Below are 576,716 nucleotides of genomic sequence, written 5' to 3' on the forward strand. Positions count from 1 at the left end.
AGTCCTTAATTTAGGGTATTTCTTTAGCAAATCTCACTTACAATAGTCCCCAAACAAGAGGCATGTTTGAAAAAAGGTATAAATACTGTATTGTGTGTTAGTTTCTCAGTCGTGTCCTACTCATTGCGATCCCATGGATTGTAGCCCACCAGGCTCCTCTGTCCATGGGATTCTCCAGACAAGAATACTGGAGAGGGTTGCCATTCCCTTCTCCAGGGGATCTTCCCCACTCAGGGATAGAACCTGGGTCTCCTGTATTGCAGACAAAGTCTTTACTGCCTGAGTCACCAGGGAAGCAAATACAATATTAAAAGAAAATAAAGAAAAGAGTAGTTACATATAATTTTTGGGTCATCTGGAAAGGCATTTACAGAGAAGCAGATATTATTAGAATTAGGCCTTAGGATAACAAACATTTGGAGAGAAATGTTAAAATGACTTTCACTTAAAATGGAAAATAAAACAGTACCAAATGCTTGCAGAGTGTATGCATGTCTAAATTTTTTATTTATTATATTATAAAGTAATTATTTCAATTTTCTTTAAATTGTCACATTTATCTTTAAAACCATTAACAACACTGGGCCTTGCTGTGTGTGTGTGTTATTGCTCAGTTGTGGCCTGTAGCCCACCAAGCTGCTCTGTCCATTGGATTCTCCAGGCAAGAATACTGGAGTGGGGAGCCATTCCCTTCTCCATGGGATCTTTCTGCCTCAGGGATCAAACCCAGGTATCCTGCATTGTAAAGAATCAAGTGGATTCTTCACGGCCTGAGCTGCCAGGGAGGCCCTGGGTCTTGCTGTAGGTAACAAAAGCATTTGTTGTGTTTAATACTTTTTTCCTAATCACCATTTGGCAAAAAAGATGCTAACACAATCAGTTGATCCATTTCTTTAAATATTTCTAATTCACTTATTCTATTTGCTTATTTATCTGTACATTCTGTGGTTTCTATCCAATTTAGTTTTTAACAGTAATTATCATTATTATTATTTTCCCATCTAAAAAAGAAGCAAATAGTCATCCTGGCATGGGCTATATGGTGATTTAGTCACTAAGTTATGTCTGATTCTTGCAACCCCATGGATTGTAAGTAGCCTGCCAGGTTCCTCTGTCTATGGGATTTCTCAGGCAAGAATACTGGAGTGGGTTTCCAGCTCTTTCTCCAGGGGATCTTTTGATCCAGGGATCAAACTCGTGTTTCCTGCACTACGGGGAAACCCATGGGCTATACAGACATGAGGTAAAACAATTTTTCTTACATGTAAATTTTTGAGCATCCATCTAGTGATAGAAGACTCTGCTCTCACAAGCTTCAGTATCATCAGACTGGCTTCCTTGATGCAGAGCCCAAAGAAAACAGGCCTGGGGCCCATCACTCAGGGAATTCTATTTCCAAGTTCAGTATGTCTGTTGCTCAAGATGACTTTGCATGTGGAGTTGTTTTTGCCCTAAACTTTAAAGTCAAATGTCTGTGTTTTTGATAGTTCACACTTTCTTCTCAAAACCCAAAATATTATTTTAACTCATTAAAAATCTTGCAGCTCAGCAAGGCCCCAAATAAAATAGCTACTGTGTTTCTCTGATTCATTTATCTACATAAGAACTTGGCAATTGTAATTGACACTCCATTTTGACCCACGAATACCTAATATAAGGAGAGGAAACTATCCTATATTTTATTCCACAATAGGATTATTTTTCATAGTGAAATTCAACTTTCCAACATAAAGATAGAGGAAACCTATTATGACACATGTTTTACAAACTCTTTCAAACTATTTTTCTAACATTTGAATTTTGGCAATGGTTTTGCTCCATTCTGCCCAACATACTTTCCTCCAACTTAAAATGAGATATATAATTTCACAAAAACATTAATTTTTAAGTTTAAAATTTGTTTCTCTTCTTATACAAAATGGAAACTGGTCACTGCAGTTAATGAAAGAAACTGTTGTGTGTTGCTTTATCCAATAAAATAAATTAAGATCAGACTGTAGAAGTGATACTATACAAATGGGAATTTGTCCTATTGGATACTGAATAGATTATCAACATTTTGCAAGAGTTTGAGAAACAACCTTTCATTTCTAATTGTGTTCTTTATTACTAATGGCTTATATATCATCTCTATCAAGGCTGATAATCCATTGAAACTAATGGTTCTTTGATTATATACCTCCAGTTTATATATAATAGATGCTTTTTCATTCCTGCTTGACAGAATATTGGTGAAAGTTTTTCAGTTCTCTGGATTTTGATCAGGTATTTTATCTATAAAAACATTACCAAAAAAAAAAAAAAACCAAACCCCACATTCTTTTCAAATGGGCTATATGCTTAGCCATAAAACAGCTCAATAAAAATTCAAATAACCCATAGTTATTCTCCAATCATAATGAAATAAATTAGAAATCAACAACAAAGATAACAAGAAAATCACACACCATTAACCCTTTTGAATATAGCTGCAAAAATTCTTAACAATATTTTAGTAAGTTATTCAATAATATGTGAGAAAATATACGTCATGACAAAGTTCTTGGGCTCCAAAATCACTGCCAACAGTTACTGAGGCCATGAAATTAAAGATGCCTTCTCCTTGGAAGAAAAACTATGACAAACCTAGACAGTGTATTAAAAAGCAGAGACATTACTTTGCCAACAAAGGTCCATATAGTCAAAGCTATGGTTTTTTCAGTAGTCATGTATGAATGTGAAAGCTGGACCATAAAGAAGGCTGAGCACCAAAGAATTGGTGTATTTGAATTGTGGTGCTGGAGAAGACTCTTGAGAGTCCCTTGGGCTGCAAGGAGTTCCAACCAATCAATCCTAAAGGAAATCAACCCTAAATATTCACTGGAAGGACTGATATTGAAGCTGAAGCTCCAAAAGTTTGGCCACCTAATTTGAAGAGTCAACTCACTGGGACAGACCCTGATGCTGGAAAAGATTGAAGGCAGGAGGACAAGGGGACGAGAGAGGATGAGACAGTTGGATCGCATCACCGACTCGATGGACGTGAGTTTGAACAAGCTCCGGGAGATGGTGAAGGAGATGGAAACTTGTCATGCTGCAGTCTATGAGGTCACAAAGAGTTGGACATGACAGCGAGTGAACAACAGCAGCAATGATTTATGGCAGGAATGTAAGATTTGTTTAAAGTTTGAAAATCAATTGATGACATGCAGCATTATTAACAGACTTAGAAAAACTTTACACAGATTAAAAAATAAAAATGTGATTAAGAAAAATCTTTTTTCGATTGAAGTATCATTTCCTGATTAAAAAGAACTCTCAACAGACTAGAAATAGGGAAGGGTTTCTCAACCTCAACATGGTCGACATTTTGGTCAGATAATTATTTGCTGTGGGAACCTGACATTTTGGATCAGATAATCATTTGTTGTGGCAAACTGTAATTGTACACAACAGTATATTTTGGAGCCAGAAGCACCACTTCAGTTGTGATGAACAGATATCTCCAACATCTGTAAACATCCTTATTAAATAAAATCCTAGTCCTAGTTGAGAACCACTGAAATGGAGGGAAATTCCTTCATCTGATAAAGAACATCTACAAAAAAAAAAAAAAAATCCTTTCAGCTAATATCATAATTAATGGTAAGAGTCCAAATGCTTTTTCCTTTAGACCGAAGACAAGGCAAAACTGTCCACTTTCACCTATGTTATTCAACATTGTAGTGCAGATTCCAGTCTGTGGAAAAGAACAACAACAAATAAAAAAGTAACAGGACTTCCCTGGTGGTACAGTGGAAAAGAATCTGCCTGCCAATGCAGGCAATTCCGGGTTTGGGAAGATTCCACATTTTGTGGAGCAACTAAGCCCCTGAACCACAACTACTGAAGCCTGTGTGCCTAGAGTCCATGCTCAGCAACAAGAGAACCACAGCAATGAGAAGTCCACATACTGCAACCAGGAATAGTCCCTGCTCATTGCAACTAGAGAAAGCCTGTGCAAAGCAACGAAGACCCAGATCAACCAAAATCAATTAATTAAAAAATTAAAATGTTCATGTTGGAAAAGAAGAAGCAAAACTATCTAATCACATACAACATAATCTATGTTGGAAATCTTAGGGACCATCAAAAAGCTACTGAAATTAGTGAGTTTTGCAAGTTTGCAGGATACAAATTCAAATACAAAAATAAAGTATGTTCTATGTAACAGCAATAAACTATTGGAAATGGAATTTTTGGAATATACCATTTACAGTAGTCTCAAAAATATGAAAGACTTAGAAACCTGACAAAAATGTGTAAAACGATTACAGTGAAAAGAAGGAAACACTTGTCAGAGAAACTAAAAACCTAAATAAAAGAAGAGACAGATTATGTTCATGAAACAGAAGACAATGTTATTAAGATGTTACCTCTAACCTAAATTGATCAAAATTCCAGAAAGCATTTTCCTCCTTCCATCCCAGCCTCACTGATTTCCTTGCTACTTTGGGAAACTGCCAGGCACACTCTTTTTTAGGATCTTGTTTACACTGCCTGGACTCTTGTGACCCTCAGATATCTATATGGCCATCTCTCTCTTCTTTTAAAACTTTTACTAAAAAGTCCCTCAGAGAGATCTCCCCTGATATCTCTTAGTTAATTCTGTGACATGATTGTCCCTCACTCCTCATATTCTTTACCATGCTCTGCATTTTCTGCTTCCCTTAGTAATTATTCATATACTAGATAATTTATATATTTATGCTTATTGTGCATTACCAATCCTCTACCTTCCATTTTAAGGTCCATGAGGGCAAAGTCCTTTTTTCCTTTTGGTTGGGTGGTGCTTAATGACATATCCTAAGTGCACAGAACCGTACCATGAATGTAGCAAATACAAAGTAAATATTGCTTGAGTGTGGGGACAGATATTATGTATGTCACTCAATAAGTATGCTGAGGCTTTCCAGTGGTTCTGTTTTAAAGAGACAAGTATGAGAAGTATACTTGGATTTTAACAGAAATTGAACAGATATTCCTTCAAGGCTACAAGCCTTGGTAACAAGTTCATGACTCCCATCCCCGCCGCTCCCCCTCCAGCGGTACCTTGAGGACGCTGCCTTGGATGCTGGAGTATAGGATAAGGAGTCAGGTGGGATGACTTTCAAAGGGTAGAGATTTAACTGGAGCAGAAGTTTTATGAGATGAAGAAATCGGGACACAGATAGTTTCACCTTTTCCAGGTGAACAGAGGGTGCAGGAGACAATGTATAACAACAGTAAGAGCATTTGAAAGGACAAGAGAAGCTAGAGAGAGCATGAGCTTTCAGCCTCAAGAGAAGAGGAAACATTTTTTGAATATACTGAAGATACAGGGAAATGAGAATTTCAGAGAACATTATATTAACCTCAACAAGGATGCTAAAGAGTACCGAATGGCCATGTTAGCCTAAGTTTTCATACAGAACAAATCTTTGTGGGACATAGAACTAACCTTCACCTCCACTAGCTGGGCACACCTAGACCTCTCTAAAGTATATTTCATGGCTTTCGATCTTCATGCTTCTAAGAATATCCTGGCCATCTTGAACAGGCAGGGAGATTCAACGTTTTTGGAGACCATATATATTGTGCCAGTGTAGTTTTTCTTTCTTTCTTTCTTTCTTTTTTTTTTTTTTTTACTGTTTTCTAAGTTTATGTTTTAATTTCTATTTGGAATTTATCAGTACACTTTTTTTCATAGCAATTCCTGAGTTGTAATCCTTTTCAATGAAGGGAAGCAATGTACATAATAATCCAAAAAGCAGATATAATGGGTTTTGGAGAATTTATATGGTTTTGCTACTTTTGTCAGTTTAATGTCAAACTTGTGTTCCTTTAATAAATTCTTCTAGATGAATACTAAATGTTTGGCAAAATGCGGTGTCAAAAGTGTGACAACATTGATCCAAAAACTAACCAATCAAAATTACATTGATCAAAACTCAATGATAAAGAATAAAAAATCAACATATATCAAGAGCTAACCAAAATGTGTATCATTGACAACATTGATCCAAAACTAATATGCATATGCAGATTATTAAAACTACAAAATTGTATTTTTTTCCTACATGGCTATCTGTCTATCCAAATGAGCCTATTGGAAGAAAGTACATGTAAATATTGCTGAAAAAATAACTAGAAATCTATCAAATACTACAACTTTATTGCTCTGACACACATCCAATAAATTGCAAGCAAAGTTTTTACATAGATTTTTGAAAGATCAGTTTTCATAGACAATTTCTTCATGACTTCCTAGGTGGCGCTAGAGGTAAAGAATCTGCCTGCCAGGGCAGGAGATGCAACAGGCAGGCGTTCGATCCCTTGGTCAGGAAGATCCCCTGGAGGAGGGTGTGAAAGCTATTCTTGCCTGGAGAATCCCCATGAACAGAGGAGCCTGGAGGGCTACAGTCTGTGGGGTCGCAAAGAGTTGAAGACAACCAAGTGATTAAGCATAGCACGTACTTGTGTGGACAATTCTAAAGTGCTTTAAAGACATTCAGTCTCTCTCTATATTAATTTTAAGTTCATTACTATTAGGACACTATTCTTTCACTAAAACAGAAAAATAAAAGCCTGCTTATACCCACAATATCACAAATGTTAAATGTGAGTGTTGAATTAATGATGTTTGCTACTCAATTCATAAAGGGTTCAACACTATTTTCAAAGGATAGGTCCCACTTTGCACGGTCAAAAGCTTGTTGGACTTTAGAGTCATTAAACAATTCTGTAAAAGTGCATATTTAAACTTCCCAATGATAGTTGAGGATTAGCTATCCAATCATAGCCATTGTTTATTATTTAGATCCTAGTACATGGGAAGAAGGACAGGGAAGCCTGGTATGCTGAATTTCCTGCGGTTACAAAGAGTCAGATACAACTTTGTGACTGAGCAACAATAACAGCATGGAAAAAAAAGCTAATCTTCATAATAGCTTATAATCCTCATTCTGAAATTCCTTTTTCTTTAAAAAAAAAAAAGTACCTAATTGTTCCACCAATAAAATTGTTCCAAATGTATACATTTAAGTGAGCTCAATAGATAAAAGTCTTCAGGAAAACAATCAGAATAGAGATGCAAACATGAAAAGGGCAATTATTTCAATGGTAAAAATAACTCTAGATAACAATGACTGCCACACCAGCCATGAAGTCTGATGACTTGACATGGACCATCATCTCTAATTTTGAAAAACCCTTAGATCCAGAGACTAAAACCAAGGTTTATGCAGGCTAAGTAATTCGAATAGGGTCATCACGATTGTTAGTTTAGGAGCCAGAGTCCTTTCCTGATACTTTGCTTTCAACTTTTTCACTGCCCCTCTACCATATTTTATTAGCTGAATAATATGCAAACATTTAAAGGAGTTTTGTATTGAGATTTACAAGTGGGTAGGAGAAGAGGACAAATATCTTGGGCCCCTTCTATGTGCCTGACACTATGTTAAATATTTAGGAAACGATCTCATTAGTTATCTTTATCCTTGTATTTGGTAGAGCATTTATGAGAATATAAGTTCTGGGATTTGTTTGGAGTCAGGCAACTGAAGGATGAAAAATAAACAAGAGTGATTAAAGATTTGGGAAGTAATCCTTCTAAATAATAGAGTAAATCATGAAGTCTTATTTGTTTAGGGAAGAGAACGTTAAGGAGAAAATTACTAATAAGACTATGTGGATATCTAAAAAACCATTTATAAATCTATGTGAACAGGGTTTTGTTGTTTCCTCAGGCCAATGTAAACAGAAACAAGGCTAAATTATACAAGAGGGGGATTATAGTACTCAGGAGGAGAATCTAGTCAAGAAGAATTAGCCGAGTAAGAATGTTTATTGAGTGCCCTCTGTTACCAGAGGCAGAGCTACAAGCAGATAGGTATAGAGATATACAAGTTATTTTAGGAAAGAACTTACATCAATTCTCATTCCATTCTGCCCCAGTGTTTTCTGAAGGGAAAGAGATAAATTTATAAAAATATCTGTATATAAAGTTAATCCTATTTTCCAATCTGGGAGTTATGTGGAATTGTCCCTATTTATAAGGAGGAATCTGAAACTCAGAGAGTTTAAGAAGTCTTCCTAGTTTCACACAGCAATTAAGAGAGAGTCAAGAGAGACAGTTGAACTCAGGATGTTACAGTTAGAAAATTTGGGTTCCAATGTAGACTTGGCTACTCTCCATCATTTGATTGTGAAAAAATTACTCTCATAAATTTCTAATATTTCATCTGTAAGATAAAAATAAGAATACACACAGTGATAGTTGGGAAGATTAAATAGTTTCAGTGAAAGTATTTTGAATATGAACATAAATGACCCTTTAAAGGATTTATGAAGTTGTGGACTTCCTTCTTGTGGCTGAAGGTTAACTTCAAGGAATCTAAATGCTCATTTTTTAATCAGTAATGTTTTGAGATAAACTCCTAAAAATTGCTCTCCCTCCAGGTTATTTGAATGCACCTCATCTCAAAATTATGTATAAAATGTTATCCCTGCCACTTACTGTTTTAACCAAATTTAACATACAAACCAAGTGTTTAGCATTGGGTTTGATATTTCTGATAGTCCATGCTTTGCACTAATTTTGAGAGATTTTAGCTACCCAGTAAGAAAAGAAATAATGGCTACAACATAATACTCTGACTTCTCATCAACTCAGTAGTATCAGGAAGTACTCAAAACATGATCATTATGCTATCTAGGTGTCTGTCAGTCTTTATAAAAAATTAGAGAATAAATGTGAATAATGAAAACTGCTTACAATTTCAGAGATGTACCACATAGGTCTAGGACTAATAGGTTTAATATTTCTTGTATCTCTTTTTATGTTCCTCTTTTATCATATAGAAATTGGGATTGTTCCTCTCGTTTTGGAAATCTCTGGGTAGTTGCAAGCCCCATGTAGACCCAATGATCAGGTTAATCTGATCATTAATCCCTGAAAGAAATACCTATGTCATAAACAACAAGAGAATCCATTGATTGTAAATAAAGTAGAAGGGAGGCATTACTGAAGTTTCAACCAAGCAAGATAATTAAACTCAGAGATGCTGTTTCCTGTTTCTCTGGTATAAACAACCAGCATGCTGCACCAGCCTCTGCGCAACCTGGATGTCCCAAGGCCACATCACTCTTCTTTCCTTCCACTTTCCCCAAAGAGAATTCTGGGTCATAAAGGAAGAATTGGTGCAACTTCTTTCCTAAAACGACTTGTGCTTCCTCTGCCTTGATATTTGTGTCATCTTATTATAAGAGGAGCGAACATCTATTATTAATTGATGCACTAATTAAAGCCATACTTGCAGTTTCCATTAGCTTATTCCCTACATTCTCCAGAGTTGGCTGTCTGGTTTTAATCAAAACCAAATGGTAGTCCAAGTTCCCAGCCTAGAGCAGCTAGGAGGAAGTCATCCAGTGGAGGCATAAGAAAGCAGAAAAGATAAACAGACGATAGTTCACAACATTTGTGTCGGAGGAAGGATACAGATACTGTGAGCTGCTTGAGAGATGTGAGTCCCAGACTGTGTTCTGCGGGATGGAAGCAGTTGCAAGTGGTTAATGTCAGCAAGACTGTAATAGGATCAAGATGGAGTCTGTCTTCTGCTTTTCCAGCACTAGATGTGTGTGACTGGAGGATTCTGGCCAGAAGCAAGGCTGCCTGGGTCCTGACACAAACTACTTTATTTCCGGGAAGGATTCTTGGGATCAGAGATCTTGAAGAAAACGTTCTGTTTGCTGGATTCCTAGGATCTCACTTAACAGATCTCAGGTACGGTGTGTGATCTGGCTGCAGCATTTTAAATGAAGGAGCGGTCAAAAGGTTTTCAAATTTAGAAGAATTACGGTATTAAAACTCTAACTGCATCTTGCTCCCTTAAAAGATCTTTTGAAAGGAGTCCTGCAAAGGTATTTTGATTACATTGTGTGTATACACTGAATACAGTGGAAAAGTTGTAGAGAAAGGAAAGAACTAGGTTTTCTATCTTTTTTTTCCCCATAAGCAGTGTGGGATAGAAAAAGGCTTTACGGCTTTATGACTCTCCAACTAATCACCTCAAGGGTTTTGACAAACTCACTTCAGTTCTGTGTAAAATCAGAACTCCTAAATCGCCGGCCTCAGGGCTCCCCCCTCCCCTCCTCCCGGCTCAGTCTTTCTCACACGCACACCACTCAGAGGCAGGAAATGCTTCGCAGGCAATCTGGGCCTGGTTGTGGAGGCCCCTTTTGCAAAACATCAGTCTGAATTTACTAGACAGAAGTCACTAGGAACGCCTTGACAGACTCCGGCTTCGGCTAAGGCTCCCTCCAGCTGCGGAGGCTGTTTTTGTTAGAATCACACACTGCGCAGAACCGCTTAGAATAGAGCCATGATCTCAACTACGAAATGTGAACTTATATTTTGGAGAAAGTAACGGAGACGGACTCCTCTCCTAGGCTGAGTGTTGAAGCATGTCATGCCTCGGCGTTTCAGCTCCTCCTCGTCGAGGTAAGACGCTGTGGACTATCTATCTCTCCGCTTTGAGGCAATCTACAGAGAGGCAGAAAGATTGAGAGACATGTTAGCATCTTGCACGGAGTGGTGATTTCCTGGGTCTTAGAGCTGAGCCACGAAATCAGAAGTGGAAAATGTTTAGTAAGTAGAAAACTGTGGGTCAAACTGTTTTAGCAGAATGTCAGTTCGGAAATAGGCTCCAGGGAGACTTCACTCTTTTTCTCCGTAAAGTAAGATCTTATTTTCAAGTCCTTTTCATCCTTAACTTATTTATGACTAGAGCCTGAAGACCAGTTTCCCTATTATATGACTTATGTGAAACAAATACATTATTGTCACACATTAAGTGTGAGGTGTAAATGATTTTTTTTCTTTCCCCGTCTTTTGCCAACAGAAGAGTAGATGACTTTATTTCTTAATGCATTTTTCAAAGAAAAGTTTGTGTCTCGTTTAAAATATGAAGATTGGATTCTTCAGTATGTCCCCACCCAGTTTCAACTACAGGTCAAACTGCTAATGTACAGCTTGCTAATAAATGGTTTATTTATTTTTCAAAAAAGTAAACACATGAAAGTTTACAACTTATTTCTATCCTAAATAGAATTTACTCTGATTTTTAAAAATTTTAATATCAGAATTAGATTTAAGATATATATATTAACTTTCCTGAATTAACTATTCACTGCTCAAATTCTGTGTGAATATTTTTGAATAATTAAAGTAAATCTCAATGACAATGACATTCATTATTACCATTTTAAGGTTGTTGGAAATCATTAGAATCATATGAAAAGTTGATCTGTGTAGACAATTCATGTAATCATAAAATTACATTTCCACTGGACTGTAGTGTTTTTAAGTTATGTTTACATGTGCAGTGTAAGGAAGGAAATTTAGTAATGACTGAAATAGCAGAGAGTTTTAATAGATAACATAGTGTTATATTTATGCTTCTGAATATTTAGAATGAAAACCATTATTTTATAGAAATAATATGGAAAGATATGTGAAAGAAACAAATAGCCATGCATATTTCCAAATTTCTTAGATGAACACAAAATATCCTAAATGAAACATGAAAGCTATTTGACAGTTGGATCATATGAAGTCAAAGTTTTCATCATAAACTTTGACATGGTATAAGGTGACCATTTGCTGTATTAGCTAATCATGCTTAAATTTTACGCTAGAATAACTTGTGTTGACAAATTCTAACTATTCACTAACAATTTAAGTCGTGTTAAGACTCACAAGTGATAAAAAGAATCTTTTTAATATGTTAAAAATAAAATATTGACTTTTCTAAATTATAATTTAATAAAATTCTTCAATAGAATTTTAAGGAAGGAAAAAAATATGAGAGGTTACCTCTTCTAACACTGTCTTAAAGGTGCCAAAAAAGAAGCTGAAGTATGACATTCAAAAATGACCTGTCCAAGGTCACACTGCTAGTTAGTAGAAGAGATGACATTGGAACCACCATACCCTGTGTCATAATTCAGATAATTTTATATCACATCACCTTGCTCCCGAATAATAGTTATGCATAATAGGGTATGAACATATATAGAAGGCTACCTTTAAACAGAAAATTGAAATGCTTCTTTAAAAAAAAAAAAAGGCTTACAGCTGCCACTAGTATTATAGCGTGGGGGAAAAGAAAATTCATGGTTTTAAAAAATAATCAAATTTACTAAGTAATAAAATTTCCTCAAATGCAAAAGTTTTATTCTACCTTCAACAAACACTTTAGAGGAGTAACTTGTTTGTGACCGTTTTGTTACATTTCATGTTTATGCCCAGGAAATCAATCCATATGCTAATAATTATATTAATTTTAAACTGATGTTTCTTAAAAACATAGAGTTAGAAAGGAGGTTGTCTGATTCATATCCTTGTATCTAAATGGTATCATTATAACCCAACCCAATCAGCGACGTTCAGGAAAGATTTTACTGCCCCCCGTTGGAATCAGTTTAAGAATCTTACATACCCAGACATGTTTTTATTTAAATAACCTAAATCTCCACTGCTGTAGCCTGTTGCCAGTTCTATGCATTTTTACCTCAGTGGAAATGTGAAAAGGCTAAATGGACATGTGAAAATATGTGTACATTTTGAGGTCAAATAAACCCACTTATTTTCATCATGCCTTCAACAGCTTATTTTTAGTCCTTTAATTGGTTCATATATCTGTTCTGAGCCTTCTACAAAGTCCTTTAGTTGTAGAATGCAGAATTTGTTACGGTATATAAATAAATGGCTGACCAGTGCAGTGTTAAATGGAGGAGTTGGCTGTTTCATCTGTACCATTCCTCATATATGACAGTATATGTTGCTATTCATGCTGAAACACTGCACTTTCCATGGCAAGAGCCTTTCTAATAAAACGAATATGTTTCATTTCTAGTACATCCCATGTTGTTAGAGAAAATGTGAGTCATGACCCTTTTTCCCCCACTTTTATGAACCAGATTGGATTTCCTGATGTTATTACCACTTAAAAGATAAGCTATTCAACACTTCCAATGTCTCCACACTCTACATGATTGGAATGAGGAATAAACACTGTAAAGCAATAGCCCATATAACTGATTGCATGATTACTAAAGGGCTTAGTAAAAGAGAGTAGTACATCATTTTATTTATTTTTTCTTGAGTACATAATAATAAAAAAGAGAATTTTTCTGGCCCTATCCAAGTCTGCCCATACCATACGTGCATGCTAAGTCCCTTCAGTCCTGTCCGACTCTTTGCAACCCTATGGACTGCAGCCCGCCAGGCTCCTCTGTCCATGGGATTCTCCAGGCAAGAATACTGGAGTGGGGGGCTGTGCCCTCCTCTGGTGGATCTTCCCGACCCAGGGATTGAGCCTGCATCTCTCATGTCTCCTGCATTGGGAGGCGGGTTCTTTACCGCTAGTGCCACCTGGGAAGCCCCTACCCATACCTATGCCTGCAACAAGCACTTTGTTTTTGTTCAGTCAATAAGTCGGGTCTGACTCTTGGAGACCATAGGGTAGACTTACTGAGTCTACCTGAAGCCTGCCAGGCTCCTTTGTCCGTGGGATTCTCCAGGCAAGAATACTGGAGTGTGTTGCCATTCTCTTCTCTAGGGGATCTTCCTGACCCAGAGATTGAACCTGCGTCTCCTGCATTGGCAGGTGAGTTCTTTAGCGCTGAGGCCCACAAATGCTTTAGGCATGGTTTAATCTTACTTACAGAGAAAGAGTCTTATAGGATTAAAACAACTCTAAACTGGGACATTTAAAATGTCTTTTTGGTTTTCTTTTGTTTTTACTGTGCTGAGTCTTCGTTGTGCATGCAGTATCCTTAGTTGCAGCATGCGAGCTCTTGGTAGAGGCATGTGGGATCTAGTGCTATGACCGGGTATTGAACCCAGGCCCCCATGCATTGGGAGTGCAGAGTCTTAGCCACTGGACCACTCTTTCATTGATTTTCTTTTTAGAGAATGAATGAATTGCCATCAATATCATCTTACAATGAGAATTCCCTCCGTAGATATCATTACAGTACAGCAAAGTTCCAAATGAGTGATGATTTAGATTCGGATCAGTTATTATTGGAATAAATGTTAAGGATTTTACATCAGAATTTAAAGAGAATGAGGGAAAATTCCTCCAGATTTTAAGAAAATAGCATAAATATTGTGCCTTCTTCTTCCAAGTGAACGATAAGGCCCTTATTTGCACAATGTAAGTCAAACAGGTTTATAGAGAAGCCCAAATTCAGATTGTCTTTGGTGTGGATACGAAAATACAGCATGTACTTCTGCCATCCTCATTTGGCACTAAACTACTAGTCAGCTCATAGAGTTTTGAGAAATAGATGGGCTTAGTTTTTGAGGAAGTTAATCAGAATAAAGGTGAAGTGTGGACCTTGAGACCTAGTTTAAAGAGATTATTTATTTTGATTTAGTGTATTAAAAGTATAATAAGTGAACTTGAAAATATTAAATAGGAATTCCTGTGTTTAAAAAAAAACACAAAAGGCAGTGTAAACACCATGCATGTGAACTTGTTCATGAAAGAAGATAAAGGATTGAAAAAAGCAGTTGTAACTGCTTGTATGTATGAAAGTGAAGTGAAAGTCACTCAGTTGTGTCCGACTCTTTGCAGCCCCATGGACTATATAGTCCATGGAATTCTCCAGGCCAGAATACTGGACTGGGTAGCCTTTTTCTTCTCCAGGGGATCTTCCCAACCCAGGGATGGAACCCAGGTCTTGCAGGTGGATTCTTTACCAGCTGAGCCACAAGGGAAGACCTCTATGTATGAAAAAGTTGTCTTATTGGACTGAAATAACAGAATGGCTTAGCAATACAGTTCAGATAATCCAGAGGGAATCAGTTCATTAGTAGAAATGAGATAGAAAGAAAGTAGGAAGAGCAGAAAGCAAGATCAGAAATTCAGTAAGTGTTGCCTTTTATTCCCAGCAGTTGGCAAAATATCTAGCGTGTCAAGTACTGTCAATACCTGTTTTGTTTTTTTTTTTTAAGTAAATGTTTGTGAAGTAAATAGGAGGGAAAGAAGAAATAAAGGAAAGGAAAACCAATGTTGAAGAGTGGGTGTTGTGAGACTTTTTTTTTAAGTTTTCCAGACATCCTGTAATGACTGAATAATAATTTTTAAAGAGGAAGGGAAATAAGAGGTTGGCAAGAGTCATCAGAGCCTGAGGCCAGAGGTTAACAACACTCTCATAAGATGACATTACAAGTTCATTAAGAACCAGAGGGAAGCGTGAGCATCCAAAAATTGTTCAAAGTTAAAAGTTACATGAGGCCAGTGAGAGCAGAGCACTGGTGAATTTTCCACAATTTAAATGGGGTGGTGTACTGGAAAGCTCTGGGAAGGGACAGAAAATGGGCTCAGTCTTGCATCTTTGCCATTTGAAATCTGCTCTATGGTTTCAAGCATGCCCCATATCTACTTTGAGCATCTGCTTTTTGTTGGTAAAACCTGGAAGATACTGTAAATATTTATATCACCAGGTCATTTTGAGCATCAGATGAGACATCGTATGTGCCAATTGGGTCGCATACAGTATAACAAACAAATTTCTGTGTTTGTTTGTTTTTTTTTTTTAAAAGCAGAGGTCAAATGAATCAAGAAAGAAAGAATCATGGCATTTCACTCTGTGGTCATATCACTCATCTGTATTGAAATAACACAGGCATACAAGGGATAGTTCCAGTTCCTCTTCAGTTATGGATTCTGCAGCTAAGATCTGTCAAAATAAAGGAATTATTGTTGTCACCATCTTCATCATCATCACCGTCTTCTAGTATCTAGTGAATTATTGCACTATGCCATGGATTAAGTGCTTTACATGTATTATCAGCTCATCATTATTATTATAGCACAATGTTATTATTTCTGTCAATGATTTTCATTATTCCTATTCTTGAAGTGAGAAAACTGGGGAAGACAGAACCTAAGTAATAAATGCAAATCACCAGAAAAATAAAAAGATTCTTTAACAGACATCTTGCCCTCACAAAAAATAGAGATAATAAACACTAGCCACCAATAGATGTTGGACATTGACCTATTACTTAGTCCTGCCAAAATGTCTCTGTATAAAATAGGATAACAACAGTGCCCACTACAATGAGTACTTGTTACTTATGAATATTATTACTAAAGGAGACAGTGTAAGGATAACACCAAATACAGGGCCTGATCCACAGTAAATGCTTAATACATGGAAGCTTTTTTTTACTATTACTATTACCATGATCATTGAAACTTTCTAATGCACCAACTATTTATTGGGTATTTGGGACAGTTGGTAGTAAAAACAATCTCAAATATACATAAGCAGATGAAAAAATAAGCTGAGAATTATAGATATTAAATACAGGAGGATACCCCTGGTGGCTCAGCAGTAAAAGAATCCGTCTGCAATGCAGGATGCATGGGTTCAATCCCTCAGCTGGAAAGATCATCTGGAGAAGGAAATGGCAACCCACATGCATATTCTTGCCTGGAAAATCCCATAGACAGAGGAGCCTGGCAGGCTACAGTCCATGGGGTCGCAAAGAGGTGGACATGACTAAACCACCACTACCGGAGGGGACAAAAGTTGATATCAGAGGTATCAATCCCTGATAGGATACCAACCTAACAGAAGTAACTAAGTTCTCAAATGATTTCATGTTCCTGATTTCAGTGAAAGTTGTACTTATCAAATGGCTGAAATCTCAGTATCATGTTGTCACCGAGCTGTTTGAACACCTGTGTTGCTATAGCCCTATCTCTTATTTATATTTAGTGATTACTATGTCTACTGTTGGAGTGTTCTTAGAAATGATAGCAAAGCTAAAAATAGAAAGTGACCACTTAAAGCAAAGCCACATCTCACTATGCTGATGATAAAGCATTATAATTCATGTCTGTTGTGGAATAGAAGTATCTTTTTAGAAAAAGGGAGAAACCACATTTTAGTCATATTGCTTTGCCATAAAAAAATACAATGAAACATTTGATATAAAATTTAATTTTAAGCTGTTTCCTGTTGCCTCAGAAATTTCAAGTGAAACAATTTCAGAGCAAAAGCAATACTTTTCGTTGGTTTTAAGGGAGTTTGCAGAAAAGATATGAAGTCAAAATGCCAAATAATTTATCATTCATTAATGAATTTATTTGCAGAAATACCCAAGCTACAATGTAGTTCTAGATGCTCAAAGGGATATGCACGAAATGGAACACTTATTGAGAAGACTATGTACATAAAAAAATAAAACATGGAATCCCAAAGGAAATATAGATATCTAGAAATTACTGCATCTGTGATATAATATTATACCCCAAGACTGTGTTAATTCTGGGATCTCTTGGAAACCAATTTTCTCCATAAAACTTTTAGTGATATCAGGCAAACATCATGACATTTTAAAAGATGTAGTCACATTACATGTGGTTACTTAAGAAAATGTTCTGGGCATATGCAAACCTGGTGGACTTGAGCTATAAAGTGGTAATAAGTCAGACACTGCCAGTATCTGAGCTCATCCCTTCAAGGGAATTGGAAACTACCAGGAACAGAGGAGCCTGGCGGGCTACAGTCCATGGGGTCACAGAGAATCGGACTGAGTGACCACACACACACACACACACACACACACACACGGCTACATCATACAGGAGGAAGCTGGAGGTAAAAATAGGACAACTCAGAAATAATAATTTGCAATTTTGTAACAGCTTTCTCTTTTCTGATGAGCTGACTTCTAGTGGATTGACCCTGTTAATTTTCAAATGTACTTGCTTCCTGGAACATATTTGACTCTGAGAGCTAAGAAGGAGAAAAAACTTACCAAGCTCAGTAAAACTAATATATACATGAAAATAGGTAAACATTAAAGAAAATTTTTAATTGGGTACCTATTTCTTCATTCTTTTTCTTAAGATCAAAAATGATGGAAGCTTAGATGTGTCTGCTGGAAAAAGTGATGTAGTACTTACTCCATTGACTTAGTTCATTGTAGGTGGTTTATCCTATAATTTAAAAGGTTACTTATAATTTCCAGGCAGCCTAAAGACATAGAAGCTTTTTCAGATATAATATTTTAAGCTCCATTAAGTAATTTATCAATAAAGAATTTTAATAGGAGTTTGTTTTTTCCACAGACAGCTAATGAGGGATAATGAGTAAATTCCAACATTTGACACAGTATGTAAAAGTAGATGAATAATGACTTTGTGAAGGAATGAGACACACATTGCTACTTAAAAAAGGAAATCTGCGTGCAATCATATAGCAAGAGATTTTTGCATCATGTTATGCAAAAACATTAGGCTTAAGGAGAGGAGGAGGTTTCTCTCTCCTTAAGCCTAATTCTAACACTGTCTAATTTGGATTAGAAAGCCTGAATATTTTAAAGAATAAGTGCTAATTGTGTTTTATTAAAAGTTGGCTACCCTGACTAGACTCATAGAAATGCTTTTTTAAAATATGTGATTTTTTTTTTTTTGGCTATTTGTTCATCGTGCATTTACATACAGGGATTAAGAATAACCATATCTGTCCCAGGCTTTCTTGCTGATCCTAAGACTCCTGAATATGTGACACCAGTTTTGCATGTTAAAGCACTCTTCTCATGTTATCATTGAGTCGGGGGCAGTGGAAGGTGCCCAGATGTGCTACAATTTAGTTTGCTAGATGTTTTGTTCTTTGACAGCTCCATCAAGAAAATGAATTCCATTTCGACCTCCACCCATGCTCACTGTCAGGAAGATTTACTTTGCCGTTCGTGAGCACACATTTGAAGACCTGTGTCTGTTTGACTGTTGTTGATCCTGCTCTGATTGTCTAATTCAATTCAATAAGTGTTTGGGTGGCATGATGATATGCAAAGGTGACTCCCCGAGCGCAGGCAAAGATCCATTAAGAAGTCAGATCATTATAGGATGCTCAGATTCCCCATCTCTCCATATCACCAACTTGACCCTTATATTAGTAACAGCATGGGCCATTGTATTAATAGAAATGTTCTTCTCTTGGTTCAGGAGCATTCTCTATTCTTGCAAGAGTTCATGTTAGGGAATTTAATCTGTGTATGTGTGCATAGTTGCTCAGTTGTGTCCAACACTTTGTCACCCCAATGGACTGTAGTCCATCAGGCTTCTCTGACCATGGGATTTCCCAGGCAAGAATACTGGAGTGGGTTGCCATTTCCTACTCTGGGGAGTCTTCCCGACCAAGGGATCAAACCCAGGTCTCCTGTGTGTTCTGCATTGCAGGTGGATTCTTTACCCACTGAGCCATCAGGGAAGGAGTTTAACTTACTTTTGATTAAAAGGAGATTATTTCCCTTATAATATTCCTTCCTTCTTCCAGTGACTGAATACATACTATGTGGTAGCTATTACGCACACACACATGCACACAAACATATGCACATATACGTATAACAGTAGTAGGAGAAAAACATGACCTAGAAATTTAATACAGGATTAGTAATTAAGAAGAAAGACGTAAAGAAAAACCAGAAGTAATTCCAGCCAAGCCATCTAGAAGAAAGTAGGAAAATACAGAGAAACCAGCAGTACTATTATGCCTTTATTTTCCCTTCTGTTAATATGCAGCATCTGTGTGAAGGTGTCTAAAAACAACCCAGGAGTCAATCATGTGCGTGTGCGTGTGTGTGTATTTATTTATATATGTGTATGTATATCTATATATGTCATCTGTGCTCTGAAAGGACAAAACAAGTTAATATATATTTAGGTTTATGTTCCCAATGTTTAGCAGACTGTCTGCAGCCCAGGCATGCATGCTCAGTCACTCAGTTGTGTCTGACTCTTTGTGACCCCATGGACTATAGCCCACCAGGCTCCTCTGTCCATGGGATTTCCCAGGCAAAAACACTGGAGTGGGTTGCCATTTCCTACTCCAGGAGATCATCTCAATCCAAGGATCAAACCTGTGTCTCTTACGTCTCCTGCATTTGTAGGTGGATTCTTTACCACTGAGCCACCTGGGAAGCCTTCTGTAGCCTGTTCAGTCCTAAATGAACACTTGTTGAATCAATGACTATGATCAGGCAGTGTTGCTGTCGATTCTAAGGCACTGCCCACTTGATTTCAGCCACAGGTGCTTCATTTGCACTGAGTTCTCCCAGGCTATAGTGTCAGCAGTAGTGATTCCCATTGGGTTCTTCTTCCCTGAGGACCACTGCCAGGTCAAAATACAAAATGTGTGTTCATTTCAGGAGCAGTTGCAAAAGAGAGCATGATAGCTTGATGTCAGAAATAAGCCAGGGATTCTCAAACTAGAATATTTTCCATTGTTTTTTAGTACTATGTTCAACTTTGATCATTTTAAAATACAGACTGTATACTACAAAATGCTTATGTCAAAGGGTGGTGTTACAAAATGAGCCCACATAATACATTTTAAATCACTCTGTGTCCAAACATCCTATGCCCTAACATCACAAAAAGCAAATGTGGACATTTCACAAATATTTTCCAGAATCATTACATAATTAGAGGTACATAGGGCTTCTTGTTACATTAATACAGTGGTGTTTGAACATATACATTTAAGAAGTGAAAAATCCCCATGGAAATTCACTTCATAAAATCAACACCCTAGAATGACTTTTACTTTTCCAGATCCCTCATCCAAGCCCTGAGCAGCTGAGCTCATTCTGAATGAAAGCACATAATAACGATTATTTTAAAAACTGGTAATAGAAGTTTGCAAAGTAAGTCATCAGTAGTTAGAAATGTAATTTTGAATAAGGCAGCCTGGTGAGAAGGCTCGAAGGGAAACTTAGGTCTTTTACGAAGACTTCTGAATCTTACAGGACAAATTTGAGTCAATTCAGAAGACTTAGAAAATGAGTCCAGGATGCTCATATGTGATGAACAATAATGTTCTCAGTCACTCAGTCGTGTCTGACTCTGTGACCCCATGGACTGTAGCCTGCCAGGCTCCTCTGTACATGGAATTGGAATTTTTCAGGCAAGAATATTGGAGTGGGTTGCCATTTTCCTATTCCAGTGGATCTTCCCAACCCAGCAATAGAACCCGCGTCCCTTGCATCTCCTGCATTGGCAGTCAGATTCTTTACCCTTAGCACCCTCTGGGCAGCCCAGACAATAATAATCATATTTTAATTAATGCTGTTTTTGGCCTTTAGATCCTGAAGACAGATTTTTAACTATAAATCTTACAAATCAGAATTTAATTAAGAAGTGTGAATAAGAAAGTTTGTTGAGATAATTTTAAAAAAGAAATCTTATCAGACCACAAGATTTGGAATGAATATCCACACTATAGTGGTGATGGTCATATTGAAAGTTAGAAAATTTTATGTCTTTGAGACGAAGACACTACAAATTCACAGGAATGATATTGGAAATGTCCAAAGGACCTAGATGTGAAATTATGACAGAAGGAGTTAATGCTGTATGAATCTGTCTAATTTACAGTCTCTCTTTGCATCTAGATTGCCTCAGAACTGTTTAACGGTCTTCCTTTGATGTTATAAAAATACTTGCCAAAGTTGAATGCAATAAGTTAACTAATATGGTAAGGACTTAAAGGCAAAACTTCTATGTAATCTGTTCCCCAAGGGGTTAATAAAACTCTTCCACCTTCTTCACCAAAGAAATAAAACCAGAAGTCAGCCTCAACTTAAATGTAAATGTGGCTTAGGAATGACACAGTAATACCACTTGGCATTTCTTAAGTTAGCCTGCTCTTTCTACGCTGGATAAAAATAAAGAAAAGAAAGCATCTAAAACAGAACCGCCCTATTACAACCCAAATTTGCCCATGAAAGCAGAAATTTTCTGGCCTGCATCTATGCGTTTTTTCCACTTTCCGTAGCCTCCCACACGATAATGACTTATGCATGGAATTCAGGGACTTTATATTTTTCTTTTGAATGCAAAATGAATGCCAACATGGAAAATGTGAACACTGGCCATTTTCAAAAAGATACACACAGACCTCTAAGGAAACCAAATAGCATCCAGAATGATATTTGGTCAGTCTGGGGTACCAGAATTCTAGTACATTCCTGGTCTTTACAGGATGAGAATATTTACCTTTCTGGCATGTGCTTAGTCAGAATAGCTTGAAATTTTTGGTGGGCAGTCAGACTCCTTTTCAATAGACTGCAGTGACCTGAAACCAGCACTGCGGTTAATCTTGTTTATGACTGAAATCAATAAGCCAGTCCGTGTTATGTGCTGACTATTCTTATGTGGCGTAGAAACTGGAAGTGTCTGCTCTTGAATGAGATTTTTCTTTTGCAGTTCAGTCATTAGGTCTCATTATGGGACACATTTGGATTAGTCATTTTTATAAGGTTGCGTTTCAGTTCAGTTCAGTTCAGTTCAGTCGCTCAGCTCAGTCGTTTGCGTTTACATTGGTGTAATTTGTTGCCTTTAACTAAGGCTTTGAATAATTCAAGGCAGAGAGGATGGATGGATATCTGGAATGTGTTTACATCCTGACCTTATCTTATGCCTGGTTTTCTTGTTTACTTAAAATTTTTATGGCCAAATTCTAACAGAAATATACAAACTAAACTCCTTGGAAGCCAAACAGAATCGGACTGAAATTCCTAAAGAACTGTTTCAATTGTCTTACTGTGCTCACATCTTCTTTTGATTCACCTGAACCCTTACCTGAAGAGTTTAGATTTTATACCTATCAAAGATGTCTAGGGGGAAACGGAGGCTGTAGAATCTCATTACATGGAGACAATGAAGTTTGTTGCCTCTTTGGGTCTTAGAACTGGTGTCTATTTTGAATCCAGGCTTATCCCAAGATATGTAGCCTTAGCAAGTCATTTAACCTCTCTAAGCTTTAACAATACTAGCTTGCAAACTGGTCATAGTAGCAAAGGGATGTATGTAAATATATTTAACCTGAAAGTGAAGTCGCTCAGTTGTGTCCGACTCTTTGCGACCCCGTGGACTAGAGCCTACCAGGCTCCTCCGTCCATGGAATTTTCCAGGAAAGAGTACTGGAGTGGGTTTCCATTTCCTTCTCCAGGGGATCTTCCCGACCCAGGGATCGAACCTGGGTCTCCCTCACTGAGGCAGACACTTTACCATCTGAACCACCTGGGAAGCCCATTTAACCTAAGGCATTGCAAATGGCGTGTGGTATGCCTTCTTATGCAGGAATTACGTGTTAATATGAACTAAACTGGATTACCCCGGAGTTTCAGAGTTTCGTAGTCATTCCCTGGAGTAAATGTGTCCTGGTGATTTGGGGTCTGTATTAGCTCTTTCACATGCTAATATGTTACACCTGCTGTCCCTGTAGCTCAGGTTTTGCATGCGCAATTCCCTGGTGACCTTCGGTGCAATTCAAACCAAACAGCCAATAGATTTCTGTAGCAATTTATTTCCACAAAAGTTAACCAGGGAAGCGTGTAAGCTAGAGCAACTAGTTTCTTCTGGTGAATTATTAAGTATAGTAGTCCAGATATTTTCCTAGTGGAATTTTAAATTATACACACACACATGCTCGTGCTCCTCCTCAGTTGCTCAGTCATGTCTGATTCTTTGTGATCCCATGGACTGTAGCCCACAAGGCTCCCCTGTCCTTGGGATTCTCCAGGCAAGAATACTGGAGTGTGTTGCCATCTCTTCCTCCAGGGATCTTCCCAACCCAGGGATCAAACCCACATCTCTTCTGTCTCCTGCATTGACAGGCAGGTTCTTTACCACTAGTGCTACTGGGTTATTCATTAATAGGTCAATCAGTCCAGCTACATTTAAAAGTATTGTCAATGATTTTTGACCAGAGATACTAAATGTAAAATTTTCTTCTAATATTAGCCTGCTTCTTGAAGAAGTAACCCTATTAAGGTTGTTGATTGGAAGTTTTATAGAAACCTCTTATTTAATCTATTATAGCATTGCTTAAGCACTCTCTTTTCCAAGATAAATTTTGACTTTAGAATTATATCCTGAACTATGTGTATGTATTTTATTTTTTTAATAGGTGGTGAAATGACAAAACTTCCTCTATTCGTCAATCAGTGAATTTGAAGTAATCTTTCATCAAGTTTCATCTCCTTTAGTCTCATACGGAATGTATCTCTCTGTCTGTTGTTAAACTACGATGACATGTCTGTAGCTATCAGAAAGAGAAGCTGGGAAGAACATGTGACCCAATGGATGGGACAGCCTTTTAGTTCTGATGATTGTAACACAGCATGTCATCATGGACTAGTAGCTGACAGCTTGCAGGCAAGTATGGAAAAAGATGCAATTCTAAATGTGGACCGCAAAGAGAGGTGTGTTTCACTCCCAGACTGCTGTCATGGCTCAGAGCTGAGAGAGATTCCTGGGAGGCCAATGGGTCACATTTCAAAGGAGGTAGATGAAGATGACAGCCACGAAGGTGAAGATCAGTTTCTTTCTCTGGAGGCCAGCACAGAAACACTCGTGCATGTTTCTGATGAGGACACCGATTCTGATCTGTACCTCACAGATGATAAACAGATTCTAACTACTCAAGGACCTGAAACATCAGACCAACATAGCGTCAAAGGAGCAGGCTCCTTAGTAAAGACGCTACCCATTGTGGAAAGTAACCAAGATTCTTGTGACTCCTGGGGAATGGCTGGTGGAGTTGATTTAGGGCTGGTTGAGGAAAAAGGGGACAGGAAAGCTGTTGACATGGTGAGTAAAAGCCTGGAGCTTTGTAAGGAGATAAGCTTAAGTGAAATAAAAGATCCGTCCAAAATGAATGCTTGCAGTTCTTTGAATGTGAAAGATACTGTGCCAGAAAAGCAATTGCTTAATTCTGCTGTAATTGCTCAGCATCGAAGGAAACCCGACTTCCCTAAAGATGAACATGAAAGCAACACCTGCAGTGCAGTACAAGATATGTTATTGGCTATTCCTCGTATGGACAGAAGACTGCCATTATTAAAAACAGATCCTGGAAGCTGCCTTCTGCAGCCTCCTTCCTGCCCTAGTGGAATGTCAACTGAAAATGGCCTGGAGACGAGTGGTTTCTCAGAACATCAAAACAAAAGTCTTCCAAAGTTCAACTCAGGAGATGGCATGCAGTGTTTACACTTCAAGGAGACTCTGGCCACCCAGGAACCCACAGATAACCAAGTCAGACTTCGTAAAAGAAAGGTAAGACTCATGCACCAATTATCTGGCTTTTGGAATTTTGTAAATATCCTTGTTTCCATCATTTATTATTTTTGCTAGGGTTAAAAAGATATGTCGATGTTTCTCTTGCCCTGTAGTGTAGTTGTATGACTTAAAGAGAATCTTAGAAAAATCATCAAAATATGTAAAAATTAAAACAGGATAACCTATTTCACTAATAATATTTATAATGGTTCCTGAACATTTTATTTTGGAATTGTGTTGAAGACAGAACTGATTTCACTTTCTTTGGAATTAAATAGCCACCAGATAGCTCATAGATCTGAAGGACAATCTCTAATTTTCTGAAAGAATATCATATCTTTAAATTAAAATTATATATTTCAGTTTGTTTCACTTTCCCCTTTAGAAAATATATTTTATTATAATAAAAGTGATATAAGTCACATATTTTAAATGAGCCCTTTGCATATTCTAAGGCAACAGTACCCCCTCCTCCAAAATATGCTAATGCTATTTTAAATGATACCCTGGCATATTTGCTATCCATAGCTGTATGAACTTTCTGTTAACTTCTGACCAAAAGGATCAATAACTGAAATAAAATTTTATGCTGAGGCACCTCTGACTGATCCTATAGATACCATGATCCCTTAAGAAGTGTGCAAGTGAGAGACACAAGGATTGGAGACAAACTACATGAATCATGCTTTAGTTAGAGAATTCTTAACTAAAGTTTGTCACACCTTTAGGATTTCCCCAGCATCCCTCCCACAATGTAGTACTCTATAATCTTGATGCAAATACGAGTACCATTTCTTCTGTAAATCTAACATGCCATTGACATTAAAAAAAAAAAAAAAAACCTGCAGATTGGACATTTCAGGGCAGCAACCCTGCCCTTCTTGAAACAATATGAGTCCATAATTCCAACTCTCCTAAGACAAAACTAAACTTCTCAGTTCTGCACAACTGGAGCTATCAACAATGAGAAGCAAAAACTCCAGCTCCCTTTTGGTGAGGAAATCTGGTTTCCATAAACCGTAAACGTGGTTTTGCTAACAAACTAGATCAGTAATGTGTCGTAAGTTTAAGTGAAGTCAAAACTTTACAGCAAAGATCAATGTGCTCAAACTGTTAATACATGCCCACAGAGCATTCTGTGCTTCTGGCGAACTCTTCCTTCCTTACATAAACTGTATTAGAATGTTAATACTGCATAAAGTTGTTATGATTGGAATGCTCAGGTTGCTTTTTCAGAAATGTCCACGTAGTCAATCAAATCTGTTGGAGGGAATGCAATCATGACATAAGAAAGTATTAACTGACCTATGACATAGTTCCCCTAAAATATGACAGACCCTGCCCAACTGCCGACAGGAACATTAAACATTCCAGAAACATGTGCTCACCACTTGGACACTTATATCAATTCTAAGAATGCAGGAAGGAATTTGCTCTTGGATGTGTCACTATAGCATGGTTGCCTTATGAGAGCCATAATTATATCTCATTTACAAGTTCTAACTTAAATGTTCTATTTTAAGCATTTCATCATTCTAAAGTATTATGGCATTGTCTGCAGGAGTATTTGTTTTGACTCTACAACTCATTTGGGGTGCTTTGTAATAAACAGATTAAATTCAAAATTTGAGGTTTGGAAATTACTCTGGAAAAGTATGGTTACAAAAGAAGAAACCTCTAGAATCAGTGTGTAGGAATTTTTGTTCTATTTGATTTTGAATGCATGTTATAATAGCTCCAAGTTGCCCACTAGCCATTTTAGAACTTTACAAAAAGAAATAATAAAACAAATGTATAAATACATATGTACAGATATGCCCATCATTGTATTGTATGACAAAAAGGACACAACACAAATTCCCATCAGTTAAGGATATATAGTCATTGTTTAGTGTATAATGATTGTTTAATCTGTAGTTTGGAATGGTATGCAGCCATGAAAAAGATGGAGTGAGATCATGTTCTCTAACTGAATGGTACTGATGATATAGTGTGTGTAGAAAAAGACAGTGGCAGGCCAATGTTTGTAGTATGTCTCAGTCTGATAAGATGAAATATTTGAAATAGATATATATTTCTATCTAGATATAGATAGAAATATAGATGGATTATGACCCTCTTTAGATGCCTAACTAAGAATATGCAAAATTCTAGATAAATAGGCACAAAATTGTTGACAACATTTACTTTGAGATAACAGAAGTAAAAGGTTAGAGGCAGGGCATTTTTCCATTTTTGGCCTATATATTTTTTATAAAAGGTGTTCGTGAAAGTGACTCAGTTGTGTCTGACTCTTTGAGACTCCATGGACTATACAGGCCATGGAATTCTCCTGACCAGAATACTGGAGTGGGTAGCTGTTCCCTTCTTCAGGAGATCTTCCCAATCCAGGGATCAAACCCAGGTCTCTTTTGTTGCAGGTGGATTCTTTACCAGCTGAGCCTCCAGGGAAACCCAAAGGTAATAGTATTCTGGGCAAAATGCATACAATGAACAGATACAAAAACAAAATAATATTAGATCCTAGTATTAGACCGTCTTCCTAGGTGGCTCAGTAGTAAACAATCCACCTGCCAATACAAGAAACTCAGAAGATGTGGGTTCAGTTACTATTTGAAGCATTTTCTACATGGCATAAGATGACCCTTTATTTATACAGTTATTATGATCATTATTGCTTTTATGACAAAAATACAGAGTTTTTCAGAATATCAACAAAAGTTTCAATCAGTTGCTCAGTTCTAGTATTAGCTAGTTTAAAACTTATCTCCAGATAAGCCTCTGGAGAGACACATGGACCACATTTTCATGTCTAAGGTCTTAGGGGCCTGATTGTGAAAGCAGTTTGCTAAGTTGTCTGTATCTTTTAAACTATTTGTCAAGCATGGTGACAGCTTTGAGATTAGAGCTTAGAAAGGTAAAGCAGAATAAGCTAATAAAATTTTAGAGAACTTTAATCAGCTCATTATCTGATGGGCATATGAGTGAACCAAATCTGTCATTGAATTTATGAACATGAATTTTTTGCAGGAGGGAGTATAATCAGGTTCTAAGACTTGGAAAGAAAACAAAAACAGAGTTTCTAAGAGTAGTTCTCAGAATGCACTGAAATACTACTCCAGAGTTATCATTGTAATTTAGACATAAATTCCTTCAAACCTATAAATATTGGCAGGCATTTGTTGTTCAGCGTGATGTATTTTTTCTTGTTTTCCAGTGATATTTCTGGCCATCAAAGATAGCCAGACATACTTATTAGAAGTCTCAGTTGGAGTGACTGCGTTTGTAATAAATATAGATAAATATTGACCTTTTAAGCTAATAATTCCCTTCAATATGGTGAAATATATCATTAAATCAAAGCCACTGAAATCGAAGGAAAACCAAATAGATCATGAGCAGACATCAGTACATGAGCCAAGAAGGTCATGTGGCATGTGACCAGCGCTTATAGTCTGTGGGTGGGTCTTTGGGGTCAGTTCCAAAGAAATGTGGGGGAGGAAGAGAGTCTAAGAAGTGGTCTCTTCAAACCAGATGGGATGTGAAGATGGAAAACAAGTAGGGAAAGACTTGAGGTTAGACTTTTTTTTTAAGAGTCAGTATATTTGTTCTTGATGGTGGTTTACTAATTAAAGAGAGTCCAAAATTCAGTCTTCTCTAGAGACTATTTACATAGTTCCCCAATTTTTTAATAGCCATAATAGTTGTATAAATATATAAAATATGTTATTGGCTTTCATAAGACATATTCCATGTTACCTAGCAGAATAAACTACAAAAGGTAATGTAAAAATGATTTGAACTTTGACATCCAGTTTTCCCATTTGAACAAAAACCTCACATTCCAACAGGCAACAAAAGTATCTTTTATGCTATCGATCTGACTGCTTTCACAGAAAATCAGCGTAAAAGTGGCTTGACCAACATCTTTCTCTCACACATATATAATAATTGGGTATAGGTAATTTTGGAATGGTATGTTTTCTGAACCTTAGACCCTCTTATCCAACTGGACTACCACCTTGAGCATTTATCCATATCCAGATTAGTAAGAAGGGGGAAGTGTACCGGGATGACCACACTCCTCGGTAAAGGCAGGACCCAGAAAGAGCACATTTCTTTGTTTCTAATATTTCATATTCTAGAACTTAGCTGTATGGCCACATCTAGCAATAAGCACTGAGAAATAGAGTTTGCATCTTGGGCAACTGGTGTCTGCTGAAAATTCTATTATCAAAGACGAAGAAAAAATGTATATTGAAGGATAACTGATAACATGAATATGTTGAGTAACAAGACCTAACATAAATATATCCCAGTATATCGTGGCAGTATATTATGGCAAAAAGAGAAGAAGGACTAAAGAGCCTCTTGATGAAAGTGAAAGAGAAGAGTGAAAAAGTTGGCTTAAAATTCAGCATTCAGAAAACTAAGATCATGACATCTGGTCACATCACTTCATGGCAAATAAATGGGGAAACAGTGGAAACAGTGACAGACTTTACTTTTTTGGGCTCCAAAATCACTGCAGATGGTGACTGCAGCCATGAAATTAAAAGACGCTTGCTCCTTGGAAGAAAAGTTATGACCAACCTAGACAGCATATTAAAAAGCAGAGACATTACTTTGCCAACAAAGGTCCATCTAGTCAAAGCTATGGTTTTTGCAGTAATCAAGTATGGATGTGAGAGTTGAACTATAAAGAAAGCCGAGGGTCAAAGAATTGATGCTTTTGAAATGTGGTGTTGGAGAAGACTCTTGAGAGTCCCTTGGACAGCAAGGAGATCCAACCAGTCCTTCCTAAAGGAGGTCAGTCCTGCATATTCATTGGAAGGACTGATGCTGAAGCTGAAACTCCAATCTTTTGGCCACCTGATGCGAAGAACTGACTCATTGGAAAAGACCCCCATGCTGGCAAAGATTGAAGGCAGGAGGAGAAGGGGACGACAGAGGATGAGATGGTAGGATGGCATCACTGACTCAATGGACGTGAGTTTGAGTAAACTCTGGGAGTTGGTGATGGATAGGGAGGCCTGGCATGCTGCAGTCCATGGGGTTGCAAAGAGTCGGACATAACTGAGCGACTGAACTACACTGAAATGAGTATAGAGTGGCATACTGTGAATTAGATCAGTTCAGTTCAGTTCAGTCGCTCAGCCGTGTCCGACTCTTTGTGACCCCATGGACTGCAGCACGCAAGGCCTCTCTGTCCATCACCAACTCCCAAACTTTACTCAAACTCATGTCCATTGAGTCGGTGATGCCGTCCAGACATCTCATCCTCTGTCGTCCCCTTCTCCTCCTGCCCACAATCCGTCCCAGCATCAGGGTCTTTTCTAATGAATCAACTCTTCACATGAGGTGGTCAAAGCATTGGAGTTTCAGCTTCAGCATCAGTCCTTCCAATGAACACCCAGGACTGATTTCCTTTAGGATGGACTGGTTGGATCTCCTTGCAGTCCAAGGGACTCTCAAGAGTCTTCTCCCACACCACAGTTCAAAAGCGTCAATTCTTCAGCGCTCAGCTTTCTTCACAGTCCAACTCTCACATCCATACATGACCACTGGAAAAACCATAACCTTGACTAGATGGACCTTTGTTGGCAAAGGAATGTCTCTGCTTTTAAACATGCTATCTAGGTTGGTCATAACTTTCCTTCCAAGGAGTAAGCGTCTTTTAATTTCATGGCTGCAGTCACCATCTGCAGTGATTTTGGAGCCCAAAAAAATAAAGTCAGCCACTGTTTGCAGTGTTTCCCCATCTATTTCCCATGAAGTGATGTGACCAGATGTCATGATCTTAGTTTTCTAAATGTTGAGCTTTAAGCCAACTTTTTCACTCTCCTCTTTCACTTTCATCAAGAGGCTTTTTAGTTCCTCTTCACTTTCTGCCATAAGGGTGGTGTCATCTGCATATCTGAGGTTATTGATATTTCTCTGGCAATCTTGATTCCAGCTTGTGCTTCTTCCAGCCCAGAGTTTCTCATGATGTACTCTGCATATAAGTTAAATAAGCAGGGTGACAATATACAGCCTTGACACACTCCTTTTCCTATTTGAAACCAGTCTGTTGGTCCATGTCCAGTTCTAACTGTTGCTTTCTGACGTGCATACAGGTTTCTCAAGAGGCAAGTCAGATGGTCTCGTATTACCATCTCTTTCAGAATTTTCCAGTTTATTGTGATCCACACAGTCAAAGGCTTTGGCATAGTCAGTAAAGCAGAAATAGATGTTCTTCTGGAACTCTCTTGCTTCTTCGATGATCCAGCGGATGTTGGCAATTCTGGTTCCTCTGCCTTTTCTAAAACCAACTTGAACCTCTGGAAGTTCTCAGTTCACATATTGCTGAAGCCTGGCTTGGAGAATTTTGAGCATTACTTTACTAGCGTGTGAGATGAGTGCAATTGTGTGGTAGTTTGAGCATTCTTTGGCATTGCCTTTCTTTGGGATTGGAATGAATACTGACCTTTTCCAGTCCTGTGGCCACTGCTGAGTTTTCCAAAGTTGCTGGCATATTGAGTGCAGCACTTTCACAGCATCATCTTTCAGGATTTGAAATAGTTCAACTGGAATTCCATCACCTCCACTAGCTTTGTTCGTAGTGATGCTTTGTAAGGCCCACTTGACTTCACATTCCAGGGTGTCTGGCTCTAGGTGAGTGATCACACCATCGTGATTATCTGGGTTGTGAAGATCTTTTTTGTGTCGTTCTTCTGTGTATTCTTGCCACCTCTTCTTAATATCTTCTGCTTCTATTAAGTCCATACCATTCTGTCCTTTATTGTATCCATCTTTGCATGAAATGTTCCCTTGGTATCTCTAATTTTCTTGAAGAGATCTGTAATCTTTCCCATTTTGTTGTTTTCCTCTATTTCTTTGCACTGATCGCTGAGGAAGGCTTTCTTATCTCTCCTTGCTATTCTTTGGAACTCTGCATTCAAATGGGTATATTTTTCCTTTTCTCCTTTGCTTTTTGCTTCTCTTCTTTTCACAGCTATTTGTAAGGCCTCCTCAGACAGCCATTTTACATTTTTACATTTCTTTTCCATGGGGATGGTCTTAATCCCTGTCTCCTATACAATGTCACGAAGCTCTGTCCATAGTTCATCAGGCACTCTGTCTATCAGATCTAGTCCCTTAAATCTATTTCTCACTTCCACTGTATGGTCATGAGGGATTTGATTTAGGTCATACCTGAATGGTCTAGTGGTTTTCCCTACTTTCTTCAATTTAAGTCTGAATTTGACAATAAGGAGTTTATGATCTGAGCCACAGTCAGCTCCCAGTCTTGTTTTTGCTGATTGTATAGAGCTTCTCCATCTTTGGCTGCAAAGAAATAATCAATCTGATTTCGGTGTTGACTATCTGGTGATGTCCATGGGTAGAGTCTTCTCTTGTGTTGTTGAAGAGGGTATTTGCTATGACTAGTGAATTCTCTTGGCAAAACTCTATTAGCCTTTGCCCTGCTTCATTCCGTACTCCAAGGCCAAATTTGCCTGTTACTCCAGGTGTTTTTTGACTTCCTACTTTTGCACTCTAGTCCCCTATAATGAAAAGGACATCCTTTTTGGGTATTAGTTCTAAAAGGTCTTGTAGGTCTTCACAGAACTGTTCAACTTCACCTTGTTCAGTGTTATTGGTTGGGGCATAGGCTTGGATTCCCGTGATATTGAATGGTTTGCCTTGGAAACGAACAGAGATCATTCTGTTGTTTTTGAGATTGCATCCAAGTACTGCATTTCAGACTGTTTTGTTCCCCATGATGGCTACTTCTAAGGGATTCCTGCCCACAGTAGTAGACATAATGGTCATTTGAGTTAAATTCACCCATTCCAGTCCATTTTAGTTTCCTGATTCCTAGATTGTTGACATTCACTCTTGCCATCTCTTGTTTGACCACTTCCAATTTACCTTGATTCATGGACCTAACATTCCAGGTTCCTATGCAATATTGCTCTTTACAGCATCGGACCTTGCTTCTATCACCAGTCACATCCAAAACTGGGTATTGTTTGTGCTTTGGCTCCATACCTTCATTCTTTCTGGAGTTATTTCTCCACTGATCTCCAGTAGTATATTGGGTACCTACCGACCTGGGGAGTTCCTCTTTCAGTATCCTATCATTTTGAGTTTTCATACTGTTCATGGGGTTTTCAAGGCAAGAATACTGAAATGGTTTGCCATTCCCTTCTCCAGTGGACCACATTCTGTCAGACCTCTCCACCATGACCCGACTGTCTTGGGTGGCCTCACATGGCATGGCTTAGTTTCATTGAGCTAGACAAGGCTGTGGTCCGTGTGATCCGATGGTTAGTTTTCTGTGATTATGGCTTCAGTGTGCCTGCCTTCTAATGCCCTCTAGCAACACCTACTGTCTGACTTGGCTTTCTCTTGCCTTGAACGTGGGGTATCTCTTCACGGCTGCTCCAGCAAAGCGCAGCTGCTGCTCCTTAACAGGCTGTGTGTATATTCTGTGGTATTCTGTGGCAAATCCTTGATGCTTTAACTTCACATTGCAGAATATCTTTTCATGTTAGGAAACTATTTTATGTGTCAAAGTGATGTTGATCAAATGCTATTAATATACTCTTTCTTATGGAAAAATTGCCCAAAGCCCAAAGAGTACACTACATAGTAGTGTAGTATTAGTTACTCAGTCATGTCTCACTCTTTGTGACCCATGGACTGTAGCCCACCAGGCTCCTCTGTCCATGGGATTCTCCTGGCAGGAATACTGGAGTGGATTGCCATACCCTCCTCCAAGATATCTTCCTGACCCAGGGATTGAACCTGGGTTTCCTACATTGCAGGCAGACTCTTTACCGTCTGAGCCACCAGGGAAGCAGTGGTAGCTCATACGGTAAATACTACACTATACTTCAGTATAGTACATACTATCCTTTATCTTTGGACAAATATAATACATTCTTTGTTGCTGTTTAGTCACTGAGTCTTGTCTGACTCTTTTGCAACCCCATGGATCATAGCCTGCCAGGCTCCTCTGTTTATGGGATTGCCCAGGCAAGAATACTGGAGTGGATTGTCAATTTCTTCTTCAGGGGATCTTTCTGACTCAAGGATTGAACTCGTATCTCCTACTTGGCAGGAGTGTTCTTTCCAACTGAGCCCCCAGGGAAACCCAATACATTCTGAAATGACTGAAAAAAATTAGCAATGACTGAAAAAGTCAAATATTTTCTCCTTATCCTATCTTTAAAATATATACATATTTGGTAAAAGCACACCTATACCTGAAATGACTTTCTCATTTCTTTCTATGACCTTCCTGATCTTTTCTATCTCCTGAATGCCTATATGAGGGCTTAGTAGCATGAGAAGGCTGACATTGACCAATGGGTGACATAGAGAACATAATAAATTACACTGAATATAGAATGGACTGAGACAAGAGGCCAGTTGGAAGAATATAAAAAGGAAGGAAAAATTGTCTAAGAAATGAAGACCTAAAGATGGCTAAGCTGGCCCCAACATTGAATGAAAGCAAGGACTAGTGGAGGAATTAGAGTTTGTTTTTCAGTTCACAGTGAGGGAAGGACTGGGAAACAGGGTTAGGTCTACATAGCTGCAGATAGATTCTTAATGACAATATGATTTTACATGAAGGTCACACTTCTTTTAAACACACAGGCTTATTGAGCAGACTGTACTGTTTTTAACCTTTTTCCATAGCTCTAACACTAGGGCTGGCAGAGAAAAGTTGTTACCAGGTAGAAAATCTATGTGTAGATGGATAACACAGGTCTTCTCAGCCATATTTTTAGCAGGATTTGTGTCCCAGGTAAAGCTGGTAGCTTTGTAAGTAGCTCATTTTGTGTGTTAGGCCAGCAAAAACCATCAAATTATTACATGCCATTTAAACTGGGTTTTTGCCTCAAAAACAACTGGAAAGCCAAAAACATATTTACAGATAGTTGGGGCTCAAATATTTTGCCTCACGGCAAACATAATTCCCCAAAATCAACCAGAATGCAGACAATATTTAATTATATGATAAACAATAACACTAGATATATTGTCTAGTATAATTAATAAGTAATTAATATTGAGCATCTTCAGTATCCCAAGTCCCGTTCTGTGAACCATGTTACACTACCGTAAGCCAAATGGCAGAGTTCATTACACTGTGAAGCTATAGTCCCTGAAATGCTGCTGGTATCCCCAGATAGAGCTTTTGTTCAACTAACACATAATGCCAGCACTGAGGGAGGGAACAGTAGTGAGAAAGGAAGAGAGGATGGCATGGAAGAAGTAGGATCAGAGAGAAGAAGGAAAACAGGAAGAGAGAGGCAGAGAGAAGGATGGGCTAAACTGGATAGCAAGGGAAGACCAGTTAATTGGAAAAGAAAGCAACGATACAATTCCTTGACATTTGTAGCAGGCAGAAATCAGATTCTCTTTCAACATGATGGAGTTATGGTCACCACAAGTTTAATAAGGAGACAAGGAACACAACTTTAACTCCAGTGATTACAGAGCAGGTGGAGACAATACTTCCTGCCACTTCACAGGAGGAACTCTGCCAACTGGAGCCAGTGTTCATGCTCTCTGTCTCCAACAGGCTGAAAGACCTGATAAGCTCATATTTTAAAGTCCTCAAATGTCTTCACCTTTAAGGGACTTTCCCCAGTTTCCTCAGCCGGATCTGTTGCTTGATTGTCTTCACCCATAGAGGACTTACTCCGATTAGAATGTTTACTGCAAATACACCTGGTCCCACCAATACTAACGAAAACATCGGCTTATGTGGGGGCAGTTTTATGTCTGTAGCGATTCAGTTTTGTGTCTGTAGCATTCATCTCAGTGTTTAGAATCCTGTTCATAAGTGCTTAAATGAATGAATAGCCTTGCCAGGGTAAAGGATTTATTTTCAGAAGACAATATCAGATGTCAAGAACCCAAGTCATAAGGATACAGAAGAAATGAGGCTTATATAACCAAAAATCACTGACCAATTATCTCATACTTTATACCATAATCTCCTCTATATTTTCCCTGCTATTAATAGTTTCTTGCTAAAGAGGGATGAGGGGACGAGAGGGAAGAGATAATTATGTAAATTCTGGTCTCTGATGCATCCTTCAAATTTAAGATGGTTATTACCTTTTGCCACCAGTTAACTGTCACTAAATAGTTATATAACAATCGGAGTGGTGAATGTTATTTAGAAACTATTCAGTTGTCTTCAGAAAAGAGTGGGCAAGAGTGATTGTAAAGAGGAAAATATTAGAATATCCGTCCACATTTGTTTGTTTGTTTTTTGGCCACTCCTCTCCACATGTGGGAACTTAGTTTCCCAGACCAGGGATCAAACCCACACACAGTGGAAGCACAGATTCTTAACCACTGGACTGCCAGGGAAGTCCCCATTCACATTTATTTGTAATTTATCCATTAATTTTATATATATTTTATAAGATATATGATATGTTGCTATGAAAGTATATGTTATAAGTGAATAGTGTATGCATGCTCATTGAAAAGTACATAATCAAAACTGTTGGGAGGCCACTGGTTTATAATATCTTGAGCTTTTCTGGTTAATGTCATTTTGGGGACGTTGGAAGTAGAAATGAGATGATAGGAATAATAGAGTAAGAAATTAAAGGACAAATGAATAAGGGAGATGGAGAGACTTTTGTTTAGAGAGTGTCAGACAATAGTAAATTTATTTTCAATTTCTGTGTGGAAACCACATAAAGTAGAGAGATTTGGTGCCAGGTGCCATTATGGCAGAAAAATATACTCTGAATGAGAGTGATTAGATCTTAAATGTTTCTTGTTCCAGATATTTTTGAAAAAAGTAGTTATGATGTGTGATAGATCTCTGATCCAAGCAGTGACTTGGACCAAAGCAGCAAATTTACATTATTAGTAACAAGATCATTATTAAGTTCACATTAACCCAACATCAGCTTTTATTGGAGCAAGAAATAATACACTTTTATGATGTTATTTTAAATAATTAATGGGTGTTTCAAGCCAGTTGCACATTAGAGGCTATCTTAATAGTGAAACTGATTTAGTTTCTTCCTGGTGGGTTTCTGTTACTATGAACCAGGACCAACTTATTAATCTTTTAATACCAACAAAACTACCAAAGGCTTTGGCTGCCTCCCTCGAAGAAATGCCAGTATCCACAAAAGTTGGGATAACTAGCAAAACCTTCAAAACAGGGCCCTGCCTCTGTTATCTGGGCACTTAGCACAGTGGTGCCAATGGCATCTGTTCATTTTCTGGCTCATGTTCTTAGAAATAAAGTACTTACCCCTGCTGCCAACAAGATCTCCATTCTACAAATAATTTTATGTTGAGAAAATTATAGTGCTACTTTAGAGATAACCTCAAAATGTTCAAAGGAAATACAAGCAAATAGGAAAGTCCACTTTTATTCTTTTTTCAGTTCTATTTCTACATTGGCATAGGAATAAAACTAGTAATTAATGAACCTCTTCCACTTTGGGTTCTATTTTTTGAGCCAGTAAAACTTCAAAAGGATATACTGCTTTTTATATACGTTGAAAGTTAACCCAGAGTTTTTGTTTTGTTTTGTTTTTTAGTTGAAATAGCATCATTATTTGGTCTAGAAAATGAATAGCTTTGTCTGAGCTTGATTTTCTAACCAAGAAATTAAGCTGTAATGAGGAGGAGCATCGTCTAAATTGACGGGTGTTTTTAATCTGTGTGAGCTTTATGTATTCTTGAAAAATGCAGACAACAGTCCCTATATCACAGGTTGTTAGGTTATTAAATGAGATAGAAAATGTGGTACAACGCTACATATCACAACCGCTAGAAAAATTCATTATTTAGCTAAAACTTGAGGTGAAGATTTGACAGATAAATAACTGAAGAATTGCAGAATTAGATCTGGGAATTGGTCAAATTCTAGTGGAACCTATAGTCACAGTATATACAGCCAATAAGGGTATAGTAGCTACTTTAGTTGGAGATCTCTAGAACACTTCATGCTGCTACTGCTAAGTCACTTCAGTCATGTCCGACTCTGTGTGACCCCATAGACGGCAGCCCACCAGGCTCCCCTGTCCCTGGGATTCTCCAGGCAAGAACACTGGAGTGGGTTGCCATTTCCTTCTCCAATGCAGGAAAGTGAAAAACGAAAGTGAAGTCGCTCAGTCGTGTCTGACTCTTAGCGACCTCATGGACTGCAGCCTATCAGGCTCCTCTGTCCATGGGATTTTCCAGGCAAGAGTACTGCAGTGGGGTGCCATTGCCTTCTCTAGAACACTTCATAGGTCATGGTAAATCTCCACAGCTCCTACACTGTGGTTCTGTAAAAAGTAATTAAGCCAATGAACTCTAAAAGCAAACAGCTTCCCTCACACACAGCTTTGTAATCATGTAGGTTATTTACTGTCTCTGTACCTCAGTTTTTTCACTATATAACGGGATGCTTCATTTTTTTCTTGAGAAGATAAAGTTCATATGTATGCAGTAATTAGAACAGTGCCTGACACCTAGCAAACACTGTGTGACTTCATCTATTAGCAGTAGGAGTCGTTATTTTATGTTTTGTTAAAATGCCCTAGTCACAGATCCAAGAATAAGCTGAACTGTCTGGGAATAATTATGGAAAAAGACTGACAACATTTGAGAGAGGATTTAGAAAGTAAGTCAACCCACACATACATCCTTGCTATCTAATTATTGTTATAGAGTACAGTGTGGAATATGCATTCCCCCATGCACTTTGCCATGTGTGGTGTAGAATCTGAATAAGCATCATATATGCATCCTTACCTCAAGGAGCTTACACAGTGGTAGGGGCAATATAATACAAATAACAAAATATTCAGTTAAACTAACTTTTAACCTTAATACCTATTACTATTAGAACCTAATGTAATACTAGGTTTTGAACCACAAGTACAGTAATACCCTGGCTCAACCTAATGCACTGGTACACAGAATTAAGATCAATGGAGCGGGATATTCCTGGTGGCAATGGTTGGGGATTCCCCTTCAAATGCAGGGGTTGCAGGTTCAATCCCTGATCAGGGAGCTAAGACCCCACATGCTTCTGGCCAGGATGGGGAACCCCTGTAGATGAGCGGGTCAGGGAAGGCTTCACCCAGGGTGTGCCTGAGCCGAGCTTGGAAGGTGCTAGAGACTTTCTGTTTGTGAGAATAAGGGAGAGGGATCTCTCTGTGCTTCCTTTAAACTGTTCTTGGAAAATACCATTTTATTTTTAAATACACAGACTTAAGGAAGTAAGTGAAATAAGCAAATACTTCAAAAAGGCCATTTTGTAAACAAACACTTTTAAATATTAAGTTTTTTTTTTCTTTTTTGAAGAATATTTCATAGTGATATGAAAATCAAAAGAGGATGGATGGTACTTCATGTACCAGGCTTTAGCTTCGGCAAAACAATTTTCTGTTCTTAAAGTTAGATTTTTAGCTAAGTAGTTTCTGGGCTCACTTTATCTTAAATAAATACATAAACAAATAATCTCGGTTTCAACATACTAATGGGTTCTGAAAAAAACGCTAGCCATGTTAATTTGCTCCCCAGCTAGTATTTGATTAGTTAGCAGAAAAGTGAAATGAATCATGGAAATTTGCTTGATGACTAAAGCATCAACAGAATGGTTTAATTATATAATAATGATGAAATGAGATGAGACAGTGATTCCTACTTTTATATCTTCATAGATGTGTTAAAATCATTTATGGCTGTGTGTGAATGTGCTCAGTTGTGTCTGACTCTTTGCAACCTCATGGACTGTAGCCCACCAGCCTCCTCTGTCCATGGAATTTTCCAGGCAAGAATACTGGAGTGGGTTGCTGTTTCCTTCTCCAGGGATCTTCCCAACCCAGAGATCAAACCCGCATCTATTGAGTCTCCTGCATTGGCAGGCAGATTCTTTACCACTGCATACAAAGTTCACTTATGAATTTCTCAATAAATTAAACTTTTGCTTAAGAGAATTATGGAATGTATAAAGCCCAAATCTATAGCAAGAAATCTAAGAGTAAAATAAGTTCATTTGATAATATACTATATATGTATAATTAATAATGACTACATTATATACACATGTACCTAATTTTCAATATATGCAATAATCAAGCACAATTTGAGATGTGATATTTGCCTGCCTGCAGTAAGTACAGCCTTTACTGAGACATGGAGTAGAGGACAGATAACTTAGGAACTAAGTGGTTACTCTTCCCAGGAGGTTAGTAAGTCAGCTGACGGTGCTCTGCTTCCTCAGTGTGAAAGAATCTAGAAGCAGGCTCTGCCTCTGTGGTGAATATCATCTTTGAGACCTGTGGACCTTTTCCTCACACTCCTACTCCTCAAAGGCATGGGGAAGTGGCGTTTGAGTTAACAGCTGACCGGAGCCTGCATTAAGGAATAGCTGAATTCTTGGAGCAGGATATCTTTCTCACAGAATGAATTTGCCATTGTGTAGCTGAGATTTTTGATTTTCAATCCATCCCTAAAATTCCTTGCATTTTGTCTTCATTTTGTTGTAAGATGGTCACGTGATGTTGAATGTCCTGTCACATGTTGATTTACCCTACAAGCAACATGTCGCTCAATTGCCTGACTGTTGTAGGTAGCATCCTATAAACAGATAAAATATGAGAGATGGAGAATTTGCTTTTCATAGGTTCATGGACTGTTCCAACAGGAAGAGACTTTAAACATCCATGCATTTCACTTTAACTGGAATAATGTGTGTATCTTGACAAGGCCAAAGAGCTGTAATTTAGCGTGTTAACAGAGGTATGTCCTGTTACCAAGGCAAAGTTGCTGCTCCACAGGAAAGATGCTGACTTGCATATTATCATGCAAAAGCTGTAATTTAAAAGTAATCAGAAAGAATTGGCCAACACTGAAATGTAACACAAACCTAATATTAAGGTTTTTTTGAACGATGAAAGGAAATGTTTTATCCTCCTATTTCAGACATTTGTCCACTCTGTGTGCAGGAAAAAAAAATGTCTTTGCAAACTGAACTACCATTTCAGGTATATGTTAACAAAAATATAAATTTTTAGAAGCTGAAAATGGAGTCAAAAATGAAGATTTTTCTCAGCTTCTCTTGCTTTCTAGTTTAATAGGAAAAAGTAACTCTTTCCTGAGACATGAATTTTCATTTAATTCAGTTATTCTGTACCCTTTCCCTATGATCAACCTAGACCTCTATCATAAATATTATCTCTGTCCACTTAGAAGCTACAAAGTGCTTTCTCTCAGATGTCCACAGTGTTTGGGTTGAGGTATGATAAATTTTAAACAAGCTGAAAAGTATTTCAAACAACTTCCATACTGTGAGCAATTCTTAAGGAGGCCAGAAGAGAAAAGAAGCTAGCCAGTCATTTCAGTATCATCTTCAAGAAATTTTTTCTTTTAAACATATCGATAATCATGTAAAGCACTAAATTTTTATACCTAAAATTCTATCTAGATTAGAAACAAAGAGCATGCATCATTGCACATCAGCCTGTCCTGGACAACTTACAATGAAAATAAATCTATTTTTCCCATGTAGTACCTTATAATTATTGTAATCCTAAATTTCCAACCCTGACCACTGAGAAAAATGTATGTTTTTGATAGAGAATGAATGGGCATAAAAAAAAAAAATGAATAAAAGGAAAAAAAAAAGAGAATGAATGGGCAATAGTTGTATTGCTTGCATGAAGCCAGACGATTAAGAAATTTAATTTCTAACTTTAATATAAATCTTTTCATTTTTAACAGAACTGCATTTACTCAGGAGATGTGAGGTAAGTCACAACATTAATAAAGTGAGTGATGCATTTGAGTTGCAACTCAGTTTGTATATGTGCCATGCTGATCTGGAGTTCTGGTTATTGTGCAGATTATTACAGCAAAAATTGGCACACACAGAGTTGTTTAAGGTGGGGAAGAATGGGCTTCCCAGGTGGCGCAGTGGTAAAAAAAATTGCCTGCGAACACAGGAGATGCAGGTTCGATCCCTGGGTCAGGAAGATCCCCTGAAGGAGGAAATGGCAACCCACTCCAGTATTCTTGCCTGAGAAATCCCATGGACAGGGGATCCTGGCAGGCTGCAGTCCATAGGGTTGCAAAGAGTCGGATACAACTGAGCATCCACACAGGGAAGAATAGGTGGGGATGGTATTTGAGAACAAGGAGTGTGCAGGCTTAGTGAGGGAAGAAACATTTTTAAGCTACTATTTATCAATCTACATTCAAGTTGTTTTAAATCCGGGTTTATGCTGAAAGACCAAAGCAGAATGTTGAGAATAATCAAAATGATCACTCTATGGTTTCCCACACAATATGGGGGAAAGAGTAGCAGAAAGAGTATGTCAGTCTTTCCTAGGGAGGAAATAGTAGATGTGTGTTAATTGGAAGGGAGTATCAAGCAGCCACAAAGTCATGCTTAAAATACCAAAGGGATGTAGCCAACACTCTTAAGGTGGATCAGAACCTTGTCTAGGGATGTTTAATGATGTTGTTCTATATTTAAAATCCATGGGAGTTACATGTGACACAGTATCTTGAAGTCATTGTTACCACTTCATCAATAAAACAATACTGGAAGAATTATTAGCAAATTAGCAAATATTTCTGCCTGACGTTGTTGGCCAGGCCATTTTCAGATGCCTGGGAATCTCTCTTCTGCAGGCCAGTTATTATGCAACCCTCTGTTGGGGTCAGTGGACACCCAGGTGAGAAGGAGTGAACTGGATTGCCTATGTTCTCAGTGACATATTATCTCCCAGTGGCACAGAATTCCTTTGCCACTCTGAGAACACCCTTCTGCATTCCTTTTCTCGTGTAACTTTTTGAAACCAAAACAACTGAACAGATATATACAGTTAAGGGGCTTCCCTGGTGGCTCAGATAGTAAAGAATCTGGCTGCAATACAGGAGACCCAGGCTCCTTCCCTGGGTTGGGAAGATCTCCTGGAGAAGGGAATGGCTACCCACTCCAGTATTCTTGCCTGGTGAATCCCACAGACAGACGAGCCTGGTGGACTCCTCCTTTGCAAGTCCATGGGGTTGCAAAGAGTTGGACACGACTGACCGACTAACATTTTCATTTTCATACAGTTAAGAGTGAGTCATAAGCAATATCTACTACCCAAATGTACACTCCCATCCCTTCAATTTGGAACAAATTTATATTTACAAGCAAAGAGAGAGCAGAAAGCATACTTCATACTCTTCACCTTCCCTCTTGCTACAGGTATGAACTCTCAGCTTCAATCTAAGCCTAATCCCACCACTGGGCCTTGGACCCCCTCCTCTCTCATCAGTTCAAGGACATCACTCCTAGAACAGCCTTCTCTCTTGGATCAGTGATGTTTCCTTTACTGGGTCATTTCTATCAGGTTCCAAATATGATGTCCAAATATATCCCATTAAAATTTTAAAAGAAATCTCTCTTGACACCACATCCTCCTCTTTCTTCATGTTCCTTTATACCAATTATTAAATCATTATTTAATAGTTGGCTTTGCTCACTTTCTTCAATTCCTGTCCTCCCTTTTGTTCTCAACCTCACTGAAAAGCATCTGCCCCTATCCAAACTGCTATGAACAAGCTGGCCAATGAACTTGATGTTGCTCAGTGCCAAATTTCTCGTTGATCAACCCATGGCATTTGTAAAATTTAATTTCCCTCTTCTTTTAGAATCTGCTTCTTAACACGACCACTAGGATCCTACTCTTGATTCTTTTCCTGCATTTGTTTCGCCCACTCCTTAGTTGGTCTGTTTTATGCTTCCCTAAACGAGACTGAAGTGACTTAGCAGTAGCAGCAGCAAACTAGAAAGTAAGTTCTTTTGAGAGAAGATGTTGTTTTGTATCCCTCACATCCAGAAGAATGCTTGGTACCTTGTAAGTGCTCAATAACTCTGTATTGACTAGGTGATTGAATGAAAATAGGAAAAGAGTTGTGTAAGTTAAACATATGACCTAAACAAGAGTTTCAGTTGATGGTGAATAATAAAATGGATATATCCAAAGACCAAACTGTTGATCTGGTACAGGGAGTCAAGGAACTCTCATAGTTAATAAAGCAAAAATAAGAGAAATATCAAATAATAGATGGAAATTAAGAGACTTAGATGCAGGTTATTCAAAAACATCTAATAGGAATTCCAGGCAGAAACAACAGAAACAATGGGCGGTAGCAATACTCATAAAATATTGAAAGGAGTATTTCCTAAGCTGGTAAAGGGCATGGCTCTTCAGATTTAAAGATCTTAGTAAACATTAGATTACACTCAAAAGAAGCAAAGCTGCTCTTAGTTACATCCTGATAAGTTTTATACATCCAAGGATTAAGAAAATGCCCATAAAATATTCAGAGACTTGAAAACAAAGCAACAACAACAAAAAACAAGTTATCACTGTGACATCGGTATTCATGGTTTAAATACAGGGTCACAGGAAAGTTAAGGAATACCATCAAATAAACCTAGAATCCTAAACCTGTTTAATCACTGAAGTGTGGGCAAGATAATGATTCTTATGGATGTTAAAGAACTTAAAAATATGTGCCCTCGTGTCTTGAGGCCCTTAACTTAATCACATCTGCAAAGATCATTTTTCCAAATAAGATCACATTCATAGATTCTAGGCTGTAAGACACACACATTCCTTCTGGGGGCCACAATTCAACTCCTGCAGTACGAAGAAGTTAATTGATGATTCCAACACTGAGAGATAAGTGCAATGCAAGTCTATACAGGGGGAGAGAACACCTGGAGCGAGGTCCAAGTTCAGTCTAAGGGGTTCCAGGAGGCCTTTTGAGTGAACTTTTAAGATAAAACCTGAAGAATGGCAAGGGCAGGAAGGTGGACTGGGAAGAGCTTTCTGAGTGAGAGAGAGAAGAATACAGTGAGCCTCAGCAACTAGGAGAAGTTGCATGTGGCTATAAAATATGAAATGAACAGAAGCACAGAATGAGACTGTGTAGCCACACAGGCCCAGAGTGTGACTGTCCTTGAAAACCTTGACTAGCACCTTGGAATTTTAAAGCTATGAATGGGAGCATGACAGAACCACATCATATAGGTATATTTGGATGCAGCACAGATAATGGACTGACAGCAATTCGAACTGGAATCAAAGAAACCAGTTAGGATGATGTAGTAGTAAATTGAGCAAGAGATGATGGGAAGATTAAGGGGCTTGGCATGAAAAATATTGAGGATGTAGAATTATTAGTTCCATAATAACAGCTCATTACAGCAAAACTCACAGGTACTTTTCTACATGTTTCTAAAGTAAAGATGGATTCCAAATCTCTAAATTTCTGCCTGAACTTTCTAGAGCTATGACTAGCCCAACAGATGTATACAGACATGGAGCATGATGTGTCTAACAACAGTTTGTAATAGACATTTTGAATTTCTGAAACACATCTTTGATACATGGATTAATTTCCTGTAGTTTTAGGAGCTTTATTCACATTGCTTCAAAGTAAATTTAAATTTCACATGAGGTTTTGAGGTTTTCAGTGTGTTTTTGGTATTACCTGAATTATTTCTTTTTGTACCATGGTCTGTCTCCTGCTATTGCTTTTTCTTAAAGATACAGTGATTTTGGTTAGCCTTTCCTAGTATGGCTAAGGAAAATTGGTTACAATAGGTGACTGCTGTTCAATCTCTCTGTGATTCTTGTAGGAATGTATCATTTATGTGTCTCCATTTCTCATATGTCCACCTTATCCAGATGCTTATGTCAGGATAAAAAAGTACTATAATAAATCCCTTGCTATCTCCCTGAAACCAGTCTTTTCTCTTATTCTAGCACCTTCTACATACTATAATCAGCTTAACCTTCCTAAGAAGACATCATCAGCAGGCGATTTCCCTTCATTAAACTGATCTAATCTCTTCATTTTTATCAGATAAAGTTCACATCCCCCAGACTGCATTTTAAAGTCCTCTGTATTTAGTCCTTCTTGAATTTTAAGGCTGTTCTCACTACTCTGATGAGTTTCCTATAGAAACACTACAGATCCATGCTCTTTGGCCATCATGGACTCATAGTGGTTACTCTTTACACCCACTTGCCTCACTTCAGCCTCATTTTGGAACTTAACTGTTCCAAACTCATCCCACTTTCTTTAAGTTTGCAAAGCTATTTCTTCTTCTTCTCTCCCTGAAAATGTCTTCATTAAGGAAAGACATAAAATGAATGAAGGGTAATATTTTTTTCATCTTGCTTGAGGATGAACCTAATAAATGCCCTCATTTGGTGGTACTCATATGCTCATTGAGGGCAAAGAATATGTGTTTCCCCTGTGTAGCTTCAGTGACCAATATGGATAGTGAAAAATAGGAAGTCATCTAGTGGGTGGATGGATGGATGGATGAAAGTATGGATGAATGAATGGATGAAAGAATAGATGAATGAATGGATTAATTGAATGGATGGGCTCGTGGACAAACTAATGAGTGAGTCTGTACTCTAACCACAACTGACTACAGAACTGTCTCCAATTTCATTAAGGTTGATATAAGAAAAAAATACAGCTTCCTTTACTAGGGAAGAAGGGAAAAAGAAATACTAACTATGCTAGCTTCTCATGTTCTTTATTCTGAATGTTTTAATCTTTGATTTCACAGACATGAAGAAGTGTACCCCACAATAAAATTACAGTTGTTTGTAATTTTGTTAATTCACTCAATCATTATTCATTTAGCATTTCTTACCATCTAAATTTTGAGTAGTATATTAGTTGCCAGATAATCAAAGATGAATAAGTTACTGTCATTTTTCCCAAGAAACTCAAAAACCTTGAAGGAAAAACATCCATAACTCCAACTCTCATGGTACATGCTCCATTAGCATGGTGACTGTTCATCCTGGTTGGTCCAGCCACTTTGGTTATGCCATTTCCCCCACATCCTGCCTCCTTAGCTCCCACTTTCACTCTGAAGTGTCCCATTTGGGTGACAAATTACATAGTTGACTTATGAACTAGCCCTACTAAAAATAACTGTGGCATTGATGTGTATGTAAAAATGAAAATGTTCTTTGTCTCCTCTCTCTAAATTTAAACTTCTTGGAGGCATTAGAAAATTCTGTTGAAATTATTAGACTATATTTGCTTATGTTTTTAATTTTCCTAATATTTGGAAACCTCAATGCAACTTTTTGGACAGATATTCAGCTTTGGATAACTGGTATAATGTTTTAAAAGCATCGTAAAAATAAAGCTCTTACAGCTGGATGTTCACAGAAAGTCATGGAAGAGTCAATATTCACAAAGCAGTAAATGATTTGCAAAGCAATTAGGCTGTTGAAGTAGTACTAAAATAATTTCTCATTTATTCTAAAGTTCAAAAAGTATAAATGCTTATTGCTTTTATTTCTTTATTTTTATTTTTTTAGGGACCACCCTAAAGACAATTTTAATTACCCCTTTTTTTCCCATTTTTTATTAGTTGGAGGCTAATTACTTTACAATATTGTCGTGGTTTTTGCCATACATTGACATGAATCAGCCATGGATTTACATGTGTTCCCCCTCCCGATCCCCCCTCCCACCTCTCTCTCCATCCCATCCCTCTGGGTCTTCCCAGTGCACCAGCCCTGAGCCCTTGTCTTGCTTATTGCTTTTAAATGGATACTTTTCCATCATCACAGTTCACTCCTACAACTTTTTTTTTTTTTTTGGGTTCCAAGAGGCAACATACTCACTTCTCCAATTCCCTGGGAGATAGTAAATGTACTGAGAACTGATTCCTGTAGAAGTTTCTCCATCACCCATTTGTAATTCAGTGTAGACCTCATTATGAAATAATGACCCAAGCATGCAGGAACTACAGAAAATACTGGGTTGAAGGAAATGATGAGAGTATAAGTGAGTCTGTAACATTTCACTCTTGCTAATTAGTCTTACAAAATTACATCCTGGTCTCTTTCACATCACAAACTCAATTAATACCACATATGCATCACGTGTCAATCACTGACCTCACTCCTTAGTATGTCCTTCTAAGGACCTGAGTAGCAGCCTCAGGGTTTGTATTTCTTCCAGTTTACCTCAGGGCTGAAATACACCCAGGAGTCTCCCCATCTCTGGAAGAGATTTTGTGGTTACAGTTATGTCTTTCTTTTCATCATGAAACTACTACTGTTTATAAGCTTTATTTTCTATGGTTGCTATTCATAATAGAGTCTTTTATTCACTTTCTTTCTTTAATTCACTAAGTATGTCCAAAAATCTCCATGGCTTCTGGGCACATGCTAAGAATAACAGGAAATTCATTATTTGAACCACTATTTTTTAACCAAAGACCTGATAGGAAAGATGGCCTTTTGCTGGGCACTTCAGAATCAGAAGATTTGAGTCTTTTTGAACGAAAATGGAAAATCAAGTTTTTTTTTCCCTCGAAGATTTTCGGAAACAACTTTTAATTATTAAGATATCTCTGCTGTACTCGCAAACCACTTTTGGAAGACTGTTAAACAAGTCAACCCTGATACAACATATTTTCTAAGTCAAAAAAGAAAAAAAAATTACAAATATTAAGTAATTTACTTCTTTTTAAAAACTGAGATTTCAGTGTGGTCTTCTTTGTCTATGAAAAATGCCATTATATCACTCGCAAAATATGTTCTCATTCAATTGCCCTTTGATTTAGTGTAAAATCACAGGAAACTTAGTGACCAAATGAAAGAAAACAGAGGAAAAAATGAAGGAGTGAATCTCAGATGTATTTTATTCTCAGGAAGCCAGCCAGATTCACGTGTTTTCACATAAATACTAAAGAACAGAAACACTGAATCTGTTATTGCTTCTTACATTATGATCTAGGGGACACAGTTAGGTCATGGAAAAGTGTTGACAACATCTCTGAGCAAATCTGTCCCCTCCTCAGGCTTGTGTCCTCATTATTCAAGCGAAGGTGTTGAATTAGAAACCTTCACATTCCTCCCAGCTCCTCACTTCTCTAATCCCCACATACTTGTTAGTAAATTGTATTCGTGCCTCAATGTAGTGATTTGTCAGTGTTTCCTCTCAAGCATCAGAATTTCTCTCTCACACCCACACTAAGTTGTCACTGCAAGTAAGTTGTAAGAGCGTCGCAAAAATAAAAGAACTTAAAAATTCTCTTTCAGAAAAATGTCTTCTTGTTTCATGTGGGTTGGATGCTTTACTCAGAGATTCCACCTGAGTCGCTTCAGTTGTGTCTGACTCTGCAACCCCAGCCCGCCAGGCTCCTCTGGTTCATGGGATTCTCCAGGCAAGAATACGGGAGCGGGATGCCATTTCCTTCTCCGCGGGGCCTTCCCGAGCCAGGGACCAAACCCGCGTCGCTCACGTCTCCTGCATTGGCAGGCGCCTACCACTAGCCACTGGGAATATCCTGTTTACAATATAGTGTAGTCTATTAAGGGTGCAGTAGCCACTGTCTTAAAAAAAAAAAAAAAAGTATATACCTTCATTAAAAAATACTTATCGCTGAAAAAAACCACCAAAGCAATTACGACAGCAACATAAAGGATCACAGATCACCATATGAAGGTATAAAGATAACGAAAAAGTGAACTCTCGCGAGAATTACCGCAAAAAACGTACATGACGTGAGTAAGTGCGGTGGGAAAACTGCCGCAATTCGCTCGCTCCACGCAGCCTCACCACAGACCTTCAATTTCTTAAAAAACAAAAACCGTAGTAACCGCGAGGCACGGTAAGGCGAACAGTGAAATGAGGTACAGTGGTGTTTCTCTCTTCAATTATGACTTTTTTAAAGTAAAGATAGGTTTTCTTTTTTTCCTTACTCCTACAGTGACTTCGTATTCAGGCCCTTAGTAAACATTTATCAATAGATTGATAGACCCTTGTAGTGCTGAGTGACAGGTTTTAACAACAACAACAACAAAAATGACAAAGATAATAAGTTTGAATTTGTAAAGACTACAAATTTAGCATTCTGCTGTAATGGCTCAGGGGGTAATGAATCTGCCTGCAATGAAGGAGACCCGGGTTTGATTCCTGGATCAGGAAGATCCCCTGCAGAAGGGAATGGCAACCCACTCCAGTATTCTTGCCTGGAGAATTCCATGGACAGAGGAAGCTGGCAGGTTACAGTCCACGAGATCGCAGAGAGTCAGACACGACTGAGTGACTAACACATTCTTTCACCCTCTGTTGTTACACTTATTCTGCTGTAATCAGTGTGTTACAACACAATTTAAATTTTAATCGTCTCTATGTTTCCTCTGAACAGAGAATGGCCGCTACTACAAGAAATGTTTGAATCACCCTTTAGCAAGTGGCACGGTTTTGTTTAAGACGCATGCATTCCCTTCCAATTGCAGCCCTTTCCAGGATGTCTCTCCCCTGGGATGCCTGACCCAGCAAACCGTTAGCGGGGTGCAAGCGCGTCCTAGGAGACGGATGCTTAAGTTTTCCGGAGACAGGCCAGGTCTCACAGTGGGAAAAGAATCCCTAAGGATTAATGGCCATTTGTTCAAGATAGTTAAGGAATTCCTACACAAGAATATTGAGTTAATTACATGCCGTTTGGAGGAAGTTATAGAAAACTAAACATTGAACGAAGACATAAATATTTGTGCAAAATTCCCATCTTCTCATCCCCTCTCTCATTCCCCTCCCCTCTCTCATTCCCCTCCCCTCTCTCATTCCCCTCCCCTAAGACTGTGAACAACCACTCCCTTCCCTCAGGGTATGTCTGTCTGTCTGCATACAAATAAGTCTGTAGGGAGAAAAGCCTTAGCTTCTTCTGGAAGGAGCCTCGGATTCCTAAGGTGAAGGACACTGCTCTCAGCCTCTTAACCATTCCCTGGGAAAGTTAAAAATAAGTCCTGCTGAGAAAAAAAAAAAAAAATAAGTTGGCACTTGTTATTTGAGAAAATTGCTTTATTCCAGGAACTGCCTCATGTAGCAGAAATTTATTTACCATCTGTGTGGACTTTAAAAATTTTCCATCTTAACTGATACACAACTGAAATAGAAACAGACTTTCCGTGCGTAGGTTTTCCACAGGCCTCAATTTTTTAAAGGGTGTTAGCTAAGAAACCTTTGGGATTTTTGTGGTCCCAGAGTGGGAGAGCTTCATGACTGCCCCCCAGCCCTGAAATGTCCTTCTGGTGTAAGGCCCCAAGCTGATGTCACCCAATGGAGTGGGTGGGAGCGGAAGAGCTGAGGGAATCTGCCAGGAGCATTCCAGGGACTTTACTGAAAGGCATTCTTTATACTAAATGGCCGTTAGAACAGTCACCTAACACATTATGCTCAAATAATAAAATAAAAATAAAAGTCCCTTGGGCAGTATATTACTTTTTTTCTGAATCACTTTTAACTGATATAGTCAGATAAGACAAATGTGCTTTCCTCTTTTCCAGCTGTATCAAAGGATTATTTTATTCAAATGTCATATTAAATTCTTCCACAAGAGGAAGTAACTTTGTTCACCAAGGGGAAAAAAAAAAAAAGTGAGGTTGGAAGGGTGACTGAACACAAGTGGATTTATTGTTAGGCCGGGCTTTATATAGGGGACAGAAAAATCAACGGAAATCCAATCGCCACTTTTTATACAAAAATAAGCTGCCCTATGTGGGTGTTCTCCTACAATGTTGAGCTATTATGCCACTTTTCTGGTGGATGGAAACTAGAATTGCTTTTATATATGTATAATTTTGTTCACAATTTATGCTCTCCCTACAGGAAAACTCAAGAGCTTTAGACTGTTTAGATAGTTGAAGTGGATTTAGTCTGTATAGATTTTAGCAAAGCGATATCACACTTCTCTAGACATGCAAACTTTAACAACTAAAGTTGTTTAGAAGGTCAAAATCATGTCAAATTAGGTAGGTTACATATTTCAGGAAATCTATCAATCAGTTCTTATTGAAGTTATTTCATGTTAATGGTAACCTTCAAATACAAATTTTAATAAAATTCTCAGGATTTGGAAAATTGTGCTACTTGTATATACTTTAACTTTGCAAATACCTGTAATTCGTTTTATTTGAGCATTAACTATGCATCGGCATCAGATCCAGACTCTTTATGTGCATGATCTCATTTATTTACTTATTTTTAATTTATCAGGATATAGTTTCTTTACCATGTTGTGTTTATGCTGTACAACGAAGTGAATCAGCTATGTGTATACCTATATCCCCTCTGTCTGGAACCTCTCTCACATTCCCCCCATCCCACCCATCTAGGCCATCACACAGCAGCAAGCGGAGCTTCCTGTGCTGGTTTCTGCTGTCCCTCTGTCTTACACATGGTAGTACATATATGTCAATCCCATCCTCCCAATTCACCCCACTTCCGTTTCCCACCCCTACCCCCGCCCCATGTCCACATGTCTGTTCTTGGTGTCTGAGTCTCTATTCCTGCCCTGCAAATAGGTTCATCTGTACCATTTTTCTAGATTCCACATATAAGCATTAATATACATTTCTTTTTCTCTTTCTGATTTATTAATTGTGACAACTTACACATTAGGTAGAAAATGGTAGATGAGAAAACTGAGGCCTTGACAAATAAGGAACATACTTGTGGATCACAGAGCAGTTAAATGTCAGAGCTTTTTTTCAGACCTCAGTGAATTTGGGCTCCAAAGCCCGTTATTCTGGCCATGGTATGGACTCTAGCCCCGTGCACTATGGACTAGCCTAGTTCTAATGGAACACAAAGGATTTTTTAGAAAAGCAATATTAATCTCAGTTTTCTAAGGCTTTATTTAAACTGTAGATGAATTTCAGAACTTCCAAAGCTATAAAAAAGAAAGGGACTTTTATTCTTTGACCTGTGCTTTGGAACATGGGCCTATGGAAACCTAAATGGCAATGCTGCTATTCAGACTGTAATTGCTGTCCCATTCATTCTCAATCCTCGAAAGCAGTGCTGCTACTCAAAATTCATAAAAGCTGGAAAGTGTAAGAGAATACATTCTGGAAAGAGAATTCAATTTGATTCTGGAACCTCACCATATATGAGATTGTGACAATGAGGAAGTTATTTAATCTGTTAGTTGTATCTATGTGGTTGGAGTAACAGTGAGATGCAAGTATGCAAAATTATCCAAAATCTGTCACAAAGGAGACAAAGAAATGAATCCTGCACAAGAATTTGTGTTATTTTTATACTGTTTAGAGTAAGTTGATGGCAATGATCTGATTCATGGGAACTGATAGTGGTAGGGGTTGGTGGTACTAGGAAAATGTGAGGAGATGGATTGGGCTTCCTTGGTGGCTCAGCGGGAAAAAAAATCCACCTGCGGTGCAGGAGACACACGTTCGATCCCTGGGTCAGGAGGATTCCCTGGAGAAGGAGATGGCAACCCACTCTAGTATTCTTGCCTGGAGGATTCCATGGACGGAGGAGCCTGGTGGGCTGTATAGTCCATGGAGTTGCAAAAGAGTCAGACACGACTTAGCAACTGAACCACCACCACCAGTAGTACACTTATTAACTGAATTCCACATATTCTCTAAAAACAACAGTTGCTTCTACAACAACAAAAACTCAGATCACATTCTTATTCTACCTTCTCTTAATATTAATGTGTTAAAATTGTTTTTCATCTTTTAATAGTTTTACAATAAAAAAGAATATGGGAGTCTAATCTCTTAAATTGCTGCTGTGTCTTGTGCAGGTTAGCCTCTGTGTCAAAATTTCTTCAAGATAAATATTTGACAATAACTTTTACTTTATTGCATTATTAAAAAGATTGAAAGAGACTTCCCTTTAAACAGTGTGGCGCAAAGGAACTTCCTTTTTCACTTCGTCTAAATGCTTCCCTGGTGGCTCAGCTCTAAAGAATCTGCCTGCAATGCGGGAGACCTGGGTTTGATCCCTGGGTTGGGAAGATCTCCTGGAGAAGGGAACTGCTACCCACTCCAGTATTCTCGCCTGCAGAATTCCATGGACAGAGGAGCCTGGCAGGCTACAGTCCATGGGGTTGCAAGGAGTCAGACACCACTGAGTGACTTTCAGGTCACGTCAGACCTTCGAAGGTGGTGCATTGGTAAAGAATCCGCCTGCCAATGCAGGAGACACCAGAGACGCGAGTTCGATCTTTTCAAGATCCCCTGGAGCAGGGAACAGCTACCCACCCACTCCCATATTCTTGCCTGGAAAATTCCATGGACAGAAGAGCCTGGCGGGTTACAGTCCATCGTGTCGCAAAGAGTCGGATACAGCTGAGCATAACAACAAAGGAGGAAAAAACACAACAAAACCTTGGAAAGGACTCTCTCAGCTGCCATTGGTTTCACAAGGGGGTGAGAAAGGTCACCAATGAGCATCTCTTCATGTGCTAAGAACAAAAGGAAGACCTGGAACCTTGATAGGAGCCTGAGCAGTGGACAGACAGGAAGGGCAGGGTTGCCTGAGGACACATGCTAAGAACAGCATAACAACTGGGAAAGTGAATCTTGAGCCAGCTTCAGTCTGGGAAGGAGAGGCCATGCTGAACTGAGTCCCTCAAGTTTGGTAGCATCTCCTAGCTACAGGCAGAAGCAAAACCTCTGTGGCAAAAAATAAAATAAAATAAAATGCCCATTTATGCCCACAGAGATCTCTCCTATTAAGATCAAGAAGGAGATTTAATCACAGATTATAAAACACAGAAGTCAGCTGCTATAAGGATACCTCAGAAGAGGGATGATCAAAGTTAAAAAGCTCAAAGTTTCTTCTACCTTTCAAGAAAGTAAAGGTTAAGTTTTTTTTTTTTTTTACTTTAGATTTTATAAGCTTGCCATGCTAAAAGGTAAATTTTTAAGAATAATTGCTAAAGGAATGGAATTGGATAAATAAATTCCAGAAAACAGGACTGGATGCAAGCAAATAAAGAAGCCCAATCAGTACCCAAATAAAAAGAAAATACAATAAAAATGGAATAAATAAAATAGAAAAGTATTAATATGGTATGACAAAATCTAACTGTATCACGAATGACAATAAATGTCAGTGTCAGTAGTCAAGTAAAAGTTTATTATATGGAAAAAAATTCCAGCCTAATGCTGTGAAGTATAAGGACTTGGAAAAGAAAAAGAAAAAATGTAAATGCAAAAGAAATAAAAGATATTTCAGACAAAGAAATTATTAAAATGACCACACAAAATTATGTCAGTAACACTGATAAAAGTTTCAATTCACCATAAAAATACCATTAATTTAAACAGCATACAGCAAATAAAATAGATCAAAATATAAAAGAGTTAACAATAACTAGGTAGAAATTTTGAAAAATCTACAGTTTTGGTATGAGACTGTCAGATCTCTTGATTATTAAGAGTGCAAGTAAAAAATTAATAAAGGACCAGCTGATTTAAGCTGCACAGTAAGCAAGCTTGACCTGATGCACATAGAAAATTCTGAACATAATAATTAGAATATACATATTATTCTCAGTCACACATGGAGCATTTTGAAAACTGACATTGTAGACCATGAAGTATGTCTCAATGAAGTTAAGAAAAAAAAAATGCTATCAGAGACCACATACTCAGGAGCCATGAGTGTTAAATTAGACAATTAGGTTTGAATTTAATAATTGAAATTCCCATGCATTTGAAAATTAAAATGTATTCACCTTTATCATTCAAGAAATACTCATAATTTAAATTTTAAAAATAATAATTCTCTGGTAATAAAATCAATAATGTACATCTAAACCTGTGGAATGCAATAAAAGAGGTGCTTGTAGGGAAATGTAAAGCCTTAAGCACTTGTATTCTAAAAGAAGAAAAGCTGAAAAATAATGAGGCAAGTGTATTAAGCAGTAAAAAAGTAGAATAATATAAACCCAATTAAAGTAAAGGAAATAAGATAAAAATAAAAATCAAGGGAAAAAGCAAGCATAAAATCGAAAGAATCAGTGATAACAAAAAAGTTGATTATTTGGAAAACCTAAGAATAAACATAATAACTTCTATCAAATCAAGAAAGAAAAAGAGAATGCACAAATAGAAAGTAGAATATAATGACTAATAAAGATGAATTAGAGAATACAATGCAAAACTTTAGGTCAATAAACCTGAAAAATTAGATAAAATAGACAAATTACTAGAAAAATATAACAACTAAACCAAGAAAAAATATAATTTTATAAAAATAAAATGTCTTTAAAATTCTCCTACAAAGGAAACACCAGACCCAGATGGTTTTACAAGCAAATTCTACTCAGCTCTGAAAAAACAAATCATTTCAACCCCTTGTAAACTCTTCCAAATAATAGGAAAGGATGAATCTCACTCATGAACACAGATGTAAAACCGGAACAGAATATTAGCAAATGGAATTCAAGAGTATAAAGCAAGATAAACATCTGAACCAAGTTTGGTTCATCCCATAATTAAAGGGTTGTTTAACCCTAGAAAATCTGTATGTGTTATTTTAAACATTTCTTTATTGGTTAAAGGAGAAAAAAAATGTATGATCATCTTAAGAGGTGCAGAGAAAGTATTTAGCAAAATCCAAACCCATTTATGGCTTGTTTGCTTTTTCAATTAAAAACATAGGAACACACTAGAACTATCTTAAACCGACAAAGTGATATCTATTTTGTTTTTTTAAAGCCTACAGCAAACAGTATTTCTAATAGGGACACACTTTCATGGTCTCTCTGGAGAGGCTTACCAGGGGGAAGAGCAGCGGCAATAAGTCTAAGAATCAGATACTTTGCAGATGATGTCATTGCCTGTCAGAAATCCCCACAAAAATAATCAGACAAATTCCTGAAAATAATAAAAGAGCTTAGTACACCCACAAAAATTTAGAAAATGTATGTTTTAAAATTTGCCATTTATGAAAGCAACAAGAAGTATAAGTTACAGAGAAGTAAATCTTTAAGTGTTGTACCTTTTTATGTTATACGTTATACAGGAAATTATAAAACTTGAGTGAAGGATTTTAAAGATGATCTAAATAAGTAGAGGGATACATCATACTCACAAATAGAAAGACTCAATTTGTAAAGATATCAATGTTTCCAAAACTGATCATCAGTTCTGTGCAATTAAAATCAAAGTCTCAACAGAGTTTTTCAAGAACCTTGACAAACGGATTCTAAAATGTATATGAAAAGCAACAGACAGAGTACAGAGTAGAGATTATGGAAGAAGGAGCCTGAGGTGAGTGGGCTGACCCACCAAATGTCAAAATATTAAGTATTGAATTAGCATAATGTAATATATATGAAGGACAGACAAATTAACTAATGGAACAGAAGAGAAGGACCCCATGTAGATAGAGACTTTAATATAGAGTGTGTGCGTGTGTGCTCAGTCATGTCCAACTCTTTGCAGCCAGGCTTCTCTTTCCATGGAATTTTCCAGGCAAGAATACTGAGTGGGTTGCGATTCCCCATTCCAGGGGATCTTCCCAACCCAGGGATCAAACCCATGTCTCCTGCAATGGCAGGTGGATTCTTTACCACTGAGCCACCTTGGAAGCCCCAGATAGAGTGGGATGAAAGAAAGGGGGATGATACCTGGAAAATTGATTATATAGAAAAGGGTAAAATTAAATCCATCAGCTCTTTCTGTCTCTCTCTCTCTCACACACACACACACATAATTGAGATGGATTAATGATTTAAAGGGCTTCCCTGGTGGCTCAGATGGTAAAGAATTTGCCTGCAGTACAGGAGACCTGGGTTCAATCCCTGGGTTGGGAAGATTCCCTGGAGGAGGGTGTGGCAACCCACTCCAGTATTCTTGCCTGGAGAATCCCTGTGGACAGAGGAGCCTGGAGGGCTACAGTCCATGGGGTCACAGAGTCGGACACGACTGAGGGACTAAGCACAGTGATTTAAATATGAAAAGAAAACTTGAAATATTTAAAAAAACATAAACAGATAAAATTTATGACCTTGAGTTTCTTTAGTAAGGAGTTAATAAATAATAGAGTGAACACTGAGTACATAAGAAAAGATGGCTATATTTAATATGTTAAAATTCAGAAACCCTATTTACCAAAACACAATATAAAGAAAGCATTTTAAAGTGCTTTCAAATCAGATAAATGATAATTAAAATCACAATGATTTACAATTTTACCCTCTTAAGATTTTCATTAATTATAGAGTCCAACATATGAAGTGTCAAGAGTTGATTAGGCTCAATGAAAAAGTCTATGCTTTCTGGGTATCAAAATAATTGATACAACAAACTTAGCAATTTGGCATTATTTCTTCATGTTGCATGCTAAGTCACTTCAGTTATATCTGACTCTTTGCAATCCTGTGGACTGTAGCCCGCCAGGCTGTTCTGTCCATGAGATTCTCCAGGCAAGAATACTGGAGTAGATTGCTATGCTCTCCTCTAGGGGATCTTCCCGACCCAGGGATCAAACCTGCATCTCTTATGTCTCTTTCATTGGCAGGCAGGTGGTTCTTTACCACTAGCGCCAAGTGGGAAGCCCATATCTTAATGTTAAATATTCATGTACTCTAGAAATAGCCAGTGTTACTCCTAGATACATCCTTAGAAACAATCGTGAATTTGTCCTCCAAGAAATTTATACAAGAATGTGTGTTACATTATTGTTCATAATAGCAAAAAAAACTAGAAAAATTCAAATATTCATTGATAAGAAAAATATATTGTAGTATATCAACATAGTGGCGTATTATACAGATGTAAACTAAATTAAGGGCTTTTCTGATGGCTCAATGATAATGAATCTGCCTGCAATGCAGGAGACCTGTGTTCGGTCCCTGAGTCGGAAAGATTCCCCAGGAGGAGGGAATGGCAACCCACTCCAGTATTCTTGCCTGGAGAATCCCATGGACAGAGGAGCCAGGAGGGGTATAGTCCATGGGGTCACAAAGAGTCAGACAATATTGACTAACACTTTCACTTTTTTCAAAGTAAATTAAACACCTCAACCCAACACCGGGTGTTTGTAAAATAATGTAGAGAGTGAAGAAGGCAAGTTTCAGGAAACTACATAAAAGTTCAATACATTTATAGAGTTCAAAATAAAGCTAAGTAATATCTTATTTTGGCATACATATATGCAATTTAAAAATTATATTTTTAATAAAGCAAAGGAGCGAAACACAAATGCAAAAAGCATAAAGGGAGGTGAGGATAAGAAAGAAAAGGAACATATAAGTGGATTTAAATCATTGGCCATGTTCCAGTGCTGCAGTGAGATGGTGGATTCAGAGGGAATCACTGTAATCAGGCTTTCAAATTTGCATATATGGAATACATTTCATATATCAGTTGATGTATTAAAATAAAGAGAAATGCTTGAACGTGGTAACAAATGTTAATATGCTTTGCTGTAAAGATTTTAAAAGATTTTTATTGCCACACTTTAAAATTCTTGTGTTTGAAATCTGCTTTACCTAGTTCAGTGATAAGCTGCCCAAAGGCAAAGATTCTGACTGTAATTCTCACATTGTTGAAGGATAGTGTCTGCTGCTGCCTTTGGTTTGTCTGTGTTGCGGTTTTGCGTGGGTAAGTCCAGATGAGTGTGGACCCTTGTGCTTGCTTACAACACATTAGATCTCCAGACCAACAGGATGATGGTCTCTCTTCCTGAGGCGCTCAGGGCTTTGGGAAGCTTTGTTCTGTGGCCTCCAACACCAGCACTATACATTGCCCCAGGACCTCTGCCCACATCAATGAAGCTTCAGCTTTTACTCACTCCAGCCTTAAGCTTGGGTCTTTCTTGACTCGGGGCGGAGACAGGGTGAGGGGGAAACTTTTCACTGTATTTAAATTTTGTCTTTTTCTCCTTTATTGTAGTTTATCTCTTTGATTTATTTCATCCCTTGGACTGCAGAGGAGGAAGTATTTTAGCTGTCATTTTCTCCTTCGAGCTCTTCTGAGCTCTTTCATGTCCCCACAAATAGAACTGCCACTCTGGTCCCAGATGGCCCTCTTTCCCTAACAGACATCTCTCTAGGGAAGGGTGATAATCCCAGTCTTTAAAGACATAGGTCCTGGGAATCCAGCAAAATGTCAGGTTTCTGTTTCCTCCTCAGAGACTAATAAGCCAAAAATAATAGCCCCAAACAGCTATTAGAACAGTGTTTCTTCCCCATGGCCGGAAATGACCAGTCTCAGTTTGGAGACAATTAGGCACAAGGTCAAGATTAAAAAAAAAAAAATTATCTAATCTACATGAAATCTTTACCAGCCTCACTGGCTTTAATCGACCTATTCCAAAAGTAAACACAGTTAAGGTTTTTTTGTAAACAAATATCTGTAAGTAACCAATAGAAAAAACGAGATAGTGAATATCCAGGTATTCTGAAAATGTATCAAATTAGTCTTTTATTCCTTGAATAGATACGAAGAAACTAAGAAACTAATCTATGTGGTATCAAGTCTTATTTTTAAACATTTCCTTTCCATGATTCCTCCATCTTATCTCCAAGAGGTCAAATTCACCCCTAAGCAGTTATTCTTCTTTGCAACTAATAGAATCTGAAACTTGTGGTCCTAGTCAAGGTTCAAATTCCAGTGATCATTTTCCCACAGAGTTGCAAACCTAATATATATTCAGTCACACCAAGTTATCATGCTATATAATAGTCTTTTGTGAAGTTCCCTGAATGCTGGCAACCAGATAAAAAGCATCTCCCAAACCCCTCTGCTAGCTTTTCTAAGAATGTAGAAGAGGCTATCTTGCATAGTTGAGATATTTCAACTCAAAACTGCCAGATGTATGTTGTCTGTAATGACAAAGAAAAAAGCTAGTAAGTTCTGATTTATTTATATGAATGATACCTGTGTATCATAATGATCAACAGTTAAACCATAGGGCTACGAGAGCTCCAGAAGCAGTTCCAGCAACTAATAAAACATGTTCAGTGCTCGTTCTAAAGGCCCTGGGTAGAGCATGAACTTCAACACCTTGTAAAGTTCTTTGATTATGACCCTGTCCATTTCTTCCACTTTCAAAGGGGTATTATAATGAGATGTAAAAACAGACACATGTGCAATAAGAACAAAGATGGCAAAGGTATTTCATTCCTCTTATTCAGGATGGATTACCAACCGAATTATAGAAGAAAAGTTCCCAGGCGGACTCAGGATTTCTGTTATTCTTGGCACATATAGTTTATGTTACTGTAGGCTACAGGATGAAATGACAGCTGAAAGATTAGAAGATTTTGAATAAAAATTATCTTGAATATATTTGGATAGAATTTGTATGGACTAAGTTGAAAATGTTTGCTGAATGATAAGATCTGTGTAGCCCATGACTTTGCAGCCATAGATGTGTGTCTTCCTAGGAAGGGGCTGGGGTGGAAGGACACTCAGAGGCTCATCAGACCCCATCCATCCCTGTTATGTGACTGTCCCCCTTGCAGTGCAAGTATAGAGCAGGCTGATAAAAGAAGATGCTAGAACTGGGCTTTCTCTCTAGTATTGCTAATGTAGAAAGCACTAAATATTAGCAGAGATAAATGCCCCACTATAGTTGTTGCTGCCAGACATGCAGAAACATCTTGTATTAACAGTATATCATAGGCAGCATTCTTGCACACCTTGAATGTTGACTTGTCCACAAGTCAGAAAGATACCGTGTGTTGACAGAAGAGTACTTGTGTCAGAGAGAAGAGGTGAGGCTCAGCCCAGCTCTACTGCTAACTATCTCTGTGATCTGGAGTAAGTCAATGAACCTGTTCCTAAACCTGCAGGGAAAGGGGGACTGAATGTAATACTTTGCAAGGGAGGTAAGCCGGCACTTGGGAAAATGCCCCTTTTAAAATACCATGTGTAGTTTGAAATCATCCCAAGACACGTTGGTATAAGAAGCTAATTCACTGGCATGGCGGTTTCTACACATTTAGAATTTATTTATTTACTTTTGGCTTCATTAGGTCTTCGTCGCTGTGCAGGCTTTTCTCTAGTTGCGGCGAGGGCGAGTGGGTGCTTCTCTCTAGTTGCGGTGCGCTGATTTCTCCTTGCAGCGGCTTCTCTTGTTGCAGAGCACAGGCTCTAGGTGAGGGGGCTTCTTCAGTGGTTGTGGCATAAGGGCTTAGTTGCCCATGGCATGTGGAATCTTCCAGACCAGAGATCAAACCTGTGTCCCTTGCATTGGCAGGTGGATTCTTAACCACTGGACCAATATTTTTATATCTTTGGGAACCTGTTTTTCCTTCACACTGTGAAGTATGAACATAGGTCCATACAAGACAGGAATCTGTCTTCAGTGTTAGCCATCACAGCAGTAGTGTTTGTGGTGTCATTGGGATTCCTAGGTATGCCTGGCCTTTAACATTGCGTGGCCTTTAATATTATACATCTGCTCCTCACTAGTGGTGATCATTTTTACCCTTTAAATAGCAGGAGTGTGGCAGCAGGAAACACAGGAGGTGTCTCCTTGTGCCCCTAAATTTGATCCACATCATCACCTTCCCAAATGTGCCCTCACTTTCTTGTGTCCCATCTCAAAACCATATACATGCTCCCGCAGGTGTACTCTCTTACTATCAGACTGACACTCATGACCTTGAACTGTTAATGTCTATTAACTTTGTCCCCTTTGCAACTCCAGCCCATAACGAGGTCTATATAACTGTCATGATGAATAAATGAATAGATGCATAGAACATTTACAATAAGCACAGGGAAAATCATTATGGAAATTTTTTAATTAGACAACCTACATATTTGCTGGGCTTTTATCATGAACTGGAAAGGCACTTCACAAGGAGCTGGGAGAGATAAACATTTGCTAAGAAGAAAAGAAACAGCTCTTTAAATGCTAAATTCATTAGATAAACCTATTCACGTGTAAATGTATAAGGCTACTTTAAAAACTTGCAAGGGATACAGACAATACATATCTCAGAGTGAGGTATCCTCACTGACGGCTGGGGTTCATTTGTTCATGTGCTCAGCTATCTTTATTAAGTGCTCAATAGTTTCCAAGCACTGCCGTAGATGCTAATCCTTCAGCAGTGAGCAGAATCATCTGGAGAAGTTTCAGAAGAAGGAAGTCATTTCAGTTTCATGGAAGGAGGGGACTGGTTTGGGGAACAGGCCGAGTGGAATCAGGATGGCATTCCAGGCACATGTTGGGTGAGCTGGAGGGGGTGTTCCCCAGGCAATCCTCTTACTCATAAACTTATAAAAAGAGTTGTGCGTAAAAATATTTTTATAGAGTATGTTATGTGACATTTGTATCTTTCTACTTTTATTATGCTTATTCACAGGAAGTAGTTTTTACATAACATTTCCCTTTTCTCAGTATCAAAGAGGCCACTCTTTAGACCAGATGGGAAAGGGAAATCGTAACAGCAGACTTTCAGAAATGTCTCTCTGTCGCAGAAATAGGTTCAGCAGTATTAGAATAGAACACTCTGATGCCAAGGAGCCCAGGGCCTGTGGACCAGAGGGCTTGTCACTGTGCACCCCCAGCTCCCACCCCCACCCTTCCCCAACCCCCATCAGGAAAACAGTGCAGTTTCAGTGAGTGAAGAGATAATACTTGTTTCTCTAAAAGCCTAGTAATTAGCCTCAAAGGAGTCACTTGATGATTTTACAGCTATGGGGAAGGAGGAGGAGAGAAAACATTTAGAACTCATTTATTGACACAGTTATCTGAAATACAAAATTAGGAAGAAGTCTAAGATCAGAATCCTTTAAGACCACTTTCTGAGATTGGAAAAGATCCAGATAAGATCAACACCCTCAACTTCCTATCCCAGGAAGACAGTTAAAAAAGAAAGAAAGAAAGAAACAGAATGAATGAGGATGAGAGAAAGAAAGAACTCTGAAAAACATAGAGCTTCACAGAACTTAGAAATCCTCCAGAGATAAAGCCCGGAAAAAGAAAAGAACTTTCAAAGGAGGAAAAAAAGAACTGTTCTTTTTTCTTTGAACTTTTAGCACATTTTCTTTGAGAACTTTTAGAAGATGTGCTAAGTTTAGAAAATCAAACTATAATTTGATTGGTTGCCTAAAAATTGCATTTTATTAGGAAAGAATTCTTATTCACTAGCTGGACACAAGAAATATATTAATCTGTAATAATAGAACTGTATTGAAGGCATTAACTTTTTAGGTTGTTAGTGAATTAGTTGGATTTTATTCAACAAAAGGATGGTCTATATTATTATGTCATGAGACTTTATCCTGGGTTACACAATTGGTTACAAAGTTAGCAATATGTAAATTTGGGGGGGGATTTTTAACCAAAAGAGATAAGCAAACTTTTTTCCTAACTGAAAAAAACTCTAGGCTTGTTTTTTAGTGTTCATTATAAATGACAGTGGTAGGAGAGTGGTAGAAATGCTTTGAGAGGGAAAATAATTGCAATTATAGATTGAACCCATATTTCAAAAGGTCATTTGAAGTACTTTCAACTTCTGGCTTATGATGTGTCAGCAACATCTGTGATTTCAAGATTGTAATAGTGACTTAATATCACATCACTGTTTTCGTATGCTGTACAGTGTGAGCTGTGTGGTAAAAGAGAACAAAGTATTATTTTAAGTTTTCTCAAATGTCAACTTAGCATTTCAAATAACAAGGGAATTATTTATCGGGTTCACCTCATGTTGGAACATTTTATTGACTATATCTTATCAAGGCTCCAAGGAAATAAAAACTTCAGTTAGTAGAAGTAGGGGTGGACTGAGAGTTAGAAGTTCTGTGTTTTACTTCTGACCCAAGTTGACCCCGGGAAAGTGACCTTATCTTTCTGGACCTCATGCCCCTTGTCAGAAATGCAAAGGAGTGAGACTAGATGTTGGCTAAGGTTTTCTCCAACTGTGAAATCATGCATCTTGCCAAAATGGCTCCATTGAAGTTGTGTATCTAATAATTATAAACTTATAACACTCAAATTTTGAATAGCATTTATTTTTTAAACTCTGATAGTATATGATTATAGAATATTCACATGGGAGCTTCCCAGGTGGCACTGGTAGTAAAGAATCTCCCTACCAAAGGAAGAGATATAAGAGACACAGGTTCGAACCCTGGGTCAAGAAGATCCCCTGGAGGAGGGAAGGGCAACCCACTCCAGTATTGTTGCCTGGAGAATCCCATGGACAGAGGAGCCTGTGGGCTCCAATCCATAGTGTCACAAAGAGTCGGACATGACTGAAGCAACTTAGCATGAACACATATTCATATATGACTTAAACATTGTGCTCTGTAGTTCCTGGAATTATTCTGTTTTCTTTTTGAAAGAAATGTGACTTTGCACAAACCCTTTCCCAACATTTAGAGAATTTTTCTGGTATCTACTGATACCTTGAGATTTGCACTGTCTCAAAGTTCTTGTACTTATTACTTTACTGTCCAACATTGTGGTCTGTATTGGTTCTTCTTGAACATATTCTATGTGTTAATACAGTATTTTTGAGGTGATGATAATTTGGAGAAATAACAAATAATCCCTCTTTTCAAGTATTCTCATATTCTGTAGTCCCATAATACAGAAGTAACCAGTAAAGGTTTAATTACTTCTTGGATGGGTAAAAGTGTGAGTGTGACTAAATCACATGATTAAACTAAACCAACAGATTTCCAAGGAGAATTTGTGTGAACCTTGTTTTCACTTTCATATTCTCACTTAGCATTATTTTTTTATACATTGGCTTTCTCTAGACAACTGCTCATATTTTATTCTTCTTAATATCCTTAGAATTTCCTATAACATCAAGTTATTTAATTAAATTAACTGATCTTGCCTTGCTGTCTTAAAAATGAATAACTATTATGTAAGTTTTCTGTTTTTCCCTCAGTAATGATATATCTGTAAAATAATTTTCAAGTTCATTTTATATATTCTGTAAGACACATCTTTCTTCTAGTCTCATCTCTCCTGATTTCATGTTTAAGAAACTTCTAAGATGTCTAAGAAGTCTAATAAATGTCTTAGTCATTATTATAATAATTTATTAGGACAGGAGTATATTTTATAATATACAGTAATTTTTGTTTGATAGAATATTTTAAATGATTCAACAAAATAGATATAGAAATGATGTCTATTTTGTCTTATACTTTTTAAAGTATTTTGTCTTAATTCTTTTATTTAGTAAACATTTGTCAAACAGTTAACATGAGTAGGGCATAGTGCCAGATTCAGGAAAGGAGTTGACAATATTCTGAGAAAGAGAGATGCATTTTTATTTCTTCTCCCAGTTTTATTGAGATATAATTGACATACAACTGTATAAGTTTAAGCTATACAGCATAGTGATTTGATATACATATATTAAATGATTTTCACAAGCTTAGTGATTGCCCATCATCTCATATAGTTACAAAATTAAAGAAATAGGAAAAGTTTTTTTTCCTTGTAATGAGAGCTCTTAGGATTTAAGCTTTTAATGACTTTCATATATAACATACAGCAGTGTTAGCTATATGTATCGGGTTTAACCTTACATCCCTTATAAGATATTTAAGTACTTATTTATCTTATAATTGGTAGTTTGTATGTTTGACCACATTCATCTAACTCTCCTTCTTCTAACCTCCTACTTTTGGTAACCGCAGATCTGATTTCTTTTTCCATAGGTTTATTTGTTTGTCTGCTTGTTTTTGAAGTATAACTGACCTACAACACATTAGTTCCTGTTACACAACATAGTGATTTTATATTTCTATACATTTCAAACTAATCACCACAATGACTAGTTATGATATGTCTTTATACAAAGATATGACATAGTTATTGGTTGTATTCTCCACACTGTACATTCTACTTGTAACTTACTTTTTCTGTAGAGAACCTAATTTTAAAATTCTGAGTACAGAGTCATGCATAAGAATAGAAAGTGTATTAGGAACCAAAGACTTTAAATCTGATTTTTGAAATAATTACAGATAATCTAATTCACAAAGTTGTATTCTAAAATTGGGACAATGTTTTCAATTATGACAACTAAAAAATAAAATAAGCATGCTACCATTCAAGCCCACTGATAGCATAGCAGATTTAATTATATTGTTGTGAGTTGATTTTCTGAAGCTTGATACACAGCCAGAATAGTCTGTGCAGACGACTCAGAAGAGTGCCATAGTACGAACTCAGTCAACATTAGTAGAATCTGGACTTCCCTGGTGGTGCAGTGGTTAAGAATCTGCCTGCCAGTGCAGGGGATACAGGTTTGATCCCTGGTCTGGGACGGTCCACATGCCATGAAGCAGCTAGGCCCGTCCGCCACAACTATTGAGCCCAAGTTCCTCAAACACTGAAGCCTACAAGCCCTAGAGCCTGTGCTTCATAACAAGAGAAGCCACCGCAACAAGAAGCCCATTCACCACAATGAAGACCCAGCACAGCTGAAAAAAAAAAAAAAAAATTAGTAGAATCTGTATTTTGAGCTGATTGCAGCTTTCAAACCTGAGGGCCACAAAGGCCATCTTATTTTGGGGACCAACTAACTGTCAAGTCCCATATAAAAGAAAAGGAAGCACATAATTCCTGCTTTCAAAGGCTACGTAGGAAGACAGCTTTCACATGTGAAACTACAATTACTACACTGGATGATGCTAGACTTGAAAGTAAAAATAATTGAGAAGAGAGAGGACAATGTGAACAGAAACAATAGAGAATTGCAACCTAAAGGAACCACCTATAGATGGAACAGCCGAAAAGGTTATAAACTATATAGAAAGATGTCATGCAATGCTTCTAAAATTTCATTTTTCCTGAGCTGTTTACATTGCTCTGCATGTTTACTTGATAGCATTGAAAAATTCAGTAAATGTCTTGAGTGTTACAGGAAATGTTGTGGCTACTATATTACAAAGATCCCTGTGAATTCTTTATGGAAGAAGCTCATCAAAAAGTATACACATAGAGTAAAAGAACCTTGGACTTAACTTTGAGAACTAGGTTAAGTCACTTCTCCCCAGCATCAGTTTCCTTGCCAGGGAACAGAGAAACTACCTACCTTTATAGGCCTCTCTGTCCTACTGAGATGGTCAGATGTAAGTGATACTGTATAACCTTGAAAACAGTCAGGTGAAATGGTTATCATATTTGAGAGGTCACAACCTACTGGCAGCAGTGAATCTTGAAATGAAATTTTGATTAAAAGTCAATTGGAAAAATTGCTGCAAAATATTTTATCCCATGCCCATCCCCCAGAGATTCTGGCTTCACTGTGTCTAGAGGGGGCCCAGAAATGTACAATTTTTATAAGCACCCCCCCAACCTTGGTTATATCAAAAAATGGTAAGGAGACCATACTTTTGTAAATACTGTCTGAATATGTGACAAAGGCTGTGACCTATTTTACCAGAAAAATAAGTACTATGCATAATACAGATTAGCCTGAAAATACACAGGTTCTGAGACTCCTTCTGAAATTTTTAGGCATCTGTGAACCCCACATTAAGAACCTTTAATCTAGGACTTTACTTTTAGAAAACTCTGTTGCGTGAAATCTGCAGAAGAATTGATGTTTTTCCTTTTTTGGACACAAAGCTGTTTTTCTCTTTATAGTAGTTGCCATTTCACTTAATAATTGTCATTTAAATTTGCATCTTTGAAAATTTTGGAAATGAAGGAAAACAGATGATGTTCAATTGGAAAGCCTCAAAATTGTTGTTAATTTGGTTAATTTATTCATTTGTTTATCATTAATTCAACAAATGCTGTCTTTCAGACAATGTTCTAAAGAGTTAGGATACAAAATAGGCACAACAACTACAAAACAGACAAAAATCCCTACTGTCGTGAGGTTTACATTACTGTGAGGAAGGATAATATAAAAGGTATATAAGTAAAATATATAGGAAGGTATATGTGCTAAGTGAAAATGAAGCAGGAAAAAAACCAGGAGATGCAATTTTAGACAAGATGGCCAGTGCGTGCCCTGCTGAGAGGTGATACTGGAGTAAAGACCTAAAGTAGATGAGGGGATGAGCCAGCTTTTCAGGGTAGGTGTCAGGGAACTGCAGTGCCCATGGGTACAGCCAGCAGGAAGTGCTTGGAATAGGAGCTGGGGAGGCAGGTGTGGTTGGAGCAGAGTGAGATGGATGAAACCTGTAGGAGAAAAGGTCCAAGAAATGATGGTGTTTGAGGACTTTTGGCCCTAACTCTGAATGTCTTGTAAGCCTTTGGAGGGTTTCCTAGGAGGAGAGTAACATGATCTGATACATTTTAACAAGCTAGACAAGTTGATTTCTTTCTGGGCAACATGTACAATGTATACATCTGAACACATCTGATTCTCTTAGTACAACATTCCGTCTCCTCCCTTTTCTCTCTGTGTGTGTGTGTGTGTGTGTGTGTGTGTGTGCAACGTGTACAATGTATACATCTGAACACATCTGATTCTCTTAGTACAACATTCCGTCTCCTCCCTTTTCTGTGTGTGTGTGTGTGTGTGTGTGTGTGCTTCTGCTCCGTCACTTAGCCATGTCCAACTCTTTGTGACCCCATGGAGTCCACTAGGAGTCCACTAGGAGTCCACTAGGCTCCTCTGTCCATGGGATTTCCCGGCAAGAATACTGGAATGGATTGCCATTCCCTCCTCCAGGGGATTGTCCCCACCCAGGGATCGAACCCACGTCTCTTGCATCTGTTTCATTGACAGGCGGGTTCTTTACCACCGCACCCGGGAAGCCCTTTTCTTTACCAAAAGCAATTATTTTTGTGCTTGTTTATACTTTTTTGTAATGTTTGCTTTTGGAAACAAAGGAGTCATTTCGCCTATTTTGTGATGAACTGTCCACAGGTTCTAGTATCAAATCAATTCTGACAGCTTTGTCTAATAAGCTTGTTTGCTGTTTGCTCATCTATTTGCTGTTTGTTCAATTGTTCAACAGTTATTTGTTGAGTCTCCCATGTGCTGAGTGTTTAGTGGTGAATGAAACCAATAGGATCCCAACGTTGATAGAGGTCACATCCATCCTTGTCTGTGCTGCATAATCTTTCCCACCTCCACCACTCTGTCCCAATACTGCCCATTCTACAACTGTTATGAAGCTCTTTTCATACCCACTTCTCATTACATCAGACAGTTTTGTTCCTAGCTTAACTCCTCCCTTCTCTGTAAAAATGCTAAAATTTGATCATTTCTCTTCTCTTTCTCAGCAACTTGTTGGAAATGATCTTTTAAGGAAATAATGTACTCTGTAAACACGTTTTGCATATGAACTATTATTTTAAGAAGACAGTAACTTTTTTTTTTCCTTAATAGATGTTTCAACTAACAGAATCACATTTTCCCCCAACCTCTTCTTTACTTTCTCATATTACATGCTAGTGTGCTTTTACAAGATTTTTTTATGCTCATGAAGCTATGACCTTGTATAAGTTTCCCAGGAGACCCGACTCTCATCATTTTGTTGGACAAACATTTGTTTTTTTGTAACTACATGAACAAGCCAAACTGCACGTAGTCCAAAAAATAATTCTGCCTTTTTCACTGCACACTTTTTAAAATGCTATTACAAGGAATTTTAATATAGTGGCAATGAAAACATTTTAATTTTACCATTTAACCATGAAGATTTTAAAACTTAGCACATTTAATAAGATAATTTAATATTATATTAGAAAGGTTTTACAATGGGTTCTCAATTTTTGATTGTCAGCTGAATGGACATGAATTAAAAAGAAGGCAGTCATGTTTTGCAAATTCAGAATGTATTGATTTGCATAAATAATTAGCAGAAACCAGTATCTTTTACATTCAAAAACATATGTTAGCATACAGAGATGGAGTATTTGTAATTAAATTTAACTGTGAAATAATAACATTTCTACAATGCTAACTGAGTACTATTGACTTTCAAAACACAGGAAGTTGAATAAAAAGAAAATCTAGTCAGGCTAGTGGCATTTCTATAAATTCTTTTGAGGATAGTCATGAAATTTCCAGTGAAATATGCTTTCTTAAACCAGAGAAATGAATTGACTGCTCAATTTAGACTCAGTAAACATATCTATCTGAAAAAACCAAAAACTAAAATATCCTAGGCTGTATATTCTGTTAATAAATATGTAGCAAATTTTTCTCTATTTTCATAATTATAACAAAAAGGAATAGCTATAAATGACTTACTGATTTATCAATCTTTTTTGATAAAATGAATCTGTTTTAGTTACTATGTATCTAATTATATACCATTTCTCTTTATTTTTACAAATAATTATATGTAACTTTGATTTTGATGAAAATACTGAAGACACTCATTGTGATGTGGGTACTTAAATCACTTACCTGTTTCTCAGTTTTTGTGTAAAATAAGAATTAAATTGCCTGATAGGGTGGTTGTGAAGAGCAAGTGAGGAAAGACTGAACTCTTGCTGAAAGGGACAAAGACAAAAATTATAAGCCACTTTTGTTGTTGCTAGTTGCTAGTTGTTTCGTTGTTTAGTTGCTAAGTTGTTTCCAACTCTTTTTGTGACCCCATGGACTGTAGCCTGCCATGCCCCTCTGTCCATGGGATTTCCTAGCAAGAATACTAGAGTGGGTTGCCATTTCCTTCTCCAGGACATCTTCCCGACCCAAGGATTGAACCCACGTCTCCTGTATCACAGGCAGATTCTTTACCACTGAGCTACCAGGGAAGCCCAAGCCACTTTGTTACATTATTATTATTATTCATACTCTAGCCATTCTCCTCTGGAAGCTGTAGCCAGCTCAGCTCTGAAAACAGCCAAGCAGACACAGCCATGATAGACCATCTTGACATTAGAATGTCCCAGGAAGGAAACCCAGCAGTCCCAGAACCACTGAGCATGTATGACTGTGGGCTTACCCTAACCTTGAGACTCTAGATTTAGCCGGATGAGATCAGCATGGTTTGGATGGTTTGTATCAGATGTATAGCCAAGGCAGCCATTCTCAGATCTAGGTTACCCCTGTTGCTCTACATAGGGTACCAGTGTTTTCACATCATAAGATCACTTGTGATCAGTGTCCTCCCCTGAAGCAGTTCAAGGAGAACAGAGCAATAATTTCAATTAACTACTTAATTTCCTACCAGTGATTATATGATAGTTATTATGTATTATGTATGTAATGCTTCAGCTAATGGTTGAAAAGTAAAAATCCTTGTGAAATATAGAAATTGCATCACCAACTTAGCATGAGGGTATCTGGATAATTTGATATTAAGTAGAAAATATTTCAGTATTTCCACCAGCCATCCATAGGATAACATGAGTTGAGTAACTCTTTTACTCTTACTTCATGATGTTTAATTTCTAGAACAGATATTAACTACTAAGGTGAGTCAGATTATAGGTAGATGTAGATAAAATTATGATCTGCTACAATTTTTCTTGAATCAGCTAATGTTTAATATATTTATAAACATATGTATTTATGTAGAAAATTAATTAAATATTGTTTGCATGCATGTGTGTGTGCTAAATCGCCTTAGTTGTGTCCGACTCTTTGTGACCCTATGGACTGTAGCCTGCCAGGCCTTTTCTCATTAGATAACTCCTCAAATGTTGCTGTAGTCTTATTTTTTTTTTTTATGTAAAATTTGTAAACACTGTCTCTCAAACAAAATTTGATGCTAGATGCTGCTGAAAAAACAAGTCAGGCTTAAAGGCAATAAGTCTGTTTAAAAAGTTACCAGTTGTGACTTCCTAGTGGTCCAGTGGCTAAGACTCCATGATCCCAACTCAGGGGGCTCAGGTTTAATCCTTGGTCAGAGAGCTAGATCCCAGATGCTACAACTAAGAAGTCACATTCTGCAACTAAAAGATACTGCATACCACAGCAAAGGGCTTCCCTGATAGCTCAGTTGGCAAAGAATCCGCCTGCAATGCAGGAGACCTGGGTTTGCTCCCTGGGTTGGGAAGATCCGCTGGAGAAGGGAAAGGCTACCCACTCCAGTATTCTGGCCTGGGGAATTCCATGGACTACACAGTCCATGGGGTCGCAAAGAGTTGGACACGACTGAGTGACTTGCACTTGATGATGCTTGATCACAGCAAAGACCAAAGATCTCACGAGCCACAGCTAAGGCCCAGTCCAGCCAAATAAAGAAATAAATCAAAAAAGCAGAAATCACTAGTAAATGAAATGTGACCTAAATCACACAAAAAATTATTTTACACCTCTTTTCCAAATATGTTTACTCTCTATTTTTGTTTATCTTACGGTTATCTTAAGGAAATTTGACATATGTATGTGTAGGCTTTTATTTTTGTTCTGATGATAGTACTATTTGGAAAAATTTTTCATGGCCGTTAATTTTGTAAGATTATTCATGAAAACTTTTCAGTCTTAAACTATAAAATTGTAAAATATGATTAAGTTATATTGGAGAAGGAAAAGGCAACCCATTCCAGTATTTGTGCCTGGAGAATCCCATGGACAGAGGAACCTGGCAGGCCCTGATCCATAGGGTTGCAGAGAGTCAGACATGACTAAAGCGACTAAGCATTAAGTTATATACTAGAAAAATGTTCAGAAAATAAAAAGATATAATTTCAGTTTAAAATATTAATAAATCTGCTTATCAAAATCTAGTTCTAGTTTTATTCTTATACTAAACTAACTTCCATTACCTCTACCTTTAATATGTTTTATTGTAAAAATTTCTCCTTGATTTCTTAAAAACATGTTTTCCTAAATTTATAAGAAAATGATATCAAAAGACTCATGAATTATGGTTAGGTTCAGAGACTAAACCCTGAGAATCCCAATGGCACACATAATTACTGAGACTTTCACAATAATTCTGGAGAAGGAAATGGCAACCCACTCCAGTACTCTTGCCTGGAGAATTCCATGGATGGAGGAGCCTGATGGGCTGCAGTCCACGGGGTCACAAAGAGTCGGACATGACTGAGCAACCAACACTTCACAATAATTCATGTTTGGGGAAATTTGTAATCTGATATTACCAAGTTTTATCTGCCACCAAATGAAAACTTTTCCTCAGTTAGATAATACCCCATTTTGTTCTTGATCAAGATTTTTATTTTCCTACACATCACATCACAACCTGCCACTGGCACAGAAAGGGACAACATGGATTTCATGTCTCCCAAGTCTGATTCCTAAATCCTGTCTTATGTTTGACAGTGATGCATACAACACCCAGTAAGTAATAAGTAAAGCTTGAAAATTGCACTTCTTGAGTTAATTAAAACAAATACCAATATATTCTCCTCTTTGAAAGAGGCAGTTATCCTTCATTTGACACTGGAAATATTGCCTAATGAATTCCAAAATGACTTTTCCTTGTTTTTTTCTCTTGCAAAGGCAGAGGTTACTTCTGTTTCTGTTCTATCAACTGCATTGGAGCTGAGCTATCTGCCAATCTCCACATCTCCAAAGACTATTATTTACTCAAGTCTAACTGTATACTTAGCTTTCTACATAAAAAGCGCCTTTGTCAAGCCCAGTGATCTCTGATTCTAGGTCATTTCACAATACTGGGATGATTTTTCTTAATTGCTTCATAAGGTTAACCTCTGGAATGATTGTGGCTTGTAAGGTACAAGATGTTCATTAAATTGGTTTTTTCAGTAATCCATGAAGTACCAGCAAACTGACCAGAGTTGCCTGAGTTCATCTTGGTCTCAAAACAAAATGGTTAAAGGGCTCTTAGTAGGAAAGCGCAAATGCCCCCAAGTCCCTGTAGGTCCCATAAAATGTTCAAAAACAATGGCGTTTCCTTTGTTGCCACATCTGCTAGTGTGCATTTGTAGAAGTATATTAGAACTACATCACCTGCACCCAAAATGTTCTAAACCAAGATAGTATGTTTCTGAAATTAAAATGAAAAATTAAACACTGTGGAGATGGGATTCATTTTATGAATAATGTAGATTCTACTCCTAAAAGAAATTTTATAGATACAGAAGAGAAATTATTCTTTCAACCCTGGGAAATCCCATGAATATTGCTTGAAAATATACTTATATTCCAGGACTTCATGATTCATTACCAGGCTTTTTTCCGTGTGTCAGTGGATACCCACAGTGACGTACCATAGACTGAGCATTTGTGAATGTGAGTGAGTCACCTGGTAAGAGGCCTGTCCAGCTATAATCACTTGATGCTGACCAAGTTGACTTGGGATAGATTCCAAGATGAGTTTTATTTCAAAAATTGGGCTCTTCAGCATAAAATATGTGTTAATACTTAGTTATCCATACTGTCGGTATCCTGAACCTTGAATCTTTCACATATGTCACTATACTAAGGACACAGTTTAGGAAGATTTATACATACAGCATTCAGAAATACTTCAGAGCTTGATAGAATGAACTCCTGAAAATATATCTAAAGTAGTTTAAAATTCTTAGAGATGGGAATACCAGACCACCTTACCTGCCTCCTGAGACACCTATATGCAGGTCAAGAGCAACAGTTAGAGCCAGACATGGAACTGGTTCAAAATTGGAAAATGAGTACATCAAGGCCGTATATGTATATTGTCACCTACTTATTTAATTTCTATGCAGAGTACATGCAAAATTTCAGGCTGGATGAATCAAAAGCTGAAATCAAGATTGCTGGGAGAAATATCAATAACCTCAGATATGCAGATGACACCACCCTTATGGCAGAAAGTGAAGAAGAACTAAAGAGCCTCTTGATGAAGGTGAAAGAACAGAGTGAAAAAGCTGGCTTACAACTCAACATTCAAAAAACTAAGATCATGGCACCCAGTCTCATCACTTCATGGCAAATGGATGGGGAAACAATGGAAATAGTGCCAGATTTTCTTTTCTTGGGCTCCAAAATGCAGATGGTGACTGCAGCCATGAAATTAAAAGACGTTTGCTCCTTGGAAGAAAAGCAATGACCAACCTAGACAAGGGTATTAAAAAGCAGAGACATCACTTTGCCAACAATGGTTCATCTAGTCAGAGCTATGGTTTTTTCCAATAGTCATGTACGGATATGAGAGTTGGACCATAAAGAAGGCTCAGCACTGAAGTACTGATGCTTTCAAATTTCGATGTTGGAAAAAACTCTTTAAGAGTCTCTTGGACAGCAAGAAGATCAAACCAGCCAATCCTAAGGAAATCAGTCCTGAATATTCATGGGGAGGACAGATGCTGAAGCCCCAATACTTTGGCCACCTGATGCAAAGAAGTGACTCATTGGAAAAGACCCTGATGCTGGGAAAGACTGAGGGCATGAGGACAAGGGGGCAATAGAGAATGAAATGGTTGGATGGCATCACTGACTCAATGGACATGAATCTGAGCAAACTCTGGGAGGTTGTGAAGGACAGGGAAGCCTGACATGCTGCAGTCTGTGGAGTTGCAAAATGTGAGACGTGAATTAGCTACTGAACAAAAACAACAACCTTTCTTTAAAAATGTGAAAGAAACAGGATATTTTAATGTTTGAAATTAGTTTGCAAAGTATTCTCAAAGGATCAGGAAAATCAGTTTGGCTGTCTAATTGACAAAAAAAGAAAAACCTACAATTTAAAAACTAAAAATAAAAAGACAAACTGCAACCACAACTTCCACTCTAGAATGGTAGCAAATACTAGAAAAAAAGTTTTCTTTTGTGACTTGTACCTGAAATCTTAGCCTATCATCTGTATAAACCTAAATAGACAAGCTCTAGGAAGATTTTATTGTAAGGTTTTTCATGTAAAAGAAATAGAGACATAGTATCTAATAAGCTAGTTTTTATTTTCTAATATAGTATTGAGAGACAATAAAAAGCCAAGGCCCTGGAGTCAGATTATCTGGACAGAAATCCCATCTCCACCACTTTCTAGTTGAGAGAATCTGGTCAATAAAGATAAAATATTTGAAAATGTATGGCAGACCAATTCTTCACAACCACACATTCACTAAACCAAATCTAATGTATGCCAAATAGATATTACTTGATGTCATAAAGAGTTAGTAGCATAAATTGTGTACTTGGTAAGAAAACATGAATGCACAAAAAATGTTTAGTAAAAAACAGAATATATTTTAATCTCAGTGTTGAAGATAGGTCAACTTCCAGAGACATCTTTTATTTCTTGGGAAAATGAATCATATTCTGATACCAAAAATCAACGTAGGGAAAATAAGCTGTTAATAATTTGAGACTCATAGAATACATTTTACTCAATGCAGTGAAGGCTGGAGCCCTGAACACAGTGAAAGTTTGGGAAACTGTTTTAAAGTCACAAGAGACATGGGAACTAAGACCTACTTGTTGTTGTTTTTTTTTTTCTTTCTGGTTTTTGTTTTGTTTTAATTTACACAGAGCCAAAAATTTCTCTTCAAGTGTATGATTTAAAACTTAGTCATGACTAAATGAACAAGCCCAGGCCATGGTTTCCAACAACAATTTTTTCCATTGGGAAGGGTTTATGGAACTCAAGAAACCAAAACAAAGATGAATGTTATTTTTTTTTCATTCCTCACAATTTGAAAATAATGAAATAAGGAAACAAATAAGCTTACTTAAAATCCATGAGATAAAATTCTGTCATAGCATTGCTGAAATACATTATAATGTCATACATTTTATATTCCTAAGGCTTGTTGTTTGAGTAGCACCATGACAGTAAGATAATAATGATTAGAAATCTCATTGATACTGCTATTTTCTATCCTCATTTTTCATGTTTCTTTGTTCTCAATTGTGGAACTTAATGTCTGCGTCAATTTTTATTCTTTTCAGAGGGAATTTTACCTTTCTTTCACCAAATATCAAAATTAGACATTGGAGAGTTTTTTGTTTGTTTAATTTTTAGAAAACATATTGAAAGTTTTTTGTCTTAATGTGATATTCTGTTTTGTAATCAACATACTACTAAATTTTTCAGGTAGTTAACATGGATAAAAGCAATTTTACCAATGGGCTGGTCACTATTTCAGTCAACACCCTATGATTCAGTAATGGCTTATACTATCTCCTAAGTCTTTTCTTGGAATTCTCTAAATCTTCCTTAATGAAATGAAATATATTCAGATGAATACGGGTACACTGAAATCTGTGTCTCTTTGTATCTCTCAGTTGCATGTAGATACGCTGAAATAAGCCTAGACAGCATATTAAAAAGCAGAGACATCACTTTGTCAACAAAGGTCCACTTAGTCAAGGCTATGGTCTTTCCAGGAGCATGTGTGGATGTGAGAGTTGGACTATAAAGACGGCTGAGGGTCGAAGAATTGATGCTTTCAAACTGTGGTGTTGGAGAAGTCTCTTGAGAGTCCTGTGGACTGCAAGGAGATCAAACCAGTCAATCCTGAAAGAAATCAGTCCTGAATACTCATTGGAAGGACTGATGCTGAAGCTGAAACTCCAATACTTTGGCCACCTGATGCAAAGAGCTGACTCATTAGAAAAGACCCTGATGCTGGGAAAGATTGAAGACAGGAGGAGAAAGGGATGACAGAGAATGAGATGGTTGGATGGCATCATTGACTCAACGGACATGAGTTTGAGCAAGCTCCGAGAGTTGGTGATGGACAGGGAAGCCTGATGTGCTGCAGTCCATGGGGTTGCAAAGAGCCAGACACAACTGAGCGGCTGAACAACATGCTGAATTAGGTTTGGCTCCTTGAAAAACTCTTAGGTGCTGAGTATGCAGATTCCTCGGGGTTTTAACCTAGAAAAAGAGAGATGTCTGGGTTATTTTTGCTTTGTTTTCCTTTCTTTTACAGCTGTTGTACCTCAGGGTAGGATGATATCACTCAAAAAAGAGGCCTCCCTACAGTAATGTCTAGTTAAGTCTGTAGTCACCAGCATGTCATAGATGCCAATTCTGTCCCTACCCATTACTGTGGCTTTTGTGGAATTAGCCAGATGTTCTGTTTTGGGGGGTTGTTCTAGGTGACAGCTTTAATAATTGGTGGTTCCTTACTCTGTGCCTGTGTTTATATCTTTGGGTTTAGGATGGAAAGTCAGATGCTGCAAGCCCTGCAGCTGTTGTTCCATCCCCTGGTTTATAAGCTCAGTGGAGATCTAGGCTGTGTGTTTGAGCTTTTGTCTCTGAAGTACAGGCTTATGTTTGTTAGTGCCTAGAGCTTCCTCCTTCTTTCTTCAGATTCCTCCTTTACCCTCCTGCCTCTCTCTCCTCCAAAATAATTTTGCTTTCTGTTCCTGCTTAAACATGTATTAAGCAGAACAAACTATGGCCAACTGCCTACTGACTTTTGGACTAAACTGGAAAGACACCAAGAACATGCTCTGAGATCAAACCATGAAGCTGTTAACTAATTCTCTCTCTCCATCTCACTGTCTCTCTTCCTCCCTCTTTCTTCCTTCAGTCTTTCTCACTTTTCTTCCTCCCTTTTGCTTTATTCGTCTTTTTCTCCTTTCCTCCTTCCTTCCTTCCCACCTTCCTTCCTTCCTTTCTCCCTCCCATCTTCCCTCACTTTCTTCCTTGCTTCTTTCCTGCCTTCCTGCCTTTCTTCTTCTATGTTTTAAATATGAAGTTTGGAGAATACATGACCTTGTACATGAATGTCCTGGCCCTTTCCCTGTTTTGTGTAATCAGTGGCCTTTGACCGTGTGGATCACAATAAACTGGAAAATTCTGAAAGAGATGGGAATACCAGACCACCTGACCTGCCTCTTGAGAAACCTGTATGCAGATCAGAAGCAACAGTTAGAACTGGACATGGAACAACACAATGGTACCAAACTGGGAAAGGAGTACGTCAAGGCTATATATTGTCACCCTGCTTATTTAACTTATATGCAGAGTACATCATGAGAAATGCTGGGCTGGATGAAGCACAAGCTGGAATCAAGATTGCCAGGAGAAATATCAATAACCTCAGATATGCAGATGATACCACCCTTATGGCAGAAAGTGAAGAGGAACTACAAAGCCTCTTGATGAAAGTGAAAGAGGAGAGTGAAAAAGTTGGCTTAAAGCTCAACATTCAGAAAACTAAGATCATGGCTCTGGTCCCATCACTCCATGGCAGATAGATGGGGAAACAGTGGAAACAGTGTCAGACTTTATTTTTTTTGGCTCTAAAATCACTGCAGATGGTGACTGCAGCCATGAAATTAAAAGACACTTACTCCTTGGAAGGAAAGTTATGACAAACCTAGATAGCATATTAAAAAGCAGAGAGATTACTTTGTCAAAAAAGGTCCATTTAGTCAAGGCTATGGTTTTTCCAGTGGTCATGTATGGATGTGAGAGTTGGACTGTGAAGAAAGCTGAGCAGCAAAAAATTGATGCTTTTGAACTGTGGTGTTGAAGAAGACTCTTGAGAGTCCCTTGAACAGCAAGGAGATCCAACCAGTCCATCCTAAAGGAGATCAGTCCTGGGTGTTCATTGGAAGGACTGATGCTGAAGCTGAAACTCCAATACTTTGACCACCTTATGCAAAGAGTTGACTCGTTGGAAAAGACCCTGATGCTGGGAGGGATTGAGGGCAGGAGGAGAAGGGGACGACAGAGGATGAGATGGCTGGATGGCATCACCGACTCGATGGACATGAGTTTGAGTAAACTCTGGGAGTTCGTGATGGACAGAGAGGCCTGGTGTGCTGTGACTCATGGGGTCACAAAGAGTCGGACACGACTGAGCAACTGAACTGAACTTACTAGTGTGTGAGATGAGTGCAACTGTGTGGTAGTTTGAGCATTCTTTGGGATTGCCTTTCTTTGGGATTGGAATGAATACTGACCTTTTCCAGTCCTGTGGCCACTGCTGAGTTTTCCAAAGTTGCTGGCATATTGAGTGCAGCACTTTCACAGCATCATCTTTCAGGATTTGAAATAGTTCAACTGGAATTCCATCACCTCCACTAGCTTTGTTCGTAGTGATGCTTTCTAAGGCCCACTTGACTTCACATTCCAGGATGTCTGGCTCTAGGTGAGTGATCACACCACCATGATTATCTGGGTTGTGAAGATCTTTTTTGTACAGTTCTTCTGTGTATTCTTGCCACCTCTTCTCAATATCTTCTCCTTCTGTTAGGTCCCTACCATTTCTGTCCTTTATTGAGCCCAACTTTGGATGAAATGATCCCTTGGTATCTCTAATTTTCTTGAAGAGATCTCTAGTCTTTCCCATTCTGTTGTTTTCCTCTATTTCTTTGCACTGATCACTGAGGAAGGCTTTCTTATCTCTCCTTGCTGTTCTTTGGAACTCTGCATTCAAATGGGTATACCTTTCCTTTTCTTCTTTGCTTTTCACTTCTCTTCTTTTCACAGCTATTTATAAGTTCTCCTCAGACACCCATTTTGCTTTTTAGCATTTCTTTTTCTTGGGGATGGTCTTAATCCCTGTCTCCTGTACAATATCACGAACCACCGACCATAGTTCGTCAGGCACTCAGTCTATCAGATCTAGTCCCTTAAATCTATTTCTCACTTCCACTGTATAATTGTTAGGGATTGATTTAGGTCATACCTGAATGGTCTAGTGATTTTCCCTACTTTCTTCAATTTAAGTCTGAATTTGGCAATAAGGAGTTCATGATCTGAGCCACAGTCAACTCCGGTCTTGTTTTTGCTGACTGTATAGAGCTTCTCCATCTTTGCCTGCAAAGAATGTAATTGTCTGGACAATTGGGGCTTTGTAGATTCAGAAGCTCCTTTAGGAGCAACCAAAAACCTTTTTTAAAATTTTTAAGCAGCTTTTTAACACATAGGGGGCTTCCCTGGTGGCTCAGTTGGGAAAGAATCTGCCTGCAATTCAGGAGACCCGAGTTCAATACCTGGGTTCAGAGAAGGGAATGGCTACCCACTCTGGTATTCTTGCCTGGAGAATCCCATGGACAGAAGATACAGTCTGTAGGGTCACAAAGAGTTGGGCATGATTGAGCGACTAACACTTTTAACACATGCCAACTGAAAAATGCAGATAACAGGTAAGCTAAAGAGGAAATTGTATTTTCCCAGAGCTCTGCTTCATTGCTCTGTCTTGTAAGGTCTTGTGCCATGTGAAGATGTCTGATGCTACAATGTCCTATTTAACTTGTCAAAATGCAGAGAATATTTAAAAAATTCATGTAATATCAGAAATGTGAGAATGTATTTGGTCACTGGACAGATTTGAGGTATATAAAAGGAAATTTCCTTATATCTTTGTAATTTTGGAGGGACAGGGGCAGGGAAGGAGTGGACCAGGGTTACATGACTCAGTCCTGAGTTAAAAAAGAGATTGATGGTTTCTTATGTAAAATATTCTATAAAATCTGCATTTCTAAAAAAATATATGTTAAAAGGCAAACTTTGAGAGAATATATTTGAATTTCTAGTCACATAGTTTTTGAGTTATGAACAACTCAAAAAACTTCAGTCGTGATAATGTTATCTTGAGGCATCTTAATGTCATCTAGGACATTAAAATGGTTTTCCATCATCTCTCAGAGATTTCCCAAAAGCTCTGATGGCCCACGGAACTTTGACTTTGTCCTCAAAATTTATACAGCTCCCACCTCTTTTTGCCCTCCTCCTTTTTTCCTCTGCCATTCCTACTGTTTCTCAAGTTGATGAGTTAAGAAACAAAGACATTAGGAAACAGACTCAGTTTTCCCTTCAATGAAAACATTAATCAAGGTGAAGAAAAAATGGTCAGAAGATGAAGGCAAGGGAATGTATTTGAAGGCCCTCTACCTAATTGTCATTAGATATGCTGCTGGCTTTCTTTTAGGTCCACATTGATTTCTTTTATTTCTGTGACATGCTAGTGGATATTTTAGTCCTCTGAGCATCTTTTGAAAGTTGAAATATGTCTTTTATTTTCTTACAGTCAAAACACAGAATTCTATCTTACACATGATCTATGCCAAGTGAATCATTTTCACATTAAGTAATAAGGTTTCCTTTCTGGTGATTAACTCTATGTTTATTTCTTTCAACAAATCACATCAGCACATATGACCTCATGTAATGGCTATGCCTGAGGCTTAGAAGGTCCACATGCTTACATATAACAAATAATATTGTCGTATTACTCGGGTAACTAGCTCCTAGGGACCACTGGGTATGCAGACCTGTAGGGGCCTCCTTGCTATCTTTTAGGGGATGAGCTGGGTACAGATGACGATGTTTAAAACTCCCAAACTATGCCATTCCCCACCAGCAAGCACCATCAGGTCATAAATGCAGTACAAATTGATTCAAGTAACAGAATCAGGAGGCTGTCTGGGACCGCTAAAGGCCATCTGATACTAATACAGCTCCTAAGCTGAATAACGTCTGCTTCAGACAAATGGGTTTCCAGTCTGATTTTAAAACTGTCCAGGACACTGAATAATTTTGAAATTCTTATACAATCTCCAGGAAAAGTGAACTCCTAGATAATTTATGCTGCATACTGAACTTCTCTTAGCTATCCTATAAAAGTTGGTTTTGGGTTTTTTTTGGTCTTCTTTATTTTTCTGTAAAAGCAGTGGTTCTCAATTCTGGTTGCACATTAAAGAGATCTGGAGAGCTTAAAACAAACAGAACACTGATTCTTAAACTCCGCTTGGAACAAATTAAATCAGAATCACCTGTGGATTCTAGCACTGATATTTTTAAGTGTTGGCCAGAAAGTTCGTTCAGGTTTTTCCATGATATATTACAGAAAAATCTGAACCAACTTTTTCTGCAAACCCAGTTAAAGCTGCTGAGATTAATGTGCCATCAGAGCTAAAACCACTGATCTAATATATCGCCTTTACTGATGACAAGTGTTTAACAATAGTATCTTTGTAGCCTGATGGTAGACTAAATGCTATTGTTTTAATTTGGAATTGCCCTGTTTCTTTCTTAGTTGTCTCTCTGGGGTCAGTTTTCAACAAAATAGCCAGAATTACTGTTTTAAAACAAATCAGTTCACGTTACTTCCTTAACTCGAAAAAATTCAAAGCCTTATCACTTAACATCCAAATTTACTGTGGCTAAAAAGATGCTGTGATCTGGTCCATCCCTAAGGCCACATCTCCTAAGACCCATGTATCTCTCACATCACTCACCTCTCCTCTAGATTTCCAGCTGTTTCTCAAGCATGCCAAATGGAGTGCTGTTGCCAAGAAAACTCTTCCTCAGATTTTTACAGGCTGGCCTGCTCACTTTTTCAGGTCTCTCTACGCTCAAATGTCATTTTCATACCGAGATGTTTTCTGTCCCAAAGAGCCACTTCCCTTCTGGGATTACTCTTCGTCTACTGACTGTGACTCATTGCACTTATCAATACACATAAGACCCTTTAACACCAGGGAACAGCAGATCTTTCTATAAAGGGCTAAACAGTAATCATGTTAGAATTCGCACATCATATGATCTCTTTCATAACTACTCAGCTTTACTCTTATCAGTGCCTGCTTGGTGAAATCTGTGAACGTAATCAAGGGCAACCACATGTTAACTGCTAAATATTTAAAACATGTTTCTAAACAGAAAGGGCCAACTCAGTCACAGTAACTGCTGATCTCCATAGTTGAGCAACCTACGAAGATACAACACTGATTTGTCTCCCATCATCAGGGGTGAAAAATATACAAATTATTTCTGAACCAAAACCACAATTTCCACAGTTAAAAATGCTTCTCTGCTAATATGGCCCTGGCAGAAATTATATATTTTATTTCCTTAAAATTTTTTTTAAATTCCTAAGACACTAAAAACAAAAATGAAAAAACAACTCCCCTCAAGCATTCGTCTCTACTTTTCTCATTTTTAATTTGTGACATGTACACTTATGGTCACTATGTATTTGTAAATAATAAAATAGTACTTATTTTTTAAAAAAAGAATTCCCTGCATGTCCAGTGGTTAGGACTCCACACTTTCCCTGCTGGGGGGCAGGGGTTCAATCCTTGGTTAGGGAACTAAGATCCTACAAGCTCAGCTATGCAGACAAAAAAGAAAAAAGAATAGATGGACACAAAGTTATGGAAATGCCAAACTTGTTTATTTAATTGTTTTCTTATGTCTTGGGTGTAATGGTCCTTTTGGTTTTGCTTTGGTTTTTAGGGCAGGTTCATCATTTTTGAATACTGTAAAACTGTGATAAACTCTATATTGAAGTTGTATTTTAATATAACCATTTTGAATCCTTACATGAAAATGTTTTGAGAGTTGTTCTAAACACATACCAAAGAAGCAGTATTTAATAAAACTAGGTTTCACGAAATGGAACTGCAGGCAATATGTAAACAAGTGAATGTGTTCCAAGACCCCCAGTGATGCCTGAAACCATGAAAGTACTGAATCCTTGAGATACTGTGTTTTTTCCTATACATACATATCTGTGATAAAGTTTATTTTATAAATTAGGCACAGTAAGATATTAACAAAAAATAGCAAATAGAACAACTATAACAATATACTGCATTAAAAGTTATGTGAATATGTCTCTTCCTCAAAATATCTTTTATAAAAATTTAATGCTTTTCCCATCTTAACTGTGGGCTTCCCTGGTGGCTCAGTGGTTAAGTGTCTGCCTGCAATGCAGCAGATTCCAGTTCTATCCCTAGACCTCGAAGATCCCCTGGAGGCAGTAATGGCAACCCACTCCAGTATTCTTTTCTTGCCTGGGAAATCCCATGGACAGAGGAGCCGAGTGAGCTAGTCCATGCAGTCGCAAGCATAGGACACAACTGAGTGACTGAGCATGCACACATCACCACCATGAGCAACCACCACCACCGTGGAAGAATAAGGGTTGGTAGGGGCCAACAACCACCCTTTTAACTAAAGTGCTTAATCACGTGGTGTGGCCATAATTTTTGCAGTTGGAGATGCAATAGTAAAACTGCATGGATTTCTTTTTCCTTCAATGCTTTCTAAGGGATAGGAGATTCTTGCCATAGATCTTAGCAACCTCAGCACACAATGTTTTTTCTTATAGGTCAAGACCTTTCTTTTCCTTAAAGAAGCACTTTGGTATATCGAAATTGCTAGTGTCACAAGTGTTGCACTTTGGCATCATTATTAAGTAAAACAAGAATCACCTGAATACAAGTGCTGCGATACCATGATAGCCCCCTCATAACTCAGGTGGCTGCAAAGTGAACAACCATCAGGCAGACAAGGGATGGTTCACAGCCTGGACGGACGGAGCTGGATCTAGCAAGATTTCATCATGCTACTCTACATGATCCACTATTCAAAACTTAAGGATTGTTAACTTCTGGAATATTCCATTTAATACTTTCAGACTGCACTTGACCATAGGTAACAGGTTTCCCCCGTAGCTAAGTCAGTAAAGAGTCTGCCTGCAATGCAGGAGACCCAGGTTCATTTCCTGAGTTGGGAAGATCCCCTGGAGAAGGAAATGGCAACCCACTCCAGTATTCTTGCCTGGGAAACCCCATGGACAGAGGAGCCTGGTGGGCTACAGTCTATGGGGCCTCAAGAGTTGGACACGACTGAGCACACAGTACAGTACAGTAACAGGTTTAGGCGCTGCATTTTCTGTTACTGATAAAATCATCTCCACTGTGTATCTGTACCACAGCTTATCCATTCATCTGCTGATGGGCATCTAGGTTGCTTCCATGTCCTGGCTATTATAAACAGTGCTGCGATGAACATTGGCCATTAAAAAGAATACATTTGATTCAGTTCTAATGAGATGGATAAAACTGGAGCCCATTATACAGAGTGAAGTAAGCCAGAAATATAAACACCAATACAGTATACTAGTGCCTATATATGGAATTTTAAAAGATGGTAACAATAACCCTACATGCAGGACAGAAAAAGAGACACGGATGTATAGAACAGACTTTTGGGCTCTATGGGAGAAGGCGAGGGTGGGATGATCTGAGAGAACAGCATTGAAACATGTATATTATCAAGTGTGAAACAGATCGCCAGCCCAGGTTGGATGCATGAGACAAGTGCTCAGGGCTGGTGCACTGGGAAGACCCAGAGGGAAGGGATGGGGAGGGCGGTGGGAGAGGGGATCAGGATTGGGAATACATGTAAATCCATGGCTGATTCATGTCAATGTATGGCAAAAACCACTACAATATTGTAATTAGCCTCCAACTAATAAAAATAAATGGAAAAAAAAATCATCTCCACTAAAGATATTCCAAATTAATGCATCCAAGTGTAAATTAGCAAACTTCAAATGTAATTACTGTTTGAACCAGTCCTGGTATTCTTTCCAGTTGTAATGGAAACATATATATTGTGTGTTCTTTTTGAGTCAAAAAATCCTATGAGGGATAAAACCCAAGCTAGCTATTTGTTCTCCAGTACTTTGTGGATTTGTAGCAGACCTAACACCAAAATACTACTGCTAGTTGTTTGTGATTCATAGAAAGAAGATTTACATTGTCTTCTGAGTACTACTATCCAGCTGCTGAACATCCCTTGGTGTCTCTGTCTTTTGTAAACCTGCTTAGTTTAAGAAAGAACGTCCTTCTCTTGACAATTCATCTTTGATGAAGAAGATTATGATAAACATAATCACCTGGTAGACATCTTTTTCTCACCCATCAGCCTTTTGAATTTACTCTAAGGATATCCTTCCTAGTGGGAAGATGAAATGCCCATAAAAATAGTCTTGTGTTCCTCAAAGTGTATTCCTGGTGGCTCAGACGATAAAGAATCCGCCTGCAATGTGGGAGATCTGGGTTCAGTCCCAGGGTTTGGAAGATCCCCTGGAGGAGGGCATGGCAACCTACTCCAGTATTCTTGCCTGAAGAATTGCATGGACAGAGGAGCCCGGTGGACTGCAGTCCACAGGGTCGAAGAGTCAGAAATGACTGAGCGACCAAGCATAGCACAGCACAAAGTGCATTCCATTGAACACTGCATTTGTGAAATGATATTAGGTTTTTAGGTGGAAAAAGTTTTTGGTCACATAAATTTGGGAACTACTAGTTTCTTTACTGCAGGATCATCCTGGAGAAAAAGGTCAGGGGATACTTTGATCTGTTATGAATTTTCAAGAAGGAGCTAGAGCATATACAGATTTCTCAAACTTTTCTGATTATAGAAATTTGTAGTGTATCTCACAGAAGTAGGGTTTCATAAAATCCACCTTGAGAAAAACAATTAAATTTGGCACCCATTAAAATTATTTAATAACCTCTGGAAATGTTACTGATACAAACTGCTTTGATTATTTGAAAATGTGTTAAGAAATATAAATAGATATGTGAAGTAGTTTGTCCATATAAATCTCAGATACCTATCTTAGTTCTTGTTGATTAGCTATGTTTCTCAATGTAATGCTCAGACACAGTGATACTGCTTTTACATATTTAAATTTTCAATAAAAATATTAAAGGACATTAAAGCAACCATGATCATTTTTTTTTTCTGAGATGAAGCATCTAGTTCTATTTCTGTGTAATACAGAAATATTTCAAAGTAGGTCATCATAATTCCTCTAAAATTAAACCTCAGTAAGCTGAGTGCCGAAAAATTGATGCTTTTGAACTGTGGTGTTGGAGAGGACTCTTGACAGTCCCTTGAACAGCAAGGAGATCCAACCAGTCTATCCTAAAGGAGATCAGTCCTGGGTGTTCATTGGAAGGACTGATACTAAAGCTGAAACTCCAATACTTTGGCCACCTCATGTGAAGAGTTGACTCATTGGAAAAGACCCTGATGCTGGGGGGATTGAGGGCAGGAGGAGAAGGGGATGACAGAGGATGAGATGGCTGGATGGCATCACCGACTCGATGGGCATGAGTTTGCATAAACTCCGGGAGTTGGTGATGGACAGGGAGGCCTGGCGTGCTGCGGTTCATGGGGTCGCAAAGTGTCGGACACGACTGAGCGGCTGAACTGAACTGAACTGAAGAGAGTAATGTTCATGAAAAAGTAAACCCAAGAAACACTGCCAGCTAATAGATGGAAGTCAGTTTAAAAAGGCAGAGAGAGCAATAACTGCTTCTTTTCAGCAGTAATTTCCTTTTCACTTTCCTACCTAGAATTTTGTGTTGAACTGCTTTTACTTCCCACTATCTGCATGTATGCTTAGAAAAATTTTGTAAGAACATTGCTTTATTCAGCTTCCTCAGAAAGTGACTTCTAATTATGGTAGGTGATATTGACAGTCAAACAGTTCAGATTTGTAATATATCCTGGGATCTTTCTACCAAACTACCATTACAAAGAATTTCATTCACTGTCAATATGTTCAAAACCCCCATATGGACAAATGTGTCTGATTAGAAGTCAGAAGAAGCGTGGTACTCTGTATATATTTCTTTCACAATTAAAACCAAAGGGAATATGAAGGAAATTTTAGGAATACAGCTTTGCTTTCCTGTTAATTCATTACCCACAGTCCTTTTAGTATTAAAAAGAACAAGCTAGATATATAATATATATAAAGAGTTACAATGTCAGTGTCTTAACTTGTCTTTTAGATACATTGATCTTCCATGATATGTTAAATTATGTTGACCTAATGTGAAATCATCCCTCATGGCCAATGGAAGTTTCAAGGACAGCTGAAGTTGTTTTTTTTTGTTTTTTTTTAAGAATCTCTGTCTTTTCCTTTAATCATTAAACTTGAGTCTGAAATTCTTGACTATTTAATACTTTATTAAAGTGTTCTATCGACTGTTAATTTCAAAAATACTAAAAAGGTCTTTAGTGAAAAAAATAATTCTAGGGGGCTATTTAATTAGGGAAACACTATATTAAATACAAGCAAGCATCTCAAAGAAGCTGTAATACTTCTCCCAGCCTTTGTGTGATCAGGAGCTTTATATAGTTCCAAAAGGCAACTGTTATATCGCATTTCTATAACATGTCTCTGCTAACAAGTGCCTGTGTTTCTTAAACTAGTCAAATGTTCGGCATTTTTATCTATCCCTTTTACCCAGGATTTGCTGTTCTTATTTAAGGGGCAAGTTTAGCCAGCAATATCTAGAATCCACAAAATATTGATAGTTTAGTTTTGGTCATTAAGCTCAGTCATGTCTGACTTTGCAACTGCATGGACTGTAGCCTGCCAGGCTCCTCGGTCAACAGAATTTTCCAGGCAAGAACAATGGAATGGGTTGCCATTCCCTTCTTTGGGGATCTTCCTGACCCAGGGATCGAACCTAGGTCTCTTGCATTGCCAACAGATTCTTTACTGTCTGAGCCACCAGGAAAGCCCCACCAAATATCATTATCAGTCATATCCATGATGTAAATACAGCAATATATTTTTTTAAGCTCTAGAGTAAATACACAATGCAAAGCAAAAATATTTGTAAAACAAAGCAAAAATATTTCAGAATCATAAGTTCAGAGGATAGGTTTAAAATTCCCAGCCTGCAAATGAGTGACAGAAGATTTCAGTGATTGATGCAGTAAGTTTCTTCATTTTAATGAATGAAGAAAATTACTATGTTGAACACTTTAATGGATTATTGTGAAGACCAAATAATATTGAGTATTTATTATTATAAGCTACAATAGTTTATCATCTCATACATTTGTTATGATCCAGTTTTTAGTATAAAATATTTTCTACTGTATTTTTTTTGTAAAATCACAATAATACAAGCAACTACCATTCATTGTTAGAGGAGATTCAGGGTGATTATCTATAATATTTAGTGACAGTTATGGTTCACGGAAGTTTTCAATGCAATTTGAAAAAAAGTCATTTCATTACAGTAATAATTAAGGTTTTGCTTTCTCTCTCTAATTACATTTCTTATTAGTTTGCACAGCTCCATTTTCTTCTTCCTTAACTGGAGACTGTATATGATCTAGTCCCTTTTTTCATTAATATGTCATTAAAAAAACAATAGTCGTAACACTTACACACAATCTAGCCTTGTTTCTTATTTCTCCTCAAATGTATGCTCCATGATATCTGATTCCAGGAATATGCATATTAATTCTTTGCTGAGACTTTTGTTCCTTTAGGTCTTATTGCCTATTAAATGTATAGCTATTTTTCTGTACTTAATGTTAAGCAGTAATGACTGAATTTCTATTTATTTTTTTACATGTGTATATAAATATATATATATTCTTTTATAACATTCTTTCCCATTATAGGTTATTACAAGATATTGGGCATAGTTCCCTGTGCTATATAACGGGTCCTTGTTGGTTATCTATTTAATATATAGTAGTGTGTATATTTTGGGCTTCCCTGGTGGTTCAGGTGGTAAAGAATCCGCCTGCAATGCAGGAGACCCTGGTTCAATTCCTGGGTCGGAAAGATCCCCTGGAGAAGTGCGTGGCAACCCACTCTAGTAATCTTGCCTGGAGAGGAGCCTGGTGGGCTAGAGTCCCTGGGGTTGCAGAGTCAGACACAACTGAGTGACTAAGCACAGCACAGCAGTGTGTATATTTTAATCCAAAACTCCCAATTTATCCCCACCCCTCTACATTTCCTCTTTGGTAACCATAAGTGTGTGTTCTGTATCTGTGAGTCTGTTTCAGTTTCACTTGTTCACAGTTCACAAGTTCACTTGTATCATTTTTTATATGATATTATGTGATATTTGTCTATTTCTGTCTGGTTTACTTCAGGCTTCTCAATACTTTTTAAGATGATCATTTTGACTGCTTTTTTAAATGATGACTTCCCTCAAACTGGATATCACTGCATTTATTTTTACTTGTATTTGTAGCAGTTCTTGCAATTGTCAGAGGACAAAAAGCAAGATATGAAAAATATATGGAAATACAATTAGATACAAATTATTTGCTTTATATTTTCCAAGAAAACATTCATGTAATTGATCATTTTCAGTATCTTTATTTTGGACTGGCTTTTATGGGATTTAATTGGATCAGCATCAGCAAAGTAGAGGGGAAAAGGCAGAAGCAATGGTATTTAAACTAAGTGGAAGTCAAAGCCAGTCTCCAAAATGATTGAATGATGAGGGACTCAACTGACTTAAAAAAGCATTGGGATCTGAGAAATGAAAATGCAATACAAAACATCTTAGTTGTCTTGAATGTGACATGGAGCAACTGTGGAAGGAAATGCCATTTAAGGGTATCATTTGTGTAGGAAATTGTAAAATTTTCAAATGCAAAACACCCCCTGCATTAAAGAAGTCACTCAGGCCACTTAGTTCAGTTCAGTTCAGTCGCTCAGTCGTGTCCAACTCTTAGCAACCCCAAGAACCGCAGCACGCCAGGCCTCCCTGTCCATCACCAGCTCCAGGAGTTCACTCAAACCCATGTCCATCGAGTCAGTGATGCCATCCAACCATCTCATCCTCTGCTGTCCCCTTCTCCTCCTATCCTCATTCTTTCCCAGCATCAGTCAAAGGCTTTGGCATAGTCAATAAAGCAGAAATAGATATTTTTCTGGAACTCTCTTGCTTTTTTGATGATCCAGCAGATATTGGCAATTTGATCTCTGGTTCCTCTGCCTTTTCTAAAACCAGCTTGAATATCTGGAAGTTCACGGTTCACATATTGCTGAAGCCTGGCTTGGAGAATTTTGAGCATTACTTTACTAGCGTGTGAGATGAGTGCAATTGTGCGGTAGTTTGAGCATTCTTTGGGGATTGCCTTTCTTTGGGATTGGAATGAATACTGACCTTTTCCAGTCCTGTGGCCACTGCTAAGTTTTCCAAAGTTGCTGGCATATTGAGTGCAACACTTTCACATCATAATCTTTTAGGATTTGAAATGGCTCAACTGGAATTCCATCACCTCCACTAGCTTTGTTTGTAGTGATGCTTTCTAAGGCCCACTTGACTTCACATTCCAGGATGTCTGGCTCTAGGTGAGTGATCACACCATCGTGATTATCTGGGTTGTGAAGATCTGTTTTTGTACAGTTCTTCTGTGTATTCTCGCCACTTCTTCTTAATATCTTCTGCTTCTGTTAGGTCCATACCATTTCTGTCCTTTATCAAACCCATCTTTGCATGAAATGTTCCCTTGGTATCTCTAATTTTCTTGAAGAGATCTCTAGTCTTTCCCATTCTATTGTTTTCCTCTATTTCTTTGCACTGATCACTGAGGAATGCTTTCTTATCTCTCCTTGCTGTTCTTTGGAACTCTGCATTCAAATGGGAATATCTTTCCTTTTCTCCTTTGCTTTTTCACTTCTCTTCTTTTTACAGCTATTTGTAAAGTCTCCTCAGACAGCCATTTTGCTTTTTTGCATTTCTTTTCCATGGGGATGGTCCTGATCTTTGTCTCCTGTACAGTGTCACAAACCTTCGTCCATAATTCATCAGGCACTCTGTCTATCAGATCTAGTCCCTTAAATCTATTCCTCACTTCCACTGTATAATCATAAGGGATTTGATTTAGGTCATACCTGAATGGCCTAGTGGTTTTCCCTACTTTCTTCAATTTAAGTCTGAATTTGGCAATAAAGAGTTCATGATCTGAGCCACAGTCAGCTCCCGGTCTTGTTTTTGCTGATTGTACAGAGATGTGACTGGTGATAGAAGCAAGGTCTGAAGCTGTAAAGAGCAATATTGCATAGGAACCTGGAATGTTAGCTCCATGAATCAATGCAAATAGGAAGTGGTCAAACAGGAGATGGCAAGAGTGAATGTCGACATTCTAGGAATCAGCGAACTAAAATGGACTAGAATGGATGAGTTTAACTCAGATGACCATTATATCTACTACTGTGGGCAGGAATCCCTTAGAAGAAATGGAGTAGCCATCATGGTCAAGAAAAGAGTCCGAAATGCAGTACTTGGATGCAATCTCAAAACAACAGAATGATCTCTCTTCGTTTCCAAGGCAAACCATTCAATATCACGACAATCCAAGCCTATGCCCCAACCAGTAATGCTGAAGAAGCTGAAGTTGAATGGTTCTATGAAGACCTGCAAGACCTTTTAGAACTAACACCTGAAAAGGATGTCCTTTTAATTATGGGGGACTGGAATGTGAAAGGAAGTCAAGAAACACCTGGAGTAACAGGCAAATTTGGCCTTGGAGTACCTAATGAAGCAGGGCAAAGGCTAATAGAGTTTTGCCAAGAGAATGCATTGGTCATAGCAAATACCCTCTTCCAACAGCACAAGAAAAGACTCTGCACACGCTAGTAAAGTAATGCTCAAAATTCTCCAAGCCAAGCTTCAACAGTATGTGAACCGTGAACTTCCAGAGGTTCAAGCTGGATTTAGAAAAGGCAGAGGAATCAGAGATCAAATTGTCAACATCCACTGGATCATTGAAAAAGCAAGAGAGTTCCAAAAAAACATTTATTTCTGCTTTATTGACTATGCCAATGCCTTTGACTGTGTGGATCACAATAAATTGTGGAAAATTCTGAAAGAAATGGGAATACTAGACCACCTGACCTGCCTCTTGAGAAACCTATATGCAGGTCAGAAAGCAACAGTTAGAACTGGAAATGGAACAACAGACTGGTTCCAAATAGGAAAAGGAGTACATCAAGGCTGTATATTGTCACCCTGCTTATTTAACTTATATGCAGAGTACATCATGAGAAATACTGGGCTGGATGAAGCACAAGCTGGAATCAAGATTGCCGGGACAAATATCAATAACCTCAGATATGCAGATGACACCACCCTTATGGCAGAAAGCAAAGAGGAACTGCAAAGCCTTTTGATGAACGTGAAAGAGGAGAGTGAAAAAGTTGGCTTAAAGCTCAACATTCAGAAAACTAAGATCATAGCATCTGGTCCCATCACTTCATGTCAAATAGATGGGGAAAGATTGGAAACAGTGTGAGACTTTATTTTTTTGGGCTCCAAAATCACTGCAGATGGTGATTGCAGCCATGACATAAAAAGATGCTTACTCCTTGGAAGAAAAGTTATGAGCAACCTAGACAGCATATTAAAAATCAGAGACATCACTTTGCCAACAAAGGTCCGTCTAGTCAAGGCTATAGTTTTTCCAGTGGTCATGTATGGATGTGAGAGTTGGACTATAAAGAAATTTGAGTGCCGAAGAATTGATGCTTTTGAACTGTGGTGTTGGAGAAGACTCTTGAGAGTCCCTTGGACTGCAAGGAGATCCAACCAGTCCATCCTAAAGGAGATCAGTCCTGGGTGTTCATTGGAAGGACTGATGTTGAAGCTGAAACTCCAGTGCTTTGGCCAGCTGATGCGAAGAGCTGACTCATTGGAAAAGACCCTGATGCTGGGAAAGATTGAGAGTAGGAGGAGAAGGGGACGACAGAGGATGAGATGGTTGGATGGCATCACCAACTGAGTGGACATGAGTTTGAGTAAACTCTGGGAGTTCGTGATGGACAGGGAGGCCTGTCGTGCTGCAGTCCATGGGGTCGCAAAGAATTGAACACGACTGAGCGACTGAACTGAACTGAACTGAACTGAATTGTCCAGGCAATGATATATGCATATATTTAAATCTCAAAATCTGTTTTTATGGGAGAGTCTGGAGAAGTGAGGGTAATGAACATTGAAAAAGAGTCCTTTTGGTGTACCAACACAGTCACTTCAAGGATTAGTCTTGATAGGTATTTGATATTGAATGATATGTATAAAATTTGATGTGTTACTTTCAAGAAAGCCACAAAACCTGGTGAACAAATATAATGAGGCAAAATCAGAAATAGAAGTTCTGTCTTTTTCTAATGTGTCACTCCAGAGCACAGCATGTTTCCTATGTACATCTGGACAACATGAAAAAGAAAAGTTAGGATAGGAAGATACCTGGATTCTGGTTCCTTCTTCCCCTTAATCAATTTGGGGGAGGTAGTTATCTCAATAGTCCTAAATCTTCTCATTTACAATTGAGAAAGTTGTACTAAGCTCTGAAATTGCTTATCTCTATCTTATTCTTGATAAACTTCACATTTGAATCCTTTCAGTGGATTATCAGAAACCTTGTATATTAGTTTCCTAAGGCTGTGTAACAAAGTATTACAAACTGGGAGGCTTAAAACAACAGAAGTTAATTTTTTTATAGTTCTGGAAACTAGAAGTCCAAAGTTAAGGTGTCAGAAGGGCCACCGTTGCCTTTGAAGGCTCTAGGGAAGAATCCACCCCCCCTCCCGCGTATCTTCTTTCTAGCTTCTGTGGTCATCAGGAATTCTCAGCATTCCTTGTCTTAAAGGGGTACCATTCCAGTCTATCCCTTTGTCCTCACGTAGTCTTCTCCCGTGTGGGTCTATATCTGGGTCCAAATGTCCCTCTTCTGTTTTGTAAAAAGACCAGTGGCTTAGAAGTCATTAGTCTATCTCAAATCTATTGTTATGGGAATTCTATGTGGAATATCATCCTCATTTGTAAAACTACAGAATTAAATTAGAGTTTGTCATAAACCCATGCTTATATATGAACATCCACTTTTCTTTCTCCCTCCAATCAACACATTATTATTGGGGAAACTTTGTCATTTTTTTGTATTTGTTCCCAAAAGAGAAGGGTTGTGTGTGTGTGTGTGTGTGAGTCAACAGAGCATCTTGCAAAATTTATAGGACCAAAGTACCCTGACATCATACATAATTAAAAACAATAACCTGCATATAACTATATAATCTCATTTTAGTCTGTCAGCTTTAGAGATAAAACAAAAATCATTACTTTCTATTTTGAAGGAAGAAAGCTTAAGAATCATACAACTTGTATTTGGATTTATCATTTAGATATTTGACAGTTAATCAGAAAAATAGACTTGGTGTTAATGCTTCCCAGTTGAGACAGGCATTTGTGATTGATTTGTACTTAAGAGTAGCTTTCAATCCATGCCTTTTCCTAACCTGAAGCTACGATAATAGAAATTTTCTTTGTGAAAATATGACACCCCACCCCTGGAATGGCTATTCCAAAGATTTCTTTCACCACACTCCTCAAGCCTTACTGGGGCCTCTTGCCCCAGAACACCCTGACACACCTTCAGCAGTGAAACCCGCCTCTTTGTTCAAAGAGAAAATAGAGTGATGGGTGAGACAATTCCTTCATGTCCCTGTCCTCTCCCCACACCTGAATTCTTCCTTTCATGAAAGGCATTCCTTTTCCCTCCCACAACCAACATCTTCCCCCGTGTTCCACATCCCATCCCCTCTTCCTAAATCAATTTTCCTAAATTTCTGTGCTATCAGCAACTTTTTTTCTCTAGTTTTTGTCTTCAACCTGCAAATTAGATTTAGTCTCCCCAGTGTTTGAAAAGGGAAAAGAGAAAAAAACTGAAGAGGCAGGATGAGACAAGAAAAAGAAAGGAACCTGAAGCAATTGAACATAAACAGATAGCAGCTACTTTTGAGCATGTTTTTTCTTCTTAGTCTGGCTTTTTGTAAGGCCAGTCTAATATCACTGTCTTCATGTTTTCACCTCCTGTTTACACTTCATGCAACTGTCTTGCAGCTTTATGACTCTACTGGAGCTACCTTACAAATGTCCCTAACCATCTCCAGGTCACCAAAATTTCCAAGCATTTGAATCTTCTTGCATTTTCACTCAGGCAGTTTATACTTGGCATTGTCAAAATATCTTCCTTTGGGTAAAAGAGATTTTCCAGCCCTGAATGGTGTAAAGCAAATATCAACCTGAAAACTGACTTAGAGTATTGCCGTTTTGGGGCTTCCTTGGTGACTCAGAAGGTAAAGAATCTGCCTGCAATGCAGTAAACCCAGGTTTGATCCCTGGGTTGGGAAGCTCCCCTGGAGAAGTGAATGGCAACCCTTCCAGTATTCTTGCCTGGAGAATTCCATGGACAGAGGAGCATAGTGGGCTACAGTCCATGGAGCTCTAAAAATTGGACATGACTGAGCTTAATGACTAGACTATTGCCTTTTTTAGTGAAAAGAGTTGAACACTTCTACAATAATGTTTAATAGAATGTAAATAAACCTGTTATGTGTATAGGAGTTATAAAACTGTAGGATTAAAATGAGAATTCTAATCTTATTAGCACGAGTGCATACAGGGTGTATTATACCATTTAAAGACTGTGGATATATTGTTTTAAAATTACTCACAGTAATTTTTATTGGGTGTATGTTTTGCTCTCAAATTAGTTCATGATTCCCATGTATACCATTTTTTAAGCTATCATCCATTCGCATTTGCTTATATTGAATAGCCAAAGAAATGCAATAAATATGTTATTAAGCTTACTATACTTAGGTTTCATTTAAAATATAATGCATTGGTGAGTTGATTACAGTTTGTGTGAAAGTGGGCTTATTTTGGTCAAAGTTAGTAGCCTGTTGATATTAACTTTGCTCCATTATTTTAAAATGTCAACCTAAGAATGCTTTCCAATAAATAAATGTTTGTTATTGTTAACAAGAAAATTTGATAGTGAGGCAGAAAACCACTTACTGAGATAGACAAACATAAGCCCTGTGATAAAAGAATACATGTGAATTTCTAAGATCTGGTAAAAAAAATTTCCTTTCTTTGGACTTATTTTCTGTACTATTATGGGAAGCCATTAACTTTTATGTGCCCAGAATATTTTTATTTCTGTATCTGCTCTTCTTGGCCGAAGGATACTGTCAATCCCATGACCCCCTTCCCCAATTCTGCACCCTTTCCCACCCACAACTCTCTATCTCAAAACCTAGGCATCTGCAAGCATATCACCCATTCTGGCCACTCATAACTTATTTCCCTGGCCAGAGTTACCCAGTTTTGTTTTGCTTTGTTTTGTTTTCTGAGAGTACTTTGTCCAAGAAAGATTGTCTTGAAAGTATCTTGTACTCAGTCTTAAGCTCCAGGTGGCCAGGTTTGGTGTCTCACTGAGAAAACCTGCCTGGAAATGAAGTCATCACAGAGACAAGGGAGACAGAGTTGTAATAACTTCGGTATTCCTTTAAAAATGGTACAGATGAACTTACTTACAAAACAGAAACAGATTCACAGACTTTGAAAAAAATTTTGGTTACCAAAGGGGAAAAGTGGGAGGAGGGTTAAATTAGGAGTTGCAGATTAACGTATGCTGCTACTGCTGCGTCGCTTCAGTCGTGTCCGACTCTGTGCGACCCCGTAGACGGCAGCCCACCAGGCTCCCCCGGCCCTGGGATTCTCCAGGCAAGAACACTGGAGTGGGGTGCCATTTCCTTCTCCAATGATTAACATATACACACTACTATATATAAAATATATAATCCACAAGGACCTACTGTGTAGCATAGGCAACTGTATTCAACATTCTGAAATAACCTATATGGGAAGGGAATCTGAGGGAGAATGGATGTGTATATATGTATGACTGAATGACTTTTCTGCACACTCAGAACTAACACAACATTGTAAATCAACTATAATATAAGATAAAAACCAAGTTTCTAAAATATACAAAGATTAAAAAGAAACACAAACTTTGATAGATTCCTAAGTACATCTGTGCCTGCATCCCTGATTCCATGTCCTGGATTCTCAGTGACATCCCCAAAACATTTCCTTTTTACTTCAACTAGTTTGAATACTGTTTCTACGAGGGACTCAAACTGATGCTATAGCTTAATCAACCCTCACTTGTCTAACGTGGAAGAAACATTGTCAGTCTTAGAGTTTATCCTCATGTTGAGGATTTTATAACATCCTCATTTGTTGTCTGTTCATTCTCTCTTATTTTTTAAATGTATCACTGTCCTTCATGCAACCAAATGTGATGGCAATTAACTGCACAAGCCATATTTTAATGTTTTTAAACATAAAAATATATTCTGAATCTTTCTATCTCAGTAACTATTTATCCATAATATAATCCATTGTTGGTAATTTAATGGCCATAAAACGCATTTTGCAAAAAATCTAATGGTTTATAAAATTCTGTTTAATATTTAGTTTTAAGGTGGAAAATGTATTAAGCAATGTAATATTGAGTCTTCTCAGCCTTCTCATTATATAAAGTTTTTAAAAATCAGTTACCAAATTTCATTAGCCAAAATATTTCAGATAATTTTCCCAATTTTTTATTTAATGGATAAAGTATGTTTCCAAGTTGAACCTTTATTTTTTACCTTCCAAAGTTCAGTAGAGAAAAAAAGACAGTGAGCAGCACCTTTAAAAATAACTAAAAATCATTTTTCAAAATACTGACTTAAGGTGACTTAAGGTAACTTAAGATGTCTTGGTGGTCCTTTGTCCTCAAGTGTGTCTCCTGGCGCAGTTAGTGGGCCAGTCACAAGCTCCCAGGACTCAGATGTGTAACTGTCACCTAGCATCCATCACAGATCAGAGGTCTCCAATCATGTCCACTGGTAAAGGGTAATTAAACAGAATTGGAACAATAGATCACATTTTTACTTCTAATGCTAGCATTTACTTTTAGATTTCATTTTAGAGTTTGTTTGATTTTTTTTTTTCCCCTACCAGCTTTAGTTTCTCAAATACACCCCTGCAGCACAATCACATCTAAATTTTCAGATAAACCTATTGAATCAGAATCTCAGTTGTAGGAGAGAGGGAAATTTGCATTTCCAATAAACTCTCCAGATGACTTGTATGCATTCTCTAACTTGAGAACTATTGAGCAAAGCTAGAACCTTGGCTTCACCTTGGAATTCCTTAGAGAGCTTTATAAAATGCTGGAGGTAGGTCCCACCCCCAGAGATCCTGATATAACTATTCAGGAGCATGGTCTGGGTATCATCAGGCTTAAAAAAAATGTTTAGTCCAGAACAACTTACATGCTCATGAAAGAATCATTTAGCTTTTTTTTTTTTTAATTTAATTTTTTTTTTTTTTATTAGTTGGAGGCTAATTACTTCACAACATTTCAGTGGGTTTTGTCATACATTGATATGAATCAGCCATAGATTTACACGTATTCCCCATCCCGATCCCCCCTCCCACCTCCCTCTCCACCCGATTCCTCTGGGTCTTCCCAGTGCACCAGGCCTGAGCACTTGTCCCATGCATCCCACCTGGGCTGGTGATCTGTTTCACCGTAGATAATATACATGCTGTTCTTTGGAAACATCCCACCCTCACCTTCTCCCACAGAGTTCAAAAGTCTGTTCTGTATTTCTGTGTCTCTTTTATATATGAAATGTATAATTAAAAATAAAAGCCATCAAAAACACATGAGGATTTTATCTTTGGATTTTGTGTTCCTACCGTAACAATAAGAACATAACAATAAGAAACATCAAAAAAAAAAAGAAATGCAAGAGTGCATCCAGTAAATAAACATATACTTACTGAGCATTACTTTATGCTCTGCACTGCATGGCAAAAAGATATTTAAAATAAAACTTTCTCTTGTTTGCTTTAATTACTGGAAAACTCAAAGCTAAACTTGCTGCATAATGACAGCAACAGTACACATCTCAGCGTTTGGTATTTTACTTCTCTTTACACTGTATCAGTGCTTCTCAGCGGTACACAGAAAATTACTTCTGAAAGTTTTTTAAAAGTACAGATGCCTGGACCTCATCCAAAATGTATTAAATCAGAACTTATGGCAGTAGTAGCCAGGTACTTATGTTGCACAAAACTTAATGGTTGATCCTTATGTGCACCGTTGTTTAAAATCCTGCTCTACATCATTGATTTTCAAGCCTCTATGTTTATACGAATCAGCCTGGGGACTTGGTAAACTACAAATGTTCAGGTCTCACCCATTATGATTCACTTGGTCTCAAAAGAGACCAATGATCTTGCATCTCTAAAAAGCATCACAGTGTTTCTGATTCAGGCTTTCAGTGAAGCACATATTAAAAATCATTATGGGATATGGATTTTATTTTATGATTTTATTTGTCATGATATGTTTATTTATTGTAGTATAAACTGCTAAAATTCCTCTGGTGATTAAATGCAGTCTTTAACGTCTTAAAAAAAGAAACAAACTTAGATATCATTGAATCCATTAGTTTTCTAGATTTCTGTGTAACTTTATGATTAGATTGAAGCTCTACGAAGAGGAGAAGGATGTGCAAGAGAAAAGTCTCTGCTTCCCCACCTGCCATGTTGCCCTGCAGCCCTACTAGGGTCTACTTTGATCTCTTCATATGTTGGGTTGCTGTTGTTGTTTAGTTGCTAAGTTGTGTCTGATTCTTTTGTGACCCCATGGGCTGTAGCCCACCAGACTCCTCTGTCCATGGGATTTCTCAGGCAAGAATATTGAAATGGGTTGCCATTCCTTTCTCCAGTGGATCTTTCTGACCCAGGGATTGAACCCATGACTCCTGCTTTGCAGGCAGATTCTTTACCACTGAGTACCTAGGAAGCTCCAAAATTGGGTTTACTATGTAATATATTCTTGGAAGAAATGGTTCTACATCTCCAAGGCATTTGAAAACCACACTTAGGCCAATGTTTGTGTTTCACAGATGAGATAACAAAGTCCTTAGAGAAGTTTTCTTTGCTGGCCACAAGCATGAAACTAAAAAATGCAAGAGTCTAGAAAAGCAGAAAACAGAAAGTAAAATTAAAATTTTCAAAATAATAATAAGGTATGTCCCTTGTTCTCAAAGAACCTCAAGTGTAACTGTGAGACAAGAATGTTGGAATAAGAAACAAGGAGCACTAGTGTCAATTTTGTTCTATAGAATGTGCTTTGGGGTGATTGATAGAGGCTTTATGAAAAAAGCAGAACTTGAGCTAGGCTCTCACACTGAGTAAGAATTAGACAGAAAAGGAAAGCATGGAAGCACACAGGCTGTATCCTTTTGTGAAGGAGGAACTTAACATGGCATGTGAGCAAGCTAAGGAAGAGACTAGACTAAATGGGCCTTACAGCTCTGGGTTCAGGAAAAGGAGAGAGTAAGTTTGAATCAATGGTTTAGAATTATTATATGAAGGACCTTTTGAAAAACAATATGAATAATTCCTTCCTAACTTACTCCTTAACTTCTTAAACCTCCCAATTCCTCTTTGTCTCTACTCAGAAATTGTTCACTAAAAGACTATCAAATAAATGCAAGCAAATGATCAGGCAGAACACTCATAGACTTTCTAGAATGGCATATGTTGACGATACACAGACAGAATGTTCATCACACTCAAGTACGATACATTGAAACAAACAATAGACCCTGAGAAAGTCATAACTGAAATCAAATAGCCATGTGCCATTTCAAAACCTTGGCCCCTAGCTCTGTTCTGCCATTCCAGCTTTCCCTGCTTGGGGAGAACCAACCCTTTCGCTGGAATCCTAATAGTGGCTGGGTCCACAGTAGCCCAGTGGCTTCCAGACTTTATCCACCGTCTAAACACTCTACTACCTTGCTACTTAAAGGGCTTCCTAAAGACCAACATCATCAGTATCAGCTTGGACTTTATTAGAAATTCAGAATCTCAGGCCCCAACCCAGACCTACTAAATCTCCATTTTAACAAGATCTCCAGGTTATATGTAAGTTCATTAAAGTTTGAGAAATACCAATTAATTAAAATTGATTTACTTCAGCATTAGCTATAGCTCTTGTCTGGGGCAACCTAATTCTTACCTCTCAGAAACTCAACAGATGGAGTCCTACCATTTCCCAGGGAGAACCTTTTCTTCTGAACTTGAGTCACCCTGGAGTAACTGGGTCAGCATTCCTCAAACTAGTGTTCTGTGAAAAACAAACAAATGGGTAAAAGCATGCCATGCTCAGATATGTTTGAGAAATGCTTGGTTAAATAAACCTAAATAATTTTATTTACTTCAGGAATTCTCAAAGCTTTCAATATGCTAATGGACATTATAATGCTTCAGTAAACAATCATGGGAAATACACATCACAGAAAAGAGAATTTCGCTAATTTATTTGACTATTCAAACATTTTTCTCAAGTCAGAACTATTAACATCTCAAGTGAAAAATCCCTGTTAGGATCCTCAAATACCAATTTGGGGAACATTAAGCTAGACCCATGTGTGTGCTGGAAACAGCTGATGAAAGCAGCAGACAGCGTCTCTTGCCAGTGACGTGTTTTCTTATTCTAAGACTCCAGTGGACTCAATGCATGTATTTCTGACTTCAGTTCCTCTCTTCTCTTCTGCATTGTTATCTTTCTACATTGTCACATGACCACCCAAAGACCTAGAAATGGCGAGATTAAAAGACTAATTAGAAGAACTAAATTCCTTTCTTCTTGAGCCCTACATTTTAACCATAACCCTTCCCTTGTTTCCAAATCCATTTGTTCAGGGGCTTTTGTCTCTCTGAGACCAAACTGGGAACTCTGCTGCCAGATTTCTGGCCAGATGGTCAGGCAGTCAGAGTGTCCAGTGACCACCATGTGCTCAACATCTTATTCGGTATGGTGAGGGGTGCAAAGGAGTAAGAAGACATTATCTCTGCATCTGAGAGCTTCAGCCTAATAAAGGATTAAGAGTATGTTTCTAGAAAAGGCAGAAATTATAAAAGACTCAAGGGAAAACCATGGGATTTAAAGGAACAAGATTTATTCTTGCCCCTAAGGAGTTTACAATTTTTTTAAGAAAATAGACAAAAATGACTACAAGAGAACAAGGGGCCCACAAGTGCAGTGCAAAGGGGTTGATTAATTGTGGGGAAAAGGGAGTAGGAAAGGAGTCATAGAGAGGACAACTAATAAATTATGCCCTGGAGAATGAGTAGGATTTTCCACATGGAGTAGGAAGTGAGGTGAATTCTGAGCTGAAGAGTAGCATAGATTTCAAGCTGCCACGAGACAGACACAGATCAAGGAAGATTTGTCTCATCTTCACGCATGTTAAAAAAAATCCCACTCTGTACAAGTAGAGAGAACTGGTGTGAAATTATTTTGCACTCCCTAGACTGGTGATACAAATGCAAAGGAGGAAGAAATGAGTAAAGAGCAGAGTGGTTCTTGGGACCTGAGCCAGCTGTCCTTGTGTGGGAAGCCGGAGGAGAGAACAGAGCCGTCCAGTGTCAGGACAGTGCAAGAGGGCGGAATCAAAGCAAAGAGCAGGAAGTCCCAAAATACAGATTAAAGTTTGGGTCACATCTGCATCAGACAAAGGCACTTAGAGGTGGTCAGTTGTATGCTGACACTGGGCAACACTGAGAAAAGCCCACATAACAAGGAACGTTTCAGTAGGGTCTCATTGTGAGTTATCTTGAGATAAGCTCTAATGTTGGTAGGGAGAATTGGAGGAAATCCTAGAGTGAGAGATAAATGTCGGCAATGTTTAAAGAGAAGGAAAAATATATGTAAAATAAAGCAACGGCACTATGAAATTCGTAATCCCTCTGGGAAATGAAGTACATAGGAAAAGTCATGGAACACATTTGGGAGGGGGAAGGGCTGGTTTCTGGATCAGCCTTGCCCTGACTAAGCCTCTTCTTGGCCTCAGTTGTCACGTTGGCTTAAAAATAAAGATAATCTGAATGGTCTCAAGTTTTCCTTTGAGCTTTAAATTCTATGATCCTCAGAACAAAGGTGACACAGAGTGAGAAAATGAAGCAAAAAGACTGACAGCAAGGCTTACTTGAATGTAGACACTGAGTAGAATTATACCTGAGATATAAAAGATGGTTTTTATCACAGTATAGAAGTAAATATTCAGATAACTGAAAATATTAGTATGTACTTACTGCTGCATTTGTTACTACTAATAAAACCTCTTCTCTTCTCTATAACTATGTAATTTAGAAAATGCTATTGAGGCTAAGAAGAGAAAAGAAATTTGTTGAGTGCCTACTGCTTATCAGTTTGTATACATAATGCCTGCAATTTCTGTATGTGGAAAAAATGACTGTTACTTAACAATTACTTGGAATATTAAGCATAAGCATCTGTTCAATTTGTATACAATCAGATTGGTCCATTCAAAAAAGGGAAGAAATAATTTGTAGATGTTTTGGTTGGGGGTGGGTGGTATGGGGGTAGGTTGTTTTTGCTTTACATGTTAAACTACAATTAGTTTGACCATGCCAATGTGGCATGGTCACATTTGCTGCAACATACTATAATAGTGACATTGATCCAATACATAAAAAATCCCAGAAAAATCCAATCTCTCATTCACCAGGAGGGCTTTTTAATATCCCATGTCACCTTCTGCTGAAAAAGAACCCTCTGCCTCCCAGGATTAGATCAATCAGAGATTGATTGAGATTGTGACCCACCTTCTCTCTATATATCAATCTAAAGATGTCAGGCAGACTGTTAGTGCTGCTTGTACCGTTCCCACTGCTGTTTGTTTGTTTTCGGAGTGTTCTTCTTTGGATGAATAAAAATACTCTGTCCTGTGAGCTCTAAGAGCAAGATGTGCCATTCTCTTGACCCCCCTACCACGGCTCCATCAATATTGATTTGAAACAAACCCCTAGGGTTGTCTGTGTTCCTGGCAACATTTCAATACTAACATGTGGTTAATTTTTTAGAGGATTTTTCTTTCCCTTCCTGTGCTCAAGAGGAGCCGTGGAGTGTGTGGGAAACAGCAGCTTGATGCGCGCATCTGTGGCACTTGCATATTTTCCTTAGAGATAGTGACCCTTTCTTCCTAACCCTTCTTCTTTCACTGCACGTTGTGTCCTAGGAACTCAGAAAGAGACACATCTCCCAAATGCTTGGAGGCCTCTTAAGAACATTCCTAGTGACCTGGTATATGAGAAAGTTCATAGAATTCTTACTACTCTCTTCCTTGCAAAATTTATCGATGTTAATGCATATTATCACATTTACAACCATTTATATTCAATATGTGTTGGTGCGTTGTGTTACTAAATGCAGAGGCTCATATAAATACTTGTTCAGAGGATGTCAGTTCTATTAAATAACTAATTTCTGACCAAGAGCAGAAGAAACATCTTTAGGTAAATAATGGAGCTCTGACTTTTTTTTTTTAACACTGCTCTTATCTTTTCCAGGTAAGGCAATGAGTTGTATTGTTTTAATTTGCAAATTTTGTGAGAACTATCAGTCAGAAGAATATTTCTGTTTCTATTTTCAGTAACATAAGAAACCACCCACCTTAAAATCTATTATATTAAATAAACACATTTCTTAAGATTATTTAACTTACTTCCTATTCTTATAGACATACTAAAATTCACATTTGGGTTATATTTTGCTCAGCAAATAACAATTTTAAAGATTATAATTCTTATTTTCTCCTTGGTTTGACTTTATAAGTTTGTAATGAATCAATGCTTTCAATCCAGAAGACCTTTAGAATAGGAACATCCAATTCTTTCTTTAACTTGCTCACAGTAGAAAAATATGTACTTCAAATTATTTTATCAGTGATGGTGTCAGGTCCTATGAAAAGATCTGTGCTTTCTCATGTATTTGACCATTTAGTTATCCACAAACATCTGTGGTTAAATAAAATTTGAATAGAATTTTATCAAATTGAATAATGACACACACTAAAGCAGAAATCCTGTGGAAATGCCATTTCTGATTAAATAGCCACAGAATGTTTAAGAAATGCCTGAAAATTTGATAAATGTAAAAAAAATTATTCTTAAAACTTTATACTAGGACTCAACTGTTAACCAGAACAGAGCAGTGAAACTTTACCAATCTAGCAGGGGATCCTCCACAACAGCTTATAAAACAGGTCTGCTCCTGCAAATCACTTCACTGGTAAATTTAGGTTCACCTTGAAAAAAATAAGGGAAATATGGGCTTCCCAGGTTGCACTAGTGGTAAAGAATCCGCCTGCAGTGTCGGAGACCCGAGGTTTGATCCCTTGCTGGGGAAGATCCTTTGGAGAAGGAAATGGCAACCCACTCCAGTACTCTTGCCTGGAGAATCCCAGGGACAGAGGAGCCTGGAGGGCTACAATCCATGGGTTCACAAAGAGTCGGACATGACTGAAGTGACTTAGCACGCATAAACACGCAAATACCCCAGACAGGGTGACACCATGAGGCAGTGGGGATTTCAGAGAGAGGAGAAAGGGATTATTTGCTTTTTGTAGTATTAGTATATTTTTACAAAAATACAATTATTTATTTCATAGAAGTATCATAATGAAGACCTGGAAAAGGAAATTTGGTGAGTAAAGAGGAAAAATAGAAAGATACATGCGTGGCAAGCTTGAGGGACAGGGTGAACCTGTGTAGTTCAAATCAACTGCTCTCTGTGTATTTGGTTTATCTTTGCTGTGCTTCACACAAGCCTTTAGTCAGAGCTAATGTCGGATCGTGCCTCAACTTAATCAGTGTAAATCTATTTTTCAAACATGTTTCGTGTCCTGTATTTCCAGAACCCCTTGTACTTCCATGCCATCCGTCCCTCTGAGTCTTATTCAATTTTCAAGGCTCAGTTTTGATTGCCTTCTTTATGAAGCTGACCCTATATCTCCCAAATAGAATTTCTTATTTTTTTTTATTTTTTTGCTTTCATGGCACTTTGCTGTAGCTCTAAACTGATAGTCATCGCATTTTGTTCCAGCTGCTTGTTTGCATGACAATCTACTAGATGTAATATGAACTTCTTAAATGAAGAGATTTGTTTATGTCCCATACACAATACAGTGTTATTGACCTAATAGTTGCTCAGTAAATATGGGGAAAAAAATGTATACACTTACCTGAAACCCAGACCTAAAAAAAAAAAAAAAAAGAGAGGTGGGCCAAGTTTGCACTATGTGTAACTTAAACATTCAAAAAGAAGAGATTCATATAGGCTAACATACCCATTTGTCAAATAACGTGTACATTAATCATGTGTAGTTTTCCAGAATATATATTTTAACCTTCTCTCTGGAGAAGATTCTTGGGAGTCCTTTGGACTGCAAGGAGATCAAACCAGTCAATCCTAAAGGAAATCAACCCTGAATATTCAGGGTTGGAAGGATGCTGAAGCTAAAGCTCTAATACTTTGGCCACCTGATGTGAAGAGCTGACTCACTGGGAAAGACCCTGATCCTGGGAAAAACTGAAGGCAAAAGGAGAAGAGGACAGCAGAAGATGAGATGGTTAGATGGCATCAAGTACTCAATGGACATGAATTTGACCAATCTCTGGGAGACCGTGGAGGGCAGAGGAGCCTGGTATGCTACAGTCCATGGGGTCGAAAAGAGTCGAACACAACTTAGAGACTGGACACAACAACTAGTCACCCTCCCTTGCAGTCAGAACCTAGCAAGCCAATAGTTTCTTGATTTACTAATCTTAGACAACTTTTTCATTGATAAAAAAGCTATAAGCAACTAAAGTCCTTTCCAGCTCTGAATTGCTACTCCATGGTCTGTTTGTTTCATAATTTCACCGTGAAAATAACAGATTTTTATTACTAAGTACTATCCCATCTCCCTTGGGCTTCTGAGAAGAATGATACTGTACTGTCTTAAACCCACCTTCTGAAAACAGAGAAAGTTAACTTTTATTTGTTGTTTCAACCTTCATTACATATGCATGCTATATGTACATGGGGCTTCCCAGGAGACGCTAGTCTTAAAAAGAGTGCAGGAAGGTTAAGAGACATGGGTTCGATCCCTGGGTCAGGAAGATCCCCTGGAGGAAAGCATGGCAACCCACTCCAATATTCTTGCCTGGAGAATCCCATGGACAGAAGAGCCTGGCAGGATATAGTCCATAGGTTCACAAAGAATTGGACACGGACTGACGTGACTTAGCATGCACGCACACATGTTTATATATACCTCAAACCCAAATATTTTAAGCAAACTCAATCCCATTTTCAAGTGCTATTTAATATTATTTTTAAAGTAACTTGCAAGCTTTATCAGTCACATTTTATTAATACTCTGTGCTTATTTGTGTTTATACAATTAGTAGCTGAATAATTACTACTCATTGTGGTAAGCAGTTAACTCCACAGGAGACTTGTATTATTGAATATGGCCATTTGAATTAAAAACCATCGAAACTTATGGGTCCTTTTCATGGGCCCATGGTTTATACAGAGAAAAGCTAGGCATATAGACAGAGACCCTCTTCAGTGTGCTGGAGAGATTCCCTAGGCAGAAATTTGGGTTAAGAGTTATGGCCATATTGGGAAAGAAGAGGCATGTTTGGTTTCCTTATGCACAAGAGAAAAGCAAACAAACAGGTCTTAATGATCTCAGGGAATTGGAGGATGAGTAACCGCAATATTTTGGAAGTAAAAGGTTATTTTTCAAATGTCCCTTTCACTCCAAGAAATATTATACCACAAAGACGTTTTTGAGTTTTCACTGAGTCTTGTAAGGACACAAACAATGAACCACTCTCCTGCCAGCACATGTTCTAATCAGTGCATCGGAAAAGTTCTCTTCAATTAAAAAGGAAAGTTCCCATAGTAGCTGTTTATGCTTTCTCTCTTTAGAAACTTTTAGAGATTGACAGTATTATGTGGATGTTCACTAAAGATTGGAATTTTGTAGATAACTGATTATTAATCGAAAAATACTTTTGAATCCTCCTATTGGCAGTTTCTCTGCTAGGTCCTTCAGTGGTTACAGAGAAGCTTGAGTCCCCATCTCTTCTCATGTGGGTTTTAAAAATTAATTAAAGCATCTATATGTGCAGGAAATGCTTGATAATATAAGGGAGCTACTGTGTTGCACTGTGCTTAGTTGGTCAGTCATGTCTGACTCTGTGACCCTATAGACTGACTAGCTATTTCTTTTCTAATTATTTATCATCAAAAAGAGATCAGTGAAAGAAATATATGTGCTAAAAGTAAATGATCTACAACCTGGATTTTTTTCAACTTTCCTGAAGAACAATTGATAAATATGTTTGTATTTACTTGAGTATACACCATGATTTGATACTCATATACGTTGTGGAATGATCACTGAAATCAAGATAATTGACACAGCTGTCACTTCACATAGTTAACTCATGTGTGTGTGTGTCTGTGTGTGTCTGTGTGTGTGTGTGTGTGTGTGTGTGTGTGTGTGGCGAGAATACTTAAGATGTCCTCTCAGCAACTTTCAAGTATTAAGTACCACATTATTATCTATAGTCATCACGCTGTACATTGGAGTCTCAGAACTTACTCTTCTTCTAAGTGAAAATTTATGTATTTTCACCTATATTTCCCCATTTTCCCCTTCCCCACAGCCCCTGGCAACCACCGTTCTCCTTTCTATTTCTATGAAATAAGCTATATTGAAAAGATTGTCTTTTCCTCATTGTGTGTTCTTGATCACCTTGTCAAATATTAGTTGCCCATATATTCATTGTTTTATTTCTGGGTTCTATTGCATTTCAGTGGAATCTTCTGGTTTTTATGTCAGTCCCATATTGTTCTGGTCTATAGTAATAGATTTGGTATATACTTTGAAATTAGGAAATATGCCTCCAGTTTTGTTCTTTCTCAAGATTTCTTTAGCTATTCAGTCTTCTGTGATTCTGTATGAGTTTAGGATTGTTTGTTCTATTTTGTAAGAAACACCATTTGAATTTTCACAGGAATTGCACTGAATACGTGGATCACTTTAGGTCACATGAATATTTTTATAATATTGATTCTTTCAATTCAAGAGCATGTGATACCTTCGCAACTATTTTTATCTTCTTCAGTTACTTTCATCTGTATCTTGTAGTTTTTAGTGAACAGGTTTTTCTTTTTTTTTTTTGGTTAAATTTATTTTTAAGTTTTTCATTGTTTTTGATGCTATTGTAAATGAGATAGCTAATTTCTCTCTCATATAGTTAATTGTTAATGCGGAGAAGGCAATGGCACCCCACTCCAGTACTCTTGCCTGGAAAATCCCATCGACGGAGGAGCCTGGTAGGCTACAGTTCATGGGGTCTCGAAGAGTCGGACACAACTGAGCGACTTCACTTTCACTTTTCACTTTCATGCACTGGAGAAGGCAATGGCAGCCACTCCAGTATTCTTGCCTGGAGAATCCCAGGGACGGGAGCCTGGTGGGCTGCTGTCTATGGGGTCACACAGAGTTGGACACGACTGACATGACTTAGCAGCAGCAGCAAATGCAACTGGTTTCATATGTTGACTTTGTAACCTGCAACTTTACTGAATTCGTTTGCTAGTCCTAACAGGTTTTTTAGTGGAGTCTTTAGGGTTTTCTATAAATAAAATTATATCACTTGGAAATAGAGATAATTTTACTTCTTCCTGATTTGAATGTATTTTATTTCTTTTTGTGGCCTAATTTTTATTGCTAGGACTTCCAGTACTACATTAAATAGAAGTAGTGAGAGTGGGCATCCTTGTCTTACTTCTGATCTTAGAGGATAGCTGCATATGATATTTCCAGTTCTTTGGCCACTAGTAAAAAAAATTACTTAACAAATAGTATTAGGCATACAAATTTTTGACATAAATGCAAGTAATTCTCTAGGTTATTCATCTAAAATTAGAGTGCCAGGTTGAAGAATATGTCTTACTTTAATTTTAACACATTCTGCTAAATTGCCTTCCAAATAAGGCATAAACTTGTATTTCTGAAGACGTGGTCAAGATATTTTTTTTCTTGACAATCTGATACATAAAAAATAATATTTCTTATTCTTTACTTAATTTGCATTGTTTTGATTACCAGGGAAGCTTAGGATTTTATGTCATTATTAATTCTTCTGTGAATAGTCCTTTGTATGTTTTGACCATTTTTACTAGGTTGCCTTTTTATAATTTCTTAATTCTTCATTACATATGATCCAAATTTTTTCTCAGCTTGACAGTTGTCTTTTAACTTGTGCTAGTCTTTTCATTTGTTGATTATTATACTGTGTCATGTTTCATAGAATATTTGAATTGTTTTGTTTTTCGGATATTTATGATTAATATGCCTTTCCTCTTGCAAGAGAATTTTAATATCAGTTTATCAAATGTAAGTGAAATATGTTTTTTAAAGAATAAAGATAAAGTAAAATTGGCAAAAAATGACAACTTGTAAGCCGAGAGGCACACAGTGTTTATTATAGTATCTTTGTCTCTTTTTTTTTTTTTTGCTGGGGCTTCCCTGGTTACTCAGTTAGTAAAGAATCTACCTGCAATGCAGGAGACCCCAGTTCAATTCCTGGGTTGGGAAGATCCCCTGGAGAAGGGATAGGCTACCCACTCTAGTTTTCTTGGGCTTCCCTTGTAGCTCAGTTGATAAAGAATCTGCCTGCAATGCTGGAGACCTGGGTTTGATCCCTGGGTTGGGAAGATCCCCTGAAGAAGAAAATAGCTACCCACTCCAGTATTCTGGCCTGGGGTTGCAAAGAATTGCTACTGAGTGACTTTCACTTTCTTTTTGGGTATGTTTAAAGATATTCATCAAAAGATGTTTTTTATCTATTTCTTTTGGGATTTTTTTCCTTCTCTTTATTTTTACTTTTTAATAATCAGCTCTCCACGTTCCATTAAAAATCACATGGGATTTTAGACTACTTTGGATTTATAAATGAATTGGAGGGCAGCATTTCATTCATTCATTCACTCAGTCAGTCAACCTTTATTATGTGACAATAATATGTCTACCACTGCTCTAGATTCCTGGGTTGTATCAGTGAGCCAAGCAGGCAACAGTTGCTACATTCTAGTGGTGAAAGACGATATACACAATATGTATATGTAATATATACACAAGATGTGAAGCATGTCAGAATTTTCCTATTCAGAACCATATATCTCCTCATTTGTTCAGTGTTCTTTTAGGTTTTTTTGGTGACATTTTTGGTTTTCTCTGTAAAAGTTCTTGATTTTTCTCATTCAGTTACTTCTTGATATTGTATGATTCTTTGTTGGTATAGTGATTTTTTCTATTCCATTTTTTAAATGTTTAAAGACAGTGCACACGAATGCATCTGTGTTTTACTTTGTTGAACCAAATCCTTTTGTTGTTGTTGTTGTTCTAATAAGTTATCAGATGATTCTCTGAGATTTTTAAGGCACAAATTTTCTTCCTTTGTAATATAATCCTCAGTGATTTGTTGTTGCTGCTATTGTTTTTGTTGTATCAGTCTGAACTTCAAGTACAGTGTTGAATAGAATTTGTGATAATGAGCATTTTTACTTTTTATTAATATTGTAGGAGTGTTTCTAATGTTTCACCATTATCTTCAATATTTACTCTAATTATCTGATACCCAGTTTTAATCAAGTTAAGAATGTTGCCTTTCAAAAACTTGCTACCTGAGAGACTTTTTGTGTTGTTGTTATTCTTTTTATCAAATCACTAACAATTGGTCTTAAATAGGTTTTTCAATTTTATGAATGCCTTTATGACATTTTTGGTGTATAGTTGCCATTAATCTATTATCATAGGGAATTAATGGATTTCTTGTGGAATTACTCTGGGTCAGAGTCTAATTTTTATTCTAATTTTTGTCTGAAGCCATACAAATGGCTCTCTCTATAATATATTTCAATGTTCCTCAACCCTCACTATTCTTTGAATACATCTGTGGAACTTTCAAAACACACTAGCATGGTCCTGTGCTATACCGACTGAATCAGAATTTGGTCAGTGGAGCCTTGGCATGTCAAAGTTTTCAAAGCTCTACAAGAATACTTATAATCAGCCACTGCTCACTATTGCTCTACTGTGTGTATGTTCATGTGTGTGCTGAGTAGTTTCAGTCATGTCTGACTCCATGCGACTCTATGGACTATAGCCTGCCAGGTTCGGAGGTTCTCAAAGTGTGGCTCCTAGCAGCAGTAGCACTACCTGGGAAGTTACTAAAAATGCGGTGTTCCATCTCCGTCAGAGACCTACAAGTCAGCAGTTCTCTGTGTTTAGGAAGTTCTTCAGATGATGTTGATGTGCACTAATATTTAAGAACTCCTGGCAGAGTTTGCTGTAGACAGGACAGAAAGAAGGGAAAGGGGGAGAGAAGGGAGAGGAGGGGGGAAAGGGAGAGAAAAGAAAAAAGGCGGGACAAAGGGAGAAGGAATGGGAAGAAAGGAACAAATCATTAATGGAGTGGTTTATCTTCTAAATTTCTAGATTAATAGCAGTGAGATGGTGCCAGTCAATGCGTGACTAAGTCTACTTTTTAATCTACATATATTCAACTCAGATCTCTCACTGCATGTGAATTTGCATGGGCAATATAGCCTTTTGGGTCACTGTTAAAACTGAAGAAAATGCCTTAAAGGACTAAAAGTGTTAGTGGTTACTAATTGGGTAATAGGAAGCAAAGCCGAGTTGAATCAGGAGACTCAGTTTCCAATTCTGCCATTAAATAAGTCTGTGTCCTTGGGAAAGTCTTAACTTGCCAAGGTTATCATCACATGGGAAAAAAAAAAATGAGAGGATTGGACTAGATAAATAGTTCCCATACTTCTTCAATGTGAGGGCTCTTTATTAATGTCAGAAAAAACACAAACACACATAACATGTTGATAGTTATAAAATATATGATGGCAAAAAATTTACTCTGAATTTCCTCTCTCATGGAAGATTTAGTACAAAACAGTAACAATTTAAGTAAATTTGTAATCCTAAAAGTACCGTGAGAGTAGCCTTATGCATTTTTCACATTTAATTTTGCTACTAAAGAGAAAAGAAAGTGCCAATTCTTAGATTTACTTGGGATCATTATCTGAATAATATTCAGATACTTACTACTCTGAATAAGATACTGTGAAAAAATTTCCATTCTTTGAAGTCGTATCACTAAACTTGAAAGGCAGTTAATGTTCATTTGAATTTGAAACCAAGGGGTTTCCTCTGATATACTCAGGCAAGGGAGAGGTGTTTTAAGCCAAAGGAGCATTATTACATGAGTCAAAAATAGAGTTGCCAACAGATCCTCTGCAGAGGATGAATGAATTAACAAACTGTGGTACATTCAATAGTGGAATCCTATTCAGCGCTGAAAAGAAATGAGCTATCTTAAATGCATATTACTAAGTGAAAGAAGCCAATGTGAAAAGGCTACATGCTGTATAATTCCAACAAAATAACATTCTAGAAACGGAAAAACTAATGAGACAGTAAAAGGATCAGTGATTGCAGGGGTGAGGGGAGCGCGGGAGGGATGAACAGACAGAGCACAGAGGATTTTTTAGGACAGTGAAAACACTCTGTAAGGTACCATATTGATGGATGCATGTCATTATATGTTTGTTCAGACCCACAGAGTGTACAATACCAAGAGTGAATCTTAAAGTAAACTATGGACTTTGAGTATGATGTGTCAATATAAGTCCATCAGTTGTAGCAAATGTTCCATCTGTGGGGAATGTTAACAATTAGGGAGGCTTTGTGTGCGCATGCCTGTGTGTGTGTTTGTGTGTGTGCGTTGGAGGGGCAGGGAGGGTAAAGGGTATATGGGAAATATTCGTACCTTCCTTCCAATTTTGCTGTGAATCTAAAACTGCTCTTAAAAAATAAATGAATAAAGGCTTAAAATAAAAAAAAAAATAGAGTTGTCAGGTAAAATACAGAATTCCCAGTTACATTTGAATTTCAAATAAACAACAAAACATGTTTAGAATAAGTATATCCCATACAGTACTATCTCACTGAATATTTGGGACTTTACTAAAAATATATATTTTGTGCTTATCTGAAATTCAAATATAATTTTTGTTGGCTAAATCTGGTAATCTTAGTTGCAAATGAGAAAGAACATGGCATATTTGAGAACCCGAAAGTTCTGTGCTTCTAGTACAGTATTTCCTAAAATATAGTATGGTTTATGTGAGGTTACATCAGATAGTGTAAGGATTTTTTATTTTAATAATTTTGTCATTTTATAGGAAAAAATATTAGAAATAAAAGATTTTCATTTTTATTTTATGCAGCATTATATATTAAAAATTGTTTCAGTTGAGATATATATGATTGACATATAGCATATTAATATTAGGTGTAAATAGTAATGATGTGACTTTTCTATATATTGCAAAATGATCACTACATTGAAGCCTAGTTAACTTTTAGCATTACACATAGTTACAATTTTTTTGTAATGAGAACTTTTGTGATCTACTCTGTTGGTAATTTTCAAATACACAATGCAGTGTTACTAATGTATAGTGTTATATATTACACTTTTATTTTATAACTGAAAGTTTGTACTTTTTGGCCCTCTTCACCCACTTTTCCCACCACATCCCCAACCAGCCTACCTCTAGTAAGCACCAATCTGTTCTCTGTATCTATGAGTTCAGTTTTTGTTTTTGTTTGTCTGTTTGTTTTAGATTCCACACTTGAATGAGATAATATAGTAGTTTTCTTTCTCTGATTTATTTCACTTAGTGTAATACCATCAAGGTCCATTCATGTTGTCACAAATGGCATGATTTCATTCTTATTTATGGCTGAATAATATTCCATTGTTCATTTTCTTTATTTTCTTTACTTATTCATCCATCATTGGACTCTTCACTTGCCTCCATATCTTAACTATTTAAATAACACTGCCATGAATATAATGATACATTTATCTTTTCCAGTTAGTATTTTTGTTTTCTTCAGATAAGTACTTAGAAGTGGAATGACTGGATCAATTTCTTTATTTTTTGAGGAACCTCTGTACAGTTTTCCATAGTGGCTGTACCAGTTGACATTCCCATCAATAGTGAACAAAGGTTTCCTTTTCTCTACATCTTCACCAGCACTTATTATTTCTTATCTTTTTCATAATAGCCATTCTGACAACTATCTGTGAAGAGATATCTGATGCTTTTTTGACTTGCATTTCTCTGATAACTTGTGATGTTGAGCATCTTTTCATGCATCTGTTAGCTCTACATCTTATTTGAAAAAATGTCTATTCAGATCCGAAAAGTGCATTTAAAAATTTTTTTATCGAAGTCCAATTGCTATATGGTATTGTGTTAGCTTCTGCTGTGCAGCAAAATGAAGCAGTTATACATATACATAAATCCCTTCTTTTGTAGATTTCCTTCCCGTCTAGGTTAGAAATGCATTTATAACTGTGAAACATTAAGTCTACTTAAAGAAAAACATCAAAAAATATGCAGTTGTCCTCAGAATGATTGAATTTGAGGGACACTGGGCAGGATCAGGAAGTGCTGAGATGTAAAATTAGAAAAGTAGACAGAAGTGAGGTCAATACAGGACTTTGCTTCTAAATTAAGTCATATATTTTTCTGGAAAAGAAATAAATTTTTATTTATGCCTTGCTTGGTTATCTACACCTAAGGAAAGACCATCATAATACTCTTGGAAATAATTTATGGAATTTTAATGTTAAGTAGATGTTTTCCTTATGTTTTCAAACCAGAATAAGTCCTGTGTCCTTTAATATCTGAGCTAGCAAAGAGCTTATGAGAATTGTAAACAAAACAACAACAACAGAAAAACTACAGGGATATCGTGTAGGCATGATGACACAGAACACAGAATAGTCCATAAAGGCTGATTTTGTGTCTAAATAAATACATACATTAATTGACCTTGAATGTCAATCTAAAGTTTTAGCATTTAAAGTGAAAACTGGTTACAGAATGCTTACCAAATTATTTAGCTAGAAATTTTATCCCAACCCAAAAATGAGCCTTTAAAGCTAGTGGAGGAAGGCATCCTCAGATTCCCCTGGGATAGAGAGGAATTGCTGCCCACACACCTCTCTCCTGGTTCACACCTGCCACTTCTAAGCACTCCTTAGGACCTGCTGCATAAATGTCCTTTGAAACCATTTAGGAGACTGTGTAGGAAATTTACAAAGTCCAGGCTAAGAAATGCTCCATTTGAAGCCTCACTGAAGTTTAAAAATTGAGCAAATGTGTGACCAATTTTTTTCACATCCCTTTTAAATGGGAGGGGAGATTAATAGAGAGTGAACTACCACACAATTGCACTCATCTCACATGCTAGTAAAGTAATGCTCAAATTCTCCAAGCCAGGCTTCAGCAAATACATGAACCGTGAATTTCCAGATGTTCAAGCTGGTTTTAGAAAAGGCAGAGGAACCAGAGATCAAATTGCCAACATCCGCTGGATCATCGAAAAAGCAAGAGAGTTCCAGAAAAACATTTATTTCTGCTTTATTGACTATGCCAAAGCTTTTGACTGTGTGGATCACAATAAACTGTGGAAAATTCTGAAGGAGATGAGAATACCAGCCCACCTGACCTGCCTCTTGAGAAACCTGTATGCAGGTCAGGAAGCAACAGTTAGAACTGGACATAGAACAGACTGGTTCCAAGTAGGAAAAGGAGTATGTCAAGGCTGTATATTGTCACCGTGCTTATTTAACTTATTAACTTATTTAACTTTCTCAAGATGCAGAGTACATCTTGAGAAACGCTGGGCTGGAGGAAGCCCAAGCTGGAATCAAGATTGCTGGGAGAAATAGCAATAACCTCAGATATGCAGATGATAGCACCCTTATGGCAGAAAGTGAAGAAGAACTAAAGAGCCTCTTGACGAAAGTGAAAGAGGAGAGTGAAAAAGTTGGCTTAAAGCTCAGCAATCAGAAAACTAAGATCATGGCATCCGGTCCCATCACTTCATGGCAAATAGATGGAGAACAGTGGACACAGGGGCTGACTTTATTTTTGGGGGCTCCAAAATCACTCCAGATGGTGATTGCAGTCGTGAAATTAAAAGACACTTACTCCTTGGGAGGAAAGTTATGACCAACCTAGACAGCATATTAAAAAGCAGAGACATTACTTTATTCACAAAGGTCCATCTAGTCAAGGCTATGGTTTTACCAGTGGTCATGTATGGATGTGAGAGTTGGGCTGTGAAGAAAGCTGAGTGCCTAAGAATTGATGCTTTTGAACTGTGATGTTGGAGAAGACTCTTGAGAGTCCCCTGGACTCCAAGAAGATCCAACCAGTCCATCCTAAAGGAGATCAGTCCTGGGTGTTCATTGGAAGGACTGATATTGAAGCTGAAACTCCAATACTTTGGCCACCTAATGCGAAGAGCTGACTCATTAGAAAAGACCCTGATGCTGGGAAAGATTGAGGGCAGGAGGAGAAGGGGAAAACAGAGGATGAGATGGTTGGATGGCATCACCAACTCAATGGACATGAGTTTGTGTAGACTCCGGCAGTTGGTGATGGACAGGGAGGCCTGGTGTGCTGCAGTTCATGGGGTCGCAAAGAGTCAGACACAAGACTGAACTGAACTGAACTGAACACAGACCCTTAATATAGTGCTACAATGTACATATCAGTTAAAAGATTCCTTGTAGCAACTTTAAATGAGGGTAATATTTATCTCTCTCTACCATCTAATATTAAAATGATATTGGCATATGTTATTATTCCTTAAAGATAACACACAAAGATTTTGTGGTTGAACAGACTATATCTGGCAAGTGGGAGATAGTAGTTATGTGTGTTTTTTTATTACCTCTGTTTAGCTTTATTACCAGTCTGTATAAATTTTATCTCAAAATGCACCTGAATAAAAATTAAGGCTGACTTATTGAACTTGCCTAGAAATTCTGGCATAAAATAATTACATTATTTTTAGCTTCTGCCAGTCAACTCAGATGAAAATCTTCACTGCTTCTGAAGAAATAAAGATTTAATCACTTTCTGATTCTTCAAGCAGGATATTATGTTAAGAAAGGAAAGTCTAGAATGAGGAATTTATTGTCAAATGAAATTTATAACACTAATATGAGATTTCATACTAGTCCAGCTGGCTTTAGATCAAATAATTCAGAGTGAAGTTGAGCCAAGCTTTTTGCTAAAAGGTCTCTTTCTTTTACGGGTGAGCAAGGAGTATTAACAGCCCAGAATAGCCAGTAAGACGTGTATGGAATCAAAGACAGTGTAGAGGCCAGAACCTTGGCTTGTGAATCAGGAAGTCTTAGTTCTATTCCTGGCCTAGCCTTTAATTTATTATGCCTGTCTATGGGATGCCACAACTCATTGACAAGCAGAACATTCAGGCAGTGCTGAATTTGCTGAGCCAAATATCTACTATTTGGAAGCATCCGGGTATTTCACTGAATTTTTTGGTTCCCTTCCAAATGCTTGGCATAAGGAAAACGGAGCCTGTCAGCTCTAAGGGAGGCACCCTTTGCTCTGGACCTCATGTTTGCCCAGTCTGTGAAATGTCCAATAATGTTCACATCATCCCCACTCCCTGTGTATGTGCTGTGTTCTATGCTGTTCAATAAAGAGTCTTTGGAGAAAGAGAGAGGGTCAGAGTTATCTTCCTCAGTGGCAAGGAAAGAGGAGTCATAGAAGCTCCCGTTCAAAGGATTCCAGTTTATGACCCTGGAGAGAATGATCTCCTAAAATCTCTTGTTTATTTCCCCCAATACCATTGTGATCAAAGTGACTTCACTGCCCAGGGACTAAGTAGCTCAAGGGAGTAAAGAAGGAGCTCTTTCCAGTTGCCCAATTAACTCCACGTGGCTTGGCCATCTTAGGTTTTGACAACAAATCAAATTGAAAGGAAGTTTTTCTCATAATTTGCCTAAGTATACACTGACTTGTGTTTGAAAAATATACAACTGGAAATTTGTTCCACAGTGGCTACGTACATTATCTATACCTTGACAACAGCTGGTTATAGTCTCAAGACAACAGGATGTTTCTGTTCTTAGCAGGATACAGGCACATACTGGGAGAAAGAGACATATATCACATGGTTGACTCAAGGTCAGCTCACAGCCGAAAAAATCCTTCTCATTAAAAAAGCAGATTGAGACTATCCCATTAAGAAAAGCCTGTTCATGTTCTCAGCAGGCCCTTAATTCTTAGGCTGTGTTAAAGAGGGTATATGGAACATGGAGAAATACTTGCCTTCTCTATCTTCATGGTCAGAAAACATGTAAAGTAATATATTTAATCCTTGGTACCAACCATTAGTTGGGTCATTGATAGAACTATGTCATATCCAGAGAAGAGTAAACAGAACTAATAAGGATTTGAAAACATTATAATTATGTTTTCATATATATGTAAACAATGTAACAAATAATTAAAGGAACTGAGGATGATTTACCATGAAAAAGAAAATGGGTGCAATGTAGTTTTTCAAATATTTGAAAGGCAGTTTCATGGAACAGGCTTTACTTAGGCTGTCTAGTTCTGGAAGGAGAAACTGGGAAGGTAGAGGAAGGCAAAATCTGTTTCCATAACATTTCTAAATGGCAGAGGGTGAGATGGTTGGATGGCATCACCAACTCAACGAACATGAACTTGGGCAAACGCAAGGAGATAGTTAGGGACAGGGAGGTCTGGCATGCTGCAGTCCATGGGCTTGCAAAGAGTCGGATACGACTTAGCAACTGAACAACAACAGCATTTCTAAAAATTATGCTGTAAAATATGAAAGCAGTTGCTACCTAAGAAATGATACAGTGCATGCAGTAGATGGTCAATAAACACATCTTGAATGATTGCTAAATAAAAGTATAAAGAATTGAACCAGATGCTTCAAAGATATCTTGTAATAAATTGTGATCATTGGCATTCTTCCAAAACATAGTTTCTATATGTTAGAAAGAATATAAACTGGGCTGTGGGAGCTCAAGAGAGTACACATGATGTGGAAGTGATTACTAAACTAATCGTGGAAGGAAAGCAAAGTGGAAGGAGACTAGGACAGGCACAGGGAGAGCCAGCTCTAGGCCTGTCACTTTACCAACAGAAATGCGACCTGGACCTAAAACTTGCTGGAATCACTTTGCTCATCTGCAAAGTCAGAACATTGGTACCACTGTCCTGGACCTGTAGGTTTCTAAAGTCTCAGGTGTTGAATGAAGTATCCAGGTGACATAATGAGTAACCTAAAGAAATGAATTTTAACTTACTTAAGTAAAAATACAAATATATATGCTCATGATAATACATTTTAGGGAATTTTGCAAACATAGATAAGGGATGATACCAAGAAGGTAGATAAAGGAGCCACTACCAGAAAAAAAGAGATCCTTCCAGAAGGTCATTAAATTTAAACCTACAATATATACTGAACTCTACCTGAGCAATGGAAGGAAATATTAGGGAGCGTAAATGCATCAAATAAATAAAATGCATTATTTCAATATATGATTATGTTGACTACACCTTCATTACAGCTGTTGGTTTAATTGTCAATATTTCCATTCAAGTCAGATTCTAAGAATGATTCTGTATCCAATTGGTCCTCGCTCCTAGTGTGTGTGTTGGAGCCCCTGTGCATTAACTCACCACAGACCATAAGCGCCAACTGTGTGCGTCTCTCCCAAAACTGCATTCAGTAATGTCTAGCTGGGAGCTTGAAATTGGCCATGGATGTATTTACACTACAGAAAAGTTGGCACACGCTACAAATTAGGGCTTTCTTTTTATTTGGAGATCCAGTTGCTAAAGATTCTCTGACATATCACTGCCCACTCACTCCCTACTTCCAAGAAATAGGATCCCTAAACAGTTACTTCTTTTTCACTTCGATCTCAAAATGTATAGGACTTGATTATAAAAATTTCTATTATTTCTTTTTAATCACTGTAAAGTGGGACCTCAGCAGAAAAAAGGACTATGGCTAGAACTAGAAGAATCATCTTAGGATAAACTAAACTGTTTCACCTGTATTAGTCATGTGGCATTGCTGGACATAAAATGTGATGAGGGTCCAGAAATGTTTGGTTGTCAAAATGTGGCAAGAAGTCTGCAAGTTTAAAAAACACACTGAATCACTCATTTGCTTATATCTTTCCCGTGGCCCCACTACACAAAGAATAAAATTGACCTCCTTACAGTGACCTTCATAACAGAATATAGTTTGGCTCCTGTTTATAGTCAGCCTCATTTTTTCCTAGCACCCACTCACTCTCCCACTCACTTTCCCTCTCCTGGCTTTCCTAACTTTTTTTCACTTCCTCTTATTCACCAAACTTGTTCTCACCTCAGCATCCTCATATCACTCTTCCCCCTGCATGGAACATTGATTTCCCAGTTCTACTACCCTCTCTTCTCCTCCTTCCTTCCCTCCCCGCCTCACACCCTCCCTCCCTTCCTTATTTCTCTCTTTCTCTCTCTCCATTTCTATCTTTGTCTCTGTCTTTCTCTCTTCTACCTCATTTTCTTTTCATCCCCATCATGGTTTACTCTCACTTTGGCAGAAAGCTCTTCTCTGACCACACTCCACCAGATGGGACACTTCCCCTGCAGTTACTGTATACCTCATTACCCTGTCTATTTTCGTCTTAACCCTAGTTCCTATCAGAAACTATGTATATGAATTTTTTTTTTACTTTCCTTATGTCTTCTCATGTTGACTATAATATTGAAGACAGCAGAGATCCTCTATCTCTTATTCACTGATAAACGTTTTGTTCCCTTTCACAGAACAGTTGTGACTGCAGGAAAGATGGGAGGGGAGAAAATTTCACATCTTGGCTTTGATTTAAGGGGATTAAGTTACTGAAATACATAGAACTAAGGCAGCCTCGCTCATTAAGAAGTTCCTCTTCCCCTGGCCTGTAGTGACAGCATGAAATGAAAGCTCTGCTGTAGAGTTCAACCTTGCCAGAATCTGCAAACACACAGCTTTGTTTTCAGCCATGAGCTATTTGCTGGAGTTTAGCCATGGACATATGAAAAGTTAGAACTTTGCAAAATATTCATACTTGAGCTTTAACAACAAGGACAAAAGATTTATCCAAAGCATCTGATTTGTAGCCAACTCTATTTTGTGATGTTTAATGTGTAATGTTTGATGCTAGTCTGTGTACTTTACATTTCAGGCTGAACGTTGTAATAGATGATGAACAAGGAAGTATCCACAAATGAAAGGGAAGTACAATAAGCTTATTTCTCTAAAGAAATATCTTAGACCAAGGCTGCTTGATTTTATTCTTTTGGCAGGTCATTTAAAATAATTCAATGCTCAGCCCATAGACTTGAAAAAGTTTTTAAAGCACAATCTCAGCGTCCAGTTACTACAAATTGTCTCTAAGTCTACTGTTGATAGGTAGGATAGCTTCAGGGTATACTGTTTTATCCAATGTTAACTTAGTAGCTGGAAAAATATTAAGACATGTTTTCTAACACCCCAGGAAATATTATTTCACTGGCTTCTATTGATTTCATTAATATTTTTATTCCTGTAAAAGTGTTGCATATGCAGTGTAAAACTTGACTCTGTGTCTGCTTAGTGGAAAAACCTCATCTTTCTGCTTGAGGATGTTATGACTGGTGAATGAAAGACAATCAAACAAAAGCATACATGAACATAGAGATATGCAAAGAACATTACCTTGCCAAACACAAGTTTGGTTTAAATGAGAAGGAAATTATATAAGCAAATACATTGAGGGAGTAATTAAGGTGATTTTGAGTCTTCTATTCAGGCAGATTCTTCCATTTTCTGTATTATTTAGAATAGAATTTAACATTTTTAATATTTCTGGGACTCTATTAAAGTATAAACAGGGTTTTACTATAAATAACATTTTAAAAAAATATAACAAAGTTCTGTAGCATTGAGGAATATGACGTAGAGTAATGTTCAGATCTGTTGCAAATATCCTGGCCCTTCTTAAGCACAATGAAACTTTATGACCACAAAAGTTCTGTAATTCTCTGTCAGAGCCTCATTAAATGTTTTAGACAACACAGATGATGGAAGGAAACTGAAGAAATAATTACAGTATAGTACTCTGAGGGAATTAACGTAACTCAGAAAAATTCTTAATGTATTCTGAAAATTAATGTCTTTATGGAAGTGGGACTGAGTCTTTCAGTTTGACATTAAACTTTAAACCAAGCACAGGTTCAGCTTACCCAAATAATTTCTTAATGGTAGCTGAATTAATGATTTTTGACCAACTTAATCTAATAAACTAATTATTTGACTTGTGAGAAATAGTTATTGTTAATATTAACAGTCTACTTTACCTGTGAGAAGTACAGAGACCCCTATGGCATTAGATGACTCCATGCAATTACCCTAGTTCTTGTTCTTTGGGGTCTGCCCTAATGGTGATTAGGGAATTTAGGGTGATTAAGAGAAAAAGTCCAAAAACAAAATAAAAGATCTGATTCAAACAGTCACCTCATTCATGCCACTACTCATCCATCCCCTGAGCAAAACCTCCTAACTGCTCCCTTGTACCCACACCCTTCAGGCTTTCATCACAGTAGCATTTCCCTTTGAGGTCATTGCTGATGGTCCTTTCAAAGCTGATTTCACCCAGGTAAATACCTTAGACAGATGAGAAAATGGCAACATGAGTCACAAATGATGATTTACCTCAAAAAGGCTGGTCCTGAGTCCATGACACCTCTCAGTGGATCTTGCTTCTAAGGAAACTCACAGTGCTTTCATGTTTTGTTTTGTTTTTATTTCATTTACCCTCACTCTGCCCAACCTGATACTTTGCACATTACAGAACATTTTAAAGTTTCCTAATACTAATGACTTGAACACTCAAGAATAGTAAACAGTCATGTGCAAATAACTCTGTATGGTCAGTGAGAAGCTTAACTATTTTTATAAGAAAAAATATTTTCATAAATATATGTCTATGTTATAGAGAATTCAAAGTAAGTAACCACAATTCATGTGATTATAGAGGCTTTTTTTTCCCCCCAAAGTGTGTGAAAGAAGGTTGAAAATGAATATTGGCAATAACATAGCTTGAAAAAGCAGTAAGTGGCCTCACGCAAAAAACAAAACAAATAAAAATTTCTGCCTTGTTTGATTCTTTTCCTTTATTTTTACTATACTCAGAAATAGTCATCCAAAACTATTATCTTATATGCATCCTTATATGTCTAACCTGAAAACAATTGTTAGTATGTTATAAATGATTTGTGTGTATAATTGATTTGACAAAAGAAGGGTAAATATACAACTTTTTCCAAAAATAATCTGAAAATAGTAAATGTTTCAGTAGCATTGGTGTTATGCCTCTTTTTCATTGTGCCTTGCTCTAGAAAATATATATTTAATATTCCTGTAAAAATGCCTTCTTGGCAGGAGGTCAGTATTTTCCCAGTGAAGTGTCCATTGATGGTACAGAATAGAACGTTCCTGCCCCTTAAATAGAAGACTGCCTTTTATTGTGTCCTTTGTGTCCCATTGAAGAACAGGGAACTTTTTATTCTTTCCAAGAAATGGCCTTTCAGATTCAACAACAGCATGTTCTGTTCCTCAGGAAATAAGAGAAGATCGAGATAGGGCGCGACTAGACTCCATGGTGCTGCTGATCATGAAACTGGACCAGCTCGATCAGGACATTGAGAACGCCCTCAGCGCCAGCTCCTCTCCGTCCAGCACACCAACCAACCTGCGGCGGCAAGTCCCTGTGAGCTTCCCACCTCCCGCTCTGCGTGTGAATGTGTCCCCGCATCTGTAGAGTCCCTCTTGAGAATGAAACATCTTGGATGGCCCAGTCTACCCACATGTGACCCTGATAGTGTTCCATAAAGATCACTCAAATCATTCTAGGCTTCACGCAGAGTCCGTAAGAGACGTGTGTGATTCAAAGGAAAAATGGTTATTATTAGACAGGAAAGAGGGTCACTTTGGGAAGTTACTTTGCTTTCTAGTGATCAGATTCTCTTCATTGCTGTTGTTTCCTTCATTGTCAGACTTTTCTGATATGCTGTAAACACCATTAGTGATGCTCTGTTTATCTTGTTTAGTATTTTATGTCCAGTATCCCACAAATTTACACTGGATATAGAAGATGGTTTATAAATATCTGTGGGTGAATGGATGAATAATTGGATGGATGGATGAGTCGGTGGATGAGTGGGCAAGTAAATGGGTGGATGGGTAGGCATGTGGATGGATGGAGGAATGAATGCTGATTGAACTAACTCAGCATATTATAAGAAAGAATTTAGCTGAAATCAACTTGAGAACACTCTAAAATTCACTCAGTGAAACATAATGAATAGGAAAGAGGTGAAAACTTTATTTTACTGTGCATAAATTTCATATAAGATAGACTCTCTTTTGAGAGTCTAACACCCAAGATAAAATTTAGAAGACATAGATGCCAAAATGTCTATACACTTCACATATTTAATATTATGTTCATATTAAATGGCTTAGTTTTTGCATATCTAACAAATATGATGGTAGAATTTACTTATAATTAAGCCATGGAGCCCTTTTGAGAACCTACCAAAATAGAACTATTCTGTATCAAATTATTTTGTGTAGTTCTACTATTTTTTTTTGTTTTGTTTTATTTATTTATTTGTTTATTTTTATTAGTTGGAGGCTAATTACTTCACAACATTTCAGTGGGTTTTGTCATACATTGATATGAATCAGCCATAGGTTTACACGTATTCCCCATCCCGATCCCCCCTCCCACCTCCCTCTCCACCCGATTCCTCTGGGTCTTCCCAGTGCACCAGGCCCGAGCACTTGTCTCATGCATCCCACCTGGGCTGGTGATCTGTTTCACCATAGATAGTATACATGCTATTCTTTTGAAATATCCCACCCTCACCTTCTCCCACAGAGTTCAAAAGTCTGTTCTGTATTTCTGTGTCTCTTTTTCTGTTTTGCATATAGGGTTATCGTTACCATCTTTCTAAATTCCATATATATGTGTTAGTATGCTGTAATGTTCTTTATCTTTCTGGCTTACTTCACTCTGTATAATGGGCTCCAGTTTCATCCATCTCATTAGGACTGGTTCAAATGAATTCTTTTTAACAGCTGAGTAATATTCCATGGTGTATATGTACCACAGCTTCCTTATCCATTCATCTGCTGATGGGCATCTAGGTAGCTTCCATGTCCTGGCTATTATAAACAGTGCTGCGATGAACATTGGGGTGCACGTGTCTCTTTCAGATCTGGTTTCCTCAGTGTGTATGCCCAGAAGTGGGATTGCTGGGTCATATGGCAGTTCTATTTCCAGTTTTTTAAGAAATCTCCACACTGTTTTCCATAGCGGCTGTACTAGTTTGCATTCCCACCAACAGTGTAAGAGGGTTCCCTTTTCTCCACACCCTCTCCAGCATTTATTGCTTGTAGACTTTTGGATAGCAGCCATCCTGACTGGCGTGTAATGGTACCTCATTGTGGTTTTGATTTGCATTTCTCTGATAATGAGTGATGTTGAGCATCTTTTCATGTGTTTGTTAGCCATCTGTATGTCTTCCTTGGAGAAATGTCTGTTTAGTTCTTTGGCCCATTTTTTGATTGGGTCATTTATTTTTCTGGAATTGAGCTGCAGGAGTTGCTTGTATATTTTTGAGATTAATCCTTTGTCTGTTTCTTCATTTGCTATTATTTTCTCCCAATCTGAGGGCTGTCTTTTCACCTTACTTATAGTTTCCTTTGTAATGCAAAAGCTTTTAAGTTTCATTAGGTCCCATTTGTTTAGTTTTGCTTTTATTTCCAATATTCTGGGAGGTGGGTCATAGAGGATCTTGCTGTGATTTATGTCGGAGAGTGTTTTGCCTATGTTCTCCTCTAGGAGTTTTATAGTTTCTGGTCTTACATTTAGATCTTTAATCCATTTTGAGTTTATTTTTGTGTATGGTGTTAGAAAGTGTTCTAGTTTCATTCTTTTACAAGCGGTTGACCAGTTTTCCCAGCACCACTTGTTAAAGAGGTTGTCTTTTTTCCATTGTATATCCTTGCCTCCTTTGTCAAAGATAAGGTGTCCATAGGTTCGGGGATTTATCTCTGGGCTTTCTATTCTGTTCCATTGATCTATATTTCTGTCTTTGTGCCAGTACCATACTGTCTTGATGACTGTGGCTTTGTAGTAAAGTCTGAAGTCAGGCAGGTTGATTCCTCCAGTTCCATTCTTCTTTCTCAAGATTACTTTGGCTATTCGAGGTTTTTTTGTATTTCCATACAAATTGTGAAATTATTTGTTCTAGTTCTGTGAAAAATACCGTTGGTAGCTTGATAGGGATTGCATTGAATCTATAGATTGCTTTGGGTAGAATAGCCATTTTGACAATATTGATTCTTCCAATCCATGAACACGGTATATTTCTCCATCTGTTTGTGTCCTCTTTGATTTCTTTCATCAGTGTTTTATAGTTTTTTATGTATAGGTCTTTTGTTTCTTTAGGTAGATATACTCCTAAGTATTTTATTCTTTTTGTTGCAATGGTGAATGGTATTGTTTCCTTAAGTTCTCTGTTTTTTCATTGTTAGTATATAGGAATGCAAGGGATTTCTGTGTGTTAATTATATCCTGCAACTTTACTATATTCATTGATTAGCTCTAGTAGTTCTACTATTGATTATGAAGTTATTCAAGACTTATTCTGACTGTGGTACAGAATATTTCACAGAAAATAAGCAAGTTAAATTAGTAGCTAACCTTAGTATATATGAATGCATTACATAGTGTGCATTACGTATGCTAACACATTCATTCCTTATAACATTGTTCAGAATAAAAAGAATAGAGAAGTTAGTAATTGTATGTACAAAAGCCATGTCATTCAACCACTATTCCATACTTCTTTTCATAGCTGACTATTATGGGAATCTGATACCTTGAGTAAAAAACAATTTTAATTTAAAAATGAAAAAAACATGACATTAAATACTTCAGTCTAGACCTAGAAAGTCAGTAGAAATGACATTTTTCTTCTTGTTTGTAACCTTCTGGATAATTTTTCCTTATCCTTCAGGATTCATCTCAGATGTTTTCTTTACAGTGAAGTCTTCCCTAAATCTCCATACGTCTTCCCAGACAGAATCACTTACTCCTCCCCTGGTGCCATAGTGTTTCACACATACTTCAGTAGGACAGGCAGCCAAGTGAAGGAAACACAACCAGAGTAGCCTCCTGAAGACCAACAAGAAGGGTGTTTTAACCCTGTTTACAGATTAAAGGTGTAGAGAAGCTTCATGCTCATTTTCACCATTTCACTTTGTGCTCCTTTTCATCATTTTCAATAAATGTATAGCCCTATTTTTCAATAGGAGATGCATCTCAGTACTTTTTTTTTTTTTTTACCATTAATGTACATGTGAGATATATTTTCTCTTTTAAAGTTTTGTATTATGAAATGCTAATCTCTCCCTATCTCTTTAATGGTTCTTCTTTTCCTTCTATATTGACCTTTCCTCAGTACTAGGTATTTAGTGATAAAAAGTACAGCACAGATATCTGCTAAATGAAACTCCATATTATTGTCTCCAGCTCAGAGAGCAAAACAGCCCTTACCTGCTACATGTGGTTCTTTGTTGAAAGGTAAAGACAATACAAAACAAGAGCTAAGGTGGGTGATGATTAGGATTTGCCTACATCTGTATCTTCTCCCTCCATTTCAAGTGTAAGCTGGATTTTATATCACATGCACTGTCTCATGGACCATCACTGTCCTTGCTGAGCAGTGGTAGATTCTATAAATAAAAATGTGTTTCTGAGTCTTTAGTTCAACAGATAATTGAAATAAGCCCAATAATACAGTAGAAAAATAAACTTTAGAGTCTGCAGGCCTGGGTTCACATGCCAGCTCTGCAACTGAATGTCTGAGAACATAAGAAAAGTGTTTGATTTCTCAACTTCAGGTTCATGTAAAAGCAGGAGAGATTGTTTCCTACTTAATGGCTTGTTGGGAGGAGTTAATGAAAGAAGATATGTAAATGCATTCAAAGATCTGATACAGACTACATGTTTGGTATTTGTTAATTCATTTTCCTTCTCCCATGTCTTCACTCACATCAGACACTGGGCTAGAGATGAATAAGACAGAGCCTGAATCCCTCAAAATTTCTTTTTGGTCTCTGTGTTTTTCTAAGTCATCCCTTTTTCTTTATTTCTGTTCCTTGGTCTTTAAAGCTAATTTTAACATTCTCTCATCATCAAAAAGTTTTCCACATGAGATTTCCATTCCATTTGATAATTGTGCCATGGAATAAGTGGGTTATAACAGATGATTATGACCGTAAGTGTCCACCAAGGAGCTCTGTCCCAGATTCAGAGGAGAAGCCTCCTCTGACACACCCTCATCCTCCACTGTGAATCTACAGTTTAGGAGGGAGGGGAAGACATACAATGGAACAGTGACCTCAGTTTGAAATTATTTATAAGGAAAGGTTAGAGTGAGTTCTACATATAATGCGCTGTGTGCTTAGTCACTCAGTCATGTCTGACTCTTTGCGACCCTGTGGACGGTAGCCTGCCAGGCTCCTCTGTCCATGGGGATTCTCCAGGCAAGAATCCTGGAGTGGGTTGCCATACCCTCCTCCAGGAGATCTTCCCAACCCAGAGATCAAACCCAGGTCTCCCACATGGCAGGCAGATTCTCTATAATAAAGGGAGTGGTAAAAACATAATATGAGCTGGAGTCGTAAAGAATGGCTTTAAAAATAAAATAAGGGTATTTTTATTGGAGTATACTTTCTGCTGTACAGCAAAGTGAATCAGCTGTATGTGCACTTGTATTGCCTCCCTCTTGGACCTCCCTCCCAAACCCCATCCCAGTCCTGCCCATTTAGGTGACCGCAAAGCACCAAGTTGAGCCCCTGTGCTATTCAGCAGCTTCCCACTAGCGATCTCTGTTATGTATGGTAGTGTATATATATCAATCTCAGTCCCCCAGTTCATCCCACCCACCTCCCCCACCATGTCCTCACCCCTATTCCGTGTCTGTATCTCTCTTCCTGCACTGCAAATAGGTTCATAACGGTAGAGCTAACATTTATGAAGCCTGCCCGGATAGAGCCAGACAAGTGAGGGTCAGACAGATCTGAGTTTTAATGTCAGTCCTGCCACAGACTGTGAACTTAGTCAAGTTACTTGCTTTAAGCTTTGGCTTGTCATCATCCATCAGGTGATGATAATAATATCTTCCAAAGAGTTTGTGAACATGGAACAGTACAGTATTGTCTATAAATGGTAAAAGCACAATTAGTGGTAGATTTTTAAAATATTTATTATTTTACCTCAGAATTATTATATTGTTAGAAAGGTGCAAGGTTACCCTCTTATTTACCTAATTAATTCATAAACAGGAAGGAAAATTAATGCAAATGGTTTCTGATAAACATAAATGTCGAATAGAAATGGCTTAAAAACTACCTGCTACTTAGGATTATGCATTTGATGTTTATAAATTACCTGCTATTTATGACTATCCATTTAATGTTGATTCAATATGAAATTTTAATACATTATTTTTCTCTTATGGTAAAATGTAAAATGTCTTTTCCATGCCAAAAAAAAGAAAAGAATACATAGCCCTTAATCTGAAATCACTCAGGGATGAGAAATTTGGTTAGGGTTATATGTTTATACACACACACATACTTAAAGATTGTTGTATTCTGTTTCATATTTATTGTTCTTTTGTATGTATTTTATACACTTTCTTTGTTTTCCACTTTTTAAATTTCTATTTGGAGTTTTATTGAGATATAGTTGACATATAACATATTGAGGTATACAATGTAATGATTTGATACAGTTTTTAATTGCAAAATAATAACCATATAAGGTTAGTTAACACATCCATCAACTAGTATAATTACAGTTGTGTGCCTGTGTGTATGTATGTGGTGAGAACACTTAATATCTAATTTCTTAGCAACTTTCAGGTATATAATAGAGTGATGTTAATACTGTCACGAAAGTGAAGATTAGATCCCCAGAACTTAAACATCTTATAACTGGAAACTTGTACCCTCTGACCAACTTGTCCCTAATATCCCCATTTCCCAGCCCCTGGCAACCACCACTCTACCTTGTTTCTGTTTTGGCCTTCTTTAGATTTCACATATAAGTGAGATTTATATAGTATTTGTGTTTTTCTTATTTCATTTCACATAATGCTTTTTAGGTCCTTCCATGTTGTCAGAAGAGGCAGACTTTCTTTCTTTTCTGTAGATAAACAATATTCCATTGTATGTGTGTGTGTGTGTGTGTGTATCACATTTTCTGTATTCATTTATCCATCAATAGAGACTTTGGTTGTTTCCATGTCTTGGCTTTTGTGAATAACATAACAGTTAACAAAGGGGTGCAGATGTGTCTTCAAGACAGTGATTTCATTTCGTTTGGATGTATACCCAAATGTGGAATTGCTGGATTATATGTAGTTCTATTTTTAACTTTCTGAGGAACCTCCATACTGTTTTTCATAGTGACTATATTCATTTATAGTCCCACCAACAGTACTAGAATTCCCTTTTTTTCCACGTTCTCATCAACACTCATTATCTCTTGTCTTTTTTTATGATAACCACTCTGATAGGTGTGAGGTGATACCTCACTGTGGTTTTAATTTGCGTTTCCCTGATAATTAGTGATGTTGAGCATCATTTCGTGTACCTGTTGCCTATTTGTATGTCTCCGGAAAAATGTCTGCTCAGGCACTCTGCTCATCTTTTAGTCAGATTTGTTTTTTGCTAGTAAGTTGTATAAGTTCCTTATATATTTTGTATATTAACCTCTTATCCGATATTAGGTTTGCAAATATTTTTTCCTAATTCTATAGGCTACATCTTCATTCTGTTGTTTCCTTTGCTGTACAGAAGCCATATAGTTAGATATAGTCCCATTTGTTTACTTTTGTTTCTATTGCTTGTGCTTTTGGTGTCATACCCCAAAAAAAATTGTTGCCAAAACCAATGTCAAGAAGCATTTTCTCTATGCTTTCTTATAGAAGTTTTACAGTTTCAGATCTTACATTTACATCTTTAATTCACTTGAAGTTAAATTTTGTGAGTGGTATAAGACAGGGGTCAGATTTAATTTATTTGCATGTGAATATCTGATTTTCCCAACACCATTTATTGAAAAGACTGTTTTCCCCCATTGAGTATTCTTGACCCCATTGTCGAATGTTAGTTGACTGTACATGCATGCTTTTATTTCTAGACTCTCTATCCTATTCCATTGATCCCCGTGTCTGTTTCTGTGCCAGTACCATACTGTTTTTATTACTATAGTACTGAAATTTGAAATAAGAGAATGTGATGCCTCCAGCTTTGTTATTATTTTTGAAGATTGCTTTGGCTATCCAACAGTCCTTTGTGGTTCCATCCAAATTTTAGGATTTTTTTTTCCTTTTTTATGAAAAATGTCATTGGCATTCTGACAGGGATTGCACTGAATCTATACATCACTTTGGGTAGCGTGACATTTTTCAAAATTTTATTTTTTCCAATTCAGGAGCATGAGATAGCTTTCCAATTATTTGTGTCTTCTTCAATTTCTTTCATCAATGTCTTATAAATTCTAATGTAGAGATGTTGTGCCTCGTTGAAAGTGCAAGTCACTCAGTTGTGTCTGACTCTTTGCAACCCCATGGACTATACAGTCCATGGAATTCTCTAGGCCAGAATACTGGAGAGGGTAACCTTTCCCTTCTCCAGGGGATCTTCCCAACCCAGGGATTGAACCCAGGTCTCCCGCATTGCAAGTGGATTCTTTACCAGCTGAGCCACAAGGGAAGCCCTTGGTTAAATATTAGTATCTGTCAGTCTAGTTATTCTTTGATAAAACAATGTTTATGAGCATATTCTAGGTGCCAGGTACTATTATAAGCCTGGTGAATGTATTAGTGAACAAGACAGGTAAAGCCCCTACTCTGGAGATACATAGATTCCCAATAAAGGGAGACATAAAAGGATTAGAATATAGAAATGAGTGAAAGATGGATAGATGATACATACATAGGTAGAGATGGTAGATGAATAAAATTGATACATGGTAGATAAACAAGGTGATAAGATTGTAAAACAGAGAATGATATGCTATGGAGGTTGAAGGGGAGAAACTATTTTAGCTTGGAATGTCAAAGGATGCTTCTCTGAAGAAGTTATATTCAAACTGAGAGCTGAGTGACAAGGGCCAGCAGGGGGAAGTGCTTGAGCAAGGGATTAGGAAGGGCATAGTTGCTACTGTAGGAGCCACCTTGGTGTGCTAGAAAGACTGACAAACAGCAAGCATAGCGGAAGCACACAGAAACAAGAGAGTGGGAGAACGTAGACCAGAGAGTGTATTTAAGCATGTGGGCCATGGTAAAGTTGAGATGTAGAAAGAGTAGACACAAAGATACTTAAATCATAATTTTCTCAGGATAAAATTATAAAGTGATGTATGCCTTCACTTCTCTCCCCCCCACCACCCTTTGCATTCTCCTCATCCTTGCCTTTCCTTTGTGTTCTCAGGCTACTGTATAACATGGAGATAGCATTTAGTATATTAAAGGCACAACCTTTGGAGCGGTTACTGAGTAATTGCATTCACTGAACAGGCATGTCTTATCCACATATTGTGCACTAGTTGCTCAGAAAACATAATGATATTAATAATAACATTATTTACAGTAATGCCTAGCATTTAATGAAATTGAATATGTGCTTGTTGCATATAATTTGCATTATCTTGCTTAATCTTCATAATCTTCATGAATGCCTGCAATTATTATACTCATTATCAAATGAGGGAATTGAATTACACATGACAAAGTGTAGTTCTGCCGTTAAATAGCTTTTAGTTCATTAGACAGACATACACTTGAGCTAAATGATTCCAGGCCATGATGGTAGGTGTCACCATGGAGATTTAATGGGAACATAGAAGCGAGTGAGGTGAGAAGAAATGAGAACTGTCTTTTCATTTGACACCCATAACTCCATTGCAAGAGGAATGTGAAGCGAGTTACTCAGGGTCACACAGAGAGCCAGGGTTGTCTATGGGCTTATATTAATATCTCCCGACTTATTGCATTATCCTAGCTAGCTACCACTACTGCCCTTTCTAATGCACAATTGGCTGTTAAGTTACTAAAGGAGTGTATTACCTCTTTTCAGTATTTGTATTCTAAAATGAGACCCTCTAAAGAGTACAATCATTAATACAAAATAGTGCATGGTTATGTGTGACAGGTCAGTTTTGGTTGTCATAACTATGTGGTGTGTCTGTGTGTGTTAGGAGGAGGAGGAGGTGAAAATGTGTGGGAGGCAGGGACAATGGCATGTAGAGTGTGGACATATCCTTCATATCAATGTATTTTTTAATAGGATCTGGAATCAGGACCTGAGAGTGGAACAGATACCACTTCGATAAATCAGACACAAATAAATTTGTCTTCTAACACTGAGTCCGCTGACCCACCGTCTTCCACCCCAGTGGCCAATTCTGGAACCAAACCCAAGTCTACGGTAAGTTATATATGATAACAGTTTCAACATGCAGTGTTGATGATCATCATGTAAGAGTTGACATCTCCTCTATTCAATTTGGAATAAATACTTTTGGATTCTTAGTTGCAGTGACTTGAAATGTTTAACTATAACCCAACAAATGTTATTTTTTTTTGTTTTATAGATGATTACACAAGTACTTTACTAAAATGGGTCATTGCTCTAAAATTATGCAAAATATGGTATTAAATTTTGTTGCTGGATACTTAGAACTTTAAAGAAGCAAGAATGAAAATCTTCAGATGATTTTCCATGTATTATTATTTTGACTACAAAGCTTACCAATGGGAAAATTAATGGATGGATGGATGGATGGAGAGATAGATACATAAACAGATAGATGGATAGATTAAAGGGTAGAGATAGATATATAGTTTCACACATATGATAAGTTTTGTGTGGGTATGTCAAGTGCTTGGTAAAATCTTGGCACAGAAAAAGTACTGAAAAAGTGTAAGCTACTGTCATTATTATTATGATGTTTCATGGACTTTGCAGTGCTACAAAAACAAATGAAAAGAAGAATTACCACATATAGTAGTATAGTACAGTGAATTGTGAATAAAAGACATTTTCCTTTAAATAAAAAAGTTGAACTGCAACAGGAAAGCAGTATTTGACTCTAAAGGTAACATTTATGGAGGAAGTAATTACTACTTCAAATATCTAAAGTCCCAGCGCTCCAAAATAACCTTTCCTAGTTTAGTGAAAATCATAGTGTCGTATTATTTTTTTTTTAATGTCCATGTTAGCTTAACATAGAGAAATGAGTTTGGATTGCTTTTTTTGCCTGCCTTTAAAATAAAAGGCAAATCTGAAATAAAACTCAAAAGAGAATACTCGAGTTTAAAACATACTAGATCTGTTCAGTTGCAAGAATGTCTAGATTACTTTTGATGGAATAAATATTTATTGAACACCTATGATGTGCCATGTGTTATGCTAGATGAAACAGACTTAGAGAGCAATAAAAATATATTCTCTATCTTTAATTATCTCACAGTCTAGCAAAAGAGGAAGGCATGTAAGCAGTGAAATGCAATGACATGCTGCACGTTAGTGCTGTATTTATTGGAAATGGGAAGAACCAATGACATACTACCCAGTGCTATTTCATGGTACATTGAAAAAATAGGGTCTAATATGTATGTCACTGGGCAGACTGCAGTGACATGGGTCTCTCCCTTTCCACAATGAACAGAGAAAGTTGAAATGCAGAATTCAAATAGAAGCCAAACAATCCGATTTTACCACATTCTTATTAAGGGAAAAGATCAAAACCTCTTGAGAGTTTTAGCTTGAAGATTTGGGAAACGTTGGAGCATTGGCTTTATGAACACTGGAAACAGGTGTGGGGCTGACATATGAGAAAGAAATAGAAAGGGAGGTGAATTCCTTTTTTATGGTATTTATGCTTAAATCAGTTTTTAAAGCACCTTTTAATGACCTTTAGAGTGCTATTTTTACTATAACATTTATTCTGTCTTCATCTTTTACTTAGAATAATTACTGTTGGTATCTGCTATTTCTCCCTTGAAATGTATACTTTTTAGTGTGTGGTCACCTTATAATTTGTAAAAATTGCTGCCACTCGGTATACAGTTCCTTAGTCTTTCTTCAGTACTCCCACGTTTATAGATGTGGTCATTTGTTTCTATTGAGGTCTGTACATGTTTTTATGGTAACCATCTTCAGTAAGCTTTCAGAATAAGAAACATAAAGCCATCGGTTTTCCTAGGACTTTAGTCAAATTCTCTAGCTGGCCATGAGAGGTACCCAGAGTGGGAGAGAAACACTCTACTGTCGAAGGCAACTGATTTTTAGGAAATTTCTTAAAGAAAAAGAACAATTAAAAAAGTATCTTGAAAAACAAGCTTTTGTGTTAGCAGAAGGGCCAATTTAATGTGCACGTGTGTTTATTTTTTGCTGGTTTTGGTGTTACTGTTATTTTGAGTATTCCTTTTTAGTAAAGTTAGAAAAGAAGTCTTTTGCCATGGATCAATTTTATGTTTTCAGTTATCCCTAGGTTAAAATATTAGAATGGAGAATTTTACCTATTTTATGAGGTATTAAATACATACTCCCCCTCAATTTTAAGCTTAGGGAATAATGACAGAGTGGCTACTTTGTGAAAAACAGAAAGAACTGCAGAATCCTACAGAGTGGTTGTTTTCACTGTGAACTAAAGTTTCAACTTTAATATTAGGTAGAAACATTAAATTCAAAGAACACCTACTTCAAATATCCACGTAAAATGAACTATATTTCTGCTCCGTGTACTTCTCTCATATTTTTACAGAATGCTTACTTTCATTTCAGAATGATTTAATGTTACGTTTGATTTGCTGCTATGAATCTATTTATAATGGTGACTAACTACCACAAATATTTGGCTTTCCTTTTGTATGTAAGGTCTCTGGATTTCTAAGTGCCAATGCTTCAATAAGATTTCTACTTTTATATTTATTATTAGAAGGGAACCAATGAGTAATCTTCAGATTTTTCATAAATACCATGTATATATATCATGCTGAAAACTGAGCATTCAAGTAGATTTCTGAGATGTATTTGACACACAAAAATTAAAAAGCTAGAAGGTAGGATATCTATTACCAAAAAACACATTATTAAAAACAAGGTCTGGTGCTTAATTTCAAAAATCTCATCCATCTTTCTTTTTTGTTTTTACTAGGTGTAAATGTTTATTTCAGTCCCTACTTCACACATGATGTGCAGCATGTAACTAAAAAGTACATGACTCACGAATAGGTATAAAATGTGATTTACAGTAAAAAGAGGGAACACTCAACTGAAACAGGCACTGAGATGGCTCCAGGTGCAACAATTATCAGAGAAAAAATTCTCATCCATTTCTTACTTCTTTGTTTTGTTCCTTTGAGGCAGTCTCGTAATGCCTCTCACACTAGACACTTATGCAAACAACCCATGTGTAGTCATATCATCTTTATGTAGGGCTTTCATCCACTGCAGAACAGTATTCTGACATCCTCTGACCAGGATAAATGGTTGCTTGACTTGTTCCTGCACTACATAGTATAGGATTGTTATATGAAAGATTTTAAAGTTGTGCACAAAAACCCCAGAAATATTGTTGTGGTTGTTGTTTCACTTAAAGCTGCTGATCAGTATAGGTGGTCATTAAATTTTTGTTAATCACTATTAACCTATCTTTCAATTCATTAATCCTTTAGTCAGCTTTGTCTAACCTACTATTTAATCCACACTGAGCTCTTTAGTTACTGTATTTTTCAGTACTAAAATTTCTGTTCAATTCTTCTTTTTTTTAACATTGAGGTAAAACTCATGTACCAAACAATTCACCACTGTGCTTCTTGGGTATGTGTATACCTTCTTTAGAGAAATGTTTATGCAAGCCTTTTGCCTTTTTAAAGACTAGGTTTTTCCTCTGTTATTGAGTTGTAAGAGTTCTTTATATATTCTGAATATATGAAGAAAGAGGCCAAGCCTGAGATAAGAAAAACCACAGATTTTATTTGTAAAGTAACTACTGCTGGAACAGGGAGGGTGTTCTGAGCTATGCAGTAACATCAGCTTCATAGAAAAACAATCTCCCTCGTTGCCATGTGATAGAATTCCCACAGCCACAGAATTGAGAACCTCAATCATCTGGGGCATTTTGGAACCCCAGCTTTAAGTGTATCTTCAACTATCAAAAGGAATGTTGGAAGATATTGGCATTCATATTAGAGTGTATTGAACACTGGAATCACAAAATAAACCCTTCTTTGAAGACATCAAAAACAGCAGAAATTATTAACCTTCATTACTGTAATTGCTGCAGTGTGAAAATAGACAGATATATCTTATTCCAGCTCAGTCTGGCAACAGTAGCTCTACTTCCACAGACCAAATACAACCCTAATCTTTTCATCATTACTACCAACGTAGCCCACAATGCGGGAGACCTGGATTCCATCCCTGGGTTGGGAAGATCCCTTGGAGAAGGGAAAGGCTACCCATTCCAGTGTTCTGGCCTGGAGAATTCCATGGGCTTTATAGTCCATGTGGCTGCAAAGACTGAGCAAATTTCACTTTCAGCAAAGTAGCAATGAGATAGATAAGGGTGGAGACACAGCTCATGGAGGGGGTGGGAGCTGAGGGTAGATAGAATGCCACACAGCCAGGGACTGCCGACTCGCCCAAGGATGGTTCAGAGTAAGTCCTACCTAAATACTACTGAAGGGTGACCGAAATAAAGCTTCAAGAGTATGTCCTGACTGCAAGTTCATGGTCATTTCTAGGTGACTTTAAAAAAGAAGGAACTCCAGTGCCACAGTCAACCTGATATTTTAGCTGCTTTCATCAACAGTTCCAAAGACTGCATGATCATTGTAACCTATCCTTGAAGAAAAAAAAAAAAAACAACTCTCACTGTATCTCTGAAACACAACTGTGAGGCACTTATATAAATCTGTTTTTTTCTTCTCCTCTATTTTGCATAATAGAAGCAAACAGTAATCTGGGAGTTTTACATTCACTTGTCAATAGTATTGTCCTCCCTAAAAAGCATGAGTGTTTTGAAATAGAGGTAAAAAAGGAGGGTGATGACTTTGTATATGAATTTTGACTTGATGTTATTTTTAATGAATGCTATTAACATTTAAGCCATTTAAAAACAGGATCTTATTTTTTCCTTTTTTCATCCAATGTGATATGGTCTAATCTGCTATGCAACTATAAAATGTTGTTGGCATTTGTCCTAATTATATAGCATATTAAGGAAATTAAAACTGATTCAAGAAAGAAAAGAAAAATTATCAGAGATTCCCCATAAAACTTCCAATGTAAACCGCATTTTATACAAATTGTAATCACACCTCTCATACATATGATTATTAATCTAAAGGCATTATGCATGTGACATATTATTAACATATGGTAGGCAGTAAAACTGAAAAACAGTCTGTAGATTCAGGAGTTCAAATCACATCCTTTTCAAGGATCATTTAAAACTCAATTCATATGCAAAATTTTAGGTCTCTATTTTGTTTTTACCAAGATATTATTCTGTATTTTTGCTCAAGTGATTATCAGGTTTTTAAACAAAGCTAGTAATTTTCTCTAATGCTGTCCACTATTTAAAACAAAGGGATGAAACATTAACTTTTTTTTGCAAATAGGAACTGCAAATACTCCTTTTTACTGATTTCTTAGAGGGAAAATACATAAAATTACTAGAATTTAAATGTTGTTTCATAATGTCACTTATGGTAAGTAAGGCAAATAGCACAGTAAAAGAAAAAATAACCACGCAGAATTTGTAAAGAGAGTTTAGTCAATTCTTCTGAAACATCAAAAAATTTGAATTAGTAAACTTTACCACTTTGTGAACAAAAATGTAATGGTCTTAGAAAAATGCCTTTGATTGTAATGCTTTTGAATGTGACAATTTAATTTTGACCTAGCTAAGCAATAACATTCAAGTATGTGGATTTTTAAAGTATTTTTCTTTGTTCACTAAGATCCTCATTGTTTATGAGAAAAAAAAATAAGGCAAATTTTATAGCGTTTTTAAGGAAAAATGAGCCACAAGAGAGCTGAGGAAAAAATGTTTCTAAAAAGGAAATCATTCTGTGATTATTACAATGAGATATTTCTTAACATAGAGGATTCTATTCACGTATTCTGGATTTTGAAATTATAAATAAATATTAATTCATTAAGCTTGGCTTTGAAAAATAGAAACATTTTTATAACCATTTACTTTTCTACTTAAAATTATTCAAAATTCTCTCATTTCTTGTGCTTGAAGTTACTGACATCTGTTTCCATTCCAGATGCATGTTAATTCCTGATAGTATTGTTTGGGATGGGTTATTTGATCTCCACAATAACTTCATGTAAGATTTTTCACTTTGAATCTAGGAGTTTCACTGTGCCAAGAATAAGTGTAACTTGCATCCAGATATACTAATCCTTCATACTAAAGTCTGAGCACATGGTATTTATGTCATTTTTTTTTAATTGGAAAATTTGTTTTTCTATCTTGTTCATATTTCATTTATAATAACCTGGTTAATTAGACATCTGGAGCAGAATTCCTACAACTAGAAGAAAGATGGGGGAAAATGTAACATATAAATGAGGACACAGTTAAAATTGAATAGACTCCAGTAGGGCAAGAAACAGTAAAAAAAAAAAAATTTCTACAACCTAAGATTTGGTCATATGAATAGTACTTTTGTATGTTATCATCATTACAATGAGAAAAATTTAGTTTTTCCATGTGCTGATGTTACTTCTCGAATCCAGCTCATATTTTCATCCAAGAGAAATAACAACTTCCAGTTATTTCTGGGCAATGTAAAATGGCAAGCCAACAGCATGCCACATCACAGCAACCAAGAATATAATTCATAGCACTGAGCAGTAATAATAACCTGTAAGCCTTTTTCACAGCACTTCCTTCATTTCAAACTGAGTTGTCCCCGAGTTCTAATTGCATATGCAGTGTTTCCATTCTTTTTGTAATTCCTTACTTTGATTTTTGATTGATAATTAATGCTGCCCCTGATGTTTGATGGCCTCCTTGATGCTCACTTCAACAGTCAGTTGAAATGTTTAACTGGATTTTCCATGTGAATATTCAGTAGCTTTTACACTAAATTTACACAGAGAATTTTCATAACTATGGTTTTGAGCTATCTACCACAAACCAGATTTCTAAATGAAAAAGTAAAAACAGCCACAGAGCATTTGTGTATTCTGAACATCACCCATCTAAACAGTTGGAGTCATGTAACAAAAATATGAAAATAAGGGAGTTGTTTACTCTTTATCTTCATGGAGTCCTAAGACACAATCACTTGAAAACTACCAGTGTTCTTGATATTCTGGTTAGTTAATGAGCATTTTGTATGTTACTTTCTTGTTTTTGAATGAAATGAATAGTTCATATTCCTTACATTATTGTTGCCACTCTCACTTTTCAGTGACTCTTTATTCTTTCCACTGTGACAACTTGGTGTAAGGGAGGCACCTTCTGGATTATTAAACACCTTCGAAAGAAAGTCAGTGGACTCTCGTGAAAACGGGGCTTCCCAAGTGGCACTAACGGTAAAGAACCCGCCTGCCAGTGCAGGAGATATAAGAGACAGGTTTCGATCCTTAAGTTGGGAAGATCCCCTGGAGGAGGGCATGGCAACCCACTCCAGTATTCTTGCCTGGAGAATCCCATGGATAGAGTAGCCTAGTGGGCAACAGTCCACGGGGTCACACAGAGTCGGACAGGTTTGAAGAGATTTAGTGGCAGCAGCAGCTCATGAAAACAATTCCAGTTACTTCCTTTTTACCATAGATTGCTTTGTCCATTTTATTTTGTTGTGGTTCTGTTGGCTCATTTTGAAAGCCCTACCTTTATATAAATACTATGATACTGAATGGGCATTACCAAACTAGTCATACTGTGAAATGCAGAGAATCACACAAACAAGGAAATACTAATAATAAATCAGTGCTGTTCAGACTGCGCTCTGGGCACCCTTGAAACTGCCTTCCTCCATCTGTCCCAGCCAGACTTACTTTCATCCCTCTTATATATCAGCCTTCAATCCGTAGCATTAAGGTTGTTTACATCCTGGGTGAGGAAAATGTTGGAGAATTTTTTTCTTGGGTCCAGATAGCCTCTGATATATGTCTACTTTATATCCAAGATCATCCTGGTAAAGCTGAACTTTAACCCAGAACTTCTCTGCTGCTCCGGCAACACTTTCACTCACTAAGTTTCATCATCACTGAGTCCTGAGCTTGGGTGCCAATCAGAGACACAAAGGTGGGAGAGAGCAGGCTGTGGATCAGAGCAACTCACCTTAGCCTGGGTCTGGAATTCTGCTGGTTCAGATCATTAAATTCTCTATTTCAGACACTGAACTGTAGATAGATAGTTTTACTTTTAAAAAAACTGTCTATTGGGGAGTTAAGTCAGAATTTTAAGTAACTGTTATGAGATTAAAACATTTAGAACTCAGAGCTAGTAGAATTTCTATGTAAATGTGTTTCCTAAGCAAATTTAAATTTTATGTTTTGAATTTTGTGAATATATCAAAATTGTGCAATCATTTCCCTACTGATAGCACGTTTGTAGTTTTTTCTGTATTAAATACAATATTATATAACACTATAAAGAATAGTTCTAAATATATTTTTGTCTGCATTTCTAATATTCTCTCATGTAGTTTCATACTAAAAAGGGCTCACATATTTGTTAAAGAGTAATTTTCTATTTCTCCTAATATTGAACTTTTAAAGTATTTATTAGATATTTGAACATCTTAGTCAGAATGTAAAAAAATTTACTAGCCATGTGTAATAAATCTAAAAGATGTATTCATGTCTTATGAAATTATTCTACATTTTATTAAACAAAAGCCTTTCTAATTTGTGATGTAGCTGAGCTTGAATACTATTAATGTTATAAACATTAATGTTACAAAACTTAATTCTTTTTTTTTTTCCCAAAAATACCCATAAGAACTCACTATGGACATGTGTAAACCATTGTGCTAGGTGGTAGGATAGAATAGGCCAGGTTAGGCTCCTGTGGACCTCATGTTGTAGTTGACACATCACCTTCTCCGTGTCTGAAGGATCCCATTGAGGTTCCTCTAACCAGCCTTGAAATGAGAACAGGCTCCCTACTGACCTTTCCTTGTAGAAAAGGACTCATAGAACCCCAAATCCCTCTCCAAAATCACTTTTCCCCAAATGTTCTGATTCTTCATCCTATTAGATCCTTTAGGGGTTAGGGGAGATTGAGAGTTCTCTAATGCATTCTCCTCCAAATCTTTTTACAAGATCTACATTTTTTTTTTTTTCCTGTATCACAACTCACTTTGATATTGAATCTGTCACCTTAGGGTTTAAGTCAGAACTTCAGCTTTAACATCCTGTCACACAGATCGGTGTCTGATGAGCTGTGATGATGGCTGCCAGGGCAGCACAATTCTTCGCTGCTGCTGAATGAAAAGTAAGAACACTGAGCAAGATAAAACCACAGATTCAAGGTTATGGTGGTACCTTCTTGTCGTTCTCTGAAACTGTATTCAGACAAGTCTAAAGACCGGTAGGCACACACCCAAATGGGGTGAATACCACTTTTCAGTTCCTTGATTGGCCCAGCTAAAGGCAGAACCTCATAGACCCTAAAGGAGGGGAAGCTATTTAAAAAATGGGTTTTCCTTAAAAACATCAAGTCAGAAAACATGCTGATCAGAGAGCACATTAAAATACTCCAACATGGTTTGTATGTTGACAGACAGTTGAGCTGTTGTTGTTTGTTGTTCAGCCACTAAGTTGTATCCGACTCTTTACGACCCCATGGACTGCAGCACACCAGGTCTCCGTGTCCTTCACTATCTCCCGGCGTTTGCTCAAACTCATGTCCGTTGAGTCAGTGATACCAATTGAGCTGTAAGATTAACAAATTTGAACACAATTTTAAAAATGAGTGATGCCAAAGGTTTAAAATAAATAATTGTATTCTTGCAGAGAGGTAAAATGTAAATGTTTAGCCGTTTGCCTAGACTTTTACTTTTTTCTACTTTGCGGGTCTACATGGCATAATTTTTTTTGTCTGTTGGAGGGCTTAATTTCTTTTTCAGCTCCAAGAAGTACTGAAGAAACACCCTTCCACATGAGTTCATTTCTTGGGAACTGTGGTGGGGAAGAGGTCTAATGCAGTGACAAGGGATGAACCCTGCCTGGCAGAGCTACTGGACATTTAGTTTGGGGCTGAACTCTAGAAATGCAAGTAGCTTCTTGGCATAAAGAAGGATGGGTTTCAGCAATAAGTACACTTATTGGGTCTCAAATGGTCAGATCAAGCATGGATGGAGGGAATTAGGTCAGTCTAACTTAGTGGAGGGACTTACCTGGTAGTTCAGCTGGTAAAGAATCTGCCTGCAGTGCAGGAGACCTCGGCTCGATTCCTGGGTGGGAAAGATTCCCTGGAGAAGGGATAGGCTACCCACTCCAGTATTCTTGGGCTTCCCTGGTGCCTCAGGTGGTTAAGAATCTGCCTGCAATGCAGGAGACCTGGGTTTGATCCATGGGTTGGGAAGATCCCATAGAGGAGGGCACAGCAACCCACTCCAGTATTCTTCCCTGGAGAATCCCATGGACAGAGGAGCTTGGCAGGCTACAATCCGTGGGGTCACAAAGAGTTGGACACAACTGAGTGACTAAGCACAACACAGCACAACTTAATGGAATAAATGGATATATTCTGACTTAGAAACTGCCTGGGTGGCAGGAATTGACCCCAAGGATACCTGCTTATATTCAGACTCAGATTGAAGGACTATTTTTCTTAAGTGTTTGAAGCAATAAGATACTAAATGTAATTTTTTTCTTACCAATTACCTGAAAGCTTTCATTAATATATTACTGTCAAGTCAGAAAATAATTATATGGCAAAAACTATATGAATCCATTTAAAAGCAAAAGACACAAAATTTAAATCACTTCAGTATTTTTTATTAGTTACCATCATATATTTATTATTTTCCACAATTATCCTAGCATATTTCTGAATTACACAGAATAAATATTACTCATTAACTGGTTTGAAGAATATTGTCATTGAGGATTATCCATAATTCTGTTTGCTGTACCAATTGGAAGGGACATTAAAAGGACATGAAGTATATGCTCCCCTGTGTCTTTTCAGTTCAGTTCAGTTCAGTTCAGTTCAGTTCAAACTGTTAGTAAGTTAAGCACATAGGAAAATTCTGTTACTCTTTCAGGCTAATGTAGGACTTTTTTAAAGATTTGTAAATAAAATTATATATAAATATATAAAGAGATATATAATTCTCTATGGAAGAATATTTTCATGTTTTTTAAATTATGTTTCTATATAATGCATTTTATAGTACACAAGAACTTTCCTCCACCCCAAACAGATATTTTAGAGAAAATTATAATGCAGTTAATATATTTCTGGGACATAAATTTGAGTACCATATATATTATTTTAGAATATTATTTTTACTCCAAGAGAAAATGAATACACTACTGACTTAAAATTCTATCTAGAGATAATTATTGGGTCTTTCAAAGGACTTTCTTCTTTAATGAGAAAATAATACAGGTAGGCTCTTATGAGTACTCAAGTTACTGTTCTTGGGATTAGGAAATCTTATACCTTGAAACAAATAAATTATACAAAAAATTAACACATTGAAATAGTCATCCTTAAACCTTTGAACAGCTTGGTGATTGCCGTGTCTTGCTTTTTGTTTTCCTGTTTGCGTTCTTGTTTTCTTTTTTCCTTTCAGAATGCTGCCATCTTCTGGTCAAATTTTGTATCACTTCATACACAAAATAGGAGACACACTATGAGGCAATTAGGTTGTATAAATTCACCTTTTATCATTAGGAGTCACTTATTTAAGATTTGTACTTCCAACGCTCCAAAGCCAGAGAACTTTAAGTGACTTTTCAGGAACTTTAAGAATTCACCGAGGATATTTGAGGACTTGCAGTGCTATCCAGAAGTGTATGTTGCACAATAGATTCGAAAAGTACAGATAAGACCAAGTATCTTGAGGGAATATTTGTTGTATTTCTGTAAGGATCTATGGCTTAGATTAACTGAGCAATTTTTATATATATTTGATGTTGCCTCTCTACAAAATTTTATTGGTTCCCTTGAAAAATATTTTATAGTGTTTTATAAACACCATTAATAAATGTCCTCCTCACAACAGAGAATTCTTGTGGCAGACGTGTCTTCTTGTCATAGAGTTGTTCATATTTTTAACTTCTTTTAGAGTGGTTCATTAAACGATATGTAATTTAAAGGGCTAGATTTGATACATGTACGATTACTTCCTACTTCTACTAGTTTCTACTCCTTCTCATTGCTTCCTTGAACAAAAAGTGGAGTTCTTACATGTACCAATATCTCTATCATAGGCACTGAAAATGCAAAGCATGCAATTTAGTGGGTTCTTTTGAGCGAAGCCCTAAAAATTCTTCATTGTACCACACTGGATAACCAACTTATCCACCAGAAGCATCTTCATCTACCAAAACCAAAAGCTGAAAAATCACAGTGCAAGAGTTTGGAACAACTAAAAGACTCATTAGCTACTTTTTTTGTCACTGATGGCTTCTACCAGATTTTCATTTTTTTCCTCCCATGTTACTTACAATCTTCTGACACACATAATCCACACTGAATAGCCGTGAAATCAGCCACAGTCATCCATATTTAACAGGTGGAGAATCTTTACACACTGAGTTGAGATCCGCTGACTTGAGTCACGTGACAAGAAGTAGGATTAAATATTGGCTGAAAAGACCAGTCTTGTCTTAACTTCCCGTCACATGGAAGACTTCAGTAGGTAAGAGCAGGCAGTTACTTTGTCAGAGCTTCAGAATGATATCATGAGACAGAATTCTCAAGGAAGATGAAGTTGTCCTAACAACTCTAGATTTCCACCCCAGTGCTAGTTATATGAATCCATAAAACAAAGCATGCCTCCTGTCTCCCACACACTGACCTGCCTTATTTCTTAACATTTCTAACTCTATTATCCCCAAATCACACTTTCTATTCTAATGATTTTGTCTTCCTCGTGTTCAAAAATTGCCTGATGAGTAGGGTGGTCATGGTCGGGGAGAAGGGGAAGCAAAGGGTGCTGGGCTTCAGATGAGGGTGTGACTGGGGGGGGGGTCCCCAAGCCTTCTCAGTGCCAGGTCCCGGGGAAGGCTGCCTGTGGAGGAGGACCTAGAGGCAGTAGGAACACAGGTTATTGTCTAGTCACCCAATCGTGTCTGACTCTTGCAACCCTATGGATTGGGATTTCCCAGGCAAGAATACTCTGTCCGTGCATGTTAAGTCACTTCAGTCCTGTCCGATTCTGTGCAACCCTAGGAACTGCAGCCTGCCAGGCTCCTCTGTCCATAGGATTCCCCAAGCAAGGATACTGGAGTGGGTTGTCGTTTCCTCTCTCCAGGGGAATCTTCCCAACCCAGTGATCAAACACACATCTTTTGCCCACGTCTCTGGCATTGCAGGCAAGTTCTTTACCTCTGAGCCACGGGGAAAGTCACACCCTTACTAACAGTCCCAGCTGGGGCAGCACCCCATTGTCTTCTGCCTTATTAAAGGAAAACAGGGAAGTGATTGCATGCATTGTTGAATGGAGTTTACAGGGTGGTGTAAAAATCCTCTTCATATTCTCTATAAGAGAAGGTAGGAGCCACTGCACAGACAGCATAAGAATGAATGGGATCAGTTAGTTCCTCACAGCGAAACCATGTCTTCACCCAGAAGACACCTGAAGACTACATGGGAACATCTTTCTTCTTTTTGATAATTTTTCTTAGAGCAGTGGCTAGAATACAATTTAAATCTTTCCAGTGTTCCTGCTGGCAAAAATAATTAGGAGAAAATTAGATGAGAATCCACAAGCCACTCTAATAAGAATCCTAGATATCAATATTTCCTGATATTTTTAAGTTAACAATATGTATATAATACACAGTATTGTTGCAGGAAGGAGGAACCCTTCCAGGGCCCGAAACTGGGCTCTTGTCTGACACTTGGAAATGAATTGTCCGAGGAGACACATGTGGTGACAAAGCAAGAGATTTTATTGGGAAAGGGTGCCCGGGTGGAGAGCAGGAGGGTCAGGGAACCCAGGAGAACAGCTCTGCCACGTGGCTCACAGTCTCAGGGTTTTATGGTGATGGGATTAGTTTCCGGGTTGTCTTCAGCCAATCATTCTGACTCAGAGTCCTTCCTGGTGGTGCACGCCTTGTTCAGCCAAGATGGATGCCAGAGAGAAGGATTCTGGGAGGTGGTTGGACATGTGGTGTCTCCTTTTGCCCTTTCCCAAACTCTTCCGGTTGGTGGAAGCTTATTAGTTCTGTGTTCCTTACTAGGACCTCCTGTCGTAAAACAACTCATGCAAATGGTTACTATGGTGCCTGGCCAGGGTGAGCGGTTTCAGTCCATGTTCTTCCTCTAACAGTATTATAATGATAATATATAATAACATATGAAAATGAAAGTGTCAATTATTCAGTCCTGTCTGACTCTTTGTGACGCCATGGACTGTAGCTAGCTAGGCTCCTCTGTCCATGGAATTCTCCAGGCCAGGTTAGTAGAGTGGGTAGCCATGCCCTCCTCCAGGGGATCTTCCCAACCCAGAGATCAAACCTAGGCCTCCTGCATTGCAGGCAGATTCTTTACTGTCTTATCCACTGGAGGAGTGGTATATAACAATATATAAGATATTATATATGTGTATATAGTCTCACAAGTTTAATACATGACTCATAGTTACATCTATTTTATGCTTTTTGAGTTAAAGTGGTAGCCAAGCTTTGAAATACATGAACAATTAAGAAAAATTTTTGTTGTTTTTTTTTTTTAATTTTTTAAATTTAAAAAATAATCACTGTTGAAATTTCCAATTTAGATAGTAAATTTAAAGAATTTAGGATTGAGTCAGCTTGCCCTTTGGCCTCTTGGGACAGAGGTTAAGTTGAAGCTTGGATGTGAAGTGCTCACTGTCGGGAATCTAAATCTATAACAATACATGGCCATTAACACAGTGTTTCTAGTCCATTGAGACCTATTCAAGAGGCAAAACTTTAAATATTAAAAAGTAGATATAGTTCTTTCATTTATAACAATTCCACACAACCTTTTAAGCAGATAATGACTTGTTATAGTTTGCTGTATAATTTGTCCTTTTTCGAGTTCTTAAAAATTCTTTTGGAAAATTATTAGATTTAGGTTAAACTTTGATAAAGCACTCCAAAGCAAGAAATTATGGTAAATATTTTCATGAAACAGAGCAATGTAGATTTATACAATATTCTGTAATGATAATTTATACTCATAATAATTATAGTAAATTATAAAAATACTTTATATGTGAATGTATGCATTTTATTTTTTATTATTTATAATAAGCTAGTTTTAAAGTATATTAATTTTAATTAAATAATTCAACTAGTCCTTTTTAAAGGCTATTCATGGAGATCCTGTGATTTATGGAAATAAGTCCCGTAGCAGAGAACTCAGTGCACGGTGTGCTGTCTCCAATCATTGCTGTTATACTTCAGTTTATGTAATAGATGTACTCTTTAAAAGGAGTACATAAAGTTACTTTGGTGAATCAATTAATATTTAAATAACATGTATGTTTGCATTTTGCTTTAATTCTATGGCAGATTGTTCTTTGAACTGAAGCAAATTCTGGTATTTTCCATGCTAGGGTGAATTAGGGAGACACATGTGTGTAATTTAGAAAAGGACCAAGACAATTGAGTTAACCAAGCAGATCAACAGCCCATAAAGGACATGCTTGTCCTACATGCTCTAGCATTAGATGAGGAGCGATTATTAGAGTCAAGTTCCCAGGAAGATTGGGATATTCCACCACAGGGAAAAGTGAAAGAGGAAGGAGCCCTTTCATCAGCAGGGGAAACCCAACAGCACACTTTTGTCTTCAGAATGACACTAATGAATGTGGTCATTATATGGGAAGCTGAGGATGACGAAAAAGATGAATAATTCAGTCACCCCTGTCTGCATCCATCTTCATAACTGTCGTCTGAGTTTCAGTTACAGCCACTTTGCTGGTTTCTCTAGCTGTGCGTCTTTGTTGCTGTTTTCTGAGCCAAGCCTTGATAGATGCTGGATCTTGGTGTTGGTGGCATCTCCACCATCTTTCCTCATTGGGAATACTCTGAGGTACATATATTATAAATTAGAAATACATATATCTCCAGAAAATGTGTTATCTGGCTTCTTAATGACATAATACATAGGCTTCTTTCTGTAAGAGTGAACATCTGTGCTAAACAGAATATTAAAAGGAATTCTGTGTCTTTTAAAATGAAGCATCTGTGTACTTTTGTCAATTTTTCCATTTCCATCAATGGCATGTTCCTTTTTACTCAAGGAGATGAGAAAATACTTTTGTGCTATGTGCCGTGCTTAGTCGCCCAGTCGTGTCCGACTCTGTGATCCTTCGGACTGTAGCCTTGCCAAACTCCTCTGTCCATGAGATTTTTCAGGCAAGAGTACTGGAGTGGGTTTCCATTTCCTCCTCCAGGAGGAAATACTTTTACCTTTGGTCAGAATATGATGGAGAGTACACAATACATATTTTGTCTCATAATTGTAATAATTCAGATGCCATCAAGCAAGCATCTTTTTTATCTTGAGGAACACAAACACTTAGTAAAGGGCTTTCTGCACCATGTTGGCGCCTCTGAAGAAATGATGTTCTGGTCACATTACCAGAGAAGAATTTGTTTGAATATTTTCTTGAAAGGCTAGTGAACTGGTTACCAACCTTAGAATAATACTGTTTGTATACAAAAGGGTTGTAAACAGGCTACCCATGGAAACAATGACATATCGGCTGCAGTTCTCTCTATAAATGTTTAATCTTTACTAGCAATTACCAAGGAAAACAAGATTTTGAACCTTCGTTTTGGGATTTTCTGGGACTTTTCAAATAATCCCTGATAAAGGTGAATTCCCTTCAGCCCCCTTTTCTTCAGACATTTAGTATACTATTTCCCATTATCAAAATCACACATGCACACATTTTAGAAAGAAGCAATAAGTGAAGTGTAAATAGAAAGGAGCTACAGCTGTTTCCCAATAAACACAATCTCAAATCTCAGGTCAGGTGAATCATCTCTCAATCTATTTTAATACATCTGTTACCTGCATCCATCACTCCCTGTTGAGTGTTTACAAGAGGATTTGGCTCTTCAGAATGAAGTGTTATAGAACCAAAGCTTTTAGTTGATCTTTTTACAGTGTATTTGCTTAGTAGTGAAGATGCTTTTATATGGCAAATTTACCTTTTGTTTATTTACAGTTTATTTCTTTACTCATTAATAATTTATTGAGTGCCTACTATGTGCCAAGCATGTGCTAGATACTCAAGATAAAACAGACTTCCTCAGGGAGCTCACAGCTAAACAGGGAGATACACTAATAAACAATCAATTCTAACTTACAGGCAGGACACCTACACTAGTTTTGAGGGAATCGAGGAACGATGATATGATGTGTGCGCTCAAAAGTATCTTTCTTAAGTATCTAAAGACAGATGGGCTACCTTAGTGGAGGTATCAAGAACCAAGAATTTTCCAGGCAAAATGGTCACATCTGGGGACTGGCAGGTGATTTGGCCTGGCCTAAGTGCAGGATCTGAGTTCAGTTCAGTTACTCAGCCATGTCTGACTCTTTGTGACCCCATGGACTGCAGCATGCCAGGCTTCCCTGTTCATCACCAACTCCTGGAGCTTGCTCAAACTCATGTCCATTGAATCAGGTGATGCCATCCAACCATTTCATCCTCTGTTGTCCTCTTCTCTGCCTTCAATCTTTCCTGGCATCAGGGTCTTTTCCAATGAGTCAGTTCACATCAGGTGGCCAAAGTATTAGAGTTTCAGCTTCAGCATCAGTCCTTCCAATGAACTCCCAAGACTGATCTCCTTTAGGATGGACTGATTGGGTCTCCTTGCAGTCCAAGGGACTCTCAAAAGTCTTCTCCAACACCACAGTTCAAAAACATCAATTCTTCTGCGCTCAGCTTTCTTTATAGTCCAACTCTCATATCCATACATGAATACTGGAAAAACCATATCCTTATCTAGATGGACCTTTGTCAGCAAAGTAACGTCTCTGCTTTTTAATGTGATGTCTAGGTTGGTCATAGCTTTTCTTCAAGATATATTAAAAAATTATAATCCATGCAGTTATGTATTGAATGTAGAGAGTAAAGAGGAAAGAGGAAGCAAGGTCACTTAATGACTGAATACAAAATAACGTCATTTTGAGAAGGAGGACACAGTTAACACTTTTAAATGTCTAAGAAAAACCAAGGAAATAAAATAAAGAGTAAAAATTGACTATTTGATTGAACAACAAAAGAAGAAGCAGGTCTTTGTTGACTTAGGTGAGAAAAATCATCTTTTTTCCCCCAAAGTCAATGATACCAAACTTACTAGACTATGAAAGGAGATATATCTACAGATTGAATGGAAAGAATGAACCTATTAGAAGCTCAACCAGATTCCACAAATCTATGTTCAGCAGGGTGAGACGGGGAGAAGCTGGAGACATGGTGTTTAGGGACCACAGGCCTAGCCGTCATACACACTGCTGCTCTGTACCCCTTCCTTACATGTCGCTGGAGAGGGATTGAGCAGAAAGAGCATTGCTAACATCAGTACCGCTTCTCTGCTCAGAAAAAAAAAAAAACAAAACTTATGTTTATTCTAGAAACTGTGAACCTTTCACACCCAACCCTCACCTGTCTTTCTGCAAGGTCTGTTTAGCCTGAAAGCTCAGAGTATATGTATTTGTACCAGACTACCTAGATTCACCTCCCAGCAATCAACTCAGTACATGCCTAAGAATGCCTAATGTGGAAGGTGCCCCCACTGATAAAACATTAATGTTTTGTAAGATTCTTTTTTCCATGTTGGGAAGAATTACCTTGCATTTTCAGTTGGGTAAGGTCCCTTTATATCAACCTCAGGTCCTTCGTGATTTTCCTGCAGCAAATAACTTGACCTTATTATTGTTCTGTTGCATGAAATGTAAAGGCAATGCTTCAATCAGCCAGAGATGCCCTGACCTTGAAGGAGTAGGGGCCAGGGCTCTGTGGAAAAAGAGTCAGGGAGACTGGAAAGGGAAGGAAGAAAAAAACCACGTGAACTTGGGTCTGGTGTCATGGAAAATGTATTTCCCGAGGAGACAGATGACGTGCCACTTAAGTACCTTTTATCGCTGTGGGACATTCATCTGTCGGCTCTGAAGTAGGGATCAAAACTTTATCTGTTTGAAAATTCACTATCACTTATTCCAACAAAACAGCTCTGATTTTCTTTTCCACACTGAGTTAGACATTACTGGGGAAAAAAGATTCAGCCATTTGGAACACAGTGGTCACTTGAGGTCAGGGTCAAAGATTCAGCCCTTGATTGAACTGATGAGGTTATGCACAGAAAACTGTCCTAGCACCACATTCAGACCCCACAAAACAATTGATAATCAGAACTAGAAGACAGAGTATACTTAGTTCTATAATATTTCTCGGTTGAAAATTTCCCCAAGGCTCCTGTCCTAATAATATCATATCATCCTCATTTGCCAATTTAACTCAAAGAGTCTCTCAAAACTCAATTCTATCCTGCCTGCTTTGCACTGGTGCTGGCAGGTAGGCGAAGTATTAAATTCATCCTCAATTAGTTCAGTTTGATGAAAGAAAATACACAGAAGAGAAGAATAAACCACAAAATGTTTCCCTTCTACAAACAATATTAACTAAAGATTATGGACAATTGATTTTAGGATTTCAAAGGGTACAGGAGTCAGTGTGTTGGCCTGTGTAGAAACAACCTCTTCTTCTCAAAAGCAAGCACTCTTTAGTTTTATTTTGTACTATAATAAAGAAACAGATCATGAGAAGTTCTTTAGTAAGTGGAGGCTGCTTTTCCCTCTCCTTCCATCATGTCCCCTAGCAAGGACTGAGTGATGTGGGCTCACATGTGAGCAGTTCCCAATAACAAGATGCTGCATGTATTATAGGATCACCGCCAGCAACTCTATATCCCAGCAGGGATATATATATGTGTGTCCCAGCAGGTAAAGGTCTGGACTGGATGGACTGAGTAAGGAACATTCCACATCCTGAGTCATACACACGGCAGGTTGCCGTTCTTCATGTAAAAGCTGATCAGATCTAACCTTACTGGAGACAGGACTGCAGGTGGTTACAGGTGTGAAGAGGACAGAGGCACAGCAGGCAGGAAGTTGAAGTTGAAAGTGAAGCCTGTGACAGTTGCTCAGGAGTGTCCAACTCTTGGTGAACCCATGGACTGCTTCTCCAAGCAAGAATACTAGAGTAGGTTGCCATGCCCTCCTCCAGGGGATCTTCCCAACCTAGGGATCAAACCCCGGTCTCCTACATTGCAGGCAGATTCTTTACCATCTGAGCCACCAGGGAAGCCCTCTAGTTGAAACCCAACACTTAAAAGAGAGTGAGGCCTGGGCTTCCTTGGTGGTCCAGTGGTGAAAATTTTGCCTGCTAATTCAGGAGACATAGGTTAGATCCCTGATCCAGGAGGATCCCACAAACCGAGGAGCACCTAAGCCCATGCGCCACAACTATTGAGCCTGTGCTCTTAGAGCCGCGGAGCTGCAACTACTGAAGCCCGCATGTACTCCGCAACAAGAGAAGCCACTGAAATGAGAAGCCCATGCACCACAACCAGAGTAGACCCTGCTCTCCGCAACTAGAGAAAAGCCTACACAGCAACAAAAGCCCAACACAACCAAAAATAAATAAATATATAATTAAAAAAAAAAAAAGAGTGAGGGCTTTTAAACAGTGAGAAAACAAGACAGAAACACACTCAAAGGGAAAACACAAGAAATTGTATCCCGCCCCATCCTGGTTTTCAGCATTGTAAAAGTACTGTAACAGAGCCCCGGTGGGGACAGAGAAAGGAAAGGGAAAGAGACAAAGGTCGCCTTTGGGAGACTGAGCAGCAGGAATGGGGGCTGGAGAGAAAGCATTCCCCCTGCATGGGGGAAGGGAAGGAAGGAAGTGATGCAGGGCAGAGAAGAATGCCAGAGCCTCAGTGATTACACAGAGACCTCTGCAGACCAAATGAACGACTGAGACTGAAGGGGAGGCTCCTGGAACAAAGAGCAGTCAGATGACCTCCTATCAGAGGTGAATCAGACACACTGGTCTGGAAGAAATGAGGCCCATGCATCTGATGTCCCCCAAGACCAAGAATGGGTATACAGCATGGATTGCAGCCTGAGAGAATGCTTGAATGAGCACACATAGAGATAAGACCTAGTCATGAACTGAAATTCACATCCTCTGAAGTTGAACATATTTCTGAATTTTTTTTTTTATTCCTTTCTCTACCTGTCTGAGCTCTGAGCTTAGGAGGAAGAACATAGAAATGTAAGTCACAGCATCTAGATTTTTCCAATAGTCATGTACAGATGTAAGAATTGGACCATCAAGAAGGCAGAGCACTGAAGAATTGATGCTTTCGAAGTGTGGTATTAGAGAAGACTCTTGCGAGTCCCTTGGACTGCAAGGAGATCCAACCAGTCAATCCTAAAGCAAATCAATCCTGAATATTCATTGGAAGGACTAATGCAGAAGCTGAAGCTCCAATACTTTGGTCACCTGATATGAAGAGTCGACTCATTGGAAAAGATCCTGACGCTGGGAAGGATTGAAGTAAGAGGAGAAGGGAGAGATGGTTGGATGGCATCATCGACTCAATGGACATGAGTTTGAGCAAACTCTGGGAGATAATAAAGGACAGGGAAGCCTGGCGTGCTGCTGTCCATGGGTTGCAAAGAGCTGAATATGACTGAGCGACTGAACAACAACTTCAGTTAATTATTTGGAGGGCTTCATCTCTCTGGGCCTTAGTTTGTTCATCCTCAGAGTGAGCATTTTAGCACTCACACACTCCCAACAGCCCACAAAGAACCTTGTCGAAGCTATAGGCTCCATGAGGCCAAGGCCACATCTATCTTGGTCTCTATCATGTAGACCATACTTGGAACAGTGCCAGTAGCATAGTAGATGTTCAGTGAATATGTGTTAAATGAATTAAATTCATCATCACCGGAATCCATGAAGCAGTGAAAAGCAGAGCTCTCCTGGCTGTGGCAACAGGGCATCTCCCACTCCAGCTGCCCTCTGCACCCTGGGGTCCTGGGGTAGGGGTGGAGGATCACCAGGACTTCAGGGAACCTCATGTGAACACCGTTGGGCTGGATGTAGAACTTCTCCACTGCAAATTGTAACTCTATGGTCCTCATGCAGCACACGCTGAAGTATAGAAATTAATCTGGTCTGCCCCACATTCACCTGACCGGAAGATCACTTTTCCCACTTTACCCTCTACTTCAAAGACTTGGTCTTTAAACCTTCTTGCTGGTACCATTCCCCCCCTCCCATCCCAGAAGATGAAAGCATTTTTCCAGACAGGCCTGCTGTGAGTGACTTCATGGAAATGAATATCTTGTGTCCCTAATGTGCCTCTCACACGAGGAACTCCTTGTATTTATTTATTTTTAAGAATAGGGCTGGGAGGTTGACGTTTCCATTAGCAGTTGAGTGATATTTTCTTAAATAAAAGCCCTCCTCCTCAGTGAGACATGCCTCACATTCCCGTCTCCCCACTTCAGGCAGTTATGCCCTACTAAATATGCAGTGGAAATGACACATGTCTGGAAACCCAGCAGCAACACCGCCTCGAGGCCGCTTGCTCCGAGGTATACAATGAAGGTGTTGTCGGAGGTTAATTGAGGAAGGCAGACGCCCAGATTCTCAGAATCGACATCTGTGGCACCTTCTGCATTTGAATCCCATGTACTCCAAGGTGCCTTGTGTTTGAGGGCTGATCACATCTATAGCAGGATGAAGGCACAGAATCATTCACCTTCCAGAGGATCCTGGAAATACCGTGGTATCTTCAGGTGAACTGAGACCAGTAAGTCCTCCTACAAGGGAGGATAGCACACCACAAAAGGGGATGGATCAGCTCCTTCCACATAACCTTGGGTATCAGCGAGCCACGTGGTCACTTGACTGATTAGATTCCATAAACCAGTGTGCGACTCATTGCAAAGGACAGGAGTAATCAGTTTAACTCAAAGTAATTTTTCTATTTATGTCAACAAATGTATTCCTACAGGGTATTCTCTTGACCTACGTGAAAGCTAGTAATAGGATAGAGATTGTGAAATGGAAATTAAAAATGGAATTAGATGGCTAAGGATTATACGAATGGAATGCAGATTGGATTAAATGTAAATTACTTATCAGAACAGGAGGACATTTGTCCCAGATGAAGAAAGTGTTGAAAGTCTCTGGGCACTGATTTATCATCCAATCTCAAACATACCAAACTTAATCCTTGGCAAAATATGAGGTTACTTAAATATGAAGGGAAAACTTTTCAATTACCTTTTAACAAACTCAAAAGAGATTTGTAGGCAACAATTAGTTCTTATTGTTCTCATGGTTTACAGGTAATTGAATTAGAAATATGAGACTATTTTTTAAAAAATATACATGTTCTTATTTAATTAGGGGAAAGATGTTTAGTTTTGATTGATCTTTGCAAGGTTGGAAAGAAGTCTTTAGCATGTGATAAATTTAAAAATCACCTAACTCTGTTCCAAGAAGGAAATCTCCCTGGGCTTAGAGATTGTTTTGTGCCAGTACTGAAGGTCACCAGCGCAAGGAGGACCAGGAGAGGCATTACCAGAGGCCTGGAAACTTGAAAACAATGCTTGTGAGGAGAGACACAAGCTGCAGGGAGCACATCTGAAAATAAAGCTGATAGGCTGACATTCTGTGCAAAGTTCAGAGTGTCATCTGAGAATCTCAGTCAGAAACCATTTACTAGTACTCTCTGGCTCCCCTTGAGCTCTTGGCTTTTCTCTAAAGCTGGAGGCTAGCCCTGTATTACCCGAGATCCGAAAGGAGAGATCTTGGAGGGAGAAACAGAGGATATAAAAGCAAATATGTGAGCGAAATGCACACCTGCACATGCATACACGCACACACATGTGCAAGTCTCTCCCTGCTCACACTCACGTAACATAATTAACAAAGAAACCACTGTAGGCATTTCTTCCAAATTTCTGAGAACTTCTTAGAGAACAGAAAGAGTTAAGGAGTATGTACCTTTGTACCTGGTTTCCTTTAGCCAAGTCAAGCAAATGCCACACAAGCATACAGCTTTGTTCTTGATTGTTCAAGTTGTCGTTTTGGTGCCAAATATAAAGAGATCCAAATGAAATCCAATTTTGCAATCACTAAACACTAGAAATATTTGAGCTTGCTTGGCAAGGTTAGAGTTTGTTGATCCTGCAGTGCTATTGGAAAATAAAGTTGTAAGATTCTTTAGCATGGCAGTAGGTTGGTTTGTTTGTTTTGATTTTTGCACATGAAAATAACTAAATCGCTTACATTCTACATCATAGTAAAGCAATTTACAGTAATTTTTTTCTTTGCCTCTCCCATACCTTTTGTGAAATAGAGCAATAACTTGGAATAAGAGCTAGTTCAACTTCTGGTTCTGTCACCAGTTTCACAACCTTGAACTAATGTCTTATCTGACCTTCAGTGCTGTTAATCCATAAAATTGGGATAATTGTATGTAGTTCTCATGGTCACCATGACGTATAACAGAAAGAGTAAATGTAACTGCTTAGCATTCATTTATTCAATAACATCTGTTAAATGTGCGTACTGGGAGGCTACAGTGCAGAACCAGAGAGAAAGCCAGGACTCTGCCCTTAGGAAACACATATTCAAGTGGAAGACAGATAACAAACCACAAAGAAATCCAAAGTCAGATACCTACAGGTTAGTTCCACAGGCTCTCATTCATAGATCTTAACAGGATTAGGAATTTGCAACGATTTATGAGAGTATATGAGTCCTGTTTCTACCCCCAGCTAAAGTGTAGGCTCCCAGAGACCAACTATTGTATGCCATTACCATGCACAGAGTAGGCCAATGTGCATCATTCTGGAATAAGTGAATGACTGCATTGTGATAAGGAAAGTAATAGAAAAAACAGAGATAAGAGGAAGTGAATCTTTTAGTAGGATAATCTAGAAAGGCCTCTCGAGGATGTTGTAATACTTGAATGATGAGAAGAAGCCATTCATGGGCATGAAAAGAGCCAGGAGAGGAGAATTCTAGATAGGAAATAAGGGCAAAGGCCCTGTAACAGGAAAGTATGTGAAATGCTTAGGGAATGGGAAGGGACCAGCAGAGAGGTTACACAGGGACCCAGACTAGGGTAAATTTGAGCATTATTCTAAACATAATGTAAGTTCCGTTCTCTCTTCCACACCTTCCCTTGTTTATAGTTTTGTTTTAGTAACAAGATCAACATTCATATAAAAATCAGGCAATAACACTAGAGGGCAAATTCCCTGGTGGGTCAGATGGTAAAGAATCTGCCTGCTAATGCAGGAGACCTGGATTCAATCCCTGGGTTGGAAAGATCCCCTGGAGAAGGGCGTGGCAACCCACTCCAGTATTCTTGCCTGGAGAATCCCATGGACAGAGGAGCCTGGTGGGCTACAGTCCCTGGGGTCACACAGAGTTGGACATGACTGAAGTGAGTTAGCACAGCCCAGCACAGAGTGGGAAACAGATGTCCCTGTTCAGAAATGGAAGCATTGTCAGCTGAGGCATCTTAGAAAGATGAAGCTACATCAGAGTTTACCTCTCACTTCAAGCTTAGCCTTGAAATGATTACACTATCAGGTGCTTGGCTCCCACTTTAGAGAATGCCCAGAAATCTGCCTGCACTGAGTGTTCTAATTTCACACTCCGGTACTTCCATTCTGGAGAAGGATGTCAAGGAAAATTTTCCAAGCCAGACTATTTACAGTGCCCCAGACATGGATTGTTTCTCCAGTTTTACTGGTTAACTTCCAGCAGGTGATTGAAGCTTCGTTGCTCAGCTTCTGCATCCTTTAGTATCATTGAGTTCACCTTTCCTGCAAATTTTATCTTCAGCTTCTAGACTGACTCCACAGACTAGATGAAGCTAGTTTGTGCTAATTCATCTTAGCTTCAGCTTAAGCCACCACTCAGTACTTTCCTCTTTGGGGACAGGAAACTGGCAAGTTCTGCCGATTTTCTCAGATACTTAGTGGTTGGCATGTATTGATTGTGTTCAGTGCCTCTAGCTCTGAGTTCAGATTTATTTCTTTGGCTTTAGGATATTCTCTGTTCATCCCTCTTCTTGCCTCAACCATTGGAGGTCTGTCTTAGCTTGGCCAAACATTCAAACCATGACCTGGCCCAGTGCTCAGCATCCAGGGCCATGCCTTTCTTGTAGAGGGTCACTGTTTAATGGAATTGATGAGGAGAACTTGGCAGCAATACCAATGTCAGCTTCTTGAGTTATGCCTGAACAAGAAGCTTGAGGTTTCTCCTTCCTCAGGGAAACTTGATTTTGGTAGAGGAAGTTTGCCAAGAATGTTCCTAGATAATTTGTCTGGAATTTTCTTTGAAATACACAAAATAATAATATGTAATGGAGACTTTTTAAAGGTAGGCTACTGCTTTAAAATGATATCTGAAATGTATACCAAATGACATTAAAAATATTGTCAAATGCCAGAGAAGGAGAAATATCATATGATATCTCTTATATGTGGAATTTAAAAAGAAATGATACAAATAAACTCACAAAACAGAGATCCACAGACTTGGAGAATGGACTTATGGTTGCCTGGAGGAGGGGTGGGGGAGGGGATAGTTGGGGAGTTTGGGATGGACACGTACTTACTGCTGTATTTAAAATGGTTAACAAGGACCTACTGTATAGCAAATGGAACTCTGCTCACTGCTGTGAAGTGGCCTGGATGGGAGGGGAGTTTGGGGGAGAAGGAATGCATGTGTCTGTGTGGCTGAGTCCCTTCACTGTTCGCCTGAAACTGTCAATCAGCTATATCCCAATACAAAATTAAAAGTTAAAAAAAATGATTATAGACATGTACATATATGTAAGTAAAACTGAATCACTTTGCTGAACACCTGAAACTAACACAATATTATAAATCAACTATACTTCGGTAAAAAATAAAAATAAAAAATAATTTTAAAAATAAAAATATAGTCAACTGTAAAATAAAAAAAAAGAAGGAATGTAATATTGTATGTGCAGCATAAGCCACCATGTAAAACAGTTAGCATACAAAGAAAGAAACTGACTGTTGAAGATGTTTATATCTGGACAGTGAGATTATGGAATTTTTAAATTATTATTTTCTTCAGTTTTCTGCATTTAATGATTTTTAAAGACATGTGTTGCTAGTATAATCACAACAATTACAGCATTTATAAAAGAAAAGAAAACACGTTTTGCCACCTGAGCACTCAAGATAAGTGTCATTCTACTAATACTGTGTGGTTCTCAACCTGGGGCATATTAGAAGTAACTGAGGGAAAATAAATAAAAATAACAAAGAGAGCTGGAAAAGTCTTTTGGAGGTGATGTCTGTGTGTGTGACCTTGATGGTGGAAATGGTTTCAGGGTTGTGTTCAGTTCAGTTCAGTTCAGTCGCTCAGTCATGTCCGACTCTTTGCGAACCCGTGAACTGCAGCATGCCAGGCCTCCCTGTCCATCACCAACTCCCAGAGTTTACCCAAACTCATCTCCATTGAATCTGTGATGCCATCCAGCCATCTCATCCTCTGTCGTCCCTTTCTCTTCTTGCCCCCAATCCCTCCCAGCATCAGGGTCTTTTCAAATGAGTCAGCTCTTCGCATCAGGTGGCCTAAGTATGAGTTTCAGCTTTAGCATCAGTCCTTCCAATGAACACCCAGGACTGATCTCCTTTAGGATGGACTGGTTGGATCTTCTTGGAGTCCAGGGGACTCTCAAGAGACTTCTCCAACACCACAGTTCAAAAGCATCAATCCTTCGGCGCTCAGCTTTCTTTATAGTCCAACTCTCACATCCATACATGAATACTGGAAAAACCATAGCCTTGACTAGACGGACCTTTGTTGGCAAAGTAATGTCTCTGCTTTTTAATATGTTGTCTAGGTTGGTCATAACTTTCCTTCCAAGGAGTAAGTGTCTTTTAATTTCATGGCTGCAATCACCATCTGCAGTGATTTTCAAGCCCCCCAAGATAAAGTCAGCCACTGTTTCCACTCTTTCCCCATCTATTTGCCATGAAGTGATGGGACCAGATGCCATGATCTTAGTTTTCTGAATGTTGGGCTTTAAGCCAACTTTTTTACTCTCCTCTTTCACTTTCATCACGAGGCTCTTTAGTTCTTCTTCACTCTCTGCCATAAGGGTGGTGTTCTTTGCATATCTGAGGTTATTGACATTTCTCCCAGCAATCTTGATTCCAGCTTGTGCTTCCTCCAGCCCAGCGTTTCTCAGGGTTGTGTACTTATTGCCAGTCATCAGTTGTTTACCTTTACTATGTACAGCTCTGTGTATGTCAATCATATTTCAGTAAAGTGAGATTTAAAAAAAAAAATTAACTGAAAAATGTCTAACACTTCCAATTCCCAAGATGAATGGTGTACAAGCTAAATCAGGAACAGAAATGCAGGCATCGGTATTTTTTAAGTTTCCAGGTGATTTCAAAGTGCAGCTAGGGTTTAAAACTACTGTTAGACTAATTAGATAGTTTAGATCAGTGGTTTGCAACCTTGACTGTAATTAGAATCTCCAGGGGAGCTTTCATAATTCCAGTGTATGTAAGGTCCCTAACCCCAGGTTCTGATTTAATTGGTTTGTAGTGGGGTCCTGGCACTACTGTGTTTTCATTTTTCCTGTGTGATTCTGATGCATAGAAAGAGCTTCACACTCTTACCACCCTAGGTAAACTAACGTTCATTGAGTGTTCATGCCGGGCAAGGCCCTGTGCTGAGCGTTTTATGTGCGTTTAATTCTCAAAATAATGCAGCGAGGTGGGTTTTATTATCCTCATTTTACAGAAGAGAAAACTAGAACTCAGAGACACGTGGTAAGTTTCTCAAGGCAGCCCATCTCATTTACTTCTGGGTGGACGCTTTCTAAGTACTCTAGTGAGGAACCTGGCTTGCTGCTGCTGCTGTCACTTCAGTTGTGTCCGACTCTGTGCAGCCCCATAGACGGCAGCCCACCAGGCTCCCCCGTCCCTGGGATTCTCCAGGCGAGAACACTGGAGTGGTTTGCCATTTCCTTCTCTACTAATGAGGAACCTGGCTTACCCACTTTTAAATGCTGATGCTGTAGCTCTTCATATGTTTTCCAACTAGTAACTGTCCCATTCCTATCAAATCCATCAAGTGTAAATGCATCTGCAGTTTGCTAGGCATTTCTGATAATTCTTTCTACAATGACCTAAATAGCATTAATGTCATGTATGTTTTGGTACCTTATCGTAATCCTTTAAAACTTAAACTTCTTACTTGTTGAAAGTTACAACAATGTCCCATTGCTTAAATTTTATGTCACTGTCTGTCTTCTCTCCTGAAATCCTGGTATGGTTGATATTTTTATTTTATTTTGTTTCATTTTTTGATAAAAAATAGTTAAGAATATTTTGAGAATTCCTCACAGAATTTTGCAAAATTCCTTAGACAATTGATAACACTCTTTGATGTCACAAAACCAGTTTTTGAATTACCATTGTGCACAGATTTCAACATCGTTGGATTTGCTGAGATATCCTCTCTGATGTTGTGTTTAGAATGAGTTGTGTTTTGCTGAGCCGGCTGAAAGTAAACTTCTCCTCTTCCAATAGTAGCATGTCCCCCTGGCCTCAAGCAGAGCTGCAGGTGCACATGGCCAGCAAAACTGGGCCCTTTTCGTTTACAATCTGAGTCTCAGGTCTTTGAAGTAAAACTCATTTACCCAGATTTGTATAGCATTACCTGAGCGTAACATTACCCAATAAAGTCAAATTGATGGGTTAAGGATACAAAGTAAGCCATTTCAATTGCCAGGAATTCCGGATCAGCTTATGGGGCAGGTTTTGTGAGACAGAAGACAATCAGAGGACAAACACTGTTTAAAGAGTTGATTTGTAACTGCTTTGCTTTTGCATAATCAAATAGACATCACCTATTACATAATTTTGCAAACAAATATCTTCCACAAGCTTGCAATGTAACATAGTCTTCTTTTGAGTAACTTTGTCAGGCAGTATATGCAAAAAGGGAAAAGAAAAGAAAATTTAAAAGAAATGGCCATCTTGGGTGCTTGGGTTCGGATCAAAGGTTCTGCTCACCACCTCATTTTTATTTATCTTCTCTGTTAGCATGTTTATCTGCCTCCTTCCTTAGCAGGAATTTTATGTTGTACTTCCAAGGATATTGTAACCCTATGTTTTGTGATTATTTGGGAAAGAAAAACTCTTATGGATAAGGTGGGAAAATATTTTAATGTTTATTTAAAAAAAAAAAAGTCTTACTACATTTCTTTTGCTTATCATAGGACAGAAGAAAATGTAGGAGGTAAATTAATAATGGTCTATGATGCTAGTTAAACACATAAGAAGGAATACTTAACAAAGAAATCAAGCACTTTGGGAATGAATACAAATCAAAGGCCATTCCCCTTTCTTCGACTTTCAGATAGGAAAAGAGGCTTGTACTGATAACATCAATTTCAGTTAATTAGTAAATCAGAATCTTCTGACTTACAGCTTTTAGTTCCAGAAAAACTTAAGGTGGATAGGAGAATGTTTGCTGTAAAGCAAAATATTATGACACAGTTACCTTTAAAGATTTAGCTGGGAATTTTTTAAAAAGTTCTTATCTCTTTTAAGATAATGCCTAGTTTATGAGAATATATAGGCAGGTATTTTTATAAAATGTGTACCCTAAAATTCCACAATTAAAAGTGGAATTTTAATTATCAAGTATCCCACTTCTAATTTCTTCTAGATGTTTTTACATCTTCAGGGAATGGCAATATTTTTAATATGTTATTAATTCTAGATATTCATACAACATTAAAAAATAACAATAATAAATTTTTTTATCCATCTCAATCTTTGTATGTATGCAACAAATCTGTTGCAAAATATCTCTACCATTATAATGCTCAGGACAAAACAATTTGAAGAGGAAAAGAATTGGAATTTGAATCATGAAAAGAGAAGCAACATGTCTTGTAACTTTATTCAGAATTTCACAATCCTTGCTAAACCGTACGGGAAGGGCCAAATGCAATAAGATAGTAGAAACCCAGTAAGAATGTGCCAGAGTTCAGAGAACAATTGCCCTAGGCTTAACTTCATGACCTTTAATCTCTTTGGGGCATCAGTGATTTTGCTATATGGCATCTCACAATGTGACCACGCGCAGTTCCTGCACAATTCTTCCAGTTCTTCTGCAAGCCAGGGATAACATGAACTTCCAAAGGTGACTTTCAGTGCTCAGTTCTTAGGGTGACTTTGGCCCCTGAGAAATAGAACAGTTTTCATTGCTGTGGTGTATTTTAACCATGTAGAACATCAGAGAGTGAATTCAGATATCATGTTTAACTCAGGGAAGGATTTTTCTGAGGCTTCTCTGACTTATGCTTTGCCCTAGAAGGGCTTTGCCATAGAAGACCTTCTAGAACTCTAAAAGGAGCATCTGAAGAGTGAAGTATGATCTCGGAATAATAGCAACACTGATCAGAAAATTAGGAGACCCAGATTTCTGTTATTGACATATCACTTGTGAGTCACATGACCTTCAGAAATGAAGAATCATTTATTAAGGTCCTATACTATAGCTTAGGACTTTGAATGTAAATGGAACCCAGCTGCTAGCTTTAGTAACCTCATAATTTAATGAAGAATGTAAATTAATACAAATTACTTTTACATAATTGAAGAAGTGATATACAAGCATTTGGAAATATTCTATAGAGACAGAGAGAAATGAATAATCATTTCTGTTTGGACAGAATTATCTTGGAGAGATTTCAGTCAGGACTTGAAAAAGTAATTGTCTAATAATCTAATATGGTAAAAATATACAGTGCAGGAAAAGGAAGAACAATTTTGATAAAATATAAATTGAAACAAATTATTAAAAACTTTGACTAATTTGCTAGGCATATGGGCAGCTCTAGCTCTTTGACCTAAATTTCCTCATCTTTAAATAAAGGAATTGGACTGAGTGATTTCTGAGTTCATGACCAGGTCTAAAAGTCTAAATAAGATGGCATTATAAACTTTGAGAGGAAATGCCTTGTGTGATATATGGTCAGATGATATAAATTACTGTAAAGATAATGCCAAGTCAGTAACTCTTACTCTGAACTCCATAAAAATAAACTCCCTTGCATCATCATAACAGTACTTAATTGAAAAACAAATTTTTAATGAATTAATACTACTTTGTGTAATATAGACCAAAATTTTTTTTTCCATTGCTTCAAGTTGTATTACTTAAAATGTTATTCTAGAATGATAAAGCTACAAACTGCATTGGATACCCCAAAATTCATATCTTGAAGCCCTAAGTCTCAATGTGGCTGTATTTAGATATTGAAGTAATTAATGTTAAATGAAGTCATAAGGATGGGGCCCTGATTCAATAAGATTAGTGTCTCTGCTGGAGGAGGCACAACAGAGCTTGCTCTCCTCCCTCATGTACTCAGAGGAAAGCCTTTGTGAGGTTTGAAGTAAGGCAGTCATCTGTAAGCCAGGAAGAGAGTCCACCATCAGAAATCAAATCTACTGGTCCTTGATCTTCAACTGCTAGCTTTCAGAATAGTGAGAAGTAAATTTCTGTTGTTTACTTAACACCCAGGCTATGGTATTTTGTTACACAGTCCACGCTGACTAATACAGGTAATCAATAAATGATAATATGCTGTGGGATAGATTTTTTAAAAACTTTCAGTTCAGATATCAAAATGTTTTAAAAATGTGATTGCAATATTTAGACTATTTGAATTATTAATTCTTTATAGTAATGGTCAAACTCTAGAAAGTAATATATTTTATGTGATGTGCAATAATGTTATAATCATTAATATAACCTTCCCAGTGATGTTTTATTTCATTTTAAATGAGAACAATCATTGATTTTTAAACTCATTTTCTGCACATCTGAACTTTTTCAGTGAGCTAGATATTGTGTGTGTGCTCAGTTGCTCAGTCATGTCCAACTCTTTGCAACTCCATGGACTGTAGCCCACCAGGCTCCTCTGTCCATGGGATTTCCCAGGCAAGAATACTGGAGTGGGCTGCTATTTCCTTCTCCAGGGAGTCTTCCCAACTCAGGGATCAAACCCATATCTCTTGCATCTCCTGCACTGGCAGGCAGATTCTTTACCACCGGGCCACCTGGGAAGCCCGAGCTATTAGTGGCATTCAAAACATGCAGTGGGGCTAATGAACTTGATGCATAAATGAATTTCAAACCAAACATGTTCAATTTTCAGTTTTCTTTTTTCTACTTTAAGGGAGTTCTGTTTACGTTCATACCTGTACTAAAAGCTCAGGTAATTATTTTTGGCATTCACTCAACATGAATCTTTTCACAACTGCTTGATGCCAGGTACTACATTGGGCTCTGGAAACAGGCAAAGGTGAAGATGATAGACCCATTCCCAGCTCTTGCTAAGCTCACAGTCAAGCCCATATGACAATGAAATTGGACGTGATGGACAACAAAATATGTTAGCGGCTATGACAGAAGTTCAGGCAGCTGTGGGAGCCTGTGGCGAGAGCATCTCACTAGTTAGAAGAACCAGGAAAGGCTGCCCAGAAAAAGTTTTATTTAAGCAAAACCTGGGAGGAGGCTGGTATATATAAGGTAGCAGTAACTAAGTCAAATGAGACGGGTGAATCAGTAGGAATTAGCTAAGCAAAGGAGCAGAATATGAGTTTTTAGACAGAATAAACATCATATTGAAGGTCTGAAAAGGAAGATCATTGCCAAGTACAGAAAAAAAGAGAAGTTCACTGTGGCTGAGGGTAGAATCCCAAGAGGTTTAAACATGGAGAAGCAGGGGTCCACAGACAAATCCATTAGCCTGTTTCATTCTTGACCTTCACTGAGTAAATCCAGAACTTTGCCTTGGACTACCTTACTGTAGACCATTAGTGCTGGAAGGCCTCTAGGAAAACAAGCTTTTGTTGTTTTAAGTAAACAAGCAGTAAAAGGTTGTGAAACATTTTACAGGTTTTATATATGAGTTCAAACATATTTTTTTCCATCTGTCTCAGAAGAAATGCTACATATGTAGTTGAGGAAAAAAATTCTTTAGATGGTCTGAAACCCCTGACCAAAATGCCAATGTCCGCTTCCTCTCCCTGGGAGTTCCTCTTCCAAGAACTGGGCAGGGCAAGCCTCCCCTTGGCATAATGCTTGTAGCCAGTCTAGACTGTCACCTTAAAGAGAAAAGACGCCTTGGCCGAGCCACCATTGAGGGCAAAGTGATCTGTGTTAACAAACTTAGAAGGCAGAATCGTATCACCTGTGCTGTGAGCTCAGTTGCTTCAGTTGTCTGACTCTTTGTGACCCCATAGACTGTAGCTGGCCAGGCTCCTCTGTCTATTGGACTCTCCAGGCAAGAATACTGGATGCGTTGCCATGCCCTTCTCCAGGAGATATTCCTCACCCAGGGATTGAATCTGCATCTCCTACATCTCATGCATTAGAGGCGGATTCTTTACCTCTGAGCCACTGGGGAAGCCCATCATATCATCTAAGACATGAAAATTATATAGTATCTTTGAAACAGAAAGAAGGTTTAATTTTCTAATAAAATGAATTTACCGTGGGGCTTTGTTGTTGTTTCGCTAAGATATATTTTTTCTTAAGTAGGTGCCTATGCGTTTCAGCTTTTGTTTATCCTCTCTACAGAAGAGTTGATTACTTGGGAGAATTAGAGTTACCAAGAATACTTGGTATTACTGATAGGTGTGGGGTCAGTGTTGTAAATGTTCTGATCATAAATTTATTTTTTCCATAATCATAGTTATCACAATTGGCTAATGATTCTTTTTCCCCAAAAGACAATGTACCATATATGTGAAAGTGAAAATAAAAGTCGCTCAGTCATGTCTGACTCTTTGCGACCCCATGGACTATACAGTCCATGGAATTTTCCAGCCCAGAATACTGGAATCGGTAGCCTTTCCCTTCTCCAGGGGATCTTCCCAACCTAGGGATCGAACCCAGGTCTCCCGCATCGCGGGCAGATTCTTTAACTGCTGAGCCACCAGGGAAGCCCAAGAATACTGGAGTGGGTAGCCTTTCACTTCTCCAGGGGATCTTCCCACCCCAGGAATAGAACCGGGGTCTCCTACATTGCAGGCGGATTCTTTACCAACTAAGCTATCAGGGAAGCCCTACCATATACATATTAATAACAAAATATTGACTGAAGTAACATTATTATTTTATTTATTTAAAGTAAGTTCTCATAGGAAGCTTCCTGGACAAAAGGATCCCCCTATATTTACTTTTGCATATGATGGCTTTCTAGGAATGCATATGTGAATATGAGCCTGTGTGCCAGCACATGTGTATTATGTGAGTGTACACACACGCACACACACACGCTTCACAGATAACAGTGACCTGCCTTTGAACTGAAAAGTGTTTTTAAACAGTTTTCATAACCCAACTACCCTAAGAAGCTAAAACATAAGAATAAATCATTGTTTAACAGAACATATACTTTATTTTAAATGAAAATTCATGAATATTTTCTCATGCAGTGTCTTGTTGATAGTCTCTTAAAAGACTGCTGATATTTCAAATGTATGTCTTTTTTAAAATAAGCGTTTTCATCTTACTGTCCTATTGATATAATAAAAGTTAAAAGTCTAGGTTTAAAATATGTCCCCAAGAAGAGTTATTACTTATCTCTATATATCTCTAAATGAATCATGTTTTGAACTGCAGAACAAAGGAGGACTTTTCCAGCTGTTTAGATTTGGTTAAGAAAAAATTACTCAGCTTTAACTATAGCTCTGGACAATTTGTTTAGGCATCAAATTCATCTCTACTATTATATATTTATCACTTCACTTTGAAAAGTGAAAAGGCCCATATGCTAATCCATGCATGAATGAGGATTCTACTTTTTAAATGAAAATAATTTGTCTAATATTACAAAGCATTGGTTAATGTTCAGCCAATGGTAAATATTTATTTGACCCCATTCTGATCTTGTTATCCCACATCACACCAAACAACATCTCTTAATGGAAATGTTAAAAATCAAAAGCCAGTATATCTGTTCACAAAATCCTTGAGACCCTACAGATCCTTTCATGTCAAGCACAGAAGTCTACAGATGAGGAAACTGAAGTCAGGGAGGGGGAAGATTTCCCACCCTGGGGTTTCCGTGTGTAACTTGAGTAGGAACTTAGTAACACAGCAGGATTGGAAGGCAGACAGTCTGGCTCCAGGATCTGCCTTCAGCTGCAGGGTTCCACTGCCTCTTTCTAGTTCCATTAATGTTTTACATTTTTTTCATCATAAAGCTGTCTGTGCATAACTTCCTTTTATCTCTTTATAAGCATATGGAGCCTTTCAGCACATAATGGGAAACACACTCTATGTGTAAAATGCAACAAAATTAATTACTAATAAAGATTTATTGATCTCTTAACAGTGTTCAAAGCACATTATAGATGTTTGTGGGAGCATGAGAACTGACAGTAAAATAATGATACTAAAGTTTTTATTTTAATCTTTATACTTAACTGTGTTTTCTACAAGCAGTGTCTGGCATATGTGGATTAAACATTTGATGAATGAATAGATATATGTTATTATATGCTATGACTATAAATTCAATTTAAAATAAGAAACATCAAATCAAATCACTAATATAAACTACTAAAACTATTATTTTTTGAAATTTCTTTTGAGAAATGTGTCTGAACATAGACATCAACACAAGTATTGTTTTTCTAAGCCTGGGGTCAGCAAACTTTCTATAAAGCATCAGATACCAAATAGGCTTTGCAAGCCATTCAGTCTCTTGTCACAACTATTGAATTCTGCTGTTACATTGCAAACAGCAGCATGGACAATACATACAGCAATGTACATGGGTGTATTCCAGTAACACTTTACTTCTGGATACTAAGGGGCTTCCCTGGTACCTCAGATGGTAAGGAATCTGCCTGCAATGCAGGAGACTCGGATCAGAAACCCGGGTTTGATCCCTGGGTTGCGAAGATCCCCTGAAGAAGGAAATGGCTACCCACTCTAGTATTCTCCCCTGGAGAATTCCATGGACAGAGGATCCTGGCCAGCTACAGTCCATGGGATCATAAAGAGTTGGACACAATTTAGCAACTAACACACTCTAGATACTAAAATTTCAATTTCCTATAATTTTCATGTACCATAATATATTCCCTTTCATTGTTTTTTAGACATCAAGAACTGTAGCTTACAGTCTGTACAAAAACTGGGGAGGATGGATTTGGCTCAAGGTCAGAGCATCTACCTCCTTCCTTAGTGAGCATGTTGGAAAAGAGAACATGACCATGATAGTGTTGGGCTTCCGAGGTGGCACTAGTGGTATAGAATCCGCCTGCCAATGCAGGAGACATAAGAGACTTGGGTTCGATCTCTGGATCAGGAAGCTGTCCAGGAGTAGGAAATGGCAACCCACTCCAGTATTCTTGCCTGGGGAATCCCATGGACAGAGGAGCCTGGCGGGCTACAGTCCGTAGGGTCGCAGAGTCAGACATTACCGAAGCGACTTAGCAAGCATGCACAGCATGATAGGGTAGCATGTCATCAGTGGTGAATTACCTTGATTTGGGACTGAATCCCAACTCTCCTAGTCAGGAACATTCATTTCTTAGATTCTTTGTGCTTTAGTTTCTTCATCTATGAAATGAAGATAATAATAGTACCTTTCTCATTAGTTTATTGCAGAGATAAATGAGTTAAAACATACAAAGGGACTAAAATGATCCTTGGCATATAGTAAATACTATCTTCGTATTTACTAAGGAAATAACCTCATTGTTTAAAAGCATTTGGGACTCCTTCAGAAAGATGGTTGAAGCCAATTTACAAAGCATGGAAGAAAACATCATTACATTATCATTACCTTCTTCGGAAAGACTGTCCCTGAATTTGTCCATTTCAAAAATATAAATCTAAATCAACATCTGTATCAGAAATTTACTTCAAGAATTCTGCTTCATGAAATCTGTCACTAGATTTGACTGTTTAAGAATATAATTGTCTTAAAAAAAAAAAAAAAGCTTCACACGAAAGGACTTCCCTGGCAGTCCAGTGGCTAAGACTGTGCTTCCACCGCAGAGGGGCACCGAAGTTTCCGTGCCTGATCAGGAAAGTTCCACGTGCTGCGTAATGCGGGCAAAAAAAAAGATTCACGAAAAATGTAATTATCTTGTAAAGGACATATATTTTAAAAGAAGAAGATACTAATAGACTAAGAACAACCTAGTGGTTACCAGTGGGGAATGGGGGAGGGGAGGCATAAACTATTGGGTGTAACACAGGCTCAAGGATGTATTGTACAAAAAGGGGAATACAGCCAATGTTTTGTAATAACTAATCTTTAAAATTGTAAAAATTATAAAAATTTTATTTAAAAACATTTTTTAAAAAAAAGAATGAGTAGTAAGCTTGAAAAAAATTACCCAAAGGGCCTTCTAAGGCAAGGTTTGAGTAGTGAAATTAAAATCTGCACACTTCCCAGTTTACTATTCAGTTCAGTTCAGTTCAGTTGCTCAGTCGTGTCCAAACTCTTTGCAGCCCCATGAATCGCAGCACGCCAGGCCTCCCTGTCCATCACCAACTCCCGGAGTTTACTCAAACTCACGTCCATCGAGTCAGTAATGCCATTCAGCCATCTCATCCTCTGTCGTCCCCTTCTCCTCCTGCCCCCAATCCCTCCCAGCATCAGGGTCTTTTTGAATGAGTCAACTCTTCGCATGAGGTGGCCAAAGTATTGGAGTTTCAGCAGCATCAGTCCTTCCAAGGAACACCCAGGACTGATCTCCTTTAGGATGGACTGGTTGGATCTTCTTGCAGTCCAAAGGACTCCCAAGAGTCTTCTCCAGCACCACAGTTCAAAAGCAACTATTGGACATTCTCATTGGGATAGAAACCTTATAATGTTTTTCCTTATAATTACATTTTACACTTTCACATAAGGAGCTTAAAATCTCAGAGAGGAGATATAATATACACAGATAAAAATGCAACTACTTGTAATAAATGATAAGGAACATACAGGTAATGCAGCAGTGGGTATTATGATGGAAGGCTAAATGAATTCCAGCTAAGGCAGTTACATCTATCATTAGGGTAACCTTTGTAGTTGGGCCTTGAAATAAGGGAAGACTACTTTTAAGAAAAGTTATGAATGTGGTATGCAGTACTTTTCTGTTAAGACACCTTTTCCTGGCTAACACATCCAGCCTCTGGCCACAGAGGGGAGCATGTCATCCAGCCTGGATTGCATAATATCTCCAGAAATTTTCAGACCTGTAGGCAAGACTGCATACTTTAGTTTCTGGTCACAAACTGAAAAATGTAACTCTCAACATGCTTACAGCCGCATTGACTGCTGCATGGAGAAGCTCTTCCCAGAGATTAAAGTAAACAAACAAAAGATAAGCAAAATGGAAAGATGGATTCCTGATATAGTTAGTTCAGATCATCCTGAGGCCACATCTACTTTCCAACTCAGGATATCTAAAATGCAGCTTATCTCCTTTTGTTCCTCATAGCTCTTGCCACCAGATACCTGGTCCTTTCCTGAATTCAGCTTCCCATTGCCTAATCTAATCATTCACCTGTAATACTCTACCTTTGTCACCTCACCTACCCAACCAACTTCAAATACAGATGATTTTCCCTTTGTTTCCTTTTGTGATGTTTACTTTTTATTTGTATCAACAAAAATCACACTCATGTTTTAATGGCCAAAATAGTATGAGTACATAGTGTGAAAGCTTTATTCGCTCAGTCGTGTCCGACTCTTTGCAATCCCATAGACTGTAGCCCACCAGGCTCCTCTGTCCATGGAATTCTCCAGGCGAGAATACTGGAGTTGGTTGCCAAGCCCTTCTCCAGGGTATCTTCTGGAACCAGGGATGGAAACCAGGCCTTCCACAGTTATGGGCATATTCTTTACTGCCTGAGCCACCAGGGAAGCCCAGTGTGACTGCGTGTATAATAAAAATTAGCAACACCCACCCCATTTCTCCCCTCTGGATTTCTGCTCCCCAAAGCAATCATTTTAAACAAGTCTTGCTGTTTCAGTTGATGTGAGCATACTCAGTCACTCAGTTGTGTCTGACTCTTTGTGACCCCATGAACTGTAGCCTGCCAGGCTCCTCTGTGTATGGGACTTTTCGGGCCAGAATACAGGAGTGGGTTGCCATTTCCTCCTTCAGGGGATCTTCCTGGCCCAGGGATAGAACCAGTGTCTCCTGCGTCTCCTGTATTGGCAGGAGGATTCTTTAGCTATTGAGCCATTAGGAAATATGTTTTTATTGATATGTGCTTTTATATTTGTAAATAGCATGCTTAACTAAATAATATGCTTAACTGTGATTGTTTGATTTTCCTTTTTAGTTATTTAGCTCTAAAAGATAAAGATTTATCTCTTCTATACCACACATACACACAACTCATAATATTTGATTATATTTTATTATATTCCTTTTTTGGAAACAACATTTCCCCCTTAGTTTGAGGGAAGCAGGACTCATGCTCTAAATTCTTCTCCCATATTCATCTCCAGACTCTGCCAGAGTGGTAAAACTTCTTTCAATGTGTTGACATTCTTCATCTGGTAATCTCCCTGGTTTGTTTTGTCTTGTTTTATTTTTTTATTGAAGAAATTTCTCATGTTGCAGTTTTTGCTCAGTCAATAAGTCATGTCCCACTCTTTGTGACTTCATGGACTGCAGCATGCCAGGCTCCCCTGTTCTTCACTGTCTCATGGAATTTGTTCAGATTCATGTCCATTGAGTCTGTGATGCTATCCAGCCATCTATCTCATCCTCTGCCACCCCCTTCTCTTTTTGCCTTCAAATATTTTCCAGCATCAGGTGCTCCAGTGAGTCAACTCTTCACATCAGATGGCCGAAGTATTGGCCATCAGATGGCTTCAGCATCTGTCCTTCCAATGAGTATTCAGGGTTGATTTCCTTTAAGATTGACTGGTTTGATCTCCTTGTTGTCCAAGGGACTCTCAAGAATCTTTTCCAGCACCACAGTTTGAAAGCATCAATCCTTCACTGCTCAGCCTTCTTTATGGTCCAACTCTCACATCTGTACATGACTAGTGGAAAAACCATAGCTTTGACTACATGGACCTTTGTTGATAAAGTGATGTCTCTGCTTTCTAACGTGCTGTCTAAGTTCATCATAGCTTTGCTTCCAATAAGCAAGCATCTTTTAATTTTATGACTGCAGTCACCATGCACAGTGATTTGGGAGCCCAAGAAAATAAAATATGTCACTGTTCCTCTTTTTCCCCTTCTGTTTGTCATGAGGTGATGGGACTGGGTGCCATGATCTTAGTTTTTTGAATGTTGAGTTTTAAACCAGCTTTTTCATTCTCCTCTTTCACCCTTCTGCTTCACTATGGATTATCTGTTATCTATGCCTCTTCCCAGCTGTCAGCCTGTTCCTTTCATCCAGGGGATTCTCTTTGCAATGGATCCTTTGTTTCCTGGAATTCATTCACATACCCCCTTTTTTGGTTTACTTCCTTGTTTCGGTGGAGCCAGTTATCTAACAACTTCCTAAGAATTAGTGCATGAAATGTCATTTTTGAAATTGATTTCCATCTCCCTGTTGTTGTTCAGTTGCTAAGTTGTATCTGACTCTTTGAGACCCCATGAACTGTAGCACACCAAATTTCCCTGTCCTTTACTACTTCCTGGAGTTTGCTCAAACTCATGTCTGTTGAGTCGGTGATGCCATCCAACCATCTCATCCTGTTCATCCCCTTCTCCTCCTGCCTTTAATCTCTCCCAGCATCAGGGTGTTTTCCAATGAGTCAACTCCTCACATCAGGTGGCCAAAGTATTGGAGTTTCAGCTTCAGCATCAGTCCTTCCAGTGAATATTCAGGATTGATTTCCTTTAGGATTGACTGGTTTGATTTCCTTGCTGTGCAAGGAAGTATCAAGAGTCTTCTCCAGAACCACAGTTTGAAAGCATCAGTCCTTCTGTGCTCAGCCTTCTTTATGGTCCAACTCTAATGTCTATACCTGACTATTGTCCCAACACTTGATTGAGAGCTTAGACAGATATAGAAGCCAAGGTTAGAAATCACTTTCCCTTAAAATGTCTAAGGGATTGCCTTCTAGCTTGCAGTTTTGCTACTGAAAAGTACCGTGACATCCATTCCCAATCCTACATGTGAACCGTTTCCATCTTACCTATCAAAAAATTTATATTCTCAGTTTATCACTAATGGAGTGAGAATTTACATTGATATGTCTTAGTATTAGTCTGTTCTTCTTTTCCCTCTTTTTTTCTAGGTACCTGGTTGTCCTTTAAATCTGAAAACTCATTCCTTCATTTCTGGTGATATCCTTACAGTTTTAAAATTATTTCTTCCTCTTGGTTTTCTGTGTTCTCTTTCTATATTCCCTGTAATTTAGATATTAGACCTTCGTGGCTTATACTCTACTTTTTAAAAACCTTTGTCTTCCATTTTCTATGCCTTTTTCATTTTTATCTTCTTTCTGAGAAATTTTTGTGCTAATTTATATTCCAAAACTTATATTGAATTCTAAAATTTTTCTTAAAATTTAACATTAAATTAAATTTTAAATTGTAATTATGGTTCTCTTTGCAGTTTTATTTTCCTCCTTGTATCATCTCTGTTTTCTCCAAATTTCATTTTTTGTATGTATTCTTTTTTATTCTGCCTTTCATGTTAATAGCCTTCCTTATATATCTGATGAGTATTAGCTATATGTTTATGTATAAAAATAAGTTACTAAAATTGATTGGATGCCCTGTGTTAAATTGGAGGTGGCAGATGGCCACTCTGGGATTTGATTACTGGTGACTAGTGATGTGGTTGAGACTCAGCTCTCTTTAGGAAGTTTCTCAACTGCTAACATCTATTGGCCTTTTCCCTTTGACTGACAAGTTTCTCCAGAAAGAAATTCTCTAGTAATTCCTAGGTGTCAAAATCCAAGGAGCTGTGAAGGAGAAGGGAATACCAGCCTTTCACTTACTCTTTCCACTGCTGCATCTCGTCCTACCCTCAGCTCTGCCCAGATGCCTTGGGTCCAGAACCTGCCTAATTTGTCTCCACAGAAAACCAACTTCCTGTCCCCTGCTGACATAGTAGACAGGCAGTTAACTGGCTGTGCAGCGTGGGCACATGGATCTGGGAATCTAACTGTTACCTGTAAAGTCATCCCTCCTCTTTTCATCCTTACATTCCCAACCCTAGTAACTGGTGTCTCCATTCCTTAAGCAAGTTCAGATTTCTTTGTTGTTATTGTTCAATCACTAAGTCATGTCTAATTCTTTGTGACACCTTGAAATGCAGCACACCAGGCTTCCCTGTCCTTCACTATCTACTAGAGTTTGCTCAAATTCATGTCCGTTAAATCAGTGATTCCATCCAACCATCTCATCCTCTGTTGCCCCCTTCTCTTCTTGCCTCCAATCTTTCCCAGCATCAGGGTCTTTTCCAGTGAGTCAACTCTTCACATTGGGTGGCCAAAGTACTGGAGTTTCAGATTTCTTTAAGCTTAAGGAATCTGATCCCTTTTTACTGACTTCCCCCAAGAAGGCTGAGAAGACAGTTCTCTGTACCCTCTAAGCAGCTACCAACAGTCCATCTACTTCCCAGAGTAAAAAGTGTTACTGGTATGACTTGTGTTATCTCTGTGTCCTCTTTTTCTTACATTCTCTCTCTCTCTCTCTTTACTATTGCAGTGTGTTTGGGGTGAATGTGTTTATTCAGTCATATTTAACCTAAGTATCCATTTGGAATCCACATTTTTGGAATCAGAAACTACACCCTCCATTGCTCCTATCAACAGTCCAACAATGGTCTTCATACAGTCTTCACCTTCTTTCTTATGACAACAGTCTCCTAAACGATATCATTTCCAGTCTGTCATCCTTGAATCCAACACACACAGTCATCCATCCAAATACAAATCTCTCAGTGTCACTTCTGTTAAGCTTTGGTAGCTCCCTGTGCTCTAGAGAACAATATCCAACTTGCCTAGTGTGGCACGCAGCCCTGAATGATTCTCTCTATAGCTTGTTTTGTACCCCTTGCCACATAGTGGACCTTATGCTCCGGCGAAACGAAACAGCTTGTGCCCACCTACCAGGCGCATACCCGCCACCCTCATGGAGGCCATGCTGTCTCCCACCTCCTCCCCTTCAGACACACTTTTTTTCCCCTCCCTCCCCATTTACACAACAACGCAGTGAAATTTCCAGGGAAGACTTTTAAAAATACTCTCTTCTCCCTAGAGGATTAGGAGCCCCTGCTCTATGTTCTTCGACTTCCCTGATAGCTCAGTTGGTAAAGAATCTGCCTGCAATTCAGGAGACCTAGGTTTGATCCCTGGGTTGGGAAGATCCCCTGGCAAAGAAAATGGCAACACACTCCAGTATTCTTGCCTGGAAAATTCCATGGACAGAGGAGCCTGACAGGCTACAGTCCATGGGGTTGCAAGAGTTATAGAAAGTACCTTTTCCATACATACTTCGTATACTGAAATGAGCTTCTCATGCTTCTGGGAGAGGAAGTGTGGCTTCTTTGTCTTTCCTCATTTGCTGGTGATCCAGCCCTCCTGGAAGTAGACATGGAAATACCAGCCACTTTCCTTTTCTCTCTTCCCTCCCCTCTCTGCTGTCTCTAATTATTAAACCAGTTTTACTGAGGGTTAAATCTGCACACCAAGGGTGGTCCAGAATGGGTGTATATTATAAAAAAGAGATTAAATTCCTAAGTCCTCACCTTCTTGTGCCTTCCCTCCCACACTGCAGGTTTTGGCCTCAGAGTGCGAGCCCATCCTCACGGTCGCATGAGGATACACTCGGGACTATCTGTATCTGATTTTCCTCAGAAATATACATAAAGCTTTCTTCATCACCACTATCACCAAAATGTAATGTTCTTTTTTCACAAATAGATTCATTTAGTAGTTTTTTCTCACTTTGTTTTCTAAAACATTCGTTCACGCTAAGTTGCTTCAGTCATGTCCGACTCTTTGCAACCCTATGGACCATAGCCCTCCAGGCTCCTTGGTCCATGGGATTCTCTAGACAAGAATACTGGAGTGGTTCACCATTTCCTTCTCCAGGGCATCTTCCTGACCCAGGGACCGAACCCGTGTCTCTTACATCTCCTGCATTGGCAGGCAGGTTTTTTACCACAAGCGCCACCTGGGAAAATTAGCAAAGCCATGTATTCTGATTTTAGATACGTTTTCTCTCGTTCTGAACCAAAGAAGAGATAAAACGTTGTCAGGAAATATCTACTGCACCTGGAAAGCGAAGCAATAGGACCAGTGCTAGGGGCCGTGAGATAAAAGGAGTGTGTGCTGGGGGGTTACCCTGGCAAGGCCACCCAGCTTCTCTGCCACCCCCCTCTTAGAAACACACCTGTCTGGACAAGGGGACGGTCAGTGAGGCCATACATTAGAGGAACCATGCACCTTGTCATTAGGGTCTTGTACCTGTGGCTTATGTTATAAAGAACAAGAACAACAGTTAAATTTTAGGTACATGATGGCCTAAAGAGATTTAATGAGCAGATTTCACAGTCTGGGCTACCATGTCAGGTTGGGTTGTTTGTTTATTTATTTTGGCCTACAAAAAGATGATTTCAGAATTCCAAAGAACAGACTTGAAAGTGAACATATAGACTACAACTTGCTTGCAAATTCAAATTAGTCTATGTTTCATTCCTGTTGCTAACTGAAAAATCTTACATTATGATTGGGAACAATTTTACTTCCCTCAAACCCAGTAGAATTGAAATATGGTTCAAAAATCTAGCTGAAGTGAAAGAGCCTCTTTTAATACTGTTATGAATCTCTACATTTTAAAAAGACATGTACTTAACTTTTACCCAAGCTTTAGAGACGGGTGACATATATTCTACAAGGATACCATTGTGTAATCCCAAAGTGCCACTCAGGACATATTTTCAGAATATTTTTTCGCATGTCAGACTCTTGTGAAATCATTTCATAATGTAATAGAAGGTACCTACCCTGCACTTCCCATGCAGGGGTAAGGGTTCAATCCCTGGTTGGTGAACAAAGATCCCACAGCTCGATTAAAGAAAAAGTGAATGGCTTTATAGTATTTATACACATCTTAAACAATATCATCAAAGGTTTATGAAGTCATTCTTTTCTAGGTTAAAATGAAAGCTTTATCTTTTTACCCAAATTCATTGCTGAGTTTGACACTGTGAATGAGAAATTACTTCAGTAAACCCTCCATAAACCACATAAGTCGATTATCTCATCCCAGAGGTTTCACCTTTGAGTCATCTGCTGACTCCTTCTCTTCCTCTCTCTCATTCCCAAGGTAGCCTTTAACCCCTGCTTCAAGCAGTTTCATTTCCTTTATTTTCTCTGCAGTCATTGCTTTCTATTTTCATTCTAGGGTAACTGAGATCAACTATCTTTTACATTCTTGATTTGTTTGTAATTATACCAGCTTCAGTTAGGGAGCTCTAAATTCCTGTCCCACTTCACTGTTCTGGAATTATAGATTCTATTTAATTTTCAGTCGACTGGAGTCACTTTTTCATCATTCATCATTTTCCATCTATTATCCAATTTGGCGAAATAATTAAATAGTTAGAAGTTGACTAAACTTACTTGAGTAAATGTGTACACAATTAGACTTTCTTTCTTTCACACCACACACAAATTATATCTAAATACAAAGTGAAATCCACTTTTATGGTTATTACTTCCTTCTCTGTTTCTAGCCACAAGGAAAAAAAAATCAACCCAAATGATTTTTATCTATACCTGTTGTCCTAATAGAGCAATTTGGCTTTTATTATCATGATCATGGTCTTTATCATGATGGCTATAGGCTAACCTCATGCATTGTTTCATCCATAATCAGTTCAACCTCCGTTTTGCAAGAACTGTTTTACTGATAATGCTGCAAATGTTGTCACTAACATCAATAAACCCATTTGTCACTCTGTGCTCTGTCCTCCTCTCACTTACTAGAACTTCTCAGATTGAAAGGGCTATAAAAGGAGAACCTATAGCTAATTCATCTTCATACTTTCCTAAGTTTAAAATAGAGTTTGGATATAATGAGGACTCAGTAAGTGTTAAATGAAAAAATAAATGAGTAAGTGAATGTGTCATTAGAGGATATATAGATTCAGAAAATATCAAAGCAAAACAAATTCCAAGATTCTGAGAAACCCTCACCACATTTCCAAAGAAAATGGTACTAACCAAACATCTTGATGACTTGGACCATTTTGTGCTGCCATTCTGGAAACATAAATACATAAGTATTTCAAATTTGGGTCCCTAAATAACTCAGAATGATATGCAATGTTGACTTAGATTCACCTGCTGTAGATTTATTTTCAAATCAATGTCTAGACAGAGTGCCTCTCTGAGAAAAATCAAGATGGTGTATCTATAAAGACATTGAAACTATGTAAAAGTCTAATTTTCCTAGAGTCCAGGCTTTGGAATCAGATATGACTTATATTCATGTCCTTTCATTTACTAAGAGTTTGACATTAAGATGTCAATTAATATCTCTGACCTTCTTTTTCTTACCCAGAAAATAAGACTCTGTCATCATCAACAGCATCATTTGTTTCATAGACATGTTAAAACATAAATAAGATTATATATCTAATTACTTAGTGCAAGGCCTTGCACAGAATAGGCACCATTCCCCATCTTATAACTTTTGTTTGAGCACATTTTAGCTCTAAACGTACAGAGACATGTAGTTTAAATACTTTTTTTCCATCCAGTGATTATAATTGATTTGGGACACCACGTTGCACAGTCCCAGGAGTTGTGCAAGACAGCAGCCTTGTACGTGATGTTCCTGTCTCAGGCAATGAGCCATCAGTTTCTGGCCAGAATAATGACTTGTTGTAGCTATACACATAAGGCTGAAAAGGACATGAACTAACTGGAGAAAGCACAAAAGCTGGACGAGCCAATCTCTCAATTTGATCAAATCACTGAGGATCATAAATCTATCTCTCTTGACATCTTTAAAGCAAATGGAATTATAGAAAGGACAGGTTAACCTGTTTCACAGAAGTATCAATAGTGAACAGTCAATATGTATCTCTGCTTTTTGATGGGTAAAGGGTGGAGGCAATGGAGATTAAGAGAAAAATTAAGTACACCTTCAAGTAGTCAAAGTAAAAAATTATTGTGGCATTCACCGTAGTCACATTAAAAACAGTCTGAGGTCCGACAACTCCAGTCTGATTAGTCTTGTCTTGTCTTTGATACACACTGCGTTAGTGTTCCCCAGAAAAATAGAATCACAGATTAAATAGATAGGTATGTAGGTACATAGATATAAAATGAGAGAGATAAATGCAGACACTGAGACAGACACAGGCAAAGACAGAGACAGAGAGATTTATTCTAAAGATTGACTCATGTGATTCTGAAGTCTGACAAGTCCAAAATCTATAAAATTGGCCAGGAGGGTGGAAATTCAGGAAAAATTTGATGTTATAGTCTTAAGTACAAATTCCACAGAGCAGCAGGTTGGAAAGTTAGGTGAGGTTTCTGTGTTACAGAGTTGAGGCAGAGTTTCTTCTTTGGGAAAGTTCAGTCTTTGCTCTAAAGACCTTCAACTAATTGAATGAACCCCACCCCACCCCCACCCCCACATGTTGAAGAGTAATCTGCTTTGGTCAGTCAACTGATTTAACGTTAATCACATCTGAAAAAGCCTTTGCAAAATATCAAGATTTGTGTTTGACTGAATAATTGGCATCACAGACCAGCCAATAAAAGTAACTACCACATATTTCTTGCTTGACCAAACTATTTACTTTTCTTGCTATTATTTATCTTATGTTTTTATTGAAGAGTTGTAGATGTAAATGTTGTATTAGTTTCAGGTGTACCACAAAGTGTTTCGGTTTTACATACATTTTGTTGTTGTTGTTTAGTTGTTCAATCATGTCTGACTCTTTTACAACCCCATGGTTTGGGATTTTTCCAGGCAAGAATACTGGAGTGGGTTGCCATTTCCTTCTCCAGAGGATCTTTCTGACCCGGAATGGAACCGGCATCTCCTGCATTGCAGGCAGATTCTTCCCTACTAGGGAACCCACATACATATATATCTATTTTTTCAGATTCTTTTCCCTGATAGGTTGTTACAAAAATATTGAATATACCAACAGTTCCCTTATTGACTTGCTATTTTAATCATACATAATTTTCTGGAGTTCCCTCCAAATTTCCTATGTATTTTTAAACATTTTTCCCTGAAGTATAAAGTTATAGTTTCTTAGCAGAATCATCAAATAGTTTGTAAATAGGGAAGTTCTTATTACCTGTGGCGGATTACTTACATTTTTTACACATAGGAAGAGGTAGGACTCTGCTTTAATTTTGTCATAGCTCATCAATCGTATTTAGATTCTTCAAGATCAGAAATGCTTTTTAGTTTGGAATTCATTTAGTTTGGAAGTGAAAGCAAATAAACTCTTTTAATTCAGACTGGCTGAATATATCACTGCCTGGCTTATAGAATGGTAAGCAGTACTATTTTACTTACTGAAAGATTGTTCAGCTGATTTTGTGTTCATGTGTGATTAGAGAATTTGATGGAAGACGTTTGGCCCCTCACACTTTGGGTACAGATGCAATCAGCTGGCTTTGATGGGGCCTATCCTTCCCTGGGGCACCAACCTAAGAGCTGCACAGTGTCTGGAAAGAGTCTTGCATCCCAGCGGCTGCATACCAGGAGAATGAGCCTGCCAGTTCCACTTACTGGAGTCACACCCTGGCTGCCCTGTTTTAAGGCCTGCTAGGATTCCTTATGACATTCCAACTGCTGGGACACCCTCAGCAGCCCAATGGCCTTTCTCTAATCAGGAACTATTTGGGAATTCTCAACGTGTGGTCTAGTAGCATCAGCACCACCTGGAACTCTTAGAAGTAAAGCTTTCAGTCCTCAGAAAACTATGCTTGGAGCCAGTAACCTGTGTTTCAAGAAGCCCTTTGGGGTATCCCTATGCACCCTGGAGTTTAAGAACCTGCAGAAGTTCCAACGTCTGCTCTGAGCTAAAGGCGCAGCACACGCCCACACCCAGCGTGTGAGTGACACTCGTGGCTCCATTCCAGGTCCACCCTCCAGCCTCATTCTAGTCTGCGAATTGCTCTCAGTTTTGTGGAAGACAGTAGACAAAGGACAATTCCCAGTGATTCTGTTCCATTCGGTGGCATACATCAGGCTGTCCACTTTCTTGAGGGCTTTCTTTTGCTTTCCTTTCTTTTCTGGTTTTTGTTTGTCACTGGTTCCTTTTTTTTCAATGTTGTGATTCCAGACTAGAGACATTGGTTCAACAGGAGAAAGAGTAATTTTGCTGAAATGTGAATCTCCATCCATTCTTTTCACTCCAACCCTACCAAACACCTGTTTCCCCCAACATGAGGCTCAAAGGAGCAGCACTGATTCTGGACATCCCTGAGCTTGACGGATGGCTGGTTTTGGTGCCACAATGTGAGGGACTTCAGACAGGCTTAGGTGCTGGTAAAACTACCCTGAGGAATAAAAATAATTCTCTGCAATTAGACACAGGCATAGAGAACAGTTAAATTTTCCAGGAAGTTTATTGCTGTCAGCTTTCAAGCTCTTTAGAGATGAGGACATACATTTTATTTCTTTGTGAATCTTTGGTGAATTAATTATGGAATGTATTATTATTGTTGTTTTAGTCGCTCAGTCATGTCATTATTCTCAAATGAGGCAGATAATGAGTAATTTGATTTGAAAATACTCCTGATTGAATCAGAAGTATCTTTCTTGCTTACTCAATCATGTCTGACTCTGCGATCCTGTGGACTGTAGCCCACCAGGCTTTTCTGTCTGTGAAATTCCCGGTAAGAATACTAGAGTGGGTTGCCATTTCCTTCTCCAGGGTATCTTCCTAACTCAGGGATCGAACCCTCATCTCCTACATTGGCAGGCAGATTCTTTACCACTGAGTCACCCAGAAAGTATGACTTAGGCCAAATTGTCACCGAATTTGGGAGAACTCTGAAATGTGAAGTTTATAAAAATAATAAAACAACAACAGGCAGCACAGTATGTTAACATGTTAAGAAACCAGCTGGTCAAACACTCTCATCTCATAAGAGAGGAAATAGAGAGCCAAAATCTACAGACATTGGGCCTGTGAAAGAAAACAGTCAAAAAAAGGAACAACAAAAAGTAAGCAGGACCATTGTTCAGCCACTCAGTCATGTCCAACTCTGCAACTCCATGAACTGCAGCACCCCAGGCTTCCCTGTCCTTCATTATCTTCCAGAGTTTGCTCAAACTCATGTCTACTGAGTCAATGATACCATCCAGTCATCTCATCCTCTGACGTCCCCTTCTCCTCTTGCCTTGAATCTTTCCCAGCATCAGGGTCTTTTTCAATGAGTCAACTCTTTGCATCAGGTGGCCAAAGTATTAGAGCTTCAGCCTCAGTCATTCCGATGAATATTCAGGGTTGATTTCCTTTAGGATTGACTGATTTGATCTCCTTGCTGTCCAAGGGACTGTCAAGAGTCTTCTCCAACACCACAGTTCGAAAGCATCAGTTCTTTGGTGCTCAGCTTTCTTTATGGTCCAACTCTCACTCCATACATGACTACTGGAAAAAACATAGCTTTGACTCTACAGACCTTTGTCGGCAAAGTGATTTCTCTGCTTTTTAACATGCTGTTTAGGTTTGTCATGGCTTTTCTTATGTAGGCACAAGAAAAGTCAGCATAAAAAAATGAAGATGATTTCTAGCTAAAAAGAGTTCCTGGAATGCTCTTCACCAGTTTTGTGAATGGCTTTCTCCTGCCTTTCATCTGAGGCCTGTGCTCTCAGGACACCTCACCAGAGAGGCTTCCCTGAACCCCTGGTTTCCCTTACCCTGTCATGTTTGATTTCTGGGCTCTGCTTTTGTTTCATAACCCTTGTTGCTACCTGATTTTATATTGTATTTTATTAATTGTTTTTCGTCTATGTCCCTCTAGAATATAAGTCCAGGGAGAGCAACAGATATTTTATATGCTTTATTCACAGCTGTATTCCTGCTCTGTTCTAAGCACATAGTAGACATTCAATCAATATTTGCTAAATGAGTAGAAAAGCAAAGAAGGAAGAAATAAATATGAACCCTTGAGCCACAAATGTAACACATCATAAACTATTTCATTGTTATGAACTTTCTATACCAATAATTCTTAATTTGGAAAGAATCACAATTCTTGTGTATATTTAATGAAAGCTGGGGGATTGTTTTCTGAAGTAATTATACACATGCAAAAATAAATCTGGTGCACAATTTTAGGGGTTCAAAAATGAGGGGCCCCCGGTTAAAAAACCTGCTTTACGTGCTTATAGATTTACTTTTGTAGAAATAGACTTTTAAACTTAAATCAGACATAATCTCTGATCCTTAAGAAAATTTTCTGGCAGTGAAAACCTTCTTCTCTTTTTATTTAAGAACAGTGAAGTAATGACAGCACATCTCTACCCTGTATCAAGTCAGAAGAGTGATTTTAAAGCACACACAAGTGTCAATTAGAGATGTAAAATACTATACTGTGGACTGTTGTCTGATGTGATCATTCCTAGAGAGGTACCCTACAAAGAGAAATTAATTGTAAACTGAGACTAGAGAATTGAAAAGATAATACTTTAATTCCTGAGCACTTATTATTTGCCTGCTAACTGCTTCACATGCAGCATCTCATTTTTATAAATATCCTAGAAAGATTGTCACCAGAGGCCTGAATAGTCATATACTATACCTTATCTTCTCTGACTTAGAGGTCAATTATTGTATCATTTGAGCTACGTTCATCCCCTTTGTATAGTCATTTTCACTTTGAAAATTGTTCTTATATGTATCATTTTGTCTTTTAACCTCACAGCAACTCTATAATAAAGGCAGTTTAGTCTGTAAAATTCCTGTCTGACAAGCAAAAGAATGGTTTAGTTAATTAATTCATTATCAGTCATTCTCTGAATAATTACTGACCTCCTGCTTTTATGAATCTTTCCCTGTCTTGTTACCAAACACTTGCATGATTATATATGAAATACTTCTGGTTAAAAAAAAAAAAAAAGAAAATCCTAATCTATAAATGTGTTTGGCTTAACAGCTTGATGAACTTATAGACATTTTGTGTGGGAAAATAAAAAGCAAACAAAACTATACAAAAGTAGAATTCTGGATGTCCATAATTATTGCTGATTCTATAGAATGCTTTGATTTCTGCAAACCAACAACAAAGACTACTTATTATTACTCTACTGTCTCAAGAATTGAGTAAGCTGAGGCTTACCAGCTGCTGGTCAGACTATAATAGAACCTCACCTGTGATGTGGGCACAGAGCCACAGCAAGATATAAAAGGGGGTGAGCAGAATGGGACGTACCTCTTCCACAAGAGACTCTTGCTTGATTCAGTAATTTAGTGAATATTATATTAAGTTTTTCTTTAGTGTCATGAATCTATCTCTGTTAAAGGTCAGTAGTAATGTTATGCTTCCTAGTCTTATTTTACCAAATTTATGGGAAAAGTGCATTGTAGGTTCAATTATGTATATATACACATGGTAATATATACATAAAATTGGAAATTCAGTTTTTTGAGTTTGTCTTATCCTCCTAAATTTTCTCATATAGTAAAGGTGAACAACATGGCAAGACACCAGAATCTACCTCCTAGTTTTCTGTTTATAATCGGTGATACTAATATGATTGTCAAATCAAATCAAGGCATTAATACTGATGACAAAATACAAATTTCCTAGAATATGTTATTACTCTTCATCATAACCTTTGAATATATTGGACCATTTATTTTACGTAACTATGAGTGAATTCATTCTTAATTACAAATCAGGTTAATTCTTTATTCTCAAATGAGGCAGATAATGAGTAATTTAATTTAAAAATAATGCTAATTCAATCAAAAGCATCTTTTGCTTGCTTGCTCTGACTCTGTGCAACTCCACAGACTGTAGCCCGCCAGGCTCCTCTGTCCATGGAACTTTCCAGGCAAGAATACTGGTGTGGGTTGCCACTTCCTACTACAGGGGATCTTCCGATCCAGGGAACAAACCCACTTCTCCTGTGTCTCCTGCATTGGCAGGTAGGTTCTTAACCACTGTGCCACCTGGGAAGCCGCCTAGAAGTATCTTTTACTTGAACTCAAAAAAACATATTGCATATATCCAATGCATATTATGGAAATGTTCAGTTCAGTTGCTCAGTCACATCCGACTCTTTGTGACCCCATGGACTGCAGCATGCCAGGCTTCCCTGTCCATCACCAACTCCTGGAGCTTACTCAAACTCATGTCCATCGTGTTGGTGATTCCAACCTACCATCTCATCCTCTGTCATCCCCTTCTCCTCCCACCTTCAATCTTTCCCAGCATCAGGGTCTTTTCAGATGAGTCAGTTCTTCACATCAGATGGCCAAAGTATTGGAGTTTTAGCTTCAGCATCTGTCCTTTCAATGAATATTCAGGGCTAATTTCCTTTAGGATGGGCTAGTTTGATCTCCTTGCAGTCCAAGGGATGCTCAAGAGTCTTCTCCAACACCACAGTTCAAAAACATCAATTCTTCAGTGCTCAGTTTCCTTCACCATCCAACTCTCACATCCATACATGACCACTGGAAAAACCATAGCTTTGACCAGACGGACCTTTGTCAGCAAAGTAATGCCTCTGCTTTTTAATATGCCCTCTAGGTTGGTCATAGCTTGTCTTCCAAGGAGCAAGCATCTTTTAATTTCATGGTGGCAGTCACCATCTGCAGTGATTTTGGAGCCCCTCAAAATAAAGTCACTGTTTCCATTGTTTCCCCATCTATTTCCCATGAAGTGATGGGACCAGATGCCATTATCTTAGTTTTCTGAATGTTGAGTTTTAAGCCAACTTTTTCACTCTCCTCTTTGACTTTCATCAAAAGGCTCCTTAGTTCTTCGTGGCTTTCTGCCATAAGGGTGGTATCATCTGTGTATCTGAGGTTATTGATATTTCTCCTGGCAAATAATATCCATTTACTATACTTTTTCATATAAATCTTACATGTGTTATTATATAATCAAGATTTTAGAATAGCAGAAATATAAAGAAATTAAATTCTCTTATAATATTCTGAAGTTCATTTCTACATTAAAGGTATTGTCAAGGAAGTGTTTAAACAACTCTCCATTATGTTTCTTTGTTTTCATCCAGGAAGGAAATTATACTTTCCCTTCCACCTTTAGCCAGAAACAATTGATTCTTTTTACACTTTGTTTATATTTTCTGTTTTTCCTCCTTTAGCTGATTGTTTAGGAAATCATTCGCTTCTATTCAATGACTTATCTATCTAAAATATATTAGAAAAAAAAAATCACAAATTTTACTCCTGTCTTAGGGCTCCCCAGGTGGTACTAGTAGTAAAGAACCTGCCTGCCAACGCAGGAGACATGTGTTCAGTCCGTGGTTTGGGACGATCCCCTGGAGGAGGGCATGGCAACCCACTCCAGTATTCTTGCCTGGAGAATCCCATGGATGGAGGAGCCTGGCAGGCTATGGTGCACAGGGCCGCGAAGAGTCAGGCACAACTGAAGCAACTTAACACACACACACTCCTGTCATGTTTTGGTTTTTGTCTTCTGAGGTACAATTAATGTCATGTAGTAGTAATGTCAGTTTATATTTGGGTGCATATTGCATAGTGTTTTCAAAAATTTTTATTAATCATCCCAACAACACTGCAAATACTGTAGTTATTCTTATTTCATAGATAAAAAGATGAGGTTAAAGCCAAGAACATGTGGCTAGTAAGTGATAGAGCTCATATTCAAGCTCAGCCTTCTGATAAGTCCAACTCTAACCACGCAGCAGCTCCCCACAGTATAACAGATGGCTTAGCTCTGTGCTAATCTAATTGCTTAATCTTGGCTGCTTTTTCTTTGTAAGGTCTCAGTAGCTGTATACTTAACTTCAAAGCAGAAGCTAGTCTCTTACAAGGAGAAAAATATGACTTCTCCTTCTGAAGGGTAAAAAATTTCTCCTAGAATTGTTATATTTCCTAGTCTGAAATATTAAAAATAACTTAGCAAATATCATAACACATATTGATACATTGTAATTTCTGCATTGTAATTCAACCTCCAGTCTCAATAATAAATCATATTATCTTATAATCAAGCAACTTCACCCTAGGACTGTATAATTGTTAGAAAAGTAAATTTTATTAGAGGTTTTGTTTTCCTAGATTTTAGCAGATAATGGCTTATGTTTTGTAGGTTTAGATGAATGATCTCTAGCTCCTATTGTAAGACTTGGAAGAAAAAAATTTCTCAATAATATTTTAGAAAGGAAGACGAGCCCTTGGAAATATGCATCCTTTCTAGTTTTTGGAAAGATTCTGAATATCATATCTTTTCCTTCCCCAGCTATAATTCAAGTACAATAAGCAGTAAAATGTACCTTCATAAACAAAAAGTAATTTTTTCATAATTTATAAAACAGTTATTTATGAAAACCTATTCTCTTGTCATAAAATCAGATTGTTTTGAAATTAATAAAGTCATAATTATACACGTTTCAGTATAGGTTCAGTGAACAATGATTGATTAATTTTGCTTCTTCACTTTGTCATGCACCATGGCAGTCTTTATGTACTGTGGATAAGTGAACTGGTGCTGTGGTTTTATGGAACAATAGATCTAGATTTGGCTTGAATGTTTGGTTTATTATTAGTGTTATCTCTAAGGCAGAATATGTAATATATATTATACTTCTTGAAGGCCTATTCTTATGAAAAATAAGGATTTTCATCAACTTGACCATGGAATGACTTTAACATGAGGGAAATTTAGGATATTACTTTCAGATATGCTCTGAGAAATTCAGTCAGAGTTCTGATAACTCTCCATTAATTGTCTTCTACCATATCTCAAAAAGTCTCATGACTTGATAGTGTAAGTGAAGTTATCTGAAAAAGAATTTCTTATGTGCTTACATGGTTTTCTCTAAAAATATTAAAGTTCCATAGATAAAAATGTTGGACTCATGTGTCCTCTCTAAATACGATATATTTTTTTAAAGTTTTATATTTGAACACCAATGAACTTTAGACAGATTCTATTTCCATTTGCCTGATTTTCTCCAATCACACTAGTTTCTATGTCTCACATTCCTTTGCTCTTCCTTCCCAACTGTTGAAAGCCCCAAGACACTATCTCCAGTCATCTTTTCATTTCCATCTACCCCTTTTCTTTGGGAGATCTCAGCCTGCCCCCTGGTTTTAAAGATGCCTTGTAGGCTGATGACTCTAAAATGTAAATGTGATATATAGCTCTCTCTAATAAGCCTTTTCTCTCTTCCTTCAGTTCAGCACAGTAATAACCAGCTCAAGTCTCAAGCCAGGTTTTTTGTGGACTATTCAGACTATGACACTTATTACAACCTTAGCAGTTGGGAAGACCCAGAGGAATTGGGTGGAGAGGGAGGTGGGAGGGGGGATCGGGATGGGGAATACATGTAACTCTATGGCTGATTCATGTCAATGTATGATAAAACCCACTTCAATATTGTAAAGTAATTAGCCTCCAACTAATAAAAATAAATGGAAAAAAAAAAACCTTAGCAGTTGTAATAGTAGCCTCTACTTGCATTTATCACTGAGAAAACTGAATTACCTATTGTGCCTGAAAGGGCTTAGAACAGTGTGTGGAGCATAGCCAGCAATGATAATGCATAGCTGTGATTATGACCTATCTCCACTTGGGTATCTAACAAACATCGCATGCTCAACATGCCAAAAGTAGGACAATTGGTTTCTTCTCCACACACCCAGGTTTCCTGTCAGTATCCAACCCAAATACCCAGAAGCAATCTATGATTCTTCTGTGTCCTTCAAATGACCCATCCAATCCGTGTCTCAGGAAGTTCCTGCCCACTTCCCCAACAAAAATATTCTGGTATCTTCCCCTTTTCTTATCCTTGGCCAGAGACAACTGATCTTTGTCTCCCAGGTCCTAATTCAAGTTTCCAATGTTTCCCAGAATCCCAGCTGGTCCCCCGCCTTCCCTCCTCCCCTCAGTGGATCCAGGGCACAAGGTATTCTTTCTAAACATGAATTAGATCAAGCTACTCTTCCTGCTTAAACCCGCCCAGCCCACTTTCCCCTACAGCCAGCATAGCATTCCTACAAGAGCTCACAAGTCTGGCCCGTGCCCTGCTCCCTGACCTCTTCTTCATCTGCCCCCCCTGTCTTTCAGTCTGCGGCACCAACTCTAGCCTAGGCTCTGAACTAAGAGCAAACCAGGCTCCTTTCCGTCTCAAGCACTTTGCACCAACAGCTCCTGCTGCTTCCCTGTGTCTCCTCATTGCTCAGCTTGCCATTCTAATTCCACCTCCAGAGAGTGGGCTTCCCTGACTTCAGCCACCTCCCATCCCCTCTTCTAGCCCAGGTCACTCAGAACCACATGGCCTCATCTCATTTTATCCTCTTCCTCATGTTTACCTGAATACGACATTAACTTTTTTGTTTTGATGTTTTTAGTCAATCTCCCTTCCTGCAAAGTTAGCTTCCTGAGAGGAAGGGCTTTTCTGGTTCGGTTTGTCACAGTTTCCAGTACTAGAGCAGTGCCTGGAACATAGGGAAGATGCTCGAAAAATGCTTTGTGTCTGACTAACTCTGGATTTGCTAAGATCTTATGGTGAGAGTCCTACTCTGATGTAGACCTTACGAAAAGGAACATGCTTATAGATATCTGACAAATGGATGTTAGGCAATGAAGGAGGAGGAGGCATTCTGAACCTTTTAGGAACTCATGTTGAGTTTGGGTTGCTGGACATTTTGTTTTATATATTCTAAATAAAGTCCTTTTTTTTTTTAAGTCCTATTTTCAATGAGAAGACATGGAGGACACTCTAGTAGCAAATTGGAGAGCCATTTTTAAATTCTCCCTTGAGCAGTTTGAGTCTTAGAAAATTTTTATTCTGCATCTTAAAGAAAAACTCATTTGATGTTGGTAGGGAAATGATATTTTGCAAGAATTTTACATGCATTTTAGTAATAAAACAACTAAAAATAATTTTTTAAATTATATGAAAAAGTAATAAGCCCTGTATGAAAATAGTATCATCTTTTTTAAAAAATTATAGTTATTTTACTTAAATTTTACTTAAATAACTGTTTTCACTTAAATTTTACTTAACTTTCTAGACTCACAGTGTTAGAGCAATTCCAGAGAGGTGATTTAATCCATTTCTCTATCTTCAGGGAGGATAAATAGAGATCCCATATTTGTAAACTTCTGGACAGGATATTCAAGAATCACAGAATCACCCTTATACATCCATTTTAGTAGATACTCAGTATGATTCAGAAAACATTACACTTAAATGTATTGTTGTACATAAACTGTCTTAATTTTCTGGGTTAATTGATGGGTTAATCAAGTTACCTTTAACTTACTTCTCAGACAAAAGGCAAATCCAAGAAGATCACCTACAGTGTATATTATATGTATATGTATATACATGAAAGCAAAAGTGTTAGTCACTCAGTCATGTCCAACTCTGCAATCCCATGGACTGTAGTCCACCAGACTTCTCTGTCCATGGAATTCTCCAGGCAAAAATACTAGAGTGGGTTGCTATTTCCCTTCTCCAGGGGATCTTCCCAACCCAAGAATTGAACCCGGGTCTTCTGCATTGCAGACAGATTCTTTACCACTGGGCCACTGGCAAAGCCATATATGTATACATATATATACATACATACATACATACACACACATATACTGTATTTACTATTTCAAGCAACTTCCAGGGTATGCTGTATATGCTCTGCTCACTCTCTGACCCTCAGGTACTTCTTGAAACTAGAGGATGGGTGTGCAGCTCAGATGATTAGGAGCTAAAGGCATTGCAAGAACCTAAGTCTTTAAAGAAAGATGCATTGTTTTCATTATGCTTTATTTGCCAAGGCAAGAAAATATGCTGATCCACTTTCCAAAGATTTTCAACAATGGTTGAAATAATCTTTTCCCTTTTTAAATTTAAAGCTACAGTAAGAAAAAAAGCAATTTATGTTCCATTTCCAAAATAGTCTGGCCAATCAAAATTTTATTATGTGTGATTTAAAGGTCATTAAAAATGCTGAAGCTAATTTTTAACTTTAGAAAATTTTTGTTGTATTTTATGGAAGCTGCACTCAACCAAACATGGTTTGAGTCTTCATACTCAGTGGTTATACACATTGTCTTGTGCTCGCATTCTCAATGCGTTATGTCAAGGAACAGACTAGCAGAAAGTAATAAGGCAAGGGAAGGATAATATTAAAGCTACTTAAAAACAAGGAGCAAGGCCTGACTTCATGCCAATATCAATATTTTACTCTTTTTGGTATGTAAAAATATTTAGGTTTTGAAAATCCTAGAAATTTCAAAAAATAGATTGTATTTTTAAACAAAAAGTGGTATATTCTTTGGTTTAGCATTTGGAGATTTATTTCTTTATAATGTTTCTATCTGCATCATTTCTGAGTTAGAACATAAACATTTTAAATTTGAAGACATTCTAGAGTGACTGTAGTTGAATGACAAAACCAGGCATATTAATTTCTTTCCCCTTCTTAATCCTCCACCACAATAGCTATTTTAGCAAAGCAATACCTTATCCTCAGAATTCCTCAAACTGGATAGTCTTTATTCTCAACTTTCTTTGGAATATTAGCTTTCACAGAGTCAGACTTATTAAAATACATTAGGCTTAGAATTTGTTCTTTGTGCACCTAGGCCGTGGTTTCATAACCTAGATCTGTGAGCAAAAAAGAACCTTTCTACTAACTGGAGTTGCCACCTGAGAGAAAACAACATTTTCTCCTATCCACCATTATTTTGTATGTACAGAAATAGTGTGCTTTAACAAGGTCACCAAAACTCACAAGACCTCAGTTTGATTGTTGAGAGGAACTTATTTTTGTATCACAGTAAAAATTATTTTCATTAAAAATTATGCTTCAGAATTAGAGTCAACAACAGAAGTAATTGTCACTTGGGGTATCTTCTGTTGTTTGTGAATAATTTATGCAAAGACTAAAGCTTGGGGCTTCCCAGGTGGCTCAGTGGTAAAGAATCTGCCTGCCAATGGAGTGGGTTCTGTCCCTGGGTCAGGAAGGAGGTTCTGTCCCTAGAGGAGGAAATGGCTACCCACTCCAGTATTCTTGTCTGGAGAATTCCATGGACAGAGGAGCCTGGTGGGCTATAGATCATGGGGTTGCAAAGAGTCGGACACAACTTTGTGACTAAACAAAACAAGGCTAAAGCATGCATTGCAGGTACTTGCCAGAACCTAGGTGTAGGGTACCTTATGGAGTTTTCGGTAAGCTCCCCTCACCCCTCACCTCCCTGTCACGTGGGACGAGGGAACACATTGACGAAAGGAAAACTATAATCAAATAACCAAGGTGGCCTGTCTGGTACGGGCAGACCTTGGAGATATTGTGAGCTCGATTCCAGACCACTGCAGTAAAGCACATATTGCAATAAAATGAGTCACACAGGTTTTTTGGTTTTCCTGTGTATATAAAAGTTACACTATGCTATAGTCTGTTAAATGCACATTAGCATTCCATCTAAAAAATCAATATGTACCTTAATTTAAAATAGTTTGTTACTTAAAAAAATGAAAAATAATTAGAAAGGTAACATCAAAGATCACTGATCACAGATGACCCTAACAAACATAATAATAATGAAAAAGTTGAAATACCTTGAGAGTGACCAAAATGTGACACAGAGACATGAAGTGATCAGTGCTGTTGGGAAAATGGTGCTGACAGACTTGCTCAATGCAGAGTCACCACAAACCTTCCATTTGTAAAGAACACAGTATCTGCAAAGTACAAACATAATAAAGTGAGGTCTGCCTGTACTTGCAAAATAATAAAAGTCAAAAATGAAAGTAAAAGTTCAGGCTTATTTACAAGCCATCAATCCATATAGCTTCCCAGCATGTTCCTTGTACACCCAGGCCATTGTTTCATAGGCTAGATCTGTGAGCAAAAACAACCCTACCAACTGAGATTGCCAGCTAATAGAAGACTGTCTTCTCCTATCCATCTTAGGAGATGGCTAATGGAGTTGGTTTTGGACAGTGAAGCCTGGCATGCTGCAGGCCCTGGGGTCGCAAAGAGTCGGACACAACTGAGCGACTGAACTGAACTGAACGGCTGTGAAGCCTTAGCCTAGGTATACAAAGAACAAATTCTCATAACATGAGAATTGGTTACTAGGGAGCTAGTGTAGCAGAAATCAGGAAGCCACCCAAACCCCTATAACCTGAGGAACTTGGCTTAGAAGAGTCTTGGATGAGTGAGTGAGCTTTTCTACTGGCTCTTATATCTTTGAGTCTTATTTTAAACTTTTGGGGGCATATTCTTTGCTTTATCTTTTTTTTTTTTCTTTTTCATATCTATTCTTTTTGTTCATTTTAACCTAATTTCAAGTGCACAAGCATTTTTCAGAGAGAGGAAACCCTACCTGTAAGGCTAAGCTGTTTGTAGGATCAGGACACTCTGTAAGGAAAGTATTTTAGAATAACTATTTTTAACCAGTTATTGCACAGAGAGTCTGGGGAAGAGTTAAGCAGACAAAAATAAAATTTAAAGGACAAGAGGTGGAGAAAGACAGATGTATATGATCATAGCCTCTGGATAGATGGTCACCCCATAACCTCTTTCCAGGTGTGTAGGGTCCTCAACACCCAGGATGTAGGATCCTGGGAATGTGATGAGAAGCATCATTGCCACACAATAGAAGCGTCCCTACTAGCCAAGAAGGCTTGGAGAAAGGTAACTGGTTACTGCTTTGAATATGTTGGCATCTACTGTTCTAGTAGAGTGCAACAGCTGGCATACAGGGGCTGGTATCAAGAGAACAGGCAAGAAGAGTTTTTTGACTGAAGGAGGGAGAGCGGGTGGGAGGTGGTAGAGCTGAAGAATCATCACAATAGGAGATGGAGGGCAAGCTGCAATTTCACTTGCACCTGACATGAAGAGCTGATGCTTTTGAACTGCAGTGTTGGATAAGACTCTTAAGAGTCCCTTGGACTGCAAGGAGATCCAACCAGTCGGTCCTAAAGGAAATAAGTCCTGAATATTCATTGAAAGGACTGATGCTGAAGCTGAAACTCCAATACTTTGGCCACCTGATGCGAAGAACTGACTCATTGGAAAAGACCCTGATGCTGGGAATGGTTGAAGGTGGGAGGAGAAGGGGACGCCAGAGGATGAGATGGTTGGATGGCATCACCAATTTGATGGACATGGGTTTGAGCAAGCTCCGGGAGTTGGTGATGGACAGGGAAATCTGGTGTGCTGCAGTCCATGGGGTTGCAAAGAGTCAGACATGACTGAACGACTGAACTGACTGACTGATGTTGACGGCACAGGTTCTAGTTTCTGGCTGGATTCAATTCTATCTACCCTCTTGAAAAACAATCCAGTGATGTTACGGCAGCCCTGGATTGCATTATGAATGGCTGCTCTAACCTTCCTGTGCTGTCGTATGTTCAGATCTCGTGTCTCAAGAACTACCAGCGCCTCCTCAAAGAAAGAAAATCCCCTTGTCATTGCCTGCATCATGAATATCTTCAGTTCTTCAGTTACTTTTCTCCCTCTTGTCTCTCTTTGTCCTTTCTCTGGGGCCTCCAGTTCCATTAGCTCTTCATCATTCACATCTTTGAAAGTTCACAACTTGAAGGTTTGTATGTATGGGACTTACTGTACCTATAACTAGTGTAGGTTGCAAAGAGTCAGACATGACTTAGCAACTGAACAACAACAACTAGTGTTTGCTTGGCGCTCACAGACTATGCAATATTCTACTCAGAAAAGGTGGTGCAGAGAAAGAGGTACAGATACCCTCCACCTGTATTTTAGTAAGGTAGATTTTGTGTCCAGTCAGAAGTTCATAGGTATAATAGTTAAATATCTAATAATCAGTTTTTTTAAAAATGTGTGCCCACAATCTGCTAGTGTTTCACCTTAGACAGATTTTTGCCAGGTTGTTTTAGTATCAGACAAGTCTGTCAACCAAAGACAAAAATCAGTGTTGATTTTAATAATTGGATAAGAAAGCAATGCATTCTCTTCTACTTCAAACAAAGCCTGAACACATGGATTTCACATACCTGTGTGTATCAGTCAATAAGCATTACCAACTCATTGGAAAAGACCTCGATGCTGGGAGGGACTGGGGGCAAGAGGAGAAGGGGACGACAGAGGATGAGATGGCTGGATGGCATCACCGATTCGATGGACATGAGTTTGAGTAAACTCCGGGAGTTGGTGATGGACAGGGAGGCCTGGTGTGCTGCGATTCATGGGGTCGCAAAGAGTCGGACACGACTGAGCAACTGAACTGACTGACCAACTGTGTGCAAGATACTATACTGGCGTAGGGAAGATGAAAAGAAAGAAAATGTATTCAAATCTCCTGTACTGGGGGATCATAGAGTTCCCTTGGAGAAATAAGACATGACATAAATTTAATAAAAATACATAAAAAAGATTTTTAAATAAAAATACATATCAGGTAAATGCTACATTAGTAATGATAACATTTCAAACTCTCATAGAACCGTGGAGGGTCAAAAAATATCCAAAAGCCAGGCCACCCCAAAACTCAGTAGAAAATTCTTTATTTCAGAGAGTATTTACTTTCCACCAGGGCTCCTGAACCATAGTTAGATGTGAATAGAACAGACCATACCTGGGTTGAGGTGAGTCAGTCTGGGGATGATTCTGTTTATCTCAAAGGTTGGAGGGGTGTGTTTGTTTAGGACATAACTCCAGGCTTCAGCAGCCTTTCTAGTTAACTCAGTGATCTGTACCAATATTATCATTTTTTTATGTACACCTTGGTGTGAAAGCATTGGGAAGGTCTGTGAGATCAGAAGATACTTATGCCTCCAGAAAGCAATACTTCTTTGAGAAAGTCCAGGAAGACGGGCACAAGAGAAGGTGTTTGCCGTTTTGTCTCCCCTTGTAGACTGTAATGAGCCACTCCAAAGTGGCTGATCCTTCCTCTTTCCCCCAGGGCTGAGCTCACATAATATTTGTTTAAAACTGAATTGGATGAATCCATGTCTGAATCAGTGATTCAGTGAGCAAATGTCTTTGTTTCTTCTTCTCCCTCTCACTCTTCAACTCACTCAATCCAGCTTCCCTACCAGGTGTCCACATCTGCCTCTGCTGGTTTTTCAGCCTTCCTTGACTTCCTTGTTGCTGGATCAAGTGACCGTATTTTCATTCTCGTCTTTCTTGACCCCAGCATCACCTCCATCTCCAGATTGCCCCTCTCATTTCAAAAATGTTGCTTCTTTAAGCCTCCACGACATCACACACTGCAGGTTTTTCTCTTTCTTCTCTTCCAGTCCTTGTCAGTTCGCTCTGCTGACTCCTTCTCAACTTGGTCCTTACATACCAGTATCCAGGCCCACTCTCTTCCCATGTGGCACCCCCAAACTCTGAAGCCCCATCTTCGTAAGTTTTAGGTCCCACAGAACTCATATCTTATCCCAGACCTCTCTTCTGATCTTCACACTCCTGTAACCAGTGATTTAAAAGAGTCTGACTGAGCTTGTCCACAACTGAAATTGACTCCTGCTACCACCCAGTCTACCCACGCCCCTTGCAGTTTTCCCTCCCTCCACTACTCCATCTTCTCAGTTCCCTGGGATGGAAGGCTGATCGTCTTCTTGGGAATCTGCCCCTCCCATGTTCCCACAAACAATCCACTGCCATGTGTCTGCTAATGATTCTCCCTCCAAAATGTAAGTGATAATTGATCACTTTCCCCATCTTCATCACCAGCTCTGAACTATCACCTCTTACCTGGCAGTACTCAGATCTAATCCTCTTCTTCCCAATACATTCTCCTCAAGGCAGCCATCATGGTCTTTGAAAACTGCATATCAGATCACATGACTCATCTACTTAAAACCCACAAAGAGATTATCAGGGCTTAACATGAATTCTATATAATCTAGTTATCAACTAATTCTGTAGCATCATCTCATGCCAGCCTTTCCATCAACAGACTCCAGCCACAGATTCTGTTTTCATAACTAGAATCAAACCAATGTGGTCTCCTAGCTCAGCAGTTCTCCAAGTACAACCGCTGGAGCAGCAACAGTGGTATCACTTAAAGAAAATATAAATTCTTGAGCCTCACCTTAGACCTACTGACTGAATGAGAAGACTCTAGGAGCAGGGTCCAGAAGATGATTCTGATGTACACTTGAGTCTGGGAAATACTAACCTTGCTAATCTGAGATGGGAATGCCTAGAAATCCTAGTTCTACCTATTTTATTACCCAGATATATCTGATTTGGCAGGTTCTTTTGATGGACTTAGTGGAGGAAAGATATTGGAGCTCCAACTTATTGGAGCCCATGACATTGCTTGTCCAACCTAGTAAGTTGACATGGGAAAGCAGCGGGTGGCTTTTGAGTTCTGAATGACAAGATATATACACACTTGTGTGTACTTTTATGTGAGCCTTCGGGCATTCTGCTATACCACATTCCAAAAAATAAGTAGAGGTCAACTGATACTCGGGCTTCCCAGGTGGCGCTAGTGGTAAAGAACTGGCCTGCCAATCCAAGAGTCATAAGAATTGCAGGTTTGATCCCTGGGTCAGGAAGATCCCCTGGAGGAGGGCTCCAGTATTCTTGCCTGGAGAATCTCATGGACAGAAAAGCCTGGTGAGCTACAGTCCATAGGTTCACAAAGAGCTGGACATGACTGAAGCGACTTAGCAGGCATTCACGCAACTGTTACTCACATAATACTCTAAGTGTAAGACTTCCTTAAATAAAGATCTAGATCTTCTTACTGTCAAACATCACCTCTTGTTTTCTTGAATTGTTATTGAAATTTGCATGTGGATGTCTTTTTCTCTCTCTTAAATCTCAAGTTTACTGACACGTGGAATTATACTTCATAATTTTTAGTATCCTCCTCATTGCCTTGTAATACTAAGTTTTATTACATATTGAGTGAATGGTCAATAGAGCCATTTTCTTAGTTGAATTTGGAATAAATATAAACCACCTCATGTTTTAAAATGTGATGCAAGAAGGCAGTCTTTTCCCAGAGATTATTCAGTGCTAACTTTCATCTGTTATAGTGCCAAAGTTGTTCTTCTAAGAATTCTTAAACCTCTATAGAATTTTCCAGAAAGTTCTAGCAGCTGTTTGTCTTCACATGAAAGGCCAATTATGTACTGAGAATGGTTCACTCAGCCTGCCTCATTTATGTCTCCACCTTATGACTGGTCCTTAGAAACCACCCACTTGTCAACCTGTCATGTAGCAGGACAACATTTATGGCCTTCTGAGATTATCTTTGTGTATGCATAAAATTATTGTCCCAGAACATGTCTAAATGTTTGAGGAGTGTTGTTGAAGGATTGTGCAATTTAGTAGGACTGTTGGAAGCAAGAAAAAACCTTTTTCTGTGAATCATATTATCCCTCCCTCCCCACACTCGAGCTAATCCAACAGTGTCCTCAAGGGACTGGCTCAGGTCTAAAAGCCAAAAGCTCATCAGCCTCACTTTTACCTCCTTTCCAAGCCTCAGGGCTCTAAACAGGCTATACAGGCAAAGACTGATCAACTTCTGAGATTTCTGTTTTCTCATTTATTTTTTCAGTTGTTTTGTAAAATAATTGCCATTAGTTACAAAATTCTTTTAAAAAAATTCTTCGTTGTGCTTCTCACTCCCAGGTGTGTCTGTTTGTGAAGTCATTTACATGCCCATGTAATTTCAAGAAAAGCAGAAATGTTTTTAGCACTTAGTGTTTAAACAAGTCAGTCACTTGCATTATCTTATGGTAAATAATCATTTCGTAGCATCACCAAAGTATAGTCAAAAGACTATTTGATACTCTAATAATGGCCTTAAAATGTGTACATGTATGTATATTTTACACACAAACATAACACTTTCGATGTTTATCAAGGAAAACACAACTATAATTGTATTTTGGTTGGTTTAAGTTCCAAATTCTTTTGTTTAGTAAAGACTCTACAAATGCTTGTTGTGCGGTAAGATTATGATTTGTAAAAGAAACAAAAAATTTCCATTTTCTACCTCATTAGTAAAAGTACATGGTTTGAATTTGGTTTGGAAGCTAAGATCTTATTCAGATTAACATAGAAAAGAAGACAAAGAATGATGTCATATCCTATTGATAAAGTTGGAGCTTACCTTAAAGTCATGTTTGAGGAACGGCCCTAGAGACATGTCTGTGTCATGTTTGTCAATAATATGAGCTACTAAAAATCTTCTCTGAGCTTTCAGTGGTATTTTAGAGAGTTTCCTTATGAACTCACTTGAGAGAGAACAGCAGCAAAAACAATGCAAATTTTTAAAAACATGGCCAGATCTCTCTCTGATGTAAAACTCAAAGATTTCAGTCTGATTTGTTAGACCCTGTAGGCAGTGTTTTCAAGTAGCAGACTGTCCCTACTGTGCTCAGCAGCAGATGCTGACAGGCTCTAATGAAGCCACAGAATCGGATGCTTTGAGATACAGTTCTATTTCACATGATTCATAAGCCAGCTTGCTGGGTTGATTTACACTTACATTGTACTAGAGTATCTTTCCATATTTTTTAAGTCTCTAAGATATAATCAGAAAAAATAATCAGAGAAAATCTATTTTCAAAAGAAATAATACCACCACCAAGTGAAATGCCTGTTGGATGCCACATAGGATTACTGTAAGGCTAAATTAAGATACTTAATATATTTCTATACACATATATATATGTTATATTTTATGTATTATTATAAAACAATATATAATTGTTATATAACAACAATAAGGCATTCACTTTACTGCATTACCTTATGTCTGTGTATGTGTCAATATGGTGTGAACACCATATACCCAACTGTGTATGCTCACATCATTCCCTGTTGAAAAATCTAAGTTCCCTAACAGTAGAACTAAGTTTTTATTATGTTGTGCATAGTTCTTATTTTTGCTTAAAATGTCCAGAGGAACTCAATAAATACGCTAATAACTGATGGTCATCAACCCAAGCAGAATGCTTAGCTGCAAAGAATGATAAGAGAAAAATTATAAAGAATAGAGGCCAATTGTTCTGCCTATTTACATCAGGTCTGCCACAAAAGAACATGCTACTTAATTGTAGCAGGGGAAATTTGTGATTTTGTATAGTAGGAGCAAATTAATGTCTTTGAACATGAAACAGCCTTTTTTAATGAGTTATTTAGAAATGTTTATTAATTACCAAATATATGGCTTTGGGGAGGGGGCATACTGCATGGCAGTGGAATCCTGGTCCCCTCACCAGGGTTAGAACCTATGTCCCCTGAAAAGGAAGTGCAGATTCTTAACTGCTGGACTGCCAGGGAAGTCCCTATGAAACAATCTTTTAAAGGAACATGAAAAAAAATCTAGTTCTCTAGGAAATAAGATGAATTTTAGTGCAGTTATAGTTTCACAGATGTGTACAAAAGATAGTCATAAATTCCTTATTTGAATATACAGGTAAATGGATTTGTTACTTATTGCTGCATATCAAGTTACCCTGAAATTTAACAACTTAAAATAACAATGAATGATCCTACAGTTTCTGTGGGTCAGAAATTTAGGAGCAGCTCAGTTGGTTGGTTCTGGCTTAGCATCTGATCTGCGCTTACTGTCAAGATTTCTAAAGGCATAACTAGGGCTGGAGGATGTTTCGAATATGGCTCACTCACACGGCTGTTGGCAGGAGACTTTGGTTCCTTGCCACGTGAACCACACAGCGGACTTAAGTGTCCTCATGGTACGGGAACTAGCTGATCCTAGTGCAGGCCACACAAAAGAGAGAGCAAGGAGGAAGCTGCGACGCTTTGTGTAACATCACGTCCGAAGTTGCCCTTCACCAGACTTTATTGGAGAAGGGAATGAGCCTTCAGCTTTTAAAGGAAGGAGGGTCAAAGATTTCTGGCCATATATTAAAACTATCACAGTAAATGCTATGGGTAATACCATTTCTATGCAGTAAAGAAATATTACTTCCTAGAACTCATATGGTTTCAGTTTGGCTAAGTTCTTTGCTGACAGACATTTCCAAGAGAAACTCGTGACGTTTCAGCACAAATTAAGAATTATTTAAAGTTTGTAACTTTAAAGATATGCTAAAACTTTATAACTAAGAAAACTGTGATCTAAAGTGTTTAATTTTCTTGAGGCTATAGAACTCGCTCTGAGTCCTCCAAATACCCAGTTTAATTCCTTTGGGGATTAATTATATGGTAGAATGTCAGCTCTGTATGAAGTCCAAGGTAATAATCTAAATTCACTGTAACAGTTTGTGCCTATCAAAGTAAGCAAGTTTTACAGGGGGTAAAAAGAGAGAAAAATACTACAGTCCTTGCCTAAGTAGAACAAAAATCTTCCAAACATTTAAATATAACAATTAAAACTATATTATTTGTTTATTTTATGGTTGTTTCTCAAAACCAAAATGATCAAGGGTATTGAATAGCAATAGGTATTAGTTAAGAGAGCCAGTAGATATTATCTTAAATGTTTTGACTAACAAATTAAAGCATTTAATAAAAGCAATTTTGATTTATTTTTATTCTTAATTTTGCATATCATAAAATAAAATGTACTATAGTTCTTAAAAAAATCGTTGTTCAAAACCCTAATGTAAATAAGGCATTTGAATAGAAATATTTTCAGACCTACCTCAATAAATCTTTAATTTTCTAGTACTCAAGGTTCTCAGCATGGAGAATATATGGAAAAGTACTGTTTATTAATTGAATTTTGACCCAAATAGTAAGAAAAACAGTTGTGGGAATTAAAAGTAGGCCTAGCAGAGAATGTGAGACATTTACTGAATTTCTACAAAAGACACTTAAAAATAAATCACTGTTTCATCTGGGCCATGTGGATTTTGTGTGAATCATTATCAGGAGAGCCTGCAAATAACAATCCTTTTAAAAGTATATTTGTTTCTTACCTAAAAAAATAAAGATAGAAATTTCTGAAAACCCTGAGAATTGAATGAAGTGTGCTCCTGACTCAGGGCTCATATAATGCCAATTTCCTATAAAAAAGACAGTGGTTCATCGGAAAGAGGAAAAAAGAGAACTTTCTGTTTGTTATCCAAATGCACTGAACTGATTAGTTAGCTCACTTTGGGATCACATCACTGTCTTCAGTTCCTTTACTATTTCTCTATGTCCTGTATAGGTTAATAAGCCTAACTATTCAAAAAATGTGTTATTCTTTCCTGGTACTAGATTCTACATTTTAAGTAATTGGGATGACATCAGTTTTGTGGTTTTGGGATCTTACTGTATTATAATCCTTAAAAATGAGAAATTTATTATTTTCATGTTTTAATTTTAAAACATGTTACCAAACATGTTCTTTGGTTAAGTACAGAAAATGGATCCTTGGATGAAGTTGGGCACTCAATACAAAAGTTTGGAGTTACCCCAATAGGATCCTAAGTTCTCAAAAAGAATTGATTGGACAAGTTTTTAACCCACTTCATGGAGAGCAGAAGTCACCATGAGGCCATATATTCCAAATGGAGATCAAAAAGAGTTTAAGATAATAGAGTGGCATTTTGTTAATGTTTAGAATAGATTTTTTTTTTAACTTAGTGCCAGTTTGATCATTTAAAACCCAAACTAGCTTTTTTCAGCTTAAACAATAAGTCACAGAATTGAACAATGCTTGGAGAAGGATCCAAGGAGTGGGTTGAAGGAAGCAGACAATAGTGGGGTGGTTTTGATAACATGATTTCTGCAAGGATTCTTTGCTATGGAGAAGAAATGGGATCTCAGTTATCATGCAGTTGCTCTCTGGGGTCAGGTATCTATTCTAGGCTTCCTATATGCTTTCATTTTTGTTGATGTGCTCATAATCACAAACATTTTTATAAACTAAATATCCACTAAACCAATTACTTTGACCATGGTGAAAGGTATACCCCTTCTAAGTATAAACTAGCCATTTGGCATCCCTGCTGATGGATGAAAAATCCCAGGTCTGTGATAGCGAGCTCCATCTGAAGTGCCCCTTGTCAGCACCTGGCTTTGGAGAGAGCTCACTCAGTTGTGGCTTCCCAGGGGGTGCTAGTGGTAAAGAACCCACCTGCCAACTCAGGAGACGTAAGAGACTAGAGTTCGATCCCTGGGTCAGGAAGATCCCCTGGAGGAGGCCACGGCAACCCACTCCAATATTCTTGCCTGGAGAATTCCATGGACAGAGGAGCCTGGCAGGTTACAGTCCGTAGGGTTGCAAAGAGTTGGACACGACTGAGGAACTTACATGCTTTATTAATATTATATGAATTAATATGTGCCAGGTGCTTAGAAGAGTGCCTGGCACAGAGTAGGTGCTGGATAAGAGTCACCTCTTAATACGTGTTGCCTATTCCCTATGGCAGTGAGGCAGTTTACCATTTTGTCCAGCTTTTCCCAAAACACTACCCTTTCTGATCCCTACAATCATGTGACTCTTCTTGACCCACTTCTCTCTCCACCTTTCCTTTCTCAACCTCTTGCTGTCCTCCTCAGCTTCCACCTGCCTCTGTAAACACAGGTCTCTTAATGGTCCCGCTTCAAACATCTCCCCTTCTATACTCTGCCTCCCCATTTGGCTCTGCCTAGTGCTTTTAATCCAGGCCATCCCCACCCTGCCTGTTTCCTCCCTGCCTGGGTATCCACCCTGGGAAGACACGAGCACTTGTTCCTTAGAGATAGTAGTCAAAAAAGTGGTGCACATGGTCATTTCAACCCTGTCTTTTCTCTAAAACTCTGAACCATTGCTTTCTCCCACCACCTTCTATCTCCTACTCAGCCTTTGATAAATATTTGTTGAAAACATATTTAGCAGAACATTTAGTTAATGATGAAGTCAAAATGTTATCTGACTTCTAAAGTTATGTGTCAGTTTCAGTTGGCCCTCGTATGTCTACAAAGTCTCACTTTTATGGTTAATGTGCAAAATACACTTAACAAGTTTCATATAGAAAATTAGCATTGAAGCACTTCTAGCTGGAAGTTGATGATTTCAAACTTGCTATGGCTAACTATCTTTCCAATCCTTCCATCTAAATTTAAAAACAAAAATGTGTCTAACTGTTCATATTCTTAATCTTATAGTTTACAGGCTTTCATGCCTTCTCTGAGTGCATTGCTCTCCCCAAGTCTTATATTCCTTATCCTCAGTGATTCTAACCTTGTCAATATTAGCATAAGTTGAAAATGTGTCAGTGTCACAAACTTCATTTCTCAGAAGGCTCACAATTCATTGACCTATTTTGAAATGCAGTTTTCTGGGACTGAAATAGACATTAAAAGATACATCAGTGGTTCTTAAGGCGCTTTATTTTATTATCATCTGTACCCTACATAATGCCCCACAGAGAGAGAGAGGGGAGCAAGTGGAGAAATGGAATTTTTGTGCACATTCGTAGAAGAAAGAAAGGAAGAGAAGTGTACCAATTCGGGCTCCAGTAGGAAATAGAAGAAGCACTTAAAATAGGATTATATGGAGGGAAGGATCAGTTACAAAGGGACTATTTACAAAGTCATAAGGGAGGAGAAATACAAGGGTTAGTGCAATAACCAGTAGGGCATACCCCTAGCTGAGCCATGACCACCTTAAGGCCCCAAAGAGAAGTTAGCAGGACCCAGAGAAGAAAAGTCTGCAGAGTTAGCTGCTTGAGAAGAGCAATGATGACCCTGGGTAAAAGGACAGTTCAAGGCAACTGTAGGATCCACAGGAATAAATAATCCTTCCCCTTTAGAGGGGTTTAGGAATCAATTTCCAATGTGGGAGAGGGTCTCCTCCACACCACCAAGCAGTTCTTTAGACATCGCTGAGTATCCTTCCATTTAACTCAGCTCTGACACTATCCACCTGGAGGTCACATCAGATCCCACGTGTTAAGGCTTCAGTCACACAGACTGCCCCCTCCTTCCACATCAGATGCCACTTGTAAGCCCAGGTGATCACCTGTGCTTCAGACCAACAAGCTGTAGACTGGAGGTTCCACTGACTCCCTCTTTGGGTTGCACTAAGCTGATATAGTGGCTTGCAGAGCTCAGAGAAACATTTTAGCTACTAGACTAGTGGTTTGTTGTGAAAGGATATAACTCAGGGACAGCCAGATGGAAGAACTGCAAAGGGGTAGGTATGGGAACACGCCCTCTCCAAGTACACCAGTCTCCTCCGATCTCCAGGTGTTCATCAACCCAGAAGCTGGCCATTTGGGTTTTCCTGGAGGCTCCTTACATAGGCGTGACTCCTGGCAATTCGCTGACCACTGGCAACTGAACTCGGTCCCCAGCTGCACTGGCAGCTAGCCCTGGTCTCTAAGAGGGGTCAAAAGTCACCTCATTAGCATAACAGAAGACACTTTTTATCACTCTCCTAACTTAGAAAATTCCAAGTGTTTTTAGGAGCCCTGTGCTAGGAAAGGGATGGAAGATCCAAAGATACATTTCTTATTATAAATAATATCACAGCCTTATATCTCATACTGGGGCTTTCCACAGGCCAAACCTACCCTAAAACCAGGGACATGGGATGCTGTTGATGGAATCCTTGTTCTCATATAAATTATTATCCAAACTGGGATGTTTTTGAGAGTTAAAGGAGCTGTTAAAATTAATTATATTAATAACTACTGGAAAAAAAAAAAAGAAACCTGCTACCCAACAATTCTATTATTATTGAAGATTTTCCTACAGTGAATAACGAGCACCACTGTAGCAGGACGGCCCCTGCTGCTCTGTACATTCTATGGCAGAGTTGCTCCACCTTTGCTTCCCCACACATTTCATGTATGCACACGTCACATGCACCTCGCCCACGTCTCCTCCTAGCTCACCAGACTCTGTATCCTGTAGGCTGCAGCAGGCACCAGAGCACAAAATGGCTTGTCCACCGAGGACGCGTACAGCAGCCACACCTGACGCTTCCATCAATCGGGAGTGAGCTGTCTCGAGCTACTTGGGTCTGATGCACATTGTTAAACCAGTGAGCAATCTCCATGCTGCTCTTGAAAGGGAGGTATGTGTTAGATTATATCTGGAAAGGGTCAGGAAAAGAGGATCATCACTAGTCATCTTTTTTTAATTTAGTTTTTTGAATTTCCGGCTGCCCTGAGTCTCCAGTATAGTGCACAGCCTTTCTCTAATTGCAGCACACAGGCTTCTCTTATTGTGGAACACAAGCTCTAGGGTGAGCAGGCTCAGCAGTTGGCAGTGTGCAGGCCTCTCTAGCTGTGGCATGTGAGAAGTTAGTTCCCTGATTAGGGGGTGAACCTATGTCCCCTGCATTGGAAGGCGGATTTTCAACCACTGGACCACCAGGGAAGTCTCACCAGTCATCTTTCAACTATTAACCATATATTAAAGTAAGAACTTTGTTCTCTGCTCATGAATCTCACACACTATTAGATGAGACTATAGAAGTCAGAAGGGTAAACCCACTGCAACTTATTTAATACAACTGTTCACATTTCTATTCATCAAAAAATGAACATTTCAAAACTAAACCCACGTTTACAGCAATTGCACTCTTTAGTATTTACTCAATGAAATTGAAAACTTGCACACAGACATTTATAGGAGCTTTATTCATAATTGCCAAAATCTGAAAGCAACCTAGAGGTCCTTCAGTAGCTGAATGGGTAAAAAACTAACACATTCACACAATGGAACATATCTAGTGCTAAGAAGAAATGAGCTGTCAAGCTATGAAAAGACACAGAGGAACCTTTAAGTGCACATTGCTAAGTGAAAAAAAAGCCAATCTGAAAAGGCTACATTGATTCCAACTATATGATATTCTGGCAAAGGCAAAACTATGGGAACAATAAAAACATCAGTGGTCACCAGGGGTTAGGAAGGAGAGAGGGATGAATAGAGTACAGAGGATTTACAGGGGATTTTTAGAGCAATGAAACTGTTCTCTACAATACTATAATGGTAGGTACATGTCCTTATACAGGGGCTTTCCTGATGGCTCAGACGATAAAGAATCTGCCTGCAATGCGAGAGACCCAGATTTGATCCCCGGGTCGGGAAAATCCCCTGGAGAAGGAAATGGCTACCCATTCCAATATTCTTGCCTCGAGAATTCCACCAACAGAGAAGCTTGGCCTTCACAAAGAGTCAGACACAACTGAGCAGCTAACACTCACTTTTTTCCTGTCCTTATTTATTTGTCCAAACTTGTAGAATAGACCACACCTAGAGTGAACATGAATATAAACTATGAACTTTGAGTGCTAATAATGTGATGATGTAGGTCAATCCGTTGTAACAAGTGTACCATTTTGGTGGGAGTTATTGATAATAGTAAGGCTATGCAAGTGTCCAGGCAAGGGACTTAGGGGGAAATCTCTGTAGCTTCTTCTCAGTTTTGTTGTAAACCTAAAACTGCTCTAAAAATAAAGTCCATGTTTTCAGTGAAAATGACTGTCAAAGCTGGAGAAAGACTTTGTAAACCACGACAGATGATATCAGATTGCCAATCAGACACAGCTTTCTCAATGAACTTCTTTGTTCAGATGAAAGCAAACAGAAATCATTGACTGGTTAACAATATCACAGACAGGAGTCATTTCAAAAGAGTCTGTAAATAGACATGGAAACAAACCCATTTTCCAGTGTACCTACTTTCCTTTAATGTTGTCTTTCATGTCTTCAAAAAAAAAAGTGACTTTCCAACCTCTTCCTGTTGTCCATTGTGCCCACAATGGACTCTTGTATGCTCTCCTCTGAGACTGAGGGAGTTCCATCACTGAGGAACATTTTCTTGCAATTTTTATGGACATAATTATGCACTTTGAAATTTACTGTATAATATTTTGTGGGAATAAAAGGGAATGTTTTTAAAGGAAAGGAATAATTTACTCTGTCACTGATTCTTCCCATTTTTAAGAAGGCAAATAGAGAAAAATTCCTATAGAAAAAGACAGTATTCCAGACACTTCTGCATCAACATCTCTAATATTTGAAAACATACAAAATAAGCACTACCTCTAAAGACAGAAAGGGCAAAATAAATGATAGCATTTTTCCCTACATGGAACCTACAAGTAGAATCTTTCAGCCTCTCATCGCTGTCCCTTGTTGTATGGGGGTGACTTTCAAAGGGCTTTTACTTTTTTAATGGTTTGTGGGACCAAGCAGAAAGAACTGTTTCCCCCTGCAGAAGTGTGGAGTCCTAACCACTGGACCGCCAGGGAATTCTTTCAAAAGGCCTTCTTGATGGTATCATCCCAATTGGTATCATCCCAATTCCAAAACACTAAGAAAAAAATAACTTACATAGATGATATATAAATACATTTCTGTATACTATATTATATTTATATAATTTATTTATATATATACATTTCTGTATTATATATGTATATATATTATATATTTTTATATTAGATTATATTCTTGGGCTCCAAAATCACTGCAGATGGTGACTACAGTCATGAAATTAAAAGACTCTTTCTCCTTGGAAGGTAAACTATGACAAACCTAGACAGGGTATTAAAAAGCAGAGACATCACTTTGCCAACAAAGGTCCATATATATAGGTCCTATGGTTTTTCCTGTAGTTAGGTACAAATGTGAGAGTTGGATCATAAAAAAAGACTGAGCACTGAAGAATTGATGGTTTCGAACTGTAGATGCTGGAGAAGACTCTTGAGAGTCCTTTGGATGGCAAGGAGATCAAATGGTCAGTCCTAAAGAAAATCAACCCTGAATATTCATTAGAAGGGATGGTGCTGACGCTGAAGCTCCAATACTTTGGAGCATCAGGCCACCTGATGCGAAGAGCCGACTCATTGGAAAAGACCCTGATGCTGGGAAAGATTGAGAGCAAGAGGAGAAGGGAGTGATAGAGGGTGAGACGGTTGGATGGCATCATGGACACAATAGACATGAGTTTGGACAAACTCCGGGAGATAGTGAAGGACAGGGAAGTCTAGCGTACTGCAGTGCACGGGGTCGCAAAGAGTCGAACATACCTTAGCAACTGAACAACAACAACAATGTATATGACTTGACATATTAATAAAAATGACGTATTAAAGGGGAAAAATCCTGCTCCATTTTCACCTGAAATCATTAAGATGAACTTAGAAATCACCAAGATCAATTAGAATGTTTTAATTGTCATTTTATAAAATGGATTCAGATACAACATCCATTACTTATGTTGCTATTTATGTTAGCAGCTTCTGTGTAGTTGGTATAAATTCCTAAAAGGTATCCAGCTGAGGTCCTTCTGTAAGCGCAGAAAGCCATTCTAGCAACAGACCAAATGAATCAACGTATGTCTACAGCATTTCCGCAAGGCACATCAAAATGAGCATTTCCCCAACACGTTTCATGTCCAGAAACATAAACAGACGCACACACAGTCTAGGTTCCCACACACAGCTTTAAAAGACTTCATTAAAAGAAAGCAAGTTGTTTCCTCCCCTTTTACTAAAAAGCTTTCTCTTTAATGGCTTTTAAAAAATTCAATTGTAAAACACCTCAACAAATCAACATAAATGAAAATCTTTGCGTGTGGAGAACTACTGGAAGGTAAGGATAGCCACAGAAAAGGTTGTTGCCTATCATTTGAATATCACAGAGAAAAATAACAAAAGACCATGAATATGTTTTTTTCTCTCATTTGGAAGTTATTAGTAGACTTCCCTTTGTTCCATTGAGAAATGAGAGAAGAAAATATGAAGTTACAGCGAACCCATATGGCCAGCAGGAAAATCCTACTTAATTGCTTTATTGCCAGAAATGTTAAATCACTTCCTGAGGATACAGTTCAAATGAAACATATGGCAGCTATTAACAAAGAACCCCTAATGAATTCAAAAATATGCTTTTTATGGGAGCTTTCTCATAAGCAACAGTCATGCATATTACTTAAGCTATATATACAAATATACACTTGGTTTTTTATTCCCACAAAAATTTGATGAACACCTACTTTGTACCAGACGATACAGACAGCTTGCATGAAGTGATTTTTTTTTCCAAGCCCAGAATTTTTTTTCCAAGCCCAGCTTCCCTGGTGGCTCAGTGGTAAAGAATCCGCCTGCCATGCTGGAGACCTGAGTTTGATCCCAAGTGGGAAAATCCTCTGGAGAAGGAAATGGCAGCCCACTCCAGTATTCTTACATCAAAGGCAAAAAAGAAATCTCCTGACCAGCACTTTCTCCCCAGGGGTTCAACACCCAGGAAAACCATACCATTTCTGCCTGGGTAGCACTCCAATAAGTGTGCTAATCATTGTCATTCAGCAGCCTCTGAGTGGAACTATTCTCCTGTATCTTTTTCAACTGGATCGTGAATTCCACAAAAAAAAAAAATAAATAATAAAGTTGCTGCTAATTAAGAAACAACAAATAGCTTTAATTAATTGAAAACCAGGTGTCAGCATTTTTTTTAATTTATTGCCTTTCATCCCTAGAAAATTTCATAGATCTAATCAGTGTATTCATAAACCATTTTCTAAAGAGATGGTTCTCCCTCAAATTCAAATATAAATCAGCTGAAGGATATCCAGCTGTTATTACTATGTGATTATACTTTAAAAGAAAAGTTATTAAATGTTGGGTACATTAAACTTTGACTTTCCTTTCTCCATGTGCTGATACGGCCATTGCAGTTATTTAATGGATGTGAGTTTTGGTAGCTTAAAGAATCATGCAGAGCATGGGGTGATATTCTAAAGTAACTGGCACTGTCTACATGACATATTGGATCTGGCTATTTGGAGGCTAAAATATTTTTGTTTGATAGGGCAACATGATTAATATCTTTATTAAATATTTACTTATACATGCTTGGTTACACACTTTGTAATCAAATAGAATAAAATATGGAGAAGGCCTGTCACTGGTCACCTTGGAACTGGGGTAAGACATTCAATTTGTCTAAAACACTTTAGCCATAAGAAGAGAGAGCTTATTTAGAGAATTTCTGAATGTTTCATACAGACATCCTGCACAAGTATTTTGTGGTCTAAGTCAATATCTGCCCATAAGGCCTCTGCAAACCTTTCTTCTCCTTTGTTTCAAAATACTTTGATTATTAGTGTTTTGAAATTAGTTATCTCGAAGATCAGCATGTGGGTAGTTGTGTCCTGGCTTCCATTCTATTAATGTGACCTCACAAAACTTACTATACTTTTTAAGACTTCATGGAGTTGGTCTAAGGATTGAGTGAGTTTATGCAGATAAAATCTTAAAACTGTACCTTGTGCATACTGAGAACTTAGTGTTAGCTCTTCATACACTGAGGAGCTTTCTCCATGAAAGTGAAAGTGTTAGTCCCTCAGTCATGTCTGACTCGATGTGACCTCATGGACTGTAGCCCACCAAGCCCCTCTGTCCATGGGATTCTTTAGGCAAAAATACTGGAGTGGGCAGCTATTTCCTTCTCCAGGGGATCTTCCCAAACCAGGGTTCAAACATGGGTCTCCTGGACTGCAGGCAGATTCTTTACCATCTGAGCCAATTACCTATTACCACCCTTTACAATCTTGTAATGAAAGGGTTTCTATTTTGTTTTGTTATTTATTTGCTTGAAACAAAAGACAAAATTTAATTTAAAAGCCCTTATCTCTAGTCAGGGGACAAATCTGGGGCTAGGTTTAAAATATATAGTATGGATTTAATTCCATTCTTAGACCTTTCCCAAAATAGAGACATAAGAAGTAAACAAACATTGCCAAAGCTGTAGGATGACTTTCTTGTCAAGGGAAGACAGAATTAGAGAAGTTTTTCTTGAAACAAAGAAGAAATCAGATGATCTTGCTGTAAATAAAAGGGTGCTGAGGACAGGGCTGGAAGCCTGTGCAGTCCATCTGATGCCCTGCTGTCTGGATGTGGTCCTCCACTCTGCCATTTAACAACTGGATGTTCTCCTCAGGGCTGCATCTTTGCCAGGATGCAGAGTCAGCATTCACAGCCAGAGAACAAGAAGTGAACAACTAAAGGTAGATCAAGATTAAGTCAAAATATGCTTTCATGGTAGATCAAGCTTGCCAAAACAAATCCTCCTCCATTTTTTTTATCCATAGATTTTTCCCTTATTTGAAAAACTGCATCAATCTCCAAATCCTGTAAATTCCAAAGGTGAGGTTCTCAACAATAATCAATATCTCACAAAGATATGAGTCTTGATCTTTGAGATTTCTAAAAATGGAGATTGATATTATTTCCTTAGGCTGATCTAAAATAGAGGTGCACGTGAAATTCCCTCTCTCCCTCTCTCGCTCTCTCTCATACACATGTGCAGCAAAATTAATTTCCCATTTGAGCCTATTTTCCTTCCTTCAACTCTGAAGACTTTATCCCCTAAAGAAGGGGAGAGAGACATGCTTGTAGACATCTTGTGTGGTCAGCGGTTGTGGCGTAGAAAGCGTGAAATCCCAGTGGGCCAAATAGATTTATAAAAGGCTTTCCAATAAAAGTTAATGCCCTCATGCTAACTGTATTTTATACATGAGTGGCTGAGGTGAATGGCAATCAGAAGCTCACTTCCTTAGTTTGTTTTAAGGTATCCACAAGGAGTAGAACTACACTATTCTGCCTTAAAGTCTGTTGAAGACATCTCATCCTGAACTCTAGTTTCTAAATAATAGTGATAGATAATCGTTACTAGGAATTGAACTTCTAAACCTCTCATTTCAGTAATTCGCTCATTGGACCAGTGCCCATAGTAGCAAATAGAGCGGCTGTCTTTTCCCAAGGACCTCATGTGCTTTACAGAAGCCACTACATCTGGTGCTTTCAGCAGCCCTGTGAAGTCGAGGTACTTATCCCCCTTTTATAAAGGAGGAATCTGAACCTTGAGAGGACTGGACAGAGACTTGAAAGGCTCAGATACTGACCAAACAATTAACTTTCTTTGCCTCCCAAAATAGGACAAAGAAATTGAACTATAAAAAATTCGATCCAAATTCAAAGTGTTTTTAGTTTCATTTATTGCAATACCTTTTAAGGGTGAGATGAGTCTGTCTTCAGAGAGGAAAACAATTACATGACTGATTTACAATGAGCTTAGCTGGATCTAGTGACTTTACGACAGTGCACAGCTCTCTCTTTTTTTCTTTTCAGCTGCATTGAAGTATAATTGTCAAATAAAATTTTAAGACATTTAAAGTGTGCATTGTAGTGATTTGATATATACATATCAAATCAATCATCACTTGATTGATGATTATATATATATCAAATCAGATACATCATTTGATTGATGTATACATTGTGAAGGGCTTCCCTGATGGCTCAGAGGGTAAAGAATCTGCCTGCAATGCAGGAGACATGGGAGATGCAGGCTTAATCCCTGGGTTGGGAGATCCCCTGGAGGAAGAAATGGCAACCCACTCCAGTATTCTTGCCTGGGAAATCCCATGGACGGAGGAGCCTGATGGGCTACAGTCCACGGACTCACAAAGAGTCAGACACAACTGAGTGACTAAGCACACAAAACATCCATTGTGAAAGGATTCCCTCTTTTGTTAATTAACATATCCATCACATATCTTGTCACATATTTGTCTTTTTTTGGTGAGAACATTTGAATTCTACTCTCTTAAAAAAAATCAATTGTATAATACAGTTATCAACTGTAATCCCCATGCTTTACATTAAATCCTTAGACCTTATTCATCTTACAGCTGAACATTTATACCTTTCACTAATTTTTCCCTATTTCTCCCACTCCACCAGCCCCTGGCAACCACTTTTCTACTCTCTCTGTTTCATGTTTTTTTTTTTTTTTTAAGATTCCACATATTAAAAATACCATGTTGTATTTGTCTTTATTTCACTTTGCATAATGCCTTCAAGGTACATGTTATAACAGATGGTATGATTTCCTTCTTATTCAGGCCTGAATAATATTACACACACACACACACACAACCACACACACACATGCATACCACATCTTCTTTATCCATTCATTCATCAGTGGGCACTTAGGCTTTTACCATATATTGGCCATTGTAGATAATATTGCAATGCAAATGGGAGTGCAGATACCTCTGATATCCTCTTTCCTTTTCTTTAGACATATATACTCAGATGTGGGATTGTTGGATCATATATATGGAAAGTATAAAATATTTTTAACTTTTTGAGAAACCTCCATTCTATTTTTCATAATAGTTGTACCAAATTACATTCCCGCTATCAGTGCACAAGGGTTCCCTTTTCTCCACATGCTCACCTATACTAATCATCTCTTGTCTTTTTGATGATGATATTCTGTATGTGTGAGTTGATGTCTCATTGTGGCTTTGATTTGCGTGTCCCTGATGATTAGTGATGGTGAACACCTTTCATGTGCTTGTTTGCCATTTATATGCCTTCTTTGGAAAAAAAAAATGTCTATTCAGTTCCTCTTCTCTGATATTGTTAGTGTCAGGCTATATTTAATTTTTGCTTCATTTATGGGGCATCATATTCTTCCTAATAATATGATTTGCTATTTCCTTCTAATGATACCACAATTTGTGACTTTTTTTCTTTTTCAGGCGATTCCAGGTATTTCAGAGAAGGAAAAGGCTGGTAAGTTGACACTGGTTTTGTTTTCACTCCTATCTATTTTAGAATAAAATTCCATCTTTCATATGGACATTTCATTAAATATCTAAAATGCATACATCTCCTCAGTTTCTGGGCAAAAGTTATGGTTGAATTCCTAGAAAAATTAAGTTTTGCTCAAAATGCGAGGAAAAAATATGGTTTTCTAACATAACATTATATCTTGTTAGAATAAGGTGTGTAATTCTTGTGGCCTTAATTGTAAATATGATCACAACTGTTTTCTTGAGGAAAATAATCAGATGTTGTTCAGTATACTGAGGAATGGTCTTTGGAGATCTGTTGCTCCTACAGCCAGCCCTTTGTATCCACGGGTTCTGCATCCATGGACTCAACCAATCTGGGTCAAAAATATTTGAAAAAGCAAAGATTTCCAGAAAGATCCAAAAGAGAAAAACTGGAATTTGCCACAGAGGCAACTATTTACATAGCATTTACTTTGTGTTAGTTATTATAGCTAATCTGGAATGAATTTAAAGGATGTAGGAGGATGTGTGTAGGTTGTATATAAGTACTGGGCCATTTTATGTAAGAGACTTGTGCGTACGTGGACTTCGGTGTCCACCAGGGAGTCCCGGAACCAGTCCCCTGAAGCTACTGAGGGACCAAGATTATGAAGGGTTTTTAAAAATTTTAGTAGCCTGTTTAGTAGTCCTAGAAAAAGATGTGCTTGTTTAAAGATTATGTCATGCCATCAAAAATATAATTGTGAAGCGATATGGATAGTTCATTAGAGAAAAATGATAATATATTTCTGTGTTCTGTGCTATAACTATTTAACAGTATCATGGGAAGTGGATGAGGATTAATGAGAAATGCAGAAATATGAAAAATTAGACTCAGGTTGGTGGAATGGTATGCTTTTTAACAATCTGTTGATCAACCTCAATATAGTCTTACGTTTTCTGTGTAAAAAAAAAAAAAATCTTTTTAAAAAACAGATTAAAGGTGCTTTACCAAGCTTGAAGCACATCACTTAGCTCTTTGATGTGTGTAATTTTTAAAAGCCAACTTAAAAGTTTATAGAATCATCTAAAAGATGTCATGACTTCAGGTGACTTTACACTAATGCATTAGAGTTGTTCTGATAGGATTGTTTTATGGGGGATGTTGTGTCAAGTTCAGTGACTCGATTTTTGCTGCCAGATAGTTTTCACACACAAGTTTTCATAGTTTATGTCCTTCCAAGAGCTAAAGTGTTCTCCTCTGTTTAGGCTGTGTCTAGCCTCTTCTGTCTAATATGTTGAAAGGTAAACCTTCTAAATAAAAGAAAAACATGGAACTGGTATCTTGTGTCAGTTCAAGAGAAAAACTGCTCAGTTTATCATGTGTTGGTATCATGCGCTGGACTAATAATATATACTAAACATATTCAAATTACCATTACCGAGCTCTAATACCTTCAATAATTAATATATTAGCTATCTCCTTAGAACAAAACATTAATGGTGAAGAGCGTATTTGCATCACAAAGAAAAAGGAAGTTAGCCAAAGCTGTGTTTTATCTTGTGTTGTGACATTCTATGTAATTTGCAGGATTGGCTACCATTTAAACAAAGGGTGTAACAGAGCAAAGTTGTCATCTTATTCCAGAAAATCAGCACATTCTTCCATACCCCAAGGAGAAAATTAGGATAGGAATTCTTGGCTGGAGGGGCAGGGGGAGAAAGGCTGGAAATGCCATTGCTTGAGAGACTGAAGAGGTGAAGACTTTTTCTGCCACTAAAATGATGTCAGTGTGCTAGGGAGAAGCACCTCAGTTATCAAGCTCCTCTTGAAGACATTTTTATTAAAACAAAGAGCTAATTAAACAGAAAACATACATATAATGCACACACCACTTTTTAAAAGCCATAATCCCAGATGTTTTCCTCCTCCTCAACAACAACAACAACAAAACCCTGAAATTAAGTGTCACTATTTAATTATCTCTTTGGGTCATTTTTACACTCCTGGGGCAGAAATTTTTAAAGTTGATAAATTTCATTCACAGATGATTTGTGAAAGGTCGGATGCACTAATTCGTATGTATGACCTAAGCGGACCCCCGGATGCCCCATCTCAGACGTTTAACCCAGGATGGGCTGATTTGAGCAGAACCTGGCTTTTGTGCATTAAAACATTAGAATGATTGAAATTCACTCCAGAATGGATTCTAATTTAGATTTCTTGAGAATGTACAGTATATTATAAGGAAATATAATTGGAAATACAAGAAGGAGGAAATACAATTTTGTTTGAGTACATAAATACAAGAAAGAAATGGTTTTTTAAATCAATGAATTTATATGTTAAGATAGAGGCTTATGTTTGAATATTTTATTCAGTTTGCAACAGATTTGCCAATTCAAAAGAGAGTATGATTCATTTCAAAAGGTTTTAAAGGACTATGAAAGTCTAATCAATTTCCTAAATTTCTAAAATTTATTATGCCATATTTAAAATATTTTGAGTGTTTTACATACAAATATGAATATCTTTATTCCTTTTTATGAATCTTTGTTTTTAAGCTCTGCTAGACAGAGGAGTGACAGGAAAGGCAGAGGACCTACTCAACCTTCTGGGGGTTAATTGAGCCTTTAAATAGGATTAAGCTTCATTCCCACCCCTAAGGCCTGTCATTTTTTTTTTTGTTTGGCTAAATGAATGTAGCCTATTGTTTCTTATTAAGAAAGTCTATTTTAATCTGTGTGACCTCTCATCCAAGCCAACTGGAACCAGCTCCACCAGGCTTTGTGAAGCTCTGAACAAAATCATTTAGGGAGCATGCTATTAATAATTCTTAAGTTGCAGTTGTGTGGTTGCCCCAGTGTGGGGTCTAAGTAGCTGTCTTCTCTTCTGATCTGTGTTGCTACATAAATTCAGCCTAGTGGAATCATTCTGCTGCTTCTCTGCCATCTTGGGATGACAAAACCCTCCAAAGGAAGACTGTTGTTGTTAAACAGCATCCCATTGGTTCATTTACTCCACAAATATGTACTGAACAGCAACATGCACTAAGCATCATGTTAGGTTTTATCAAGGGAGCTGTTATGAACAAGATATGGTTCTTGCCCAGAAGGAACTCAAACTCTAGAGGAGAATATTGCATTGGGCCAGCATCCTCCTTTTCCTCTTCTCAAAGAAAAATTCTTAAGCCAAGTTATTCAGAAAGCCTCACAAGAAAAGAATCAAATAAAAATATTGTTTTCAAGAAATTCTATGTTGGAATGTGCGTTCTTCAGATCTAAGAGTCCAATACATTTTGTTTTAAAAAATCAGAATTAATCACACAAGTATCAGTATGTGTAGTTGTATCCAACACAGAATAATTTCAGTTAGCTTCCTTTATGCCACCAGAATCTGTAAAGAGTGAGCCCAAAGCCACTGGTATATTTTCCAGCACATCTGCTTCTTGCCTGTGTATCCTTGAGCAAGTTCCTTAACCTCTTCATTTTCCCATTTCTAGAGAATAAATAAAGAAGCTGCCATGTTGTAAGGCTACAATGCTTGGCACAAGGTAGGCTCTAAAAAATGGTAGCTGTGTCTTGTGATAATGAGTTGTGCTTATAACTACCACGTGTGCAAGCCAGAGAGACTAGCTATGTTACTCCTGCCCGTGTCTGCTCAGAGTTCTTGAACACTTCCTCGGGGCACCAATTAACAGCTGAGCAGCTGTCCATGTGGAAGAAAGAGATCACTTTCTCCGGAAGCCTCTGAGTCAGTTCACTCAGACAGAGGTTATCACAGTGTAGGCAGACTTGTCCATATTTTAACATCTCTAGAAATTCTTAGCTCTATTAATGTGAAATTCTCTCAAGTGAATAGATAATCTTTGATTTTTCACAAAAAGATTACTCCCTGAGAAATGTATGTCCTAGATGCTGGGGTGATTGGATCCTGTCTACTCAGCGACCCCCCTCCCTCCCTCGCCTCCTGCATATAGTCCTGTCAATACTGCCGTCCTATCATCCCATGTCCATCCTCCCTGCTGTTGTTTTAAAGCAGCCCTCCACTTTGCACTGACTTTGGAGACAGCGTCCAGAACTGGTTTCCCTGCCTTAATTTATCATTATACCGGTTCACTCTCTACACTGTCACCAAAATTATCTTTGAAGAGCATCACCTGATCATGTCGATTCCTACTTCAGCTTTTTGTTAACCTCCTTACTGATTGCATGATAAGATCAAACTTTCCTGCTTGACATCATTGGCCATTTGTAATCTGGATGCTGTGTATTGCACTGGATATGCCCATGTCACCCCTCTAGTTCACCCTCCACCCTCCTTCTCCCCAGTTCTGTGATCTGGAGGTGGACCAGTGTGGGCAGAAGCTTGGGCTGCTCTCTTTTCTGTCTTCTTGTTGCACCAGCGAGGAGCCTCAACAGGAGAGTAATGGTTGGAAGGACAGTAGGGCTGTGAGGTTGGGTCATTTATTCCCCCATCTGCCTCCCGAGGAATCACAGCTGGCATTTTCCACCCAAATTCCTCTGTTCTTTAAATCATTCTCTCCTCTGGCCTTGTGGTTCCCCTACACCTTTATCAATAGTTCTGTTATTAAACTCCCCTCAATTTACCCAGGTTGCCATCTGTTTCCTGCTAGGGGTTTCACTGATAAACCCACCAATATTTTCTCTTCTTTCTATTCCTTTGTGTTTGTTGGTTGGTTGGTTTGTCCAACTTCAGCCATAATATACAACCACAGAACCCATTTTAACTTTGATCTTTCTACTTCTATGTAGATTATGCAACTGCCTTTTTAAAAATACAGATGATAGGTGGAGATAGAGGGAGAAAAAGAGAAATGACTTATTCAGGAAAAAGAGAAGCGATGGACGATGTTTATCTTTATCATAAATGAATAGAGTTTCATTTAATCACATGGGGGAGAAAAATATCTATCCTTACTATTTAGAACGTGTCCTCTATTGTCCAAAGACATGTAAATTAGAAAATTACCATTGCTTTTTAGTCACCAAAATGTCCTAAGCATATGACATGTCATAAGCAAATATGTCTCTAAGCATATTTGAAAAGTAGTCATAGGGAGTAATATGAAATCTCTCATTCTAAAGTTAAATCATATAACACAAATTTTGTTAGGCTGCAGAGCAACCCATAAAAAATATACCACAATCATGAGCCAAAAATAACAATTTTTTTTTTTGCATTTTTTGTCTTGAAAATTCTACTTGTCCAACAATAACACCTCCTTCATGAATTATTTCCAAGGCAGGAATAGTCCTTGATTTTTCTGTGCTCCTAGAAAACTCTGTGTTGTCAATTACAGTTTTGTCATCTTGCTTTTCTGTATGATCTCTTCTCTAGGCAATGAGTGTTTCTAGATCAGGAATATCATCTTTGTGTGCTCTGTAATTAGAACAGCTCTTGGCACATAGTAGGTGCTCTGTAAATACTTGTTAACCAATTAATTATAATTACAAAAATGCTTTGGCTTCAATCTTTAGAGTTAATATGGTTCTAAAACATTTTGACTCCCCGCCTCAACTCCCTTCTTTATGCCTGGTACCCACACAACTGCCAAGTATCTCAACTAGGTAATTAATTAATGATGTTATTTGGGGATCTATTCCATACAAATGTGCAAAGGGCACCATTGAGAAAGATGATTCAGAATTGAACTTTGGTTACATTCATTGGTCATTTTTCTTCGGATGTTTGTTTGCCTGTCTCTAGGTTATTTTCTGGTCAGAAAATGTTAAAAATCAAGAAAATTAATGATTATAGCCTGAAACACTTGTGAAAGATAGCTTTCAGAGGCATATAACAGATTCATAGTCTGTCTAAACTTTATATTGTGGCAACACAGAACATAGAAATCAAGCACTTGTTTGTGACATGTGTAAGGGGGGAAAACAAGGTTTTCACAATTTCATTACAAGCTCCTTGTAAACATAATAAATAACAAAGCCCAGACACGGTGCCTTTTGGTATTAATTTTCTTGGCTGCCTTTGACCACTGAAAAGGAAAATGAAGATAACAAAAAGAAAAAAACTGAAACGCGAAGATATTCCTCCTTTTCCAGTCTTATTATCATTTCTTTAATTCAGAGACCTACCCATGCAATGTAAGATTCCACTCTAAGTCGTGTTCCAATATTGATAGATCCAAAAAGATTTGACAGACAAAACTAGGACTGCTCGATTTCAGCATTCTTCTTTGAAAGACTGTGCCCTATTCTGTGTCTCCATTTGAGTACAAATCAGGTCGGTTTTAGGGCTGTCTCACTCACTAGACTCTAAGCATCTTGCAAGATGGAATTTTGTTTCATTCAGCTCTGTGTTTCCAATGCCTGGCATTATTGTAGTTGCCCTATATTTGGTAAATGAATGGATAAATTAGATATTTTTAAAATCTGCAAATATAATACTCCCAAAGCCGAATGTAGAATCTTATAATTTTTATTCTAGGTGAAACACTTTCTGTACTGCAAAGACCCCCAGCTGTTTCACAGGGTTAAACAGGATCTGAAAATTGTCTTTATCAGGCTGGACTGGTCTTTGGCCAACATTCCAAATTCTTTATTTCCTTTCACTCTCAGAAAATGAATTTCATTAATTTTTTTACGAATGGCTTATAAATACTCACTTATTTTACTTTTCTTAGTATTATGGTCTCTGTTTGCCTGATTTTTTATGAGAAAGGAATTTAGGGTATGCCCACAAATAACCTCTCAGTTTTTCTAAAACCTAATGTAAACTAATCCATGAAAAAGTTGGCTGTGGTTGACTGGGCTGTTGAGAGAAAACACATTAGCTTTCAGGTATTAAAGAATTTGTGAAAAATATAAGTAAGTTATTCTTAAATGCCAAAGATCTTGAATTCATAGGATATTTTCCAGTGTCTGTTTCTTAATGTTCTATTGGTATTCCATTTATTACCAAGTAGGTAAAACAAAGCTACTGTATCACCAGAACCAAGCAAATGTATTTCCTTTTCTTCTCAATTATATTACAAGCAATACAAGTGCATGATAATTTTTAACAAGTAGCAATTCAAATATTGCTTCCTGCACTTGGAGTGGTTATCAAAAATGGTATCTTTTTACAGTATTTAATGATTCCTATGATGTATTGCTATTCATGAATTCTCTTCCACATCAGGCTGTGAGCTCCATGAAGGCATAAACCCTTCATTTCATCTTTGTCAGCCCTCACCCAGTATATGATCTTGCACAGAGCAGATGCTCAAGAAACAGTTTTAAATCAATCCATTTATGTGATTTACCAAGCAACTCATACTGGCATTTAGTTCATCTCTGATCTATCAGTGACCATAGCTTTTCACAGTATTTGACAAGCTTGAAAATTCTTCCTCTAAAAAGTCTTGTGAGCATTTTGTTATCTGACTTTATCCCTTGAAAGAATGGCTGTCAGCATTGAAGAGGTGGCTATGAACTACCTGGACCAGCTCATGAGGCAGTTCTGCATTTCCATATTTTAACTGACATTGACCTTTGATTAGTAGAAAAGTTCATTTGTCATTTTTAATCTCCCCTGAAGAAAGACAATTTATGAAAAGGCCTCTTTGTATCAATTTTATTTACAAAGCAATACAGCTTGCATTTAGTTTGAAAATCATATCTGATCATCTGATCCCTTCAAATATTTACCTTTATAGAGTCTGCAGTTTGCAGTTCAGTTACTCTTATTAATAGTTTGAATATACACACAAATATGTGCCCACAAGATAATTGTATATTATTCTAATTTCTTTAGAAAGGTGCCATTTACCCTGGAAAGGTACATATAAGAGGTATTACTTTGACATGAGTATGAAATGACCAAAAATTCTGCTGGTGTGATTATATTTTTCTTCTCTTCTTGATCCTCCATTGGTTTTAAGGACTTTGATTTATGTTTCTATAGGCAAAAGATTGAGATCAATATCTCTTCCAGATTGATCTATAAGTATTTCTGTTTTATAATTAAAGTATGATTTTGAGATATGGCTTATCTAAGTGGGACATCTCAGACAGTAATTTACAATCATAATAAAGTAACTAATTCCCAAGAAAAGGCTGGTGCTCATATTGTTATATGAAGGCTGTCCAGAGTACCAGTTTGGCCATTTCAGGAGAATGGTTCATGAATAGAAGAAACTATTTTGCCCTGACTACTGTTATCATGTACAAATGATCTTCTAGAATTCTACAAGTGATGTTTAAGCAAAATGGTCATCAAAAGCCCTCACTTGCCCACCAAACTGGGGTTTTGCTTTTTGTCTTAATTTTTCTAACCATTGTGCTTCCCAGAAAACATATTCCAGTGACTCCCAACTGCTAATATTATAAACTGCTTTTTTTCCCTCCCAGTTTTCTTGAGATTTAGTTGACAGGCATCACTGTATAAGTTTAAGGTATACAGCATAATGATTTGACATAGATATATCATGAAATGATTACCACAAGAAGTTCAGTGAGTATCCATCCTCTCATAAAGATACAAAATAAATAGGAAAAACTTGTTTTCTTGTGATGAGAACTCTTAGGATTTACACTCTTAATAACTTTCCTGTATAACATACAGCAGTGGCGCTAGTGGTAAAGAACTTGCCTGACAATGCAGGAGACGTAAGAGATGTGGGTTTGAGCCCTGGGTCAGGAAGATCCCCTGGAGAAGGGAAGGGCAATCTACTCCAGTGTTCTTGCCTGGAGAATCCCATGGACAGAGGAGCCTGGCAGGCTGTGGCCCATAGGATCGCAGAGTCAGATATGACTGAAGCCACTGAGCACCACTGAGTGTTAATTATATTTCTCATGTTGTACATCACATCCCTAGTATTTACTTTATTTTGTAATTGGAAGTTTGAACCTTTTGACCTCCATCCAATTCCCTCTCTCTACCACTGGTAATACAAACCTGATCTCTTTTTCTATGAGTTTGTTTGTTTTTGCAGCATATTGACCTACAACATTATGTTAATCCTGGTGATAAACTTCTTCTTAAAATAAATGTTAAATCTGTTCTTTCTATGGATTTGAGGAAATAGATAAATGGAGAACAACATGATACACTTCATCACTTCTGTATCTACCCTTTTTAAGTCTCTGGTCTTCTGTGTATTTATCCAGTGTTTTCCCTGCTGTGTTGTGATTTCCTGAAAGGCAGACATTTTCCCTGCACCTGTATAGCACCAGCCTCTTAGGAGGTTTTTAACTTAATGTCTGTCAAATGACTGGTTGAATGGATAATAATATCAAACATTTATTCTGTGCCTGCACTTTTCTAAGCACTTTATTGATATGACTTAATTTAATCCTCTAGCAAGCATATAACGTAGACGTAATGTTTTCCACATTAGGGAGATGAGGAAGCTGAGACTCAGAGAGGTTTCCTAAAATAACCAAAGTCACACCACTGCTGAGGCAAGATTCAAAGCAAGCAACACAGGCTAGAGTGCATGTTCTTAACCACTATGCTGCAGGTAGTGGTTAAATGCCAAGGTTCCTCAGGCTGATGAACAAATTTTTCCTTAATCAGACCTTAGCCTTCCTATCCCGCCTTATCTCCCGTCCCCCCCTAACTTGCACCTTCCGCTGTAACCACAGTAGCAACCTTGCTTTTCTCCTGAATTTGCTTCTATATAAGTTGACCTTTGTTCCTCCTGTTTCCCTTCCAGAAATTTAACTCCCCCATCCCCCAAGGTCTCATTTGGGTCCGACCTTCACTGTAGTCTTCTGTGACAACTCCTGCTCATATTAATTTCCTGCTTTTGGAAATGATACAGCATATACAGTCTGTTACGGTCATTTTCATTCTTAATCATATGTGGATTGCCATTGTCCATTGAGTGTTCTGCCTCCCAACAGTTTTGTAAGAATCCTTTCAAAAACACTTTGCACTGTGCTGTGCACCTAAGAGGGGGTTACTGAATTGATAGACTTTATTTTTTTAGAGAAATTTTCAGTTCACAGGAAAACTGAGTGGAAAGTACAGTTCAAATTATATAAAGTTCTTTTAAAGTACACTACAGACATAGTAAGAAGATCAGGAATTGTCAGGGGTTGGGGAAAGGGAGGCATGAACTGATGGAGCACAGAGGATTTTTAAGACAGGGAAGCTATTCTATGTGATGCTTCAGTGGTAAAACATGTAGGCTTTTCACATTGGCTTCTTTCACTTACAACTATGCATGTAAGGTTCCTCCATGTCTTTTCATCATATAATAGCTTGTTTCTTGTACTAAGTACTAGAACTAAGTTAACACTGCATTGCTTGAATATACCACATTTAAAGGAGCTTATTTAACACACTTTTAGTGTAAAAATGTTTCAACTCATTGATCATAAAATATATTGCACCCAGCACATTTGTAAACTTTTATCCCTTCTTCTTTAGGCAAAAGTGACCCTCTTCTCTTAGCCATTGATCGTGATTACTTCATTTCTCTCCTTCAGAATGTCTTCATGTTTTCAAAAGAAAGATACTACTACTGAATGTGTTATCCACAGCTTTTATTTATTGTGTACCTACCTCATGGTCTCTGAGAAGAGACGCTTCCTCGACATCATCTTTAGCGCACCCTAAGCTCACAGAACTTGACTCTCTCCTGCTCCAAAGCTGATGCTCTCTCCACCTTGTCCCACCTAACAGCACCACATCTCCCGCCCCTGAGTCTTCTAATAAAAGTATGACTGAAATTAGTAAAACTCTAATAGTTCATGTAGTTTATGTGGTCCACTTATTTCTCTCCTTATGCCTTTGCTCCTGAAGTTTACTGTTCCCAAAACACTGTTCTATTGTTTTTCTCTCCAAATCACACACTTCCTTCAAGGATTTGCCTGAGTGCTATTTTTTGCCCAAAATCTCAGTTGCTCTATTGTTGGGCAAGCTCTTCCTTTGAATCAGACAGATGTCACTGCTCATCTTCTTCCCTGAGAAGTGGCAGCCTATGTACATTGTGACCTCCCTCCCCCCATCCTAACCCATGGCCAGAGTCCATTGGACTGGGGGCAGGCGGCTGGGGTGAGAGACACATGTGACTCAAGGCCAGAGAATACATTGAGTGAACAGTGGACAATCTGTTTCTCTCTCTCTTTCACTTCTTCTCCTCCTTCTCTTCCTTCTCTCTCCTTCTTCATATTATGAGCCAGAAAAACTCAGTCAACCTGTAACAGGTGTTTTGGATTCCACTGTTAGGTGGAGTCACAGAGGAAACATGATTCTGCAGAGAGGAGTGGGGTAAAGGGGTAACTGACCCCAAAAAAGAAGAGTAGAGATGATGCAAACTAGAGAATGAGATGGAAAAGGAAACTGCTTCTATCAGTCCCAACTCTCAGGAGGGCCCCACCCCTCGTCTGCAGGGTATCTCTGTGTCCTCACATCTCAGGCTTTTAGTTGGACAGCAAGGAGATCAAACCAGTCAATCCTAAAGGAAATCAACTCTGAATATTCATTGGAAGGACTGATGCTGAAGCTGAAGCTCCAGTACTTTGGCCACCTGATGTGAAGCACTGATTCATTAGAAAAGACCTTGATGCTGGGATAGATTGAAGGCAGGAAAAGGGGACGACAGAGGATGAGATGGCTGGATGACATCACTGGCTCAATGGACATGAGTTTGAGTAAGCTCCAGGAGACAGTGAAGGACAGGGAAGCCTGGCGTGCCGCAGTTCATGGGGTCACAAAGAGTAGGACACAACTTAGCGACTAAACAGCATCATCAACATGAATGAGTTCTTTGCATTCAGATGATTAGACATCCTTCTCCAAATCCCTACTGAATATAATTAGTATCAAAAATAGTCAATTATCTATTTTACTTGTCTTATAACACTGTTTTCTTCTTCATATATATGTATAATATGAACATATACATGTTCAAAATATGTAATATGCAGTAACCATGAAGAACCATGGAATATTTTGGTCTCCTGTTTATGATTTATTTTAGTCTAAAACATCTAGCAAGAACTGCATATATAGTGAAAGTTCAATAAAATTACGGTTTTTCAGTTATACTGCCATTTTAGGCTACAGAACTCTATCACTACTTCATAATCACCTTTTAGCCCATAGAACGTGTTTCTCCATTTTCAGTCACCTTCAACCATTATATCTGGTATTTATGAGATTCATGGGTTGATTGTCTTTTTCCCCTTGACCAAATAAATCATCTCCTTTTAAAATCACTTAACGTCATCCTGACCATGCCATTCAGTTTTTAATTTGCATCGTAATTCATTTGAGTCAAGTGCTGTTGCCCTCAACAATTTCATATTTTTATAGTCTATATTCACATTTCCTTATTCCACTGACTATGATTAACACATGTCAGATATTAAATAATAAGAGTTAGCAGTGTAAAACCAAAAGAGGGAAGCATACAAATAAATAATCGGGGAGTGAGACAGTTGATACATTTTTTAAAATAAAATGTCTTTAAAAGGAAAAAAATCTGAACTCTATTAAACTTACCTATATTTTATGACTCAGTATTTTTTTAATCTTAAAAAGTCACCTATGTTTATGGGATATGGAGGCATTTCTATGATTTTTTTCCCCCTCTGAGACCACCAATGATTGAATTCTAGCTGCAGTCATGAAAACAGTAACTTTCATCTCTGTAAGACCCAGCTCAGCCAGGTGGGGGATATAAGGGTTTTCTAAATTTGTGATTTTGGGTAAATCAGAACACCAGCTTATTTATTACAGCATGAAACTTTCATTGTTTGGTAATATTTTCGAGTACCAAATTTGGGGACCTTAAAAAAAACAAGTTATCTTGCTCTAACATGTGACCCTGACTCTGAGATGGCACTCATCACTCTGCAGCTAATCAGGAGCCGTGCTCCCAGATGGTCCCTGACAGCAGAACATAAACAGAGCAGTGAGCCCACCATCCTCACATGCAGGCAGCTCCCTGGCCCTCTGTGATGTGGACACAAGCACTGTGACAAAGAAATGTTAGAAATGACTTTCGCAATAGAGCTATTCTGACACACAGACAAATAATTTCGGGTGTTTCAAAAGCACTCCCATCTGGAATGGAAGCCAGTTTTTAAAAACTAACTGCAGATCACAGATAGCAAGACTTTTTCTTAGAGGAAACAAAATATAAAATTTCAGCAAAAGAGGTTTAGTTAGATTGCAGATAGAAGGAAGCCATGGTTGCATTTTCTTTCCTGGTAGAACTTAAGTGAGCCAGGCCGACAGCGCAGATCCATAGGAAGAATTCCACATCTGGAAAATCTTTGCTCCATCTGTGGTAGGTTTCCAGCCTCTTGCTCTTTCTCTACCATTTCCCATGACTTCAGCTTATCTCCTTTTTGTTTTCTTTAGTGAAGTTATTTAACCCTTAGGGGTTTCAGATTTTTGTTTTGTTTTGTTTTTAAGAGGAAGGAGAGCAAAGGAATACTTTATAACATTTTTGTGATTCTCTAGAATTGAGCCTGGTTTATATTTAAGTGTCTACATAAGTTATATAGATGGTAAAAAATATATGTCTATGTATATATATAAAGTACCTAGTCAATTATATGAAATTATATTTTAGAAATGCATTAGATAGACAGTGCTTTGATTTTTATTTTACTAGACTGAATATTGGTGTTAATCTTCCAATTTGTGAGTCTTAACTTTGTTTGCCTCAAATCATAGATGTTAATATCATAGAGCACATAGAAATAAAGTTACGTTATTCACATCATAGGACTCATTAATATCTTATTTAATGTAATTAACAAATAATATTTATGATTGAATCTTTGTCTCACTGAGCCCCCTCCTAAATGTTAAATGAGTTACTTGGCACTGATGTTTGGATTTTCTTTTCTTGTCTGTCCTTACACTTTCTCTTAGAAGTCTCATCCAAATAAAGATGTGTCTGCATAATGTCCAGCCCCAGTGAGTCAAACTGCCCACCTCATTTCCAACCGCCCCTGAGACTCCATCACAGGAATGCATATACTCTCCACATCCTGCTGTTTCTACTTCAGAGTCTTCACTACTCCTGTTACCTTTTCCTAAAATTTCCTTTCATGCTATCTCCAAATTACTTTATACACCTCCTCTTTGAAAGCTTCTAAGCTCTCCACTACTCTGAAAGCAGCCCTTTTTACCAGATCTGTCAATATTATATTTACAGTTCTCATACAGTGTTTATCTTTTTATGCCTTTTGTTATGATTTTTAAGGCTTATTTTTTCATGTTATATAATCAAACCAATGTCTAATTTATCTTTGAATGACTTGCACATAAAGAAGATTTAATAATCTTCTGCTTGAAAGAAAAGTGGCATTTTTAATTGAAAATAAAACCATACTCTCTTAATGCAAGATGTTGAAGTACGCTTCAACATTTTCAAGAATTGTTGTTGTTCAGTTGCTCAGTTGTGTCCAACTCTTTGTGACCACATGGACTTCAGCACTCCAGGCTTACCTGTCCATCACAAACTGCTGGAGCTTGCTCAAACTCATGTCTGTCAAGCTGGTGATGTCATACAACCATCTCATCCTCTGCCATCCCCTTTTCCTCCTGCCTTCAATCTTTCCCAGTATCAAGGTCTTTTCCAATGAGTCAGCTCTTCACATCAGGTGGCCAGACTACTGAAGCTTCAGCTTCAGCATCAGTCTGAATTCAGACTGATTTCATTCTTCCTTCCACTGAATATGCAGGGTTAATTTCCTTTAGGATTGACTGGTTTGATCTCCTTCCAAGGGACTCTCAAGAGTCTTCTCCAGCACCACAGTTCAAAAACATCAATTTTTCAGCACTCAGCCTTCTTTATGGTCCAACTCTCACATCCATACCTGACTACTGGAAAAACTATAGCTTTGATTAGATGGACCTTTGTCAGCAAAGTAATATTTCTGCTTCTCAGTACGCTGTCTAGGTTTGTTATAGCTTTTCTTCCAAGGAACAAGTGTCTTTTAATTTCATGTCACCATCCACAGTGATTTTGGAGCCCAAGAAAATAAAGTCTGTCACTGTTTCAATTGTTACCCTATTTGCCATGAAGTGGTGGGACTGGGTGCCATGACCTTCACTGTTTGAGTGTTGACTTTTACACCTGCCTTTTTCACGGTCCTCTTTCACCTTCATCAAAAGGCTGTTTAGTTCCTCTTTGCTTTCTGCCATAAGGGTGGTGTTATCTGCATATCTGAGGTTATTGATATTTCTCCCGGCAATCTTGATTCCAGTTTGTGCTTCATCCAGCCTGGCATTTCACATGATATACTCTGCCTATAAGTTAAATAAGCAGGGTGACAGTATACAGCCTTGATGTACTCCTTTCCCAATTTGGAACCAGTCTGTTGTTCCATGTCCAGTTCTAACTGTTGCTTCTTGTCCTGCATACAGATTTCTCAGGAGGCAGGTAAGGTGGTCTGGTGTTTCCATCTCTTTAAGAATTTTCCACAGTTTGTTGTGATTCACACAGTCAAAGTCTTTAGCATAGTCAGTGAAGCATAAATAGATGTTTTTTTCTGGAATTCTCTTGCCTTTACTATGATCCAGTGGATGTTGGCAATTTGATCTCTGGTTCCTCTGCCTTTTCTAAATCCAGCTTTTACATCTGGAATTTTCTAGAATATTTGTTTTAAAACCCAGGTTCCCATATTCCTTCATGCTTCCTTAATCAGAATATCTTAGACCGAAGAATCTTAAATGTTACATACTCTCCAGGGAATTCTTATCCGTACTAAAGTTTGAGGATCATTGCTTAATGTCAGTGAAAGTTTCACATTTATTCTTCCACATGCACATGAATTTCGTTACATAGTTCAAAGTTTGTACAGCATAACAAAAGCCTAAGGCTTAAGGAAAATTATCCTGACACTAAAAGACTCGAGAAAGGTCATATTTTATCATAAATAAAACCAGAAATATTTCTGAATATCTACTTTTACCAAATAGTATGCTGTGGTTATAAAACTATTTAAAACACTAGCCTTGGAGAGCTTATGGTCAAGGTGAGAGAAATGATACATATGAAAAGTTGGTTGAAACAAGCAAAGTTATCAGAGGTGTCTTATTGTGTCCTATAGTTTCACATATTATCCAGCATACTCACTGCTAATCAAATTCAAATAACAGCATTTTAAAGCAGTGGAAATAACTCCAGATGCAGACATGACAGGAGGAGGAAAAAAGAACAGAGAGTCTGCAATGAAGACTGGAGGCCCTGGTTGTCCCACCACTCACTTTCAGCATGCTCAGTCACTCAGTCGTGTCCCACTCTGCAGCCCCTGGACTGTAGCCCGCCAGGCTCCTCTGTCTGTAGGATTTTCCCAGCAAGAATGCAGGAGTGGGTTGCCATGCCTTCCCCTAGGGGATCTTCCTGACCTAGGGATTGAACCCGTGTCTCCTGTGTCTCCTTTATTGCAGGCAGTTTCTTTACCTGCTGAGCCACTTGGGAAGCCCCTCACATTCAATAAGATGTTTATCTGAACCAGGTTCTTGTTTTAGATATAAATTTCTCCACACCCGCCTCGTCCTCTCCTAGGGCTAATCTTCATCTTGGAATGGCCCAGCAAGGATTATCAAGCACCACATAACAGAAATTCCACCCTCTGTGAGATGGAGGGTGTTTGGAGGTGAAGAAGTAACCTGTGCAGTGGTAATTCTGGACAGTCAGATGGCAGACAGACTCGATGACTTGGGGAAAAGGAATTAATCTCAGGGGTCATGGTCAGAGAGGGAAATGAAGGAATGATATAAGTAGTTTATACATAATTTATGGAATCCTAGAAACAAGCCCAACTGACACTGAAAAATCACTGCCATATATTGCTGACAGCTGATGTAAGTAGTATAGTTCTTTAGTAAGTCCACAGTCTTTAGCTTTCCCTCAATGGAACCTATTATCCCTATTCCAGGTTAATCCAAGTCCAGCCAAATGTCAGTCCATCCTGACCCTCTTTCTCTCTCCTCCCCCCGCTATAAAACTCAGCACCAGGGATCGGGGCCGGAGGGGAGGTCTGTGAACGAGGGGTGTCCGTACGTGCTTCTTTTCCTGCCTCTTCTGTTGAGGCAGCACAGAGTTTCCTTGTTCCAGACCTTGAGGACACATCCCTTGAGAATGCCTCCAGCCTGCTGGGCAAGATATGTAGCAATGACTAAGTGGTGAGATAGTCAAGAGACTCTAGACTTTTATCTGAGAGAGGACACCTGGGCTGGAATGATCCAGAGAAAATCTGGGGAAACAGAAAGCTGTGAAAACTGGAATGGAAGATCTGACACATTTCTAGGCAAGGAAAGTGGTGTTGGCAAAGTTAGGCTTCATGGGAACACACAAGGCACGGTGATGCAATGGTGTGGCCCGGCCAGCTGGAGCACAGAGTTTGTGTTTGGAAGGAAAGAAGATAGGAAAAAATGGGATGAGTCCAGACTCTAGCAGGCCTCAGAGAGTGATTTTAATTTTCACTAAGAATAGTAAATCTTTTCAAATTAATCAGTGGTATTACCCCAGCTGCAAAAATCTAGACATCCTCATTCTTAACTCTTTATTAAGTAGGTTGCAAAAAGGAGGCAGAAACTTTTTTTTTTAATGATGCACTACAATACCAAAACCCCATTAGATTACAACGATAGTCAACACTGATCAAGGACTTTTAATACTTTTAATCACAAGGAATTTAGTCATGAGTTTGGAGAAAAGTCAGAAGATTTGGGGTTATGTTTTTGTTTTGGTGATACACTTTTAAAACTTGAGTTCTGCTTTATTATAATTCAACCATGCTCATGACAATAAGTAATAAGTGATACCATTAAGATAAAAAAGAGGTAACAGACGAATTTAGGGAACTAAAGAAAATCAGTTCAATTCAGTAGCTCAGTCATGTCCAACTCTTTGTGACCCCCACGGACTGCAGCATGCCAGGCTTCCCTGTCCATCACCAACTCCAAGAGCCTACTCAAACTCATGTCCATCGCATCGGTGATGCCATCCAATCATCTCATCCTCTGTCGTCCCCTTCTCCTCCCACCTTCAATCTTTCCCAACATCAGGGTCTTTTCCAATTAGTCGGTTCTTCTCATCAGGTGGCCAAAGTATTGGAGTTTCAGCTTTAGCATGAGTCCTTCCAGTGATTATTCACAACTGATTTCCTTTAGGATTGACTGATTGGATCTCTTTGCAGTCCAAGGGACTCTCAAGAGTCTTCTCCAACACCACAGTTCAAAAGCATCAATTCTTCAGTGCTCAGCTTTCTTTATAGTGTCTTTACACTAAAGAAAATAGCTGCTTCTAAAGATTTTAGGGGCTTCCCTGGGGGCTCATCTGTAAAGAATCTTCCTGCCAAAGCAAGAGATGCAGGTTCAATTCCTGGGTTGAGAAGATCCCCTGGAGAAGGAAATGGCACTCCACTCCAATATTCTTGCCTGGGAAATCCCATGGACAGAGGAGCCTGGTGGGTTACAGTCCATGGGGTTGCAAAGAGTCAGACATAACTGAATGACTAAACAACAACAACAAAAATTTTAGAGCAAATCATCCTTCTACAAAATGCTAACCATTTCTTAAAAACTAGCTAGATAAAAGGAGGCTTATTTTAAAACAATTATATTTTACACTTAAATGTCAAAATTACCTGGTTTTTTTTCTGCCACCATCCATCCTTTGTTTTTTTAAAAAAATTTCAGGTTTGGATGTGCTTGTATCACCAATGATCTATAGTCTTGGTGGCAGAAATGAACCTCTTATTGTGCATGAAATTCCAAAGGCAAAAAAATACTTTTATGTCCTTTCATTTTTTTTCAATTTCCAACTTCAGATATTATTGCTGCCTATGTTACTTTATTTGTAAATAACAAATAGCAAGAAATGTGCAAATAATGAAAGTTATTTAATTTAGAGGCTAATCAAACACTTATGAAACAGTGTTTTACCTTTTTTCTCCATGTAGATTGTTGTTGTTGTTGTCTAATGTTTAATTGCTAAGTTGTGTCCCACTCTTTTACCACCCCCTGACTGGTAGCCAACTAGAGGCTCTTCTGTCCTTGGGATTTCCCAGGCAAGAGTACTGGAGTGGGTTGCCATTTCTTTCTCCAGGAAATCTTCCTGACCCAGGAATCAAACCCAAGTGTCTTATGCCTCCTGCATTGGCACACAGATTCTTTACCATTGAGCCACCAGGGAACCCCTCTCCATGTAGATACAAGGAAGCTAAATTACCACCCCTAGAAATACTCAAGCAGTTATTTTCTCTAGGTATATTATACATACATTTAGAGCAGGGTTTCCCAAACTATTTATGGTGACCAGTTTTTTTAATCTCTTGTGGACATATACCATTTTAAAATGAAAAAGCACCGGAAAAATAAAATTGGGGGAAAACAAAAAAAAATAGAAGGCAAAGTATGTTATCATTAGATTCAACAGGTATAGAATTACTCTGTCAAACTATTATACTACGCTGTGCTGTTTAGTTGCTAACTTGTATCTGACTCGTTGACGACCCCATAGCCCACCAGGCTCCTCTGTCCATGGGATTTCTCAGGCAAGAATACTGGAGTGGGCTGCCATTTCCTTCTCCATGGGATCTTCCCGACCTAGAGATTAAACCCACATCTCCTGCTTGGCAGGCAGATTCTTTACCACTGAGACACCTGAGAGGCCCACCTAACACTATTTTTTTTGTTGTTATTCAGTTGCTCAGTCATGTCCAACTCTTTGCAACCCCAACCCCATGGACTTGTAACACACCAGGCTTCCTTGTCTTTCACCATCTCCCAGAGCTTGCTCAAATTCATGTCCATTGAGTTGGTGATGCCATCCAACCATCTTATCCTCTGTCGTCCCCTTCTCCTCCTGCCTTCGATCTTTCCTAGCATAGTGGTCTTCTCTAGTGAGTCAGCTCTTCGCATCAGGTGGTCATAGTATTGGAGCTTGAGCCTCAGCATCAGCCCTTCCAATGAATATTCAGGATTGATTTAGATGTTTCTAAATGCTTCCTCAATTTCTGTGCTCATCTCCGGACAGCTGTCTGTCCATTCTACACTCCCACCAGCAATGTGTAAGAATTCCAGTTGCCTCACATTCTCTCCAAAAGAGTGCTTGGTATGGTTCATCTTTTTAATTTTAGTAAGTAGTGGTATTTCAGTATGCTTTTAATTTTCATTTCCCTAGTGAGGCCAATCATCATTAACTGTACTTAATGGTCATTCATATATCTTCTTTAATGAAGATTTTTTGTTCCATTGTTAAAGTCTGGTTATTTGCCTTTGTGTTATTGAATCATAAGATTCTTCATACATTCCAAAAACAAGTTGTTTATGATATATGCTTTACACATATTTCTTCCCAGCCAGTAACTTGTCTTTTTCTCTTCTTCACGGTCCTTTTAAAAGAACAGAGGTTTTTGTTCTATTTTGTTCTCTCTCTCTTTCCTTTTTTTACGATTCATGTTTATGAAGGCCTAGGAAAGCTTTTGGAGAAGGCAATGGCAACCCACTCCCGTACTCTTGCCTGGGAAATCCCATGGACGGAGGAGCCTGGTAGGCTACCGTCCATGGGGTTGCGAAGAGTCGGACACGACTGAGTGACTTTGCTTTCACTTTTCACTTTCATGCACTGGAGAAGGACATGGCAACCCACTCCAGTGTTCTTGCCTGGAGAATCCCAGGGGCGGGAGCCTGGGGGGCTGCTGTCTATGGGGTCACACAGAGTCGGACACAACTGACGTGACTTAGCAGCAGCAGCAGCAGGAAAACTTTGCTTAACTTAAAGTCACAAAATTTCTCCTGAGTCTTAGAGTTTTGCATTTAGGTTTCTGGTTCATGGTCCATTTAGACTTAATGCTTAAAGTGTGAGGTAAGTGTGGAGATTCATTTTTCCCATATGGTTACCCAGTTATCCCAGCAACATTTGAAAATAATTATCCTACCCCACTGGCTTACCTTGGCATCTTTATAAAAAAATCAACTGAATGGGTAGTATGGACCTATTCTGGGGATTTTTATTTTGTTCCATTGGCCTATATGTCTATCCTTATATCAGTATCATCCTTTCTTGAATTGATTACTGAAGATTTATAGTAAATCTTGAAATCAGGTAGTGTAAATCATCTAAAATTGCTCTTCTTTTTAAAAGTCTTTTAGGTGCATTTAGTTGTTTGTATTTTCAAATACATTTTAGAATCAGCTTGTCAAGTTTTAAAAAAAACCTCATGGAATTTTCATTGTTTCCATGTTGAATCTATATATTATTAAGGGGAGATTATTATGGAGAAAACCCTAACAATTTTGAGTTTTCAAATCCATGAACATGGTATATGTCTCTATTTATTCAATATCAATAACCTCAGATATGCAGATGACACCACCCTTATGGCAGAAAGTGAAGAAGAACTAAAGAGCCTCTTGATGAAGTGAAAGAGGAGGGTAAAAAAGTTGGCTTAAAGCTCAAAATTTCAGAAAATTAAGATCATGGCATCAGGTCCCATCAGTTCACGGCAGATAGATGGGGAAACAGTGGAAACCGTGGCTGACTTTATTTTTCTGGGCTCCAAAATCACTGCAGATGGTGATTGCAGCCATGAAATTAAAAGACGCTTGCTCCTTGGAAGGAAAGTTATGACCAACCTAGACAGCATATTAAAAAGCAGAGACATTACTTTGTCAGCAAAGGTCCTTCTAGTCAAGGCTATGGTTTTTCCAGTTGTCATGTATGGATGTGAGAGTTGGACTATAAAGAAAGCTGAGCGCCGAAGGATTGATGCTTTTGAACTGTGGTGTTGGAGGAGACTCTTGAGAGTCCCTTGGACTGCCAGGAGATCCAACCAGTCCATCCTAAAGGAGATCAGTCCTGGGTGTTCATTGGAGGGACTGATGTTGAAGCTGAAACTCCAATACTAATGTGAAGAGCTGACTCATTTGAAAAGACCCTAATGCTGGGAAAGATTGAGGGCAGGAGGAGAAGGGGATGACAGAGGATGAGATGGTTGGATGGCATCACCGACTCAATGGACATGGGTTTGGGTGGACTCCAGGAGTTGGTGATGGACAGGGAGACCTGGCGTGCTGCAGTTCATGGGGTCACAAAGAGTTGGACATGACTGAGCAACTGAACTGAACTGAACTGAACTGATTTAGGTCATTAGTTTCTCTTAGCAGTTTCTTATAGCATTTAATGTATATGTTTTTGTCTACATATTTGTTAAATCTATCTCTAAGTAGTTTGTATTTTTTAATCATAAGTGGTATTTATTTTCATTATAATTGTTCATTGCTAGTATATGGAAATACAACTAATTACAACTGATTATTTTATACTGACCTTGAATCTTGTGACCTCATTAAACTTAATTTTTATTTCTAGTTAACCCAAATAGATGTTAATCAATTTTATTGATTTTTTTCAAAGAAATAGATTTGATCTTCTCTATCATTTGTCCATTTTCAATTTCCATGATTTCTGTCTCATCTTTATTATTTCCTTTCTTCTGCTGGCCGGTCAACAGCAGCCATTTTTCTGACACTAATTTACTACCCCTACTGACACATGACTCTTTGGGGGATTTCATCCAGTGCCCTAGATTACCTGAGGACTTCTCATGCCAGCTGGTGGAACAGAACTAATCCTAGGCTTCAGTAAAAGTGAAAGGGGCTTCCCTTGTGGCTCAGCTGGTAAAGAATTTGCCTGCAGTGTGAGAGACGTGGGTTTGATCCCTGGGTTGGGAAGATCGCCTGGAGAAACGCTACCCACTCCAGTATTCTGGCCTGGAGAATTCCAGGGGCTCTACAGTTGCAAAGAGTCGGACACAACTGAGCGACTTTTACTTTCACTTTGTGAGCTCTAAGAAGTTATCTGCCTACTGACTTCCAGTACCTCTTTCCCTGGCTTTGGAGAGTTCCTTCTTACAACTGTGCCAATTAGCATTCAGTCAAACGTTTGGGATCTCCTAAGTCACTCTCTGTGCTGTTCCTTCTGCCCTGCTTCAGTCTCCACAGACTCATCTCTTTCACCTCAAGACCATCAGCTTGTGTGTGGCTTTCCTATTTCTACTCTGTGACCCAGAAACTTCTCCCAGGCAGTAAATTGGGGCAATAGTATAGCTCATCTATTTGTTTTTTTTGACCTTTTAGAGATTACAGTCCTGCATTACCTGTTTTACATTTTCTGAAAAACATTGTTTTGTATTCGTGTGTGTGTGTGTGTGTGTGAGAGAGAGAGAGAGAGAGAGAAGGAGAGAGAGAGTGAGAAGAGAAAGAGCAAGATCCCTTCGTGGACAAAAGCTAAGTCAACCTGTAAAAGAGTTTTTTCACAAAAACATCCTAGCCTGTTAGTATTGGCACTGTTTTGGGTCTTGTCACAATATAAAACATTAGAAGGGTGTAATCAATAGGTTACATTAACATAGACAAATATTTGGATTCCTATTTGGTCTGACTTTGAAATTATTCCTGAGTGTATATGCTTGAGTATACCATTCAGCTATCATCCAGAATAACATTTGATTTATTATTAGTGTAGCATGTTATTTGAGGTTATTGTTAATTGTTATAATCCAAAGGATAATCATACCTGGCATTCCTTACTGAGACTTGTGGCAGTGGACATACATAAAGGTAAAATGAACAGTTTTAATATTTTATTTGTTTTTCAGAAGGAAGCCTTATAATTCAAAATCAGTGAGAAGTTATTTCTTTTTGATCCAAATCTCAATGAGATTATCCATAAAATAGATGGTATGAATTGAAACAAATATAATTTAAAAGCAATCCAGAGTAGTCATAATAAACTTTAAACCTGAATAAGCAGAGAAATTACATGACTGTAATTCTGTGTCATAATGTTTGACTCCTTTAATTAATAAAATGCTGGAATTTTACATTGTGAAGAATAAAGGATAGAAAACTAAAAGAATAAAAGAAAGAATTTAAAAGAAAAAGGAGATCACTTCCTTCTAAAGTTTTTACTGTACCTATAATTTATCTTACCATTAGATAACCTATTACTTTATAAGAAAGAAAGAAAATTTATATTTATAGGAAAATATAAATTATATATGCATTATTTTCTTTAGCATTAGTATTGGTGAGGTATCCATATATGTTTTTTCTATAGAAATTTAAAATATTTTAACTTTCTGAAATCATAAGAAATTTTGAAGTTTTTGAAGATTTCATAAGAAATTTTGAAATTTTGAAGTAAGAAAATTTGAAGTTATTTCATTAAAAATTCTGGGAGCGTCATTACTTTCTCTTTCCATTCTCTAGCATCTTTTATTATCTTTTTGCCAAAAATGTCAGTAGAAAATAAGTCAACTATAGAAAATGAGAAAGAAATAATTGAGACAGGAGTAAAACAAGATAAATGAACAATTCCAAAGAAATATATTCAAAGCCACTTGAAAATCGCATGAGGAAAGGATTAAAAATGTCCCACTAATTTATTAATAGTTAAGATTCTGTTGAGATATTTTTCAGAAAGGGAATGAGGCCATCAAGCCCAGTAGAATTATTTTACCTTTTTGTTTCACTTCAGTAGGAGAGGCCCCATCCTGTATGATTCTGATAGTCACCATTTCCATCTTCCCCTCTAGGCCAGAATTAGTGATCTAGTCAATCCCATCTTTAGCAGTTGTGAAAATGCTGTCTCAAAGTCACAAAGCTGTCAAGAAGCAGGACTGAAATGAAGCCTGTATCTGTCTTAGTCTGTTTTGGCTGCTTTAACAGAATACCATAGACTGAGTGGCTTATTAACAACTGAAATTTATTTCTCACAGTCTGGAGGCTAGCAAGTCTAAGATCACGGTGCTGGCTGATTCAGTGTCTGAGAGCTGAATTCCTGGTTCATAGGCAGTATCTTCTTGCTGAACCCTCACATGGCGGAAATGGCAGAGGAGCTCTTTGGGGTCTCTTTTTTAAGGGCACTAATCCCATTTATAAGGGCTTCACTCTCATGACCCCATCACCTTCTAAAAGCTCTACCTCCTAATACCATCAGAATTTGGGGTAACACAAACATTCAGTCTACAGCAGTTTCTTTTTTCACAGACATGACTTCTGTCAGCCCAGGTGAATTTTGTTTCAGAAGCATGAGATTCCATAGTTGAAAAGGAAATAAAAAATTGTTGCATCAATCAGGAAGAAAAGGAAGTCTTTTTCTCTCTTGTTATATTCATTTCCTGTTCTATTATACCCTTTCCTCTTTTATATTTATTCAACACTATGCCCCAAACAAGTTTTCACTCTGAAAGATAGTGTGATTTTGGTATATATCATTAGTTGCAGAGAAAGTCTCTGAACTTCTTTGATCATTAACTCCCATCAGTAAAACTTTCTTAGCATAAAACCCCAATATATACATTTATTTGTAAATTAGGTAATAAATCACTATACTTAAGTGCTTTGGACATTTGACAAAAGTAGAAATATTTAAAGAACTATATACATAGCTAGAGATTCTAAGATTTTCTTCCCCTTCTAAGGAGAGTCCTGTCTGTCTCCAGGTCAGAGATCACCAAGAATATGGTCATTATGGTCTACTGGTCCATCAAGCATACACAGATACCTAACAGTGTACATGACCTGACTTGAGCCCTTTGAGAACATTTGAGTTTATCACAAAAGAGATTCTCAACCAAATTCAGTGTAACCCTTAGCGTTCCAAAGTGTTAATAGCTCAATTTTGTCAAACTCTTTGCCACCCCATGGACTGTATAGCCTGCCAGGCTCCTCTGTCCATGGAATTATCCAAGCAAGAATACTGAAGTGGATTGCCATTCCCTTTTCCAGGGGATCTTCCCAACCCAGGGATCAAACTTGGGTCTCCCACATTACAGGCAGATTCTTTACCCTCTGAGCCACTAGGGAAGCCCCTTAGTGTTCCAAACGTAGAAGCAAATTAAGAAATAAAATTGCCACTTGCACCAAATGTAGTAGTAAATGTAGTAAATGTACAAACGTAGTAAATGTAGTAAAGATGATCATATTAAATAAACAGAATTCAAAACAAAGCAGTCTTTGGCACCATGTAATCTACATGCTAGATGTTATTCACTGGAGTAAACAGAAACCATTTACACATTGTTCAGAGTTAACAGAAGCTTCAGACTATGAATTCTCCTCGACATGGGCTTTTGGATACCTACCTAATGGAAGAGAGCTCCTTTGTGAAGTCACAGCCCTGGAGGCAGACTTATTTTGCCAGGGCAGACACTGTCCTTCATCAAACCTGCTGTCCTATTTCAGGGGCTCTCTCACTCACTGGGCGTAACCAAATGCAGTTTTAATAATTTCCTTCCTGTACCAAAAACCTAGGTCCATGAGTGGCAGTGACTCTTAATAAACATTCCATTTCCCATCATTGACATTATTTTGAAAGAATCTACCAGAACTTTGAAAGTGTTAGTCATTCAGTTGTGTCCAGCTCTTTTTGACCCCATGGACTATATCCCACCAGGCTCTTCTCTCCATGGAATTCTCCAGGGGAGAATACTGGAGAGGGTAGTCATTCCCTTCTCCAGGGGATCTTCCCAACCCAGGAATAGAATCCACGTCTCGTGCATTCCAGGAAGATTCTTTTCCTTCTGAGCCAACTTTGAGTAGTCCTAAAAGGCTTAAGTAAGTTGCATCAGCAAATGAGAGTAGCCGTAAGACCAAAGCAGATTTATGTTACACTGGCTCGGACAAGAAGGTGTCCCCGCTGTTAGATCAAAGCACACAGACCTAGAAATACTATGAAATTAAAAGATTTATTTGCAATAAGAAGATGACATTTATAAATTAGATAAAATATGTAATACATTGCCAGAGTGGGATGACTTGCTTAGATGGAAAATATTAGAGGCATACGTAAGCCAGAATCTCTAGCCTGGTATACTGACTAGAATCCCTGCTCTCCAGGGATCTAGATGAGCTTGCAAAGCTTCCTCAGGTCAGAGGGCAGCTCCACCAATGACTGAAACTAGTCCTTTATCATAAAAAGCAGGAGCTGAAAAGCAATCAGAGCATGATGTTACTATTTTCACTGCTCTTACAATTCCCAGCAGGATCTTGAAAAACACCAGATGACTTCTCTATTCCCACTCCTCCCATCTGCTAAGCTGAGACCAACACTAATTATCACATACTGTATTCACCTCTCACAATTACAGGAGACTTGGATTATCTCAAATTTGTAGAAATATAACTTGAGGAGTTATTCTATAAACAATAAATTCTGAAGGGCATTTTTTGTTGTTGTTGTGGAACATTTTTGATGGCCAGTAAGTGCAGACAGAAAACAGAAATAAAAATATAATTTTAAATTTGTTATGTATTAGAATGTTTTTTGCACCATACCCATGGTATGTGGCCAAGTTTCTCCATAAGGACTTGAAATGACCTCACAATGAAATTTGGATTTAATGAGTTTTTAGAAATGAGGGGCCAAGTTGCCAGCCCTACTTTGGACTATGGTAAAATCAGTAATTAAAGCCCACCTTGCTTGAAAACATTTAGCTGTGTCTCTCCTCTCCAACAGTCTATCAGTAAAAGTTACATTATGGGAATTCCCTGGTGGTCCAGTGGTTAGGACTCCACACTTCACTGTAGGGAGCACAGGTTCCATTCCTGGGGAGGAAACTAAGATATCGTATGTCATGCAGTGCGGCCAAAAAAGAAAAAAGCAACCTTTATATTGGTAATTTTCCTTTTAAAGAAAACATAAAAATCTTTCAGATAGTTTAGGTCATTCTACCTAATGGAAGCTGTACTTAGCATAAGAAGATTTTTCTAATCAGTGTATCAAAACCAGGAGTATTGTCCTGGAAAGAGAGTGCTACAAAGAAGGAGAGTTGTTTGGGAACACTTTGGAGATCTGAGCTGAGTACTCCATCATTAGACAATATGTGTTGACTAGCTCTTGGTTCTCTTGACTGATTGACCTTGATGTTCCATAGGTGGCATCACCTCAAACATCTAAAACTCTGGCTTCTTCCTCCACACAGTGGGTCCAGTGGTAGTTTTATTTGGATAAGATTATGGAGTTTTGATCCATAACTCAGCATCAACTGAGCCTAGATAGTTTTAATGAATCAGTATCATCACTATTATTTGTTTCTGACCATTAAAATTGATTAGGAGGCTAATGAGTTTTGGACGCAGACAGCACTGGGTGTGAATCCTGGATCTGCCAATTACTATCTGACCTTTCTCAAAACATTTCTCTCTATGCTTCAGCTTCCTCATCAATAAAGAGGACAAAGTAACGCTGATAGTGATCTATATAACTGTAGGGGTCTATATACATCGGTCTATAGCTAATGCTAGGAGAGCCTGTGATACATCATAGGTACTCAGTAAATACTATTTCCCCTCTTTCGCTCCCCCTTTCTTTCTGTGTTTGGGTAGAGAAGAGCTTTGTGCCTTTGTAGTCAGTCTCTTTGCATGACTCAGACTATCAGTTGTTGATATCTGTGCTAGAAATGACTGTATGTCCCTGACTCTGTCATAGTTGGAGAAATTTAGATGTAGTCTGTGCCTAACAGGAGTGAGAAATCCAGGCTACCTTTTCCTTCTTGGTGCTCCTTGGCACATGCTTCGATCATAGAATGAATCACACTATTTTGAAATCATTTGTGAGCCAGTGTGATTTTTTTCCCTCCCCCAAGACAGAGCCAGGGTCCCCTTTATCTTCAGCTTCCCCATGCCTAGCACAGGGTGTGGTTCCCTGCTTATGCTATGGTTGCTTCATGCTGCTCCTCTGCAAACAGTGTCCACGGAGAACTGTTCTGTTTCATCTGACCAGGAAATGAATAAACTTGGTTCAAAGTGCCCAGGCTTCTTTGAAGGACACACACACATACACTTTGGGTACTCCATTTTAAAAGGGAACAAGGTATTAGGCAGTCCAATTTTTTGAGATTTTTATGGAGAATATTCCCTTGGGATTGTCTCCCACAGGCACAGAGGTCTACATGCCTCAGCAGTTGGTACCTACTGACTCCTAATCTATGCCCAGCCCAGTGATAAAGCAAAGTGGTATCTACCAAGGAGCATGTTCTCAGTTTGGAGGGACTCAAGGGCATGAGCACTCTGGAAACAGTAAGTTTAGGACACATGAGTTACTGATAAGCAGTAGTACTAGTGTTAGTTGTAACTCGTGAGCACAACTACACTAATTTAATTCTCACCCTTTATATAATTCAGTTGTCAAATGTGATGGGAAAGAGGATGCACACTACAGAAATTTGGAGATTCAGGATCAGCCTGGGTTGAAAATGATTTCATGTACAAAAATAATTACAATAATAATTAGCATTTGCATCATGCCTTGTGATTTACTAAGTGCTTTTACAGCATCTTGTAATTTTGAAAAGTTATAAATTAGCTCTTAGATACTATCTGATGCCAATATTAAGCCTCCATGCCAAACACTGAAAGTTGTAAGATTGGATTTAGGGAACAGTGAAAAAAGAGAGGATTATTAACGCATTGAAAGGCAGAAAATCAGCCAAACTTATTGGCAGAGAAATAGATTTACTTGGCATTTTAGAAACTCAAAAACATATCTTGTAAAAGAAGCAGTTGGCCCATATTTTGATTTCATGGTGCTTGGCACTATTTATTTTTTAAATTCTTTTGGGCAGAGTTTTTGATGTGCAATTACAATGATGAAGTTTGCTTAGTGGGAGCCAAAAGATTCACAAAACCAGGGGACATCTGATCCTTACTTAAGGGTAAAACCTAGAATTATCTGATGAAACCACTGGCTGTAAGTGGAAGCATAGTTAGAGGGGAAATACGAGGAGCTGATTAATATTTCGCTTTAAAACGCAGGTGTCTGTTTCCTAGAGGGAATCTAGATTGATCTGAAGAATGTTCGCTCCAGCCCTAGCTCCCTCCCACAACCACAACTAAAGGCTGGACTTTCTGTCTCATAAACAGCCTAATGTAGAAACACACATGAGTTAATAAAACACAAATGTGAGTGAGAATTAGCCATGAAGATGGAAGACAGCCCCACCTGCCCACCCCTCCTCTCCCTCCGTCCCCTTTCTGCCTCCTGCCCGGCCTTTCCTTCAAAACACGCAAGGGTACCGGCCTGCCAGGGCAGGGGGACACGTTATTGCCTAGACCAACAGCCGAGCTCTGCCAAGTCGGGTTACTGGATCACACAGGAAGCCAGAATCATCTAGACAGGCACGAAGGCAGCCCGAGAGCTGCGAGCGGGTGTCGCAGGCTCACTTCTAAGCCTTTCCAGATGTGGCAGCCGCGCGGGCCTGGCGCGGGGCCAGGCGGCCGCCTGCAGTCGGCGCTCCCCGGGCCGCGGCGCGAGCCCAGCCGCAATGCCCGGCTCCTGAGGGCGCGGGGCTCGCGCGCGGCTCGCTCGCCCCCGGGCCCGGCGCGCACGCACCCCGGCCGCCTCGCACGGCGACCGCCCGCCGCCGGGGAGGGACCGCCGCAGGAGCGAGCCCCGCGGGTGGGTGGCCGCGCCGGGGTAGCGCCGAAGTCCGCTGCGGCCGCGGCGGATGGGGGACCCCGAGGCCCGCGTGATGGCGAGGCCCCTGAGAGCCCCTCTCCGGAGGTCCTTCAGTGATCACATCCGAGACTCCACGGCCAGAGCCCTGGATGTCATTTGGAAAAACACCCGAGACAGGCGGCTGGCAGGTGAGAGGCGAAGAGGGGCGGGCGAGGACGAGAGGTCTGAAAAGGAAAACAATTAAATACACAGGCACAGTTATTAACTCGGATCATGCATGAGCTCATCAACGCGGTGAAGTTCATCACTGTCATGGCAAGGATTTCAGTCTCCCTTGTTCTGAGGTTTAGCGTTTCTGGAGTGAGTTTTTTTTTTGAAACTCCAGTTCCTTTCTGGTTTCTGGTCTGATTATTTCTAGATAAGGTTTTATGAGAGGTTTTGTGGGTTTTTGTTTTTTTTTTTTTAGCCTTGAAAACAAAAGCAAGGACCTTTCAAATGTCAGGAAATCGGTGGTGATAACAACACCAGGCAAAAGCCCCGAGGTCGGATGGGCCTGGGAGGGTCAGCTGCGGAGCTGGTCTGGTGAGGTGGCCTGGCCTGTGCAGAGAGGGGCCTGGGAGGCTGAGGGGCAGGGGACTCATCTATGCAGCCCAGTGAAAGCCTGCTGGTATTTCCTCTGGCAGCCTGGGGCTGCTCTGAGTTCCAAGAGGGTGTCAGGTATGCTGGAGGCAGGCGTTTGAAATATAATAAAACGTAAATACAGTGTGCAGTTCAAACGTTCTAGGGTTCATGTGACAGAGACCGAATGGCAGACTGTTTGAAAGGAACAGTCGTTCCTTTAAACGTTCCTACGTTAAGGAAAAGGGAACCTCTGCCTGATTGTGGTGTTAAGAATATTCATAAATTGATTTAAAAAATAGCTTCTCACAAGGAAACAAAACCTCTGTGCATCCAGAGAAGGCACCCCAACAGTGTTTAATGGCTCCTTCTTGTTTGCTCTCCAAGTCGGTATACTTCTGCTATTTGCATGGATGGGTCAAAGATTATGTTTTCTTAACCTTCTTGGTTAATCCAGTTGTTTTTCCATAGAGTGAATGAAGTTCTTAATGGTTAAAAATATTGGATGTGGCCTCCAAGTGTCAATCCAGGTTTCTGTGCTATGTGTTCTTGATAAAAGGCCGTTCGACTTTGACCTCATTGTCCTGACATGACTTGAAGAGGTGAAAGTTAGGGTTTGTGATCGTGGTAAAGCAGATTAGGAAGATAACCTGCCAGTTACATATCATTGTAGGCTGTAAATTGGTCCTAAATGCTCATGAAAATCTTTCTCTCTGTTAAACTAAATAATACTGCTCAAGACTGGGAAAGAGTAAACAATGTCAAGTCTACCATAAGGTAGTGAAGAAAGTAAAATATTTTAAATTTAATAATTTTATTGTGGCTTTAGAGTAAAATATGATACCTTGAAGAAATCCAACTTTATAGTAAGTTTTTTTAAAGTAGATTTAAGTAATAACAATTTCCAGTTGGCCAAAAGTTAAAGACATAAGATATGGGAGTGTAAAATTCATGACTCTATTGATTGACTCTTTAAAAAATGGTTGTTTCACTGTTGGTTTTCTTGACACATCCTTTGTCCCAAGTGGAAAGATTTCACAAATCATGCTTTATTAAAAATAACATAAAATTATTTTATTGTAGCTTGGTGCTCTAATTTGAAACTAGAGGTTGATTCAAACAGTCTTGCTTCCCAGACCTCCTCTTGTATTTTCATAAATGAAGAGCTTTTGACAGCTGTTGGTCTCTTAGAATAAGGATATTATCCCTAGAAAGTTATTGTCTCTGCTTTGTCATTTGTCTGTTATATATTAATGGTCTGTATGGAGTCCAAAATATAGCACCTCATGAAGACCTCGTGGAGAAAAATAGTTACTTTTTACATGTGATAAAAATTAAACATTTCCCCAGCTCTAACAGCAAGTGGGACTTTAGCTTTAGGTCTACTGAAGGAAGAGATTCTTTATATTGTCAGGGTTCTCTAAGACAAATATGAACCTCTTTGGTAATTTACACAGTGGAATAGCCCGATATGATACTTGAATAAGAAAGGACTTTGGCTACCATAGCTGACTGCGGTTGCTGGGGACTTGGACTCTTTCTGTGTCCTCTCTCCTGCTTGGCTTATAGCTCAGTCAAGTGGAGACCTATTTGGTGCACAGCCAGACTTCAGGACACTTCTATGCTTTTCCTCAAACTTCTTTGCACCCCGCCCCCTACGCTGACCAAAGGCTAAATATTAGCTGTTAATTATCCACAAAAAGCTACTTCTCTAAACATCAAATCCAGTCTTTATTCTACATCACACCACTTTGCCCTCTCTTGCAGAATGGAGGGCAGTAGAAAATCCAAACCGCCCACTTCTCTTATGTTGTGAAGTTAATGAGGTGACAGGTGAAACGTGTTTGGAAGCCTCTGGAGGGAAATAACTTCTGTTAATAGTACCTGGAATGTTATTTCCATGATGGTCGTTACCTTGATGACTTTCACCAAGTTTCTCAAACACTAATCTGAGATTTCAGTTTCTTTCAGAGGTTTCACCTGACTAGAGTGTTTGGCCATGGGACAGAGTTTTAAGTTTCCTTGTTAGATATCTTCTCTCTCAATCAGTGTAGGTCCCCGTTTTTCTCTCTCTTACACATATACGCACATGTATGCACACACACACACACACACACACTACATAACTTAGAAGCTCCTAGTTCTTCTAGGAGACTCCAAATGGTGTTATATACGCAAACCATCATTTACCTCCCCTTGCCTTAAACTCTCTTATGTGTAAAACAGATTCCATCTGTTATTTTTAAGGATCCACAGCCTTACATAAATGGAAGACAGAATTGTTGCTTGCTGCTATTGAAAGACCGACCAGTCGCGAGGAGTGACAGAACAGACTGTCTTAATTGCATCCTCCTTTATCTGTAATTGCTGGTTCTGCACAACCGCAGCCCACGGGCCTTCTCTTACTCCCGTCCCCTCTGCAGCCATTGTTCTCAGTCTCTTTTCTCTCCTGAGAGCATAGGACGACATTGTGTTTTCAGGGAGTTAGAACTTTGAGGTTAACAGTGAGTGACAGATGGGCTGACAGCCCTTCTCTGGACGAATTGTGCTTCGGTCTTACGCGTGTACTGCGTCCTTGCCACTCTTCTCCTTGAGCTCGGGGACATCTTGGCTCTGGGGAGCATTTCATTCCTGAAAAACCTGTTGCCCCTTAATCCTATCATATAGGACTACACATTTTTGTGCCAATGGATCTCATTAGCATTCTGGTGAAACCTATGAACTCACTTCTCAGAATAATATTTTTAATATATAAACAAAATGTATAGAATTATAGCAGAAACCAATTAGAATGAAATATAGGGATCAAGGTGTTCAAACTAAAATTTGTGATATGGCACTATAACATGAATGAATTCTGTAACAGGATAATGTGTTCAAAACAGGTGCTATGTCACTTCAGTCGTGTCCGACTCTTTGAGACCCTATGGACTGTAGCCCACCAGACTCCTCTGTCCATGGGATTCAATATAGGGAATTAAATATAAATTTGATGTTTTTAAAAGATGTGGGTGTGCAGATTGTTACTGCAGCCATAATTAATAGCATTAAACTGAACAGCCATCCTTAATTCGTCTCCTTGTCACCAACCATCATAGAGAGGAAATCCTGGGCAACATCCATATCTAGGTGGCAACATGCAGATCTTCAGCTTTCCTGTTTAGCGGCTGAATGGGGCCAGCAGCGTCCCGTGAACATCTGTGGACAGAACTGCAATCGTGTGTGATCTGGAGTGAGTGTGACAACGGCCATAACTATGGAGGAAGGATGAGTATAAATGATATTTTGTGATAACTGTAATGTGGTTTGGAAGAGTCTCATTTCCACTGGTGATGAAGCCATGGGGACACTAGTACCACTGTGTGTGCAGTGGTGTCAATTTGTCAACATTCATAATTCAAAAAAATGCTACATCTCAATGACGTTTAGTGACAATAAAAATGTTATATTTCCTCCTCCAAGTTCATGGACACCTTGAATTCTCTCCATAGACCCTGAATTAAAAATGCCTGCTTAATGCTTTCCATGGCTTTCAAATGCTTTCAGTCAAAAATTCTTATTGCCTGAGATGCTAGGCTCTCATACATGAGATGGCTGGAATTCTTTGATGTATATTTCACAAAGATCCATTAACAAGTTTAAACTGATATACCAACAGGATGCCCTCTAAGGAAATTAAAAAAAAATTAAGATGAGAAAGACACAGAGAGACTGAAGACTGAAAGTAAGGCAAAATCCAGAGGACATATATGAAGTGTCTTTCATCAATTTGGAAAGTGGACTGAATAAATTATCCAAAAAGCAATAAAATATTAGCTCTTATTTAACCTGTAATAAGAACAGGGCTTCCCTAGTAGCTCAGTTGGTAAAGAATCCACATGCAATGCAAGAGACTCTAGTTTGATTCCTGGGTTGGGAAGATCCCCTGGAGGAGGGCATGGCAACCCACTCCAGTATTCCTTCCTGCAGAACCCCAAGGACAGAGGAGCCTGGCAGGCTGCAGTCCTTGGGATTTCAAAGAGTCGGACATGACTGAGCACCTAAGCACACGCACACAAGATAAGAACAATTTCTATAGTGTAAGACATACTGATTTTTTAAAGTATTCAATCTATTTTAGGGAAAGATGACATAAGGGGAAAAAACCTAAATACTTCAACCTGTTATGAACACACAGTTCCGTGGCTAAACATTAAAGAGAAGAGGAACCGAATTGCCTATGAAGAAATTAAGAAAATTTAGACCAGTCTCAGATTCAATAGGCATAAAATAAATGCTTCAGATATCTATGATAGGTTAGAGCCCCCCTCCCTGCCCCCCGGGATACTTTGTTGGATGTTCAGCATCTTCTATCTTTTGGGAAGTAGATTTTTACATTTCAGCTGACCAAGTCTCCACTTCACCAGCAAAAAAGAATGCTCAACACACTGTACAGTATATTGGCTCTGAATTCAGTAGGGCATCAAGAATTCTGGCCCATTTCCCGTGACAGGCAACCACAAACAGTGACTCCTGTGAACTGTTTTCTACTCATTGGTTCACCATGGAAAGCAAGTAAGGGCAAATAGAATGTCTTTTAACCAGGAGTGATGTATGCCTCAAACTATGCAGGCTCCTCCAGTAAACAAAGACTTCTCTAGAAGAATGCAACACTACAGAACATTTCGAAGGGCCTGAGAAACAACCATTAATAATGCTTCATGAGACACGGTCGCCTTCTAAAGGGTGGATATGAGCATGTATTAAATTAGATATTACTATTTCTAAAAAAAAAAAAAAAAAGAAGCATTCTGATGCTGAGGCCAGCTTGAATGAGAGGAAATATAATATAGTTACTGAGCAAGCTGGCTGTGCTATCAGACTGCCTCGGTAACTTTGGGCAAGTCTGTTCCTCACCAATTTAAAAAGGGATGAAAATAGTATCTATGCCATAAAATTGTTTTAAGGATCATGTGAGTTACTATACAAAGTCCTCAGAAAAGTCTCTGGTATAAGTAAACCCTCTGTCAGTTTTTGGTTGGTATAACTTCCCGTTTCCTTATGATCTACTTACAAGGAAGCTTCACCCCTATAGGGTGACACCCCAGCATTTGCCTAAGTCTTTTGGGCAAAAGTAGTTCACCAGTCCTAAGGAAATGAAAAGGTAACATTTGAATGGAACATGGGATTTACTTCTGTACCTGTGGTGCAAAAGAAAGAAGAATCTAACGAAGGTGACTTTTACGGACACTGGGTTGAAATCCAAAAAGAATTGACTCGAGAGTTAACTGTTTTCACACACTGATGAGGGAATCAGTCTTTGCATATGACTTTGTCAGGCTAGATATATTATACAATATCTGAGAGTCTTCCCAAACGAGTTGGAACCTGCTTTGAAAATTGCTAGATAGATGGAGCCAAACATGGGAAAGAGCAGCAGCACCAGCAGGCGAGATCTAAGCACGTGGGCCAGCTCTGAGGTAGGAAAAAGTACGCTCAACATCAAGGCTGCCACTTGAAAGGGACAGTCCTCACGCCTCCTTTTCTGGAGCAAAACTTCTATAACTTTGTTCATCTAAAATAGTATGTCTCTCCAGAAAAGGATGACATAAAACAGTATGGATGAACAGTCAGCATAGTTTACCAAAGGTCATTATAATTACAATAATGAGATGTGTTCAAAGTCAGGGGCTTAATAGAAGGGGTATATTCGTGACTTCCCTAGTGGCTTCCCTGATGGCTCAATCTGTGAAGAGTCTGCCTGCAGCTCAGGAAACCTCGGTTTGATCCCTGGGTTGGAAAGATTTCCTAGAGAAGGGACTGGCTACCCACTCCAGTATTCTTGCCTGGAGAATTCCACGGACGGAGGAGCCTGGTGGGCTGTAGTCCATGGGGTTGCAAAGAGTCGGACACACCTGAGTGACTGTTTCATATTAGTGACAGGTCTGCCTAAGCATCAGAATCTGTATCATGAAACCAAAACAGGATTTAAAAGAACATTCCACTGGAGGAGCTCTATTCTAGAGGAATGATTAAGGAGTAGATTGAAGTCAAGCTTGCCTTGTATGTGTTTTTCAGTTTCTTCTTCCTGTCACTTAATAATAATATGCCATTCTTGGAGAAAGAGGATATGCTCTTCACAAGGCATGTGTTAGGGCTATTTACTTGTAATGATGGTGTGTTCATGTTGATCCTTCTGTGCTCTTCCCACATTGCTTGTGAACAACCACTGATATTTTTGAATCATTTTCCTGGAATTATTGATGAAGACCCAACCATGGAAAAGACCAAAGTTACTCATCCCTTTAATAATCAAACTAGCAACTATAGGACTACTGTTATATTCCTCAGGCAATAGTCAAAGACAAAGCAGCTAGTATAATATAATAACAATAACTAAGTTGTCATTTGAATGTTTACCAAGTGCTTTAATCTTAAAAATGATCCTAAGAGGCATGTACTACTATTTTTATTCCCATTTAAGCTAGGGTATTTTTGGCAATACCTTAAAAATCCATTAATGAATGTCTGTGGACAAAAATCAGAAACATCCAAATATGCCATCATCATTAATTAATATCATAAATATTTATTGAGAATCTATCATATGCGAAATGTTGTGCTAAGTACCAGAGAACAAGACAGACCCAGTCCTTAACCATCAGCCATGAACATCACATCTGAATTCTACCTTTAAACTTAAGAGGGACCCAGCATGGGCAACACAAGCCCCATTTTCTTAAGGAAGAACTGTGCAGTGTCTCTTGACATTGAGAGAGGTCTGAAACTCATCACTGATTTGATCTTTAAACCAGTGACTTTCGAGGGGATGAGAAAAGACACACTTGGAAGGGGCAATATTGGAAAGAGCACATGTAGTTTTTAAAAATATACATGACCCATTTATTGTTTCCATAGCGCAAACTGCATCTTCCAAAATGCTGAAGATAGAGAAATCATGCGCAGGTGGGAGGGATGGAACATGAGCATAAAGGTTGAGAAACATCAGTTTAAACTGCTCTGTACATCCCAGCGAGCCCAACTCCTTTCATGAGCAGAGTAACCTATAAATGTAAATCAGACCATCAGTGGACAACCCCATGGAACAAGGGGAGACCCTTTCTGCAAAGAAGTATCAGACAAATTAGTGCATCTTTCCTGATGAACTAGCCATTCCCTTCATGGGACAAAGACTCGATACCTCCGAAGTGCTATGAGATCATAGCTTTAACCATTTCTTTAAGATGAGATACTGACTTGTTTATGATGTTGAAATGCACTAAAGTTTAAAATATGTCACTATCTAAAACAGGGTGCTTTTGACTGATTCGGAATTCTGAATGAACTAAACTTGAAGATTGTGTTTTAAATATTTTAGTTTATTGATGAGATTCATCTCAGATCTCAACTTACATGGGCTATGGACTTAAAATAGATTTTTATAAGTCTTTTGTTATTGCACAGAATTTCTCATGGAACCAAATTGGAAGTAAGGACATTTTTTCTTCCCATAATAACTTTAAAAGAGATATTCCTATTTTGGATTTTTAAAAGAAAAGAGAAATAATGATGGATGAGTTATATTAAAGTATGACATAATTATCACACCTCAAAAAATACAGCATAATTATTATATTCTTAAATGTTTACCAGTCACCAAGGTTATATCATACTCTGAACAGAAAAATACTTGAGGTAATAGAATTTGAAGGTCAAGTATGTAATCATGGGGCCTTCCCTAGTGGCTCAAACAATAAAGAATCCGCCTGCAGTACGGGAGACCCAGGTTCAATCCCTGAATCGGGAAGATCCCCTGGAGAAGGGAATGGGTACCCGCTCCAGTATTCTTTCTTGGAGAATTCCATGGACAGAAGAGCCTGGTGGGCTACAGTTCATAGGATCACAAAGAGTCAGTTGAGTGACTAACACACAGACACACACACACACACACACACACATATAATCATAGTGAAGCAATTCTGTATTCTCATATATATATATATATAATGATCTCAAAAAAATTCTAGTTCATTTCAGATCAGTAACACTCTAGATTGCTTTCAGTAATTTGAAAATTAGAGAAAAATAATTTGAATATTAATTATCTATCAAATGAAGAGTTTAATTAAATCAGTGAGAAAATTACCAAAGAAGGTATGACTTTGAATTAATACTGCTTTTATCAGCTTCCACATTTTAATTAGAGCATATTTTGAGCACTGAAAGTATGTTCACCTATCATGGCCTCATTTTCTCTTAGAAGTGACTTCCGTAATATATTCCAAAGAATCCAGTTAATTGTGGCATCTTAGTATTTCCAGGTAGAGAAGCCAAAGGATGAAAGAAAGCAAGAAAGTTTTCAAAGCTGAACATTTTGTTTTCAAACAAGGGGCCTTAGAGAGAAGGTGAGATGTGGCCCAGACCCTACAGCCAAAAAGGCAGACAGAGCACCCCCTGAAGCAGAGTGACGGAGGGCTTTTGCATTGCATGGGCATAACCTTGTACTAGCTACAAATTAGCTAAGATTGATTGTGCACTGACTGTAATGCTAGCTGGTAGAAAAGATACAGCGTAAATTAAAAACTGTCCCTAGACTTCCATAGTTTAGAGTCTAGTTGACAGGAAAAAAAGTAACCTATGGAGAAAACTAGCCTATAGGGCATGGTTTGACGGATCCCATAAGGCACTTGCTGAGCCAGTCAGTATCTGTCCCTCCCCCTCGCTTCCCTCCTTTTCTCTTCCCTCATTTCTTCTTTCCCTCCCTCTTTCCCTTTCTCCTTCCTCCCCTTCCTCCCTCTGTCTCTCTCCTGTCTGCAGTAGGACCTGACTACTGACCGAAGTGCATTATAACAAAAGGACGAACAGACTATTTCATTACTGGTTTTTCTGTACTTTGGTAGTGTCACGCTCATTTGTATCCCAATGAACATTATTTATAAGTGAAAATTTCTTTGAGATAACTAGCTTTTCAAATCATAAATTATCACTTTTCCATTATTGCACATGGAAATGAAAACATTTGAATCATTGCAGAGAAGAGCCTCTATGTCACTATGAGGATGTGATGGCAGCGACATGTGTGTGTGTGTGCGTGTGTGCACGTGCATGCGTGTGTGTGTGTACTAGGAGGATGATAAATGCAGGGATTTCATATTGAAAAATTTTTTCACAATAGCATTGATATGTTCAGCCAGATAAGTGATATGGATGTTCCTCAACACTGGGAAAAAAATTCTCACACTAGTAACTGAATGGATTCACCTGTTTGCTTCCTCCAAAGAATAAAAATAAAAAGATAAAGTATCCCACCACAATTTTGCTCCAGTATAGGCTGGAAGCAGTAAGGTTTGCCCTTTTTTGAGATAGTCATTGACCCACACCTTGCTTTCATTGTAACAGAAATATATTCCCAGTCGAAAGTTCAGTAAGGGCTTGAGAGTGGCACCTAGGAGGTGGAGAGAACAGAGGCTGTTTTTATGATTTGCCAAGATACCCAGTCTCCTCTTTATTTGATTAGTAAAAATATCTTTGTGTTGAATTCAGTGTCAGTTTTGATCCTGTACTGCAGGAATCTCCAATCAGTAAATTATGTCAGTTAAGAACTGAAACACTATTAATGAAAAACTAATTAACAACCTCTTGACAACAGAAATTACCGGGACATAGCAAAAAACACACCATATTTTGCCAGCTGAAATCTTGCTTGGTAATCTCTAAGTATCCTGACACCACAAATCACTTTTCTCTCTGTGTGTCTTTAAGGGATTTATTATTAATATGAACACATCTAGGCAGTTGTGTACACAAACACACACACTCAGCACACACACACGTACATCCCTCAGGAAGCCAAGACTTCAGGGAACCTCTCTTCAAAAACAGATTAAGGATCTCTGATTTACAGGATGCTGGTGTAAAAGTCACAATGTAGCATCTGGTTGTTGACAGCCTGGAGTGGGGGCAGAGGTTCAGCTCCTGTAATGATGTCTAGACTTTGTTTTATCTTGTAGAATTTTGGTGACATATTTAGTTTTTTGCAGACAACTTTCAAATCACTGACTCAGCATTCGGTGTGGTTCCGTTTATCATGAGCCATCATCTCTAATCTGGTTTTGAATAGCAGGATGTTGTAGGTCCAGATTGAAGTGTGACCTCTGAATGTTTTCCATTCATGCTTGATTACTATATCCTAGAGGTCTAGACAGTGTTATTGGTTTCTCACCAACATAAACATCTGGCAAAAAAAAGAGAGAGCTAAACTGGATGAGTAAGGACATTCCTCATATACCTTTACGATATGCTATATTTAAAATAAAACTTTTGAAAATGAAGCCCATCTCAGGTTGTAAAGGATGCCATCAAACGTATTGTTTTTCACCTCAGATGAGTCAGTCTTTGGACTATAATTTTTCACCAATGGAAACAAGTTTGAGCATGTACTTTCAGACTGCAATAGGAACATCTATCCTTTGTGCTATTACAAGAAGCTAGAATTTCATTTAGTGAATTCCAGCCAAATGAAATGAGCACACGCACATTGACTCATGTGTAGCTCCTGGGTGAACAAATGAGATGATAAACCAGTGGGGGCGGGAAGGGAGTGATAGGACCAAACCCACAGCAACGTGGGGATGAGCGTGGTACCAGGCCTTCTCAAGTCTTAGTTCACCTGGGTAGATTTCCTTATTCTAAGTGTTATTGATTGATAGAAACTCTGCAGAGGGCTTATTTAAGAGCCAGCACTCATTCCTAGGTGGCACAGTGGTCAAGAATCTGTTTGCCAATGCAGGAGACCCAAGAGACGTGGATTCGATCTCTGGGTTGGGAAGATCCTCTGGAGAAGGAAATGGCAACCCAATCCAGTATTCTTGCCTGGAGGATCCCATGGACAGGAGCCTGGCGGGCTACAGTCCACGGGGTCACAAAGAGTCAGACACGACTGAGCAACTGAGCACACACCAGAGTAGAATACTGTCCACTCAGTTACAGGGGAAAACTGAGGCCCTTTCTTTTATGCTCGGGCTACACACCACATGCAGCCAAATGCCAGCAGATCTTGTGTGAAGCTGGGAGCACCAGGATGGAAAATGTAGAGGCATGACAAGACAACCCAAGGAGTCTGCCTTATTTGTGTTCTTTGTATGTAGGCGGCCCTGATAGCAATAGGATGAGAACAGCCCTGGAAATGTTACACATAGGATATTGTGCATTTGTGAAATGTACATTCAGTAATGAATCCCAATTTGTATACAACATCTTGTGCATAATATTAAGCTTCTTTCTTCTTTCCTTCTTTTTTTGGCTAGGGTAAGAAAAGAAGAGAAAGATTTCTTTCAGTCTTTAAGTGATCCTTTGTATAAATTGATGACTTAGAACCTGGGCTGTGTTTCCAGCCAGAGCTCTTTGGCACAGCATAATCTTTGCACAACTGAAGATAAACATGGAGGCTAAACCTCAGAAAAGTGATTTCAAAGCGCAGGCTGAAAATCTATTGTAAATGCCCCTTTGCCACATTTAAGGCAATAACAACAGTCTGTGACCAGCCACACTGCACAAACCCCAAGGATTAGCCAAGTGTTAATAAGAGCCAAGTGTTAATAAGCTGGGAAATGGGAAAAAATAAACATTTAATTTTTTTTAAAGAAAGAAAGGAAAATAAGAAAATGGCATCTGGGAAGGGCCTTAACAGGGAGGTGAGGGTAAACCCCTGCTTGCTGATCACACCAGAATGAATGGGTCAAAACAGCACACCCATCTTCTCAGCCATTGCCACACACATTCCAGGTTCCCATTCTTATGAGGTCAGTTCACAGAAAATGTTTTTATTGCTGTGACCCTGAGCATGACTCCCACTTTGCCCATGAAGTATTCCTGGAGTGAACCTTCATGGCCTTTCATCCTCATTAATCCCCCTAACAACCCACACAGACCCTGACTCCAGCCGATTTTGTGACTGTCTGCTCTTTTTCTTTACCCAGTTTGCATTGAAAATGAGCTACAAGTTGAATTAGGTCAGAATTCATAATCTGTCCTGTGTGTGCTTACTTTCCTGTCCTTGTTCTATATTCTTGTCCCTACCTGGACTTAAAGTATTTTAACTGATTAATAAAACACCATGACATGAGCTATCCACTTTTCTCTACATAAAAGTGTATGCTTTTGAATCACAATAACTTATGTAACATCTCTGTTTTTAAACAGAGTCTAGGAAAATGGCATTTTGTAATGTTTATTACAATGGAAAAAAGCTGACCCATACTTTGGACCCAGTGTGCTCTAAGGGTCAAAAGCCAAGTGCTTTTAATAACTTTTTAAGAGTAGGTAATCCTTGGTCACTTTGAAGACTGAAGCATGTACTAATTGCTTTTGTAAAATGAAGGTGATGTTGCTTTAGCTAATGGTCCATGCAGTCTTACCCTGGGACACTTGATCACAGTGTCTCATGTGGCTTAAGTTGCTGTTTTCATAACATACTCGCTGTTTTTTTGATTCGATACAGTTCAGGCAACATTTGAAATCAGTACCTTTGCCTTCCAAAAATATTTTGTCCAAAAACATCTTTAGATATGTTATCAATTAACTAATGGCGAGATTATCATTATTAAGTGTTTGACATACAAAAAAATCCCCATGTATCAACCATTAACTTAAGTAATGAAACATTAAAATTACTGTCTCAAAATTTTTAATTTAAAATTACTGTGTGCCCCTCCTGAATCCCATTCCGTCCCATTTCCTCCCCAACTCCCCCTAACATTCTAGTCCTGAACTTGGGATTCAGTCCTTCCCATAATGGTTTTGCACTCTTATTATGTATGTAAGTAACCCAGAACAATGTTAATTATTGTTTTGCACATTTAAATTTTTTAAGTGGGACCATACTACAGATATCATTCTGTAAGTCATCTTGCTCAGAATTATATTTTTGAATATATTTTTATCAATTAAGCTTTTTATTGATGTTTAGTTTTGTTCAATATTATATGGGCTTCTCAGGTGACACATGGTAAGGAATCCTCCTGCCAGTGCAGGAGACTCAAGAGATGTGAGTTCAATTCCTGGGTGGGGAAGATCCCCTGGAGAAGGGAATGACCCTCCACTGTAGTATTCTTGCCTGGAAAATTCCATGGACAGAGGAGCCTGGGGGACCACAGTCCATGAGCTGCAAAGGGTCAGACTTGACTGAGCAACTGAGCACACAATATAATGAGTCACAATTTTTAAAGGTGATACTTAGTTTATAGTTATTATAAAATTGTGACTATATTCTCTGTGTTATACGATATATCCTTGTAGCTTATTTTATACTTAATAGTTTGTACATCTTGCTACCCTGTCCCTTTATTGAGACTCCCCACTGGCAACTACTAGTTTGTTCTTCTTTTTCTGTTGTTGTTATTTTCACTAGTTTGTTGTGCATTTTTTGTTGTTGTTGTTGTTATTTTCACTAGTTTGTTGTGCATTTTTTTATTCCATATATAAGTGATATCATATAGCATTTGTCTTTCTCTGTCTGACTTATTTCACTTAAATAATACCTTCCAAGATAATCCATGTTGTTTGCAAATGGCAACATTTCATTCTTTCTTATGGCTGAATAGCTTTTTTATCCACTCATCTGTTGATGGACACTTAGGTTGCTTCCTCATCTTGACAATTATAAATAATGCTGCTATAAACACTGGGGGTGCCTGCATCTCTTTGAATTACTGTTTTTGTTCTTTTTTGATATATACCCAGGACTGGAATTAAGTCATATGGTATTTCTGTTTTCAGTTTTTTGAGAAACCTCCATATTCTTTTCCACAGTGGCTGTACCAATTTACATTCCCACCAACTCTGTATGTAAGCTTCCTTTTCTCTACATCCTCACCAACATTTGTTATTTATGTTCTTTTTGATGATAGCTGTTCTGAGGGTGTGAAGTGATATCTCATTGTGATTTTGATTTGCGTTTCCCTTATGATTAGCAGTGTTGACCATCTTTTCATGTGCCTGTTGGCTATCTACATTTCCTCTTTGGCACGATGTCTATTCAGGTATTCTACCTATTTTTTAATCATATTGCTTGGTTTTTGTTTTTGTTTTGATGTTGAATTGTATGAACTGTTTATTTATGTTGACTATTAATCCTTTATCAGTCATATTATTTGCAAATATTTTCTCCCATTCAGTATGTTGCTTTTTGTTTTGTCAATGGTTTCCTTCGCTATGCAAAAGCTTTCAAGTTTAATTAGGTCCCATTTATTTATTTTTGCTTTTAGAGGCAGTTCCGAAAAAATACTGCTGAGATTTATGTCAAAAAATATTCTGTATAGATTTTCCTTGAGAATTATTTTATTCATGTTGAAACTTAAAGATCATTTGTTCTTACTATTTATTTTATGAATATGCTGTATTTTACTTAGTCATCCTTCTTCTGAAAGGCATTTAGTTTGTTTTCAGTTATGCACTATTACAAGCATTTGCTATTAGGAATGAATACTATTGTTTATACCTCTCTGTACATATGTGTAGAAGTTTCTCTGTGACAGAGTAATTCTTGTAAGAATGGAATTTCTTAGTAAGTTATGCACATCTTATGTGGCCAAACTGTTCAAACTGTGGTGGGTGTTCATGTATTGCACACCCACCAATGATATAGAAGAATACCCAATATCTCAATAGTAGAGAATTTTTCAAGTGCTGTAAAACTCATAGAATATTTACTTTAAAAAAAACCACAAAAATATAAATAGCATAAGATATTAACAAAGTCAAATGTATATATATCAATATGTATGTATGGGTACATATAAATGTATGTGTTCTTGTATATATAGTCATATACATATCTAAATTTTTGTATGTATATATCATATATAAGTATATCATGAAGGGTTTTTTAAGTTATTAATAGAATTAAGTAAAAATTAGATAAATAGGGTTGGGATGAAGCTTATAAATAATGAATAATATTTTTCATTTTAATATTTTTAATTAAAATGTAGTTAAATATCTGCTTAAAGGTGATAATAAATGTCAAGTTCATTTATGCCTATTCTGGGTCTATATTTGGGTACAAATGCAGCTTAAGGGTTTCCTAGGTGGCTCAGTGGTAAAGAATCTGCCTACCAGTGCAGGAGACATGGGTTCAATCCCTGGGTCAGGAAGATCCCTTGGAGTAGGAAATGGCAACCCCATCCAGTATTCTTGCCTGGAAAATTCCATGGAAAATGGAGCCTCGCAGGCTACAGTCCACGGGGTCACAAAGAGTTGGACACAACTGAGCGACTGAGCTGTTGTACTCATGCAACTTAGGTAGGTGATGAGGATAGAAAATGGAGGGGAAATCTATCTGAGAATTAGAGGAAGCAGAAAGTATGACTCAGAAATAATATTCTCACAATAACCTATATTAAGAAATACCTCCTCTTCACCAAAGTTAAAAAAAGATTCCCTTGAAGGCTTCCATGAGGACCAAGGGTTCCCTGGAATAAGTGTGAAAACCTGGCATAAGGGCCCAACTTTTTTTTTTTTTGCCATTCCATGCAGCATGTGGAATCTTACTTCCCTGATGAGGGATCAAACCTTAGCCTCTTATATTGGAAGCACAGAGTCCTAACCACTGGACTGCCAGTGAAGTCCCAGGGACAAATGTCACTGAGAAACAAGTCTTTCCTCAAATGGTAGATAATTATCCTCAAATGGCAGAAGCATTATTTTTCAAAACTAAGTGTGGATTTTATTTTTTTATTCTTCTGTGTTGAATGAGTAAAATAGCAATACTTTATTTTTAAGATGTCTTTTGTAAGCAAAGCATCATGCTTTAGAATGATATGCCTGTTAAAAATCAATGTCTTTACCTCAACTTTTTCTCAGAGATATATAACTAAAGATGGTTATTCAGTTTTAAAATTAAGACTGCTGAGTAAGGGCATGGTGATCTCTGCACATGCATTTTTCCATCCACCTAGCAGTCTTTCTTCTTTTTGTATTGATACGTTGGAAGCAGTGCACTGTGTGGTATTGTGAAGACCTCAGATATGATTGTAGAAATGGGCTCCTCAAAGTTGCCTGGCAATATTGGTGAATTTACAACTTCCTTAGTTAAATGATCTCTTTTCACTTTACCGTTGATCACAAGTCATTCTTTGAGAACATGAAGTTCGGATAGAAACAAGCCTTGCTCTGTAAAACGTAGGCTGATTTTCTTATAATCACATAATTATTGATTTTCCTCCTAATTTTAATGCCTTTTATAATTTCTCATGGAATATGTTCCCCTTAAGCAATTCTTTTAAGTTCTTTCTGTTCTTCTCTCCAAAATATAAACCTTGTCTCTTCTTTTAAGTCTCCTATTTCAATTAGAATGTCTTTAACAGCCATAATTTTTATACTAAATTTACTTATTCAATGGCCGTCACCATAAAAATGATTATTTTTAGCACTCATAACATAATTAACATTTAGAACTATCACTCTCTCCCACACCAACAGTAGTGCCCATACCCCAAAAAAGGACTCAATGAAAGAAATTGTAGCTAAAGTTTTTAAACTTTTTTTTTTTCAAACTCAAAAAGATGGTAAATTTCCTCAACTTCGTGACTTTTAATTTTACCTGGACCCCTGACATGCCATGTGGGGCTCTGCTCGGAGCCTCTCTTCTAGTGTTGTTTAGTGCTTACCTAACACTGTGAAGTGGGCTTCCCTGGTGACTTAGATGTAAAGAATCTGCCTGCCAGTGAAGACCCGGGTTCAATCCCTAGGTCAGGAAGATCCCAGAAGGGAATGGCTACCCTCTCCAGTATTCTTGCCTGGAGAATCCCATGGAGGGAGGATAGCTACAGTCCACAGGGTCGCAAAGAGTCAGACACGACTGAGCAACTATGCACACACACATGAAGTAGATTCTGAAGTAGATTTATTAGCCCTGTTATATTTTTGTTTTACAAATGAGGAAATATGTCCAGACAGGTAAGTAACTGGCCAAAAATCACGTAACGTGTCCAAAATTGACAAGTTCTTCACTTTCCCATAAAACTTATCTTTTCATCTCAGTTCATCATTAATTTCTCTCTTCCTTCATACCTCACACTCCTTCCATCCACCAGTCCCATCAGCTCTCTCAGCAAAATGCCTGGAGGTTCTGACTGCCATCCTCAGAACTGCTGCCCTGGGCCAAGCCACCATCACTCCAATCTGCGTTCATACTATTGCCTCTTAACTGGCCTCCCTATGGACAGAGGGGCCTGGTGGGCTACGGTCCATGGGGTCACAAAGTCAGACACAGCTAAGCAACTCAGCCCACACTCACTCACTTCTGCCTCTGCCTCTCTCCAGTAGTGTATTTCAAGCATGCAACCTGAGGGATATTTTTAAATGTAAATCATGTCTTGTAACTCCTCAACTCAAAACCCTTAGCTTTCCCTCACACTTAGAATAAAATCTGTTCTATGGCCAAGAAGACTTCACCTGACCTGGAGCCTGCCTACCTTTCCTAAGTCACCTTCTTATATTCTTCCCCCAATTCATTCCTTTCCATGCAGTCTGGCCTCTGCTCTTCCTTGGCAATTGCTGTTCCCTCATCTTGGAAAACTCTTCCCGATTGTCACATGGCTCTCTCCCTCACTTCATCCAGGTCTCCAATAAATGGTACCTCAACTGAGAGGCCATTCTGGCTCTTCTATTAAAATCACATTCTCCCATCAACCAATTACAGTCCTTTCATCCCAGTATGTTGTGGGTTTGTTTATGTCTCTCTTTCCTTCTAAAATCTACATTCTTCTTTGAAGCCCAAACCAAATGCACATATACATATTGCCAAAAGCAGAAATGCAGGTATGAACATTGTATATCAAAATATACAAGTACATTTAGTATAGAACCAACTAAAAGAAAAAAATAGGTATCAGGAAGTTGAGACAAAATATCTCATGTTCTTTCTGTATCAGCCAAATACTTAGGATCTATTTGAATCAGTACATCATGTATATTGTTTTTTCATAAGTTATTTTTGGATTATATCCTTACTTTTATGTGATAATTCCTAAAGCTCAAACTATCATATATATACATGATATGATAGTTACACCTGTACCCAACCAGCATTAGTTAAGCCTTTCTCCTTTATCTATTTTATCTATGTACATGTCTGTCTATTTACGCATTTATCTATCTATTCCTCTAGCTAGCTAGCCAGCTTTGTCCGTCCTATCCTCACCTTTAAACTCTAATCCTGTATCTCCAACTGTCTACTGGGCTTGTTCATCAAATGTTGGTGGTCTTGCAACATCAAGTTAAAGTCAACAATTGCAAGGTTAACCTCATAAACTTCTATAGGTTGCCTCCCTGACCCTTTATCCCTCATACCACCTCAGTGACCAAATACTGTCAAATTCACTTTCTGTGTATCTCATTGTCTGCTCCTTCCTTTCCCATTCCACATCCACCACCAGGGCACAGACTGCCATTATTTTTCAGTAGATAAAGTCTAACAAGCCTTCTCAGCTTGTCCTTGTAACTCCAACATCTGCCACTTCAATCCATCTTGCATGCCACTGCCATCTTAACTTTGTCACTCTTTTTGCCCAAAAACCTTGTGTTGTGCAATTCTTAGGCATGTATAACCAAGACCCCTCAATGCATTTGTGAAGGTCTTCTGTTACCTAGCTGAACTCTCTTTAGTCATCCCTGTCTCCCTATGTTCCACTAAAGCACTGTGCTCATTTCTCCTCCAACAGAGCAGGGCGCCCTAGTACAAGTCATCTCCACCTTTCAATTCTCTTGCTTTTATAACATTTAGAACAATGTCAGCCTTTATTGATGTCCATGTTATTTGAAGTCTTGTAACACAAAGAGCCTCTTGATGAGAGTGAAAGAGGAGAGTGAAAAAGTTGGCTTAAAGCTCAACATCATGGCATCCAGTCCCACCACTTCATGGCAAATAGGTGGGGAAACAGTGGAAACAGTGGCTGACTTTATTTTTTGGGGCTCCAGAATCACTGCAGATGGTGATTGCAGCCATGACATTAAAAGACACTTACTCCTTGGAAGGAAAGTTATGACCAACCTAGACAGCATATTAAAAAGCAGAGACATTACTTTGTCCACAAAGGTCAATCTAGTCAAGGCTATGGTTTTTCCAGTTGTCATATATGGATGTGAGAGTTGGATTATAAAGAAAGCTGAGCGCTGAAGAATTGATGCTTTTGAACTGTGGTGTTGGGGAAGACTCTTGAGAGTCCCTTGGACTGCAAGGAGATCCAACCAGTCCATCCTAAAGGAGATCAGTCCTGGATGTTCATTGGAAGGACTGATGTTGAAGCTGAAACTCCAATACTTTGGCCACCTCATGCAAAGAGTTGACTCATTTGAAAAGACCCTGATGCTGGGAACGATTGAGGGCAGAAGGAGAAGGGGATGACAGAGGATGAGATGGTTGAATGGCATCACTGACTCAATGGACATGGGTTTGGGTGGACTCCAGGAGTTGGTGATGGACAGGGAGGCCTGGCGTCGCAAAGAATTGGACACGACTGAGTGACTGAACTGAACTGAACAGTTAATGATTCTTTCAGTGTTCTAATTAAGTAATTATATGCTTCTTTTTATTTATTTCATCTCTTTGTTGCTATTTCATATGTTAGTCTTCTCCACCCAATTAGATAGGAATCTACTTGAACAGAAAAAACATCTCTGGTGCTTGTATATAGTGCTGGTATGCACCCGCATAGCATACCAGTACACTTTTTTTTCAGGCAGCGCACACACACACACACACACACACACACACACACACACACACACACACACACACACACACACACACACACACACACACACACACACACACACACACACACACACACACACACACACACACACACACACACACACACACACACACACACACACACACACACACCCCCCAGTTCAAATAAGTCAACATTCCCATGGCTTACTCAGAAGAAACAAGTTTACATGCCAATTCAAGCAGGGCAGGTGGGAGAAAAAAACAGAGGAAATATGATGGGTTTGGAGAAGTTGTGAAATTTTTGAAGATTGTAGTATCTATGTTTATAAAACAATTATAATGAAAAGCACTGATTCCCTGTACCGCCCCCCCCCCAGTCTGAGGCAGATATATAATCAGAGTAATGACCTTCAGAGTCCCTCATTTGCTCACATCCCTCTGAGGTCCTAAGGAAATCCTAGCTCTGTGTTCATATGTTTTCATAAAATTTGTTAAATTAACATATTTCTAACTTCTCTCAATTCAGGTCATTACAGTTCATTATTATTCATGGCACTGGATTGTCTGTGGGCATTTGATATTCATAATTTCTTGTATTGTTTAGGAATGGGGTGGCCAAGATCTTTGTTTATAGCTGTAATTTTTATGACAAATACTGCTGGGGTGACTGATGGGCATTTTGAATTATCATTTTTATTTTTTTTATTTTGTCATTGTTCCTATAGTTGCAAAATGAAACTGTTCTAAAGGCTAGCTCTAAACAGTCTCTTGTGCATATGAGAAATCACAGAAATGCAGTATCAGAAGAGATAGAAACCAATTTTCATTGAGAACCTGTGGAATAGCCCAGCAGTTTACATGAGTCACCCATTTCTGTGAGTGCTGCTACAGCCGTTTAAGGCAGATAGCTTTCTCCTCATTGACAAGTGAGGAAACCCAAGTTCAGACTGTTAAGCAACTTGTCGAAAGTCACATTATTAGTAGGAGTTTAAATACGGATGTAAGCTCAATTCTCTTGAATCCCATGTCCATGGTGTTTCTATTATCTTAAAGAAATGAAATAAAACTCAGGAAGCAGATATGATAAATAAATGGGGACATATGTGGGTGACCATTTTTAGAAACTAACAAAAATCAAAATCACTCACTCTTTACATATTTTTCCATAGTTTTGTAACCAAAAGTAAAAATGTTATTTCTTTCCTTCCTTCTGTGTATCCTCTTGACCTATTACTTCAAGAGATTCAGAGTAAATCTACAGTTTCCTCTGTAGTCAAGGATTTATAATTTGTCTGTCCCTAAAGAAAAATGTGAAGGAGGAGTAGTTGAAAGATCTGAGGAGTTTGGAGTGTGACACTTAGACTATTTATCTTCAGGTACTGGAATGCTGTGTTTCTCTCACCCTTGCACTTGTGATTTGCTGGGTGATTCAACTTGAGATAATAACCACTCTAAAAACAGGCTAAGTGAATTGAAACTTGCTATGTATCAGTAGTTACTTAATTGTGGCTCCTTGGCATTTAACAGCCTTAAAGAAGTCTGGTTTTGGTACTTACATACATTTTGTTTAAGTTGGCTTTTGAATATGTCCTTGTGTTGTCTTAGACACTTTGGTAGTTGGAAAACAGCTCTGTCATTGCTTTGATAAAATGCGTACAGAGCAGGCTACTCACCAAGCATGTTATGAGAAAGAGAAAGAAATTGCTGTTAAATTCCCATGCATTCAAGCAAGGACAGCTGGTTAGGATTAAGAGAACATTCTAGCTTCGGTATACCACTTTCCCACAGCTTCTATTCCTCTTTAAAAAAAATTTTTTTTATACAGCTGGCATAAACAAAGTCGGCATCATATCCTGTAGGCAGTTAACATGTTTGATACAATCAGGATATTCCCCTAAAATACTTTCAATGCTGAATTCAGCCAGCAATTCCTTATTCAAGAATCTGCCATTTTAACCAGAGCATCCCATTCACACGATGACTAAATTATAGAAAGTAGATTATCACGTGAGATCATCTACCCTTGCCAATAGCCAAAGTGCTATTCACTTGCTCAATGGGCATGTCAGACTTTTTGCGTTCTTTTTTTTTTTTTTAAGATAAATGTTTGCATTCTTTTGAACTGCCTATCAAGATTAGACAGAAAATCCTTGTCAGACAACTTGGTCTTGCAACACAAGATATGACCACTGTGGTCAACCATCCTGATTGCAGTGCTTCAGAAAGTTCAGGGAAGAAGTTGGTCTCTGATCCTTTATCTTCCAGTACATACTAGACAGTGCATAGAATGCAGGTAATAGGAGGTTCAAAGCCTGCAAAATGTGTTTAAAAAGTATCCTTCATCCTACACATTAATCAGTATGTTACTGGTGTTTATTCCAAGTCACCTATGGCCATCTCCAAGGAGCCTGCCCTTGTTTCTTGACTAGTTAAATTATTTTAGAAATCTGTGACAAGAAAAGCAATTATTCTTGGGATAAGTTAATCTAAGCGAGACCTTGTTTGAGTTCTTAGGAATTTTGAGAACTTGAGTTACGTAGTAATAAATACATGTGATTACTACAAACCTCCTTTAGGAATTTTTTTTTTTTAGTCTATTCAACCAAGCATGATTAGTTAAGAGTCTGATTTGTATTCCCCAGTCTGGGACTATACCTGCTCTGTGAGACTTGAGCAGGTCATTAATCTATGTAATCCTCATATTCTTCACCTTCAGAGATGGGGTTCAATTGCGTTATTGCTAAATGTCCTTCAATCCAGATATGCTGTTGTTCATCACAATGCTGTGTTGTGATGAAAAGATATAGGATATGAGCCCTACTCTCAAGACAGGTACAGTAAACATTAAACGATAAGAAAGGGCAGTATTCTTTTATTTAACAAGTATGAATAACTGCCTGTACGTGAGGCCCAGCTCTATGGCCGTTAACAAAGAAGATGTCCCTGAAGTCATGTGGAAAGTGATCATGACAGACAGTGGGGATGGAACTGGGTTGGTTAAGTCAGGCAAATGTAGGCAAGATACAGGAATAAGAGAGAACATAGTGAACCCTGGCAGAGGGTGCAGAGACAGTGAAAACAGTGGCCCAGTCATCTAGCAGGTAGAGGCCAGGGACTCTGCAAAATACCCGCAATGCACAGGACAGAGCATCCCCACAAAAAAATAAAAACAATGACCTGGTTAGCACAGGAAACCAAGGGTAAACTCACTTGGTTTCAGTAGAGGATGTGGTTTCAACCCCTGAATTTGTTTGTTTACTCTTTCCTCTTTCATTCATTCATATATTTAAAAGCTATTGTTGAACAGTTATCAAGTTATTGTATACTGGGATACAAAAATAGACAGGACTCACCTCTGCCTTTAGTATAATTAATAATGTAATCTGTTGAGCTTTTATATGCCAGGTCAGGAAGGTCCCCTGTTGAAAGGAATGGCATATTCCCTTGCCATAGAAGGGAATCCTACTCCTATAGGATTTTCAGACACTTACCACTAATTTTTACAAAAATACAATAAGATAGGTATTACTTTCCCAATTTTATAATAGATTAATTGTCACTCAGAGATATTCTAAACTCTTCCCAGCAGGTTGTTAAGTCTTCCAAGATCATATAGTAAGTGAGAGAGTCAGGATTTGAAACCAGATCATCTGTCTCTAGGGTCTTTGCCTTAACCAGCACTGTTCTGCCTTCTAGGTATTTGTTCAGTGAACTCTACATATTTCATTAAAGCAAAAAGACTTTTAGTCATGTCACAACCCCCATATGTGAAATCACAAAGGGGTGAAAGAAAGTGAAAGTGTTAGTTTGCTCAGTTGTGTCTGACTCTTTGTGACCCCATGGCCTGTAGACCCCCCCACCCCCCTCTGCAGACTCCTCTGTCCATGTGATTTCCCAGGCAATAATACTGGAGTGGGCAGCCATTCCCTTCCACAAGGGACCTTCCTGACCCAGGGATTGAACCAGGTCTCCCGCACTGTAGACAGATTCTTTAATGCCTGAGCCATCAGAGAAACCCAGGAATACTGGAGCAGGTTGTTATTCCCTTCTCAGGAGATCTTTCATTTATGAGTAACTCATGCTTTTAACCATAGTTTGGTCTTTATCCAATCACTTTTTCCAGTGGTATTTGGTAATTGGGAGTGTGGGTGGGTTAGGAGATAGGGAATGCAGTTTTATTCCATTTTATGTCAGTATCACCCCAAAGACAAGCCCATGTAGCATCGCTTCATTAATTATATGACTATGAAAAGTATATAGGGCATCAGTTATACATTACTTCAATATAGTAATCAAAAGTGGAAAGGAATTTAAGATATAGTTTATTGTTTTCTTTTCCATCTGCACTCTAATGTCCTCTCTTGTTCTTCAACTGCCTAGAAGATGTGGAGAGAATACATGAAACACGGAAATCCTGACACTCATCCCAGCAGGCTGCCGCAGCCTGCCCTTAAAGAAGGAGGAAGCGTGTCCTGACTTCTATCTGCATGTCTTTTAAGGCTCAAGACTGGTCATTTCTCACTTGTGAATTCACAGTTTCCCTTCTTGCCATTCTTTCCAAGTACTTGTTGTTTCTTTTCTTCATTCTTTCCCTGGGGGGTGGGGAGAGGAAGTGGGATTCCAGGTAGGTGACCACAGCATTCCGAGGAGACAAAACACGTAGAAAGCTGGTGTATTTGTGTAATCCCAAAGTTTGTCTCCTAAATATTTGGTAGACTACTTATATCCCTGAGTTGTAATGTTTTCATGGATTTTTGCAAGAAGGATTTTGCGAATTAAAGGAAAGACCACATTCACCCAAACTTTAGATGGTTACTCTAGTTAACATCTGGACTGTGCCCTGACATCAGGGTTGTGGCGATGAAGTCCAGATGTTATAACTCAGCCATGTTTTCGTTACTTATAAGCATTTGCTGCCTTTGGTTTTTTGTTGTTGTTGTTTTCAGACTCTTAACTTCTTAATCCATGATGGTGTCCGAGAAGACGGGAAAATGCAATTAGTATATGGCACGGGCCCCGAGTAACAACTCCTTGCCTTTTTAAGCACATTTTCAGGCCATCATAGTATGTGCAGCCTATGGAAGATGGGCCCCAGGGCCTGCTCAGAGAAGCCTATTTTCATTCCATTGTTATTTTCACTTAAAACGAGTTAGACGGTTTGTTACGTCTTTTTAGGTTCAATATTATGTAGTAAGGAAACAGGAAAAGGAACAAAATCAATAATAAATATTTGAAAATTTCTGTAGTTGTTTTCTTTTCATCTGATTTTAGCTGTATGTGTTGTTGTTTAGTCACTCAGTCCTGTCTGACTCTTTGCAACCCCATGGACTGTAGCCCACCAGGCTCTTCTGTCCATGGGATTTCCCAGGCAAGAACACCAGAGCAGGTTGCCATTCCCTTCTCCAGGGAGTCTTCCCAACCCAGGGATTGAACCCATGTCTCCTGCATTGGCAGGTGGATTCTTTACCACTGAACCACCTGGGGAGCCCAATTAAATGTGTACTCATACACATGCATCTGTAAGCATATAAACACAACATATGTGTACAACAAACACAGTGTTTACTGTTCTGGAGGAGAACTGGCAGGAGAGCAATTACACTGGAGCAGATTCACGTTACAATGAACGTCCCAGAACAGTTTGGAAAAAGCATTGCTGCTGTTACTCTCTGACATGCATGCCCAAAATTCAGAAAATCCTCAATAAGAATGTCTTCCTTCAGAACTCATTTTAGTTCTGTATCCAGTAATTTATTTATGATATTCACATGGCTTTTCACTTTTTAACTGATTTCACCTCTAATGGTAATGAGTTCCATACACATTTTGAATACTTTCTTACATAGTATTAATAGTATTAATCAACTTTGGTTTAACCTGACACTGTTTCCACGGTTTTCTGGGTGTTACCCCAAGTTCTGCTCTGCTATTGCCAGGTTTGGGAACAGGATTGTATGATAGCTTCCCATTTACCTCAGTCCTTTGGATAACTTTATGTGAGCATTTTATAACTTCACGATATGTACGTGAAGATGTACACGGTAGTTTAACAGTGAACCAATGTGATCTGTTCATGGTGAGATTACCTTTCTGGTTTCAGTTCTTGATCTTACTTACCATGTTCTGTGAATATAGCTTGCACCTCAGAAGTGTGCCCTTAGAATCAAGACATTCTTCTTATTCCCAGTCTTGTGCCTTTTCTGTTTGGTCAAACACCTTAACAGAACAATTATAATGGGACTATCCTTTGGTCCCATAAAATGTTTGCATGATGAACCTTTAGGTATTGAAAGCAAGTAAGAAAGTTAAGCTCTTATTTCCAGGATATATGCTTCTCGGCATGTGGGATCTTCCCAGACCAGGGATCACTGAACCCTTGTCCCCTGAATTTGCAGGCAAATTCTTATCCACTATGCCACCATCAAAGTCCCATGTCTCAATATTTTTAACCCAACTGCGTTAACTCTAATAATTATTATTTTGCCTTTATTTGTGTAGTGCTGACACCTTAAAAAAAAAGTCAACATAAATTCCCATGGAATCCCTTTAAAGAGATTAAGGAAACATATGTGATTATCTCTGTTTTAAAGATGGAGAAGCTTAATCTCTAAGAGCTTAAGAATCAGATCTTATTATTTTAAGCATAGATTTCTTTGCATGACACCACAACTGGCAATATTCAATTGCATTCTATTTTACATGTTAGGTCCTCAATGACTATGTTTGACTGGGTGGATAAAATTGTTCTAAAAGTCTTTGCACTCAAGGATTCTGCCTCAAGCACTTTGCCATTTAAAAGAAATAGAAAATTTTAGAAAGAACAAAAATTAAAGACTGTATACTACCAAGAAGTACAGCAACAAGTCCTAAACGTATACATAAATAAAATAAGTAATTTTTAAAAACAGTATATGTGATACGGTTTTTCCAGTAATCATGTACAGATGTGAGAGTTGGAACATGATGAAGGTCAAGCACCAAAAAATCAATGCTTTCGAACTGTGGTGCTGGAGAAGACACTTGAGAGTCCTTTGAACAGCAAAGAGATCAAACCAGTCATTCCTAAAGGAAATCAGTCCTGAATATTCATTGGAAGGACTGTTGCTGAAGCTGAAATTCCAATACTTTGGCCACCTGATGCAAAGAGCTGACTCATTGGAAAAGATCCTGATGCTGGGAAAGATTGAGGGCAGGAGGAGAAGAGGGCAGCAGAGGATGAGATGGTTAGATAGCATCACTGACTCAATGGATATGAATTTGAGCAAACTCCAGGAGATAGTGAGCAACAGGGAAGCCTGGCATGCTACAGTCCATGGAGTCACAAAGAGTCAGACACAACTTAGTGACTGAACAACACATATGTGATATTTGTAGTGTTTAGAATTGTGTTTTCCAAATCCTGGCCTGAAGATTGGTGCCAATCCAAGAGGAAATTTCCAGTGACCTGCAACAAAATGAGAAATGAACAATTATTATGGATTGAATTGTGACCCTTCCAAACTTATATGCATGTATGTGTGCTCAGTCACTTCAGTCATGTCCAACTCTTTGTGACCTTGTGGACTGTGGCCCACCAGACTCCTCTGTCCATAGAATTCTCCAGGCAAGAATAGCGGAGTGTGTCGCCATGCTTTCTTCCAGGGGATCTTCCTGACCCAGAGATCAAACTCGCGTCCTTATGTCTCTTGCATTGGCAAATGGGTTCTTTACCACTGGCACCGCCTGGGAAGCCCCCAAATGTATATGTTGAAGTCCAAACACCCAGGACCTCAGAATTCAGTGACTGTATTTGAAGATAGGGTTTATAAGAAAGTAACTGAGATTAAATGAGATCTAAAAGGCAGGGTCATAATCTAATAAGACTAGTGTTTTTAAGAACAAGAGGCACCAGAAACATGCACACAGAGAGAAAATAGGCCATGTGAGGACACAGCTGGAAGGTGACTGTCTACACGCCAGACAGCGTCCTCACCAGACCCCAGCCCTTCTGGCACCTTAACTGTAATAAATATAAATTTATTAGATTTCCAGCATCCAGAACTGTAAGAATATAAATTTCTGTTGTTTAAGGCACTCGGTCTCTGGTATTCTGTTATGGCAGCCTGAGCAGATTAATCCAGAAACATGCTGACTGTTTTTAAGTATCAAATGCATTAATATTTAATAAATTAATACTAAGTTTAATCTTAATTTCTAAGTATTCATTTTAAAATTGTATCCTTTATTCCATCTTTATTTGTTATTCCTTCTAACTTTTTTGTTGCATTAAAATATCCTGACTTTTATGAAATTACTGTCATCTAGAAATTGGTTTTGGATGATGTGGATTAATGCACTTACTTAAGATAATAAAAATTAGCAATCAAATCCTCTGCCCACATAGTTTGGAAATCTTATTAGTTTATGACATTCCTAAGTGTAGAAGTCATTGAAGAAGAACATGTGAGAGAAGAAATGATGTTCTGTTGGCCAGCTGACTTCAACCAGAACTCTGAACTGCAAAGAACCAGCTAAGATCTTTGCAGAAGCTTAATGAAGCAGATGGAAACAATGTTGTTCTGGCAGGGAGCAGTGATTATTTGGGTCAAAAATGATCAAGTCATATTAAAGCAATAAAAAGGTAAAATGAATGGAGCAGAGCCATTTGGTAGAACTTTATAGGGAAGCATTTATTCAACAGAAACTCACTGATGCTCTCCCATGTACCAGGCATTGTGCCAGACTATGGAGATATGGCAGTGAAGATGGCTCACTCCATGTGTGAGAAGGTCTCACTATCTTCTACTCAGGTAGACTGAAGGAAATGGTAGAAGTTCCAGAAATGGGCACAATGTCCCAAAGAAATTACAGGGAGAGGCCCCAGCCCAGCCTGGAGGGTCCTAGCAGGCAGAGATGTTTCAGAGAGAGTGGGTGACATGCAGAAAGACAAGAAGCAGCCAGGTGTGTCATGGGAGGGATGACATCACTGAAGGGTTATCACTAGGAGCCATTTGTCTAATATGGAAAAAGAGTGATAAATGGGGATTGTTTGGGATGGGAGAGAATTGGTTCCAGATATGTTTTGGTTTTCTGTTAATTGCTGTTTTTGTTATTTTGGTTTGGGTTGTTTGGTTTTTAATCAGGATGAAAGAGACTTAAGCTAAAGGGGAAGTTGCCAGTTGAAGAGGATGAAGAGGGGGAAGGGGAGAGGGAAAGGGAGGGAGGGAGAGAAGGAGGGAGGGAGAAAGAAGTAGAAGTCAAAACTCTGAGAAAGGGAGAAGAAAATAGTTAAAGTCTGAGACTAGTGAGAATGGGGTGGAGATAGTTGTGGTAAGAGATCACTCGACAACGAGTGTCTGGAGAGCTGATATAGATCATAACCGATAGTCTCAACTTTCTTAATGCAGTTCTGGCAATGCAGTCTGATAAAAGTGGTTCAGAGCTTGAGATGAGTCAGGAAGGTTTGGAGGAATCACTAAGGAATGGGGAGAGAGAGGTCCAGAAATGAGTCAAGAGCCCTACGAAGGTTAGGGAGCTTGGAGTGGCGATAGCTCCCGTCTGCAAAGCTGTGGGATCCTCTCCAGCAGTAACTCACTGTCACAGGAAGGAAAAAGGAGTGGATTGCAGCTCTAATTCTGTGTAGAGATTTGTCTAGCTGAAGGCAGGAAGAAGCTGGGATGCCAGGGAATTGAGGGTGCACGTCAGAAAGAAATGAGGGAGTGGTTCACCCAGAGCTGGGCTGTGGAAGGAGAGGAATGGGAGGTTGAAATCAGAATGAGGTATTGGAGCTGAAAACTTCCGAAGCAAGCCCAGACTGTGTCCAGTGATGGTCTTGGAATTGCCAGGTTGAAGCACAGATGGGAATTGTAAGGTTGCAGTCTCTACAGGAACTTGGCCTTGTGGTAAGTCTGTTGGAGTTGAAATGAAAGAGAAGTGTATGAACCAAGACCTAGAGTCTTCCATGAAGAAGGAGGAGCAGCAGGAGATTGGATTGATGTAGAGTTGATGGCCTCGACTTCAAAAGAAATGGTTTGGAGCGTTAGGATCAGGAAACAGTAGTTCAGAGAGAACGGCTCTTCCTGCAAGTTATTTACTGGATACGAAAGCAGGAGAAAGGTGCAAGAGAAGAGGTGTGCTTCCGGAGATCCAGGTCTCCAGGCAGAGCAGGAGGTGCAGAAGCTGCAGCACACGTTAGGACATTAGAAAGCATGTTAACAGTTAGGTGAGGATACCCGTGGTACAGGGACAAGGACTGGGAGGAGGATGAGACAGGGGTGAGGAAATGCTGTGCCAGGCACTGCGGTGCACGAGGTGCCTCAGTCAGTTACTGGACCCCCGTTCTCTGCAAATACAGAGCTGATGACCAGGACTAACAGGTCCCTGCCTTCCTGAGACTTCCATATCAATAGGCTTGCCTTTTGCTTCATAACTAAAGGTGACAGAGAGCAGAGGCATGGTTTCAAGTGACTGCAAGACTGCAGCTAAGCATTTACATGTTATTTACTAGGCTTGCCATAAACAATATCCCACTAAAATGAATTGCAGACCAGAAAGAACACTTAACTTTGAGCAATTTCAGGTAGGGCCATGGGGCTGGTTACTAATAAAATATTGCATAGTTCGGTTAGAAAATTATTCCTGCACTGTTGTTAGCTTTCAGCATTTGGTATTTAGCCTTGGAGGTAAAGCTGGTCTATTTTTGCCCCTGTTTGAGTGTACTTGTAATGTGTCTTCATCGTCAAATACTTGCACTGCATCAGGACAAGCAGACACCGTAGTTGTCAAAAGCAGTGTGGCTACTTGGAGCATGGATCTTGGAGGCAGACTTACGGGACTTGAACTTGCATTCTGCCACATACAATGTGGGTAACTATGGACAGGTTACTTCACCTCTCTGTGCCTTAATGTTCTCAACCGTGAAATGGGCATGATAGTAACACATCTACCACATGGGGTTGTTGTGAGGATGAAAGAAGCCACTTTAATCAAAGCACTTAGAAAGCTGCCAGGCATATTCTTGGTGTTCTGTAAGTGTTAACAGGTACTATAATTGCATATAGTGTGTCTCTCTTTTAAAAGGTGCTGCATCGTCTATAGTGGATCCTTCAGGGCAAAGTATTGGCTGCACTAGCTTTGCAGTTACATTTTGGACCTAGTGGCAACTGTGCCAAATTGCACAAGCAGATAGTAATGTCTGGCAGTGCCTGAAGTTTGGACTGCTAATGGAGCAACTGGAACTGACTTTCACTTGGCATCCAACCAAGTCATGAATCCTCACCATCACTTCAGCCACATTTTTTGTCTCTTATCTCTCTATTTTCAGTGGTTATGCATTAAATACTTACCTTTAAAAAGCGACTTGCTGGCTTCTTTCTGGGCAGGAGGTGAAACTCCCTGCAATGTGGTTAAGGACAGAGGCTGTCCGGATGGTATGCTCGTTAACAGAGGCGGCTGTTTCTGCCTGTGTGGAATAGAGACACTCAGTCTGGGTTTGTTCATTATAGTTTTGCAATCAAGGTCACTTCTGGGTGGGGCATGGTACTGACAACAAGACAGGAATGAACAGTATTTATGATCTAAATCATGGGAGGCATTGCTTTATGCACTGCTTTATTCATCCAGTAAATATTAGAAACATTTCTTGGGCACTGTGCTAGACCCTGGGACGCGGTGCTAGCCCCTCTCCATGGACTATCTCCAGATATTTGAATGGTAACTCAGATAAATATGGTAAAGGAATGAGTGAGGTGGTGGTATGCAGGTGAGTGTTGCATGATGGAATGTGGTCATGTAAAAACAGTCATGGTTTTGTAGGTACCTTTGTTATAAATACTAAATTGATATCAACCTCTGTCCCTGGACTCTTTACTCAATAAGATTTCTGAATGGTCTTATTTTCTAAAGTATTTGAAACATCAAATTCTTCTATTTTAGATGAGATATACACATACATACACAAACATAAATACACACAACCCAAAATGCCACCGTATGACTGAATCTACCCAGTAAAAGGAAGAACACTGCATATGTTGAATTATCAACAACTTCACTCAATACTAAGGATACCACTATTGCCATCTTAATTCCTAATTCTTTTTTGATCAAATCAATCTTACCTGAGATACCTGAGACTCCTACAGAAAATCTAAGATATTTTAAAGGCATGCTTTCAGACTTTTGGAAATAAAGTTATTTTTTCCTTTAAATGAAAACATATCTTTACCTCAGTTCTTCTTTTACTTTGCCATCATTGAAAATGGCCTCTAAAAATCTCAATTCTGGGCAAAAGCTGTTACTGGACTTTTAACCTTCAGTGTTTGGTATTTGGGCTTCCTCGGGTGGCTCAGATGGTAGAGAATCTGCCTGCAATGCAGGAGACCTGGGTTTGATCCCTGGGTTGGGAAGATGCTCTGGAAAAGGAAATGGCAACCCACTCTAGTATTCCTGCCTGAGCTTTGTGGGCTACAGTCCATGGAGTCGCAAAGAGCCTTGGAGGTAAAGCAGGCTACTCTGCCTTCTCTAGTAGTTGTGCTTTCTCAGGACCACTGTCTTGGTCTAAGTTCTGGCCCCTTCTGTAGCCAGTTAAAGTGTTTTTCTAAAGCATTTTTAATGTTTTACATCCACCTGAATAACTTCTGAAGGTGGGGGCTGGGCAGTGTCTTAACTTGGATTTCCCTTGTTTAAAAAGTCCCTGAGATGATGACTTGGGGGCATTAGCTTATTTAGGACACGATCACCAGGAGCATGATGAAATAATGAGGTGAGATCAATGAGTGATGAGCCAATAAAGAGTTAATGAGCAGATTACTGCTGTGGGTGTGCTTAAGTTACCATTGCTACAAGACCACCCCAAACGCTGTGGTGTAAAAACAACCACTTAGGAAGCTTCCCGAGCCTGTGGAGCAGGATTTAGGATGAACACAGGGGCCTCTGCATCACAAGATCTGGGGCCTCAGAGGGGAAAGTTTCAAAGACTGGGGTGACGCCACAGCTGGGGGCTTGACCCACCCAGAGGTTTCTTCATCTGGGTCGGGTGGTTGATGCTTGCCGTCAGCTGGCACCTCAGCTGGGGCTCAAGAGAACACCTACACGTGGCCTCTAGACATGTGACCTGGGCTTCCTCCCTGCACGGGAACCTGAGGGCCGCCACACTTCTTATCAGGTGGAACCGGACTCCAGAGCAAAGGCCAGGCAGCATCACGGCTTCTGACCTGACCTTAAGGTCACACAGCCACAGTCTGTGGGTCACAAGCATGTGGTAGTCCTGCCCCAGTTCAAGGCAGTGCAAGGACTACAGCTCGGCTCTCAAAGTATGTCAGAAACTTCCTGCATTTTTTCAAAAAACAAGCCATTGCATCACAGTATAGGCAACTATCTTCCTTCATGACTGGAAGCATCAGATGGAAGGGGAAAAATGTAAGAGGGAAAAATGCATTAACCGTTAATTACAATATAATGTAACATACGGGTGATAAGAGACAGGTATGTACCAGGTATCATAGGGTCACAGAGGAGGGGCACTTAGCTTGGTCATAAGGTTCAGAGAAGGTGGGTTAGAGTCAGTCAGATGAAGAAAGAAAGGTGGAGAGATTTCAAGTAAAAGGAATATAAGCAATTGGTTAGTATGTACAGTTTGGTGAAGTGGACCAAGGAAAGTGGCAGATCAAAGTGGAAACGGAAGGTCATGAAAAGTCTTGAATGTCCCACGAACAGGCAGGGACCTTATTTTTAGGCAGAGTGAAGAGTCGTTAAGGGTCCCTGTAAGCATCCAGGGTAGAGAGCCTGAAAGAAGGAAGTTTAGCTGAGCTCCACAGTGGAGGATGGACTTGGTAACTATTAGAAGGTAAAATAATACCTGGGATGTTAACATTGGGCTTCCCTAATGGCTCAGCAGTTAAAAGAATTGCTTGCAGTGCATGAGATGCAGGAGACGCAGGTTCATTCACTGGGTCGGGGAGATCCCCTGGAGGAAGGCATGGCAACCCACTCCAGTATTCTTGCCAGGAGAATCCCATGGACAGAGGAGTCTGGCAGGAAACAGTCCACTGGGTTGCACAGAGTCGGACACGACTGAAGCGACTTAGCACACATGTGGAGTGAAGGAAAGAGCAAAGATTTACTACCCAGTTCCTACCCTGGATGCTTGAAGGAATGGTGGTTCCATTAAGATGAGGAATTTTGGAGGAGAATCAGGTTAAGGAGGAAGAGGTGAGTATGAGGTGCCTATGGCCATCCCAGTGCACGTGGCCAGTGGTCAGGTGCATGTCTGAGTCTAAACTGGAAAGACAAGAGAGATAGGGCTGGAGATACCGACTTGGGAGTGATCAGCAGATAGGAAAAGAATGGGGGAGGGACTATAAGAATCCATGGAAAGATAAGAGCAGCTTTTTTTGGTTCCAAGAATGCAGATGTTGCTAATTACTTCAAACCTTATCACCTCTATTTTCTTGATGATGAAGACTAATTATCTGTTGAGAGAAGATGGAGTCCAGATACTGAGAACAATTTGTTCAAACAATGAGCAAAGAGAAACAACAAATGTGGACCACGCACAGGAAAAATAAAAGGTTTACTCTTTTTGACCATGCACATTTTAGCAACTCTTCCTGAAGCTGGTATGCCTTTCACGTGTGCTCTGAAATCTTCACCCTGAGGCCCATCGCTAACTAGGCAGCAACACTGTTAAAAAACACATTAGGATCATACTCTCCATAATCTCCAGCATTTTTAAGTTGATTTCAGTTTCTTTGGATTCACACATACATTGAATCATCACTAAACAAGAAAACTACTATCTTCAAATTTAAGCCTTCACAAATGGAAACACCTATCGTGAAATGGAAAGAGATTTTTCTTTCATTTTTCCTTGTTATTTCCTAGTCATTATTCCAAAACATCTCAACAATCTGTATTTGTGTCAGTAAGACTTTCCAACAGATGATAGATACCAGGCTTCTCCTGTAAACCTTCATTGCTTTACTTGAGTCTGAACCACAAGGAATTCATAGTATTATTGATGCCCTAGGAAAGATGTCTTTCCAAGAGGAGTTGGCAGGAGAAGAGAATGTGTTTGAAGAGCAAGAAGACAAGATGAACAAGACTTTCTTTTTTATGAGCACCTGCTCACCTTCCTCAGCAGACACTAACAGTATAATTACTGTCCCGTCAGGGTGCTCAAAAAAATTTTTTTTTAACCTGTAAAAGGACTCCTAGTTTAAAAGGTTGAAAACCACCAGTTTAGATAATCCTCCTCTATCGGTAATCCCCTCATAGCCCTTTCGATTGCCTTCCCCAAGAAAGCTGCCATCAGTGCTCCTAAGGGTGAGACAAATGGGCAGATCTGAACTTTATCCAGTTAATGAAGCATGGTAAATGACCAAAAGGCAAGCTGCCAAAGGAGGGTGAAAGGGCCCCACGGTCTGGATAGTCAATACCAGCTAATTAGCTCCTGAAAGATAGTGAGTGGTGCGCGAATAACGCCTCTTATTTCCTTGCAGCCCAGCAGGGTCCCCTAGGAAGGAGACCTTACCAACTGAGGCAGGGGCCGGGTGGGGGGCGGGCACCAAGAGAGACGTTCTCCATCAGCATCCTTTGTCCTTGTTGAAAAGCCAGAGAGCTGCTCCTCACAGCATTCCTCTGCCCTTCAGAGAAAGTGGGGGCAGAGCATGAAGAAGGACACGGAAAGAGCTTTTCTTCTGTTTTCTCTGTTACATCCGTAGAGCCTCTTAGCTCAATATTAATTGTCTAATTCTCTTCCTTTTATGATCTACAGTCAAAACTCAGCTAGAATATAAAAACATATCAAAGGGCAGAATGAGTGTGAAGACCAGGAACTGAAGAAAAAGAAACCAAAGGAAAAAAAATGTACCCCAAACAGGTACATTTCCTTAATCTAGGAAAACTTGTGTTCAAGTGCAAGTTCAAGTGTGTCCTGCTTGTTCATACTGAAGGTGTTTACTACATAAATTTGCATAACAGTACATTTCTAAGTGGCCTTAACTCTTAATTGAAAGACCATCTCACCTCTTGGGATAATGTCTGAGCATCTGCTTTTATTTCAGGTGATGAGAAGTTCAAAGTGTGCATACAGGGACAATGGTGGCTTCGTCCCTAATTCGTGTATACGACCCTTGTGACCCCATGGGCTCTTGAGACTCCCTGGACTGTAGCCTGCCAGGCTCTGACTCTTGCGACCTCATGGACTGGCAGGCTTCTCTGTCCATGGGATTCTCCTGGCAAGAATACTGGAGTGGGCTGCCATGCCTTCCTCCAGGGAATCTTCCCAACCGAGGAATCAAACCTGCATTGCAGGCAGATTCTTTACTGACTGAGCTATGAGGGAAGCCCCATACAGGGACAATAGGAATCCACAGTTCGGCATCCGAAGCCCTTTATGAAAGAACAATATTTCACAACTAGACTTTGAGTCTATGTAAGAATCACTTAGATGTAGAAAAGCCCCAGAGCTTTTCTCCTTTCTTTCCCAGCTGTCTCCTTCTCTTCCCTCATAGGTTTATTTCCCTTTCCTCTTCATCTCTGCTTTAGCTGTTCTTGCCATCTTTCTCAGCCTCCTGAGTACGATTAGTAGGGAGAGCTTTTGTTGTTTTCGTCTAGTCGCTCAGTTGTGTCCTTCTCTTTGCAACCCCATGGACTGCAGCATGTCAGGCTTCCCTGTCCTTCATCATCTCCTGGAGTTTGCTCAGACTCATATCCATTGAGTTGATGATGCCATCCAACCATCTCATCGTCTGTCATCCCCTTCTTCTGCTCTCAATCTTACCCAGCATCGGGGTGTTTTCCAGTGAATCAGCTCTTCACATCAGGTGGTCAAAGTATTTGAGCTTCAGCTTCAGCATCAGTCCTTCCAGTGAATATTCAGGGTTGATTTCCTTTAGGATTGACTAGTTTGATCTCCCTGCTGTCCAAGGGACTCTCAAGAGTCTTCTTCAACACCACAATTTGAAAGCATCAATTCTTTGGCACTCAGCCTTCTTTATGGTCCAAGACTATCCAAAACAACTCATAATTGAATAGTTTGCATGCCAAGCCACCCTTACCTGCTGCCAGTGTGACAGTGTGAAGCAAACAGGCTGATCTATGCTATTAATGTGCAATCTCCAGAAAAAGTTCAGATTTTCCACATTCTGGGGCTTTCCCTAACAATATTATGAAATTATATTAATATTATGAAATTAAAGAGAATGCATATATTTCCATCTGAATAGAAATTGTTCATGAATAACTTGGTTAATGATGTTGCTTAAAAAACAAACACTGCCAAGTGATCATTGTGCCCTTTTCCGGTACCAGCATTTAAAACATCTTAAGGAAGACTAGATGAACTATCACATGACTCACTCAAATGTCATTTTCGTGTTCCTTTGAACAACCAGCCCCTCTGTGTGAGTTTGAAACTGGCTAAGCCCTTGACTTCTTCTGCAGCTTCTGTGGCTTAAGGGTCACTATTATAGGAAAAGAGCAAGTCCAGTCTGGTAAACTGTACAGAGATACACCTGAGGCTCCAGAAACAGCTATTCCAAGTGAGATTTCCATAGTAGGCTGAAGTTTGTTCCTCTGGAAGTTTCCATAAAGGGCTAAGAAAAAAAGTCTCCCTGATCTTGTTCTCTTGTGTCTACTGTTCATTTGAAGATTAAGATTATTTATGTTCAGAGAGCACTGTAGCCGCTTAGCTCTCGGCAGGCGGAGGGCTGGTGGGATGCACTCGTGTTTATCACTGGCACCAGAACAAGCATCACAGAAATGCAAGCTCCTTGGCTTACCTCCCAAACTCTGCTTTCTCTCCAACTGACTTCAAGCCACTTTGTAAATTGTTTTGTTGTTTGAGGAGAACATTTCTCTCTGGGTTACGGTTCTGTAGGAGCCAATATTTTAACACTCTTCTTCTGGAAAGCTTCCCATTTCTAATACTTTCCCCTCATTGGAGTTGTCTTTGAAGCAGCGAACATGGCATAGGCCGGAGATTACCTATCAGGATTGTTTCCCTCTTGAGATCTGGGCCCATGTGTAAGTGTCTGTGAGTGTGTGTGTGTGTGTGTGTGTGTGTGTGTGTGTGTGTCTTGGGTAGTTGTTTCACTGCGTCCTTAGAAAATGGTGTAATATTGACCAAGATCCTGGTTCCAATCCTGGAACATTTCACACTGAGTAAAGCGCTCCATGGTGACAAATCCAATTTATGTCCCCAAATGATTTCAAGTCATTTGGCAGTTATGTGCCTGTGATCCACTAGAGGTGATGGCATGGTAGACCCCAGTCTGATCTTGTCCTACCTGTCTCCCCGCGTATAACCCAACCTTGATATCTGTTTCAGTTACCTTGGACTTTTCACTGGTCCACACACAACTTAAAGTGGTTCCTATTTTTGTGTCTTTGCCTCCATAGTATCCCAATACTGGAATATTCACCCCAGTCTTCAGTGATTTAACATGAAGCCCTTAATCTCCCCAGACATCTGCAGATCATAGCTACTCTTGTAGTTGTTTCTTCACCATGAGCACTAGATATGATGTGTTGCACATGTTGTTTGTAGATTAGAGATAAGAAACTTGTAGCTGTAGGTCAATACTCTCAAAGTCCTCCTACCCAGTGTCCTTTTTATATAAGGAAGAAAGAGAAAAATCAAGTGATGGTATATTCAGAACCTGACTTCTAACCGCACCATTTTGCCTGGTTTTGTTCTGGCTTTCCAGCCAGACTGTGAGCTCTGAAGACAGGGACCTGTCTTCTTTTCACTTACACACTCCCGCACCTCCCAGCAGAGTGCAAAGCACGCAGTTGTTTGTTGTTCAGTCACTCAGTCGTGACCCCCTGGACTGCAGCACCCCAGGCTTCCCTGTCCTTCACTATCTCCCACAGTTTGCTCAAACTCATGTCCATCGAGTTGATGATGCCATCCAACCATCTCAGCCTCTGTTGCCTTGTTCGCCTCCTGCCCTCAATCTTTTCCAGCATCACAGTCTTTTCCAGTGAGTTAGCTCTTTCCATCAGGTGGCCAAAGTATTGGAGCTTCAGCTTCAGCATCAATGCTTCCAGTAAATATTCAGGGTTGATTTGCTTTAGGAGATCACGCAGTAGGCTCAATAAATGCTTGCTCTTCTGATGGTTCTGGAGAGGAATGGTTTTTATGAACTTCCAGGAAATTGGACTGATTCCAATTGCTAACTATATAACTCAGAGCCTTGGTTGGGCAGCAGCAGCCCTGCTCCCAACCAAGAGCCACCTCGGAGCTGAAGTCCAGCCTGTCCTCAGATCTCCAAGCCCTGGAGGAGGACAGCTTCACCTGAAGAAGGGAAGCTTTTTTCTAATGTGTTAAAAGACGCAAATACCTCACTAAACCACATAGCTATGGGGCAGGGTATCCTGAGAGGGTACATATTCTGATTTCCTCGATAGTTTCGTGTGAGTTAGAGATTCAAGTCTAACACACAGAGAGAAAGGATGATCAAAATTAGTTTAATGATCTGATAGGTGTTAGTTTTATATTTTCACAGAGTCTGTAGAGAAGAGAGAGTTTTGTTTTTAGATTTCCTTTCCAATTAAACTGCTTCTGTATACCAATATAAATACATATTGGTTAACACATGCATATTTATACACATACACACACATGTACACACAAAGAACTTGGTTTTGGCTAAAAGTGAAAATATGTGCAAGCCTGGATGTTTAAGAGCATAGAGTTACCTGATACTTATTAACTTAATCCAAAGGATGTCAGAATGAATGAACTGTTCATTCATTCATTCATTCTTTCAGCATGTGTATAGGTCCACACTATTTAAAATTGATCAGTTATAACCCAGGAAGAGATGTGTGGCTTTGATTGCTCTACTCTGAAAATACTACAAATAATTTTCTATGTGGTCAGAAAGGTCAACAAAATGTGAGGAATGTGAGCAACAGAAAGCTTCGTCCTCTCCTTGTACAGTCATTGTGCCTGGTTCTAACCACTGCACTGCAGGGTTCTCAGAACAAGCAAAATACCTGAAAGGATGAACTGACTTCCCTATGAGGATAATTCGTATATAATCATGGAAGATCAGAGCTGGAAGGGACTTTGAAGCCATGTAAGCCTCCAGTCTCTACATTTTACAGAGGAAAAAAAGAAACTCCATAACTGAAAAGACTCAGTGCTTTGTATATTATTTCTTATTTTAGAAAGGTCAAATTATTTTCAGGACCCACCATGTCTCCTTTATCCCCTTGATGCCCAGGAGCAAGGAACATCTAGCTGTAGCTTTGTTTTTCTACTGCCTAACAGTTTACCTGAGTGAGTAGTAAGTCCTTGTAGATAGAGACCAAATTGTAACATCAACCTCAAGTTGTTTTTATTTCAATAGAAAGGTGATAATCATTGCCCTGTAAAACATTTATGCTAAATATTTCTAATTGATTCTTTTGAATCCATCTCCAAAGCACATACAAAAAGATTTACCTGGCTCAGAGTTATAAAAGGAATACTGTCAGAGTTTAATAAATTTTTAAAAGTAATACAAGAACCTATGGTTTAATACACTCAAACAAATTGCTATTTTTCTTTTTTTCCCCACTGAAGACATCATTATATAGGTAATTTCCTATGGATGTGGGCAGAGCAACTGTATGACAAGGTTGACAGCCTAACTAGGGGGTTAGGAATTCTAAGTTTTAATTCTGTTTTTAACATCAATTTATAAAGAGGATCAGACAGAATTTTATAATCACATTTCCCATTAGTTAAGGTAAAATAATACCAATAACTGATGTGGCAATCAGCTTGAACTAAGATTGTTAAAAAGAATTGAACTAATAAATAAAATCTTTGCAGTTTGCAGAAAATCAAGAATCTGTAACATAACTATGTATTAGAAAACTGAGTGAGACTTAAAGAGATCATAATCAAAGAGAGACTTATCCACCTTGATTTTGCAGCATTTTCTTTGCTGAAACACCATAGTAGAGCCTACCTTCTGCATTCTTTTAATCTTTAAGTAAATTCATGATTTCTTCTAGTTTATATGTTTTAAAGCATTCTGCATTAACAGAATATATTTTTGACTTACTAGAAATATATTATTCAGAATTTCAAAAACGGGTTCCATTTTAACATCAGAAAATGGGTAATACCTTAATTGTAGGTTTTTAAATTTCATTTTGCCTTTTACTGCTTCTTACTGTTAGCATTTTGTATAATAAGTACCAAACCTTCTAGTCTTCAAACAATCCTCCTAAAAACTGCCAGCTATTTATAGTCCTTTCTCCTCTATTTTGCTTTAATGGATGCTTTTAAAGCTGTTAGAAATTAAAGGCTGCCATGACTGAATGTGTATATGGCAATTTGTCCAAATTGACTTATTACTGCGGCCAATGGGTGATGATGAGCCATCTGGCCCCATTTCTTAGGAAATATCCTCCAAGACAATGATTTCTGGGAAAAGATTTAATTATCTTTCAGCTAAAAAAAGAAAAAACTCTAGTTAATTGGTGGGTTCAACCTATGGATTAATTATTGTGAATCCATAATCTATGAGGCTTTGTCCTTTAACACTGCATTTCTTTCTACTGCACAAGAAAATTAACACAAATTAGCCCCAGGTTGATATTTTATACACAGGTTCAGAATACCACTCCTTGAAGAAATTTATCATTCTGCAAAATGAAAGCAGTTAGAGTTAGTTGAATATACAGATTTCCTTTTGGCTTTAAGCTTTGAGGAGAATACAATGCTTTCTGTCCATATTTTCCTTATAGCTCCCAGAGGAAAGAGGGATCAGCTTTTTAGCCCCAACATCAAGCTATCATTACCTCATTTTATAAGTGCAAATAAGGCCATTGTCATCCTTGGCCCATCGAATGTCACTCCATAGTCAAAGAGACTTTAGATACTTCATCTGTAAAATTAAAGTAAAAGATAAAGTGTATTTCTTCTTTTTACTGCCTTGCTCCCAGTTTTTCATTTCTAAATGGATATGCTTATAAAAATGCAAGTAGCCTCAGTGCTCTTTATTATTAAATGTTGGATAAGACCCTATCACAATAAAAATGACCAGGAGAAAACAGCTATCACAAATAAATTGCCTATTACTCAAATGTATTATACACTCCTATACAGCTTCTTTATACTCTAGAAACAACTTGACCTCCCTTTGGGGAAAAATATGGCTGATATGATGCAGAAAATGTTAAAAGTACACAAATTACTCCATTTTTTAATGTTTTTTTTTAAATTTTTGTAAATCTGCTAAACTTACCTTATCTTTTTATTTTATTTTATTTTTTCATTTATTTTTATTAGTTGGAGGCTAATTACTTTACAATATTGTAGTGGTTTTTGTCATACATTGACATGAATCAGCCATGGATAAGGTTAATACATGTAAATACCTTATCTTTTTAAAGTAATGCATGCGTGCATGTGTGCCTGCTCAGTCATGTCCGACACTTTGCCACCCCATGGACCCTTTGTATCCCCTCAGGGTTCTCTGTCCATGGAATTTTCCAGGCAAGAATGCTGGAGGGGGTTGTCATTTTCTACTCTAGGGGATCTTCCCAACCTCGGGATTGAACCCGCATCTCTTTCATCTCCTGTATTGGCAGGTGGATTCTTCACCATTGGTGCCACCTGCAAAGCCCTTCTAAATTAATGTACTGTGGTAATTGGTGCTTCAAGTGCAACATGCACAGTAATGAAGATTATCCTACCTACCCGGTTCCCGGGACTCCTGTACACGGCACAGAGCGCTCCCAGGTCAGCAGCAGGGGTGCAGAGTTTGTGCTTCACCACAGGGATGCAGAGGAGCAGCATTTCTCACCCACTTCTCTGTTACAAGGGATAGCCCGTCCCAGGTAGCCTGGTCTCACTGTCTCATGGGCTCCTGACCTCCACGTAGAATTCAGCTTCTCCATTATTGATTCAGACCAACATTCCTTGATGCTGAGAAAGATAGATGGCCAGAGGAGAAGGGGATGAGATGGTTAGCATAACCAACTCAGTGGACATGAATTTGAGCAAACTCCAGGAGACAGTGGTGGAGAGAGGAGCCTGGCGTGCTGCAGTTCATGGGGTTGCAAAGAGTCAGACATGACTTAGAGACTGAAAAACTTTCAGAGGCTGCAAAATGTGTGAACAGCAAAGAACATGGGCTTTGACTGTAGCCTGACAGGCTCTTCTGTCCATGGGAGTTTTCAGGCAAGAGTACCAAAGTGGGTTGCCATTTTCTTATTAAGGAGATCTTCCCAGGGATCGAACCTGTATTGCAGGTGGGTTTCTTTACCAACTGAGCTACCAGGGAATCTAAATAAATATGAGTTAGGTTCAAATTTTGTGTCAGTGGTTTAATAGCTGAATGAGCTGGGCAAGATGCTGAACTTTTCTGAATCTTCCTTCTGTAGTTCACCTCAAAAGTAGGCATAATAATGTCTAATTTATAGAAAGGTGATGATGTTTAAATGAGAAAACTCAAGCCCTCCTAAAGTTCTCAAAATATTTTCTGGTTTGTCTTCTTTTAAACAACATTATTTATAAATCAGTAATTTGGGCTTTTTCTTTTTTATATAAAGCTCATTTCTTTGCCAAAACAACCCCCCAAAATTCAACTTCCCAGCATTTGTGTGCCTTTTATGGTTGAGTGAGGCTTCAAAATTTAATCCATGTGACTCTCCAATGTTCATTCGACAAATGTAACTTACATGCGCCATTGTTTTATTTTATGTTCAACCTAAGACAGATGTTTAAAAAGAGACCCAAGCAAAGGTATTTCTCCCACTTAGCAAATGTTTCGCTATCTAGCCTTCTTTGATCTGAAATGGTAGTGCTTAGAAACAGTTTTCTTCATTTGTAATATTGCCCTCAGATCTCCATGTATACAGATCTTTTCTTCGTAGGCTGTGTGTTCTCTTGAATGAACTATCCAAAATATATTTACTAATTAGGGCTGATTTCAGGATGCTAATTAGAATTAGACTTGGATGCTTATGTAAACAGGAAATAGGCTTGAAATAGACCTGTCCTGAATTACCCAACCACTTACTAAATGTTTTATTGGAACCTGTGTTTGTCTTCAACTAATGGATGAGGGACCAGTATCTAGCTTGGAGTGAATTGCATGCTGTTATCACTTGTTTTTTTTTTTAATGCAAATAAGCTGTGTGAAAAATAATTACAGTGTGATTCAGGGTTTAGCACTGCCTTGAATATACTCCATTATTTCAAAAATAAAAAAGAAAATAAAAGAAAGGCAAAGAAAAAATTTAATTGTTACAGCTTATGAGTGGTTGAGACTCCGTGGCATTCATTTATTATGATGTTAGCCTCAGAAAGAGACAATAAACCAGTAGAATTCATTTCCCTGCAACCAGATCCTCAATCCCAGACTCTCTTGCTCTAAGGACTTACGGCATATGAAGGTTTTATTTATTTAATTATCAAACAGCTGGATGAAATGAACAACTCAGAAATATCCAAGTATCAAAACATTGTGTTGATGAAATATTCAGATGACAGGCCAAATTATTTGACATTCATTTATGGGTTTAAATATTTTGTTGAAACTGAAGCAATGTGCTGGAAGATGAGGTACACATTGAATGTGGGATTATTACTTTAAGGGCCTTTACTTAAAATTCCTTTGAAGTACATTCTTATCCTATGCAAATTTCCTTCCATGGAATATACTCCATGAACTGAATAAAATAAAAAATAAGAGTGAGTCTTTAAAATACATTATCTTTTGAGAAGGAAATATTAGCTATTAGGAAGAAAGAGAACATACTAAAAAATGTATTGAAACTCCTTTCAGGTGAAAATTGGAACATCTGTCTGAAATGAGGATCACAATGGCCAAGGGCTATACACAAACATAAACCAGAGTTGTAAAATATTTAGCAGTAGTCAAAAATGTGAATAAATACTATACTTTTAATAAATTTTTTGCTACACATGCCATTATTTCTTCCCCAAATATTATTGCTCCTTCAGAGAAAACAAGCAAACAGAACCAATCATGGAAGAGCTTTATTTCTTTCATGTTAAAACAATTTTTTCACCTATTACAGAAGACAATGTAATGAAATAAATGGCTATTTTTAAGAACTCTAATACAATATGATATTTTATGAATGTACAGAAATAGCTTATATTTGAATTTAAAATTCCAGAAGTGATGAGGTAAACATGCTGCATCTCTTGCAATTGCCAAGGCAGCCTTAATATCACTTGATATGAAGATGGATTATGGGGAGCAGCCTTTCAATCATGGTTCTCTTCACACCCTAAAGTCTGCGATTTTAGCTGAATGATTAGGTTTGAATGGCAAAGAAATAAGAATGGCTACCTAGTTACTGTGTGTGCAGTTGACTGGAGGAAGAGGATCTTAACCTGTCCCCACACATTATCCCCCAACCCAGCTTCAGCATTCCTTGGCCCAGAACTGTCGGTCTGCCCACCCTGTAAGTTTGGCTCTCTGGTCTCCTAATATTGCTTCACCTCTGACCCCATACTGTGTCTGCTGCTGACACCAGTGGCCAAGTGAAACAGGGTCACCTCTCTATTTAGAACAGCTGGAACCATGCTGATGAGGGAACTAAGAACTCCAGAGGGGCCATTGTGACAGACTTGGAGTAAATCAGAGTAAACAGTGGACTAAACTGGATGTGCCAGATACGTAGGGATTCTCAGGTTATTTGTGTCTTGCAGAGACGCCAGCAGCTGAACACAGCAACATGTTTTTTAAAAAGCCACAAGGATTCCCTTTGTGAAGAAAATACAATCAAGTATGTCTACATATAAGAAGTGATGGTTTGGTACTTTCCCGATGGTCCAGTGGTTGGGCCTCTGCGCCTCCACTGGGGGAGGGGGTGCTGGTTTGATCCATGGTCAGGGAAGTTTTGCATAGCATGAGGTGTGGCCAAAGAAAAAAAGAAAGAATGGTTCCAAGTTCCCACTTTTTTAGCGAGCACTGAAGGAGAAGATCAAAAAATGCCATTTGCAAACAATTGGGGGTAAGACATTTTAAACTAATGAGCACAGTCGTGTGCTCAGTCGGGTATTCTGTGTGATCCTGGAGAAGTCGTATCTCAGGCTCCTCATCTGTTAAATTTCAAGAAGTTTGGACAAGATAACTGTTGCTGTGTCTCCCTGCTCTAACAGCCTTTGACCTGGTGGTGCCCAAGATTATAAAGTGAGTGAAATTTCCAACTCTTTGATCCTCTGTGTTTTCTAAATTTTATGCAAAGAGCATATATTCCTTTTGTAAATTAGGAATTAAGGACTTAATTGTGTCTTTTTTGACTTAAAATATTTAGAAGCACAGAAACGCTAGAGATCACCTCCTTTAGTCCTGGAAGAATAAAAAAGTTAAGTAATTTGCCCAAATGTGTACAGTCGTCAATGGTGAGTCTTGGATCCTAACCAAATTCCTTTGACCCCAAGGCTGGCCCTCTTCAGTGATACATTAAACAGAAAATGGCAATCATCTCCATCAGTTAGCAAGAATAAAACCCCTCCCTTGATTCTCTCTCGTCTTCCTATCAGGATTTAAAAGAAATTGAGGCTTAGCAATAAAACCAAGAATTTGAAGAACTTGAAGGTCAGGCACCTGTTTGTACAGTACACAAGTCCTATGACAGACAAGCTTACTTTCTCCTGTGCTGAGTATCCCGGTCCCCATGTGTCTCTCCTGTTAGCCAAGCGGCATGTGACACAGTGACCCACCAGTCCCTTCTCCAACCGTAAGCAAAGTGGCAAATGCTTACAACCCTTTGCATGGTGTTTCTTTTCTATGTAATCCTGAAAACGTTGTCTATCTGGATAGAACCCTCCTGTACACATACTCCATACACTGTGCACAGACAGCCTGACTCCCCTCAACTCCCCAAGTGTCAAAACCTCAAAGAGGAGTGATGACGTGAACTATCCTAGGTGCATTGCAACTTAACCTTGCTTTACAATTTACTGTTTTAACAGTTTTATGAGACAAACAGTGACTTGTAAGCTTAAGAAATAAACAGCAATAAACTAGAAAAAGCAAGCTGCTACATGAGTCTGATGAGGACTTCCAAGGCATTCTGGACTTTCAGCTGTAACCTTTTCTGGCGCACCTTCTGTTCACACCAGCAGAAGCTAAATATAGTAGTTTTTAAGGTATCCTATAATCGCTATTTACTGGCTGAGGGTGCAAGAAATGGTTTATTGGCGAGTATCAATAAAACATCAAAGCCCCCTCTTAGAAGGCAGTGCCGTTTCCCGCCTGTTTGATGCACATGAAATCAGTGACCCTAATAAGGCAGGGAAGGCTCATTAGGAAAAAGCAACAGTTTTCAGTGTCCTTTATGAGCGAGCAGCCACCGCAGAGGAGATCAAAGGCTCCCTCAGTGGTGTCTGTATGTCTGTTTTCTTTTCATCTAACGTGTTATTTGCTTAGTTGTTTGACAGCATCAAAGCTTTTGACCATTAGCTTCTTTGGTCTGCACAGGACCAAATCATTTTACTAATCCATCTGGTTTAAGATAGAAATGCTCCTGATAACCGCAGGTCACCAGTTTGAAGGAAATGAACACTTTCAGAGTTAACCGTTACTTTCTAGGGACCAGGTTCTCTTCATCAGCCTGGAGGTAGATAGCTTCTTTGTTCCTGCATCTTATCAAGTCATCCATTATTTTTAAGGGAAAACAAAATTTAGAATCCAGGAAAAAGAAGCATATTCTCCTTCCATCCCCCATCTTTCAAGAGCTTTATTGAGATATAATTAACATACTATACAATTCACCTTTTTAAAGTGTATAATTCAAATTGTTTTTAGTATATTCACAGAGTTGTGCAATCTTAGAACATTTTGTCACCCTGTAAAGAAACCCTCAACTGAATCACGTTGTTTACCTTAAATTTACACAATGTTATAAGTCAGTAAAGCTGGGGAACAAAGGTGAGGGGAAAAAAGGAAAGAAACCATGTGCCTATTAGCAGTCACTCCACCTTTTCCCCCCAAACCTCTCTACCTCCATCCCCCCATGACCAGGCAACTATTCCTCTACTTTCAGCTTCTATGAATTTGCCTACCAAATATTTCATCTAGTAGAATTATATAAAATATGATCCTTTACGACTGGCTTCATTCACCTAAAGTCTTGTGGCATGTGTTAATACTTTCTTATTACCAAACAATATTCCATTGTATGTATATACCACATTTTATTTATCCATTTATCAGTAGACAGACATTTGGGTTGTTTCTGCTTTGGGCTATCATAAATAATACTACTGTGAACATTCTTATACAAGTTGTGGTGTGTACATGTATTTTCATTTCTCTTGTGTATATACCTAGGAGTGGAATGCTGGATCATATTGTAACTCTATGTTTAACGTTTTGAGGATGTGCCAGGCTGTTTTCCAAAGCTGCAGCAGCATTTACATTCTCATCAGCAGTGGTGAGAGTTCCAAACCCTCCACATCCTCACCAACACATATTAATGTCTGTCTTTTTGATTAGAGCCAACCTAGTGGGTATGACATGGTATCTTTTTGTGGTTTTGGTGTACATTTCCCATTCCATACTCATGGATAGTACTACTTATCCTGTTTTTATGCTTATTGACCATTGGTATACCCTCCCTGAAGAAATGTCCATCCAGATCCTCTGCCTATTTTTTAACCAAGTTGTCTTTTTATTACTGAGGACATGCAGAGAGGCAGGTTCAATGCCTGGATCAGGAAGATTCCCTGGAGGAGGTCATGGCCACCCACTCCAGTATTCTTGCCTGGAGAATCCCATGGACAGAGGAGCCTGGTGAGCTAGAGTTCATGGGGTTTCTAAGAGTCGGACATAACTGAAGTGACTTAGCATGCACACACGCATGAGTACTTCATGTATTCTAGACATGGATCCTCTAATATTTAATTTGCAAGTGTTTTCTCTTTTTAATTTTATTTAGATGTTCTATGGTAATTGTGTGTTTCCTGTTTATATGAACAGGAAATTCCTTCAAAAGGAATCATGAGTCACAATAGAGGAAATAAAATATGTTTCAGGATGCTCTTTTGACAAATATACAGATTGAAAGAGAAAAAGCTCTAACTAATCATAATATTAGAACAAGAACTTAGTAAGTCATTACCATAACCCATTAGGTTTTGTTGCAACAAGTTATTCATGTCTGTGTATAGATTTTGAGTTTACAAATTACCCTGATATACATACTCTTTTATAACTTTCCTAACAACTCTTCAAAATATTACATTTATCCCATTTACTAATGGAAAAAATGAAGGGATGGGAACAGACTAGAGATATTCTGTAAAACCTTGTCACACTTAAGATTAAGTCTACTACATAAATGCCCCAATATGCAGGTCAAAGTATTTTGTATTTCTATTAAGTGAACTATAAAAGCCATCAAACTAGTTATGTGAAATGATTTTCTTTAATACTCTACCTCTTTGTATGTGATGCCTTAATATAAGATGGGAAGCAAAACAGTAACCAGTGTCACAATAAATTAGCCATGGAATGACTACAGATATCAAACATCTCAAAAACTTAATTTATCTTTAATCATGTCTTAAAATGCATACTTCTGTCCCTCTGAGAGTGTACATTGAATTAAAGGACTCATTATGACCATAGAGCATGTGTCTTGGATTTTTATCTAATAGTAATGCGTAAACTTGAGAAAATAGTACACATACACTGTATTCTGCCACTAACTTACAGTGTGAAACCAGACAAAGCATTTCTGGTAAAGTGCAGTATGTATGTGTGTTCACTATCACAGAAGCAGCACTAATTTCTCTATGAAAAAGTGCAAGTGTTAGTCACTCAGTTTTGTCTAACTCTTTGCGACCCTATGGACTGTAGCCCACCAGGCTCCTCTGTCAATGGGATTTTCCGGGCAAGAATACTGGGAGTGGGAATACTGGGAGTGGGAGGAAGAATACTGGGAGTGGAGAAGATTCCCTTCTCCAGGGGATCTTCCTGGCCCAGGGTCTCATGCATTGCAGGCAGATTCTTTACTATCTGAGCCACCTGTATCTTTACCAAAAGATGAAAGTATATGTGAGATAATTGTATTCTAATTTCCTAGGAAAAAACTCAAAATGTAAATCAAAAGTAGCATTCATCAAGAGTGTTATATTCAAGTCAATTAATCAATTTTTGGGAAAAAATTATTTTCAAACTGCAGAAAAAAGGACAATCTCTGTTGTTTTGTTCCCCCCAAAATGGACCCATGGACATGGGCATCTCCCCTTCTATGTGTTGCATATGCAGTTTAGTGTTCTTATTAGCTCTCTTCTAACCAGTGGTGAGTTCAGAAATACTTGTTCCATGGGAAGGAAGTGAATGATCTGTTTGCCCTCTTTGGTTGTAGGTGCCAGCCAGGCTGTTCACATTCCTTCCTGAACTCTGTTGGACCAATCTCTTGACTTCCCCTGTTTGGGAAATCTTCAGATGTAGATGTGATGATTACATTGGTTGGAGTGCCTGGAGAATGAAGCCTTTGAAAGCGTCCTGGGGCTGCCTCAACAGTCCGGGGGAAACATGCTCTCAGTCAAGAGCCACTTTGAAAAAGAAGTATGGTTTTCTTCCCGGCAGAACTCCCACCTTTACATAAGAATATCAGCTTTCTATTTAAAATCACACAGGGGTATAGAAGAAACAAACATTTCCGCCTGTGCAACAGACTTTAATTAGTTGAGATTAAGTGGCTGAGCTCTCCAAGAATTCTTCAGATTGGCGTTTCGTTTCCTGATACAGATAGGAAAACTCATTGAAACCCTCACAAAGAGATAAATGACTGAGCCCCTAATCCAGGAGCCCATCTTCTGTTATTACCTAGAAAATTCCTAGAGAAGCTTCCATTTTTTGGGTTTGTCTTTGATGGTTAACTCACCCAAAGCATTATACTATTTGCGGGGTGAGAAAGTTGGCCTTTGGCTCTCGGGTGAGCAGCTGCAGTCGACAGAGCTGGAAGAGAGAGAATCTGTAAGCATTCCACCCTGCGGATCACCACCCTGTCTCACCCTTACTGCACATGGCTCTGTGCTAATAGGGGGCAAGGAAATGTCCTTTAAGAGGAAGTAGCTCCCTAAGGAAGGAAGTGGGCAGTGCAGGAAAAACAAACCAGAACCTTCTCAGAATAGAATTCACCTCTGACCACCACTTGAAGCTCCCCACCCCAAGTCCGAGTCCTGCCGGACAGGGATACACATGTCAAAACCTGTCCAAACCTGCCCTGCCCTTAAACAATCGCCAGTGTTCTAAAATCAACTTCACTGGCGTTTGGAGCTCCCAGATACTACATAGGCTCTCACGTCCTTAATAAACAGATGAGTCGACACCATTTGTTCACACTTTGCAAAGAATTTTACATTCCTCCAGCAGCAGCCAAGAAGCAAAAAACATTAATGAGATTCAGTGGCCCCTTAGTTCATGAATAAGCTCTTCTGACCAGCAGGGTGGCCATCTGCTCATTGGCAATGAGATCCTCTAGAAAATAGGCTCTGGTTTCATGTACATGTCTCAGAAAACAAGTAGCTAATCTTTGTTTTTATAGAAGATTCACTGTTTTTGTAAAAGATTTTCAGTTGTTTTATGGAGAAAATATGTTTAATTTATTTTATTCTGAAGCCCGGAAAGTCCAAGATCAAGGTGCCAGCAGATTCAGTCTCTGCAGGGAGCTCACTTTTCTTTTCAAGTTCTCATCAGAATCAGCCTGAACAGTCCATTTATGACAATGGCCTTTTCCTTAGGCTTTTTCTAGCGTGCACCTGAAAACTTTTCCAGCTTCTCCTGTAGCTCAGCTCTGGTCACCTCATTCCCCAGTTCACAAACCTTCAGAAGTCCCTCCATTGCTTTTGAAATAGAGTTCAAACACTTCGCTTGGCACTGAATGTCTTCATAACCTTGACCACTGCTTCTCCAGGTTTCCTTTCATTTCTTATACTCTGCATTCCTTCACCCTGGCATGAACATATATCATGAACAGGCATCATTTTTTTCCTCTAATTTTTCCAGTGTTGGGGCCAGGGAGTGGGTGAATTGCCCACTAACTCTTAAAGACTTCTACTTACAAATGTTCATTTAGCCAAAGCAAGCTACATAGATACATATATCTTCAAGGAGGTAGTGAAAGACAAACGTGACATATACCCAATAAAAGGAGAATTGAAGTACTGGTGAGCATTTCTAGGGGCCACCGCACTCTAAAACCATCATGTGTTAAACAGAAACAGTTTATGTGAAATACTATGTAACTTATAATCAAAAGATCCCAAATGTTTGTAATCAAAAAGAAAAGGTTTTGTTGTCAGATATTTTATATGCCCTCAGAGCCTATAGTTATTCCAAAAATTCAATAATCTGGTCATAGCAATTCAGGGTAAAATAAATGCAAAAAGAAACAGCTTCTTAAACATACTCTCTGTACATTTTCCTTTCTTATTAGAGTTAGTTTCAGACATTCTTCACATTTTTAGGAAATCGTTTGATTTGTTTCTGTTTTACTATGTAATTTAAAACCCTCTACCTTTTACTGAAATATATTAACCACTGAAAAATTAAAAGCAATATAAAAGTAGAAACAGTTGAAGCCAGTTTTAAAGACTTAAAAGACTAAAATAAAATTTTCAAATATAATACTCTACTTTCATATATATATATATGTATGTATTCCTAGCAGTCCAATAAAATGGAGTGCTTGTTGTTCATTGGAATTTGACATTCCAGTGGTGTTAGCCAACCAAGTAATTCTTTTTTCAAGTTTCCTGCTCAAAAATGTATACAAAGAAATGTTTCTATACCAATTAATATTGATTTAACATCAAGTTAAAGTTAGTTTTATGTATTCTCTTTTTGCCTTATTTAGTGAATATCCTTGGTGGTCAGCTTTTTCTTTTAGACTTTTCAATCCTTGTTGCATTGAAGAAAAGTATCAAAGGAATGATCAAAAATAGACATAACACAAAAAGTTAGCTTCAGAGACATAAATATATTATAATGTTAGTTTAAATGAGCATTTATTGTTCTTTAAACAAAGCACAACTGTCTTAGGTGCAAAGATGCCCCACAAGATATTAGACACCAACTGAGAGACTTGTGGGGTGAAGGGAAGGTGCAGTTCTTGTCTGATGAGCTAAGGAAACAGTTTTTATTGAGTGCCTACTATGTGTACTACTCTGTACTAAGTGATTTAAATATAGTCTGTCACATTATCCTTTAACAAACCTATAATGTTACTCTTCCCTTCTCTGCAAATGAAGGCATCAAGGCACAAATATTTAGGAAGATTGCAAAAGGTCACACAACTAATAACTGGTGGAATTAAGATTTCAACCAGGTTTGTTCAATTCCAAATCCTAAACTCCTCTCATTATGGTGGAGAAGGGAGGCATAGTTCCTAGAAAGCAGAAAGGTGTGGAAGAACAGTATCTCGGAAAAACAAGCGGCAGGGGCAGGAGGAAAGCTGTGCTAGGAGATAGAATTCTGGAATCACCATGGGGTGCCTCGGGTTTAGGAGCTCTTTGGAAATTTTAGCAAGTAGAATTTGGGGAAATTCTGGTGAAGGAGCAATCAGAAGGTAAAGTCCAAGGGGAAATTGTTAATAATTAGTCTCATTTTACCATGTTTCTAGACATGTTTCTAGCCTATATAAAACATTATCAATATACTCAACAAAATGCTGATATGAAATGTAAATTTCCTTTCTCAAAACACTTTTAGTACAATGGCTTAAAGTCCAACGTGGGATAATCTACACTATCTACCTTTTTAAATTTTCTTACCATAATCTGAAGAGTTTGAAGATACAGGGCTTCCTCTATCCCCCTCTCATCTACAATAGCAAGGGTGGGTGAAGAAATCAAAAATATGTTTTTGAGGATGGTTCTAAGTTTCCTGATGTAATATGTCTGTGATATCTTCCATTGCACAGTACTGTGAGTGCCAGAGATTGCCAAAATATTAATTGATGAAAATAATCAAAAGGCCTTCTTAGACTTCAGAATTTCAACCTTCTTTGTTGTCTCTTAAAAGAAGAACTAACTTCTCCTTGGCAGTGCTTTCCTTGGCATTAAGAAATGGAAGCCTTTGGAAGCAGTTTTTCCCATTGTGTGGAATGGGTCCCTGGGGAAGGATTCTGGTTGCCAGCCAGCTTTGGAGGCCTCTCTCCAGCCTAGATGTCTCTATTTGGGTGTGCTGCCAGCAGCAATCATCGAGGTCAGTGGTGTCTAACATCTCCCCAGGAGAGAACGAGGTGGTGACACGACAGCGTTTGTTTAGTTTGTAGGGAAAACTCGTGAAAGGTGACGACCTTAGTTCAGGGCTGAGAAAACCCAAAGAGTTTAAAGTGGCTCAGAATTGAAGACTTGAAAGATAGTCCCTTCACCCCCTTGTGCACAGGAGTCAGCCATCTCCAGTCCTCCTTTGGCCCAAGTCTGCCCCATTAGGTTTGAGATCCAGTCACCTCACACCTTCTCACTGGGGCTACCTCTCATCACTCAGCCCACAGCCCTTCTTGCCGACATTCCAGGCTGTGACTGTGTGGTTGTCACCGTGCTTCCCCTGCAGGACACACAGTCACACCTCCTGAGTCTGTTGATCTCCACGTGAATGGTTAACAGTCCTTATTTGAAACTGTATATTTTTTTTTGAGGGGGGACACTTTAATGCAACAGTGAATCAAAAGCCATATTTAGTCCCTAAAGCAATGATGTATGGAACTCTCTGATGTAGAAAAAGGAAATATGCTCTGTGAGTATACACCTCCCTCCTTCACAGGAACACAGTATCTATAAAACAAATGTTATAAAAATTGATGAACTGTGAGTGAGCCAAAGGATATTTGCTCCTTTTCTTAAGGGTAAGAAGACAATAATATCTGATTACAAAATCCAAGGAACATAGCATCCTACTTGATGTGCTCACTTATTGATAGTTGTATTTAACAGTCTGGAAGCATTTGGTCTCTGAGGAAAATATATTTTGTGCTTTAAAGCAATTCTTGCCTGGACCAAAATTAGAGAGTATAATTCTATAGTTATATTCTGTAGTAGAATGTAACTCTATTATAGAATGTAATTATAGGAGAATATAAAAGGACTTACCCCACTTGTCCCACCAGCCGTTCTGCTCAGGCCTCCATCTTTATTTTGGTCACCCTTATCTTTCTTTGCTGAAAAGTTCAAATTTTGTATCTCCTGTATGCTCAGAAACATACCTTGTTCAAAACAACCCTCACTGACATCCCTGCTACTGAACCATTACCAGCCATTCAGTTTTCTTTATTGTTGCAAAATACAAACTTCACCATTTTAACAATTTAAAAATATGCAATTCAGGAGTACTTAGTGTATTCGCATTGCTTTGCATGCCACCATTATATAGGTCCAGAAAATTTTGATCACCCCAAAGGGAACCCCTCATACCCATTAAGCAGTCACTCCCCATCTCTGTTGCTCCCCAACACCTAGAAACCACTGATCTGCTTTCTGGGTTTGCCTGTTCTGGATATCTCATGTAAATGCAGTTATGCAATATGTGACCTTTTGTGTCTGGCTTGCTTCACTTAGCATAATATTTCAATTTTTACCCATGTAGTAGCATGTATCAGAATTTCATTCTTTTTATGGGTGAATAGTATTCCATGTATGACTCTACTACATTTTATTTATCTATCCATCCAATGACGGATGTTTGAAATGTTTACACTTTTTAACCACTGTGAAAATATATTTATTATAAAATATATTTAATTAGCTATTGTTCAGCTGTTGCGAACACTCTTGTACAAGTTTCTGTTTGAACATCCATTTCCAATTCTTTTGTATCTATACCTAGTAGAATTTTTTGAGTGATATAGTTATTTATTTTGAACTTATTCAAAGGATAAACCATTTTACATCTACCAGCAATGCATGAGGGTTCCAATTCCTCTGCATTCTCACCAACATTTGTTATTTTCCATTTTTTAAATTATAGCTATGTTAGTGGGTATGAAGTGGCAGGTTATTGTGGTTTTGATTTACTTCTTCCTGATGGCTAGTGACCTGGAGCTTCTTTTCATGTACTTGTTGCTGTTATCTTCTTAGGAGAAATGTCTATAGACTTGCAAATATTTTCTTTCATTCTGTGGGTTGTCTAATAAATGATAGAAGTGATTTTAATGCCCATTTCTTAAAATTCTGTAGCCTAGACTTTTAATTACTATGCCATAAAACTCAAAGTCAATCAGGAATGTGAGGATATGGTCAGCAGCTCCCATATGAAACTGGAAGGAGAGGCAAAGGTCCGTAATATTTATTGAGTGCCCAACATCTTCAGAGAATACAAAGAAAATGCATTCTGCCCACACTTGAAGTCTCATGGGGAGACATACCAGACCCACATCATTCAACTAGAGAATAACTGCGGGCTCAGCCAGCGACTCTCAGCCACCTCTTGGCGCCAGAAGATGTTTGGCAGTGTTTGGAAATACTGTTAGCTGCCACAGCTGGAGGCACCACTAGCATCTAATGGGTAGAGACCAGGGATGCTGGTCCACCCATTACAATGCACCAGGACAGCCCTTCCATAGCAGAAGTTATTTGTCTCAATATGTCAATAATTCTGAGGCTGAGAACCTTTAGGCTAAATTTCGGTAAGGAAGTTTTTCAGAAAAAGAAGAGAAAACTTTGTGGGAAGCCTGTGGCAAGGAAGGGACCCGGTCTAGCTGGGGACAGGGCTGGGGCAAATTGAGCAGAAGAATATTACCAGTCGGGGAGGAGTGTGGCCAGTGGTGGGAACTGAAAATGAGCTGGAGCCAACTGGAGTAAAGAGTGTGTCATGGAAAGGAAAAGCAATAGCCAGAAAAATGGTTTGGAGCTCAGAAGCACTGGGCTCTAACTTGGCAACTGGGTGGCTTTCAGCAAATCACTTGACCTTTCTGAAATTCAGAGTAACCCTCTGTCAATAGAGATCATTTTAATCAAATGAAATCCCATGTGTACAATCAATTTCTAAGAGGAAATATGAAATATTGCTGTTAACTTTATGATTGTGATTGTTACCAGATTGGGTTGATTGCAGAGCGTCAGGACCTTGAAAGCCTGGCAAGGAGATGAGGTTGGGTCTGACGGGACCATCTGGAGCAGAAACCCATTAGAGCAGAGGGATGCTGTGGGTGGTTTATTTTCTCATGGAGCAGGGAGGCAGTGTGGTAAGGACGACCATCTCGGACACCTTTCCAGGGAAGCAACATGAGTGCAGGAGGGGCCGGCTTGGAGGCAGCTGGGGGAAGGCCCCACCCCACCATCCCCCCAGGGGGCTGCTGCCCCTGTGGATGCACTTCCGTGACCTGGTAAACTGACTACCGCAGCTCTGCTGAGGATGTGTTGGGGAGTGAGTCGTGGCACTTTGCAGAGGTGGACAGAAATGCAGGCAGGTTACTCCATGAGCTTGTGCACTGGTTTTGTGTAATGAGGTAGAATTGAACAAGTTAAAGCTATATGTGGTTTCTAAGAGTGACTGTTTAATAGTTCATAATCAATATACAATGGAATTCTAAGGAAAACTGGATGCTGAATTTTCCTGAATTTGTCCTGCCTTGCAGAGCGCTTGCTGCTGCGTGCTTAGTTGTGTCCGACTCTGCTGCTGCTGCTGCTAAGTCACTTCAGCCGGTCCAATTCTGTGCGACCTCGTAGACAGCAGCCCACCAGGCTCCTCTGTCCCTGGGATTCTCCAGGCAAGAATACTGGAGTGGGTTGCCATGTCCTGCTCCAGGGGATCTTCCTGACCCAGGGTTCAAACCCACACCTCTTGCATCTCTGCATTGGCAGGCAGATTTTTTACCACTGTGCCACCTGGAAAGTCTAAGCATTATTATGGTAGTATTTTTGAAGCATATATAGATAATGGAACACATTATCTTTGAGGTTTTATTTTCCCATATTCAATCTTTAAATTCAGATTTTGCCAGCCTGGCACCAAGGCAGAAAATTTCACAAGTTAATTATTTTTAACTAAATAATTTATTTTTAAGACATTTGGAAAATGGCTGCCGGTTTTATCTTGTCTATAGAGAATGTTGACTGTAGGCTTCACTGGGATGTAAGCTCCTAAAGGCCAGGGGTTTGGGGTGGCTCTGTTCACTGTTGTAACCCTAGTTCACTACTATAACCCTAACGCTTAGAACCAGTGCCAGCTCACGATAACACTCGATCAATTGTCAAATGAATGAATGAATGTACGAATGAACCAGAAGTATGTGCTGTCTGTGCATTCTCCCCAGGTGGCTGTGTGATTGATCAAACACTGTGTACATCTGTGGGGCTGGGTATGACAGCACCTGACCCCCATCCTGAACCAAGGCTGTTATCAAGCTGTCCACCGAGACCCATCTCTTGTCACTCATTCGTGGCCATGAGCACTCACATCAAGCGTTTTCCGCTCTCCTTTTTACCTTCTCTGGGACCCAGCAGAGGTGAACCAGTACTGTTGGAAGTGGATGCAGATAAGAGCACAAAGGGATCAAATTTTCCCCCTCGGAAGTGGCAGCTGGTTTGTCTCCTTACACCATTCCCCAAAAGTGGCCTTTCCATGTTCCGAGGAAGAAAACATCGTCTGGGCGGGTGTGCGCCTGGCAAGACTGTTGTACTCCATTCTCCTCAGTGGCTACAGAAATAAGGGCTCTTCAGTAAGACTTGACAAGATGCCAGTTCCGCCAGCGATAAGAGAGGCCTGAAACCTCAGCAGTCACCGCAGGCCACAGGCCCTGCTTCCCCAGGTAGGGCTGTGAGACCGCCAAACCAAGCAAGGAGGAGAGCTATCTTGACAGCCTGTCAGCAGAGTTCCAAAAATATAAAATGTGGCTTTCCTAAAGAACTGCTGAAACAGCAGAAGAATGCTAACTCAGTCATTTAAGGATGTTCTTCATGGTTTGAAGGACTCGCTTTGCCTATTTTCCATTCTCTTTAGCCATTCTGAGTATATCTATGTTTCTTTCTTTCTTTCTTTTTTTAGTATTTTATGTATTTATTGACTTGGCTGCACCAGGTCTTAGTTGTGGCATGCAGGATCTTTAGTTGTGGCACTCAAACTCTTAGCTGAAGCATATAGGATCTAGCTCCCTGACCAGGGATCAAACCAGGGCCCCTTGCATTGAGAGCTCAGAGTCTTAGCCCCTGGACCACCAGTGAAGTTCTCATTCTGATTATTTCTCAGTCATTTATATTAATAATGTTTGCTCACTTTCTACATCAACATGCAAATTGTTCTTTATGATACCTGAGCTCTTCATGTGGTGTAGGGGGAAATTCCAGGATATATCTTCTTATAAAGAAAAACAGAAAAAAAAAAAAGTACTTACTCTGATGTGAATTAAAGTACCAAATTCTCATGAAACCTTAGTCTGAGGTGTTATTGCATTGTGGGAGCCTTAACTGCAGACTTGGCCAAGGCTGCTAAAAGATGAAATTTCATCATTGAAGAGGAGCCAAGGAAGGGAAAGGAATCTGCTGGGGGTTTCTTTTCACTGGAGATGGAATCCCTCTGTTTCAGATTTGATTCATGGGCAAAGCCAGCTTTATTAGTTTTCTTTCTTAATGTCTTATCTTTTAAAATGCATGTCCTTGTGGTAAAAACCAAAAATTTTCCAGCATCTTCCCAAATTATATGTTTTCTGAAAACATGAAGATTTTTGATAAACTCAGTGAGGCATTTTTTGGTTAGAATTTACATAGAAATATAGAATATGCGTTTCAAGAATATAGTGTCATAGATTGGAAGGTTGTGCTTGAGGATTTGTGATGTGGGCTTCACAGGTGGTGCTAGTGGTAAAAAAACCCACCTGCCAATGTAGGAAATGTAAGAGACTCGAGTTCAATCCCTGGTTTGTGAAGATCCTCTGAAGGATGGCATGGAAACCCACTCCAGTATTCTTGCCTGGAGAATCCCATGCACAGAAGAGCCTGGTGGGCTATATCCATAGGGTCGCAAAGAGTCGGACACAACTAAAATGACTTAGCACACATGAGGGTGTGTGATACATAACTGTGAGCCCATACACAGCCCATACCCACGCAGAATGTGGGTATGACTGCACATCATGAGGTTTGCGTGATCATTTTGCTTTCCTGAGCTACCTACAGCCAGTAATCACTCTTGAGGGAAAGTCTTGTTTTCTCAGTATTTTTAAGTTAATTATTGGGGCATTTTAATGTTGATATTATCCTGCAGAATTTTTATTAAAAGTCTTTCACCTTCATCTCTGAGACTATAAAGAAAGGCAATAAGTTAATAAAAATTAATATGAATAAATAAATGTTACTTTTAATTGTGAAATTACAAATAAATTATAGTTAAGCTCCCACCACATTAAACATCTCTTCTCAAAACTTAAAGAATCAAAAGTAAAGCACAAGCCATTTTAAAATTCTCTATTATAGCAAACAGAATATAGCTATGCAAATAAAAACCAGTCCAGTACCCTGGAGTAAAGCAAATTTTGATCAGGTCAAACTAAAATGAGTGAAGTCCAGAAGTAGAAACAAACATTTGGTCAAATGGGAAACATTTCTGGACTTCTGCGTTTCAGACCTGCCTGCCTCCCAAGCTGTTATATGGTGATATCGAAAATACTTCACGTATCACAGAGATAACATGAGGATGAAAGGCATGTTTGAAGTTCTTGAAACTATTCTGAGAAAGCTACTTGAGAAAACACAAGCACTGTCAATGATACCAGGCAGCCTGTCATTAAAACCAGGTAATTGAGACTTCCTGGCAGTCCAGTGGTTAAGATTTCACCTTCCAATGCAGAGGTTGAGTGTTCAATCCTTGTCGGGGAGCAAAAAAAAAAAAAGAAAAGCATAAAACAGAAGAAATATTGTAAAAAGTTCAATAAAGTCTTTAAAAATGGTCCATATCAAAAAAGTCTTTTAAAAATTCAAAAAGAAAAAGCTGGGCCATCATTTTTCATCCATTTCACCTTTCTCTCAAATTTATGACATTAAAGTATCACATCAAAATGAACATTTTCTAAATCAATCTTCGTTGGTAACATGAGTGCCAAAAGCAACACCAAAACCAAATCCTCAGATGAAGCAAGATAAAAAGAAAATACAGTCTTAGGAAATGAACAAACCCAAATGCATTCATTCATTCGTGTATGTCAAGCATTGTCCTAGGTGCTAGAGACATATCAATAAACAGTGCCATCACAGCCCCTGCCCTTATGGAACTTACAGTTCAACAGAAGAAACAGCAGTTACTGAGTGTTCCAGAGAAAAGCTGAGTACTCTTTAACTGTGTCTTAACAGAGTGACCCAACTTATCCTAGGAGAGGATTAGGGATACAGATAGGATCAAGGCAACTCTGCAAGCTTGGACGGCCAGCATGGCTGGTCATCTTATATGACCAAAATAAAAGAATGCCATTTATCTAGCTGTTAAACAGAGATGGAAGCCTTTGAAATATTAAGTTAAATTCTCCCTAGAGTGTTTACATATTTATACCACTGTTAGTTTAAATTGAAGGCACCAATTATTTCTTGTCCATCAGGCAAGGTGCCAAGCATTTGTAGGAACAACTTTTCTATGTTGAGTAAAGTCCTGGTTATGATTTATTTAATCTCACGCTTAATCAGCTGCAGTTTGCCAACATACAATGTGTGAGTTGTGTTCAATTTTCATTCTAGAACACTAATCTTTACAACACATAGGATTGTTTTACCTGCCAGGACCTCATGGAGATTTTTTAAAAGTCCCCCACTCCTTGCTTTGGGGTTTCTTTGGTTTTCTTTTCCTTGCTTTTCTTTTCAGTGCCAACTGACTTTTCATTTCTATTTTATAGCTATTAGGCTATAACAGTTTCAGTGATAAGGAAATAGAAAAAAGAAATTGACATTTCCCTTACCAAGCATGATATGGTATTATATTGGTGTTTATCTAGTAAACAGAGGAAGCATGACTAGTATTTGTTGGTAACTAATGCAGTGGATGCCAATGGGTTTTAGAAATAGATCGATGTTCATCATTAAAAGGTCCCTGCAGGAGATATCTATCATTCTTCTCTCTGCTTTTACTCTCCCACCCCATCATTTGTTCAGGAGTTTTCAGTCTGGAAGAATGAGAAAACTAAAACACTATTCATTTTAGATTTCTATTCTACTCCTACAGATCAAATGACCTAGATTACTAGATTATTTAAGATTTATATGAAGAACTTCAGAGAAAGAGATTTAAAAGCAGCAAGATTGATAAACGCCTTATGTAGCTTTCATTTTGAAGATAATGAAGGCATAAAACAGTTTCTCCAAAAGATGTCAAAATATGCATGTTTAACTAAATCACTTAACGGATGGAAAATTCAAAGTGGTTCTATTGAGCCACCAGTTACCAAATAACAAATAAGTAGGACCATCTGCCTTATATCAAAGTAGTGATTTCCTTCTTTCCAAATGTCTGAGAAGGAGCTTTTCCAAAACTGATTTAACATGATAAATGAATTTGCAGAAATGATTTTGAAATACAGATCTCTATTGGAGATCAAATCCATTGTTTCTGTTCACTTTATGTTCCAGTTTTACAACTTATTAGTTTAGGCTCAGTGTCTTTTATTTCTTCTTCTGAAGTTTTTTGCTCCCAGTAAATATTATAAGCATTGTTAATATATTTCAGTCCTGTAAACTTGGATATTCTCCTTTAATGAATATTTTTAATTACTAAAACACTATTTAAATGTAGTCAGAATTGAAAAAAATGCTTAATACAAAAGAACAGCAGAGAATGTACAGGCTTTAGGAAAATTCAGTAGAAAAATCAAAGTCATCAGTGACTCTTAACATTCTCTTTATTTCCTTATTCTTTAGCGTTCTTTACATTCTTTAGCATCAACTAAAACAAAATAGCATGAAAATCAGTCAATACAGACAATATAAATTACATAAACTTAAGTTGGTTTCCTTCTGCGTTCCTCCATCTTCTCACAGGAATATAAAACCATGCCCTTCAGAAATTCAAAGCTATGGAAGCTAAAGTCACTCACTGCCCCTCTCCAAATAATGACTACTACACAGTTAATTTTTGTTTTCTTTATAGAAAGCTTTTATGATATCCTTCCTCCATCATCAACTCCTCCAGCTTTTAAGGAAATACTTATAAAACTATCTTGCTTCATTTCATTGTGTGTGAGTGTGTCTGTCTGTTGGTCTGTCTTTATCTCTATCTGTCTGATCCTATATTCAAAACTCCATTGCCTTTTTAATTTTATAACTCAGTCGCTAAATCTCTGTTGTGAAGCCATGATTCATGATTGATCTGAAGGTCTGGGCATTGCAGAAAGGAAACGGAAGTTTGATAAACTATCAGATAAGAGGAATTTAAAGTTGGAGAGTGACTCAGACCTCTGGTCAATTTTTAATCTCCATCCCCGTACCAAAAACAGGAAAACTAATATACTAACCTTGAAAACTGAAATTGTAAATCTGCAACTTTTGGGTGAGATTTAATACCCTTTTACTGGAGGAAAAAAAAAAAGTGATAACTGCTAACAATTGTGTTTATCTCCACAATTTTCTTTTAAAGGCTGACCAAAGTAGAGACAGAGATCCTGATAAAATGTTTTTTAAATTCAGTTCTTTGCCTGGAAACTCCAAGGTAATCAGATGGATAATTTTTATGAAATTCATCATAGTGCCCCTACTTTGAGATTAAATTTCTTGAATTCTGTATTCAAATATAATAGAACCTCATGAAAATCTAACTTTGTTTTAAACATTTTGATACTTTAGAAAAACAACAGAAAAACAGCTCTGAGATATAGTACAGATGTGGCCTTGCTTCCTAAGAAGTCCTTCTTTTGTCAATCATGATTTATAATTCACAGAGGTAAAAATTAAGTGAACTTTGAGTCAAGATATTATGGTATATTGAAACAAATACCAGATATTTTGCACTTTGAACCAAACAGCATAACTGAACTTCTGAGAAATCATAACTTACAGTGGTCTACAAACTTTACGCTGAGTATACACCTAAGTGAAATATTTTGAGTGCATACTATGTGTTATATGTATACACATTTATATATCTCTAAAGCAGAATTCCTTAGACTGCACTATTGGCATTTTGGGCCAGGTAGTTCTTGTCATGGGGGATTGTCCTGTGCGTTGTAGAATGTTTAGCAGCATTCCTGTCTCTACAGTCTAGATGTCAGAGTACCTTCCTTAGTTACGACAGCCGAAAACATCTCTAAACACTTCCAAATGTTCTCTTATGGGTAAAATTGCCCCAATTGAGAACCACTACTTTAAATCATCCACATGTAATGTTATGTGTAATAATACTAATATATTATGTAAAGCAAACATGGAAAATGTCTGTTTTTAAGGTTGAGGTTTACATTTTAGTAGTGCTAAACATTTTTTTTGCTTTCTCTATAAGTGTTATCATTAATAATTTTTAGAAAAAGAAATGTGACAAACTGTGCTTCAATTTGTTTTTTAAATCTTGATGTAACTGATTGCATCCTGATTCAAACTGTCAATTTATTTAAGTACTTGAATTTAAAGGCCACCAGGCAAAGGATAGGTAACTCTAGTTGGACAAAATGAAACTGTGAAACTTTTGAACTGTATCATGGTACAAAATTGTCCATTCAGTCTAAAGAAAGGATTTTCCTGAAATTTCACTAATAAATATCTTTGTGTTGATCCCTTAAAAACAAGTAAGAAATTGCATTTTTATATTTTTAACACATATGCTTGAAATTACTGCAACTCTTCATTTAGAAAAAAAAAATAGCTAGTTAGAAAGCTGTATTCAGTTTCTTTTAACTTTGCTTATGGGAGTTTTAATAGGAGACACAGCACATAATTTTCAATAAAAAATTCACATAACAATGCACACATTTCCAAAATATTTTCAGAGTGCTTTGTAGATAATCCAAGTTGTTTGTTTATTTTAAAAAGCAGTTACTTCCCCCCTCATTGTTTAAATGTCACCTTTATCTTGGGGAAACAAATCATATAGGATTTTTTTAAATGTATGTTCAGGGCATGTAATAGTAACAGCAACTTATCATCATAGAAATTTTAACAAATTTTAAATATATGCTTTTTTTAAAAAAGAAAAATAAGTAACTTATCTTCAGGTTCAAGTTCTTTCCTGTAAAATAACCAGTGAACCTCTGTATAATAATGAGTGATTTTTGTGATCACTCCCTACCTCATTTCAAATATTGTAAAGAATTCACTATGCTTTATTAGTTTCTTAAATTAAAATCATTAGAATGTCAACATCATCCTATAGCATTTTATACACTTTTAGTTTTTACTTCCTTGCTAAAACAGTTCATCTATTAATTTTGCAATGTTGTCTCTGTAAACTTAGCCTAGAATACTTTCTGTGGTTAAATTAACAGCTTTTTTGAAAAATATTATTTTTATTGAAAGAGTTATTTATTATAAGAATATCACCTCATTGGTTTTTCTTTCCTTTAGTGACTCATAATACAAGTGAGAAGGTAATCGTTCATATTCCATCATTGAAATAAAATTTAGCAAATACTATATAAGCTGAGACCTATGAAAAACATCTGTGCTTTCATTTAACTATACCATGCCCTTTCCATTACATAATTTGTTATAAAAGTTGTTTCTTCAAATTTTAATAATATTTACTATGAATTTTTTGTGTTTACTATCAAAGGAATGTAATCTAACTTGACATTGTATTTTTTTCAAGGATTATTTTAAGCATTTTTACCAAGGCAAGAACAAGTGTTTCCTTAATATGTCTTTGGTGTATTGACTATCAAGTGAAAATTTTCAATTGTGGCTTCTAAACATTTAAAATTAAACATTAGACTGAGTATCACATAATTAATCATCATGGAAGCAATCAAAGGAGTATATTTTGGATGCATAGACTGGATGCATCATACTAATTATTATAAACTTATTGTATTCTTATCTGACATCTCAAGGTGTACTTTTACCCCAGGTCAAGATTCATTCTGAAAAATCATAAATATCAGTACGAATATCAATATGTGGATATTACTATAGTCTTTTTGAAAATTTCATGGCAGAGGCAGATGGAGGAAGACATTTTGCCAAATCTGATTTGTCAACATATCAAGAGTTTACATTAAGAGTAGAATAAATATCAGCTTTAGCTTGTTCTTCATTATGTATTGACTGATTAGCATTATTTTCAGTCAGGTTTCTTTTCAAATGCCATAGTGTGTCTTTTAAATCTCTAAGATTACCTCTGTTTACCCATAGGTGAGTATTTTGGGGGGGCGGTTGCTGTGCTGGGTCTCTGTTTGGCATGCGGGCCTCTCGTTGTGGCGTGCGGGTCTTCTCTAGTTGTAGCACTCACTCAGGCTTAGTTGCACACTCATTGGACTGTGAGATCCCACTTTCAGGGCCCTGCCTTACAATATGCATTAGGTATCCTTGGAGGTGCAAATAATGTGTATTAGACTGCATTGCAGGCTGAAATGAACCCTGTTTTCCTATAGAAAAGTAAAACTTGCAGTGCCGTCTCATTTTTCCTAGGGTGACCTCCCAGTAATGCCATCTGGGCTATAATAGTTTCATTTTAGCATGTGATCACAAAATGCTCCATTACAGGAATGGCCCAATTCAAGCAATATGATCGAGAAAGTGCTAAGAAACAAGCCAATTAGTGTCATAGTTACAGTTACCGTCCAAAATACAAGACAGGTGCTTGGACCACTAACCAATTGAAAAGCATTCTCTCCACTGAGTCATAGGTAAAAGCAGTGGAGGAATTTGACCACAAGCATTCTCATAAATTTTAAAAACAGTTCTCTGGCTGAGTTAATAAATGAATAGAATCGTTCAGAATTTCCAGCTGAAGTGTGACAAGTAATTGGCAAAATCGGCAAAATATCTAGTGACCATTTAAAAAGATGTTATGTTTTAAGATCATTAAAGCACAGCATTTTATTTGCTGATGATTTATTTCATTTGTAAAGTATCCTACTCATAATGAAATGAAATAGCCATGACTTTAGCTTAATAAAATATTTTATTGCTTCTAAAACCTGTGAGTATATAGGTGTGTGCATATATTACCCTGAAATTGTCTAGATCTACAGTAATTTATTTATTTATTTTTATGTAAAAGTGTTGTTTTTTTTTTTAAATCTGGAATTTGAGCTTTGTCCATATCAATAATCAAGAGAGTACTAAAGCTATCTTTAAAGTCTGAGGGTAATAGTGTATTTAAGCTTAGTCTGTGCCAGGGGATCTCATTACCTTGACCTTCAAATATCTGAAAGTAAGTGAACTTTGTGACAAAATTTACAGCTGTCAGAGTTCAGCAGAGCCCACAGGCCCTCTGTTTTCCAACTGCTCAGCCCACACAGACCCTGTATGTTAGCACACCCAGGGGAGTTAGTGTTAGTCCATGGGTCCATTTGTCCTTGGAGTTTGCTAGACTGAATGAAGACTTCAGAACTATTTCTGGTTTACAGCAATATGTTTCTTAACAGGAGTTTTTCCTCCTCAGTGTTTTTGCCCCTACAAGCCTCAAGAATCTTTTCAAAGTCACTCCCATGATAGGTGTGCTGCAATGACTCTGTTGACCCAAAGCACATCAAAGACCCAAGAAGTTACTAACGCTTATGAGTATGTGCGAGACTTGTAATGGTGTCTCCCCGCAGGGTTACAGCAGAGGGAGGGAAATGAGTCAGCACCAACTTTTAACAACTCCCCTAGTGAAGAGGTTGGATTTGAAATTAATGCAAAAGTACAGAACTCTTTTCTTATCATGTTATTTCCCATCCATTCTGTTTTGTTTCCCAAAAGGTTTATTTCGTGTAAAGGACAGAAGTTCTATCACAAAGCTATTTTAAAACGAATTTCCTCTTCTGTCCATAACCCTGAGGAACACTGGCCTTTAAAAGAGGGAGCCTGTGTTTACAACTCAGTACAGAAGGAGAGGAAATATATTCTTAGAGTAAAGCCAGCCAAAAAAACAGATGGGATACCACCAGTTCACTCTATCAGGCCATGCAAACAGCTGACTCGTTGTTTAGAGGGGATTATACACAGCCTCAGGTTTGTTCTCTTTCTTCCTTTTCATAGAAAATTCATTCTTCATGTCACTTTTGGCAATTGTCCAAGTTAGAAATGCTCATCCCAGCATAATTCCAAAACCAATAGAAGGAAACTAGGCACTTATCACCTCTTACTTATCTTCCTTGTTTCTAATTTCCGAGTGAAACTCCCTACTCATTATCTTGGCTGAGTAGAGCCCAGGTATTGTTTAAAAAAAAAAAAAATCACCCAATAAAAAGTTTAAAAGAAGTGAGCATGGTCATTATTGACACTTCATTCTGAGTACCCTCTAGTACCTTACAACCTGAAACAGAAAACAGAAACTTTTAATAGGACAGTGTGTATATGAGCATCACCTAAACACTATGAGGTCCAAATGATGTTAGGTTAGGGAAGGACAGGATAAAGTGAGTGAAGCAAGTTTCAGGAGAGACATAGGAATGGATCCTACTTTCCCACTGTTCATTTTGTAGGAGAGACTGACTCTGACTAAAATCTCAAGGTGTCCTTGACAAAGAGAGGACATGTAATATGTTAAAAGGGAGAAGTTTTAATTTTGATAAATACGAAGTCATGGTGTAGGAAGTGAAATAAATGTAGCATGAATGAATGTGAATTAATTAATAAAGAGGAAAAGGATGGAAAAGTGCAGGAAATAGGCAAATTAGGAAAATGTAGGGACAGAAAAAAGATGATAATCTAAGGAAGTCTGAAGGAGAAAGAACCAGGTCATTTGGCCCAAATATCCAGGAGTAAAATTGTATATATAGTATTCAAGATATATTTTAAGGAAATAATGAGAGATACATATTCAGTATTGCTAAGGTGTAGATGAGAATGTCCAGAATATAGATCAGGCATTTTAGTGACTGCTAAAATCACAGTGGCATGAATTGTTTTTTCTTCTTAATTAGTAAACTACAATAGCATTTAAATAACTATAATAGTGACTATGAATTTTATTTTAATGTGTTAGAAATGAGAAATTTTTCTTCTTGGATACATTCCCAGCTGTATTTTATGATTCTGATAGTTGTTCAATATTGCCTTCTTAAATTTACTTTCTTAATATAGTGAATTTTTGATTGATTATTATCAAAGGGCACAAAATATTTATGAAGATTTTTTTCTTACATATGCTTTTAGTTTGTTGTTATTTAGGTTTTATACTCAGGTAATGTTTACAATGTAAACTGTAATGAAAGTGTTTGTTCCATTCTTTATTGTTCTACATGTAAAAAGTCTTTCACATAGCAGCTTGTCACAACATATTTTACAATTTTATTTTTTCATCTCAAAGTTACGTCAAAAGAGAACAGTTGTTTTGAACACTCTGAAACTCACCTCTGCATGATACCTTCAACCTTGAATGGAGTCCCACACAAATCAGAAATTGTTTGTTTGTTTGTTTTCCTTTTCTCCCTCAATTCCCAGTTTCCTTTATTACTGTAGAGGAAGAGGGGGGAAATTCCAAAAATAAAAAGCCTGCTTGTTTCATAATAACTGTCCATATGAAATTCAATGTACTCAATCATCTGAATCAATTCTCTTTTGTGCTGTATAATTAGAGTTGAGGCTATAGATGTAAAACCAAAGACAAATCTTGGTTCCATAGTACGTAGAGTATCAACATTGAAACTCATCTTGTAGACATTGTTCATTGTCAAAGTTCCATTGAGAGAAAAGACCAGTAGTTAAGTCTAGTTCCATTAAGAATATAGATGACAGATCCAGACCACCTGGGTGTGGATTTCTATTCTGCCCTTCTTTAGCTGGGTGACTTCAAGCAAATTATCTCATCTTTCAGCATCTCAATTTCCTTACCCGTACAGTAAGAATAATAGTATACTTATAGGATCATTATGAGGATTAAATGAATTAATACATCTAAATCTCTTAGAACGTTGTGGGCATATTATAAACACACAGTAAATGTAGACTGTTAGGAGTCACTGTTACTTTTTAAAAATTATTTCTTTACTATCATTTTAAAGAACAGTGATGATACTTGTAGTATTTAGTGAAATTGAGCATCCTATCATGCTATAAAGAGTGGTGCTGCAGAGTAGAAAGAGCATGAGTTGGACACAGGAGACCCAGTTTCAAGCTCAGGGTCTTAAACTCACCTGGTCTGCAGTTTTACTCATTTCACTTATCTCTACGTCATCATTCATAAAGCCATAGAAATGACATTCTCTCCTTACTGTCCTGTGTGGAAGACTTATACAAAATATAATTTTAACATAAAATAAGAACTAATTTAATATAAAAAGAATACTTTAAAATCAAGTAGGAACTATCTAATGAAAGTGTATTAAAGAAAACAGTGAGAACACAAGGGAGCAGCAAGTGTGGACTAGCAGAGTCGAAAGAAAAGCTTCCCAGGGGAAGTTATGTTTCAGAGGTATCCTAAGGAGTGAAGAGAAGTGTACTAGTCAGTGAGTTCAGTGACATAGAAAGAAGTCATGTCTGGACATTGGTGGTTAGGGATGAGTTTACAGTGAAACTTCATGATAAACTGTAAATTGCTATTAGTGGTGTATGTTGATTGAACTTCATGATCTCAATGTCATACCAAGGAGTTGCAGCTTTATCTGAGTTGTTAAACATCTAAAACCAGGTCCACTGTCTCTGTGCTGCCTTTGTAAATAGTACCAGTTCAAAACAAACACATCACTATGCAATCAAGAATTACTGGCATTAATTTGAGGAGTGAACATTTTTTTCTTTGTCCCCTTGCCAATACTTTCTAAAATTTATTAATGTAACATAATTATTGTATTATTTTATATAATTGATATTACATGTTATATAATTTGTAATCATTATTATTTTTATGGGCTTCCCAGCTGGTGCTAGTGGTAAAGAACCCACCTGCCAATGCAGGAGACATAAGAGACACAGGTTCGATCCCTGGTTTGGGAAGATCCTCTGGAGGAGGGCATGGCAACCCACTCCAGTAGTCTTGCCTAGAGAATCTGTTGGACAGAGGAGTCTGGCGGGCTACAGTCCAGGGGTTGCAAGGAGTCAGACATGACTGAGCAACTAAACCACTAGCTTCCTGGAGATTCCTTCATTCTTTTTTTTGAAAACTTTTTTCTTCAGTCTCACTCCCTCTTTTTAAAGTAAATCAAGGGCTTAAATAGCTACCAATTAGGGAATCTAATCAGCATACGATAGCTTCTATTAACAATGTTGACATAATTGCAGTTTTTTCCTGGTTTCAGAGGAAATGTAAGATCAGAAAGGAACTGTACAAGGAGTATCTACTGAAAATGAAGTATCATAGAACCACAGAATCACAGGATAGAAGAAAGTGCAAACATAGTGCCTGTCCCACAGTGGGCTGTGAGATACAATTGATAAAAGAAGACTCCTGTCTCCCAAATAGTGGCCTGTGGATCAGTAGTAATAGACAGTTTAATTTATGTTAGTGCATGTTGAAATGAGAAAAATACAGACAATGTTATAAAGCTTGGTGTTTTGTTCTGTTTTGTTTGGTAGGAGAGGGTGACTATTTTAACATAGAAAAACACAAAAAGATAACAGACATTCTTGCTTCCTGCATCCAGAATTGAAAAGTGTGGACATTTTATCATATTGGTGTTGTCATTTTTTATATAAAGAGGTAAAATAGTGTAGATCAAATTGTCGTCGCTTTTAAACTAGATGTCCCATCTAGTCCCAGTGGAATCCCATGGACAGAGAAGCCTTGGCAGGCTACAGTCCATAGGGTTGCGCAGAGCTGGACACAACTGAAGCGACTTAGCATGCACGCATGCAAGCACACTAGTCCTCGTCTCTTTTCCCATCCACGCTAATGATTTGACATTTCTTCTTACATCCACATGTGTGTGTATGTGTATGTATATGTGTCTGTGTGTGTATGTGTGAATATAGAATGTACGGTATTAGTTGTTGTGTGTTTCAGGTTCACAGATGGTACATCTTTCATAGAGCTGAGTTTATTTAGTATTACTCAAGAACTATCCTTTATTCTTACAGTATTTCCTTCCTATTCTTCTTAGCTTTATCCTTTGTTCTGTTAAATGGTTGTAGTAAAAAAATAGCAATTAAAATATCCTTAAGTGGCAAAATAAAAAGCTGCAGCCTAAATTTCTATAATGATCCCCTTGCTTATTTTTAGATGTTCCTTGAAATCTAGGAAAAGAGGAGTACTTTGGTAGTTAAATCAGTGTTTCTGCCCGTGACCATCAAACGTCCACTTGGACACCTCCAGGGAAGGGCATGTTATTTGGTATTGTGGCATCTTTACGGAGACCCCTCAGTTGGTCTGGAATCTATTTCCACGTGGCCTCTGCTGTGGCCATATTCTATACTTTGATATCACACAAGCAAAAACATTTAACTCTCCTTCACAGAAGTCCTTCAGTCACATGGAGAAACTACTAAATTTTCTCTGAATCGTCTTTTCTACAAATTAGGTATCCTCCTTTCAATCAACTATTCTCTTGGGACATGGTTTCAGTAGTTATCATATGTTGACATGGTTTCAACAAGCCATGTTCACAGTCCCTTTAGCCTGATGGCTCACCATTGACGGGAGCTCTTTATTTATATGTGAAGGGTCAGAAATGCCATTGCAGCTGTCACTATTTGTAACAACATTTTGATGAGATGACTCATCTGCTTTTGATCTTGCAACAGAATGACTGCCATCACTGAATGCTGCAAACTCTATCAGTCGACTTCAACAGGTATCCTGGGGAGTCTATGCAACTTGAAAAGTGCACAGCAAACTGGCAATGTAAAGTGGCATTAGCTCCCAAAAGTTTCAAGGGTCCTGCCATTCCTTCCCACATGGTGGGACACTATGTCATCAGCTGTGGCCAAATAAATGAGAAATAGCGAGAAAACTACCCTCAATATTTTTCTCAGTGTATGCATAGCATTTTTTTTAAAAAAAGAGGTTTTCTTAGGTCTATTTTCTCATCTGTAACAAAACCAGAAAATTGAAGATCACAATGCTCCCTCAAATTGACTATAAAAGGGTTAAAATTAGTTGGGTTTTTTTTTTTTCCAATTCCCAAAATGAAGTCCTTGTGCTTTTGCCAAACCGTCAGGCTTTGACTGTGACAGACAGCCCTCCAGATCAGGTATTTGACTCAGAATCAGAGAAGGATTTGCACACATTTTTGGAATGTATTCACTTCCGGGTACACCGCACATCAGGGCCTGCTTTTACTCTGGGACTGTTTAATGTCATCAGGGAAAGCATTCTTTTTGTTTAAACTTTAATAATATATTTTATTTAGCATAACATATGTAAAATATTCTAGTTTCAACATAAAAGTTACTGAGATAATGTTCATCCTTTAGGAAAAGCATTCTTTACAAAAATGCAAAGTGTTATTTTCACGTAATATTCCAAGGTGATCGGTAATGACATGTGTAAAGGGTGAGAGATGATTCACGGCAGCCCACTCAGCTCCCAGGGAAGTTTCCGAAGCCGAGGCTGAATCATTCCACAAGGCGATTGGCACGAGAGCCTTGGAAAGCCGTTCTGATTGCAAAAGCAGGCCTCTCACTTTCCTGAGGATGGTGATGGATGTCTCCCCTAGAGGACCTGGTTTACTGGAAAAATATGACATTTGATAAATATTTTGAACCCAGATATATTTTCTTACTAGGAGAATAAGTGTACATTTCTCTTTAAGCGAATGCACATTTGGGGGTACGCTTATTCTGGGACTACATACTTGCCACTCTCTTTTATCAACCTTTTAATGAATTACTATATTTAGCACCCATTCAAGCCCGCACCCAAAAACGTGCTGATAAGCGTACTTACTATGAAACTCTGTGTCAAGCATGCTTGTGAACTTGGGAAAGGACCACAGATAGTCCCTATAAATAACCCAAAAAGATACTCATTTCCTTCGAAGACTTATTTAAAATGAATATCTGGTTGAAATCCAAAGACTTCTGGCAGATTTCCATCTCCCAGGGAGCACCATGGTAATTACAACTTGTTGGCATTCTTTTCAGCAATTTCAGAAGGAATACCAAACCAAGAATTAAGCACTGAAAGAGGTTGAATCATCCTTTCACCCTTGAATGTACTCATTTCCTTTGATTCTGGCCAAAGTTTTTTGGAAGATATTCTTGTGAACTTCCGTTACTGTTGTAAGCAGTGGAAAAACAGAAGGCAACCACCAGGATTGGGTTGCTGCAGCAGAAACAAAGATAAATGCCTTTGACCCACTGCATTAGTAGGAAGCAGTGGGAGCGATTAGGGGATTTCAGCCATAACTGCCGTGATGCAGATATAGCACTAAACTATCGGCAAGTATGGTGAATTCTGTTCTCTTGTAACTTTGAAAATAACATTTTTAAAGAGTCCCCACCTTGTTTTTGTTTTGTCATCCACAGCGTTGGATGGGCCTCCTCCCTCCTAATTTAAAAAAGATAGCTGAAGAAATGTTTGAGGGAGTTCACTGGTGGTCTAACGGTTAGGATTTGGTGCTTTCATTGCCATGGCCTGGGTTCAACCCCTGGACAAGGAACTGGGATCCCACAAACACATCCCCCCAAAAAGAAATATTCGTGATGTTCCTATTTGATTTGACATTGTCCCTGATAGTCTTGAAGTCTTGTCCCTCCTCATAAGGGAGGAAAGATGTGTTGAAAAGTCAACATGGGACTAATGTAGCAGTGGTCCCATGGAAGCTCGAATTCCTTAGTTAAATGATGAAAGTCAGTAAGTGTGAATGCACTCTGAGCCCAGGAGGTCTCTCCATTAGGAAGACTTGAAGAGAGAAAGCTCAGACTGGGCTGGATCAGAACAGACCGAGAGGAAGAGGTTGCTGGTGAGCAAGGGGATAAGGCAGGAAGTAGCCGAGTCCATCAGCAGAGGAAGTTGACCCAGAAGCTGATTGCATTAGTTTGCTCTGGCCTGTCCTCTCCCTGTCTCTTCCTCTTCTTCTAAGGACACCAATCATATTGGATTAGGGCCCACTCCTGATGGCCTCGTTTTAACTCAGTCACCTCTTTAAAGACCTTACCTCCAACATTTTTAGGTGCTAGGGATCAAGGCTTCACCTGTAACACTAATAAAACTTAAACACTTCAGAGCCCCTGATGTAGATGGGCCCCTGTGCGTGCCAGCAGTTGTCCTGTTCAGGTTGGGGAGGGGAAGCCAGGTTGGAGTCAGGAAACACTTCTATGGAAGTATTTCTGGTGAACTGCCAAAAGAGTTGTCAAAAGGGTGGGGGGTGGGGGGTGGCACTGAATCTCCAAATTCCCAGTAATTCCTGTGATGCCTTTTTCACTCTAAATTAACGTTCACTGGCACATATAATTTTGTATTATCAATGTCATCTACTTGTTAAAGATGGCTATGTCATCTACAGTTGCAAAGCAGTAGGTTCCACAAGTGGATCCACTCTTTGAAGTATAACATACACACCAGATTTAAGACTTATTGTGAGAAAAAGAATGTAAATGATCTCATTAATAATCTCTGTATTGATCACTTGTTGAAATGATGTTTTGGATATACTGGGTAAAATAAACTATATGTAGTATTAAGATTAATTTCACATGTTTCCTTTTTTAAAGTGGCTACTAGAAATTTTTAAATAACAAAAGTGGCTATATCATATTTCTCTTGCTCCAAACTCTCGTAACACACCTATCTCAGGCCAGATGCTTCTCTCCTGCCCTGCTAAAGCCTGGAGCTTATGCAGAAGCAAACTCTAGGAGTTCCTTCTTTTGTTTCCATGCTACTTGTGTTCCTAATTTGGATCTGAATGTCTTTTTATTTAGTGATAGTTACATTTAGTGGTTAGGGCCTGTGTGTCATCACTAGAGTTCTTTGAGTTATTAAATAGGCTTTTCCTCTTTGCTGGAATTCCAATTATATTGGCACTAAGAGAAGATTATTTAGAGTTTAAAACAAATGACTTATAAACAAACAAACAAAAGGAATCTGTATACAACCTTCACAGGAAGAGGCTATTTTAGATTCTATTGTTGAAAGACTCTTAACATAAAAGCTTTCCACAGGGAGGGCTGAAATGCTTACAGTTATTTTACCATGGAAAATTTCAATGCTATCAAAGTGACTTACTTTAATTCTAATATACATTAAGGGTCTTTAAATGGTTGTTTGAGAAAACTCTTGGTCCAGAAGAGCAATTAATTTTTTTAATATTTCATAAAAATATGTGTCTCGTAGAAATGTATTGAAAAGTAATAACATGTACTCACCATCTAGCTTAAGAAGCTGTCTCCAATGCCTTGGAAAGTTCCTCCTACCTCCCAGTAGTAACTACTAGTCTAAATTTCATGTTTATCATTACTTTCCCTTTAGTGAAAATTTTACTGCCAATGGAGCTGCTTTAAAAGCTGGTTTAGTCATTTAAAGCTGCCTCTATTGTATGGACCTGCTTAAAATAATTATCCTGGATTCTATATAGCAACTTAAACTCCCAAAGCAACTATTCTGTTTTTACGAATACTTTTCCATTAGGGAGGAGGAAAGGGAGCAAGAGAAAAATATAAACTTTTAGTATGATTTTACTTCTTCTATAAGAAAGTGTCACCACATAGAGAAATACAGTTATTCAGGCTGGAGCTCAAGGGGTAAGGGCCAAGAAGACACCAGTGGGCAGCCACTGGAAATCTCATCCAGAAGTCTGGCACATAATAAATATTCCATAAATGTGAGAGGCTCTCCCGAAGAGGTAGCAGTGCCGAACCCCTCAAATATTCCCAGGTAATTATGATTAATATCCTCACTCCCTACTCTCATGATAGTAAGAATCCAGAATCTCCCTAGCCTCTATTTATTTCTCAAATTCTATCTACATTTTCATGTAATATAAAATTTAATATCTATATATTTGTTGGTTAACTGAGGCCTTCTCTGTTTCTCCTCCGTATCATGTATCCAGCCCTTCTTGGAATGTCCATCTTGGAATGCAATATTCAGAGAATCATAGAGTGTGTTTTTCTTCAACAGTTCACTTCAATATTAATGGCCACTTACCCTTTGCCAGAGACCATATTAAACTCTGAAAGATGAATTTGACATGATCCCTGCCTGAAAGCAATTTGTGTTTATTTTAGTGAGAAAAACAGAGAGGTTAAAGAGACTCTCTCTCATTCAACAAATATTTATTGAGCACCTATTATGTGCCAAGTGCCCTTAGGCTCTGGGTACACATCAATGACTGAAACAGAATTTCTGCTGTCATGGAGCTTACATTCTACTGGTGAGAGGCAAATCACAGAGAATAAGTAAATTATATATTATGTGTATATTACTATGTTGGTACGCATTAATAATAGATACTGTGGGGGTGGGTATAAAACAGAGAAAAGAAAGAATACAGTACTGGTGGGAATAAGGAGAATGTGAGTGTCATTTGAAACAAGGTGGTCAGAGAAGGGCCCTCTGAGAAGGGGACATTTAAGTCAAGACATGAAGGGTGGAGTAGCAGCCTATGGTTCCTGGGAGAAAGGGCTTTCTAAGCAGAGAAAATAGTAAGCGCAAAGTCCTTTAAGTGAGAGCAAGCTTCGGGTCCCTTTTTCCCCCAGAGGTCTTTCTTTTATATATATGTATACACACACACACACACACACACATATTTAGCTGGGCTAGGTCTTACTTGTAGCATATGGAATCTATTTACCTGACTAGGGCTCGAACCTGGGCCCTCCCTCCATTGGGAGCACAGAGTCTTAGCCATTAGACCACCAGGCAGGTCCCCAAGGTTCTTTCTTAAGAAGCATCAAGGAGGCCAGTATATGAATGAGAGTGGCAAAGAGAAAGGATGTAGAAAAAAAGGTCAGAGAGGTAACAGAAGGAAGGACCTGATAGAATATTGAAAGGACTTTGGTTTTTACTCTAGGATAGAAAACCAATGGAGGATTTTCAGAGGAGTGATGTTGGTTGACTTTAATTCTAAAAGAGTCACTCTGACCACTAAACTAATAGACTCAAAGGGGACAAAAGCTGAAGGAAGGAAAGGAGGAAGCCACTGGTACTACCCAGGCAAGAGATGACAGTGGCCTCGGACAAGTTGATCCCAGTGCAAGTGCTGAGAGGGGGTTTGTTGTTGTTGTTGTTTAGTCACTAGTCCTGTCCAGTGCTTTTGCGACCCCATGAAAAAGCATAGGCCCGTCTGTCCGTGAGATTTCCCAGGCAAGAATCCTAGGGAGGGTTGCCATTTCCTTCTGCAGGGGTTTTCTCGACCCAGGGATCAAACCTGGGTCTCCTGAATTGGCAGGTGGATTCTTTGCCACTGAGCCACCTGGGAAGCCTGAGAAGGGACTTGGGTGTGGCTAAAGGTGGAGCCAACAAGGTTTACCGAAGCAACACGTGGCTTCAGAAGACTACAAATCTGGAGTCCTGAAGACAGTCTAGCATTTATTTCCTATCTGATCACTGTGCTCTGTGACTCAGAAAGGTACTTCTCAGGGAGGCTAACAATCCAGTGGACAAGCTTGGATACACAAACAACTAAGTACAACTTCATAAGTAACAGAGTAAGTTCTGTAACACAAGTACAAACGAAGAACAGTGGAAGCCCAGAGCAAAGAACAATGAGTTTGGGCTGCAAACAATTGGTCAGCTTCAGGAAAAAGATACCCATTAGTGGATACCTTGAAATGTGACCTTAGGAGGTAGAGGAATGTTTACAAACAATCTGCATTTGATAAGAACCTGGATTACTAACTATCTATATGAACCCACTGCAAAATCAAGGTTTACATCTGGGGCTGCCACTGATATCCAGCAATCCACAGTAAATCCAGCATCACAAAGCGAAGGACATGTTCATGAAAAGAGAATCAAACCAAATAGGCACACTAAGCCCGCATGCAAAGTAATAGCCTTTTAACTTTTTATTAAAGGATAATATATACACAGAAATATGTATGTGTAATTGTAGAGGTTGGTAACTTAACACACCTGTTTATCCAGAAGCCACATTGAGAAACAGAACATCACCAGCTTTGCAGGAGATACCTCACATGCCCTTCAGGTCACACCACCACACACCCCCAAGCTTTGTTTCCTTCCTCATAACATAGTCACAGGCTTCCCTGGTGACTCAGATGGTAAAGAATCTGTCTCTAATGCAGGAGACCTGGTTCCATCCCTGGGTCAGGAAGATCACCTGGAGAAGGGAATGGCAACCCCACTCCAGTATTCTTGCCTGGAGAATTCCATGGACAGAGGAGCCTGGCGGGCTGCAACCCATGGGGTTGCAAAGAGTTGGACACAACTGAGTGACTAACACACACACACAACATACTCACACAGTCTGCACTATTTTGTGTCCAGTTTGCCTCACTCAGAACCATGCTCCTGAGACGCGTCCATTATTGCTAAGCGTAGCAGTTATGTGTTCTCGTTGCTCTGTGTCATTCTGTTCTGTCGATGTACAGTTGACCCTTGAACTACTTGGGTTTGAACTGTGCAGGAGTTTTGTCAGCAGTAAATATTACAACACTTCACTATCCTAGGTTGGTTGAATCCTCCGATGAACTGGGGATATGCAGGGCTGACTCTAAGTTGCATGTGAATTTTTGACTGTATGAAGAGTTGGTACCACTAACCATGTTGTTCAAAGGCGAACTGAACTACAGTTTGTTATCTCTTCTACTATTGATGTGCATTTGGATGGTTTCCAGTTTGGAGCTATTACAGATAATGCTGCTATAAATGTTCTAGTGCTTGTGTTTTGGTGAACAAGTGTGCACATTTCCATTTGATGTATATTTGGTAGAATTGCTGTATCACAGCTGATTAATACTACCACATAGTTTTCCAAAATGTACCAACTTATCCTCCTGCAGTTTTTGAGAATCTCACTTGTTGCACATCTAACACTTGATATTTCCCATCTGTCTCATTTTGACCATTCTCGTGACAGACAGGATTGTGTTTTTCTTACTGATTTTTAGGAGTTCTTCATATATTTTGGATATAAAAACCATTACTAGATGTATGTATAGTGAAAATTTTTCCCTCATTCTTTTTTTTTTCTTTCATTCTCTTAAACTTTCTCCTGATGAACAGATCTTAATTTTAACATATCTATCATTTTTCTTTCATCATTAGTGCGTTTTTTGTTTTTTGGTTTTTTTTTTTTTGCATTATCGATGAAGCCTGCCTACCTCCAGGTCAGAAAGAAGCTCTGTTTTTTTGTCTTAAAGCCATATTGTTTACTTTTCACACTTAGACCTGCAGTTCATGGAAATTATTTTTTTTAATTGATCAGGAATGAGATAAAATTTTTTTCTGTATGGATATCTAAATGACTTAGAGCCATTTTACTGAAACAGACAATTATTTTAACTTACTTGAGATGTTTTATATCCACTGAAATAAGAAAGAATCAAATATATGTTATCATCTTAAATGTTTTCTATCATCTGAAATCTTAGTTTTAAGTGTGAGGGAAATGTGTGTGTGTGTGTGTGTGTGTTTGACAAACTCAAATTTCCAGCAAATACTAGGGAGGAAATTAGAGAAGGAATAAGTTAATTTCACTGCTGTAAATCTATCCTACAGATATTAAATTGGAGTAGTTCCACTGTGATTCTGCATTTTCCATTCTGTCCAGAAACAGCATGTGGTTTTTACGTGATTCTCAGTCCAAGAACCAGAATTTCTCCTGGTCACACTAATGATGGGAACAGCATCTGGAATATAAAATAGCAAAATGGACGGGAATGTTGGCACTTTTGCCCTAGACCACCACAATTTCATTTGCAGCCCCTGCTATCACTCTGTATTATTTCCTTCAAATTCCATTTGAAAGAGTGATTGCTTTGTAATTTATATTCCAATAAGCCTCGAAACCTCAAGTGCGTTACCACAACTCTCAGGCAGGAATTTGAGGGAAGGATGGTTGGAAGCTATTGCACTTATTAAATTCTATAAACAGTATACTAATTATACTGACAGCTGCTATATTTAAATAATTTAAATGTGCATTTTAGTTTTTTATGGCTTCCCAGGTGGCTCATTGGTTAAGAATCCACCTGCACTACAGGAGACACAGGTTCAATCCCTGGGTCAGGAAGATACCCTGGAGAAGGAAATGGCAACCCACTCCAGTATTCTTGCCTGGAGAATCCCATGGACAGAAGAGCCTGGCAGGCTACAGTCCATGGGGTCACAAAGAGTTGGACACGACTTAGCGACTAAGCAACAACAATGATAAAGACTATGAAGATTTTTATTCCTCAGAGTAAACAGATGACACATAGAAAATTTAATGACATATCATCTAATAGCTAGCTCTTCTTATTAAAAAACTTTCAGAGAATAACAGGAAAGGTGGGAAATATATTTTGAATTTTCACACAACCCAAGTATCCCACAAAATTTGTGTCTAAAACAAAATTTAAACTCAAAACCCTCAGAGTCAGTAGACTTAATTGCTAATATATCATTATCACATAAAAATGCTTTGTTCCACTCTGATACTCAACTAGAAGAAATAAAATTTTTGAAATTGTGGGAGAGTTAAGGATTTGAACATTTAATAGGTATTATGGTTAGAGACTATCATTAAATTCTTAGGTGTGCTTATTGTTAAGTCTTTTAAAACTTAAATTTAGCCTTTAGAGATGCATTCTGAAATATTTATGGATGATATATGATATGATGTCACAGGTTTGCTTCACAATTAGCCACTTAGGTTGGGATGGACTGAGTGAGATTTGGACAAAACAAGTTGACAATGAATTGATTGATTGTTGTTAAAGCTGAGTGCATAGAAATTGATTATATTGTTTTTCTCTATTTTTGTTTATTTTTGAAGTTTCAAAATATTTTATTTCTGATATTCATTAATATTGCTGAGGCAGTAATCTTCCCCATTTTTTGTATTTTGCTTGGAGTACTATTTAATGCTTTTCCTGATCCTATTAATGTCTCTAATATATATACTTGTGTTCCAAAAATTGGGGTAGAGGGTTGCTGTTTCACCTTGGAAAGTTGTTCTATCTAATTTAAAAACAAATAACACAAAAGTACACATATGCATATGTTATGTATAAAATCATTTATTCATTTTTTTATATATGTATATACGTGCTTCCCAGGTGGCTCACTCATAAAGAATCCATCTGCAATCCTGGAGACTCTTGTTCAATACCTGGGTTGGGACGGTCGATCCCCTGGAATAGGAAGTGGCAACCCACCCCAGTATTCTTGTTGGGATAATCCCATGGACGGAGGAGCCTGGCAGGCTACAGTCCATGGGTTCACGAAGAGTCAGACACAACTGAGTGACTGAGCACGCATGCACATATATGTACATATACAACAAACATGCACTAATACAATAGAAATGTTGATTCTGCTAATGGTTCAAGTAAGAATTCATTTTTGCAGGAAATAGAGTTTTTACTGAAGTATAGTTGATTTCCAGTGTTGTATTTTTTCAGGTGAATGGCATAGTGATTCAGTATTTTTCAGACTGTATTCCATTATAGATTATTATACAATAATGGGTAAAACTCTATATACTAATTCACCACCAGTCTAAATGGGCAAAACTTTATTCTGTTCTTAAAGATCGTGGAGAAATATTTGTATAAAATGCCTCCTTCAATTGTTTTAAGGTTGACTATTGTGTTAGTATGACTTCTTATTTCTGTGACTCAAAGCAAAATGAATTTATTATTTGTATTAAAAAATTACCACAAGCTTTCAAAAACTCAGATCTATCACCTTTCAGTTCTGGAAGGCACAAGTCCAAAAGGTCTCACTGGGCCCCATTCCAGGTGTTGGCAGGGCTGCCTTCCTTCTAGATGCTCAAGGGGAGAAACCTTGCCTTTTCTATCTTCTAGAGATTGTCCCACTTTCCCTAGCTCATGGTTCCTTCCTTCATCTTCAAAGTCTGCAACAGCCAGCAAATTCTTATACTTCTTCCTTCCAACTTCCTATCTCCCTTGTCCACATGTAAGGACCCTTTTGAGTACACTGGGCCCACCTGGATAATTCAGAGTGATGTTCCCATTTGAAGGTCAACAGATTAGTAAACTTAACTTCTATCTGTAGTTTAATTCCCCCTTGCCAAGTAACATGACATCTCCATAGATTCCTAGGATTAGGACATGGAATTGGAGGTAGGAGAGGAAGGAAGCATTAGTTATTCTTCCTCCCCTGCTGTCTTTTCTATAACAAAGAAAGTGCTTATGTGTAGGCAATTGTTATCCTTCTCTTGGCAATTTAAAACTTACTCCATTTTTTTCCCCTAGAGGAAATGGAGAAAAAATGAAAAACAATTAAACTCTTTCTTCAGAAGCAATAAAACCAAACCAGGTCCTAACCTGATTGTAATATATTTTACTTTTTATGAAATATAGTAAGGAATTCTGTATCCAGAAAAATAAAGCAGAAAAGTAGAAAATTATATATTTAACGACATAAGGTGCTGAGAAGTTTGAGTTTTACAGATTCATGTCTAAAAAGTGGGTAAGTTTATCCTCTACTCATAGTAAGCATAAAAGCAATACGTAAGCATAAAAGCATAATAAGCATAAAAAGCAATACAAACTGTAGGACTCTGTGTCTGTAACATTATGTTGAAGACAAAATTATAAAAACGGAGAACAGATAAGTGCTTGCAGGGGTAGGAAAGAGGAAGGAGGGTGTGGCTTTAAGGGAGCAGCAGGAGAGAATTCACTTGTGGTGACAGGACAGTAGTGTATCTTGATGGTGGTGATGGCTTTAGGCATCTACACCTGCATGTAGTGGAGGGTCAGAGAATACTTTTTTTTTTTAATGAGGGCATGCAGAAGAAATTTTACTAAAGTCTGTAGTCTAATTAATTGTATTATGCCAGTCCATTTCCCGGTTTTGATTATGCACATTGGGAAAGCTGAGTGATGTTTGTAACTATTTTTGCAACTTCTTGTGAGTCTATAATTACTTCGAACATATGTTGATTTTTTTAATGTGTGTTTATAAAACAAGAGAGAAGTGAGAGTGTGGGCAGATGGTTAAAAGTTGAAGATAAGCACTTAAACATCTGTCGGCCATGTTTAAATTAGGAAAAGTGGACTTTATTTATGGTTTAAAATTTGATGGAGACATGGACCAAATAAATTAATACAATATGCGTTCTCAAAATGCATTTTAATTCTTAAATCATTCCAGATCTCTAGTCTCATATGTACTTCAAATTCAGTACGCTAAATAGTTCTATCCTTAATCCAGTAGCTGAAAGAAGAAAGTGTAATGTTGTTTGGTTTCTTTAGAAGCACCAAAAGTTAAGTCATCAGACTGGTCTGAAAAGAGACCATGTGAAACGCTTCAATTCCCATCCTACATGAGCTCTGAGGGAGTGGAGTGTATTCAGAAAGAGGTTCCCCTACTGGTTTGCAAGAAGTCGAACCTCTGATGAGGACCTTTTTTTTTTAATGTTAAAATTTATTTTTAATTGAAGTACAGTTGACTTACAATATTACATTTGTTTCAGGTGTATGACATAGTGATTCAATATTTTTAAACATAAAATGCTCACCACTATAAGTCTAGTTACCATCTGTCACTGTACGAAGTTATTCCAATATTATTGATTATTTCCTATGCTGTATTACATCCCTGTGGCTTATTTATTTTATAACTGGAAGTTTGGACTCAATCTATGGGGACCTTTAAAAAAAGGATTCAAATCTTTATTCACTTTGAGATATTCAAGACAATTCCAGAAAGCACCTTTCAAAAATATGTGAATTTTTCAAATATGTGTGTTTACTCAGAGTTCAAAACATTTCAAAACAATCATCCTAACTGTGCTGGGAAGAAATGCAGTCTCAGTGACCTCTAAACAGAGGGGAAAAAGGAAATATTTTATACAGACTAATAATTTTGGGGTGACCTGATGATGTGGGTCTGAAATTAAAGAAGTAGCAACATCAATTTGACAATGCTGGAGAAGTAGCAGAAATTAACAAGAGACAGGGAACTCAGAAAGAGAGTTATCTGGGGGTTGCTAAATCTGGGATTTGTTTGAATCTTGCAGTCTCTGAAAGATTCTGGGAGCTTATTCCTGTGTTCCTTTTGATAGAGGATTAGGAAACTCCTATTAGATCAGTTAAGCCACCAAACAATAGAATTTCCATTTTCTGATTTTTGCGCGTGCGCGCGCACACACACACACACACACACACACACACATATGATCAGAAGTTTGTTCAAAGTAGTATCTATTCCTAACCAACTGAAGTAAGGCAGGTTCAAATCCCTATTTTGTCACTTGCTGACTGTGTGAGTTGGGGAAGTCTATAAAATAAACTGAGTCTAAATTGCATCATCTGTAGAAGAGAATTATAATAATGGTTGACATTTATTGAGGAATTGCTATTTTGCAAGCCCAGATGTAAATTCCTTACACAAATGGCCTCATTTAATCCTAGTATAACAGTAATACTAAAATACTACTTATCTCACAGGAAATTATTCTATGTGAGGAATAAATGCACTCCTAAGTGTTAAAACCCCAGCCCTTTGTGTGTGGAACATACTTGATACTAAGTAACTATTGATTTCCTTCCCTTGTTTCTCTAATTCACATATTTTCTAAAGCAGGGATTTAGGTTTGAAGAGCTGCTGGCCACACCCTGTTGGGGACTCTTAATAAAGCTGAAAGTGTATTACTGAAATATTTGCCTAAGTGTCTTACAAGTCTAGGAACTTAACTCTTAAAATAAATAATTACATCTTTAACTCCCCAGACTCTATAAATTAGATATAAAAATAGCACCCCCAAATGATGTCTATAAAAAATACATTTTTCTCAAAAGCATGGCGCCATATAGACGAAGCATAATTATTGTTCTTGTTGGGTTGATGTTAATTAGGATCAGCTTTTTTATGGGCTGATTGCGTATAGATGTACTGGTCTTAGACTAACTCCTGAGCCTGTAAACTAATCCTGAGCTCTGCTCTATGATGGACATAAACCTGCTCCCGAGGTCAGCCTTTCCTGTAGCTGTAGCACTAGGATTCATTCGGAATTTGCTTTAGACCCAAATTTCTTCCTTTCTCTCCTCCACAAAAGGTCCTCCTCTGGAGCATCACCTTCTCTAGAAACACTGACTTCCTCAAGGAATTTGAGCCTGAAAGTCATCATTAGCAGTGCCTTTTGGAAGGATTTAGTTAGATGTTTCATGCTAGACATTACGAAAAAAGCCTCTTTCTCCTGTTTATTAACAATGTTTGAAGAGGAAATGGAGTACCTAGGGAAGCTCAGTGAATGCTCAGTCCCCACAGACTTATATCTATTAGAAACTTTAAAAAATATGAATTGAGGATAAGAATAAGCTTAGGTCAGTTCAGCCTAAATGGCATAAATAACACCATTCTGGAAAACTTCACTTTGTTGTTGTTGGTCAGTGGCTAACTTGTGTCCGACTCTTTGCGACCCACTGACTATAGCATGCCACGCTTCTCTGTGCTTCACTTCTCCAGCAGTTTGCCCAAACTCATGTCCGTTGAGTCAGAGATCCCATCCAAGCATCTCATCCTCTGTCGTCCCCTTCTCCTCCCACCTTCAATCTTTCCCAGCATCAGGGTCTTTTCCAATGAGTCAGCTGTTCACATCAGGTGGCCAAAGTATTGGAGTTTCAGCTTCAGCATCAGTCCTTCCAATGAATATTCAGGGCTGATTTCCTTTAGGATGGACTGGTTGGATCTCCTTGCAGTCCAAGGGAATCTGAAGAGTCTACTCCACACCACAGTTTGAAAGCATCAGTTCTTAGGTGCTCAGCCTTCTTTATGGTCCAGCCCTTACATCCACCTCTGCTTTTTAATATGCTGTCTACATTTGTCACAGCTTTTCTTCCAAGAAGCAATCGTCTTTTAATTTCATGGCTGTGCTTACTGTCCGCAGTGATTTTGGAGCCCAAGAAAATAAAGTCTGTCACTGTTTCTATTTTTTCCCCACCTGTTTGCCATGAAGTGACAGGACCAGATGCCATGATTTTCATTTTTTGAATATTGAGTTTTAAGTTAGCTTTTTTAACTCTCCTCTTGCACCTTCATCAAAAGGCTCTTTAGATCCTCTTCACTTTCTGTCATTAGAGTGGTAAATTTCACTTAGTCCTTTATAGAAACACTTGACACTCTGTTGGGAGAGATGATAATTTCATAGCAACTCCTTATTTCTTCCTTTCTTGCCTTCACCCTCAGTTGTAACTAGTGAGGTTAGGGTAGTCACTTTTTTGTCCAGTACCACTGAAGGATTTCTAAATCTTTGATAAGAGTAGTAATTTTCTTTCACTGTTTCAGCAGCTTCTGAGATGGCTACCCATCAGTCCAGTTCACTCGCTCAGTCATGTCCAACTCTTTGCGACCCCTACAAAGGGGTCTACAACAAAATGTACTACAACACGCCAGGCCTCCCTGTCCATCACCAACTCCCAGAATTTACTCAAACTCGTGTCCATTGAGTCAGTGATGCCATCCAACCATCTCATCCTCTGTCATCCCCTACTCATCCTGCCGCCAATCTTTCCCAGCATCAGGGTCTTTTCAAATGAGTCACTTCTTCGCATCAAGTGGCCAAAGTATTAGAGTTTCAGCTTCAACATCAGTCCTTCCAATATTCAGGACTGATTTCCTTTAGGATGGACTGGTTGGCTCTCCTTGCAGTCCAAGGGACTCTCAAGAGTCTTCTCCAACACCACAGTTCAAAAGCATCAATTCTTTGGCACTCAGCTTTCTTTATAGTCCAACTCTCACACCTATACATGAATGTATGGAAAAACCATAGCTTTGACTAAGACGGACCTTGGCTGGCAAAGCAATGTCTTTGCTTTTTAATATAGTGTCTAGATTGGTCATAACTTTTCTTCCAAGGAGAAGGCATCTTTTAATTTCATGGCTACAGTCACCATCTGCAGTGATCTTGGAGCCCCCCCAAATAAGGGATTCTTACCCACAGTAGTAGATGTAATGGTCATCTGATGGCATGTTCTAATAACCAGTAAATAACAGTGAAATCAGTATACCCAGTAAGCGTTAAGTGAGTTGTATTTTGTAAGTCACAGAATTTCAGAGCTGTAGGAGCCCTCAGGCACAAAGTGGTCTCTGTGGGTCTCACTCCTCTTGAGTGGTTTATGAAAGATTGTCTGTAGCTAATACCAGTAGACTTCATTTTTTTTTCAGCTTCTTCAGCATTACTGGTCAGGACATAGACTTGGATTACTGTGATATTGAATGGTTTGCCTTGGAAATGAACAGATGATCATTCTGTTGTGAATGAACAGAGATCATTCAGGCACTCTAAATGATTGTTTCCTCTAGCATTAGATGTCTGCAAAATAGGTAGTCTGCAGTAAAGTATAGAAACATACTTTTAAAGTGGTCTTCTGGGATCACTAGCACATGCCCATTACGTCTTGCTAACTCTCAAGTCATAATGCTTCTCGCAATTTCTAACTGTGAAAGATTGCTTAATAACTTTTCTTCCCAGTGATAATGACTTTGTTTTAATTGAGACATTTTGCTGTGCTTGAATCCATCTGAGACCCACCTGCTCTTCAAATATTAAGGAACATGTAGAAATGCATCTATCATACCTTTTAATCTATAAAGAGTTTTTAATATATCAATAGCCCTGTCTAGCATGGCATGGCCTAATAACAATTGCAAAAATTAAAATTGTGTGCTAAATAAGCTTGAAATCATCTTTACTGCATAAATCACAGAATTTTAGTGCTTAAGTGGTCTAAATCATGAAATGTTCTTCCATGTTCTTAATGTCTTGGGGAATTTGATGAAAGGCAATAATAATAGACTTTTAACAAAATACTGATTTAGACTACCTCTTTAATTTTTCAGAGAAGGCTACTGAAGTTTCACAGGATAAGATTTGACCAAAGCTACAAGCAAGTTCTAGAACCCAATTGTGAACTGAAACCTAGGTGCTCTGACACCTGACCAGTTGTGGTTTTTTATTAGTAAAAAGAACTGTTTATTTTTGTGTCTCTACTAAAAGCCAGGCAATATTCCAAGATATTTTACACATATTAGCCCTTAAATTTAAAAGCAATAAACCCCTACAAGGTAGTGATTATTTCCCCATTTTACAAAAACACTTAAGTCTGAAGGATTAAGTAATTTTCCCAAGTTCTCTTTAAGTAATTCAACAACAGAGCCAAGGTTTAAACCCCTGTATATCCAAACTTAAAAGCAAAAAAAAAAAAAAAAAAGTGTTATATTCCACTGCTTTTCTTTCTAGTTGTTAGATACTAAAATATAAACATTCTGAAAACAGTGTCTCATCAGATGTAATTGATCTAGGAGAAACAAACACATCAAAACTTAAAAACGAATAGTGCTATTAGGTTCTAACCTTGAAGCATCTAGAAGTAAAGCCCCCAAATTTCCAAGTTCCACACGTCACATTTCCTCCTGACCCATAACATGATGAAGATAAAGATATATGGCTGTGCACTATTTCTGGACTAGTAATACACTTCACAGAAAATTCTAAATCTCATTTCCTATACCCGTGACCTTTGCTACAATGCGAAGAGGAGTATGAGTTCCCCCTAACGTTATGACAATAAATTAGATGCTTCCATCCAGCAGTCATAACTGCAGGGTCACCATCAGGAAAAACAGCCCTCTAATCCCCGAGTCCACTTCCTGACCGCCATGGGGGTTTGGGGGCGTCCTTAGGAAAGTAGATAGAACAACGAGGTCACTTCTGTGGTTGGCTCTCTGACTGAAATAATGCCCATCAACAATTAGTTTACTGTGGACTTCACTTTGAATTTGTAAAAGCAAATTTAAAACATCCAGTTGTTTACCTCTCCTTATTCCAAGAGGAAGATCAAAAGGAGGCTTATCATGACGGGAGAGGGTTTATTTCCATCTCAGAACAAAAGACAAAAGATTCTGTGTCCTTTCCTTTCCTTTGAGGTTCCTGTGTTCCTTTCCACTCCCTTTCCTGATTGGCAATAATATCCTGACCATTAGTCTATTTATTTTAAGCATAAAAATCAATTTCAGGGACTTGTCTCATTTATTTTCATGCTAGGTATAATAAAAATGGCACCGAGTTGCTGTTGGTAGTAAAAGACTTTTTTTTTAAACCCTCTTACATTTTCCTTTCTGGCACCTGATGATACAGTGAACTGAAGTGGATCTGGGACAATATCTAGATACAGGTTAGAGCTCTGAGAAGAAGAGTTTCATCTGGGAAATAATACTGGCTTGGCCACCCATTAGAATTTTGGAAAGCCATCTAATATTCATATTAGTAAATTTCTTTATAGAGAAGCAGCTCTAAAAACTGTGCTGCTTTACTTAAGAAAAGCCTTAATGACACAGTTTTTATCTTAGATGTGACCTCTAAGAAATAAAAAATGAAGATTTGAGTTCAGTGTGTCAGCGTTACTAGAAATGTTTTCACTGTGGCATAGAGAGGCTTTATTTGCAAGAATTAGTCTGATCCTCATTTTCAGATGCTGTATATCCCTTGGGGCAGAAAAAAATGAAGAGAAAATATGAATTCGTTGTATTTTTTTTAAAAACAAAGCAAGACTCTACATGGACTAAGTAAAAGGTACTCAGTAATATTGAGTCATAAAAGACCAGATTGTTTGATTGCGTGATCTAAAAATAAGTTTAGTTTTTGCTTTTGTTTTAAATCATAGTTTCATAAAATGCCCAGTTGGAGATTTGACAGCTAAAATAATCCACGCAGGTGATGCCATTTGCAAGACTGTATGGACTCAAGAAATACTGTTTTGTGGGGCTCCTTCTAGAGTTAAGTCACTGATCCAACAGCAGTTGTCACAGAAGATGGTTTTCATAACTGCTGTGGCGAATTCTCACATAGCCAGACTCACGTGAAAAGCTGTGCATTCCTTGGGGGCTGGACACTGATTTTAGGCATCATCAATCAGGCCACAAATAACAGCGTCAAGACCCAGAAGATAAAATGTTTCCCCACTGAGAAGCCATTCAGTTTTAATCCATAATCGTCAGGGAAATGAGTGTAAGAACCCAGGTAAATCCAGAGGGAGCTATGGTCCAGGTCACACACATAATATGTGTAATTCTGTGTCATCAGAGTCGCTTACTAAAGAGTCCCCAAATCCCTAACATGAAGATTAAATTCTACTGCAACCTTTCAGAAAAAGTCTGAACCAATTAGCCTTAAGAACCTATGAAATGTTAAGACAAAGGGCGGTTTGGCAAAGTCCGCTTCTGTTAGCTTTTCTATCTTTTACTCCCTTAACTCCCTTTTAAACCATTCTCCGAATTGTCGTCTTGCTGAGTGTTTACCCTAGAATGTACACAGATTTCTTCCACTAGAAAAGGTCTTTTGTTCATTTCCTCTAGTTGTATGGTTCAGCTCACTTGGAGTCTTCTGATTTGTTCGTTCCGAATTCAATCCATTTTCATGGTTTTGTTTCCTTTGAAAGGAATGAACTGGACACAATTTCTCTAACTTTCTTCATTCTCCTCATTTGGAAGTGGGTTGAGAGCTCAGGAAACCTGCCTCCTTTCTTGCCAGTTCTGACAAATAGGAATTCTCTCAAGAGCCACAGGGCAGCTAATTACCAGCACCCGCTGGACTCACCTGCCAGCCGCCACCTCCTTCCTCTCTCGTAGGCGGACCTGGTATGAGATAAGAAACCCTCGGCGGATTTTAAATGGTCAAACTCGCAATCAGAGGTGTGTCTGAGAAAAAATTAGTCAGCAGCCTCAAGTTGGCTTGTTTGATCAGTTTAAATAAGATGACTTAAACAGCAGAGAAATCAAATACAAGGAGACTAGTTAATGGTCAGTGGTCCTAATGAAAAGTAATGATGTCCTGAATGAGGGTGGTCGCAAGGGCAATGGGAGATGCGCTGCAGCGGTAAGATGTGTTGGGCTTAATAGCTCATCAGCTGTGTGGAAAGAGAATAACATGCAGGGGTGGGTGGTCAAAAAAAGATGCTGGGGCCTGAGCCTGTGTGACCTGTATGATATCATGCCATTAAGGAAAGACTTAGAGGAAAAATGGTCAGTTTAGTTAGTGCTCAGTTACTCCGCCGTGTTCAGCTCTTTGCGGCCCCGTAGACTTGAACCCGCCAGGCTCCTGTGTCCATGGAATTTTCCAGGCAAGAATACTGGAGTGGGTTGCCATTTTCCTTCCTCAGTTTAGTTGAGGGTATGTTATTGGACATGTGCTGTAAGATACAGAGATGCGACTTCTCCCCAACCCTCGTAACTCGCTTCCCACCTCTCAGAAGATTGCCCCAGCTCAGTGACGTAATTAGGGATACAGTACCTAGCTGTACCACGAGGAGGGCGTCATAGCAGGGAACCTAGATTAAACACTTTTTTTCTGCGTTAGCTTTCTGGACTTCTCTAATCATCTGAGTGACCCAGATGAGCCAATATAACAATATGTGCTTAAGGAAATGGAACAAAGGAGGCCACTCATCCTACTTCCTGTCAAGCCACAAGACTGAGTGGGTAGAGAATCACTGCCACTCATGTGTGGTCAGCCCATTTAGCCAGGGTAGGGGAAATCCACAGAGGTGTGGATGCTAATGGTTTCACTGGAACTTCCCAGTGCTTTGGCTATACTCTGGAGGAAAATGCAGTTGAAGTAGCAACTGTTTAAGTTTCAGGAAGCCAGGTCAAATCTTCCTTTCCAAAAGAGCCATGGAAAACAGAAATCCTGGCCCTGGGTCCACTGTCACAACTAACAGTTCTGTGCCAACAGAACACTCATTCAGGGAGAAACCACTAGCTGGGTGTTGAAACTAAGTGCTCAGAACTGGAAAATTAAGTGCTCAGAACTGGAAAATGTTGTGACAAGGTCAGAATCTCTCTGGAAATATAGAAATACTGCTTCTCAGTCTATACGCCATTTATCTAGCAGTCACCTTTTCAGTGTATCATGCTCAAACCACTTTAAGCTCTTTGCCTTCTGAATAAAGCCAATTACCCTTCTTTCATATACCTTTTTTTTTTAACTTAACATTGAAAATCCATTTAGACCACAGTATAAAATAAAGTTGCTAGATTTAGCAAGTAAAAATAACCAGCGCTCAGTGAAATTTGGATTTCTGATACACAGTGAGGGTTTTTCTTTAAGTATATCCCAAATATCACATGCAATATGATGTGATATATTTTTGTGTACTAAGATATTACTTAATATATATCTGAAATTCCAATGCCACTGAGCATCCTGCATTTTATCTGGCAATGTGACTGCTAAGAGAAAACAACTTGAGAACCACTTCCAGAGCCAGATCAGTCTGCATTCTGCTGCTTACCTGTTCTAACGGTGGTCTCCTTTACTCGACTCCAGGACTATCTCATGTCCACAAGCTTGTGCTCACAAGATACTGCAAAACCCACCAGGAAGTGGAAAGTCCAGGCTCACAGTCTCTTCTGATTTGGATTTAGTTTCACAGTCATCATAGCTCCTTTTTCACTAATATAGTTTTGCAGGTTATTCTACTGAATTATCCAAGCTGACAAACAACTTTAGTCCTGTTTCAACACAGTCAAGTTTCTGTGTAGAACATTTGCAAAAACTTTGATGGAGAAGTCTCCAGAATAAATACACATTATAAAAAAAGTTCTCTCCTGGTGTATAAGTATAATCATCTTCTCTGGGTGTGTACTGCTAGCTCCAGAGGGACGATGTTTCTAGCCCAAGATCCAGTTAATACTTTTATAAAGATAAGATTGGGTTAAAGTCAGTGCCACAGAAAGTCTTCAAAGGCAATATCAGGAGATAAGATGTCACAGAAAGATGAGAGGAAACCAAAGGAAGGGGTCAGGCTGCATTGGTCAAAGACCAGCCTCCTTGCATTGGTTGGATGAGTACTGTCTCACCATGTTGGGCCATGAGTACCATCTTGATTTTGCTGGCTCCTTCTTCCCTGACTGCCTGCTAAATGCATTTAGCTACTTTGTTCTAGAAGCAGTAGGTAGCTTTCCTCTGCCTCCCACTGTTTCACTCACCACCCATGACCTCCCCACCCCACTCCACACACACAAAGGGAGGAACTACCCAGCTGGTGCTGCCACAGGTACTTCGTTCATCTGGCTGAATGAACCCCTTACGTAAGATTGGAGGGGTCACTCCTCCTCCACCTTAATGTCTGCCAGCCCTAGACTAAGGAGCCTGCCATCCAGTTTCAAAAGCATTTCTTGGCCCTGGATACTTTCTGAGAGGTCTTGGAGGCAATGCTGAACACAAAGTGACTAATTATGTTCCTTTCTCCCAAAGTTGATCAGCAGTTCACCAATCAAACAATCCAACACTAATAGAATGCAGGTAAAATGTTCTGTAAATGTAGGAATTAGCATTTGTGTTATGTCACAGCTCTAACTTATAGTAAGGAAGTGTGGTCATATTATAAAAGGATGGACTTTAGTTGACTACTCGCAAGGTGACACACATAGAAAAGTGAAAGTCAAAGTCGCTCAGTCGTGTCCAACTCTTTGTGACTCTATGGACTGTACAGTCCCTGGAATTCTCCAGGCCAGAATACTGGAGTGGGTAGCCTTTCCCTTCTCCAGGGGATCTTCCCAACCCAGGGATCGAACCCAGGTCTCCCACATTGCAGGTGGATTCTTTGCCAGCTGAGCCACAAGGGAAGCCCAAGAATACTGGAATGGGTAGCCTATCCCTTCTCCAGGGGATCTTCCTGACCCAGGAATCGAACTGGGGTCTCCTGAATTGCAGGCGGATTCTTTACCAACTGAGCCATGAGGGAAGCCCACACACATACAAGGTTGGAGCTAAAAAAAATAGGCCACCTGACTATCCTTCAGCTGTTAGTGTATGCATGTCAGGAGTATGCCTGTACTACTAACAATATCTGGTTATGACTTAGGGAGGCTCAGTCTTACTTAGGCTATTTAGTGTCAACCTCACAGTGCAGACAATGACCCGTGAGAGATCTTCTGCCAGTTCGATAAGCGTTTAAGCATCTCCAAACCCAGTTATATAAAACGATAGCCTACTACCATTTAGTTGCCAAGATAATAATTGCTTTTACTTTGATACTCTTCAGTCTCCAGAATTGTTTCAGTTTCTCTCCCAGGGTCCTACACTTGTTTATCTTTTCCTGAACTCCTTCTTATGATGTTTGTCTTAAGCTGTAAAACTGTTCCAATAACAGTACTGACAGTGTTTCTTTCATCAGAAGTCTCCATTATCTGGGCAGGCACTCTTCAGTCTTGGTTCCTGGACTTTCAGTTTTACATTCTTTATTAAAGGAAAAAGCTTTTGTAAATGCCTACAGAATTTTATCTTTCCTTTTATTTCCTGTTGACTGAAGTGTACCCCTCCAAAATAAGCTGCTATACATTTAGTATACTTTGAAACAAATGTGTATTTTATTCATCACAAAAAAATTTACCTGTATTTTAATGACAGGGTTCATATCAGAATGAAATAGTTTGCCCCTTCAGTCTACAAATACTGATTTATAGACCTTTTACTTGAAGTTCGGGCTCCCCAGGTGACTCAGTGATAAAGAATCTGCCTGCCTGTGCAAGAGACGAGAGACCCAGGTTCGATCCTGGGTCAGGAAGATCCCCTGGAGAAGGAAATAGCAATCCATTCCAGTATTCTTGCCTGGGAAATCCCATGGAGAGAGAAGCCTGATGGGAAATGCAACCCACTCCGGTATTCTTGCCTGGGAAATCCCACGGACAGGGAAGCCTGGCAGGCTACTGTCCATGGGTTCGTAAAGAGTCAGACTTGACTTAGCAGTTAAACAACAACAACAACATGAAGTGCAAGGTTCCTAACATGGGCCCACATTCCACTCTTCTGTTTGATACATTCTATATGTTCAGTTTCTCAGAAGGGTTACTGACCACGGACTGTTCTCTCTGGGGATGCGGTTCCTTAAGTGACAGAGGCACATAAAACCTATCAGTCTCACTTCAGAAGGATCAGGGAGGGGGAGTATGGGCTAATTTAGGATCAGGACTTTTCTTTGAGAAAGGACTTTCTTTGAGAAAGCCCTCACAGATTATCCTAAAAGATTCCTACCACTCTTTACTCCATTGAAAGCTGCTCTTGGAATTTTTAGCTTTGTTGTTGTTATAGCTGTTTATGCTAGTATTGTGAATAAATGTATTCACCATCGAGGTTTCAGTTCTGTTTCATGTACACAGAGATGGTACCTTTAAGGTGAAGAGAGATGAGCATGCATACGTTGTAAGTAACTTCAGTCTTGTCCGAATCTTTGCTTAGATATAGAATAATGTCTTATAGGCCTATCTCCCCCAGTGCCAACACCCCATATCCATCCTAATAACACCCCCTCCTCCACATAATGTTTCCCCAAGACAGTGAAGGGCACCGACTGTCATTACCTCTCCTGTCCCCCTCCCTGATAAAAGTCCTCTCTTGTAAGCCAGAGTTAGCATGCAGTAAGCTTTCTGTGGTTTCAAAGCCAAATCATCCTGGAGGTTTAACCAATGCCAAGTAAGAGAGAGAGAAGAAAAAAGGTAGAAAGTAGGGAGATGTGTCCAGGGCCCTCGCCCTCTGAGTGAGGCGAAAGGGAGATCGGACCGCCTAGCTGCCAAGTCCAGGAGGGCAGCACCCCTGAAAGCCACATGCAGATGCTGAGAAATGTGTCAAACTTTTAAATCAAGCTGGGACAGGTACTGGAATACTCTGACTTAAACAACGCTCATCAGTTATTCTTTGTGACTCAAAGGTTTATGACTTGAAACTGGCGCTACTGATGCTTGTGTTCCTCCCCCCTTCTTTCTTTTGCTAGGTTTCCACTCCTTCCCTGGGTCCCCTCCCTTCTTCCTCTTTGTTATCTGCCCTTCAGCTGGAAGAATGGTCCAAGGACCATGCATCAGCTGACCCAACAAGGGCTCCAGACATTGCCCTGGCTGCCACCTGGGGAGCTGGAGGACATGTGCAGGATGTGTTCCGCAGGACAGGTGCCAGCTCACCCAGGGAAATTTATTAGGCGACAGGGATGCGGGTGTGGGGAGGGGAAAACCCCTGTCTGGGTTTATAATTGAGATGATACGCCTATAGGTTGCATAATAAACAAACAAAAGAGGGGATGTTGAATGACATGGTGCCTCAAGCGAGGGAGAGGGTTCTCAGGCTTCATGTCAGGGCACAGAGCAAGGAGAGTCAACCAAGTCCCTCCTCCACCCCTAGAAAGACCTCAAAGCAAGAATGTGCAGCTGTGTCCCAATCCCTGGATAAAGGACACTGCTCTGGAGTCATTGTGAGTGACCGGTCCTGGGCCTCTGGGATGGCTGACACCACTGCCTCACAAGGAGAATAGTGTGAGATCCCCAACTTTGCTTCCCTTGTTTGAATTTCACCTGAAACTGTGAATCCCAAACTTTGGGGAGTGGATGCATGAGAATTTTCTGCCTCGATCTCTTGCAGTTTCTTGGGCCCTCGCCACAGTACTGGTATTTGAGTTAGAGGCCTAAGAGGGAAATCAGTCCCACGTGGGTAGATAACAAAACACTTTCCACCTTGGAATCATGAAGTGGAATTTCGATCTGAAGCCAAAAATCCTATCTCTGCCTGCTTCGCTAATTACATAAATTTCCTTGCTAGATTCTGCAGCTGTTTCTAAGAATACAACTCTGGTTCCCAGAAGTGGCACTGCTCATGGAGGGGTAGATGGCACTCACGCCTGGTCTGGAGCTCAGACTCTTAAGTGCTCATCTTATTTTGTTGACGATGCTGGGTGACCCTAGATTCATTTCATGCTTCGAGACAATGAGACAGACAGACAGAGAGAAGTGTGTGTGTGTGTGTGTGTGTGTGTGTGTGTGTTGGTTCTGAATGTGGTGGTGGTTTAGTCGCTAAGTCACGTCCGACTCTGTGTGACCCCATGGACTGTAGCTGACCAGGCTCCTCTGTCCATGGGATTTCCCAGGCAAGAGTGCTGGAGTAGGCTGCCATTTCCTTCTCCCTTCCCCACCCAGGAAATCGAACCTGGGTCTCCTGCGTTTCAGGTGGATTCTTTACCAACTGAGCTAGCAGTGTAGGAACTAGCAGTAAAGGCTAAGTGCAGGATCCTTACAGAGAGCACTGGAAGAGAAGCAGGGCTATAGCTGAAAATAAGTATATATGCAGCTGCTTCCAGAATGTTCCAGATTTTACTATGGGAAGGATCATCTAGCTTTATAGATTACCCCCCCCCCCAACATATTGTTTGACCTGAGGAAGAACAACCTGATGTGATGGGATGCGTTTCCCCCTCTCTTACCTGTGCCAGAACCTCACCACCTTGTCTGACAATGTCCCATCATAGCTTTCATCAAGAATAGAGAAGTTAGGGGAAAGGTTTAGCTGAATAACAATGAGTTCTCCCCAGATATGCAGATTATTTCAGCTTGAGTGTGTGTGTGCGCACACCTGCGCTCAGTACAGTTGTTTCTAAGTTGAAATGTAACCCGGTTACCCAGAGAAGAGCAAGTGCTTGGTAAAATTTTACTTCTTTTGTTTCTTGAATTCCTTTTAATAGAAAGATGAACAAGTCTGAGTAAATGTGACTCCCACAAATAAGTACTGTATTTTAGCAAAAATTAGACTCACAATAAACCCGTCTTGATGATATAGGGTGATTGGGCAGAGAACCTAGAGACCTACTGTGGTTAAAAATATTAAGGACCTTTTATTTGACACACAGATGAACCAATAAAAATGTGACCTCTTGACATCTATAAAAAAAGATATCTTGGGTTTCTTTCAGTGAAATATTTGAAGGCTTTAAAATTTTAAACAAAGCCCAGCTGGTTTATATGCACAAGTTCCAAATCCTGAAATATTCCCATGGTTTCTAGTTTCAAAGAATCCTGCTGCTGTAAACTAGTGGATAAACTGAACTGGTAAGAGATTTTTCTTTTTTAAAAATGTTGCTTTATTTTTGGTATCAAGTAGTACGTACGTAGAATAAGTAAACATTAAGAGGAAAAATGTGAATTACTCTGGTGGGAAAAGGAAAAGATTATCATTGTGATTCAAATGTAGTAAAAATTATAAAAGCTAAGTTCCCAGTCAAGAGTGTGAAAGTATACCAGATTCTCTCCCAGATTTTACATTTAAATTTAATTTATAGTCACAGTGCTACACATTTAGATTCTAGAGCTGAGAACAACATTTTTGAAGTTCCCCCTTTAGGTCACAGTCCCTGTATTATATTTATTATCTTTGTGAAGGGACGGACACTCTGACCTTTCTTCCCTCAGCCTGCCTAGATTAAGCTCCCTTAGCCCATGATTTGGAAGCCAATAAATAGCTCCACGGTGATTACCAATGCTTTGTTATTTTTCAAATGCTAAATGACCTTTAATCATGGTCATTTTAAAGTATTCTTTTTTTAAATTTCATGATAGCTGTCCTTACTCCTGTTGTTCTCTCTGGATCTAACTAGCTACTAGCAGGCTTTCCTGCAGAAACACATGTTCTTCTTCTCAGTAGTGAATTTTCATTCTCCACACTCCTCCAGGCTCAAGCACTTTCCACTCTTGCACTTTCTCTAACCCTGCCTCCTCAAGTTACTAAGTTTTCATTTTGTCTTTTACTCTCAAGAAGTCTTCAGTCTGCGAGTTCTTAATGTGCCAGTGTTGCAAACCTGCTGAACAGTGTCCGCCAAAATGGGAGAAGGGTAGGTGCAGTGGGCAAGTGCACTCCCTTTGTAAGTCACAGCGTGGAGAAGCACTCTGCCTCTTCTGACTCAGGGAATGGAGTTTACATGAGAAGTCCCAGAGAGCTCCTGGTAAATCAGTCTGAAGGTTCTGCGTGGGCTCCATTCACACAATTGTTTACGCTTCCTGTCTGGGAATCAAATTTCTGTCATTGCAGTGAATCCTGGCATTTTCATTTAAACTTTGTACCTGGAGGGGGGAAAAAAGGCTATTCCCTCAGAAAGGCAACAGGAGGGAGCTATTCTTTCTCTCCTTCCTGTGTCCTCTGAAAGTACACATTGACTTCAGGCAGGTTTTCACTTCCAAAGGGGCAGAGGCATCAGGTTGCTCCCGAGCAGATGTGGTAATAGTTATCGCAAGCTGGCTGCATCGCAAGCCAGGCATGCTCTCTCAGCAAGCCTTTTGCCCAAAGTCCCTGACTTTTAAGTTGCAAACACTCTCTCTTTAGCCAGTTCAGACACAGGGACATTTGGACTTTTCATAACCTCTCATTCTAGAGTTTATACATGTGGAAATCCACCCTTTCCTCCTCTAAACCGACAACTATGATTAAACCCTGGAAGGAAGGGATGGGAAGTGTGTGAGTACATAGCCCACCAATGACTCAGGAGTCAGAATTTCCAAGAGAAAATATTTGATGAGTTTTTCTAGGCTTTGGTGGGAAGGAAGAGAAGAGTTTTCCTCCAGGCGTCTCACAAGGCAAAACAATGTAAGGCAAAGTTAGGGCTAATATATAAAAAGCATCTGGTGCATCCAGCACACTTTAACCTCATAACCCTGTAATCATTTGGCACAGCAGGAAGAAAGTCAGGACAAAACCAAAGTATGCACTCAATATTCTTTGTGTGACTGTAACTTAGATCCTTCGGGATGGCCTTTGGGGCATCATATTGATGGTAGGAGCTTGCTCTAAGGCACAGCTTGAGGCAAGGATTGGAGTGGTTGGTCACCAGTGAGTTTAACGATCTCTTAATTGAAACTAACTTTCCAGTAGAAAAGAATAGTACTGGAGTTTAGAGACTATTCATCTTGAATACTGTAGTCACGTCTTTGCTGAGTTGATTCTCCTTGCTGAATAAGCAAAGCAACAGGGGAATAAATGACGACATTTCCCCAAATTTAAAAGGTAAAAACATACTGAAAATAAATTTAGAGAGCTCATTTCTTTTTTAAAAAATCTTAAAAATTAGGATTCATAATAAAAAATTAAACAGGATTAGTCTCCATTTCATCTATTCAAAAATGTTTCATTTTTATCAAACAGAAACTAGTTAGAAGGTTTCAAGTTCCTTTATATAGGCTTTTGGCATATAGTTAATATAGTCAGATAAAGTTACTATTCACCTACAGTCCTGGGTTCTTTTATTCCCCATACAGACTATTTAAATGATATCTTTATTGAGTTTTCATCGATCAGCATTATTTAACAGGAAATCTCAAATAAGGGGTAACTCTAAAATGAGCAAGATTTTCAGCAATGTTATGATGAGAACCTTCAAATTACAAGTTAGTACAGTAAACAATATAATGTACAGGGGAATATATTAAATATCAGAATGATTAACTTTAATTAAAAGCATTTATCTCAATATTTTAGGGTACTTCTGAGGTATTGAAAATAATCTGATTTTGTTGAATGTGTTTTTTCTATAGCATATAAGTAGATTAAAAGTTTAAAGCTGAAATAATTAGAAAGTAGGACATCCATTACAATTATAGTATTTAAGATTCTAAGACTAAAAATGTTAATGTCCAACCAGATAGTCTCCTTTTTTTTTTCTTTTGATTTGTTTTTGAGAGGAGGTGGTTTTCCCGTGTGCCCACTGTGCAAAACCTGTGAGCACAGGGAGAGCCAGTGAGGCGGGTTGCAGCAGTAAAAACCAGATAGAGCACCTTATGAGTGTTCATCAACAGAGAGCTAGTTCCTTAAGTAGCTTAGGATTAGGGTATAGATACTCAATAGAATTCTATCCAAACCTTGAAAGAAACTGGGTACATCTGTCTACACTAACATGAAGACATGTACATTATTTTTATTATATTTATATATTTAAGCAAGTTGTAGAATAATTCACATAGAAATTTGTGGACAAAAAAATGTGTTCATATATGTGTATGCAGAATATATAAAATATACTGGCAATTGCTTAGAAAATGGTTTGAATAATCATACTAGCTACCTCAATAGATGGGGGAGTTCCACTTTCAAGTTCATTCAATTCTATGTTGATTTTCTACATGTTAGCCTGTATTATGTGAATTTTTTCAATTTGTGAAAAACAGAGATTGATATAATAGGTTTTCCTTATCTACATATTAAAATATTAAGAGTACTTGTTTCTATATTTTTTCTTCCTTAATCATTCGCATTGTCTATTTTTTCCATACTCTCTATATGTAACTGTGTATTGAGGGCAGAAGGAGAAGGGGGTGACAGAGGATGAGATGGTTGGATGGCAGCATCGACTCAATGGAGATAAGATTGAGAAAACTCCAGGAGATAGTGAAGGACAGGGAAGCCTGGCAGGCTGCAGTCCATGGGGTTTCAAAGAGTCAGACACAACTGAGCAACTGAACAACAAAATAAAGAATTAATTTTAAAAATATTAAAGCAGAGAACAGTCCCAACAGAGGGACAACATACAGAGGCAACAGAGTGGGAAGAAAAATGCCTGAGTGTGTAGTGTCCAAAATAGTTACCAAACCTTATTATTAAGTCATAAACTTAAACAAAATTCCTCTCACCCCAAGGCAAAAATGGCAGCACCTTTTCAGATAATTGATGAAGAGGCCCCAGGTGGTTGCATACAGACAATTTCTTAAGCATAATAAAAAGACAACATTAATTTAATATTAAAGCTTACAATCAGTCAGATTTCTAAAACCTAATGTTTGACTGGAAATGGTTCAACTTATTTCTCATCATTGCCTCCATATCCCATGCAGGGTAAAAACCATTGCTTCCTTTACTGAGAACAATCTGTAACTTGACTAAACAAAGATGCTTTAAAGCTTACTTGAGATAGCAGTGAAACCCATCAAATTTATTGAGTCATTTCTTTTGGATATATATTTATAAACTCAGAATTGTTGTGTTCTACTTATGAACTTGTAAATGAACCCCAAAGAAGGGTTGTGCTGTCAGGAAAAGCACACAGACTTGTCCACCGTGATCAGCATTGACTCTTGTTTCAGCACAATTTTTGCAGACCAGGATGTAAACTTCAGAAAATCTGGCATAACTGCCTTTTTACAGACACTGAACTTCCCGAAAGCATGCTCCAAATTCTAGCACCATCTGTCACTCTAAGAAACTCAGACAGTACATTCAGTAACCTGGAGGAAAAGTTCATACTGTTAATAAGAAAGTATGAAAAGTGAACCATCTAAAACATCACATAGACATAGACACAAGATAGCCACATTTTTCTGGGTAGAGTAAACCCCAGAAATCTATTCCTTCAGAAATAGATCTGAATAGCACTAGCATTAATTCACATCACTAACACACACACACACACACACGCACATGCGCACACATACATACACACATTCTCTCTCTCTCTCACACCCTGTACCACTTTATTTTCTTTCTCTTTTAAAACTAATTAATTTTAACAGACAATAAATGCCAGTAGTATAAAATTTAAGTATCTTCCCCCAATTCCTGTCATTCACTCACCCAGATTATCCTCAGATGGTTACATTTTAAAATTTTCAATACATTTGAAAAATACTTTGGGGTAAAGAGTGGGCTAGGGTTCAACTTTATTTGCCTCCAGATGGCCACATAAGTGCCTCAGCTTCATGTATCAGATGATTATTCCTCTTTTTCTCCCATGTTCCACAGTGCTATATTTGGTACCATCTAAATTCCTGTATTTAACTCAATGTCTAGACTCACTCTTCAGTTCCATTGACATGAAAGCACAGATAATTGTTAAGTTCTAGAGCCTGAACCCTTGGGTTAGAATCTCAGTTCCGCTACTTACTGGCTCTGTGACCTTGGGCAAATTGCTTAAACTCTGCCTAAATTCCTCACTTATAAAATGAGGAAGTGAATAACTATAAGATTATTGAGGGATTGAACTATTTAAGAGATGAGAACACTCAGAAAGTACTTGACATAGCATGCAATTCATATTAGTGATCATTACTCTTAAAACATACTGTTGTTGTTTTTGTTGGTACTTAAATTTAAAACTCAACATTCAGAAAACTAAGATCATGGCATCCGGTCCCATCACTTCATGGCAAATAGATAGGGAAACAGTGGAAACAGTGTCAGACTTTATTTTCTTGGGCTCCAAAATCACTGCAGATGGTGACTGCAACCAAGAAATTAAAAGATGCTTACTCCTTGAAAGAAAAGTTATGACCAACCTAGACAGCATATTAAAAAGCAGAGACATTACTTTACCAACAAAGGTCTGTCTACTCAAGGCTATGGTTTTTCCAGTAGTCATGTATGGATGTGAGAGTTGGACTATAAAGAAAGCTGAGCACTGAAGAATTGATGCTTTTGAGCTGTGGTGTTGGAGAAGACTCTTGAGAGTCCCTTAGACTACAAGGAGACCCAACCAGTCCATCCTAAAGGAGATCAGTCCTGGGTGTTCATTGGAAGGACTGATGTTGAAGCTGAAACTCCAATACTTTGGCCACCTGATGTGAAGAAATTACTCATTTGAAAAGACCCTGATGCTGGGAAAGATTGAAGGCAGAGGAGAAGGGGATGACAGGGGATGGGATGGTTGGATGGCATCACCAACTCAATGGACATGAGTTTGAGTAAGCTCTGGGAGTTGGTGATGGACAGGGAGGATGGTGTGCTGCAAAAAAGGCTGAGGTTGCAAAAAGTTGGACATGACTGAGCAACTGAACTGACCTGAATTAAATTGATGGATTATTTAAGGGAGAAATGACGTGTAAATATTGAGTCTTCCCAGGTAAACATCATGTCCTTGTTCTTATGTACTCAAGTCTTTTTTTGTATCAGACATACACCCACAGATCTTTATGCATGTTTTATAAGGATTCATATTCCCCTCACTACAGTTCTTCTTCCTGGGATATTTTATCATCATATGGTTCCATCCCCTGTAATTCTAGTTATTACCTCCCAACTGGCTTGCTCTATCTCTAAACATCCCTTGTCCAGAACTCTTAACAGAAAGCCTTGACTACAACTGGTCCCTAATGGTGCAACTTTCTGTATTTCTTTAAAATAATTGAGATTCAAAATCGTTTATCAAGGTTCAAGCATTTTTTCAGTCTGGTGTTTTCTCTGGTGGAAATGTTCGCATTTGTCATCTTTTTCTGGACATAAAGTCTTGAGTTTATAGAAAGCGTTCTTACTCTTCAATAAAATTTTATGCTTGAACCCTTTATCTGAGTTTTTGCTTCATGGGCATTAAGTATTGCTGAAAAGCACAGGTCCTTTAAAGTTCAGGGGGAAAGTGTTTATAAAGATCTGAGACTGAGCTAAGACAAAGCTATAGCCAGAGGCCTGGTTTCCTGAGAAGGAAGGAGCTGCCCACTAATCTGTCATGCTTCTGTCTCACGGGATATTAAAACCATCGCAGGCTCCTTTCCTTTACAGCCAGTCCTGTGTCTGACAATCTTGCGTCTGTCCCCATGAACCACATGACCAGGGCTCCACACCAGGGCTCCTCCAGGGCTCCTTGTAAAGTACCACAGAATGAGTCATTAGGGTATGGGCAACAAAGAAAACAGGAGAGACAATGAAACCTTATTAGTGACCATCCTTCCAATCACTGTCTAATGTAATTAGAAGAAAGAAATAACCTTTAAAGGACTCATTGGGCCTGCTGGGCAAACCATTCCAATTCTTATTCTCCATCACTTCTCTTTGGTTATGATTCTTTGATTAGGGTGAGATGAATTTTAAAAGAAAACACTCATTGGGACTTCTCTGGTTGTTCAGTGGTTAAGACCCTGCGCTTCCAATGCAGGGGACACAGGTTCAATTCCTGGCTGGAGAACTGAGATTCCACATACTGTGCGGCATGGCCAAAAATAAATAAAAATATAATATTTTAAGAAGGGGGAAAAAAAAAAGAAAGCACTCATTAAATGTTTTCTAGCCAAAATAATGGTTGTTGAAAACAGATGGTGCATATAATAAAAGAAGATCCTCTCCTGACCCAACCATAATCCTGTCTTTCCTGTATGTTTCTCTTAAGCTTCTAAAGGGTCGGGGGAATATATATTCACACACACACATGCATACATGTATACACCACAGGCTGCAAAAGACATTTTGGTGGTGTTGGTGTTATAGGCAGCATTACACCCTTCAGAGGCAAATGGCTGATTTAATCCTGGCCCAGAGCTGACAGATCTTGGGAAATGCCTATTACATCCTTCGGAAGAGTTCTGTAAACAGGTATTGTGGTTACCAACAGCATGGAGTCTCAGTTTCAGACTCTGTGAGTAATTCACTTAGGCAAGCTTTCCCAAACCAAGTGCAAACACGAGGCCTGATGACCCTGGTGACTGTTAATGGAGCCTTTGGTCTCATAGGCACCTGCTTTATCCCAGCCCCAGCCAGTCGGGATGCTAGTTTGTTTATATCTCGTTCCTTCCTATTTACAGATGTTCTTCCAGCTGGTGGGAAGGCTGGCCAAGTTTACAGGATCTCTTTGCCTTTCTGAAGATGCAGGATACAGTCATCCACCATAAAAACGCACTTGGGAAATGTTAGTGTTGTCTGTGTTTGGGGAGAGTTGAAGGTGTAGGTGGACCTGCATAGATCTGGGAAGAAGGACCCAGATCAGATTGTAGAATGAGGTGAGGAGTAGACAAATACGGAGGATAGAGAGGACAAATATGGAGATTTTTATGAACTGATGGCAAGCAGGGCTTTGCCTCAGTAAAGGGTAGGAGGCAAGAGAAGTTGAGTCGATAGTTTGTCCCTAGGAAAGAAAGAGACTGTTTCAGAGTGAGTTCTGGGAGTAGGAAATGAGGCAATTATTAAAGCCTAGACTATAATGGGGCAGCTTAGTCGCACTGTTTTGGAATTTCAGGGAAATTAAAGAAAAAGAATAGGGTTCACATATGAACAAGAAGTTAGGAAGAGAGCTTGATTCTTGGGTGGGATTCGGACAAGGAAGTGCAGACAGAGAGGTTTTGAAAGTTTGCATGAGTTAAGCTTTGTCAGGAGACTTAGGAATAAGATTGTGCCTTCTGTACTTTGTTTCTGCTGAGAGATTTCCAATCAGCTTCCTAAAAGAGTATATATTATTCACCTTATTACTGATCAAACTGAGTGTTTGCTCTTCTGGAAGAGTGGGAAGTAAGCATCAAGGCTAAAAGTTAACAGGTCTTTAGGAAAAACCCTCTTAAGCCCTCTATGAGGAAATGCCAGCATGTGTGTGCCCCATTTGTGTGTTACATGCACCTGCACACACACACACACCTCTCAGGATTTAGTTGAAGTTTCTCTCTTTAGTTTCTGAGTGGCTGTTACTGGCCTACAAACCAAAACTGGGTTCTACATCTCTGACAACCTCCTTTTCTCAGTCACAGGGTGTCCTCTCAAACACTGTTTAAACCTTAGCCTCGGTCACGGTAGACCTGCTTCTTCACACACAATGCACGTAATTTTCAGGTAGAGGCTCCTACCTCCTCCTAATTGTGGAATATCCGGATGAAGCTTTGTCAGTGGGAGCCACAAGATATGAAAATCAGCATGAAAGAACTTTCTTTTCTGAGCTCAGGATTTGAGGTTGGTGATAGAATGAAAGCTACTGGGATAGAACAATTTGGGTCACAAAGCTGTGCGAAGAAGCACTGCATTCATTTTGAAAAGGGGGGAAGGAAATCCATGCATACTAATTTAGCTTCCCTAAACTTGCCATTCTTCAGTTCAGCCCTCAAGATTTATTTAGGTCAGTGTTTTGGGTTAGATCTCTCACTCCCCTGGGAGACTGAGATTGTTATTTAAGAGCTCAGTTCTGAGGAAGAATCCCAGAGATAAGACTGATGTGTTCAGTTTCTATTATAACCTCATGAGCAAAATCGTTTTTTTGACTGAAGCGTGGCTCTTAGACATGCAAACCTACCCTATCAGACAAATAAAGAAAAAATATATAAATTGTGAACTGATAGATTCATATCTAACACTGTTTGGAAGATGCTAATAAAAGCCTTAACATGAGGTTGATTATCCCAGAGAGACTTAAAATTTATACCACATTCATCAGTGTTCCTTCATTCTTTCTAAATTCAATGCAGATTTCAAAGTGTCTTTCAGGAGTAGGGCTATATCAGAACCAAGTCAAAACTAACCAGCAGTGTCTTGTCACTTCCAGATTAAGTTATGGGGTTTGCTTTTCCCTCTGGATCTCTGTGCTAAGAAATGTTAGAAACATTTCCACAACCCTGTCTTGGATTTTATCTTTCCAACTTTAAACATTCTAATAGCATGAGTGATAGCAATATGACACAACTTTTTTAAAAACATAGAACTGAAATAAACATGAAAGTCTCATGTCTTAGATGCTATGCAATAAGAATAAACTTTAATGGTAGAAAGTAGATGTTCCTTTGCAGCCTCCCAGGTTGCTCAATGTTGAAAGAATCTGCGTGCCAATGCAGGGGACACAGGAGATGTTGGTTCAATCTCTGGATCAGGAAGATCCACTGGAGGAGGAAATGGCAACCTACTCTAGTATCCTTGCCTAGAGAATCCCGTGAACAGAGGAGCCTGGCAGGCTGTAGTCCATAGTGTTGCAAAGAGTTGGACACAAGTGGACAACAGAGCACACACACACGGTTGTTCCTTTACAGAGTCAAATTATTATTACTGCTATTATTATCATTATTAATATTATTTAGCTCTCATAATGCAAATGAAGGTAAAAGGAGAAAATAAGATAGCTGTAGGGGATTGCTTTGAATGAAAAATTTAGATATTAAAAAGTTAAGGATTTTTCTTTTTAGTTTCATTAAGTCACTAGTTCTGGAACTTTTCAATAATAATACTGCAGCACACAATAATAGTACAATAATTGAAAGAGAAAGAATCCTTTTGAGACACAAATAGAATAGCAGTGTAATATAATTGAGCTATAAATATAGTATCAGTCAGTCAGTTCAGTTGCTCAGTCGTGTCCGACTCTTTGCGCGCCCATGAATTGCAGCATGCCAGGCCTGCCTGTCCATCACCAACTCCTGGAGTCCACCCAAACGCATGTCCATTGAGTCAGTGATGCCCTCCAACCATCTAATCTTCTGTCATCCCCTTCTCCTCCTGCCCTCAGTCTTTCCCAGCATCAGGGTCTTTTCAAATGAGTCAGCTCTTCGCATCAGGTGGCCAAAGTATTGGAGTTTCAGCTTCAACATCTGTCCTTCCAGAAGTTAGAATCGATAAAATATGCACATGTACCCCCAAAACAGATTTTTGAGTTACAGTTTCAGTTCCTATTTTTTAATAAGTTTACATATAAGTAAATATCGAGCCCTTTATAAACATAATCTATTTTAATCCTCACAACTACCCAAGAAGGTATTATTGTTGCCTTGTATGCTGCTGTTGCTTGGTCACTTTAATCTTGTTTGACTCTTTGCACCCCATAGACCATAGCCCATCAGGCTGTCTGTCCATGGAATTTTCCAGGCAAGAATACTAGTGTGGGTTGCCATTTCCTCCTCCAGGGGATCTTCCCGACCTGTGGATTGAATCCAAGTCTCCTGCGTCTCCTGTATTGCAGGTGGATTCTCTACCGCTAAGCCGCTGGGGAAGCCCATTGCCATGTATGTATAAGGAAAATAAGATTTGAAAATAAAGTTACTTCTCCAAGGTCATGCAGCAAATAAATGGAAGTTTCAGGATTCTTATCAGTATAATAAACAAATTTTCTCCAAGATTATTTCACTTAAAATTTTAGTGATGTAATATTTAATACCAACAAGAAAATGTATGTGAATATAAATTATAAAGTATAATAATACAACAGCCATTAACCCCAAACCCAACTGAATATCTGGAATTACCTTTCCTGTTAAAGCTACCTATGACTCTACCCTAGCTAGTCTCCTTGACCCCAGAGGCTAACACAATCCTGATTGTTGAATTTATTATTCCCTCTACATTTTATGAAATGTTTTTACCATGTAAGGCTTCATTTTTAATGTTGATATTTTACCCAACATTGTTTTAAAGAGTTGTCCAATGTTGTTCCATGTAGCTGTGGCTCACTTACTTTCACTGCTCGTGTAGTATTCCACTGTGTAAATATTCCATTTTAAAAGATCTGTTCTCCATTAGATGGACATTTAGATTATAGATTATTTCATTTTTTCGAATATAATATTAGTGTACTGTTCCTTCAGTTTTCTAGATGCACAGTTGCAAGAGTTTCTCTAGGCAACAAGCCTCAGAGCAGAATTACTGGGTCATAGCAGAGTCAGTGTTCAGCTTTAAAATGAATATAAAATTGCTTTCCTAGAAGGTTGAACCAGCAATATAAATGGGCTCTCATCTTTCTAACACTTCCTGACATTACCAGACTTTTTCATTGTAAATATTATATATGTGAAATATAGTCTTGATTTTCATTTTTTATTACTAACCAATTTAAGTGTCTTGCCATGTGTTTGTTCACTTCTTGTTTTCCATGCCTTTCCTATCTTCTAATTTTATTAATTTTTGCTCTTTTATTAATTTCTTTATTTTGCCTTCTTTGAGTTAATTCCCTCATTCTTTTTCAAAACTGGGTGCTTTATTAATAGTTAGCCTTTCTTCTTTGCTAATATAAATAATTAAGTTTATATATTTTATCAAATACTTGTTTCCACTCTATTTCACCATTTAAAATATGCACTATTTTCACTGTCATTCAATATTTAACACTTTCCATTATAATTTCTTCTTCAATCATGAGATATTTAGTAGTTTCTTAAATTATGAGTCAACGTGAAAGTTGCTCAGTCATGTCCTACTGTTAGTGACCCCATGGACTATACAGTCCATGGCATTCTCCAGGCCAGAATACTGGAGTGGTAGCGGATATTGTTATTCCTGGTTTCTAACTTATTTGCATTTTGGTCAGAGAATGTGGTTGTTCTGATTATCTATTTCTGTAGAACAAACTACTAGGGGCATAGGGTGGTAGCAATCACATGCATTTTCCTCTGGAGGTTGACTGGATCACCTAGGCTTTCCTCAGAGTCTCTTGGACAGTTGCAGTCAGAAAGTGACTGGAATTAGGATCTCCATTCACATGACTGGTGCCTGGGTGGGGGAAATTCAAAACAGCTGGATTTCTTCTGGCACCTCTGTCCTGGCCCTTCCATTTGGAAGTTCCACATCAGGAACTCAGGGCAGCCACACTTGTTACCTGGAAGACACCAGAGCAAGCAGCTGTCCAAGAAAAACTTGCGGAAGCTACGTGACTTTCTCTAACCCACCTTGGAAGTGGGGCAGAAGCCCTTGGGCCACATTCTAGTCATTGAAAGTCACAAGGACCTCCTGGGTTCCAGGAGAGGGGACACTGATTCTATCACTTGATGAGAGGATTGCAAAAGGTTTTGTAACGTGTGTTTTAAAATTACCACAGTGGTTGACATGATACCACTTCTTTAAAATGTGTTGAGATTTGCATTATGGCTTAGTATATGGTCAGTGGTTTTATTTTGTCTCGTTTGCTTGGTCTTAATATTGCAATGTTGAGAATGTATATATTCTTTTTTTTAATTGATGGGTACAGATATCTATACAAGGTCATTAAAACTTGCCTATTTTACTTTTCTTTTTGCCTGCTCAACCTATCCAGAATTGAGAGAAGTATGTTGAAATCTCTCACCAATATGATATTTGTCCATTTCTCCCTCAAATTCTACCAATATTTGCTTTGTAAATTTTGAGGTTATTTTATTAGAGGCACACAGCTTCAGAATTACTTTATTTTCCTCATTAAATGAGCTTTTTTTGTGCCGTGTAATAAGTTTTCATCATTTATAGTCCTTTTTGAATTGAAGCCTTTTATTTGTATTTACATAGGTACCCTAATTTTTTTAGATTTGTATTTGGTTGGTAAATTCTTTTCTATTCTTTTACTTTCAGCCTTTCCATATTCCAATCTTTTTAATGTAGTTCAAATAATATATAGCTGTATTTTTATTTTTAAGCGACCAATATAATCTGTAAGTTTCAACTTTTACGTGACAACTTGAGACCATTTATATTATTACTGATAAATACTAACATATTTGAATATATGTGTCCCTTCATTTTGTGTTTTTCATTTGACCTGCTCTCTCCTTTGTCTTTATCCTCAGCCTTTTTTGCTTCAAAACATTTCAAAATCTTTGTTTTCTTATGTTTCAGAACATTTCAAAATCTTTCTTTTCTTATTCCAGTTTTTCCCTATACTAGTTTAGAAGTAATGCACTATTTCTATTCTTGTAGAGATTATTCTTGAAATTTTGCTATGCATACTTAATAAATAAACACAAGGACCTTAGAACACTCTACTGCAATTATTCTTTCCTGACTTGCTGTTGTCTCTGTAGTTGGCTTTTTTAAGCTCCACAAATAAACCTGTTATTATCATTGTTAATACTGTTTTTATTTTCCATAGACAAGGTTTTTTCCCAATTTACCTGCAATCTTTGCTCTCTATTCTTTCTTGAATCTCAGACTTTTAAGGTCATTTTCCCTTTTCTTTAAGTATGTCTTTCCAAATCTCCATTAGTAAAGTTCTGTTGGTTGTTAACTCCTTCTATTCTTACTTACCTGAAAATGTTTTTTTACCGTCATCCTTAAAAAAATTTGGGGGGCACATACTTCAAAGTTATCTTCCCACCCCAAGTCAAAGATATCCCACTGCTCTCTGACTTGCTTTTTTGTTGTTGTGAGGTACACCATCAATCTAATTACCATTTTCTGTAGATGATTTCTCTTTTCTCTCAAGTGCTTTTAATATTTGTTTCTTTTAGTAATATTCTGCAGGTTCACTAAATGGTGTCTGCTTGGTATACATTATTCCTCCTATACTTGTGAATTGAAGTCTTTCATCAGTCCTGAGAAATCCTCAGTTACCATGAACTCAGATGTTGCCCCTTTGCTCCATTTTCTATATTTACTGTTAATAGGACACCAAAACAGTTATGGTGTTTGGTGTCCTTATCATTTGAGATTCCATGTTCTTCTAAAGCCTCTCATATTTTTTAATAGGCTTTATATTCTCCAGCAGATGTATATTCACAGTGAAATTGAGAGGAAGGAATTTCTCATATAACTCCAATCCCTTTCCCACATGCATAACCTCCTCTTTTATCAACATCCCTCACCAGAGTGGTACATTTGTTAAAATTGATGAACCTACGCTGACAGATCATTATCACCCAATGTCCACAGTCAACATTTAAGATTCACTCTTGGTGTTAAACATTCCATGGGTTTGGACAAATGTATGATAATATGTATCTACTATTATAGTATCATACAAAGTAGTTTTACTGCCCTAAAAATCCTCTATACTTCACCTGATCATTTTCCCTCCCTTCTAACCCCTGGCAACTGCTTATCTTTTTTTCTGACTGTCTTCATAGTTTTACCTTTTCCAGAATGTGAAATAGTTGGGCTATAAAAGGGGAAAAAAACATCTGGGAGGTGGGAAATGGAAGATGAGAGAAGAAAAAGATCAGAAGAAAATACAACAAAATATCCTGCTTAATTATTGAATATTATTGAAAATGAAATTTCATTTATATTTAAGAGCACTATGCAAAAGAGTATTGTTACATGCCAAACATACTAGATAATGGCTCAGATGTAGCAGGTTTTAGTGCATAAAAGCAAGACAGCCAGCACATATATTGTCATCTTTTTATTAGTTTGGTAGTTGTTTTAAAACTGTTTGTATCACTGTGAGGAAATGCATGGATCCAAAATATTCTGTCAGTAATACTTTGCCATGGTGGTTTTATATTCTTTTATAACAATCACAATAGGGTTCTTACAAAGGAGAATAAATTTTGAAGAGAGACTAAATGAATGAAAAGTGGAAAATAACTCTTAGTGAAAAGTGTGAAAGAAATCACACAAATACAGGTATTCCACTTCAAAATCCAGATGGGAAGATTAAAATCAAAATATGATTGGCAAATTAGAGCAATGACACAGGAAAAAAGGAAGAGATCATTTTTAAGAAGGTCGTTTTGGCAAAGAGCCTTGAAATTCTACACAACCAAACTGCATGGTCCGAATTTCACGAGCCTGTATAGGGACCACACCACATACCTCATGGGGCCTCAGTGATAGTCAAGGAGGGTGTTCAGCTTTACTTGGGGATTTTCAAGAAATGTGGCTCTGTACGTGAGAAACTGTCACGGGAAAAGAGTTCTGCCATAGCAGGTGAAATCCTGGGATTTGCGCACTCAGGGGACACCATGATCTATTTTGAATTGGTGTGAGGCATGGTGGCCGAAAGAGTGGATGCTTCTTCCTTTCCACTATGTTTTTAAATTAGTAGATTTTTTGAAAGTTGGATATGTTAGAGCTCTAAACAAGGAAAGGAATGAGAGTGTAAATTCAGCTTTACACTGTAAATCAGGACAAACTAGAACCTATAGATGGCTGAAAGAAACTGTGAGAATCACTGGTCCTGTCCCCTCAATTTACATTCTAGGAAAGGTGAGACTCAAAAACCTGCTCCGAGCTCACAAGTATCATTGCAGAGAGACCCAGGATTTTGCTTCTTCAGTTCTTAACAATGTTAAATCAAGCAAGCTACTAAGTATAATCTCTCTGAGTTAAATATCTTATCTGTGATAATAATGTTCACCTCCAAATTATACTATGTCTTCAGCCTAAAATCCTTAGCTAAATGATCCAGTATTCTTGTCTTGTCATATAAGTTATATCTGTATTTATTTATCTATAATAAAATATAGAGGCTTCCCAGGTGGCTTAGTGGTAAAGAAAACACCTGCCAATGCAGGAGATGCGGGTTTGATCCCTTGATTGGGAAGATCCCCTAGAGAAGGAAATGGCAACCCACTCCAGTATTCTTGCCTGGAGAATCCCATAGACAGAGGAGCCTGGTGGGCTACAGTCCATAGAGTAACAAAGAGTTGGACACAGCTGAGCACTGAGCACAGCACAGTAAAACATAATACAAACATATCATGTATGTCTAATATATCTAATTTTTAAGATAAACTAAGGAACAAGCGATAATATTATGTAAGCAACTCAAGGTCACTGATAGTGTCTGTGACCAGGGCAGAAACGTGAGTTACATCAGTATTCTTTCTTCTACACATGCATGAACTGAAGGACCCTCACAGATTCATTTTTCTAATTCAGACCTGGAGAACTCAGTTGTGACATTGAGTGGGCTTTCTAATTTTTTTGCCCTTTATTGTATGTTTGTTTTGTCAACCCATGAAAAAGATGACAATAATCAATACAGAAATAGCTGTGAGTCCAGCAGCAGAATATTTGTATAGGAGAAGAGTCAATCTACTGTGGTATCTCCTGATAAATCTTCAAACGTCAGTCTTTCACAATTCATGACTCCTGTAACCAGGGCTATTTTTAAAATGTCTAATGTGTTGTCATGTAGTTCCCCCCAAGCAGCTTAATTCAACTGAATTCATAAGAGATAATTGACTGAGTTAGCTATGCATGAAAAGTAAAGCTTGACGACTGACTGCAACTTCATTCTCCTGCTGGCCATTAAAGTAAGTTAATGATCTGGAGCTGTGTAGGGGTTTCTAGAAATAATACTATAATTGCCAACATGCTGTAGTTAGCAGCTGAGAAAAAGAGCTATTTATTATTTTTCAGGCAGTCGCCCTAACCCATGCCATAGTATTTTTAAGATGCAATCTACTATGAAGAAAAGCAACACATTACAACTCAGGTGAACACAAAACATCTCTTTTGTAAAAACAAACTCATGAATGATTTCACGCAGATTTTCAAAACTATGGAAACTCAGTGCCCCTAGGTCTCCAACTTATACACTAAACCCGCCAGCCTTTTGCAGTAAGTATTTATGGAGGCCTTACTCTATATATAGCATCTATATGTGATGTTAGAGTAAACAGAAAAATCAAATAAGATACCTAGAATATTTCTTTGAGTGAATAATGAAACTCATAACTAAAGCAAAAGTCCCACCTGTTAAATGACCTTGCTTTGCAAATTGATTTTGTGTCTTAGCATTTCTGGCTTCAAACCACATTGGGAAAACTACTTAAGTAAATTCCTAGTTAATCATTAAGAAAAACAAATAAGATCTTTGAATTTTGTTTGTTAATTTTTTAAATATCATAATCAAGCTTAAAAGGTAGATAACAAACTCCTAAAAATATTTTTATAATAAATGACAAATGGTTAGTATCTTTAAGAAAAGACAAAATGCTTCATCAAAAAAAAAGAACAAAACTGTGGGATTAGATAGGCAAGTTTTAAAATTATCACTGGTTAATAAATATGAAAACACTCAACCAGTATAACAAAAGGTCTGGACACAAAAAGACAAATACTGTATGATTTCAGTTATATGAGCTACACAGAATAGTCAAATTCCCAGAGACAGCAAGTAGAACAGTGGTTCCTGGAGGCTAGGGAAAGAAGAATGGGGAATTAGCTGGGGAGGATGACAAAACTCTGGCAATGGATAGTAGTGACAGCTAGAAAAATGATGTGAATGCACTCTGTGCCTTTGAGCTGTACACTTAAAAGCAGTTAAAATAAATTTTATGTTACATATATTTTACTATAATAAATTAATCCAGTTTAATATTCAAACAAATGTAGACTTGATAATGAGATAATATATTTTTGCTTATTAAATTAGTAATGGAAATTATAATGTTACGATGCTTAACATTGTAGAGAAATGGGTACATTCAGACACTGGTAAAAATGTCAAATAAGTACAGACTTTCTGAATGACAATTTAAAAACATATATCAAATGTCCTAATGTCCTTCTGCCTCTCAATTCAAAGTAAGTGAATTTTCCTAAAGGAAATTATCATTCTTGGTGTTTAAAATTTTTTATACAAGAATGTCTGTTAAAGGAAAAATGGGGAAAAATTTGAAGTTCAATACTGATTAACAATTTGTTGTATATCCATAAGAAGAAATATGAAGCAACTTTAAAAAGCTATATTCTTCAGGTATATGAAGTGAAAGAAAATGTTACAAACAATATACACTGTGATCCCAATGTTGTACAATAAAGAATCTGTCCTTAGAAAAACAGACTGGGAAGAGAGACATAAAAATGTAAATCATCTCCAGTTGTCTCTGGTAGTGCAGTTATGAGGTTTTTATTTTCTTCTTTATACTTTTTCATATTTTCCAAACTTTTAAACAATGAATATTTTATAGTCACAAAAGTTAAATAAGAAAGCAAAAGATTAAATATTATTAGTTCTTAAAAAATAGCATTGTCCATCCTCAGCTTTCAATAAGTTATTTGCTACAAGCTCAAAAATAAAAAAATCATTACAGCATACTAACACATATATATGGAATTTAGAAAGATGGTAACGATAACCCTATATGCAAAACAGAAAAAGAGACACAGAAATACAGAACAGACTTTTGAACTCTGTGGGAGAAGGTGAGGGTGGGATGTTTCAAAAGAACAGCATGTATACTATCTATGGTGAAACAGATCACCAGCCCAGGTGGGATGCATGAGACAAGTGCTCGGGCCTGGTACACTGGGAAGACCCAGAGGAATCGGGTGGAGAGGGAGGTGGGAGGGGGGATCGGGATGGGGAATAAGTGTAAATCTATGGCTGATTCATATCAATGTATGACAAAACCCACTGAAATGTTGTGAAGTAATTAGCCTCCAACTAATAAAAAAATTTAAAAAAAAAAAAAAATCCTGTTCAGTTGAGGATAATGTCAGAATAGACAAAGAATCAAACGCATGCCATTAAAATTGGCTAATTCAATGGGAAATTAGGCCATTTTCTTCTGTGGATTCAAAAAGGATCGCAAATTTTGTCAAAGGCCACTTGAAAGAATCAGAGCCATCCTTGGTGAAGCACAGATGGAAGTTGGGGGTGGCCCAGGCACTGATTAGGGGTCCTGGGGTCACTTCTCTGCCATTTGGGCTGTGAGACCATGGGCTGATTAACTATCTCAGGTATTAAATGAAATAACCTTTCAAAGGAGATTCTACTGGGAATATTATAATTATCTCAGGAAAGCATGCCCACTGGTTTACCAAACCAAGATTGAGAATTCAGCATGTCCAGCACACCAGTGAACTGTGGCAGACTGTATTTGTTTTTATTTTCTACCGAAGAGCTTTCTCTTCCAAGCCTTCTTGTTATATTCTATTTTTTTGTTTGTTTTCGTCATTTACTGAGGTTTTTATAAATTGAGATATGAAAGTGAAAGTTGCTGAGTCGTGTCCAACTCTTTGCAATCCCATGGACTATACAGTCCATGGAATTCTCCAGGCCAGAATACTGGAGTGGGTAGCCTTTCCTTTCTCCGGGGGATCTTCCTAACCCAGGGATCCAACCCAGGTCTCCTGCATTGCAGGCGGATTCTTTACCAGCTGAGCCAAAGGGAAGCTCCAAACTGAGATATAATTGGCATATAACATTATATCAGTTTCAGGAGTATAACATAATGATTCAATATAAGTATATATTGCAAAATGATCACCGTGATAAATCTAGAATAAGTCTAATTAACATCCATCACCACAAATATTATAAGAAGAGGTGGCAAGAATACACAGAAGAACGACACAAAAAAGGTCTTCATGACCCAGATAACTACAATAGTGTGATCACTCACCTAGAGCCAGACATCCTGGAATTCGAAGTCAAGTGGGCCTTAGAAAGCATCACTATGAACAAAGCTAGTGAAGGTGATGGAATTGCAGTTGAGCTATTTCAAATCCTAAAATATGATGCTGTGAAAGTGCTACACTCAATATGCCAGCAAATCTGGAAAACTCAGCAGTGGCCACAGAACTGCAAAAGGTCAGTTTTCATTCCAGTCCCTAAGAGAGGCAATGCCAAAGAATGCTCAAACTACCGCACAATTGCACTCTTCTCACATTCTAGCAAAGTAATGCTCAAAATTCTCCAACAGTACATGAACTGTGAATGTCCACATGTTCAAGCTGGATTCAGAAAAGGCAGAGGAACCAGATATTAAATTGCCAACACCTGTTGGATCATCAAAAAAGCAAGAGAGTTCCAGAAAAACATCTACTTCTGCTTTGTTGACTATGCCAAAGCCTTTCACTGTGTGGATCACAGCAAACTGGAAAATTCTTCAAGAGGTAGGAATACTAGACCACCTTAACTGCCTCCGGTAGAACTGGATATGGAACAGCAGACTGGTTCCAAATTGGGAAAGGAGTATGCCAAGGCTGAATATTGTCACCCTACTTATTTAACTTATATGCAGAGTACATCATACAAAATGCCAGTCTGGATGAAGCACAAGCTGGAACCAAGATTGCCAGGAGAAATATCAATAACCTCAGATACACAGATGACACCACACTTATGGCAGAAAGTGAAGAAGAACTAAAGAGCCTCTTGATGAAAGTGAAAGAGGAGAGTGAAAAAGTTGGCTTAAAGCTCAGCATTCAGAAAATTAAGATCATGGCATCCGGTCCCATCACTTCATGGCAAGTAGATGGGGAAACAATGGAAACAGTGACAGATTTTATTTTGGGGGGCTCCAAAATCACTACAGATGGTGACTGCAGCCATGAAATTAAAAGATGCTTGCTCCTTGGAGGAAAAGCTATGACCTACCTAGACAAAATATTTAAAAAGCAGAGACATTACTTTACCAACAAAGGTCTGTCTAGTCAAAGCTATGGTTTTACCAGTAGTCATGTATGGATGTGAGAGTTGGACTATAAAGAAAGCTGAGCACCAAAGAATTGATGCTTTTGTTTTGTGGTGTTGGAGAAGACTCTTGAGAGTCCCTCGGACTGCAAGGAGAGCCAACCAGTCCATCCTAAAGGAAATCAGTCCTGAACATTCATTGGAAGGACTGATACTGAAGCTGAAATTCCAATACTTTGGCCACCTAATGCAAAGAACTGACTCATTTGAAAATACCCTGATTCTGGGAAAGATTGAAAGCGGGAGGAGAAGGGGATGACAGAGGATGAGATGGTTGGATGGCATCACTGACTCAGTGGACATGAGTTTGAGTAAGCTCCGGGAGTTGATGATGGACAGGGAAGCCTGGTGTGCTTCAGTCCATGAGGTCTCAAAGAGTCAGACACGACTGAGTGACTGAACTGAAGTGAACTGAACCACAAATTGTTGCAATTTTTTTTTTCTTACGGTGAGAGCTTTTAAAATCTACTCTTAACAACTTTCAAATATGCATGCATGCTAAGTCACTTCAGTCATGTCCGACTCTGTAGATCCTATGGACTGTGGGCCACCAGGCTCCTCTGTCCACAGGATTCTCAAGGCTCTATTCTAATGATTAATATTATATATCATTGTCATTGCCCAAGGGCATCCCTCTTTCATTTTTTCTATTAAAAAAGAAAATAGAACTCAGGTATCTCCAGGCACTCAGGCAGGTAATGCTGGTGAGGAAAGCAAGTCACAGTGGGATGGTGAGAAGTTGAGGAACCCAGGACCCCTCCAGGCGAGAATACTGGAGTGGGTTGCCATTTCCTCTTCCAGGGCATCTTTCTGACCCAGGGATCGGACCCAAGTCTCTTAACTCTCCTGCATTAGCAGGTGGGTTCTTTACCACTAGTGCCACCTGGGAAGCCCTTCAAATATGCAGTAAGATGTTCTTAACTATAATCACCATTCTGTACATAACATCCCAGAACCTATTTATTCCTGTTCAATTTTGTATCATCAGCACATCTCCTTTTTCTAGGGTTTAATATATATTTGTTGAATAATAAAAGTTCTGTGCTAGACTGGATCATATTTGAGGCTTAAGTTATTATCCAGAAAATAGATTTTTACCACCTTTATGCAGGAACAAGGGACTTCCTCCTCTGAACTAAAGCTGACTGATAGATTGTTAACCTTCCCCATATTTTAAACTTCATGTGTTCAAAAGATGTAGTCAAAAAAAGGCCTGACTGAATAAGAGAGCTATTGTGTGCATGCGTGCATGCTAAGTCACTTCAGTCATGTCCGACTCTACAACAATATGGACTAGCCCGCCAGGCTCCACTATTCTAGGTAGAATTAAAAGCAGGCTAATTTATTTCACCTCCTAAACCTTGCTTTTTCTCTTCTTTCACCATCCTATACCCGCTGGCATCTGGGTTTCAAATATTTTGGAAAAGGCTGAATACCAGGGTAGACAGTGGGAAAAGAATCCAGATTTGGGTCATGGAAGCTTAACCATAAATGAATGTTTTAAGGACAACCATTAAATTTCAAATTTAATTATTTCTCTGAATTGTATACTGTTTACAAACTTATTTTCACTGCTTTCTATTATTAAATTTCCTTTGAACAGTAAAAATAAAAAACTATTTCCCACACACATTTCACAATGGTCCATTGAGCACAAATTATATTACAACATTCTCCAAGTGCAGAAGTCTTTTAGTTCCTGTGGGAGAGAAATAAATTTTTAAAGAGATTGCTTGGCTTGTATCACTAGAGCAGAGGTTTAAGCTAGCTGCCCCAGGGCTAAATGAAGCCCAAAGTTGAACCTGGGATGGGTTTCAATGTTTTTTTTAAATTAGTTCCTGGCATCTAAAAATTGGGACATGTGGTATAAAAATTTAGAAATCTAGGGGCTCTTGAAAAAAAATCTTTAAACCCAGGTCAATGGGTTGCTGTGTTAACACAAGCCAACAACCAAGTGGGCCTGAGCGACACTGCCCTCTTGGAGGGGCCCCTGGTTCCTCAACTTCTCACCATCCCACTGTGACTTGCTTTCCTCACTGGCATTATCTGCCTGACTGCCTGTAGATACCAGAGTTCTATTCTTTTCTTTAATGAAAAAAAAAAAAGCAAGAAGGATGCCCTAGGGCAATATCAATGATACATAATATTAATCATCAGAAAAGAGCCTGAAGAATCCCATGGACAGAGGAACCTGGTGGGTCGCAAAAGGGACACAACTGAAGCGAGTTACCACACACGGGAATCAAAGAGTAGCCCAATTAGTCACCCAGCCTTCTGTTAGGCAGTTTAGAAGTTCACCGTGTGGTTTGTTTACCTTGGTAATACAACCCTTGAACATGAAAACATCCACGTAGATGACAGAGCCTGGCTATCCTTGTGAATAACTTGAAATTGATGCTCCGACTGAGAGGAGCGTGACAGGAAGTGAAGGGCAGCATCACAGGTCCTTATGTCAAATATTTTCTTTGTTGTTGGTTTTAACCTACCATTGGGAACAGCAGCAGCAACAGTAGCAACAAAACCTGGGGTTACTTGTGATTTTTTTAAAAATATTTATTTATTTGGCTGCATCTTTCTTAGTTGTGGCATGCAGGATCTTTAGTTGTGACATGTAGGATCTCTCTCCCTGACCAGGAGCCCCCGCATTGGGAGCACAGAGTGTTAGCCATTGGACCCCCAGTGAAGTCCCTGTGAGGGCTTTTTATTCTCATTTATCAAAGGAGTATCAGAGGACCATATATACTGTGGGCAGGGAAATGGGCTGCCTTATTCCATGCCTCTTGGAGTCCAGTGTTTCAATATCCAAATCTCATGCCACGCATTGGTTGACAAACCCAGGCTAGTGGAGTCTTCCAGTGATAGACAAATGAAACCGTGGGTGATGAGTTGATGGTTAAATGGAGAGGCAGGACACTGCTCTTTCCTGGGGACCCTCTTTTATCCGGAAAGGACCACTGTGTATTTAACTCTTAATGATGTCCCCACTTCTTCCTTGCCCCAGTTTGTACAGGTTTCTCAGATTCGCAAAGGTTGAAATCAAAATCTTGTTTTGTTTTCATCTTCTCCTAGATGGCTATTTAAATACTAACTGCATGGCTTAGTTTGATGTGCCCATTTAGTAATATATAATAATAATGTCTACCCTTATCAAGTACTTACTATGTGCTAAGCGTAATGTGCATGAGCTTATCAATCTTCATGATAAACCTCATGAGATATGCACTATTTCAAACCTCTTTTTTCAAAGATGAAGCTAAAGTTTAGGGGGCTAAATAATATATTCATCACACAGTTGGTAAGTGGCCTATTCCAAAAGTCCCTGTTTCAGCCACATTCTACAAGTGTAGCAGTTTTCTAAATGTAGCATATCCATTTCTAACGGGAGTAAGAATTTAAAAAATAAAGTTTGGGATTTGGCCCAGGTCACAGGCTAAGTTAGGAAACCAAAGAATGGAAGAAGATGATGAGATTCAGGGGAGGCTATATGAAAACCAATGCATCACCGAGGCAAATGTGTCTAGAGTTACTATTATTTTTAAATGGTGAGCAATCCACATCACACAAACCTCCAAAGAGATGGAATGAAACAAGAGAAGACAACATAAATAATCAAGGAGAAAGAGTCTTCCCTGGTGGCTCAGTGGTAAAGAATCTGCCTGCTAATGCAGGAGACAGGGGTTCGATCCCTGATCTGGGAAGATCCCACATGCTGCAGAGCAACCAAGCCCATGCGCCACAACTACTGAAGCCCACATGCTCTAAAGCCCACGCTCTGCAACAAGAGAAGCCACTGCAATGAGAAGCCCGCACACCACAGCCAAGAGTAGCCCTCGCTCATCCCAACTAGAGAAAAGCCTGCATAGCAACAAAGATGCTGCATAGCCAAAAATGAATAAATAAATGGGCCACATCAAAAGATATTAAAAAAAATAATCAAGGAGAAAGGAATGAGACTTAAGAGACAAAAATATTAACATTATCGGGTCTTATTCTGGAAAGATTAACAGTGGCAGATGGTACATCAGGCTTGCACAGACTCCTGGAAACCTAATTCAAGAAAAATACAACTTCAACCAGCTAATAATAAGCATTAAGAACATATTCTGAGAATTGATATGTTTTGGAGGAGAGGCTTAGAGTATCTATATTTTTAAGTTTTGGATTGTTTCTAAACAAGAGAATTTAGTGTATAAGGGAAGTTTAGGGAAATATTCCTCTTTTTCAAGTTTTGAAGAAGTACACACTGTGCACTGAGCAAAGATTTCAAAATGCAAATCTGATCACGGGATGCCTTCTTTCTTTATAGTGGTTTACATTGTTTTTTGCTGTTAAGGATTTTTAAAAATTGTCAGCACAGTAGTGTAGGGAATTGAAAGTTCTTGCCTTTATTTTTCCAGCTTCTCCTGAATCGAATTTCCCCTTGCTGGCAGCTGTTTTGAGCGTTCTTCCAGCTCCCGGACTTCAGCGGGACATTCCCTTTTCTTTCTTCTTGGGCCAGGTCGGGTCCCCACTTTTCAGGCCCTTACAAGAACTCTTTCTCGTAAGCCCTTTGCTTTGTTAGCAGACTAAACTCTGAGCGGGCAGAGGCGGGCCTGCCCTTGCTTATCTTGGGGTCCCCAGCAGCTCTAAGTAGGTAAAAGCCCTGGAAATAACCATTAAATAGAGGAGCCCCATGCACTCCCAGGATGCCACTCCTCAGGGCCCAATTCCGGTTTGGGTAAATTAGGAAGTCAGTGGTGAAATGAGTGTTTTTATTTTGTTTTTAAGAAAATGGAGTGAAAAAGTCGTGTATGTCAACTAAGACCCAGCTATGAAATCAATACATTTTAAACCAATCAAGAGACTAAATTCTCCCATTGTATTTAACCCTATTTGAAAACAGACTCTGCTCCAAGCTTCCTCATCCCCTCCCCTACTTTATATATCTCCATCTAAGACATTATATATATTTCACTGACTTATTTTGTTTATTGTGCATCTTCCCCACTAGGAAGTAAACTCCAGAAGGGAAGGGATGTGTATCTTTTTTGCTCATTGCTGAATCTCCAGGGCCTAGAACAGTGTTTGGCTCATGGTAAATAAATGCTCTGGATGTATTTCTTTAATGAATGGGTTTAGGTTGGTGTTTTCTTTACCCAGAGGAAATAGGCAGAAAGCATTGACTAGCCTCAAAGGAAATTTTCATGCAATCTTGATCAGAGTTTTTTTTTCTTTTTAATTTTACAGAGATTATAGTCAATTGTAATATTTTAAAATAAAGCTTCCTTTTATATCAGGGGTCCTCAAATTGCAGTGCACCAGAATCACCCAAGAGCTTGTTTAAAAAAAAAAAATGCAGATTCTCAAAATCAGAGATTCTAATTCTGCAGTCTAGAGTCAGCTCTACCAGTTCCAGGAGCTGTACTGGGTTGTGGCCCAAGGGCTTTGGTTAGGAAACCTTTGGGTCTGGCTGCACACAGGAGACTAGACACGTGGAGTAACAGCTGTCCCTCTCTACCACAGCGTCAGTTACATTCCTCTGTACCCCTGCGCACCTTAGCATTGAATGATGAATGTCCAAGGGACAGGTTGTCTTCTTCCCATTTTACATGTAATGCAACACTGATTCACCCCTCCCTCCCCACCTCGCCTTGGTTCCCAGGAATTTATGCAGTTCCCATCATGATGAAAGGCAGGATAACAAGTTAAAAAAAAAAAGTGTGCAAAGCTACCAAGAAAAAGATGAGGGAAAGTGCGCGGTGTTCTCAGCGTGGAGCCCAGACCTCCCCAGCAAGTAAATGCCTCCAGGGTCCAGCATTTGCCTTTGCCCCCAAGACCACTAATGGGAGACTTGTAGGCGCTTCCTCTAGCCGATTTGCCGGCCAGGGGAAAAGCATTCCAGCCCCGGGCGGAGGAGGGACGGGGCGGGGCTTGAAGGGGGGCGGCCCGGGAGGCCTCAGGCGGTGGCGGGCTAGCTGGGCGGTGCGGGGTGAGGGGGCGTGGCCTGGGCGTGGGGGCGGGGCCGGGAGAGCAGGGCGGGGCCTGAGGCCGGCGGGAGGCGCTGCTGGAGACCGGGGCGGCTGGGGGAGGAGCCGCGCAGGGTCTAGTTCCTCCCCTCAGGGGTGGGCGCTGCAGGAGGGCGCGGCCTGCCGGCTAGGCGGGAGGCAGAGCGCTCCTGTGGCTAGTACGAGGGTGCAGCGCTCCGGTCCCTGCCATGGCCGAACTTCCCTGCGGCAGGAGCCAGCAGCGCTCCCGGGCTTCTGGCTCAGCTCTCTGAGCGCTCCCGCTTTTCGATCTCGGGCAAACCCCGCGTTCTTTCTGGGGTTGCGAGCAAGGATGCTCTGAGGATCTCTCGGAGGGGCGCGCGCGTCTCGGGTGCCGCCGTGGGTCCCGGCGCCGGAGCCGAGCTGCCTGGGGCTGCCTCGATTTCCCCACCGCGCCCCCGCCGTCCCCTGCCGCACTTGATGTGCAGAGAGAAGCCGGACACCATGATCCTAACACGTAAGCTAGACTTGTGCCTTGCCATCCGGCCGGCCGCGAGAGCCAGCTGCGGAGGGAACCCGCCGCGGAGGAAATGTCACCCTGCCTTGTCAAGTCGGTGCCTGACGTTCTGTGCTTTGGCAGCGCTTTCCGAGGAGGCTCGGAACCGAGTCGCCCGTGTTTCTTGGAGTGCAGGAGGTGGAGTGTGGGGAAAACAAGGGTCGTCGTCCGGGGAGGGAGGTCTTAATCTCGGGTAATGTTCCCTGGGGCCGCGGGCTGACGCGCCCCGTGGGCTCTGGGAAGGGCTGCGGGCTGGTGGGGGGCGGGGGAGCGACCGTAACTGATGAAGTGAAACCCACAATAACTTCCCGCGCAGGCTGGGGGTGCAGGCCGGGCTGGGGGGCATAGGGCCGGGTCGGGGTCGCAAGACGCGTAGTCCCTCTGCCCAGCCTCGCTGGCGGTCTTTCTATTCTTATTCTAAATCCGAGGCGGTGGCCTCTGGCTCCGAGGGGGCGCGGAGCGACCTTCTTTCTGCTCTCTTCCGTTTGAGGACCTTTGCAGGGCTCGGCCTTTGCTGTCCTTCACTCTACGAGCCAAAATCAGCGTTGACTCCCTTGAGAATCTTATTATTTAGGGATATGTAGACTGCGGTGGCCCTTGGAAAAAAATGTTCAACTGCTTAAAAGTGAACTTATCAAAAAACTTTTAATTTCCAGCCGTTTTTGTTCACATATTTTAAACGCTGGAAAATAACCCAGGCTTAGCCAGGAAAGTCTTGCTTTGGTGGCTGCCTGCCCCTGGAGAGTACTGCAGCTGTTTTAGCCAGCCCCAAGGCTTGCATGTGGGGCGCTTGCTGGAAGGCTGTGCCTTCACGTGCTGGGGCGTTGGACTGGGTTTCCTAAAATGCCCCATGGAGATGCCCACGCCCTTGGCTCCGGAGGAGGCGCCCGCGCGCCGCGAATCCCGGGGCCGCCAAAAGGAAGGAAGCACAACAGGCGATCTGGCTTTTTCCGTATAGCGAGGCGACGGCCTTTTGGACCCCTGCCCCCCGTGTCCTTGTCCCCACCTCCAGCCTCGCGGGCCGAGTCATTGATCCTTCGGCAGGAGTTACACCTCTGGCCGCGGCAAACCGACGCCGCCACGTGTAACTTAACAGTTCCGCGTGCCTTCCAGAGCGCGGACCCTGGGTGAGGCCGGCAGGGTGGGAATAGTGGTCTGCAGCCTGCAAGCTGAGTGAATCTGGGAATTGACACCTCGCCGTACCTCCTTCACCTGCATCATGGGCGTCATAACTGTATTTACCGCGGTGGGAGGTGCTGAGGATCAAACAGCAAGGGCTGAGCACAGTCCCTGTGATGTTCGGTACCCAGTGTGTGCTAATTAGAGAAGGAGGGAACCCCTGCATATAGAGTGGAGAAGAAAATATTGCCCAACGCTTGCTTTGCCCCAGTCATTTTACACTCAACTTGGCTAGCAAATGGGTACATTCTTAGGATTCAGAAGCTGCCTTACTGATTGCCGGTGAGGCAGAGGAATGCAGTCCAGGCACAGCCATCCGTTACCGAAAGATTCATGAGGGGGGGGGTGTATATGACGCATTTGGATGGGGGAAAAAAAAATCATAGCTCTGAAGAAGGCAGAATACCGAGTCTCAGATTACTTTTTTGTTTTTTTTCAAAACTCTATTTGCTGAAGATTTGAGAGAAAATAATAGACCAGCAGAACTCTGGATGTAAATCTATCAGCAGCTCCAAGAGGTTGACTAATTCAGCATCCATCTGGCCTGCAGGCTGGTCCTCCGCAGAGATAATTTGCGGAGCATAAGTGAGAAATTAATGGAGGGACATAGTGCCATCTTGGCTTGCAGACTGCAGCAAATGGTCGGAGGGGTGCCCTGTAAGTCAACAGTCCCCCTAATAGAACTAAAGTCCTGGGAAATGAGTGTCAAATAGTTAGCAGATGTGCTTTCAGACGTTATTTCGAGTCGTTTTCTGAGAAAATGTTGGCAATTGCGTGTATTAACTTTTATTGTGGCATGCCAGATTTACAGCGTGGCCCAAACCTGAGTGCATATTTTTTTCATTAGCACTACTGTTCAGCGTTTAAAATGAAGCACAGCAGACTGACTTTCTCTCCTAGCTGGTTTTAAAACTTTGCTTTTGACAAAAACAGATTTTATTTTAATTCATGCTGAGTGACACCTTACACCAAACTGGCTGGAAGCCCAAAACAGAGAGCTGACTTGGTTTCCCTCCTCCACAGACTTGGACTTAAGTAGCTTCCAACTTCATCTTTCCCTCCAGTGAATGAGAAGTGTCATATCAATGACTTACCTGTGTCTTAACTTCCTAATTGTGGACCTTATGAGAAACACCACCTCTAACTCCTTAAAGACTGAAAAGCTTAAACAGTTAAACAATTAACTATGGCTAATTGAAGGCAGTGTTCCAAGTTTTAATACACTGGACTAATCAAAGGATTTTCCTATTGTTCTGGAGCAAAGGTGAGAGACTAGATGCCCCTTTAAAACTAAAGCCTTTTTATCTTTGTTTATTTTATTATTGTTCTCTCTTGTAGTTCAAAAACCAAAGATGGAGCAAAGTTTCAGGGCGTTTTTACATTAAAGGGGAATGCTTGGTTGGTTATGGAAAATATGCCAGATTAATAGAAAAGCATGTTATGATTAAACAGTTTGTCACTGTGAAGTGAAAAATATAGATAGTAGTTAAACTCTTCCTTGTAAAACTACTGTGGGGCTTTAAGAGGGTATGGGAGGCCCCGGTGAGATGCCTTCTAATCAGAGGCTTGGTGGGATTCCAAGAGGTGGTTTCAAATACAAAAATAAGTACCTGGGTTTCCCTTGGTGTCCCCATGGAGATTTTAAGCCATGATGCAATGTTCAAATGAAAGTGGTATTTTTATGGCTTAGGTGGGTAAATATGCAATTTGAAAATATTCAGGGGAGGGTGGTTTGGTTCAGAAGAATGGGGCATCCAAAGTACAGTGGGTGAAGTGAATTGTATTCTTTTGAAGAGAGCCTTGTGCTGGACAGGATGGTCCAGTATTGTAAACACGCTTTTCTCATGCTTAGCTCCCCTTCCTAGCAACAGGAAGACGGAAATGAGGCCATGCAAAAAAAAAAAAAAAAGACCCTGAAGGTTCTAGACAATACTTGACCCACCCTAGCATTCACTGTGTACAACCAGAGGACTTGCAAAAGTAAAAATAACTTCAGATGTTTCCCCTTCCTCCCTGGACATTGCCAAATTGCTAAAGACCAAATTCTCTGTGCTTTAGAACATTACAGAGCAAGCAGGCTCATGGTACAGCTGGGAGAAAGTCTCATCATTGTGAAGCCTATTCTTGAAATTATAAAGCAAACCTGGGGAGAAGAGTGGTTTTCATTTTTAAAGTTGACTTAATCTAATGCTTACAGTGATATGAGTTGGAATCCAGTGGAGGAGAGAGAATTTAACTTCTAAACGGAGTCATTTCTCTGAATGTTCATTTTAGCAAGATTTAACTCTAATATACTTTGGCATTGTGGGGCTACAGTACAAGGAGTAATCTACATAGCATGCAGGACATCAAAAATTGTCCTCACTGTGGTGGGAGTGGGGGGTGGAAACTGATGCTCAGCCATAAGGTATAAATGCCCAACACTGTGTCCTAAAAAGCACAGTGCAGGTGCCTCTTTTCCATGGCTATGAAATTAGGAGGAGAATGCTTTTCTGGAGTGGATTTTCACAGTTGTCTGTGTATCTGATTGTGTGGCCATTGTGTAGAGAGGAATTCCAGAACTTGAGGGTAATTCTTACTCTTTTTAAGGAGGACAGTGCTGTAGGGTTAAAATACATTTTTATAGGAATAGATGACTGGAGGGAGTATGATCAGTGGTGTTTTCTTTCCACCTCAAATTAGTCAGAAATCCAATTACTGTGAAAGGGGTAAGATTCCCAGCTGAGAAAGCCTCTTCCTGCCTGTTTCCGCTTTTCCTTGTGGGAGCCTGTGTTATTGTTAAGGATTATCATCATTAATGATAAGTAAGTATAGTTCTGCTGGAACTTCTTTAGTTGGGTCTCAACATTTTTTTTCACTAGCTATTTCCTTCTTGCCATCATAATTAACAGTGGGTAGGAATAAAGTCTTGTATTTTTAGCCTATACATACATATATGTATATGTCTATATATATGTTTATGTACATATATATGTATACGTATATATAAAAATTTTTATAGTTTCTAATAAGCAACAGTCAGCCTTCTCTAGTGTGGATACTCCTTTTTAATTTTTATAGAAAATACATAGACTTTTTTTAAATACATAGACTTTTAACAGAATAGTAGTGACATTATGTGTGCATGCTCAGTCACCTCAGGCATGTCCGACCCTTTGCGACCCTATGAACTGTAGCTCGCCAGGCTCCTCTGTCCATGGGGATTCTCCAGGCAAAAACACTGGAGTGGGTTACCATGCCCTCGTCCAGGGGATCTTCTTGACCCAGGGATAGAACCCACATCTCCTGTGTTGCAGGCGGACTCAACCCGTTGAGCCACATTATAGAAGTTAAAATGTATTCTTAAGTTTGCTTTCATTGTCACATGTAATCTTCATGCAACCTCACAAAGTAGATCTAATTATTTCCATTCCTTAAGATGAGGAATCTGAGCCCTGAAAGAGTTAAATACCTTGCCTGAGATCACTCACTGTACATGACCAAGCTAGGATTTCAACCAGGTGTCTGTGACTGTAGATTCCAGTTGCAGACATACATTTGGCAGGAGTTGATTCAGTTGAGGAAACAATATTCGGTGGCCAAACAGAGCCTTGCAGTTACTCCACAGTTTCTTTGTGCTGGTAGGCAGGGAGCTGTAATGTTAGGGTCCCAGGTTGACAAATGAGTGGTCTCTGCGTCCCCTCTCAGGGGCCTTGTGAATCGAGAACTCAAGCCTCTGTCTTTAATATGTGAAGACGGAGTTTTGGATACCATTTTCTAGTCTCCGTTGACTCTACTGAATGGTGCTTACTTCAGTGAAAGCACTCCAAAATAATGTTTCCAAGGGAAAGTTTTCTCCCAGAGGTCATTGGAAACATTTTGAATGGCATCTTGAAAAGGCCTACCTATTAGGAAATAATGTTCTTGGGCACCAAAAGGTAAAAACAGTATTCCTTTGCTGAAGTCAAGCCAACACACATGGTGGGAATCAAGTCTCTCTCTTAATCCTTCATTCTTGTTTTTTATGCTACTACTGGAGTGAGTTTCACAGTGGAAAGTGAGCTCCTTTTCCATCCACACATTCTGCCTCAACCGGGTGGCCTTCTCATGTCTTCTCCCTTCCGCCCCCAGGAGGAAAATCAAAAGCTAGCTGAAGGCTGAGGTCAGTGCCTAGAGTCCTCAGATGCCTTTGACGCCTCCCATCCACATTTTGTTCTCTCCCCTGCCCCACCTCTGAGTGTCCTGCGGAGAGGGCTAGAGGCTGCTTCCTGCAGCTCGACAGAAAGGCGCCTTCCTCCTCCTTGCAGGAGTCTCCAGAGGATGTCTGAGGGACAAAAGTTTTCCACACCCTGAGTTCATAGCATTTCCCAGGCTGCAGCACTTAGGAGGCCGGAGAGGAAGGGACCTGGGAGGTGAAATGGCCTGTGGCCCATGTACTCCCACCCTGCCATGCCTTTTGTCACACTCAGATAACCAAGGAGATAGAGGATGTCGAAATTCTGCAATCATTTTCACCTGCCCTCCCAGTTTGGAGAGACCATCAAGGACATCTCTTTACAACTCCATTTTTCAAACTGTGTGACACCAACAAGGGATCTTGTATGGCGCTTATGCATTTGTAAAAGTTATTCCAGGGGAAATTCCAGATCTGTGCAAAGGCAGCCTGGAAAAACATTGCCTCTTCCCTACTGAGGGACAGCTGAGTTGCCTGTAAGTTCAAGGACTAGTCCAAGGTCATATGTGAGTTGAATGGAACTGGAGACCTCTTCCTGTCCCTTGTGTAAATAAAACAGGGAAGCAACAAAATGAGGATTTTAATGTGTTTGTAGGAAAAGCGTATGTTATAAAACCAGTAATGTCCTAAACTAAACAAAAATACTTGGGTCAAATTTTGACCAGTGGATTGTGTGTGTTTGGGAGGCCTGAATGTCATAAGCAGTTTTGATGAAAATAATTCTTTCGCTCACCTAGAAGACAATAATACTTCTATTTCTTACACCTTTTGCTCAAGACTCAGAAAGTTGAATTGAACCCAGGCGTGTCTTGGAGGTTCTGCAGGTTTGGTTCCAGACCACAAGAATAAAGCAAGTCATACAGATTTTTTGCTTTCCTTGTGCATATAAAAGTTACATTTACATTATACTGTCATCTGTTGAGTGCGCAATAGCATTACATCTTAAAAAAAAAAAAATGCAGACCTTAATTTTTTAAAATGCTGTTGAAAAAGTGGCCCAATAATAGACTCGCTTGACAGAGTTGCCACAAACCTTCCATTTGTAAAAATTGTGGTATTTGTGAAGTACAGTAAAGCAAGGTCTGTCTGTAGTATTTCCTGTTTGAGGTTAGACATAGGAGTGGCTAAAATCTGCTTGTATTAACTAGTATCTGCCATGTTTTTGTTTTCATTGGTCTTTGATAAGGCAGCCTGATGTTTCGTTCAATTCTAGATTTTCTTTTTTTCTCTGTCAGGATGGACTGTAATATGAGTGAATAGTTTCTGTACCATCCCTCACTATTCCCTTTATTGCTAACTTCAGGTTTTTGTAGCACTGCAGTTTGCACAGTATTTTATGTTTCCTGGGCTATGATGCTGTAGAACTTAGGGCAAAAGCCACAGATTGGGGAGAGGTGCTTAGTGTTATAGAATAGGCTTTGCAGACATATGTGAAAGACTAGATGAGTGTATCAATCTTGAATGGTGGAGATAGGGAGGAAGGTGCTATTTTAGGTTTGTAACCAGGTATTTTTGCCTTGAAAAATAAGTTTAAAAGGAAGCAAATTATATAATCTTAAACCATCTTCTTCACTTAGTGGAAGAAAAAAAAATGAGACTCAGAAAAACAAGGACCCTTAAAGTTGGTTTAAGATGGCTTCCTCTCTTGAAATCATTTTCCTAATCTATCCAGTTATCTTTAAATAATTTACTATTTAAGAAACTACTTCATATCTTTTTTCTTAGCAATAGGTGGTTTGAAATGCATAAATATTTGGTGCAGAATACTGGAAGAGAGAGTGTGTGTGTGTATGTAGATGGAGGTGGGTTTTGCTCTGCCTCAGATTGCAATGAAGTAGAAAGATGTGATGATGCAATATCCATTTCCTTAACAGTTTATTTTCATTTAAGTTTGATTTTGTGTGTGTGTGTGCTGGGTAGTAAGTGCCAGTTTCTGATTCATTGGGAGATGATTTCTGTTCCTGGAAACAACTGGATCAGCTCGAGCCTGGAGTGCCTGATAGCGCCCAGTCCTGCCTGAGCTTAAATGCATGCAGAGCTGTTGGCCTCCGCACGGGAAGGGCATGTATTTTTTGGTGTGAGCTATGTGCTTTTTTTCCTGGTTTGTGTGTTAAAAATAGTGTTTTCCAAACACTTGACCTCAGTGATCCCCAAAGGAAATTTTAATTGATTTAATTTCTACGTTGTTGGAGTGTGGACTCCTGTGCACAATATCAGGTGTAGGCTTGCCTTATGTGTCCCTTCTTTAAAGCAGAGCCATTTATTAAGTTGTCATCACATCATTAGGGAAAATGGGCCCTGCCCCCCCCCCCCTTATATTATTTCTAGGAATGTTCTTTACTAGAAAGCAACATATCTGCCTCTGAATCTCAAGTAGGAGAGAAAAAAAAACTTAAAAAGAGAACTCCCTCAAAACTCCCAGTTCTTACTTGTATTGAAAAACAGCCTAATCTTTGTGGGCAAGACTGCCGTGTGCAGTAAGTTCTCTAACCAGGAGTGAGGGCTGGTGGGGGGAGGGGGGAGGGGGGTGCCTTCTGTGACCGTAAGCAAATTATTGATAGCTAAACTTTGGACCAGCTTCCTCATTTGTAAAGAGGAAAAAATGGAAAAGTTCCAAGAGGCTTTCCAGCCCCCAGTTCCCTGATTGAGTTGATGTCAAGATGGTGCTGTTAACTGAAACACAAATGTACAAGATCAATAAGCAAAGTAAAAGTTTGATTTTTTTTTTAACTCAAGAGTTTTCTATGGGTTGGAGTGTTTTCTTCCTGTAAAGACTAATTTTAGTTTGAGGGCTGGAGACATGCATATGCAAAAATGCCTAGGGTTTTGAGTTCTCTGTAATATGATCATAGGCTTCAGGGAACAAATCTAGAAATTGATCTATTAAGAAGCAAATTAGAGGGAATTGCCTGGCGATCCAGTGGTTAGGACGCCATTCTTTCAGTGCAGGGGCATATATGTTCGATCCCTGGCATGGTTCCCAACCCCCCCCACACACACAAAAAAGGAAACAAATTAGATATTTTAGCAATAAGCCAGTCAATTTTGTACAGTTGATCAGTTTTTTGAGGGAAGGAGAATGTCTCCATGTAATTGATGATAAATGTGGAAGATTGACAGATGGAACCTTGTCTAACTGTTGTCTTGACAAACAAAGGAAATGGGCATAAAGGAATTCTTAGAGTCAGAAGCTTAAGGAATCTGCACAGCCTATGGCAATCCCAGATTTTACAGATGAGGAAACCAGTCCAGAAGGATTGTGTTCTTAAAGCTACTTAACTAAGCAATGGATTCTTTCCTGGACCTGTTTCGCTGACCTGTTACAGGTCATACTTTGCCCCCTTTCTGTGGCGGATTATTAGTAGGAACTTGGGACACTCGTGCAAAGTTCTTGTATATCTGAGGAAATCATGTTGGTTGCTCATTGGGTAACCAGGCTAAGGAGATGCTTGTGTCTGCTCTTTGGCATGACCTACTTTTCACTGCATCCCTCCCCTTCCTCTGTTGTGTGTTACAGTAAATCGAGTCTGCTTACCGTACCTTCACACACACACCTGTGCTTTGCCAGCTCTCCACTTAGCTTATTCTCTTTTATTCCCAGTCTCCTGTCCTGCAATCCAGCCTTCTATAAAAGATCACAACCCCTCCAAATAAAGGCTGAGCATTAAAATGAATGCCCAGTAGCCCCCTCCCTCCCCCGCCTGCCTCTGAATTCATACGTGTGTTTCCTTTGCCACGTCATAGCCTCCTCTGTACTATACAAAGGTTTCTTAGTTTACTTTTCTTCCTTCCTTCCTTCCTTCCTTCCTTTTTCTTTTCTTTCTTTTCCTCTTTCCTTTTCTTTAAGAAAAAGCTGTGTGAGAACAGTGTATTTCAAACAGGATGGTTTTTTTTTTGGAGGTAACAAATAGCATTTTTTTTTTTCATTAAAAAAATGTAAGACTGCATTACTTATTGTAAGTGTTATTTGGGGAAACTTGTTTCAGTTTTATATATGCTTATATACACACGTGTGTGTACATGAATGCGTGCATAGGTACACATGCATGTGGGGGGGGCAATGTAAGATGTATTTCTCATGGTGGCTTCTGATCTGAAAAAAATAAGACCACTTCACTAGAAGAAAATCACATTGCAGTTTATTTATATGGTATTTATTGAGTAACTACTATGTATCCCACACTGTTGGTGGTGCTTGGAATATATCAGAGAGTAAAACAGGCAAAGAAACTGGCCTTTGGCGAGTTTACAAAGGGGAGAGACAAAGTAAACATAATAAATGTTTTGGGAGAAGAAAAGATAAAGCAGAAAAGGGAGCATGGGGTGGGTGAGAAGAGGCCTGTGAGGGTGGGTCAGTTAGCCTGGGGGCCATGGGGTCACAGGGTGCAGGAAAGCGCAGGGGCCCAGGGGCCAGTGTTAGAAGTCTGGCTCTCATCTATGAAATGGGGACTCTTGGGGGCTGCCTGGACAAGGTCCCTTGGGACTTAAATACATGGATCTCAGAAGAGCCCTTTGGAAGCCAGCTCATTCATAAGAAGAGAAGCAGCTGAGTGTCCGTCAATTGTGAATTACCTTTGCCTTTGGGTTCCTGCTTCAGGGCAGCGACCTGTGTCTTTGATTGTCCTGAACACAGCAGGCGGCACAGACCGTGGATGTGCAATAAATAAATATTAAGCTAAGCAGGGAAGTGAAGGCTGATGAGCTGCACGTAAATGTGTGGCTGGCTAGAATATATCTAAAGGTGGATTTGGGCCAGCTACTGGCAGGCCAGATGGCCCAGGAGCTGAATTATATTGATCGGTCTTGCAGAAGCTTCTCACTGGTCTCTTTGAGAAGAGACACAGCAGATGTTTAGAATTTTTTTTTAGGCACCTGAGGGTAGGAATGTTGCTAGTGGCTAGTCATAATCTTTGCTGTGATTAGATAACAGAAGAGTTTAATAAATATTAACATATACATTGTGCTATCTGACTTAGCCCACCTAGAAATTCACTTTACATAGTGAAGTCGCTCAGTCATGTCGGACTCTTCGTGACCCTATGGACTATAGCCTACCACACTCCTCTATCCATGGGATTTTCCAGGCAAGAGTACTGGAGTGGGCTGCCATTTCCTCCTCCAGAGGATCTTCTCGACCCAGGGATCGAACCTGGGTCTCCCGCGCTGTAGGCAGACGCCTTACCGTCTGAGCCACCAGGGAAGTCCCACTTTACATAAGTAACTCCCAGTAGCCAATCTTTTGGCAGTGTGTGTGTGTGTGTGTGTGTGTGTGTTGAACATTTATTTTTATTAACTGCAAAGAGATAGGGGTTTAAGTCGTAGTTCTCAATCAAATGTCATTGGGTTCTTGTCCTTCAGACAAATGTTAAGTGTGCTTCCAGTGTGGAAATAGTAGTCTCTCAGGATAAATGAATGAATGAAGAAGCTTCTAGTAGGTGTACTCACTATCCCAGGGATAGGGGCAGAGAGGTTGATGGGGGTGCAAAGGGAGAATTTATCTGCAGCAAGAGAGACAGGAGATGAAGAGCCTGTGCATCCTGGGAGCTGCAAGGAGTTCAGGAAGACTGGAGCAGAGCTTGCACGTGGAGGCCCTCCATGAGCAGAACGGCTGGGCAGAGGGCGAGTTAAGATGGCTGTGGGTCTGCGAGGAGTCGTGTCTGAAAGGCAGTGGGAGTCGTGGAGGAATTCTGAGCAGAGGAGTGACGTGACACGACATGACATGACTAAATCGTGTATTCCCTACAGACCAATCCAGGGCTCACCTGCCCTTTGGGCTAGGAGAGAGTTCCTGAGTGCAGGGAGGAGCAAGGGTTATCAGAGAGTTCCGTGGGAAGGATGCCAGGGTACCTTGGGAAGAAAGAGTCTGGGATAAAGGAATATGAAGAAATGCTACCTGGTTCAGTGGTCCCGGATCCTGACTACCTTTACATTTACTTAGGAGCTTCTTTAAAAAGATGTTGTCCCAGTCCTCTCTAGATGGAGAAAAGGAGAGCACTTGGGAGTGGGGGTGGGGGTGGTTTTAGAAGACGCCCCCAGGTGATGCCCGCCGGGACCCGGGCTCAGAGCCTCCGAGGTGAAGTGTCTGAGGCTGTAGTTTGCTCCTCTGCCCCCGAGAAACCCACCTGCCAGGGAAGGGGGGCCTGTTGGTGCCCAGCTGTGTGGCCGTCCGGTAAAGTGGTGCCCCGAATGGAGGCAGGAGAACTGATCCCTTGAAGCAATTCTTCCTTCCGTTTGAAGGAATTTTTGTGACCGGGGTTAGGAATCCTGGTTTAGATCAGAAAGCAGCGCCTGCCTTCACACAGCCGACATGCTTCTCCACGGCTGGTAAAGCATCCGCATTTCCACGGGTCTGTGCCCACAAGTCTGCCCGTTGGGGGAATCCGCGGGATCCAGAACATGCTTGACTTTTCTTACATTCCTCCCGATTCCTTAGAATTGTATTTAAGAGATGCTTTCCATGGAGCATTTGCCTTGAGGCCTGATTTTGGAAGCACATGGCAAATCGCAAAGAAGGCAGGAAGCTCGACGAGAGGGTTCCCACCGTGAAGACAGCAGATGGAAGGTGGAAGTACTCATATCCTGCTCAGACCCGACGGTCATTGCTCAGCCACTGAGACGGCGACTTCAGCGGAACGATGACGGGGTTGGGGAATTTCTGTCTCACTTACTGTTGAGGGGTGAGGGGAAGCTAGGGTCACCCCATCATGCCAGGAAGTGTGCAAATACGGCCTCATGGTTCCCAGTCAGACACCAAAGGTTCTCCCGAACCTCATTCATCTAACACAAGTCATTACTGAAGCTGGTTCCAATAAAAATTTCCTATTTCCTCCTTCACACGTTTGTCTGTTGTTGGCTTAGAGAAAACCCAGATCTAAACCTGTCGTATTTCCACTGCATTTTCAGTTTCTGATGGCACTATTGCCTGGTGGGGGATTTTTTTTAAAAAACATTGTCCCAAGAGCCGGTTAGAGGCCTCCAAAACCAGACACAGGGGGAGTCAAAGTCACAGTAGTAATGCAGCATTCACATGGTTTGGCTTAGTATTTTTAACGTTGTTTATTGATGCATATTTTTGTTTCAGGGAAATCGGGGTTGCTTGTTTCTGCAAGTCTTTGCTCTCTGTCACACTATAGCAATTGAATGGAAAGAAGTGGTTGTTTCTCCACTTGTTCCCTCATCTTCATATCTTAAGGATATTCCCAGCTCACCTGTTAGGATCAATATGAGGAGTCAGAGAATTCATACACCTTAAGTGCTTAGACTGAGCCTTGTACACAGTGAGTGCTCAATAAAAGTTAACCATTGATGGAATTGTTGGAAGGCATCTGGGAAGACTGCCTAGAGGAGGTGACACTTGGCTGAGGCCTTGAAGGATGAGTAAAATTTGATAATGAGAGGATGGGAGAGTATTTCCCGCCAGGGATGTGTTGGGGGTGAAGAAGGGCCAGGTTCACTTTGGCTGGGGTATGGAGCACGTGCAGGGAGCTGAACAGTTCCATGCCACGTGAAGAGCCTTAAAAACCCCGGGGAGATGTCTAGACTTGTTTTCTAAGCAGTGGAGCAGGAGCTCCAGGGAAGTTTGTGCAGGAGCGACAAGATCAAAATGGTAATGTAGGAAGTTTGATGAGGCAAGGTTGGTGTCAGGAATCTCAGGAAAGAGAACAGGAGACCTGGAGTTTTAGTTAGGGTAAGGGTGGAAGTTGTGGCCTGGATCAGGAGGGAACTAGCAAGGGTAAATCCCTACCTGACCTGGTTGTAGACATGGGTTCTTCATATTAAATAAAATGGATCTTAGGTCATTACCATTTTCTCTTGGTAATTGCAAAGGGGTGATAGTGAAGTCAGTAACTATCCCATTTATTAAAAAATCAATGACAGCTTTTTACAGTTTTTCTAATTCTGATTTCTATAGAAGCAACAGGTTCTCATTTATTATGCATCCTAATTTCATGAGTGGACATTGTTAAATGTCAACTAAATAGAGGCATGTCGCTTTCCCATGGTTTGATATCTAAAGGAAAGACATTCTCATCTATATTAGAGAAAGGAAAAGGCAGGTGAAATTCCTGATCTCTGTAGTTCTTGAAAGTGATGCTTTTTAGCCATTGTAAGCCTTCCATTAAATTATCTGCACAAGATGCAAACCTTGGCCTATTCACATAGTTTCTTTCTAACCAACTGTCCCTAAGAAGAATGGCTATGTGAACACAGCTTTTTAGATCAATTTTTGGTCATTTGGGGGCATTTCTTTTTTCTTAGTGGTGGGAAATGAATAAGAGTGACAAGACATCAGTAGGCATTTATGTATTCCTGAAGTGGCTTTAAATGAGTAGGGTCAGACAGTAAAGAATCTGTCTGCAATGCAGGAGACCTGGGTTCAATCCCTGGGTTGGGAAGATTCCCTGGAGGTGGGATGGCAACCCACTCCAGTATTCTTGCCTGGAGAATCTCATAGACAGAGGAGCCTGGTAGGCTACAGTCCATAGAGTCACGAAGAGTCGGACACAACTAAGCGACCAAGCACAGCACATATATGAAAACACTTTGTGATTTGTTAAGTATTAGATAAATAATTTAAACGTTCTTTAGAAAAAATAATGCCATACATCTTTCATGCCTCTTGGCATGAAGCCATTTTAATAAGAAATCAGGAGCATGTTCTAAATAAGTGGTGATGCTGGCTGGAGAATTGTGTCCAGTTAAGGCTTGTGTGTGTGCTGATCTGATAGCATGTCTGAATATAGTTCAGAAAAGGTAGATGTTGAGAATTTCTGGCTATTCACCAGTTATTAAGTAAAATATGTAGAAAGCAAATACTTTTACTTTTTAACAATCTATTGTTTGACGTCTAACAATCTATTCAATGGAAATAACCTCTATACAGTAGAAGAAGCAAGGTATTTAATATATTTTTAAAGAATAAACATTTAGCTTCTTTTCTTTCCATGTCTATCTTTGTGCCATGGCCATGGGGATAGAGAAGAAAGTAGTTTCCACATCTTTTAAAATAAAATGTTGAACTTTTATATTTTTTCCAACAATACAATTTTCTGGAAAATGTTTATTTTATGATTTTATTTAAAGATTCTTTAATTCCTTACTGAGAAGAGGTATGGATATAAATATAAGAAAAACTGTTAAGTGCAGATAATTCTCATTGGACAGTTTGATATATTGTTTGATTCAGTATAGAGATTGAGATTCTTCAGTGTCAACAGAGTGACACGTTCCAGTCACTCTATCCTTCAAAACCTCAAGTTCAGTCCTGAATCTTGTGTTTTATGATGCTACTTTCATCACCACACTGAAAAGATTCATCAGAGTAATAAACCTTGCCCTGTCTTTTATTGCTTCTCTGCCGCCATAAGTGGTTTTGTTTGGGTATTAACTAACTTATCAGAAGATCGTAGCAGGCTTTTTTCTGTAATGCCATCCTTACTTGTTTTAATGAATTTGAGTGTTCTCAATTGTCTTTCCTCTAAAGACTCAAAGAACTCATGAAACAATAAGTTAAAACCTATTTTCTAAAACAGTAAAGTTACTGCACAAAAGTGAGATTATATTACAGTGAGACATATATATATTTCTCTCTGATGGATTATCCACCTCCTGTCTGGCTCAGAGGAGAAAAGTGTAATGAACATTTGAATGTGGAGTAAATAAAGCAATACTGAGACATTTATAAATGAGTGAATAGCCTTACACGCTAAGTACTCTGAGTATCTGAGGAAGGTGGGAAGAAGGGTTGAAAGAATATTTTTTGTGCAAACTGAGAAACTAATGACTGTGCCCCTAACTCCTCTGTGGGTCAGTTTTAATGGGGTCGTAAACAGGGCTTGAATGAATTTGAACACCATGTCAGTTGCTCTTGGCCTTACTGTTTATCCGTACTGTCTATAAGATGTTAGCCACGGGGTAGTAGAAGTTGTTTTGTGCATTTCAGCCTGCCATGACTGTGGGGTTTATCAACTTAGTGCCCTCCAGTGCCTCTCTGCTGCCTGATAGACCCAAAGAGACACCTTCACAACACAGGCCGCTACATGCATCCCATTGGGTCAAGTCAGTTCTCTTCCAAGGTGTCAGATGTACTCGTTGGCCTTCTATTAATATGAAAAGTAAACCAAGTTAAGCCACGCAGACCTCAAATCAACTGTTTAATCCTCCTTCAACTTTCTCACGATGTTGTTTTCATAATTATTTGTAACCAGAACACAGAAGCAGCAGAGAGGGACTTAATGCTGAGACTCCATTTTTGTTTCTTAAAGGAAAGGTGGATAATTAAATGTATCTTTTAAAGTCTGAAGAGATGTAAGAATTTTAAGCCGTTTGAATAAGTGGATTTTGTTTTTTACTTATCCCTTCTCAACAGGGAATTATATAACAAAACCAGGGTTTATTAAGGAAGAAGGAGCAGAGTTACACATAGCTAACATGTTTGTCTGTCCTCTCTTCTCTTGTAGAAATCGAAGCCAAAGAAGCTTGTGATTGGCTCCGAGCCGCAGGATTCCCCCAGTATGCCCAGCTTTATGAAGGTAAGCTAGAAACATCATTCTTTTTTTTTTTAATTTACTTTGGGCTGCTCTGGGTCTTCGTTGCTACTCACAGGCTTTCTCTAGTTGCAGCCAGCCGGGGCTACTCTCTAGCTGTGGTGCGCAGGCTTCTCACTGCGGTGGCTTCTCATGTTGCAGAGCATAGGTTCTAGAGGACAGGCTCAACAGCTGTGGTGCATGGGCTCAGCTGCTCAGCCACGTGTGGGATCTTCCTGGACCAGGAATCAAACCCATGTCCCCTGCCTTGGCAGGTGAATGCCAAACTCCTGGACCATCAAGAAAGTCCCATACCATTCCTATATAATGGCCATAAGCCTATCTTTGGTACATGATTATTACTGATCTATGATTTATTTTCAGACATTTTATTATTTACTTGAATATTTCATTAAGGAAAAAATATAGCAAGCACCTAAAACCACCGCCACCGAAAAAAGCTAGGACCTTAATAATAGCACACCTACCAGTCTCCTGTCACTGTACCACCCCGTAACCAAAGTAACCAGCATGCAATAACACACACACACATACCTAGGAGTAGCATTACTGGGTAGTAGAGAAGATGTACATGCAACTTTATAATGCAAGGTTTTGAAAAGTTCCTGTACTGATTTCACTCCTCCCTGTAATATAAAAAGATCCTGTCTCTGCACATGCTGCCAACCCTTGACATTGCCAGACTTTCATTTTTGCCATTCAAGTGGATATAAAATGATATCTTACAGGTTTTGACTGGCATTTTTCTAGCTATTGATGATAAGACACATTTCTTTGTGGCATCTGGTCGTATGTGTTTGCTCTTCTGTGAAATATCTGTTGCCCATTTTTACCCTGAGTTGATTGTGCTTTTCTTGATGATTTATAAGAGCTCTTTATTCTAAACACTAAGGCTTTGTTGGTCATGTGTCGTAGATATATTTCCCTACTTTGTCATTAGGCTTTTCACTTTTCCTTAGGTTGTCATTCGATCAATATTATTTCTCCTAGGTTATTTCAGTAAGTGGACCCTTTTTTAAAAAGAAATCAAGATCTAGGTTGACTTTTAAGTAGCTTCCCTGGTAGCTCAGACAGTAAAGAATCTGCTTGCAATGCAGGAGACCCAGGTTCGATCCCTAGGTCAGGTAGATGCCCTGGAGAAGGGCATGGCAACCCACTCCAGTATTCTTGCCTGGAGAATCCCATGGACAGAGGAGCCTGGTGGGCTACAGTCCACGGGGTGGCAAAGAGTCAGACAGACTGAGAGACTAGCACATTCACTTTCAGGCTGGCTTTTTGCTGCTTCTTGATGTCTTCACAGTGGCCCGAGCATCACTTGGATGCTGAAACAGGATGCTGAGCACCTTGAGTCTCGCTCATGTCTTTGGTTGCCTGGGGTGGGTAGAGTGTGCTCTGTATAACACGAGGGGAAGGGGTTGTTCATTTAAACGGGAGGCTTATTGTTCTTATTGCCAAATGTCTCTCATTCATCTGTCCATCCATCTATCCATCCAGCCATCCATTCAGCTAATCAACAAGCCAGTATTAATTCTGCACCATCAGGGGTGCCCACCACTTTAGTAGATGCTGCAGATTTTGTAGAAATAAAACAGTTCAGACCTCAAAGAACACCTTTACGGGGTTGCCAAATATCTCAAAAAGCAAGCATAATTTTCTTTGATTTACGCAGAACGAATACATCTTTTTCACCACTTAAGAGGAAGGAGATGCTATGAGACAGGCATTATGTGACAGAACTGCTGAAAGAGCCAGGTTAAACGATGTCATTTCAGTCTTTTCACCAGGGATGTTCAACTCTTCTCACAATAAATAGTGATTTCAAGATGTTTCTTTTGCTCTCCCGTCCTTCTAGGATGATGACAAGCAGGCTGCTTCCTATCGCAATGGCAGTGGGCTCTCTCTGGTATCTACTGGTCACCAGCAATCTTCTTTAATAAATGAGCAGAATGCCATGATGCTGGGAAAGACTGAGGACGGGAGGAGAAGCGGGCAACAGGGTGAGATGGTTGGATGGCATCACTGACTCAGTGGACATGAATCTGAGCAAACTCCAGGAGATGGTGAAGGACAGGGAAGTCTGACGTGCTGCAGTCCATGGGGTCACAGAGTCAGACACAACTTAGCAACGGAGAAACAACAAGTGCTAAGACTGGATACAGTTTGTCAGCTTGGAGGTGCTCCCGTGATAATCAGGCTTCATTTTTAGGAAATATTTATTTATTTGGCTGCACTGGCTGTTAGTTTCAGCTTATGGGATGTAGTTTCCCCATCAGGGATTGAACTGGGCCCCCTACATTGGGAACATGGAGTCTCAGGCCGTGGACCGTCAGGGGAATCCCGCTGCAGCAGGTTGCACTGAAGAAGGAAATGGAGGGAGTAGGGATTTTCCCCAGAAGCAAACTGGGGAGAAACCACAGAGATCATTTTTATATCCCTAGCTCACTCAGCTAATCTAACTCATTACTTCATTAATAATGCCTGCTCTTCCTCTTAGTAGCCCAGACTGAATGTATGATGTTTCTCCATGAAGATGGGTTTAAAATTATTTTATAATTAGACTGTATAGAATATCTTACTGTTCCTCCATTTCAGAGAATATCTCCAATTCCTTTTCCTTCTTCCTTCCTTTCTTTCTCTCTTTTAAGGTGTTTGGTTAGCCCGCGTGTTTATTATGTGGAGTTGCTTATCTTTCCTGTAGGAGAATTTTGGACCTGTTACCATTTACAGCACCTCTGTCTCTCAGTAGGGTTTTGGAGGGGGTGGGGGTGGGGGCGGCCCAGCATTCTATTGGATTTTCAGTTCACAGCTCTACTGGAGACGGAAAGATAATTGCATTTGCAGTGGCAGTAACATGCTTGTCCTTTTGTTCTCCTGTTTAGAAATTAAATTTCCTTCAATTATGTCAATTTTTAGTGTTGATTTGCTGCCAAGCAGCCCTTTCTTCTGATGTGTATCTTTGCTGAGATCCCCTTCCGGTCTCTGCTTACATCTTTCCAAATCCTAAGAGACAGACTTTATTTTCGCAAGTTACATTTTGGGGGTCCTTTGACGTTTATAAGTCTTTTAAAGCCTAAATCTACTTTTGAGGTTGTACTGTACATTGTTCTAAGCGTTTATAATTTCTCTCCTTTGTCCTGCCCCCATGTTCAGGGCAGGTACACACACACACCACATACCACCACACTTGTCCCTTGATTCCTAGCTTTATTTTGGTCCTTGACAATATATACATCCTGCATTTAAACCCAAGCTGGAAGTTTAAATCCTAACTTGAAGAACTCTGAGAACTACTGAACAACAACAACAAAATGTAATTATTTCACTCTTCTCTTGCATTTAGTCCCTACTTTTCCTAGAATTTCTTTTTTAAACAGAATTTTAAAGTTAATTTGGGTCAGGAAAGTAATCTAAAATATAGCTCTGGGCACACTGAGTTAGGAATTGCTAAAATAGCAAAGTTTCTGTCTCAGATGCACGCAACAGGCATGTTAACTTTATGATTTACATGTATTAAGTATTACAAGCATATTCCTTAATATATGCTCTGTCCTTTAATACTTAGAGTGCATGATGTCTGTTCAAAGTGAAATAGTTGCCAGAAGCTTCAAACAGCTTTATAATTTGCTTTGCTTCTATTTACTAATAGTTTACATTCACTAGAAGTCTTCTCTCTTATTGCTACTATAGTGGTGCAGCTAATCATTTCCCTAATCATTTGGTCTATAAGGTAATGAAGAGAGGTAGATCCTCCAATATTGAATTTTATAAATTTCTTCATGAATCTTTAGGCTCTAGCTATTTCATTGGTCTATCTGTCTTACCATTCAGAGAACAGGATCACTAACTTTGGCCTTCAGGAAAACGAATAGACCACAACACTCATGTTAATCTTCAACATTGGTGGGGGGGTATTTATAAGTATAATTTCTGGAAAATTGATGACTGAAGATAAAGAGCTCGATACTGTCCTCTAAAACCAATGATCATAAGTTAGAAGCCATAAAAACATAACGAACCATCATGTGCTCCCACGTCAACCCCAGAACTAGAATACTATTAGTTATTTGTGTCTCCAAAACTACCAAGAGCCATGTCAGTTTCCCCTTGCAGCATTAGCCATTTGGGAGGTCAAAGGGGTCTTTAGGTTCTGTGCATTCTTGTGTATTCTTGTGTATTCTTGTGTATTCTTGTGCATTCTTGTGCATTCTTGTGTATTCTGTGTATTCTTGTGTATTCTGTGTATTCTTGTGTATTCTGTGTATTCTTGTGTATTCTTGTGTATTCTGTGTATTCTTGTGTATTCTTGTGTATTCTTGTTTATTCTTGTGTATTCTTGTGTCCTGCAGTGCTCCATTCCTGACCCACAGAGTTGCACAGAAGGACTCTTCCTCATGATATTTTACAAGCTTTTTACTAGGAAGGCCCGTTATTTACCTTAATAGCTTAGAACACCAAAGAGGGATAACTTGCTCTTATCTAGTGGCAGTTCCAGAGCTTTGTCGTGTTCCATGGAAGCACTGCTGGTCTTCTTCCTCCCTACTCTTCCTGGATGTGTTTATCAACGAGGGACAGAAAAGTGAATTCTTCCACTGAGTTGACTCTTCCCCTTTTCTGCTTTTTGATTTTGATATAACTTAATGTATTCTTAGAGTAGTGAACTCTTCTACAGATGAAAGGATTTGGGATTCTGTCTTTCTACACCAGCTTTAGAGCTGGCCTTTTGTTTCAGGGGGATTTATATAAACCACTGGAAAGCCATATGGAAGTGCTAGTATTTGTTTAAAAATAGCACATCCTGAATTCTCTTTAGCTTTTGATGTCATGCAAATGACTGGATTCCATTGACAACCACCATTGTTCTCTAGATCTTTCCTTGGCCTGGTTTTCTGTGACCTCTTCCCTGATCAAAAGTGAGTGAAGACACACATGGCGGGGGGAGGGAGGAACAGCCACATTAGAAGGAAGCATCCTCCTGGTATTCATCCTGGTTTAAATTATAATTTATATAGCAGGTCTCTTGACTGCTGATTTGTTTAAAGGTGAAACAGTGTTTTGAACCACTTATCTTTGACAACAGATACTTGAGTCTGCAGACCACTTGATATCCAAGCTCCTTTAGGACACAGAAGATATTGTCTTAAACTGCTTTACATTCCCATAGCACTTGGTAGGGAAGGAGGTAACCTGTACACAGTAAGTATTCAAGAAATTATCTTGTTTTTGAGGGTTTTTTTTTTTTTCCTCCCTCTGCTAAACTGGGCTAGATTGGCAAGCATCTGAATGCTCAATGAGTATATTTGTTTTTATTTTTCTTACAGATCTTCTGTTCCCCATTGATATTTCCTCAGTGAAGAGAGAGCATGATTTTTTGGACAGAGATGCTATTGAGGCTTTATGCAGGTAAACTGAAATGTTTTGAGTGCTTTCTTTCTCTTTTCTTCTTTTTTAAGAGCATAGTATTTATCACTGGGATGAGTTTGCTTTTGTTCTAATTATGTCAGGTGTCTTTTCTTTTTGGCCGCACAGTATGCACAATCTTAGTTCCCCAGCCAGAGAGCGAACCCATGCCCCTTGCAGAAGCACGAAGTCTTAACCACCTGATGGCCAGGGAAGTCCCTATTTATGTCAGGTTTTTGAATAGTATTTGGATATAGAGATTTACTTCCTTATGAATCATAGGCCTTTTAATTAAAATTAGGAACTTCCTATTATTTAGTATTGCCATTAAAATAGCACAGTCCTAGGGCCATTCCATATTTGATGCCATGTACTTTCTGAAGCAGGTAATGTTCAGGCGGTTTGAAAGCCTAGAACAGGGTTCTTTTAAGGCAGTGTACTTGACCGCTCAGCCCCACCCAGGTGTCCTCAAAGAGTCAAAGCTGTGGTCAGGTGAAAGTGACACATTTAGAGAAATCAGTGGGCGTGGGGGAGGGGGAGACTACGCCAAACTAGAGGCAGGAGGACCGTGGCTTGAATTCCAGGAAAGCATCTCTGAACCTCTTCAGCTTCCCCACGTACACATTCATAACGATAGGGTTAAATACGGCTGTAAAATAACTCAGCACAGCCTTTAACAGAAAGTAGACAGGCAGCAAGTGAGCACTGATGGGAAATGTGAGAAAAACTGTCAGAAACCCTTGTTCGTGGTGCTGGTGGATTTTCACGCTGAGCAGTTCGCAGGCTTTAATGAAGTGGAAGCGATAAAATACGCAGCAGACGATGACAGGACACTGATAATCCTCTCCAGCTCTTTAGGACATATTATTCATTTTTAAGCTAATCATCCTTGTAATTTTTCTCAAAACCTGTAAGCCAACAAAGGTGAATTCTGGAGAGAAAAAGATCATACACAGACTAATTCACTTATTGATTTGATTGTAAAATTAGTTTTCTTTTAATTTCGGTATTACTTTTAACTTGGAAGAGCATCATTGAGGTGGAATGGCACCCAGGATGTATTTCCCTTTTACAGACAAAGAAAGCAATTGTAGCTCTGTGAAAATACTGTTTTCTGCCTTTTTTTGTCATCCAGTGGTTTTTGAAGCACCTAACTTAAGCAGGCATTTTAGGGAAAGACAAGTATGGTATTTACAATGGAGTATGGAATAGGGCTTCCCTGGTGGCTCAGAAGTTAAAGCGTCTACCTGCAATACAGGAGGCCTGGGTTCGATCCCTGGGTCAGGAAGATCCCCTGGAGAGGAAATGGCAACCCACTCCAGTATTCTTGCCTTCCATGGAGGAAGGAGCCTGGTGGGCTACAGTCCACAGGGTGGCAAAGAGTCGGACACAGCTGAGCTACTTCACTTTCACTTTCATGGAATAGACTAGTTCTCCTGGCTTCAGAAAGAAAAAAAAAAATGCCATATTAACCACAGAAACACTGTCACTTTTCAAATCCAATTGAATGACTGCTTAGAAAAGCCCAGGGTATGTAGACACTTTCTGAAAGCAACCTGATTCCAAGGCCCTGCACCCCCACCCCGCAGAGTGTATAATATCATAGTTATGTCATCTGTAATGAAAAAATGTCCCCAACACAGTTTAGGAGGGAAGGGACCACATCTGGTATATAAATTACTCCAGACATTTTTTAAATGTTTGAATGCTTAGCTGTGGGACAGAATTAATTTCTTCTCAATTCATCACTGGTGATAACGCATAGAAATGAGGTCACTCCTAAGATGTGTCCTAGGAGACATACTCATTGTGTCAGATCATCCGTCTCACACATTTCAAGCTACTTAGTGAGCGTGCCCTGTAAACAGCAGCAACAGCTTAGGAATTTCTGGGTCATAAAAATATCATGGCAGCATCACAGCCCAAGGGGTCATGATTAGAGTCTTGTTTTTTTAATATCAGTTTGAAATGCAGTTACCCTGTTCTGGGTCTAAGGGCATCCTCTGTACCCTGTGCCTTTTACCGGCTCTCAGCACCATCAGAGAGTCTGCCTCTCTTTGAAGGGAGTAAATCTGTACTCTTAGATCTTTGATGAAAAGAAAAGCCTAAAAACAACTAGACCTTGCTCTCTCTTTGGATTCCACAAGTGTATTCTGATTGGTCTTTGGTTTCTCTTGCTGTTATATGTTTCTCTTATGTGTAGAATAATATCTCATAGGTTAAGTGTAAGAAGGAAATGCAGTGATGGATGTCAAGTGCTTTAAAATTTATCAGGCCTAAAACCGACACCCAGATTTGAGTATGTGGATAAAAGCTTGAGGTAGGATTCAGAATTCACAGGAATAGTCATCAAGTTGATTGTAATGAAAAGCCCAAGGTCTCTTGTCCACACTTTCACATAAACAGACTTCTTATAGCAAATGATTTTCCTTGGAGAGGGCTAAACGAATGTTCTGAAGAAGGAAGTGGCGAGCATCTTCCTTGGAAATGCCCTCCAGATCCTGGGATGGTCATCAGAGTTGTTGGGGACACTTGCTTTTACTGATGATATTCATCTCATTTGCTAGACTGGCCTCTTCTATGTACTCGCTCAGCCCACAGAATTCAAAGAGCCAGCAGATCCTGAATCTATAGTGTTGTTTGAAACTTTGCCTTGTGATCCGTCAAGTTTTTTCCTAGACAGACTGTTTCATAGACTTCCATCTTTTTGCCTTGTTGAAACAGTTTGAGCAGTTGTTTTAAATACATATGGTAATATAGTTAACAGAAACTCAGCTAAAAGTTTTACTTTAATAAAATATTATTAAATATTTAATAGTTTTTACTTTAAAACTTTTTTAGGTTTGTTTTAAATGAAATAATTCTCACATGGTTTTTCTTTCTTGCCACCCCTCCTCCCCCCACCCACACACACAGATCAAATGCTCCCATTTACATACTAGTATACACTCCCATGTTCTGCTTAGAGGTTATTATAAACATTCATGTACTTACAACTTGTGCAGATATTAAAGCTTCTTTTGGTCAATAATCTAGTAGGTGCTGACCTCTTAACATAATCTACTAAGAGCAGAAAACTTGTAGACAGTGTGTTCCTGAGAATGATAATGATACGGTCTTAAATAATATAAAGTTTTATAATGACCAAAAGTTGTAATTATGCAACTACTAGATTGCTTGGGTTTGGATTGCTTACCAGCATTCTTAGCATGCACACTTGTAAGGAGTGAACGTACTTGCTTCCTTGGAGAGATTGGCTTTTGTCCCAGTCATGCTAGCTTTGCTGTTATGATCCGACCCCAAGGATAAGGCCGAGATTCTGAGAGCATCACATTCAGTATTAATACTAGAGGACTGATTCACTTGTCTTGAAGCATATGCAGATGATAATGCAAACTGTGACCTCTTAGAATACCTTTTCTGAAATCTTCTCTCTATAACTTTATATATCCCATATTGCTATTTTCCTATGAGGTTACAACTGACTCCTATGAATACACCAAAGAATTACTTAAATAAAATGATAATCATATAATGACGAATCACATAATGACTGGAGCGTCTTCAGTCTGTACTTTATTGTATAATCGCCCTTGAAGAGCCTAAGCTCCGTGAAGCGCCCAGCCATTTAATACATTTCAGCTATGTTACTATTTTGGTCCCATTAAAAGAAAAGCAATTGCAGCAAGAAAATATCTTTAAGGCCTGGAAGAATTTTTATTTGTCAGGTCTATGTGGGAAATTGTTCCTTTTTTCTTTTTCTTTTCTTTTTTTTTTTTTTTTGGTATTTTTAAATAGTAAATTTCCTAGGAAACTCAATATTATGCTTTTAGTGCCAAATAATAACAGCATCTTGGAAATACATTTCTTTGAACCTTTCATTTCACCTTCAGCATCTCAAAGTAGAATAAAACTGGTAAGCTATTCATGGATGTTCTTGACACCTGGCTAGTATTTATTCTTTGGGGGGGTATATTCTTAGAGAGAGATGGCGGAACAATATTTTTGGTTTTTTTTTTTTTTTTTTTGGATGTTTTATTCTCTTTTTTAAAAAAATATTTATTTATTTTAATTGGAGGATAATTACTTTACAGTATTGCGATGGTTTCTGCCATATATCGGGCCATAGGTATACGTTCCTTTTTCCTTTCTCACTTCTCTTCTGCTTTCCCTGTTTTCACTTGGACTACGTGAGGCCCAGGACCACGCCTGCCATGGTTTTATCAGGGTGCTTGCAGCTCCTCCAGCAGAGCTCGTGAGCCTCTGATGGCTCACTCTGTGCCCCCTCCCCCTCTGAGCTGAGTGCAAGTTGCCGAGCAGATAAGACTGACACATTCCTGAGGAGCTGAGCCAGCAGGGACCCTGGGGGCCAGAAAGGACCCGGGCTTCCGGACAGGCAGTGTGAGATACCAGTGTTCTGCCACTCACTGGAGGAGTCATACTTAGGGTAGAAGCTGCTCCCATATATTATCATGGTTAACATTTATTTTAGAAAGGAACACGGAAGAGACTGCTTCTCAGGGCCAGAGTCACTGTGTTTTAGTCCTGTAGCCTTGGACCAGGTTTGTGTCCACTCCAAGCCTCATTTCCTCATCTATACATTGAAAATAAATAATAGTATCTCTATCAAGACGAAATAATACACGCGAGGCTCCAGGCACAATGCCTGACCCAAAGTGTGTCCCCAGCTGCTACTTCATGTCAGTACCCTCTCTAAACTGGTAACATCCCACTTTGGAGGTGCTTAGGGGGCACGTGAATTCCCTGAAAACTTCAGAAATAACTCCTGGGCTTCAGTTTTGAAGCACCGTTAGCTTGATGCTACCAAGAGAAGAAGATAACGCTGACCTTTACAAAAATGACCTTCGGGGTCTTTTCTGTTTGACTGAAATCTGCAGCTTGTGAAGTAAGTCCCTCCCCCACCCCCACAGGCATCCATGCCTAGTAAACTTGATTATAAACACCACTCGACCATTAAAGGCCAAATGAAGTCAAGTGGGTATTTGATTTCAGGTTTGATTAATGAAACCCAGACCTAAGACTATAACCATCCTGGATTCTTTACATCTTAAAAACATTTGAGAACTAAAACACTGTGGATACAAGTCATTGAAGTAATGGATGCCCCTTTGAAAGGGACTTTATATCCACTTGTTTTAATGTCTGTGGACTTTTTTTTTTAAGTTATTTGTTTTCTTTCCCTTCCCATTATCAGAGAGAGTTTTCCTGAGCATAGGTGCTCTGTTTAGGGTTATCTTTGTTTATCCTATAAGCAGGCTACCACATAATCTATGAAATCAAAGGCAGTCTTATCAGCAGGCAAAAATACTTTCTACCCTCCTTTATCCAAGTTATTAGACAAGCTGCAAGAACAGGATCAGAACGATAGAGCCTTGAAGAGGGCTCAGAATCAGTTTGAATTTGTGTGCATTAAATGCGCTTGTCCTGTGAAATAGGAAGAACTTCAATCTTAACTGATGGTGCAAGACAGCAGCTATGATAAGGATTCATTTGAAGACAATTAAATGATGGTCATCTGGAAGACGTTAGATTTGGGGCCTGAAAAGCTGTCATTCACAGTTTTACATGCCATTTATCTGTATAAATAATACAGATTATTTATCTGTAAAGGGTTTCTTTCTTTGAGCTATATCATTATTTCCCAGTGAGATGGAGTTTTGCTTTGTTTTAAGTACTTCATTTTTGATGAAGCTAAGTTACTTTCCTAATTTTAAATTATTACTCTTTGGCAGGAATTAAAAAAAAAAAAAAAAAGCATTCAGAGTGAAAAAATTGACTCCTGTTCCAAAGAAGAATCTGATCAAGCGCTTATTTTTTGAATTTTTAAAGATACCGACTTTTGAAGTATACAGTTTTTTAAATGAATCATTTGCACTGTTGCTACGACTATACCAATGCATTTTCCTGTCCTATACAGGAAGCTGTAAAAAAGAATTAGGTAGTAAAGAGCGTTCAAATCTCCTTTCTATACAGAGCTCACTAAATTTTTTAACAGACTACCTATCATTTGTTTATCATTTGTCAGAGATAACTAAAAATAGCTTTATTTTTATATTTGGATTTTGATTTGAGATAGAATACATTACAACAGCAAACACTTTATTCACCAACAGCTCAGCTTGGTGACTTGTTCATGTTCCTATTTCTGTGAAAGGAGACATCACTGGCGTTTACTTCTTGGCACGGGGTGGAAATGGCTCAACTTAGGGGCTATTGGAAGAATACATGTCTTCAAATGAGGGTTTTTTGTTCTGTGAAGAATAAGAGGCACTTTATAGAACAATTGCAGGGTGCCATTTCACTGTAAAATAGTAATATTAAATGTAAATAAAACAACTTGTGAAATATAAAAGTATTTTTAAACTTCACTTTTTAAAGAAATTTCGAATACTCTTCTCAATTGTAGATATTAATGGATTTAAAGAAACTCAAACATGTCAACTGTTTGGAAAAAATATTTATCCACCATCCATGGTTTCCTATCTTCGCTAATGTTATTTCTTTGCTCTGTAGGCGTCTAAATACTTTAAACAAATGTGCGGTGATGAAGCTGGAAATTAGTCCTCATCGGAAAAGAGTGAGTATATAAAAGGTATCATAGGGTAGGAGCAAAGGAGAAGATGAAAAACTGGATTATGTGTTTTGTGATAGATTTTGTTTCACAAATTCTTATTTCCTTGTTCTAAAATTACCTACATTTTAAATGTTATAATCCAGGCAGGTTTACCAAAAACTGTGTAGTCTTATGCAGTTGAAACCAACAGCTACAGCTAACCAATAATCTGTGTCTCGCCTGCTATTTTTGATCTGAACAGATTTTCTGTGATTTTGCCTCATTAACTCAATGCCTACAACATATTAAAGGGATGAGGCTTAAGAATTCTGGTGCATTTTGCATTGCCTCCCTGCAGAAACTGCAGCTGAAGTTCTTGGGAACTCTGTCTTCCCATGTGTAACAGAACCTGTGTTTTGAAGCTGTAGAGATGGCAGGGAAGGCTGGCTGGTGGAATATGGAAGACTAGAGCTTTGAAGGGAGAAAAGGAATTAGAGGAGAAAGAGGGAGGGCTGGAAATCCCACACATTCTAGTGAAATGCCGGCACAGAACTGATTCGGATGGTATTTTCTCCTGTGTTTGAAATGTGAGGACGTCTTATGAGATCTTAGGAGAAGAGGTGGGTGTAGTGGTGGGAGTGAATGCCACAAATTAGAGTAAACAGAAGTGAGTTTGGTCAAAGAACATATTTTTCACTGTCAAGAGTACCGATTTTAATTATCTAACTTGCGCCAAGTTGCCTTCTTGGGGGAGTTAAACCTTTTAAACAAATGAGCGGGAACCTCACCTCACACTGTGAGGAGCTGTGGAGAGGAGCCTGCAGGAGTCAGCGTTCAGTGCTCTCCACCCACTGTCCCAGGAGACCCTGCTCACAGGAGACGCTCCACATGCATCACACTGAACTATGCCTCTCGATATCCCATCAAGGGGCTCGGATGCAATAGTCTGTCACAGTGTAACCCTGGGTCCCGTCTTTAAGTCAGGCATCACCAGCAGAGATGTTCTGTCAGGTGTGTGCATGTTACATGCCGTCAGAACTAGGTATTTGTGAAACCTTATTAAATGGCCTGGAGCATGCCTGAGTTTGAAATGTCATAGGACTCTTGTGGCACTAATTCTGGTTCCCAAGTTGGTGGGGGAGGAATGAAAAGGAACAGGGAAGAGGCTGAGAGATGAGAGTGTTCGGGAACCACCATTTTAGTTGCAAAAGGGAATATAAACACATACTATCAACAGACAGCAAAACTGGAGGCAGACCAGAGGGAGTCCTACCCGTTGCTGATTCCAGTTCAAAATATTTTACATGCCTGGAATTTTCACAGATCTCAGAGGTTTCCTCTGTGAGTAATTTAAGAGCAGCCTATAGATCCCAGAGTTTCCATAAAATAACTCTTATTTAGCTTGAAACACTTGCTCAGGCTTTTTCCTGTGAAATGCTTACATTCATCTTGGTTATTTTAAAAAATAATAATAAAGCTGTAAGGCGGGGAGGGGTATTGACATGAATGGCATTATGGTCAGTCTCCTGGCCCCTGGGCCTCGGGTCATGCCCTGCCCCGTGCTGTCTGCCGGTTTCAGGGGACAAATGGTTCCCTTCTGTCTTTGCAGAGCGAAGATTCTGACGAGGACGAGCCTTGTGCAATAAGTGGCAAATGGACTTTCCAGAGGGACAGCAAGAGGTGGTCCCGGCTTGAAGAGTTTGACGTCTTTTCTCCAAAGCAGGACCCCATCCCTGGGTCCCCAGACGCTGTCCACCTGAAGAGCGCCCCAAGCCATGAAAGTATGCTGACGGACCTCAGCGATCGCCAGGAGGTGGCTTCTGTCCGCAGCACCTGCAGCCTCGCCACCCACGCGCCGCAGCGTGGGGAGGCGGCCCCAGCCCGGACTAACTCTGTCCTCAGCGTCTGCTCCTCTGGCACCTTTGTGGGCAATGATGACTCCTTCTGCAGCCTGCCCTCTCCCAAGGAACTGTCCAGCTTCAGCTTCAGCATGAAGGGCCACGAGAAGACCAAGTCCAAGACGCACAGCCTGCTGAAGCGCATGGAGAGCTTAAAGCTCAAGGGCTCCCACCACAGCAAGCACAAGGCGCCTTCCAAGCTGGGTCTGATCATCAGCGGGCCCATCCTGCAGGAGGGGGTGGACGAGGAGAAGCTGAAGCAGCTGAACTGCGTGGAGATCTCCGCCCTCAACGGCAACCACATCAACGTTCCTATGGTGCGGAAGAGGAGCATCTCCAGTTCCACGCAGACCAGCAGCAGCAGCAGCCAGTCTGAGACCAGCAGCAACGTGAGCACGCCCAGTCCCGTCACCAGGACCTGGAGCCTCAGCGCCTGCAACAAGCGGGGAGGCATGTACTTGGAGGGCTTCGACCCCTTCAATCAGTCCACGTTCAACAACGTCATGGAGCAGAACTGTAAAAACCGGGAGAGCTACCCGGAGGACACGGTGTTCTACATCCCAGAAGACCACAAGCCCGGCACCTTCCCGAAAGCCCTTTCCAATGGCAGTTTCTCTCCCTCAGGGAATAACAGCTCTGTGAACTGGAGGACCGGGAGCTTCCACGGCCCCGGCCACATCAGCCTGAGGAGAGAAAACAGCAGCCCCAAGGAACTTAAGAGACGTAACTCCTCGAGCTCTGTGAGCAGCCGCCTGAGTATCTATGACAATGTGCCGGGCTCCATCCTCTATTCCAGCTCGGGTGACCTGGCCGATCTGGAGAACGAGGACATCTTCCCCGAGCTGGACGACATCCTCTACCACGTGAAGGGGATGCAAAGGATAGTCAACCAGTGGTCGGAGAAGTTTTCCGATGAGGGAGACTCCGACTCGGCCCTGGACTCCGTCTCACCGTGCCCGTCCTCTCCCAAGCAGATACACCTGGACGTGGACAACGACCGAGCTACCCCCAGTGACCTGGACAGCACAGGCAACTCACTGAACGAGCCTGAAGAGCCCTCTGACATCCCGGAAAGGAGGGATTCTGGGGTCGGGGCCTCCCTGACCAGGTCCAACAGGTAAGTGTTTCTTACCTGTTGGGGGTGAGGGGCAGGTGATCAGAAAGGGGCTGCTTCTGCTTGCTGTGTAGGGGACATGGGATTGAGCCATTTATAGCCATGAAATTCCTAAGGAAAGTGCTAGATGGGAAAATCCTACCATCCTACAAGATTAATGAACATCGTTCACTGGGTACCAGAATTTCAGTTTGGGAAGAAGTAGTCAGTTCTGTGGATGGGTAGCGGGGTTGATTGATTGTACAACACTTTGTCACTGTTGTTGCTTAGTCGCTTCAGTCGTGTCCAATTCTTTGTGACCCCATGGACTGTAGCCCACCAGGCTCCTCTCTCCATGGGATTTCCCAGGCAAGGATACTGGAGTGGGTTGCCATTTCCTCCTCCAAGGGATCTTCCCAACCACAGGGATTGAAGCCATGTCTCCTGCCTGACAGGTGGATTCTTTACCACTGAGCCACCAGGGAACCCCAACACCGTTGATGTGTTTAATGCTTCATGTACTTGAGTGAGTGAAAGTCGCTCAGTCGTGTCCGACTCTTTGCGACCCCATGGACTATACAGCCCATGGAATTCTCCAGGCCAGAATACTGGAGTGGGTAGCCTTTCCCTTCTCCAGGGCATCTTCCCAACCCAGGGATTGAACTCAGGTCACCCGCCTTGCAGGCGGATTCTTTACCAGCTGAGCCACAAGGGAACGTAACTGTATACTAAAAGTGGTTAAACGAGTAAATTTTATTTATGTACATACTTTACCACAGGATAAAATAAAAACAGACTGGAATGGAAATTGAATCTTCTCAGTTCCTAAGATTAGAGGCCAGTGAGAGACCCACTGCTGACTGTGCGTCCACCCATTAAAAAGCTTTCATACTCACATTCCGCCCCCTTCTCTCTCAGGCACAGGCTGAGGTGGCACAGCTTCCAGAGCTCTCATCGGCCGAGCCTCAACTCCGTGTCACTGCAGATTAACTGCCAGTCTGTGGCCCAGATGAACCTGCTGCAGAAGTACTCCCTCTTGAAGTTAACCGCCCTGCTGGAGAAATACACGCCTTCTAATAAGCATGGCTTTAGCTGGTAAGGGTTTAAACTGCCCAGTGTACCATATTTGAAAACATTTTCAACCAGAGCTGTCCCAGCACTGAGGGTGTAACAGGTGGATCCTATATCTTGAGTTCATTGTCCCGATGCGCTAAGTGTCTACATTCTTGAATCCACGTGCAATACTGCTTAAGCTAGTATAGCTTTAGGGAGTTTCCATTGGGGCTGGTTGAGTTTTCAGCGCTAGGAGTGACAAGCTGCCAGTTGATAGGGTGAGACCGCTTTAGTCTTCTACTTCACTGTCCAGGGCTTCCTTCCCAGGGGTAGGAATAGCCCACCACAGGCAAATACATATACAGGATCAGATCATATTTTGGAAGGAAGGGAATAAAACTTTAGATCATGGGATGTTATGAGAGCAGCTTTGAAATGCTTGATGTACAGTGCTTGGCTTTGTAACCCTCTTCATGCACGTTTTTTAGAAATAGTTTTTGATTGATATAGGTATCTGCAATATCACAAAAAAAATCTACCTGTGCTAAAGAGTTTAGGTTATGTTTCTTCCAACAAAGATTCTTGAGCAGTGAATAATAAAGGAATTCACCACTCTAATATATTATAAACAAAAATAATGTACAAAAATAAAATTTATTGAACTGTCCACACTTTGGAAAGTACGGTCTTTGGTGTATTTACTGTGAGATGTAGAGTGCTTGGCTGAACAGGTCATGGACAGGAGCCATTATGTGCATATTTTTTTCTACTGAGTGCAAAGTAGATAAATGTCTCTACATTGACATCCCAGCACATTTTGCAGTGTCAGCTGGGTATCCTTCAGTCTTTTCACTAATCTAAGTGTTCATTATCCACTTGCACAATTTTAGTTCTTTATAAAAATGGAGACTCGGTCCATTTCATGAGTATCACTTGGTAGCAAAACCAGAATCAGTGCAGCAACGTAACTTCTCTCCCCAGCTCCTCCCCTCTTTGGGACTCGTAGTGAGGTTAACTTCGGCATCAAAGCATCTCCTGTTCAAAGGCTGTTATTATGTGAGCTCTGCTAAATACAGAAGTTGTTTGTTCTGAATGACAGAAATAAGTATTGACTGGTTTATCCCCCACATGCTTCAGATTCTCGGTGGAGATCGTAATGTGTTCCTTGTACATTCCGCCGCTAGGCTTTTCTCCCCGACAAAGCAAGTATTATGCGTACTCAGAGCCACGATCCATATACTTCACTGTATGGAAATACAGATTTGGCCCTGCGCTTCAGTTTTACCTTTCCTAGAGCTATAAACAGTAACACACCGTGGCTGTGGGTTTAGCACTCTAAAGTCAAGGCAGTCTGCCTTCCGCAGTGTTCCTGTGTGCTTCGAGCCAGAGTTTCCCTGCTGGCTATTTAAAACTGCATATTTCACATTCTCAGTTCTGAGTGGCCCACCACCCCCCCTCGCCACCAAACCCTCAAGAATCTGAAAGTCCAGAATACTTCTTGAGTTCTGGTCAGTTTTTCCAGTGAGGCAAAACCAAACGTTAAAGCCTCATACTGTGGGATCCATGGAGTAAGGAGAAATTCTACACAAAGTTCTTTTCCTGTTCAGCTTTGCCCTTTCTTGTCCCATTCAGAGAGGTCATTTGTAGAGCTGAAATTTCTGCTTGACAGCATTAAATACATGACATCGGTTTCCTGCTGTTGCACACACTGCTGAGGCTGGACCTGGTGTCAGGACTCCAGGGAGCCTGGGGTAGGCTCACAAAACCCTCATTGTTCTCCTCTGTCTTCCTTTAGAAAGCTAAAGATGTTATGTTCTCTCGGGTCATCAGCAGGAGAATTTATTTTGACTTCAAGTCATTAGCTTGCCTTCCCCCACCCCCGCCACATTGAGCTCTGGAGTTAGTTCTTATTATGTGAGACCAACATCACGCATTTGCTATTTTTTTTTCATCCTGATCTTTTTTTGACGCTAAATACTTTGGGATCTCATCAAGAGCTTAGAAATGATTCTCATCCATTTTCAGGACAAATGGGAACTTGTTTCTCAGCTCTATCCTGAAGTGCCTACTTAGGGTCTTGACTGTAGCTTTCTCCTCTTGTTCCTTCCTATGCCGCCATTTTGGAAGGAAGCCCATCTTCTCCCTTAAGAAAATAGACCCCATTCTCAGAGCTAACAGTGGAGGGAGAATCCCCAGCTGAGGAAATGTTATTGGGCCTCATGGCCCCAAATGTTAGAAAATCTAGAACAGCACTGTCCGGTGGGATTTTCTGTAGTGGTAGGAATGTTCCATATTTGCACAGTCCAGTAGTAGCTACCAGCCACAAATGGCTATCGAGCACTTAAAATGTGGCTGATATGACTGAGGAACTGAATTTGTAATTTTGTTTAATTTAAATTTAAATAGCCACCTTATTAGCACAGATCTAGAACCCACAGGGCTTACCTGCAGAGACGGACAAAATGTGCATAAGACGAGTAATCATATCCCTCCCAACTCCAATATTTTTTCAATAGGGCTGTGCCCAAGTTCATGAAAAGGATCAAGGTTCCAGACTATAAGGACCGGAATGTATTCGGGGTCCCTCTGACGGTCAACGTGCAGCGCACAGGACAGCCCCTCCCCCAGAGCATCCAGCAGGCCATGCGCTACCTCCGTAACCATTGTTTGGATCAGGTGAGAGCCGATGTCTGCAGGTCCCACTTAATCATGGGAGCTCAGGTGCATGCATCGTTTTCTAGCTCTGCCGGAAAATGTTGCTTTCCTCTTGACACTTTACATTTTGTTTTGTTTTTCCAACAAAGGTTGGGCTCTTCAGAAAATCGGGTGTCAAATCTCGGATTCAGGCTCTGCGCCAGATGAATGAAAGCACCACAGATTGTGTCAACTATGAGGGACAGTCTGCTTATGATGTGGCAGACATGTTGAAGCAGTATTTTCGAGACCTTCCCGAGCCACTGATGACGAACAAGCTCTCAGAAACCTTTCTGCAGATATACCAGTGTGAGTGTTCTTTGACCTTGACATGGTTGGTGGTGGGGGAAGTGGGGTCAGCCAAAACCTGTAGCTCCTTTGATGCCCTTCTTTTGGACCCACATCGTGACCTCTTAGAGACAGTTTTTGTTTTCTTTTTTGCCTTCTTGTTTGCAAAACAGATTTCTGTACATCTGTTGAGTAGTGAAGGAAAAACTCCTTTGTCATCGTTCTCCAGTTACTAAGCAATTGGACATCTTTACATTCAAATCCAGGAACTTATTTTTTTTCATTCATTTCAAGACCAGTGTTAATCTAACATACTTAAAAGAGCAGATTCCAAGATCTCTCTCTCTCTGCCTTGTCTATAGGTATTTCAGTTGCTTCACTTCTCTCTAGCAAAGCCTGTTGTGTTTAAAATTTCACAGGTGTCCATGTGTTTTATCTTGCTGTAAAATGAATAAATAATCTTTCTGTTATGCATCTCAGCTTCTGCCAGAAATAGTTGGGGAAACAATCCCCATGCCCATCTCACTTTTAAGTAAAGCTTAAAGCAAACAGTTGTCTAAGTTAATGATCAAGATCAGGATTGTAGCTTTCACAGCCTTGTGTTTTCCTTGGCTCAGTGTGGTATTACAGCAATGTAATTTAAAAGCACCTTCTCTCCAAGCTACAATTGTCTTTAGAATTGGCGCATGGGACTTGACTTTATGAGAAGTGGAGCTGGTCTGGATTATTTCATTATTTGTTTCATCCTTTCAGATTTTATGAAAACACAGGTCACATTTCCCCCACCAAGGTATTTGTTATGTATTGTAACCATGGAGCTGTTTAATCAGTTTGCCCTATGGAGCTGCGTTTGAGTGACTTGAATTTTCCACCACATGCCTTTTAAAAGAAAAATTTGCCTAGTATAAGAGACCTGAAAGTTGGGTTCAGCATTTTCTACCTGTATTATTAGTTTATACATATATATATTATATTATATTGTTATATTTTTTATATTTTTATGGGTTTATTTCTCAAGCATGTATTTTTACTACTAGCCTCTCAGTAGGCTTTCCAAAGCTTAAATTACTACATAAAAAACATATCTGTTGTTTAAATTGAATATTTTAGCAGCTTCCTTTCCTCATTTAAAGAATGAGCAGATCAGTTAAAATTAGGAAAGTCCTCAGATATGCTGAACACTTTGTAGTCAAAGTGAAGAAATCTCAGTTTTTGTACTCTTGTATGTGTCTTTAATAAATTTCTCATTGAAACTGAACAAGAGTATAAGCCTATAATGTTCAGTAATTGAGAATGGTAAACTAGGAGTTTTGAAAAAAGTACTTAGAAAAGAAAGAAACCAAACTTCCGTAAACTATAAGAAAACATGAGACATCATCTGGAGTTGAACTCTGAGGTGGGTGTTTAAAATTCTCAGTTCCTCCACAGGCAGGAAATACTTGAGGGTAGTGACGTTGGTGGCTGTCCCTAATTTCTTCCATATTAACCTCAAGTACACTTTCTGCAAGTGCTTGTTCAGTGCTGGGCTGAGGTCTTTGGTGTCGATATTTGCTTTGGGGATGTTTCCTTGCAAGCGTACATGGAAAATCACTGGGTTGACGGGGGAAGTGCTGGTGTCGCGCAGATGTGCCCAAGGACCAGCGTCTCCAGGCGATCAAGGCCGCCATCATGCTCCTGCCCGACGAGAACCGGGAGGTCCTGCAGACGCTCCTCTACTTCCTGAGCGATGTCACTGCAGCCGTCAAGGAGAACCAGATGACCCCCACCAACCTGGCCGTCTGCTTGGCGCCTTCCCTCTTCCACCTCAACACTCTGAAGAGAGAGAACTCCTCCCCGAGGTGCGGGTCCAATGCGCTGCGCACGCCCCGTGACAACGCGCTGCGCACGCGCAGTGACAATGCACGCCCTGCTGTTCAGACAGCGGCAGCTTCCCTGTCCTGATAGAGCTGTCCGCGTGTTTTTTGTTGTGTTAATACCTGAATCCAGCAAAACGGAGCTTGGCCTCCTTTCGCAGCCCACGTTCCTCACCTCTGCTTCTCCCATCCGTCCTACTCAGCCCTGGGGGTGTGGCCTCCTAGACAATCTAGTTTCAACCCGCTTTTGAGAAACTTTTGCATTCCTGCTTTGCCACGGCAAGGGATTCCCCTGACCTTCGGTCAGTACCCTCGGTAACTGGTCATCATACTTTCTGCCCGCAAAGAATCATGAGGGTTTACTGACCTCCAAAACAGTCCTGGCTTCTGCATAAATAAAACCAGTCTGGCTTGGCCTCTTCAGTAGAACCGACCTGCTGGCCTGTGCCGGAGGTTGAAAGGAGCTGGATGTGAAATAAGTAAGGATGGTGTTTGGCCTTAAAAGTTAAGAACCCGGCTGAGCCAATGTTGCAGAGTTTCTCCTTAGATGTAGAGAAGGTGAAGTGACTGTGGAAGTCGAGGAATCTGGAAAATAACTAAGGCTGATGTTTGCTCAGCACGTATTCTGTCCCCAGCAAGGGGCTACACCCTGGACTTTCATTATCAACTTTAATCCTCCTAACAATTGAAGGAGGCAAAGCTGCTGTTAATATCTATTTTATACATGAGGTGGGACTGCGGGGAAGGTTCATTAAGTAACTAACTTGCTTCTGTCTGATGGGGGAAAAATGGCAGAGGAACTTCTTACTTACATGAATATTTTATATAAAGTAGGAAAGGAGTCATTAACTCCTTTCTACCAAATTCATCCTGCTGATCCTTTTCCTCAACCCTAAAGGAACTTGACAGGTAGTTCTCAGCTGTTGGGATGGGGTCAGCCTAGTTGTGTTAGGTGAAGTTAGCTTTGCTTCTGAAAGACATACAATGCTTAATTAACTAGTTCTAACCATTGACTAGAGCATTCCTGCTTTAATGGGAGAGAGAACTAAAGGGGAGCAGTAGAAAGAGATCAGATAAGATTAAGACAAAACCTCTAGGAAACAATCGACTTTTCTCTCACCAACAGGAGGGGCTCCTGTTTAATTTTAAACTGTAAAGAATGATCCTATTTACCCCAATGACCAGTGCTTCCCACCCACCCACCAGTCAAAGCTGCCTTTCCTTCTCCCCACCCCACATGTTTAGACCTTATAAGCTTCCCTGTTTCAATAGGAACCTATTTAACATGGTGGTTTTATCTTTATGGGCTGCATAGTATGGGGGAATCTTAGTTACCTCAACCAGAACTCAAACCCATGCCCCCTGCTTTGGGAGCTTAGATATGTAATCACTGGACCACCAGGGAAGTCCCTAACATGATGGTTTTAAGTAGCCAGGATTTCATCAGAGATGGTCTCTTTCATGTTTTTTGTATGTTGTTGATACAACTGAGAAATTTTAGTGACCAAAATAAAACTCTCTTCAACTGCTTAATGTCAAATAAGCTCCAGTGAAATAGCCTTTTTCTCTCCTTTAGGTTTCCTAGAATAACACACTGATTAAAAATATATAAACATTTGAATCTTGCCTCTTCCTCATTTCTCTCTCTAGGGTAATGCAAAGAAAACAGAGTTTGGGCAAACCAGATCAGAAAGATCTGAATGAGAATCTCGCTGCCACTCAAGGGCTAGCCCATATGATTGCTGAGTGCAAGAAGCTTTTCCAGGTAGGGAGATGGAAAGTTTTGTTATTGGTTGAGGATAATGTAAATAGGGGCAACATCTTGGGCTCCATACTTGTTCACATCGTAACCAAAAGATCTTTTCCAAGCTAGAAATTATATATGTAGTCTGAGAATGTCTTATTTATGTATTTTATAATATATAAGCTCAGTAGAGTTAATATGTTTCATGAAATTGCCAACCTTCATACCCCTTTACTTAGAAAACAAAAGCTACAAATTATCTGAAGTAAATTCTGTATCTGAGGTGCAACCACCATGGGAAACAGTACGGCATTTCCTCAAAAAATTAAAAATAGAACTACGTTATAATCCAGCAATTCCACTCCTAGGTATATATCCATACGAAAAAAAAAAAGACACTAAACCTAAGTGTCCATCAACAGATGAAAGGATAAAGAACTAAAGAATATGTGGGGCGTGTCTGTGTGTGTATATATAAAATGAAATACTACTCCGCCATTAAAAAAAAAAAAGAATGAAATTTTGAGTTTTGCCGTTTGCAGCAACATGGATGGACCTGGAGGGTATTATTCTTAGTATAATAAGCCAGACAGGGAAAAACAAGTACTGCATGCACCTGTCTGTACTTATATGTAGAACCTAAAAAACAAGACAAAAGAATGAATACAATGAAACAGAAACAGACTCACAGGTATAGAGAACAAAATAGTTTTTTGAGGGGTTAAACCACAAGATATATTGTACAGCACAGGGAAGATAGCCAATATTTTATTGTAACTTTAAATGGAGTATATAAAAAATTTTTAGATCACTATGTTGGACTCTTGAAAGTATTATAATTTTGTAAATCAATTAGCTATATTTCAATTAAAAAAAAATTCTGTGTCTTCATCAGTGTACGCCTTGTTTTAGTCACTGTCTTCTACTTCTTCAACTTCTAACTTCTAACTTCTTCCTAAAGAGGAGGACCTCACACAAGAATAAGCTTTCTAGGTACCTTTATGAAGGTGCTCTGCTTGCATCCTCGTGATACCATGTGAAGTCAGCAGGGACACCCTTCACCTGGGAAGCAGGGGGATTAGACTGCCTTCACAGCCTTGAGGATCCTGCCACTTCCACCGATGGGCAACAGACATCCTTTTTGTTTCTTGTGTCACTCCCAGGTTCCTGAGGAAATGAGCCGATGTCGAAATTCCTACACCGAACAGGAGCTAAAGCCCCTTACCCTCGAAGCGTTAGGACGCCTTTGTAATGATGAGTCAGCGGACTACCAACACTTCCTCCAGGACTGTGTGGACAGCCTGTTTAAAGAGGTCAAAGAGAAGTTCAAAGGCTGGGTCAGCTACTCCACATCTGAGCAGGCTGAGCTCTCCTATAAGAAGGTGAGTTGTATCCTTGTTGTCGGCCATTTGAGTCTGGTGGTTGGGACTTGGATTCATTAGAGACCAGACCCTTTTGCCAACACAGTTCTCTGTGGTGGTCTATCACCCATTGCCTTCATTCTAGAGCTGGGCAGATAGGTGATTCATATCCCTGAGGTAAGAGTGGAAACCAGTTCGATGAGGGATGGTACACTCATTGAACTCACGTCAGAGGAAACTAGCTAGTGAAATCCTTTGGCTCCATAGAATCATGCAAGAGTTTCCAGGAATGTTTCACTAATGGTCTTGGGCCTTCGGGCATTTTATGAGGAGCTCGGCTGTTTCCATCCTTTGATTGGAACCCCCTCAGGCTCTCCTCTGTTCTCAGTCACTCTTCTCCTGGTCCTCTAATGAGCAGGGAGTGCTGGGGGCAGGGATGGTTGGTTTAACTTGAAAGCCCCTTGAGGGCAGAGGTATCCTATGTGACTTTGCATGCTCATGGAGGTATTTGTTGACTTTTCTCTACCACCTTGAAAAGAAAGAAACCTTGAGCACAGTCTGGATGGCCATTGCAGGCTTGGACATGCCAACAGATCTTACTTTCATTGCATTTGCATTGCATTGACCCTAAAATGGGTCCCAGGAAAACAGGTAAAACCAGAGGTGACGCCAGCAGTCCTATCTGCTTTCTGTTCTGATCTTGAATATACTTGAGGTCAGCAGCCTGTTAAAGTCAGAAATAAGCATTAGGTCCATGTATCCGACTAGCAGTTTGTCTTAAGAGTCTAGATGTGTGGGGACTGTCTCAGCACTGAAAAGTCCATCCCCTTCTCAGGTGAGTGAAGGACCGCCTCTGAGGCTTTGGAGGGCAACCATCGAAGTCCCTGCAACACCCGAGGAAATCTTAAAGCGCCTCCTGAAAGAGCAGCACCTCTGGGATGTAGACTTGTTGGATTCAAAAGTGATTGAAATCCTGGACAGCCAGACTGAAATTTACCAGTACGTCCAAAACAGTATGGCACCCCATCCTGCTCGGGACTATGTCGTTTTGAGGTGAGAGCTTCCGGATTGATTATTGTGGCAAGAATGAGCTTATATGTCACTGAATGTTATATTAAAATTACTTAAAATAGAACATATGCTTCCATAAAAGCACTGAACCCTTCCAGATAAGAAAGATGACATCTGCATTTATTCCAGCAGTGTGTCCATCCCTGAAAATGGTTTGAAGTCTTGGAACTGTGCTCAGAGAGAGAGGCACAGTCCATCAGATGTGCTCAGTGGTAGCTATTTTTTCCCCTTTAGGATAGATTTTCTCAGAAATAGCTAGTGAATGCATCAGCCAGGAAATAACATTTGGGTCCCAAGTGAGCTGTGGTTGAAGCTGATTTATAAGTAATTCCTACATTCTCTGAAGACATTATTGAGGGAAGAATTTCAAAAATCTTTGAGGAAATGTCACATCATTAGTCCAGAACTTCTCCAACAGAGTAACATTTATTTGGACGTCCACGTTCTAGTACATTTGTGAAACATAAAAAGGGTTTTCAAATTCACTTCAGTTTGGTTTTCTTTCAAAGAACTGACTGTGTGAGCTTGTATACCCACTGCAGAAGGGGCCCTGTACAGAGTGAGCCATTCGTAAGTTCTTGCACAAGGATGCTTTCTGCCCAGGCTGGGTCACCAGGGTGCCCCATCCTGCCTTTCAGCTCCCTCCTGTAAGAGTGAGGCCCCATTTTAAACTTGGCTTCCAGGAACTTCCCATTTACTCCCCTTCTCGTTTTGTCTCTGCAGAACATGGAGGACTAATTTACCCAAGGGAGCGTGTGCCCTTTTACTCACCTCGGTGGATCATGACCGGGCCCCTGTGGTGGGAGTGAGGGTCAATGTGCTCCTGGCCAGGTATCTGATTGAACCCTGTGGGTCAGGAAAATCCAAACTGACCTACATGTGCAGAGCAGACTTAAGGTACGTTCTGATGCTGATTTTTTTTTTTTTTGACATCGTGAGTGAGGGGCATAAAGTAGATTCAGACTTTTCGTCTGATGCAAAAAAAAAAAAAAAAATGGCTTAAATGAAAATACATCCTTGCATCTTGGATGCTCCATGAAGAGCAGTGTTGATAAAGTAACTCCTTCACATTTCTTGGTCTTCTGGGTACCACTTGATAATTTCCACCCCTTAGAGAATGTAGTATTAAAGCAATGCAGATATGGTGGTTCTGCCATGAGCTTAAAGCCACAGAAAATGAGAGTTTGAATCAGCAAGCCAAATAATATGACATGCCCTTTTAGTAGTTAATTAGGCCTATGCTCTGTGTCTTAGATCCGTGTGAGTTCTTATCAAAACATGAATAAAATGCAGCAATACCAACAAAGAAAAAAAATCAACCTCTGAAAACTTTCCAAAGTGGCTCTCCTGTTAAATCAATTCTTGTTTGAAGTCTTTACATTGTCGTACTTCAAGTATCTGTTATCTGTTTTTGTTCCATATGCCAGAGCTTTCCTGGACAGTTATACCCAGTCTGTGTGTGTGAGTTGCTCAGTCATGTCTGACTCCTGTGACCCCGTGGACTGTAGCCCCCCAGGCCTCTGTCCATGGGATTCTCCAGGCAAGAATACTGGAGCAGGTTGCCATTTCGTCCTGCTGGGATCTTCCCAACCCTGGGATAGAACCCAGGTCTCCTGCATTGCAGGCAGATTCTTTACCATCTGAGCCCCCAGGGAAGCCAAGTCTCACCCAGTATCTGCACTCAGTATGCTATTCCTTGGGGAACTTCTGGTTCCGTAAGTGTAATGAAGGTGCCAGGAGATTACTTTGGAATAGTAAGAGAGATCTTTACTTGCACATTTGCTGATCAAGAAAGAGAAGTGTATTCAGAACTCCCTTCAGCTGATTCAGGGTTTTCCAACTTGAATAATTTGTTTGCGTTTCCTTTCTTTCTGTCGTAGGGGCCACATGCCAGAGTGGTACACGAAAGCTTTTGGACATTTGTGTGCAGCTGAAGTGGTAAAGATCCGAGAGTCCTTCAGTCATCAGAACACTGAAACCAAAGACACCAAATCTAGGTGATTCCTGAAGCGTGTCCACTGTCTGGGCGTTTGTTTCTAGAACACTTGCCAGTTCTTGGAAGATTGGGTTCAGTGTCTGATCCTGAAACGAAACTACAAATTGGAGAGTGGGAATTGACTGTAGCGATTCGATACCTTTTTAAAGCTGCTTCCTGTTTGTGTAAGGTCTGTATTATGGACCTTGACTGGAATATATGACTGTGCAAAAAAAAAAAAGTATTCTTATTTGAATTGCTTCTGAGAAGCAAACTATAACTATATTAGGGAAGATAATGAAGAGACTTCATTTTCCTGCAATGTCAGTGTCTGTGTACGTGTACCTGTCATTTTCTTTGCAGTGCGTGGAGGGATGGGTGTATCCACTGGAATAGTTGGTCCTCTTTGACATGTTTTCTCACTGAGAAGAGCAAAGAAAGGTTTGCACAGAGGAGTGCGTGTATGTGTGTCTGTTGCTGGTTGAATGGCAGAGATGCGTAAGTTGGGCCGCAGTGTCTGGCACACTGGGACACCTCCAAGAAGGATTTTGATGCACCAGGTTCAGTTTAACCTGGAATATCCGACTACCCATGGAATCGTCCAGAAAGGGAACCCATTTACTTTGGGGTGTTGGACAACCCACCCATGTCTTTTTTTCTTTTCTTTTCTGAGTTAGTAGACATATTCCTTTTCCACCAACCTCTTCTTTGCCTTAAAAGTGATTGTAATAAGTTTACTCAGATAGCCCCTTTTGAACGCAGTTTGTCTCTAGATGTGATTGCAAGGAGCAAAGTTGGTTTTATCCAGTACAGGTGAATTCAGGGATGGAAATTCTTCCTTGCTAGCACCAAAGCAGTTTTGTTTTGTTTTGGTTTTCAAGTTGAGATGTGAAAACTGACCACTCTAATGTCTACTTCTGAATCAAGTATCAACACTTTCTATGTATCTGCAAGTTCTTTGCATGTCTGTGTTACGAGAAACTCTTTAAGGCACTGTGTATGGGAACACAGGAAACTATGTCCCAAGGAACTCCTTGCAAATGTAACCCAACCAAAAAGTTGCTTGTTGTCATTATGGCAGCATTTTTGAAAGCTGCGTATGTTTATTAATTGGATTTGTCTTTATCAGCAAAGAGAGTTTGTTTTGTTTTTCCTATATTTCTTTTTCTTCTCTTTTCTGAAGCCCTTGGGATAGATTTTAGTAATGGAAAGTTGTAATCACAGTAAAAACAAATAAAAATACACTAGTGCAGGGTGTTGGAAGGGTGGTCTTTATACAGGTTTTACTGTAATAGTAAAGGTTGGCTCAAAAGACAGTATTAGTGAATTTATTTTATATGGATCAAAAGTGAATAATGTATGAGTGAGAGTTGTAAGAAGGATTTTAATTTTGTTATAATTTAGTTACCATTGTCAGTGTTATTTCAAAGGTTCTTTGAAGAATTAAGGGGCGGGGGACAGATCAGAGTTTAATTTGAGTATTTTGGATATTAGTGTTCCTCATGAAGATATACTTGTATATTCAATTTTAATGGCCTTCAGATTTGTAAGATTGTATGTTGTATATACCATTCTATTAAGAAATATGTACACCTACCTGTCCACTGTGCTTTCCAACATAGATAAAGCATGATAAAATTATTATTTAAAATATACTTGTATTTATACCTCAGATATTCTTTTGGATTTTGTACCTCAAGGCTTTTTGGTTTGTTTTTTGTTTTTTGCTAATGTAAATACACTTTACATGAATACAGTCTAAGTGAAAAAAAGTAAATAAAAGAAGAGGTTTATAACTTGCTCTATATCTGTACAGAATATAATCAATAAGTGCACTATTAAATGTTTAAAGTAAGGGAAACGTCTGGCCTGCTTTCCATTGTATTGCATCTCTCTGCCACCCTTCAAACCACAGATGGCAAGGCTTACCATCCTAGCATCAACTGAAATGAAAATACAGATTTGCTGCAGGAAAAAATCAGACTGCAAATCATTCCAAGGCCAAACTGCAACTGAGCCACTCACTCACAAACAGGAACCCCTGGGGAAGGCTCAGGAAGCATGGAGATGCTCCAAACAAAGGTCACGAGGAAACGATGCTGAGAAAGTTACAAGAGTAAGCAACGGCAACCGAAAGATGCTCGTAAGCAAAGCCAAGGTCATGGATTCATTCCATAAAAGGTCTCTTTCCCACTCTTTGCTTTCCTGTTCAAAGGATTCCTTACATATTTGACCGGAGGAGAATGTGAAGGATATGAACATTTTCAAGAAGTCCGCTTTAAGCCACCTACAGTGATATTGCCCCAGCTTACTAATTGTGACTAATTGCCTAGGTTGTGAGCTCTCTGAGAGCAGGGCTCTTCTATCTGTCTTTATAATCCCCGACAGCAGCTTTCAGTGTTTTGTACTTGTAGGCACCTAATAAATTTATTATTTGCCAAATGGAATTGATTGAATTTGTGTCTGTTTGAAATCTAGGATGCTCTCTGTCACTGTGGCTCATCAGTGCCCATTTTGAGATGGCAGGGACTGGAACTTGTTACATCTAATGAAATCTCAAAGTTCAAACTGAAGAAGACATAGATGCTCTGCAGAGATGTTCTGGATTCTAAATTAGAGAGTTCTTTGTGCTCAAAATTCAGCCAGTCTCATTTCTCCAATAAAATGTGATACAGATCTTAAAATTTGCTCTTGACAAATTCTTGGGCATAGTAAAAGGGAAAAACCAACCTCAGTAGAATTTTTTTTAATTTTTAAAAGACCCAAATACAGCCCAAAGCCTTTTTTATTTGCCTCTGCCTTCAGTGCTGGTTTCCTCAGAGCCATATAAAATGAAAGATCAAAATGTCTCAGGCCTGAAATAGCAAAAGTTCAGTTGTTTGAATGCCCCTGGAGTCGTAACTTACTCACAGGCTAAGTGTGGTCACCACGGTGGGAGAGATGCTCTCACAGGCGCCAAGGTAGATTCAGATTGCTCTTGTCACCACCATCGTCCTTGTCACCTCATTTAGTCAGCTATTCCAACACCTATTTATTTCACCCACACAGAGCTCCGACCTGAAGATACTGCAGTCCTGAAAATCTGCTCTCATGTACACTAATAGAGAAACGATAACACCCCATAGCACCCTGCCTACCAGTTAACGGATAGAGTAACTTGGGAGATTCTAACAAAATTAAATGGATTCTTAATTTTAAGAATTAAAATTCTTGAAATTTGCCTGCAGGGCTAAGGGAAATAGCTGAGATTTTGGAAAAGTAAAAAAATGAGGAAAACCAGGAAAGATAATCCAAACTGGTGCTTTTCCAACACCACTGGTTAGGGGGGTATGTGTGAGTGTGTGTGCATGCAGAAGGAGATAAAGGCAAAAGAGGTGTGTGAGATTTTCTTTTTTTTTTTTTTGTAATTATGAAAGAATGATACATTTGCCGGGAGACTTGGAAAATGCAAAACAAGGTTATAAATAGTTCAACTATATATAATTTTGTGTATAATATATACAATATGTATACAAAATATACGACAATATAATATATGCAATTACTTTAAGTAGTAAATTAAGATTTTTAGTTGGAGTTTCAATATCAAACTCCCCAAAATTAACAGAATGAATATACAGAGAAATAGAAGGATATAGCAGACCTGAAAAGCACGGTGAACCAATTCAACATAAGATTTATACAATTTTCACACAAGAGTAGATACAAATTCTGTTCAAGTTCGCATAGATAAACCCATAGACAAACAATGATGGGTCTTTTTGCCACTTCTGTCTACTTTTCACATATTCAACCCTCACATGCACCCCCTGAAGCATAGGTATTATCCTTCTAAGGCACAGGTTCAAGTGTTCAGAGCCTGAAGGAAGAGTTGAAATTCCAGCTCACTTGATCTACCCCAGCCCATCTCCCATCTGCTGATCTTTCTTTAATCCAGAGACAAATTTCTCATAGCAAGATCCAATTCACTCAGGTCATCTCAGCACCGGAATCAGAAGGAACACAGAGAAAAGGGAAGTCCGTAGCAAAAGAAAATTAAGTCAAAGTTCCCAAGAAATTATTCTGTCACCCAATTACTGAGAGGCTTAAGGAAAAATTAAGTAGGCTAAAGTTAAATATAAGGCAGAAGTTTTGCTTCAGGTTAATGGTTTAGAGAATTTGTAGTTCTGTTTGCCAATTGAATACATGATTTGTGATGTACCAAGACTCCAGTGATGCCTCCCATCAGACAGAAGACCCGCTCCTCCCCATCTGTGCCTGCAGAAAAATCTGACGTGTCATCTGATTGCAACCCACCCAACCTGGGTGGGTCTTGCATTGCTTCATGGATACAAGGGAAATAGCTATTTACAGGCCCCTTAATCAGTGGCCCAGGGTCAGAAACCCGGTTCTGTGATTTTCTGCAGTTCGTCACGGTGCCCTTTCCACCAGCCAAGAATACCATGAAGTGCCACTGACATATTCGTGAAGGTGCTTTGAAAAGCAAGAGTATATTGAAAGGTAAAGGATCCTTCATGAAAGAAAAGTGGGGTTTAGCCCACATGTTTTCCCTCACCTGCCTGTTGAAGCATACATACATGATTCTAAAGCAGAAAGCCTAAACAATGAGATCATGGCATGCATGTCATCTTGGTATTCCATCAGGATGAAATTTGCCTAAGGAATTTAAATTCCAGTTGCCTAAGGAATGCAAATTACAAAAACCCTCAAAGAGCCTGTGGCAGGGAAAACTTGGGTAGGTCTGTGCAGTTGCAGTGAAATTGGACCCATTCTCCAGGGAATGATAAGTTCTTTGCAGGCTGGGAGTTTGCTAAATCATGTCGGCGGCTGTAGCCAAAGTAATTACCCTCACTGTGTGTACACAGTTGCCATTAAAGCAGCCGGTTTGCCTGTCTGGACCCAAGGCTGTGTTGACACCTATAGTATAAACACCTCTTTGGAGAGATTTTTCATCTCATTAGACTTTAAAAAAAAAAAAAGTGAGTTGAGGGCTAGAAATGTTATTCCTCATAGGGGATTTTCATTTCTTTCTTTCTCTTTTTCTATCAAGATACAAAGCACCGTGGAAAGCAAAAACCTTACTCTTTTTATGACTCGACATCAGCCATGATTGGGTGATGCTGTTCCCACAAAAAAAGTGACTTGTTCCCGTAAAAATTGTCTGATTCCTGAGGAAATTGTTTCAAAAAGCTTCATAGGTGACAGGTACTTGACAAATACAAGTGAGTATGGCCCAAGTCTGAGAGGACTTGCTGCCAAGCTACCCTTTAATAAGCATATTAATGTGCAAGGTACTGAAATATATGCTTCACTGAATTAATATTACATTTAAATCTCATAGCAGTCCTTTGAAGGAGACCTTACTAGCCTCATTTTATAAATGAAAAAGCTTAAAGACATTGGGACACTTAAAGAAATAAAGCAGTTCTATAATTCATGCAAATGGACTCAGGAAATTCGGTACAACGCAGCATTCTGCCATTGGTACTTGTGACTGTTGTTGAAATGTGGCTAATGTGACTGAGGATCTGATCTGAATGTTTCATTTTACTTAATTTTATTAACTTAAATAGTTCCAGGTAGATAGTCGCTACTGAACTGGACAGTGTAACTTTTATTCCAAAGATCTGAGAATAATTCCAAGCAATCCAATTCTTCTCTCTCTACCACCTACAATAATCCTCTAAGAAAGAACAAAAGAAGGAAGGAAGGAGAAGGAGAAAGAAAAAGAAAGAGGAGGAAGGCAGGGGAAAGAAATCTAATCAATACTTGTAGACATCCACATTTCAGGTCAGATAGTATCCACTAACTATTCTACCAGTCACGAGGCTAAAACTGTGTGTCCCTTGTGGCCAGCTCCTGCATTTCTCAAGCTTGAGTTGGATGACCTCTTTTCTTTGCTGGTGGATTATTTTTACATAACCAAACCAGAGATAAGCTCGAGCTGATCTGAAAGAATGCTTTGTCATTCAGAACATTCTCCCAGGCTTGTTGCAGGCCCAGGCGTCCTGGCAGATGCTGCTGTCCAGGAACCACAGTGGTCCCTTCGCGGTCAACGTCTGTCCCTTCATTCCCCTTGTCCCTGGTGTCTAGGCCTTCCTGCATGCTGGTGAGAGTAGCCACTTGGCAGCAGCTGTCAGAGCCCAGGGTGTCCTTCAGTAAGAGTTCTTTTCTTTTTTTAAATTTCACTGTAAAGTAAAGTGAATCAGTCATACATATACATAATCCCCTCTTTTTTGGATTTCTTTCTCATTGAGGTCACCACAGATCATTCAGTAGAGTTCCCTGTGCTATACAGTAGGTTTTCTATTTTTTTTTTTTTGATTAGTTAAATAGTAGTATCGATAGTGTATATATGTAACTCCCAATCTCTCAGTTCATCCCAACCCCCCCCACCCCCACCCTTAGCCTCTTGGCATCCATTCATTTGTTCTTTTACATCTGTGTCTCTATTTCTGCTTTGCAAACAGGTTCATCTGTACCATTTTTTTCTAGATAGTGATAGGAGTTCTTGATCCAGGTTTGATAGGTGTGAGGCATCAGAACTTCAAAGTTGGTGGTAACAACTCTAAGATAAAGATATATCTTCAACAGTGGGCCCTAGCTTTTTCCTTCCAAGGACTCTTCACTACATTGCTTACTGCCTTCTTTTTCAGAGTTGTCAAAGGTATCAAACAGTACAGTTTACACAGGGAAGCCTGATGTGCTGCAGTCCGTAGGGTCACAGAGTCAGACACGACTTAGCAACTGAACAACAATGTTTTCTTTGAATTTTCAACAAGATAAATACTATTTAAAACTGCTAATGAGGTCCAGAAGGGTCTTAGAACTGTGTGTGAAATATCTTTTATTGGCACACGGTTTGAGAGTTTTCTTAATGAAAAATAGCTTACGAAGGCTCTTAAGCTGAACACTGTCCAAGGCCACTGGCACCTCCCAGTCACTGGTCTGTAGTTGAGTGATGGTTCCTAGCCCTGCTCAGATAATTCATCAAGGAAACGGGGGATTTAATGACAAGTGCCAGAGAAACCTGTTTTCTTGACTTCCTGGGCTGATAGGATGTATTTTTTTCAATAGCAAAGATAAGTCAAGCTCTATTTTGTTGCAGTATTTTTAAATGTAAAAATATGAATAGACCATTAATATCATTCCAGGAAAGCAGGAAATGAAGAGGCCACACAGACTATAAAGATTATTAAAGCAAGAAGAGATGTGAAGTCCCTGGGGCCGTGCAAAATGTTGCAATATCTCAAAAGAGCTAGAGAATATTTCACCCCATGACCCAGAATGCTGAAAATGGGATATGTTTTCCTGCCGCCATCCGGAAAGGAAAGAAGATAAATTTCCAGAAGTCAAGCAACCTGACTGGTAAGGCAGGATAAGGATGTAGATGTTTGTTCTTAACCAACCTAATGCCGTAAACACTCTCGGTCAGATTAATCTTCACCACGTTGCCACCCATGGGCAGCTCCGGCTGGCTGACCCTAAGAGGTCCAACAGGATCCTCCGGGAGCTCCTCCTTTCCAGTGACCCCAGGAGATAGGTCAGCCTGGCATCAAACGGACCAGTGGCCATTTAAATTTCAGGATCGCATTTTTGCTGACTTTTGTTCCCCCATTTCCTAACAAAGCAGACCTAACAGTTAAGAAAGCAGTTTCTAAGACTGATAACTTCATTTCTTGGCTTTGACCTACTTTCCAGTTTTCTCTGGTCCTAAACCCATTCTATGCCAAGAAAAGTACAAATCGAGATAAAAATCAGGAAATATAGGGACCGTGCCTCTCAACAAAACCTTCAAGTAAGCATCAAAAGAAAGAAATGGGATAAAGAGGAAACAAGCAAGAGAGTCTAACCATTAAAATATACTCAACTAAAATTCTTAACTCTCCATCACCCCTTCTGCACCTACCTCTGTGTTTGGAGACACAGATGCTTTTTCTTATGTTGCCTAATGAAATGCCACTTCTTACTTCAATTTTCACACTAAACTCCTTGACCTCCTCTTCACATCCTCTTGATATTTGAATTCCCCTCACTCTGGTCTCTGTTCCTTCACACTAAAACTTCCTCTCTCCTGTGACTTTTCTCTCCTCATGCCTTCCAACCAGCTTGATTTCCAGGCCCTCCCCTGGCCTCCCAGGTGGCCTGGAAGACTCCCTCTGTCTCTTCCTTCATCTCTTTCCATCTCTCACATCTCCATATGCTTCCTCTTCCTGCCCCACATCCCTCCCTCCAAACAAACAAACAAACAACAAAAAAAAAACCACCATAAAAACAAAAAATCGTTCAAATAGTTTCTTAGGCTTCAATTTGCAAAGCAGGAAGGTCACTTTGTATCTCTCTTGCTTTTATTAATTGACAGGTATTCAGCCTATCTCTGCTAGATGGGCTGAAGAATTCTTTATCCCATTGCCCTCATTGGGCAAGGACAGCAATATGAAGGAATGCTACGGGATGTGGTAAGGCACTGGGGAGTGAATTAATGGTCCTTCACTAAGCTGGACAGGTACAGGCACAGCAGGGGATTCAGAGAAAGCAGATCAGGGCAATGTTTTCTTAAGTTCAGGGGCACACGTGCATAGGTTTGAGGACAAAGGGACTATGCCCATGGAGATGGAAGGATGCAGACATCCTCAGTGTCCCTCTGTTATAGGGACAGAATGGGCTCACAAGACGAAGGGTGACTTTAAGAAAAGAAGGAAGGTGCTTTCCTCTGGGACAGCAAGGAAGGACAGACTGAGAAAGGATCTTGGTCAACCAGAGCCTGGGGCTGTGGGGTCAGAGCATGTTGAATTGAATGAGACTTTCAAGATAACTAAATCCCACCATCTGATCTTCCAGATGTGGAAGCAGTAACCCTGTAAGAATCTGTGACTGCCTTTAGGTTTTAAACTGCAGCAACAAATGGGCCAGAAGTCACATTAGGGTGACAGCAGTCACGCGGAGGGGCTTAAATTCTCCTCTCCAATAAAACAGCACATGAATGCTTTGATGATAGCCGTTTCCCTCCATCAGGTGCTCCAGTGGGACTCTCATTCACACTTCTGGTTCTTCTAGGGCCGAGACCCCTGTCACTGTCAGCCAGGAGTGCTGTGTCTACTTTCTCCGTCGATATTCCCTAAAGCTGTGGGTGGCCATTCGGTTACATGAATTATTGTGCACTTAAGCGTGTAGGTCTGCACAATTGTAACGTTTCCATCTATTACCTTACTTAATCCTCACTGCACACCTGTAAGGTGGGGAGGCATTGTTATGTCATTTTACAGACGAGAAAATCAAAACACAGCTAGGTTAAACTGTTTGGGTCACCATCAGATACATCACATAAAGCATTTAGAACACAGCCCAGCATGTGGTGAGCACTCAGAGTCAGTTAGCTATTGTTATTTTTAATATTATACTAGAGGTCGTCTGGGGCTTCACAGGTGGCTCTGTGGTAAAGAATCTTCCTGCCAATGCAGAAGACGCAAGAGACTCGGATTCGATCCCTGGGTCAGGAAGGTACCCTGGAGAAGGCAATAGCAACCCCACTCCAGTATTCTTGCCTGGAAAATCCCACAGACAGAGGCGTATGGTGGGCTATGGTCCATGGGGGTCACAAAGAGTCGGACGTGACTTATCAACTAAACAACAACAAAAACAACAGACGTCATTTTGTACAACAGGTGGGAGCATAGACTCTGGACAGATTTTCACAGTTAAACCATCGTTGACACTAAGCATATAATCTCAGAGAAATTGTTACTTAACCTCAGTTTTCATATCTGCAAAATAGACATAATAATAGCAAAGAAATTATTATACAAAGAATTATTAACAGAACCTTGCCCAATGCACAGTAAGTACTAGGTATCATTACCTCTAAATATCTGTTTCTTATTCTTTCCTGGTTTAAACTTGTGCCTAAAATACACTATCCATATTCATCAAATTAATATTAATTAAGATGAATACTGTCTAAGTTTGGGTAGCCAGACTCCATGAACAAAGTGGTGAAGACCTGACAGTTTCTTTTCTTCATGAAGTCTCTAGAATTCAGCAGCATTAGCCCTCCATTTTAACTTGGTTATTCATTCAACAAACATTTGTTGAATACCTACTAGATACCAACAAATGAAAGCCACAGAAGCATAAGTCATCCCTCTTGACTTGGAGGTGATTTTAGTCTTTTCAAGAAGGCAGACAGAGAAATCATTTCAATAAAATGTGTTGGAGTGGTGACTCCACCCCGACGCCCTGAGGAGGAGATGACATTTGAGCTAGGTGTTGAAGGATGAAGGCGAGGGAGAGGGCAGAAATGCATTCCAGGCAGGGGCGATGATGGGCAGCTTGGAGGAGCCTGGCTTGGGGAGGATGTTGGGAGGGCCTTGCACGTGGGAAACATCTTCCCTGCTGGCTCAGTTGGTAAAGAATCTGCCTACATGCAAGAGAGCCAGGTTTGATCCCTGGATTGGGCTGGAGAAGGAAATGGCAACCCATTCTAGTACTCCCTTGCCTGGAGAATTCCAGCTGGGCAGTCCATGGGATTGCAAAGAGTCGGACACAACTGTGTGACTAACTTTCACTTTCACTTGCACAGGAGAGGAGGTGTTCTGTAGGGAAGGTGTGGCAGGAGAAAGACCTGGGAGAACCAGGCGCTGTGAGGTGGACAAGGGCCTTGCATCCCTTTCTTGAAAATCTGAATGTCACCCCACAGGCAGTGGGAAGCTTGCAAAGCTTTAAAGGAGGGAAGCAACAGAATCAGATCTGACTTTTTAAAAGAAGAGGCTGCAGGTGGTGTGGAGGGTGGATCCAGTAAGAAGGCTGGAGGCCGGGAAGGCAGTGCTGAGTCCTTCACAGGAGTCCCCCCACCCCGAGCTCATGAGCGCCAGGACCCAGAGGATGAGAGGCGAGGAGGCCCTGGAAACACAGTTGGTTAGGAGGTAGACAACAGGGCTTGGTGACAGTTTGGTTGGAATGAGAGATTGGGGATGAGGATTAAACCCCACCCCGGAGCCTGGGCGGAGGGGTGGCGGCTGCTGTCTGAGATAAGCAATTCAGGAGCAGAAACAGATCTGGGACGATGCTGGAAGGTACAGTGAGTTCAGCTGTGAGAGCGCCGAGGCTTCCGAAGGCGTCTCAGCGGAGCTGTCCCGTGGGTGGTGGACATGATCTAGGTCAGGAGCTCCCGAGAGAAGCCTGGTGTGATGCATGGATGGAAGGGTAGACGGTAGCTGAAATCATGGACTGTCCTGGCCCAGGGAAGAATAGAGAAGCCACCTGTGCTATGCAAGCCACAGAGCCTGGAGGTCACGTTATAAAAGATCCCAAGACCCTGGGATGCGGGGAGAGAAGGGCGCTTGGATAATTACCAGGAATCTAAGGGGTTTTCTCCCTAACTTGATGTTTTAGGTTCACGAACGCCCTAGATTAATTAAAGACGATGAATTTTGTTTCTGCATCCCCACCATATAGGCTGGAGGCCTCATGGAGAAGTGGAATGGAAACAAGAGTGACTGCCATCACCTAAAAAACTCAATTAAATGGAATAAATGTGCACATCAAATTTTTAAAAAGTCAGAAATTGCCCTAGAGTCCCTGATACTCAGACCCAGTCCCTGTTTCACAAAAGTTAGTGTTTCCCAGAGAAAAGAACTGGTTGCTACTTCATTATCTTTTAAAAAAAAGATTGGGGGGGGGCAAGAAAAGTCTAATTCAAATCATGCCTTAGCACAATAAGCCTGTACAAACTACTTAAAGCACTTGGTTGATTTTATAAGAAACTACATCCTCCCCTGTGTAGTGTCATTTGCTATCCTGTGATAAGCAACAGTTTCAACTGGCAGTAATGTGCCATTAAATTGATTATAATTAATAATAGTTAAATGTCATTTAGGGCTTCCCAGGTGGCGCTAGTGGTAAAGAATCCACCTGCCAACGCAGGAGGTGTAAGAGACATGAATTCGATCCCTGGGTTGGAAAGATCCCCTGGAGGAGGAAATGGTAACCCACTCCAGTATTCTTGCCTGGAGAATCCCGTGGGCAGGGGAGCCTGGAGGGCTACAGTCCATGGGGTCGCAAAGAGTCGGACATGACTGAGCGCCTGAGCGCACATATATCACTTAAATTATTAAATTATTTAAATTATAATGGGAAAATAGTTAGGTTTAATTAATCAACACACTTTAATTGATAGACATCAGTTTTCAAAATATGAAGTTTCTTAGGATTAAACATAAAATGGTACCCTGGCTGGCGAAGAGCCTAGGAACCCACAGCAAATGCTTGGCCCTTAGTCTGTGTCCTAGTTAGTGAGTTGGGAGCCACCCACAAGGCCACAGGCATCTCCAGAGGTGACCAAAGGGTCCGGCCTGCTCACATTTCCAAACACTCTGAGACAGAGATGAATGGAAAATTTTAAATCCTCCCCAGCAAACTCTAAGCCATCTTTCCAGAGACTAAGAAGCCCACCAAGATGGGTGAAGTCTCCCTCTGGGTTCTCTTTTCCCAGATTCTTCTGTCACTGTCTGGGTTTGTGTTTTGGTTTTGGTCTGGCTCTGCTACCAGACAGCAGCCTCTTAGGGGCAAACATTGCCTTACTCCTGCCTCTGTTCCCAACACGTAACATGGTGCCTGGCATATTTCCAGAACTCCAAAAATGTTTGTGGAGCAGAACACAGACCATTTGTTTCACAACAATATGTGCACACGTGTGTGCCAAGTTGCTTCGGTCATGTCCAACTCTTTGTGACCCCCTGGACTGTAGTCCACCAGGCTCCTCTGTCCATGGGATTTCCCAGCAGGAATACTGGAGTGGGTTACCATGCCCTCCTCCAAGGGATCTTCCCAACCCAAGGGATGGAACCTGCGACTCCCACATTTCAGGGGGATTCTTTATGCTGAGCCACCAGGGGACCTGTGCAATGATATTTGCCTTTGAAGACAGAGGATGAAGAATGGGTACTTTCCACCAGGAATGCTCTTGTGGATAACTGAGATGGTTGTCAGAATGGCTTCAACATTCTTCAAAATACCCAGAAGTAAGAGAGAACTTGAAAATGTCCCTAGAAGATCTGTATTCCTTAGACTCTAGAATAATCCAAGACTGTGCACGAAGACTTCTCTATGATGCATACAGGAGCAACAGTGAATTTATACAAATAAACAGGGTTATCTGGACAAGGTCAGAAACCAAACGCAGTTTTAAAGTTGCCTTTCACTCAGGCTGGCGATTTTGTTCAATGTCCACTGCTGGCAATGGATGTCTTTGTGGATTCTTGTGTTTACAAGATTCTTGTGTTTAAAAACAAATTGTTTTTATGTTACCAAAGTATTTAATAAGAAGTATTTTGCACTCTGAAATTAAAAAAAAAAAAAGGCTCTGGTCTCAGGAAAATGGTGGAGAGGCCACCGGTCTGGGTCTGCTGGATACAGGAATCTCTTCCTCCAGGCCATGCCTGCAGCCGAGAACTGGATGGTGGTAATCGTCTTCTCATTATCAGTTTGGACTCTGAGAGGATGGATCTAAATAAGCTTTTATCCTCAGAGTTAGGACTAGTGGAGCCTGGAGGAAGTTTTAATTAGGGTAAAAATTTCTTTCTGGAAAATGGCAAGAGTAAGGTTCAACTCCGAATGCGTCCTATGTGTGTTTCTCCCCGATTGTAATGAAGATCTCAGTTGTCTCCAGCATTACCAGAGCTGTGTGTAATTGCATTCCTTGTCTGCACTGAGAATTACCTTGGCCATTTTATGGTGGGGGGCTCTGTTATATGTACTTCCTGGTAGGTGTGCTGTAACTTAGCTGACTTCTTTAGTTATTTACCCCCTCGCTTATACAAGCAGCTCTTTTTTAAAAAAAAGCAATAGAGTCTTCAGGTATTCATTTCACTCAGCACGAACAGCTCACAAACAGAAATCTAGGCTTACAAAAGCATTTGGGGGAATGCTACCTTTAAAATCTTTGAACTGCCAGACATGTGTCCCTAATGCATAAGAAGCATACTGTATGTAATTTAACTGTCACCCTCTCTTTTCTATTCTACATTTCTCTTTCCAGATAAGGCCCTCTCCTCACATCCCCTTATCTTTGCCTAAAGCTTCCTCTCTGGAAGAGGCATGAAGAGAATGAATGTGGTTGCAACAACAGGGAGAAGAAAATGTTTTTAATGTACATGAAGCTGAAGAGCTGAGGTTTTCGGTTCAGACTCCTGTTGCTACTTCCACATCCCGGTCCCCTTGAAGTGCATCAGTATAAACCGCTGGGACCACGGGAGGAGGCTACATCCTAGTTCAAAGATGAGGTATCAGACTGGGATTTCCCAACCTGATCCGTAAGGGGAGTCCAGGACTCCACCAAGCCCGGAAGAGACCTCTGGACTTGACAAATCCTTCAAATTAATCCTCTCCACGAAAGGGCTTATCATCTATCTACTCATCTGACTTTTCTTTTTAGCATTATCTTTAGCACCTGCTTTTCTCAGGTTTAAGAAGCTGCTTGGAAACCTTCAGAGGCTCATGACGCATAGGGGTCGGGGAGGCGGAAGAGAGGAGCAGATTTCAAGGTAGAGAGACCCAGTTCTATGACTCATTGGATGATATTTCTCCACAAGGTCAGATGCTAAAGTAGGTGGTTAGTGCTTCCGGTGGCTAGGATGAGCTGTGCCCCCCAGCCAGGATTTTCAGGCCCACACTGCAATGCCTAAGAATCACGTCAGTTTATGTCCAGGCTGAGCTGCTGGCCTGAGGTGTGTGTGTTTGTGGGGTGGGGGATGGGGAAGGTCACACTGTTGTTATCCATCCTGTAATCCTGTAACCTACATCCTGTTCCTTAATCTTTCATCCATGACTACCCCCTTTGATACCACTAAGTCCTGGTAGTTGGGAGAAACAGGACATGATTAGTGGAGGAATCAGTGGGACCCAATTTTTAGGGCACTACTTCTTAAACTGAGTATCTGTCTCCATGTCAAGAGACAGGAAGAAGAAAACTGTCACCTAGACGAAGGGTCAGGGTACGCACGAAGGGACTTCAGGTATATTAGACTCTGGAGGGGCTTTGGGAGAGAAACACAGGTTTTCTGTCTGTACATACAATGTAAGCATTGCTGGAATTTTTTCAGGGGGTAGTGGACTTTGAAAATCTTCCAGGATAAGATCACCTTGAGCCCTCTCTGTAAAATAAAGCTGGGACTTGTTCATGGGCTAGGGCGGACCCCAAACCATTTCCTGAAAAAAATTCCTGGCTAGTGGTTTCACCTTCCACAGTGCTCAGCTATTTCTAAAGTCTATGGTTTGTTGTTGTTCAGTCACTAACTCATATCCAACGCTTTGTGACTCCACGTCCTTCACTATCTCCTGGAGTTTGCTCCAACTGATATCCATTGAGTCGATGATGTCCATGGGCTGCCCCTCAATTAATGACACACAATAGCATCTCTCTAAGCCCATGAACAGATGCCTTTAAGTCTTATCCAAAGGATAGTGAGAAAGAGTTCCCTGTGAAGGGTTATTTCAAAATTATTCAGTCCATCACTCTTTTCAGTACTTTGAGTTCTTTCTTGGGATACAGCCAGACATCAGAAAAGTAAATACTTAAGACACTTATCCTTAGGTTCCCCCACAGAGCTGTGTTTTCATTGGGGAAGCCCCGAGAGAACAGGATGCAGTTAGGCATTTGGTTTGGATATGCTTGGTTTGTGGAGCTGAGACCCCTCCATCTGCTGGGTTCACTGGAAGAGACCCCGCGTTAGAAAAGGCTTCCTTGGTGGCTCAGACAGTAAAGAGTCCACCTGCAATGCAGGAGACCCGGGTTTGATCCCTGGGTGGGGAAGATCCCTGGAGAAGAAAATAGCAACCCACTCCAGTATTCTTGCCTGGAGAATTCTATGGACAGGGGAGACTGGTGGGCTACAGTCCATGGGGTCACAAAGAGTCAGACACGACTGAACGACTAACACACTGAACTCCTAAGGGCTGCAGAAAGACTTCTCCACCGAGTCTGCTCTCTGAACTGACTTTCTGTTCCCTGTCCTTGTCTTTTGAGATGGGAATCTTCAGAGTTCAACCTGAAACTCAGCGGAACCAGTCCACGGCCCCTCCTGCCTGCCTGATGGTACTGCCTCAGTCCTCAGGCCTCTGCGCCTTCCCCCTGTCTCCCTCCTCCCATGGTATCAGGGGCTCGGGTTGTAAACTGCCTCCACCTTGCTGGATCACAGAAAGTCCTAACAAGCAAACTGCTTAACCCGTTTCGGAGACCGATGATCCGAGTTATGAAGGGGCCAGGCCCTGTGTGTCGGGGCTCCTCTCCTCCCAGCAGCCTTTCACACCTCACTTCTCAGGATACTCACAAGGGACGTGCGTGTGTGCTAAGTTGCTTCAGGCATGTCCGACTCTGTGCGACCCCATGAACTGTAGCCCGCCAGGCTCCTCTGTCCATGGGATTCTCCAGGCAAGAATACTGGAGTGGGTTGCCGTGTCTTCCTCCAGAGGATCTTCCTGACCCAGGGAGCTCACCCACCTCTCTTATGTCTGCCTGCAGTATCAGGCAGATTCTTTACCACTAGTGCCCCCTGGGAAGCCCGCTGACCAGGGCGGGAGCGGGGCGGGGGTGCTCCTATTTAAACAAGTAACTCTAAACAGCTTACCACTCTCAGTACAGACTCGTGCAAATGTAAAAGTATAGATAAATGTTTGATCAGTGAAAAGCAGATCGTGAAGGGAAGACACCGAAGCTTTGCCTCACACTTTGAAAATTCTCTCCACACAAATACTAGAGTGGGTAGCCTTTCTCTTCTCCAGGGGATCTTTCCAACCCAGGGATAGAACTGGGGTCTCCTGCGTTGCAGGCGGATTCTTTACCAACTGAGCAATCAGGGAAGCCCCCCAGATCAATATTTGCGTGCATTTGCAGTCACTTACGGGTGTGTGACCCTGGAGAAGGAAATGGCAACCCACTCCAGTATTCTTGCCTGGAGAATCACATGGACAGAGGAGCCTGGTGGGCTGCAGCCCATGGCATCACAGGAGTCGGACATGACTTAGTGACTAAACCACCACCACGGGTGTGTGAAGAGCAGCAAAACATACGAATCACCTGACACCCATGTTCTCAGCAGCGAAGGCAAACAAGGAGAACTTCTGCCTTCATGTTTCAGCTCACACACTGTACACAAGCATTCTTTCTGGAATCTATTTCGTGTCATGTTTATTTCACTTTGTGAGTGATTTTGCTGTTTAAACGGCTCCGAAGTGTTCCCACGCACAGGAAGATGGTGACGTGCTTTAAAAGAGGAAACTTCATGTGTTACATAAGTTTTGTCCAAGCATGAGTTACACTGTGGTTGGTCTTGAGTTCAGTCTTAGTGAGTGAACAATATATATTAAAATAATGTTTCTGTAAACAGAAATACAAAACATAAGGTTATGCATTGATCTGTTAACAAAAATGTGGCCAGAGGCTTGCAGGAACATAACCCTGTATTTCCCTTAGGGGCAGTGGCTCAGTATTGCTGATTTAGTATTCCTGGTGACTTTACAGAACATAAGGGCCACAAAAAATGAGAATCCATTCCATTCAACTCTGCATTTGTAACGTGAAAGCAGCCACAGACAATATGCAAGCAATGAGCATGCTGCTACTGCTGCTGCTAAGTCACTTCAGTCGTGTCCGACTCTGTGCGACTCCGTCCCTGGGATTCTCCAGGCAAGAACACTGGAGTGGGTTGCCATTTCCTTCTCCAATGCATAAAAGTGAAAAGCGAAAGTGACGTCGCTCAGTCACGTCCGACTCTTCGCGACCCCATGGGCTGCAGCATACCAGGCTCCTCCGTCCATGGGATTTTCCAGGCAAGAATGCTGGAGTGGGGTGCCATTGCCTTCTCCAATGAGCATGCTACATTCCAATAAAATTTCACTTATGGACAGGGAAACTTGAATTTCATATAATTTTCATAAGCCACAAAATATTCTTCTGCTTTTGATTATTTCCCCCAAAACCATTTTTTTTTAAAAAAGTGTAAAAAACAGTTTTAACTGGCTAGATGTACGAAAACTGGTGACGGGCTAGAGTAGCCCGTGGTCCATAGGCTGCTAACTCCTGTGTAGCCTTCTTTTCCACAAATGCCCCTGCTTTGGAGCCAGCTCAGGGTAGGTTAGAGAAACCCACATCTCCTCCCCCGGGGAAGTCTCTGCCATTCCAGGACCATCACTCTGATGGAGTCCAAGAACTCCTGGAGTCCAAGGAGATAGTTCTGAAGCTGGACTTGAGATGGCTGGGTTTGAAAGCTGGTCCTATTACTTCCCAGCTGTTTTCCTGGAGGCAACTCCCCTGGGCCTCATATATGCGGCAGGGAGGATCATGGTCATGTCTCCTAGGCCTGCAGTGCAGGTTGAACTGCACCCAGGGGGCTCTGGAGATGGGATTCCTTTATCACCTCCATCACGCCCACCCAGACCAGTTAGACAGCTTGACCTCCACCCTTGAGTTTCCTTGGACATTCATCACCTAAGCCTCACAAAAGGAGCAAGAGGATGTGGACAAATCTCATTCCTTTCTACCCTGCTCACCGTTTTCAGGGGTCTCGGAGACTGTGCCACACAACCAATAAAGGAGCAGGAAGGTATCAATATTTCCCTAAAATCTGCAGACCACAATTCTACTGCTTCCCAATTCATCATTTTAGGTGCCCCCCAGGTTGCCCGAGCCATGTTTAGGGATCAAGTGCTGGTGAGAAACCTCTCAAATGTCAGTGCTTACAGAAGAGGGAAGAAAATAGAAAACTGTTTATTTTCCTGATTTAAAAGATAACATTGCTTTGCTCTTTCCTTTTGTGTATGGTCAGATGGGGAGCATTCTTTGAGAGTGGCTCCAGAAGACTTTCTCAGATATACATGTATTTAGCAATTTATGTTTTTCACTCAAAATGGATCACTTTCAGTAATAATAATATCATAGTGATTACTATTATAATAAACAATGTTTCATTTCCTTATCTGTAAAAATGAAGCAATGATTCAGATCCCAGCCTGACATATTTGGCAAGCTGCACAGGAAGGTTGTTATGGTTGGGTTACATCTAAGTAAATGTTGATTTTAAAATGCCATTTTAGTTGACTTTACAAGCAATGGGTGACAAATTAAGTCAGCACTTTTATCGCAAGGAACTCACGGCGCTTTACAGATAAGGTCTCATTGATGCTTGCAGAGTGGAAAAGCATCATTCATGGAACCACAGCCCCAGACCTTACAGCATCCGGAAGGGCCCTTAGGGAGCCTCACCAAGTTGTGAGTCGAGGAACTAGGAAGCCAAGACTCAAGATCGGTGACCTTTCGCGTCTTGGATCCAGGAAGGAGAAGGAAGTGCCTGCGTCTGGAACGTCCAAGGTTCCCAGGACTTGGACACCTGGAGCTGCGCAGAGGCGGGGGAGGACGAGGACGGGGTGCGGGAGGACGGAGAGGGGGTGGGGGAGGCGGGGGAGGGGGCGCGGGAGGCCGAGGGGCCGCCCCTCCCCTCCGCCCGGGCTGCGGGGGCGGGGCCTGCCAGGGGCACGCGGCCGTCCCGGGCGGCTGGGGGCGCGGCGAGCGCGCAGTCACGTAGCCTCCAGCCAGCCAGCCCCCGCCGCGCCAGCCCCGGCCCGAGAGGACTCCCGAAGGTCAGCGTTTTCAGATGTGGGTGTGATGCAGGAAGGAAAACTCCTCCTTTTCCTTCCCTTCGCCGCATCTTCCCAGAAATGGACAGAAAATGGGGATCTGGCACGTTCGTGTACTTGTGATACTTTTCAGAAGCAAAGAAATGTCGTAGAATGAGCAGGTGGATGCAAGAGCACGCGTTGCTCCGGTCTGGCAGATAACGAAACGGGTTTGGCCCGAGAGGGACCAGCCCAGTCCCCTTGCCCCACTCCCATGCCTCCCTTCCCACCCCACCCCCACCGCCCCTGTCCTTGCCCCCTCCCCCCGCCGCGTTCTCTGCCCTTGTCTCTTTCCGCCCCGTTGCACTGTTTTTATCTGGTGGTTTAGAGCTGTAAACAAAGCTTTAAAAACGCCAGAGTTGGGTAGAGCTAACCCCACCTTTGCCACCAAATGAGGGTGTGGGTCTTTTCGCGAGTTGCTTTACGTCTTGGGCAGCAGCGAGTGCACCTGCGCGATCACAGGTGCGCCCCAGATGCGGGATTTGTTAGTTACACGCGTGGAAGGCCGCTCTGCTCTCGGCCCGAGCCTTGATACGGTTGTAGCCCTGCTTAGCGCCCAGGCTTGGTTTCTGCACCCCACTGCTGCCAAAGCTGACCAACAACATCTGCACATTCTTACCCCGCCTCACCGCCCCGCCGCCCCCAAGCCTGGCCTGCCCTCCTGTGTTGGCCAAAGGACATGATTGATTCTCCTTGGCCTTGGTGTTTCTTTAAGGCCACAGGTTTCATTACCGGCCGAGATGATTTTCAACCTGCTGGTGGGCGGGACTGGAGCCTTCAGGAGAAGGACTCATCAGAAGCATGCTGTGTAAGCCAGTGGAGGCTAGAACACCACCTTCCATCCTGCCCGCCTGCCATCAGCCAGTGGCCTGGCCGGTGTGAGGCCCTGGGACTCCGCAGGGGACAGTTTGAGTCTCTGGCCTATAGGTTAAAGGCTCTTGAGTTAAAGGCTGACTATAAAAGTACAGTCTGCCCTCAACCGGTCCCCGCCGCCTCCGCCACCCCCACGGTCCTGACACATCAGAGGATGATGCCCTTCTCCTGCTCCCGCTTTCTCTGCTCCAAAGTTGCTTCCTCCCTCATTCCTTCCATGGAGACTTCTTAGTGCTTTTGCGTGCTTCAGATGTAGCAGCTGTCACCCTGTGACTGGAGGTCACGAGTCCTGAAAACAGGAACTGTGCCTTATTTTTTGCAGCGTTTAACTGGTGTTTGGAGAACCCTTGAGTCCTCCATTTTGGGGATGGAGTTCAAACTGCTGAAGCTGACACCCTAGAGAAGGGGAGATGCAAAAAGTAAGATCAGGTAAAAGATGTGGCCTGTAGAGTGATCAGTAGGGGGAGCAAGAGAGCAGAGGACGGAGGAGAAGGTGTGTCAGTGGGGATGTTTCAACTGCAGGACCCATGGGAGGTCACACTCAGAAGGTGATGGGCATCAGCTTGGAGGTGGAGAAGGAGGGAGCAGTGTGGACCTTAGTGAGGAAACTTCCACGCATTGAGAGGCAGAAGGCATAGACACCTGAGGTGGGAGCAAGGAAGAGGCCAGGTGGCCAATGGGAAGAGGAGAAAAGAGAAGGTGAAAGTGAAGTCACTCAGTCCTGTCCGACTCTTTGGGACCACCCCCGCCCCCTCCCCTGGGATTCCCCCTCCCGCTGTGGACTGTAGCCTGGCAGGCTTCTCCATCCATGGGATTCTCCAGGCAAGAGTACTGGAGTGGGTTGTCATTTTCTTCTCCAGGGGATCTTCCCGACCCAGGGATTGAACCTGGGTCTCCCGCATTGCAGGCAGACGCTTTACCCTCTGAGCCACCGGGGAAGCCCTAAAGAGAAGGTGGGAGGGGACGAAGGAACAGAGAAGTGATGGGTGTTACATGAGCCACTGAAGGACTGTTGGTGTTCCGGTCAGACCCAGTATTTTGATGGTCCCAACAGAGGACACAAAGGGTGACCCTTCCAGTGCCCATTTCTTGGGCCTTGTTAGATTTACTCTTTTCTTTAATTTCTTTTTTTTTTTTTTTGCCCTCGCCTCATGCAGTGATACGTAGGATCTTAATGCAGGGGAATCTTAGTTCCCCAACCACGGATCAAACCCATGCCCCCTGCCATAGAAGAGTGGCATCTTAACCACTGGACCCCCAGGGAAGTCCCCTTATTAGATTTGTTACCTTTGACAGCATTAACTGTGCCCTCTTTTTTGAAACTCTGACTTTTAGAGTTCCTCTTTCTCCTCCTCTCTCCTACTTCAGTGGCCCCTCTTTAGTGGGTAGCTGAGCAGAGCATTCTCCCTCTGCTCACCCGTGAGGGTTTCCCCTCGGCTCACTGTCCTTTGCACGCGCGTCCTCCCAGTGTGACCTCATCCAGATGCCACCTAACACGTGAACAAGACGGGGTCCATTGGCCAGGGGAGGGAGGGGGGCAGAGTGTACCCCGGCCGGGGATCACCTGGCCGCTGCTTTCCTCTCCATCTCCAGCTCCTGCTGGTCCCCCACGTGTAACCTTCTCTGGGGTCACCCCAAATACCTCCCATTGTTAGAAATTTTAGACGCAGTATGTTAAAGTAACTTATCTCTGAGAAGCAAATCCACCAAAACTTTTCGGTGGCTTACGGAACCAGTGATCACTTACATGACTCTCGGTTCCGGCTTAGGTTCCCTCACGAGGCTGCCGTCAAGACGTTGGCCAGCGCTGCAGTCACCCCTGGGCGGAGGATCCGCTGCTGAGACGGCTTGTTCACCTGGCTGGTGAGTGGCGCTGGCTCCTGGTCAGAGGCCGGGGTGCCTCTTCATAGGGCTGCTCGAATGGCCCGAACCCTGACCTCTCCTAGAGCAGACAGTCCAGCCGGGCACAAAGGGCGCTGCAGTGCTTTTTATAACCTAGTCTCAGAGTTCACACACCTATCTTCTCTATTGGGTACTCAGAACCGCCCTGATCCAGGAGGTCTGGATCATTGGGTACCATCTTAGAGGTGCACTATACCATCTGGTTATCCACTCTCCAAGTCAAGTAACTCGGACCTGTCCCTCGAATTTCAGCTCACGGGTGCACAGTTAGTCCCATGGAGAAGCCTCCCCGATTGGAGAGCCTCCTCCCCGGCTTCCGTTAGCCCTTGGTCACCTCTCCCATTCCTCATGTACCAAGCCACGCTGAAGCTGGTGATTTCCTTGTTTCTCTCTTACCTAGTCTTTAAACTCCTTGAGGGATAAGAGAGCATCTCATGGGACAATACGGTATCACAGTGTGTAGAACAGTGGTGCATGGCGGCATCTCAGTACGTTTCAGATAAGGAGTAAATGAGTAAGTTACAGTCCCTTTTTCCAATCAGAAACATTTATGTAACACTTAATTTATACCACACCCCACTTCAGGTCTCTGTTGATTGGTCTTCATATTGCATTTCCCACCCCAGTCTCACCCTTGACACGGCCCCACTCTCTTCTGACCCAACAATTCCATTCTAGGAATTTATTCTAGGAAAATAATTCCTGTGAGTCCAAAAAGTAGCTGAGCACTGCCCATTGCAGTTTGTTTATGATGTTCGCGTTTTGTAGAAAACCTGATTTTGAAAAAACAGTAGTTTGATTAAATAAGGTATGGAATAATAAAATAGGCTTTTACAGAACTGCTAAGATAATACCAAAAATGTTCAGTTGATATGAAAAGATGTTCAGCTGATATTTTTAAATGAAGTAAAATTATAAAATGTTTTAAATTTTCAGTTGTGGCAAAATACTTGTAACAAAATTTATCATCCTAAAAAGTGCACGGTTCAGTAGGGATAAGTGCATTCACGTTGTTCTGCAGCCAATCTCCAGAACATTTTTTTTTATCTTGAAAAACTAAAATTCCCTACTGTTCAGCAGCATTGCTCCCTCCCCACTTTTCTTTCTGCCCTCAGCCCCTGGCAACAACCATTCTACTTTATGTCTTTATGAATTTTGATGACTACAGGTACCTCATGTAAGTGGAATCATACAGTACTTGTATTTTTGTGACTGCTTATTTCACTAAGCTTTATGTCCTCAAGGTTCACCCATGTTATAACACGTGTCAGAATTTCATTCCTACTCAGGGCTAAATAATATTCCATTATATCTATGTATGGTGCTTTGTTCATCCATTTGTCTGTTGGTGGGTACTTTGTGTTAATTTTGTGATTTGGTTATTATGACTAATGAACGTAGGTGGGCAAAGATCTCTTCAAGACTCTGGGTTATAATTCTGTTTTTAGTTTTTTGAGGAATTGCCATACTTTTTCCATAGAGGCTGCGCCATTTTATATTTGCATCAGTAGTGCACAAGGGTTCTAATAATGCCTCATGCTTGGAAACACCTGTTATTTATGGTTCTTTTGGATAGCAGTAGCCACCCTAATGGATGTGAGGTGATATGTCATTGTGGTTTTTAAAATTTTTTTTATTTTTAATTGAAATAAAAGGTATTTTAATTGAAAGGTAATTGCTTTACAGTATTGGTTTGATTTCTTGTTCCAGAGATATTAGCTTGCCTTTTTGGAGGCCTGGGATCTTCTGCTGTGGTTTAGAAGCTGCTTTGTAGAAGTGGTTTCATATTTTGAGGAGTTTTTAATGTACTTGTGGGGAGGCAGGCCATCTCCCCATCTTATTCTCTGCTGTCTTCTTCCGCTCCCCTCATTGTGGTTTTGATTCACATTGCCCTAACGGTTAGTGGTGTTGAGCATCTTTTCAAATATTTATTGACCATTTGTTTGTCTTCTTTGGAGAAATGTCTATTCAAGTCTTTGCCTATTTTTAATTTGTTTTTGTTATTGTTGAGTTGTAGGAGTTCTTTATATATTCTGGATATTAGCCCCTTATCAGGTGCAAATATTTTATCCCATTCTGGGGTTGCCTTTTCATGCCACTGATTATGTACAAGACATTTTTTAAAGAGAAGTGTTTATATAAACATACATGAACTTAGGGAAAAAATGGAAAAAAAAACATTAAAATGTTAGTAGTATGGATTTAATTTTAGCAGTATTAAGTTTAATTTTCTTCTTTATGTTTATTGTTGAAAATTTCTGGGATAAACATACTACTTTCATGGAAAATTTTAAATAACATTTTCACGCTAATAAAGCAAAGGTCATAGGTTTATCTTCTGAAGATCTAACCAAGAAAGTCTGAAATCAAGACAGTATTTAGGTTGTTGGGATCCTCCCAAGTGGGTACTGAGTCAAGTACTCGTGCCAAGTTGTTTACTTTGCTGAATTTCATTTCCTTCTCTTTTTCTTTTTAAATGCAAGGCTTTTTTTTAGCACTGGCATTATTTATTTCAAAGAATTTACATTCCATGCATCAATTTAGTGTCCTTAGGAAACTTTAAAAGAAATTTTATTTATTTAATTAGCTGTTCCGGGTCTTAGCTGTGGATACGGGTGTGGGCCCCTGACCAGGGGTAGAACCCAGAGCCCCTACATTGAGCGTGCAGAGTCTCAGCCACGGGACCATGAGGGAAGCCCTGTCCTTAGGAAACTTTCCACCATGCCCACTCTGCTCTGAAAGGCACTTGTTCCTGTTTCTATCAGAGCGGTCATCCCACAATACGGTGTCTGCTTTCCTGTTTAGATTGGGTGTCCTCAATCTAGACACCCACAAGCACAGTCCGAACAGACTTGTTGAATGATGTTGCCAGATCCAGAAGTCACGTTGCTGTTCCTCAGCCTCCCGGGAGCATTTGACTCGGGAGAGTCAGCTGACCCTTCTTCCTCTTGAAACCATCTCCAGGTTTTGCTTCTGGGACGCCGCCCTCTTGTTTCCTCTCCTAGGTCTCTGGCCAGTCCTGTCAGTCTTTGCAAGTTCCTCTTTACTCTCTAGCTAAGCTCTAACATCTGAGTGCTTTGGTGCGTGGGCCCTTTTCTTCGTTCTCTCTGCTTCCATAACCTCCTCTCTTTCCAGAGCTCTGATTCCAGACCACACACCAATTATTTCCAACCAGCCCGTCCATCTTTTTGGAGCCCAGTGTATCCGGCTGCCTTGTGTTGTACACTTTCTGTGTGTCCTAGATTCACTCTCTACTCTTGTTGACCCTCCACTCTGCCCTTGGTACTTTGACCTTTGTGGGCCACGTGGAAAGAAAATCTCTTGCTTCCTGTGGCCGTGGCCAGTAGAAGTTTCCAGCAGAAAGTTGAAAGGCAGGAGGAGAGTGAGGTCAATAAATTTAGTACCCAGCTGCCTGTTTGTGGTTCACCTCGGACTGGATCTCCCTCCTGAGGACCACGGCTCCTACCACAAGAGTGTCTCCATCTAACCAGCTCTCTCTCTCCCTACCAGTTTCTGCCCCATTCACTTGCTCCTTCAGGCCTAGGAGTGGTTACTAGCTTCAGGGTAACCACATCAGCTCTCTTTGCTTGTCCTAAACTCTGCTCCCTTAGAGTAGGAAATGGCAGTATTCTTGCCTGGAGAATCCCATGGACAGACGAGCCTGGTGGGCTACAGTCCGTGGGGTCACAAAGAGTTGGACATGACTGAGTGAGAATGGCAGACTCTGCTCATAGTTTTGTATTAGGTTGGCCAAAAAGTTCCTTTGGTTTTTAAATAAAAATGAAAGACACATTTTTCATTTTCACCAAGAATTTTATTGAACAACGTATTCACCTTTTTGTTCTACTATCTTTTGCCATATTTCAGGCAACTTCATAATCCCATCGTCCCAAAACTTTCTATCTTTTTGAGCAAAGGCCTATTCCAGGTGCCTTTTACAGTCTTCTGGGAAATTGAAATCTTTTCCAATAAGATAATTTTATAAAGACCAAAATAAATGGACATTCGAAAGTGCAGTGTCTGGTGAATGTGGCAGATGAATCGGGACTTCCCAGCCAAGCTGTAACAGTTTTTGCCTGGTCATCAAAGATACATGTGGTCTTGCAGTATCCTGATGGAAGATTATGCATTTTTATGTTTCTTGAAATAATAAAGCATAATATGCCGAAAATGTTGCTTTTTTTCATTTCCAGTATTGAAATGGCTACACAGAAATTCATCAATTTTGATGTTTTTTTAATGCATACTGATATGACAGCTGTCACAATACAGTCTAACAAAATTGTTTCAAATGAAGTTAAAGACAACTAAGTGCTGCTAGAGATATCCTATGGAAAAAACACAAATGATCCTTTTGGCTTAATTCTTTTATTAAACTCTCCTCACATAACCCTGGTTTCCAGCTAGGATCCTGACACGTCTGTATGTATTTGACATCTCCCTTGGGAATTCTCGTAGTCGGCACACACATGATAAACCCAGAACATACCTTTTGACTTTTCCTGTAATCCTCTCCTTCTCCCTTTCTTCGATCTCTGGGAATGAACATTAGCACACCAAGTCAGGTGCACAAAGCAGATGCCTGGGAGTCCTGCGTGCTTGCTCCCTCTCCTTCACACTCACCCGCCTTCATCTTATCCATCACTAAGTCTGAAAACTGAGCTTCACACAGCTGGCTTCCTACTCTTTAGATCTCAGCTTAAATGTTATCTGCTTAAAAGAAACAAAAAACAAAAAAAACTTCCTCTCCCTGACAGTAAGGGCCCACATCCCTTTATTCTCCATGTACCAGTCTGTTTGCGTCTTAGGAAGCAGTGTTACTTAGGGAGTGAATGTCTATTGTGTTTGAGGGTTATGTTCCTTTGGAGCAGAAGGATGACTCTGAGCTATAAAGGGCAATGACTATATCTCTTAACATCACTGAACTCAGAGACTGGTTTGTCCTGGGCTTAATCCCATGGCAGAGTTAGACTTTGAAATTCCATACCTGTATCTTTGCTAACCCCTGCAAGGTGTAGTACCCTTCAGAGCCTCGTAGAAGACAAACCACTGGCTTTATCCATTTGTAGAGGGTTTCCCAGGTGGCGCTGCTGCTGCTAAGTCACTTCAGTCGTGTCCGACTCTGTGCGACCCCATAGACAGCCCAAGAGGCTCCTCCATCCCTGGGATTCTCCAGGCAAGAACACTGGAGTGGGTTGCCATTTCCTTCTCCAATGCATGCATACATGCTAAGTCACTTCAGTCATGTCCAACTCTGTGCGACCCTATGGACAGCAGCCCACCAGGCTCCTCTGTCCACAGGATTCTATAGGCAAGAATACTGGAGTGGGTTGCCATTTCCTTTTCTGCCAGGTGGCACTAGTGGTAAAGAACTCACTTGCCAATACAGGAGACAGAAGAGACATGAGTTTGATCCCTGGGTTGGGAAGATTCCCCTGGAGGAGGGTATGGCAACCCACTCCAGTATTTTGCCTGGGAAATCCCATGGACAGAGGAGCCTGGCAGGTTACAGTCCATAGGGTCTCAAAGAGTTGGGCACAACTGAAGTGACTTAGCATGCACACACTCAATACGCACTATAGAAATGAATTACATGATGTCTAGGGTTTCAAAAGAGTTCAGTTCTATTGGCAATAAATCCAAGGTTTTATTCTTGCCTGTAAATTTGTTTCAAATAAATGCCACATGTAAAAGCAACTTAAAAAAAGATGTAATCTACATGCCTGAAGTGCCAGATTCATGATTTAATTATTTGGCCCAGTCAGTGAGCTGAAAGTTCAGAAAACAAAACAAACAAAACCCTAAATGAAAGAAAACATTTCTAAGACAAATTGCCTTCCTTGTGTCAAAAGTCCTCATATGCCTGGAGTCAGACAGGAAACAGAAAAAGACCTGTGTGTTATCAGAACTGAACTAAAGTATTTGTCTGTTTCTCCCCATGGAACATCCCCTAAAAGAACGTTGTGTTTGATGTAGGGATTCGAAGCAGGACTTGCCATGGTGCTTAGGGTCTCCTGTGTATTGGTTTCATCTGCTTGAACTTTGAGTTGAAGCAGGCCAAGGAAATCAATACCTTGGATGCTACGTCTGAGTAGGGGCTCAGGAAAATACATAAAGATGGGGAAAGTATAAAGTGGAGCTTCCCAGGTGGTGTGGTGATAAAGAATCTGCCTGCCAGTGCAGGAGATGTAAGAGATACAGGTTCAATCCCTGGGTCAGGAAGGTCCCCTGGAGTAGGAAATGGCAACTCCAGTATTCTTGCTGGAAAATCCCATGGACAGAGGAGCCTGGCGGGCTATAGTTCATGGGGCTGCAAAGAGTTGTACACACCTGAGCACGCACGCACAAAGTATAAAGTGAGAGGATAGCTGGTCTATTCCCCAAACACATAGAATGCCATGGACGAGGCACTTCTCTAGGGTATTCAGAGTAAATAGATGAAGTTCCTTCCATTAGGAGATTATCATCTGCCTTGAAAAACATAGGACTTCCCTGGTGGCTCAGATGGTAAAGAGTCTACCTGCAATACAGGAGACCCGTGTTCAATTCCTGGGTCAGGAAGATCCCCTGGAAAAGAGCCTGGCAACCCATTCCAGTATTCTTGCCTGGAGAATTCCATGGACAGAGGAGCTTGATGAGCTACAGTTCGTGGGGTCACACAGAGTTGGACACTACTTAAGCACCTAACACATATACATACATGTATATGTATGTAAAAAACATAAAGCACTATAGGAATACCAGTTTTCTATGGCATGGCTGAAGACATCCATTTGTCATCCCCCAAGTGTGAGTGTCACATGTTTGTCATCCCCCAAGTGTGAGTGTCACATGTTTGTCAAGTTTCTCCTGCACACTCAGTTCTGTGTTCTGGGAATTTAGCTGAGGAAAGTTTCTTCTTCCTCAACAGCAAAGGCCAGACTGCTCTGGCTTTAGTAAACAATGTATTGAAATGTGCACATGGAAGTTGACTGCACGTTTTGTCCTCTTGACTGGGCAGAGCCAAAGAAAAATAACCTAACCCTGAAATCTCAGCTTTTTAAAATTTAACATTATCACTGCTTACTACCTTCCATCCAGGCCTTGGGTGGAAGGTTACAAAACAGGAGGAAGTGTTAGTTGCTCAACTGTGTCCAACTCTTTGCGACCCCACAGACTGTAGCCCGCCAGGCTCCCCTGTCCTTGGGGATTCTCCAGGCAAGAATACTAGAGTGGGTTGCCGTGCCCTCCTCCAGGGGATCTTTCTGACCCAGGGATTGAACCCAGGTCTCCTTTATTGTAGGCAGATTCTTTATTGTCTGAGCCACCCGGGAAGCCCTACAAAACAGGATAAATTTTCATTGAAAAATAAATGAGCAGGTATTACATAATGGAAAATCTACCTAGGTTAGGATTTCAGCTCCTTTTAATTCTCTTCTCTATGAGCTTAATTATAGTGAAAAACTTAAAGTATTTGAAGAGTTAAGATTTGGGCAAAAAACACAACTTTCATTTTTTTCACTTAATGTTAAAAATGTTATTGACATGTAGTTGATTGTTGTGTTAGTCTCAGATGTGCAGCAAAATAATTCATTTATATGTATGTTGTGTTAGTCACTCAGTCACGTCTGACTCTTTGCAGCTCCAGGGACTGTAGCCTGCTAGGCTCCTCCATCCGTGGAATTTTCCAGGCAAGAATTCTGAAGTGGGTTGCCATTTCCTTCTCCAGGGGATCTTCCCGACCCAGGGATCAAACCCAGGTCTTCCACACTGCAGGCAGACTCTTCACCATCTGAGCCACCAGGAGTTCTTGGTGTTTTCTATGTATATATGTGTGTGTATATGTTCTTTTTTAGATTCTTTTCCATTATAGCTTATGATAAGATATGAATGTAGTTTCCTGCACTATACAGTAAATCTCTGTTGTTTATTTTATAATATGTAGTAGTGCATGCGTGCTCACTCAGTTGTGTCTGAATCTTTGTGACCCCATGGACTGCAGCCCGCCAGACTCTGCTGTCCATGGGATTTTCCAGGCAAGGAAAATGGGTTGCCACTTCCCACTCCAGGGTATCTTTCCGACTTAAGGATGAAACCCACATCTCCCGTGTTGTCGGATTCTTTACCGTTGAGCCACCTGGGAAGCCCATTATGTAGTAGTGTGTATCTGTTAGTCCCAAACTCCGAATTTATCCCTCCCCTATCACTTACCCTTTTGGTTACCATGGTTCCCCCCCCCCCAAATCTTTGAGTTGGCTTCTGTTTTGTAGTTAAATTCATTTGTATCATTTTTTTTTTTTTTTTTTTAGAGTCCACATGTAAGTAATACGATATTTGTCTCTATCTCTCTGACTTCACTTCAGGGGATAATCTTTAGGTTCATCCATGGTGCTGCAGATGGCATTATTTCATTCTCTTGTATGGCTGAATAGCATTCGGTTGTATATATATACCACTTTATCCCTTCGTCTGTCGATGGACATTTAGGTTACTTCCATGTCTTGGCTGTTGTGACTAGTGCTGCTTTGAACACTGGGGTACATGTAACTTTTCTAGTTAATTTTCATCTTTCCCAGATATATGCCTAGTAGCAGGATAGCTGGATCACATGGTGACTACATTTTTAGTTTCTAATATTGATTTTAAGCAAGAATGTGTTTTTTCTCTCTTTCGTATTTGTGTGTTTATTTGGCTGTGTTGGGTCCTCGTTGTGGCACACAAGGGCTTAATTGTCCAACAGCGTGTGGTTTCGCATCTACCCGACCAGAGACCGAATCCTCATCGCCACTTTGGAAGGCGGACTCCCAGCCACAGCCACCAGAGAAATCCCAAAAATATGTTTTTGATCAGATCTTTGAGTGCAAGCCCTCCCAAGCTTACCACTGACTACTGGTTCAGCCAGGGGTGATGGAGCCAAAGGTTTCTTAGGATTCTCAAGGACCATGAGGAGACGCTCAAAGTGAGGGATTGAGCAGACTCAATGGGACAGAAAGCAGGCTCCACTTCAAGAAGCTAAGAGGCCAGTCAGATGTTTGCAGAACCCAAAGAGCTGGAGGTATGGATTGAAGGTGGTTATAAAGCTAAGAATCTGCGATGAAGTGGGATAAAGTGGCGAACTAGGATGCACCCTCGTCTTCCTAGCTTCCCTTTTCAAGATGTGAATTTACTATGAAGTGTAGGGTTTTCAGAAGAATGGATGAAGGAAAAGCAGCTCTTCCGGAACTTTGCTTGTTTTCTCTGTGATTTTCTGCTGGCTTCTCTGACCTTTGGCCACCACCCACGCCGTCAGGGCTTCCACCTACTCCCATCCTAATCCAGTCAATCGGCAGGCAAAGCTTATGACTCATGTTATTACTTAGAGTTCTATCTGGTGGAATAGAATTGGGTTCCACAGCTGTGAAAACCTACCGGCTCCCCTGTGATACCGACTTGCCTTAGCCTTATTAAAATGTGCTGTTTCCCTGCCGTGTTCCCCAGGGCCCCCGTGAAAGCTCTCGGTGATTCATGGGATTTGGAAATGTGAAAAATGTCCCTGCAATAGACATGTGGGACTAACTTGTTAACATTTCTATAGCAGTTTGTTTTGGGGAGATAAAATGTAGCCAAGACACATGTCAGAGGTCAGAAAGGAAATGGGAGAGAAGTGATGAATTTGTGGTGATTGAAGTAAAAGGATGTTGAAGGCGAGAAACATTAGATGAAGGCTTTCATGTATCTGATTCTTACCATGCTGGTGGTGAGGTCCTGGAGAGCTGCTGAAGTCACTTCAGTTCAGTCGCTCAGTCGTGTCTGATTCTTTGTGACCCCATGGACTGCAGCACACCAGGCCTCCCTGTCCATCACCAACTCCCAGAGCTTGCTCACCCTCATGTCCATTGAGTTGGTGATGCCATCCAACTGTCTCATCCTCTGTCATCCCCTTTTCCTCCTGCCTTCAATCTTTCTCAGCATAAGGGTCTTTTCCAATGAGTTAGCTCTTCACATTAGGTGGCCAAAGTATTGGAGCTTCAGCTGTAGCATCAATCCTTCCAATGAATATTCAGGACTGATTTCCTTTAGGATTGACTGGCTTGATCTCCTTGCAGTCCAAGGAATTCTCAAGAGTCTTCTGCAGCACCACAGTTCAAAAGCATCAATTCTAAAGCACTCAGCTTTCTTTATAGTCCAACTCTCACATCCATACATGACTACTGGAAAAACCATAGCTTTGACTATAAGGACCTTGGCTGGCAAAGTAATGTCTCTGCTTTTTAATATGCTGTCTAGTTTAGTCATAGCTTTTCTTCCAAGGAGCAAGTGTCTTTTAATTTCATGGCTGCAGTCACCATCTGCAGTGATTTTAGAGCCCCAGGAAATAAAGTCTGTCACTGTTTCCATTGTTTCCCCGTCTACTTGCCATGAAGTGATGGGACTGGATGCCTTTATCTTCGTTTTTTGAATGTTGAATTTTAAGTTAGTTTTTCACTCTCATCTTTCACTTTCATCAAGAAGCTCTTTAGTTCCTCTTCACTTTCTGCCATAAGGGTGGTGTCATCTGCATACCTGAGGTTATTGATATTTCTCCTGGCAATCTTGATTCCAGCTTGTGCTTCATCCAGTCTGGCATTTCTCCTGATGTACTCTGCATATAAGTTAAATAAGCAGGGTGACAATATATAGCCTTGATGTACTCCTTTCCCAATTTGGAACCAGTCTGTTGTTCCATGTCTGGTTTTAACTGTGGATTCTTGACCCAAATACAGGTTTCTCAGGCAGCAAGTAAGGTATTCTGGTATTCTCGTCTCTTTAAGAATTTTCCTCAGTTTTTTTGTGATCCACACAGTCAGAAGCTTTAGCATAGTCAATGAAGTAGAAGTAGATGTTTTTCTGGAACTCTCTTGCTTTTTCTGTGATCCAACAGATGTTGGCAATTTGATCTCTGGTTCCTCTGCCTTTTCTAAATCCACCTTGAACATCTGGAAGTTCTCAGTTCATGTACTGTCGAAGCCTGGCTTGGAGAATTTTGAGCATTACTTTACTAGCGTGTGAGATGAGTGCAATTGTGCGGTAGTTTGAGCATTCTTTGTCATTGCCTTTCCTTGGCATTGGAATGAAACTGACCTTTTCCAGTCCTGTGGCCACTGCTGAGTTTTCCAGATTTGCTGGCCTATTGAGTGCAGCACTTTCACAGCATCATCTTCTAGGATTTGAAATAGCTCAACTGGAATTCCATCACCTCCACTAGCTTTGTTTGTAGTGATGCTTCCTAAGGCCCATTTGACTTCGCATTCCAGGCTGTCTGGCTCTGGGTGAGTGATCACACGATCGTGGTTATCTGGATCATGAAGATCATTTTTGTATAGTTCTTATGTGTATTCTTGCCACCTTTTCTTAATATCTTCTGCTTCTGTTAGGTCCATACCATTTCTGTCCTTTATTGTGCCCATCCTTGCATAAAATGCTTCCATTGTGGCTTGGCTGGTAAAGAATCTGCCTGCAATGAGGGAGACCTGGGTTTGACCCCTGGGTTGGGAAGATCCCCTGGAGAAGGGAAAGGCTACCCACTCCAGTATTCTGGCCTGGAGAATTCCATGGTCTGTATACTCCATGGGGTTGCAAAGAGTCAGACACGACTGAGTGACTTTCACTTTCACTTTCTGTTAGGTCCATACCAATTCTGTCCTTTATTGTGCTCATCTTTGCATGAAATGTTCCCTTGGTATCTGTAATTTTCTTGAAGAGATCTCTAGTCTTTCTCATTCTATTGTTTTCCTCTATTTCTTTGCATTGATTACTTAGGAAGGCTTTCTTATCTCTCCTTGCTGTTGTTTGGAACTCTTCATTCAGATGGATATATCTTTGTTTTTCTCCTTTGCCTTTCACTTCTCTTCTTTTCTCAGCTATTCGTAAGGCCTCCTCCAATGACCATTGCCTTTTTGCATTTCTTCTTGGGGATGGTTTTGATCACCGCCTCCTGTACAGTGTTATGAACCTCTGTCCATAGTTCTTCAGGCACTCTATGTATCAAATCTAATCCCTTGAATCTATGTGTCAGTTCCACTGTCTAATCGTAAGGGATGTGATTTAGGTCATACCTGAGTGGTTTAGTGGTTTTCCCTACTTTCTTCAATTTAAGTCTGAATAAGTCTGAATTGCAAACTCGTTTTGCAATGAGGAGTTCATGATCTGAGCCACAGTCGGCTCCCGGTCTTGTTTTTGCTATCAAGTTGGTATATACATTGACTTTAAACATTTTAGAGCCAGCCCAGAAGAGGACTGTATAATAAGTGACACGATGGGGGAAGGGTGGTTACAGCAGAAGTCCTCTTTGGGGAACAGAGATAGGACAAAGACCGGCCTCCTACTTGTCCCCAGCCCTACCCCACCAGCTGCCTCTGGGAACAGCAGGCAGAAGCCTGGCTGGCTGAGCAGGGTGTATTTTCTGACATCCTTTCCATAACAGCATCAGCAGTCTGCAGAGGCTGGGGCTACTGGAAAAGGTCCCTGCTCTACAGAATTTTATGATTTCATAAGGAGAGGGAGCTCATCTGGTAAAGAATCCGCCTGCAAGGCAGGAGACCCCGGTTCGATTCCTGGGTGAGGAGGATCCCCTGGAGAAGGGATAGACTACCCACTCCAGTATTCTTGGGTTTCCCTGGTGGCTCAGATGGTAAAGAATCCACGTGCAATGTGGGAGACCTGCGTCTTATCCATGGATCGGGTAGATCTCCTGGAGGAGGGCATGGCAGCCCAGTCCAGTATTCTTGCCTGGAGAATCCTATGGACAGAAGAGTCTGGCGGGCTACAGTTCTGGGGGGGTGGTCACAAAGAGTCAGATACGACTGAGCGACCTTCACAAGTAGAGGGGTCATTCATGATTTAGTGGGTGGGGGGGGTTGCGTGGATGCCCTCGAACGAGCATTTCTAGCTCAGGGAGGTTTTGCACGTTTCAAGTTCCAAGACACCATCTGCGTCAAGTGCCTCATCCCATGGAGCGACCCTACGCCTTGCCAGCGTATGCCTTCTGAAAGACAGGAAGTGACTAAAGAGAAATGACCAGGGAAAGAGAAAATACACCTTTGTTGAGGTTATAGTAACTCATGGGGAAAGTGTGAGACTTGTGAAACAGGACTGTGGCTCGTGGAGGAAGGAGCACTAAGTCAGAGGAGGCGGATCGTAGAGGAAGGAGGCGTAAAAGGCTGAGCCACAGGCAAGAAGGGATGCCTCCTAGGACTGAGCAGAAGGGTTCGGTGAAAGAAAATCCCAGAAACTTCCTGAGAGATGCAGTCTGCCTTCAGAGGACATGTTCCTTCAGCATGAACCGCAGTGTCGTCCTGTTGCGCTAAAGCACAGGGGAGAGCCAGCCAAGAAGTAATTCTGGAGAAGTGTTCTCAAGGGTGTGGTGTGATTTCCTCCACGCAGTGGAACCTCCCAGCCATTCTGGCCAGTTAGGTGCGATTTCTTTGTTCTTTATTTTTGTTTATTCCTGTCTTAGTTTAGGTGCATACTGGTTTGGATGGAAAACGTCAGTGAACTCTTGAAGTGGCTCTGTAATAAATCCGGAGCGGAAGTGACAGGCTGCGGATGTCACTGTGAGTTGGGTCTGGCAGCCAGGGTATTGGAAGCATCATATTACAAATAATGCCCGCCCCTCCTTGTTCCCTCCTCTTACTGGCCTCCTGGCAGGCTAGGTGGCGCCTGCTGCTTCAGCAGCCCCACATCAGCCCTCGGTGGAGCGGCAGAGAGAGCGGCTTGTCCAAGTCCCAGCCTCCCTTCTTCGGTCATTTCTCCCCAGTACCTTGCTTTCCCCTGGAGAACTTACCACCCCCTAACTGGTAAATACCTTTCAAATACCAAGCACCATGCCCTCCCCTCCTCTTCCCAGTTTTCCAGGAGGTATTCCCATGCTGCCCCAGCCAGTCTCCTGGGAATGTCCCCTATTCCCATTTCTACCCAGGAATTACCATGAGTCAGACTGGGTGCACAAACATGACACCTCTCATTTGAGCATCTCTTACCACCTCACCTGTCTCTCTTCCTTACATCAATCTCTTTTTCTTACGAGACTTAGAGACTATCTTGTATGGTATTTGCAAGTTTATTGTCTCTTCTTCTCCCTTTAAAGTATAAGGATGATGAGAGCAAGGACTTTGCTAATCTTCTTGATGACTGTGTTTTTAGTGCCGAGAACAGTGTTTGGCATGTAATAGGTATGGAATCATTTTTGTTGTCGTTTTTGAAGAAAGAGGATATTGTTGTTCAGTTGCTTAGTCATGTCTGACTCTTTTTGACCCCATGGACTGCAGCACACCAGGCTCCCCTGTTCTTTACCATCTCCCAGAGCTTGCTCAAACCCATGTCCATTGAGTCGGTGATGCCATCCAGCCATCTCATCCTCTGTCATCCCCTTCTCCTCCCGCCTTCAGTCTTTCCCAGCATCAGTCTTTTCCAATGAGTCATTCTTTGCATCAGGTGGCCAAAGTATTGGAGCTTCAGCCTCAGCATCAGTCCTTTCAATGAATATTCAGGATTGATTCCCTTTAGGATTGACTGGTTTGATCTCCTTGCAGTCCAAGAGACTCTCAAGAGTCTTCTCCAACACCACAGTTCAAAAGCATCAATTCTTCAGTGCTCAGCTTTCTTTATGGTCCAGCTCTCACGTCCATACATGATTACTGGAGAAACCATAGCTTTGACTAGATGGACCTTGTTCAGCAAAGTCATGTCTCTTTTTAATATGCTCTCTAGGTTGGTCATAGCTTTTCTTCCAAGGAGCAAGTGTCTTTTAATTTCATGGCTGCAGTCACCGTCTGCAGTGATTTTGGAGCCCAAAAATAAAGTCTGTCACTGTTTCTATTGTTCCCCATCTATCTGACATAAAGTGATGGGACCCGATGCCATGATCTTCGTTTTTTGAATGTTGAGTTTCAAGTCAACTTTTTTCACTCTCGTCTTTCACTTTCATCAGGAGGCTCTTTAGTTCCTCTTCACTTTCTGACATAAGGGTGGTGTCATCTGCATTTCTGAGGTTGTTGATACTTCTTCCGGCAGTTTTGAATCCAGCTTGTGCTTCATCCAATCTGGCATTTCTCATGATGTACTCTGCATATAAGTTAACAAGCAAGGTGACAATATACTGAGAGGATATAGTCAGCCCTAAACCAGAGAACTTGGGGAAATAGTACATTTCGTTGAGTGCAGCCAGAGGGGGACTGAGAGCGGCCAGAGGTCACTGGTCGGGGGAGGAGGGGGATGGGGAGCCAAGGACAGAGGAGCGTCAGGGTCAGGGGAGGGGCTAGAGCAGAGGTTATCACAGCGTGGTCCACAGGGCCCCGAGGGCAGCTGTCTCTGAGACCCTTTCAGGGAGTCTGAAAGGTCAAAGCTATTTTCAAAACAGTGTTGCGATGTTGACTCTTTCACTGTGGTGACATTTCCACTGAAGTTGCTGAAGCGGGAGAAGGTCCAGCCTGAATCAGGATAGAGGCACCAAACGAGGACCACGTGCAGCGAAACAGGTTCCAGCTTCACTGAAGGATGTCCTCGATCTATCAGTGGAAGCTGTTCAGTTTATGAAATCTCAACCTGGAGTACGTGTCTGTTTCATGTCTGTGTGATGAAATGGGAAATACACATGGAACATTTCTGCTGAAAAGTGAAATATGTTGGTTTTCTCAGGGAAAAAACTTAAAAATTTATTTTATTAATGAATTAAAATTTATTTTAATTTTCAAAAGTTAAAATTAAAAAATTCACTTGGCAGTTGAATTGTGAGTTAAATAAATTGGCTCTTCTTTGTTATGGAGCATCATTTTTACTTTAGAGAATGAAAGACAAACAATAGTTATTTAGATTGGGGTATTTCACAGATATTCTGCTGAAAATGAATAAAGTGAGCTTGTCAAGTGAAACGATGAATGACACTGTCAGTTGCCAGGGATAAAATTTTAACTTTGAAAAGAAAATTAGAATTATGGAAAACTTGAGCCCATCACAGGCAGCTCAACAGCCTCATTATAGAGACTTTTCTGATGAGATTGTGAAGTGAAAGTTGCTCAGTCATCTCCGACTATTTGCGACCCTTTGTGACCTATACAGTCCGTGGAATTCTCCAGGCCAGAATACTGGAGTGGGTGGCCTATCCCTTCTCCAGGGGATCTTTCCAATCCAGGGATCAAACCCAGGTTTCCCACATTGCAAGTGAATTCTTTGCCAGCTGAGCCATAATTAGGGAAGCCCAAGAATACTGGAGCGGGTAGCCTATCTCTTCCCCAGCAGCTCTTCCCAACCCAGGAATGGAACCGGAGTCTCCTGCATTGCAGGCGTATTCTTTACCAACTGAGCTGTCAGGGAAGCCTTCTGATGAGATTGGTGGTGATATGTTAATGATGGGATTTTTGATGTTGGGTAATAAAATAGATCAGCATTTGGAGTGATCTGTATAGCTCGGTGAGTCAGTATTTTCCAAATGTTACAAAATCACACGTGAGAACACATGAGAAAATCAACTGTTCAGAGAGCAAAGCAGATCAATGCCTTTCATAGAAGAGAGCTTTAGGAGTTCATCGACAAGGTTGCGGATTCCACACTGAAAATTAATGTGAAAGAAATGAGCACTTTACTGTTTTTAGTTGTATCAAAGAATATATACAATTATCTTTCTTTAAAAAAGCATATTAAACTCCTCTTGCACTCAGGGACTGATTTTCTTCCTAAACTTCAACTAGGACATTACAGCAGGCTAAATGTAGAAGCAGAGAAGCTATGAGAACCCAGCTGTTTTCTATTAAGCCAGACATTAAAGAGATTTGTAAATGACATCACCCTTCTCACTAAACGTTTTTTTGTTTGGGAAAACCATCATAATTTATGTTAGCATGTAATGCATTATTATCTTTTTGATAAATAAATATTTTTAAAATGTCTCAGTATTAATGTCTAACATGGTAAATACTGATAACCCGTTTTTTTTTTTTTCAAAGCTCCTCAGAATCCTCTTTTGTGAGTGTAAGTGGTTAAAAAAAAAAAAGTGTTAAGGGGATTCTAAGACCAAAATGTTTGGAGAACCCCTGGCCTAGATTAGGCTTAAAAGAACTCAACAGTGGCTCCAAAGAAAATGAAGAATTTTCTTCTCACTTTTCTCTTTATACCTGCTATATACCTCCTATGTGTTAGTCACTCAGCCGTGTCTGACTCTTTGAGACCCCATGAACCTGGCCCACCAGGTTCCTCTGTCCATGGAATTCTCCAGGCAAGAATACTGGAGTGGGTTGCCATTCCCTTCTCCAGGAGATCTTCCCAAGCCAGGGATCGAACCCAGGGATTGAACCCAGGTCTCCCACATTGCCAGCAGATTCTTTAGCACCTAAGCCACCAAGAAAGTCCCTTTTCTTTTTAGTTGAGGCCAGATCCACACCAGGGCTGTGAGTTAGAACACAACTCTGAAGGAAGGAGGCTCATGTTTATGGACGCTCCTTTGTGTTGTGTGACGGCTGCTCTCACTTCTTTTCAGACCTATCTTGTGAGGTCATAGTTATTCAGTCCCATTTTGATAGAAGAAGAAAGAGGCTCAGAGGAGTTAAGTATCTTTCCCAATATCACACAGCCTCAAAGTGGGTGGCAGAACCACAGGTCTGCCCAGCATTTCCCACCAAACCACAGAACATCTGATAATTATCAGAAGTGTTTAGGTCCAAAATACTGTCAGGAAATGGCAACCCACTCAGCATTCTTGCTGGAAAAATCCCACGGGCAAGGAGCCTGGGGGGCTATAGTCCATGGGGTCACAAAGAGTAGGACACGAATGTGCAACTGAGCATGCACGCATGCACTGTCACTTGAAATGTAAGTATGATTGAGGTAAAGTATGGTTTTGATGTATTTGGATGATCCCAGTGATTGCCAGGTCATGCCATCACCCTGGGCTGGCAAAGGCAATAGCATCACAGGATACCAAATTTGCTGTGAAATAAACTAGCTGGGTCTTTAAACTTCTTGGAATGATGATTCTTCATAAGGAAAAGGGTATGTGTGTGTGTATGTGTTTGTATGTGTGGTTTTTCTTTCCCTTCTGTTTCTGCTCTGGCATTCTTTTGTGAGCATGTAACTGATTATTAAATAGGGTCAAACAACTCCAGTTGGGTTTCCTGTGTGAACGCACAGCATGGATTTCAGCCTTTCGTGTGATACGCTGTCTGCAGCAGCTGTGCCCGCCGTTGAAGTTTCAGATCACTTCCTTCAATTTCCTGTATTGTTGAAACAGTGAATGTGTGTGCACACTGCTCGTGGAGGCAGAAGGAAGGGTGTCTCTACGTGGCTTTCCTTGGATTTTGTGAAGCATTTTCATTCAGACGTGCGGAGCGCCACGTGTTTTCCTGGAAAGAGCACTGGCTTAGCACAAATACAAGTCCAGTGCTTGTCTGCTATGGATTATCTGTGTAGTTCCCGGCAAATTTTTTAGTTCCCAGGCCCAATTCTGCTTCCTTATAAGGTTCCTTCCCTCTCTGAAATTTTGCAACTCTGAGTCCTTGTAAAAACCTCATTTTCCAGCTCACCACACTCTGTTGTTCTGAAACATTCATTTTTCTTCTTTCTGCTTTTCCTTTCCATCTACTGTTCATCCTCTTTCCTTTTCCTTTATTAGCCCAACATTAAGTACAAGAGCATTTCAGTTCTTCCAGAATGGCTGTCTTTCACTGGCTCTGTCATTCAGCTCCCATTGTCTCTAGAATGATATTATGGACGGTCTCCTTCCTGAGAAAGAAAACCGCGCTGTGTGTTCACTTCCGCTTCAGCTGGCGGTGGATCTGGAGCTTGGATTGTGTCAGGATCCTCCCGCCCCGCCGCAGTAGAGCCCAGAGGTGCTGGGCCGGCAGCCACTTCTGCAGCTGTGCTCTATTTTTGTTCAATTTAATTAGATTTAAGCACGAAGGATGATCATGGCAAATCGAACTCGTTCTGCTTTCGCGGCCCAGTATGGACATGTGAACTAGAACCAGGATGCGGTACGTCTCTGTACTTCTCACCCTGGGCTGTCTCTCCCGGCTTCCCCAGATCGCTCAGGAGTGGCTGGGGCGCCATCTAGTGATGGGCTGGGCTGATGCTTTGCTGCCCGATTCCTGCTCTGCCTGCCCAAGAAAACCCCTGGGCTATGAAACACAGGCAAACAGGAACTTAAATAAAATACTGGGGACATTTTGCAGCAGGTCATTTAGTATACAGGAACTTCCAGTGTGTTTAACCATGCAAATGTGTGTAAGTACAGAATCCCTGGGCCTGTGAGAAGTGAAGATTTATGGGCATCTTTACTTTTCTGGTGGCGCAGACAGTAAAGGATCTGCCTGCCATGCCGGAGACCCGGGTTCTATCCCTGGTTTGGGAAGATCCCCTGGAGAAGGGAATGGCAACCCACTCCAGTATTCTTGTCTGGAGAATCCCATGGACAGAGGAGCCTGGTGGGCCGTGGTCCATGGGGTAGCAAAAGAGTCAGACACGGCTGAGTGACTAACGCATTCACTTGAGATGAGTCTTGTTCAGTTTTGAACTTTTCAGTGAGGTTTTGTGTTCTTAGTTTGAGGTCCAGGTGTTGGGGTTTGGGAATTTACACTCTTGTGAAAAACATGGGTAACTGGCTTGATTTTTCTCAGCCTAAGTGTCCCTGTTTCTCACCTGTAAGTAAAAGATCATTTCTAAAATCCTTCCAGCCCTTTAAGAAATGTCATCTAACCACAGGCACTGCACCTCTGTGATTTGCGCTAGTGATTGTACACACTTCGGATCCCTGTTCTTTCCGTCTTCCAAGAGGAAGTGTAGAAAGAATACCAATAGTTGTCATTGATTGGGTTCCGCTGCATCTGATACTGTTTTAGGAACTTCACACACATTTGCCTTTTTAATATTTAAAATCACTGACAGATTCTGTAAGATGAACATGATTATCCTCATTCCACAGTCAAGGAAGCTAAGGCTCCCACTGCCTGTTCTCAGTGCTAACAAACGGGTAAAGAAGATAAACAAGTGAGAAAATATTCTGTTGTCGTTATAATTCATCATAACACCATTCACAGGGTTCCAGCAACACTAAGTGTATTCAGGCCTCATCGGAGGAGGAGATATTTATCTTTCACATACTCATAAAGCTTCTTTATGATTGTTGGAGAAATAGTAAAAAAAAAAAAAAAATGACAAGTTTTCCAAGGATTCAGGGGGAAGGTTGCCTTTTTAAGTGCTAGGGTGGTACTCAGATCTCTTCCCTGGTAGCTGAGCAGTGAGGAGAGACGGAGGGTCAGGCTCCCTGGGGTGGCTCCTGTGTCCCGGCTGCTGGCGCAGTGATGGCAGGTGGCAGAGGTCCGTCAGCACCATTGCAGAGACAGCTCTGGGTGCCCTGGGCACGGCACCGTAGCAGCCTCCTATGTATTTCTGTTGATTGGTTTGCTTGGGTCTTCTTTTTTGAAAGCTGAGAAACTTTCCCCAAAGTGTGCTTTCTAGGGTGTTAACACATTTTATGAGGCAAACAAAGCTTTCAGATCAAACAGCATGAGAACTGCTGGGCTGAATAAAGTTAGTGGATTTCTTGGCTCTGGTGTAAGACTGCTTGAAATGTTTTGCAGTCAGCGTGTGGTGTTCAGTCACTAAGTCGCGTCTGACTCTTTGCAACCTCGTAGACTGCAGCACGCCCAGGCTTCCCTGTCCTTCACCAACTCCCGGAGTTTGCCCAAGTTCATGTCCATTGCATCGGTGATGCTATCCAACCATCTCATCCTCTGTCACCCTCTTATTCTTCTACCTTCTATCTTTCCCAGCATTAAGGTCTTTTCCAATGAGTCAGCTATTCCCATCAGGTGGCCAAAGTGTTGGAGCTTCAGCATTGGTCCCTCCAATGAATGTTCAGGGTTGATTTCCTTTAGGATGGACTGGTTTGATCTCCTTGCTGTCCAAGGGAGTCTCAAGAATCTTCTCCAGCACCACAGTTTGAAAGCATCAATTGTTCAGCACTCAGCCTTCTTTATGGTCCAGCTCTCATATCCGTACATGACTACTGAAAGAACCATAGCTTTGACTATATGAACCTTTGTAGTAAAGTGATGTTTTTGGTTTTTAACACACTGTCATAGCTTTTGTTTATCATAGCTTTTCTTCCAAGGAGCAGTAGTCTTTTAATTTCATGGCTGCAGTCACTATCTGCAGTGATTTTAGTGCCCAAGAAGAGGAAATCTGTCACTGCTTCCACTTTTTCCCCTTGTATTTGCGATGAAGTGGTGGGAAGTCAGTGTGTAGTTTTAAAAAACAATTTAAATTAACTGTGTATTTGTTGTGGTGCGTGGGCTTCTCACTGCGGTGGCTTCTCTGGTTGTGGGGTGTAGGGTCTAGGGCGCTCCCACTTCAGTAGTTGCAGTTTGTGGCCTCAGTAGCTGTGGCTCTCGGGCTTAGTTGCTCTGAGGCATGTGGGATCTTCCCGGACTTGGGATCAAACCCATGTCCTCTGCATTGGTAGGTGGGTTCTTATCAACTGCACCACCTGGGAAGTCGTACGTTAGCTGTATTTTAATATATAAATCAAGTAACCCTCAACAGTTGGGGACAAGAGGGAAAGTGTAACCCTTTTCCCTGTGCCAGGAGCCCTGGTAGCTAACCACTAGTTAGCTCATGTGCATGTAGATTTCCAAAAACGTCCTCATGGCATCACTTTGCTTTGTGGATAGCGCATCAATTCTGATGAAAGATGAAAATGTTCCCTCGCAGTCACCTGGCAACCTGGTGTACACTCCTGCAGAGCTGTGAGCCCAGTCGCCGCTGTCTCCCGGAGGTGGGGTTGCACCCTGCAGGCTTCACGCCCCTCCCAGCATCCTGTCCTTGGGTTGCTCTCCTGGTCCATGTTGGCCCTGACGTGCATGTACATGCTCAGTCGTGTCCGACTCTTTGTGACCCCGTGGACTGCAGCCTGCCAGGCTCCTCTGTCCATGGGATTCTTCAGGCAAGGATACTGGAGTGGGTTGTCACTCTCTGTTCTAGGGGATCTTCCCCACCCAGGGGTAAAACCCACATCTCCTATGCCTCCTGCACTGGCAGGGGATTCCTGACCCCTGTGCCACCTGGAAAGCCATATTGACATTGGTATTTGTTATCAATGATTTTGATTAATGATCAGTCCCACATTGACCTAGATGGACTGCCCTATATTACACAATAGAAATTAGTCATCAGTTAGTTTATTTTAGGGCATCAATTATATGCTTAAGAGGTCTCTTAAGAATGGCTACTAAACATTTTGGGGTAAATCCTAGATCCTGATTCATGGAATCTTACCATTTTAGTAATAACATCTTTCCTATATTCTGGGCACCTGACATATTTTAACTTGACTAACCCTTCTACCAGCAACCCTGTAAAGGTAGGTGCATGTAACATCTATGATTTATAGAAGAGGAATTGGATCAGAGATTGGTTAGGTAATTAACTTCCCCCTTAGACCACAACTTCCAGAATCTCTCAGCACCTCCTGCTGTTTTGCCTCAGTGGCTTTTTGTAACTTCCAGGACTTCTCCTCCTGGGAACCTCAGCTGATCCTGACACAGCCTTCTTGAGCAATGACTGATCCAGAATGCCTCCCCTCACCCTCCCCCATCAACTCTCACTTCCCACTTCCACCCCCAGCTGACTGCCCTAAGTGTGACACATTTTGAACAGCTTCTGTATAAAACTCTGTATGAAGTTTCAGTATTAAGACACAGAGTGAAAGAAACAAAAAGCAAACTTTTATGTACATTCTTGACTCCAGTTACGGGAAAACTGCATAGAAAAAGAAGCTGGAAGGGAATATGATGATGAGATTGTGTTAGAGTTGCAGGGTAATGGATTTTCTTTTTTTCTGAAATGTGGTTATATGAGAGAGAGATTTATATGTGGTTATGAAATGGGAGAGATTTATTTTTTATGAATCTATAAATTTCTTTCCAAAAAGACATCTATCAACTCAGATGGTTACCCTACACTATCATGAATTATGAAGCAATCTTTCTAACAGTTATTTTTATCAATTGATTAATAATTGCTACTTGCCTTACACATCCAATTTTGAATCTCCATAAAATGTCATCAAAGAAGCTCTTACTGTACTCTTTTTGGAGCTGAGTAAACAAACCAAGGAAGAAAGCAAGTCAGTGTTGTTGTTGTTGTTTTTTCCAAGACCACAATTGCCAGCGCCACGTGACTTCAAAGCGCTCTCTGCAGATAAACATGTCGGCAATGCCTGAATGTCTGAGGGCTCTTTTCACACAAATCCTCTTGGTCAGTCATCACCATTCAATCATCATTTATTTGGTAGAAACAGTTGTTATATAAGACCCCCAATTTCATGATGCCCAGAAATTTTGCTGCTACTTCCCTGCTGGTTCACTGGTAAAGAATCTGCCTGCCAATGCAGGAAACATGGGTTCGATCCCTGGATCGGGAAGATTGCCAGGAAAAGAAAAGAAAATAGCAACCCACTGCAGTATTCTTGCTTGGGAAGTGCCATGGGCAGGGAAGCCTACAGTCTAGAGGGTCACAAAGAGTTGGACACAACTTAGTGACTAAACAACGAACGAAGATCATAGGAAGAGTGGCAGAAACATCACAAGATGCTGTCGTAGGGTCCTCGGACAGTGCTCCTGGGTTCAGCTTCTAAATTAATTCATCAGTCTGTGTGCTGGCCTGTCTCCAGGATGGCCCCCATGGAGCCCTGCCTCCTGCGTTCTTGCTCTCGTGTAGCTGCTTCCATATCATTTCAGGGTTGTTCCACGTGACCAGGGGGCCCGGCAAAAGTGATGCTTTGTCAGCTCTGAGACTAGGTCATAGAAGACTTCGTGGCTTCCCTCTTGCTTGCTTGCTCTTGCGTCACTGACTCTGGGCAAAGCTGCCTGTCATGTCATGAGGACATCTAAGCACACACAGGTCCACGTGGTGAGAAGCCGAGGCCTCCAGCCACCAGCCATGTCAGAGAGGGATCTCAGAAGCACGTCCTCCAGCCTTATCATGTCTCCAGATGACAGCCCCAGGTGATACCTTGATCGAAGCCTCCTGAGAGACATGGGGTCAGACCCCCCAGCAAAACCTCTGAATTCCTGAGTCACAGAACCTGAGCTGATAAAGGGCATTGCCACGGGAGTGGGGTGAGCGTGACCGTACTAATCAATAACTGCTGTATTCTGTGATGGGTGTGTTGCCTGTTGACCATCTAAAAGGCCACCAGACAAACTTCTTGATTCAAGAGACAGTATGCTCATTAGTTATGGGCTCATAGTTGCTGTGATCATTCGTGGGCCAAATGAAAGCCTCCTAAATCTTCCTCTTACTCTTTTTAACAGAGTTGCTACATTTACTAACTAGTCTTAAACATTAAGGTGCATTGTTTAATAAGAGACGTCATTCAGAGACAACATGCATTGTTCAGAGAAAAACTTATCAAAAAAATGTAAGTTACTTGCCTTCTCTTGTCTCCTGGAAGTGGAAGCTGGATAATGTATAATTTATTATGTTATGAGGGAGAACAGCCCAGATTAGGAACTAGGTTTGCTTCAAGGATCTAGAGTAGAATCAATGGACATTAACCAGTATCTACTGAAAATATTCGGAAAAGTACTTCAGACCCTCTTCAGTCATAGTAATAATAGTGACATTAAGATTGACTATATAAACTTAGATGATTTCCTCTTATTTCACTTATTTGCTATTTTTTCATTAAAAAAGCATTTTTGAGTTTTTTGTTTGTTTGTTTATAAAGCTAAGTTTATGAGTTCTATCGCTGTGAGGGAGACCATCAGCTTGGTGGTCTTTGTAGTGTCTCAGAACAGGAAACAAGAGCAGGGTACTTGTATGGTTTCAGGGCCTGGTCTGGGTGAATTTCAGGTGTATCTTGCACTGTGGGGTCGGGATTGGCCGAGTTCCGCCTTCCCAGCTTTCTCTGGACCGGTGGGCATGGTGAGGTGGGGGCCAGGGGCTCTTCTCCGTGCCTCAGCTGTGAGTCTTGGTGAGTCAGCTGTCTGATTAGATCAGGGTTTTCTTCTAGGAACACGTGTTTCCTGAAGCGAATAGCTTGGTTATTTTGTTTGGTCCTAGCATCACTGAACAAAGGCCCAGGGAAGTATATTGGCTTCAGTTCTTGGGTGTTACAGATGTGGAATCATGAAACAGGAGGGTTAGTTCCTTGGAGAAGGGGATGAGGAGGGAAGAGGATGAGGTGAGAGGAGCTTCTGAAGCTCCTCAGAAGAGTTACTCAAGCGAGAGAGAGAAGTGCGATGTGAATTCTGCAGAGATGCGAGCTGGGAAAGAATTTAGATTGTCTCTCAAACTTTAATGTTCCTACAGATCAGCAGGAAATGGCAACCCACTCCAGTATTCTTGTCTGGAAAATCCCATAGACAGAGGAGCCTGGCAGGCTGCAGTCCATGGGGTTGCAAGAGTCAGACACGACTTAACGACTAAACCACCACCACCACCACCGATCAGCAGGGGATATTGCTGCAATGCAGATTCTTTATCCTGACGTTCTTGGTTCCCAGGTGACATTGACGCTGATCTGGGGACCACACTTTTGAGTCATGAGGTCCTCGACCCATACAGGGGCATGCAAAACCTCCCGAGGCTAAAATGGTCAGGTGTATTCGGGGAGCATCCCGTCGTGTTTGTGTGGATGGTGGTGAGTGAGGCGGTGAGAGAGAGAGGCCCCAGCTTAGGAGGGCTTGTGGCCACGAGAGGCTCTGGGACTCCAGGGGCCAGCTGCCCAACCGTGACTGCACATCCAAGGTGAGTTAGAAGCATGAGGTCTGAATTGGTGGGTTCCGAGTGGATGGCGTTCACTGGGATGTCGTGGTTTTCACCGCGGCTGGGCTGCCAACCACTTCTGTAAGTGAAGGGGGGCCGGGGGGGTTTAGGCGGCTCTGATGGGGGTGTCGAGCCACAGTGGATGGGGCAGCAAGGAGGAGGCCTGAGGTCCCCCCCGGAGAGGGGAGCTTTGGGAGTTTCCTTCAGCTGTTGAGTTAACATGGATTAGAAAGCTGGGCCTGAGGGAACGCGAGTGCCTAGCTGGAGAAAGAACAGCCAGGTTCAGGAAATTTCCTGCTCTGGGCTTGAGATTTCTCCAGGGATGTGTGGCCTGTAGGACACCTCGAGTCCCCGGGCTCCTGGCTGTGGGATGGGACCACCAAGGCCGGCTGGGGACATGCAGGAACCAGAGTGGGCACAGAGCGAGGTGGGGGCAGTGAAAATCAGTGGGGACACTGCTGGGGTTGCCTAAGCCCGGCCCTGACCCGGGCCTGACACCACTGGGCTGTTCCTAGTTGGATATGTTCCTGGGAAAAATGCCTTTGTATAAATCAGAAATTCAGAATTTGATCTGTTGGTGTTGCAAATGCTTGCTTCCTCTATCTCTTTCTGTTTCATTTGTATCTTTCTAACCAATACTGAATTCTTAATGTTTTTCTTTTTGCAAGTAGAGAGAACAGGACAAATGTCTCAACTTCATTACTCACAATTTTTCTTGTCCTGTTTGTCCTTTTAAATGATGTCTGAGCCACCTGTTTGGAGAGGATGTTACCTTTGACCCTGTGCCCGGGGCCCTCCTCGACAGCGCTTCCCTTTCCTGATGCTTTGAAACTCAAACACGGGTTGTGTCTTACTCGGTTTGCCCGGAGCTGTTAGCATGAGCCTGTTTACTGACGAGGAAATTTACAGATGAGAAAGCTGAGACTCAGGATGGGTCAGGCCGATTGGTTAAGCCCGTGGACAGAAAATACAACCACAAAATAGAATCCAGGTCCTCTGAGAGCCCTGCATCCAGGGGGGTGGAGAGGAGATAAGGTACACAGAGAAAATGTAGTGTGTAAAGGGGGTAAGGCTGTGGGACAACACGAAGCTTGGAGGGGGACGTGTGTGCGGGGGGTGTCTGTGGGGGGTGTGTTGTATGAGTGTGTGTGAGATATGTGTATGGAGTGTGTGGTGTGTGTGTAGACTGTGTGATGTGTGTGTGTGTGCTGTGTGTGGTGTAAGTGTGTGTGTGGTGTGTATGTGGTATGTGTGTGAGTGTGTGTGTGGTGTGTATGTGTGTGCTGTTTGTGTGGTATGTGTGTGTGGGGTGTGTGTGTGTGATGTATGTGTGTGGTGTATGTGATGTGTGTGTGGTGTGTATGTGTGTGCTGTTTGGGGTGTGTGTGTGGTGTGTGAGTGTGGTGTGAGTGCGTGTGTGGTATGTACCTGGTGTGTGTGTGTGGTGTGTATGTGTGTGATGTGTGTGTGGTGTGTGGTATGTGTATGGTATGTATGTGTGTGCTATGTTTGTGTGGTATGTGTGTGGTGTGTGAGTGTGGTGTGAATGCGTATGTGGTATGTGTGGTGGGTGTGTGTGATGTGTGTGTGTGGTGTGGTGTGAGTGTGTGTGTGGTGTGTGAGTGTGGTTTGTGTGTGGTATGTATGTGTGTGGTGTGTATGTGGTATGTGTGTGTGTGTGGTGTGTTGTGTGTGCTGTTTGTGTGGTGTGTGTGTGTGGCGTGTGTGATGTGTGTGTGGTATGTATGTGTGTGGTATGTGTGTGTGGTGTGTGAGTGTGGTGTGAGTACGTGTGTGGTATGTACGTGTGTGGTGTGTCTGTGGTGTGTGTGATGTGTCTGTGGTGTGTTTGCGTGTGCTGTTTGTGTGTGGTGTGTGTGGTATGTATGTGTGTGCTGTGTTTGTGTGGTATGTATGTGTGTGGTATGTGTGTGGTATGTGTGTGTGGTGTGTGAGTGTGGTGTGTCTGTGGTGTGTGTGATGTGTCTGTGGTGTGTTTGTGTGTGCTGTTTGTGTGTGGTATGTGTGGTATGTATGTGTGTGGTATGTGTGTGTGGTGTGTGAGTGTGGTGTGTCTGTGGTGTGTGTGATGTGTATGTGGTGTGTTGTGTGTGCTGTTTGTGTGGTATGTGTGTGTGGTGTGTGTGATGTGTGTGTGATGTATGTATGTGTGTGCTGTTTGTGTGTGGTGTGTGTGTGGTGTGTGTGTGGTGTGTGTGCTGTGTTTGTGTGGTATGTATGTGTGTGGTATGTGTGTGTGGTATGTATGTGTGTGGTATGTGTGTGTGGTGTGTGAGTGTGGTGTGAGTACATGTGTGGTATGTATGTGTGTGGTGTGTCTGTGGTGTGTATGTTTGTGCTGTGTGTGTGGTGTGTGTATGGTGTGTATGTGTGTGCTGTGTTTGTGTGGTATGTATGTGTGTGGTGTGTGTGTGTGCTGTATGTGTGTGCTGTGTTTGTGTGGTATGTATGTGTGTGGTGTGTGTGTGGTATGTGTGTGTGGTGTGTGAGTGTGGTGTGTGAGTGTGGTGTGTCTGTGGTGTGTGTGATGTGTCTGTGGTGTGTATGTGTGTGCTGTTTGTGTGTGGGGGTGTGTGTGGTGTGTGTATGTGGTATGTGTGTGTGAGTGTGTGTGTGGTGTGTTGTGTGTGCTGTTTGTGTGGTATGTGTGTGGTGTGTGTGATGTGTGTGTGGTATGTATGTGTGTGCTGTGTTTGTGTGGTATGTATGTGTGTGGTATGTGTGTGGTATGTGTGTGTGGTGTGTGAGTGTGGTGTGAGTACATGTGTGGTATGTATGTGTGTGATGTGTCTGTGGTGTGTATGTGCTGTGTGTGTGGTGTGTGTATGTGTGTGTTGTGTTTGTGTGGTATGTATGTGTGTGGTATGTGTGTGTGCTGTGTGTGTGTGGGGTGTGTGGTGTGTGAGTGTGGTGTGAGTACATGTGTGGTATGTATGTGTGTGATGTGTCTGTGGTGTGTATGTTTGTGCTGTGTGTGTGGTGTGTGTATGGTGTGTATGTGTGTGCTGTGTTTGTGTGGTATGTATGTGTGTGCTGTGTTTGTGTGGTATGTATTGTGTGGTGTGTGTGTGTGCTGTATGTGTGTGCTGTGTTTGTGTGGTATGTATGTGTGTGGTGTGTGTGTGCTGTGTGTGTGTGGGGTGTGTGGTGTGTGTGTGTGTGCCATTGAGTGACCAGGGAGACCACGCTGAGGATGTGGTATCTGAGCCAAGGCTGGGAGAAGCTGAGGGGACATCGCTTGTACCTCAGGGAAAAGCGTTCCCAGCAGAGGGAACGGCAGGCGCGGAGCCCGAGTCCTGCAGTGTTTGAGGAGTAGCCAGGAGGCGGTGAGGCCAGAGCTGGGCCGGAGCCGAGTGCGAGGTGGGACCGGGGGGTGCTGGGCCGTGCGGTGGGCGCTGGAAGGGAGCTGACAGTTCTCTTCTCACGACTCTCAGGCTCGAGCAGCCCTTTCTCTGTGTACAGGACGCGTGTACGTCACAGGGTGGATGTGGGAATCAGGGAGCTGGTGCGGGGGTGAAAGCCTGGAAGGGGCTGGGGGTGTCTCGTGAGGACGCCCCAGAGGCCTCTCGCCGAGTCACTTCACACCCGTGCAGCCCAGCTTCCTTCTGCTGTTCTCTCTGCCAAGTTGCATGTGCAGTATTCTTAAGTTGTTCAGACCCTCCACATTTCAACACTCAATAGCCTGAAGTACTCCAGTGTCGCCTTAGCAGCTAAAGATCACCATTTAAGCCCTTTATCACTTCTGAACAAATGTATTTAACATTCCCCAAAAGACCTCCCTTGATTTTTCTCCCACAGATGATATTCTCTTGTGCCTTCTGTCGAGCATGATTCTTTGTTATCACTAAACACGTCTAAGTATGAGGCAGTATGTGTTAGAAGATGCAGCAGCTGGCTTGGACAGCCTCTTGTTTGCACAGATCTGTCTGAATTACTGCTGAGGTACCAGTTTGTTGGTTACTAGGTGTTTGAAAGTTAGTGTTGGCTCAGCATCAGCCGGTTCTGGGAAGACCTCTGGGTGGTGCTGGCGTGTGCTGACGGCCCGGCGTTTACGTCCAGCAGAGGGCGCCCTAGTTCCACCATCGCTGCATGGTCCTCTAGTCCCAGCTCCCGCGCTGGGCTCTGTTCACAGCCTCCCTGGCCGCCAGGTTGGATGTAGGAGCCATTTCCTCCCTTTCTTCTCCCTGACTCTCTGATCAGATTCTAGCTCGTTCTATCTGAGCTCTGCATGTATCTTATTTTCATTTCCAAGCCTACTGCCCCACCTCATCACCGCACCTCCTCTGCTCCATCGTCAGAATCGGAACACGTGTTTGCTCAGTCCTGTCCGACTCTTGGGACCCATGGACAGTAGCCCGCCAGGCTCCTCTGTCCATGGGATTCTCCAGGCAAGAACACTGGAGTGGGTTGCCATTTCCTCCTCCAGGGGATCTTCCTGACCCAGGGATTGAACCTGCGTCTCCTGCATCTCCTGCATTGGCAGGCGGAAGCTTTACCACTGGTGCCGCCTGGAAAGCTCGGCCCCTCCCACGACACCTCTCTTCCAGAGGAATCTTCCCAAGCAGCTACTCAAAACCCCTCCCATGCTTTCTGACATTATAGGTTGAAGTTTGAATTTTCAGGGAGGCATTCGAGGCCCATGAGACTAGTCTGTTACATGTGCAACAGTATTATGTCTAAAAAATCGTACCGAACTTAATTTAAAAATACCTTATTTCTGAAAAATGCTAACCCTCCTCTGAGCCTTCAGTGACTCATAATCTTTTGGCAATAGTGACATCGAAGATAACTGATCACAGGTATCATGGAAGACACAGGGATAATGAAAAAGTTTGAGATGTTGCAAGAAGTACTGAAATGTAACACAGGCACAAAGTGAGCAGATGCAGCTGACAGAAGGGCTGGGAGAGACCTGCTCAACACAGGGTTGCCGCAGACTTTCCGTCTAAAAAAATGCAGCGTCTGTGACATGCAGGCACACGACGTCTGCCTGTACCAACGTATCTCGGTAGTGATGCCAGGCAGGTTCTCCATGGACCCCCTTTTGCGGGCGGAGGCCTCACGAGATGGAACAGATGCGGTTCTTCCAGCTGCTGTGCTGAGCCCCCCCGCCCCAGACCAAGGAGCTCTGCCCGTAGGAGGTGTGTGGGTCCCTTCAGCCCACACGCGGAGGTTCCCCGCTGATCAAATACAGTGCTGCGGGATTGGATGACGCCATCCTAACGATCTGCTTCCATGCAGTCATCTTGTGTCATGGAACTTTGGGGCTTCAACTGCATTTCTTTTGATGAGAAAACTTCGGATGCCTTGGATGTGGGCACACGCAAGCAGACCACCACCTTGTCTGGGCAAGGACGGTGGTCTCTCGTTATAGCCCAGGAACAGGACTCGTGGAAATGGCTCCACCGAGTCATTGGGAAGTGGCAACTCCACCCACCTTATGCCAAGCCTGAAGCGTGGGCCCGGGAATCTTTGCCAAGTTTCCCAGACGTGGGGCCAGCGCTCAGGCTTGTGGTACACGTGGGGCTACCCCCAGGCAGGTTCCCTGCATCCATGGGGCAGTGCTGGGGGCCCCAACTGGCTTCTTGCTAGTGGGACTGCTCCGGCCTGCATATCATATGGCATCTCCGTCAACCAGCTACTGAGCCCTGGCTGCTCAAAAGCGTGGATCTGGTGAAGTTCCTGGTCAAACAGTTCTGAACACTGAGGCCTGGCTGCCCTGATTTTTCAGGAGTGACTTGTGAGAAGGAAGGGATTTCCTTTTGTATCAGTATCTCCAGCCCTCACACTCTTCACTGTATGCGGGTGTGCTAAGTTGCTCAGTCGTGTCTGACTCTTTGTGACCCCATGGACTGTAGCCCACCAGGCTCCTCTGTCCTTGGGTTCTTCAGGCACGAATACTGGAGTGGGTTTCCATGCCCTCCTCCAGGGGAACCTTCCTAAGCCAGGGATCAAACCGCGTCTCTTTACTGTCTTCTGCATTAGCAGGCAGGTTCTTTACCGCTAGCACCACCTGGGAAGCCCCCTTCATTGTATGCACTTAGCCAAATACTGTGGCCTCTTTCAAGAGAAAGAAAAAGCTAGTAATTGATGGTTTGAATATTGGTGACTGTCATTTTAACCCTTGATCAGTGAATTCCAAGGACCAAGCCCACATCATCAGTTGTCATCAGGCCTCAAATAAAAATCTCACAAATAAGTGAACACTTAACTCTTCCCACTTGGGGAGTCTTAGAGGACTTAGAACCATGGGACCTGTGAGAAGTTATCTTGGGAGGAGACTCAAAATTCAGGGAGTCAGTGAAGTTGAGACACGGCCTCCCCAGCCAGCTGAGCCCACAAGGAGCAGAATTCCAGTGGCCAGAGCCGGACTCTACCTTCCCCAAGTTGGGAGGCCAGTCTGGGAGTCGCCGGTGGGTGGGGGAGTTACTTTATGTCCCTTTATGGCCGCTCTTTAAAATGGCAAATGAGAGGCGGTTTCCGGAGCTCACAGTGGGGTTGGCACGGAGGAGGAAGAACTAAGTAGAAAAGTGAGTGGAATTGGGAAGCTGTTGGTCAACTCGCTTTTTTTTTTTTTACTGGAGAGACAAGAGGAGGCCAAATTGTAGCTGGTTCAGGAAGGTTTCAGGAAGATTCTTTGCTGAAAGAGAATGCAGCAAATGCTGCTGTCAGTCATCCTAAATGCACAGGGCTGCAGGATGGTGAGGAAGAAATCAAGGTGGAGCCGCAGGCTGGGGTGATTTCCCTGGAGATGGGACCGGGGCTGAGGGCTGCAGTGTGACAAAGTCCTGGGTGGAGGCAGAGGCCCGGAACTCCCCGAAGGAGTGCGGGGTGGTGTGGTGGAAAGGGCAGGTGTGGTTCTTGGCTTGGGCGAGTCCCTCCTTGTCAGGCTCAGTGGCAGCCGGGGGCTCTGGCAGCTCCAGCATCTGACGGTCCCCCACCCCAAGGCTGTTCAAAGGGGGACAGTCTTCTGTGTCCTCCCCTGGGGACTGAGCCAGAAGTGATGAGCACAGTAAAAAGGTACTGCAACTAGCTATTTCCTTCTGATTCCGACCATCAAGGAAATGCTAGAAACTGCTAACAAACCCATGATGCATAGAGCTTTTAAAGCTGAATTTACACTTCGATATTTCAAAAATTGCAAGATGAGCACAAAGATGAAAGAAGTGATGGTTTCTGGAGACAAGAACTAGTGATGATTTTTAAATTGAGAGATTTCCACCAAAGAGTACACTCAACTTCACTGATTATTGTCAAAAGGTGGGCACAGAGTGTATTTCATTTGTTGTACTTTTCATTTTTGTCTCCCAAGCAGCCAGGCTGGGGCTCGAAACTGATGGCTAGATGATTGGCTTTCTTTTTAACCCTTGACCGATGACCTCCAGGGACCAAGCCCACATCATCAGTTATCACCAGCGCACGGATGCTCTAAGATTTGCGGTAGCTTCCTCCATCACAGGGAAGGGATGGGAGGTGCTCAGCGCTGCCCAAGCCAGGGCACCATCTGCGGCTAGAATGTGGCCCCGCTGAGCTGCGTTGGAGCCACAGCAGGGCTGGCCTCAGGCCCCTCTTACTTCATTCACCCCATGCCCACCACCCGCCCCCACCCCTGCTCTGCCAATGAGCTGATTGACTGCGGATGGAGCAGGTCAGGAAAAAGAATAAAAGTGCTTGCATTCCTAGAACGTAAAAAATGATGCTCTTTCTGTTTTAATACTGTTTTTTCACACACACCCACTTTCAGATATTCTCATAGTTTCATTCCATCTTAAAAGATGTCTTTTGTTTTAGTCAATAACAGCCCTTTTCTAACCCATTAATGACACTCTGTTATTAAATTCCTAGCATGGTTTCTTCTAGACAAAGATAACAGAATCCAAATACAAATTTGCCCAGTTCTGTATGTCTAAGGAGAGGTGGCTGTCTGAACAGAAAGAGGGTAATATCTGTCATGTCACACTCAAGAGTGGAAATGAAAGGTGATATTGTTCACCTTAGTAACATTTTTTAAAAGTACATTTGGACATAACTGAAACTATCATATGTTTCATAAGCATATGAATCACATTATTTTTAATAATACTTATTGCAAAAGATCCTAAACATTTTTTGGTTGATGCAAATAAAATGTTCAGGTTTGTATAACAGTCACGAGATTTTACATCAACTTGTGCTTTTAAAGGTTTCACAGGTGGCTCAGTAGTAAAGAACCTGTCTGCCAATGCAGGAGCTGTAGGAGACACAGGTTCGATCCCTGGGTTGGGAAGATCCTTTGGAGAAAGAAACCCACCCCAGTATTCTTGCCTGGGAAATACCATGGACAGAGGAGCCTGGTAGGCTACAGGCCATGGGGTCTTAAAGATATGGCTGAGCATGCACACACGTGCTTTTAAAATTGTTGCTAGTTTCTTCTAGGAAAAGCTAAAGTAACTGACTGTATAATGTACAAGAACAGGATTTTTGCACTTTTGACAGAAATACACATCAACACCTGAGGAGGCACAATAATAAAAGACAATTCTCTTCATAGTTCCCCAAACAAAAAATCTATTCAATGAAATACATTTCTACTGTAATTGCTAATTTAATGTTTCACATATACATAAAAAGGTCACTACTGACAGCAAATGCTCGACATCTAGGAATATATATATATACACACACACACACATATATATTTACATAATACGTATTTAAGAGAACATCTAAAGAAAATGGGACAGCTTTTACCTTCAAATCTAAAGCATCTCAGAAATTTCACTGGGGTACACATTAGTGTTGCTAGTATTAGTATTGCTAGTTTCTGTGTAAGTGAGCAGAAAAGCAAACCTTTACTAATGGTGTCCATCTACGTGCATTAATAGAAACTCTAAGGAAAGTGGTATGATTAGCTCATTAGAAAAGTGCCCATCATTTAGCCAAATCCCCTGGTGGGTGTAAAAATAGCTGGTAATTTCTTCATGCAATTCAACATTCAGTGACACCAGCTACAGACTCACAACAGTGACCCTCTGTCTTTTCTGTGCAGAGGTAATATCTAGGGAAAAATAAATGTTTTGTGTAGAGGAAATGCAGTTACATGTATGTTAATTAATAACCAATTGGATTAGAGTGAGTTATATTTTTCCCAGCTCTAGTTGAAGAGACAAAATATGTATTGATTTGCCCTGTGAGAGATCCAGTTTGACAGTCAGCTCTCACAAACTGTCCATCGGATTGGCCATACAGATTGCATTACAGCTCCGCTCCCACACAAATTGGAGAGGGAAATGGCAGCCCACTCCAGTATTCTTGCCTGGAGAATTCCATGGACGGAGGAGCTGGCGAGCTACAGTCCATGGGGCTGCAAAGAGTTGGACACGGCTGAGTAACTAACATACACCCACCCAGACAGACTTATGACAAGTGCATAATCAACTGGGAAAGACCCGCATCTAGAGGGGGACAGAATGTGGGTTATAACTGAAATGATTCGCATTCCTACTGTGGGATCCGTGGTGAATAAAAAATAGGGCAGTTCACAGTGAGTGTTTTCTCTTTGATTGGCTGTCTCAGGCTCCTGTGTTGGCGTTCCCCATGCCATGCCAAATGCTTTCTATTTGCAGTATCATTTCAATCCTTGGTTGATGAGAGTCCTTTTAAAATATCCCCACTCCAATTTTGTATACAATCATGACCGCAAATATGGAGTCTGTATTATCAAATCAATAATCATACATTTGAGTTAAGACTGGGATGAGAGGAGTTGAGTGTCCTGGTTTGGGGTCTGCCAATGCTTCTGTAATTTCACTCCCATGGTGTGTCCATCTGCTCGATGGGTGTGTGATGACGTGTATCTCGGATGCCCTTTGAATCGACAGAATGAGGCCTGTTCCATACATTTTTCTTTGGAGAAGGATTACCATTGGCATTTGAAATCCAAATTTTTATCCAGGGGAAGTGGTAATTACTTGTCATTATGTAAACCCTAATGAAAGTATTATTTAAAACTGCAGATTGCAGAACAGAAAAATTTTTTTTTGCAATAGCAGGAGATGAGACTGAAAAATACTCAAGAGAATTTATGCAGGGGGGCATTGTACACGTCATCCTAAGGAGTTTTCATTTCACTCTATTGGATTAGTTGCTTCTTTTAAATTATAGCCTAATTGATTTACAATGTTGTACCAATCTCTGCTGTAGCGCAGAGTGACTCGGTTACACACATAGACACATGCTTTTTTTTTCCATTTATTTTTATTAGTTGGAGGCTAGTTACTTTACAATATTGTAGTGGTTTTTGTCATACATTGACATGAATCAGCCATGGATTTACAAGTATTCCCCATCCCGATCCCCCCTCCCACCTCCCTCTCTACCCGATCCCTCTGGGTCTTCCCAGTGCACCAGGCCCGAGCACTTGTCTCATGTATCCAACCTGGGCTGGTGATCTGTTTCACCCTAGATAATATACATGTTTTGATGCTGTTCTCTCAAAACATCCCACCCTTGCCTTCTCCCACAGAGTCCAAAAGTCTGTTCTGTACATCTGTGTCTCTTTTTCTGTTTTGCATATAGGGTTATCATTACCATCTTTCTAAATTCCATATATATGTGTTAGTATACTGTATTGGTCTTTATCTTTCTGGCTTGCTTCACTCTGTATAAGGGGCTCCAGTTTCATCCATCTCATTAGAACTGATTCAAATGAATTCTTTTTAACGGCTGAGTAATATTCCATGGTGTATATGTACCACAGCTTCCTTATCCGTTCGTCTGCTGATGGGCATCTAGGTTGCTTCCGTGTCCTGGCTATTATAAACAGTGCTGTGATGAACATTGGGGTGCACGTGTCTCTTTTAGATCTGGTTTCCTCAGTGTGTATGCCCAGAAGTGGGATTGCTGGGTCATATGGCAGTTCTATTTCCAGTTTTTTAAGGAATCTCCACACTGTTCTCCATAGTGGCTGTACTAGTTTGCATTCCCACCAACAGTGTAAGAGGGTTCCCTTTTCTCCACACCCTCTCCAGCATTTATTGCTTGTAGACTTTTGGATAGCAGCCATCCTGACTGGCATGTAATGGAACCTCATTGTGATTTTGATTTGCATTTCTCTGATAATGAGTGATGTTGAGCATCTTTTCATGTGTTTGTTGACCCAATCAAAAAATGGGCCAAAGAACTAAACAGACATTTCTCCAAAGAAGATACATACTTTTTAAATATTCTTTTTCATTATGGTTTGTCCCAGGATACTGGCTATAGTTCTCTGTGCTTTGCAGTGGGACCTTGTTGTTTATCCATTCGGTATATGATGGTTTGCATCTACCAACCTCTGACTCCCAGTGCTTCTTTTCCCCTCCCCCTTCGGCAACCACAAGTCTGTTCTCTGTGTCGGTGAGTTCTGTTTTGGATGAGTTATTTCATGAAACGTGTTCCGCAGAAAGCTTGTGCTGGAGTATGTTAACATGTCAAGGGCAAGCTCAGTTAAATACCAGCTTACTTTAGGGGAAGCCTTAAATACCCTCACATGCATTGTGATTCTCTAAGAGGGTTTTTGTAGATTGCTTTTCTCAAACAAAACAATATAATGTAGTCGGTGCACGATGAATATGAAAACTGCTCCAGTCTGGTACTTTTCAGCTCAGTTAATTCTAATATTCTGTGTATACTTGTGTGCACGTGTGCCAAGCCGCCTCAGTCGTGTCCAACTCTTTGTGACCTTGTGGACTATAGCCCACCAGGCTCCTCTGTCCATGGGATTCTCCAGGCAAGAATACTGGAGTGGGTTGCCATGCACACCTCTGGGGGATCTTCCCAACCCAGGGATCGAACCCATATCTCTTATGTCTCCTGCATTGGCAGGCGGGTTCTTGACCACTAGTGCCACTTGGGAAGCCCCTGATATTCATTACTTTGTATCCTATTTGTCTGGCACATAGTGGGGTTCAGTAAACGGAAGGAATGAAATATCTGAATAGCCCTCTATTTTCTTACCTATAAAATGAGAAAATGGTAACAACAATTTTTAGAGGATCAAAGAGTTGGATAAAAGCGGTCACAGAGTATTTTGTGACTTTTTTTTAAACTTAAATGGAAAGAGATTTACAAATGAACAAAGTTAATGTAAAAGATAGGGGGAAATATGTAAGGGATTCCTGTCCAATTACTGTCTAACTATGGAATCTTGGTTTAACCTCACCAAAGCTTATTTGTAAAGGGGATAATCACTTCCCTCGAAAGGCTCTCAGAGCCTGCCTGGTGCCGTGACTGGTGCTGTACGGAGCTACAGGTAAGTGCAAAGACTGGGAGGCAGACTGCCTGGGTTTGAATCTCAGCCCTGCCCTTTGCCAGCTGTGTGATTCTTACTATGCATGTGGCATTGGACAATTTAACTGATCTCTTTCTGACTCAGTTTTCCTAATCTGCAGAATGGGAACAGTAAGTATACTTAGCGGTGGTCAGGATTACAGATAAAATAATACACATTAGATATTTAAGAACCTAGCTTCTCTTTATTATTTCCTATTTCCTTCACAACAGGAGAGAACTGATCAGGCTTGCCCTCATTTGTTCCTCCCAGACTGTAGCTGCCTGGCCAGTGGTTAACCCCACTTCCTCCTCTGTCCCCCAAACTGAGTGCTCACAGCTCATTTTTAAGGAGTCCCCTCTCACTGCTTATATGTGGAATCTAGAAATATGATACAGATTAATTTATTTGCAAAACAGAAATAGAGACACAGGATGGTACTGGGGGGGGATTGGGAGATTGGTTTTGACATACATACATGACTATATACAAAATAGATAATTAATGAGAACCTACTGTATAGGAACTCTCCTCAATGTTCTGTGATGACCTAGGTGGTAAGGAAATCCAAAAGAGGGTACACATGCATACGTATAGCTGATCCACTTTGCTGTGCTGCAGAAACTAACATAATATTGTAAAGCAACTCTACTGCAATACGAATTAATCTTTAAAAAGTAAGTGAAGCAAAAGAAAAAAAGCCACACAGTCTATGATACCTTTTAAATGAAATGTCCAGAATTGGCAAATCTATAGAGACAGAAAGCATATTAGTGGTTCCCTTAAGTTGGGGGGACTGAGTGGATCATAGCTAAAGAATACAGGGTTTCTTTCATCTGCCAATGATGAAAATGTTCTAAAATTTATTACAATGATAGTTGCACAACTCTATGAATATACTAAAAGCCTCTGAATTATATACTTTAAAGTGGGTGAATGGTGTGGTATATGAATTACATCTCAATAAAGCTGCTATCAAAAAAGAGTACCCTCCCCGACCCAGATCAACAACTATTAGAGGGTAAATCCTCTGCCCTCCTCCAAAACTATTTATTAAAAAAAAAAAATCTGACAGGGCTTATTCTTTTTGTGGCCATGAATATATAAGTACATTAACATTCCTGGCTGATTTATATTGGGATTATTTTTTCTCTGGATTACTGCCAGTTTTTGCCCGTTCAATTGATGGTCAGTTAAAACCCAGAGGAGGTCCGGACGTCTAGAATTTGGAAGGACACAGAAAGGCAGACTAAAATCGGACTCACACACCGCCCTGCGCATAGGAATGTGTGGTGAAAGGGAGAACTGAACCAAATTGACACTCCAGGGCGTGTTAGATGGCTTGTTGGTGACATGCTGGTGTCATTAGTCACTTCGGTGACAGTGTTAAAAGTAAAAATTTAAACGGGCCACTTGCTTGTTTCTTACTCTAATGTTATTTTGCATCCTTTGTCTGTGATAATGCACTTTCCCCCAGACCATTTGGTTATATGGAATTCCTTAAGTAGGCCAGCAAGGAATTGATGAGCCCACGGAGGTTTTTAAGGACCTTCCGACATGCTTCGTTCCACATCAGATAGTGGCATCTGCAATGATGCCCGCGAATAAAGGAGAAGCAGGAAAGACACTCCAGTGTGAATAATGGAATCTTAAGTTTCCAAAGTATGTACTTTGGATTGAAAAGAAAAACCTATAATAGAGCAAGTTAAGGCCAACTAAACACTCACAAATGCTGTGTGTGTATTTAAACTCACTTAGATTTGTATTTCCTTTTGGGTATAGTCCTAAGATGAACAAAATTTTAAATGATCAAGATATTTACATGTATGTATCATGTATATTTGAAGTATAAAGATATATTATCCATATGTATGAAAGTGAAATTGAAATTGTTAGTCGCTCAGTTGTATCCAACTCTTTGTGACCCCATGGACTATTATAGCCCACCAGGCTTCTCTGTCCATGGAATTCTCCAGGCAAGAATACTGAGGTGAGTTGCTGTGCCCTTCTCCAGGGGATCTTCCCAACCCACGGATCAAACCCACATCGCTTATATATCCTGCATTGACAGGGGAGTTCTTTACCACTAGCACCACCTGGGAAGCCCCAAGAATACTAGAGTGGGTTGCCATTCCCTTCTCCAGGGAATCTTCCCGACCCCAGGAGTCAAACCCAGGTCTCCTGCATTGCAGGTGGATTCTTTACTGTCTGAGCCACCTGTGAAGCCCACATATATGTAAAGTAAAGAATCTGCCTGCAATATAGGAGCCGCAGGAGATGTGGGTTAGATCCCTGGGTCGAGAAGATCCCCTGGAGGAGGGCATGGCAACCCACTCCATTGTTCTTGCCTGGAGAATCCCATGGACAGAGGTGCCTGGCAGGCTATAGTACATTGAATGACAAGACTGAAGTGACTTAGCACACATGTATGCATGTGTGTGTATACACACACACCTCTCCAAAGACAGAAGTGAGATTTAAGAGTGTTTTCCACATGAATATACCAAAGAGAGATTATCAACCGGAAAGTCAGTTGTTTGCATACAAAATAATCTGGATGAATAGAATCCTTGTGCTCAGCAGCTGAAGACTGAAAGATTGCTAGTATTAGTGTTTTTTTATTTATAGCCTTGTCAAAATTATGTGAAAATATTCCTCTCTCAAAAACCATTCTAGAGAGTTAGCTTATACAAAGTGGGGTGTGTGTGTGTGTGAATGTGTGTAGGAGGTTGCACATAAAGGTTTGCTCAAAGCTTTTCTGGCGCCATCTAATGAACTGAGTCCACGTAAGTGGTGGAACTTACTTGGTGGCTTCCCTCCCAGAAAGCCGTGACTTTATAAACAGATTTCAAGCAGCAAGGCTGGTAATGAAGATGTATGTGACAACAGACTTCAAGGAGAGGAAAAATCCACTCATAATAGAAGGGTCATCAAGCCTTAATTGTAAGAATGTCTCTGACTCTGAGAACATTTCTTTCCAACAAAAACCCCACTTACACTCACGGCTTAATATCCTCATTTAAGAAATGGGAGACATTAAATTAAATTTTAATTTATATTCCACTTTTATGTTTGTTTTTATTGTCCCTCTAATGCAGACTGTGTGCAGAACAATACAAATCATAGATCTCATTTCCACCCAACAACCTCATCAACCAAAAAGGTGATGACACAATCTTATTTTGAAGCCAAGAGAGTAATAAAATAAACTTCAGTACTTTCAGATGCACATTAAAAATAATCCTTTAAACTTCTTTGAAAGTATCATCAGTATTTTTAGTTAGAACACAATCACTGAAGGGAAAAAGTTACACTATTTTAGTAATTTCAGTGGAAAGCAAAACAAGAATTGGGTATCCTCCAGGTTTATAGTAGCCCATACAGTAAAAAGACTTTTGTCAAGTGTTGATTCTCTCCTCATTAAGGAACTGTCTGAGACTGTATTCCTGGGTCAACTCATGCCTGCTTTTCCTAATCATAGCTATGTCTCAGTATCCATGACATGGATATAAACAGATCCATGGTTAAAACTAAACAGAAGTGGTGATCAGGCAGTGCCCAGCTATCCATTTGTCTATAAAGTGGCAGAAATTGAACCTTTAATTAGTAAGATTTGATTGTCTACATTCTTACTATAACCATTAAAATGTAGTCCCTTTCAAGGGGATAAATGCCCAGATATTATTTTTAAAAATCCAGTAGTTAGCCCTCCACCAAGTCCAAATATCGTGCTCCTTAATGATCTACTTGTTTCGAGAACCAAAATAAAATGCTGCTTCAACCAGATTTTTATTTTCTAAATATCCCTTCAGTGCATAAGAAAAGCATCATTCCAGATGAAAATTCAGTAGTCAGTCTTGGACTTTCTGTGACTGGATACTCCTGCTTCTAATAAGGTTGGAAAAATACCTCCTGGATAACTTGCAATGTCTTCTAGTGCCCACATATCTACTCTGCATGCTGACCGTGCCTTTAAAAGCCTTCTGGGCAACATCAAAAACCTTGTGTTTTACTTACCTTGAAGCAAGTTCATTTAGCATTTGGAAAAGTTCTCAGAACCCTGCTTGTCTCTCTCTACTGTCTCTCACCTTTCTAAAGACTTTAAGCAGAAGCAAGGCCTTGGCCATGAAATAATTTATCACATTTGTGCAGTGGTAAATTATAACTAGAGCTAGGAATTGCCCCCTTACTGCATACAAATGATGTTTTTACAAGGTATACTTAAAAGCAGAATCTTTTGAAATCACTATATAATACTGAAAAGCGTGTAAACATGTATTGTTAGAGCAATTCGGCCATATTGGAGTTCATGTTCTATTGCTTCTTCAGATCTCTTCTATTAACCTTTAACCGTAAAGACTTTGTCAGATGCTTTAGATAGCCAACCACTGCGCTTGACTGAAAAGATGCTGAATTCATAGTCTCTACAGACCAGAATAAATGGATTAAACACAGACCAGATAACAGCATTGGATGCCAGTTCCAGGGACCACCTCACACACCCCGTGAGAAGAACGCGGTCCCTCTTTTGGAGGCCGTGTCTGAGATGAGCCCGTCAGTCACAGCTCTCCCTCTTCTCTGCGATGACACACCAGTTTCCATGGTCATTCCCAGAGCTCAGAATATGGAGCTCCGACACACTCTCCTTCAGCAGGCCACAGAGCTCACCTTCTCGAAACACGTGGTAATAACGCATAAAGGCTCTGGAATCCAAAACATCGGGCTGTTGTTCTTCGACAGAAATGGCGTCCCCTGGGTTGGAGTCTGTGGAATCTGCTGCAGAAACCCTCCTCCATAATTTACTACCAGAAGCGGTGCCCTCTTCTACATTATCTTCATCCACACAGTTCTTAGCATTGGTGCCACCCAGAAAATTCCCATCTCCGTTTCTCCTCATGACTCCAGGATGGTCTCCATTTAGCTGTTTGCATGTGGTGGGCGCCCTCAGCCACTCCAGAGGTCCTTGAGACGGCTCCACAAACACTTCCTCATCTGCATTTTGCTCTCCCGTGGACAAAGTCTCTGGATGACCCAAGTCGAAACTTGAGTGTCTTGAAGGCTGGATGGATATCGTGCTATTGGCCCAACTTCCTGTGTTTTTCAGGGGCCTCACTTTTTCAATTTGCTTCCTCAGAGTGGATTCATCCAGAGATCTAGAGGAAAACCAGGAGCGAAACGATTTCCCCAGCGTGTTATAGAATCCGTTTTCTTCCTCGCCTTCCTCGGAAGTATTTGCGCAGCAGGTGCCAGCCAGGACGGCGTCGCAGTCCACGCTGTGGGACCGCTTCGAGTCAGGGCGCCCCTCGAAACACTCGGAGCAGCGGCAGGCGGAGCAGGGCGGGTGCTGGGGGGGGCCTCTCCTTCTCCCCGGCGGGCCGGCTTCCGAGAGGGCTTGGGAGCACAAGGCTTTGTTCCATGGAACAAGCACGTCTTGCTTCTCAAAGTGCCGGTTCTTCTGTTCCATGGCCCAAACATAAATCATCAGCTGGCCTCCAGGAACTAGGATCCTGGCCATTTCTTTGATGGCTCTGATTCTCCTTTGTTTTGTAGAGAAATGATGTATGACTGGAAAAGAAGAAACTGGATCTCAGTGTGTATGCACGTTTATAGACTAGTATTTCCTATATAAAGACTGGTCTACACATCTATAGACTAGTATTTTCCATATAACAGTGATGCAGTTTTGACGAATACTGGAGTGGGTTACCATTTCCTCCTCCAGGAGATCTTCCCAACCCAGGGATTGAACCTGCATATCTTTCATCTCCTGCATTGGCAGGTGGATTCTCTGCCCACTGTGCCACCTGAGAAGCCCTTGACATGTGGTAAGTACTCCTTATTTCCTGCAGCTTGGGCAGATGGTAGAAATAGCACAGACCTGGTTTTCAGGAGAAGCATAATTTTTAACTTTGTTTCCTGTATCAGCAGACCCTGGAGATACTGTGGGTTTGCTTCCAGACCACTGGAATGAAGAAAGTCACACAAATTCTTGGTTTCCCAGTGCATGTAAAGGTGATGTTTACATTATACTGTAGTCAGTTAAGTGTGCACTAGCATTATGCATTAAAAAAACTATGTATCTTAATTTAAAAATATTGCTAAAAGCTGCTAACCATCACCTGAGCCTTCAGAAAGTTGTAATCTTTTTGCAGCAATACACCCAAGATCACAGGTCACCATGCAAAGATAATGATAATGAGAAGGTTGAAAATGTTACCAGAATTACCAAAATCTGACACAGGGACACAAAGTGACCAAATGCTGTTGGCAGAATGGTGCCAACAGACAAGAGGCTCAGTGCAAGGTTGCCGCAACCTTCCATTTGTAAAAATGCAGTGTCCGCAAAGTGCCATAAAATGAGATATGCCTCTACTCATTAGACAACTCATCTTGGACAATTATTTAACTTCTCTGGACTTTGTCTCTTCATGTATAAGAAGACACCTAGAAAAAACAATCTGTAAGGCCTCTTCCAGTTTTAAAATCCTATGAATTTTGTTAACCAGAAGAATGACCAGTGTGAATTGATAAAATTTGAAAGGGCGAGCTAACCCTAAGTTAGGTAAATGTTCCCTAGTAGAATTCTATGAAATAACTTGTTGTTTTAATGAATGATTTGTACTTCTGAAGCATCGCAAGATCAACACCGCTGGTCAGTGTTAATACAGTTAATCAAGCAAGTATGAGTAGAGAAAATGTTAAAAAAAAAATTCTGTTTAGAAAATGCAAAGATAAGCCATCCAACCTCCAGACTAGATGACTACTTATCATTTTTAATAATGTTAATATAATATGAAATTGTATTTATTTAAGAAAAAGCAACTTAGAGGTCACCGTTTTACTTGCAGTTCTTTGCAGGTTAAAGTGAGTCAAGTGGGACTGCCTGTATCTAGTCTTAGGGGGGTTATTAGATGTATTTTTATCAAACAGTATTTAGGAAGCACTAGTCTGTGAGCTCCTAGAGTTTAATCACACCGTGTCAAGAGAAAGCATCACATTATTTTTCCACACACAAGCTTTCCACACTTAACTCAGATATGAAATTGGCTCTAAAGAGAGTCTGGACATTGCTGCTCAGATGTGAGTACAGAGCAGGTGAAACAGTGCCTGTAACCTTAGCATAATGCAGAGGTACACATAAATCTCTTTAGTTTACACGGCACAGAGAGCTAGTAAAAGTCTAAAGTGAGATTACTATATAGATAAAGCTGTCAAAGGGAGGTTATACAAGAGGCACACTTTGTATTGTTCCCAATCAGATTTGCTTTCCCATCAGCAGAGCACAAACCCTGTCTTCTCTGACTATACCATGCAGGAAGCTAGAGGCAGGAGGTTCAAATGCATTTAAGTTATTTATTTATAGGTGTGCTGGGTCTTCGTTGCTGCATGGGTTTTTCTCTAGTTGCGGCTACTCTCTGGTTGCAGTGCGCAAGCTGCTTATTGCGGGGGTCTTGCTGCAGAGCACAGGCTCCAGGCCTTGCGGGCTTCAGTAGTTGAGACACGGGCTCAGCAGTCGCAGCTCCTGGGCTCTCAAGCACAGATTCCATAGTTGTGATGCTCGGGCTTAGTTGCTCCCTGGCATGTCAGATCCTCCCAGATCAGGGATCAAACCTGGATCTCCTGCATTGACAGGCGGATTCTTTACCACTGAGCCACCAGGGAAACCCTCAGATGCATTTAGAGAACAGGACACCAGTGTATTTTGTCCTGGATCTAGCAGTGACCAGCTTTGTGATCGCTGACTGATCACTTTACTTCACTAGGTGTCAGGCTAGTGACACTGATGAATGAGCCCTTTGCAATGGTCAGTTTTAAAGCTTACAGTCTTTTTTTTTTCTTTTTAAATTGATGTCTTTTAAAATTTTTGTTATTTTTTGGCCACACCATGGAGCAATCAGGGCCCCTATGGGATCTTAGTTCCCCAACCAGAGCTTGAACCCAGGCCCCCTGCATTGGGAGTGCAGAATCTTAACCACTGGGCCACCAGGAACGCCCCCCTAGAGCTTACACTTCTTGAGTAGTGTCTTGGTCAATGAGCCAAAAGGGGGCAGAGAAGTCAGGACTGAATCAGACTTAGGACAGGACTAGCATTCAGATCTATGACTACTCCTGGTCATTAACATCTTCCATAACTTGCACCTAATTCACCCTGAAACTTACATGGGTATGTTTTCTAAACGCAGTTGATCCTTGTCACCTGTGGATTCTGTATCCACAGATTCGCCCACTCACTAAAATTTTTTTGTAACTTCAGAACTCTGTACACTCAGCATTTTTGTGGTCATTCCTTGACGTGCATAGAACAGCCAAAAAGTTGAGCTTCCCAAGGCACATGTTCCCAGCTGGGGTCCAAGGAGATGATCTGCCTTCCTGTCTCAGCTCTGGCAGTGTCAACAAGTGTCCTTTTCATGGTCTATTTAGTGCCACATGTTTTGCATTTTTGTGTTTTTGTTCATGATTTCTCTGTTGATTAATTTGACAAAAGTCTTGTGACCAGAGGCTCACGAGAACCTAATCCTGTATTTCCCCTGGGAGCAATGGTTCAGTATTTGTTAATTCAGTGTTCACAGGACATTATAGAACATAACTACCGTGAATAATGAGAATTGACTGTATTCTTGTGTTTTGACCGTGAGAGGGGAAAAAAACACCATTAAAATAGGATGATTTTAATACAGTAATTTCTTTTTAGCAGACTTTATAGGCTTTCAACATTGTAGGATTCTTAGCTTCAGAAGTTTTGTTTTTAAGGAAAAATATCTTTATACTTTTCATTCCTTAATATTGCTTATGTGATAATCCATTTTAATACCATAATTTCACCCAGGAAATATCTCAGTCTTTTATATATTTAACATATAATACTAAGTAACTTTTAAGCCAGATGTTTTAGAATAAGAAAAACTTATAATACATATAAAATGTATTACACATACCTATACACACATATTCTATTAAGAAACATTGTAAATGTAAACTAAGTGGAACTTAAAGATGTCTTTATATGAATTATCACCAATGTCAGGAAACTATGTTGAATTTTAAAGAATAGAAAAGTTCCTTGTTGTTTAAAAATCATAATTTAAAGGCAGAAGTAGCACTTGGTATGTGTATCCTGTGGGATGGGGTTTTGATGGAACACATGGGTAGGTTGAATTCAGCGACTGGATTCCAGAATCATACGAGGTTACGCATAGTCATCTTAAAAGTCCTGTTATATCTTGGTATTTTATGATGTATTGTTATTTAATTTTTCAGGTGTGTCTCATTTGACTATAAGTATTCAGAATCCATGGGTTTAGTATGAAGCAGAATTTTACAACCTCAGCACTATTGGCATTTTTAAACAAGCTGGATAATTCTTTATTGCAAGGTAGTGGGGATCAAGTTGATGACTGTTGTCATACACACTCAGTTGTGACAACCAAAACTGCCTCCAAACGTTGACAGATATCCCCTGCGGGGGGCGGAGGGGGGCGGTGACAATATAATCTCAAGTTGAGAACCACTGGCATGAAAAGTTGGTTGACACCATTTCAATATATGGACAAGTTTTTATAAAAATTTTATCATCCTATTCTAAAAATAAGTAGAAAGACTGTTTCTTTTTGTTATCTGTCAGTAAAACATAAGGAATGTATTAGGTTTGATGCTTACCCTCTCATATGATTATTAAGAGACATGGAAAATATATATTTATATATTTTAAAATATAGTAAAAATATATTTCTTCATGTTAACCAAGAAATGCCCACATACATCATTCTAAATAAGTAAATCTGTATGGACATAGGAGAGACAGTTCAGTGACATTTCTCCTAGTTTTAAATGTAAACGCTAACTGGAAAATGACCACAGTTTATAAAAACACATGCTGGGTTTCCACTGAAGGAAACATTTTTCACTGGAAGATGGCAGCCAACTGTTCTCCATCTCCTCTTCGGGCAGGAGACTTCAGCTGAACAAAAAGCAGGACTCAACAATGTACAACATGAAGCATTTTCTGAAAGCGCAAAGTTGGTCAGCAGCCCCACGCCCGCAGCGTGGTCCGCAGCACCGCCTGTTCGTAGGTAGCTGACCGTAGAAATTCTACAACCGAAGTAAACAAAAGAAGAGCAAGCACGTCTCTGACCTCTCTGCAGTTTCTAGTTCTTCAGGTGGCATGACCAAACCAAAAACTTTCTTCCTTTCAATGAGTACAACTCTAATACTTCCTTATTCATAAGTGGAAGAAACTGGAATGAGTCATCCAGAAGAGGAAAGCAATAGTTTGAGGGTTCAGCTAGATAAAAGAATCATATGTACCACTGTAAGTACACTTGAAATTAAACAATTCAGTTGAAATATTTTTTTAAAAATTAGATAAAATGAATTACATGGATCTTTCTACAAAGAATGGATATTGAGTTGTGAGAGTGGCTTCAACCACGTAGCATTATCCTCACGGTGAAGAGCGAAGCTGTGATGGGGTTGCCTTACCGCCTATGGAGATGATGGCGTCGAAGCGCCGATCCCTAAAGGGGAGGTTGAGGTTGTCACACACCATGACTTCACAGCCTCTGCTCCGGGCAATCTCCACCAGCTGTGCGCAGTAGTCACAGCCCATGGTGTAGACCTGGCTATTCACTTTCAGATACTTCCCAGTCCCACAACCTGTAAGAGAAGAGCCTGTGTTAGACACTGTCCTTGGTGGAAAATGCAATAGTGCCGGTTACTTTGTCTTAGGGAATAGCAATAATTTTTTTTCCATTTATTTTTATTAGTTGGAGGCTAATTACTTTACAGTATTGTAGTGGGTTTTGTCATACATTGAAATGAATCAGCCATGGAGTTACATGTATTCCCCATCCCGATCCCCCCTCCCACCTCCCTCTCTACCCGATTCCTCTGGGTCTTCCCAGTGCACCAGGCCCGAGCACTTGTCTCATGCATCCAACCTGGGCTGCTGATCTGTTTCACCACAGATAATATACATGTTTCAATGCTGTTCTCTCGAAACATCCCACCCTCTCCTTCTCCCACAGAGTCCAGAAGTCTGTTCTGTACATCTGTGTCTCTTTTTCTGTTTTGCATATAGGGTTATCGTTACCATCTTTCTAAATTCCATATATGTATGTTAGTATGCTGTATTGGTCTTTATCTTTCTGGCTTACTTCACTCTGTATAATGGGCTCCAGTTTCATCCATCTCATTAGAACTGATTCAAATGAATTCTTTTTAATGGCTGAAATATTCCGTGGTGTATATGTACCACAGCTTCCTTATCCATTCGTCTGCTGATGGGCATCTAGGTTGCTTCCATGTCGTGGCTATTATAAACAGTGCTGCGATGAACACTGGGGTGCACGTGTCTCTTTCAGATCTGGTTTCCTCAGTGTGTATGCCAAGAAGTGGGATTGCTGGGTCATATGGCAGTTCTATTTCCAGTTTTTTAAGGAATCTCCACACTTTTCTCCATAGTGGCTGTACTAGTTGGGAATAGCAATAATTTTATACAGGCCAACCTTGGAGATATTGCGGGTTCCATTCCTGACCGTGGCATTAAAGCAAGTGTCGCAATAAAGTGAGTCACACGACATTTTTTTGGCTCTAGTGCATTTAAAAATGGTGTTTACACTGTAGTCGTTTCAGCATGCAGCAGCATTAAGTCTACAAAAACCATGTCCATACCTCATTTTTTAAATAGTGTATCGCTAAAAAACGTTCACCATCATCTGAGCCTTTAGCAAGTCATAAACGTTTCTTCTGGTGGAGGGTTTGAAATACAGGGAGAATTACCAGCATGTGACAGAGAGGCCCACAGTGAGCAGATGCTTTTGGAAAAATGGCGCCAGTAGACTTGATCAAGGCCAGGTTGCCGCAAACCTTCAGTTGGTGCAAAACGCAATACAGTATCTGGGAAGTGCAATAAAATGAGGTCTGCCTCACTCACCAAGACAGAACCCAGCATGGATTGAAGGTACCCACAGAAACAAAAAGAAAAGCCTTCAGAGAGCATGGACATGTTTTTACATAGAGAAAAAGAAATGGAAATGGGGAAAAGAAATACTATTTACTGACTATTTAATAAGGTCATGTCCATAGGGCTTTCTTAACATGATAGCACAACCAAGAAATGTCAGCTGGCCCCCCGCAGATAATAATAGTTGCCTAGTATTCTGGTGACAGGGTCCAGTCTCTTTATAAGTTGCCTTCACATACATATTTCTCTAGATTTATATGTTCTGGGCATTTAGTCTTGTGTTATCAAAACTTCTTACCACTTGCTGCTATGTAAAACAGACTACTGTTAACAACTGTTCAACTTTTATAACAACTTATAAAATTAAGTTATACAATAGAACGGGCCTTTCGAAAATGTAAAATTTGAATGAAAAAAGGGTTTCAGTATCTTTTAATCCAATCTGTTGTCAGTGCTAGCTCTTTTAAGTTTATTTTTTTTTTAAAACTTGTTCTATTTATTTGTTTACTTATGGCTGTGCTGGTTCTTTGTCGCTGAGTGCGGGCTTCCTCCAGTTGTGGAGAGAGGGGCTACTCTTCGTTGCCCTGCTGGCCTCTTGTGCTGGCTTCTCTCGTGGCAGCTCCCGGGTTCTAGAGCACCGGCTCAGCGCTGATGACTTGCCCTGCGGCATGTCTGGTTCTCCGGGGCCAAGGATCAAACCTGCATCCCCTGCATTGGCAGGTACATTCTCAACCACTGGACCACCAGGGAAGTCCTCTATCAACTCAGGATACAACTCTAACAAAGAACTATTTTTTCATAAATGGACCAGTTTTGACAGTCGCTTTCTGGTGGCAGAGACCCAGATAATAATTCAAGGTTTACACAGTGCATAGATTTAGATCAGTCAGATTTCCCTGATATTATGCTGACATAAAGAAATGGTCATCTTGAAACAAAACCTTCTGTGGTCTAGTGTCTAGCATTCTGTTCTAGCACCGACATATCATCTGTTTGTTTTTTCAGAAATATTTAAAGATCTCATTAGAGCTTATGTCCCTGCCTACTGGCATTGGCTGTAGATTTTTTTGCCTGAAAGATAGCTATCACTATTCAAAGATGATTCGGTTGCTGCTTTTGAAATACATCACAACACTCTTTGATGATAACTCCTTAATAGGAGCTATTCAAAATTATATGAGACACTAAAAACATAATTAAGATTCGCCAATGCCAGCTGAGACAGTGGAGAGCTTGTGAATAAAAAATAAGATTTCCAACTTCATTATTTCAGTGTAAATGATTGAGGTCTTAGAAATATTTTAGATCTCATAGCCATACTCCCTAAGAATGCTTTTGAGAAAAAGGATCCAATATGTGAGAGCAATCATGGGGAAAATATAATCCATAAAGTACTTTAAAATTGAAATTCTGAACATTTCAAAGATGATGCTCATATTTTAAGAAAAATAACCTTGTAAACTTTTCTGCTGTTTTGAACTGGCTCAGGGGATACATTTAGAAAAATAAAAGGGGAAATTACTTCCAAGATGCTGATAAAAACCAGTTCATGGAATATTAGAGCTAGAGAGATGTGTTCAGAGAGCATCTGGTAGCAAGGAGGAAACAGGTCTTCTTAGATCTTATCATCTCCTGAAGTGTTTCGAGTGCCCTGATGCCCTTGATTTATCCCATATTCATTTCTTGGTGTGTCTGTGGGAGTGCAGTGCTGTTCGTTCCCTGACCAGAATTGAACCCTGAGCGCCGAGTCCTAACCACTGGACCACCAGGGAATTCCCTCATATTAATTTCTAACAGCATTCTTTTTTTTTGGTTCTGAATACCTTTTCTTTTTTAAATTGAATTGCTTTACAATGTTGTGTTAGCTTCACATCCCCTCCTTCGTGGACCTCCCTCCAGCCCCAGCCCTCTCGGTCATCACAGAGCGCTGAGCTGAGCGCCCTGCGCCCTCCAGCAGCCCCCCACTAGCTCTCTATTTTACCCATCATGGTGTATGTAGGTCTCTGCTGCCCTCCCCATTTGTCCAACATGGCATTCATCTTTAAGGGTAGTAATGGGACTCCTGAATACAGTGCAATTATCTCTTTCCTAAGTGCCGACATGGAGGTGCTGGAGAGGGGAGATGTTATCCTAATGAGGAAATGAAGAATACTGCCCAGCCTAGTCACCCCATTATCTTAAACAAGCAAGAAGTAAATCAGACCACTTAAGTGGTCCGAATCAGATTCGGCAGCTCCTGTACATAGCAGTCATGCTCCTTTACAAAATCGCATGAAATGATAACCTCCTGTAGTACCGAAGAGCTACAATAGCAGATGTCTGCATGCTTCCGTTCCCCTCTAGTCTGTATTTTGCACCACAGTACCGCTGGGGAAGAAAACAGATAATTACCTCAGTTCAGCAAGATGTTTTGGCCCATGGTGAGTAAGTACTTGCTAGAAATAATTAATCTGAATGTTCCCTCCGAAGTTTGCAGAAAGAGCTACATTTTTTAAATTGAAGTTTTTTTTTTTTTTTTTTTTTTTCCTTTTTGGCTAAGACCTTATCTGAAAGAGAATTCTCTTTTCCTCTGGGAAGAGGAAGAATACAGCCTATTTATTTCTCCTAAACCTTTTGAAGTCAGAGATGAGGGAATATGTTTTGTTCTGTAGGCATGGTGCCTGCCCCTTAGTAGGAGCTCTTAATTTTTATTGACTCAGAGAAGAAATGGTAATTAGAGAATGACTTAGCAAAATAAGTCTGATCACAGAATATGGGAAAAATAATTGAGAGTTAAAAGGCATAAAGGAACTCTGATTATTGAAAAATCAGTTTTAGTTATGTGCACAAAAAGAAAAATTTCTAAATTGTTAGGATAGTTGTCTCTGATGTCAGGTAAAAAGGTCACCTTGCTCAGAAAGGAATCTGGCTCTAGTCTTTATTTTGCTTCTAAACTAATCAAAGTAAAGATTTTAACCCAAAGGACATCCACCAGGTACCATGTTCTTTTTAAATATTATAGTCTATTTTTATTCATAATTTGTCAGTTTAAGACTTTCTTGAGAAGAACATGAGTTTTATATATAAGGATAAGGTTATACTAAAAGGGATTGGTTATCTTTTTTCCATTGTATATCCTTGCCTCCTTTGTCAAAGATAAGGTGTCCATAGGTTCGTGGATTTATCTCTGGGCTTTCTATTCTGTTCCATTGATCTATATTTCTGTCTTTGTGCCAGTACCATACTGTCTTGATAACTGTGGCTTTGTAGTAGAGTCTGAAGTCAGGCAGGTTGATTCCTCCAGTTCCATTCTTCTTTCTCAAGATTACTTTGGCTATTCGAGGTTTTTTGTATTTCCATACAAATTGTGAAATTCTTTGGTCTAGTTCTGTGAAAAATACCGTTGGTAGCTTGATAGGGATTGCATTGAATCTATAGATTGCTTTGGGTAGAATAGCCATTTTGACAATATTGATTCTTCCAATCCATGAACACGGTATGTTTCTCCATCTGTTTGTGTCCTCTTTGATTTCTTTCATCAGTGTTTTATGGTTTTCTATGTATAGGTCTTTTGTTTCTTTAGGTAGATATACTCCTAAGTATTTTATTCTTTTTGTTGCAATGGTGAATGGTATTGTTTCCTTAATTTCTCTTTCTGTTTTCTCATTGTTAGTATATAGGAATGCAAGGGATTTCTGTGTGTTAATTTTATATCCTGCAACTTTACTATATTCATTGATTAGCTCTAGTAATTTTCTGGAAGAGTCTTTAGGGTTTTCTATGTAGAGGATCATGTCACTTTAACAAGTGGTGCTGGGAAAACTGGTCAACCACTTGTAAAAGAATGAAACTAGAACACTTTCTAACACCATACCAAAAATAAACTCAAAATGGATTAAAGATCTAAATGTAAGACCAGAAACTATAAAACTCCTAGAGGAGAACATAGGCAAAACACTCTCCGACATAAATCACAGCAAGATCCTCTATGATCCACCTCCCAGAATATTGGAAATAAAAGCAAAACTAAACAAATGGAACCTAATGAAACTTAAAAGCTTTTGCACTACAAAGGAAAATATAAGTAAGGTGAAAAGACAGCCCTCAGATTGGGAGAAAATAATAGCAAATGAAGAAACAGACAAAGGATTAATCTCAAAAATATACAAGCAACTCCTGCAGCTCAATTCCAGAAAAATAAATGACCCAATCAAAAAATGGGCCAAAGAACTAAACAGACATTTCTCCAAAGAAGACTTACAGATGGCTAACAAACACATGAAAAGATGCTCAACATCACTCATTATTAGAGAAATGCAAATCAAAACCACAATGAGGTACCATTACTCACCAGTCAGGATGGCTGCTATCCAAAAGTCTACAAGCAATAAATGCTGGAGAGGGTGTGGAGAAAAGGGAACCCTCTTACACTGTTGGTGGGAATGCAAACTAGTACAGCCACTATGGAGAACAGTGTGGAGATTTCTTAAAAAACTGGAAATAGAACTGCCATATGACCCAGCAATCCCACTTCTTGGCATACACACTGAGGAAACCAGATCTGAAAGAGACACGTGCACCCCAGTGTTCATCGCAGCACTGTTTATAATAGCCACGACATGGAAGCAACCTAGATGCCCATCAGCAGATGAATGGATAAGGAAGCTGTGGTACATATACACCATGGAATATTACTCAGCCATTAAAAAGAATTCATTTGAATCAGTTCTAATGAGATGGATGAAACTGGAGCCCATTATACAGAGTGAAGTAAGCCAGAAAGATAAAGAACATTACAGCATACTAACACATATATATGGAATTTAGAGAGATGGTAACAATAACCCTATATGCAAAACAGAAAAAGAGACACAGAAATACAGAACAGACTTTTGAACTCTGTGGGAGAAGTTGAGGGTGGGATGTTTCAAAAGAACAGCATGTATACTATCTATGGTGAAACAGATCACCAGCCCAGGTGGGATGCATGAGACAAGTGCTCGGGCCTGGTGCACTGGGAAGACCCAGAGGAATCGGGTGGAGAGGGAGGTGGGAGGGGGGATCGGGATGGGGAATACGTGTAAACCTATGGCTGATTCATATCAATGTATGACAAAACCCACTGAAATGTTGTGAAGTAATTAGCCTCCAACTAATAAAAAAAATAAATAAATAAAATTTAAAAAAAATACTCATAACAACAAAAAAAATAAATAAAAGGGATTGGTTAGCCAAATATGGTTCTGTTTTATTTTATTTTTTATTGGAGTACAGACGGTGTACAATATTGTGTTAGTTTCAGGTGTATAGTAAAGTGAACCAGTTATACGTATACTTATATCCCCTCTTCTTTTTAGACTCTTTTCCCATATCAATTATTATAGATTATTGAGTAGAGCTCCCTGTGCTACACAGCAGGTTCTTACCAGTTATCTATTTTATATATAGTAGTATATATGTCAGTCCCAGCCTCCCAGTTTATCCCTGGCAGGTACCCTCTTCTAATGGCCTTAAGTTACTAGCCCATTTCAGGAAAAGGTTGCCTTAATTGTACAAATTACAGTATTTCCTGAGGATACTTTCATTTCTGCTGCCTTTGAATCTTCATCACTCTTTATATTTAGACACAGTTGCTCTCCCTTCATTCCTGATCCCTCCCTGAAGACACAGTTCCCATCAGGAACCATCATCACACACCTCAGCAGATCAGCTTCGCTGGGGAACAGGGTGATGTGCTTAATAAAATTTAGCCAATAAACAGTTGCAGTACTAAAATAGCATAGCAGGTAGAGAATCCCTGTGTGGGCAGCTGGAGGCCAGTTACCTCTGCGTGTCTATTACCTATGCAAGTTTTATTAATCATTAATACTGGAGTGGGTAGCCTATCCCTTCTCCAGCATATCTTCCTGACCCAGGAATCGAATTGGGGTCTCCTGCATTGCAGATGGATTCTTTACCAACTGAGCTGTGAGGGATGCCCGAATCATTAACTTAGAAATTGCTAATCTAAATACCAGTCAAATTAGCCAACATAGACTATTGATTTTTTTAACTAAGTGGAAGACCTAGAAAGAAAAAGTATTTCCTTTGGAGGATAGCTCTGTTGTTCTATGGGCTTCTCTGGTGGCTCAGTGGTAAAGAATCTGCCTGCAATGTGGGATATGCAGCTTCAATCCCTGGGTTGGGAAGATCCCCTGAAGTAGGACATGGCAACCCACTCCAGTATTCTTGCTTGGAGAATCCCATGGACAGAGGAGCCTGGAGGGCAACAATCCATTGGGTCGCAAAGAGCCGGACACAACTGAGTGACTAACACTATTGTTCTTCCTTTTTCCTACTAATCCCTTTGGGCTCCTTTCTTCCCTTTTCATTGATTTTTCTTAATTTCAATTTTATTTTTAAACTTATCTTTCATGTGTAATTAAAATATTCCTACTATTGAATGGTAAAAAAGCTATAAAAAACACAAAGTCAAAAGATACAGATGAGTAAAATAACATTTGGATTTCCAAGTGCAGTGGTAAAGAATCTGCCAGCCAGTGCAGGAGACACAAGAGATGCAGTTTCCATCCCTGGGTTGGGAAGACCCCCTGGAGGAGGAAATGGCAACCTGCTCCAGTATTCTTGCCTGGAAAATTCCATGGACAGAGGAGTCTGGTGGGCTACTCTCCATGGGGTCACAAGAGTCAGACAGGACTGGGCTACTGAGCACACAAAATAGCATTTACTAAATTGATTTGCACAGGGATACTTAATGTTATTTGTGCTGTAATTTGTAGTAGGAAAATGTAGCAAACAACATACATATCTGTTGGTGTGGTGTTATTAGCATAGAGAGCTATGCAGCTTTTCAGACTCAATAGCTATATAAGAACAAATGCTATGCTGTGCTGTGCCCAGTCGGGTCTGAGTCTGCAACCCTTTGGACTGTGCTCTGCTAGGCTCCTCTGTCCATGGGATTCTCTAGGCAAGAATACTGGAGTGGATTGCCATTCCCTTCTCCTGGGGATCTTCCTAACTCAAGGATCAAACCCTCATCTCCTATGTCTCCTGCATTTCAGGGGAATTCTTTTGATCTCAATATACAAAAAGAAACAAAAGCTAGCTATATAGCAGTCTGTATAACATACTAATTTGTGTAATTGAAAAAGGTAAGTCCATCCACGCACACACTTACATGTACAAATATGCTTTTATTTATGTGAAGTATCTCAAGATTAAACAAGAAGCTAAGAGCATAGTGCCTCTGATATGGGTTACTTGGTGCTGGGAGACTGGGATGGGAAGATAATTTTCACTATACATTTTTTGTACCTTTGTTACTAAGCCATTTAAGTGGATTACCTATCAAAAAAGTTTAAGCAATTTGTATTCCCCTAATATTCAAACTGTTTACTCATATGGTTTCATCATTGGGGGTTATTGGTCTTTTTCATACTGACTCTGAAGAAGATTCTGTTGATTAAGAAAATTACTTTTTTTTCTATCAGATATGTTGCACTTAGTTTTACCTAGTTTGATTTTGGTTTTTTACTTCCCTTATATTTATGTCTAGATTTTTGCCTTGTAGAACCTTTTAAATTTTATGCACTCAAAAATAGCAAGTGCAGTCAATATTCATTACTCACAGACTCAGGATTTGCATGCTCATCTATTTGCTAACGTTTATTTGTAATGCCAGAGCCTGTACTGACAGTACATGAATGTCTTTAGACAGAAACACACGTGAAACAAGATTAGGTGTTGATCAGTTGACAAAAATATTGTGACCACAGGCTCATAGGAACCTAATCCTGTATTTCCCCTTAGGGGGCCAATTCAGTGTTCACTAATTCTGGGTTCACAGGAGCTTTATAGAATCTGACTTCTGTGGATAATGACAATCAATTGTATTTTCTTTTATGGTTTCTGACTTGTTTTGTGTCATACATGGAGACCCCTTTAGCTTTTGAGAATATTAAAAAAAAATAACATAGTCATCATCCAGCCCTTTAATTACTTTCTTTTCTTATATTTAAATCTTTGCTCCATTTGGAATTTTTGATGTAAGGTATAATCAGGGTTCCCTGGTAGCTCAGACGGTGAAGAATCTGCCAGCAATGTAGGAGACCCAGGTTCAGTCCCTATGTTGGGAAGAAAGGAATGGCTACCCACTCCAATATTCTTGCCTAGAGAATTCCATGGACAAAAGAGCCTGGTGGGCTGTGGTCCATGGGATCGCAAAAAGTCAGACACGACTGAACAACTAATGCTCACTTTTTTTCATGAGAAGGTAGCTTATATATTCTGTTGTCTCCAAACCTTTTGATCCCAATTGATTTAAGATCCTGGTACTTTGCTTATATTATGAGCGATAAGAGTTCCAAACCCACTGCATCTTCTGAAACCAGTTTTTGTTTTTTTTTTAAGTTAACACTATAGAGATATTTTTAGAGATTCTCCACTTCTACATGACATGTACCCCTTCTCCAAATTCTACCCTGCTCGAACCATCTTTAACAAGCCAAAGCCCTGGGCACATTTCTCTTACCAGCATTTTGACTGAATGTCAGATTAGACAGAACTTGTGACTCCATACTTATAATTCATATAGGTCCTCTGTACATGCAGTTGCTAGAGAGCAGATTTAGGTGGGAATGCTTCCAGTGAAATCATACCTTGTCTTAAAACTTAATCTGAGCTCTCCTGGGCTGTGGTTACCACTTCTGGATTCCAGAACATACTGAGCCAAAGACCTCCCAGGAAATTAGGGATTATGAAGATATGATCTAATTTAAGTTATGTCCCTATAATAAAACACCTACAGAATAGTTAAGGGAAAGGATTCATGAGATTCATGAGGTGATAGGGCTTCTTGTGAGTGTATGTTAGTCACTCAGTCATGTCCAACTCTCTGCGACCCTATGGACTGTAGCCCTCCAGGCTCCTCTGACCATGGGATTTCCCAGGCAAGGATACTGGAGTGGGTAGCCATTCCCTTCTCTGGGGATCTTCCTGACCCAGGGATCAAACAGATTCTTAACTGTCTGAGCCACCAAGGATCTCAGATAGAACCTCTACTATATACACAATCCTGGCTCTTCTGTAGAAGGCACGAGAGCCCCTCAAGGTGAGCTACCAAAACACTGTACTTACAAATGTGAGTGAATCTACATTTATTAAAAGGGTCAGTTTCACAAGCAGCCATTTCAGTCCTGGCAGATTCAGCGAAGGTCAGGTTGATTTTGTGAAAGGATGTGCACAAAGGCTCTGAGAAGACCGCCTCTGTCTAAGTGTAGATTTGGGGGACTTTTCTACTTTCTTGTGCGACCTCATGAATTTCTGCTATAAAGTGAACATTCTAGGTGCTGACATGCCAAGGACACGGTTTCAGACTTCTGGTTAGAACAGGATGAAAAATGAATCTGAAAAGGAAAGGCACGATGGAGTATATGCACATCAGACTGCGTGGCCCTGCCCAGGTTACCTATGTCGGCGATGAGGCTGCCTGGCTTCTGCTCCTGGAGGAACTGACGGACTCGGGGCCAGGCCTTGCTCTGCAGGTCGCTGAAGTAGGGTGCGGTGCTCTCGTACACATCATGCACGTGCTGCTTCTCCAGCTGGGCGGCCGCATGGTCCATCCTGGGGAGAGCGGGGCCATGCCAAGGGATGCGGTTCAGAGCAGGCACGGGAAACGGCTGATGGAGATGCAGGTTTCCTAAGATGGGAACTTATGACTGCCAAGGCTGTGCTGTTTTTATCCTTTCTTTCTTTTTCTCTCTTTTTAAAAAAATTATTTACTTTTTAATTGAAGGATAACTGCTTGACAGAATTGTGTTGGTTTCTGCCAAACATCAACATGAATCAATCAGAGGTATACATATGTCCCCTCCCTCTCTTACAAACTGCAAAGAACACAGCCTTCACCGGAACCTCACCAGCATTGTCGAAAGACTAACAGACGTGTCGCTGTTAGCTGCACATCTTCAGAAAACAGTCGTTTGTGAATGAGCTAACTGTAATGTGTTTCTGTGTAAGATGAGTCCTTAATTTTGGAAACATATACAAAGGCCTTAGCAGTGGTTCACTTTGGATAAACCTCTCTTCTCTTTGATGCTAAAGAGATTAAAATTTTATAACATGCATTTTACAACTCCAGTCCAATCACAAAGCCCGATTGATTCTACCTTTTGAATGTCTTTGGATTCTAACCATTTTCTTTACATCCTACTGATTCTGTTTTAGAAAAGACCTCATTTCTTGTTTCAGTTACTTCAACCACCTGTAAATGGGGTGGTTTTTTTTTTTTTTGTCCCTTCAGTCTCTTTCCTTCCGTTATGCCACAACTGTTTTTCTAAAAACTATACATAAAACTGTGCTGCTCCCTACTTAGACTTCTTCAAAGGCATTTTATGGCTTGTCTGCTCAAGGCTGGATGTCTCAGGAGGGTATCCATGGCTCTTTCTGATCTGGCCTTCACTTACCTCTTGCAGTGATTTCTCACTTTCCTCCCCCAGCATCGGGGCACGTGTCATACTTAGTGACCCGAGGTTTCTCAGACTTAATGCATCCACCCTCATCCAGGGGCTGGTACAGACTCTGTGCCTTACCTGGCTGACTTCTATTCATTCTTGGCCCAAGCATCACCTCTTCCAGAAGGACTTCTCTGACCTCCCATGCAGGATAAGGGAGGTCAGAGAGCAATGGGGAGGACTTCCCTGATGGCGCAGTGGATAAGACTCCACCTGCCAGTGCGGGGGACACAGGTTTGGTCCCTGGTCCGGGAAGATCCCACATGCCGTGGAGCAGCTAAGCCCATGTGCCCGTACAACTACTGAAGCCCACACACCCTAGAGCCCAAACTCTGCAACCATGAGAAGCCCTTGCACCGCAGCTAGAAAGTAGCCCCCATTCACCAAAACTAGTGAAAGCCCACAGGCAGCAATGAAGACCCAGCGCAGCCAAAAACTTAACAGAAAAAAATTTTTTAATAAAAAGGAGTGGGGAAAGTAGAAGAGCAGGTCTTCGAGGCTTCTGTTCGTTTAGGGTTTGGTCTTTTAATTATTCTCCTGTGGCATGTGAGCGAGGATATCCCAGGGCAGCAGCCAGGGCTCAGACCATGGCTTTGTACCAATCAGTATTAAAGTGTTTTTATCACTGAAGAACCCACTTGGCCCCACTGCTGCTTACCAGCTTGCTCAGTCCCGCCCCTTCTCCTCTTGCGTCCCGTGCATCCTCTGTGGTTACTGAGGGCTGTAAGTCTATTAGTTGTTTTTTCTGTAGCCCTGACTAGAAGAGCCTAGGTAACAGGGGCTTATCTTATTTAATGCGGAGTCCCCAGTGGTTGGCACACAGCAGACCTTCAATAAATGAACAAAGAAAGAACCAGAGTGGACTCTGAGTACAGAGGGTAAGAGAATAATCTGGGGAGTGTGGGAAGAGGGGACCCTGCACCCACAAGCTTGCAGATGGCAATGTGGTAACAGAAGGTGCTGTCCTTGGACAGCCTCTGTATTCCCTCACCCCCCACCTCCTGGTCTTTGTCACTCTGGGGAGTAGAAGGCACTTGGGTCAGATGGCATCTGAGGAGTCACCCCACTGTAAAGTGCCTACCTTCCACCTTATATTTAAGAAATATCTTGATGAGAGATACTTAAAGACCATGTAAATATTCTGTTTCAGTAATCTCGCCATTTTTTAAATTTTAACTTTTTTGGCCACCGTACGTGACATGTAGGATCTTAATTCCCCGACCAGGGATCGAACCCACTCCCCCTGAAGCATGAACTTGGAGTCTTCACCATTGGACCACCAGGGAAGTCTCTACTCACCGCCTTCAGCGTCCAATCCATTGACGACTTTTTCTAACTCAAGTATAGTTGATTTACAATATTAGTTTCAAGTTTATAACATAGTGATTCAGTATTTTTATTGATTATACTTTTAAAGTTATTACAAAATAATGACCATTTCCCTGTGCTATACAGTGTAAGCTTGTCGCTTATCTGTCTTATACACAGTAGTTTGTATCTCTTAATTCCATAACACTACCTTGCCCCTCCCCTTTTCCTCCTGTCAACCACTTTGTTCTTTAGTCACTTCAGTCCTGTCCGACTCTTGTGACCCCACGCACTGCAGCCCACCAGGCCCCCCGTCCATCGGATTCTCCAGGCAAGAATACTGGAGTGGGTTAACCACTAGTTTGTTCTTTATATGTGTGAGTCTGTTTTTGTGTGTGTGTGTTTTGTTATGTACATTTGTTTGTTTAATTTTTTAGATCCCACATGTAAGTGAAATCGTACGGTATTTTTCTTTGTCTGACTTATTTCACTAAGCATAATACTCTCAATGAGTATTATAAGCATAATATCCACGTTGTTGCAAACGGCAGACTTTCACTCTATTTTGTGAATGATGATATGATGACATTCTCAAATGATGAGAATGATGATATACTCATTCCATCATTCCTTCCACTGCAAGGAAGAGCTTTTCAGGATTTACTCTTAAAACAATTTAGCAGTAGGTTATCCTTAATTGGGCTTCCCTGATGGCTCAGTTGGTAAAGAATCCACCTGCAGTGCAGGAGACCTTGGTTCAATTCCCGGGTTGGGAAGATCCCCACTCCAGTATTCTTGGGCTTTCCTGATGACTCAGCTGGTAAAGAATCCGCTTGCATTTCGGGAGACCTGGGTTCAATCCCTGGTTTGGGAAGATTCCCTGCAGAAGGGAACGGCTACCCACTCCAGTGTTCTGGCTTGGAGAATTCCATGGACTGCATAGTCCATGGGGTCACATAGAGTCAGACACAACTTGGCAACTTTTACTTTTCACTTTATCCTTAACTATTATGGGCCTGCCCACAGTCCCTGCAAAAAAAATCTGGCAACTCTTAACAGAGTACAAATCTCATTTGTGATGTCTGACAAAACTTCCACCCAAACTGAAGCAGCTTATATTACACCCTCAACTAGAATACAAAGTAAACATATGGCTGCCTATAACTGCCTACACATGAGGAAAAACACAAACACTGAAGGCTTTTCTCTGTAATCAAAATCTCAGTAGACTTAGGTCTGTTTAAAATTGTCCCCCCCTTAAGGAATCAATTAGGCAGAACAGTCTTGAGAACTGTAGAACAAATACATTTTACTTCATTGCACTTGCCAGTGTTAAGGGCTTCCTAAGTGGCTCAGTGGTAAAGAATTAGCCTGCAAATGTAGGAGACCCAGGTTCAATCCCTGGGTCAGGAAGATTCCCCTGGAGAAGGAAATGGCAACCCACTCCAGTATTCTTGCCTGGAGAATTCCATGGACAGAGGAACGTGGTGGGCTACAGTCCAGGAAGTCACAAAGAGTCAGGCATGACTTAGCAACTGAGCACACACACACCAATCAAGTGACAATAATCATGAGCTTGATTCCCTTCAATCTGCTTCTATCTGCAAGCTCAGAATCTGTAGTATTTGAAAAGCACCACATGAAGACCTTTCTCTAATTCTTCCCCAACGTTGCCCAGCTTCTACCATAAACAAGCAACTTCAAAGAGCTGTTTGAAAGCATGTGAACAATATAAATCCGTTTTGTTGTATTTTACACTTAATATTATATTCTGCAGAATATGTAGCTAACTGTGAAATTGATTTGCAGAGCTGGGGCCATCCAGTTTGACATGCTTGACACTCTGTGGATTTATATTTCCTGCTCTGTGTGTATGTACATGCTAAGCTGCTGCAGTCATGTCCGACTCTGTGACCCTCTGGCCTGGAGCCCACCAGGCTCCTCTGTCCATAGGATTCTCCAGGCAAGAATACCGGAGGGGTTGCCAAATCCTTCTCCAGGGATCTTCCCAACCCAGGGGTGGAACCTGCTTCTCTTAAGTCTCACCTGCATTGGCAGGTGGGTTCTTTACCATTAATGCAACGTGGGCAGCCCTTCCTGCACTGTACACATACGCAGATTCCTTGTGAATTTGGTCCTGTGACTAAGCTAGTAAGACCAGTACTGCAGCACTTAGCGCAGGGTTCCAGCAGAAGCTAGGGATGTAGGGTTTGCTTTAGCCAGGTTCCTAGTCTGTGTGCTGACAAGTTTGGAAGGGAGAGTAAGTCACAGAAAGTGATGCCCTGTGCATCTGAGAACTAGTTTGGATTTTAAGTGCAGTGGAAAGTGGTTCCCTGGAGAGCAGAAAAGGGGAGAGAAAGTGCTAGGAAGCTACCAGGAGGGGTCAGTGGCTTGGTGTGTTTCCCGTGGAGAGAGGACCAAACAGACACATCAGCGCTTCTTGCTTCTAGCCACAAGGTGGTCAGTAATAGATCACAGATGTTTGGTTTTCCTGTTTGGGGCGTGTAACCAGGGTAACATTTCTCCACCCAGCTTGAGTCAGGCAAAGCCACGGGATGTGCTTTGACCATTACATGTGATCAGAAAAGATCTGGGCAGAAGAAAACTTCAGGGCAAAAGTTTTACCAGCCAGAGTGTGTGTCTTCGATCCTGGAAGCACCAGCCCAGGTCTTTTGATGGGTGGGCAGTGTGCATGTTTTTAGCCAGAAATAGGGCAATACACAGCTCATCATAAGAGATGTGGATTATCTACCTAGATAATGGAAAAGTAAAATCTATCAGCCATGTTCTGTTAGAAGATCACTTGTTACTATGTGAGTTTGTCCTGTTTTTTCCTTCATAAACATTAACACTTTTCTCATTACTGTAGATAGAACTAAACTGGGAGAAAACGGAATATAATTCTGTCTCCCACTTCTTAAAATTAATGCTGTGAGCCAAGGAAGGAAAGGAGGGAGGCAGGGAGAAAGGATGCTAATATCTGTGAACCTGAGAGCACAAAGGCATCAAGGTGTGGCTGAGAGCACTTTCTGTCAACACGTGTGTGTGTGTACTGAACAGTAACATGTTTGAAAAGCAAGAGGATCTGTCAATGGTAATAGTGAAAAAACATTTGGAGATCCAAGATTCTAGGGAGTATGTAACCTGTCCCCAAGCCTGAGCCTGTGCATTTATGACCATTATTTACAGGCCTAGACATTTTAGAAATGAAATACTTTTAAAAACCTGTGCTTATCTGCTCTTCCTTTGAGGAACTGTACTTCCCTTTGGACTCCAAGTGATGTTGGAGCCTGCCAGTAATGTAGGACAGGGGTGGACACATGACCTCATTTAAGAAAATCATTCCCTCTCCCCTGGGAAACTGACAAGAGATAGTTGAAGCCAAATCACTAGAGGAAATATCCTCCAGTTTCTCCTAAGTCTTACCTTTCCTGAGGTTTGTTTTGTTTTTCGTTTTTCCTATTCTATTAGCTACTTGGTATACTCCCAACAGATCCCCTCTTGCTTGAGGAAGAGTTTGTTTTGCAGGCGAAGGACTTTAGTTATTTCAGACTTGAATGCATCTTCATGATCACAGCATGGACCTTAGAGGGTTCCGCGGTGGAAGAGAGGTGCTGCGCCATCCAGAGTCCCAGCAGGACTTGGCTCCCACAGATGGAAGGACTCTGGCTGGAGTCCTGGCAACAGACCCCTGGGATCCTGTGTCCTGTTGGAAGCAGTGCCAGCCTAAGAGCAGAGCAGATTGTTGTACTGCCTCCGTCTTTGCTACTGCTACATCTTTTTTTTAATGGCCACAGCCTAGTATCTGAGCTGTTATTACAGCTTCCTAGTCGGTCTCTTTGTCCCCCTTGTCTCCCTCCCACTCCCCGGACTTGTCACCTCTAATACATCCATAATGCGGGGAGGTTGCAGTACTCTTTTTTCAGTTAACATTCACTTGCTGGAGACATATCCTACAGTAAAAGGCAACTGAAAAGACCACACAGCATGATGCTGTTCTTGGCTTGATGGATGTAGCTTGTAATCTCCCTCCAAGAACTCAAGAAAAGCAGTTTAGAATCTCTATTTTCATGCTGGTACTGGATAATTTTCCTCTAATATCCATTTGATCATCTCCTCTCCCTGCTGAAAATCCTTCAGGAGACCTCTCTGGGACAAAGCTTGCACTCTTCCATCCAGCATTCAGAAGCTTCCAGGACTTGGTCTCAGTCTGGCTTTCCAGCCATATCCTCTTACTGTGACAACTCAAATTCTCAGCTCCACCCAAAGAACTCTACTCACGTTTCCCTGAGTGGGCCTTGTTTATAGCTCCTCATTCAGGTCTTTGCTAAAGTCAGCAGGCTCTTCTTTCTTTTCTGTAGTGCTTCCCTTCTGAAATCTTACCTGCCCTTCAAAGTCTAGCTCAGCCTCCCTCTTCTCTGTAAAGACTTTATGATAGCTATCAATAAAAATCATTTCCCCTAGTATTTCTATATATTGCATATTTATTATTGCTGCCACTCTTTGAGCATTTCTCCTGATTCTATCTTGAATTTTCAACTCTGTGTATGTTCCCAGATCAATTAGAAGCTCCTGGAGGGCAGAACTGAAATTGGACTTCTCTTTTATATGTATCATAATGCTTTCACTCTGTAGTTAACTGTAGAACCAATGGATCAGGGAGCTCCATTTACTTAGCTCCCTATGCAAGACAACAGTGCTTTACTCCAGATAAACTGGTCCTCAAATATTTGGTCATAAATCATGAATCCCCTGATAAGAGTCAAGAGGCTCTCAGAGGCTCCCAAGGCTAAAACTGAGCCTTCCCAGTCATGTTTTGTGTTTCATAATTTCCTTCCCTTGCAGAGGCCTGTTCAGAGATATACCCTAGACACAAAACAGTCCCAGTTTTATAACTGAAAACAAATATAAATACTGTAAATTATTCTCTTATTATAAATGCCACAGAAGACACATATTTTAAAAAGAGCATAGAGCTGCTTTAAATTTCAAAGATATATTCAAACTGTAATTCTAAAGTTTACATACTAAATGGTCAAGTCAAGTTAAAGACTTTACTTACATTATAAAAAGACTTTAGCATCATATAACTAAGTTTATTTAATCTTTTACAAAAACATTTAATGCATGATACTTATACCTACATATTATTTTCAAATACAAATTATACTGCAACCTTTTGTATGATAAAAAAAACTATCATTTCACAATATGCTGACATCCTAGAAACACATTTTGTTCTCTAATAAAACATTGAATACATTCTTGTTATTTTAAAACTAGTTTCAAATTCTTTTTTCCACCTAGTGCAGAAATAAACTCCAGCTTACTTTATATCACAATGTCGTAACTTTTAAATGATAGGAATTGGGCCTAATTAGGTTTACTGAATAAGCTCATGTTATGTGAATTGCTATAATAACTGAAAGCTACTAACCTGAGTCATCTTGTGATTACAGAAAATTACTTCTTGTCTTTTTGATTCATGGCAGTTTCCACCCTCAGAGAGTGACAGTTGTTGCTCATAATTTTCTCGGTGTGTAATGTAAACGCAGTTTAGTGGGAGGAGAATCAAACAGCGAGGTCCTTTCCCACGGTGAGCCGCTCCGTGTGAGTCTTCGCAGGGAACACAGGTTCTATTAGGAAGAGAACAAGTACTAAAGTTCATTTTACATAATACAACTATTGAACCAGCTACAGCCCACGCTGACCTCGTGACATATGCCTGAATTACCCAGAGGAGACAGGATTAGAACGAACTGTTAATTTATGGAATGTGCCAGAACTATAAGAGCAGTTTCTGAATCAATCCCTCAGCTTTCTGTAAAACACCCAAATACTTTCTTCCCAAATTAAACAGGATGATTTCATCTTGTTCCTCAAAAAATTACAAGTACTGAGAGTCAACTTCGAATCCAGTGGTTTAAGTACTGTAACTTTTTAAGACATATGACTAAATGTTATTAAGTCATTCCAGTACAATTTAACTGTTCAGTATTTGTTCTTATTATCAGCTATTTCCATGTCACTTTGACAAGTAACCCTAGTTATTCTTCACTGTTCACATTTATTTTTTTTCTTTTTACATAATAGAACAGATTTGTCTTGAAATTCATCAAAAGACTCTGAGTTACATTAAAAAGAGGACATATGCAGAAAAACACTCCCTAATGGGGAGGTCTTGGGGTGTAAAGTGAGGTCTGGAGAGAGGCCCGGTGCAGTAGGAAAAGCCTGTCGTGTAACATCTGGGGGCCTGATGCATCTGTAAATGAGGCAAATGGACTTTCATCTTGATCACATTCTCAGTCACTTTCCTCGGTCTTCACGTCCTTTGCATATGCACCTCAGTACCACAAACTGTGCCCCTTTATTACACATAGTGATTCTCAGGATGGTGGGGTGGGATGTACGTGGCTTCCCTGAACTGGCTGGGGCTCTCCACCCACCCGTCTGGATCCCCGTTTAAGAAGCACTGATCTGCGGGTGCTTTGCAAAGCTTCTTGCTGGTCTTCAGAGTATGCACATAACCCATCGTCTCTCAGTCACATGCAGGCGAACGATCTGTACCTCAGAGAGCCACGAAGGTGGGCATTTTAGGAAGAACACTTAGAAAGAGTCTTGAAAGCGTTACTAGTCAAAAGACTTCATCTTTCCTTTGGCAATTTCAAGCCTGCCTTAATCATAAAGGAGAGGATGTTTTGTGTTATGTGTGTGTGTCTGTCACATATTCTTTATTTAATTAATTTATTTTTAATTAGAGGATAACTGCTTTAAATTCTGTGTTAGTTTCCGCTGTACATCCACATGAATCCACCGTATGTATACATACATATGTCCCATTCTTCTTGAATCTCCCTCCCACCCCATCCCACCCCTCTCAATTGTCACAGAGGAGCAGGCTTGAGCTCCCTGCATCATACAGCGGATTCCCACTGGCTATCTGTTTTACATGTGGTAATGTATATGCCTCTATGCTATTCTATCAGTTTGTCCCACCCTTTTCTTCCCCCACTGTATCCACATCTGTTCTCTATGTCTGCATCTCCACTGCTGCTCTGCACATAGGTTCATTGGTACCACCTTTCTAGATTCCATATATATGCGTTAACATATGATATTTGTTTCTCTCTTTCTGACTTACTTCACTTTGTATAATAGGCTCTAGGTTCGTCCACCTCATTAGCACTGACTCAAACACATTCCTTTTTATGGCTGAGTAACATTCCATCGTATATATGTACCACACTTTACGTATTCCATTCATCTGTCAGTGGACATCTAGGTTGCTCCCATGTCCTAGCGACTGTAAATAGTGCTGTAATGAACATTGGTGTACATGTGTCTTTTTCAATTACGATTTTCTCAGGGTATATGCCTAGTAGTGAGATTGTTGGGTCATATGGCAGTTTTATTCCTAGTTTTTTAAGGAATAGGAGGTGATGGTGTCTGAAACTCCATGCTAGTGGCAAAGCCTAAAGCTTGTCACCTCAGGTTCACCCTTCCTGCCCTGACCTAGGGGCTGCTCTGCCCCCAGCCAGCCTGACTGTCTAAGCACCTTGCCTTCAGGCATTAGTGTCCAAATGCATTCACCCTCTCAGATAGGCAATGAGGACAGGGTGTTCTGAGTCTTAGTCAGAAAGTGTAGCAAATGAAAAGAATTTCAGCAGGCATGTGTGAGCTACTGGGGTGAAAAAGAAAACAGGGGTGGGGAACTTCTCTATTCACCCAAATCATATTCCTCAAACACATATAAAGATAATTGACTTTCCATAAGTTTACTAGATTATGATCCAAACTTGCCTCTGTTAAAAATGAATCATTTTATCTTTTCCAAGAAGTTTCTGGGCAAAGACAAAATAGGGTAGTATGTTTCTTTTAATAAGTTGAATTGGATCAGACCTTTCATTTTATCAGCCACACATCTTTGGAGTATCTAGTATTAAAAATGCATTTCTTCTCCTTTTCTCCTTGAATAAATAGGAAACCATCTTCGAGAACAAAGGTGACTCAAATCTTACAAAATTTTGAGGTTAACCATGTGTGTGTATTTTCCTGGGAAGAGACTCAGCACCTCAAACTATGTCTCAGGGGAAAAATTAGTTTTTGGAAAAAAAGTAATTTCTGTATTAAATTAAAAAGATACATTCATTCATTCAACAAATACTAATTGAACTTCTATTATATATAAGGTGCTAGGGATAAAGATTTTTTAAGTCTCCCAATTTAGAAATCCAAAGTTTAATATAGGAAGCATACAAAGAAATAGAAAATTAAAACATGGTACTACTTTCACTTTCAGTATGGATACATCCTGAGAGCTTTTGAGCTTCTGAATCCCTAAACTAATTACGCCTTGCCTGTGCTATCGATCGACAGGTCAATCAGTTGATTGATAAATTAATAGATAAAACAGACCTATTACAGATTACTACATCATGGATCTTTGGGCCATCATCAAGTATTTAAAACCACAGATGCCCAGAGCCCACACCTGGTGTGAGGAATGTTATGACCCAGGTGCGCACAGGTTCTATAGGAACTGTAGGTGAGGCAGCTCATCCAGCCTGTACAGGGGAGGGGCGGTGAAGACTCCCTTGAGAGGCTGACAGCTCAGAAGATGGTAGGGGTGAGTCAGAAAAAATGGGAATGGGCGATTCTAGCTATCAGAAACATCGTATATGAAAAAGAAATGAGACTCTTCGATGAACTTCAAGTAACTTAACAATAATTGTGAGACATGCACACACACAATGTGTGTTAATTGTTTACTGTTATTGAGGCCCTGTTATAAGCATTTAACACATATTAACTCATTGAATCGACACAGTAGCTAAATGAACCAGGAATCACCATGTCCCCATTTTACAGATAAGGAAGCAGAGGCACAGAGAACACAGGTGACTTTCCAAGGTTACATAGCGAGTAAGTGGCAGAGCCGGGATTTCAGGGCAGAAAGTTAGATTCCTGACTTCACACTTAACTGTACAGTCAGTGGGGAGGCAGGAAGGGAGAATGGGTGATACTGTAAGAACCTGGAAGAGTCAGACCACACAGGACCTGGTTTAACTTTCTAAGGAGTTTAGATCTTTATCCCGAACAACAATTGTGAACAACAGTTATGTCAGTGAGAGAAAAGACAAATTTGGATTTGGTTTCCAGAAATCCACAGCAAGCGTGTAGACTAGTATTTCCTGGACAGGTTCACAGAGAAAGAACCTAGTAAAATCCTTTAGACAGAGGATGGTATTAAGGATGCTTAGGAGGGGGTGGGATACGGAGATATTAAGGAGAGAGCATCACATTAGTAGGACTTGCTAACTGATGAACCGCCTAGTCAAGGCTATGGTTTTTCCAGTAGTCATATATGGATGTGAGAGTTGGACCATAAAGAAGGCTGAGCATAGAAGAATTGATGCTTCCAAACTGTGGTGCTGAAGAAGACTCTTGGGAGTCCCTTGGACCGCAAGGAGATCAAACCAGTCAATCCGGAAGGAAACCAACTCTGAATATTCATTGGAAGGACTGATGCTGAAGCTGAAACTCTAATACTTTGGCCACCTGATGTGAAGAGCTGACTCATTGGAAAAGATGCTGGGAAAGATTGAAGGCAGGAGAGAAGGGAACAACAGAGGATGAGATGGGTGGATGGCATCATCGACTCAATGGATACGAGTTTGAGAAAACTCCAGTAGATGGTGAAGGACAGGGAAGCCTGGTGTGCTGCAGTCCGTGGGGTTGCAAAGAGTCAGACACGACTGAGTGACTGAACAACAACAAGAAAAACTGATGAAGAGTTAAGGCAAAGAACACATTGAAGAGGAAGCAGTGATACTGATAAGGCTGACTCTGTAAGAGGTACCACTGGCATCCTCAAACAGAGGGAAGGAGAGTAAGAACGAAAGACAAACAAAAGGAAACTTGAGTAATGACCATATAATATAAACTCTGAAAAACTCTTCCCTTGGAATACCTGTGAATACGTCCAGAGAAGTTTACTTAAGATACTTGCATCTGCAGGAAAAAGGCTGTAAGAAGGACTAGGTGTTGGTAATGGAAATGCCATAGTGATTGGTAACACATTATATTTCGCATTATTGCCTCAGCTGTTTGTATATATCCCTTATGTCTGTAATTGATGGCAGCATTGTCCAGATAGGGACAGTGGAGCTCATGATCGCTGATGTCTTGTTGGGTATTGCAGCTTACACAGCACTCAGTCAATGTCTACGGTAAAGATACATGAAGAAAGGCAGGGAAGAATAAAAAAGAGGGTCCTTTAGATGGTGCTGTAGTTCACCATCAGAGGGAGTACATCTGAGCAAGGGTTCTGGTTTGGACATAACTGTTTCTGTTTATCTGAAGGACAACCAAGTAAGACGGACATGAAGCTCAGAGCAGGCTGTTCTAGAAATCATTTAAAAATCATTATTCTAAAACTTGGCAGTGACGTTGCTTTAACTCTTACCATTTACTCCCAAAGAGAGAAAGCATATAGTGTTCAGCCACAACCAAATACAGTTTGGTCCGATTCAGAGAGCTTTAAAAACAGATTCTCCTGAGCACCAGCCTGGTCTAGTGGACTGACCCAAGAGGCAAATGCAAGGAGCTAGTTAATGACCATCTCTATTTACATGGACAGTCACTGCACAATTAATAAGTTAAAGTTGTTGGGCCAATCCAGTGAAGAGGTAATAAGGTGTTTATTAGAAACTCTTTTTCATCCAGAAACAGTTAATATTTATAATTTAAAACCCAGCCCACTGGGTTTTAAAGGAAGTGAATTAAATCAAGAGATTGTGCAGAGCAAGAAAGAAACGAGGTTAGGAGACCGTGGCTCATCAGTTGTAACCAACATGTTAGTGGGCTCCTGTGGTGGCTTGGTGGTAAAGAACCCACCTCCCAATGCATTAGACGCGGGTTTGATCCCTGGGTCGGGAAGGTCCCCTGGAGAAGGAAATGGCAACTCACTCCGATATTCTTGCCTGGAGAATTCCATGAACAGAGGAGCCTGGAGGGCTACAGTCCATTGGGTCGCAAAGAGACACGACTGAGTGACTGAATAACAACACATGCACATTAGCAGTAAAAAGGAGGTTAGCCATGTGCTATTAGAATTCTACTGTGATTATTTTAACCCCAGAAATACCTTCTGAGCAACTACTAGGCAACAGTTGCTTTGGTAGTTCTGAGAAGAACTGGGATGGGTGGCATTTACTCTTAAGAAGCTACAAGCAAATGCAAGAGTGACCCAGAGTGAAGCTGAATGACCACAGTGGGGGGCACACATATGATTGATTGACAGAAGAGCAAAGGTAGCAGGTGACCTCGGCTTTTATAATTCGTGGCGATCCTTTAACGACGAGTATTACTCCCTCCAAATAAGAGGCAAGCAAACCAGCTGCCTCTTAGTGTTCCCCATGCTACACAGGGGCTTCCCTTGTAGCTCAGTGGGTAAAGAATCTGCCTGCAATGCAGGAGACCCGGGTTTGATCCCTGGGTCGGGAAGATCCTCTGGAGAAGGAAATGGCAACCCACTCCAGGATTTTTGCCTGGAGAATCCCATGGACAGAGGAGCCTGGCGGGCTATAGTCCATGTAGTCGCAAAAGTCAGGTACGACTTAGCGAGAGAGAGATGCTACACAGAACCTCTTAACAATACACCAGAGGTTATGGCAGAAATGGTAGGAACAAAGGCAACTGGCGTTTCTGGTTGAAATCCTATGAGCAGAACAAATTGAGGGCTTTAAAACAATAACATACATAACCCAGAGAGAATAGGAGCCTCTCTGCAATCCCAACAGGGACTGAAAGGTTACCCTGGAGGAAATATATGTGAAAATAACATGGATTAAATGCGGGGCACTTATTTTAGGGAAAGATAAAATAGTCCCAAATAATATTTGGTTTTCTTGAAAATGTTCAAAAACTTGTGTGTCTACATTGACTTTGTGTTGGAGCAGAATGGTATCTCCAGAATCTAAAAATAAAGGAAATGAAGGTGGTCATATCTGGGTGAGGAATGTGTGTCCCTGTGAGGGTTGGGGGTGACTACAGGAAGAGAATACAAGGAAGTAGGAAATAAGAAAGCCAGGTATTGATTATGATATCTGTTACCAAAGGCCACTCCCCCAGGGGCACCGACTAGGCAGTATTTATTATAACTGGATCACAACTCATTTTGATGGTGTAGATTAGAGAAAACAAGAAGAAAATCAAAGATGAGATTTAAGAAAAAATGAAAATATAACACCTAACTTGCCCCAGGCATTTCTACGGTGTCAATTTGACAAAACCAGCCCTCAGTCTGTGTTAAAATCGAGGGGTGGTGGTGGTCCCCCGGACAGCAGCCTAGAAGGAGATAGGTGTGATGTCACAAAAGGCAAGACCAGAAAAAATGCAACACATTTCCCATCCCCTTTCCTCCTAGGAAGGGAGATCCCGGCAGGTTGTGTGACAAGGAATCTCACTGTCGTTTTGGTGTGGAATTGATTGTTCAAGGAGCTTTTACAGGAAGCCCGTGTAGTCAGCCATAACACTATAGATCATCTGATGATTATTCTAAGAATGAAATTAAGGGGAGCAATGTGAGGATGAATTATACATTCGTGTATTTCATAAAAACATGTTTATAATACAATTGACCCCAAAGAGGGGCACTCATGGGCTTATTGCTGAAAAAAAAAAAAATCCGTGTATTTGAGGTTCAGGAAGAGAGTGTGTGCCTAGCACAGTAAAATCTGGACCATCAAGTGTCTTCTCCTGTAGACTCCACCTCCGTCTCATCCCCTCGCTGTGTCTCCCAGTGCCCCCCCCACCCCCCACCGCCTCCGCCTGAGCTTAAGCCTTCCGTGTTAATCCAGGAGTTCCCGCAGACCTGGGAAACCTCACCAGCTGCTGCTTTACCTGAAGGCGATCACACATCTGTATGTTTTTTAGAACCTATTCTTTACTGACACCGTTACTGCAGTGGCCGATTTACCCTCCATAAAAGCTGGGAGGTCATAATTTTGAACCGAAAAAATCCTTTAAAATTAAATAAAATTTAACTTTATGAAAAATTTACTCTCGCTTTTAAAAATGGCTCATTTTAGTAGAGATTGATGAAAACACTGTCACACAGCAACGCTGAAGAAAGAACTGGATCTGGGGGACCAGCTTAATAGCATAGCTCTGAGCGTCATTCTGCCAGCATCGCCACGCTGATGGCAGTTCCCCCTCTTTAGACTTACAGAGGAAGTCCAAATACCTTAGCATTTCCTAGAGCCCTCCACCATCTGACCCCAGCCTGCCCTCCAGCATCACCCCACGCCCCACCTCCATCCCTTGGGCCCCACCAGTGCTACTCAACGTAGCCAGCCCCCCTTACCCCCACAAAAAACCTGTCAGCTTAGTGACTTAGCAGATTTCCACTCAAGCACAAGCTCCTTATCTAGGCTCACTGCTTGACGTTTGTGACTTGCGATTCTCTCAACGCTTTAGACATTTGAGGTTTTCGTGCTTTTTGCTCATCTGTTCCCTCTGCCTGGTATCACCTGTCTCCTCCAGCCCGCCTGCCAGACACAGTTCTCTTCAAAGGTTCAGCTTGGGTGGTTTTCTCTACGAAGCCTTTCCTGTCCCCGGCTAGATTCACTGCCTTCTGCTTCCTGTGTGTCTACCCTGTATTATTCAGAAGCTCACAGCACTAGCGTTTTGGTGGCTGTCGTCTCCTTGCTCTGGGCTGCCCCACATCCAGCGGTGTTTGTGATGAGGGACGACCTCTAGCGTGCTGTTCTTGTGAACGAGGGCCTTGCCCTTCTGCACAGACCCTGCAGCGGGCAGAGTTTCCTGCCCCCGACTCCTGGTGGGATGGTGTGTTAGTGTGTTAGGGCTGCCATATCAGAGTACCACGGAGCCTCCGTCATGCCGAGTAAAGTAAGTCAGAAAGATAAATATTGTATATTAAAGCATGTGTGTGGAATCTAGAAAAATAGTGCAGATGAATCTATTGCTAGGGCAGGAACAAAGACACAGTCATCCAGAATGGACATGTGGACACAGCAGGGGAAGGAGAGGTGGGATGAACTGGGAGATTAGGACTGACGTGTATACACGACCATGTGTGAAACAGATGGCTAGTGGGAAGCTGCTGGATAAGACAGGGAGCTCAGCTCAGCGCTCGGTGATGACCTGGGGCGGGGGGGATGGGGCAGGTTGGAGGGCAGTCCAAGAAGGAGTGTGTATATATATATATATATATCGGATTCACTTTCTTGTACTAAAGGGGAAACTAACACAACATTGTAAAGCAAGTATACTCCAATGAAAGAGATAAACAAAGTACCACAGACAGCTGGTAAACAACAGGAATCTATTTTCTCATAGTTCTGCAGGCTAGAAGTTCAAGGTCAACGCGTCAGCAGGGTTGGTTCATTCTGAGGGCTGTAAAAGGAGAATCTGTCCAGGCCTTTCTGCTTGACTTGGAGATGGTCGTCTTCTCCCTGTGTCTTTCTATCATCTTCCTCTACACGTCTGCGTGTTAATTTCCTCTTCTTACCAGGACACCAGCCCTATTGGATTACTGCATGGGTGCTCAGTCGCTTCAGTTGTGTCCAAGTCTTGGCGACCCTACAGACTGTGCCCGCCAGGCTCCTCTGTCCATGGAATTCTCCAGGCAAGAATACTGGAGTGGGTTGCGCTGGCCTTCTCCAGGGGATCTTCCCAATCCAGAGATCAAAACTGCATCTCTTAAGTCTCCTGCATTGGCAGGCGGGTTCTTTACCACTAATGTCACCTGGGAAGCCCACTGGGTTAGAGCTCACCCTAAAAAATTCATTTTAACTTAACTACATCCATCTTTAAAGACTGCATCCAAAACACAGTGACATTTTTGAATGTTGAGTTTTAAGCCAACTTTTTCACTCTCTTCTTTCACTTTCTTCAAGAGGCTCTTTAGTTCTTCTTCACTTTCTGCCATAATGGTGGTGTCATCTGCAGGTTATTGATATTTCTCCCAGCAATCTTGATTCCAGCTTGTGCTTCATCCAGTTGGGCATTTTACATGATGTCCTCTGCATATAAGTTAAATAAACAGGCTGACAATATGTCCATGTGCTAACCTCTTGAATTTGCAAATGTGACCTCTTTTGGAAAAAGCCTTTTGCAGATGTGATTAAGTCATAAAGATCTGGAGATGAGATCCTACTGGATCTAGGGCCTTAAATCCAATAACAAGCATTCTTATAGGAGACGGAAGAGGAGAAGGCCACCAAAGACAGAAGCAGAGGCTGGAGCTATGCTTCTAAGCAGAGGAGCCCCTGGAGCCACCAGCAGCTGGAGGAGACAAAGATAGACCCTCCTTGGAGCCTCCAGTGGGAGCTTGGCCCTGTCTTTCTCAGACAGTCTTGGTTTGTGCCCATTTTCCAGCCTAGACTCTCTTGATTCCATGCAGTCTCTAGTGTAGTCCAGAAAATTTTCTTTCTTACTGAAGATATCTAGACTTAACTTCTGTTGCTTGCAATCAAAAACTTTGACGAATTTTTGGAAGTATCACTAGTTGTTACAGTCCAGTCTATTCAGAGAAATATGACAATTCTGAAAAGCATCATTAATGTTTCTGAAAGGAATCTGGCAGCCAATGGCTTACAGTAGCAAAAGGCTAAACCTGTCAATCCCCACGTGGTCATTGGAATTAGGTGCCGAGAGAGGCAAGGCTGTGGTGACCCAACAGTGCCGTTCCCAAGAACAGTACAGCAGGCCACGAGGAATTCTGGAAGGGTGGTGAGATGTTTGCAGAACTTCAGAAGGAGTAAAACAAGAGATCACATTATTCTTAACCCAAGCCTGATTCTCTTATCTCTTGAAGCTGAAAATTAAACTCCAAGTTAGAGTCTGTGGGTTACCAAATTAGGTGAACTTGCAGAGTCACTGAGTATTTTATTAAGAAAGTTAGGACATTTCTTGGGGGGTGGGGATTGGGACCCTGAGAACAGGCCTGAGAATTCAAGTGTGCAGCACCTCCTTACTTCCTTGTAGACCCTACAGTTCCCCGCCCCCACAGTGGGTTTCTTGTAAGAGGGACTGAGTTCACCCCCTCCACACCTACAAAATACCTCCACCTCTCACTGTCCCCAGCTCTGTACCAGTCACTTTCCTGCATGGTCCAGGGAGACAAAGGCAAGCCCCAAAGGCTTGCACCCCAGGAAAATTACAGACAGCTGAAGCTAGAAAGCAGAGAACTCTGTGGTAAATGTCCACACACATGGATTCAGAGGGGGACCGGCAAAAAGAGAAATATTATTTTAGATTGTCCCAGGTTTCTCTATGACAGGTGCCCTTACCAGATGTTCCGCCAACCTGACCAAAGCAAGGGGCTCCTAGGAGCCTGCCCATCAGGTACATCAGAGTCTGGACTCAGTAGTGGCCCAGACAGAATGGAGATGCCACACATTGCTTGGCCAGAGGTCAGCTAAGGTCTGGTGAGATGGCTGCATGCATGGAGTGGTTGCTGGATTACTAACATAGAAACACAGTTCAGGGAAGAATCCTATGGAGAGGCTTCTCAGAAGGGCTCACTATATGAGGATATCTTGGTTTTGTTTTTTAGTTATTTATTTTGACTGCATCAGGTCTTAGTTGGGGCATGCAGGATCTTTGTCGTGGTGGGTGGGCTTCTCTCTAGTTGTGGCTCTCCAACTTAGTTGCCCCATGGCATGTGGGATCTTACTTCCCTGACCAGGGATTGAACCCACGTCCCCTGCATTGCAGGGTAGATTTTTAACCACTGGACCACCAGGGAAGTCCTGCCGTGGCTGAATATTTTTGACTGAAGAATATAAGATGGCCAGGCTACCTCCTCCTCCACCACTCCAGAGCCTTGACTCCTTCGGAGCACGAACCCCTTGGGCTGCCATGTTGGCAAGGGTGGAAGCTATCCATATGTGCTCAATAATATGGTGCTTCTTCCACGCTGACCCTGCTACCCCCACAGCCAAGTGCTCAGTCAATCAGCAGAGGTCCTAAACCCTCAGCCAGGATGGGGTACAAATTGTCTGGGGCCACTTTTCATCACGGAGGGGGCAGCAAATGGAGGAGAATTAGAAGGGGGAACGGGGCTGCCCTGGCGGCTCAGATGGTAAAGAATCTGCCTGCAATGCAGGAGAGCCTGGTTCGATCCCTGGATCAGGAAGATCTGGAGAAGGGAATGGCTACCCACTCCAGTGTTCTTGCCTGAAGAATTCTATGGACAGAGGAGCCTGGCGGGCTACAGGCCATTACACAACTGAGGGAGTAACACTTTCACATGTTTTTTCCTTTGCTTTCCACACTTCTGTTAGCGGCACCATCTCCTAGCACCACCTCCAGGGGGCTCTTCTTTGCCCCCAGGCTTCCAGCTTGGTTTGGTCAGTGAAGGGCAGAAGCAGGATTTGGGAGGAGACAGAGGTGGAGTTACTTATTACATCCTGTCAGCTGCCTGCCACAAAGGCCTGGGTTTTAACAATGGCTTTGTTTCTCTCCTGAAAGCCACAATTTCCATGGGGCTACTCTCTCCTGAGATTAAAGTTCTCATTAAGTAACTAGTCTTTTTATAATCTTTTCTTTTTAAAATTTTTATTGGAATATAGTTGATTTACAATGCTGTGTGAGTTTCAGATGTACAGCAAAGTGAATCAGTTATACATATACATATATCCACTCTTCTTTAGATTCTTTTCCCATATAGGTCACTATAGAGTATTGAGTAGAGTTCCCTGTGCTATACAGTAGGTTCTTATAAGTTATTTATTTTATATATGGTAATGTGTATATGTCAATCCTAGTCTCCCAATTTATCCTTCCCTGCCTTTCCCCCTGGGTAACCATAAGTTTATTCCCTACGCCTATTACTGTATTTCAGTTTTGTAAATAAATTCATTTATACCATTTTTTTTTTTAGATTCCACATCTAAGAGATACCATATGATATTTGTCTTTCCCTGTCTGGCTTACTTCACTCAATATGACAGTCTCTAGGTCCAGCCCTCTTGCTGCAAGGGCATTATTTTGTTCTACTAGTGTTTATCCCTTCCCCTTTCAAGCCCAGGATGATAAATGTGCCCAGCTGCTACCCCAGAGTGCTTCACCATCCCTGGTCAGTTTCTCTAGGGACCCTGCCAGTTGGGGATGAGACAGACATTTCCCTCTCTTCCCCAGGATGCTGTGGTGTGTGTGTGTGTGTGTGTGTGTGTGTGTGTGTGTGTGTGAGAGAGAGAGAGAGAGAGAGAGAGAGAGGGAGAGAGAGAGAGAGCAGGGAAGTGGGTATCCACAGCACAGCAAAAACAATATCTCTGAATCAGTCATTTCCCCAGTGTCCAGGTCCTTCAGCATGGATGTTGCCCTAAGAGTCATAAAACCAAATTTCATATTGTGCTAAATCGCTTCAGTCGTGTCCAACTCTTTGTAACCCTTTGGACTGTAACCTTCCAGGCTCTTCTGCCCATGGGATTCTGCAGGCATGAATACTGGAGTGAGTTACCATGCCCTCCTCCAGGGGGATCTTCCTGACCGAGGGATCAAACCTGCGTCTGTTGCATCTCCTGCATTGGCAGGTGGGTTATTTACTGCTAGCACCACCTGGGAAGCACAAATTTCATATTATCCAGCCTTAAAAAGGAATGGAAATTCTGACATGTGCTGCAACATGGATGAACCTTGAAGACATTATATCAAGTGATGTAAGCCAGACACAGAAGGACAAATACTGGGTGATCCACTTCTGTGAGCTTTCTAGAGTAGTCAGATTCATAGACTGGAGTGGGGGTCGAGATGGGGCCTGGGTGATTTGGGAGAGTGAGATATGGCAAGTTACTGTTTCATGGAGAGGGAATTTCAGCTTAGGGAGAGGAAAATCTTGAAGTTGGTTGTACAAGAATGTGAAGGGCACTTATGCCACTGTCTGTACACTTAAAAATGGTTAAAATGGTAAGTTTTAGTGGACTTCTGCCCATCCTCCTGCATGACCTGCTTGGGTATTGTAGCAAGTAGTTTCAGCCCATGAGGCTGACTGCCCCCTCATGTCTTTGGGACCATGCCTGTTGTGAAGTTGTGGGCCCTGCACCCCCTTCTCCACAGCGTGTGTTGTGGGCGTGAGAGCTCTGCAGACAATATTCCTTCCTTGCCAAGTGGCCCTGCACCCAGGACACACTGCATCGAAGTGAGTCCTGGAGGTGAGAGGAAGGAGGGGGACCAGCCCCTTTCCGGTTGCTTCCTGTTCCTGCGAGTGTCACCCGGCAACAGCCCTGTGCCCTGGCAGACCATTTGTTTCTGGGAGCAGTCAGTCCCCCGCTCTTTTCTGCTCTCCAAACCTCAGCCCTTTGCCTCTCCCTGAGAGACAGCTCCAAGCCAGGCAGCGCCAGGCCAAGAGATCTGCTCCAAGACCCTCAGGGCCCCCTCTCTGGGCTCTTGAGGAAACAGCACTAGCTGGCTGGTGCCAGCTTCCCAGAGTCTGGGTCCTACCTCCATGGATCCTCTCTAGTCCCGGGGGTCTGGTTGCTGCTCTAGGGGCCCCTCCTCTAAGCCTCCAGGTTCTGAAAAGCCCCACTCTCTTTTCTTGGTCCCCCCGATGCAGGGTGGCAATTCAGTTGCTTTTACCGTCCTGCCCCTATGACTTTTGACCCTCTAATATCTGTTTAACCATCTCCTTACATTAAATTCTCTCTGTTAATGTAACTGGTGAGGTTTCTGTTTTCCTGACAGCATATTGACTGATATTACTGTATTCCTGCACTTTGGTCCAAGAAGCGAAAACTAGAGAGTGTGTGCCATTTCAACAACCTGCTATAGTTGCTTACTGCCTATCTGCTTTAACTAGTTTGTAAGCACCATAAAATCCATTGTTTTTGGTTCACTGATCTATACACCCTGTGAATGCAGGGTGAACTGCAGTTTGGCACATACTAGGCACCCATATCATCTTCATTGGACAAACGAATAGGAAATATTTAATTTGAATATAAAAAACCAGAATAATTCTAGTCATGAAAATGTGCTTGTAATATATAAATATACATGCAGATATATCCAGGGGTAAAATAAGTAGCTGGAATTTGCAAACCTCTTTCTGAAATTATAGCAATATGCATTTTATGGTTCCCCCCATTCTCTTGTTTAATGATTTTACTCAGTGGGGGTTTCTCCATATTTTTCTTGTGCTTTTAGGGCATATTATCCATAAGTAGTCAGTCAATGTGATATTGTGATTTATACTAAGAAATATGTATTCGCCACTGTTCCTGGCCCACAGCTTCTAAACCCTTATAATTTCCTATATGAAAGCCTTAGGGGCATCTTTTGTCATGTGTTTTTTTCTCAGTTCCTGAAACAGTTCCAGAGCATAAAGGTGAAATGGGTGTCTTTTGTTATTAATAAATAACGAGCCCCTTTCAACCACACCAGAGTTTCCGTTAATGAGGTGACCTTTGGAAAGTCCCTAAGGATGAGGCTGGTTGCCTGGGGGACTGTGTGATTAGAGAGTTGGACCTAGAGGCCTACTCCTCAGACCTCCAGAGAGTTCAGACACCCAGGGCCAAGGGTTTAATCAATCACTCGTCCGTAAGAACCCCAGAGGATAGGATGTGGAGAGCTTCCATGCTGGTGGACAGAAACACGCCCATGTGTCAGGAGGGTGTCACACTCCAAGCCCCAAGGGGCAGAAGCTCAGGCCCTTGAAAGGTCCAGATCCTGCTCTGTGCGTGTCTTCCATCTGGCCGTTCCTGAGTTATACCTTTTGAGAGACAAGCTAGTAACCCAGTAAGTAAAGCGTTCTCCTGAGTTCTGTGAGCCACTCCAACAAATTAATCCGAGTAGGGGTCATGGGAACCACCAATTTCAGGGCACGTTTGAAGTGTGTGTGGGGGCGGTGGGAAGGAGAGTGCCAGTCTTGTGGGACTGGGCCCTTATCTTGTGTGTCTGAGTCTGTCTCAGGCAGCTGGTGTCAGGATCGCGTTAAATTGTAGGACCCCCGGGCTGGTGTGGCGGAGGGGCCTGATGTGTGGGAAAGCTCCACCTCTGGGGACCAACAGTGAAGCGGTGTGAGAGTGGGAGTCACACACGAGGGTGTTCTTCTTTACATTCATTCAGTCGATAAAATACACAGTTTGAAAACCGAAACACCAGTATGTTAAACTTCACAAATAAAAGACTTCAAAAGGAGAGCTCGGGGAATTTTGATGTGATGGAAAAATAACTGTATTGGGAGACCACATAGGCTCACGTCGTCACTGCTGTGTGACCTTGGCAAGTCACTTAGCCTCTCTGGGTATCTGTGACGTCATCTTTGATATAAAAGAAGAGAGATCATTTGTAAAGGGCCTTCCTTCATTTAAGACTCTGATTCTTCAGATAGAAGAGTGCTTTACCATCCCAAGAGCACAAGATAACTTTCAAGCATTGGGAGTCTATCCCAGACTCGAATTTCTTCTCATCACTGTCCTCAGGCATATCCTTTCCATAGATGGAGCCTGGCAAAGTGTGAAGTGACTGACAGTCGAATAAAAAGCTTTGGTACCAATTCCTATTTCCAGATCCAGATGAAATTCTAATTTTCTGTAGCTCACACTTTTTAAACTTGCCTGGATATCTTTAAGACCCTAATCTGCAGAGCAGTGTTAATATTGGAAAGCTGCATGAAACATCTGACACACGGAATACATTGCAAAAGCTCAACAGAGACCAGGTCAGGGCAGCCAGCTCTTCTCTTTCCCTGACATTTAAACGGATCAGACAGCCCGGAACGCATCAGCCCAACTCTGACCAGTGGGGCACAGGCTCACGGAGGGAGCCCCGCATCCATGGAGCCGTGAGAATGAACCGGAATAATGATCCACAGAAGGAACCAGAAAATGGTCCACAGGATGAACTGGGATAATGGTCCATGAATGGAAATGGAACAGTCCACAGAATGAACTGGGATAGTGGTCCATGAATGGAACTGGAAAATAGTCCATGCAATGAGCTGGAGTAATGGCCCACGGAAGGAACTGGAATAATGGTACAATACAGAGGAGTGTGCAACTGCTATAACCATTCTCTCTTTACTGTTCTGTGTGAGGGAGAACAGTGCAACCTGAAAGTCGGCCTAATGCTCCTTTAGAAACAGTGAGAACAGAGGAAAAACAGGCTTATGTAAAAGACATCACAGAGTCAAAAGTTCAAGGACAGGGAAAGAACAGACTGGTCTGTTTAAGGACAGCACATGTCTACAAAAGTGAACAGAGTAAATTTGCTTGTTGTTGTTGTTTTATGTCTAAGATGAAGTCACGGAGACCCAGAGAAAATTGTTTCTGTATTTTTGTTCACAGAGGTGAAATACAATGTGTATGTGTACAAAATGTATATGAATAAGAAAACATAGTTTTCATTCCTGGAAGAAAACTGAGTAGTGTTGTAGTTATCATCAGGGATGCTCACTATCAGTGAGGAAGCCTGGGATCTCAAATAATTCTCCCCCCCCATATATATACACACACATACATATACATATTGTATATATACACACATATGTATACATGTGTGTATATGTGAATGTGTTTATATATATAAATAACAAGAACAGGACAGTGGACTCACAAGCCCGTGTGAATACAGAAGCAGGCAGCTCCGTCCCAGCCCGGAGGCCAGGGTGTAGCCATGAGGGGGAGGGACTCTGGCTCTCGGAGGTGTCTGAGGAAAAGATGCCTCTGTGACAGCTTCTGAAGGACAGCAGGTCAGTTGCATCTCTCTGTGACGCTGCTCAGACCAGGCCAGGGTACTTAATACAGGGCATGTCATCTGTTCATCACAGCTCGGTTCTTCTCGTAATTAGCTGACATTGTTGGATTGGAAGATACCTGCGGAGAGGTGGGGGTGTCCTGCTGGTGCCTCCTGTGAGTGACTCAGAGCTGAAACCTCTGGGCTGCTAGGGCTCCTCACCCTGAGGGTTGATCCCTCCCAGAGGGGGCGGCGGAACATCCCAGCAACGGGGACTCCAGCTGTCACATCAGAACATCACCAGGTTCCTGGTGACTGATTCCCTGACAGGATTCTTTTCACTCTGACTGCATGCCATAAACACCCAGATCTCAGACTAGAGAACGTGAAGAGGTTCTAGTAATTAAGAGCGCTGCAGTAGCTCTTTATGACAAATACATCAGAAATTGCTAAAAGACCAGTGTTTGTTTAGGAAGGAAAATTCTTTTTCAGCAATTCCGAAGAAGAAGCCCGTGGCTTTCTAGATGAAAGGAATAGAAATCAGGAATCTCTGCCCCCTTTGTTCCCCTTCTGATCTCATCTTTATAAAACAGGTCACATCCCAGTAAAAGCACATAAGTCTGCAGACCTGTATAGCCCCTTAGCATGTGTGTCTTTTATGATCTGGGGTAGCATCTCATTTAAAACAAAAATTCATCTATGGTGGTGTCTCTTTTAAGAAACTGTATCACAAGGTCATTCAGCCTGACAATGGTAAAACTTGTAACAGTGCTTTAAAAGAAATTCATCATTTGTTAATAGCGTACTCCCAGTTATTGCGTTCATATGGACATTCACTACTTTCTATTTTAGAAAGACAGTGTTCTAAAAATGTGTTCAGTATTGGTCTGGCTTTCTAAGTTGATTAGTAATTGTAATTCTACTGTGGGAGGGACAGCTTTCATTCTTAACAAGAAAAATGGAAAATTCAGGAGAATTTCCCTTCCCTAGAAATTATGAGTGTTAAAGAGCTGCTTTAATTAGGAAGGTTTAGCTCAGTAGGGGCAAAATGTTCAAAATAATCTAAATGGAGAGGGCTTGAATTGGTCAAATGCCAACAGAGGAAGTCATTTTAATGTCAACTCCACAGGAAGAACTGCTGGGGTAAGCAAATGTTTGTCATTGTCCCTCTGACTTCCTTGAGGTCTGCTGAGGGTCTGTCTGTGTGTGAAAGTGCTAGGATGGAGCAGGAGTTAAGAACATGGATTTGAAGCCCTAAATTCCTAAGTTTTCGCTCTGCTGCTGTCTTGTGCCATCATGGAACATGCTTTCCTAAAGTCTCGGATGGCGTTTTGCACCACCCTTGTTGGCTTTTGCCAACAAAAGTCTTTTTGGCTTTTACCCAACATGTTAGTATTTAATTTAACTGACAAGATTTCGGGGTCCTGGGCATACCTTTAGATGATTATTTCAGAGAGAAAACAAATATAGGAAGTGATTTACCTTGAGCCCTAGAGTTAAGCAGAATTTGCACATGAAATCCACAGAACATTTCTGCTATCAACCCAATTCTTCTGTGTACTGTGAAAAAATTAATTTTCATGCTACCTAGGATCTTGTCACTTATACTTCCCATACCTCAGGAATATTAGCCAGTGGTGTTATGCTACCTGATCCTAAAATACCTTTGAATTATAATCTCATAATGTAAAACTTGAAAGGGACACTGAAAAAAAGTGAACAAGTAATATTGTAACCTCTATTTTTTGCTCCTCTGAGCTGGGGAAATGAGGTGGTCAGCTTCCCCTCCCCTGCCATGCACCTCTCCTTGGGCCACCTCCAGGGCACACAGGTTCTGCCCACCTCCAATGGGGACCTGTTTCTAGAAGCCTAGCGTCTCTGATCTCCTGCGTCTGTCTTGCTCCTCCTCTGGGAGGGTGGTGGTATGAGCATGTGCCAGCCAGCTCCTGTACTGGTCTGCGAAGTCCTGTGCTAAATAGACAGGTACTGAACTCAAAACAGAAGCAGAAGATACTAAGAAAAGGTGGCAAGCATACACAGAAGAACTATACAAAAAAGATCTTAATGACCCAGGTAACCACAATGGTGTGATCACTCACCTAAAGCCAGACATCCTGGAGTCTGAAGTGAAGTGTGCCTTAGGAAGCATCATTACGAGCAATGCTAGTGGAGGTGATGGAATTCCGGCTGAGCTATTTCAAGTCCTAAAAGATGATGCTGTGAAAGTGCTACACTCAATATGCCAGCAAATTTGGAATACTCAGCAGTGGCCACAGGACTGGAAAGGGTCAGTTTTCATTCCAATCCCAAAGAAAGGCAATGCCAAAGAATGTTCTAACTACTGCACAATTGTACTCATTTCACATGCTAGCAAAGTAATGCTCAAAATTCTCTAAGCAAGGCTCCAACAGTACGTGAACCAAGAACATCAAGATGTTCAAGTTAGATTTAGAAAGGCAGAGGAACCAGAGATCAAATTGCCAAGGGTCATTGAAAAAGCAAGAGAGTTCCAGTAGTTCCATCTACTTCTGCTTTATTGACTATGTCAAAGCCTTTGACTGTGGATCACAACAAACTGTGGAAAATTCTCAAAGAGATGAGAATACCAGACCACCTTACCTGCCTCCTGAGAAACCTGTATGCAGGACAAGAAGCAACAGTTAGAACTGGACATGGAACAACAGACTGGTTCCAAGTTGGGAAGGGTGTACGTCAAGGCTGTATATTGTCACCCTGCTTTTTTAACTTATGTGCAGAGTACATCATGAGAAACGCTGGGCTGGAAGAAGCACAAGCTGGAATCAAGATTGCGAGGAGAAATATCAATAACCTCAGATATGCAGATGACACCACCCTTATGGCCAAAAGTAAAGAGGAACTAGAGAGTCTCTTGATGAAAGTGAAAGAGGAGAGTGAAAAAAACTGGCTTAAAACTCAACATTCAAAAAACTAAGACCATGGTATCTGATCCCATCACTTCACAGCAAATAGATGGAAAAACAGTGGAAACAGTGACAGACTTTATTTTCTTGGGCTCCAAAATCACTGCAGATGGTGACTGCAGCCATGAAAATAAATGACGCTTGCTCCTTGGAAGGAAAGCTATGACCAACCTAGACAGCATATTAAAAAGCAGAGACATCACTTTGCCAACAAAGGTCCATCTAGTCAAAGGTATGGTTTTTCCAGTAGTCACGTATGGATATAAGAGATGGACTATAAAGAAAACTGAGCGTCGAAGAACTGATGCTTTTGAACTGTAGTGTTGGAAAAGACTCTTGAGAGTCCCTTGGACTGCAAGGAGATCCAACCAGTCCATCCTAAAGGAAATCAGTCCTGAATATTCATTGGAAGGACTGGTGCTGAAGCTGAAACTCCAATACTTTGGCCACCTGATGAGAAGAACTGACTCTTTGGAAAAGACCCTAATGCTGGGAAAGATTGAAGGCAGGAGGAGAAGGGGATGACAGAGGATGAGATTGTTGGATAGCATCACCGACTTGATGGACATGAGTTTGAGGAAGCTCTGGGAGTTGGTGATGGACAGGGAAGCCTGGTGTGCTGCAGTCCATGAGGTCTCAAAGAGTTGGACACGACTGAGAGACTGAACTGAACTGAACTCAAAATTTAGGCCAATTTTAATTAGAAAAAAAAAACTGGGTCACATAGTTGAACATTAGAAGTAGCTGAGGTTGACCCTTTTTGTTACCAAGGTATTGTTTATTTAATCACTTCTAGGGAAATATTTCAAATATGCTACATACTTGTTATGTCTTTTTTCTTTTTGGCCATTCCTCACAGCTTCCCCACAATTTAGTTCCCTGACCAGGGATTGAACCCATGCCCTCAGCAGTGAAAGTGTGGTGTCCTAACCACTGGACCACCAGGGAATTCAGTTATGTCTTTCTAAAGAGCCTACACAATGCATTTGTAAAGAATCCGCCTGCAGTGCAAGAGACCCCGGTTTGATTCCTGGGTTGGGAAGATCCTCTGGAGAAGGGATAGGCGCCCCCCTCCCCCCCCCCCCCCCCCCCCAGTATTCTTGGGCTTCCCTGGTGGCTCAGCTGGTAAAGAATCCTCCTGCAATGCAGGAGATTTGAGTTCGATCCCTGGGTTGGGAAGATTCCCCTGGAGAAGAGAAAGGCTACCCACTCCAGTATTCTGGCCTGGAGAATTCCATGGTGGACTATACAGTCCATGGGGTCGCAGAGAGTCGGACACGACTGATCGACTTTCCCTTTCACTTTCATAATGGAGCAGCATCCAGCGATGCTAACGGAGCGTCTGCCTTTATCCTGAGTGGCATCTTGACTGTTTCTCGGCCCCGCACTGCTGTGGGCGGTCACTCTTCACTGTCTCTCTTCTCCTTTCTAATTTGCTGCTCTTCATGGGCTTGGAGTTTAAGAGAGACCAAGCAACTAAACCTGTTGGAAGCCTACCTAAAATAGGAAGAAAAGAACATTTGGGTCATTAGAGGCGTGAGTTTTAGATGAACCAGTCTGATGACATCTGTGCTGTGTTGGTTCTGGGTTATGATCTGGAGGCTAAGAAGGGCTTGCTGGCCTCCTGTAGTCCTTGGGCGCTGGTCCTCTGGTTGTCAGCCTTCGTTTTTTTAACCCGGAGCTCGCTGACCTCAGCTCCTGGCTGAGTGTTCATGTCAGTGCTGGTTCTGTCTCATTTCTCCTGAGCTCCTTCTTAATAGCTCAGACCTCGTAATGCCCTCTGTTGTCTGCAGGAGCCCTCACCTCTGAAAACCAGCCAGTGCGTGACGGGCTTTGAATGTTTACATCACACACTGAGGCATTCAATTCAAAGTAAGGGCCACAGACATAAAAGCTGCACAGAAGGAGGGAATATGCCAGTTGAAAAAAAAAGAGGTCTAATTTGCAGGCAGCTTGCATTGTATTTTATAACAATATGTTTGACATTTTCAGCTTTTCTATGGCAGTAAATTGTACTTCTCCTAGCAGCAAGAGTTATTAAGTCTGTGCCCAGAATAAACCAGACTGTTTTGGAAAGTTTAATTTTTTCAGTTTTCATATTCCATTTTATGACAATGTTGGTTTCTTCAGGAGTAAGCCTATAAGGAAACTCTGTTTATTATTTCTAATTGAAAACTATAAATACCGTTTGTACCCTTCACAGTTTCATCATAATTTACTTAAAAAAAAACAAATACAATTTGATTCTAAATTAAAAAGAAGACAGAAGAGTTAACATAAAGCACTGATGACAAGATGGCAATTTATCTTGGTGATGGTGATAAGCATTTAATGGAATCCAGGGTGCCATCTTCATGGACTGAATGTCCACATCTCCTGCAGGATTCACATGTTAAAGCTCTGACTCTCCGTGTGGCTGTATTTGGAGAGGGCCTATCAGGGGGTAATTAAGATGAAATTAAGTCATAAGAGTATGGTCCTGATCCGACAGGGTAAGAGACACCAGAGAGGTCTCTCTCTCCACGTGCGCACAGAAGGAAGGTCATGTAATGACACAAGGAGAAGGTGGCTGTCTGCAAGCCAGCAAGACGGGAGCTCTCACCAGACAGCAGACCAGCTGGAACCTTGTGGGGGAACTTCTAGCCTCCAGAACTTATGAGAAAATGTATTTCTATTGTTTAAGCTACCCTGTCTGTGGTACCTGGTCATGCCAGCCCATGCTAATACACTGTCTATTTTGTGTCACGCACACTTATTTTACCAAGAAAGGCGATGATGTGTCATGAACTGTAACTCATTCATTTCTACTCTGTCATGTCTGACTCTTTGCGACCCCATGGACTGTAGCCCGCCAGGCTCCTCTGCCCATGGCATTCTCCAGTCATGAATACTGGAGTGGGTGGTCATTTCCTCCTCCAGGGCATCTTCCCGGCCCAGGGATTGAACCTGCGTCTCCTGCGGCTCCTGCTTTGCAGGCGGATTCTTTACCACTGAGCCACCTGGGAAGCCCCCCAAGGTGTATCCCAATTCCAATGATGTGCACATGTGAAATATTGAAAAATAAAGATGGAATACAATGTTTTTGATAAGTAGTTTTTAAACAACAACCCAAAAAGGACAATAATGACTTGAGTTTTTAAAAGTAGCTTTTTCCTTAGAAGGGACAACCAATAGTGTACTTCGCTCACCAGATCTTTCTTTGGTGGCCTCCTTAACTGTTAGAAAATGAGAAGTCGCACAGCTCATGCGTGAGAAAACTAGGGTCAAATAGGGGGCAAATGGATGTGAAACCAAAGTTTTCATTTGACTGTTTACATCGGGATCTTAATTTCCCCAGACAGCCAGGGATATTGACAAAACAGTGCCTTTTCAGGCTAACTCTGCTCCGACTTCACTAAGAAAATGCAAACCTCCTCCGTTTCCCTCTTTGCGCCCCACAGACTCGTGCATCCCTTTCGTTTCAGAATCCTCAGACTCCTCGCCAAGGCTGGCCTCTGTCCTCCGTGGATCCCATCTTTACCGGGACATCAGCCTCATTGATCACTCTTTCTGTCCCCGCCTTTGGCTCTTGCCCGGGGCCTCCTCTCCTCGGCCAGCAGACATGCGGAGCCCCCTCTGCTTAAACAGAAACACAGAGCCACACGCAAGGCCAGCCCCGCCAGTGCCTCTGCTCTCGCGCTTTACCCTCATCTCCGCCTTCCTTTGCAAGAGGGGTCCTGAGTCCCACCTGTATGCTTGTCCACCAGTCTCCTCTCAACCCATCACAGCCTGGCTGCCGAGTGACACAGTCCATCACCAAGGTCTCTGGGTCATCTTGCCATCTGTTTCCATCACTCAGTTTCAGAGAAGCACCATCCTGGAGAGAAACTGTGGTTGAATGCCATGGGATGGGATTTTGCTGGGACCTGGGGGTCTCACTGTTAGTATGTGGACTAGAATATATTCTTTCTGAAGCCAGTGGTCATCTGTCAAGCACGAAGCCTCAGTTCAGAGCCGCTCAGGCGAAGGGTTCAGGATGCTAAGGAAGGCTTGAAAGGAAATGGCTGCAGGATGTAAGGACAGCGAGGGAGGACCGTGATGCTGGCATGGTCAGGCCAGGAAAATGTCAGCTGTGTGTGGAGTGAGGTTTATTTAAGCTCTGGGTCACGGTGAGAATGCATGCCATTGGTGTCATATATAAATACTTGAGAGCCAATGCCTAAATAAAAGAAAACTATATAATTATGTTTCTGAATGACTAACATCTTCCTGTACTAATTCTGCAAGGGCAGGGGTCTACCCTGCCACGCTGTGGTCTAGTTTAAACAAACAGATCCAAGATCTAACTAAAGTAGTCACAGCTTTAACTAAATTAATTGGTACACAAAGTATTCAATAACCTGAATGAATGCTTTAATGATTACTGTTACCTGTAATAAAATTTTCTGTGTCAAAATACATAGTTTTCCTTCATTTAAAAAATTATTCCATTATCCTTCAATTTCCTATTTTTCAATGGACAAATCATAATACACAAAACCCTGGGAATCATTCAGAGCACCAAACTATGTGGTTAAAAGTTTGTAACTTGACAGTTGAGTCCACAGGGCGTAACTTGCCTACAATACAGTCTTCTGTTTTTAACAGCACTTGTAGTGGGACTCCTAGTAACTTCTGCTTTCTGAACATTCGCTATCATCCTAAAGTGGTATGTTATACATAAAACCATCAACATATCCAAAATATAATCATCTTAATGAGAATAAACATCTCCTGTATGCACATACTTCCACTGCATCTCAAAAGGCCTAAATTTTAACAAGTAGAATAGACAGATTATCTAACATAAATGACTTTAAAAATATCTGGCTGAACATTCCACTTGGAGGTTTATACATCTTCTGCATACATATGGATTTGCACGTGTGTCTATGTAGCTTTTTCAAGGGAACGGCGGATCGTCTGGCCCAATTTTTCATGGTCATGTGGGAAATATAACATTCTTGGCTCGTGAAACAAGAAAAGGTAGGTTTGCATTTCTGCCAACTAGATGCAAAGCCTTAAGAGCTTCCTGCAGAGGAAAGCCAGCCTGGAGAATCCAGGCAGTGTCTGCAGGAGGAAAAATTAATGGTAGAAGGTTAGAGGGCCTTGATGATGAATGGCCTTAACAGCTTCAAAAGTGACCTTTTCTCTGGTTTCAGGCCTGTCTGTCAGTGGATTCTCTGGGCTCTGGTCCTAGTCTTTAACCCATATTCAACTGGATGGCAAGAAGTAGTTTGCTCAGAAGTCTCACTGAGTACATCTTCCTCATCTCCTAAAAGCTTGGGTGAAATGTCTGTGCCTAGGGTAAGTGCCGCTTGTGAAATGTTTCAGCTGGGATTGCAATGACAGAAATGCTCTCATTTATTAATTTCCCTGAATTGACCCATGTTCCCTGACATGCCATTACCTGGCCTGCTGAAGGTAACCTTGCCTACATTTTCTTCTCTAGCACATTAAGTGCCTATATTTTTTTAAAATATTTAGGTAATTTAAAAATTAACAGCTTGCATTGGTGTGGAACTTTGGTTACAACTAATGAGCAAATCGTGATGCATTATTATTAATAAGTGTCCATAGTAGGTAGCAGACGTCACAGTTTGTATTATTGTGTACTATGGGTTTTGCCACATGCAACATGTCATGTATCCACAATTACCCACATACCATGCAGAATAGTTTCACTGCCATAAAACCCTCTGTGTCCACTTAATTCACCTCTTTTCCCCCACCAAAAACCCCTGGCAACCACTGATCTTTTTACTGTCTTTGTAGTTGTTCCCAGATGTCAAAAAATTGGGATTATATAGAATTTAGCCTTTTCAGCCTGGTTTATTGACTTAGCAATTATGCACTTAAAGTTCCTTCTCCATGTCTTTCTGTAGCTCCATAGCTATTTTCATCATGGAATAATATTCCAGGACTTCCCTGGTGGCCCAGTGGTTAAGACTCCACACCACCAATGGAAGGGGCATGGGTTCGATCCCTGGTCAGGGAAGTTGTGCATGCTACAGCCAAAAAAAAATAAAATAAAAACTACTATAGACTAGTATACCACTGTATGAACAGACAGTTTATCCATTCACCTATTGGAGGACATCTTGACTATTTGTGAATTTGGGATGTTTGCGTTATAAACATGTGTGTGCAGGTTTTTGTGTGGATTTGCCTGATAATTTTTTGGTACTCAGCAATACAAGTGAGGTCTAATGCAAGCAGACTTGTGGATGCTGTTCATTTTTGGCGCCCATGAGATATTCACTTTGGGTCTTCTTTTCTTAATGCTCCTTAACAACTGTTGGGCTCTCAGCTATCATCTCTGGCTGGCAGGTAACTTCTGCAGATGTATTTTCTGAAGCTCAGTTACTACTGATCACCAAAAGTTTATTAAGTTTCTTCAAGTCTGCTATTACAGATGAATGAGATTTCTTGGTTGACTCTACAGAAGGCTGGTATCTGCCAGTGAGACTTCAAGAGAGGAAGCAATTCCCATCCAGCAAATGTGGCAATTCCTTGTTTGTTCCAGACATGTCAGTATTACTGTCCAGATCTATAAATTCCCAATGGAAACCAAGTTAAAAAATTTCAAATGAAAGGTCATATTTTAATACTTCAATTTCCATAAAGGTCTTCCCTGTTGGCTCAGACAGACTCCCTGCCAATGCAGGAGACATGGGTTTGATCCCTGGGTCGGGAAGATCCCCTGGAGGAGGAAATGGCAACCCACTCCAGGATTCTTGTATGGAGAACCCCAGGACAAAGGAGCCTTGCGGGCTACAGTCCATGGGGTCGCAAAAGAGTCAGGACATGACTGAGCGACTAAATAACAACAATTTCCGTAAAGGGACTAATAAGTTGAGATCAGATGCATCTTTTTTTTTTTTAACTTTCTTATTTTGTATTGGGGTATAGCCAATGAATCAGGGCTTTCCCTGGTAGCTCAGCTGGTAAAGAATCTGCCTGCAATGCAGGAGACCCTGGTTCGATTCCTAGGTTGGGAAGATCCCTTGGAGTAGGGATAGGCTACCCACTTGGCTAGTGTTCTTGGCTGGAGAGTCCCCATGGATAGAGGAGCCTGATGGGCTACAGTCCATGGGGTTGCAGAGCTGGCCACGACTGAGTGACTAAGCATAGCACGTAGCTGATTAATAATGTTGTGATGGTTTCAGGTGAGCAGCGAAGGAATGCAGCCATACATTTATATGTGTCCCTTGACCCCCAAACACCCCTCTCATCCAGGTTGCCACATAACATTGAGCAGAGTTTCATGTGCTTAACAGTGGGACCTTGTTGTTTATCCATTTTAAATAAGGCAGTCTGTACATGTCCATCCCAAGACCCCTAACTTGACATTATTACCTACTTTCATGGCCAAAGGAAGAAAAATTTTTGTCCTTATGTAGAAGGACCACATTCTGCTGCCTGTCTCGTTTTGTCTCAGCTTCCAAGCCAACAGGTGGTTATTGGTTTGTTGCCTGTTTCCAGGAAGTTCATGGTCCCCTGTGTTATGTGTTTGGTCACGTGGACTAGTTCTGTTTGACCTTATGCTATTGATCCTCTGGTTATTTGTGCTGCTGGAGGCTATTCCCTGACTCCAGTGCTGACATTCTAGATGCCACTCCTTTTCTCTTCGAAACATCTGTGGTCAACGCGTTATGACAGTTGTGACAGAAGAGCTAGCTTCCTTGTGTGAAGATGGAATTCGAGACCCTGGGTGCTTTTATCAGCAGGCAGCTTGTTCAGATGATCCCAGATTCCTTTCTCTGATGGATTCTGCAGAGACGGTGCTGGACTTCCACCCAACAGAGTATGATGCTGGAGAAGTATAATGAAAAAGTTCCTGACAGGAAATAATGTTCTTTTCCCCTTCCATTTTTAACTTCATTTTAAAATCAATATGGTGGATATATACCCCAGAGAACTGGAAGCAAGGGCTTGTGGAGAGATTTGCACACCCATGTCCATAGCAACATTATTCACAACTGCCAAAGGTGGAAGCGACTCAAGTATCCACTTAGAGATGAATGAATTAACATAACATGCATATACATACAGAAGAACACTTGGGTGGTTTAGTCGCTCAGCCGTGTCCAACTCTATTTCCACCCACCCCATGGACCGCCAGACTCCTCTGTCCGTGGGATTCTCCAGGCAAGAATACTGGAGTGGGTTGCCATTTCCTCCTCCAGGGGATCTTCCAACCCAGGAATCTAACACGCATCTCCTGCATTGGCAGGCAGATTCTTTACCACCGAGCCACAGGGAAACCCACAGAAAAATATTATTCAGCCTTAAACAGAAGTACAACTCTGATATATGCTACAGCATCAATGTATATTTTGCTAAGTGAAATAAGGCAGTCACAAAAGGACAAATACTGTGTGATCCCACTAATAAAAGGTACCTAGAGTAGTCAAACTCGTAGAAACAGTGGTTGCCAGGAGCTGGGAGGAGAGGTAAGTGGGGAGTTGCTGTTTAATAGGTGTCGTTTCAGCTTTGCAAGATGAGAAACATTCTGGAGGTGAATGATGATGATTGCACAGCAGTGTGAACTGCCACTGAATTATAGACTTAAAAATGGTTAAAATGATAAGTTTTATGAAAGTCACGATTGCAATCAATGCAATAATGCTACACAACACCTTAATCGTGGGTGAGATCTTAAGTCCAGGCTTGCTGGGGCAGTCCCCACCCATGCTTCTTTTCCCCAGAGCACTCATTAACACAGGCAGACCTGGAAAATATTGTGGGTTCGGTTCCAGACCACCGCAATAAAGCAAATATTGCAATGAAGTGAAGAACGTGAGATTTTGGTTCCCATTACAATAAAAGTTATGTTTGTAATATACTGTAGTCTAGAAGTGTGCAATAGCATTATGTATAAAAAATGTATGTATCTTAATTAAAAAATACTCTATTGCTAAAAATGCCAACTGTCACCTCAGCCTTCAGTGAGTCTTAATCTTTTTGCAGTAGTGACATCAAAGATCACTGATCACAGATCAACATAGCAAATATAATAACAACGAAAAAGTGTGAAATATTGTGAGAATTACCAAAAAGTGACAGAAAGGCACAAAGTGAACACACGCTGTTGGAGAAATGGCACTGATAGACTTGCTCGATGCAGGGCTACCTCCAACCTTCAGTTTGTAAGCAACACAAAATCTGCAAAGTGCAATAAAATGAAGCACAATATAACAAGGTCTGCCTGCAGTGCTCCCCGTTTTTGCTGTCAAAAGTGTCCCAGGTTGAATAGTAAGTCACATGATCACCCTGGTTCTATTTCGTGATTGCGTAAATCATTGCATTGCCATCTTCATTTGGAAACGTCTCAACATTTAGAAGGTGCCTGCATTTTCTAGAATCACTCTAATTATAAACACGGTGTCCTGGAGAATGCTACAGTCTCCAGTATTTTTATTTTTTAATTTAAAACAGCACTTATTTATTTGCTCATAACTCTGTTGGTTGGATGTTTGGCACAACATGGCTGAGTTTTCCGCTCCGACTATGGTAAGACTGAGATCAAGATAATCAGCCAGGGTGAGCTGTCAGCTAGCGGTTCTGGGGTAAAATCTGCTTCCAAGCCGATCCTTGGAATTGAATTCAATTTCGTGTGGTCATAGGACTGAAATCCTTGATCAGAATGAGGTTCGCCTTTTCTTGATGCCCTTCACATTTTAAAAAAAGTACTGATTACTTGCCAAACAGTGACTGAAGTACCAAAAGCAGCCCTCCATTCGTACAAACTCTTTACTTCTTTAAACACTAAAACCCTCTTTTTTTTTTAAATTGATGTAATACTGGCTTGTAACATTATATACATTCCATGTGTACAGCATTATATTTTGACTTCTGTATATACTGCAGTGTGCTCACCGCTAAAAGTTTAGTTTCCTATCATTGTATCGTTGATCCTTTGACCCACTTTGTCCTCCTCCCACCCCATAACCACTTCTCTGTTCTCTGTATCTGTATGTTTGTTTGTGGTTTTTTTACTTTGGTTTGTTCATTTATTTTGTTTTGTTCTATATTCCACATAAGAGTGAAAATACATGGTATTTGTCTTTCTCCATCTAACTTATTCCACTTACCATAATATGTTCAAGGTCAATGTTGTAATAAATGGAAGACTGCATCTTTTTATGGCTAAGCGATATTCTGTTGTGTACATAAAGCACATCTTTGTCCATCCATCCATCAGCGGGCCTTTGTTTCCATATATTGGCCATTGTAAGTAGTACAGTGAACGTGATGGTGTATATATCTTTTAGAATTAGTGTTTTTGTTTCTTTAAATAAATATCCAGGAGTGGAACTGCTGGATCATATGGTAGTGCTCTTCTTAATTTTTTGAAGAATCTTCGTATTGTTTTCCATAAGGGATTGCACTGGTTTACATTCTCACCAACAGTCTATGTGGGCTTCCTTTTCTCCACAGTCTTTCCAACACTTGTTATTTCTTGTGTTTTTGATAATAGCCATTTTAATGGCCATGAGGTGATCCCTCATCGTGGCTTTGATTTGCATTTCCCTGATAATTTGTGATATTGGGCATATTTTCATGTGCCTGTTGGCCACCTGTATGTCTTCTCTGGGAAAATGTCTATTCAGCTCCTCTGCCTGTGTTTTAATTGGTTTGTTTGGCTTTTTATTGTTGAGTTGTAGAAGTTCTTAGTATTTTTTTAGATATTAACCCCTTATTGGATACATGATTTGCAAATATCTTCTCCCATTTGTTAGGCTGTCTTTTCATTTTGTTAGTGGTTTCCTTCTGCTGTGAAGAGGCTTCTTAGTTTGATGTAGGCCCACTTGTTTCATGGTTGATTTTGTTCTCCTTGCCTGAGGAGACATGCCCAGAAAGACATTACTAAGACCAACTGCAAAGAGAATAGTGCCTATGTTTTCTTCTAGTAGTTATATGGTTTCAGGTCTTATATCAAGTCTTTAATACAATTTGAGTTTATATTTGTGTATGGTTTAAGACTAATATAATTTTATTCTTTTGCATGTGGCTGTGCAGTTTTTCCAAGAACATTTATTGAAGAGACTGTCCTTTCTCCTTGTATATACTTTGCTCTTTTGCCATAAATTAATTGTCCATATGTGTATAGGTTTATTTCTGGGCTCTCAATTCTGTTCCATTGATCTGTGTGTCTGTTTTTCTGCCAACACCATGCTGTTTTTACTACTGTGTTTTTATAGTATAATTTAAAATCAGGCAGTATAATTTTATAGTGTAATTTAAAACCAAATCCAGCTTTATTTTTTTTTTTTCTCAGGATTGCTTATTTGGGATCTTTTGTGGCTCTAAATAAATTTTAGGGGTTTTGGTTCTATTTCTGTGAAAAATATTGAAATTTTGATAGGTATTGCACTTAACCTGTAGGAGAAGGCAATGGCACCCCACTCCAGTACTCTTGCCTGGAAAATCCCATGGACGGAGGAGCCTGGTAGGTTGCAGTCCATCGGGTCGCCATGAGTCGGACACGACTGAGCGACTTCACTTTCACTTTTCACTTTCATACATTGGAGAAGGAAATGGCAGCCCACTCCAGTGTTCTTGTCTTGAGAATCCCAGGGACGGGGGAGCCTGGTGGGCTGCTGTCTCTGGGGTACGACTGAAATGACTTAGCAGCAGCAGCAGCACTTAACCTGTAGATTATTTTAGATAATACATAAATTTTAACAATGTTAATTCTTCCAGTCCATGAGCATGTAATATCTTTCAGTTTCTTTGTGTCTTCTTTTGATTTCTTTCAGTAATGTCTTATAGTTTTCAGGGTGCAAGTCTTACACTCCCTTGATTAAATTTATTCCTAGATATATTATTCTTTTTGTTGTGACTATAAATGGGATTGTTTTCTCAGTTTCTCTTTCTGCTAGTTTGTTGTTAGTGTGCACTTTGGCAGCACATAATACTAATATTAGTTTGTTGCTAGTGTACAGAAATGCAAAATACAATTTTACATGTTGATGTTGCACCCTGAGGCTTTACTTCTAATAGTTTATTATTTCTAATAGTTTTTGGTGGGGTCATTAGGGTTTTCTATATATAAAATCATGTCATCTGCAAATGGTGACAGTTCTTCCTTTTCAATTTGGATGCTTTTTATTTATTTTTCTTGCCTAATTCTCTCCAATACCATGTTGAATAAGTGTGGTGAGAGTGGGCATCCTTGTTCCTGATCTCAGAGGGACAACTTTCCATTTTCAGTTTTAGTATGATGTTAGCTGTGGGTGTGTCATATAAATTTTGCCTTAAAAAATATATCACAACCCCATGTTCTCTCTTCCCAGATCCCTGATTCAACTTGGCACATCAGTGATCTAACCAGTGATTTAAGATTTGGATGTTCTTCTGCTCTATAATACACTTGGCAAATCAAAAGACCATTTTGATTTTCAATCTTAAAAAAACAAAACAAAACAAAACAGAGTTGTAGCTTATAACTTAATCTTTAAGCTCCATATAGCTGAAGACAAGAACTCATCATGCTTATAGCCCAGAGGGAGGAAAAAGCCAGATTTTTCTCTTGAATATTTACTCAAATAGGAATGAGAGAGAGAAAAAAAGGAGGGTTGGGATAAGTTGCAATTAGGTCATTTGTGTGTTACTGTAACATACAAAGGTGAATACCACTTATTATTCCTCACAGTGAATCTGATTAAGGTTAGATTCAACTAGTTCCTTCCTGAGAAAATACTGTAAATGGGCTTAGTTGGGGGCTCACTGTGAAAGAGAATGCATTTGTCCTGAAGCTGCATTTACAGAGAAAGAGTACTATTTTTATTTTGATGTGTTTATTTATGATGACATGGGGCCGAGTGGCTAAACTCTTGCTGTCATCAGTGGACCTATAATATGATAGTGTGGTTTATCCCAGGCAACATTTGTAATTCTGCATTTAAATGTTTTCATTACCTACCAGAGCAGATCTCTGAATGAACTCTCACCTTTTGAGACATGAAAATCAATTAGAAATTATGTATGTATTAGACTAAAATTCACTAAGTAACTCCATCTCCCTCAGCTACTCTTCTCTAATTTTTAGGTTCAAATATCAGAAGCAAATATAAAATGATTTCATTGAATAATCAAGACCTAGATGTGCTAATATAATTTCTGAGTACAAATAAATGATAATGTGTTACTTAGGAATTATAAAGACTGAATCATATTTGATCTTCAAATCAGGGCTTCCCTGATAGCTCAGTTGGTAAAGAATCTGCCTGCAATGCAGGAGGCCCTGGTTCAATTCCTGGGTTGGGAAGATCTGTTGGAGAAGGGATAGGCTACCCACTCCAGTATTCTTGGGCTTCCCTTGTGCCTCAGCTGGTGAAGAATCTGCCTGCAATGTGGGAGACCTGGGTTCGATCCCTGGGTTGGAAAGATTCCCTGAAGAAGGGAAAGGCTACCCACTCCAGTATTCTTGCCTGGAGAATTCATGGACTGTATAGAGTTCATGGGGTCGCAAAGAGTTGGACATGACGGAGCGACTCACTTTCACTTTCAGTCATATTTACTTTAATAACTAAAAAAAAAAAAATCTGACAAGGCTCAGAGTATGAAATAAGTAATTAGAGTGAATTCAAGCATACTCTTATTTTAATCTCCAATTAACAGGACATTTCTCTATTTAATCCTCTAAAAAATAAAAATTAAAGTTCCAGAGCAAAGAAAGATTCAGTAGAAACACAGCCACATAGATAATTCATTTAATGAAAGAACCAGCCTTCCAGAAGCTATTATATTGCTGAGCAGACCCTAGTTCCTCCTTTGTATTGCTCTTCACTAAGTAGATAGGCTTTCTGGAACTTGGGTGGGGAGGGGGAGGAGCTTTTAAAAATCATTTTCTTGGTATTTTACCTCGATTACGAAACTGAAACAAAAGAAGATTATTTCATATTCAAATAGAACCACCACAGGAAGGGGTAGGTGCTTAGGAATTTTAGTGACTTATTTGCTTGATGCTTTTTCTAGCAATTTCATCTGTAATGACTATAACATCCATCTGCTTGAAATGCAAATTGGTTAGCAACTGGATCCTTTTTCGATTCTTACAATATATCATCTCTCTGCTTTGAATGAAATATCCTAGCTGAGTCTCTGATGAAATCTGTTTCCAGTAAGCGCTGGAAAGGGAGTGTCGCACAGCATCCATTCTGGTCTCCTCCAGGTGTGCCTTCCTCTGTCTCTAGGCTGGAAAACCATCAGTATATTTCCCAGAGTCCCTTGCAGCCAGGGCTCTGGGCGCAGCTCAGGTTCTGCCAAGTGAGAGGACCTGGATGATAAGCGAGGTAGAGGGTGTCTAAGGAAGATGTTCGCTGGCTTGTTTCTGTCCTTGGTAACCAGGTTCCGTTACTAGCTTCCTGCATGAAGTGGCGCTTTGTAGCAGCTTCTCTGATCACTGGAACACAGCTCAGAGAGTGAGCTTGATGTCAGCAGCTCAGGTGGTGGCTTCGATTCCCAGCCTCCAGACTTGGGCGATGACGGCAGCAACTCTAGGAGGCCGGCTCCGCAGAGCTATCTGGGACTCGCCCCTCCAGCCCAGCCTGCAGCCTCTCCTCTCTAAGCCGCAGTTTTTCCTTCCAGCTTTCCTGTGAGCACCAACTTCCCATATGAAACCCCGTTCTGCTTAAAATAGCTGGGATCGTTTCTCTTATCTACACCATGACATTAAAACAAGACAAAGGAAAGATGGCAGCCTTCAGTGCCCAGGACAGTACATTAAGCCTGGAGAGAACCACGGAAGGGAAAATGGTTGTGACCTCCACAGGGACTCCTTGAGGGCCAGGGAGAAGTCACTGGCCTCGCCACCAAGGACTCCCCAAATTGGCACCACTCTTAGGGCCAGGGGATGAGGCCACAGCATAAAGGCTTAGAAATAATCATGAGACTTTGGAGAAAAAGAAAAAAGAAAAAGAAAAACATGAAAGGAAAAATAACAAGGAGGGGAGAGAGGAAGGAAAAAGAAGGGAAGAGAGAAGAGAAGAGGAAATAACAAACCAAATAAAAGCAGGCACTGGTGACAACTGTCCTCTGCCAGCTTCCTCACGTGACCTGGCTTGGGCGGTGCCCTGTCGGACCTGCCGGTGTCACAGAGCTGGGCTCAGGGGGTCTCAGATGCAGACTCAGGGGCACTTTCCACAGGAGGAAATCAAGCGACTCCATCAGCTCTTGAATAGACAGATTCAAACTGGATAAATACATATGTTTTGTCTATTTCCAGCTATCCTATACACGTGTACGTGCTAAGTCACTTCAGTCGTGTCCAACTCTTTGTGACGCCATGGACTGAAGCCCGCTGGGCTCCTCTGTCCATACATTCTCCAGGCAAGAATATTAGAGTGGATTACCGTGCCCTCTTTCCAGGGGATCTTCCAGACCCAGGGATAGAACCCATGTCTCAAATCTCCTGCACTGGCAGGCAGCTTCTTTACCACTAGCGCCACCTGGCAAGTCCATCTATACATAGTGTTTTTTCTCTTAATAGATAGGTAGATAAAAAGAAATCTAGTAGCTAGAAATTATAGTCCATGGAATTGCAAAGAGTTGGACATGACTGAGCATGCATGCAGCTGGAAATATACAAAATATGTATTCTAAACAAAAATCTATTAGATTTTTAAGAAGGAAATGAATCCAGATGGCTTTAAAGTCAGACAATTAATAATGCAAAGAGTTGACAAACTAGTCAATTATGGTAAATATTGGTTTAGGTTCTGAGCAGCTTAAAAAAAAAAGATTGTCAGTATGTTTTTTTATAATTCAGTAATCTGTAAGAAAAACAAATCCTGAGCTGTTTACACAAAACAATTAAGACTCTATGGAGATGTAATTCTTTTTTTTTTTTTTTTTTATTAGTTGGAGGCTAATTACTTCACAACATTTCAGTGGGAGATGTAATTCTTAATGTAAAAGAAAAGCAAGCGTGTCTCCCAGCCCAGCCTGCTGTTCAAGCCCCACTCACACACCACTGCCCCCCTCGGCAAAGATATCTGTTCTGTCTGCTGCTAGCTCTCTCCTCATCAGGAAACCTGCACACAGCAAGCGCACAGAACCTCTGCAGGTGTTGTTCACTGGGCTTTAATCCTTCCCAACCCCAGTATCACTTCCTAAAGCACACATTCCTGACCTCCCTCCCGCCACAGGTCAAATTCCCGTCTCCTCCCTTGACGTGTTTCCTGCATAGCACTCAGCACAGGTATAATGATAGGTTTACCTGTGTGGTGACCAGCAGCCATGCTTCCAGAGGGGTTACATCTGCTTTTCTTGCATCCTGAAGGCTTTAGCATGGTGCCTCAGGTGACTTAGGGATGCTCAATGAATAAAACCCTGCATCAGTCATATTGCTGCTTCAGCCCCAGCTACTCCATTTCTAAGTATGTACCTGCCCAGGAGAAAACTATGGACTCTTATCATTTTATGAGAACCACACTTTAATGACATTAACAGAAGCTAGTTTATAAAAGATTTAAATTTGATTCTAGAATTTCATCTCCTTCCTCCCCCTGCTACCTCATCATTACCTCTCAGAGCCACCACACATAACTTCGTTCAGCTAGGTAAGCCAGTGGTCTGTCCATGGGGGAGGGGATGCAGGCTTGATGGTGTAAGCCTCTAATCCTCCCCCAAACACTGATTACTAAGAGTCTATTGTACCCTGTAGTGTATTGTACAAAAGTATAGTAAGTTTACCAGGACAGGAGAATGAGTTACCCAAATACTCAGTTCTACCATCAATTACACAGCAACCCCTCTGCAGTCCTAGGAGATGAGATTTAAGCCATAATATTTCTCTTTCTTGTAAGACAGCTCACAATGTGCATTTTACACCAGTTATTCCATTTGCTCCGACTACCACCTTAGTGGGGCTTCTAGGTGGCGCTAGTGGTAAAGAACCCGTCTGCTGTTGCAGGAGACATAAGAGATGTGGGTTTGACCCCTGGGTCGGGAAGATCCCCAGGAGGTGGGCATGGCAAGCCACTCCAGTATTCTTGCCTGGAGAATCCCACGGACAGAGGAGCCTGATGGGCTACAGTCCATAGGGTCACAAAGAGGCAGACACCACTGAAGCGACTTAGCATGCAGGCACATACCACCTTAGTTAGGAAATATTATTCCCATTTCACAGATGAGGAAATGGTTCAGAGCGGCAATTCATTCCAGGTGATGGAGCTCAAACTCCAAGCGGTTAGAAGTTTCTATGTTTGGAAAGGGAGTACCCAAAGTGAGTGGTGCAACTCCTCTTGGACACCTCTTAGCTAGAGGTTCAGTCTGTCCGATGACATTAAGAGAAGAGAATCACACAGGCTAAGGGATGTTCAGTGGGTCAGTTAGCACCCCCAAACTTCCAGCCTGACCACCAACCAAGCTGCACCAGAATCAGCCTCCATATTTAGCTCCTTCTGTCTGTCCTTAAGTAAATCACCACACAGTTTTCATCCTTTCCTGCCACTCTCCTCAGAATGCGTCCTAATTTATCTACGCTTAAAAGCAGAAGACTACACAGGCAAGTGCTGACAGCTTAATCGCAACGATACTTCATAGAAGGGCTAAATCACAGTGAGAGCTGATTCAGTTCCCATTTAAAATACGAATCGGAACATCAACATGCAGTAAACACAGGATTTAGTTGCATTTCTTCCTCAGCACTGAGATCCTGTTTATTGCCAAGTTTGTCTGGCCCTGTCTGTCTTCTTCAAGGTAGTGATAATAATGTGTTCATCATAATGTGGCTCAAATTTTGGACACATGTTTTCTAAAGGCGCATATGAATTCTTTATAAGTGGAATGAATATAAATATCCCCGTTTCCATCTATCAGAAATACTGAAAGTATTAATACTTTCTTTACAGTCCTCTTAATCCCCATTAGGATTTGGCTTTAGAAGATATACGTACACAGAGGGTTAAGATGTATTGGGAAAGCAGCCCAAACCACCACCACTGCCCCTCTGCTTTAAGGCGGAGTTAACCATGAGGACATGGCATTTTTCATTTCCCATCCCTCCAGTAAATAAAATCTTATTAAAACCTTGATGTTTTTGCTATATTAAGACAGACACACAAAAGGACAAAGTATTTCCAAAGAACATCATTTCATTAATTGAATCTTCCTAGAAAAGGATTTCTTTTGAACTAAGAGAAGAGTCTATAGAGAGCCCGCCTCTCAAATCTGACCGAATGCATTAAGAAAGCAGTTTCCTTGGTGAGGAGATAGATCCTTTCCAACCTGTCAGGGTCCACTTTAAAAGAAGTTATGGGCAATCAAGGGCCTCCAGGGAGTCGCTTTCATTCTCTTCAAATGATCTTTCCCTCTGAGCTGCTCTAGAGTAGCCCTCACCATCCCTGGAGACTCCTTCATACTGCGTTTCCAGCCGGGCATCAGGACAGAAAAACCTACAATTGTTCCTTCCTAAACTTCAAGACAGATTAACCGTTCATCAGTCAGAAATGTCAAGGATTCGCTGTGCTAATGAGTCACATGAATAATAGTACTTCAGCTCCTGAAACAAGGAGTTAAAAGCCAACTGTTAACCTGTATTATTGCAAGTAACCTTAAACTCAAATGACATAGCTGCGTTCCAGCTTTTCGCCCACAGGAAACATTCTGTGTACATTTAAATGCATGCAGACATGCCAATATAAAGCTTTACCTTTGCATTAGTTCTTCACAACCGAACCCCCTTTCTATGCATCGCACGCCTAGAACATTTATCACAAAGAACTCAGATAACATGTAAGGACACTTCGAGCAAATACTACACAAATTCTGCCCGTGCCGTTTTGATATTCTTTCTTAAACTGTATTTTTGACATCAGCTTGGACTATTTCTATAAGTTCTTCCAGACCAACTAAAAAATATTCCCTGACAAACTTTCTGGCTTCCAGTTATGTTCGTTTATCGCCTCCAGCTAGTTAAAAATCAATTCCCAAGTGATAGCCTCCAAAGGGAAAGATACACGTGTACTCCAGGAAAACACAAATTCATTTTCACCTTTAGACACGAAACAGGTCGCCTGCAGCTCTGGGTTCTGATTTATCTGGTGTCACATCCGAAGCCCATCCCGGCAGTCCCTTCCTGCAAGCCAGGCTCCGCTGTTAGGACCACGTCTAAGTTTTCAAGGTAAGCAGGTCACCCTCGGCGACTGGAGTGACCGCGGAAGAACAGGCACTCACCCCAGGCGGTCAGACCAGGGACGCGGACGCCGGAGAGCTCGGGAGGCGACCTGTCGCGCCCCCTCCTCCGGACCCGAGGCGGGGAGGACAGGCGCGGGGCCGGCCCAACTAGGGTGGAAGGGAGGCTCCCCGCCTCCCCACTCTGCGGACCACGGTCAACGCCACGGTCGCCGGCGCTGGCCGCGAGGTATGGGGGCGGGCAGCTCTACGGAACCGAATAGTTGCAATGCATTTCGCGCCCCACCCCCCACGCCCCGAAGCCGAGGCGGAAAAGCTGCCTTTGCATCAAAGCCAGGGTCTGCATCGGGTGTAACTTCCAACCGGTGACCTACTTTAGAGTGTGAGAATGAAGGCGATGGGGGGGAAAAAAAAGACAGACGGAGGGCGCGCGGGGGAGCCGGGCTCCGGGGACGCGCGTGCCCCCATGGGAGCGCGCGCCCGCGCGCCCCCGGGGCTTCCAAAGAGAAGTTGCCGCGCGGCCCCCGGAGGCCTGGGGCAGAGCCCGGGGCCGTCCCTCCGCCAGCGCTTCCCCTCGCCGCGGCCCGGGTGCGAGCTTCCCTGGGCTCGCGGGCCTCCGGACGATCGGCGCGGCTCCCCGCCCCCACCTCTGTCCCCGCCTCCCCGACCCGCCCTCACCTCTCGGGGCGGTGCGCGAGCTCCGGCGGCCTGGGGACCCGGGTCGGCGGCGCCTCCGGGCCGGGAGGGCGGCGGCGGGCGCAGAGCGGATCCCGGGGAGTGCCGCCTCTCGGCCCGGTCCCCTGGGAACGCCCCGCCCGAACGCGCCGGGGAAGTGAGGCTCTGCCGCGCCGCCTGGCCCGGGGAGGGGGGTGACCTTCTTGCCTCCTCCCGGCGCTCTAGTCGGTGTCTCCCGGCGCGGCCCGTCCTCCGTGGGGAGGCCGAGGCGAGCACACCTGGAGCGCAGCAACGCCGTACCTGGGTGACAGCAGCGTGACGTTTCAGCGCGTCTTTTCTCATTTGATCCTGGCAACCACCTTCTGCCACCGAGAGGTCCCCATTGGGTATCTTCAAAACCGGAGGTCAGAGGGGTTCAGTCCCAGGTGCCCCTGCTCGCACTCTCCAGATCTTTTCACTCACATGGCCTTCGGAATCTGTGAGCCAAAAGACCCGTCGAGTCTGCAAAACTAGACCCATCACAGTCGCATCTGTCAGAAGAAGGGATGGAACTTAGGTTGAAAGTTTCTGCGGAAAGTTGGACACAGATTCCTCCCTCCCCAGCCGCCCCCCCCCCCCGCCCCCACACTTCTGTAACAATAGCGCTTGCTACTTTCTATCAGGTCCTTCTCCTGGTCCAACAACTTAATAATCTTCAGAGGCCTGTGACTTTAAAATGCGGATACCCAATATTGGAAACTGAACTGAATTTGAAAAGATCCTGATGCTGGGAAAGATTGAGGGCAGGAGGAGAACGGGACTACAGAAGATGAGATGGTTGGATGGCATCACTGACTGGATGGACATGGGTTTGGGTGGACTCCAGGAGTTGGTGATGGACAGGGAGGCCTGGCGTGCTGCGCTTCATGGGGTCGCAAAGAGTCGGACAGGACTGAGCGGCTGAACTGAACTGAATATTGGAAAAGTAAAATGTTGAGTAACTGTTCTGCCCCTTCTTGTGTTTGAGCTTGACACTCCTGACCCTATGGGATGGAGATGAGTTGAGTTGTATTTCCAGGCACAGTTTTCTGTGGGGACCCAACTACACCTCTCATGTAACACCTCGATGATGTTATTTAAGGCACTACCAAGAGGAGCTCAGCAGATATAGCTTGTGATTCTGGAATAGTTTTCTAGTGCCCTGCTATATTGGGAAACTTGGCTTGGGCATCTCTGTCTTAATGCCCAAGGGTAATCAAATTGACATTTCCTTTTTATGTAAACTCCGTTTTGTATTTAAAAGGGGAAGAATCGTGAGTCTGATGATACATGTTCTTCTTGAGCAGAATGCCAGCCCACAGAAGTGCCCCTGCTCATTTTTGTTCCCATTCAGTGGAGTTAGAACTGCACTGTTTCCTTGGATGTGGCAGCCATACTGGATACTGGGGTGTTCCTTGGGCTTTTCTAACAGGGCAGCAGGAGACAAAGCTGCGTGTATAAGTGGGTTTTATGGGCCTCTCCGTCTTCCTGAACTACGTAAAAAATAACTCTGCGGATAATCTCAACATTTCTCAAGCGCCTGTCCTGGTTCTCTGCTTTTCTCTGTCATCGTTCCCTGGACAGCCTCATCCACTTTGATGACTGCAAACAGAATCTCTGTGAAGGTGTCTCAAGTGCTGGTCTTTGCATAAACCTCCCAACCCATATTGCCAGCAGCTTGCTTGACATCCCCTGCGGAGTGACCGCGGTACATTTTGAATCTGAGGTCCTATGCCCTCCATGACCTCATCCAGCTTCTCTTTGCATTTCTCTGTGAATCCCATCCTCTGACTCCCCTGGTTTCACCTTCAAACTCTTTGCTTCTCCTGGCCCTTCGTATCCCACTGGCAGCCACCATCTACCATCAGTCTTGCAATACTTTTATTTACCTACTTCCCTCTCTTGTAATTGTTTCTACTTTACTTGTTTATGTCCTATTCCTTCTCTCCTATGTGATTATATTGTTTAATTCCATCTCCTGACTTTCAAAACCATCTCTTCTTTGAAAACTTTCAGCTTTTATTTGAAACTAATCACCCTGTCCTGAGACTTTAGTGGTCTTTGTCTATGTACCTCCTATAACACTTATCACTAACTTTTGAAAGTATTTGTTCATTTTTTTCAACAAATATTCATTGAACATCTATTATGTGCCAGGCACTATGCTAGGAAAACAGTGGTGAGCAAAACACATAAAATCCGTACCCTCGTAGAACTTATGGTCTAGTGAGATGACAGACATTAATCAAATAATCACAGATACCAAAAATGAAATGTGTCATCCAAACTGAAACCGGTACCAAGGAGGATAGGTACAGACTGTCATGAGAGTTCACGTGTCTAATCTCTCTCCTTGTGGAAACTTGGCAGTAGGACTCAGCCTCAAAATGTAGCCCAGAGCTGTATGTGGGGAGGTGTTCCGAGTTTTTGTTGAATGAACATATGCATCCATTTCTTACATGTAAGTGACTTGATATGTTTCTGTCTTGCAAAGTGTTGAATAAAATAATGACAAACGCTAATCACAACTCACTGCCACTTAAGCTATTGGCTGTTGTTCTGTTACAGCAAATCCATGGATCATCTGTCTCTAAATGCATCCTGTTTTCTTTGTCTGCATGGTGACAGGTGAATTTTTTGTAATCCCTGTAGCGTTATCAAGAACATTCTTTATGGCAAAAGTTCTTCTGTGTACTAACAGTTTGCTGTTCTCACCAGCACCAGCCCCTTCACCTTCCGTATAGTTCAGAACATTTGCTGAGGATGTAAAATAGCCTTGTTTTTTCTGCCCCGCTGGAAGCTGTGTCGTCCTCCACCCTCTGGGTCGTTTCCCTGCTTCCTCTCCATCTCTGTAATTGTGTGATCATTGTTTCTGCATCCCTTTCCTCTTCATTTCTGCTGTGTTGATCTTTATCATCTTTTGCTTGTGATCCTATGATTTTCGGTAATCAGTCTTTCACTGGAACAGTAAGTGACACAAGTCTCCTAGTTTATTTTATCTTTTTTTTTTTTTTTGGTAGTGCTACTATGTAGTTTTTTTTCAAGAAGCACTCTTGAAAAACAAGACACAGAATTTCAAGCCTGATTTTTTTTTGTTTTCAGCATCAAATAGATATGGAGTGGGAAAGTGACCTTATTTTCATGGTAGGAAAATAAAGAGTGAAAAAGAAGTTCCAACAACAGGAAATGTGTCATATAAAAAGTAAGACATTTAGCATGTAGAAAAATACAGAGACATGATTTTGAAGATAAATTTAATGACCTGAAAATACAATAAATGTTAAGTTAAAAAGCATTTTGAGTAGATTTTAGATTAGGTAAATCATATGTTCACATATGTGTACAGGAAAAATACTGTGTAAGTATACCAAAATGATAATAGTGGTTTTCTCTGAGTGATGAAATTTTCACTTTTATATTCTTCTATATATTTTTTAAAGAGAAGGGGACGATATGCAGTTTCAGAGCAAAGCATGTTTCTATTTGTAGCCACGATTTTGTCCTCATAGATTTTATGGATTGTGCTTCCCTACTATTATTAACACTAATCAAGTATGTGAGAAGTAGTGTTAACATATGAAAGGCCCTCTTGTTCCTTTCCTTTAATATTATTTTAAATACTTGAGTGCAGCAGTTGAAGTCCAGTTGTTTTAAATATAGAAGTCACAATTACCACACTGTTTCCATGCTGGAAAGCTGTTAATGGCTATGTTAAAGACATAGCCATAAAAAAAAAAAAAAAGACATAGCCATATGTGCCTCATCTTGTATTGTACTTAGATTACTTGTTGTATTTATGTCATGCTTTGTTGCTGCTGCTAAGTCACTTCAGTCGTGTCTGACTCTGTGCGACCCCATAGATGGCAGCCCACAAGGCTCCCCTGTCCCTGGGATTCTCCAGGCAAGAACACTAGAGTGGGTTGCCATTTCCTTCTCCAGTGCATGAAAGGGAAAAGTGAAAATGAAGTTGTTCAGTCGTGCCCAACTCTTTGCGACCCCATGAATCGCAGCAGGCCAGGCCTCCCTGTCCATCACCAACTCCCGGAGTTTACTCAAACTCATGTCCACTGAGTCGGTGATGCCATCCAGCCATCTCATCCTCTGTCGTCCCCTTCTCCTCCCGCCCCCAGTACCTCCCAGCATCAGGGTCTTTTCCAATGAGTCAACTCTTCGCATGAAGTGGCCAAAGTACTGGAGTTTCAGCTTCAGCATCAGTCCTTCCAATGAACATTCAGGACTGATCTCCTTTAGGATGGACTGGTTGGATCTCCTTGCTGTCCAAGGGACTCTGAAGAGTCTTCTCCAACACCACCGTTCAAAAGCATCAATTCTTCGGTGCTCAGCTTTCTTCACAGTCCGACTCTCACATACATACATGACCACTGGAAAAACCATAGCCTTGACCAGACGAACCTTTGTTGGCAAAGTAATGTCTCTGCTTTTTAGTATGCTATCTAGGTTGGTCATAACTTTCCTTCCAAGGAGTAAACGTCTTTTAATTTCATGGCTGCAGTCACCATCTGCAGTGATTTTGGAGCCCAAAAAAATAAAGTCTGACACCGTTTCCACTGTCTCCCCATCTATTTCCCATGAGGTGATGGGACTGGATGCCATGATCTTAGTTTTCTGAGTGTTAAGCTTTAAGCCAACTTTTTCACTCTCCTCTTTCACTTTCATCAAGAGGCTTTTTAGTTCCTCTTCACTTTCTGCCATAAGGATGGTGTCATCTGCATATCTGAGTTTATTAATATTTCTCCTGGCAATCTTAATTCCAGCTTGTGCTTCTTCCAGCCCAGCATTTCTCATGATGTACTCTGCATATAAGTTAAATAAGCAGGGTGACAATATACAGCCTTGACGTACTCCTTTTCCTATTTGGAACCAGTCTGTTGTTCCATGTCCAGTTCTAACTGTTGCTTCCTGACCTGTATACAGGTTTCGCAAGAGGCAGGTCAGGTGGTCTGGTATTCCCATCTGCTTCAGAATTTTCCACAGTTTATTGTGATTCACACAGTCGAAGGCTTTGGCATAGTCAATAAAGCAGAAGTAGATGTTTTTCTGGAACTCTCTTGCTTTTTCAATGATCCAGCAGATGTTGGCAATTTGATCTCTGGTTCCTCTGCCTTTTCTAAAACCAGCTTGAACATCTGAAAGTTATTGGTTCAAATATTGCTGCATGCTTTGTTAGGTACAGTCAAATGTCAACCCCCTGGGTAAGCATCTTGATTACATCTACCTATTGTTAATGGTGATCTTGAGTTTATCTGAATGTAAACTCTAGGAAAAATGGAGATGTAGATTCATCGTGTGTGTGTGTGTGTGTGTGTGTGTGTGTGCACACACACACGTGTGCACATGTGCTTATGTGTGCACTTATGTGTGTATATGCAGTTCCCAAAGATTAGATATTCTGGGGAAAATGGAAGGTGAATTTTAAAGTGGTTTTTATTTTTCTCTGATGATAATTTTGGAACTGTCATGTGGGGGTAAAACTTTTTTAAAATTTAGACTAAATTAGTAATTAAGATTAGGTTGTAATCTTCCCCAGTGGCTCAGTGATAAAGAATTCACCTGCAGTGCAAGAGATGCAAGAGACCCAGGTTTAATCCCTAGGTCAGGAAGAACCCGTGGAGGAGGGCGTGGCAATCTACTCCAGTATTCTTGACCGGGAAATCCCATGGACAGAGGAGCCTGGCAGACTACGGTCTGTGGGGTCACAAAGGGTTGGACACGACTAAAGTGACTGAACACCCACCCACCCATGTTACTAGAAGTCAACTTGATGTAAAATAGTTGCAGAAAACTGCACAATAACAAAATTTGTTGGAAAACCATTTGTAATTGTCACATCACAGTGTTTTATCTTCTGAGAACAAACAAGACAATACTATTCTCCCACAGTCTTACCACCAGAATTACAATGACCAGAGTTCTTTGACCCCGATCTCAACCAAGATCTCTGGGTCTTAGATGATTCACCTGAAAATTTAGGGAACCAAGTTACACCTCCATGGGGTCGCAGAGTCAGGCAGGAGTGAGTGACTAACACTTTCACACTTCGTGCCTTGTTTATCTTACCCATTTATGATCTTAAGATTGAGTAAGAGCTTCCTATTTTCCAAGCTGGATTTAAAAGGGTTGGATGTGCAGCTCACAGGTGGTACTAGCTTCTGTTTAATTCAGGGGAAGAATTTAGGAAGAACTTGCAAGATGAAAGAGGAAGGAGATTTATTTCAAGAGGCTCCAGAGGGCAGGCTTGGGCCAGCAAAGGCAAGTTACAGGCCAGCACGTTTAGACTCAGCAAAAGCAAAATATTTCTAGAGTTTGAGCTGCCTGGAACCCAGCTCCTTTTAACAGGTACAGTTATTTGTATCTGGTTAGATGGACAAAGAGGCCCTCTGACTTATTGCCGTCCTTTTCAGAAGGAATCCACATATAAGATGGGAGATCCTGCTTCCCAGGCACCCACAGTCCCTTCCCAAGAACCATGGGATTCTTTGATGTGGTGTTGACAAAGGGTGTTGAGAAATGGTAGAACACAAAGTTTCTCCAGGTGTTTGGACAAAGAATGAGGCTGATATTTTTACAACACAGCCTTTGCCATGCTGGTTTCTCCTTCCTTCTCCAGTTGGTTTCATCTTTTGTATTATGGAAAAGCAACTGATTGTTTTTGGAAATAGTAGTCAAGCAAAGATATACACTAACATGAGGAAGAGCTGCAAAGATCGGTTTCACCCCATTATTCAAGGCAGTTGGCTGAGACCAGAGCAGGGTACTGGTTCGGTGGTTTAGTTGCTAAGTTGTATCCAGCTCTTGCAAAACTATGGCCCATCAGACCTCTTTGCCCCTAGGATTTCCCAGGCCAGAATATTGGAGTGGGTTGCCCTTTCTTTCCCCAGGGGATCTTCCCAACCCTGGGATTGAACCCGAGTCTCCTGCATTGCAGAAGGTCTCCTGCATTGCAGATGGTCTCCTGCAATGCAGGTAGATTCTTTACCACTGAGCCACCATGGGAAAGATCTGCAAAGATCAGCTTCATCGTGTTATTCAAAGCAGTTGGCTGAGCAAGGAGTATAACTTAAAGACTATGAGGAATCTGTGTGCAAATCATCAGAGAAAACAGCATCTGTGGCTTGAGTAAGACTGGGTTCATACCTGCTCACCTGGAATTTGTACTTCTTTTTCGTCTTTAACATGGGAAACAAAAAGGAAATAAAATAAGATAATGAGTAGGGAGGTGACTAAAAGCATTAAAAAATCCAACTGGGCAATCGGAAAAGCCACAGAAGGCCAGAAAAAGGGTATGTTGGGTTTTGCGAATTGTTTTTTCTTTTTTTATAGATTTTTTTAATTTTTGTGGAAAATTTTTATTGTCTTTATGGAATTTGTTATAATATTGCTTCTGTTTTGTGTTTTGATTTTTTGGCCATGAGGCATGAGGGATCTTAACTCCCTGACTAGGAATCAAACCTGTACCCCTGCATTGGAAGGCAAAGTCTTAGCCACTGGACCTCCAGGGAAGTCCCTGTTATGTTTTTCTTGTCTAAAAGAAAAATGAACAATCATCACCTAGCAAGAATAATAAAACAGAAAAAAATGCCTTCCTACGGGGAGGACTGCAAGTGAACTGGCCCAGAGGTTGAAGTCAGTGCCAGGGGTTAGGCAGGTGGGAAAACCCTTGGCCCAAACATCCTATGTTATTGCAGGAACAAACTCATCCATCATTTTGGACAGTGGCCCTTCCATTCCTGAAGGCCGAAGTTCTTTTGCACTTACTGTTCTGGCCACATACAGGCGTGGTAATGTAATATACATAACCATCCCTCATGAGCTCAGTTCTATCTGATCGGAAATCAAATCAGTCTAATGTGAAGAGAACAATTTAAGAGAAGTGCCAAGCACAATTTTCCTATATCCAAACTGAGTCCACGTTAAAATAATTTTCCTTACCCGCAGGCTAACTTGACTGAAGAAATGTTCATACAAGAGAGAAAGGCGTCTTACGTGGGAATAAAAATGAACATTTTTTCAAACATTCTATTTACATCTAAATTCATAAACTACAGCATATTAAACATTAAAATATAAACAGTATATTTTAGTTCCAGCTTTAAAGAAAGTCTGAAATGGCTTGGAGTTCTAGAGTTCTGTGTCTCTGATTGTCATGTCCAACCGTTCAGTGAAATTTTGTCTTAGAAATCACTTGAAATTAGTCCAAATGATTCGGGATCCAGGTACATGTTAGAGAAAGAAGGGGAAAAACAAGGATTTGAAAAGATATCTTTGCTCTTTACTATTGACTGAGAGAGAAAAAATCTAAGAGCAGGGACTATTTGCTTCTCAGCAGGTTAAACTTTAATGTTACTGGCCGATTATTCTAACATAAGAGTAAAGCAAAGAATTTCCTCTGGGAATTTTTCTTGATTTCATGAGAAAATAACATAAAAGAATCACATCATGTTAATAAAGCAGTTGTGTGTGCACATAAAGAGATGGAAGGAATTTTTGAGGTATTAGAGTATGTATGAAATAAATGTTTACTCTAAAAACATCTGAAAATTCAGAATTACATGAAAAAGATGCATAACTGTACCACTTCAGGACACTATCATTAACACTGTAGGGCATTTCCTCCCTGTCTGCCTGAGTCCATTTAATATTTTTAAAATCAAAATTGGGTATTGTATTCATTTTTATTTTAAATTGTATCTTTGTGCAACATATCATGTTGTTAAGTAATCTCCCAAAACCCTGATGTTAACATCATTGTAAAAATCCATTTTAAAAATAGTTAGCATGTGCCAGGTGTTGGACAAAGTACAACAATGCATTAACTCATGTAATCCTCAGGAGAGCCCAAGGCAACAGTATCATTATTATTATCTTTGTTTTCTTTTAACAAATGGGGAGACTGAGCTCAAGAGAACTTAAATAACTTGCTCAAAGCTAATAAATGATGGGCTGGGACTTAAAATGATTTGGTTCTAACCTTAACGCTAGTATTCTTAATTATTATGATCGACCACCTCTACATGATGAATGTAAATTGTCCCAATAAAAATGTCAAAAGTTTTATTTACTTCTTTATTTTTACTTGTCAGAAAATCAATTAACTTCCTTCAGAAGCCTTCCTGAATAAATCACAGTGGCAGCTATATGAATTGCGTCTCCCCTCAGAGAGCAAATATTGCTCTCTACCCAAGGTTTTCAGTTTTCTTTTTTGAAGCTCTGAATTTTAAAAGGCAGGACTGTGCATTTGTCTCTGCGTTTGGAGAACACTATAAGCCTACGTTAGAGCTGTATGAAAATCCGGAGAACATTATATTTGCTTCTCTTTTTGTAGTAATGTCGTGTGAATCATAAAGTAAAGCCATAATTAATGTTGCTCTGTCTCTTGGCACGTACTGTAGGTTATCCTGTGTTACTTCTCTCATTATGTGGAAGTCCTGATGCCCTTCTTGTTTGTAAGCTCCTTCAGTATGTTGTCACTTCTTGCATGTTCAGAGTCTAGCACATCACCTTGCAAAACAATTTCTCAACACTTGTTTGCAATATACATGATGGGGATTATGGTCTGTGAATTAATACTTAAATACTAAATGTGTGCATACTCAGTCACTCAGTCATTTCCAACTATTTGTGACCACATGGACTGTAACCTGCCAGGCTCCTCTGTCCATGGAGTTTTCCAGGCAAAAATACTGGAGTGGGTTGCCATCTCCTACTCCGGGGACCTTCCCGACCCAGAGATGGAACACGGGTCTCCTGAGTCTTCTGTATTGGCAGGTGGATGCCTTACCACTGTGCCTCCTTGTTGTCCTTGTTGTTCAGTCACTCAGTCGTGTCTGACTCTTTGCAACTCATGGACTGCAGCACGCCAGGCTCCCCTGTCCTCCGCTGTCTCCCAGAGCTTGCTCAGATTCATGTCCGTTGAGTCAGTGATGCCATGCAGCTATCTCATCCTCTGTCGCCCTCTCCTCCTCCTGCCCTCTTTCCCAGCATCAGGAAATGAGTTCCAATGAGTTGGGTCTTGGCATCAGGTGGCCAAAGTATTGGAGCTTCAGCTTCAGCATCAGTCCTTCCGATGAATATTCCGGGTTGATTTCCTTTAAGATTGGCTGGTTTGATATCCTTGCAGTCCAAGGGACTCTCAAGAATCTTCTCCACCACCACAATTTGAAAGCATCAATTCTTTAGTGCTCAGCCTTCTTTATGGTCCAGTTCTCACATCTGTACATGACGACTGGAAAAACCATAGCTTTGACTAGATGAACTTTTGTTGGCAAAGTAATGTCTCTGATTTTTAATATGCTGTCTAGGTTTGTCATAGCTTTTCTTTCAAGGAATGAGTGTCTTTTAATTTCATGGCTACAGTCACTGTCCTAGTGATTTTGGAGCCCCCCAAAATAAAGTCAGCCACTGTTTCCACTGTTTCCCCATCTATTTGCCATGAAGTGATGGGACCAGATGCCATGATTTTTGTTTTTTGAATGTTGAGTTTTAAGCCAGCTTTTTCAGTCTTCTCTTTCACCTTCATCAAGAGACTCATTAGTTCCTCATCACTTTCTGCCGTAAGTGTGTTATCATCTGCATATCTGAAGTTTTTGATATTTCTCCCGGCAATCTTGATTCCAGCTTGGGATTCATCCAGCCCAGCATTTTGCATGATGTACTCTGCATAGACATTAAATAAGCAGGGTGACAACATACAGGCTTGACGTACTCCTTTCCCAGTTTTGCCAGATAATTGTTCCATGTTAGGTTCTAACTGTTGCTTCTTGACATGGATATAGGTTTTTCGGGAGGCAGGTGAGGTGGTCTGGTGTTTCCCCCTCTTTAAAAATTTTCCAGTTTCTTGTGATTCACACAGTTAAAGGCTCTGGTGTAGTCAATGAAGCAAAAGTAGGTGTTTTTCTGAAATTTGCTTGCTTTTTCTATGATCCAATGTGTGTTCGCAATTTGATCTCTGGTTCCTCTGCCTTTTCTAAATCCTGCTTGTATATCTGGAAGTTCTGGATTCACATACTGTGGAAGCCTAGCTTGAAGGATTTTGAGCATAACCTTGCTAGCATGTGAAATGAGCACAAATGTACAGTAGTTTGAACATTCTTTGGCATTGCCTTTCTTTGGGCACCTGAGAAGCCCTAAATACTTAAATGCTTAAATGAATTACCTTCATAGATGATTTTCTGTGGCACAGACAATGCTCAGTGGTGACGAACTGGTGTCCTTACATCCTCAGCACACGGAGAAATGACCTAGTCACGTCTCCTTTCCAGTTTAGTGGGACCATGTCTGTGTAACTTAGTTCTGGCAATAGAAATGTGGGCAGAAGTAATGTATGCCCTTCCCGTCCTGGCCCCCACTGCCTGCAGCCTCCTCTATGGCTTGATCTCTCTTTCTGTTTCTGCCTCTCCCTCTGTCGCTCTCTGTCTGTCTGTCTGTCTGTCTCAGATACACACACACACAGCCTCATGGAAGACAGGACTAGTAGATGCATAGGTCTGTGACTCTCCATATGGAAGGCTACCGACTGAATACCGAATCTGACTGTGATGGGACGTGAGTTGTTGAGACTCAGGGGTTGTTTCCAGCACTTCACATCTAACTATGTTTGTCACGGACGGTTCCACATGCTCTTTGGGCACCAGGCCCATCTGTCCTCTACTATGATGTTTCTCTTCCGTTTACTCCCACTATTTCTTCAACCTGAAATTCCCTCCTCCCACATCTGTGCCTTTTAAAACTCTCCCTATGACTCAGCTCAAATGTCCTTTGTGTGAAGCTTTGTTTCCTATCGCAGGCAAACTAATTTTGCCCTGCTCTACACTGTTAGTGAACTTCATTTTCTTATTGTGTTTTCACCATCGAGTGTGGTTGCCATTGTGCCCCTAGTATTGGCCCAGTGTTGGCGTTTGTGAGCACTCAGTCACGCTTGTCACTCGGGGACTGAGTGAACAAGCCCGTGGCAGATGAGTGCCTGACATTCTTCTCCAGATTTGATAAGCTCTTTGCTTGTAGGATCACATATCATTTATTTCTGTATTTCCCAGCAGCAAACACAGACTGTGGCACCTGGGAGGCAATTAAAATATACTTGTGGCAGCATGCTCACAAAGCACACTGAACTTTTTTTCTTTTAAAACATTTTTAAATTTTATATTGGAGTATAGTTGATTTACATTGCGTATGGCAGGGTCACTTTGCTCTACACTTGAAACTAGCAAAATATGCTGAATTTAAAAGAGTCCCAAGCTCACCAAGTTCTGCCCAGAGTAGCCTGATTTACCAGTGTTTCATGAGAAAACAAAACTTAGACCTTTTAAGGTGCCAAAAAATAAAAGGCTGTGGAATGGCTAAAGTGCTATCAGTGACGTTGGAGAGAAGTGCATTTTTTCCCCTTAGAATAGGTGTTCATCAGGGTTTTATAATTCTTTGAATATTTAATAACACTCCCAGATGGGAAATTCAACATTAAACTTGACCTAAATTCCTTTTGTTGCAATTTCAAGTCTTCCATGATTCTTGGTTACCCTACAGTGAGAACACTTTGAAGAGGGAAGAGGTTCCGTTCTCATAAGCTATTTCTGTCTGGTTGATGTATTTACAGAAGAGATGGTAATGATTCAACTGCTCTGGATCAATATTGCTGTATTGTTTCAGGAAAGACAGAGTTTTGAGCGTCCTCTACCATATATTACTTTTCGCTTGTGGTTTCTGTAATTTGTCACAAATTCATGCTTACATGAAATTGGACTCTCATAATCTGGGGAGAAAGTAATGGGGTAGCAACCTGTGAGGTTGACTTTATTGCGGAAGGCTCAGGAATTAGTACTATCCCAGTGATAACATCAGGAAGTGTGTCGCACGTGAATAAGTAAAGTGGGGAAAATTGCATGGAATTAATTATTAAGAATATGGCCATTACCCAAAATATAAACACAATCTGATTTCAGAAAATATAACTAACCACTGAAAATGCCTTCCATAATCATTATGTGCTAAACGGCCCCAAGTTATGCCCTGAAATGTAATAAAATATATTTATTGCCAAATATCAAAAGGGCAGCAAAATACACTTTTACATTTTAATTGTAAGATCCAAATATGTTTTGCTAAAAAATTAAACAATAAGTAAGATGTATGGGTTTTTTTTATATTGGCTTTTTTCACAGCCTCTTTCCCACCCCTGCTGCACTGTCCTTCCCAGAAATCACTTCTGTTAAGGGTGTGTGTAATGTCTCCAGAAAAGTGAAAGTTGTGTCTGACTCTTTGTGACCCCATGTAGTGTAGCCCGTCAGGCTCCTCTGTCCATGGAATTCTCCAGGCAAGAATACTGGAGTGGGTTGCTAATTCCTTCTCTAGGGGAACCTTCCCAACCCAGGAATTGAACTTCAGTCTCCTGAATTTCAGGCAGATTTTTACTATCTGAGCCAGTGTCTCTAGACTTCTATGCAATTGCCAATAAGTTTTTGCCTGTACGAATATGATGGAGAGCACTTTTTACATAGATGTTATCTGACTGCATGTATTATTCTACAACTCGCTTTATTATTCAACCATTGTATTTTGAAAACACATGTCCATACAGATAGATTTGCCTCATTCTTTTTTAACTGCTGTTGCAAAATCTATCATGTAGATTTACTGCATTTTGTTTAACCATGTCTCCAAGGATAGAGATTTAAATTTACTGAATATTTATTATGAATTGCTATAAAGAAAATCACTGCCTATGTCTTTGTAGGCACATATATGAGTAATCTTACAGATTGGAAAGTGCCAGGTAAATACAATATCTCTATCAAAGGATATTTATCCGTTCAGTTCAGTTTAGTCACTCATTCATGTCTGACTCTTTATGACCCCATGGATTGCAGCACGCTAGGCTTCCCTGTCCATCACCAGTTCCTGGAGCTTGCTAAAACTCGTGTCCACTGAGTAGGTGATGCCATCCAACCTTCTCATCCTGTGTCATCCGCTTCTCCTGCCTTCAATATTTCCCAGCATCAGAGTTTTTTCCAATGAATCAGTTCTCATCAGGTGGCCAAAGCATTGGAGTTTATTTATTTATATTTATATATAAATGTTTATATTATTTTATATAAATATCTTACATATTATATTATATAAATTTATATATTTTATATAAATATTTATATTATTTTATTATCTTATTATATATAATTATATATTTATATTGGTTCAGTTAAGTCGCTCAGTCATGTCTGACTCTTTGTGACCCTGTGGACTTCAGCACGCTAGTCTTCCCTGTCCATCACCAACTCCTGGAGCTTACTCAAACTCATGTCTGTCAAGTTAGTGATGCCATCCAGCCATCTCATCCTCAGTCATCCCCTTCTCCCACCTTCAATCTTTCCCAGCATAAGGGTCTTTTCAAATAAGTCAGTTCTTCACATCAGGTGGCCAAAGTATTGGAGCTTCAGCTTCAGCATCAGTCCTTCCAATGAATATTCAGGACTGATTTCCTTTAGGATGGACTGGTTGGATCTCCTTGCAGTCCAAGGGACTCTCAAGAGTCTTCTCCAATACCACAGTTCAAAAGCATTGTATTTATATTATATGAGGGTATTTATAGTACATTTAAAAATTCCATGGCTGTTCCTCAATAACCTTCCGAAAGAACTACACTTCTTTATTGTCCCATCTACAGAATGAGCATATCAGTTCTGGATGTGAAAAGTCATTTTGTTGAGAATACCTCAGTTTAAAAAAATCCAGATCTTGATATAAGTGTGATTCCCCCAGGTGGCTTCTGGTGTGGAAGAAGAGTAGGAGAGTGTGGTGGAGGCTGGGACTTGTGCAGTAGGCGACAGAGATGGTGATGATGCTGGGGCTGTGATTAAGATGGCAGTGGTGGAAGACATTTAGGAGGAAGAAGGGGCAGAACCTGTGACAGAGGAGGAAACTAGAGGTGAAGGGAAGGGAGTGTTCTGACAACACCCAGGTTTCTGGTCTGGGTGACTGGGTGGAGAGCAAAGCCATTGCCTGAGATGGGAACCTGGGAGCCAGAGCAGGTTTGGGATCTAGTGATGAATTTGGTTTTGGACATGTCTGCGGGGTCTCGAAAGTCATGCTCTAGGTCATGCTCCTCAGTTTCTAGCTGAAACAGGGGCAATCTTGGAGGAAACTTGTGACCCACTGCACACAGCAAGGCACTGGTAGCCCCAGAGAGACTTTCTTCCCTGCTTCCTCACTGTTGTTCCAAAGGTCTAATGTACGACAAATATTTTCTACCAGTCAGGGCAAGTCTTTTTGTTTGTGTCTCTTTTTTTCATGTAACAGCTTTAAAATTTTAGGTAGTCAAACCTATCAATTTTTCTTTTTTTTTTCCATTTATTTTTATTAGTTGAAAGCTAATTAGTTTACAGTATTGTAGTGGTTTTTGCCATACATTGACATGAATCAGCCATGGATTTACATGTGGAACACATGGGGAGCACATGTAAATCTATCAACTTTTCATACAGGGTTCTCTGGAGTTTGTATTTTGCTTATGAAATCTTTCCTCTTCTCACAATTATAAAAATACTGGCCTATGTTTTCTTTTTTTAAATATTTATTTATTTATTTGACTGTCCCAGGTCATAGTCATGGCATGTGGGATCTAGTTCCCTGACCAGGGATTGAACCCGGGGCCCATGACACGGGAGCAGAGAGTCTTAGCCACTGGACCGCCAGGGAACTTTCTAGCCTATATTTTCTTATAACACCTTTGTAATTTGTTATTGTTATGGTGCAAGATAAAGATCATGGGTAACAATAGAATACCTCACTCAGAGATTGTTCCACTCTCTTCCAGATTTCGGTTTCACTAGGACTTTTGGACGTGAGTCTGGTTCCACCAGTAGGAGGTACTTACGAGAGACTTGTATTTGAACTGAGTTGTTTGGAGAGAAAAGGACGTGGGGTATTCATCCGGCAGACTTGGATCTTGGCAGCACTAGCAAGTTCTAGAATCAGCATCTATGGTGGCTGCTTCTCATTAGGCAGATGGATTCCTGTGTTGGCAGCTTCCTGAGATGGCAGAGCGTTGTTGTTCTGAAGCGGCAGCTGTGGTGGCGGCCCCTGATTCTGCAGCTGCCTCTTGTGCGTGCATCAGGTGCCTTAGCTGTTTAAATCTGGGGGTTGGTTTTGATAATCATTCCTGGAACTTCAGCCTGGAATCTTTTTCTTCATTTATTTACTAAAACAATGTTGTGAACTCCACATACCCCTCAATAAATTCCTTTTATCTTAAGCTAGTTTGAGTGGATTTTAATATCTACAACTAAGGACCTTAACCAAAACAGGATCCAACACTGTTTTCCATGCAAATCTGTCCATAATTGTATTTTGAGTCAGTTTCTTCATTTTTTTCCGTTATCTCCTTATTTACTTCTATACCCAGTACAATTATAATGACTGTGGTTTTTTGTTATGTTTTAATATAAGTGGGGATGTCCCTTTTCATTGATTAGTTTGTTGAAATTTCCTTGATTATTAATGCACATTTTCTTTTTCAAAGGAACTTTAGAATTAATTGGTTGAGTTGTGTAAAATAGGCTTCCCAGGTGCCTCAGTGGTAAAGAATCCAACTTAATGCAGGAGCTGCAGGATACGGGGTTCGATCCCTGGGTTGGGAAGATCCCCTGGAGGAGGGCATAGCAACCTACTCCAGTATTCTTGCCTGGAGAATCCTATGGACAGAGGAGCTTGGTGGGCTATAGCCCATGGGGTTGCAAAGAGTTGGACACGACTGAAGCAATCTACGATGCATGAGCAAATAAAAATGCATCATTATTGTATGGTTTTATCTGAATTTAACTTGCATATTAATTTGAGAATATGCTTTAAAACAGCAGTTTTCAAATTTTTGATTTCTAGATCCCTTCATACTCTTAAAAAGTTATAGGCCTTCAGGGAGCTCTTGTCATATGGAATATATCTATCAATATTTGCCATATTAGACATGGAGACTGGTAGTTTAGAAATATTTATTAATTCATTAAAAATAACCATAACACACATTATATTTAAATCTCTATACCATCCGTGCATGCGTGCTAAGTTGCTTCAGTTGTGTCCAACTCTTTGCGACCCTATGGACTGTAGCCCACCAGGCTCCTCTGTCCATGGGATTCTCCAGGCAAGAGTACTGGAGTGGGTTGCCTTACCCTCCTCCAGGGGATTTTCCCAACTCAGGGATTGAACCCAGGTCTCCTGCAGCTCCTACATTGCAGGGGGATTCTTTTACCGCTGAGCCAGCGGGGAAGCCCATATATACCATATTCATTATGAAAAATAACTATGTTTTCCAAACAAAACAATAGTGAAAGGGCAGACCTTATAGTTTTGCAAATCTCTGTAATGTTTGGCTTAATAAAAGAGAACTAGATCCTAATCTGCTTCTGCATTCCGTCAGTTGTGATATGCTCTTTTGATTGAAGTATATGAAAACAAATTTAGCCTCACACATATATGTAGTTAGAAAAGGAAAGGGTATTTTAATAACTTGTTCAGATAAGTGTGGATTTTTTTGTTTGATACTACATCACAACCTGATAATTATTGACTTCGTAGAGGTTATTTAAACTGTGGAATCTAAAATCTTATCAATGAAATTTTTGTACTCTAGTTTATTAAAATCTCTTGATCTGTCTTGAAGCTTAAATAGATCTTTTACCCATTCATTTTGTAACATGATGCATTGGCTATTTGGCAAATACTTGTTTAAAGAGTTATGCTGATTTTGCAAATATTAGCACATTTCATTATACAAAATTGTAAAGTTCTATTCATTATTATAACCACTGAGCTCATCAAAAAAGTTGTCAACTGTTGGAAAGCTGACAAGCTTACTATGGTGAATACAAGTTTTTCAGAATTCTAATTTTCATTTAAAAGCTTAAAAATAAACATTGTCAGTTGTTTTCTTTGAACTTACATGCCCACTTCACTCCACTTAAAAAATATGTTTGTCATGATTTTCCTGTCATTTGTTCTTTCAAGTAAAAATGGTGTTCCATGAAAAAAGTAGATGAGTTTTATTTTTTAAAAATTGCCAAACTTCGAGTTAATAGTTTTTGGCTTTTAGAGTTGAGGATAAGGAATGTGGACCTGAACTACTGATACCTACATTCATTACTGATACCTACATTTCTTAGTTCACACTTTGGAGATTGTTTTGATGGACTGAGTAATCAATTTATTTACAAATATATATTTACTGACCTCTGCTGTGTGCCAAGACGTTGTTGTTCCTGGTCCCAAGTATAACACAGCCAAATTGTGAATCTGATATGTTCATGAGGTGAGACAGATTATAGTTGACCCTTGTTGTGGGGGTTGGAGGTGCTAACCCTCCAAATATTGGAAAATCCTTGTCAGATTTTACTGTCTGCCCTCCATATCCATGGTTCTGTATCAGAGGATTCAACCAGGTATGGTATCGTAGTGTAGTATGGATTTAGTGGAAAAAAAAAATCTGTAATGTTCTTTATCTTTTTGGCTTACTTCACTCTAGAGGGAGGTGGGAGGGGGGATTGGGATGGGGAATACATGTAACTCCATGGCTGATTCATGTCAGTGTATGACAAAACCCACTACAATATTGTAAAGTAATTAGCCTCCAACTAATAAAAATAAATGAAAAAACAAAACAAAACAAACAAACAAAAAATCTGAGTCTCAGCAGCCCCTCATAGTTCAAACCTGTATTGTTTAAAGGTCAATTGTATAAACATTTAAACAGATAAATAGAATCCCCATTAGGGTAAAAGTTATCAGGAGGGGAAACTTCCCCAGTGGTCGAGTGGTTAAGAACCTGCCCACCAGTGCAGGGGACACAGGTTCGATCCCTAGTCTGGGACGATCCCATGCGGCTCGGAGTAACTAAGCCCATGCACCACGACTACTGAGCTCCACTCTAGAGCCTGCACTCCAGAACAAGAGAAGCCCGCGCAAGGTGAAGCCCACGCACTGCAACAAAGAGTAGCCCCCATCCACTGCAACTAGAGAAAGCCTGCCCTTAACCAGCAACAAAGACCCAGCACAGCCAACAATTAAAAATAAATAAAATAATTAGGCAACAAAAGCTATCAGGTGAAATAAAGCAGGATACAGACATTGAAAATGACAAATGTGTGATCAGGGGGCAGGGGTGAAGTGGGAGAGGCGTTGTGGAGGGTGAGCAGCAGAGCTGATGGAGCAGGGTGGTCAGGGGAGGGCAGCTTGGCTTTTTGGCCAGAGAGCTGTGTGAAGTAGGGCAACAGACAATGTGAATATCTGAGGGAAAACCTTTCTGGACAGAGTGAGAAGCAAGCAGTCTGGGAATAGGAATATTTCAGTGTGGTGGGGGGGTGGGGGGCATAAGAAGCCAGAGCAGCCCCAGCAGAAAGAGCAAGGAAGAGAGTAAAAGGAGAGTCTGCAGCCAGATGCTGTCCCATAAGGACTTGGAATCTTATTCCCAGTGAATGGTGCACCTTTTGTGCGTCAAGGTGCTGACCAAGGAAGGGTGGGATCACGAGGCTTATGCTTGACGGAGTTGAAATGGACAAGTATAATAGGTCCTAGAGTCTGATGATCAGTATCTACTCCAGCCTCTTTCTAGAGCGCCTCTTCATCCTGGAGACACCAGAAAGGTAAAACCCACATTCCCAGGTTCCTGTTTAGTGGGAGCTCTGGAGGTGATGTAGGTTCCACCGAACAAATGCAGTCATATGAGATTTAGTAGGGTTGAGGCCGTGAGATGGCTGGTTCCTCTGTTTTCTGCTGGCAGGTCTCATTGCCAGGAGGAGCTTCTGATCATGCTGGTTTCCTGTTTGTGGCGAGGCTGTATGGTTTGGGCTGTGTCACCTTACTGGTCAAGTGATTATAGCAGTGGCGGTAGCTCTCTTGGTGGCTTGGTTCTACCGTATGGATCATTGAAGTTTTGATTGGGACTCAATCTGGTGTTTGTTGCTGTAGCCCTTTTACTGCTTCTCTGGAAACAGCTGCTAGTCAGTTCCTTTCTGCAGAATTAGCAAGATGAGATTCTAGTCTATGCCTCAGTAGAGGGAGCCTCGGTGGTGTCTGGGAAGCTAACTAGGGGGCTTCTGCAGAAGCAGGATGGGGGATGCTCGGTATTCTGTGGTTTGGACCGTGTTCACACACAGGGCTGTGTGAATGCAGTATTAGGAAAAACAGTCTTGTCTTTTATCTTGATGCCTGGTGGTCAGAGTGTGGCCTTGTTTGAGGTGGATTTTCTGTGAAATTGTTTATGTCTAAGGGGAGTCCAGCAGTGCATGCAAGCCAGATACTGGCAACACCAAGGTCTGACCGTTAGCATCAGGCTAGCTCCAGGCTCTCAACTTCCATTCTCCTTCTCAGAGGAAACCAGAAGAGTGTGGTGTTATCAAAGCCAGGATATCAAGATGACTCAAGAAGGGAAAAGTGATCAGTTGTTTAAAACCCTGCCACGAGGTCTGGTGAGGTGGAACTGAAATGGCCTGGACTCATGTTGGACTTAATGATATTGAGTTTTTGGAGACCATGACAAAAATGTGGAAAGTAAGTTGGATTAAAACTTTCTAGGAAAAAATCTGAGTTCCAGTTTTAGCTATTTTTTTTAAAAAAAAAAAAGCAAAAACTGGAGAATTCCCTGGAGATCCGGTGGTTAGAGGGCTTCTCAGGTGGCGCTAGTGGTAAAGAACCCGCCTGCCAATGCAGGAGATGCAGGAGACTTGGATATGATACCTGGGTTGGGAAGATCCCCTGGAGGAGGGAATGGCAGCCCACTCCAGTGTTCTTGCCTGGAGATTACCATGGATAGAGGAGTCTGGTAGGCTATGGTTCATAGGGTTGCAAAGAGTCAGACACGACCGAAGCGACTTAGCATGCACGCACACCGGTGGTTAGGACTCAGATTCAATCCCTGGTTAGGAAACTAAGATCAGATCCCACAAACCATGGTGTGGTGGGGAGAACCTACCTATTTGACCTTAGGAAAATCAGTTCACTTTTCTGAATCTAAGCTTTCTATTTGTAGGAGATGTGGTTGACCTTGATGCTTCCTAAACCTTGGAGGGAGACAGCATGATATAGCCTTTATTTTCTTGGGTTCCAAAATCACTGCAGATGGTGACTGCAGCCATGAAATTAAAAGATGTTTGCTCCTTGGAAGAAAAGCTATGACCAACTTAGACAACATATTAAAAAGCAGAGACATTACTTTACCAACAAAATCCATCTAGTCAAAGCTATGGTTTTTCCAATGGTCATGTATGGATGTGAACATTGAACTATAAAGAAAGCTGAGTGCTGAAGAATTGATGCTTTCGAACTGTGGTGTTAGACAAGACTCTTGAGAGTCCCTTGGAATGCAAAGAGATCAGACCAGTCAATCCTAAAGGAGATCAGTCCTGAATACTCATTGGAAGGACTGATGCTGAAGCTGAAGCTCCAGCACTTTGGCTAGCTGATGGAAAGAACTGACTCATTGGAAAAGACCCTGATGCTGGGAAAGATTGAAGGTGGGAGGAGAAGGGGATGACAGAGGATGAGATGGTTGGATGGCATCACCGACTAGATGGACATGAGTTTGGGCAAGCTCTGGGAGTTGGTGATGGACAGGGAAGCCTGTAGTGCCGCAGTCCATGGGGTCACAAAGAGTCAGACACAACTGAGTGACTGAACTGAATGAACTGAAGTCATGTCTGACTCTTTGTGACCCCATGGAGTGTAACCTGCCTGGCTCATCTGTGCATGGGATTTCCCAGGCAAGAATACTGGGAGAGGTTGCTATTTTCCTCTCCAGGGGCTCTTCCTGACCCAGGGATCAACACTGAGTCTCCTGCATTGGCAGGCGGGTTCTTTACCACTGGTTCACCAGGGAAGCCAGACACGGTACCAAATCCTGGTTCCACTTCCTAGCTATTGTATGTTGAGTCTGCCATTCAAACTCTTGGAGTCTCAATTGCCCCAACTCTGTGTATTTCACAATCGGCTGCTTCCCACACCTCTGGCCCTGGCAGCCTCGGTTCTCAGTCCATGCCCTTTTTGAAGTAAGACTTAACATCCCTCGACTGTTGATTTTATTAAAATATGGGGGATTTTTTGGAAGGAAAAGTGAAAAATGTTTATAGTGCAAATATTTAACAAGAAAAAAAATTTTTAATTTTATAAAACACTTTTTTCCCTCCTGACGTCCCTCCTTCATGGCCTGCCGTTGGCTTCCTTCCTGTCATCCTTGGATGCTGTTTTATGCAGCCTCTTTTTTCTCTTCTTCTATTTATCTTCTCTATTTTTCTCTGCTTTCCTTAAGCAGAGGCATTTGATACCAAAATCTCCAAGTTATGCAATACTTCTACTCTCTCAAGACCAGCACACATTGGGCTTTTAGGTGATCAGAGCTTACATGAAGTAATCCTTAACAGATTTGAAAAATCAAAAGCATTTAGCTTGTATCACATAACGAGTTAGTAAGACTATCTCTACCTTTATGGGTGTTTGGAAGATTAAATGAGATCTAAAATGTGATGTGTCTAGCTTAGTGTTTGACCCATAATATGTGATCAGTAAAAACCAGTTCTTAGGCTTCCCTACTTCCAGATCTCAATTATTATGATTTACGATTTTATCTCTCTTATGTTTTAAGAATAATCATGGAAAATACCTAATGCACAATTGGAGAGCATTCCCAGATACAGAGTCCTGCTCATCCCAGTGTTCCTTGCCCTTTCAGCACAGTTGATAAGGACTCACCAGTGGGTTGTTCTGATCCCTTAAAATGGTTGCCTTGGAAGCCAGACTTAAGGGAATACGCCAGTGGATCAAAGTACGATATAGACAATGTAAAAGACTTTTGGGGTATATTTTCATTTCCATCTCCCATTTCTTATCTGTTAGTTCCTACCCGGTAGCCAAAAGATTGGAAAGCTTAAACTTAATGTTCTAGCTTAAATTCAATGTTCCAAGAGCATTCCAACCTGACAGCAGTAAAATATTTAAGTCTGTTAGTCGTATGGTTCCAGGAATTTCACAGAGATGCTTTTGTCAGATGATTTCCAGCAAGGACATATTAAGATGCATTATCTCATCTGTCTGTGAAGACCTTGAACTGAAAACAGACCATTGGAGGGATTTTGCCATAGGGTCAGGTCCTTCTTTCAAGTCCTCATCACCTGACTCTTACTTTATGACATTTGAAGCGCTAACTTGCCAACAGAGATGAAAGGTAACTGTTGATTCAAGATATTGACAGTACTCGGTTGGACTCCTACGTATAACCCAGACACTGGAATGGATTTTTAAGTTAACCTTGCTACCCAGTCTTCTCTTCAGCCCCCAAATCTGGGAAAATGCTCCATTAACCATAAAATGCTGAGATAATATTTAAAAACTGCATCTCCCTGTTACCCAGTAACCCCAGATATCATTCCTTTCCTGGCAACTCAGATCTGTCTCCCGCCTTGGAGATGCAAGCATCTGCCATGTGCATTTTTCTCGCCCCAGGATGCAGTCTAATGCCTTATACATGGTAGAAAGAACTCAACAGTTATTGAAGCCTGAAGAAAAACTGAGTACTTATGAGATCCACAGTTCGGAGTCCTGAAGTGGTTTATGATTTCTGAATAAGATCCTTGCATTTAGGTCTTAACATCTCAGGAAGCCACCTGAAGCTCTTTATGTAAGAATGCTCGGACCGCCCCTCCCCCCACAGCATCTTCTGTTTTCTCACAGGAAAACACTGTGTCCTCACAGACTGCTTCACTAAATTAAAAACATGCTCCTACCTTCAGAGCCTTATAGCCCAGTTCCTAAATCACCTTTCCAAATTTAAAATGCTCCTGTCTGAGTCCAGGGTTCACAGGTTTGGGACCAAGGGACATGGTCTGCTGACATTTTCTCAGTAAGGAAATTGTCACCAGACTTTTTGGACCATCGTTCAAACTCCACATTTATGAAGAGGCCCACCAGGAAGCATCTATGTGCAGGCCATAGAATCAGGGTAGTCAAGGGACGTAAAATTTCTGGGATATTACATTGCAACCACTTTCATTAAAGGGCTTTAAGGGAGGGATAATTTTAGCTACCGGCTTCCATGATAGCTCAGTTGGTAAAGAATCTGCCTGCAATGCAGGAGACACCGGTCTGATTCCTGGGTCGGGAATATCTGCTGGAGAAGGGATAGGCTACCCACTCCAGTATTCCTGGGCTTCCTTTGTTGCTCAGCTGGTGAAGAATCTGCCTGCAATGTGGGAGACCTGGGTTTGATCCCTGGGTTGGGAAGATCCCCTGGAGAAGGGAAAGGCTATCCACTCCAGTATATTGGCCTGGAGAATTCCATGGACTATACAGTCCATGGGGTCACAAAGAGTTGGACACGACTAAGCGACTTTCACTAACTTTAGCTTTGCATAAACCAATAGTTAAGATGGCTAGGAAATCCTCCAGTTGGGCTGAGCTTTTTCTTTGTTTTCTTTCTCCTTTCATCTTCTCCTTCCTCCCTCCCTTCTTTCCTTGTCTGTAGAAAGGAATAAACAAAACCATATTGCTATGTTGTGTTGGGAGCTGTATACATTCAGCTGGGTCATAACCTTTTTGTTATTTTGATGCAATTATTTCATTAGCAAATGACATATCATTCCTGGTTGATTCCTCTGATCAAGATTTGTATTAAATCAATAGAGGAGATTAAATCAAGGTAAACTGAATAGATTTGTAATTCTTTAAATGCAATCATTCATTTCTAAATCGAATTTCAGTGACAAGCCTAGGCTTGCGTCATCTTTCTTCTCTGATAGGGAAGTTTTGTACTAGGCAGGACTCACCTCTGGACAAAGAGGACATAGTAGTACTTTCAGGCTTTGACTTCAGGAGAACAGACTCAATGAATGCAGAATAGCTCTCTACAGAGTGCATAAGCAGTGAGAATTAAAGAGATGGTGGAGGACATTTAGAAGAGTCTTTCCTTCCTTTTCCCACACACTCTATAAATGGATAGGCACATATACCTTGGTAGAGTCCCCAGCTAGTAAATGAAAAAACTGTACACAAATGACCAGCCCCTCCAGGCTAGAAGGAACAGCTCAAAAAGGGTGACCTTAAAGGAAATCAGTCCTTAATGTTCATTGAAAGGACTGATGCTGAAGCTGAAGCTCCAATACTTTGGCCACCTGATGTGAAGAACTGACTCATTTGAAAAGACCCTGATGTTGGGAAAGATTGAAGGCAGGAGGAGAAGGGGACAACAGAGGATGAGATGGTTGGATGGCATCACTGACTTGATGGACATGAGTTTGAGCAAGCTCTGGGAGTTGATGATGGACAGGGAAGCCTGTAGTGCTGCAGTCCATGGGGTTGCAAAGAGTCAGACACAACTGAGCGACTGAACTGAACTGAACTGAACTGTGCTTTAGGGACATGAGGTGGGTTGGGCCAGAGAGGACCCACCTCCCAGCCCTAAGATGGAAGGTGTAACTCCACTGTCTTAACACGGTCATTTAAAAATTCTAAAAATAATAAAAATTTTAGAATAACATCTAGTTGAGATCCTTTGTAGGAGGAAATGCTGGTTTTCAGGCAGGTCATGTAGTGAAACAAGGTGGTAAGTGACTCTGGAGCATGGCAACAGTAGGTTGGGGAGCAGCAGTGGGTGGAAGATACTGTTTGCACTCTGGGAGGAGGGCCATTCAGCACCTGATGGGAGCCCCGCAGCTCGGGAACCAACCAAAGAGAACTCAGTGGCTTCACCTGGAAATCATGCTACATGCCTTGTACATTTTTTAAGAAGTAAATTCTAAGTTCCAGCCATAATCTTTATTTAGTCAAAGTATTGGCTAATTATTTGTGGTATTGTCTCCAGATTCCTGCCAACAATTTAATGTTGATTTTTGCCATCTGTCACTCAGCCGTGTGTCTCTCAGATGTTTCAACTACGCGATTGCTTACTATGTACATATCCAAATCACAAATAAAAATGTTAAACAGGGCAGATCAAAGATGAGACCCGTGTGGTGCTTTGCAACTACTTCTGTAGTTTATAAGCCTTAGAATTTTGGAGATAAATAGATTTTTCAGAATATCTCATGAAGCATTCATATTGATGAGAAACAGAGACCTGGAAAGTGGGTTGAATGGTTCAAGGACATACAACTGGCTTTTCATTTATTCAAGAATTGTGTGAGTATGTGTGGTTTAATCCATTATTATTATGTGTGTTTAATCTATTATTATATGAACTCACTTTTAGTGGAAGAGTCCAGATTCTCCCCTGACTCCAAGACCACTACTCTTTTCCACTAATTCTTTTGACAAAGACTCATGAATCATCACTGCTGAATACAAATATTTATTATGCAACTCTCATCTATCTGCAGGGATCTCATGGGGTAGTCTATTAAATACTCTGCTAATATTAATGTAAATTTGACTGAGCCTTCTCCTGCTCTAATAAGTAAATGGTTTTGTGGATTTAACTTGGCATTGCTTGTATGAAAATTAATAAAGAAAAACTTCACCACCGCAGAGTCTGGAGGGCAGAAGAGGGAGCTCTCATGCATGTAGATATGCACAAGGCCAGCATGTATTCCAGCAGGAAGAGGTGCACCTTGCCTTTCTAGAAGAAAGTGAACACTACATTACTACCACCCAAAGGAGGAAGAAAGATTTTTCTCCCAGTCTAGCACCAGCTCAGCCACTGAACTTCACACTTCCACTTTCATCCAATGAGCTTTTTGTTTAGACACCCCTTCCCAATTTCCCCTTCTCCTCTATAAAATAGAGCTTCCTTCCTTTTGCTTTACTGATTTGTATATGGTTCTCCATAGTAGCACATTGCAGTTCCTTGCTGCTCTCAAGTAAACCTGTTTTACAGGTAAAATAACTGACTCTTTTATTGCTTTTAGATTAACTCTTGTGTTTTAGTGAACATGTTTATTCACTCCATCCCCCTTCCTCTTCCATGCTTTTCTATTCACCCAACTTGGGAAATCTTACCCATTGTGATGACTCCCACATACATATG

General features: G+C 40.2%; 2 protein-coding genes across 19 annotated transcripts; one reads left to right on the plus strand and one right to left on the minus strand.

Annotated features, from left to right (window-relative positions):
• Positions 1 to 9,469: 9,469 nt before the first annotated feature.
• Positions 9,470 to 422,391, plus strand: DLC1 (DLC1 Rho GTPase activating protein). Of its 12 annotated transcripts, none has more exons than XM_043893661.1 (18): positions 9,470 to 9,781; positions 24,004 to 25,151; positions 126,697 to 126,846; positions 136,512 to 136,652; positions 220,125 to 220,158; positions 392,857 to 392,928; positions 398,262 to 398,343; positions 404,875 to 404,938; positions 406,524 to 407,929; positions 408,824 to 409,000; positions 411,475 to 411,634; positions 411,763 to 411,961; positions 413,565 to 413,778; positions 415,444 to 415,558; positions 416,701 to 416,919; positions 417,734 to 417,951; positions 418,693 to 418,866; positions 419,850 to 422,391. In XM_043893661.1, exons 2-18 carry the CDS (start codon positions 24,129 to 24,131, stop codon positions 419,968 to 419,970), a joined length of 4,569 nt encoding a protein of 1,522 aa, XP_043749596.1. In that variant the 5' UTR covers positions 9,470 to 9,781; positions 24,004 to 24,128; the 3' UTR covers positions 419,971 to 422,391. The 12 variants fall into 12 exon arrangements, 11 of the variants coding, with proteins under 11 accessions (XP_043749596.1, XP_043749606.1, XP_043749607.1 ...); XM_043893660.1 differs by lacking the exon at positions 9,470 to 9,781 and adding an exon at positions 10,082 to 10,498; XM_043893662.1 differs by lacking the exon at positions 9,470 to 9,781 and adding an exon at positions 10,628 to 10,645.
• Positions 422,392 to 483,490: 61,099 nt separating this feature from the next.
• Positions 483,491 to 550,711, minus strand: TRMT9B (tRNA methyltransferase 9B (putative)). 7 transcript variants are annotated; one of them, XM_043893830.1, is made up of 6 exons: positions 548,877 to 549,677; positions 509,647 to 509,845; positions 507,636 to 507,915; positions 501,857 to 502,011; positions 490,929 to 491,102; positions 483,491 to 486,014 (listed from the first exon to the last, which is right to left on the minus strand). In XM_043893830.1, the coding sequence occupies exons 4-6, from the start codon at positions 502,008 to 502,010 to the stop codon at positions 485,005 to 485,007; spliced, it is 1,338 nt and encodes a 445-aa protein (XP_043749765.1). In that variant the 5' UTR covers position 502,011; positions 507,636 to 507,915; positions 509,647 to 509,845; positions 548,877 to 549,677; the 3' UTR covers positions 483,491 to 485,004. The 7 variants fall into 7 exon arrangements, with proteins under 7 accessions (XP_043749765.1, XP_043749764.1, XP_043749763.1 ...); XM_043893829.1 differs by having other exon boundaries at positions 507,636 to 507,935; XM_043893828.1 differs by lacking the exons at positions 507,636 to 507,915; positions 548,877 to 549,677 and adding an exon at positions 549,992 to 550,711.
• Positions 550,712 to 576,716: the final 26,005 nt, after the last annotated feature.

This window comes from Cervus elaphus, chromosome 32, assembly GCF_910594005.1.
Source record: "Cervus elaphus chromosome 32, mCerEla1.1, whole genome shotgun sequence".
Taxonomy (NCBI): Eukaryota; Metazoa; Chordata; class Mammalia; order Artiodactyla; family Cervidae; genus Cervus; species Cervus elaphus.

What these genes read in the sequence shown, in the direction of transcription:
- TRMT9B (XM_043893828.1), bottom strand. Translation starts at nt 502,010, where the DNA reads ATGGACCATGCGGCCGCCCAGCTGGAGAAGCAGCACGTGCATGATGTG. An exon ending in CAGCCTCATCGCCGACATAG is followed by an intron (nt 491,103 to 501,856) that starts GTAACCTGGGCA and finishes CTTCTCTTACAG; the next exon opens with GTTGTGGGACTGGGAAGTAT. An exon ending in CGCCATCATCTCCATAGGCG is followed by an intron (nt 486,015 to 490,928) that starts GTAAGGCAACCC and finishes CTTCTTTTCCAG; the next exon opens with TCATACATCATTTCTCTACA.
- DLC1 (XM_043893661.1), top strand. Translation starts at nt 24,129, where the DNA reads ATGTCTGTAGCTATCAGAAAGAGAAGCTGGGAAGAACATGTGACCCAA. An exon ending in AGAGAGAACTCCTCCCCGAG is followed by an intron (nt 413,779 to 415,443) that starts GTGCGGGTCCAA and finishes TTCTCTCTCTAG; the next exon opens with GGTAATGCAAAGAAAACAGA. An exon ending in CGGGACTATGTCGTTTTGAG is followed by an intron (nt 417,952 to 418,692) that starts GTGAGAGCTTCC and finishes TTGTCTCTGCAG; the next exon opens with AACATGGAGGACTAATTTAC.